The sequence below is a fragment of the Ochlerotatus camptorhynchus genome, unplaced genomic scaffold (genome assembly GCF_037179485.1).
Source record: "Ochlerotatus camptorhynchus isolate MF236.1 unplaced genomic scaffold, CSIRO-AGI_Acam_v1.1 ptg000036l, whole genome shotgun sequence".
NCBI lineage: Eukaryota > Metazoa > Arthropoda > Insecta > Diptera > Culicidae > Ochlerotatus > Ochlerotatus camptorhynchus.
In genome coordinates, this window is record NW_027040527.1 from 1,687,147 (window position 1) to 2,238,073 (window position 550,927).

The 550,927-nt window shown below is 40.0% G+C and overlaps 9 protein-coding genes and 1 pseudogene across 16 annotated transcripts; 6 read left to right on the forward strand and 4 right to left on the reverse strand.

The window, feature by feature from the left end:
• The first annotated feature begins 332 nt into the window (after positions 1-332).
• Eps-15 (Epidermal growth factor receptor pathway substrate clone 15) lies at positions 333-71,345 on the forward strand. Of its 2 annotated transcripts, XM_065232773.1 has the most exons (11): positions 333-973; positions 15,737-15,973; positions 16,040-16,912; positions 16,964-17,113; positions 17,179-17,268; positions 17,961-18,002; positions 30,403-31,032; positions 31,094-31,282; positions 31,349-31,456; positions 69,009-69,366; positions 69,517-71,345. In XM_065232773.1, the coding sequence occupies exons 1-11, from the start codon at positions 893-895 to the stop codon at positions 70,194-70,196; spliced, it is 3,438 nt and encodes a 1,145-aa protein (XP_065088845.1). In that variant the 5' UTR covers positions 333-892; the 3' UTR covers positions 70,197-71,345. The 2 variants fall into 2 exon arrangements, with proteins under 2 accessions (XP_065088845.1, XP_065088849.1); XM_065232777.1 differs by lacking the exon at positions 17,961-18,002.
• A 9,214-nt stretch (positions 71,346-80,559) lies between these two features.
• On the reverse strand, positions 80,560-82,996 carry Zip102B (Zinc/iron regulated transporter-related protein 102B). The gene is made up of 2 exons (XM_065232491.1): positions 82,310-82,996; positions 80,560-82,251 (listed from the first exon to the last, which is right to left on the reverse strand). The coding sequence occupies exons 1-2, from the start codon at positions 82,403-82,405 to the stop codon at positions 81,430-81,432; spliced, it is 918 nt and encodes a 305-aa protein (XP_065088563.1). The 5' UTR covers positions 82,406-82,996; the 3' UTR covers positions 80,560-81,429.
• Positions 82,997-101,968: 18,972 nt separating this feature from the next.
• LOC135710157 (ankyrin-3-like) lies at positions 101,969-368,145 on the forward strand. 6 transcript variants are annotated; one of them, XM_065232674.1, is made up of 17 exons: positions 101,969-103,383; positions 266,242-266,349; positions 275,278-275,574; positions 275,646-275,801; positions 275,937-276,790; positions 276,853-277,880; positions 284,383-284,496; positions 311,003-311,249; positions 311,483-311,497; positions 328,089-328,169; positions 334,694-334,918; positions 334,981-336,680; positions 336,743-337,018; positions 346,380-347,402; positions 355,209-355,721; positions 356,666-356,807; positions 365,423-368,145. In XM_065232674.1, the coding sequence occupies exons 1-17, from the start codon at positions 103,231-103,233 to the stop codon at positions 365,877-365,879; spliced, it is 7,389 nt and encodes a 2,462-aa protein (XP_065088746.1). In that variant the 5' UTR covers positions 101,969-103,230; the 3' UTR covers positions 365,880-368,145. The 6 variants fall into 6 exon arrangements, with proteins under 6 accessions (XP_065088746.1, XP_065088779.1, XP_065088760.1 ...); XM_065232707.1 differs by lacking the exon at positions 355,209-355,721; XM_065232688.1 differs by lacking the exon at positions 328,089-328,169.
• Positions 240,189-240,748, forward strand: LOC135710513 (acyl carrier protein, mitochondrial-like; annotated as a pseudogene).
• Positions 368,146-379,726: 11,581 nt separating the features above from the next.
• LOC135710089 (inhibitor of Bruton tyrosine kinase) lies at positions 379,727-384,144 on the reverse strand. Its single transcript, XM_065232569.1, has 8 exons — positions 383,865-384,144; positions 383,556-383,806; positions 383,148-383,490; positions 382,985-383,085; positions 382,193-382,928; positions 381,698-382,131; positions 381,370-381,544; positions 379,727-381,311 (listed from the first exon to the last, which is right to left on the reverse strand). Exons 1-8 carry the CDS (start codon positions 384,033-384,035, stop codon positions 379,785-379,787), a joined length of 3,738 nt encoding a protein of 1,245 aa, XP_065088641.1. The 5' UTR covers positions 384,036-384,144; the 3' UTR covers positions 379,727-379,784.
• Positions 384,145-388,769: 4,625 nt separating this feature from the next.
• Positions 388,770-390,333, forward strand: LOC135710111 (neuralized-like protein 2). The gene is made up of 2 exons (XM_065232600.1): positions 388,770-389,333; positions 389,396-390,333. Exons 1-2 carry the CDS (start codon positions 389,123-389,125, stop codon positions 389,941-389,943), a joined length of 759 nt encoding a protein of 252 aa, XP_065088672.1. The 5' UTR covers positions 388,770-389,122; the 3' UTR covers positions 389,944-390,333.
• An 88-nt stretch (positions 390,334-390,421) lies between these two features.
• Positions 390,422-413,472, reverse strand: Wdr59 (WD repeat domain 59). 2 transcript variants are annotated; one of them, XM_065232581.1, is made up of 6 exons: positions 411,558-413,472; positions 411,362-411,497; positions 411,129-411,294; positions 410,937-411,069; positions 391,305-391,334; positions 390,422-391,015 (listed from the first exon to the last, which is right to left on the reverse strand). In XM_065232581.1, exons 1-6 carry the CDS (start codon positions 413,433-413,435, stop codon positions 390,467-390,469), a joined length of 2,892 nt encoding a protein of 963 aa, XP_065088653.1. In that variant the 5' UTR covers positions 413,436-413,472; the 3' UTR covers positions 390,422-390,466. The 2 variants fall into 2 exon arrangements, with proteins under 2 accessions (XP_065088653.1, XP_065088662.1); XM_065232590.1 differs by lacking the exon at positions 391,305-391,334.
• A 3,423-nt stretch (positions 413,473-416,895) lies between these two features.
• Positions 416,896-418,554, forward strand: LOC135710045 (uncharacterized). The gene has a single exon (XM_065232498.1). The coding sequence runs from the start codon at positions 417,077-417,079 to the stop codon at positions 418,313-418,315; it is 1,239 nt and encodes a 412-aa protein (XP_065088570.1). The 5' UTR covers positions 416,896-417,076; the 3' UTR covers positions 418,316-418,554.
• A 92,974-nt stretch (positions 418,555-511,528) lies between these two features.
• Positions 511,529-512,593, reverse strand: LOC135709816 (chitinase domain-containing protein 1-like). The gene has a single exon (XM_065232227.1). The coding sequence runs from the start codon at positions 512,591-512,593 to the stop codon at positions 511,529-511,531; it is 1,065 nt and encodes a 354-aa protein (XP_065088299.1).
• Positions 512,594-530,353: 17,760 nt separating this feature from the next.
• On the forward strand, positions 530,354-531,556 carry LOC135709824 (uncharacterized). The gene has a single exon (XM_065232239.1). The coding sequence runs from the start codon at positions 530,354-530,356 to the stop codon at positions 531,554-531,556; it is 1,203 nt and encodes a 400-aa protein (XP_065088311.1).
• The last annotated feature ends 19,371 nt before the right edge of the window (positions 531,557-550,927 follow it).

The window sequence follows — 550,927 nt, forward strand, 5'->3', positions numbered from 1 at the left end:
GCCGACTGGTATTGAACCCAGGCCTGCTGGGGTGAGAGGTTATCTCGCTTACCACTACACCACCGGCGCCGTTGATAGCCAGTTTTAACTCACGATAAATTTAATTTTTCCCACTGTGCATCAACACCTTTCTTCGGCCGGTGAGGCCAGAGCAAAAATGTATTTCCCCTTCAAACGCCGCCAGCGCCAGTTTGCCCTTCACGCAACACGACGGTCAAAGCTTGCGTCACTCGAAGAGAACCGAAGAAGCCGAACCGAGCCGATGAGCCAGAGCAGAGCAAAATCCGATATTTTCTGAGTAGTCAAAAATGCCCGATATTTTGAAGGTAAAGTAAAATCGCTGTTTTGTCGTGAAATTGCGTGAAAATTGGGCCGAAAGTGCCATCAAAATGTGCAACGGGTGCCGCCGATCGTGAACGCGTTGAAAATTGCGAAAAACTTCGGTGATTGTGCGATTTCCGGACGATTTTCCGTTTCTTATCACCCGTGATAGACTCCGCAGAGGCAGGAAAAGAAAAAAATCCTCCGTTTGACGTTTCTTGTGCGTAGTCCCTCTCCTCCCCGTGGTCGCGGCCTTCGTCTCCGTCGTCGTCGTGTGTCTAATCGAAATCGGAGGCGCCCGTGGATTTTTTACGATAAATTCTTTCGACTTTTTCTCGCTTCACCGTTCTTTGGAGTGGAGCAGGAGGAGGAGGTTTTTGTGCTGTTGCGTGTGAATTGTCTGTGTTTTGGCGAAAGAAAAACAGTTCTGTGTTCTCCATTTTCAGTTTCTGTGATCGTGTTTCTGTGCGCTTTTGTATCAACTTGTTTTTAACAAAATCTGTGCTGACATACATTTGTACCATCATCGTCACCCCCCTAAAGAAGGCTCTAAACGAGTAGTGTGAAAAACATGACAGATTGTTTTGATCGGGCCAATTCTTTACAGATCGCTGGTGATCACATCCTGATATACGAAGCGTATTACAAACAGGTAGGTGTAGATTCCGAATTCCCAACGATTATGACAGGAAAAAAAAAATGCATAACGTAAGATACCTATCTATCCCAATATACACACACTTGACGAGCGAGAAAGGAGAGAGCGAACAGTGAGAGCGAAATCCAGTTCTATAACCACTGCGATTCTGTAGTAGGTTTTGTTTTGTACAAGCCGCCCTTCCGCCCACCACCCCTACTCCCTTGAATCTTGAATGTTGCTGCTGCTGCTGCTCAATGGCATTGGGATTTCTCTCAACCATCATCGCATCGGTAGTTTGTTTGCCTTTTGAGTCAATGCTACTCGCTTTCCTTTGGCTCAGAGTTGCCATCTTCTGGTTGGAATCCTTAGTCGAGTTGGAGTTCTGGTTCGTTGATACCCAGCGTGATTCAGAAGATATCCCATTTGGGTTTCTGCTACCTTAAAAAAACCTGGAAATCCAGGAATCTACAGAGCATTTTATTTTTCCAGGATATAGCTGGAATTTTCATTAAATTTCATTTTTGCATACGGTCGACCAGAACAACTCAGCGACTGAATTCAATTGACTCAGAGCATTTTCTTTCCATACGAAATTTACTCATATTTGGTTATTCCAAATATGAGTACAGAAGCTATCAAAGTTCCAGCTTGATACAAAAAAAAAACAATCTGGCTATTTTACATCTTGATCTTCAAATTTTCCAAGCCTGAGATGTCAAAGATGTCAACACTTTTTCAAAGGACAGACATTTTAAAAATAAACCCGGTAGCTTTCGTAATTTCCAAGTCCAGGTATGTTTCAGGTGCATTTAAATTGTTCAAGGACATTGTATATAATTATTATATAGAAAATTATTTCTGGATCCACAATTTCCCTCATTTTTTTTTGTCTTAGAGATCCCGCCGTCTAGGAGGGTTTTTTTTTATAGAAATACCAGTGACGTTCTGGGAAACAATTTCCGCAAATTTCACCAACAATCAGATAAGAAAGGTATGCTTAATATAAATGTTCGCTTAAAATAGACGACACCGATTAAAAATACATAGCCGGGAAATTAACATTGTATAGAACTAACAATAAATTATGAGAAATTTTCAATGGAAGCTGATGAAAACCTTTTGGAGAGCTTGAAAAGAACTTCCAAAGGGGATGGAAAACACTTCAAGAGAAAAGTTGCGATAAATTTGCGGAGGAATCTGACAGTAGGGTCTACGGATTCTAAACTCAGCCTAACGCATTGAAACGCCAATGAATTCACTTCGGCCTATCGGATGAAGATAAATATTGATTCAGTCGGAGCGCTTCTTTTGTTTTTTGGGAATATCCAGGAAAAGTGTGCAGAATTGGTTTGAGAGATATCAGAAAGCGCTTGCAGATATGTTTGTAATGTTTAAAGGAAGTTAACAGACAATTCCTGAGAAACCTATGCAGGACTTCGAAGAAAGAAATCGGAAGATGGTTTCAGGACGAATCTTAAAAATCTTCGGGATGGAATCGAGATCCCTTTATTTTCTGGCATGAAAAGTACGCAATCGACATCAACAGGAGATTGAAAGCATATCTTTCCAATCACTAAATGTCGCTATTGGACACTGTTTGATTGCTTTAAAGTCACTATTTTTGTTATTTTAGTCACTAAAGTCACTACTATTGTATCACATACCCACTACCCAGTCCTGTTAGTACAATATCGAAAACTTTAGGGATGTTCCATGAATTTTAGGGAATATCCGCAACATTCACAGAAGTTTTAAAAACTTCCGGAAAGCTCTGGAAAACTACAGCGCAGTTCCAAGAACTTCAGCACATTTTCGTGAAATTAGATTAAGATCAGAGAACTTCACAACTTCAGAAAAATTGCAGGAACTTTACAGATAATCCATGTAGGGTATGCGACCCTAACCTCGATCTAATACGACGCCTGCAATTACATTATGCCGCATCTTATGTAATATTTGAGCTGCAGTCGATAGTTCACTGTCAACATGTAAGCTTGAATATTCTTATTATTTGGATGTTGATTAGGCACGACTGAAAATTGTTTAATCTCACCATTCTAACCTGAAAACATTCCAGGTACGTGGATGTAATGTCGGTCTACTGTACTCAAATTGGTCTATAAATGGATGCAACGTCGTCCTATCGAAGATTAACCTTGATCTACAAAGGATCGGCATGTGAAATCGCGCTTCTTTTCACTCCTTATCATTCATACTTAGCACATTGTTGACGTCACTTTCACTTCTCGCATAAGAACTGATGAGGATAAAAGAGACAGAGTTTTCTTTCCGGTTGATCCAGATCAGTCTTGTAAGCGGTCACCGTAGTCAACACATTTTCTGCGTTAAAATAAGCTATCAAATTGCAGTGCAAAACTAAAATGTCATATGACAGGCTCTGTCATACGACACTGTCGCCGAAGACCGTCACGAATGTATGCATTTTAGTTTTTCTCATAATAAGAGCTGCTGATGCTGTGCTTGTGTGAATTCTGAAAATAGCAAGCAACGATGTCCTAGTAATAACATTTCTGTTCAAAAATGGTTTAATTTACACTAAAGTGAGGAATTAGAACGAAATCACACATGTCATATGATAGTTATTTGATAAATTTCTTTTTGATCGAATATTTTTCTTACGTTTGTGTTGTGTAAGAGAGACGACGGTAGAGCATGAGAGTACGAATACAAACAGACTGTGGCGTACGACAACGAAGCGAGTGTAGCAAAAAACGTCAACAGTTTCAACCCCTGATCCAGATAACATAAATCACGAAGCTATTAGAATAAAAATAAAAGCCAAATAGATCATCTCACGACCACACATATAACAATAGTAATATAGTAATCTTCCCTGTTGTTCGTTCTTCTGACACTTGTCGATCTGCTGTATTTCTTCGCTTAACTGCTGCTGTTGAACCATTCTGACGATTGCGCTAAGGGCCAATCTCATCTCCTTGACTGTAACGTATTTCGAATCATCACGTACCATCCTGAGTTTCCTCGCCTTATTGTAGAAACGGATAACGTAAGACATCACACGCTGCAGCTGTCTGAAGGCATATCGGTCATGGACAAACTTGCCAACATCGCAACCCGCATTTCTGGTAGATCCTTCACTTCTTCCGGAACCTCTTCTCCGTACTGATTTTGCCGTAGGTACTCTGGCCCGTGCCACCAAACTTGACTCTGAACTAGTACCTTCGCATCGAGACCTCGTAACACTAGGTCTGCTGGATTATCGCTCGACCTAACATAACCGAATTCGTAGGAAGACGTAAGTTCTTGTACTTCAGCCACTCTGTTGCCAACGTAGGTACTCAGCAGGTGTGGAGCCTTTCGTACCCAGCACAAGACTATTTGTGAATCTGACCACATCATCTTTCGTCGAAAATCCATCTTGAGTGCCGTTGCCACTTGCGTAACCAACCTTGCCATGAGCTGAAAGCCACACAGTTCCAGTCTAGGAATAGTACCCTTGGATGCTACCCGAGATTTGCTGACCAGTAAGTGGACTTCCACCGTATTGTCTTCATGAATGCTTCGAAGGTAAACACACGTTCCGAAGGCTTCCAAAGTTGCATCAGAGAAGGCGTGTATTTCGACTGCAATCCTCCTCGAGCTCCAAATCCGTCAATGCTTGCAGACCAGCACGAAATCGTTTCCATGCCTCCAACAGTTCCGTTGGTAGTTCTTCATCCCACGACATCTTTGCCCTCCACAGCTGCAACAACAACCACCAGTGCCAAGAGACCCATTGGATCGAAGATTTTGGCGATCTCAGAGAGAATGAAACGTTTCGTTACCGGTTTCGAATGGTCAGCTGGCTCTATGTGGAACCTCAATTGATCGCCAAGCGTTCGAATCACATTGTTGACTCCGTGTTGTTCGAATGACACCTGCTTTTCACGAAGATCCTCTGGGATTGATGCTAGTAATTCTGGAGAATTCGAGCACCACTTGTGTAGTTCAAAACCTCCCTTTCGTAGTAGCTCCACTAATTCTGTGCGTACCTCCGTAGCTTCTTCCAAACTATCGGCTCCTGACAACACATCGTCGATGTAAAAATCGTTCTCCAGTATTTTGGCTGCCCTTGGAAATGCGTGTCCTTCGTCCTGTACTAACTGCTTCAATGTTCGAGTGGCCAAGTATGGTGCTAGCGCCGTCCCGTACGTTACTGTAGTAAGCTCACAGTAATTTCACTAAACTTTTTCTTTGAAAAAGAGCAATAGGGTTTTTGATCTAATGTTTTGTCCTACTAAGCACAACCCGCACTTTATCTCTCTTTCTAGAACGGGTTTTTACATTAAATAAAATGTTTCTATCAAAGATGACTTCTAAATTTATTCCCCTTTCCATAAGTACCGTTGAATTTGATAAAGAGCCACACATTGTTGAGATATTGTTAAAAATATAACACGCCATTGGATTTTCTTCGTCTTACGGATAATGGTAGAAAAAGCGAGTTCGCTAGAAGCGCTTATTTTGTTTTGAGAACAATGAGTGTAAATATTCTCACAATATGCTCTAATAGGCTTTGTGTTGTAGCTTGTGAACTAATGCATTACTGATTTGTGCACGGTGAAATCATACTGATTATACTGATGTTTTCTACTCGATAGAACGGAAATGGACGATTACGACGAAGTAGCGCTCTACCCTACATGTTCTAAATTTGTGTGTGTGTGTGTGTGTGTGTGTGTGTGTGTGTGTGTGTGTGTGTGTGTGTGTGTGTGTGTGTGTGTGTGTGTGTGTGTGTGTGTGTGTGTGTGTGTGTGTGTGTGTGTGTGTGTGTGTGTGTGTGTGTGTGTGTGTGTGTGTGTGTGTGTGTGTGTGTGTGTGTGTGTGTGTGTGTGTGTGTGTGTGTGTGTGTGTGTGTGTGTGTGTGTGTGTGTGTGTGTGTGTGTGTGTGTGTGTGTGTGTGTGTGTGTGTGTGTGTGTGTGTGTGTGTACAATCTAACCCCCACTGTCCGGCAGTGTTATTATGGAAGAAAACTGCTTTTTATTACCCTTAAATTAAAGCAGGTTTAGTCCGGGAGTTAGAAGGTGTTAGCTCTATTGCAGCTCCAGTGACCCATTTCAGAATGCCTGGTAATTCACGACCACTCCGAGGTCACTTTTACTTACAATAAGCCCCGCATGTTCACTCTACCTTTATCAAATGGATAATGGTATCATAAACACACTTCCAGATTCAAAAAATATTATTTCCAAATCTGGCACGTACACTGATAGGCAAAATAAAGTGCCCACCCCATCATTTTTTGAATTTCTCTCATTTATTTGGTTCAAATTAAAGTAAATACACTGTAGTATTTTTTATATCTTATTCTTTATATTCTTTTTAAGTTTCACTTATAGAATACCAGATAAAAAGAAGAGACTGACTCGAAGAAAAAAAAATCAAAATGGGTGTAAAAAAGAACAGTGACAAAAAAAAGTGCCCACTGCATTTTAACTCCAGAAAACATAAAATAAAGTAAAAGAATACCAGCCTAATAGTTAATGTGTCCTCCTTTGGCCTTCAGGACCAGCTGCAGGCGCTTCGGCATGCTCTCCACTAGATTCTTCAGGTGCTGTGGATCTAGTTCTTCCCAGGCGCGCTCCAGGGCTTCAAAATAGTTATTTTTATTGGTAACACCAGTTTTGTCAACCCTGGCATCGAGAATCGCCCACAAATTCTCGATGGGGTTGAGGTCCGGGCTTTGTGGAGGCCATTCCAGTGGTTTAATTCGACATGACCGGAAGAAAGACTTAGTCTTCTTGGCAGTATGCTTCGGATCGTTGTCCTGCTGGAATACGAATTTCTCCTCAAGGCCCGTCTGGATCAGCGAAACTTCCAGATTTTCCCGCAGGATGTCGATGTAGGAATCTGCCGTCATTATCCCGTCGATTTTCACCAGGCTTCCCACTCCACCCCACGAAAAGCACCCCCAGACCATCACATTTCCTCCTCCATGCTTCACCGTGCCTTGTATGTGGCGCTCCTGAAGCTCCTCACCCGATCTACACCACACACGAACCCGTCGCTTCCGGTTGAACAGTTCGAATTTTGATTCGTCCGTCCAGAGAACCGTTTTCCAGAACTCTAGGGGCTTATCAGCATGCTCCTTAGCAAACTTAAGCCGTTTGACTTTGTTTGCCTTGCTGATAAATGGGCGCTTCCGAGCAACTTTGCTGTTCAACCCCTGTGCTACGAGACGGCGACGAACAGTTCGACTGGAAACTGTTAGCTGAAGAGCCTCCTGGATCTCGCGGACAGTTACCTTCGGGTTCTTCTTCACTTCACGCATGATCTTGGTGTCCGTTCTCGCATCCGTTTTGCGCATCCTGCCTCTGCCAGGGCGATCCACCACTGATCCGAACGATTTCATTTTCTGCAGAATTTTCCCGACCGCTGTTTTGCTGATATTGTACTTCCTAGCGACAGACCGGTGCGATTCACCGTTTTGCACATCACGAACAACCAATTTTCGGATACACACGGGAATTGCTTTCGAAATCACTACGTCCTCCATTTTTTTCAACTGATTCAAATGCGATCACGTGTACAAATGCACCAGTTCCACCCGTTTGCTTCAATACATGTCAAACTTTCAAAACAAAAACAATCGAGGGGTTTTCCGATGGAAACTTATCGAAAACATACCGATTTTTGAAGTGGGCACTTTTTTTTGTCACTGTTTTCTTTTTCAATCCAAATTGATTTTCTTTTACTTCAAGTAAAACTTTATATTTTCAGTATTCCATAGGTGTAACTTTAAAAGAATAATAAAGGTAAGACATCGAAACAGACTACGGTGTGTTTATTTGAATTTGAACCAAATAAATGAGAGAAATTTCAAAAATGATGGGGTGGGCACTTTATTTTGCCTATCAGTGTATATAGTTTTGAAATTTGTTCAACTGTATTAAATCGATTTGAATGGACATTTCTCATCAATTTTGTTTCGAATACCTCTTGATTCATCTGCTGGCAGCACTTACTGGCCCTTACCGGCAACCAACTCATCTGCCCGCAAATGCAACAACGCCTAAATCTCAAAGCTCTCCGAACGTCCCCTCGAAAATGCAATCGAGATATGTATAAGAACAATCTTCAACTGGAACGTACTCACCAAATCAATACATCCGGAAGAAAATTCCCGATGCTTATTTTTTCTCTCGCAAACCCGTCGTCGTCGAACGGCAAAAAAAGGAAACTCGGTGAGCAATTTTGTGACACGGAATTTTCACTGAACATAAACCGCGAATTCACGAATTTCACCACACCCAACTGCGAAACACGTTCAAAAGCACTGTTGGTACAATTTCGATCAATTTCTTTCGAAAACACAACAAAAAAAGTTACAAGCGAGCCAACATCAACACCGATTGTGCCGAGCTCTTTCACGCACCTTGCAGCGCGTAAATAAACTGAAATTAGAAATTATCACTCGCGATGCCACTAATTTCTGGTCCGGGAGAAAATCAAACAACGCAGATCGCGATATCTCTTCTGATGTTTGCAAACATGTTGAATCACGTTTTCTTTCTCTATTCTAAAACTTCCCGGACGCACACACAAAACAGAGAACAAACTTAAAACACAACCGTATCCAAAGGCGTTCGAAACAGCACCCGCACTTTAGGTGAATCATCCTGTCGCAAAAAAGCCATGCAGGAGATGGATTCTTCATCTGGTTTAGCGCATTGGTCACAGGCGGAAGTCATGCTGACTCAGTTTCCAAAAGTGTTTTAGAAACAGCGGTGGAGATGCTCTAATACGCAAAGAGGAATTGGATTCACAAGATCGCCCAATGCTATGTCGGATTGGATAACTTTTTCACTGTTTTCACAACACAAAATATGCTCTAATTAGACGATTATCGCAACGAACTGCACTTTCTACTAACAATCAGTACAATATTACAGGTATACCGAACGGAAAAAAACGAATAACGATAGCCCGTGTGATAAAAAATTTAGCAGCGCACAATCACGACGATGTGAATAACAACAACTGTCAAATGTTCCTCTTCCCTACATGTTCTAAATTTGTCCCAAAAATAGGCAATTCATTTACGGATTACTATTTCACAACAGATGTGGTATTAGTTTTTCATTACTATTGTGCACACTTAGATTTTTCTACCGAGATCGGCTGTGCAAATCTCGGCAAAAAAAGTTTTACTGAGATATCGGCAAACATTTCATTTGTTTGCTGAGATTCAGCTAAGCATTATCCGAGACTCAGCAATCAAATGTCACTTTTGCTGAGATCTCAGTGAAACTTATTTTGCCGAGATTTGCACAGCCGAGCTCGGTAGAAAAAACTAAGTGTGTGTATTATTGCTGAATGAATAAGTTATTTGGTTGATAGGCCAAAGTGAGGGGGTAGGCTGACATTACAACTTTATTCAGTTAGCTTATTTATTTTTTCATTTCCTTTATTTATATCACTCCCAAGGAATCAAAAATGTCTCCAAATGACAAAATAACAAGCGATCAACGAACCGAATAATAACGCTATGTCAGAAGTGGAAAACAATAATGATATAATCTTCACCGTTCTTTTTCATGACAAGCAGCTCGTGCGACCCAACTCATTCGGGGCGGTAGAAGTAAACGAGCAAATTGTTGGCAAGCTGCTTCACGAAGTAAAGCCGAAGATGATACACGTGTGTTAATGGGAATTTTTTTGTTATGTCTTTTTCCCGATTCATATCAAGCTATGTCCTCATCCGTGTATATTGCAACAAAGCAGGCAAGCAATATATCATTATCCTTCTACCACTCGGATCGAGCTTTGTTACAGAGCGAGTTTGTCATGGTAGTCGTAGCAACCGTTTTGTCTGTATCGTTGGTTGCTTTATGTGTTTGGATTCGCTGATCACTCCAGCTCTGCCTGGAATTTTTCCGAAAAACGGAATTGAATTGTATGTCAATCAGAGAACTTGAGTTGAGGTGGATCGGTCACAAACTATCGAAAATGAAATCTGCAAGAAATCAAATTGGAATCCAGCAGATATCACATAAGAGGCAGACCAAAAAACAAAGTATACAAAATACAAAATCAAATAAACACAGAACTGAAAATCTAGCTGAAACTTGTGAAAAATTATGTAAAATGAATGAAATAAATATTAAGGAAATTCAAGCTAATAAGGCAGTTACAAGCACTAAACAACTTCAGAACTTTTCAATTTATACTAAACCCAAAAATTCCTAAGCCTATCGAACCTAAGACTAAACCAATCAATTTTAATTCGAACTTATGAGTATTTACAATAAAAATAATAAAATTCAAAATCCAATTCAGTGCTTAAACTAAAGACATTAATGCTGTTGTACAATGGAGACTCATTCAAATTCTATTCCAAAATACTATGCTGTTTTTTCGGGCCCCACGTTGGGCGCCAAAATGTAACGTTCCGTTCTGTTCCTTAAAGCAAATGGCTTAAGCGCCACCTTCCCAAAAAAAAGGACCGTTAACTCCGTTCAAATACCCGGCATGAGACTACCCCTTCAGGGCAGGCCAAACAGTCAACTCAGAACTGATGTTTCACTTGAACCCATCCGATACGAGCAAACTAACCAAACTATTGTAAAAGCACTGTAATCTAAAGGCAAACGAACTCCAAAATTGAGTGGTAGAAAAGTGTCTCAGCTAAAAGAACAAACAACTCCGACAATGTTCAGCATTTGACGACCACGAACTAAACTCGAAATAATAAAAGAGATTCAAAACATTTATTCGCAACAAAAGAAATCAATCAAAAAGTTGAATTTAAGGAGTTGCACAAAGGCCTAATGTTCAGAATTTATTCAAAGTTCAATCACAGAGAACAGACATTGAGGCTCGAACAAAATTTCTCTAAAAACTTGTGTAAAGATTCTTATTTGACTTAAGCGCCACTAACGGCGACTTCCCCACTTAAAAACCCTCTTTGAAAACATGATGGCGCTGACGTTGCAAAACTTACACTAGACACGTTTCCACTTAACTTTACACAAGTTTCTGATCGAACTTGGACGTCTCTGTGGTTTAATTCCTAATTTTATTGATCAGGGCAAACCTAGCTTTTGAATTTAGTTAATTGAGTTAAAATTGGCGTCTTGCAGTGAAGAACTACTAGAAGAAGTGAGAACTACTAGAAGGAGGATAGTTTCCAAATTCTCCAAGTAAAACAGACGATTTTTGGGGCAAATCGGTACATAAAGAAAAGCTAATAATTTCCGGTGGAAACTTTTGCTTGAATCGTGTAAGAAAACGTGTTTGCAAACTAACTGTTATTATTTCGGTATGGATCGGAGATGTTTTCATGGAAAATTATGCATAAGAAGTTTGCACCCACAGGAAGAGGTAACCTCCTGCGCAGCTGCATTTTTCAGAAAATGGTGAATATGTGCGATTTCCACTAGGATGAAAGTGGAAACTAAGTGAATTTACCTAGGAAAGATTGTATCATGCTGGTGATTATGGAGAAATGGTTGTATAGGACGGCAATTTTCAATAAATGTTCATTTTGGCCTTTTTTAGGTAAACATATTGATATTCACAATTTTCGATGGAAAACGCAACGGAACTTGATTTACTCAACACGCACCATACTATAAAATGGTGCTAGATGGTCTTCAAAGTGATAACAAGATGACAAATCATCTTTATTTTGAGTAATTGAGCAATTTACTTCTGTTTACATCATATTGTACGATGCAGCATTTATGGAGCTGTGAAATGAAATGAATATATCTTATGAAATTTAATCTGGAAAAGTCAAAGATGCACATCAGTCTGATCGTGAAAACATTTTCTTCTTCAATTCGAATGTTATATTGGAAGGATTTTACGCAGGCTTGAAGAAAATTGTGATTTAATGCTAATTTTCACGAATTTTACATGCAGTCTGTCAACATTATCTTCATCATGCAGTGGCGACATCTGCGTCGAGCCTAAGGACTTTAAAAAAAACAAGGACCAATATATGAGCTTATTCTACCAGGTGTTGGTCCAACGGCGGGTGTTGTCGGGCGTCTTTCCAGCGTTGGAAGATGTTCCTCGACGAATAGGCAGGCTGCAGGCAGCGAAATCGACGCAAAAGACCAACTCGTGTGTGAGCGATAATCGTCGGGGTATATGCGGAATTTGGTGGAGTCAGAGCTTTCTGTTGCGTCGCTCGGCGCCACACGACTTGACGAAACGAGCTGTAACGGTGGTGTTGCAGATAAATTCTCCACTAGCTAACGATCGGATTTTGATCGTCGGAGAACCGATTGTGGACGGTGGGAAATTCCACCCCAGATGAGCTGACCACGTTGATTGGGCCTGATGTGCCTAAACAACGCAGCAAATCCTTATTTGGTTGACGAATTCTTACTGATATCACTGAGGCTTACCTGATTTACTGTTAGCCGTTATCAAATTCCAATTTGTTTCACCAATTTCAAATCTTTACGAGCTCTATAAATTCAACTTTTAAAAGACTTTTATAAACTCGTGAAAGCTTTCTTCGAATTTAGTTAATTTAAATCACTATTCCAATTTCGGAATTATCTTCCTAATCGTTTTCTTAAAATTTTCACGGTGAAAATACTCTTGTGAACTGTATCACGTACTCCACCAGAAAGAACAAGCTATCGCGAGGCAAAGTGGTTCGATCTTAAAAACTACGACGCAATAACTACCCAATGGTCTGCAGTGGGAATTTATCCTTTTAATCCATTGGTCAGTTCTGGAGAGCGAGATTTTGTAAAGGTTTTTCATGCCAGCAGTATACGAAACTGTCTATTTTTAAGTAATTATTTTTTGGAGGTCAGTGGAAAATTGCGCAGTAACTGCAGGAACAATTAGTCTGGTTGATTCGCCTTTAAGTGTGCTTCGCTATTTGCACATGTTTATCGCGAGCTTTATCAATATACACTTATACCGAAATATTTCAATGCGAAGAATATCCACAACTAGGAGGCAGCACATGTAAAAAAAGGCAAACAATATATGTAGCAGTATTGGTTTGTCGCTACACTTAGAATCCATGTGCCGTTCTATCACAGAAAAACAGACGTAACTCTTCATTCTGGATCATCGTTTGCACATTTAACGATTGGTTTAAATGTTGTCGTTTCCGCGAACTATTCGCCGCAGCGCTGGCATCGGATCACTTTGACGTTTCTATATATTCTGTTTTTCTTGCATGCAACATTGTTTGCGAATCAGCGAGCAAGCTTGTTTTCCACAGGAAGCCCGTGAGATGTCGTCACTGCAGTCCTATGGTTGGTGGTACTATGTTTTGAAGATAATTTTATTCAAAGAGTTACGTCTGTTACGCCTCAAGATGCCAAATAACTCACTGTCTACGTAGTTTAATGACAACTCTTTAGCGCATTTTCAGAAAATTTCTGCAGGAAGCTTTTCCAAAGGTATCAGATCAGGGGCCACATTATGCGCAAAACGACTTTTTCATACTAGCGTTCATACAAAAAACGCTTCGTTGAGTTTTAGGAAAGACTTGTTTATTGGCGATCCATATCAAATTCTTCTCAAGAGCAGTTGTTGTCGTCGCCGGGATCGAAAAAGTTGAACGAAAACTTGATCGTAATTGTTTTGTGGTATAAGGAGCTCGGTGGCCTAGAGGCGACCGATTTTGCTTATTGAGCAGAAGACCGTCGGTACAAACCCAAGCTCCTTCGCGCTATGGAATCGCTTGGACATCAGTTCAGCATATCATTATCGTTACGAATCCTGCTGCATTTCCAACCCTTTTATCCAATCAGAGATGAACTTGTCGTAGGCTAAAAATCTCCTTGAAGATTAAAAAAAAAATCTTCCAGTGGCAGTCCTATGGGGTTGTACCCAATGGTGACGTAGGACTACGTGGTCTTATATAATAAATCTTATTTGTTAATTGCAGCAGGAGCTTGTGTTTTATGTACGAATAGGAATTCGAGTGGGGTTATCTCTGTTTATACTCTTTAGTATGACGCGCTTGACATAGATGGCCCACAGCGACTCACGAAGAGCTACTGATACCGATCAATAGCAGTGCGGCTTCTTCCTCCTTCTATGGATGCTCATGTAGGCTGCAGCTCGCTGCTTGCAGGTAGCCTTTCGTTGTGTACTGGAGAACACCACCACTCACCACGCGGTGATTGAATAAACACCGTTTGGTGAGGCCGGATGGAATTCAACTTCAAATCTCTGCTAGGGAAATCGCTTTTGCCTGCGAAATCGCTGATAATTTTAATTATTAAAGCAACAGTTGCACATTCGTGCAATTTTCAGTAGTGACATTTTGAAAAATGATTAAGTCTTAAATTAAACAGATGCGTAGAAATATATCTGATCGATTGGTGATAAAATTATTGAAATTGGTCCAGGGGCAGCTGAGTTATTAACGTTCAAAATCTTTCTTAATTTGGTTGCATGTTCCATTTTTGGTTTTCACAAAGTGTACCCCCATATAGAAATCAAAGACGTAGTCCTTCGTCAAAACCTTTCATCCAACATCCCCGTAATTTCTCGTGGAAGTGCAGAGGTGTTCTCAGCTTTCATTAAAGCGAGTATTACGTCAACATATTCCAACCCATTCCTTTCTTGACCAACTTGCGGACGTGGCCGTGATATTGTCTAGTTTTAGATCACCAATATTTACACATTGAGGATGCATGCTAGTCCCAAGCAACGTTTATTGGTTCTCTGTGTAACTACAGCTGATCTGTCAATAACATAGTTGCATCCTCGGGCGGTCAATCATGCTCATGCTGCAAGCGTTCATACGAAAAACGATTCGTTTCGGCTTCCCCAAATGAGGCGCTAGAAGTTATTTAAGGTGTCCTACCCAAATTTTGGTTAACCTTATTTTGCATTTTGTACTATATAGCATGGGACAGTATAGGTAGTAGAACATCCAAATAAGCCTCAAATAGCCTAGTCAGTTAAGGCACGGTATTAATCGGAGGCGGTTGATTCGCTTCCCGGTCGGGTTGGAAATTTTCTCGACTCATAGTATAATTGTGCTTGCTTTGCCACACAGTATACAAATTAATGCATTGGAAAGCCGTCAAAACGCTCGTACAAGAAACACGATAAGCTAAGAAAAGAATGAGGACGATCCTGACGCGATTTTCGCACATGTGACGTCCAGTTAAGAAAGTTGATATTTAGAGTGGTTAATGTGTGAAACGACTAACTTTATACCAATCACGTCCAAAACACCAATCAACGTCAGCTCAGAGCGAATTATTCGCCAGTTTATGAATGCAGCAAACAGCTTCAATTAAAAGATAAGACTTATCATTTCTTATGTGCATAGATATCAAAATTTCGACTTGAAAGATCGTGAGTAATATGCAACTTTGCTGTAAGCCTCAATGGCCCGTTTTATCATTTTTATTTTTGGCAGCACTGACCTTATCCCACGCACATTCCCTATACAAACCTGCCACACTCGGTACGAACGGCAAGCCGAGCAACCAACCGCAGCCAGTATTTTAGGCAGCGAGAGCAGAAGAAAAACCCTCCCAAAGGAAGCAGGCGAGAATGGAAAATCGATATTATTGATATTCTAGATGCTCCGCGTCGTGTCTCGCTTCCATGCAGGCTGCTAACCTGCTTTCTGTTATCCCACTGCGACCGTTTTCATTGAGAACTACAAATCCACTCGCTCTCCCTTTCTCCTCTCCAAATTGGGTGATAAGTAGCTACTACGCGATCCGTTATGCATTCTGATTATCATTAATTATGTTGTACCTACTACTAACGTGTTCCCCATTCTAAACCGTTCCACTCTGTTGCAGCTCGATCCAAAGGCAACCAATGAGATCGGAGCACTCGATGCGGCCAAATTTCTCAAGAAATCCGGACTAAGCGATGTGGTCCTCAGCCGCGTGTGGGACCTATCGGATCCCAGCGGTCGCGGCTTTCTTACCAAAGAGGGCTTCTTCGTGGCACTGAAGCTGATCGGACTCGCACAGGAAGGCTCGGAAATCAACATCAAGAACATCTACAATGTGCTCTCAAAACCGCCCAAAGTGGTAAGTAGTTGTTGCGGAGCCTCCTAGTCAAGTGTGTTTGCTAATTGCATCTTGTATCCTACGTAGGGTGATCTTCCGAAGGTGCCAGCTCAGGTCAGACTAGTGCCCTCGGAGAATACCGACTGGTCGATGAAGCCGGAGAAAAAGCAACAGTACGAGCAGTTGTTCGAATCGCTCGGTCCGATGAATGGGCTGCTGCCGGGAGCTAAGGTGCGTAGCACTCTGATGAATTCGAAGCTTCCGGTTGACACGCTAGGCCGAATCTGGGACCTAGCCGATCAGGATCGCGATGGAAGCCTTGATAAGCACGAATTCTGCGTTGCCATGCATTTGGTCTATGAAGCACTAGATAAACGAGCCATTCCAGCTACCCTACCACCACAGCTTCAGCGTAACGCACAGAACACCGGCAGCAGCTTCACATCGGCGACCAATGGCAGTTTCGATGCATTCGGTAGTGGTGGCGATGGGGGTTTCGTAGCAAACTTCCCAACAGACATTGCACCACCACCAGCAGTTCCCCCTCTTCCAGCGATAAACAGAGCCATTCCGCCTCCGATCGTTCCACCGGCACCACTCGTTCCACTCATTCCAACCGGTGCAACCGATCCGATTGCTACCGGAAACGCCTGGGTCGTCACCACACTGGAACGTTGCCGCTACGAGGAAACTTTCAACAAAAGCGACATGGACCGAGACGGGCTTGTGTCTGGGCACGAAATCAAAGAGGTGTTCATCCAGTCCGGTCTAGCTCAGAACGTGCTCGCCCACATCTGGGCCCTGTGCGACACCAATCAAATCGGCAAACTGCGGCTCGAGGAGTTCTGCCTCGCGATGTGGCTCGTTGAACGAGCCAAAAAGGGAATTGATCCACCGCAGGCACTAGCTCCGAACATGGTTCCCCCCAGCTTGAGAAAGAATTCGCTCATTGCAGCACCGGTAAGCACATGTCGTAGCCCCAATTTCGTCAATTTAACGCTTCATTCCTAGGAACCGAAACCGACGTACAACAATCCGGAGCTGGAGATGATTTCCAAGGAGATTGAAGAGCTGGCCAAGGAACGACGCTTGTTGGAGCAGGAAGTTGCCCAGAAGGAAGCGGACGTTCGAATAAAGAATGGCGAAATGAGAAGCTTACAGGTGCTTTTGTTTGGTTAAAAACGCGAAGAAAATCCCATTTCTAAATTTCGCCTTCTCCACAACAGAGTGAACTGGACACCCTGACTGCCACATTGAAGCAATTGGAAAACCAAAAGGGAGAGGCCCAGAAACGACTCGACGATCTCAAAAACCAGGTAAGTGGTCACGATGGAAGTCTTATCCCCCTGTAACGCGAAAGCAGAAAGCGATCCGATTAGTGATAACGTTAAATCCATTCATACCTACTAACGTATCAGTTCGATTCCCTAGCTTAGCGGTTACACACTGTAGTTTAATAACGCTTGCTCGATTATGAGTTCCATCATAACCTCATCACCATCAAATACGATTGCTAACAATTTGATAACCTAGATGCGTGCGAGGCGATCGCTTTCGAATTAACATTTTCCGATCTGACTACCTATTATATGACTAACCAATTTAAACACATTAGGTAACTAACGTTTCTAACAGCATGAATCAGTTTTTGTAAAATAGCAAAAAAATACGAAAACCATTAAATTTTCAGCTAAACAGAGACTCAAACTACTAATGTGTAAATTCGCGGAAAAAGTTCGATTTTGTTTTTGTTAATTCAATTTTATTATTTACTATACTATTTACTTACCGGTGTTTGTGTTTCAACTACTGTCGTGTGGTGCTACCTAATCGAATTATCGAATTGAAATTATTATGCATAAATATATGGAACGGCTTGCAACCTGCTCTATATAACATCGGTGTGCGTGTGTGTGTGTTACCACTAAAACAATCAAACAAACAAACAAACAAAAACTGCATCTTGGAAAATTACCGCAACCAAAATTCCACTTCAAAACTACTGTAGAAAGTTGAGGTAGATACTGCCATTGCTAGTGCCAGAGTGCAGGTTAGTTTTGGTTTTATATTATTTCTTTCTGTTTTATTTATGTTGTACTTATGGTTTCCCTAGTTTCTTCCTAATTTTTTTTTTTGTTATTGTGATTCTCTAACCCCAATTGGCCAATTAAGTGTGGTAGTACAGTTGAGCTGTCTAATTTATTTTCACTAGGCTGACCGATCCTGGAAATTTGGCAAAGAAATTATGTCTATGTGATTTGAGCATTTTAAGTAAATTATACGATATATTAACTTAAGATCTCTGTTAAAGGAAAAATAGTATCCATGCGTGTAATTTTGCTCAGTGTACTTTTTGAATTCTTAACCCTACGATAACTCCCAGCCCTACATTTTTTCTTGAATTTTTTGTCATTCTGTGCCGGAAATACGGCAAACTAAAAAAGAAGAAAATTATTGTTTCGTGAAAAGCAAAACGATAAACACGCGTTTATAACCGTATAAATAAAAAAAAAAATTAAAAATACAGTCCATTTGCGAACCTTTTTCACCGAACTATCCGACGGACAATCTCTTTTTTTTAATAACTTTTTAGAGACTAGGAGGCGAATCAGCCGTAGGCATTGGCGTAACTAATGGGGGTGCCAAGAGGCCAGGCCCCCTCCAGAATTATCTAGGCCCTCTCCACAATGTTTGGTGTTTTTTTTTTTTGACTCACTGGTATTTTGTCAAGCTTGTTAAGTTCGATGGTACAATTTAACAGTGATCAATAAAATTGGAACATCAACAACGATTAAAATCATGTATGTTGATTACTTTTGCTATGTTCTGGACTAGAAGAAACAATTTTGAGAAATAAATTATATCAAATCGAATAAGACGTCTTCAGGCTCTACAAATTGGCCATGAGCCCAGGGATTTTTCTTTAACTTGTGGGAACTTCGTATAACTTCAAATAGAAGTTCAGGGAAGATCGTAGAAATTAAGTAAACTTGGTAGAAATTCTGGGAACTTCGTGGACCCTTAGTTTTCTAAGGGGTTCTTTGAAAAAAGGAACTTAGAAAAGTCCTGAAGTAGAGAATTCATTTAAATTTGAGGAGCTTCGTAGAAGTTAAAAGAACATTATTTTATTTTAGAGAAGCTCATTATTGATCGGCAACCTTTACATAATTTCCGGTTTTTTTTCCTCATTGACTTGGAATAGTTGTGGAAATTACGTAAAAATTCGAGAAATTCCATTCATGTTCGCAGAAAATCAACGAGAAACGTAGAAATGCAGCAAACTTTGTAAAAGTATTTCGAATTTCGTAGCATTTTTAGCGTAAAACTTAAAACTAGCGTAAACTAGCGAGCTGCGTAAAACTTCATATAAGTGTAGGTAAGGAATTTTTAAAAAGTTTAGGGAATTTTGTAAATGATCTTAAAATAGTTCAATAACTTTTAAGAACTTCAAGAATCTTCGCTTTAGTTTAAGGAATATCGTTGCAGTTTTCAGAGATTTTACTCCAAAAAAGCTCCATGAACTTCTTGGAGGTGTCTTTCAGGGATCTTCGTAGAAGTCCTCGAAGATATTAGTAAGGTATTAGTAAGGTTCACTGGATATTTGATAGGTTGTAGGTTGATCGGGAACTATTCAAAAGTTTTACAGCTTATGGAATCTTGAATGATGAATCTTGATTTCATGGTCACATTTGTACATTCTCTATTGGAAAGACCCGTGCCTTGGTGGTTTAGCTATATTGTCAAAAATTTGTACCTAATATGCATAATTTTCTTTCTTTTCGATGAATTGTTTGTCCGGAATTCAGCTGCAGGATAGTATGCATGGATTAGCACATTACAACATTCCGTGCTTTTTCTGTGTTTTTTTTTTTTTTTTTTTTTATTAACCCCGGCCATAAGATTCTGCACAACCTGTGAATCAACCGTTTTTTGCATGTCAACCCATACTTTCTTCAGTTCCTCGACTGTCTTCACTACCTTAGGTCGTTTAAGAAGGTGCTGCTTCATAATCGCCCAGTACTTCTCGATGGGGCGGAGCTCCGGAGTGTTGGGAGGGTTGAACATTTTCGGCACGAAATTGACCTTATTGTCCGCATACCACTTCAGCACGTCCTTGGAGTAGTGGCATGAGGCCAAATCCGGCCAGAAGATTGTTGGGACGTTGTGGGCCTTCAGGAGAGGAAGCAGCCGCTTCTGGAGGCACTCTTTTATGTACACCTGTCCGTTCATCGTGTCCTGGGTCACGAAAGGTGCACTCCGCTTCCCGCACGTGCAGATGGCTTGCCAAACCAGGAATTTCTTCGCAAATTTGGATATCTTCTGAGTGCGGACATGCTCCGGAACGCTGAACTTATCCTTGGCCGTGAAAAACAGGTTGCCGGGGATCTGTTTGAAGTCGGCCTTCACATATGTTTCGTCGTCCATGATGCAGCATTCAACTTTCGTCAGCATGTTGAGGTACAACTTCCTGGCACGGGTTTTGGCGGACTTGTTCTGCTTCTCGTCGCGATTAGGGGCCTTTTGTACCTTGAACGTTCGAAGCCCAGCCTTAGTTTTGGCCTTCTGGACAAAACTTCGGCTTAGGTGCAGCTTCTTAGCCACATCCCTAACGGAGGCGTTCGGATTTCGGTTGAAGGCCCCAACTACGCGGTTGTGATTTTTGGTGTTGTACGGAATACTTTTTCCTTCACTTCTGGGCTTCCGATCGGTGGTCAACCGTTCCTCGAACCGCTTAATCACTCGCGACACCGTGGAATTCGCGATTCCCAACGTTTTAGCGATGGAACGATGCGAGAGATCCTTGTTCTCGTGATGAATGCGCAAGATTTTATCACGCACGAGCTGTTCTTTCGACTCCATTTCCGCGAGTTTTGATCACAGGACTTTAAAACTTGCAGGATGTAAATAATGCACTATGAACTAAATCCACCCAAATTTTCATTAAATTCTACCCAACGGTTAAAAAGTTACAGCAATTTCATAGTGTGGCAATTTCATCGTGGACACCCTTTACCTGTATAAGTACGTGTAAATAATAAATTGATACCAAATGGGTTAAACCACAACTGACTAAATTTAAAATATTAAAAAATACCAACTTTTGTAAAAATAAGTTCTATCTAGTTATAAACAAGGACACAATCATTCAAGTTTCGAGTTCATTCCTTTCGATTAGAAATATAGTTAAATCTTGATTTTATATATAACTCCGAATGTTGGTTAGTGCGATGCATCGAATAAAAAATTGTTCTGGATAAATACGTTATTACTTTTCTTTTCTTTCAAATATCGGAATCATGACATTCAAAATCCGGTATCTTAAAAACCTGATGAAATTAAATTATATCCTGATTATTCACAATGTTTGCCACATGTCAAGATTTTTCGAAATTTTTAAATCTTAATTTTTTCTCACTTTCTTATCTTGAAGAAATTTGAGAAAATTCTCTCGAGAAATGCTGTGAGTCTCAGAATGTAGGTAAGTTTCCTAAGATCTTGAAATACGAATTTTGAAGACCAGGAGATTCAAAACTTGTCCAAGCCTATGATATCGAAAACTTTTTTAAATCCATTAAATTTATTTTGAACAAAATTTCGTCGACATTTTTTTTATCAGGCACATATGTTTTGTGGAGTTTTATTGGCACTTTGAATTAGGTCAAAAATATTATAATTATTAAAATTCTTATAGGGGAAATGTTGGCTTCGGCAATACCTTAACCTATTATCGTCATGGGGGTAAACAAAGTCCTAGAGCACTCAAATTTGGCCAATAGTTGCTCTGAAACACAATGTATTCACATGCGAAAATTGAGCTCTCAAGGACGTTGTTTACCCCCCTGACGATAATAGGTTAAGGTATTGCCGAAGCCAACTTTCCCCCTATGTTTTAAATATTTATGTACTAGAATTTTAATGAAATTACTTTCTAGGAAGGATCTTGCAGTTTTATCTTAGTCTTATAATTAGGACAATTGATTTAAATTCGTTGACTTATATTTACATTTGTATTCGAAGAATTGATGATTACAATTTGTATCAGAGATATCCTTTTTTATTAGTTACAAAATCTTGAAAACATTTGGGTTTGGGATCCCAAAACTATTTTTATTTTAACATTAACAATGTTAAGAATTGTGCATATGCATGTAAGTAATTAGTGGATTTGTTAGTTATTTCAACGCTTTTGGACAATGCTTAACATTTCCCATTTTTTCAATAGTTTCTTGTTGAAAATCATAATTGAAAATTGGTCCAGAGGCAGCTGAGTTATTAACGTTCAAATTCTTTCATAATTTCATTACATGTTCTATTTTCGGTTTTCACAAAGTGAACCCGCATATAGAAATCACAGACGTAGTCCTACGTCAAACAATTGTGCATGTTGAACCTTTTACCCCGTCCTAAATGTATTAAATTTATTTTGTGTGCACTTTACCTTGAAACAGCCGAAATTTTATAAAATTATAAAATTCAAACTCCCACAATTTAATTTTGGTTCCTATGCCTGAGATTTGACTGATGGTGAAATATTCAAATTCAATTATCTAACTCTGAGACTTTTCTTAGGTTTGAGATGCTTACATTTACAAGTTTCGGACTGTGATTTCATTACAAAAATCATGAACAAACGATCATTGCTTGTTCAAAATCATTAAGTGTTTAAGGCTCTCCCAATCGAGGTCTCAATCGTTGTTATGGAATAAATATAATCAAATATATTGTTGCACCATTAAAATTATACTAAGCCTCAATGTCATATTATTGGTCACAAAAAAAAAATTACCCAAAAATAAGTTGCCTTGACGTAATTTGAGTGAGTTTTTTTCAACCGTAGTTTTGCAAAATAAAAAAAGTGCAGCAGGCCCCACCCAAGTAACAATTCTGCATTCATTTGGCATTCACTCTGATTTATGATGGTTTTATAATGGCAATGAATAATCCATTTAGTTTAAATACAGCATTTTACAGTGTAAAACGTTCCTGCTTAGTAGTTCACCTTTTCGCTGTTTTAAAAACCTTTTACAGTCTGGCGAGAAATTTAAAATTAAATTTAAAGTAGTTCTCAATCCCACCATAAAACTGTTCTATAAATCAATCATAAACTTCATTAGCAATTTTTTATTCATGTCTTGATGAAATACTCTATAAACCTGTTCTATCATTATAAAGGCAATCATAAAACAATTAGGTTTTAAATGAGAGCAAAAGGCATATATTGTTGCCTTTTAGGCTTTTAAAAGTGTATCATAAAATCTCCTTTGTTTACAAATTGAATTTTAAGGATGGATCCTTACAGTTTACAGTGAATAAAAACCTAATTTATGACAAGGATATTTTGAAGGATAAACGAAGTTGGAGGAAAAAATCAAGCAATGCTACCGACCGAAGGGAGGCCGTTTGCAGTAAAATTTAGTTCTTTAGAAGAACCAGCACGTCCGGTGGAACGGGTACCATCAACGACTGAGCATCTGGTGGAGAAGAGTGAAGTGAGCGTGGTCCTCATGTTCATAAAACATTGTCAAAACAGTCTGAAAACAGACCAGCTTTCTCCAGAGCTTGCGAATAGATGAAGATCGGAATAACTTGCGTCAGTACCGACAGCAAACCACTGAAACTGTCAGTTAGCGGACACTAGTTGGTGTCCAATCCATAGCTGCGATTTCATTCGGCGAAAGGGTTATCACTTGGAAAAAAAAATCATTCAACCGCACATTCCTGCATCGTTTGATTCCACTTCCAGAACCATCCGGAAGAAGGGGATCTTTTCGGGAATGATCGAGATTACAGCTGTGCGAAATGCGAAACGCTGAATCGCACAGCGCAACTATCGAAAGATAAACAAACTTTGACGTTTAACATTTTGTAGGCAACATTGCCGCCATAAATGCTGCCATAAATCTGAACGGGTAAGGATCAAGCAAAATGGCTTTAGATAAATACAATACAGTCTTTAAGTTTTCTTCATAAAAGCCATTTCAAAACCTTATGAATTTATTAAGGATTTCTTGAAAGCAAAATAACTTTTTCACAAATGGCCCATGAAAATCAACTCTTATGCCTCCGCCATATTACAATTATTTTGTTTGTTTTTTACAATCTTCGATTTTCAATCTATATTTCCTTGGATATATCTTTATTTTAGTTAATTTGGCAATGAGAAAATATTTAGAATGCAAAAATCATGGGAAATAAAAATCTCGGCTAAGCTTAATGATCGATCTGAATAATATATTTTGTTTTCATAATGTAAAATAATTAGTAAAATCGATGTTTTCCGTGTGCGGACTCAAGTTTTTCGATGTTTTCACGTACATTTCACATCAAATTTCAATGGCACCTAAAACTAGACTACTTCATGAGAACTATTTTATTTTTTTGGAAATTCTGCAAGATTTTTATACGATCAGTTTTTATTTTAATTATTTTGATAAGATCGGATGGTATTTATGAATCCTTTTTTGTCTTGATTGTTGTTTTTCTAGTTAACTTAGCAAGTGGCTCGGATAATGCTTTTAATTGTTGCCAAATAGCTTTTATTGTAGCTTAAATACGGTTTTGAAATGGATTTCAATGCGTTTATCGTACAATCATTTTGCAGTAAATCAATCTTGAGGAGCTTCGAAAATACACCTTTCAGAACCTTCTCCAGGGTGGGCCAACTAGACAGATTCTAGCATCAATGAGGTTTTGGTAGATGCATCAATGACAAAGCAGTCTTGACCAGGGTTTTATGAATGTTGTTTTATAGTAGCTTTGTAGTATTTAATAAAACTTAAAATGTTACATGGGCACTTTGGCCCCCTCCAGATAAATTTTCTAGCTACGCCAATGGCCCAAGGGTTGAAAGCCTCTTGGATAAAGAAAACCTAACCTAACTTTAGAGACGGTTTTGACAAAATAATTGAAATGAATGTACAGGTTCATCTCATTTTTTTCTATCTAAATATGTTACAAAATGAATACTGTACTAGCTCAGTGCGCCCGGCCTTGCTCGAGATTCAATATTAGCTTGAGTGTATGCGCCAATTAAAAATAAAGCATGCTATATTGTACGTAGCCATCCCTCTTATCTAAGGGGCTACCCCTTATGACCTACACATGCCAAATTTGGTTCCATTTGCTTAATTAGTTCTCGAGTTACGCAGAAATTTATGTTTCATTTGTATGGGAGCCCCCCCCCCCTTACAGAGGGGGGCGGGGTCTCGTACCATCATAAGAACCTTTCCCTGCTCCAAAAACCCCTGCATACAAATTTTCACGCCGATCGGTTCAGTAGTTTCCGAGTCTATAAGGGTCAGACAGACAGACAGAGAAATTCATTTTTATTATCCTGTATTCGAGAGGATTGGATTGGATTTTTTGTTAAGGGGTTACATATAGGTATGTAAAATTGACCGAAAAATTGATTTTTCAAAAATGGTCGAATTCGATTCGTATTAGTAAACACGTGTTGAGGTGAAATGTTGCTGCTTATTTGTTTATTTGTATATTGAAAAAATCAACTGACAATTATTGTCTAAATGAATAAAACTTAAACAAGATAGTTACGGTCAACGGTACGGAAAAGGCCACGTCAGCTGAAACATTGAAGTCGAACATAAAAAAAAAAGTTGTTGAATTGGCTCGTGTTGTGTACAATTTCGGCGCCGTGATTCCAAAAACAGACAGTCGCGTTGACGAAGAGGCCTCTGAGGGGCATACAAATTTAGCTGAGACAGCAGTGTTGGACAGTCAATGTCACCCGTAAGCAGCTTTCCAGCGAACATAGCTTGAGCGACTCACCTCTAATGGTTCGATTCCCAGGAGACGACAACGCTCCTCGTACGGTGGCAAGATCGTTGGGTCACGCCAGTCGAGGAGAGCATATCTCACAAACTTGCGTTGAACGGATTCAATTCGATATGTTTTGGAGATGATGTCATTGTAGTGGACTTTGAAAGTGAGTCTGCAGTCCAAGGTAACGCCGGATCCTTTATTTGTTTATTTGTTATGTTTGCATCAACAGACTAGAAATAGTCCCAATGACGTGAAAGTTCGAAGAAGTGGAAGTCTTAGGATAAGACTGTTGCGTAGTGGTCGAAGTTGAACATTAATGTTCACTTGTTGCAGAATTGCTTCGCAGTCGATTATTGCTTGCAGAGTATCGGCGATGAATAAGGCTCTGAAAACATCTCTTCTGATACGTAAGGGCTCGACATTGATCAATTGACAGCAATTCTCGTAGCTTGGAAGACGAAGTGGGTATTCCAAGGCAGCTTACGGAACTCGAAGCGAAGAAAACGTCGTTGCACTTATTCAATTCGCTCGGCCCTATTATTTTAGTTCGGGCTCCAGATTGCAGAGCAGTATTTCAACGTAGATCGTACGAGAGGGCAATAGAGCGATTTCAAGCAGAAATGTCTGTGAAGTTCTTAGTAATCTTGAAAACAAAGCCAAGAGTTCTGGACGCTTTGTCGACGACATACGATATATGGTGTTAGTATGTCAGCTTTGAGTCCAGAAAAACGCCTAAGTCTTTCACGCAATGCACCCGTTCGATAGTCGTGCCTAGTAGTTTGTAGTTGAAAATAATCGCTTAACTGGGTTGACCACCAGTCGGCTTAGACTACAACAGTCAGCAAAGATATCAATCTGATTTTAAAGAGAACGACAGTCGGCGAGTGAGCGGATGCGCAGGAAAACTTTCAGATCGTCTGCAAACGATAATCATGGCCCTGTGATAACATGGTGAACGTCGTCGAAGGAGAAATACCAATGGCTATCCTGAGGTATACCGGACTTTGCGCAGAAACTTGCTGAGCGACACCAAAGTTACTGTCAGTTGGCGCTCGGTAAAGTATGAACGAAACCATCTCAAAAGATTTCCTCCGATCCCTAGCCTATCAAGCTTAGCGATCGCAATTTCGTGGTTCAGCTTATCGAAGGCTGCCGTAAGATCTGTGCAAGTTTAGATGCTGCTCTAGAAATTGTATCTGTAGTGGCGTCGACAACGCTGAGCGTTTGGTTGACCAAAGGAACATTACTGGCCGCGGAAGTAATGAGATTAGCGAAGAGTTGCTCATCTTCAAACATACTAGCAAATTTGGCTGAGAACAGGTTGCAAATGTCTTGTTGATTGCCAGCCGTTTCACCATTAAAAATCATGGAAAAAGGTAAGCCGACTTCCCTGCGATGCTCATTTACGAAGTTCCAGAATGATTTCGGGTGTGATTTTAGTCGCCGTTGAATCCTCCTTTGACAGCGTTGAAAACAGAGACGACTTAAACGCTTATACTCGTGGTTGAGTCTGAAATAGTAACATTTCAGCGGCAGTGTGAGGAATTTAGTAAATCTTCTGAGAGCAGCCGTCTTAGTTCCTTTCAACGAGCGAAGATCTTTCGTCATCCACGGGACGCGAGAGTCGATATGGATGATCTTTTTGGAAACGTGTCTGTCAATGACATATGCCAAGACGTGAGAAAATGTTTGTGCAACCATGTTGACATATACAGGATCTAGAATATGCTCCCAATTTAGGTTAGACAGCACATGGACAATACTGCGATGGTCAACTCTACGGAAGTCATATGACATAGCGTTTGGAGTGCTAATGGAATCATGAACAATATTATTTTCGATCACGATAACTAAAGCAGGGTGATGATGCACTTTCTTGACTAAAGGTTCGGGTGCCGTGGAGAGGAAAGGAGCTGTTTCAAGAGCACTCACAAAGCAGAGATCCACTTAATGTGCTCTACACGAGCAAGACAGCGTCCGTAGAGAACATAGTCAAACATGATTGGTTCGATTTTTCGGTGATAGGAAATAATGTTACATTTTTCGATGCTTAGACTCATCAAATTTCTTGAGCACCAGTCAGCAAAAATACCTAACATATTCTGGAGATCACAACAGTCCGAGAGACTTTTAATAATTTTGTAGATTTTCGTATCGTCTGTATAGAAAACGCGGCATCCTGATGGTATCAGCAAGGCGACGGCGTTTAAAAAGATCGAAAATGCAAATCTCAACATCTAGAAGTATAGAAGATCTGAAAACTAACTCGGTGCTTTGCTTCTTTGCGGCAAACGCTTAGATAGAGGAAATTGCTCTAATGTTGGCCTTTCGAACTGTGCGGCCATCGATAAACATTTCCTGTTCTTCAATTTTTCTTAGAACAATGCGTCATCTGGACAATACAAATAAATATTTTTGGTTGCTAGTGACAAATTGGCGAAAAATGTTTGCCTTCGAAGTGTATGTATGGACCCACATTAGAGACCCTTAACCCTACATTTTGAACTTCAAACATTAATGTGAACGTAACCTAATGAGTAAAAGGTGTCCCACTATAGTCGCTATATTTTTATTCTGGCGGATAGAATTTCGATCTATAAAAAAGTGGAACCAATTCAATATATTGTAGACCAACAATTGAAAAGGTACTATCAACTTTTATAAACAAAACGTTGATTGTTCTTTCCTCGCCAATCGAACGCAAATTATCAGTATTATCGGATAGGGGAAACTTTCCTCAACCCAACGATGGTGTTAGTTAGCGTAGATGAGCCTTGAGTCACGAGAAAGGGGTTTCCGAAGTTTTGTTCGCAATAACTGGTCGTGATTTGCTCGATTGGTTCCGCTATTTGACAGCTCAATCAACCACTTCATTCGAGCAGTCATTTTACGTTTACTGCCACTCGAACTTTGAAATAAAACATTATTTTGAGATTTTTTGAGAACCATAAAAAAATAGAAATTAGTTGGTCCAGTTTTGTGGAATTGCAGGTAGAAAGTCACGCCAAAACTGCTTGACAAGGTGGTCAATTGGTTCCCGAGATTCTATCCGCCAGACTATGAATTTAGCTACTATAGTCTATAGTTGTCATCCACCCTTTGAACTGCTAACACTGGTGATACGCCGTGGAAATACACACTCGGAATTTTCTAATTTGTTGTTTCACCTTGGTTTTTCCTTCGCAAATTTGGCGAGAGTGGAATTACACCCGGAGAATTTTTGGTCTTCTTTTTGTTCGTTGTTTACATGTGATCGGATGCATTTCAAATCAATCGGGTGTGACTAGATACTACATAATCAATACGTTTTGCATATTAAAACACTATAATTCTTAGTTTTGGTGCAAGGCGTAACAACCAGATGCATCATAGAGTTGAAAATTGGAAATAGGGGAAATGACGGCTTCGGCATGACAGACTATTTTCGGCAACACAAATTGAAACACTATTTTCACTGGATTTTCTTACGAAAACACTTCGTTGAATGCATGCAAACGATTCTTTATGCTTTCAGCTTCAATTTGACTATATTTTTACCACTGAGAAAAAGCAATCTAGCAGGGTTTTCTTGAAATGAAACACACGCACTACAAATTGTAGCTGATTTCTAGTTGCCGATAATAGAACAGCAGATTTACATGCAGTTCAAATGAAACGGTTGCCGAAGAAAAACTGGTTGCCGACAATACTCGCTCTCACTAGAGAAGATTGGAGCTTTGTAAAAGCGTTTCAAAACAGTTTTTGACAATTCTTTCGACTGAAATTGTTAGAGCAGCTGGCAGCAAAAGATTGTAAACAAACCAATACTGCATATGTGTGCGTTCCTTAGAGAAAAAGCCTATAGAAAGAAGGTTGCTGCTTAGGTTGCCGAGAATACGTAAATTCCCCTACGTCATGTAAAAGGAACCGTTTTTGATGATTTGAAATTATGTTTTCTTCTACTTTTTCATGTTTGAGTAGTTTCGGAACTGTTATCTCTATATTTGGCAAAATATGGTTTGTTAACATTTTGGCTCTTCCGCCCCTTTCAAATGTTAGTTTTCGAAATTAGGTTCAGTCAGACGCATAACGATAGTTAGAGAACCAGAATTTGGTATAAATCTGCTTTTGGGACAGCTTACAAGGTTCAAAAATTTAAATGTTCATTATTGAATGGGATATGAAAGCGCGTGTCAGAATTCACGAGTAGGTATGTATTAGCAGAAAAAGTTGGTTAGTCATTTCAAATTCATCAGCACCCAAATTATGATATATTTATTCTTACAAAATAAAACGGATTTCAATCTGCTATTGTGACCGTCGGTTACACGCCGCCAAGCCCGCGCATCTGGAAATCAAATGAGCCGCGCAATAGTTTCACTGCCATTCTTCACATCTTACGTTTTTGTTTTTATTACATCGTTATTTGTTTTTTCCTTCCACTCATGTGTTCTAGTAGTACGTGATTTCTTTGCCAATGATTCCGATTTCCTTCTTTCCCCCACTTGTTTCTACCCCTCAAAATCCTACTGTTTGCTTTTCGGTTTTGGGCTAATATGTTATCGATTTAGCTACTGCAACTCAGTTCGATTCTTGTACGTCGTGGGTCGTGGAATGGGGAAAAAAAATCATGTGTCGACGATTAAGTTTATGAACCCCTTCGTGCTAACCAAATTTCTGAACCATTTAAGGTAAACAAAATTCGCGAACAGTGTCAGAAGCAGGAGGACACCCTCAAAGAGCAGGAAGGTGAATTGGATTCTCGCCGTTCCGAGCTGCAAAAGCTGAAAGACGAAGAGCACGCGCTTGAAAAGGAATACCACTCCAGTACCAAAGACGTCGATCGGCTAACGTCCCAACTGCAGGACACGCAACTCGAGATTAGCCAAGTCAAAGCGATGGTTACTCAGATCCAAGAGTACCAGCGGCAGATGACCGACGCGTTGGCCATGTTCCGAAACGCCATCGAGATCAACGATCCGGTATTGGTGTCCGATTATTCGTTGAAGATTGAACCCGAATTTAGGGAGGCCATGCAGGCTCTCGAGGATAAGGAAGCCGAGAATGCCAGCAAGCGTGATCCATTTGGAGATAATAAAGCGAACGGTTTCGGTGCTAATGCCGACGGGGAAACAGGGTTTGGCGATGATTTCAAAACTAACGGATTCGCCACGCAGTTCGACACGAGCAACGGATTCCAAAGTGGCGGATTCGAGGACGGATTTGCCAATGCATTCGATAACAAACCAAGTGATCCGTTTGCTTCGTCGATCGGTGTGGCACCGGATCCGTTCGCCGAACAACAGGGAACCGTGCAAGATGTAAGTTTGAATGTACTTATTTTGACGTTTTGAGAACTTACTTTGAATGTCACAATTGCAGACTTCCAAGGACGAGTTCGGGTGTGATCCGTTCGCCGTATTGCACGCCCCTACCACCGCTAGTCAGATACTCACTCCTAGCCCTAGCAAGTCGGTAGCACCTCCTCGGCCGGAATCACCTAGTCCTGCGTTGCCTCCGAAGAAGGCGAAACAGCCTCCACCGAGGCCGGCCCCGCCAAGACCATTGCAGGTTTGCATCGCAAGCGTATTTCCTTTTCCTTGCTCTCAAACTTACTGACTAAATCGTAAATTTCAGGGTCCCACACCGACGAAGCCTGCACCACCAGCGTCGATGTCGTCGGATGCATTTGGCGACAGCAGCGGCGGCGGCAGTTTCGCCAACTTCGCCGACTTCGACAATAAGGTGATTGTCAATAATCGTATTATCTTTCATGTTGGCACAAAACCTAGATGGACCTAACCTCGCACGAACACACGCGCAAGCTGCAAATGGTGTAGTTTTGCACTTGTTTAGTTTTTCTTTTTTCTTTTTATTTGATAATAGGTTTCTTATAATATGCCTGCTAATAACCAACCAAAGAACATTGAATACATACCTATCGTTTGTTTAACCCTATGTATTCCGCTGCTGCATGCCAAAGCTACTAACATTTAATTCTTTGGTTGTTTTTTTTTTCTTTTGCTTTACTTTAACAATGTTCAGTGGCACAGCCGGAAAAATGTATAAGAGACGGTTTCCCTACCTTCCCCTTGGCTGCGCCACGATCACTGTCCCGCCCACTGCATGGTATTACTTAGTGCAATAGTAGTGTTAGATTTGTAATTTAATCAAAGTAAAATACTAATAAATATACTGACTACTTTTGTGTTTTATTGCTAAACATTGATACTAAACCTTTAAACTTTATACCTGCACTTGTTTCATCAACTTCATGTGATCATTCTCATGTTTCCATTTTTATTAGAAGTCGTATATATTCGGTACTTGTCATTTATAAAATTCTAAAGCGAATTTTAATATCTGATGCCTTTATCTCCAGCATTTTTAGTACAGTAAACCGCTATAATTCTACCAATATCTGTGGCATAACCTTGCTAAAAAAACTAAATTCTTCCATATGTCTTTGCGCCTAAGCCGTTCATAATCCTCGTAGACCGAAATTGGACTCTTTTCAACCCCCCTTCGTTTAGCGGTAGCGATCAACATTTATTTTCGTCGCAAAGTATAATCCGCATGCAGTGCATATGCGTCCTATAATTTAAAAAAAAAGAAAATTAGGTCAAATTATTGATTTTCAATTCCAGCTATCAGCTGAAAATGCACTGAGGGACAATATGTGTCATATGGAAGAGGATTGGGAAATCCCGTACCAATCGGTTTTTTAGTCCAGACTATTGAATTGGTTTAAAAATCTATAAGCCTGAGTTTAGACAAATTCAGGATAGTTCCATGATACAGAGACCTTCAGAAATATTAGAATTGAGAGCTTTAGGGAAGCTCCGAGAGCATCAAGACAGATCAGAGAATTAAAGGGCAATTCAAAAAGTGTAAAGGAAATTGCAGAAAGCTTAAAGAAGTTTCAGGAAACTTAGGGAATTTCCGGTAACTTCGGTTTGCTCAGAGAAAATTTCTGGAACGCAATAAAAATTATATGAACATCCGGATAATGTGAGGGTATTTCAAGTGTGTTATATCATGGAAATTTCAAGATCTAAAAAATTTCGAAAATTTAGGTAAGTTGATAAACATCAACATCAACGAAGCTCCATTAATTTAAAAAAAAATGTGAGAACTTTTAGCAAACACCGATATTTTCAAGAAATTCCAGAGTACCTCTAAGAAATTTAGTATTTTGAGATTGCTTCATTATATTCAGTAAAGTTTCGATAACTTCGAGAACGAACAGATAACATCAGAAAAATCCAATTAACTTAAGGAAATTTGCAGCGACTTACAAGGAGTTCCTTGGAATTATGGGATATTCCGAGAATTCTTTGATTGATCCGAAAACTTCAGAAGATTCAGGGAATAATAAATATATCTATCAGAAATTTTACCAGAACATTTGATCAATTTAGAAAAATTAGGTTAAGCATAGTAAACTTAAGGAATGTCCAGGCTTTACAGGGAAAATTCGTGATTTAAGACAAAGTTCCATGAGCGTTTATAAACTTTATAAAACTTAAGGAACATTGTAGGACTTGAAGGCAATTCAATCAATTCCAGTAACATGGTGGGTTTTTTTTAAATATACTAAGATATTCAGGGCAGTGTAGAGAATTTTAAGGAAATTTAGAAATATTTCGGGCAGTTTTAAAGACATCAGAAAACTCTAGACTATTTTTTTTTCTTGATTTGTATTTCCGTCGATCTTGTTTTCCGTGCTGAGCGCCAATGCTACCGACGCCAGGGAGGCAGCTCCCACACCTGGACCCTACCTATCGACCCATCAACTCATGAACCGGGGACCAACGGCTTTACTTCCCTTCCGAAGAAAGGCGTGATCAGAGATGTTAAGCCTCATAACATCCCGGCGGCGCCGACTAGGATTAAACCCAGTCCTGCTGGGGTGAGAAGTAATCACGCTTACCACTACACCACCGGCGCCGCTGACTCTAGACTATTGAAGAAGTTATGAATTAGTTTCGATAATTTGAACTTCGGACAAATCTTGAGAACTTCAGTGAAAATCATAGAACTATATTAATGATTTCGTTGCGGTAGCTTAAAGAAGTTCCTGAAATTTCAGAATAACTTCGAAAACTTAACAGAAGTACAGAGATCTTCAGAAACATTTTGAGAACTTCATAAACTATATGGAACTTAAGGGAAGATCCGAGACCTTCAGGAACTTTTATGGACATTTCGATAGCATTTCAAATAAGTTTAGTAAAGCTCATAAACCAAGGGGAATTTCGAGAGAGTTCAGTTTCACTAAATTAACGGGAAATGTCCAGAAGTTCCCAGATTTTCAGAGGAACTTTAGAAATGTTAAGAAAATTATTGAGGTTTTTTAGGACAGTTCAATTAAATTCAGGGTAGTACGATAAGCTTCATGAGAACTGCAAACACTTTAGAGAAGTTTCTGGTACTTCATGAAAGATGTTGATCTCGCTAATAAAGCTCTGAGCATCCAGAGCAGGAAAATTACATAAATTTTAAAAAAGTTTCGAAAAATTCAGTGAATTGTTAAATCTTTAGAGAAGATTCATGATCGTTAGGAAAACTTTGGAAACTTTAGAAAGTCCGAAAAAGTTAAGGGAAGTTAAAACAAATTGATGCATCAGGTTAGTTGCTCTACAAAATAGCTTCAAGGTAGTTTCATTAACTTTAGGAATATTTTAAGAACTTTTAAGTAGTTCTGAAGCCCTCAGAATAGTACATTCCATATTCAACGGAAATTTCTCATCAAAATTCGCTCGGAGTTCTCCGCATCATGCACTCGTATTCTCCCGAAAATCTCATGGAAATATTTCAGAATTTCACTTAGAACGCACACAAGAATATAGTTATAATACTTCTTGCAATTCCATTGAAATATTCCTCAAACTGTCGTTGGAACTATCCTCCGAATTCAATTTTCTTTTAATTTTCCTAGGAATTGCCTTGAAATTCTCCTCAGTAAGAAATCTATGGAAAGATTCTCAGAATGTCCATTGAATTCATTTCAGTTTTCCTTTTAAATCTCACTCCTTCCCTTGGAATTCTACTCACATTGAAAGTCTCCTAAAAGTTCATTTTCATTTCTCCTCACAAATTCCTTAGTTTTCTCCCCTTAATTTGTTTGGTAATCTCTCCTGGAATTATTTTCCGAATGTCTTTGAAGATCTCCTTGAGTTATTCTCAGTTTTAATTGTAATCCTCCTTTTAGCATCCCCATCACCCCCTAAGCATTCACCAACAAAATGCAAGGACTTATGCTCCGATTTCGTTTTTTTTTATATCTTTATTAAGGAGACTTTCAGCCCTGGGTTGGTTCGTCTCCACATTTCGTTGTCTGTCACTAACTTTATGAAATTATCCTCAGAATGCCCTTGGAATTATCCTGTGAAGTGGAGGAGAAAATCTTATGAGTTTTCATTAAAATTTATTTTAAATTTAATTCCGGGTTTTCTGGAAATTTTATTCATCTTAGGCATCTCATGAGCAGATTGTACTCTTTTTGTTTGTTTTTCTTATAGATTTTTTTCCTCGGAACTCCCGTGGAATGAGGTTTTTAGAAATTATAATAAAATTGCATGGGCCTTAAAACTGTGCAAGGAATTTGACTCCAGATTCTTGAAAATTTCTTGAAGTATTATAACTTTTCAGTTTAGAATTATTGAAATCTGTAGGAAATATGTATATTGATGATGATAGTGGTTTCCCGAGCAAAGCTGAAGATCAAATTGAAATCAAAATTTGCTGTTATGATGTAACTTATTTTGATTGAGTATTCTCATTTTGGTTGACTTAACGGTTAACACAGCAAAAATGAGAGCAAAATTTTACACTGTTGAAGCAAACGGAAAACTAATCCTGCTTTCAATGAAATCAATTTGATTACTCATTTTGCATTCATAATGTTTAACTGAATACGGGCCTGGCATAAATGGTTAGCATCCATGCTTCTCACGCTGAAAGACTGAAAAGTTGAATAAGTCAAATCTCACCCCGGGCAAGTAAGCCTATACGCATCTACGGAAAAATAAAGAATCTCCTTCCAGCAACTTGATCAGCCAATTGATCAAAAAGACGAGCCTCCAAACAGGAAGATGCCCAAATGAGTGGGGAGAAGAGCCCGCTTTTTATCCACGAAATGTTATCAACAGGGAGTTGGCATTCCCACTCTCCCCGTCCAAATCGCTTCAAACGGGTGCCCTGTTGGACCGTCCCTTACCTTTGATATATGTATTTCAATGTATATACAAGTGGATTGTTATGATTATTGTCAATAATACTTACATTTCGAAGAAGATCGTGCTACTTATTTTACCTTTTTTGTGATACTCATCATCACAGAATTCATCCTTGAATCGTAGACCAGCTCCATCAACAATACACTCGTTCCGAGAAGGGGCTCATGGTCATCGTCTTCTTCTTCAGGTTCGCTCACCACCCGGAATGAAGGCTCGGTGCGGTTAGTAATACATGCAATCGAAAAAGAGATACAACCAGGATTAGTTTTTAAAATAATAGTTTCATCTGAATACCCAACTAATCATATTTCAGTGACACTGGCGCACTCTGATCCTACATTTAAAGTTATTTTGTGGTTATATAGTTACTTTGATAATCACATGAAATGTTGTGCAAGTACCACAAGTTCAACAACTCCCAACTATGGACAGCTCAATGTTAATACCATTTACTCTTTGAATCAGCGTACACCAACATGATAATCTTCTAAGAAACAGCTAAGAATGTATAGAGATAAAGCTCAAAATACAGTTTTAGCTGATGAACTTTATAAACATCAAACTGCCCAATATTGGACCCTGCCAACACACGGCGCCTGCACGGTAATGTGGGCCGTCAGAATGGGTCATCGGTTGCGAATTGAAGTGCTTCTCAAACTGAAGCGATACATTTCACAATTTTTCAACGTTATCCTAACGAAAAGATATCTAATAAACAAGATATCCCACTAATCAATTCGTCATACAAGGCATATAGTTACCACCCTTATGTGATCGCAGTGCTATCTGTTGAGGGCACATTGAAACTGTTGGGAGTTCCCCGCCAACTTTACCAACAGGGCTCAATAACTGGCAGATGTCAGCATGATATATGTCAACGCGGACGTTGATGATCAGCCGAGGGAAGAGGACGATATTATCCTCGATGCCATCATCATTATATTGCGATAGCAAGATTCTTACTTGTTTGTGATTGCTTCGATTTTCAATCATAACCGCGCAACAGAAACACTTGAGAAAACAATCACACATCCAATGTGCTTAATATGTTTTGCGAAAGAGTTTCGAGTATACCACCGGTATCGGTAAGATGCAAATCTCTAATAGTAATTGATGATTTACGGAGTTGTGTTCAACATAATCTTAATAAGCATAGAAGTAAACACCCCAGCCACTGGAAATGCAACGTATCGAAATCATTGCGAAACGTAATAAAATATGCCGTCTTCTTTGACCAACGAAGCACGCATACTTACATACTCGGTTTGCGGCTGCCACTCTCCATCCTCGGTCATGCCCAATGCTAGCTAGATCGCGCTCTACCTGGTCCGCCCATCGTGCTCTCTGCGCTCCACGCCTTCTTGTGCCAACCGGATCAGTAGCGAACACCAACTTTGCAGTGTTGTTGTCCGGCATTTTTGCAACATGCCCTGCCCACCGCATCCTTCCGGGTTTGGCCACCCTCTGGATGCTGGGTTCGCCGTAGAGTGCAGCGAGCTCGTGGTTCATTCTTCGCCACCACTCACCGTTCTCCTGCACACCGCCGAAGATCGTCCTTAGCACACGTAGCTCGAAAACTCCGAGTGCTTGCAGGTCCTCCTCGAGCATAGTCCATGTCTCGTGTCCATAGAGGACCACCTACATGTACATGGTACATTTGGTGCGGGGGTGAATCTTTTTTGACCGTAGTTTCTTCTGGAGCCCGTAGTAGGCACGACTTCCACTGATGATGCGCCTTCGTATTTCACGACTCACATTGTTGTCAGCCGTCATTAAGGATCCAAGGTAAACGAATTCCTCCACTACCTCGAAAGTATCCCCGTCTATCGTGACATTACTTCCTAGACGAATCCTGTCATGTTCGGTTCCGCCTACTAGCATGTACTTTGTTTTTGACGCACTCACCACCAGTCCGACCTTTGCTGCTTCGTGTTTCAGGCGGGTGTATAGTTCTGCCACCTTTCCAAATGTTCTTGCGATAATGTCCATGTCGTCCGCAAAGCATACAAATTGACCGGATTTCGTGAAAATCGTACCCCGGCTGTTGAGCCCGGCTCGTCGCATTACACCTTCTAGAGCAATGTTGAAGAGTAGGCATGAGAGTCCGTCACCTTGTCGCAGTCCCCGGCGAGATTCGAATGAACTGCAGGGCTGTTACAACAGGCGCGGATTTCGCGAATTTCGCGATTTTCGCGGATTTGTCGCGGATTTGAACTTTCAGTCGCGAAAATCGCGGAAACATAAAATGATGTCGCGAAAATCGCGAAGGGACTGATGTGCTGTCACAAAAATTGTGGAATTCATTGTAACCTTTCCGTCCCGGATTATTTTGCTGTCATCAACTTTGTTGTTTATTTGGCTCTCAATTTTTTACCGGTTCAAACTAAACACTTGTAAATAATCGAGAAATGATTCAATTCCATAAGTCACACCAAATTTACACGGAAATTCCCTGAGGTCTGTCCAATGTGAGACATTTCCCTTTTTTTAATATGAACATAGCATTTTCCATTGTCAAATCATAAACGAATCGTAAATATGCGAGTATATGTATACCGGATATTCTAGGTTCTCCAAATCGTCCTGGAGTTTAGTTGATTTGTTCTACTATTTCAACCAAGTCTGCAATAATGTCTGTAGTATCGAAATATGTCCAAACAGATTCAAAGTGTCTATGTGGATTGTACCTGACCTATACGACCTACGTATACAAGATGTTATAGGTTCTGAAATCATTCAGTATATCAGATTATTTTTCTACCAGATCACCCAAGACTAATTCAATATCTGTAGTATCGAAATATGGCCAAACCAATTTGCAGTGTCTATGTGGATCATGCCAAATGTTCTCGGATTTCCAAATCGATATTTCGATACTACAGATATTATCGTAGTCTTTGTTGATCTAGTAAAAAAAATCATCTGAACTGCAGGACGATTTGGAGAACCTAGATCATCTAGTATACGTGGAAATAATTAAACATTATCCATATAGACACTATGAATCTGATTGGACATATTTCGATACTACAGACATTACTGCAGTCTTGGTTGATCTAGTACAACAAATCAACTGATGTCCTGGACGATTTGGAAAACCTATAATTTCCGGTATACACAGTAATGAGTCGTACATGATCCACAAAGTCTTATATATACGATTCGATTATGATTTGACAACAAAAAGTGCTAGGTTCATATTAGAAATAAAAAAAAATATCATGAAAATGTCTCACCATTGGGCAGAACCCTAGGAATATCCGTGTAAATACACAACCGCAACGTGACCAACAAGCGTGACTTATGAAACTTTGGTAATTTCTCGATTATGTGCAGGGTGTTTGGTTTGAATCGGTAAAAAATTGAGAAAACTAGAATCAAATTAACTACAACATTTAGGACAGCAAAATCATCTCTGATAAATTTTCAACAAAATTGGCATTTCAAATAAAAATGTATTAATTTTTTTTTAATAATGTTTCATCAAATCTAGTCCGGTATTATTCAATAGAATCTCATAATGTGAGGGTGTTATTTTGTGTTCACTAATTACTCAGAATTTATACTATACATAAATAACTAAAGATGATACAATGTTATTCTTATTTTTTTAATTCAAAGGTTTCAAACGATACTCATTTAGCTCAGTCGGTAAAGGCGCAGCTACAAAGTAAGTCCATGCTGGAGGTGACTGAGTTCTATTCCCGTCCGGTTTATTAATTTTTCGGGTTGGAAAATTTCTCTACTTCCTTGGGCATAGGATGGTACAGCCATAGAAAGCTCTCAATTAAAATGTGAAAGTACTTCAAAGAACACTAAGGCATAAATCTAATATGCTATAAGCAATAAGCTTGAAATGCCATGTAGTAGTATGAAAACAGTTTTTTTTTTGTCGCGGATTAGTATTTGAAGTCGCGGATTTCTTTTGAGAAATCGCGGATTTCGCGGATCAAATTTAGACAATCTTGTAACAGCCCTGGAACTGGATAGTTCACCCGAAACCCTTACGCAGTTTTGCACACCGTCCATCGTTGCTTTGATCAGTCTGATCAGCTTCCCAGGAAAGCCGTTCTCGTCCATGATTTTCCATAGCTCTGTGCGGTCGATACTATCGTATGCCGCCTTAAAGTCGATGAACAAATGATTCGTTGGGACCTGGTATTCACGACATTTCTGGAGGATTTGCCGTACGGTGAAGATCTGGTCCGTTGTCGATCGGCCGTCAATGAAGCCGGCTTGATAACTTCCCACGAACTCGGTCATTTTAGGTGATAGACGACGGAAGATGATCTGGTATAGCACTTTGTAGGCGGCATTCAAAATGGTGATCGCTCTGAAGTTCTCACATTGCAAATGGTCGCCTTTCTTGTGAATGGGGCAGATTACCCCCTCCTTCCACTCCTCCGGTAGCTGTTCTGTTTCCCAGATCCTGACTATCATCCGGTGCAGGCAGGTGGTCAACTTTTCTGGGCCCATCTTGATGAGTTCGGCTGCGATACCATCCTTACCAGCTGCTTTGTTGTTTTTGAGCTGCTGAATGGAGTCCTTAACTTCCCTCAGCGTGGGAGTTGGGTCAGTTCTGTCCTCTGCTGCACTGACGTAGTCGTTTCCTCCATTGCGCTGGTCTCCCGTGCCTACGTTCTCCTCGCCATTCAGGTGCGCATCGAAGTGCTGCTTCCACCTTTCAATCACCTCACGTCCGTCCGTCAAGAGGCTCCCGTCCTTATCGCTGCACATTTCGGCTCGCGGCACGAAGCCGTTGTGGGATGCGTTGAGCTTCTGGTAGAACTTCTGTGTTTCTTGGGAACGGCACAGCAGTTCCATTTCCTCGCACTCCGCTTCTTCCAGGCGGCGTTTTTTCTCCCGAAAGATGCGGGTCTGCTGTTTCCGCTTCAGTTTATACCGTTCCACGTTCTGTCGGGTTCCATGCTGCAGCATTACCGCCGGCGCTGCGTTCTTCTCCTCCAAAATCGCTCTGCACTCCTCGTCGAACCATTAATTCCGTCGACTTCTTTCCACGTACCCGATGGTGCTCTCGGCTGCGTCGGTGATGGCTGCTTTTACTGTACTCCAGCAGTCCTCTAGAGGGGGCACATCGAGCTCGCCCTCCTCTGGCAACGCTGCCTCGAGATTCTGCGCGTATGCTAAGGCGACATCCGGTTGCTTCAGTCGCTCTAGGTTGTACCGTGGCGGGCGTCGGCACCGTACATTGTTGATGTACGGAAAGTTTTGGGCGCAGTTTGACCATCAACAGGTAGTGGTCAGAGTCGATGTTAGCTCAACGATAGGTCCTGACGTCGATAATGTCGGAGAAGTGCCGTCCATCAATCAGAACGTGGTCGATTTGCGATTCCGTCTACTGTGGTGATCTCCAGGTGTAACGATAGAGGAGGTGGTGTTGGGAGAAGGTGCTACGTATGGCCATGTTCTTGGAGGCGGCGAAATCGATGAGTCGTAGGCCGTTCCCGTTCGTCAGCTGGTGGGCGCTAAACTTTCCAATCGTCGGTCTGAATTCCTCCTCCTGGCCTACCTGAGCGTTTAGGTCTCCTATGATGATCTTGACGTCGTGGCTTGGGCAGCGATCGTACTCGCGGTCGAGCTGCGCGTAAAGTGCGTCCTTGTCATCATCAGTGCTTCCGGAGTGAGGGCTGTGCACGTTGATTATGCTAAAGTTAAAGAATCGGCCCTTGATCCTCAACCTGCACATTCTTTCGTCGATCGGCCACCAACCGATCACGCGCTTCTGCATTTCGCCCATCACGATGAAAGCTGTGCCCAGCTCGCGTGTGTTGCCGCAACTCTGGTAGATGGTATGATTACCTCTGAACGTTCGCACCATGGATACTGTCAAACACACCTCCTGCAGCGCTACGATGCCGAATCCGCGGTCCTTCAGTAGATTGGCGAGTATTCGGGTGCTCCCGATGAAATTGAGAGATCGACAGTTCCACGTGCCGAGTTTACAATCGCAAGTCCTATTTCGTCGCTGAGGTCGTTGCCGTTGGTCTCGGTTCGTATTCCTCTGTTGCTGATTTTCCGTTGCAATGCTTTTTTACGGCTGGCTCGCAGGGCCTGACACCAACCCCCTAACTTTCCGGAGGACCAGGGTGCACAGTTGTGCTTAGAGTCCTTCACTGGCACTTGGACGTAGATCAGCCGCCCCTAACATGGGGGAACAGACGCTGTTGTGAGCCGCTCCTCCTGGAGAACAGACGCTCAGGCTTGCCGAAGCAAACCCCCCCCCCCCTTCCCTGTCAGCCTATGACCAAAGTTCCCACCGGGGTTGGTTACCTGATCTTCCCTAAGGTTGCTCACAGTTCCGGCCGGTACCACGGGGAGGTAGGGATAGGAGTTGCTGGGAAGAGGCTAGTGATCTGAATGGGATCTGTATTGCGCATTACCCAGCATTAACCGACCACGCATTCCATTCAAAAATTACGTTGAAATAAACATTACTTTCCTATTTTATAACGTAGGAAGTATTTCACAACGCCGGTGAAAACAAACGCAAACGGGAGTAGCCGAATGACACCGCTTCGTGTTTTGATTTGCGCTGTATCATCGGCTCGTGTGGGTTCGTACATGTTCAACGTTGCAACGCAGCAGTTCAACGTTGCCTCGTCACAAACCGTTTGGCGCTGTTATCTGTCTTTATAAATTCCAAAGAGTGAAGGGAGCAGTGCTGAGATTTGTCATTGTCATTGACAGACTTTTGTGCGATATTGACTAAATTGTTTTTCACAAAGTCAATGATAGACTTGATCCTCAAAAAAATCTTTGTCAAAATCTCATTCATTTTTTCGTCAATGACAAAGATTCACCTGGTAACAGAAAGTGTAATTTCTTGCGTTCTGAAACACATTATTGTTATCCAAGTGGTTCAGGATGTAGATGCTCATTCACTTTAATGGCTCCATGTAATTGTTTTGCTCAAGCCATTAAATTTCATTTCAAATTTAGCTAATAAACAAATCAGCACATGTTCGTCACTGACAAAAATGGTACTGACAATTGACATGGTTTGCCTTGACGATGACTGTTAGCTCAAACGAGTGACCAAGGCAGAATTTTGAGTATCACCGTGTATTGTCGAATTTTTGCAGCACTGGAAGGGAGTCTGCCTAACGTAAACTTAATATTATCACCCATATGCCCGTCCACGCCCGAAACTGTTTCTGTATGACAAACACGTCCAGACATAAACGAGAATAAGGATGTATATTTTCACTGTAACAACTACGGGTAATTAACGGCGCCGGTGGTGTAGTGGTAAGCGTGATTACCTCTCACCCCAGCAGGCCTGGGTTCAATCCCAGTCGGCGCCGCCGGGATGTTCTGAGGCATAACATCTCTGATCACGCCTTCCTTCGGATGGGAAGTAAAGCCGTTGGTCCCCGGTTCATGAGTTGATGGATCGATAGGTAGGGTCCAGGTGTGGGAGCTGCCTTCCTGGCACGTCGGTAGCATTGGTACTCAGCAAGGAAAACAAGATCGACGGAAAAAACAAACCAAAGGAAAAAAAAAAACTACGGGTAATCATCGAAAGTACTTGCATTTTATTCAGGCACTTTTGAAAAAACTACAAAAAATCATTCGAATCCTCTAATTTTTTTTTAATGTCTTTGTTACTTTGTTGGATCTATAAAGTTCAAGGTGTGAGTGAAAATAACTACTTAGTAAGAAAGTAGGTTTAATCATAAACTTTCTATTAAATCTTTCGCTTTAAAGGTTCCTATCGTACATATTTAAGTGTTTGAGATTATTATTGAATAAGTCTAAAACATCAAACATTTCTTTGGTAGGGTATACGTCCCTAACCTCGGTCTAATATGCAGCCATAGATTACGTTTTTAATCATAACTCATCAATTAATTTACCTGCAAACGATATTCTACTGCTAAATGGTATGCTTAGATATGCTTATCATGTCGTTTGCTATCAGGAACCGCAAAAAGTTGAAAAACTTACTTTTTTTAAGACAAAAACTCACCAGGGAAATGTATGTAATATCGGTCTATTGTCCCCAAATTGGGTCTATTTATGGATGCAACTTCGTCCTATCCTGTTTGATTCTCAAAAAAAACGCTCTTGGTAACGTTTTCTTATGTATTTTTTTTTATCACTATCACTGTTAACTTAATACTCTTCATTCCTCAAAACATTTCTTAGAGAAAATTTTACGAAAACTACATTAAATCACTCAAGTTAAAAATTAAAAATTAAAAATTTCGCTTATCGTCTTTCGACCGCAGAATATCTAAATCAAAACATTGTGATGTTCATTATACAGATTTGGCAGAAAAAATCTCCCTTCCTGTTCGTTCCTTATCATCCAAATGCAAACCACATTGTTGACGTTACTCTTATTGCTATATGCTGTCAAATGAATTTCATGGGCCAAAGTTAGGAACATAGAAAAGAAATGTGTCCCTAAAGTTGGGTCCATGATTTACTTGTGAAAACGTTGTTAAACAATTAAAATAAACATAAAATATTCAAACAGTAACTGTGAGTTTTACGTCTAGTGTGTATTATCAGGTAATTCCATTCAATAAATGCCATAATCAGGCCATTTGATGATCGTCAGTGCAACCTTCCCATCTTAACCTTAGAAGTCATGGCGGCTAAAAACTCCGAACAGAGTGATATTCTCAACCAGTTTTATTACTTACGAGAGCTGAAAATGTATTGAAATGTTGTGATATAAATTGATTTGTGTGTGGTACACATTTATCAACCATCAGTGATCAATATTTTCCTTATTTTTTGTGTAATATTCCTTAATTAATTATTTATTTGCGTGATAGGCCGAATGAAAGGACTAGACCCACATTACATACCGTAACCCTATGCCATCGGAACGACTAATTTTCTTCCCTTAGGTCATTTTTTTACAACTATAAGTCACTTATTCAACATGGTCACTATTTTTGACAGCATTGATCGCCACCAGCCCTGCAGTACTCGCAAAACGAAAATGATTAGTCAAATAACAAATGGCCAAACGAATAGTTTTTATGGAACAATGGAACTCAAGTGATAATTTTATTTAATATAAGAATAATGTATCCAATGATTTGACATAAGCATGTCCTTTCTGTGCGTACATCTCTCGGTATTGTGATATTGATCGTTGTAATTTTTATTAATTCTCTTATATTAGCGTTTATAATTTCCAACTTTGCTCCGATACTTCTTTAGTTGCATCTGATCTGATCCGTAGCTTTAGCAGTTATCTCTGTTGTCGTGTTGTCGTGCTCCGCTATAGAACATAAAAAAAAATCCTACATCCCCTAACGTGCCGCATCTCCTCTACTCTCCATGAGCGCAATTCGTGTAATCTCATCGTAAATTCTCTTTTCTCTCTTCTTTTCGTGTTTTCTCTTACTTTTCGACTTTTACTCCACAGTGAATATCATCTAAGAATAATAACTAATTTACTAACTATTAACAAATCAACAACAAAAATAGTCGTGTTAAAAAAAAATCATTTAGAATCCCCCTCTAAAAAAGGGAAAAAAATTAATCACTATTGTGCAGTGAAAAATTTCTGAACTATCCAATACCCTACACCAACGCAAAAAAAAACCCGAAATGCATCAGAACAAAAACTCACTCAAACACACAGGTACACACGAAAATTTCTCTCGACACAACCAATCCAAGCATACACGCGTTAAAACAGAAATGCCGCAACTCCCGCGTAAATGGAAATCAGAAGTGAAACGTATCGTAAAATACTAGTTGTTGACCTTCGCAAGAGTCTCTATTGGTCCTCTTCCGTCATTCATTCATTTAGCTAGTCCTCGACCACCTCCAACAGGCAGGCACCCACAGGCGGTAGAATATACTCCGGCAGGTACTTTAGGTATTACACCCACACAAGCTTCAGGTGAACGTGACCAATCTAATAAAATTGCGCGACTGACCCACTGTTAATCATGGGCGTGTGAAACCGAACAAACGTCAGCGACGGCCGATGGAACACGTGGTTTGACAGAGGACGAATGTACTTATATACAAGTTAAACAAAAAAAAACACAAAACATAGAGATTCACCATTGGAAAGGAAACAACAAAAATCAGATATTATTAGCTATACATATATATTTACTCTATCGATTTAGTTATTGTTATGGAACTTTGAAAAAGTGCATACAAAAGTATATTTATCAACTTGGTAGGAGGATTGCCGAAGGGGCCGGGGAAGGGGGGTAAGGGATGCGCATTACTACAGCAGCAGGTAAATTCTAATCGTTCTCGACTAGGAGCGATATCGTATCAGTATATTGCAAAAGTTGTTCACCATGAAGTCAGACACACAGAAAAGGGAGGAAAGAAGCATAGCAATTAGTTGGTTAGTTATTAATTGAATAATATTAGGGCGAAGAAAGAGATGTTTATTGACACTACTGGATGACAAAAAAAATGAAGCAGTATTCCCCACGCTAGTAGAACAAAAAGGTTATAAATGATTTGCCGGCTGATTTCTTTAGAAAACCAATGTTTCACGCACGAGTTTTTCTGTTGTGATGAAAATCTACGCTTCAGGGTAGTCTAGTTGAACAAATTTCACGTATTTATTTCTCTCAGTGTAACATGTCAGGAAGTTTTTTTTTTCAATCTTATAAATGACATTTATTGCAGTGTAAAATATGTCGCTTTCCATTCCAAATACTTCCAAAGAAGTGAGTAGAACAAGAAGTGCAGTAATGCAATGAAGGCTGTCAAAGTCAGAAGTGCAGGTACTATCCAAATAAGGTCTTGAAACATTTTTAAGCAAACTTCAAGGAGCCCCATCCAATAGGTTGGCAAACTACAAGAAGCAGGTTTCAACATTTCTCGACCAATATTTTCAGATTATTCTTTACTTACACGCAAAACGAATTTCTCTTACATCCAATGTAAGGTTGAATTTATTACATCCTCTGCAAACGTTTCATACAACAAATGTAATGGCAGTTCTTGCAATGGACTGCAGTGTACAAACATATTTTTTTTCCAGAATGCATATTTTCGTATAAAACATTCACGAGACGATTTTCTAGGCGTAATGCATTTGGGAAAACAAACTTGGTTCGAAAATTAAGCCAACATAAAAATTATTTAAAAAACCTTCCGGCGACCACATTACAGAATCTATCTGTTCATGCGGCCAAATATTGCAAATCTGTAATAGAATATTAAATTTCCCGGTTGGGTGTTGTGAGAAGCGCAACCTTTTTTTTGATAGGAAAATCTAAAGTAAAGCAACGTAAATGCAAAAGAAACTCTAGAGGAAGTAGCGAGTCTACTCGGAACTTTTATAATTTCTGAACCCACGCCTACTAAATTAAAAAAAAAAACTCAGTAATACATTTGAGCTGGAAGACTTTTGAAGAAAATTCTCAAACGAAACCAGGAGGTCATCTAAACTGAATAATGTTGACGTGATTTTTTTTTTCCATTGAAAAGTAACATATTTTTCTCAGTAACGAAATTAATTATATTATCTGTATTTAAATAATGTTCATGAAATTTGTGTGAAATTTCACATGGAAACTAGCTGACAACTTTTTTGAGTGTAGTTATAGTTCAACCTTTTTTCCAAAGAGATATTTAAAAGAGCTTATTGCGAAACTCAATAAATCCAATACGAATTCAGCAAAAAAAAAGTCAAAGAAACCACATCTTAAAAGATTCGATAAAATCCCAGAATGAGTTTTACAGGATTACCATATGGGTCATTCCAGCTCAAGTGGGTACAGAATTTGAAAAAGTTGTGGTCGATGTCACCGATTTTACCCGAACTTGACCAAAACGCTTATTTTGGCATTATTAACAAATGCCTTTTTTGATTTTACTCTAAAGTACCTAGATCCTTGTGGGCTACAACCCTGGATTTACGAGATCTTTAAAAAAAATCAACTTTCAGAAGAGATTACTCCACAACCAAATAAGCTATTCGCTATCTTAGAACGTCAATTTGAAGTTTTTTAAAAGAAGATTCTTATAGGTGTACCCAAATTTTGTTTTTGTTATAGTAACTACAGTAAACAGGCTGATTACCGGCAGCTATCCAAATTGTCAACAAATGGTCTATTTTCACCATGGGCGGGATTTTTGATTTCTTAATATTTTGGGCTAAAAATTTCACCACACTTTTTAAAACTCTTCTACTTGATATGATTAACAACAATTAAACTATGGACAGAAGTAAATAAATGAGCTAGTTATGATTTCATATAATGAGAATCCTGCTCAGAACATGTGAAAAATAACATAAAAATATTATTGTGCCATCGGCGTGAAGGAATTCAAGCATTGATTTTCCACCAGAAAAGCTCAAAACTACCACTCACTCATCTGGTCATATCTCAAAAACTATTTGTCCAAATATTTTGCCCTTGGAATCACATCAAGTAGTAGAGTTTTCCAAAATGTGGTGAAAATTTGAGCCCAAAATATTAAGAAATGAAAAATGCCGCCCATGCTGAAAATAGGCCATTTTTTACAATTTGAACTGTAACTGTATGTTACTATAACAAAAATAAAATGTGAGTACACCTATAAGAATCTACATTAAAAAAAAAAACCTTCAAATTGACGATCTAAGATCACGAATAGCTTATTTGGTTGTGGAGTAATGTCTTCTGAAAGATGAAATTTTAAAAAATCTCGAAAATTCAGGGTTGCCGAGAGGGATCCAGGTACTTCAGAGCAAAATCAAAAAAGGCGTTTTTTCAGAATGCCGAAATAAGCGGTTTGGCGAAGACTACAAATCAAGAAGACTGGCAAATCTGCCAAAAAATAGGAGACAGCAACGGTAACGCCTCTTCTGAGCAAAAGTGGAACATGTGAATGGTGGTGTGTGTTAATTCACGAGTACATTCACACACATAGGTAGAAATAAATAGCTGTCAATTCGAGATAGAGCTGGAATTAGGGCCTAACAGCTTTTGTAAACAATGACTTCTATTGATGATTTCTAGAACTTCAAGGCTCGCCCACGCAAACCAACATCCTCAACGGGTAGGGAAAGACTTCCACTATCCGATGGTTATGTTGGCCTGCGTGAGCGTGCCTTGAGTTCCCAGAAATCATCGATAGAAGTCATTGTTTACAAAAGCTGTTTCGCCCTAATTCCAGCTCTATCAAGAATTATTGGTTTTGTTATGATTGTCATAAGAAGTGAAACGTTTCTTTCTTTGTTTTATGCTGACAACGAGTAAAATCCCAGCTGAAATTGAACAGATGCGTAAGTAAATTTGTTTTGAAAATTAAAACTATGTCAATGATGCCATTCACAATGATGGTGGGACCTTCCTCGATCATTAATTTGCTATCTCAGAATTATCTTCCACTTTTCCTAAGCCCTTTAGTGATGTATTTATGGGCATTCGTATGGTGCATTAGTAAAATGTACACACTAATCGAGTCAGTACGGTTTTACCGAGTTTTTGAATTGCGGAACTGTTCGGTAAAAGTTTAAAAATCTGTGGAAAATTTATTAATGAGAAAATTTGTTCTGAACTTGTACATACTTAGTTCTGTTAACCCCATTTAATGATAGAAAATTAAATTCGTCGATTTCATTGATTTCTTACGGATAACGGTCATTTGAATTTTTACCGACTTTTTCAGTAATTCAAAAACCCAGTAAAAAAATACTGACTCCTGTAAAAAAATCTTAGTGTGTATGCCCGTTCCGCACGGCTTTGGTACCTGGCCACAGCGGGGGGAGTTAAGTTGTGACGCTCGGCAGCTTGGCACAGTACTCGCTGACCATTTGAATGCCACTGGCCAATCCGCCACTGTTGTTATCATTCTCTGGAAGGGGTCGGTCGATTCCAAGAATTGTTAAAGCATACAGAGGATCACTATCCCCGGTGGTTTCATGTTCTGACAACATCTAAAATGGAAATATATCCTTTATCAATACATACCGTTTGGGATTGTAGTCCTTCAACCTTTCATTTTCATTTTCTCCAACATTAGATTCTGCTACGACTTCCGTTGGATCGTGATGTACGTACCGGATCTTTCTTCTTTTTGAATCCTTGAATTTTCAGCATCTTCCGAATGACGGTAGTTCACTCAACGGAGATGGAAGCCGCCAATTCCTTATAATTGATTGCTTCCAACAGGCAAAGTTTACAATATTTCGGTTCATCGTACACAAGTAAAAGTTACTTTCACTAGGTATCGACCCGAGTTTCAATCCTCTACTTGATCCACCATGACATGTTTTTCGGTTTGGAGTTGGAAAACCACCGGCTTGCTGTGATTAGGATACAAATTGCCGTGAAATTTTGTAGAGCAAATCAAAAACAACAACGAGTACCGTGTAATGATTATTCGTTTCGGTGACATTAGGTCACACACACACAATCACTGTTTATGAGCACTATGAGCAGTCTCACTAACACTTGTGCTGCAAAGTTCCACCTTTGATTGACAGAGGCGCTGTTATCAGTGACGTTTGACATTTGTATGGGAGAAGGGAACAGTTGCCAGTCTTCTTGATTTGTAGTCTTCGGTTTTGGCCAAGTTTGGATCAAATTGGTGACATTGACCACAGGTGGTGTACCCACTTGAGCTGGAATGACCCATATGCAGTCTCGAAAATATTTTCAATATATTCATTTTGTTATTGAACATCCACCAGACGATTTTTCGGAGTATTTTGCTGCATTCTTGTTAAAACAAAACCTAGAATATTGTCACGAAGATTGTCAAGACCAGTTCAAGCTATTTCCAGCATTTGTTGAAGTCTTATACACGGGTTCAGATCATACCTCTAAGAGACTTTGACACTACTAGCACACTCGCAAAACAGTTGGGGTAACTTTTATGCGACTTATTTTAGTCATAATCTGGTTACTGACCCTTTCTGCGGCGGAACTGCTGGTAGGTAGAATTACTCCTTGCAAAATTTAAAAGGCTTTTCGGCGAAAGTGCAGACGATATTCCAGGTGAGTTCTGTGCAACATTAGAAATGCTGAGCTGCTTTATTGTATGGAATCTTAAAAAAGTGAACGTCTTCAAGTCCAACCTTCTGATGAAAGAACGTCCTATAATGTGTGTTGTAGAAACTTTGGATCTAAATGAATGACAAAGAACTCATGCTATTGCGGTGAGCTCTGCAGAAGGCTGCAGAAGTGCACTGAAGAGATCATAAGAATAAGAAGAATTCAGATGTAGTTCGTTGGGGCCTCCCTTAGCTTCATCGGTAAAGACTCAGCTACAAAGTAAGACCATGCTGGAGGTGGCTGGGTTCGATTCCCGGTCCAGTCTAGGAATTTTTCGGGTTGGGAAATTTGTCGACTTCCCTGGGCATAAAGTATGATTGAATTTGTCACACAATTATACCAATGCAAAAATGGTACTGGCATCGAAAGCTCTCAATTAATAACTTTGGAAGTGCATCTAGAACACTAAGTTGAGAGCACGCAATAGGGTGATATGCAATAGCCAATAAGCTTGAAATGAGAAGAAGAAGAAAAAGGCGTAGTTCGTAGGTGATTCCTTTGCAACATCAGCAATCTCGTGACCCTAGCTGTGGCTATGTCAGTGAAACGAAAAAGTCTTGAATGTTTCTAATGTACTAGGTATATATAGAGTTTCGTAGTAACTCATAGAAAATTGCTGAAGTATCTAGGGATACAATTAAAATGGAAATGTCAAGATTGTTCATTGCCAACTAAAATCTGGAGCTAAGTCTGACTCCGGTGTGCTGTTTCAGGTCGCAAACTGCCATGTTAAAGTGAAAGTTAATGCTTTTCCGTTGATACTAAATCCACACTCGTTCGAACCACACCCACATTCAAAATGCACCAATGCCAACAAGCATTGCAAATAAGGAAAATGAAAAGTTTCGAAATTTTGACCGTATTCGTGAACACAATATGATTGTATAATTATAAAATAATTCAACTACTTAAATGACAACTTCAATTCAAAGATTCCAAGTTCAGGGAAGTCCTGCTAATGCTCAGGGAAGTCTTGCCGTAGTTCAGGGAAGGCCTGCCGAACTTCAGCAAAGTTCTGAGGAAGTTCAGGAAAGTCCTTCCTAAGTTCAGGGAAGTCTTGCCGAAGTTCAGGGAAGGCTTGCTGAAGTTCAGGGAAGTTCTGCGAAAATTTAGAGAAGTTTTGTCGAAGTTCAGGAAAGGTTTTGCCGAAGTTCAGGGAAGTCTTACCAATGTTCAGGAAAATCCTGCCCAAGTGATTTATTAGATTTTTCGACTGGTACGTATGGAGATTTCTTTTATATGGCTTTCTCAGTCTAGGGTAATCCAAACAGGGAAATGCAAAACTGACTGTTTGGATTGCCCTAGATTGAGAAAGTCATATAAAAGATATCTCGTGCCGAAGTTCAGAGAACTTCTGTTGAAGTTCAGGGAAGTTCTGCCGAAGTTCAGGGAAGGGCTGCTGAAGTTCAGGGAAGTCCTTTCATTTCAATTCTTGGAAATCAGGGAAGTCCTGATGAAGCTCAGGGAACTCATGCCGAAGTTCAGGGAAGGCCTGCCGAACCTCAGGAAAGTCCAGCCGTAGTTCAGGGAAGGCCTATCAAAATTCAGGGAACTCCTGCTGTAGTTCAGCGGAGTCCTGTAGTTCAGAGAAGTTCTGCCGAAGTTCATGAAATTAACTAATTATCTTTAAAAATACCAAGATGTATAAGAATACCTTCATCAAAAAGGCTGATTTTTTTACAAAATATACTCAAATACTTGTGAAACAACTTGTTAAATTTGAAGATCAAATAGGACAGGACATCATTACTTGCTATTTTCAGAATTGCTTTTATTACTTGCTATTTTCAGAATTCACACCAGCACAACATCAGCAGCTCTTATTATGAGAAAAATTAAAATACATACATTCGTGACGGTCTTCGGCGACAGTGTCGTATGACAGAGCCTGTCATATGACATTTCAGTTCGGTACTGTACTATGATAGCTTGATGTGTAAGTGCCGGAGGCAAAGGTAGTCGATTATCACAGAAAATGTGTCGACTACCATGACCGGTTACAAGACTGCTCAGAAGAGAATAGACAATTTCAAATAAGCTTGAGCTTGAGCTTGAGCTTGATTGACCATCCACGGTTGCTACTCTGTTACTGCCAGATCAGCTGTAATTACACAGAGAACCAATAGAGGATGCTTGGAACTAGCAATCATCCTCAATGTGTAAAAACTGGTGATGTTAAATTAGGCAATACCAGCGGCGGCCGCGCCCGAACACAGGTCAAGAAAGGAATGGGAAGGATTGTGTTGACCTGACACTCGCTTTGATGGAAGCCGAGAACACCTCTGCACTTCCACGAGGAATCACTGGGATGTTGGATAAGAGGGTTGGGTTTGCAGCAGGGTTCGTTTTGGTAAACGATAAGCTGAATTGATGTCCTAACGATCATATAACGCGAAGGAGCTTGGGACTAAACCCACGGTCTTCTGCTCAGTAAGCAAAAACGTTTGCCACTAGGCAGACGAGCACCTTTTTAATCACCGAGTTGCTGTTATTACCATGTAGTCATATTAACAAATAAAACGATTGACGAATCTTGAATGTGGATGGGCCTGAGATTAGACTCATGATGTTCTGCTCAGTAAGCAAAAACGGTTGCTCTAAGGCCACCGAGCCCCTCATATCACATAATACCGTTGCTCAAATTTGTGTATCCATTCAAACCCGGAACCAACGACAACAACGAGTTTCGCAAAATACACGATACACAAGCGATTTTACCATAAATCTCTTTGATATGTAAGGACCTGGGACCGCGTTTTTCTGCTCAGTAAGCAGGCCACTGTAACCAACGATCTTTAAAATCCGAAAACTAAAAACTACGAAAAAGTACTTAGGCCTTCATTAAGTTCCACTTTCACACGACGTTCAATGACAGGGTCCTATCCAGGATTACATCTGAAAAATCCAAATCTGGCCAACGCCCACCTAAACCTGTTCTAATCCACCTGAAATGACTAACGAATAGAAGACTTTGACTACCCAGCCATGCAATAGTCTCATTCCGTGCCTTATGGCAACTTGATGATTCTATTGCGCTCATCTTTTGGCACCACCCAGGGGAGACTTGGTCCTGTACCCAATGCTTAACTTATCTCCATTCCACTCAGCTACTCGCAATTTCTTGTGATATAGTGGGCGGAATATTATTATATGAGACAATTCAATGCAGACGTCTTTCCAAATTTGGCAGATCGACAGGTAATCGGTGAGTTACCACGATAGTTGCTATTCAACAACTCGACAACGTCCCATCGTCAACGCCTGCTATGAGAATTTCCCATTGCAGACGTCAACGAAATGACGTCATCGAGCTATCGATCAACTACCCTGGTTATCGCCTGGTACCTTATAGCACGATGCTAGGAGGCCAACCGGAAGAATCGATTAGCTACCTCTCAGAAGAGAATAGACAATTTCAAATAAATTCAAGAAGTGTTCCAAGCAGTTCAGAACACTTCAGAGTAGCTCAGTAGAGGTCTGAAGTGTTAAGAAGGGTTCTGAGGTGCTTCGAAGCGCTCTGAAATGAAAAGCGACACTGTAAGAAAGACGACAGATAGTGGGAGAAAGATGACAGAGTAGAATGAGAGAAAGACAACAGAGAGTGATAGGAGGAAAACAAAGAGTGGTACACACTTAATTATTTTTTCCGAGATTCCAACTGTAGCAGAGCACTCAGTCAGTAGCTCAGTCAGCACGTTTATTCTTCCGTGATGGTACCCAATGCTTGGTTTGAATGACTGAGCGTACATTTTCTATGGAAGAATGCCTCAATTACATGCCTAGCGGTGTGAGTCGCCTGTTCGTGAGTGACTGAATGTTTTTGATGGCTCTTTCATTGTCTCGTCCTTTATCGTTTGGAACATACGATCTGGATAGAGCAATGAATTGAATAGAGCACTGCTTTCACACTGAGCCTAAGCAGTCAATAATTTTACACTCTGAACTCTCAGCTTCAACTTTACACGTTGTGTATAGTCTCGCAATATCAAAGGAGCTTGTAAAATTCTCACAGCTTTCTGTCTAAATACAAATTACGTACCTATAGGAACCTCAAACTCTATACTATCAGTTTCTTGAAGAAAAACCATGTTTCGTCAAGTTACTGCAGAGTTAATAACAAATGAGAAATTTATGCGAAAAATTGAACATGTCACAACCCTGTTTACAATTACAAAATATGATCCTAATATTATATGATTCAATAATCCCATAAACATTTTGTTGCGTGAAATGAATGCTAAGTAACCCAGGATTAAAGGCCACCCCCATTCGAAACAGATTTATCATATACAAAAACAAATTGTATGGGAAATCCGTTTTGAGCGAAATACAGAATAGAGGTGTGTAATTTTATTTTTCGACTGAACACTTCGTTCCACCCGATCCTTTAACAAAAACGTGAGCTCTCGTGTCGTTTTCAATAGACCTTCTGAAATGTTGTTTTTTTTTTTAGTTGGACACCTAAAAGCGTGAAATTTGTTCACATTAGACAACATCGAAGCGCAGTAGTGTTATCATTTTATATTACCCAAAAATTTACCAAAACCTGTTTCTCCTTCTAAATACCTAATTAACCTGCCGCTCTCCATAATGAACTTCTTGACTTGTCCTGTAATAAGGAAGACTCTAAGCGTCAGTGTTTCTTTTACAAAAAGAAAATCTAATGAACTCTTATTTGATGTGTATAATTCTCAATTTTTGAAAATGGAAATGGATTACAAAAAATTAACGTTCAACGAAGTATTGATGTGAATGCGCATATTTATTCATCTTCTCACAGATAATCTCTTATATTGAACGATTATCCCTGGTGCTTTCCGAAGTGTGTGTGTGTAAATAATTTGCTATAAACTCTCGGTTGTTCCAAAGTCAGGAAGGAGAAAATCTGTAGCGTTCGATTTCAATGCTTACCATTTAGTATGTTTCTCAACACAACCATCAACAGTATTTGAAAAAAAAAAATGATATCAAGCAACTGAAAATACTATACCATTGAACTTAGGAGCAACTTTACGTTACTTTTTCGAACTTAGCTAAAGCAACCTATGCATTTAAAAACAAATAGGCGTTTAATCACGTATTTATCGACATACACTGAAGAAAGAAAGAAAAAACACTCACAAAAACACATGAAACTCACACACACACAAAGTACGGCACTCACACAAACGCAACGCGTCGCTCGCACTAATAATGAAAAGTGGAATACTCTTATCAAAATCGGTCGCATCAGCGCTGAAGGCGAAATGGGAGCTAACGAATATTACAACAGTAAACTTATGATTAGCCAGTAGAAAGCAAAAACCACTTTTTGCTACAGAAATATGAGTGTGCCATAAGACGCTACGCTAGTCGCCGGAAAGGGCAGGATAAAGTACCACTCTAATCCCGCATCCCCCGTAACCAATAGTCGGTGTCGAATAATCAACAGCCTCACGTTCATCGTCCCATATTATGCACTGAACTATCGCAAATCGCAAAAGATAGACACACAAGTTGCATGTTAACACAAATCATTGATCAAACACTCACACATATACACACAGACACACACAAACAAAACGTATGGCATTGTGCTAAACGTCATTATAGTGTTCTTAAAGCAACTTATTGATTACTAATCAAACAAAACCAAAAAGAAATTCAACCACAATAAAAAAAAAACCCAAGCGCAGAGAAATAAATCACGAAAGAACAAAAGAAAAGGATTATCGTTGGCGACGGCAGGTGTGTGTGTGTGAAACGCAAAAACATAAAAGGAAAAAAAAAACAAAATATGTTCTGTAATTACACAGTGAATTAACCTGAAATACTGAAATGAAAAATTGAGCAATGAAAAACAACTAACCTTCGCTAATGGTGTTTCTTATTGACTTGTGTTTGTTTGCGTCATCGTGATTTCTATTGTATTTTTTGTTAGCATCCATTTTCATCCCTAATCAAGAGAAAGCCATATTAACATTTTCTTACAGTAAACTCCCGTTAATCCGGCATCGTTCATCAAATGGGAGTTTACTGTAGTACATCCATAACTGGCACCAGTGTATAAAACAGCTTCACTAACATTAACCATAACGTTGCACTGTGAAATCAACTAATATGGACAGCAATGTATCGATTTAAGATTCAACAAACCATCATTGAATTTTCAATCATCAAAAGCAGTTTTTTCGTTCAAATTCAAAATTCCGCCAATGAAAATGCCATCACTGTGTTCCGGTAGGCCAGTAGAATGCAATGATGACATTTTCGTTGGTAGAATTTTGAATTTGAACGAAAAAACTGCTTTTAATTTTTTGATGATGATTGAAAAAAAAACAACGATGGTTTGTTGAACTTAAAGTAGAGAGCTTTTCAATGGCAGCTGAGCACCGAGTAATTTAAACTTTAACAATGTTACTGCACATTCGCATTTTATGGACGAACTCACTTAATTCCTACTTTTTCCTTGATACACAGTAGATTCGCAATAGGTCACAATAATTATTTACTTACTCCAATAGGTAAAGTATCCGAAAGCCTTGCGAAATGCACGTTCCAATCTCATGAAATGGTGTCACTAAAGTAATCTTTTTAGCCCAACCCGTTTTTAGCATTTTGATGACCGAAGCTTGTGATTTGTTCATTAAAAACTACAAGGGACAGCCCTATGGGGTTGTACGAAGTGTTGACGTAGGACTATCGCTACTAAATGTGAACTACAAGGTGGGGTAAAAAGAAACCTCCTCGGGAATATATTTTTTTTATTCAATATAGTCCCCTTTTAGCTCGATACACTTATTCCAGCGATTTTCCAACTTCATGATCCCGCCCGAAAAGTAATTTTCCGGAAGGTCTGCAAAATACTCCTCCGCGGCGTCGATGATTTACTCACGTGAGCTGAATTTGTTATTGATGAGCCATCTTTTGAGGTTTGGGAAGAGCCAATCGGGCGAATACGGTGGATGCGGAAGCAATTGGAGCCGTAAGTCATTGATTTTAGCCGTGGTTGCGATGCTCTTGTTCGCCGGCGCATTGTCTTGCAAAAACAAAAAAAAAATTCGCTCGTGTGAGGCCGTTTTGCAGCGATTTCGGCCTTCAATCGCTCCAATAATGCACAGAGTCACGATACTCGCTGTTGATGGTTTTTCCTTTTTCGAGGTAGTCGACGAAGAGTATGCCATGACAATCGCAGAAAACCGACGCCATAACCTTTCCGACCCATCGAGCCTGCCTCGGCCGCTTCGGCACTCATTCTGTTCTCTGGGGTGTAATAGTGGATCCAGGTTTCATCAAAAGTTACCAATCGACGCCAAAAGTCCACCCGATTCCGCATCAGCAAGTCCAAACACTCTTTCGAAGTGCTCTCGCGTTCATGTTTTTGGTCAGGAGTGAGCTTGCACGGCACCCAGCGGCAGAATAACTTTTTCATATGCAGAATCTCGCCCAAAATATGGCGTGTGCGCTAAGTACTAATCTTTGCGGTATCTGCTAGCTCGCGCACCTTCACTTTTCGGTCAGCCAACACCATTTCAAGAGCCACATGTGAAAAGGGCATACAAGCTTTTTGTAAACAAACCTTTGTAGGCCCTTTTCTCGCCAACCGAGGGTCGCCCACGCAAACCATCAACATCATCAGGAAGGGGAAGTTTCCCCTACCCGGTGATGTTGATGGTTTGCGTGGGCGACCCTCGGTTGGCGAGAAAAGGGCTTACAAAGGTTTGTTTACAAAAAGCTTGTATGCCCTTTTCACACGTGACTCTTGATTTCATGTCATTGACTTCTTGCCGCAAGATATCACTAATACAACCTTGCTAGTGTAGCCGTGTAAAATCGAATTGTTTATTATTTTCAACCACGAAATTCGCTGTCAAAGTGTTCGACTTGACAGCGGTTTGTTTTTTTTTTCAACCACTAAAACGCGTGTATTAGTAGCTGCTCACTAATACCATAGAGGTAACTCTAAGACCACTGGGTCCCGAAGAAAATCATTATTATTTTTGGCTCACTCAGTACCAGAACAACGGTCCCAAGCAGTCCCAAGCTATTTCACTCACCCCTGCATGTTCTGCATGAATCCACACACCCCTGATGTTATCTGTCAAACTTTCATAGCGAATCAAAACAAATATAGTGTAGTAATAGAATTTCAACTAGAATAGGGTACGTTAATCGTTTGCTTGGGACCAATAGGCTACTAAAGTGGTGAGCCAATTTAAAATCGTTAGTTTCGTATTGATTGTTGCTAATACCAACCATCAATATGAAACTATCGATTTTAAATTGGCTCACTACTTGACTAGCCTATTGGTCCCAAGCAAATCGATTAACGTACCCCATTCTAGTCGAAATTCTAGTACTACACAATGTTTGTTTTGATTTGCCATGAAAATTTGACAGATAAAATGAGGGGTTCATGGATTTTCCTATGTTTCGAGAGGTGCATCGCTTAGTTTGGGACCGAAGGTAGTACCAGAGCTGAGCCAAAAACTTGAGCACTTTTCTTCGGGACCTACTAGTCTTAGAGTTACCTCTATGCTAATACTAACGGTGGTAAAGAACTCTATTGTCCTCTGTAACCGCATCGGAGGGCCTGCCGCTGCGGACTTGATCGCTAGTGGAGTTGCGGCCACCACGAAAATCCCGAAACCAATATTTGACGGTGTAATCTGACGGAGCATTAGCCGCATAATATTTATCCAACTTTTATTTTGTTTCCTTCGCCGTTTTGCCTCTCAAAAATAATATGAGAGACATACCAACCGATGGAAACTAACGATTTAAAATTGGCTCACTACTTGACTAGTCTATTGGTCCCAAGCAAATAATTAACGTACCCCATTCCAGTCAAAATTCTAGTACTACACTATGTTTGTTTTGATTCGCTATGAATGTTTGACATATAAAATGAGGGGTTCGTGGATTTTCCTATGTTTCGAGGGGTGCATCGATTAGCTTGGGACCGAAGAGAGTATCAGAGCTGAGCCAAAAAGTTGAGCGCGTTTCTTCGGGACCTCCTGGTCTAAGATTTACCTTTATGGACATACTCAACATGATGCCAAACACGTCAACAACAATCAGCAGGCAAAACAAAATTAAAGATAGTATCGCACTGAAATTTAGCATGTCTGGTGGTCTTCCGTCCAGTTTCTTCTGATTTTTACGGGAATTTCTTCTTAAATTTCGCAGAAATTTCTTCCGACTTCTACTGGAAGATGATTCTGGCTTTCACAGGAAATGTATTTCAACTACTATTGAATGCAGTGTTGGCAAAATCATCAATCAAATTATATCTTTCCGTTCTCATACGCTCTCAATATCACGCGTAATATTGGAACAAAATATCATGCTTGATATTGATTTTACAAGCTCCTTTGATATTGTCACACTATTCACAACGTGCAAAAATCAAGCGGAGAGTTGACTAGACACAAAAATCATTCTGTTGCACATCTTTTTCTTAGAAAGAGAAAGTATAGTTTGCTATCTCTTTTTACTGTTCACCAATGGCAGACACGGAGTGACTGCTGCCAGCCGTTATGGAAGTTTCGGTTGCGTTCGGGTGTAAAGCAAAAATCATTGAACTCAATCTCACCAATTTGTTGAGATTTGCAGCTGGTGAGTTTCGTTAGCTTGATATTCCGAGCTGCGATATCACAGCTTGCAAAATCAACCGCAGCTGTATGCTTGTTGATTTTTGTCTACGAAAATCAAACGTGATCATGGGCATTGGTGACATTTGATTTTTTGATATTTTCCCATCACTGATTGAATGTTTCTTCTGTTCTTGACGTAGAACTACGTCTTTGTCGACTATACTGAGGTGCAAATCAAAAAAATATATATGGTGAAAAGTGTTAGGTTTTGAACGCTTTTGAAATTAAAATCCAAATACGCCAATCGATAGGATATTACTTAACAAGATAAATACTTTTTCAATTTTCCATGAAAAACTTTTGAAAAGTGTACAAATGATAATTTTATCACTGTTTTCATGAAATAAACGTTTTCCCCAAACCCAGTCGGATGTTAATCTAATTGCATATATAGAGGTACCAGATATGTTTTACAGTCAGTTTGATGCGAAGGATCGTCAGGCAGACAGTTCTCCAAAACGACCCAAGACCGCTGCAGAGAGAGTTCGGTGATCAAGCCAAAATGAAAACAGTCAAGGCAGTGGCGTTTCCTTAACCTAATCTACCTGTGCACCAACGCTCAAAACATAAAGAATTATCAAAATATTACTTGCAATGGATAGATATCGAGTAAACTAGAAGATTAAGTGTATTTTTCAACCGATTCGAGTATGAATATGGCATTAAATCTGGTTTTGAAAGTTGGCGCACAGGTAAAAAGTGAGGTTACGGGACGCCACTGGTCAAAGGTAATGCGTCACCATCTACTGGTTGGGTGGCTGGAAAAGGTGAAGGCAACTCGTAGTAGGAAATTCAAATTAATTTGTAACAACCTTTGGAGTTGGGCCTATCTTTGGATGAATCATGTTGGACCTATTTTACCGGCGCTAATTTAGTTCATTTTGAGGTGTCACATGATAAGCTTTATTCGTATGAGGTCGCAATTTGCCTCATGCCTCATACGAGCTTTTGCTCTGACTTTGAAATTCAATAATTGAATCCCCCTAATTTCCAATTAATGTTGTACTGGAAACCAAACTTTTGATTTGAGAAAAGTTACAGTATTCTATTTTGCATCATTCTACGAACACGCTGTAAACTACATAATGAGGATAAGAGACATAATAATTGATAATGATAGTGTTCGGAAAAACTCAAAAACTCAAATCTCATGCATGAGTTTATGCGCGCATGAGTTTTGCCTTGTAAAATTCAAAGTCGCAAAAATCACCGATGAGTTTTCAGGTTCAAAAATGCATTGCTTTATAATTTGGCGTTATTCATTGGTATTACTATTGTTTATGCATCAGGGGTTGGAGACCTAACACAACATGCATAGGCAGGATATCAATTGACGTTTGAGTGGTTTTTATGAGTTTGAAGCAGGAATGATTTTTCGGCGTTGTGAGTGTGAGTGCGTAAATATGCATGAGAATATCAAGCGTGAAATTTGTTTGCCACATTTGCAATCGAGTTTATTCTCGCAGGGAGGCTCAATTAATGAGATTTGAGAATGATTTTCCCAACACTGAGATAATTTTAGGTTATGGTTGTCATCCAAATTGGAGAACAAAGAGGTGCTTAAACCCCGTATGGCCGTTATACCCCTTCCTTCCCTACTTCGCTGACATATGAACCAACAGTTTGTTCAATATTGAAAGTAACGTCTTTTGATAAGAAAAACAACTACCTGTTACGTTATCATAAAATGCAACTTTCACTCTCTTCTCTGCCGCAGAGACCTAATTTAAAAGTAATGCTGGAGCTACTAAAAAAATAATTTACTTATTTTTTGGGAATTGTTTAATCCCACAACATGCATGGCGTCTTTGTGTACTTTACTGGGGTGCTACTACAAAATATATAACGGCTTGTTTAGGACTCCACATTTGAATTTTCATAATTTATTACATTCCAGGAAAAATACTTGAACCAACATTGAACCATAACCGGAACAATGAAATACTTGAAAAATTTAAGATAAAGTATAATTGTCATAAATGTATGACTGTGGTCGTTTCTAGGACAAAACCCATTAAATTTTTTTTCTCGGAAGAATCTTTCAATTTTTTTTTCGGAAGTATCTCTTAACTTTCCGCGAAAGCTAGTTCTAGTTTTTTAAGTTTGTTCTAACTTCTCCCGGAAGTTTCTTCCGACACCTTCTAGAAATATTTCCTGACTTTCTTCGGAAGTTTCTTCTGAATTGCACTGGAAGATTCTTCTAAATTCTCCCGACTTCCACCAGAAGATTTTCAGGTGTCCGCAAAAAATTTCCTCTGGAAGTTTTTATAACTTTAATGACCTAGTCCTATTTTATAGAATAAATATCCGTGGAATGGTTTCCCACCCGATGTGACCTATTTTAAGTGAAAATGTATGCTTTAGCACACCATCACGAACAATTGTAAATCTACTGGTGGAGGTGTCATTGTAGCTGTCCGTGGCGGGTTGAAGGCAAAGGCCACCGAGAACGATTCATGGAACAATGTGGAGCAGGTTTGGACAGCCATCAATCTGGGTGATCGCACACTATTTCTATGCGCTATGTACATTGGTTGGTTGGTTGGTTGTCTTTATTGATATATATATATATATATATACATTATATTATACATTGATTGAGTCCGGGACAATGAACTCATCGATACTCACTGTCGGTTAGTTATCACAGCTATCGAAAGTGCCACTCCAGTTGATGAGATATTCATTTTGGGTGACTTCAATCTGCCAGACGTTTCGTGGAGTCCATTTCATAGCGGATTCCTGTATCCAGATCCTGATAGCTAAAAACATTTCACGCAGGAGCTACTAGCCTTCCCAACAACTACAGCGCAGCAATGATTTCTCAAATTAACCAAGCAGTTAAAGAAGCACTCAGAGCAGCGCTCCATTAATTTCCTCGCCGCCTTGTGCACTAACTAAGCTAGTTCCACATCACCCTTCTGTAATTGTCACTGTTGAGGATAAACTCGTGCGTGATTTCGACGATTATCCTGCTGCGGCTTCTTATGACTTCCGTAAAGCTGACCACCGTAGCATCATAGATGTATCATAGAGATAACTCTAAGACTAGAAGGCAGTGCGCAAAACAGTCAGGTTCATTGAGTCATTTTGATATGAATATAAACTGCCATCTGCCTCATCATTCACTGCCTCGTGAGAGTCTGAATGATTCAGAGGTAAACGAGTCACTGACAGCCGAGCACTCAGTCAGTAGCTCAGTCAACACGTTTATTCTGCCGTGATGGTACCCAATATTTGTTTTGAATGACTGAGCGTACATTTTCTATGGAAAAATGACTCAATTAAAGGGCGAACACGAAATTATTGCGACACCGAAAATGTCATGCCAATTTTATTATAATGTTTAGAATCAAACCAAAATTTTAGGGTAGTTTTATACATATATTTACTTCAAAAATCAAAAGAAAAGTTAATCGATGGAGCCTTGAGTGTAAAATTGAACGCATTTTCGCTTGATGCCCTCCATCAAAGTCTTTACAGTGTCATCCGGTACCAGTTTCTCAGTTTTTTTCCATTCATTTTTTTAACATGTCCTTCTCGTCTTTGACTGTCTTCTTGCTCTTCCGAAGTTCCCGCTTCATTATTGCCCAGTACTGCTCCACCGGGCGCAGCTCCGGACAGTTTGGCGGATTCATGTCCTTTGGAACAAAATGGACAGAATTGGCCTCATACCACTCCAGGACACTTTTAGAATAGTGGCATGATGCCAAATCTGGCCAAAATAGCGGAGCTTCGTCGTGCTGCTGCAAGAACGGCAAAAGGCGCTTCTCGAGGCACTCAGATTTGTAGATCTCGCCATTTACTGTGCCCTTTGTCACGAAAGGCTCACTCCTCAGTCCGCAAGAGCAGATGGCCTGCCAAATGAGATATTTGGAGGCGAACTTCGACATTTTCTTCTTCTTAAATTTGTCGTCCACATCGAACTTGCTCTTGCCGGTGAAAAACTCCAACCCCGGAATTTGCTTAAAATCGGCTTTTATATACGTTTCGTCGTCCATCACACAGCAGCCATATTCTCGTAGAGCTTCCGTGCCCGAGTTTTAGCCGTCGATTGTTGCCGTTCATCGCGGTTTGGGAAGTTCTGTACCTTGTATGTATGTAGTCCAGCTTTCTTCTTTGCATTCTGGACGTAGCTCTGCGACATGCCGATCTTTTTAGCCAAATCACGGCTTGTTGAGACGTTGGGATTTGCTTTAATCATCCGCTTCACCTTTCCCTCCGTCTTTTTGTTCTCCGGTCCCGGTTTTCTTCCAGCTCCTTTGCCGTGGTCCAACGTCAACCGCTCCTGGAACCGCTTCAACACTCTGGAGACGGTTGAATGGTGAATGTTCAACATTTTTCCCAACTGCCGGTGCGACAGGTCAGGAAATTCCAGGTGTTTGGAAAGAATTTGTTCTCTCAACTCGTGTTGGTTCACCTCCATTTTCGTTGAATCGAAAAACACGACTTCGAGTTTGACAGCATGTACACAATACACATCAATGAGAAAGTGTGCAAAATTTGGTTGATTTTTACCCAATGGTAAAAAAGTTATGCCCTGTTGAATGTGTCGCAATAATTTCGTGTTCGTCCTTTACATGCTGTGTGAGCGAAGACATGCGGTGTGCGTCGCCTGCTCGTGAGTGACTGATTGTTTTTGTTGGCTATTTCATTGCCTCGTCCTTTACCGTTTGGTACAAACGGTCTGCACAGAGCAATGGATTGAATAGTGCAGTGCTTTCACACTCAGCCTAGGCAGTCAATAATTTCAAGCTCTGCTAGAAGGTCCCGAAGAAACGTGCTCAACTTTTTGGCTCAGCTCTGGTACTCTCTTCGGTCCCAAGCTAATCGATTCACCCCTCGAAACATAGGAAAATCCACAAACCCCTAATTTAATCTGTCAAACTTTCATAGCGAATCAAAACAAACATAGTGTAGTACTAGAATTTCGACAAGAATGGGGTACGCTTATAGATGTACTTGGGACCAATAGGCTAGTCAAGCTGTGAGCCAATTTAAAATCGTTAGTTGCCACCGGTTGGATATATTGTCTAGCATGGTATGGGAGAACATCCTTGATCCAGATGACGTTGAGGCTGCAGCGCAAACTTTTTCACATGTCTTGGCATATATCATTGACAGACACGTCCCGAAAAGAAATTTTCATCTGGATGGAAATATGTCACTTGAGAGAGACATGCGGAACAGACGATGAGGCGGAATTAACAAGCTACCATTATGTCTCTTCAAAAATACAGATGGAACTCCATACGGTCCAGGATTGAAGGATGACTTGAGCAGAGTCGCGACCTTGGAAATCATCTCAGCATTAACATTAATTGCACCTAGCGTTTGATGATTTACTGGAACGTTCCTGGCAGCCAGGGTAATATCAGAGGTAACTCTAAGATCAGAAGGTACCGAAGAAACGTGCTCAAATTTTTGGCTCAGCTCTGGTACTTTCTTCGTTCTTAAGCTAATCGATGTGTACCCCTCGAAACATAGGAACACGAATCCCTCATTTTATCTGTCAAACTTTCATAGCGAATCTAAACAACCATAGTGTAGTACTAGAAACTTAGAGTTACCTCTATGCTAATCTGGTGTGTCTCAAATCGTATATTACCGAAAGCATGTCAGATCGGGTTCAAAAGTATGTTATATATTCAGATCTATCCGCAGCATTCGACAAGTTGAACCATGCAATAGCGATTGCTAAATTCGGCAGGCTCGGTGTATGCGGTAATCTTCTGAGTTGATTTCGATCGCATCTTACCGGTCGCCAACTAAAGGTTGCCATAGGAGATTGCAGATCAGCTAGCTTCTTCGCCACATCAGGAATACCTGGGTCACCTGGGACCGTTGATTTTTGTATTGTACTTCAACGACGTGCATCTGGTCATCGAAGCTCCTCGGTTATCATCTGCAGATGACCTCAAAATCTTCCTACGAATCTGCTCCGTTGCTGACTGTCACTTTCTTCAACGTCAGCTGAATGTATTCGCTAGTTGGTGCAGTTTAAACAGAATGGTAGTGAACCCAGCCAAATGCTCCGCTATTATGTTCTCACGAAAACAACAACCGATAATATTTAGCTTGGCTCGACAATCGAACGCGTGAATCAGGTGAAAGACTTGGGTGTGATCTTCGACTCGTAGCTATCATTCAAGCAACACATTTCATATGTGGTCGATAAGGCGTCAAGAATTTTAGGGTTCATTTTTAGTAGAAATACTCAGAGGGATGTTTCGTTCTGCTTAGTGTTGTTTCGTGTGCTTCTCAAATTCATCTAGTTTTTGGAATATAAAACAATATTCGAAATCTATTGATTAATTGATCATAGTTGGTTAATTAATGGCACCAAGAAATGTGCAAAATATTGTGATGAACTCAATTATTATTTTGCACGTAGGGTAGAGAACTACTTCGGCCTAATCGCCCATTTTGGGCCTATCGAGCAGAAAACTTCAAATAAATCCATGATTTCAGAGTTAACAAGTCAATTATACGTTTGGTACGATACTTAAGTTAATAAGCTACCGAACGAAGTCAATGAGAACGCGTGATATGAAGGTTTGCACCCATTATTTAAAAAAAAACAAAAGAAGCGCTCCGACCAGGGCTGGCAAATGTCATTTTCAATCAAAGATCTCACGCGATATTTACAGAGATACTTCTGTCACTATCATCGGATGAGAAAATGATGATGGAGATTTTCTTCAAAATCTCATCGATTTTTTTGTCATGACAGAACGTGACAGTGTTGTGTTCATCGTAATTACTAGCTCATTTATTGCTATTAATGTTGCTAGTTCCGAGGAAATCTTAATAAAATATTCACTCAATCGATTACATACGGTTGCTTGCTTTAATTAATCTAAATCAGTTAGAAATGTTGATGTCACAACCGTTTAAGAATTATTCTCATGAGTGCTTGATCATTGGAAAATGACAAGAAAGCCAATGATAGGTAGTCTCGTCTCGTGATAGTGAAAGGGCCTGTTTTCTCATTGTCACATGACGGCTGTGATATTTACCAGCTCTGGCTCCAACCGAATCAATTTTTATCTTCATCCGATAGGCCGAAGTGAATTCATTGGCGTTTCAATGCGCTAGGCCGAGTTTAGAATCCGTAGGCCAAGTTTGGCGTTAAGAAGCAGTGTTAGACTTTTGACAATATCTCAACGATTGGTTTCTCTTTATCAAATCTTACGGTACATACGGAAAGGTAAATAAATTTGGAAGCCATCAGTAATAATAACTTTCCGTTTGGTGCCAAACTGCGCTAGATAAAGAAGGACTAAGTGCGGGTTGTGCTTAATAGGCCGAAAATGGGGTAGTTAACCCTACCTAAATCTAATCAAAAGTAAAACTCATGTGAAATGCTAGCTTCTAGGAAGGGTTGCAAGATAATTTAGGTACAAATCCCTGCTGCCGAATTGTATTTCGTTTTCTCCGTCTATCTCTCCTTATGAGTATTTCAAATTTTTAGGATGGCTAAAAACTTCATTGACACCTACTGTCTAAAATCTCTCTATTGTACGCTTGTTCGATCGACGCTTGAGTATTGTTCAGCGGTCTAAAATGTTATGAAGGACATGGAGAAAATGATAAACTTATTAAAAACTTTGCAGTGGTTAAACAAGTATCCCAGTAATGAAAATTTATATTTAGGGGATTCATCTTTGTTCGTGTCAAGTCTACAAAGATCATTTCATATTATGAAAATAAGTTCTTCTAGATTAAAAGATAACAAACTGATTGATATCGTAATGCTTGTAGATGTTTACAGCTTAAACCGAATACCTGACCCTTGCCATGTTTGAAATGGGAGATTTTGAAAAGTTGGACGGTTTTTTAAATTGGATTTGTTTTTTTCTGAAAATGTCTGGGAAATCAGGGAATATTAGCGAATTTATTTTTCTTTCCTGAGTCGACACCCTGATAACAATCTGCTTTCTGGAGGGAAGTAAAGCAGTTCGTCCCTGGCCATGGATGTTGATGGGTACGATATCCTACGCAGGTGTGGAAGCTGCCTTCCTGCACATTCGATTGTCGTCAATGGATGACAATCGATGTCCTTTAGTGATTGGCACTAGATTGCGGAACAGAAACCAACCTTAAATAAATGAATTGAGAAGAAGAAGAAGAACTAAGGAAACCTAATGTTATATGAATCAACAAGAGTAAGTCACACAATTCACATTCCTGACACACGCTTTTGTTTTATTCTTATTTGAATTGGAAAATATTCGGTTTTATTTCGTTTTAAATGTTTCTAATACCTTCCACACCGTTTTGTGCCAACACTTACATTCCATTGTACGTTTAATTTACCTCTTATGTTTTATTTTAATTGAAATTTTTATTCTACTTCCATCCCCCAACATATACAAACAACACTCACTCAAAACTCACAAACACACAGAACCTAAAACCTGCCGCTCCGTCACCTTCGGTACTGCAATCCTTTTCCTCCTCCACTTCCGTGTTCGGGTCATCGTCAGTCCCTTCGCCATCGCCGGTTGGTGGCCATGGAACTACAGCTTCACCTCTACCGGTACTGCTGGGTGCTCCTCCCAGTACCAGAGTATTGCCGTCCTCGCCAGCACCGCCAATACCAACCTCATCAGTAGTAGCGCCTAGCCCGATAAACGCCCCTTCGTCGAAGACTCCCGTTCCAACGGCGGTCGATTTTACCGATGATCCTTTCAAAGACTACCGCTACGAGGATCCCTTCAACATCGTCGATCCGTTTGGCGACGATGACGGTGCCAGTTCCGAAGGTAGGTCAGATCAGACTAGTCTTTTTTTTCGAATGAGTTTAGGAACTGATGCTGGGTATGGCTTTCTAGCACGGATTGTTCTGGTAGTGGTAGCTTATTAGTAGTATTCAAATTGCTTTCAAGCCAAATAATGAATCCTATTTCTTGCAGACCCATTCTCCTCTGATTCAAATACACTGAACAACAACAGCAGCGGCGGCGGCGGGAAACAAGCCCCGACTAGTCCCAAGAAGTCCAGCACTGACCAGCTGGACGATCTCTTTGGGGACGCACAGAATAACAACTTTGCTTTTGGCACACTCACCAGCACCACCGGCAGTAGTTTTGGAAGCGGCAACACCACCAAGAAACCATCGACCGCCGATCCGTTTGATGCTTTCAACGATAATTTTAGCAAAAATACCAACGCGGACAAATTTGCCAGTACCAATCAGCAGGAACTTTTGTTCCGGGCGTTCGGCGCTACCACCGAAGACAGCAGTGCCGCGGATGATGCGATTTTCGGAGCAACGGCGAAGGGTAGCCCGTTTGAAGATGAGTTCTCCCGTATGGACGAAGGATTTGCGAAGCTGGACATTTCGAACAACAACATCAAGCCCGGTGCTGCACCAGCATCCAATGATTTTGCTAATTTCGACGTGTTTAGCAATATTAGCAATAATTTCAAGAGCAGTGCGGAAAGTTTGAAGCGAGGTACGAAGGGGGGGTTCGAAGATGACTTCCCGTCGAAGGGCAACACGCTTTCCAAGTTCGGCGAGGACTACTCGCGAGACGATGACTTCGGTGCCGATTTGGAAGCCGTTTTGGAGAGATCGAAGCTTGAGAAGTGAAGGGAAGTTTTGTTTTTGTTGATTTATGCTTTTTTTTTGTTTAACATTGTTCTAATGCTGCATACAATCGAATATCGCCTATGCAGAAAAGCGAGAGAGATAGAAAAAGTTCGGTGTTTCATAATTTTAAAATTTGACTTTTGATGGAAACAAGTGTCATTCCTTTTTTTCTGGTATAGACAGTTCAAGTTCGTCACCATGTTTTCGTATATTGGTTAATCTCTAAATCCCTAACGAGATTTCGCTTTATGAATAAATATTCGATTTTGTTTCACTGAATAAATCGCCTCCTGTTTGCTCGAAGAAGAACATTCTACGTTTGACTTATTCCATCACCATAAAAGCTTTAAAATATGCATTATTTACATATCAACACAAAGGGAATTTAAGTAGGCATTTCGCCTGAACGCAGGGACCGTTCAAGGGATTAGTGTAAATATTTTCTTTTAAGTTTGTGTACAGTTTTCATTTGCGAGAGATTTCAGAGCAGAGTGGAATAGAAGAAATTATTGCCCCACCCCCGCCTTCATCATCCGGTTGGTGCTTTGCGCTGATGTCTACTGGTAGTACTGTTTTAGTGAGAGATTTACTTCCTTCCCCTAAACTGTTTATTTTTAAAACTAGCTCAACTTGATTCCAAAATTTGCACTTCAACAAATAAATTAAATTTAGAACACAAATTTCACCTACATATCGTTATTGTTAGCATCAATCACGCAGTGTATGTTGCCGTACGTAGTAGCGAAAGAACTGCAAGTAGAAGGCTTATATACCATAAAAGTATTCTTAAATGAAACTATATACATAACTGCTGAAAGAAACTTACCATTGGAGTACGCTTAGAAAATTATTACAATAACTAAATTATTCAGTGAGAGAGAAAAAAAAAGTATCAAACAAGGAAGAGCGAAAGATGTATATGTTCGTTAATCCTTAAAAAATAAACTCTGATTGTTGAAATTAAATTGAAAGATGAAGCAAAAAAATATATACTACGCAATGCTACAACACTAAAATGAAAAAAAGATATTGTATTGAATCATCAGCGCAGAAAGTTACGATGTTATCGCATATTATATGAAACAGAGATAAATCGAAACAGCAACCCAGAGAATATTTAAAGGTCAATAAACAGAATTAAAATTCAATGATCAATTGTGTTTGTTTATTAGTTTCATTGTGTCATTAGTTGGTGCTTTTTGACATCCAATTCTTTTAATGGAAATTATCAATTCTTTCTAGCAGATGACAAGTCGAAAAACAAAATTTTCCGGTTTTATCACAAAAAAGAGCAGAAGAAGGGAGGCGCGAATCGATCCTGAACGATCTTATCCAATTTAGCTGAAATTTTGCACAGTTGTTTCTTTTTAGAAACAAAATTTGTTTCATTTTTCATGACATTTAATGTCATTTTAGGTTATCATTTCTTCATATTGGGTCACGACTACTTTTCCAACAGGGCCTGTGTAAAAACAGTACTAATGTGTTAAATTATAAATATTGTCGAAACGTTTTGTTCGATTGATATGGTGTCTTCAGCAAAGTGTAGGTATTAATTTTCTAAATTCTGTAAAGAATTGTACACTGTGATAATTTTTGTATATTTCGATGAAAAAAAAATAGATTAGTTATAAAAAAGTGTAACTTCTCAAAAACGTCATTTTTGAAAAATTTCATTTTGTGTAGCAGTGAAGTTCATAATGGTTGCTTCTAACTGGCAATATTTGGTAATGCTGCTAAAATCATAAACATAGAGTGTCATTTAAGACACTTTTTTTTTAACAGTACATTTTTGTCAAGAATCGCAAAAATCTTCACGTCCGATTGACGTGAAAACATAGGTGGTTTTCGTCCACCCTATTTTTCACGTAACTTTTACCGGAATTGCACGTAGCCGATCAAAATTCAGCTTCAATTATCTACGTGATTAGTCAGGTAAATAATACCTGATTTCCACGTACTGCTTACGTGAAATCGGGGTGAAAACTACCGGACATCTGGTAACTTTTACGTAATTATGGAAAGTATATATAGAAGCAGTCAATTTTATGCAACACCTGTTTGCAGACTCAAAATGCTGATGTCACCGTCTAAAATTATAAAACATGAAAAGGCTACATATAATAATAAATAAATTAATGTAAAAGAATCTAATTACCGTCCAACATTTGCAGCAAGCGCTGAAGAATTTTGAATCTTTGAGGAGTTCTCCCACCATAAACGTTTGGGTCTTCCACCACGCTACACACCATATTGATTTTTTTTTTGCGTTCCTGAAAATCACGTGAATCTCGTTTCACGGAAATATCGTTTCACGGAAATATCGAATTTCCAAACACACAAACACAAATACACTAAATCTGTTTACGTGAATATACGGTAAATTTCACCAACATTTTTAGTGGACATGACGTGTAGTGCAGGTAAAAATTACAAACTTCACGTAACATTTGAGATTTTCTAAATACAAATCAGCTACGTGATATTTCACGTAAATCGGACGTGAAGATTTTTTAGAATGCAGCATAATTATGCACAATATTGCTGAAGACATCACAGCCAGCGTTGCCAGATATACCGATTTATCGGTATTTATACCGATTTCCGAACTAGATACCGATATACAGATAAGGTTCCTCAGAATACCGATTTTTGAGGTTTTATACCGATTTATACCGATTTTATTAAATAATCAAAATGATTATTGCCTGCCCGTGCTTGAATTTCGAAGAAAATTATTGTGAGAGATTTGTATCTTTTTGAATATCTAAAATTTTTTGAACCTTTAAAATTCAAATTAAAACCATTTTTAAAAATGTCTTACGGATATTCATTCGAATAATGTTTCAATTTCCTCACCGTTTTTGGCTACCCATGAATCGATAAACAGTCGATGGCTCTTTCTGGTTATTCCGGGGTAATTGGGAAATACTTTTTAAAAATTATTTAACTTCCTGAATTTTCTTCCACCTTACATCGTAAATTATTTAACGATTCCTCTCGGAGACTTATTTCGACTTCCCTAGGAAGTTTCTTCAACCTTCGCTCAAATGATTCTTCCATCTTATTCCGCCAGTTTTTTCAACTTTCCCGGAACTTCAAGGATGCTTCCAGATTTTGATTGTGGATCCACACTAGCTACAGGAACTTTTAAGAAGTTCTGAAACTTCAGAAAAGTCCAGACTTTTGAGTGTGTTTCGATAAATAAAAGAATGTTTCAACAACTTCTGTTAAAATTCTGAAACCCGATCCAGCGAACTCCAGTGAACTTAAGGAAATATCATGAACATTTTGGATACTTCACAAGTATCGATTGACATGAACTTCTGGAAAATTTATTGGTTTTCAGGACAGTTCCATTAGTTTCAGGAGAATTGAGAGAACCTTAGGAAGCTCCGAGAACATCAGGACAGATGAATAAATTTCAACGTAATCGCTGTAATTTTAAAAGGAGTTCCGAGAAACTCAGACAATTTCCGAAAACTTCAGCAATGTTCCGAAGGGGCTCATGCAAATTTAAGAAACGTAAGGGAGGTTACATGAACATTAGCACATTGAGAGAATATTTTATGGGAAGTTCCGTGCTTATTGATGGCAGTGTTGATAACTTTTAAAAATTATAAAAATCGGGAAGATCAGAGAACTTCAATGCTGATGTTACAATAAATTCAAGAAAATTGTGAGAGCGCTTAAGAAATTTCGTCATCTTCAAAAAAAGTATAGAGACCTTCAAAATTGATTAGAGATATAATCAGGGAAGTTCCAAGTATTTCAAAGATGATCGGAGTACTCCAAAACAGCCCAAGGAAATATGGAATATTCCTAAGTACATTTCAGGAAAGTTTTATTGCTGGGTCTTCAGGGATGTTTTATGACAATTTGTAAAATTTTCTGGATCATTAGAACATCTCCGAAGAGCTCTTTCTTCCGGAATTATGTCCTTGTTTCTATCGACTGTTTCGTTAGCGCTGTGGCTTCCGTCTTCTTCCAGAATTTTTTTCCCCAATCTACCTTAGGAAGTTTCTTCTGTCTTCTCCAGGAATTTAAATTAAACTTTTCCCAGAAATTTCTTTCGTATAGTTCTGGAATTTGTTTCCAGTTGGTTTTTTGACTTCTATTGGAAGGTTTTCGGAGCTCCTTCTGGCTTCGCATGTAAATGGCTACTTTTGGAATTTATTTCCGATTTCCGAAACTTTTCTGCCTTCCTTTGAATGTGAAATCTTATTTTTTTTCTGAATATTTCTTTAAATTTTCGCCAGAAGTTTCTCAATTTATGTTTTGGAAGTTTCGCGGATGATTTTCCGACTTCTCTCAGATCTTTCCTCAAATTTCCTCCAGGAAAGCTTCTTTCTTCTTTCTGTGGGTGTTGTTTTTAGCTTCCTCCAGAAGCTAATTCAAACATTCCCCGGAGTTTTCCGATCATAGTCCAAATGATAAAAAAAATTCTCTTTCAAAAAGGACAAAAATTTAAAATAAAATAAAATAGAAAATACCGATAAAAACCGATTTTTTAAAATCTTTGATACCGATAAGCTTTAAAACATTGTGGCAACGCTGATCACAGCGCCAACAGCGCCAATCATCCAGCGTTGGATGCTCTCATCAATCGAGCAGCTCCTGTTCTCTATGAAGACATCGTTGATGTACAAAGCCTGGACTTTCGTAGAACTGACATTGCACTGACACTGTCCCAGGTAGATTAGCAGCCGCTTGACTTGTGTTCGTCCATTGATGAAGCCGTTAACTACTTCGACGAAGTTGTGAGCCGAATAATAATGGATATTGCGCCTTTGATGCGATTTCTTCCAAACCCTGCATGGACTAATGCTCGATTCCAACACTTGAAGCGTGTGAGAGCGGAGGCTCTTCGCAAATACAGCCCCGTAATCAATTCACTAAGCGATTATTTTCGTTAGCAAGTACCGTGCCAGCACCATATTTGACGCGTCCCTAATGATGACGCACTCGTCTTATTTTTATCGCATCTCGATATTTTTTAAAACTTTGTTACACCATCATCCCTAGAGCACAGGAACTAATATTTGCAGAAGTAACATTTCAAACATAATGATTGAAAATAGTCGAACATTATTGAGTGCGTCGATTTAGGAACCGCTTCGAATTTGGTGCCTTCACGGTAATCGCTATCGAATGTACAACCGTTTTCTAAACAAGAAGTACTCAAGACGTATCCAGACCAATCTCCGGCGTAATCCTAAGCTATTCTGGACGTTTGTGAAGACAAGAAGGAAAGAGCATGGGCTACCGGTTGAGATTAATTAAAGCGATAAAAGAGCCAACACTTCTTTAGAAAAATGTAGCATCCTGGCAGAGCATTTAAAGCGACTAAATGGCATCGTTAAGCCAAGTTTCTGAAGGAATCAGAGATACTCCCAGTCATGCTTGGCATGCACAGTCGTACACACCAACTGCTCATTTGTTAATAACTTTTCACTCAGTTGTTGAAATTTAGTTTTCTTTAAAGTAATTGATAGATTAGGAATTAGGATCATAGTCTACTGTAGACATGCAAAGAGCAGGTAAATCTTATCATTTGAACAACACCAATGAATTTTTACACTTAAAATCCGAGATGTGCAGCGACCATTTATCACTTCATTTTTGTAACGCAAAATCAAATACAGTTTATTACTAGAATTAAAATCTATTTTAAAGGTATCTGTCTCATTTTTTGTACGTATCTATAACAAGGTTAGGTTAAACTCTATTCTATCGGATGCTTCAAACAGAACTATGTTTCGTCAACTCTGTGCAAAGTTATTAGCAAATGAGCTGTTCGTGAGCGAAACTGTGTATGCCAAGCATCCCGAGCAAAGCTGGAGATCAAATTGGAATCAAAATTTGCTGTTATGATGTAACTTATTTTAAATACTCCAATTGATCTCATTTTGGTTGACTTAACGGTTAACACAGCAAAAATTAGAGCAATATTTTACATTGCTGAATCAAACGGAAAACTGATCCTACTTTAAATGAAAACAATTAGATTACTGATTTTGCATTCATAATATTTAAGTGAATACGGGTCTGGTTTAAATTGGCTTCTCACGCTAAAAAAAACTTGAGTTCAAATCTCACCCGGACAAGTCACGAATGACCTAAAAAGTGTTAAACAAAACGAATTGACAATAATTGTTACTTCAACGACAGATGAACTTATATCAAACTTTCAACAAGACGTTAACAGCAGAGCTTGAAGTTAAGTTGCTTTCATTAAAAAAGTCTTGGCTACATAATGAAAGCACAATATGATATCAGACTTCTGTCGTGACCAGGCATAGAAAATCATTTGCATCCATTCACATTCATTTGCCCCTACATTTTTTTGATCAACAGAATTCCGCAAAATGATGTATGAAACTTTTGTAGGTTTTGTTATAAGCTACAACTTTTGTTAACAACTCAGATCCGTATCTCTTATGTATGACGAACCAGAGCGAACAGAAGCCACTATGGTTTTTCAGTGAATGTGTTTTACATTCACTGAAAAACAGTAACAAGTTCTGCCCGTGATGCATAAGAGATACAGATTTGAGTTATGGGCAAAAGTTGTAGCTAATAACAAAACCTGCTAAAGCTCTATACATCATTTTGCGGATTGCTGTTGATGAAAAAAGTTAGAGGCAAATGAATGTAAATGATTGCATGAACTGAATGTAAATGATTTTCCATGCCTGGTCGTGACAGTTGAAATCAAAATTAGTTTTCATTATGAGAGAAACTGCAAACTTTTTGCTTGCATTTTGCTAACCGACTTTGCTCGGGATGTTTCCAGTGACGCGTTCAGCTTTGATATTTTCACGGTCACATTGGACCTCGAAGCTGAAATTCTCGAACGCTATTGGACCTGACGGCATTCCATCGTCCATCCTCAAAAGATGCTCAGCAGAGCTTTCCTCTCCGCTTTCAAAGCTGTTCAATATTTCATTACAACTAGGTGTATTTCCTTCTCGTTGGAAATCTTTGTTCATGTTCCCGATTTTCAAGAAAGGAGACAAGCGAAATGTGGAGAATAACCGAGGAATTACTTCACTGTGTGTCTGCTCGAAAGTATTCGAGATAATCATCAACGACGCTTTATTTGCTAGCTGTAGAAACTACATTTCTCCTGAACAACATGGTTTCCACCCCAAACGTTCGGGTGTTGAGAAACAAACCTCGCTTCTTTCGTTTTCCTATGCCTATACGGAATATTGAGGCAGGAAAACAGGTGGACGTCGTATACACCGATCTCAAGGCAGCTTTCGACCGGGTTGATCATGCCATTCTACTTGCCAAACTCGAGAAGCTCGGTATCTCTCAAGGACTCACTCGTTGGTTTGAATCGTATCTTACCAATCGAGAGCTTTGTGTGAAAATCGGCTCTGATCAATCGGAATATTTTTCAAACAACCCAGGCGCTCCTCAAGGCATTAACGAAATCGGCTTGAAAATTCCAACTGGCTGCCGGTCATTCTATGCAGACGATGTCAAGGTGCACGTGGTTGTGCGATGCTTCCGAGGGGTGCGACACATCTAAATCTCGATTTTAAATGGTCGAAAAATCTCACACTAGCGAATCAATCTACGAAAAATCTTTTTTCATCTCTCGCATCTAAACCCATCTACTCGCATCGCTCTCCACCTTTTTGCAGGAAATCTTCAAAATCACAATCAATCGTGTTTCTATCTATTAAGGGCGAGTGCAGCTCACTACAGCAAAGCAATAAATTTCCTGCATCTTAGATAGAGTCATCCCCCTAGGATGCTTCACTGATTGCTTGCAACATGAGTTTTCTCTGCTCAATCCAAATATTTCGAACATTGACATCAAAGTCCTGGATTCGGTGAAAAGAACAGCAACGGTGCTAATTTCCGTCAACGGGTATGTCATCATGCTTCAAAAAAACGATCCACCACAATATCCGAACAATGGTTTCGGTCCGGAATTCACCTACTGTCACTACCCTACCTACTAAAACTAATAGAAAAGGCTAAAGTGGTCGAAACTTTTCATATTTTTTATTCAGAATACCAGAATATACCAGAATCAATACTAAACGGCTATTGATAGATATTTTTAAAGTAGCTATCTCGTATATATTCATTGACCAATCGAGACATAAAGTAGTGCTTCCGGAAGATCGTTACACGGCTTTCATCGCAACGGTCAATTTGAAGTGAAAACTTGAATATTACGAAGTTCAAAAGTTCCGTGCGAAGAGCATGGAAATCGGAAGTGGTTTCCACGAGAGGAGGGACTTTTTCCTTCTTGGCATTAAGCCGGGAAAGTTTATTAGAATTTTGCTTGGATGATGGATCATTCTCATCATCCGTGAGCATATCACATTGATTGCCTAAATTAATTTTATCATAATGGGAATCAAGAGATTGCCCTTTTCTTTATGCGTTTAGGCGATATGGCTGCCGAAAAACGTTTTCTCCAAATCGACTTCCAAGCATATTACATTACTATAAGAATCCGAAGGATCGAAGAGGCATTTTTCAAGTATATGTCCAAGCAGGATTACCTCGGGTAGGGTCCGAACAAGGATCGAAGAGGAATAAGAGTCCATAACGGTAAAAAATTTGCAGGTAATGTTTGGCACTAAGAAGTGCTATTTAGTTTTTTGTAGCTTTAGGCACAGACAATATGTATGTTAAATAAATGTATAAACACTCACAATCACATTCTTCGCAAATAAGCTTTTCGTTCGGAATATGCTCGCATTTGTCATGGTGACGCCACTGAAGCGTTAAGTAAGCCACTACATTTCGAACTTATCAGTGATGCCAGTTCTTTTTCAGGTCAATTTAGGCTTTGAACCATTTGCCGAGTTAAATTTAACTCGGGGTTGAAAGCGACATTTCGAAAGTTATTCTCTATGTTCGAAAATCCCTGTGCTGTCGATCGACCGGTTTTCGAGGAGAACTCAACCACGATTGTCAAAATTTAACTTCTTGTCTGTCAGAAATAACCACGCTCGGATAGCAGGGTTAATCGATAACTTTCCATCTGTCAAATTTTAACCAAAAGTTAAAAAAAATCCACCAAATGATTCAGAGCCTTAGTAGATGTTAGCTTTTGAGAATATTAAGGGAACCAAGGCATCCCGCTGGAGACATATACAGTAATGACCCGATTTTGTCAGCCCCCTTTTGAATATATTTTCTAATGTTCTTCCATAGAGGTAACTCTAAGATTAGTAAGTCCCGAAGAAACGTGCTCAACTTTTTGGCTCAGCTCTGGTACTCTCTTCGGTCCCAAGCTAATCGATTCACCCCTCATTTTATCTGTCAAACTTTAATAGCGAATCAAAACAAACATAGTGGTAGAACCAACCGGTGAAAACTAACGATTTTAAATTGGCTCACTACTTGACAAGCCTATTGTGCATGATAGAGGGTGGTAGTGTACATGCAAAATACGCTTGACTATTTTTATTGAAAAATTTTCTTCTAGGAGCTATGTCTGTTTGTCTGTGCTTTAGGTATCAGTAAGTTCCTTCAGTAAAAAGCTAATAGATCCGCACGCCAAGAGAGCACGATGCGGACTGGTCACAACTCTGTCATTTTCATCAGTGAAAGATAAGAAGTGTTCAAGCATGACATTTTTTTCATTACCTTGACACTGGTTTTTCTGCTTTTTGCTGGCGATTTTCCTCAAGCTAAACAATGCATTAGGTCCTAAGTAACATTGACAGATTCTGTTCGTCAACTTTCTCTTTCCATCCTCACGTTCATCTTAAGACATTTCCAGCTATTTTCAGCACACATAGGGTTAAATACCCCATTTCCGGCCTATGTAGCGGAATATTTGATAAAGAGAATCCCATCGTTGAGATATTGTCAAAAATCTAACACTGCTTCTTGACGCCAAACTCGGCCTACGGATTCAAAACTCGGCCTAACGCATTGAAACGACATTGAAACACCAATGAATTTACTTCGGCCTATCGGATGAAGATAAAAATTGATTCGGTCGGAACACTTCTTTTGTTTTTGGGAATAATGGGTGCAAGCCTTCATATCACGCATTCTCATTGACTTCGTTCCGTAGCTTATTAACTAAAGTATCGTACCAAACGCATAATTGACTTGGTAACTCTGAAATCATGGATTTATTTGAAGTTTTCTGCTCGATAGGCCCAAAATGGGCGATTAGGCCGAAGTAGTTCTCTACCCTATCGATCTTTATCTAGCATCTAGCTTCTAATACGACAAACACGAGAGGAAGTCGATGAAGAGAATCGATCAATCCGTTCGGGGTAGATTCGACGGATTGTAGTTTCGCAAATAAACGGAAGCTTTTTGAAGGGTATCATTTTGTTGTCATCATCAACGAAATATTGAAACCCGTACCTCACTTACGACCAATATTGTATTTTTCTACATCGAACTATTTCGCTCAGTAGTCTACGCACATGTATACACGATTTACAACAAAGTGATAGCAATGGTTTGTTCCACGAATAAGAAAACAGCCACGGCGTATCCTTCTACAACACCTGTGTAGTAGGTCTATTCTCTCATTGCGCACAGTTGCCTAATCCTAGAGTTAAACAATACCTACAATCTACGTCTAAATCGGCCATAAATTAGCCTTAGCTTGCAGCCTTCGACGTACGTTCTCGTTCTATTTACATCTCACGTCACGCCGGCTTGTCGTTATCTAATATGAATTTGTATGCCTCTGCGCGTTGTTAGTTGATTATGAAAGAGTGTTAAAGGAAAGTTTATGACGCTTTCCTAAGCCATTTTAGAGCCAGAAACGCGCTGCAAGTTTATCTGATAAGTTGATAAAAAATTTACCTTGTTGATTACTTTCACGCGCTTTCACTATCGTCGTGGTTCTAAACTATGTCTCATGTTTCCGTTATCTGGTTTATTGTAAACGTCTAGAATTGGAGAATAAGTCTACAGTTGACGACTGCATTTTATGCACTTATGAAATTAATTCGTTTAAGCAAAACTAACGGTACCGTTAAGGATGAGTAATGGTTAATGGAATTTACCATGAGCGTTTTAAAAGCAAAGATATTGCATCACACACCGGAGACCGAATAGATATCTCCCGTTTAAACATGTATACGACCTCGGCCTGATTCTTCCTCCTTCGTACTCGTTCCCTTAATTCCATTATATACGTCAGCTATTTTAGTGCATCCACCTAATTAAAAACAAATTTGGCAATGTTTTCGATTTTTATGTCTCCCATCGTGGATCATCCCACTCAATGATGGTGCCCGACGGTAAGAAACAGCGGCATCAATGCTCCCAGAATAAGCAGAGCCAATTCGGTGTTCTTGAGTCCACTGCCAGCGCCGTGAACAGCGACCTTGCCACTGGCGACCGACTGCTGCTCCAGTAGATTGTAATCGTAGTGAGGACCACTGCGATGGCCTCCATGGCCGGTGTTGTGAGTCAATTCCGGAAGCACGTGAACCGTCGCTACGTACAGGAACGTTCCGGCCGAGAACAACATAGCAATGCCGGTGGCATTCAACGATTCTAGGGTTTCTTTCTGTTCGCTACCGATTCCAAAGTACGTCAAAAGCGTAAGAAGTGGTGCTGACAGGGAGAAAATCAGCAGATGTTTCCGTATCCGCTGCCGTTCGATACCTTCGTGCAGTAGAAAGCTAACCAGTCCGAAAGCTGCCGGAGCTTTGTGCAACATGATGGCTAGGAAAACGATAATTTCGACATCGGAATGGCTGGTGGTGGCCGCTGCACCCAATGCCACTCCATCAGCGGCGGCATGGACGACCAAACCGATCGTGGCGGTCAAATTACGCTCGGTCGAACCTTCCTTACGGCGGGAAGATACCTGATCCACCAACATCATGAAAACGAATCCCAGCACCAGCGACAGACCGATCGTAGAGGAATGTTCATCGGCACTGTGCTTATGATCCGGTGCACCGGAGGTTGCCAGGGTTTTTGCTTCCAGATTGCTTTCATCGTATAGAGATCGGATTCCCTCCGGAATGATTACCGTGAGGGCTGTCCCTACCAGCAAGCCGGCTCCAAAGATTGAAACATTTTTCAGTTTTTCCTAAAAATGAATAACATTCGAGTGACCTCAAACATCCTGCAGCTATGGTACAACTCACCTCGGACATGGTCACAATCAGCGGAATGTTTCCAGCAAGGTAGGACCCAACCAACATAACAATCACCAGCAAGATCAACATCATCGTCTCGTCCATTTTGAGTGCTGCTTTTGCTTTCGCTTTTCAACTCAAAACTGCTAAATTTGCAGAAGTTTGTTCACCTTAAATCGAAGGAGTTCGTTCCCTTCAAGTTTCCTATCCTCTAATTCGGTGGTCCATTCGTTTCAACGGAGCCCGGTTGCAACTCTGATGGCAAGCACAGCAGAAGAAGATTCTCCTCTGTCGACTATCCACTTGGCACGGCGAAAACAGATTGAATCCAGCTGAAATCAGCTTTTATTGCGACCGCGACGTGTCCAATGTTTTTATACAACACTAGCTTCACCAATGGTGCTGGTTGGTACTCTTTCACTTCACTCTATCCGTCCGCTATGCTACCGCCCCGCCGCTCAAGTTCAAGTAGTACCTGCTAGTAGCGGTTCATTCGACGGCTCGCGCTCGAGTTGATTCGGATTTTGGATAGCCGCAGCCGCAGATTTGCCACCTTCCAGCTGGTGAATGAGCCGAAGATGTGACAGATGTCAGTGTGTGGGTTGAGATGTTCCATTCATTAGTTATCGCCACTGGGAAATCGTGAGAATTTAGTGCAACACTTTTGTCTATTTTCTTACATTCACATTGATGAATAATTCAGGGAAAATAGTTACGGGTACTTTTATAGAACGATTTAGATGTAACTAACAAGACTTAGTAGTCAAACGCAATAAACCAAAATCCGTTTGCTGGTTTTGTTTACATCTTACGGGTAGTATTTTCCTTTCATCCGCCGAATCATGAATGAAATGAACTCTGGTAGTAAAATGAGTGAACCACAATGCACAGTGGGGGGCGACCCAATGCAAAAAAAAATGGTCGTAAATGATTTTTTTTTTGTTTACAATCGTTTTATGTAAATTAGCCGGCACGGTGGTGTAGTGGTAAGCGTGACTGCTTTATGGGTCTGGGTTCAATCCCAGACGAGGTCGGTGGGATTTTTCTGAGGCATAAAAATCTCTGGTCATGTCTTCCTTCGGAAGGGAAGTAAAGCCATAGAGGTAACTCTAAGACCAGCAGGTCTTGAAGAAACGTTCTCAACACGGAGAACAAATTCGTTAAGTTAAAATAACAATCCTAATAGTTACTTTCACATGGAAATATATTGTTGTTTGAAAGAAACCTATAGTTATTCCAATATTAATTTGACCGTCAACTCAATCATATCTACCTAATAGATTCAACTGTTCATCTTATACTCAATTCAACTATAACTTTGATCAATTATAACAACCGTCAAATGTAATTTATTTATATAATTTGGTTTCAAGTGATCATCATAAATCCACATACTTTTAACTAGTGATGCGTAGAGCAAGCGATAAGATAGCTGGCTCTCACGCAGATGAACACGGTTCAAATCTAAGTTGCATGTTCTTGTTCACTTTTTTATGAGTTTGCAGTTGTGTTTTTGAGATCGATAAAGAAGCAAAACAAACTTCCTTAATATGTCGATAATGAAGAGCAGTTCGTTTAATAAACATTGTAAAATTTTGCTTTTCTAACAAAAGTTTTCTTGAATCAACTAAAGCATAGTTGTATTTTGAAGTTTGACGTTTGTTCATCTACTGAACAATATAGTTGAGCCAACCGAGGAGCCAACTATGGACTATAGTTGTTGCTCTCTATATATAGTCAAATCAACTATAGTTTCGGGTTATCTCTAAAACAATTGAACAATTTAGGTATTTTGACCGGAAAAATAATTGCATCTGCTATAATTTGTTCTCCGTGAAGTGACACCATTCATTTTACAAAATGAATTCAGGCAAAATAAGAACCGAACAAGATTTGAGAAATTTGGTGCGTAGATCAATTTTGAGAACGTCAGTGATGTTCCAAGAACTTTAGGAAAATTCGAGACATTCAGAGATCTTTCTTTAACTTCAGGGAAGTTTCGAGAACTACAGGAATGTTCAGAACTTTGATAAAGTTTATATATCCTTAAGGGTAAATTCTGAGAACATTAATTCAGATCCAAGATTTTCAAGAAAATTTCGTGAACTTAGATGAAGATAACTTGACGACAGTTTCATTCACATCAAAAAAATTTCAGGAGCTTCACAAGAACTGCAAGAAACTTCAAAATACTACACGTAAGTTCACAGATCTTTAGAAAAGTTCAGAGAGCGTCGAGCAAATTCTGAAAACTCTTCCCAACAAGCATGGTGCCTTTTTTCCTCTGTTCAGGACATAAATCCACTGCGACCAGTTATTTGATCTATTGTGGTTTTAACAAATTGCGAAACCACCGGAAGCGAAGACAACAAATCAAGAAGACTGGCAACTTTTTGATGTCTTCGATGGAAGGCACGATGCCACTGTTGATTTAATGAAATAATGAAACCCCTTCGTCAAGCAGGTGGAAAAGAAATTCATGTCATTTTTTCCACTCGACCCAATAAGTTGTACTCGTCGCTGGTGCTGGTCAAGGGTTCGGAGAAGAAAGAGCTAATGGAAAAGTAAGCCACCCACCGGCTGATGGAGCTTCTGCGCGAGAATATTGCTAGTCAAATTCCCTTCCAACTTGACTTTAAGTGATCTTTATTTCTTGTGTTTGTGTGATTTACATGTATGAATTTTTCAAGTGAAACTGATGCGTCTTTTTAACTTTAATACATTTGAGATTTTAATTATTATTTACAGTTCCTAGTCCTATCAGGCCTATTTTAAAGTATGACCACCTTGGTGGGATTGGTTTGATTTGCATTGGAAAAAGGAGACTACTCATAACTACTATTTACAACTACAACTACTATGTACACCTAATCTACTATATACAAATTGCTTGTCAAAGCATGTTCTGATAAATTACATTTTTGTGCAAATTTAGTCTTAATTTCGTTAATTTTGGAATCTATTTTGGCAATGCCTGCCTCTTCGTGTAAATTTGTTATTCTAAAGGGTGTCCACGATGAAATTGCCACACACAAAATTGATTCGCAAAATTCGAGTTTTAATCCGATTGCCATCAAATTTTCAGGGATTGAGAAATAACTATTAAACTTCATTTTACCATTTTACTCGTAGGGTAAATTATGGCTTCGGCACCCATTGACTGTTTTCGGCAACCGAAATTGAAACGTTAATTTCACTGTATTTTCCCATCAAAACTCTTCGCTGAATGTATTAAGCCGATTCCTTACCTTTTCAGCTTCAATCTGATTACATTTTTACGACTGTGCAATCCTGTTATGCCATATATTTCTTTAAATGAAATATACACACTACAAAATACGGCTGATTTCGAGTTGCCGATAATAGAACAGCTGGTTAACATGCAGTTCAAATGGAAAGGGTGCCGAAGAAAAAGAGACTGCCGACAATAGTCACACTCACCTGAGAAGTTTGGAGCGTTGTAAAAACATGTTCAACCCGTTTTGATCAATTCTGTCGATTGGAATTGGTAGAACAGCAAGCAGCAGATAAATGTCAACAAACAAACCTGTCATGTATGAGTGTGACGCTGAGAAATCGCTAATAGAAGTTCGGACGCTGCTTAGATTGACGAGAATACGTAAATTCCCCTATTTTATTTACAGTCCATACGCAAATGCCCGCACCTTGGCCTTAACCCCGGCCATAAGATTCTGCACAACCTGTGAATCAACCGTTTTTTGCATGTAAACCCATACTTTCTTCAGTTCCTCGACTGTCTTCACTACCTTAGGTCGTTTAAGAAGGTGCTGCTTCATAATCGCCCAGTACTTCTCGATGGGGCGGAGCTCCGGAGTGTTGGGAGGGTTGAACATTTTCGGCACGAAATTGACCTTATTGTCCGCATACCACTTCAGCACGTCCTTGGAGTAGTGGCATGAGGCCAAATCCGGCCAGAAGATTGTTGGGACGTTGTGGGCCTTCAGGAGAGGAAGCAGCCGCTTCTGGAGGCACTCTTTTATGTACACCTGTCCGTTCATCGTGTCCTGGGTCACGAAAGGTGCACTCCGCTTCCCGCACGTGCAGATGGCTTGCCAAACCAGGAATTTCTTCGCAAATTTGGACATCTTCTGAGTGCGGACATGCTCCGGAACGCTGAACTTATCCTTTGCCGTGAAAAACAGGTTGCCGGGGATCTGTTTGAAGTCGGCCTTCACATATGTTTCGTCGTCCATGATGCAGCATTCAACTTTCGTCAGCATGTTGAGGTACAACTTCCTGGCACGGGTTTTGGCGGACTTGTTCTGCTTCTCGTCGCGATTAGGGGCCTTTTGTACCTTGAACGTTCGAAGTCCAGCCTTAGTTTTGGCCTTCTGGACAAAACTTCGGCTTAGGTGCAGCTTCTTAGCCACATCCCTAACGGAGGCGTTCGGATTTCGGTTGAAGGCCCCAACTACGCGGTTGTGATTTTTGGTGTTGTACGGAATACTTTTTCCTTCACTTCTGGGCTTCCGATCGGTGATCAACCGTTCCTCAAACCGCTTAATCACTCGCGACACCGTGGAATTCGCGATTCCCAACGTTTTAGCGATGGAACGATGCGAGAGATCCTTGTTCTCGTGATGAATGCGCAAGATTTTATCACGCACGAGCTGTTCTTTCGACTTCATTTCCGCGAGTTTTGATCACAGGACTTTAAAACTCGCAGGATGTAAATAATGCACTATGAACTAAATCCACCCAAATTTTCATTAAATTCTACCCAACGGTTAAAAAGTTAGAGCAATTTCATAGTGTGGCAGTTTCATCGTGGACACCCTTTAGTGTCGAAAGGACGATCAAGAACCATCCTCAGCACTCTATTCTGAGCGACCTGAATTTTGTTCCTGTGAGTCTGTGCACATGATTCCCACACCGGAGCTGCGTAGAGGATCGCAGGTGCTATGATTTGTTACAAATTCCCTTCCAAATACAGCTGGGAATAGTTATTAACCGAAACCTAGTGATCCATCGGCACCACCGCAAAACCACAGACAAACAGACATAACACTCACAAGTTGTTCATCGAACAAGCATTTAACGGTCAATTTAAAAGTATCTCAGTTGGTAGTACTGCCACCTGTGACGCGCATAGTCAATTCCCTTGCGTTTGACGTTTACACACTACCGCCATCTGTTCAGCGTACTACCATAGAGGTAACTCTAAGACTACTGGGTCCCGAAGAAAATCATTATTATTTTTGGCTCACTCAGTACCAGAACAACGGTCCCAAGCAGTCCCAAGCTATTTCACTCACCCCTGCATGTTCTGCATGAATCCACACACCCCTGATGTTATCTGTCAAACTTTCATAGCGAATCAAAACAAACATAGTGTAGTAATAGAATTTCAACTAGAATAGGGTACGTTAATCGTTTGCTTGGGACCAATAGGCTACTAAAGTGGTGAGCCAATTTAAAATCGTTAGTTTCGTATTGATTGTTGGTACTACCCACCACAGTGTACTCAACAGATGGCGGTAATGTTTTAGCGACGATGTTTTACAATGCGAAATATTCAATGTGTTATGTCTGTTTGTCTGTGGCAAAACCTTATTGTACATACAGTGGGTGCAAAAAGTATTCGTCTAGCTGCATGCTTTTAACAAAATGGCTTTTAAAATCATGTTAGGGCCTGTTCATAAACTACGTAGACAGTTTTTTTGGGATTCTTCACCCCCCCCTCCCCCCTGCGTAGACAATTGTCCATACAAAAAAATTAAAATTTGTATGGGCCGTGGATAATTGTCAACCCCCCCCCCTAAAACTGTCTACGTAGTTTATGGACAGCCCCTTAGGGGCAAAACAAATAAAACTGGTGATCAAATCTGATAGAAAATTATTTCAAACATCTGTTTTATTTAAAATCAACAGAAACACATCGCTTTTCGATAACACATGAAATATATAATTATATTTAACTGGCAGTCTAGCGCATAAAGTATTCGTCTACATACTTTTTACTCAATACTGTCTTGAGAATAAAAGCAAAAAGTGAATATTAATACTTGGTTGGGTTTCCCTTTGAATCTATAACTGCTTGCTACCTTCGCGGCATGGATCTGACCAAATTGGTTGTGACGGAGGAAGGAATTTTATCCCATTCTTCTTTCAATGCTTGTTTCAATTCATTTTTATTTGAAACTAGCTGAGTGTGCCCGGTCTTGCTCGGGATTCAATATTAGCTTGAGTTTATGCGCCGATTTAAAAAAAGCATGCTATATTGTACGTAGCCCCCCTCCCCCTATTATCTAAGGGGCTACCCCCTATGATTATCTCCTTATACCCCCACACTCACCCCCACATGCCTAATTTGGTTCCATTTGCTTGATTAGTTCTCGAGTTATGCAGAAATTTCTGTTTCATTTGTATGGGAGCCCCCCCTTACAGAAGGGGGAGGGGTCTCGAACCATCTTAAGAACCTTCCACGGCCCCAAAAACCCCTGTATATAAATTTTCACGCCAATCGGTTCAGTAGTTTCCGAGTCTATAAGGGTCAGACAGACAGACAGACAGAAATTCAATTTTATATATATATGCCTTTTCCTGATTTCATCATCCAGTATCTTCCAAAGATGTTCAATTGGGTTGATGTCTGGGCTCTGTGGGGCGTTTTAAGTTGTGTTGGAGTATTATATAGCAGCCACAGCTTAGTATTATGAGCTGTGTGCTTTGGATCATTGTCCTGTTGAAAGGTGTAGGTTCTTTGTAAGCCCAATTGTTCAGCACTGGCATTCAAATATTCTTTCAAAATGCTGATATACATCTTATGATCCATAATACCTTCAATAAAATGTAATTTTCCCACACCATAACAGAACCATGTTTCACAGTTGGAACAAGACTCTGCGGCTGCATCTCAGCATTTTTTCCATCATACCGTGCGTTGGCCATCTGAACCAAATATGTTATATTTGCTTTCATCCGAAAATATGACACGATTCCAAAAAACTTCATCCTTCAAACGGTGTTCCTGGGCAAAATCAAGTCGTTTCTTACGGTTTGCTTCATTCACCCAAAATTTCTTGCGAGCTTTTTTGCAAGGTTTTTTTTTTGTACCCACTTTTTTGCAGGTATTTCTAACTGTACTGGTACATACCTTGATTCCTCTTCGTTCTAACTCACTAGCAAGCTTGGGTGCACTGGTTTTAGGATTTTTCTTGATTTCCCTTACAATAAATCGCTCGTCCTTGTCGGTCAACGCCAGAGGACGACCGCTCCGTGGTTTATTTTGGAAGGTTTTTGTTGTGCAGAAGCGATCAATAATCGATTTAACCGTCGAACGGGGTCTACCTATAGGCCTGGATATCACGTACGCTGACTTGCACTCGTTATGAAGACGCAGAATAAGCAACAATCAATACGAAACTAACGATTTTAAATTGGCTCACTACTTGACTAGCCTATTGTTCCCAAGCAAACGATTAACGTACCCCATTCTAGTCGAAATTCTAGAACTACGCAATGTTTGTTTTGATTCGCTATGAAAGTTTGACAGATAAAATGAGGGGTTATTGGTTTTTCCTATGTTTCGAGGGGTGAATCGATTTGCTTGGGACCGAAGAGAGTACCAGAGCTGAGCCAAAAAGTTGAGCACGTTATTTCGGGACCTTCTAGTCTTAGAGTTACCTCTATGGAATAAATCTCCGTTCGCTCTGGGTCGTCTCCTTTCCTTTCCGGCCCATGTTGCTAGCTTTTCTACTACAGTGACTATACCTTCCTCAGATAGCTTTCAAAATAACAATACGCAGTATCCTGTCATTTAGCACTCTACGCCGAAGTACTACAAAACGCGTTAAAAGAGGTATTGACCGTTTTACATTTCAATGCAACGAATACTCTTAATGTGGACGAATACTTTTTGAGCATACAAAACAGTAAGAGTTATTCAGTAATCGTATTCTTGTCACCAAGAATAGACTTCCGTTATAAATTTTTAATAATTAAGATTTATTTGTTCATTTTCTACTATATGTCAACACTAATGTTTTTCCTTGTCCCCTAAACACTGAAAACGAACCCATTTCTTAGAAATATGCAGGCTAGACGAATACTTTTTGCACCCACTGTAAATATGTATTATTCAGGTTTGGTACTCACGAAAGATGGTATGCCTCGCGTCTCACTTCACATCAGCTCATCGCGAGTTTACAGGTAAACGCTCATTCTTGTTTACCCGCTGACTCTTTTGCTGATTGACAATCGCTGATATTTCCGCTGACAAAAAGAAACGTTAAATGAATGGATAAACAGGTCTGTGCCAACCGATAAAATCAAACGTCATCAAATAACGTAAACACAGTGTTCTGTTTGGCTGATGGTCGTCAGCAAATTAATCAAGTTTCTGATATTTAAAAAAATTACGCTGACGGTATTAGCTGATTTCAGAAGAAACGATGTCGTCCCTAAGGAACAATTCGTCGGCCTCGCGGCGTAGCAGGTGCCGTGAGGGACAAATGTTTCAACTCGTCAAAATCTACCACAGCCATAGATGCCTGTGGGACCGTAGCCACCCGGACTATAAAAATAAAGTAAAGCGCTATCAATCGTTCAAAGCCATCGGGATTGCACTCCATTTAACATCCATGGAGGATGTCAAGAAGAAAATTAAGTCAATGCGTGATACATATACGGCAGAGAAAAATCGGATGAAGAAGTCTTTAAAAGCCGAGGCAGGTTCGGACGACGTGTATCGTACCAAACTTTCGTGGTACAGGTTCGCAGATACGTTCTTCAACGGTTCAGAGAAAACATCATCGGATATCAGTTTGGTAACATATATCAGTTATTTCTATTCTATTCATTCCTATTCTATTTTTGATCGATGCCAACTGTCAACAGCTGATTTGATTGTAACAACGTTTAATAGGTTCAGAAAATGTATTAGCATGTGAAAACAAATAGCAAAATTTATATGCATTTTAAGAATTTAGAACGAGGTTCTGACTAAGTAGTCATTTTTTCAACTTCATAAAACATGATAAAAAATAGACCAATCAATAGGATGATGATTTTCTATAATAATTACTGTAAGAATGTTCTCATGACTTGTTCGCACTACGGACTTATAGCATGTTACACAGGTGTTATAATAATTATCAGCAAGAAAAACGGCATCAAAATAGTGTTGTAACATGTAACTCCGTAGTGCGAACATAGCATAATGCCTTGTTCTCGGCCTTGTTCGCACTACAGTCCTTGTAACATGTTATAATGATTATCTAGAAGAAGAAAATGTATGTATATTAAAATGATATGTATTGACGTAATGAATAAGGATCCGAGGTGAACTAAAGACGATTAGAAGTTGACTTCAAATTGATAGCATTATCGTTCGATTATTAACTTAATGTTTATAATTCTTATGAATAACATTTAATTTATTTATTTCGAAAAGCTTAGCACAAAAAATCTTTGTCCATCCGACTTACTATCCAGAAGAGAAGTACAGTTTGGTTGACGATCATGTTAGTTGAGGGGAACAATAAACTAAATCAGCGTGCAATCAAAATTTGATGAGAGAATGATAAGGAACTGCCTAAAAATTCTTTTCAGTTTAATCTTATTCCTATATATATATATATTTTTTTTCATTTGATAGAATGTTCCGGAGACGATATATGATCCTCTTGGTCGTGAAGATGAGGATTGTACAATAATTCCGCAGTACGACAACCAGTACACAGAGCTGGTGGAGATGGAATGTACCTTTGACGACCAGTCAAATCTGTCAACTCCAGATAGCAGCGAACCAGTTCATCGGTATAATAAGAAAAGATCAAAACAGAACGCCAACAATCAGCACGAAATTCCGACAATTATCGAAACCGGACCAGATATTTCGGAGGGGCTATATACTTCTTCTGCACACGATGAGTTCTACTATTTTGGAATGAATGTCGCTAGTCAACTCAGAACGCTTCCTAAGATCAATGCACTAGTGCTGCAAGATAAAATCCACAAGCTAATATTTGAGGAACGCCTGCAGTACGAAAGTCACACTACTTTCCATCAAAGCCAAACGGAAACTACTATTAATGATTAATGTGTTGCCTTGATTTGACATTTTTTTTCCAATACAAATATAAAATGCATTTCATGATTTATATTCAATAGATAGTTCATAAGTGATCAGCTTCCATAACTTTATTACAATATTTTCTTTAATTCGCAAGTGTATTAAATCAAAATTTGTTGTTTTGATAAATCTCAGGTGAATTAAGTAAACATGTTGCGCTGTATTTTAAACATGTGGTGAATAAAATAATCATAAAGCGCTGAAAGATAGAGAACAATGAATTTCACTTTTAAAAGTACGAACGCCGGTTAACCTTTCAGTACTCGCGCCAACTTTTGTAACACGAGCGCTTGGGCGTTGTACAAAATACAACAGTATGATATTTCCACCTTGAGGGCGTCATGAATCCTGATATTCTCCAAAATATTCTTCTATTAGACATGCACACTAAGATTTTTTTACAGGAGTCAGTATTTTTTTACTGGGTTTTTGAATTGCTGAAAAAGTCGGTAAAAATTCAAATGACCGTTATCCGTAAGGAATCAATGAAATCGACCAATTTTATTTTCTATCATTAAATGGGGTTAACAGAACTATGTATGTACAAGTTCAGAACAAATTTTATCATTAATAAATTTTCCACAGATTTTTAAACTTTTACCGAACAGTTCCGCAATTCAAAAACTCGGTAAAACCGTACTGACTCGATTAGTGTGTGGGTATCAAATTGCATGTAACATGTTGAGTTTCACGTTGAGCAAGGTCCAAAGTAAATTATTTGTATTAGTGCAACGAAACCTTTGAATTTACCCAAAGTTCTGCACTAATACTAGTGCAATTCACAAACGTCAGAGAATTCTATAGACAGTAGGATTAGAAATTGCATTCGTTTTCGATCTCAATCAACCATGGACGTGAAAATGGATGATGTTATATGTAAATTGGTATAAATTATCTTTTCGATGCTGAAATCTCTTCAAGTGAATGAAACATTTATTTTTCGCAACATTATAGAGGTACAAAGGAACCATAACTAATTTGAAAATCTGTTTAATATCAGGGCTTAAACGCATCGCCAGGACTCCAGAAGCGCTGGAAGTAAAACGTGCGTTCCAGCTGTGATTCATTTTCTTGGCAAATGTGGGTGGTAATTAAGGTAAAGGTAAAGATGTTTGAATTTAAGTATGCTAAGTTGATGGTTATTTATGTAGTATACTTGAAATATACTGATATCTAAAATGCATGCAAGCGTTCAATCGTTATAACAATTTTTTAAGTGGCAATTACTCCGAATCACCCTGTACAACGGCGCGAGTACTGGAAGGTTGAAAATGTTACTCGTTTCTTTCGTTTCTTTGTTATGGTCTCGGCTAGAGTCGGTGTATAATGAGTCACGCCAAGAGTTAAGCCAAGTCTACCTATCGAACTGTCAAGCCAGCTACCTATCGTGCAAAGTAAACAAACATTACGATGCTATGAAAGGTCCACGAAAGGTATTGCAATAAAATATAAAATATAATCGAAGAAATGATAATAAACACGCAGAGAGCATTCAATTGTCATGGGATACGTTTGGTAATGATCGGTTATGAGAATTTCGGCAATTTTTTGTTAAGATAATTTGACAAAATCACTGATATAATGATTTACTACAGCCGTTATTATTTTTTCTCGCTAGAAGTCATTTGAAGTTAATGTAGAAGTCCTCTGTTGCCAAGTTAAAAGAAAGGGAATCTTTCGAAAACCGTGATGCGAGTTCAACTGTTTTTCTCTTGGCGTGACTCATTATACACCGACTCTAGTCTCGGCAAGATTTTCACTGAGATTCAGCAAAATAAACTGCCATGTTGCTTGGTGGTGCCCATCTCGGCAAAAAAAAGTGTGTAAATATTGCCGTCAACTCCATCACAACCGGGAACGTTAGTTACTCCTCTACCCTTTCGTCAGAGAATTTTTGTTTTACTTACTTACTACCTATACCACTTTCTACACAAATTTAGAAGCTGTACAAAAGCCTTTCTTTGACAAAATTATCTCCAACACTACCGTCAAATTCAACATTATCATGCACTTACAATGTTAACTTTACTATTAACGTCAACTTAAATATTGATATCGATAAATTGATTGATGATCTAAATTCTAAAATCTAATAAAGTATGGTTCTATTAAGGATCCCGAGCATCTGTGTTAAATGTGGAGGCGATTGGTTGTAACCCGGCGTTCCGCATTGCGTTTGAAATTTGTATGGAAATTGTTGGGATGGCAACCACTGCTCGGTTTGCCCCATCAAACTACGACACTGTGTACCTACAAATGTCACTTTCTATTTTTTATTATAACCGGACTCTTCAAGCGAACACAACACGTTTTCTTTAACCTTAAAAAGTAGTTCGTGTTTCTTTTCCTGGCCCATCCGAAATCTCATTAGGTTATGGGCCCAGGGCGTTTCGGTGCAGCGGAAATAGTAAAATCAACGGGTGGAAACTAACGATTTTAAATTGATACTTCTATCAACAATCAATACGAAACTAACGATTTTAAATTGGCTCACCACTTTAGTAGCCTATTGGTCCCAAGCAAACGATTAACGTACCCTATTCTAGTTGAAATTCTATTACTACACTATGTTTGTTTTGATTAGCTATGAAAGTTTGACAGATAACATCAGGGGTGTGTGGATTCATGCAGAACATGCAGGGGTGAGTGAAATAGCTTGGGACTGCTTGGGACCGTTGTTCTGGTACTGAGTGAGCCAAAAATAATAATGATTTTCTTGGGGACCCAGTGGTCTTAGAGTTACCTCTATGCTTCTATGGCGTATCCCATTCTTGTTGAAATTCTATTACTACACTATGTTTGTTTTGATTCGCTATGAAAGATTGACAGATAACATCAGGGGTGTGTGGATTCATGCAGAACATGCAGGGGTGAGTGAAATAGCTTGGGACTGCTTGGGACCGTTGTTCTGGTACTGAGTGAGCCAAAAATAATAATGATTTTCTTCGGGACCCAGTGGTCTTAGAGTTACCTCTATGGTAAAATCGTCACGATGGAGGAAGTGAAAAGTGAATGTTTTCTTGTTGCCTTGTTCGACGGAACAAATTACGCCGCGTGCAAGTGCTGTTCACTGAACCAAAACATCCGCAATACTTCGAATGATTATTGCATTGCTCGAGCCCTTTAAAGGCCGGCGCACAATAGATACGTTTTCAGGTTTTTTGACAGTTAGCCCATGCATTATCTGTCAAAAAACCCGAAAACGTATCTATTGTGCGCCGGCCTTAACAATATGCATTCGAATTTCGGATGATTTTCTTATGGTTGAATTCGTCGTCAGATGATGAACATCCATATGACTGTCATCCAAATACAGGATGATTTTCGTTTGAAAATTAGCTATAAAACATACGGCACTCAGAGGACAAACATTTAAGAATAGTGTGATATGCAAGTGCTTTTAATTAGATTTATAATTTGATTATCTACAATTCCATACTGAAAAGCCATAATAAGCCATTCCATTATGGATACAAAAAAATTTCGTGGTGAAGAAAACCTCCTCCACCATGAATTAGCCAAACATTGGTTTTCATCCTTTACCTTTGTTCGTAACAGCTCTGATAGCGATGCATATGCTTCCACCTCGTTTGTCAGCTCAGATCAGCAAATGACGTTCGATAGAAATATTTACATCATCGTTTTGAATGATTTGCGTTATGGGGCTGAACCAATACCATATGCATTTCCATTAAGTATGACAGTCATCCTGCCCATCCTGCAGAGAGCATTACGCATTTCAACTGAAGGCCCTATCCCTTCTCATAACAAGTTTCATCCTGAATTCGAGAGGAAAATCATCTGATTTCAAAACAACCGTCATCCGATTGCAGCCTATCATTCGAAAAAGCGATTTTGGTGTTTTGTTTTGAATGGTCTGAGGTTTCATTCGATCAGAGGATGATGTTTGTGTACAGTGTTGGAGGGGCACGAGCTGTGGGACTGTACCAACAATCAATACGAAACTGACGATTTTAAATTGGCTCACCACTTTAGTAGCCTATTGGTCCCAAGCAAACGATTAACGTACCCTATTCTAGTCGAAATTCTAGTACTACGCAATGTTTGTTTTGATTCGCTATGAAAGTTTGACAGATAAAATGAGGGGTTATTGGTTTTCCCTATGTTTCGAGGGGTGATTCGACAAGCTTGGGACCGAAGATAGTACCAGAGGTGAGCCAAAAAGTTGAGCACGTTTCTTCGGGACCTTCTAGTCTTAGAGTTACCTCTATGGTACTACCAACTACAATACTTTTAACACAGACAAACAGACATAACACTCGCAGGTTGTTCATCGAGCAAGCATTTAACGGTCAATTTAAAAGTATCGTAGTTGGTAGTACCGGCACCTGTGGCGCGCATAGTCATTTCCCTTGAGTTTGACGTTTACACACTACCGCCATCTGTTCAGCGTACTACCCACCATAGTGTACTCAACAGATGGCGGTAATGTTTTAGCGACGATGTTTTACAGGGAGAAATATTCAATGTGTTATGTCTGTTTGTCTGTGCTTTTAAATTGACCGTTAACTGCTTGTTCGATGAACAACTTGCGAGTGTTATGTCTGTTTGTCTGTGGTGAAAGTGTTGTCGATCGCCGATGGTAGAAACTAGACTCGGTGTATAATGAGTCACGCCAAGAGAAAAATAGTTGAACTCGCATCACGGTTTTCGAAAGATTCCCTTTCTTTTCACATGGCAACAGAGGACTTCTGCATCAACTTCAAATGACTTCTAGCGAGGACAAAAAGTAACCATTAAATTAGTGATTTTGTCAATTTATCTTAACGAAAAATAGTAGAAATTCTCATTACTGATCATTACAAAACGTATCGCATGACAAATGTAATGCTCACTGCGTGTTTATGATCATTTCTTCGATTATATTTTATATTTAATTGCAATACCTTTCGTGGACCTTTCATAGCATCGTATTGCTGGTTTACTTTGCAGGGACAAACAGCCCAGCAAACAATTGCCTATTGAAGAAACGACGTCTTGTCGATTTTATTCAACTGCATGCTTAATAATACTTGCACTATTTTGAATAATAACTTCTGTTCAGGCTTTGTTCACACAAATCTGGAGAATTCTCGATAAACATTTCAAATGGTCCTATCTTCTTTGATCGATTCTCCTCATTGACTTTCTCTTTTCATAACCACTGCTATGCAAACAGATTTCGCGCTAATTCTACCACATAGTTTGATAAAGGAGGTTCTTATCTAGCGTCCAAAACGTCAAATACAACAGGGAAAGGTTTTGCAGCTGAGTTATTGACGAAGGAGAAAGTCGATGAAGAGAATCGATCAAAGCAGATAGGACCATTTGAAATGTTCATCGAGAATTTATTTAACCGCAACATCGAAATATTTGGTGTTGAATAAGGTATGTCGAAGAGCTTTTGTTCGACTTACAAGAGTTGAAAAAGAGCTTATTCGATAATTTTTTTTTGATTATTCAACGTTTATTAGACGTCTCCTTAAACAGCGATAAAGGTGTATATAGACGCTTGATTCTCATGTGAAATAATGTTTAATTAGACACTATTATACGTTTATTAATCGATTATTCAACTACGGGATAATTTTTATCCGATAATAAGAACGGGACAGAGCAGGGTTGTCCTCGTTAGTGATTGTTGTTGTCATTATTTCTGTCGAAGCACGCACCCACACCACACAGATACTAGAAAATTTATTACATACACAACAACAACACATGCCGTTAGTTAGATGGGATTCGAACCATGACCTTCCAATCACCAACCGCTTGCCTTGCCATCTGAGCTATCCTAGAATCTGGGCAGCTAAATAAGCAACCGTTCGTGAAACTTCTTCAAAGTTCTTTATACAGAAATAAAGATTAATGTCGGCAATTCTTTACTTTAAATTTTCTATGATTTCGATGTACAGTACACATTTAAAAATCTTCATTGAACGATACTTACATTTAAGATTATTTCTTCATCGGTCATATGATAGTAATCTATAAAGGTGCCATACTAAATTTCTTTTAATTTCGATATGTCACATGAACTTTAGTATTCTTTACAAATATTCATCAATAAATATTTAAATACTGATATCATCGTAACTTTGAACTTTGACAAAGAACAACAAAGATTGCCATCGATGCACATTTATAATCTCCTTGTTATCGATTTGCATCGCTGGTTAAAGAGAGTTCGAGACACACCAGGTGACAGATGGCAATGTTTATATTATTTATCGACATATTTGGCATTTCATCGGAAGAAGCAATCTGCCGGTAAATGAACAAGAAGATCGATGGCCGCGACGCAGCAAATGTTTACCATTGTAGTTCTTCAAGTTTACGTCTATATTAACCCGTGATAGCATGCGTGGTGGGATTCTCGGCATTTGGAAACCCAATGAGGAAAATTGATACCTTTTTGACCTCTATTACACCTACATGGCTGACTGGTTGATGGCTATGACAAATAAATTTATATAAATATTGAATTCATGTATGAAAAGATTTACAGAAATTTCAATACAACACATACTAGAGTGTGTTTGCCTGTCGTTGATAAGCACATCAACAGCAGCCGTAGACCCGAGGACTAGCAACCAACAACGAAATCAGTACACCCCTGATGGCATGGATCGAAACTACACGAAAAGAAAAATCCATATCGAATGTATTAAGCAAACCACATAGATTTTTGCCATTGCAATCTTCACATGAAGCTTAAGCGCAATTCATATGACATGTATAAACCTTGTCAAATCAATTTCATAACATAGACTTATACATTTCAAGTGCAATCGAACATACTCTTTATCAGGCGTCAAATAGATGTCATTGAATTGAGACATGAATATTATATTGAAGAGAATAACAATTTTATAATTCTCATACATAGCATTCATGTTTTTATTTACGGTTTTATTGCGTTATATCAAAATATGTTCTATTATACTACCATCTTGGTGGTACCAAGGCAATGCTCGTTTTCGATGAAAATGTATGTTTAGAATAAAATGCACATCGATTAAAAACGAGAAGAGGGGTTCTATCGGGTCATAGCACATCAATAATCAAAGTTTTATTCGTGCGCAATTTATTTTTAGATATTGATTTGAGCCAACTTACCTATTTACCAATATTTGCAGGACTTCCTCTGGCAATTACAGCTCATTCTACACGAAATACTTTCGAGCGCCATATTGGATACAATATCAATGCCTAATCACATCAAAAGTATAAGGCAAACCTTATAACTTTTAGCCATAAGGCTTGCCTTATACTTTTGATTAGGAAAACAGATACAAGATATGTGGAAGGTGTATGCATGATATGTTCAAGGTTTATAAAAAAGATGAGTTTTCTTATAAAAAGTATTTGTTATCTAGACATAAACAGTATTAGTTTAGCTTAATGAATTAAATAATTACAATTCTTTGAGTGTAGAAATTAGGCAGATAAAAAAATCAGCAGTTGAGTATCGATATTTTGATTTTACAACAGAAATCGATTTTTTTTTATCTGGCAACACAATCGATATTTTAATATTGGTAACGATTGGTAGCAATATTTTGAGAAAGATCGTTATAAACGATTCACGATTAGACTTTTAGCATCTTTACAATTATTCATGAAATGGTGACGATCGCTATCGATTTTTCTTATGAATGGCTTTGAAGATCGATGTATAGAAAATTAACGAAATGGTTGGTCGGGCTCCCTGCCGTTACTCTAGCTAATTCAAGGAGATGTGAGAATGATAAATTCATTCATAGTTGTTTTGCATGAGACCAATATTACATCTCCGTCTCTCTAATTTCGATGGAAAGGATGCTGGGCTATTCTTTGCGATTGATTGATGAATTGGTTGTTGTGAGTGATAAGATCTATGATTACTATTTAAATTAATTAGGCGTAGAAAATAAATAAAAAAATGGGTTGAGGCTGGGATTGAACTCGCGACCTTCTACTTGGCAAGTGGAAACGGTAACCACTATGCTAAAAATTTCGTTTTGATGTTAGCCTGAAACAGTGTTGTTGGCGTATTCACGTTTGTAAAATATTTACAAAGCATGCAATTAAAACATGTGCGCATAGTGGTATAAGAACTATTAAACTGACTGTATTCACCTTTATTCAGCAATATTGTTAAGCAATGCAATGGAATCTAATAATGGAGCTAGAAAACAATAATTAGACTATAATAAAGCATGTTATTAAATCAACAGTCGAATTAAAGCGTCAATGTATGTGAAAATTACACTTATTCAGTATGTTATTCCCAACAAACATTGAATGTTGAATAAGAGCTTATTCAGGCGAAAATAAGCTTCTTCGGCTAAAAAATTGCCTTTTCAGCTGTTAATCAGCTTAAATTGTTTTTTGGGTTAGATCAAACTTCTGGTGTTGAATTGGGAAGACAGTCATCGTTTGTATAGCTTTTAATAAATATATTAATCAAATCAGAGCAAACAGCGGAATAAAGGCGCATCTATCGATCTCAATGAGTTTTTTTCGGCACATAATTTGACAACCCGTTTTATTCATCATTGTACACTGTTTTAAAGCATTTATTCAATATATATGCTTATTTGTGACTCTGAGTTGTTTATTGGGAGGCACAGATAAATTCTATTCCAACTCTTAACTTTAATAAGCTTGTTGACCCTGAAAAGGGCCGTTTGATTGCCAAAGTTGGTGATGATGTAACCTCCGAAACCCTACAGAGTGCGTCTTTCGCTTCAAAGCGTAGACGACATCCATGGCCGCTTACGCTTGGCGTGTTCAGAGTAGGTGACAACATCACGGATCATATTTTCCAGGAACACCTTCAGCACACCTCGTGTTTTCACGTAGATCAGACCGTAGATATGTTTGGCACCGCCACGGCGAGCCATACGACGGATGGCGGTTATCACGAAGAACCTTGCGATGACGCTTGGCGCCTCTTTTATCAAGACCTTTTCCTCCTTTGCCACGACCACGACCAGTTAAAGCAGATTGATGTGCAACCAAGTGGTACTTGATTATGATGACTGGGTTTGGGAAGAACGTTTATTTCATGAAAACAGTAATAAAAAATTATCTATTTTTATTTGTACATTGGACAATGCTTGACAATACCACTTTTTCAATATATTGATGCGAAGAAACATTTTTGATCGATTGGTGATAAAATTATTGAAATTGGTCTAGGGGCAGCTGAGTTATTAATGTTGAACATCTTTCATAATATTGTTACATGTTCCATTTTCATTTTTCACAAAATACGTCAAAAATAGAGGCAATACACAACATACCTTGGCTGCTTTTAACAGTTACTTCTGCATCTCAACGAAGAAGGTATGCCCACAACGGCAGTTTGTGTACGCGCACGCTTCTCGCAATCCCGAAGTTCGAACCGACAGCAAACCCCTCGAACTCATCAATGAACACGACTCCGTACAAGCATAGCGAGTTTTCATTTTCATTGAATACTTTTTGCGAGAAGCGTATAAACAAACAGCACGATTCATTCCTTCCGGGCTTCGCTTCGTTCGATTGTGCAGTCATCCGGTCGGTCGGTCAGTCTTCGGAAAGATCTTGCTTGCGTCGGTCGCTTCTCTCGGCAACGGGAAACGTCAAATTTTGTGAACTGGATGTGGAGAAAAAAAAAATATCTAAAAAAGGTGTAAAGAAAACCCAAAGCATCAAGGAAAAGTGAAGCATAAAAGTTTTGTGGAGGAATATAATTTCGGGTGGTTTCTTCGAATCGGTTTGTCGGTGACCCGTGACGGTGCAGTTCAGTGATGCGTTACGGGCAGTATACTACTGGTGAAAAGTAACTTTTTCTTTCTTCGGGCAGCAACATTAGCCAGCGGCCTTTTTCTCGGGTGGAGAAAAGCGTAGATGGCCGTTTCGGATTGAATTCTATCCACTGCAAAATCGGTCCTATTTTTGTGAGAATTAAAACAGTTTTTTCGGAGGCCCGTGAAGAAGCGTGAAGTCAACGTTGAACGAGTTAAAGTTTTCTACGATTGTGAGCAGATTTTGGTTGTTACTGTTGTTTTATTCTTTTTCGCCCCCATTCGTCGCCGTCTGGGGCTGTGTAATTTAAATTCTTTCTAATACTAAAATTTTGGATGCGAGAAAAGGCATTTTTTTCCTAACTGAAGTTGAGTGAAAAATTAGGCGTATAAGCATAGAAGTGAAAAATCTGTGGAGGGCGCCGAAGAAGATTGAGGTGCGAGGGCAAAGTGCGTTTTTTCGGAGTGAGTCAGGAAACGGAAGGGGAGCGGAAGCGCCAGGTGGGAAGCGCGGTGTGTGGAGTAAACAAAAAGAAAGAAGCATCCAAAACATACCAGTCGACGAGGCGTATCAAGCAGCAACCATCAAGCCCCTGTACCTGTGGTGTATGTGAGAAGCGTGGGAGGAGGCCAGAAGAGTGGGGCACCGAAAAATATAGGCGTGTGGTGCTAGCTGCTGGTGCTGAAAAAAGAACGGGAGCCACAAAGTCCAAAAGTTCGATTTTTCGATTCTTCATAGCGGCATTTCCTGTTATTTTTCCTCCGAATTGAATTGCAGTTCGGCCTATAGGCACATGGATGAGTGAGTGAGTGAGTGAGTTAGGAATTCCAACTAGCGTTTAGCTCTTAGAATCGAAATCGGGGTTCCCATTGAGGTTATTATTCGAGAAAAATCAATATTCGCTTCCCACACCTCGACGACGACGAAGAAGAAAGGGAAGGTCGAATTTTATGTGAAAGTGACACGTTCTCGTACGCACATAGTGAAATTTTGCATGGTTCGGTGTTATTTTCTTTGCTGAATATCAACGCAGAGCTCTAAGCTGGAAGCGACAACGATGGCCTTGGAGGAGACGCAGAACGGTACGGTGGTGCAGCAGAAGGAAGGTGCTCAGAAGCCGCAGCAGCAGATACAGCCTTCCACGTCCAGCGAGAAGCTGAATGCACTGGCCAATGGGACCAACGAGAAATCACGCAACAATAACAAACAGGTAACATTCCTTTCTCGGTTTCTACACCTATTATCACCTCAACTGGGCTCACACGGTATTCTTTGCTCGGATGGAGCTAGAACCTCCAGCAGCTTTGATGAGAAATCTTCGAGCATGAGTTGTGAAAAATCAACTTTGGTTTTGATTGTGGCACGCTGCCGACTGTTTCTCACCTACGGGCACAGAGGCGTGCGGAGGGTGTTGGGTCTACCGCAGTCCTTTCGTTAAGGTGCTTATTTAATTAACTGTCATAATACTAAACCTGCAAAATGCGTGTCGATGCAGTGACACAGCACGACTGTCTCGTTAATGAGAAACGAGCGTGTTCACAGCAGCGACACATATTTAGCTGGTTCGGTATTAGGACTGTTAATTTGCAAAACCAGTTAACGCAGAATGTTGCTATGACAAATAAGTATCACATGAAAACATAATACGTTCGTAGATCTTTTGCTGTAAATAATACCCAGCATTTCTGTTAAAAATTAAAGTATTTTAAATTCAGTAATACATTAATAATTTCTACAATATGAGTTTCAGATAAAGGGTGATACGGTCAAAATTTGGTCAATATCAACTTGACGTATTTCTTTCAATTTTGCATTTAAAAAACCTGAACACCCCTCATTTTGAAGGTGTGTGTGTGTAGAATGTTGCTCCTATTTTGATTTTGGAATTCACTCTTCAGTTGTCAAAATGCCGTCCAAGCAAGAAGAGCAGCGTATCAAAATTTTGCTCGCGCATCGCGAAAATCCGAGCTACTCGCACGCAAAGTTGGCAAAATCGCTAAAAGTTGCCAAATCAACCGTAATTAAAGTGTTTGGGGAACGTTTGTCGACAGCCAGGAAGTCTGGATCGGGGGGAAATTGAAAACCGGAAGCCGCTGAGACGACAAAGAGAGTTGCCGGTAGTTTCAAGCGAAACCCTAACCTCTCTCTCCGAGATGCCGCAAATAAGCTGGGTGTATCGTCTACAACCGTGCATCGAGCCAAAAAACGAGCCGGATTATCGACTTACAAGAAGGTAGTGACTCCAAATCGCGATGATAAACAAAATACGACGGCCAAAGCGCGATCCCGGAGGCTGTACACGACGATGCTGACGAAGTTTGACTGCGTGGTAATGGACGACGAAACCTACGTCAAAGCCGACTACAAGCAGCTTCCGGGACAGGAGTTTTATACGGCAAAAGGAAGGGGGAAGGTAGCAGATGTTTTCAAGCACATGAAACTGTCAAAGTTCGCAAAGAAATATCTGGTTTGGCAAGCCATCTGTACCTGTGGCTTGAAAAGCAGCATTTTCATAGCTTCCGGGACTGTCAACCAAGAAATTTACGTGGAAGAGTGTTTGAATAAACGTCTGCTGCCTTTCCTGAAGAAACACGGTTGTTCCGTACTGTTTTGGCCGGATTTGGCATCTTGCCATTACGGTAAAAAGGCCATGGAGTGGTACGCCGCCAACAACGTGCAGGTGGTTCCCAAGGACAAGAACCCTCCCAACACGCCAGAGCTCCGCCCAATTGAGAAATACTGGGCTATTGTCAAGCGGAACCTAAAGAAGACCAAAAAACTGCTAAGGGCGAGCAGCAGTTCAAGGCAAACTGGCTTTCTGCGGCGAAGAAGGTGGACAAGGTGGCTGTACAAAATCTGATGGCAGGGGTACAGCGTAAGGCCCGGCAATTCGGATTTGGAAAAGCGGAAGCCTAACGGAATATTTTTCCTGAATTTTATACTAATTGAACTTGAAAAAGAAATTTAATTTGATTTTTTAAATAAACGATTTCACCGATTAACACGCGTTTTCCCTTGACCAAATTTTGACCGTATCACCCTTTAATACAACTAAAAGAGTACGTTTTTCCTCAACAATCTGACGTAATGCTACGTAGTTTGTTGACAACCCCGCAATATTCAAATACAAAAAATCGAATTGATTCACATTCCTCGAACTTGGCTGCTATTTATTGAAACGGAAACTGCTTTTCTTCTGATCAAAAAGTCTTTGATAGAGCAAACATTCAGAGCTAAATGCGGCATGGTTGACGTCCAAGTTCATTTTACGTTCTTTATTCATTTTCAAACAATTAATACATTTCTAGGCAACGTAAAACTACATGTTTTTGTTGAAGACAGTATTTAGCTATGTAGCATTCCTTGCAAAGTTATGGCACGTTTTAACTTTAACTTTCATATATGGGAGAAGGTTGTACACCGGGACTTCAGCAAAAACAGTGTTGCTTTGTTCATATTTGACTAGAACATTATTTGCTTGGAAAATGATTGCCTAAAAAGTTAATAATTAATAACTAAATTTAAAGGGATAACCATCGAAAACGGTCCATATATCCAAAACTATTAGACATAGATAATTTGTATTTTAATCTAAGTTTCATGTTTTGAGTAGTTCTACAACTTTGCACAATAAAGTATCCTATGTCTTTAGGAGAAAAAGTAAAGGGTTTTCATTTTTTTTTTCAAAGTTGGCCATGATATTTTTTTGAAATTGTATGGTTATGGGCAAGGTTGTTTCCGCTCACTTGCTATAAAATAGTGTTGCCAGAATGTTTTAAAGCTTATCGGTATCAAAGGTTTTAACAAAACGCTATTTATCGGTATTTACTATTTTAATTAATTTTATATTTTGCCGTTTTTGAAAGCGAAAATTTTAACTTTTGGGCTTTGATCGGAAAATTCTGGAAGAAAACTCCGGGGAATGTTTGAATTAGCTTCTGGAGGAAGCTAAAAACAACATCCAGAGAAAGAAGAAAAAAGCTCTCCTGGAGGAAATTTGAGGAAAGTTCTGAGGGAAGTCGGAAAAACATCCGCGGAACTTCCAAGACATAAATTAAGAAACTTTCTGATAAAAAAAAAAATCGGATTTCACATTGAAAAGAAGGCAGCAAAGTTTCGGAAATTCGGAAGTAAATTCCAGAAGCAGCCATTTGCAGGGAAGCCAGAAGAAGCTCGGAAAAACCTTCCAATAGAAGTCAAAAAAAAAAAAAAAAAACAACTGGACAAAATTCCAGAACTAGACGAAAGAAATTTATTGGAGTAGTTTAATTGAACTTCCTGGAGAAAACGCAAGAAACTTCCTGGAGACGCTGGCAGAAACTTCCTAAGGTAGATTAGAAAAAAAATCTGGAGAAAGTCGGAAGCCAGAGCGCTTACGGAACAGTCGAAAGAAACAAGGACATCATTCCGGAAGAAAGAGCTCTTGGGGGATGTTCTAAAGATCCAGAAAATTTTCCGAATGGTCATAAAACATCCCTGAAGACCCCGCAATGCCCCTGAAATTGTCGGAACATTCCTGAAATGTACTTAGGAATATTCTTTATTTCCTCGGAATTCCTTTAAAGTTCTTGTAATTTTCCTTAAGTTAATAGGGCTGATTAAGTTAATAGGAAGATTGCAAAATTTCTTAAGCGTACAATTTTCTTGAATTTATTGTTACACACTTAATTCAGATCACCGAAGTCGGTAGGAATTTACCGGGTTTTTGAACAGCAGAACAACTCGGTAAAATTTTCAAATGACCGTTACACGTGAGAAATCAAGAAAATTCATAAATTTTAAATTTTCAATAAATGGGGTAAACTGAACAACTTCTGTACAAATTCGGGATTTTTCACTGATTTTTAAACTTTTATCGAAAAGTTCTGTAGTTCAAAATTTACCGAATGACGGAGGCCTGGATTAGTGTGTACATCAGCATTGAAGTTCCAGATTTTTATAATTTCTTAAAATTATCGACATGTCACGGAACTTCCCTTAAAATGTTCTCACAATGCGCTAATGTTCATGTAACTTCCCTTACGTTTCTTAAATTTGCATGAACCCCTCGGAACCTTGCTGAAATTTTCGGAAATTGCCTGACTTTCTCGGACCTCGTTTGAAATTTCAGCGATTTCCTTGAAATTTATTGATCTATCCTGATGTTCTCGGAGCTTTCTAAAGTTCTCTCAATACTCCTGAAACTAATGGAACTGTCCTGAAAACCATTAAATTTTCCAGAAGTTCTTTGGACTTGTGAATTATCCAAAATATTTATGATGTTTCCTTAAGTACTGGAGTTCGCTGGACTTTCCTAAAATTTCCGGGTTTTAGAATTTTAACAGAAGTAATTGAAACATTCTTTAATTTATCGAAACTTACTCAAAAGTCTGGACTTTTCTGAAGTTTCAGACCTTTTTAAAAGTTCCTGCAGCTAGTGTGGATCCGCAATCAAAATCTGGAAGCATCCCTGAAGTTCCGGGAAAGTTGAAAAAAAAAAAAGAAATTGGCGGGAGAAGATGAAAGAAACATTCGAGCGAAGGCTGAAGAAGCTTCCAAGGGAAGTCGAAATATGTTTCCGAGAGGAATCGAAAAATTATTAACGATGTAAGGTGGAAGAAAATTCAGGAAGTTTAATAATGTTTAAAAAGTATTTCCAGATTCCCCCGGAATTACCAGAAAGAGCCATCGACTGTTTATCGATTCATGGGTATCCTAAAATGGTGAGGACATTGAAACATTAATCGAAAGAGTATCCATAAGACATTTTTAAAGATGATTTTTTTTTAGAATTTTGAAGGCTCAAACAAAGTGGGATATTCAAAAAGATACAAGTCTCACACAATAATTGTCTCCGAAATTCGAGTGTAGGTAGGCAATAATCATTTGGATTATTTAAAAAAAAATCGGTATAAATCGATATAAAACCTCAAAAATCGGTATTCTGAGGAACCTTATCTGTATATTGGTATCTAGTTCGGAAATCGGTATAAATACAGATAAATCGGTATATCTGGCAACGCTGATGGTCGATACTTATTTGAACAATTCCTCTGAAGACACTTTTTTTATTACCCTCCATAAACAATAACCATAAGAAGCGCCTAACCACAAATTCGGGATGTCATCCCAACTTTATGTGGCATGGTTGCACCATCTAAGATATCGTCAGTGTATGGTACTCGTTTATTAGGGTAAGTCAATAGTTTATACAAAATGCAATTAAGTTCAAGCTTTTGCCATCTCCGACCACTGTGCATTCATTGGCGTAGCTAATGGGGGTGCCAAGGGGGCCAGACCCCCTCCAGAATTATCTAGCCCCCCCCTCTCCCAGAATTTTTGGTGATCTTTTTCTGACTCAGCTATTAATAAAACTGTACCACAAACAAAGATTTTATTAAAGTCCTTTATGTTGACTACTATTCTTATGTTATGGACTAGAAGAAACAATTTTGAGAAATTATATTATATCGATATTTAATCGATGATATAATAAGACGTCTTCAGGCTCTACAAATTGACCACGAGCCCAGAAATTTTTCTTACATCATAAAAATTAAGGAAACTTAGTAGAAATTCTGGGCACTTTATAGATCTTCAGAAAAAATCGTAGAAACAAATTAGCAAATTTATTAAAGTTTGAGGAGCTTTGTAGAATCTAAGGGAACATTTTTTAATTTCAGGGAAGCTCATTAACGTATGGATTACCGTAGCTGCTGGCAAGATTGATTTGTAGACTGTATCTATTTTTGTTGGCATACTCTAACAGACAGTACATTGGATTGAGCACCTCATGCGAACCATTCTCGAGAAACGCCACCGTAATCCAGACCTCATTCCCTTCGCCGTTGTTCGTAAGCTGGTAGGTGCCTGAGTTGGTGGTAGGAGTCTTCAAAGTTTTTCGGGTCACGCGGAGTGCTGGAATTGACTGAGCTTCCATCCGAAGAACCGTTCGTAGGCTCGTGGAACTCCGTAGACAGCTTTTCTACCCTTTAGTGCACCAGGCCGTGGGTCTTCAAATGTAGTGTTTTGGTTGTTATGATCTACAAAGAACCGCTCCCCAGCGCCGTTGAACCCGTTTTCTCCAAAGATTTGTTCCGTATAATTGGCGATGATGGCACCGTCAAAACATCGTCTCTTCTTGCAAAGATTGACAGTTTCTTATGGGAATTTTCGTTGCAGTGAAAGGATAGTTCACAGTCCATCATGTATCTCGCACAGTCTGACGTTTGCCTATTGGATTATACCATAGGAGTTGAGAGCTACAGAGTCCCCGTCAACGCCAATAAACAACTACGATCGCAAAGGGATCTGTTATTTTCAGCGTTGTGGAAATCATGGTTGCCAGTAAACATTGTAAAACACCCAAAAACACACAAGAAACACTATCATTACAGTCACAAGGTGGCAGAGTGACTTACCCGCTGACCAAAACTAAATTCGCTTAAAATAAAAAAAAAAAAAATCACGATGTTTTGTAAAAAACAAATTCAATTAAAATTTAGTTACAAACAGGGATATACTCCGAATGTTAGTGATTTTTCATTGTTTTGTCCAGATTTTTCTAAATTTTTAAATTTTAAATTTTTCTCACTTTCTTTTCTTGAAGAATTTTCCTCGCGAAAAATGCTGTAATTCTCAGAATCTAAGTAAGTTTCCCAAGATCTTGAATTACGAATGTTGTAGTCCAGGAGATTCAAAGCTAATCTAAGCCTGTGACATCAAAAAGGATTTTTTTTGAACAAAATTTCGTCGAACTTTTTGCCAGAAATATTTATTTTGTTGATTTTTTATGAAACTTTTGATTAGATCAAACATATTATAATTATCAAAAATCATATTTCATTTGATTTAATATTCATGTCCTAGAGTTTTTATAAAATGAATTAAAAATTACTGTCTAGAAATGATCTTGCGAATTTTATCTCAATCTGAGAATTATGACAATTGATCTAATTTTGACTTTTGTTTAAATTTGTATTCGAAGAATTTATACTTACAATCTGTGTTAGAGATATCTAGTTTTTTAGTTATAAAATATTGAAAACATCTGGGTTTGGGATCTCAAAACTATTTTTATTTTAACATTCTCTCCCCTTGGCTAGTTTTTGCACCTTGCTGTTGGTGGGCGGGCTTAATTTCATGCTTTATAGTGGAGTGTTGGAGACGGTAGGTTTATGGCCGGCGTTGCTGGCTCATGCCGCGATAGAATGGCGTCATGGGCAGGCAATGGGGATTACTAAGCTTCCCCTCTCTGATGAACCACTGCATGAAAAAACCAAAGATCTAGTCTAGCAGTGATAGTATTACACTTGTTACTCCTTTGTTTGAGAGCCGCGTTGTAGTACGCTTACGTATAGGCACTGATGTTGGGTACGATACTGGCGGGTTTTGCCGCAAAAACGCTATGACATCAACGAACGCGGCTGCGATCGAACTCAACGACACGTACCAACAAATAATTGAGGAGATCAAGAGTGAGATAAAAGATAGCCTAATTGCCGAAATTAGGCAGGAGATCCAGGGTGGATTCAACAAGCTCTCTCGAGCAGTGCTATCTCCTCTTCCTCCTCGAATGTTCACGTTTGGTAATCCAAAAACGCCAAAGAGACCCCGTGACGACGAATCATCGGCATCCGATCAGCCAAACAAAGTTTTACGTGGCACAGGCCAATCAACTCTCAACGTGACATCAGCCCCAATGAGTAGATCCGACGAAAAGTTCTGGCTGTATCTAACAAAAATATCACCAGATGTATCGGAGGCAGACATCGAGAACCTTGCCAAAGATTGTTTGAATACGGATGAAGTTGTTGCCAAATCCCTGAAACCCAGAGGACGGCCTTTGTCAGCACTGTCCTTCGTTTCATTCAAGGTTGGAGTCAATATCGAAATGAAGACAAAAGCGATGAATCCTTCGTCTTGGCCACAAGGTATCGAATTTCGGGAGTTCGTTGAAGATGAAAGGAGAACGCAGAATTGTTGGAAACCGGTACTGCACATAGATTCTGGTCCAATGAGCAACGCCTAGAGTCAGCTGAACCAAGCACCTCGCCTAACCTAGCGTCTTGTGACCCTGCCAACATTCGCACAGATTGGACCGTATATTATCAAAACGTCCGAGGCTTGAGGACAAAAACTAACGCTCTACTCCATTCGCTGTTTTCTTGTGATTTCGACATGGTGGTATTCACTGAAACCTGGCTTCATACCGACATTACGAATGCTGAACTCGCAAGCAACTACACAATCTACCGCTGTGACCGGAATTCTCGCACCAGCGCACTGCGACGTGGCGGTGGCGTCTTAATTGCCGTGAAATCGGAGCTGAAGTGTAAGTAACAAATTGCTGTTCAAGTCGATTTACAACATCAATCGATCTTCCTGTGCTGCATCTATATTGGACCAAACAGTCTGCCCGACATTTATACCAAACACACTGAGTCCGTACAACAGCTCTTTGGTATGGTGAACCCTCACGATACAACCATAGTTGTGGGCGATTACAATCTGCCAAATCTAGCTTGGGACTTCGATGAGGACGTCAGAGGATTTCTGCCTCTCAATGCTTCATCAGAACAGGAACTCGCTGTAGTGGAGTCCATACTGTCTGCTGGATTGAAGCAAATCAACGATCTGGTGAACACGAATGGTAAGCTTCTTGACCTGGTTCTTGTCAGTGACTCCGATTGCATCGAGCTGTTTGAACCATCCTCTGCAATTATGAAAGTTGATTGTCACCACAAGCCGTTGGTTCTAAAAGTTGACTCCCGTTCGAGAGATCATCCGCTCCCGTACCCAGCAGCCCGCAGTGAGTAATTTTGCATAATGTAATTTCGATGTTGTTAACACGAGGATTGCAGCTTTGGATTGGGTACAAATATTTGACCAACCCACCATTGATGCCGCCGTCTCCGTATTCTACGACAATATCTATAAAGTAATCCAAAATACTGTTCCGGTGAAGACACGAAAATCTTGTTTGCAATTCCAACAACCTTGGTGGAATCCGCAATTGCGTAATCTGTTTAAAGCTTTTTTTTTTTCCTTTGGTTTGTTTTTTTCCGTCGATCTTGTTTTCCGTGCTGAGCACCAATGCTACCGACGTGCCAGGAAGGCAGCTCCCACACCTGGACCCTACCTATCGACCCATCAACTCATGAACCGGGGACCAACGGCTTTACTTCCCATCCGAAGGAAGGCGTGATCAGAGCAAGGTTGCAAAGACTCATTTCAGCTAAAATAATGTTTTTCGGAATAATAAAACCAAAAGATGGTATGATGGCATGTTTTACTTGTAACTTACAAGAAGAGGTTACAAAGTATGCGTTGGAAACATAAAACCTGTAAATTTTGCTTTCTATGAGTCACAATCAGCGATTTGCTGATCGCTGAGTGAGTGAGTGAGTGAGTGAGTGAGTTTGTGAAAAATCGCTGATTGTGACTCTCATGAAGTGAAATAAACAGGTTTAATATGTCAAACACATTCTTTGCAACCTCTTCTTGTATCCTACCAATTCAAAATTTGTTCATGGCATCTAATTATTTCATAATTTAGAAAAACATTGTTTTAGCTGAAATGAGTCTTTGCAACCTTGGATCAGAGATGTTATGCCTCAGAACATCCCGGCGGCGCCGACTGGGATTGAACCCAGGCCTGCTGGGGTGAGAGGTAATCACGCTTACCACTACACCACCGGCGCCGTTATCTGCTTAAAGCTCGAAAACGTTACTTTCGTTCCCGGACCGCCGCAAACAAGTATACGGTGCAGCTAGTAGAAGCAGAGTATAATAGTTAGCAGGAAGCTCGCTTTCGTGAGTACGTCGACAACCTCCAGAGGGGTTTCAAGGAAAATCCATCGTCGTTCTGGTCTTTTATCAACTCTCGGAAAAGATCAGCTGGTATTCCCGTGGACGTCACCTGCGGTAGTAGAAGCTCCACCACCGACACCGCTTCTGCTGACCTTTTCGCTGACTTTTTCCGAAGTGTTTTCGAACCCGATCAAACTCCTCCACCGCAGCAATACATTGATCAGCTACCAAGATACGACATTCACCTGCAGCAGCTCATCTTCAGTTAGGACGCTTTTCTCAAAGCCCTTTGCACAGTCGATCCATCGAAAGGTTCAGGCCCGGACCGTATTCCACCGTTTTTCGTCAAGAACTGTGCAGCATCCTTGGCCACTCCCGTTATGTCTATTTTCAATCGATTGCTTAAAGATGGCGTTTTTCCGGATGCCTTGAAGCTCGACTCAATTACATCAATCTTCAAGTCCGGTAACATGCACAAAGTGGAAAATTACCGACCTATCTCAATCCTGAACTGCTTGGCCAAAGTTCTCGAAAGTCTTCTGCATGAGAAGTTGTATCCAGCTGTTCAACCCATAATCTCAGAGTTTCAGCATGGATTCATGAAAAAGCGCTCGACAGTCTCTAACTTGATGACTTACACGAACACTCTTATTGGTAGCATCGAGAAGCGTCAGCAAGTGGACTCCGTTTACATCGACTTCTCTAAGGCTTTTGACAAAGTCCCTCACGACCTAGCCATTATGAAGCTAAACCGCCTTGGTCTTCCACCGTGGATCGTTTGTTGGTTGAAATCATACTTATCATCCAGGAAGGCTTTCGTTAAGGTACGTGATTCCAGATCCGAGGTATTCCATATACCATCGGGGGTTCCACAAAGGAGTCACCTACTTACCTTACCAATCAGGCTAAGGCCTTGTTGTCCTCTGCTGTCCGAAGAAGTCGTCTCCACTCTACTCGATCCATGACCACAGTTCGCCAGCCTCGTAGTCTGCGAAGGGTCCGCAGGTCACCTTCTACTTGGTCGATCCACCTTGCCCGCTGCGCGCCTCTTCTTCTTGTTCCTGTTGGGTCGCTTTCTAGAACCATTTTCACTGGGTCGTCGTGCGGCATTCTTACGACGTGCCCAGCCCACCGTAGTCGCCCAATTTTTGCAATGTGGACGATGGATGGTTCTCCCAGCAGCTGGTGCAATTCGTGGTTCATTCGCCTCCGCCACGTTCCGTCATCCATCTGCACTCCACCGTAGATGGTACGCAACACCTTCCGTTCGAAAACACCAAGGGCGCGTTGGTCCTTCACGAGCATAGTCCAGGTCTCGTGGCCGTAGAGTACCACCGGTCTAATCAGCGTCTTGTAGACAGTCAACTTCGTGCGGCGGCGAATTTTATTCGACCGGAGCGTCCTCTGAAGTCCAAAGTAGGCACGATTCCCTACCATAATGCGTCTTTGAATTTCTCTGCTGGTATCATTTTCGGCGGTCACCAGTGAGTCCAAATTCACGAACTTTATCGACCACCCCGATTTCGTCACCGTCAATCTGAACTCGGGGTGGGAGGCTAACATTGTCTTCCCTGGAACCTCTTCCTTTCATGTATTTTGTCTTTGATGCGTTGATGGCAAGTCCAATCCGCCTAGTTTCAGCCTTCAGTCTGATGTACGTTTCCGCCATCATCTCAAAGTTCCGTGCCATAATGTCAACCTTCTAACGCGATGTTGAACAGCAGACACGAAAGTCCATCACCTTGCCGTAACCCCCTTCGAGATTCAAAGGGACTCGAGAGTGTCCCCGATACTCGAACAACGCACATCACATCATAGAGTTTTTCCGGAAATCCGTACTCGTGCATAATCTGCCATAGCTGATCTCGATCGATTGTGTCGTATGCGGATTTGAAATCGATGAACAAATGATGTGTGGGCACGTTGTATTCGCGGCATTTCTGCAGAACCTGCCGAATCGCGAAAATTTGGTCCGTGGTAGTGCGGGCACCCATGAATCCCGCCTGGTATTGCCCCACGAACTCTCTTGCAAATGGTGACAGACGGCGGCATAGAATTTGGGAGAGTACCTTGTAGGCGGCGCTCAGCAGTGTGATCGCGCGGTAGTTGCAGTAATCCAACTTGTCGCCCTTTTTGTAGATTGGGCATACGACACCTTCCATCCACTCCTCCGGTAATATCTCCTCCTCCCAAATCTTGGTAATTACCCAGTACAGCGCTCTAGCCAGTGCTTCACCACCGTATTTTAATAGCTCACTTGGTAGTTGATCTACACTAGTTGCTTTGTTGTTCTTCAGCCGACCGATCTCCTCCTCAACTTCTTGAAGATCAGGGGCCGGTAGCCGGTAGTCGTCTTCTGCGCGTGCTCCAAGGTCTGTTACCGTGCCACCTTCGTTTTCTGCTTCACCGTTGAGGTGCTCGTCATAGTACTGCTTCCGCCTCTCAATCACCTCACACTCGTTCGTGAGAAGGTTACCGTCCAAGTCCTTGCACATATTGGCTTGCGGCACGTAGCCTTTGCGTGAACTATTTAGCTTCTCGTAGAACTTCCGTGTGTCGTTTACGCGGTACAGATTTTCCATCGCCTCGCGATCTCGGTCTTCCTGCTGACGCTTCTTCCTTCGGAAAACCGAGTTTTGTCTGTTCCGCGCTTGTCTGTATCGCTCCACATTCAATCTCGTGCGGTGTTGCAGCATTCTCGCCCGTGCTGCATTCTTCTCCTCTACTAACAGTTTGCATTCGCCGTCAAACCAGTCATTTCTTCGGTCCGGGATTGCAGTACCTAGTGCCGCTGCAGCAGTACTACCTATGGCTGAACGGATGGCCCTCCAGCCATCTTCAAGAGAAACTGCGCCAAGCTGCTCTTCCGTGGGTAGTGCAACTTCCAGCTGCTGCGCGTAGTCCTGGGCAACTCCGGCGTCCCGTAGTTGCTCAATGTTGGGTCGCCGCGTTCGACTTCGACGGGTGTTATGAACCGTCGAGAGTTTTGAGCGCATGCATACTGCAACTAGGTAGTGGTCCGAATCTATGTTCGCACTGCGGTACGTGCGGACGTTGATAATGTCGGAGAAGAATTTCCCGTCGATTAGAACGTGATCGATTTGGTTTTCTGTGTGTTGGTCAGGTGATCTCCAGGTGGCTTTGAAGATATCCTTGCGAAGGAAAAAGGTACTTCGAACTACCATACCCCGAGAGGCTGCAAAGTTCACGCATCGTTGGCCGTTGTCGTTCGATACGGCATTCAGGCTGTTTGGCCCGATTGCCGGTCTATACATTGCCTCCCGTCCTACCTGAGCGTTCATGTCGCCGATGACGATTTTGATGTCCCGTTGCGAACAGCCGTCGTACACCTGCTCCAGCTGCGCATAGAACGCTTCTTTCTCGTCGTCGGGTCTCCCTTCGTGTGGGCAGTGCACGTTGATGATGCTGTAGTTGAAGAAACGGCCCTTAATCCTCAACTTGCACATCCTCGCGTTGATCGGCTGCCAACCAATCACGCGTTGGCGCATCTTACCCATCACTACAAAGCCGATTCCCAGCTCGTTGGTGGTGCCACAGCTCTGGTAGAAAGTAGCCGCTCGAAGCCCGCTTTTCCATACCTTTTGTCCCGTCCAGCAAAGTTCCTGCAGTGCTACGACTTCGAAGTTGCGTGGTTGAAGTTCGTCATAGATTAACCTATCGCAACACAGGAAGCCGAGCGATTTGCAGTTCCATGTTCCGAGTTTCCAATCGTAGTCCTTATTTCGTCGCGTAGGTCTGTGCCGATTGTTCTGATTCGTATATCTTTCTTCAGTATTTGCAACTTTTTTTTTCCAAGACGGCTTATTGGGCCTGCCCCAACCCCCTGTCTCGCCGGAAGACCATCGTGCACAGCTCTGTTTAGAGTCCCACGCTGGCACTAGGACGGTGATCAGCCGCTCCTAACATGGAGAACAGACGCCGTTTTGAGCCGCACCTCCATGATGAACAGACGCTCAGGTTTGGTGAAGCATTTCCTCTATCACCGTACTATGGTTACCGCGCCAGTGTTCGCGTCGCACCTCTTCACTTTGCTATTGCCGGACTGGCAACATTGCCCAGGCTACGCCACCCAGCTGTGTCCATGTTTCAGCTGGTAGTCTTTTGTTATCATATGACTCGAGGAGGCGTGAAGTAGGAACTTGTGAGGGCCAGGGCTAGGTATTCCGCTCCTTCCAGGTTGCCAACTCACCATTTTGTAGCCCACAGGGGTCACCTAGTCCTAGTCACCTAGGACCTCTCATTTTCGTTCTGTTTATTAACGACGTGTGTGATATGATAAGTTCCTGTAAGTAGCTATATGCGGATGATCTTAAGCTGTACCGTGTGATCAAATCGATCGTGGATTGTTGCGCACTACAAGCTGATATAGAGCGATTGTCATGCTGGTGTCAGATGAATGGAATGCAAGCCAATGCTGCCAAATGCAAAGTGATTACCCTTATCCGCTCTCACTCGCCGATAATTTTGGATTACTCTATGAATCAATCGCCGCTGGAAAGGGTTAATGCCATTAAGGATCTTGGGCTCATCTTGGACAGCAAACTACGGTTTAACGAGCACATATCCATGACAGTTGCAAAGGCCAACTCCATGCTAGATTCGACGACGTGTACGCCCTGAAAGCGCTGTACTGCTCTATGGTCCGCAGTGTTCTTGAATATGGAGTACAAATTTGGGCTCCATATCATGCTGTTCATGTACTGCGCATCGAGAGAATCCAGAAACAGTTTATAAAGTTTGCATTACGAGGTCTGCCATGGTCAAATCCAGATAGCTTACCTCCGTACGAGCATAGATGTGCGCTTATTGGACTGCAAACACTAACAAATCGCCGAGTCTTTCTCCAGAGGATGTTCATATTTGACATGATTAGTAATCATATTGACTGCAGTTGTTTGCTCGGGAACATCAATTTCCACACTCCTGCTTGCCGTCTCCGCAACTATTATTTTCTGTGGACTCCCGGACATCGTACTGCTTACGGTTATAACAATCCTCTCGATAGATGCTGCAGACTGTTTAATGATGTGTGTGATGTTTTTGATTTTAATATAAGTAGACCAGTTTTTAAGAAAAGGATTAAGTCACTTTAATCAGTCTGTATGACTAAAATGTCAAAGATGGTGGTTGAATAAATAAAAAAAAAAATCACTTTTTTTTTACGTGTTTGCAAGGGAATTATAGTATTGAAATATTTAAGAAAGTGCCCAACAGTGCTTCTTCTATTTGCGTGACAAGCTTTCATTGTTGTTTTCATTGAAGCACTACTCAGGGAACAATGTTAAACACCATTTTTGTACATGGTATTGTAATCAATCTTAAATGTGCTTCATTTTGATTTGGGATAAGTATTTGAACTATGGCTCGGGATTTCCACTGTGACCTGCTTCTATTGTGACATACCCATACGTATTTTTGTGGTGCTACATAGTGAAAGCGTGTGAGCATAGTTGGAGCATATACCCTATATAATTTAAAAATCAGCTAGGAATCTAACTTCAAAGGGAAGCATTTTAGTCACTTGAAGGTGTCACTTGGGTCGAACTAAGCTATAATAAATAGGTATAGGTCAAAATCAAAAGTACTTCAAACACATTTAATTTTAGATTACAAGCACAAGTGCAGGTACTTAATAAAGCATGGGTTATGATTGATGAGGTGAATTAGAGATTTTAATTATTTATTAAATTAGACTAATGAGATATCATAATCATCAAACGAACTTAATTAAGAAAATTCAGAAAGTCTTATAACATTAGGTAGATTAACAAAAGATTTAGTACGCGGAGGGGGGGGGATCCGCTTAGTTAGGCAATCAACCGTTTAAGTTGTAGAATAAATCTTCCTATTTAGTCTTGAACTTCAATAAGAAAAAGCAAGCAAACCAATAGCATTTAGCAAATTAACAAGGAGAGGAATAGTTTAGGAAATAAGTAAAAGTAGAGGTACGTGATAATTGATAACTTTTAATCTTTTGTAGGTATTGTTTTCCCCTGAGTTTATTGCACTCGGTAACTACTGGGGTGAGAGGTAATCACGTTTACCACTGATTTTCTAAAAACAAATTTCAACTTTTTCATATCTCTTGTGGTAGGATGAAAAATACGATCGCGCATTTGAAATTAAAACTTCGCAAACAGACAATATGCCCCCCCCCCCCCCTAAGGATAGCAGCCCCGGCCCCCCTAGATCCTAAATCCGGCACTGCAAACCGAGTGTATCATGTGCTACAGAGTGAGCTGTCTGCGACTTGTGTATGAAAGATATATATTGTTATTCTGGGAAGGAATTTTTGTTTATGAATAAATGTTGTGAATGTGTGTGCGTATTCCATTTGGAAGGTAATTAAAAAAATGGTTTTCAACCCGAGTGGAGTATTAGTTGCGCCGGGAACAACTTACTATTTTTGGAAAAAACTACTTTTGATTGATTCTCGGGTTTGTGTTTTGTTATTCAACGACGTAGACTCGAACTCGAAGGCCGTGCAGTCTTCGGGCTTTTTGTGCGTTTTGACTTTGACATAACCCCGCCGGTCAAAGAAGCAATATTTCACTCACCCAAAACCAGGGTACGGAAATGACTCCGAGTCAGATTGCATCCATTGTGCAATAATTCACAGCTGCTTTCCTGCCATCATGGCTGGTGTGTTATGTCGTGCTAGGTTAGGCTGTAAATGCAACCGACGGCGAAGGTAGGGATAGGAGAAAGCGACCAAACGCTGCTGCAGCTCGCAGGAACACAATTGTGGTCTGAAATCAGAGCACATAAATTATGAATGGAGCGAAAAAATCAATTTCGCTTCGAATGAGGTCAGCACCATCGGGGGATTGGCGACAAATGAAGGGAAATTGGTGTTCGATTTGTTCGGCAATACGGTGCTCGCCGTCCTTGAAATTCGATTCTTGATTTTTTTTTCAGTTGATAGGAGCAGATTCGTTATCGAATACGGGAAGTCAGTAGCGTAGAGCCAACTCTAACGAATCATGATGATTGAATTACCTCAAAGGAACGATAAGAATTCAAAAAAAGAATTCAATCACATCGCTGTGCTTTGCTGGAGCTGCCACGGAGATTTAAATCGGAAATACGTTGTCACGGATAATATCTCAGTAGAGGTATGGCATCTATTATTTACGAAGGAGCTTTCCACCTAAATCTTCGCCAATTCGTCAATCCATCATCCAGCGCCTTGAAAATTTACTTTCTGTTCGCCTTAATTCAAGGTTATCATCTGTGACTCGATTAAGCTTCGAGCATTTGACTAAGTTGTAGCTCAGCTCTTCCACCCATACTAAACACCGGTGGATATCACCTAGCCTATTGATGGTGATGACGACGACGATGACATAAAGTTTTGCCGGCAAAAAATGATGTCATCCTCGTCACTCGCTCGCTGTTTGCCAACACAGGCGCTATGGTTGTTTTACGGGATGATGATGAGGGGTAAATATGACGGGCGGCTTCGCGAGCGGAAATTCCCATTTGCCAAGGTGCTCTTTGCAAATTTGTTTTATTGCAGTCGCCTAATTTTTTTTGTAGCCCATGAGCGATGTTGACTCGGACGTTGTTTTCGAAGTGTCTCTAAGTTAACGGGAAAAGTTTTATCCTCGTTGCGGTAGATGCGGATTTCTCATTTGAATAAAAAATACACCTTTATCCAATCGTAAATCGCAAAGCTTACAAACCATCGCTGACCATGATATTTAAAGGATTTCTTCCTACTCCTTTATCCATCGAAAGTTTTAATTTTTTTTAGGATTATTCCACACAGTTTCGACACAACCCGAAAAGCTCACGGATCTGATCCACCAACTGTAAGAAGACGTACTTTCACACAAAATTCCCTATAAGGTAAAGTCACGGGGGAACCGGTTCTGCAGCAGTCAGTCTTTAACAACAGTGCACCACACGTTCACTCCGAAAATCCGCACTGACGTAGCGGTTTGATGGCTGTCGGCTTTTTATTGCGCGTCCAATTCTCTTTGGCAAAACCCATGGTAGGTTTTGGCCCGAGGGGCTAGCAAGAACCTCCCGCGCAACCGAGGGGAGAGCCTGCTGCTGCTGCTGCTGGATGGGTTCATCTCCGTCCTAACGATCCGATAGGAGGCAACCAACGGAGAACCGTAAATAAAATCCAAACCTGACCTGAAGTAGATGGCCTGTGTGGGTGTTGTGCTTGGTTGGTTTTGCCTGCAAGAGCTTCTCCAACGAGGTGGTTTTTGGAAAGCGAAACAGGTTCCTACCTATTGGGTGGATTTATTTGGAATCTTCCTTTTTTTTCGGTTCCTGAGCTCAGAAATGGAAAGGAAGAGTAATTGAACGAACAACATTCGCTGACTCTGGCCGAGCACGGACAATCCAAATGTAATGCAGTCAGTTGAGCTTGGGCTTGAATATTTTTTCTTTAAATCCCACCGGTTGCCGTAGATTTTTTCGCAAATTTTTTTCCCATACGGAAGCGTCAATCTCCCTGAAACTGTTTGAGTAGAATTCACAAAATCATAATCGAATCGGTAGGATAAAGAAAATGATAGTGTTTATTCCCTCCTAGACTCCGGTTGTCATACCACTTCAATCGTCCAGTTCCAGGTCAAATAAAGGCTTCTTATGCCTTCGTTATCTTCTCTTGTGAATTGGAGTAACATTTTAGGTGGTTCTTAAGCAGGGCGTGTGTGTCATTCTCTATCGCTCACCCAGCCGGGGGCGTTAGACAAGTAGAACTGCGAATAATTTGATCAATTAATCATTTTGTTCGACCATTTTCCACAGAGATGGCGTTGTTCCGCTAGCAGGAAGTGATAAAAATCCCCATATAGAAATTGAGAGAAGTGGGAATAATTCGCTTTCGGTGCATATTCAGGTCAAAAAAAGTAAACGACAACCTAAAGAAATTAGTCAGGGGCTTTGTCGTTCAGTTTTTCCCGGAAATTAATACGAAACAAGCTACAATTAAATAAAAATAATTTTTCCCCATACAATTTTACCTGCTTTACTACCAGTACCAGAGAGCCAAAAAAATTCAAATTTGAGAGAGAAATTCTCTCTCACGAGCTCAATCTCTCAACATGCCATGTATTTTGTTGACACTCGATTTGTGATTTCCCTTTCACAGATTACAAAATAGAGTACCTGACACTACAAAACATGTCTGGTACCTCTATATATGCATTTGCTTTAACATTTGAAGTCCCTCCTTTTTTTACATATTCTGCGCAAAAGATACTTTATGCCCCGCCCCATACATAAAATTCGGCGGGAAGTTCTGTGAGGGGTGAGCTATTTTGTGTGCAGAATGTGTAAAAAATGAGGGACTTCGAACAATAATCTAAATGCATAAATAGAGATACCAGACATGTTTGCACTGCAGTGTCCTCTGTGAACAATTATAGGAAAACAGATTGTGTGTAGTTTCCGATAGATGTCACCGCAAACAACAGCTGTGACATCTGATGGAACATGAATGCAGAAGCTTGACAAAATGATCAATTCTCATGCTCCGTTAGGTGCCCTTTATGTTGTGAACACTAGTACTTCAAAAAGGGTAACTTTTGAGGCAGGACAGGGTGTCCTGAACCAGTTAAGAGAACAGGATGCACTAGATATCCACAACAGGTACATCACATAGACGCCCTTATTCACACTTACTACTCAAAGGGAAAGAAGGATTGATTGATTGATTTGATTTCTTTATTATAGAAGGTCAAGAAGAGCCACCGTCACCAACTAAAGCTTGAACCGGGTACCTGGGACTCCCACGATATACCCGCGGCAATAGTCAGCAGACGATGCCCTGTGCGTATTTAGTATGTAATATGTTTTATTTGGCTATACAAAATGTTTGAAGCCATGCGTCATCAAAACCATAATTTGCATCACCACAAATACACTTATCAACAATCTTCAATTGGAACGTAGTCACCAAATCATTACACCCGGGAGCACATTCCCGATGCTTCCACGCATATTTTTCTCTAGTCACCCTTAAACAATTCCTCCTCCAGCGATTTCAACCACACAATCTAGACCAACAATTGAAATAGGTGAAACAACCAAACGTAAACAATGGCTTTAAACGGAAATTTCTCGAGCCACACAGAAATTACACCCACGCAAATTAACAAAGCCATTCGATAAAGGAAGTGTCCTCTTTCAGATGCTGGTGTTAGATTGCGTGGATGTATTTAGATTTTCGTGAAATTTGCGTTTAAAGCCATTGTTTACGTTTGGTTGTTCCACCTATTTCAATTGTTGGTCTAGCAATAACTAAATATCACTTTAACTAAAGTCACTCTGTGCACAAAAGCAATGCACATCGCAAAAACCTAACAATAGATCAGCGCAGCGAGTCACACCGGCAACAAAGGGAAGCGAGATCACACCAGGCACCTTAGCAACAGGGGGAAAACATCAGCACAAACCATACCAAATAAAGCTATCGCGCACGGGACACAAAACAATTCAAAACTGAAATTAAAAACTATCACTAGCGATGCCTCAAATTTCTGTTTCAGGAGCACAAGCGAAGAAAGAAAAAAACAAACAACGCAGATAACGACATCTCTTCTGATGCTTGCAAACATGATGAATCACGTTCTTTTTCTCGATTCTAAAATTTCCCAGAAAGCGAGAAAACCACCAATCACACACGTATAACCGTACGGAAGGCAGAGTGCCAGCGCTGATCAGGCAAAAAGAAGCCGAAAACTACGAAAACGAACGCACGTACAAAACAGAGAGCAAACATAAAACACAACCGTATCCGAAGGGGGTTCGAAACTGAACTCCAGCTGTTTCTTATGCAGGGTGTTTACTCATTTTGCTAAATAAAATGTCTTGAGTATGTCAGGTTTTTCCAGAATAATAATTTGCATGTTAATAGAAAGCTGTCTTCTAATTGCGTTAGAAATATGTTATATTTGGTAAAACGACAACTTTATTTACACAAACAATTTCAATGACAATCAGTTTTAAAAGATTTGTTTTACAATCAAAACCATTTAAAGTTGAAGTTTAACATTTACTTAAGTCTAATATCTCATAAAATATCAAAGCCTCAAAGTTTCAAACTTTAAGTCCAAGATTAAGAAGCTTTGTGCCAAAATCCCAAAATTAAAAGAATAAAGTCTCAGATATTTGATTAATTTCAAGTTCGCAACCTTATATTTCAAAGTTTCTCGCGTTCCCTAATCTTCTCCCTAATATCCCCTTTCATGTGCGGAATATTTAATTTTAAATAAATTACCCTAAACCTTGAAGAGTTTTGTAAATGCAGGATCGTATAATTTTCTAATCCTGGAATCTTAACATTTGCTCATTTCAAGCCTCAGCATTTTCATTTTTTCCCAAACCTTCTTGAATCTTGATCCTTTTGCTGTGCCCAGTTCCTCCAATTTGTTTAAGGAAAAAAAATGAAGTCTCTTATAATTTCCTCCATAATACTCTTGGATTCACTCTGCAACGCTCTTCATATTATTAATAATTTTAGCTATTCTCCGGAAAATACTCCTGAAAAAAATCACTTGGATTTCTCCTCAGCATACACTCAGTATTCTCCTGAAATTCCCGTGGAATTACCATATGAATTCTTTTATAGTTCTACTCAAAATTCTCATTAATGCTTTAAAATGCTCCTAACAATTTCCTTTGAACTCTGTTCTGAATTTTCTAAAAATTATCACCTTGGAATACTCATCAGAATTCCTTTTCTCAAAATTTGGTTGGAACTATCCTCGGAATTGAGAATTCAATTCTTTTGGAATTTTTCTTAGAATTACTTTAAAATGTTCTTTAAAACTCTTTTAAAATACTCCTATCTTTGTTCTTAAAAATGAAAATCCCAAATTAAATTTATTGCATTGTTATTCGTTCTATGCTCTCTATTATTTTTATTGGGATTTGGATGTTATTCATTTTCAAGTTAATTTGCATTTTAAATTAAATGCATAAATGTTTTAAAAGAATGTTTCAGAAAAGCTAGGCCGCTGTTATTTAATAGAATCTCATAATGTATGGGTGTTTTATTATGATAACTAAATACTGAAAATGTATACATACTGGCAAGAACATAAATAACTGAAGATGATAAATGGTTTTTTTTTTCAAATGGTATAAACGATACTCCCTTAGCTCAGTCGGTAAAGGCGCAGCTACGAAGCAAGTCCATACTGTCCATACGGTTCTATTTCAGTCCGGTCTATTAATTTTTCGGGTTGGAAAATTTCTCGACTTCCTTGGGTACAGGATGGTACAGTGATAGAAAGCTTTTAATTCAAATGGGGAAGTGCTTCAAAGAACCCTTAGTTCAGAGCAGGCAAAAAGCTAATATCTATATAGAGCTGGAATTGGGGCGTAACAGCCTTTGTAAACAATGACTCCTCTCGTTGATTTCTAGGAATTCAAGGCACGCCTACACAAACTCGATGGTGATGTCGATTTGCCAGGGAGAGCCATTTCGAGAAATCCTCTAGAGAAGTCATTGTTTACAAAAGCTGTTACGCTCTAATTCCAACTCTATCATGATATGCTATAAGCAATAAGCTTGAAATGCCATTACTGCTAAAAAATTGTATTTTTAAGCAATGAAAACAGATTTTTATTTGTCGTGGATTAGCAGGGGAAATCGCTCTAATGTTGGCCTATGGATTTAAGATTGGGCCCATCGCTAAAAATTAGCTATTTATCAATTTTATATAGATGAACACGTCATTGGGACGGTACTAATGGATATTTTTGGTAGCTATTGAAAATTTAGTCGACTGCTGAATTTATATATGGGCCCAAATTAGGGGCATTTAGGCCGACATTACATCCATTTCCCCTATATGAAATCTTGGATTTCGCGGATCAAATTTTGAAAATCTTGTAACAGCCCAGGAATTTAGCAGGAAGGATGTATTTAGAGCCTGAAATTGAAATACAGGTTGGACTCGGTTATCCGGAGGCTTGATAAAAAATCACTCTGGATAATCGAATCACCCGGATAGTCGCACCTTTTTTTTTCGTTGTCGCTTATCAAGGGCAGTTTAATAGAAGATTAAGATTAATTGTACTAGGTTTATTTGTCCAAATTGAACGGTTTAAAATTATTTTATTCCTTTTTCCTGATGATGGTCATCTTAACAACTTCCTGCTCCTGGGAAATAGAACATAACTATTCAAATACCTGCCGAACATTAAAAAATAGCGCAATTTTGACCAAACCTCGGATATAGATTGAGTATACAACTTTGCCGCAAAACTATAAATCGATTCGACTTCTAGAAAAACATTTATTATTATTTACTTTAGACCAAGTGCTCCTCACAAACCATACCTTAGGCAAAGTTGTTATGTATAGTATTAACAAAATGAGTCCAAGGAAAGGTTAAGTTTGAGCTATTTTTGAATTTTTGACAAGCAAATGAATAGGTTTAAAATTCTCACACTAATCCTGATCATAACCAAATTCGTTCAAATCTGACAGTTTTTGGGGATCTCAATACACATCTAAAGAGCAGATGGAAGCAGGGGGTTGTGATCCACTATACATACATGACCCACCCTAGTGTTAATGGATTCATAAGAGATGGCAAGCCAACCGATAGAGCGAGGGGGTACACTCCTTAGGCATAAATACGTTAGGCATACGGACGTTAGGAATAATGGACGTTAGGCATAAAGTTATTAGGCATAATAGACGTTAGGCATCATATACGTAGTTTAGTTTATTTAATAAGAACATTTTGGAATCCATTATTTATCATATCATAAGTGACGTAGCTACATATTTACTTAGATCTTAAGTAATCTGTCAAGTGCGTTAAGTCTGTCAATGAAAACTCAGCATAATATAACGTCCATTATGCCTAACGTCCGTATGCCTAACGACCGTATGCCTAACGTCGTGTACCCGATAGAGCCACGTTTCTTATTCTAGGCGGTATCGGTGAGTTCAGTTATGGGCGTTGTAGATTTTGAGCAAGATAGTATTTATCAAAAGAAGATGCTGAACTTGTTGCTATCAAAGGGAAAATAGCTGGCACCATTGAACTGCTAACTACAGATGATCCTGAAATCTTGTAAAAACATCCAGAGGATTTTACAGAGATTTAAGCTTCTTCTTCTTCTTCTTCTTATTCTGCTTCTTTGCATTTCAAGCTCATTGCTTATAGCATATTAGCTTATTGCGTGCCGTCAACTTAGTTTTCTAGATACACCTCCACAGTTATCAATTGAGAGCATTCGATGCCTGTGCCATTTTTGCATTAGAGTAATTGTGTGGCAAGTACAATCATACTCTATGCACAGGGCAGCTGAGAAACCCGAAAAACTCAGCCATCTCCAGTATGGTCTTGCTTTTTTAGCTGCGCCTTTGCCGACTGAGCTAAGGGAGGCCCCAACAGAGATGTGAGAACCTGAATATTTTTGAAATAATTGCTGAGCCACATGATATTATTAGAGAATATATGACAGATGAGATTAGGATTCCTGGGTAGATGAAGATCTTCACAGTAGTACTTGATGGACCTGAAGTCTCGAACAAACAACCAGAGGACTTCAAGGAGATCTTTGATCAACTGATAATTTTTCAAAATTTACTGGTCAACGTGGCATTATTAGTAAATATCTAAGAAATTTTATTTGAAATAATGATCTATTGAGGATCGTTATAAAAATACCTTATTAAGCTGCAATAATTTCTTATCGCTAGGTATTATGAAAAAAAAAAACCAGACATGTTATTTGGATTCATAATCCGATCTTCATAAAAATACCTGTTGAACCAGAAGTCTTGAACAAACATCTAGAGGGTTTAATGCAAATCTTATTCAAATGATTATACAGTCACTTCTTCCTAATTCGATATTGAAGGGACCATGGCGTTAGGAAGGTAAAGTTGGGAAATTTGTATCGTGAGAGTGGTCCAAGTAGCCTGGATTTCCATCGTGTTAGCGAGAAATCGAGTAAAGGAGATTTTTATTTTGACTTCACTGATTTGGACAATTTAAGATCTTCTGAATAAAACCAGATGGACAATAAACCTCAAATATAAAATAAGAAGTCCAGAGGACATTACGCAGAATTTTGATCACCTGTAAAAGTTTATGAGAAGTTGGAGATCTGCAAGGCTTAGCAATATCCAGTCGATGTTACGGAGAACTTTATGCATTATGAGAGAATATCTGAGAGAAGTGATTTACATTCATGTACAGTTAAAAATCTTCAGAAAAAAACCTGACCAACCTGAAGTCTTGAACGAATATCTAGACCTCCCAGAAGTCGTCGGGTTATTTGTTCAAGATTTCAGCTTGATCAGGTATTATTCTGAAGATCTTCAACTGCCTAAGAATTTTAATCTCATTTCTCAGTTATTCTCTCAAACATCAAGTTGCTCAGATATTATTCCAAACATATCCAGGTGATCATCGATCTCCAAAAAGTCATCAAAATATTTGTTCAAAACTTCAGCTTAATCAGGTTGATTATTCTGAAGATTTGCAACTGATCATCAAATCAAATCACATCTCCCAGATATTCTCTCAAATACCAGGTTGCTCAGAAATTATTTCAAAGATTAGAATTATTTAAGTGACTAGAGATTTCCAAAAAGTTCTCAGGATAGTTGTTCAACACTTCAGCTTGATCATGTATGATTTTGAAGATCTGCATCTGCCCAACATTCAAAATCACATCTCTCAGATATTATCTCTAAAAGCAGGTTGCTCAGAAATTATTGCAAAGACCTGAAGGTGATCAGACATCTCCAAAAGTCCTCAAATATTTGTTTAAAACTTCAGTTTGATCAGGTATCATTTTGAAAATCTTCAACTGCACAATAATTGAAATCATATCTCATAGATATCCTCTCAAGATAGCAGGTTTGTCAGAAATTATTCAAAAGACCTCCGGGTGACCATAGAACTTCAAAATATCCTCAAGATATTTGTTCAAGAATTCAACTTGATCAGGCATCATTCTGAATATCTTCAACTACCCAACAATTCAAATCACACCTCCAAGATTGCTCATAAATTCTTTAAAATTACACCTAGTGATAAGAGCACACATTGAAAACCTCAGGTTTTGTCAAGCTTTCAGATTGATTGGGAATCATTCTAAAGACATCCAAGAATTCCATAATCCATATCGCATTGCTCAGATTTTCTCTCATATACAATAGCCTGATTAGACATTATTCCAAAGTCCTTCATGTGTTTTAAGATCTCCATTAAGTCGTCTAGATATCTTTTTCAATACTTCAGCTTGATCAAGTAGTATTGTACTGAAGATTTCAATCTGTTCATCAATTCAAATCACATCTCTTGAATATTCTCTCATTATGCAAGTTGGCTCCGAAAATATTCCAATATAATAGGGTAGAGAACTACTTCGGCCTAAGAGCCCATTTTGGGCCTATCAAGCAGAAAACATCAAATAAATCCATGATTTCGGTTTGAACAGGTAAATTATGCGTTTGGTACGATACTTTAGTTCAAATGATACCGAACGAAGTCAATAAGAACGCGTGATATGAATTTTGCATTCAATATTCTCAAAAACAAATGATGCGCTCCAAACGAATCAATTTTTAACTTCATCCGATAGGCCGAAGTGAATTCATTGGCGTTTCAATGCGTTAGGCCGAGTTTAGAATCCGTAGACCGAGTTTGGCGTCAAGAAGCAGTGACAGATTTTTAACAATATCTCAACAATTTGTTTCTCTTTATCAAATCTTACGGTACGTACGGAAAGGTAAACAAATTTTGAAGCCATTAGTAATAACAACATTCCGTTTGTGCTAAACTACGCTAGATTAAGAAATACTAAGTGTGGGTTGTGCTAAATAGGCCGGAAATGGGGTAGTTAACCCAATATAGAAATCTTTGTTTTCTAAGCTTCTGGTTGATCAAGTTTCGTTTTGAAAATCGTCAACTATGCAACAATAACAATAACTTTAACAACATTGCTCTGGACAACACTTCAGGTGGATCAGTTATTATTCTCAAGATCTCTAGCTGTCCAGCAAAATTATTAACGTCTCTAAGATATTCTCTCATGATACCAGCTTCCTCAGAAATTATTCCAAAGACCTTATGATGACCAAAGATATTTAAAGGTCCTCTGGAAGTTTTGTCGAGCCTTCAGAATAATCAGGTATTAATACTGAAGATCTAAAACTGACATTCCATTTGCAATAAAACTCAAGTGAAATTAATGTTTGGCCGTAACTTGAAGGATAAATGGCCAGACCTTTGCGTTAGTAATGAAAGAGAAGCTTACGTTGAGATAAGAGAAATCGATCGCACAAAGCAAGAGAAGGATAGAATATATCGACAGTGAGCATGCATAAGGGCGATGATCGATTCTCTTCATCGATTCTCTTTGCATTGCTACAGCTAAGCGAAACAATTTTCTAGAATTTGTTCAATGCAGAGTTGTAACAAAAGCAACAACAAACGCACCGAGAAACGTTAATTCTATCGAGTTATTAACAAAAGAGAAAATCGACGAAGAGAATCGATCATCGCGTTTACGCCCTTATGCATGCTCACTGTCGATATGACGACAATAGAATTCAGTGATTCAAGTTAGAGACCACGTAGTAGCCAAGAACTTCTTGATCCACTAATTACAAAAGTGAATTCACGACATCCCTTTCCAACATCCGGTTCCGTCCTCACACCCGCACAGAGACTACTAATCCGATGTACCTAAATTGATACATACCGCTCAATTTGTCGTGATTACGCAAATAGCACTCGAATTCGATTAGTTCGAGTATGCGTTTCGAAGTATACCTAGTTATGTTATGAAGTGAACATCGCCAGTTTAAAAACCACCGTCGGCTGCGATTGCTTCCAGGGAAATGTAATTAGATAAAAACCAGCCCACCAGTCCCCAGTACCTAGTATCTGTGGTAACAATCATTATTGTCTTACTCGACTCGGCTGTAGTTGAGAGAGTATGTGGTTCGCCGTGTAGACCCCTCGCTCTATCCGGGTTTTTTTTTGCAATGGAGATCTATAAATATGCACACCGGTATGTAAAACAAGCTGCGCGCTCTAATTATCTGGATGGAGCACTGTGAAAAAGTAAGCTAAAAATAAACGTCATTATCAGATAGGTCCGGAAAAATTTCAACAGTGCATTCTTGAATGTAAATCCCAAGTTGTTGAGCAATAGCTCAACAACTCGAGCAAATGAGATTAGCTCTACGGCAACGGTAGTCAGTGGCTGTGTGCTTGTCGTACTAAATCTTATTTGCACTGCTATAAGTACCGAGATCTCGTTTAATCATACCGTGTGTCTCCGGTGCATGCATGGGAATTTGTTCCGGCGCGCGTCATCGTCATCGTCGTCGCCGTATGACTTTGGCACGTTCGCGTCAGCCGCGCCAATGTGATTTCCCGGAGCTGGAGGTCTCCGGCTCGTTACTATTTAATTGTCGCGTGTTGATAGCGATTGCAAAAGCGGTCCGAGATATCTTCAGAGGTGTTATCATCGAATCAAAAGTCGGTCGCAGTGCAGAAGCAGTCCCAGAAGGGAAGTCTTTTAATTGAGTTAGATTTGTATCGTTATCGCAAATCACTATCATTGCTGCCGACCGGTATGAAGTCAAGTGCATCGAAACTGTATGTAGCAATGTAGCATGTGCTCACCGTGGAAAATGAGTGATAACATCTGGGAGCTTGATTGCAATTTCCTCCAGCATGTGCAATTTTCGCTGCGAGCTGTAGAGAGTTCTTGATGAAAGGATGTTATCAGTTTGAGCAATTTTGTTTTCTGCAAACGTGATAATCATCGGAAGGTGTCATCACTGTAACCATTTGTGCCCCATGAGCCTCTAGGTCTGTCTCTGCTGTGATACAACGTTTGCTTGATACCACTACTTACATTTTAGGATTTCGGATGAAATCGACGATGGAGCTCACAATTCGAAATCCAGTTATGAGACGAGTAGCTTTTGAGTATTCTCATACATCATATACCCAACCAAGTTTCGCTGGCGGTTGGCGTATAATTGCACTGACTTCACTTTGGAATCGGAAATTCAGTTTTTAGTGTCGTGGTTAATCTGGTTTAATATATGTTGTTAACTCACATACAGTTAAATCGTTCTTGGTCCCGCTATGTGGCTGACAACAATGTTGATAACTTTCTGCTCTCTGCTATGCTTACCCAGCTACCGTAAATTATGGTGAAATATAATATTCAAAGTTTTTCAAATTTGAGACAGTTCTAGATAGAGCTGGAATTAGGGCCTAACAGCTTTTGTAAACAATGACTTCTATCCATGATTTCTAGAAATTCTAGGCTCGCTAACGCAAACCAACATTCTCATCGAGTAGGGAAAGACTTCCACTATACGATGGTTATTTTAGTCTGAGTGGGCGTGCCTTGAGTTGCTAGAAATCATCGATAGAAGTCATTGTTTACAAAAGCTGTTACGCCCTAATTCCAGCTCTATCTAGAGTTGTCAAAAGTTTGCTTACGTGTGAGAATTTCACATAGCGTCGGAACTGACATTTTGCATTTGTTTTTTTTATTCTGCTGTGATGGTTACGTTGACTCTCGGTGGTCTAGCTAGCAAAGCTACGAAATGTCTTTGGGCTGCGTGGAATGGAATGGAGAAATGTGAAATATACGGGACGATATTTGAAAATCCTGGATCAACCTATCCAAGCCTGAATTATTTCGCTTTAGTTCATGTGATTGCTTTTGGAGTAGGTTTTCATAATCAGGATGGCCAGCAAACCGGGAAAACATGGAAAACCAGAAAATCAGCGGGAATTATAAAAGGTACCGGGAAAATTCGGGAATTTGATGGGATTACTGGGAAAAATCTATTAATCTTACAATACTGTCACTTAAATAATAGGTTGTATTTTTGGTTTTTATGGATGTTCATGTTTATTAAGGGGGTAGTCCACTCTGGATATTTCAAAAAATCTTTTTTTTTTGCTTAAAAAATACTTTGGAATGTCTACTTTGACATAGACTTGACCGCAAGTCCGCAAGTGACATCATTCCAAAGTTATAGGCCGATTAGTGGACTCGTGTCCAGACGCTCCAAGCGCGCTCAGGTGAGCGTTCGGAGTACCCGCCCGTTACCGGCGAAACGGCGTGTCTTAGTAGTTCCAACTGCTGCCGCGATTATCTCTAAACGATGTTTTCAAAATTAACGGGCGCTGTATTCTAGAAACGACTCATTCGATTTAAACGGCGATTGAATTTTCGAGTTAAGTACCTTTTTTTCTAGTCTTGTACGTAGCCGATTTTCAAAAGAATCAAAAATTGATTTTTGGTGCAAGCTTTTATCTCCAATTTTAGGGTACAAAAACGGACTGTTTTTTTCAAAACGTCGCCAAATTTTTATTTTTCTACCAAATCAAAAACGGCTACGTACAAAACTGGGTCATCTATCAGAGAATAACCACAAAAAAATCGTTGTTCCAGCTCCAGTGGTATGATCGCCAGACGTCCCGCCCCGCGACGACTCAGACGGGAGGTCTCCTGGGGAAGCTGGTGCAGCGGCTACAGGAGACATCCAATCGCGCCAAAAAAAAAATCTCAATTAAAGAGGACATTTCAATTGACAAAACCATGCATTCCTTTTTTTTGAATTGATCGTTATTTACCCTCAAAAAACATTCGTGAAAATGACCTATTTTCCATGCCGCCAGAGTGGACTACCCCCTTAAGGCTCAAATGTCAATCATTTAAGCGTTTAAATGTTTTTGTTTTCCACTTTGATGGTATTGGTGTTATCGAGAATATCATAAATCTTGAAAAACTAATACAGCTACATCATACATATTTTTCAAATTTTGATGGGTGGATTGTATATAATTTAAATTATTTAAATAAGAGTGATTATTTCAATATTTAAATCCTACTTCCTAAGCAAGATTATCAATTCTTCAATCAATGAAGCCGTATGAATGAAACAAGTTTACACAACACACTGACAGCTCAAGTATCAAATCTAGAGCTGCTTGGCTATATTCAAAATTTATAAAGGTTTTATTGCAGCTGCAACAATTACCTACAGCTTTATGCCGGTTATATACAATGCTAGTCATGGAACATTCTTATAGCTATCTACAAAACCCGTATAATACTTTAAAAAAAAAACCAACTAATGCTATGGATGATATGGATTCTCGAAAATTTCAATTTAGATTCATTTCCTCAATTCCTCGTGGAATTCATCGGAATTGATCGTTATGTTCTTCAACTCCTGTTAGCATTCTATGAAATTTCGATCGTGAGTATTTAGAATCATCCTTGAAGTTATTTGGATTTCCTGTCTTTTTGAGAATGACATTTGGAATACTCTAGGAACCCATTTGATTTTCTACAAAATCGCGCTTGAGGTTCTTGGTTGCCCCTCTTGAAATTGTCGAGAATTCGTCTTTGGTTCTCCGGACTAACTCTGATGATTCATCGAACGTCTTCTGGGATTGATTGGTTGGTTGTGGATAGTGATATTCGGCTATTCCTTTTTGAATCCCCCAGAACAACAATGGAGATCCTTTTCTAGAATTATTCTTGTAATATTTTTTTTTATATAATACGTTTATTTTTCCAGGCTTATTTGCCGTAGCTTTGCGGAGCCGATATTCATCGTTTGGGTTACTAAATTACTTAAAACTAACGTCAGTAAAGCGGGGCCGATTACTCGCGGCTATCTCGAGGTTAGGGGTGACAAATTGTAACAAACGTATGGCTGGGTAGGGATTGAGAACACAGGGTTTTTTTGAACAATATGCTCTTGATCTAGAACTATACTGGAGAAAAAGAAGAACATGGGGGTACACCGATGAGGACCTAGCAACTTGAGCGAACACAAGGGGCACTAACTACTAATTCCTCGGATCGATCCGTTTTAAAAACACAAAAATTAAATTAAAATAATCGAGATCTCGGCTCGCTAAAATGTCAAAGGTTGTTTTCCCCTGGCCCTGAGGGATGCGGATAACTCGGATCTAGCAACACAATGTAGGGTGCATGACCAAAGCACGTGTTCGATCTCGTGATAACCACTACCACAAGCGCACAAATTGCTGTCTGCGAGCCCGATTCGAAGGAAATGCGAGTCTAACGAGCAGTGATTGGACATGAGCCTCGACATGACGCGTATAAAGTCACTTTCTTGTAATAATGGACATGGTGATTTTTTGTTGTCTTTCCATAGAAGTTGAAAGACCTGTTACTGTTAAGCAATTAATCATTTTGTTCGACCATTTTCCACAGAGATGGCGCTGTTCCGCTGGTAGGAAGTGATAAAAATCCCCATATAGAAATTGAGAGAAGTGGGAATAATTCGCTTTCGGTGCATATTCAGAAACAAAAAAAGTGAACGACAACCTAAAGAAACTAGTCAGGGACATTGTCGTTCAGCTTTCCCGGAAATTATTGTTTAACAAGCTACAATTAAATAAAAATTATTTTTCCCCGTACAATTTTACCTGCTTTACTACCAGTCTCCAGAGAGCCAAAAAATTCAAATTTGAGAGAGAAATTCTCTCTCACGAGCTCAATCTCTCAACTTGCCATGTATTTGGTTGACACACGATTTGTGATTTCCCTTTCAAAGATTACAAAATAGAGTACCTGACACTACAAAACATGTCTGGTACCTCTATACATGCATTTGCTGTAACATTTGAAGTCCTTCCTTTTTTACATTTTCTGCGCAAAAGATACTTTATGCCCCAACCCATACATAAAATTCGGCGGGAAATTCTGTGAGGGGTGAGCTATTTTGTGTGCAGAATGTGTAAAAAAGGAGGGACTTCGAATAATAATCTAAATGCATATATAGACGTATCAGACATATTTTGCACTGCAGTGTCCTCTGTGAACAATTATAGGAAAGCATATCGTGTCTAGTTTCCGATAGATGTCACCGCAAACAACAGCTGTGACATCTGATGGAACATGCAGAAGCTTGACAAAATGATTAATAAGTATAATTTGTGACTTGATTGGCATGTTCTGCGTGAAGTTAGAATTATTTTAGTAAATTATTTCTTATTAGACTACCTTTTTTCAATCTGTTATTTCTTGAAGTACAATGAACCAAGATAGCTTAAAAAAAAAGTATCATTCATGAATAACTCTAAAATATCGTTCACAAATATAGAAGTTATAACTTTTATTTTATTTTGAAACATCCTTAAAATATATGGTAATATTATTACGTTGTTCTATATTCTATGCTAATGACTTCTGATTTTAAAATGGGTGTAAAATATTAACCAATGTGGTTATTATTAGAGGAGCATGTTCAAACTATTGACTAAAAAATTAAAAACCAAAACCGCTAAATTTGAATATTAGCCACTATGCATAGACTCAAATTTACTGAAGATTGGACTCTTCTATCTGGTCTCGATCCCAAGCTAACACTATATAAACAATTTTTATACGAAACTAAACTGACCACTACTAAACGAATCTCGGTTATTTGAATAACTTTTAAAGACAGAAAGCGTCTATCGGGTCAAGATTCTGAGTTATCACTAAAATAATTAGTCTGGCGTCACCTAACAAGTCAATTCGCAACTAAACTGTTGAAATCAATCTGAAAAAAAAAACGATCTTGATTTATCACCAATAGAAGAATTCTACACATCTCTATCCATATCTCTCTATCCAGTCAATTCATTCTCGTTCATTCGTCATTGTTATTTGTACTCTGGCGCCACCTAGTGAGTAAATTTCCAACCAAAATGTTCACTACTGAACGGTTCTCATCGATGCAAACAACTTTGCTGAAGACAAAAAGCTTCTATCTGGTCTTGATCCTGAGCTATCACTAGAAGAACTTTTTTTGCACTCTCGCGCCACCTTGGTTATCAATTACCAACTAAACTGCTCACTACCCGAATAAAAATTTACCATACACAAACAGTAGAATCTATTGTTACAATGCAATAAAACCTATTGTAGCAACCATCAATTGTATTTATTGTAAACCTATGGTGGTTTCAATTTGATCACTTGACAAATACTATAAAATTACAAAAGATTTAATGGTCAACAATACATTGTATAGTATTTAATTGTTAATTTATTGTAAATTTGCGGTTATTTTTATCCGGGGACTAAACGGGTCTTCTCAATTTGAACAACTTTGCTTAAGACAAGGAACATCTAACTGGTCTCGATCCTGATTTATCAACTGAAGAACTTTATGTGTACTCTGGCGCCACCTAGTGAGTTCCCAACTAAAATGTTCACTATTGAATGGGTCTCGTCCATTTCAACATCTTTGCTGAAGACAGGAATCCATCAGCAAACCGATATGAAACTTAAATTTAACTTCTGAAGGGAAGTTAAACCATTGGTCACTGGTCCGTGAGGATGGGCTTAATATTAAATAATCAATTTTTAATAAATAAAATTGTTTGATGGAAACTAAAATTTATTTCTGGTGAATAATCTCATATTCAAGTTAGGAAGTTATAACGTGTTATAAACTATTTCCAAGGTTAAGATCAATTTTGCTACCTTGTTCTTGTATCACGAAATACACTTATAGCACTTAACAGCTCCTTAGACTTATCATAATTGTAAACCAATATTTATAATAATTTTGAAAGTTTATATTGGTGCCCTGTTCTTCAACATGTGTAAACCATGACGTCAACCGCCGATTTTTCGCAAATTTAAGGTCATTTCTGCCAATTAACGATGCCAGGTGGTAGAGGAAACATTCCTCTACCTGATGGCGTCGTTAGTCTGCATGTGTGAACTTTTAAGAATTATCATGCAATTCTCCTTAACCTTTCCAGAAAATTCCATTTCCTACACGTAATTACATTGGAAATTTCCTTGGAATTTCCTTAATACTCTTCTAAGCGTTCCTTGGAATCCTTCTTAAAATTGTTTTGCAATTTTTATGAGATTTAATTATCTTTGAAATTCTTTTCAAAATGTTCGTTTGAACTTAAGATGCTCATCAGAAATACTTCTGAATATTCTTTAAACTTTAATTCTCCTTTTAATTTAAACTAAATTCACCTCAATTGTTTTAAATTATCCTAAGAATACGATTCATTTGATTTATTTTCAAAATTATTTTGAATTTATTTTCTGAACCTTGCTTCGTGTTCCTTTCAAATTATCATCAGAACCTCTTTTTAATTGTGCTTATAATACTTTTTGAATCCTCATCTGAATTCGCTTGAAATTCCTATCAAAATTTTCCTGCTATTCTCCCTTACAATTCCAATTATATTTTTCTCAAAATCTCCGAGGAATTCAAAATTCAAAACTTTCTTTCTTCTCTACAGAAGCCCTTTGGAATTCATCTCAGAATTCTTTTTAAACCTTGTCTTCCGGACAGTTTTCGATAAAAAAATCTGAAAAGTTTTAGAACTCTATAAATCCTTCTAAATCTCAAAGCCTTGATTTTTTTCCAGGGCAAAGTCTGAAATCTTGGAAATTTTTAAAAACTTCACATTTTGAGTATTTTAGTACCAAATTGATGAAAAGTTTTCAATTTCTTTCTTTTTTTTTCCTCAAAACTAGGATCCCCAACATTTCAATGAGTCACAAATCTCGAAAAATTGTCATAGTATAAGACTCTAAAATCAAAACCTTACAATCTTGGAATTTTTCCTAAATTCCAAAATGTTCAAGATTTCTATTTGTACAGACTACGGATTGTTGACATTTTTTTTGCTTTGAAGTCTCCAAGAATTCTCCCTTGATCTCATTTGTAATGAAATTCAAGATTTTTTTAATCCAATTTTTCACAATAAAAAAAATATTATTTTATTTAAATCTCTCCGAACCTTCAGAGAAGTTCTTCAAATTTCAAAGAAGTCTTACGAACTTCAGGGAAGTCCTTTAATCTTTGGGGAATAACGAATTTTACAGAATTTTCTACAGATTAAATGTAACTTCTACGACATTCAGGCATCGCTTAAAACTTAAGGATAATCCTATTGACACTTATGGATTTTTCCGAGCTTCAGAGAAGTCTTCAATACTCTTGGGAAGTCCTCTGAACTTAACATAGCTCTCCAAGCTCAAAAAAGTTCCTAGATCTTCCGAGAAGTCGATTGAACTACAGGTAGTCCTACGGAATTCATGGGAGCTCTCCAAAGTTCAGGGAATTTCCATGAAATTAAGTAAAGACCCACAAACTTTTGGAAAACCCTTCGATATTTAAAGCCTTATGAACTTCTAAATTTAGGGTCCTCATATATTCAGTTAAGTCCTTCAAACTTCAGGGAAGTCCTCAGATCTTCGAGAAAGTTCTTCGAACTTGAAGGAAGTCTTACGAACTTCTGAGAATTTCTACGAACTTCGTGGTACTTCTACGATATTTAAGAAATTCCTATGAATTTCAAAAAACTCCGTACTTTAGGAAATTCAGGCAATACAAACTTCAATGAACCCTTCAGAAAAGATCTTAACGTTTCAGGGAAGTTCTACGAACTTTAGGGAGTTTCTATGAACTTCAGCAGTCAGTCTTTTTAAAAATAAGAGTTATTAAACCAGCGTTGTTTATGAAATCTATATATTTAAATATGATTTTGAAATCATGTTGTAATCAAAATTCCGCTAAATAAGATCCTTAATCGTTGAACATTTGCGGGAAATTTAAACAAACTGGAAATCCGCAAAATTGTTAGAAGCAAAGGTTTGTTTAAAGTTTGAGTTCTCATTCATATCACACTTCGCAATTTCACCTTGAGATAAACTAGCCCGTTGGCTAAAAATCTCAATAAAAAAAATTATTGAAAAAAAAAAATCGCAGTTTCTAAAACAGAAATCTCAATATTTAGGGGCTTATAGATCTCTAAATTTCAGACATTAGATAGGGCTCCGCGCTAGTCCGTCGTATCTCAGCTTTTCTTCGTCATACACCCCTAAAATCGCTCATTTTACGGGTTCTCGCAAATGTTTCAGTGCAATTAATCTTGTAAGCAAAGATGTTTTTGCAAAAACATGAGTGAAAACGCTTTGCTATTATAGTTTAAGCACATAGAACGGAAATAGGCGCCATGATACGACGAAGTAGCGCGGCTCCCTTCTACCTTCTATACAGCACACAATCAGATAAAGATTTCACGGGCATTCACAAGAACCTTATTTTGGTTTGTGAAATTCCGCATTGCGCGAAGAATGATGGTACAAGGATTCACTTTATTTTTTTAATTAAAAATTGCTTTTTAAAACCAGGAAATTTTTAAATTATTGACCAGGAAAACCAGGAAAAACCAGGAATTTCAAAATGGAAATTCACTTGCCACCCTGTCTTATATAATAAATCCCATTTGTTAACTGCAGCTGGAGCTTGCGGCATAGATGGCCCACAGCGAATCATAAAGAGCTACTGATTCCGATCAAGCGGTGCGGCTTCTTCCTCCTTCTATGGATGCTCATGTGGGCTGCAGCTCGCTGATTGCAGGCAGCCTTTCGTTGTGTACTGGAGAACACCATCACTCACCACGCGGTGATTGAATAAACACTATTTGGTGAGACCGGATGGAATACAACTTTGAAATCTGTGTTAGGGCAATCGCTTTTCGCAGGCAATCGGTGATTATTTTAAATATCATAGCAACAGTTGCACATTTGTGCAATTTTCAATAGTGACATTTAAAAATGATAAAGTCTTAAATTAAACAGATGCATAGAAATATTTTTAATGGATTGGTGAAATTGGTTATTGAAATTGGTCCAGGGGCAGCTGAGTTATTAACGTTCAAAATCTTTCATAATTTTGTTACATGTTCCATTTTCGGTTTTCACAAAGTGTACCCCCATATAGAAATTACAGACGTAGTCCTACGTCAAAAAGTGATACAAACTAATTTTTCTAAGTATTTCGAAAATAACACGAATGGATCGCATCTAGTTGGCTAACAACTTATACTCATAATTATTATTAGCTAAACCTTAATTGTAAGATGACTATACAACATTATCGTTAAGATTAATAGTAATTTCACAGACAAACAGACATAACACTGGCAATTTGTTCATCGAACACGCATTTAACGGTCAATTTAAATGTTTTTAGTTGGTAATAACGCCACCTGTGGCGCGCATAGTCAATAACCCTTGCGTTTGACGTTTACACACTACCGCCATCTGTTCAGCGTACTACCCATCACAGTATACTCAACAGATGGCGGTAGTGTTTTAGCAACGATGTTTTAAATTGAAAAGTATTCAATGTGTTATGTCTGTTTGTCTGTGGTAATTTTATAATTAACCTTTATTAGCGAGATTTGTAGCTCGTTGGCTAGATCGCCTCGTAATCTATTTATAGTTTATTTTGGAATATATCAAGTGACCCATTTGGTTGAATATGCTTTCAACTTATTAAAAAATAACTTCATGCAGTTGTACTTTAAATAGCTTGAAAAATTTGCACGTAGTCACGAAAAAAATATGGCAAATGATCCCTTTCGTTTATAACTGAATATTTAAAACCGGGAAATTTTTGAGATTTGCACCGGAGAACCGTTGAAAAACCGGGAAGTTAAAGTCACCGAAAAAATGCCGCGAATTTCGATGACAAATCGGGGAAAATATATATCGAAAAACAAATAAGACTTGGGACCTTGACAAAAATCCAAAACTTTTGGACTGGACTAGATTTTAGCTTAGAAGAACTATTAAATTGTGAGAGTTTGAGGCTACAATGCCAAAAGAACTTTGCGAAAAGTTTTAAAGGAATTACGAGAGCATCTCGAAAAAAGTTTTTAGATAATTTTTAGGAGAATTCTATGTGAATTTTTGGAAGAGCTACCTTTAATTCCCTTTATTTTTCTTTAGAAATACTGCTCAAAATTTCCTAGTCAAATTTCTAATTTCTAGTCAAATCATATTGAAATTCTCCACAGAATTTGTTTAAAATAATCTTAAAGATTCCTCCACGAAACTCGCCAAGTTATTTGGCATTCTGATAATAATTCTAATAATTCAATGCAATGTCTGCCTAAAATTTTGTTCAAACCGTAAAACTCATCGGTGATTTTTGCGCTGCTGAACTTCACAATACAAAACTCATAGGCGAATAATTTCACGCATGAGATTTGAGTTTTTGAGTTTTGCCAAACACAGGATTATGCAATATGTTATTCCCGGTGAATACCACCCTAAATGATTTATATCTGATTCGCCATGCCCCACGTTCTATTAAACCCCTTTTGTTTTTTTTTGTTCGGCTACCAACAGTTGCCGTTTTTCACAGACTTGTGAATTCAATAATCATGTTTCCGTAGATGGGCGTAGGGGTTATGCATTATTTAATGCCAATCAATGACGAAATTCAGAAGTATTTTGTAAGTATCCTTTATAAATAACTATCGATTGAAGCAAATGCTTACGGCATGACATAACACAATAGATCTTTTGTGTCAAACATTTAGCACTCCAGCAACAGTAACACAAAAAAGTTAATTTTATTATAATCTAATCTTCTCCATGGGTAGCTACCTACCTAATGAATCTTTGATTCCCAAACGGGAACATTTCCAGTCAGTTTACGACGATGCCTCTGCAATGCAGTAACTCGATGCACACAAACAAACGGTGCTGTATCACCTCGGAACGTACAAACTCCACTTCACCGGTGATGCTTCTCATTTTCCAAAGTCTGACTTGCTCTTCAGCGTTTAATGTCCCCCAGGTGACGGCAGACAGGCATGGAAAACGATGATTTCCCTCCTCGCTTCGCTTTGCATGCCAAGCCATCCGTCTGCGTCTGCCGGTCTCCAGTAGTGAACGATTCAATTTCTTGCCCGTTGTGAAGAAATCCAATACCATCATAATCGTTTATCGATACCTTTCAACTGTGATGTACTTACAACAGCAGCAACAATAACAACGACAACAACGGTCGTCGGTGGTGGCGTGTTGGTTTTGCTCGATTGAACCCCATTTGAATGTCTTCATTTCGACAGCAGCTGCAGTATGTTAGGTACAGTATCTTCTGGTTGAGAATGCCCAATTGGAACGAATCTTCATGCTCCGATTATTCGCTGGCGTGACATCGCCGACGTTGTTTGCAAAATAATACCAACTTCCGAAAACGGTGATCACAACAAAATAATAACAATCAGCCAGATCATTAGCGTTTGTGAGTTACTTTTTTATGCAACCCACATATGTCGCGTTCTCGATGACTTTGTGCCATTGCGGGGCGACGGTAGATGATGACTAATGACAGTCATTATCATGTCAGTTTCGTAATTGGACGACTCACTGCTTTATTGTGCCTTCTAGTAGTAAGATACGACGATGGCGGTTTAAGTCACTATCGGAAACAATTACCCGGGTGACCGAAAAGGGTATTTGATACGCGGGCAGTTGAGCTTGCATGTGAGCAATAGATCAAAAGTGGGTTTCATAGCAGAATTAATTGCCATATGATTATGAACCAGCTATCAATTTGACATGTAGATGATGACACACTTTCAGAAATTCTTCATCATGACATTGTTCGTCACTTTCATCTCTAGAACCCTACGCATCCACACAAACAAACGTTGGACAAAATTTAACCATTTGTTCTAAATTATAAATACTGCCTAGCCGAATATCACTAAAATCTTCACTACAGTCAAATTTCGATTCATACATACAAACAAAAAACAACAAATCCAGCGACGTCGCCACAGAAGCAAAAATAGCACATTCTCACATTCCAATGAATAATGCTTATTTGCTCCATCTCCACCACCGGAGGAGTCCCCCCGACCGTTTGTCGTCGTTCCTTGCGTGCGTATTTTTAATTTACGATCCAACTCAATCCGATACGAAACGCGTTCTCGTGTAAATTTAGATCTCCCTTTTCCGTCTTCACCCGTTCCGAGGAGGGACCACCACCGCCAAGTGAGCATTCTTCCGACTGGCTTGACCTGATGATGGGACTGTGAAATTAATGCCATCCCTCTACGAACTGTCATCGTCTTGGGATACCGATGGAAAGAGAGAAAGAGAGAGAGAGCCAGTGACTAAGGCTGATGGCCATGGACAGATTCTACCACGTGGTGGTTTCTGGTTATGTGCGGTTCCAAGACGAAGCAACCGGAGTCGAATGGTGTGACTTTGATAAATTTGACGAAGTTTCCCGAAAACAGAGAGCTATGGAACGGGATTGTAGTTGAGTTTCACTGTTGTTTCTTGGCATTGTCATATGATTGCGGCGGTTTAAGATTCCTTTGAACATTTTTTTGAAGTAGGACTATGTCTGTGATTTCTATATGGAGATACACTTTGTGAAAACCGAAAATGGAACATGTAACAAAATTATGAAAGATTTTGAATATTAATAACTCAGCTGCCCCTGGACCAGTTTCAATAATTTTAACAACAATCGATCAGAAATATATCTACGCATCAATAGTAATGTTTCCGACTAATGATTTTAATCAAGAAACTATTGAAAAAGTGGTAATGTCCAGAATTGTCCTATGTATAAATAAAAAATGATAATTGTATCACTGTTTTCATGAAACAACGTGTTGTGTTTGTTTGAATTTTGAAAATATCAAGGAATGATGTCTTAGTAATAATATTTCTGATCATAAATGGATTAATTTACACCAAATTGAGGAATTAGAACGAAATCACACATGTCATATGATAGTTATTTGAAGATTTTCTTTTTGCTCGAATGTTATTCTACCGTTTGTGATGTGTGAGGGAGACGACGTTAGAGCATGAGTGTACGAATACAAACGGTGTCACGCACGACAACGTAGCTAGTGTTGTAAAAAACGTCAACCGTTTCAACCCCTGGTCTTGACACATGGCTGGCGATTATCGGAAGCGCGTGAGAGACCAGGAGTCAGGGAAACCTGCGAAACAAACGCGGACCTTTGCTGAACGCGTTCGAGTGTGTCAAGCCAACAAGAAAGTGGCCAAAGGTAATTCTAATTTTAGGATTTATTCAATGATCGCCCATTTTCAAAAATTAAAATAATTAATTGTTCATTTTGAAGTTAAGTTTCTAAACCATTTATTTTGTTATTAATAAATTAGTGAAAGGAGCATCAAAAACAATCTCGTAGTTCTACGTCAACAATGCGGTCGTGCTTTGGACACAACCCTTAACTTTTTTTTTTATTTGAGCTCAAAACTCTCATCAGAAATCATTTGAAATTATGTATGTATGTATGTATGTATGTATGTATGATTAATGATAAATAATGTAAAATGATTTTTCCCCATACAGTTTTACCTGCTTTACTACCAGTCCCCAGAAAGCCAAAAAAATCAAATTTGAGAGAGAAAATTTGCTCTCACGACCTCAATATCTCAACATGTCATGTATTTTGATGACACTCGATTTCTGATTTCGCTTTCACAGATTACAAAATGGAGTACCTGACACTACAAAACATGTCTGGTACCTCTATATATGCATTTGTTTTAACATTTGAAGTCCCTCCTTTTTTACATATTCTTCGCAAAAGATATTTTCTGCCCCGGCCGATTCAGAAAAAATCGGCCGGAAATTCTGTGAGGGGTGAGCTATTTTGTGTGCAGAACGTGTAAAAAAGTAGGGACTTCGAATAATAATCTAAATGCATATATAGAGGTACCAGACATATTTTGCACTGCAGTGTCCTCTGTGAACAATTAAAGGAAAGTATATTGTACGTAGTTTCCGATAGATGTCACCGCAAACAACAGCAGTGACATCTGATGGAACATGATTGCAGAAGCTTGACAACATGATTAATTATGGCTTGCAAAAAGTGCCAAAAACTTGTTTTGGACTCTGAACGCATCGTTTTTTCTTTGATTTTGTGGTGACACATTCCACGTGATCTGTGCCAAAGTTGATGTCGAACTTCTCGATCAACTTGGGTTGAACGCAAATAACGTTTTCTGGATGGGCGATCAAGGTGCGGCGCTTTCTTCAAACGGCCACTTTCGCAATATCATGAGCCGTGACGTCAATCAAACTTCTGTGACGCCGAATGCGGTGGATTCGATGAAGGAGGATATTGAAAAATTGAATTCAGCTATTAATGCCCTAGCAGCCAAAGTTGATTCAAAGATTCCGACAAGCTCTCGCCACGTTGGCCCAGAAATGATCACTTTGATCCTGTTCGTGGCACCCCAAAACGTCGCCGTACTTTGTCTAGCTCTGACAACAAACCCATACTATGTGGGAAAAAAGCTCCAATCGACTCTATCAGAACCGTTGACTTGAATGATGATCTGGTGTGGGTGTACTTATCTGCATTTCATCCCAGTACTACGAATGACGGAATTTCATCACTCGTCTCTCAGTGTCTGCGTCTGGAGACACACGAGAAACCACGGGTTACAAAATTGGATCCCAGAGGAATAGATCCATCCACGTTGAACTACGTTTCCTTCAAATTCGGCGTTAATCAAAATAAACGGGAAGTTGCCCTTTCCTGCGATTCGTGGCCAGAGGGTATTCAATTCCGTGAGTTCGATGATTCCTGGTCGAAGAAAGTCACCAAAATCGCTCGAATTGGTCCGGAACATTGACGGCAGTATCAGGATACTTCCCTTTTGAGGACTGACGCACTGATGAGAGGACATGGGAAGCAACAACACAGCGCTTTGGAAGCCTCTGACTCACCCGAAGCAGTCGAGCCGTTAGAAGATCCAAACAACCGAAGTCATCCTGGCCCTGCTTTCGGTACTGGCGACGAGGTCTTCCAGCCTGTACCCACAGACAAGTATCGTAACATACCTAAACCTCCATCTTCTGAGCCACTTTACGCTTCCAGCAACGATAACGTAAACAACATTCATATACTCTGGGACGCAATGATGTCAGCATCTTCGAAGCCACCGATACTCTCACGACAGTCGTGCCTCTGCAGCCGTCGTTCATCAATCGTCCCGGCCCTGTGTGTGAGCTTGGGGACGTGGTCTTCCAAACGTACACAGCAGGCAAGTCCGATCTTCTTATGACCAGATTAATTCCTGGCTCGTAAACCGGTTTCAGCGCTACAACGATCAACCATGATTCTTCACCTACCAGCATAACTCTGGGACGCAACGATGTTAACTCCATGGAAGCCCCCTAATCCCCCCACCACAGTCGAGCTTTTCCCGCCTTCGTTCCCCAGTCGTCCTGGCCCTGTGTGTGTGGGATTGGAGATGGGCTCTTCAAACCCGCTATTCACGATGTTTCCTCGATCTCCAAGAATAATGCTGCTACCTCTACTGCTTCTGGACCACCACCATCACCACCGAGACGCATCGTGGAATAGCACTGTGGAAGCCCCCGATTTCTCTGCCTCAGTCGCGCTTATTCCAGCCAGCGCTCAGCATAGTCGTCTCGCGGGTAGATGTAGGTCGGGGGTCGGGGGTCTTCCAACCAGCTTTTACTGGCAAGTATATTGACGATTCAGCCTCTCCTTTGCCGGATACCGCTTCAACTTCTAGCTGTGTTTGATCCGTTCTGCCAACTGCCAGCAGGTTTATGCCACCACCTGCTCTTCCTCGGGTCCGGGATACCCTACAACAGGCACTGAGAAATTTTCCGAACCTCCCGACCCAGTCGCGCTTGCTGCAGACGTCCGCCATCTTCATCGTCCCGGTCCTGTGGTCGGTGATGGTATCGGGGGCTTCCGGCCTGCAATCTCAGGCGAGTATGTTTGCGATTCCGAGCTCTCGGTACGTGATGTCCTTTCGATTTCCATCTCCCTTGATTGTTACTTGTGTAGTCAGCTACGTAAGTGCGTCACCCATTTCCAGTCAACTGGAACAGCTGTGGATTATCGTAGAACTTCCACAAAGCAAGCTTAGTGTAGGCGCAATCTATCTGCCCTCCGACCGCAAAAACGACTGCACGATCAACCGTGAGCATATGGAATCAAGCTGGTTTGCAGTGGTGCTTTACAGACAGTGCACACTGACTTTTTGATAGTGAAATTTCAAAAGAGTATACTTATTGTAATTCATCCCAAATGACTTCGATGAATAAGCACGCCAATGTTTGTAATACTATGTCGATTAGCTTTCTTCATTACGCCAACCACGGATCATGGTTCAGTGAATCTACATCTGCTCCAGCTGATGTATTTACGTAACACTTCACATCCCGGTTGGTGTTTGCGCCATCACCGTCATCTACATCATCATCATCAGCAGCATCATCAATTATCGTTGCCATCCGTTTGAATGTGATGCTCCGGAAAAGACACGATACAGATATCCCCATCCGGGCACCACTTGTTCGACACATGTGCGGCGTTATCTGCCACTTCACGCAAGCTCCGGATCGGATCGATGTGTGTCGCACATTCGAGACCCGTAGTGGGTTTGAACCGGAGGTTTTCGGGACGGGACATGTTTGTTGATTAATGCACCATTCCCACGACCGAAGAATTTTTCATTTCTCCAGTACTGGTGGGATTCCGTTGGTGCTGCTGAAAGTGAAGAAACAGCCCCTGGTAGCAGCACCCCAGACGCTGTGGTATTTGCATTAGATTTAATGAAGCGGAACGATCGAGCGATGGTTGACCTTTTCCGAGAGAATTTCTCGACGACCTTTTGTGTTGATTTAAAATTCGATTCCATCAGGTTGAGTGCGTAGGTTTGGCAGATGGGTTTTTGATAGTCTTTAATTTGTAATGATTTGATGCTTCTGAGAACGTTTACTTTCGCTTTCGTTCATTTATTTAATGTGTCATCAATTTTCGGAGAGATGCTACGGCTACCTATAATGAATTCAAAAACGCTTTCTCGCCAGGTGTCTGATGTGTGTTTCATTTTTATGCTCCTCTGCCATGTGTTCTACCCATTAGCGTGTGTACACCGTCTCACATAACACCCGTGCGAACGGACCGCAATGGGTAATTAATTTTGGAAATTTAATACCCTCTACTACTTTCCTCTCTTTTGACATCAATGAGAGTCTGTGAATTGTAACTGATAGAGTGCACACACATACACATGGTCCCTAGCCAAATCTAGCCGATCTTATCCGAGCCTTTTATTGCGTGGACATTAGAGCTCTCATCCAGTCGCGTTGACTCGAGTAATAAACTCACTATCAGAATTTTTCCATTGTGTAATTTTAAAGCGAAAAATAAGAAATCTAACTTTCGTTTCTCTACTTTTATCTATTTTCAGGTATGCTGACGTGATTCAACCTTTAGTTTCGATCGAATTGGAGTTGAAATTGGAGGGGGAAGTGTTCCCCTAGATTGCACCAAAGGTAGAAATGACGCAACGGGTAGCTCTTGGAAGTTCTACTCCGAATCGGTGAGATCATTTCTTGGACAGCAGTAAAATATCGATCAGATTGCCGGCAAGATGCAGAAATAGCGATTTCTACTTCGGCAACATTGTCATTATAAACTCTGCCGTCCGGTTTACTCACAGTTCAGTCGGTTGAGTAGTGTTGTGTCAATAATTCTCGAGAACAATTCTATTTGAGACCGACAGAGAGAGAGGGGCGCGCCGCACAGTCTATGGAATGACTAATATTTATTTTCACAGCTTGTCGCGACACAGAAACGCGTATCGTTTGCGGTTTTGTACCGTGTGCTAAAGTTTATTCTATGAAACACGATATGCAGTGTGAGAGAGTTGAGAGGTTTGAGTTTAAAGTTAATAAGAAAATAAACCGAACAGAGATTTAGATAAGGTAAGCTCATTTCGATTTTGATAGGATAAAGATTTAGATATCAAAGTGCTCAAAAGAACATTATGTTGAGAGCAGGCATAAGTAAAAGTGGGAACTTTTAAAGCCAGGATAATTAAACGTGCCGGTTATTGTAGTAATTTACAGGGTGTCCATCCAACCGGGAATTCGGATTCGCCGGGAAAAAACCGGGAAAAATCTGGGAAAACCCAAATCGCACCGGGAAAATCATATATAACTATTCATCCTAAGTACCATTTTTTAATATCATAGTCATAGGCCATAATATAGTTTTGAAGAATCATTTACATAATACTTACAAGACTTGCAATGTTACATGGAATCAATCAATTTTATTTCATGTACATAATTATATTATTTTGGTTACACATCTGTTTACAACTTTCATATTATGTGTTTAATTGTGATAAAGTATCAACAATCTTCAAAATTACAAAAACTCTATTCCTTTCTTTCACAATCTGTTAGCGCACGGGGTAAACGGTGATTTTGCCGTTGTTTTTGGTTTCATTGGAAGAAAAATGCTTGAATTCTTTTGCTACAGTTTTCTGAGTGAAGTAGTTCTATAGCCTGAGCCATATATATTATAACTTGTTACGAAGATACTTGAAGATAGAAAAGCAGATTCAAGCCATTAAAAGAATGACCGATCTAAAACTCCTTACATACCCGATCATGCTTGGCATGCAAATGTTCGACACCGGACACAATCAACGAAATTATAAACTCATGAAATGATTGGTCCAGAGATAAATTAAAAATAATGTCTGCATTTGTGTTAACCACGTACACAAGATTAGTCAGGACATCGTAGAATACCTTGGTTAGCCTGTAAAATGTAAAGATCTGAATCTCCTGACTTTTTTTTCTCTTTATTTAAGAGGTTTTTAGCCTAAAGGCTGGTTCGCCTCTGCAAATTCAAGTGACTTTAATAATAATAATAAAAGATCTGAACCCCAGGCATTTTGGAAACCTAATAAAAAAACAAATGATATTATGGGGCTTCACGAAGGTTTACCCATTCTATCATTAAGTCGAATAATCGTATTGTTGAGTCTGCAGAACTTCAAGAGCAGATATCCGGGATGATTTTGATAATCCAATAATGTTTTTTTAAACTAAATTGATAATTTTAAATGATGTTATGAACTTAAAATGCTCAAAAGTGCTCAAAAATGGTTAACCGGTAAAATATCTCCTAGACAATTTGGAGAAATATAACTTTTTTGGTAACACATCTTTGTATCCCAGAAAATGTTATTTGACATAAAGAACTTCAAGATATAAACTCCAGGAAAATTTTAAGAACTTTTAATACTGCGATTCTCTTGTTCAGGTAACTTGTTTTGATATATCTCGATTACTTTTTCGAACAGTCGTATCAGTTTTTGTAAACAATGCATTTGATCGTTGATTTGGCGTAGCTGGTAGCTCACACACGCTTAATAACACCACTTGCAGGTGGCGGAAAATTTCCCATATCTGATGGTAGTGCATAGGCGAGCTACCAGTTACGCCAAATCGACGATCAAATGTATTGTTTAGAAAAAGTGATACGTCCCTTCGAAAAAGTAATCGAGATTTAGTTTTTCCGACATCCAACTACAACATTTAGGCTGATTTTTTGCAGGAGACTCTTTGATTGTATACGAATTCATGATTCCATGAGATGTTGGAGATCTAGGTCATAAACATATCAATACAAATCTCATCTCATTTGTTTTTTTACAAAATAGACTATTGTAGAGCAATTCTGCTGAAAAAATATAGGATTATCTATAAACGGTTATTTCTGGTCGCCTTTTTAGTTTAAGGCAACGGTATTTTTTGGGTTGGGTTTGTTTTTTAATAACCGGGAAAAAACCGGGAATTGAAAAATTGGATTTGAATGGACACCCTGAGTAATATTTCCATGGAAAACGAACATTATATTATAGAGCGGTTTCATAGTTATTCGCTAATCCACTTATTCTTGGATTATTTTTATTTGGCTGAAAATTTACAAAAACGTTCTTTTTGTCCAAAGGTGCCATTTTCCATCTTCAAATCGCAATTTTGAATCAAGCCTAATTTAAAAAAGGCCTTTAGAAAATATTAAACTCATCTTCAGAAAACTGTTACTCGAAAATGGTTTGTCCGATCGGTTAGGTGCCTTGGGTAATATTATAGGTAATGGCTGGGACTTTTTGAAAAAAATGTGTACACTCTTAAAAAAGTTGCACCTTATAAACATAAAAGCTTAAAAATAATTTTTGTCCCATATAAATTTAGGTCTAGGTTCTCCTCCCGCTGCAAGGAAAGTGATATTTAGCAGCAACATAAGTGTGTCGAGCGCGGTTGCAGGAGCGACGGCGGTTTGTTTTTGGATTGTGACGTTGTGAACTAACGAGAAGAACAAGTTGAGCCACGGTGGATAGAGCGTGTGTTTTCGTTCGGAGACAATCTACCATAGTTAAGTGTCCCGAATTAGCTCATCTCCAATTGGGAAGAGTTCCCAATGGCGTCGTGAGTGTCAGTCCGCAGGATTTTGTTGTGGACCGCGAGTGACTGTGAAAGTTGTATGTGCAACAGAGTGTCGGATCGCCATTGTGGGGAAGCTAACCACAAAGGATTGAATTGCTTTCTCCGGCTAACTCAGCCAATAGAGCTAGTCTTGCCACCGCAGTTAATCGTCAAGCAGGACGATTACCACTACCTATCGCATGGCAGTTACTGGCAGAAAATTGACAAGGTTTTCAACTACCTACGTCTATATTCAAGTCATGTCTGCCATAGACTCAACAATAGAAAAAAAAATTGCTGTGATGTGACGTGCTTTAGTTCAGTGACTCAGAAGAAAAAGTAGTGTCGACTGCAACCCACTGTTGCTTTTTTCAGATGTCTAGACAGAACAGCTTTTAAATTCTGTTTATAATTCTCTTAGAATTCTCGTCAAAATTTTAACCTAAACTGTATAAAATTTTCGCGATAAATTTAGTAAAAATTGATCTTTAGAGTACTTCCTTAATAAGATTGATTTTTAGAAAATTTATTTGCATTAGATGATGTTTTATCACGAATAATAAACAGACTAAACAATGAACGAAACAAATCATGCGGGGTAAGGTTGGCCACCCCTAGAGATAAGACGGTCACATGGAATATCACATCCTGTCCATATAAAAGGTTACTGTCTTCGGCAAAATTACACAGTAGGTCAAGGTGGATTGGTTAGAAAACAGTAGTACAGAATTTTATCACTATGCGGTGCTAATGTGTAAGTAAATTTTCTGTATCAAATATATCTTGTGATCTTTACTATTTAGAAAGTTTCCGTCTTCGGGAAAGTTGTCCAGGTGACCAATGTTTCTGTGGGCTGATTAGTTTAGAATTGTCTCACTACGCGACACTAGTCTGCGTGTGGACTTCACGTAGATCTCCTGACTTCGTAGGAAGTGCACATGTACACTAGCGTCGCGTAAAGAGATAATTCAAAATTTACATGTGCATACATTTACATCACCATTTGGAATGCCTTGATCATCTTACTCATAATACAAAAGCTTCTTAGAAACCCAGAGTTGACTGCTTTCATTGATGTTCCGAATTTTCCTGTGGATCCCCCGGGGCCTCCATATCACGAATTCATACTGATGATAGATCTAGAAATGTTTTCGAAAAAAGCCTCATATATTTCAGAAACGAAACATTCTTATTTACTGCATTCATTTTCAACCTTGAGGCATAACACATTCCAAACAAAAGTGGCAATTTTACCCCAATAGAAGTCAAAATGTAACAGCTTCTGTAATACCTTATTTAAACTGAAAATTCTATTTTTATCTATAAGTACATCAAACAGACTTTCCTTATAGTATCGTTACTTTTACATGATACATTATATAGGGTACATGTCCCTAACCTCGGCCAGCTATGAAGCCTTCAATTACATTTTATGTCATATTTAATAATTGAGCTGCAAACCGTGCTAAACGATATTTTACTGGCAACATGCAAGTTAAGATATTCTTATTATTTGGATATTAATTAAGCACGATCGAAATCTTTAAAACTCACTATTTTAACATGAAAACCCGCCCGCTATGTGGATATAATGTCGGTCTATTGTACTCAAATTGGGTATATAAATCGATGCAACTTCGGCCTATCGAAGATGACCCTCGATCTACAAAGGTCCGGCATGTGAAATCGCGCTTCTTTTCCACTCCTTATCAGCGAATCCAAACAGATAAAGCAACCGACGATACATACAAAACGCTTGCTATGCTATGACTACCACGACCAACTCAGAGATTGTTTGTCATGAAGAAAAAGGAAGATTATATCATTATTGCAATTCCATTTCTGACACAGCTTTATCGTTCGTCTCGTTGGTCGCTTGCTATTTTATCATTTGGAGATATTTTTGTTTCCTTGCTCCTTATCATTCATGTGTAACTACATTTTTAACGTCACTTACATTTCTCGTTCGTTTTCTTTCTGGTTGATCCAGATAACATAAACCACGATGCTTTTACACGGTAACCCCAAACAACCCAATACTGACAACAAAGTAAGCATTTTTGAGTGAAACTAGGACTACCCACTAAATGAGTAAATTTTTACCTATTTATGAGTAATTACAACTACAAAAATGAGTAGTAACCAGTGATTTATGAGTATCAAATACTCATAAATGAGTAAATCTTTTATTCATTTAAGGTGTTTCGCTGTGAAATCCTTATTCTCGCTACCACTTCGAAACTTTATGTGCACCAATGTCAGCTTCCACGACCCGTAACACAATGAAACTGTTACTCCACGTTTGCTGCGCTGCAGCATACATGCAGCAGCAGTTTCAGGTGAAATGGGGTACTAATTTCCGAGATTTGTTTAATTGAAAATTCGAGGTGGAAGTGCCATTTGTGGACTCTACAAGGAATCACCTTAATGGGTAGTCCCAGTTTCCCTCGAAAATGCTTACTTCGTAGTCAATATAGTCTTTTATAGTCATTATTGGGTATTTTGGGGCAACCGTGTATAATCAAAATAAAAGCCAAATAAATCATCTCATGACTACACATATAACGAACTGTCCAATCAAGTCTAGAGAAACATGTGAAAAAGGCATAGGCACGTAAACAATGGCTTTAAACGTCGATTTCTCGCGGTTTAAGACTCATTCAGACAAACTGTTAGAGGAAGTTTGCTCTATCAAATTGTGTAATTAGTTTGCGTGGACGTGTTGTGATTCATGAGCAATCGACGTTTAAAGTCATTATTTACACAGTAGTGGATTACCCGGTATTTAAATAATTTCTTTATAATTTGCTGTCAGAAAAACAAATGACCTTCAATCTAGGTCAACTGAGAACTTCTAGAATTAGCTACATGGGCTTACCCCAAAGTTCATGTTTAAGTCCTTTACTTTATAATCTATGTCAAAGATATTGATAACTGCTTAGATAATCGATACACGCGTAGACAGCTTGTAGATGATTCTGTGGTTCCCCTGAGAGGTCCGCGTGCGGAATTCTTGCAAAGACCATTGCAAAATTCCCTAGATAATCTGTCCTTCTGGTCCAGAAATTTGGGGATCGAGTTTTCACCGCAAAAAAAACTGAATTGGTATTGTTTATCAGGAAGCGGTTTCAAGCCCAACTGCGTCTAAAAATTTTTGGGCATTACCCAATCTTTGACCTTCAAATACCTTGGAGTCTGGTTTGATTCAAAATGCACTTGGGGTACCCACACTAAGTATTTGAAACAACAGTGTCATCAAAGGATCAACTTTCTACGATGAATTTCCGGGACATGGTGGGGTGCTCACCCGGAAGACCTCATTAAACTATATAAAACTATTCTTTCAGTTCTTGAGAATGGCTCTTTTTGCTTTTTCTCAGCAAGAAAAAGCCACCTAATCAAATCTCGTTTTTTACGTATTGTCCTTGGATGTATGCATTCAACACACAATATGAGCCTAGAGGTTCTAGCGGGAGTAAAAGCTCTGCAGAACCGTTTCTGGGAGGTGATCGAATATTAGCCTTCCGTGCTATAACCCCCCTCGTGTACGCTTTACTAACTACAGTTCCAACATTGACTATGATCTCTCCATGAAACAGGCTATTCAAGGAGGATCCTTCGACCTATCTCAATTCCCAGTATTTTTTTTTCTGAAAAATACCAACAAGTCAACTGCAATAGAAAATTATTTACTGATGGATTACGCATTAATGGATCCACTGGCTTCGGCGTCTTCAATGAAAACTCTACCGCCTTCCGGAAACTTCAGGAACCTTGTTCCGTTTATGTTGCTGAGCTAGTGCAATCAACTTCGCATTGGGGATGATTTCCAACATGCCCGCAGACCATTACTTCATCTTCTCGGATAGTCTCAGTTCGATGTAGGCTATTCGGTCGATAAAACAAGGTAGGCACTCATCTTATTTGATGAGATGAGTTTGCTGGTCGAAAGATTACTTATCATGTTAAAAAGGGTGGCTAGAAAAATACTAATTACATAACTAAAAGATTATCTTTATTGTATTTTCGTTTTATACAATATACAATTTAACCAAAAATCCCTTATTTATAATGTCAAAAAATGAATTCATAAGTAGTGTTCAAAAATTGGAAATCTCTTTTGATATATTCGGCCAAACGGATGCCACTCTGTTATTGACAGATCAGCTGTAATTACACAGAGAACCAATAGACGATGCTTGGGACAAACATTCATCCTCAATGCATAAAAACTGGTGATCTCAAACTAGGCAATTGTCAGCGCCGGCCGCGCCCGAACGCAGGTGTTGTGTTGACGTGATACCCGCTTTGTTGGAAGCCGAGAAATCCGCTGCACTTCCACGAGAAATCACTGGGATGTTGGATAAAAGGGTTGGGTTTGCAGGAGGATTCGTTTTATTAAACTATGCTGAAATTATATCCTCACGATCTTATAACGCGAAGGAGCTTGGAATTGAACCCACGGTCTTCTGCTCAGTAAGCAAAAACGTTTTCCACTAGGCAAACGGGCTCCTTATTTTACGACGCATCACTTGCGATCTAATTGTTGTTATTACCATGTACTCATATTAACAAATAAAGCGATTAACGAATCTTGAATGTAAAGAGGCCTGAAACTAAACCCATGATATTCTGTTCAGTAAGCAAGAACGATTGCTCTAAGGCCATCGAGTTCCTCATCATACAATCTACGATCGCGTTGTTGTTGCAATCACTCAAAGCCGGCACCGATGACGATGACGAAAAGTCTTGCAAAGCGGTGCGACCAACGATCTTCAAACCCGCAACAATTTACAAACATTTTGCAAACACAAAGATATTAGTTTCATGTGTGATACGATAAAACAAAACAATTATTAAAACTTAAACCGGACAATAGATCACGCACGATCGAGGCCCCCCCGCTGGGCAATCCATGAAAGATTTATGTGCTTTAAGTAGCCTAGCAACGTCAGCAGGATAAAACAAAAAAATCCACAAACACAAATTAACATTCCGAACACGATACCTCCGGTAAAATGTGTAATGGCAAGCATACAATGTTTGAAAAATCACAGCACAGCCATTTAGTGACAAATTTCAAATCTTTGAAACTACAGACTTTGAAGATTTTTCGGTATCAATAGGTTTAAAATCTATCGATACATTGCTGAGTAACATTGCCAATTTTCCGCTACACATTTTACCGGAGGCAAAATTCGGAGTGTTAACAAATGCAGGCCGCTGCCATACACAATGTTTTTTTTTTTTTGTTAATTCGTTTATTTGTACTCGTTTATTAGGCTCAGTCGAATAAACTTTAAAGAGACAAACCAGAAAGTCTTTATAATTAAGCAAAAAAACTTTACGGAGCCGGTATAATCTTTTTCTTCTACAATAAGAATCTTAAAACTAGAGTTAAGGGGGTTTAACCGATTACTCGCGGTCGTCTCGAGGTTAGGGAGTCTTACAATTTAAGGATGGGGAAAGGTTGAGAGGAATCCTAATTTCATTTGTTTTAATATGGTAACTATTTCTAAAACACTTACTTAAATCTAAAGAACTGATGATTTCAACATGAGATGAACATGAATACTACAGAAGGAATGTATACACACACACACACTCTTTCTCGCAAACACATTCATCCTGACAAACATACCCAATTAATTAAGAAAACAAACTATCTACAACCTAAGGTTAAAGAATTTCAAAAATTCATATATGAGCTTCATATATTCCAACCGGACCGGAACATTGGGTTGTTGAACTCGAGCCCGAAGGGAATCATCTGACTTCACGATACTCCGCACAAGACCAAAGGATGTGATCAGCGTCCTGGTAACCTTGTCCACATTCACAGAGATTGCTGTTTCCCAACCCCACACGGAACAAGTGAGCGTTTAGACAATAGTGATTGAACATGAGACGAGACATCACGCGTATGAAGTAGTATGAGTAGTAGGCGCTAAGAAATTCATTAAATACACCAAAACCAGCGGATTCCTCTATTAGAGATCCATCTGTGAAAAACGTTCTTGCAGAATCAACATGGCCAAACTTTGCAGAGTATAATGAAGGAGCAATCATAGGACGATGATGCTCTGGAATTCCGCGGATTTCCTGCGTCATAGATAAATCAAAATTCACTGAATTGCCGAAATCGGAGAAGACTACACGATTGGGAATATTTTTTGAAGGGCTGACATCCTGTGTTAATCATAGGTAGTACAAAGTCATAAAACATGTTTGAGGATTTAGCTCCAGAAGCTTCTCAAAGTTTTCGATCACCAGTGGGTTCATTACTTCGCAACGGGTGAGGAGCCTCAGAGATAGCTCTGAAAAATGGACGGATAGGGGCAACATGCCCGCCAGCACTTCGAGACTCATAGTATGTCATAGTCGAGTGCATGCATCCTAACGCGATACGAAGACAACGATACTGGATCCGTTCCAGCTTGATGATGTGCGTTTTAGCTGCCGACTGGAAACAAAAACTACCATATTCTAGAACTGATACAACGGTACAACGTCAGAAGATCTTGTGGATGGGCTCCCCACCACGTTCCGGTAATTGATCGAAGGATTTTGATCCTTAGTTGGCATTTTCGTCTCAGATACTCAATGTGCGATCTCCAGGTGCATTTGAAATCGAACCAGACCCCGAGATATTTGAAAGACATGGTATGAGTGATCGGCTTACCCAAAAGTTGAAGCTTTGGTTGTGCTGGGCTATGCTTCCTAGAAAAAACGACCAACTCAGTTTTCTCCTAGGAGAATTCGATACCTACCTGAATAGCCCAAGTAGACAAATTTTTCCAAGGTATCCTCTAAGAGTCCTTGCAGGTTAACCTCTTTTGGCCCTGTGATAGACACTACGCCATCATCTGCAAGTTGTCTTAACGTGCAATTGTCACTAAGACAGTCATCAATTTCTCTAACGTACACAGAAAATAATTCTGAATATTAACTATCGCGTAAAATCTCCCCTCGTTTAATTTTGAGCCACAGTAGGCATAAACAACTAAATCGTGTTCAAGCTTGCATACAATATTGCAAATTTCAGCGATATTGCGCTTAAATTTACACGAAATTTGCCAAACCTAGCGTTAATTTTATGTGCGCTATATCTCGCATAAATTTACATTAATTTTTCAAACGGTGTAACAAAGAACTCTGCATCATTATTTCTCTTGTTTTTACTTGCAATAAATTGAAATCCACCACCTCGACCAACCGCTGCCCTAATGCATAATAATTTGTGAAAAGTTACCTTAAGATATGAAAAATGAAAGGGGACAGCATTAATTTTTGGAAATTCAAAGCAGTTTTTTATCGTTTGAAACCAAATTTCTTTCAAAGAAAACGTGTTCACTGTGTTCCGGTAGGCAAGTAAAATACAATGAACACATTTTCATTCATGTAATTTTGGTTTTGAACGAAAAAACTGCTTTTGAATGTTTGTGACGTTAATGACGTCCCCTCCTTTCACCTTAATCTGAACTTTTCGAATGGTTTATATCGGGAATTGAATCCACCGTCACTGTCTCTAGAATGCTGCGCTTAATGACCGGTACCTTTGTTTTGCATTAACGGTTAATACCGTGCAATTTTGTTTTCAACTTATAGCATAGTTATTCACAATGCACTCCGAACAGAAGATGGAATTACATATTTGAGGACGAAAGTAAACGGTTCATTCCGTCTCGTTAAGCACCTGAGATGCAAACGCTTAAATATATGTGCCCATTGTGTACGTTCCGAGTTCGCTTGCTTTCGACTTCGCGTCTATCCTTTGGGTGCAGTCTGCTGCCTGTTGTTGAAGTTCATCCGCTGACTGCAATGGCCCGGGTATAATTTTAAACTACCGACATGACAAAGGCACGGTTGTGCATAATGTTTCTGATTCGACCTATTTGGGTACTACTGACTGACTCAAAAAATAGAGATCTTCCTTCTTCGATGCCCATCATGTCAGCAGGATTGCCCCAATATCGTTGCATCCGGTTGCTTCTAATCGATCCGACAGCAGCCGGAACGATAATAAACCTGTCATACAATGAGTGCATCATCGCCGTTATTATGCTTATTAAATTTCTTCCGGCTCTTTTTTCGCACCTCTATTCCCCATTTGCTTCAGTTCAAAATCAGGGCACCGAAAGAACAATTCTCCTCAACGGATATGCACTGCACCCGGACTAACTGACTGAGACCGGAATGACACTCAACGATGTGCTCTAAAAATAATCCACCATCGTCTATTCTCCTCCCATACTACAGTCGAACCTGAATGATCCCGGTTGGTCGCTGTTGACTCGGCTATGATGCTGATGGTTGGCGTTAGGCAACTGTGTCGAAAGAAACAGGTCGCCGAGGAAACGGTGGCGTACAAATGCCAAATGAGGATGCCCCGACAGCGTAATACAATTTTCCTTCCGCTTTCACTCTGAATGCCATTTTCGAAGAAAGGCTTCAAATTTATTCAATCTAGCGAGGGATTCTTTCCTGTGGACGACGACGATGGCGACGAGATATCGATCCTCCCGTCCTCGTGGAGGCAGGATTATCCCGTTCCAGGGTAAATGATAAAATTGGAAGAATGGCGAGGCATGGTAAAGTTTATTATTGAAATTTTCTGTCGTTGCCGTATTCTATATGTGTGGTAGTCCGACCTTGAAATTTCCTGGGAGTTTGCACCACCAAGGCAATAAACATACAGACATTTGTTTTCCTCCTCCAAGATTGTTTATTCAGGCGGAAAACCTTTTTAGATGTTGTTGATGTTTGATGTATGGCGTTTCTGGGTGTGAGTTGTTTACTTTATTAGTTGATATAAAAACATCACTTCACTGGTTTGTTCATCGAAATTGTTTTACAATGTTTTCTATTTCAATCTGAAAATCTCTAGGAGCAACTTAGTTGTGTTTTCTTGAGCCTCTGTTGAACTCACGACGAGCATTCATAACTCCACAGCTAGTCACTTTCTCTCCACGTGCAGCCATGCACCATTCGTCGTCCGTTCGTGATTTTCTTTAATTTGATTCAACTCAATCGACCTCCGCAAGATCAGCGCACTGCTGGCACGCCATCGGGAAATCCAATACTGTCCAGTACCCCTCCAAGTGCCCACCTACCCACCGGATCAACGTCACTTTCAACTCCGAACCCGTCAAACGGCATTTAAAACGTCCGTTGCTCAAATTGCTTTTGCCCTCCGTGTGTGGTTTGGTGCAGCAGCAGCAGCAGCAGCATCAGTCAAGCGAAAGCACTCGAGAGTCGAGAGGAAGCTTATGCTTTTCGTGGGCATCTGGCAATAACTCTCGCTCACTGCTAAATGCCACACAGCAGAAGTGAACTGATATCTTTCGCGCAAAAAGGAAACATTAGCCCAAGCGAAGCAATTGCCACTAATTAAGCACGGATCGCGACGTCGCGTCGTCGTTGACGTTCACCGCTGCCTGCAATGACTGGTAGCTCTTAACGTAAAGAGTCACATGCACAATAGATATCGAGGTTGTGGAAGAGAAAGAGAGCTACCCAACTAAATGGAATGACAGATCTGTGCGATGTCGGATCAATTCGCCTGGAAGATTTTTTTTTGCTTTCCTCTAGAGGCTGAAGGAACGACGGCACAGTTTGTACGTTCGGATGACTATACAGTATAGAATTCATTAATTGAAAAAGTTGGTTGTAAATTGGAACTGGCATTGCTATGCGCTGGTGTCATCATGTGCATGCGACTGCCGATGCCAGTTGGTTATTCAGGTGTGTGACACAATTTTACAAAAGATCTTCATTGAGTTTTAGATTGAGTTACAACGAAGTTTTTTCTTTTCTCGTCCAAAGAAATGTTACTTTTCCGGATGTTTTTTGACGTAGAACTACGTCTTTGTCGACTATAATGGGGTGCAAATCAAAAAATATGTATGGTGAAGGAAAGTTAGGTTTTGAACGCTTGTAACTTTGTAACTAGATAAAATTTAAATCCAAATACGCCAATCGATAGGATATTACATTACAAACCTGCTGAATTAAATATTTTTCCATTTTTTTTTTCTGTAATTAAACTTTTGAGAATGTATAAATGATAATTTTATCACTGTTTTCATGAAATAAACCTTTTTCACAAACCCAGTCATCATAAACAAATACCACTTGGTTGCACATCATTCTGCATGAACCTGAAAAGATATAAATCACCGCTGTTCTCCTGCCTCTGCTCATTACCGCTTCGGACGGCGTGGCACTAGGTTCTGCAGCAAGCAGGACCAAGTCAGCTGCCAAAGGTGGATCACGGCGTGTCCACCACAATGAGAAATGAGACTTGAAAAAACGTGCATGTAAAACTCCCTCCCCCTTAACAACCTCCAAATTTAAAATAAAATCTAAGCACCTCAGAAAAGCTAGATCTAGAGATCTTTGGGGAATTTCAGATCTTAAGAGCAGTTACCATGACTTTAGTTCACACTTTTTTTAGCAGTTTAAATATATATAATCGTAAATTTAGGGTTCTATTAAGATGTTCCGAGAATTTCAGGGAAGTACAGAGACCATCAGATAATTTATGAAAACTTCATAAATATTTCAGGAACTTCACAGAAGTTCAAAGAATTTCAGGGAAATTTATCTTCAATAGAATTGAGAGCTTTAGGGAAGCTTCGAGAACATCAAGACAGATCAGAGAATCAAAGGGCAGTTCAAATAATTAAAAAAAATATGTAGAAACCTTAAAGAAGTTCCGGAAACTTCAACAAAGCTCCGATAGAACTTCTGGAACGCGATAAAAAGAGAGTATTTTAAGGGTGTTATACCATGGAAATATCAAGAACTTTAAAAATACGAAAGTTTAGCTATGTTGATTAGGGAATATCAACGAAGTTCCATTCATTTACAAAAAATGCGAGAACTATTTTAGCAAGCAGCGATAAATATCTTCAAGAAATTCCAGAGAACTTAGAATTTAGATAGTTTCATTATATTCAGCAAAGTTCCGAGTACTTCGAGGACGATCAAATAGCTTCAGAATAATCCCATTAACTTAAGCAAATTTGCAGCGACTTACAAGGAATTCCGTGGAATTATGGGGTATTCCAAGAATTTTATGATTGATCTAAAAACGTCAGGGAATTTTAAATATATAATATATTAGAAAATTTGCCGGACAAACAAATTTAGAGAACTTCAGGTAAGCATAGTTCAGGGAAAATAAGTGAGCGTTTTTAATGGTTAGAATACTTAAGGAAAATTGTCCAAACTTCAAGGCAAATCAATTAATGTCAGTAAAGTTGTGAGTTGTTAAAAAATATTGATAAATTCAGGGCAACCTAGAGAACTTTAAAGAATTTCGTTTAGGCAGTTTTAATAACACCCGGAAAGTCTAAACTATTAAAGAAGTTTTAAATTAGTGTATATAATTTAATAGAAGTTTCATGAACTTCAGAAAAATCATGAAAACTTGAGTGAAAATCATAAAACTATACTAATTATTTCATTCTAATTCCATGAAAATTGCGGGAGCACAAAAGTTCCAGAAATTTAGAAAAAACTTCTAAAACTTCAAAGAAGGACAGTGGTATTTAGAAACATTTCGAGAACTTCATAGGAAAAATTTGGAAGTTCTCAGAATAGTCCATTTTATATTCAACGGAAATTTCGATGAAGCTATCCTTCGAATTTACTTTTCTTTTGGTTTTTAGCGGAATTATCTTGAAATTGTCCACAATAAGACACCCTTTGGAAAGATTATCAGAATATTCATTGAATTCATTTCAGATTTCCTTTTGAATCTCACTCCTTCCCTTGGAATTCTACTCACATTGAAGATCTCTAAACAATTCATTGGCATTTCTACTCACAATTTCCTTAGATTTATTCTCATAATTTGTTTGGAAAACTCTCCTGAATTTATTTTCCGAATTCCTTTGAAGATGTCCTGGAATTATTCTCAGATTTAATTGTAATCCTTCTTTTAGTATTTTCAAAAAAAAAATCCAAGGGCTTATGCTCCGAATTTGTTTTCTTCCACACACTTTATGAAATTATTCTCAGAATGCCCTTGGAATTTTCTTTGAAGTTCAGAAGTTGTGCTCCTCAGAAATTTCTAAGAGTTTTCAATAAAATTTATTTTTAATTTAATTCAGGGTCACTTTTTAGTCACTATTTTTACAACTATCAGTCACTATTAAATCACTTTTTTCTTCAACATGGTCACTAAAATCACTATTTTTGACAGCAGTGATGGCTACCAGCCCTGTTTCTGGTAACTTTATACATGAAATTATATTAACATCCAAAGTTCATCCTTTTTTCCATGTTCTGCACAAAAGAAACGTTCTGCCCCGCCCCCATTCATAATAAAATGGCGGGAAATCCTATCAGTTTCGGGGCTTAGAAAGTATGTTTTGTGCAGAATATGTAAAAAAGGAGGGACTTCGGATGTATTTTGTCTGCAAAATATGTAAAAAAGGAGGGACGTCGGATGTTAACCTAAATGCATATATCATGCATCATAAATACAGATAGATAGATAGGTTCTACGTCATACTTCGGTCGTGTCTAGGACACAACCCTTTAATTATTTTTTTTTGTAATTTGGTTTATGGTTGATCAAATATTTCAGAAGTACATCGAGAGCAGTCATTGTTTACAAAAGCTATTACGCCCTAATTCCAGCTGTATCTAGAAATTAGGAATTTGGCAAACATTGGAGGTAGTTGGTGAGCTCTTTCCATTACACTATAGGGTGTCCCGCAATGTCTGAGCAAGATTGAAAAAAACGAAAACATAACTTTGTTTACAGCAATTTCGATTTTTATTTCGTATTCATGTTCTCTATAGTATTCTCTTACAGTTTAACGTAGAAAATCCGAGATCCGATCAGTCGTAAGCCAAGGAGCGGATTTTTGATCTCACGCTACTCATTAGCTTCAGCACAGAAGCCAATGTTGGATACTTTTTCCCAGTCTTTCGCAAACTTTGTAACGGGATCCGCGCCTTTACATGTTTCCACAAATATGGGTCAGGGCCCAAAAAGTTTCGATTGGCCTGGCCTGGGGACAGTTTGGCGGATTCATCTCTTTGGGTACGAATTGGACCTTGTTGGCTTTCTACCGGGCTACCGTGTCCTTGGAGTAATGAACCGACGCCAAATCTGGCCAAAACAGTACTGAGGCTGCTCCGATGCTTACACCTTCCAATTTCGCTAATTGACTCAGAGAAATGTTGGGGGTAGTACGCCATTTGTGCACGATCTGTTTGCGCTTTTCTGGAGATATGCTTCGCATTGTCACGAAAATGTAAAGAACTGACACTTGCGATACACGAAACTGTTGGTCGAAATGAAAACAATGAATCAGCCTGATAATCAGCTGTTTAAACGTCATCTGAAACAAGCAGGGGTGTCCAAAGTTGTGGTTAGACTTTCTGGGACACCCTATAAATATTATATAAATCATTCATTACATCACATACTATTGTTACATTCACTCTTACATAACTCGGACCATTTGGTACGGTACGTCCACGCATCCTTTCACCCCTGTAGAGTCACAAAATCAATCGCTGTTTAAATAGATTAATTCAAACTCGAATCATTTCACAGGATCATCTTTGCGGCAAATGCACCGCAGTAGGCCTAGCCGTTCTGATGTTTGTGTCATATCAAAGATATGCTGCAAACATCATTGTTGACAAGAAAAAATATTACTGTGTTATCTAACAGGGTGTCGACTACCTGAAAAAAACTGGAAAATCAGGAAATTAATTTTTGGACCTTGAAAATCAGGTAATCTCAGGGAATTTTATTCAAATTCAGGGAAATATTTCTTATTCGCAGAAACTTATTGAAAAGTGTCAATCAGTTCGCTAGTTTCAAACCACTGAATTACTCGGTGTAGTTTGAGGATGGTTGTTCATTTCAAATTTTAAATAGAGTTGCAAACTTGTTGTTGTTCAATGCTTGATGCAAGTTGTGCAAAAATTACTCAAATAATAGGATATTTCGATGATTTTGGCCCTAATGTAATTTCAGCTCCCACTGGGTGCTGGCACATTCATGAGTTGAACTGAAATCCTGAGGTTTGATAAAAAATCCATTTCCGTAGAGCTAGACCTTATTGACTGCAAGATGTAATTACCAAATGGGTATGTGCGTCTCTTAATAGATGCTACACCTAATTGTGTCTGAAAAAAATCAACCTTCAAGTAGATTGGTTCGTCTGCTCGATCTAGCTGTTTTCAACAAAAATCAATCCTTTGAGCGCATTGGAGCACCTTTGAATAAATGCAAGAATAGCAAAGTTTGAGTATTCTAAGTCTACATTGTAAGCCAGTCAGCTCGGAAAATTAGCCTCTCAGTGAAGATTTAGTATTGCGATGTTTCTGCTATTGCAATTGAGATGGAATTAACTTACAGAACTTTGGAGGTGAAAGCGCTGTTTTTACTATTTCCCACTGAAGAAATCCGTCCACGAATTAGCGTTTGATTAATCGTATTATCCGGAATAATTTTTTTGCGGAGCGCACATTTTGGAAGTAAAATATAATGGGAATAAAGACAAGTGTTACCCAAGTAACAATTCAGCAGCTACTTGGCATCCACTCTGATTTATGATGGTTTTATAAAGGAAATGAATAATCCATTTAGTTTAAATACAGCATTCCAAAGTGTAAAACATTCCTGGTTTATAATTCAGCTTATTGCTGTTTTAAAAACCTTTCATAGTCTGTCGAGAAAATCAAAATCTTTCTTGTTTTAAAAATAAATTTAAATCAGCTCTCAATCCCTCCATAAAACTGTTCTGCAAATCCATAATAAACTTCATTAGCAATTGTTTATTAATGCCTCGATAAAGCTGAAAGCTGATCTATCATTGTAAAAGCAACCATAAAACCATTTGATTTTAAATGAGAGCAAAAAGCATATATTGTTGATGTTTATACTTGTTAAAGTGTATCATAAAATCCCCAATTACTCTGTTTCCAAATTCAACTTAAAAGTTGGATTCTCATAGTGAATAAAAGCAAAATTTATTACAAGGAAATCTCGAAGAGTAGACGAAGTAGGATGAAAAATTCAAGCGATATTAACTACCCAAGGGAAGTCAATTTCTGACCGGTGTTGATTCTTTATGAAATAGTCTAAAAACAGATCAGCATTCTCCACATCGGACGAACAGAATAATTTGAATTTGTACTTACAGTAAACCACTGAAACTGTCAGTAAGTAGAGATTGGCTGGTTTCCGATTCATAGCAGTAATTTTATTCAGCGAAAGGTTCGAAATTTCATTCAAGCGTATTTAATTTAAACTGCATCGTTTGATGGTGCAATTCAGGAACCATCCGGAAGAAGGGGATCTTTTACGGGAACGGTTGAGCCTCCAGCTGTTCCATTATATATGCGAAATATTGCGAAATGCTGCAAAACAGTTCAGCACACTTCCTTACTAACTGCTTCCGGGAACGGGAAGCGGGAGAAAATCGCCTGGAAGAACGCTGGAGTAAACCTGTTGTGATCGAACAACGCAACTATCGAAAGATAAACAAACTTTGACGTTTAACTTTTTGTAGGTAACTTTGCCTCCATAAATGCTGCCATAAATCTGAAAGGGTTAAGATCAAGCAAAATGGCTTTATATAAATACAATTCAGTCAGGAAGTTTTCTTCATAAAATCCATTTCAAAACCTTATGAACTTGTGAGGGATTTCATTAAAGCAAAATAACTTTTTCACAAATGGCCCATGAAAACCAAATTTTAGCCACCGCCATATCACAATTAATTTGTTTGATTTTTACAATCTTCGTTTTCAATGTGTATTTCCTTGGATATAACTTAATTTTGGTCAAATTAGCAATGAGCAGATATTTGAAAAATAATAAGCAAAATCGACGTTTTCCGAGGGCGGACTTATTTTTTTTCGATGTTTTCAAGTACATTTCACATAAGATTTAATATGGCACCTACAACTACGCCACTTTAAGAAAACAATTTTAATAATTTTGAAAATTGAATAGAATTTTTATATGATCAGATTATATTTCCATTATTTTGTTAAGATCTGATGGTATTTATGAATCCTTTTCTATCTTGATTGATTATTTTTCTAGTAGATTCAGCAAGTGGCTAGTGAAAATGGCTATAAAAGGGTTTTTATTGTTGCCAAATAGCTTTTATTGTAGCTTAAATACGGGATTCAAATGGTTCTCAATACGTTCGTCATACAACCTTTTTGCAGTAAATCAATCTTGAAGAGCTTCGAAAATATACACTTCGGAACCTTCTCCAGGATGGGCCAACTAGACAGATTCTAGTCTTAATGAGGTTTTCGTGGATGCATCAATGGCAAAGTAGCCTTGACCAGGGTTTTATGAATGTTGTTTTATAGAAGTTTTGTTACTTCATAAAATTTGAAATGTTACTTGAGTAGATAACTAGGTGAATCTCTGCTCCTAGCATTGCGTTCGGAAACAGTCAGAAAAGAACTTCTAAGGGTGAGCAAAATTGCCATGCCAAGGAATTCTTCTCGTATCACGGAGTGAATCAAGATAAGAAACAGATCGTGATTATACTGAAAACATTAAGCGGTTAAGCAAGCCTTTTTGTAGATTTATATCGAGATGGTTGCTGCTTCCTTCCATATTGCAATCAATCATATTAACATCCCGGTTACTGCTTGAACTGCTTTGATTACCTGGAGCTGATTACGTTTAAAATTTGTTAATTTAGAAAAAAACACCGGCCTTCTCGTTTTTGGAATCACACAATCTCTGGTTTTTTTTTGCAATCTATAAACTGTATCGAATTAAATTTGAGATTGTACTGGACCACTCTTCATGAGTTAGAGGTCCATGGGATATTTCACGAAAAAATGTACGGATACCCCTCACCATGCCTCTCCATGGTGTTTGGTAAAGAGAGATGATCAACCCGATTCGTACCTTCATCAAAGTTGTCCTTGCTCGGTTTCTACTCTCTATATACAATTTTCACACTGCCGTACTCTAACGGAACTATCAACTCTATACTTTCTTCTCCTCATATATCGTATAAAAATTACCACTTTAGTCTGTTAGTTGAAATTAGCATTTTCAACTATGGAAATCGTTAACTTCACGCAGAAGTAATACAAACATAAATAGTTAAAGAAAATAAATGCTTTTTTTTTAATATTTTTATGCTAAAACTGTTAATTTTTGAACCTTCATAAAGCCTCAAAAGATCAGCATATTCTTACCGGTTGTTTACAAGGGCGCTCATACTACCCCGATAGGGTGCTCATTTTACCGAAACGGATTTATTTCGGTTACAAAACGAACATTTTCTAAATCTTATTTCATAAGATACAAAAATTTACTTTTCATATTCAATTTGTATTCATGGTGTAAATAGGGCTTAACACTATCAATTTGGTTAAAAATCATTCGAATTTCCCACAGAATTTTGTCCCTCCCCTTGGCTAATTTTTAATCTTATGCTTCATAGTGGAGCGTTGGAGACGGTTGGTTTAGGTCCGGCATCGTTGGCTCATGCCGTGACAGAATAGCGTCATGAGCATGCGATGAGGATTACTGAGCTTCCCCTCTCCGATGAATCATTGCATAAGAGAACCAAAGTTCTAGCCTAAAGTGATAGTATCACACTTGTTACTCCTTTATTTGAAAGCCGCGTTGTAGTACGCTTACGTATAGGCACTGACGTTGGGTGCGATACTGGCGGGTTTTGCCGCAAATCACTCTTATTTTATTTATTTTTAAGCATATAGATTTATTTGGGTTTGCAGGGGAATTATACTATTGAAATATTTCATAAAGTGCCCAACAGTGCTCCTTCTATTTGCGTGACAAGCTTTCATTGTTGTTTTCATTGAAGCATTACTCAGGGAACAATGTTAAACACCATTTTTGTACATGGTATTGTAACTAATCTTATATGTGTTTGTGTTTGAACTATGGCTCGGGATGTCCACTGTGGCGTGCTTCTATTGTGACATATGCATACGTAATTTTGTGGGACGACATAGAGGAAACGTGTGAGCGTAGTTGGAGCATATACCCTATATAATTTAAAAATCAGCTAGGAAACTAATTTCAAAGTGAAGCATTTTAGTCACTTGAAGGTGTCACCTGGGTCGTTCTAAGATATAATAAATATAGATCAAAGTCAAAATTACTTGAAACACGTTAAATTTTAGATTACCTAGCAGTTTAGGTACTTAATAAAGCATGAGTTAGCATGAGGTAAATTAGAGATTTCAATTATTTATTAAATTAGACTTATGAAATATCATAATCATCAAACGAATTTAAATAAGAAAATTTAGACAGCTTAATAACATTAAGTAGATTAACACAAGAGTTAGGATTCGGGGGGTCCGCTTAGGGAGGCAACTAGCCTTTAAAGCAACTGGCAACTAGCCTTTTCATATATTGTCTGTTTATTTTGATGGTTGCTTTAAAATATCAATTGGTATATATGTGAAAGGATGAATCAGTGGGAGATGGATTTTCGGTTTCTTTACATTTTGTAACACAAATCTAGTACTATGTGTCATTTCCTCAAAATCACCCAATAACCGACCTCTTCAATCCCTTCCTTTTCCCATGGCGTTCAAGTGGTCCGCATAGACTATTCAGCCATTACCCTTTCTTTATCCTCGGCTTTGGATTGACTTGCGCTCCCATTGCCCCACCAAACGCTGCAAAATGAAAATGAAAATGAATTTCCCACAGAATGTTCTATCATTAGTGATGATTTTCTTAAAGTGGCCAAACTGCCCCACTTTCCCCTACATGGACACCTCCAGAGTTACAAAATCAAAATTTTCCTAATGTCACCGACCGAAAGCTACCGGAAAGTGAGATTTTGATCTCTTAAAGGGTTTAGGATTTTAGTTACTTTCTAACATGCTGTGGCTTAGAACTTCCAATATTTTGTAGGGAATTTTTATTGTGCTGTCACACTGCCACAATGCACAGTGGTCCAGAATGCAGATTTAGGTGGAAGGATAAGTTTTGAGCCTGAAATTGAAACTTTAGACTACAAGTCTCTTCTACAATGTTGTTCCTTACAGTTAGGCCCTCATTTTTATGACAATGAATTCTAGGGTGGTTCTTTGTTTGCTCCAACCAGAGATATTAACATTCGAAAAGGGCATATTTTTAGTAGAAAAACGTCTATAACTCTTGATCGACGAAATATATCGACAAGCAGCTTTGTGCAGTAAAAATTTGCGCCTTAAAAAGTTTTAAAAGTTATTTGAAGACATCTTTGATGAGAAATTTGATATAAGAGAACTAGAGCAAAACAACTGTTTTTTGTTTAGATAGACCCTAACTGAATTCAAGAAAATAGCTCTAAATCGGTCAATTTACGAGATACGTAAAAGTTTTGTTTTACAAAGTTGCTTGAAATTAGCACAGCTATAACTTTTCCCAAAAATGTATGCCTTAATTTCTTCAAACAAAAAAGTAAGATTTTTTATTTGAATGATGATAAAAACCACCTTAGAATTCATTGTCATAAAATGAGGGCCTAACTATAAGGAACAACTTTGTAGAAGAGACTTGTAGTCTAAAGTTTCAATTTCAGGCTCAAAACTTATCCTGCCACCTAAATTTGAATTCTGGACCACTGTGCAACGGGAATAATGGTCTTCTGAAGGAAATTTATAAGGAATTAGCATGACTTTCTACGAATAAATTAGATGAATACTGAGAAAAACCTAAGCGAATTGAATTCTGAAGATAGTTCTCCAAGAATTCTAACTGGGTGTCCATACAACCGGGAAAAAAGCGGGAATTCGGATTTTCCAGAAAAACGGGAAAATTTGAGGAAAAATCCAAATCGCACCAGGAAAGATCATAAATACTCATCCGAAGTACCAATTTTGGTTTTATCATAGTCTTGTAAGCTATAATTTGGTCTTGAAGAATCCTTTAAACCTTTATAAAACATGTAATGTTACTTGAAATCAATCAATTTTATATCGCATACACACTACGATTTTGTTGTCGTGTTCGGTAAATTTTACCGAAATCAGAACAGCTGAACTTTCGGTAAAACTTTGACCTTTATTTTAAAGGCTATTGAATTTGAAAATAATTTCAAAACATGTTCAACCTTGTTTAAATGATCAAATCTTATCATTTTAGTGGAATTTTTGTTTCAAAGTAGTTGTAAAGCAATTGCGTTGAATTGCATAAATTTTACCGAACAGTTCAGCTGTTCAGATTTCGGTGAAAATTACCGAAGTCGGCGATAATTTTTAAGTGTGTACACCATTATATTCTCTTGTTTACACATCTGTTTACAACATTCATATTATGTCTTTCAATGTTGTTCAGTACCAACATATCTTCAAAATGATTACACATTTGACTCTCTCTCGCAATCAGAATTTGCTCGCGCACGAGGCCAAGGCTGATATTGCCGTTTTCCTTCCACGATAACTTACAGAGTATTTTTTTTTAAATTACTTTTGGTGTGACTATAATCAAAAAAATACAGATCTGAACTCCATGCATTTTGGAAAACCTAATAAACCAAACCAATGATATTATGGGGCTTCATGAAGGTTTAACCATTCTATCGAATCTTCGTATACCTTGTTGAATCTGCAGAACTTCAAGATCAGATATCCGAGATAATTTGGATAATCACATAACATATGTGGAACTCGATAATCAAAAATCGACCCCATTTCAGTGATTTCAAGTGGTATAGAAAGACATCGATCTGTCAAATTGATTATACCAGCTGTAAATTGAGAAAGGGGATCAAGGGGGTAGTCAATTCTATTAAAATAATTATAGCGTGGTTTATAATTATCTGTCTTCTTAGAACTTTTGAACTTATGACTATGTTTTTCGCTTAAGGCCGTTAATAGCCTTTATTTATAACTATATAGCTAGCTCCTCAAATCGCGTCACACAGCAAACAAATATATTAACGTTTGAAATCAAAAAGTATGAATTTTTCGTCGATTTTGTAAGCAATGACCACCCAACGAGTAATCCTGAAATGTCATTGTAAACCATACGTATTGTTTTTCTGTAGTTATGGGAAAACTCCACGCCAATACTTTTTCTAATCTTAAATATTTTTGTTTGCTTAGAAGAAAAATGTATGTACCATTTTTTTTTCGTTAAACTTTTTTTAAATGTTTGGAGCCAATTGCATCAACTTTGATTTCATTTTGGATTCGTAGGAGGAAAAATACGACCCCACAAATTAGGAGTTGACTGCATAAATTCTGAAGTTCAAAGAGAAGCAGCATCATTTTGCAACAAGTGTCCCGGTTTATGCGGAAATTATGCAGTGTTTTGAGCTGACCATCGTCCCATTCGCAAGAATTTCACAAGCATAACGATAAATCAAACCGAGTGCTTATCGGTACCTGTAATACCCAAGGATTCAATGCTCCATATGCTTGTCAGCTGCGGCCAATTCAAAATGTTTTGAGCAAAAGATCTATTCCAATTATTTTGCACTAAAAACGTGGAAAGATGGATCGAAAAGGCACAGGAAGGGAACGGCTATATTTTCTAGCAACAATAAGCACTATTTACAAACGAAAGTAATCATTTGAATCTATTTGACATAGGATAAGTGTATCAGTATTGGCACTAGTGGTCTAGTTTTTGGCCCCAGGGCCATATTTGAAATAAATTTTAATGGCTTCATTTGCGTAGATTTCTGCCAATACATATGTTCTTACCTTGTATCAAAACAAATTTAGAAAGAATTTTAAAATGTGAAATTTAAGATAAGGTCAATATAAGGATACCCTAGTTATGTTTCTAGATTTCTTAGAAAAATTTCAACTTTTTATAAATGTCAACAGAATATTTTATGACACTCATTAGTTGATTTACTAATAGCACAGTGAACATATTATTCATATAAAATGTTTACTTACACCTTTTCAACGCAAACATAAAATCTCTGACTTGTTTGCATTACATTCAACTATCGCAATTTACTCAATGAATCGAATGGAATTCAATCAGGTCAAAGAGACTAAGAAATATTGCATCTGTAAATATGCAATATTACTGCGTTATTCTTGATTGGCTTCTAACCGGCTTGAAAATGCTAGTTTAAAAAAATCTTTGATAAGCCCCCTGTAGAGCTGGTCGAAAAAAGAAAGGTCGCATTATCCGATGTCAATAATACAAGGTCTGTAGCACCAGGCAGCTTGCTGGTATTAGAAGCAGAAATGTTGTAAACATTGCTGCGCAAGCGAATGACGACGTTACGCCAGCACAACATTCCATACTGTGAACAGCAGACGTGACATCACAGGCAACAGCTGTTTCGTGTAAAAAGATAAACTTTTAGGTGAAATACGAACACCACCTTCCACATTCAACTGTGTAATACCAATAAGTCAGTTGGGCCAGACCTTGTATGATTGACATCGCGCAATTTACAATTCGCCTTCTCTCTATATCTCTTTACTCTTATGGTAAAATCCTATGCGCAATCGTCAGTCTGTGCGTGAGACCTGGTGGACATTTCCTTACCTTTTCACTCCTATGAAAATTGCATAAGATACTATCAAGCTTTGTGTGAAAAGATGGTGGCTCGCTGGTTCTATGGTGGAGTGAAGAGATAAGACAAAGTCCGCTAGATTTCATGCACATATTTTCAGATGCATATAAAATTTTACCAAGGAGTAAAGAGTTGCAGGGTCGTCGTCAATGTCAATGCTTACTGAGCATGCAACCATATATCTGCTTTTCTTTCATAAGAGCTAATGTCGCAAACGTAAACTTTTTCTGCGAATTTCCCGAGAATGAAACACCACTTGAGTCAACTACACACGCAGGCAAAAGAACGTACGAATTCCATAAGAAACACTTATGAATTTTAACCACAAGAGTACAGTATGAATTTCACTGATTTACCTTATGAAAAATAATGTTTACAAAAAAATAATAAATCGTAGCAGACTGAAACCGAACCATGGACGTTGAGCTTACGGGGCCCGTGTATTGACCACTCGTCTTTCAACGCTAGGGAAAATAAAATGATTAAAGGCGTATAAGAGCTACCTCATGTTACCCGAAAATCATTCATAAGTCACGCTTTTGAAATTCATATGTGTTGTTCATAAGTCGAGTCTTATGAAATTCTTAATTCTGTTTACCTCAGTACACGTAAACTGTATAGAGGGAGAGTCCCCCTATCCGATGGAATTGATGGCTTACATGGAATGACTAGCAGCTACAAGAAAAATAAAGAAAGACGCCATTGTTTACGTTTTCGAAATTGGTCCTTATGAACGCACAGTGTCGATATCCCGACAATTTTGTTTTGACAGATCGATGCCCAACTATACCAGTTATACCACTGAGGCAACACAAAAAAGGGGTCAACTTTTAGAAAGTTATTTTGCATGCAGTTCCTCATATGTTATGTGGGATAATCCAGCCATCTGGTTTTATGCAATAACTTTTGGATTTATTCATTTTAAACTTTCAATATTTAAGAACCTCGAAATTAGAATGGGCCGGTTTCAACGAGAATTGCTCAGTGACAAAAGTAATCATGTCATTTATAGTTCAAACAATTTCTCTTTTCCGTCGGCTAATGTTTTATTTATTTTCTTTTTCCAATCAAACAAATCCCCACCACATCAGGTTCAAGTTCACACTTTCATTGATGATAATAAAATGCAATGTTTCCCCCCCCCGCCCCGTTATTGGTGGCGCGAGGCAATCGAAAAGAAAACACAACATCAAAAGCAGCCAACCGGAAATGGGTGTTTTAATGCGTGCATTTCTCGATGTAATGTTACGGGCAGACAAACACACTGTCAGATGGACCAGATGGTACCGTGCAATACCCTCGTCGTTCGCTATCACTTTATATTTACTCGAATAGGTTACATTTATTCGAAATTGTTGGCTTTCGTCATCGACATCGCATTCGAGGGTAGAAAGCGGGTGCAAAAAAAGCCGGTCCGAACTTTTGGGAAGAAGCGGCCAGAAAAACCAAAGTCTGAGAGCACGGCAATTGTGAAAAATCGAAACATTCTCACGATGATTTTAGATGATTGCAAGAAGAGGAGGAGGACGCGAAAGAAAAAGAAAACATTAGACACATCATCATCCTCATCCTCATCAGGCAAGCCGTCGAGTCATGATATCATTTTTTCGACGACGTGAGCACGGCGACGTCGGTTCTCACCAAGTGGACAGGGCAAAGTCGATCGACGATTGTTGGTTTCCCTTTCGAGCGCAGGCTCACTTCCACAGTCAGTAATAATCAATTAATCCGCTCTGTTCCACCCTCCCCGGACGAATCAGGCAGCGCACGGTCTTTGCTATTGCTCTAACTATTGCTGCGGCAGCGGGCGAGTTCTTTTTGGATGATGATCACTTTCCAATCCGATGGATTGGGTGCGTTTGCTCGGCTGAAACAGACAGGGGAAACGGGATTAGGGTGGGATGAAAATAATCTCCGAAGTCTGTCAGTAATGTGCTCGCCGGATGATGCAAGCCAACGTGTCTACCGGTGGATTGCTGAAGATTTGGCGGAGCATGATGGTGCGTCTGGCGATTTGATTTGGATTAAAGGAAAAAGAATAAAAAGTTAAGTTAAGTTTTCTTTATTAAGGAAGATTTCAGCCTGGGGCTGGTTCGCCTCCATAAAAGAATAAGAAACGTAGCGTTGTTCCGCAAAGAATTTAACCATTTTGGAGTGAAGATGTTCTGAATTATGTTGTTAACGATTCTTTCTGGAATGCCCGTGCCCGTGGATTTCTCTGCAGAACACCCTACAGATTCTCTTCAGAAAACTCGTGGAAATCCTTTTAGAATTTTTTTCAATTTTTTATAAAAATGCTTGAACAAACTTGCTCAAATTTATTTCTTGCTCTCTTCGGCATCCGCTTGGAGTTCTTCTCAGATTACGTTCGCGAATATACTTTAAATATCATCGTTGCATTTTACCGGGGATGGTTTCAGAATGCTCTAAAAAGAATCCTGCGTTTTTCTCAGATCTACTCTTTGAATTTTCTTCATTGCTGCATTGCTTTGAAGAACATTCTTGAAATTTTATTCAGAAAAAAATATCAGTCACTCTAAAATTCTCTTGGAATTTGTTATTTTTTACTGTTACGTAGATGTTCCTGGTAAATAATTTATTCATCTCTTCATCGCCATCACCATTACCAATTATTCGGATATGAAGAGTTGTTCAGTATATTCATAAAAGTTATACAAAAATTTATCAGAGGATGCTAACTATCTATTAGCAAAGACATAATCAGTTTTCTACACAAAGGAAAGCATTTTATTTATCCTAATCATTATCTTCTAACTCTTTGTATTAATCCTACAGTTCTCATCAAATTCTCAATAATTCTCATAAGAAGTCGCATAAATTTCTCATCATAATTTGCTCTACAATACTGTATGGAAACCTCCAAGGCCCTTTGAATTGACATGAAATTCACTTCAAAATGGTCCAGCAATCTTACTCGGAATTGTCTTAAAATTCTCCAGGAATCTCCGCAAAAAATCTGCCTAAATCAAAAAATCCATGAAATTCTGGATTTCCTTGATACACTCTGCCAAGTTCTCTTGGAATTATTCTCGAAGTTCCCGTGAAATTCTCATTAAAATAATATTGGAATCTATCCTTAGAATCAGGCTTGTTATTTCTTCACACATTGAGCGCCAAGAGCAAACTTTCGAGATTATCGCATTGAGGAGAACGATTTCATATTCACATTGAGGCAAACAAAAAACCGAAACGGAGAAAAAGTGGTGCGCTGAGAGAAAGATACTTTCCTCAATGTGCTCTTTAAATGAGAAGCTTTTGAATTTGCTCCCGGTGGCGAATGGCGTAGAAAAGTAGTAAAAGACAATACAAAACAAGTTACAACCGGGATTCGAACCAAGGACTCCGGGATCCAAAGGCGTGTACCTAACCTGTTAGTCCAGTGATGCATGCTGGAACTCTGCGATAAAAATCCAAATAAGAAGCATGCAATCCTTGACTCATCGCATCAACGGATTCAATCATGCCGCAAAGTTTCTCAAAGAGGAACAAAATGTGGTTTCCTCAGTGTTTTGCACTTTGAAGAGGCCGAATAGCCGACCTCAGTTTTAAAGCGAAATTTCGAAGCAAAGCGGAGAAGAGCGCATGGAATTGAAAACTTAATTAAGTTGGAATTTTACTTTTATCTTTTTCTACTCTGAGGTGGATCCATCCCTGCTTAGAATCCCATTGGAGCACTCATCAGAATGGTCTCCTGAAATCCCTTGAAACTTGAAATTTCCCGGTTATTTAATAATTAACCCAACTCAAACATCACCCCTGCCTTAAACAAAAAAGGAGTTCAAAAATAACCGTTTAGAGATAATCATATAACTTTTTGAGCAGAATTGCGAAGCAAAGAACAACATGTCTTCTTTGTAAAAGAAAAAAAAAATGATGTGAGATTTGCATTAACATGCTAATGATCTAGAGCTCCAAAACTTCAAGAAATCATGGATTCGTATAAAATAAAAGAATTTCACTGCAAAAAATGAGCCTAAATCTTCTTTTGATATGTCGGAAAAAGCACACATCAATACAAGTGACCTGAGCAGGAGAACCGCAGTATTTAAAGTTCTTAAAATCTTCCTGCAGTTTAGATCTATAAGCCAAATAACATTTTGTGGAATACAAATATGTGTTATCAAAATATTTGTCATTCTCCAAATTGTCATGGCGATGTTTTACAGGTTTTACGTTCCACTTGAAGATTGTTATTATACATTTCTCGATTGCATTTTTGATTGCATAGTAACATCGCTTGATTATCGTGTGTTTTGTACAACTTAACATCGTCATCAACGTCAGCTCCGGGGCTGGTTTTGAATGGTTGGTAGCTTGTATGATGTGATATGAGGGGCTTGGTGGCCTTAGACCGACCATTTTTGCTTACTGAGTAGAACATCAAGAGATTAATCTCAAGCCCTTCCACATTCAAGATTCGTTATTCGCTTTATTTGTTAATGTGAAAACATTGAAATAACAACAAATCGATCATCGGCGTTGTTGTAATAAAAGGAGCTCGTTTGCCTAGTGGCAAAAGTTTTTGCTTACTGAGCAAAATACCGTGGGTTCAACTTCAAGCTCCTTCGCGTTATAGGATCATTAGGATATCAATTCAGCTTATTGTTTACCAAAACGAACCCTGCCACAAACCCAACCCTGTTACCCAATATCCCAGTGATTCCTCGTGGAAGTGTAGAGGTGTTCTCGGCTTCCATTAAATCGAGTGTCACGTCAACACATTCCTACCCATTCCTTTCTTGACCTGTGTTCGGGCGCGGCCGATGCTGGTATTTCCTAGTTTGAGATCACCAGTTTTAACACATTGAGGATGATTGCTAGTCCCAAGCATCGTCTATTGGTTCTCTGTGTAATACCAGCTGATCTGGCAATAACAGAGTAGCAACCGTGGGCGGTCAATCATGCCCATGCTCTTGAAAATGTTTCGAGTCCAGAGTCTGAAAAAATGTTCTACCCTTGTGAGATCATTTGATCGTCGGTTTGGCGTAACTGGTAGCTCGCCCACGCAAGCTAACACTACCATCAGATAGGGGAAATCCCCGTAATCAAAGATTTAATGCCTCATGAAATCGCGGTGGCGCCTACTGGGATTGAACCCAGGCCCTTTGGATGAGAGGCAATCACGCTTACCACTACACCACCGACGCGCATTTACCAACAGTTAAACGCTATCAATAAATCGTATGTTGGTTATTACTGAAAATACTCGACATGAAAGTGTATCGTTTGCGATGAACATACTCCACAGGTCAACAACCATGAACCATCACCCATTCTGGGAGTGCATTCCACGAATATCTCTGATATCTATGAAACCCTTTCTTCCACCCAATTACTGTCGTCAGATACTTAGCCATCTAACAAGGGGTCAACCGTCATTCTATAAGTCATTGACTCGTTGCCCTTAGTTCTTTATTTTCCATTCGGCTTTGGCTCACAGATCTTGGCACCCCAATTCCGTCCGAGCGTAGTTGCCAGTTAACTCCCGTCAGTCGCACACATCTCGGCAATCTCATTCAATTCCCTCAGTTGGAGGAGGAAAAGCGTGGGTGTGCATGTGTTGTTAATTTAATTTTATTACCACCAGGCAATGTTGTAGGCAACAGAGCCGGCAAGGCACCAAAGTAACTGAGAGAGCTCTAGTTTTCTCCGGCAACTTTGCAGTAACACATTCCTTGCAACGTTGAAACGTGAATCATTTTCTGTTTTATTATCGTTAAACTGGGATGGTCAGATTTTCCAGTACAGGAAGATGCTCGAAATTCGCATACGAATGTACTCTTTGCCATTGAATGAAGTTTCGTGCTCCGCGAACAATATGTCCATTAAAAGCTCACTAAAAATGTTTAATTATCCAAAACGTGACTCTGAAAACTGTGGCGACGGCGGCGGCGGCGGCGGCGGCGGCAAAGACGACCGCCTCTTTTGAACGAATCGAGTTAGAGTTAGGCGCCACGCCGCCACCCAAACCGGTCGGGGGTCGTCGATTTGCGCCGACCAAAATTGAATTCCAATGACTCGCGGAAAGAGAAATTTGACAATCGACAAGCGGTTGGCCGTCTGATCGATCTACATTTCTCTTGTGCTCTCGTCGCGGGTTCATGCTCATTACGGCAGCAGGGGGGTCGCACGGACGGGTACGGGTGGGCATGTAATTTTCTGCCAGCTCCCTAATCATGCGGTTAATAGGTCTGTTATTTTTTGTACTTCTTCGGGGTTAATTGACCACCTTTTAACTTTCCCACATGGGAGCAGAGTTCGGTGCCTTTTTTTGGTGTAAGCCATTTAGCTTCAGTTTGGAACTGGCAACAGTTACTGGTAGTTTTCATTGGGACAACAAGTGATCTGAAGCTGATGTAGGTTTGCTAATTTATTTCTACAACCACTGAGTTTTGTGAGAGAGAGACAGAGGGGGGAAACGGTTGAATTCAAATCGAACATTGAACTATTGTTGAACTCAAACCCATCAAACACTCACAATCAAAACGTCGAAGAGTGAAAATGGAATTAAATAATACACAAAGCTGATACGGATGAAACCGAAAGCACAACCCCAAGAGCGAGCATCGTGTGAGATTATAAATTTCAAATTAATTAGCATTTCGATGGAGCCTAAATTACCCGTAACCGAGCGATAGTGTTTCCGATAACGGTGTTTGAAGATGACGACGACGACGACGGGTGGTTTCGAGAGAGAGTCCATAAATTACACTGGCAGCTAAGTAGCATAGAGGGTTCAATATGGGCGCCGAATCAGCTCCAAGCCGGGAGATATTTAAAATTGACGCTATTAATAGAATTAATTGCTTTATTTACATTACTGCTTCTGCCGGGTGGCAGCCGAGTGTTTCAAATGCTTATGCAAGATGAAGGTGATAATGCAGTTCTTTAGGCTAATACATTTTTTTTCACTCTTTCCGTTGCAGGTAAACACACACACTTTCTTGGATCAGATGCGATGCGATGATTGATTGGCTGCATGTCTTACAGTTGGTAGGATTTTGTAATTGAGAGAGTTTACAATTTAAGGTTTGAAATGCACTTAATTTCAAAATACCAAATAGATACTAATTTCTAACCATTATAGCTAAAATAATACGAGCTAAAGATCTAGCAAGAACACATTAAGATCTTCAAATCGACAAAGCGTTTGAGCTTCTCTTCATTATTCAGAGAAAATTAAGCCTCTACTGTCCAGGCCAGCCTCTATATTTTTATTTGTTTATTAATTATATGTTCAAGTCCCGGTGTCTTTTTTTTTCCTCTGTTCGGGACCTAACACCACTGCGACCAATAATTTGTTCAATTATAGTATATCCCGTGTCCTTAGTTTAGTGCATGTCGTGTTACTCCATCGCTATTGAGAAATGATGAATTATTCGATTTTTTTTAAAGTTGTCATTTTTGCATTTATCGCAAGGATCCGACTCTAATTGAAAGGTCCCGCTATTTATACCCTTCGGAGTGTTGAAACACCCTCCAAAGGCGCGCCCCTTTGTCAGTCAAAATTAGTTTCCTTAGCATCAAAATTAAGGAATAACACTGATAATGATCATGCATCAGAACCCTAGTCTTAACCACTTCAAACTAGGGAACAGCGAAACATAAGGAATCACATAGATGGAAACTAACTAACTCATTTTTTCCTTGTTTCAAGATCATCCTCGGTCCAGGCAACCCGAGGACTTATCACTATCAACGAGGCATAAACAGTAACAAGGACTATGATGTGTTCCTTTGATTACTGAAAAATCCTGTTCTTCTAGTTTGAAGTAGTCAGGACTAGGAATCGGTGGTAGATCTTTCATCCCGTAACGTACCACGAAAAGGTTATCTACCCACGTTACGGGGTCCTGGTGTCTTAAAAGTCCATGATTGTGTATATTACTTTAAATCAAATTGTGAAAAAGTCCTAAAATAAAAAATAAAATGTCTGGGATCTCGAAGTTTGAGGTCCAGAATTGTGTAACTATTCGAAGCCTATTCATGTGTATGTGTTTATATACATAATTCAAATTCTGAAATCCATGCAACTCTAGATAGAGCTGGAATTAGGGCGTAACAGCTTTTGTAAACAATGACTTCTCTCGATGTTTTCTAGGAATTCAAGGCACGCCCACGCGTTGGTTTGCGTCAAGTAAGGGAAAGACTTCTTCTACCCGATGAGGATGTTGGTTTGCGTGGGCGAGCCTTGAGTTTTTAGAAATCATCGATAGAAGTCATTGTTTATAAAAGCTGTTAGGCCCTAATTCCAGCTCTATCTAGAACTATGTTTTTGCCTCTGTCTTACTGGAAGTTTTGGGAAATTTGGTTTGCTCAGATGTTTAGGAAAATTCGTAGAAAATTCTCAAGGTCTTTCCTGAAGTGTGAAGAAGGTCATCGATGTTCTGAGATCTTGGTCAAATTTAGAGAACATTAAATTAAAAAAGTAGTAAAACATGGAAGAAGTTTACGGAACTTCGTAGAAGTTGAGATAATTTTCAAGATAAGATGCAGATGCTCAAGGAACATTGTATCCATTTCTTCGCCGCTCAGGAATGTTTTGGTGGAAAATGCCTTCGCCACCTGCTAAGTACGGTGCAGGGTCTAAAATTTTAAGAATGGTTCAAATATAACATCTTGAATATAATTTACAATTTCTTGAATCTTGAAAATGTTTCGAAGGCCAGAGTCTGGAATAATTTTCCACCCTTGAGATTGTAGCCAGCCCGGACGATCCGACTTAAAACGCGTGGTTTAAGCGCCACTCCACAAAGGAGACCACACGCCCAATGTAGTATTGCCCAGTTGAGACTCTCCTAAGGGCGAGTTCATTAAATTTCCTAGAAAGGATTTACGGATCAGGCAAGCCGGCTTTCAACTAAAACTATTACCCTATTATCTCCGTAAAATCACAAACACGATAATCACTCAGAGAGTCGATGAGAGCTCACCCATACCAAAAAGACCTCTACGAAAGAGAATTTATCCTCATCGGCAGTCTCGTCACTTGCCACTAGACGCGCCCCGAACTGGAAGTGGACTACTCTCCCCAATATTCAAACTCTCAACAAGAGGACGGGACCCGAAAACTACAACGAAGAACGCGAAGTGATGTCGAATGCAATTCAATGCACGAACAGATCGAGGCCGTGAATCCTCAGATTAAAAAAGGGAAGCTCGGACGAACCGGAAGTTCATCATTTCCCGAAACCCTTCGTGTCCTATCGTGAATCTTAAGACACGAAAAATAACTTGACTCGTTTAATCGTGCGGCTGTCCCTTTCCTACCTTATCCACAAATTAAATGGACTCCTCTTAGGAAAGATTTTAGCAAAAATGCTTGTCTTCCTACTGTCTACACCAAGGAATTTATTCAAAGATTTTAAACCTTTTAAGTTTTATACAAATTTATACAAAATTCCTGATCGTTACAAGATTCAGTTGTCACGATATCTTGATTTCTTATATGATCAGGATTTTTTTTTAATTGCTCTTGTTATGATATAAATTTTGTTTCTAATCAAGAAATCCCAGAACCTTCAGAAATTTGTATGGTAATTTTAATCCGAGAAAACTATCATTGACAACAGGGAAACCATGAATTCCAATTTGAAGTATGTCTCCAAGTCCACAGGCAAAAATGTGCGTCCCTCTTGTTGCTCATAAACTGACTGCGGCTGTGGAATAGTTCTAGCGACGTTTTCATCACTACCTAAAGCCCCACGTTTGCGAGAGCATTTCCAGTCGATGGTGTGTTATAATGCAGTTCTTCTTTACCCAACTATTGTGTTGCTCCTCTCGTCATGACCAACGTGATCATCTCAGAGAGAAAGCAGTAGGGTGGTTGTTGCGTGCTGTACCATCATCAGCATTGTTGACGGCTACTCCCGCCTTGAGTTGTTACATTCAAAGTGTTTTTTATGTTACTTCATACGCGAAGTTAACGCATAGACGCACATTTTTGCCTGTGGACTTGGAGACATACTTCAAGTCCCCGCGTACATCGTACGGGCTAGGCAAAAATGTGCGTCTATCTTGTAAACTGTCGCTTTAATGGCCCTTCGCTCATTTTCAACTTCTATTCAATTTTCATACTGCCGTACTCTAACGGAACTATCCACCTACCCTCTTCTAAAGATCATTCTCTAGCTAATAAATCATCACACTAAAGCTTCATGTTAGCATTTCCAACCAACTCTATAAAACGTTGATTTTCTCTAAACACTTTTCCTTCGATTTTTTTGTAAAAAAAAATCTGAATTAATGCCCTAAAATTGTGTGAAGTGTGTATGCTGGTTACTTGATTACAAAACTGTCATTTTTAAGCGTTTTGGACTGAACCAAAATTGTTGCTTGAGTAGTAACCCACGTATTGTGAAAAACAACATCAATATCATCAGTTTTGCCATTTTTCTGAACTGTTTTCAAAAACATCTTACCCCTCAATAATAACATGAAGGTTGACACTTCTGATGGGGAAGTCGCAGAACCAGTGTTGGGAAAATATCAAAAAATCAAATCTCAACAATTTACAAGATCACGCTTGATATTCGTAGACAAAAATCAACGAGCAAGCAACTTCGGTTGATATTACAAGCTGTAATATCGTAGCTACGAATATCAAGCTTGCAAAACTCACCAGCTACAATTCTAACCAAACCGTGGTGAGTTTGGGCTTCATCATTTGTGCTTCACACCCGAACGCGACCCGAAACTACGGTCACTGCTGGCAGCTGCAGCTTCGTATCAGCCATCGGCGAAGAGTAAAACAAGAGATACAAACTATACTTTCTCTTTCTAAGAAAATTATGTGCAACGGAATCATTTCTCGTGCAACACGAGAAAAGGGCCTATCATGTTGATCGATTCTATTCATCGAATTTCTCTTTCACGAATAACCCGACTGAAAATGAATTTCCCATTCAGTGTGTTGTTTCAGGCGCAAGCTAACATCATCTTCTGTCGAACTGTGCTGCGAGCTTAACGAGAAATTCGTTTATGTTGGCATGGTAAACCAAGGAGAAAGTCGATAGAGAGAATTGATCAACGAGGATAGGCCCTTTTCAAATGTAACGCGAGATTTTTGTGTCGAGTCAACTCTCAGCTTCATTTTTAAGGTGTATTCAGATCTAAGCGTACATTAGGGGAGCGGAGCAAAATTTGCATTGGAATGAGAAAGACAACTAGTACTTTCCTCCCTCTCGTACCTTCGCAAAATCTCTCTCCGCGCGTGAAATATCGCTCAGATCTGAATACAGCTTTACATGTTGTGAATAGTCTCGCAATATCAAAGGAGCTTGTAAATCAATATCTAGAAAGATATTTTGGTCCAATATCACACGTGATATTGCCAGGGTGTCAAATACCTGGAAATTCAGGGATAATCAGGGAATATTAGGGAATTCATTTTTGGACATGGAAAATCAGGGAATATCAAGGAATTTCATTCAAATTCAGTGATTTTTTCTTCAACATAAAATATTAATTTAAAGTATGACTGACCTTGCTAGTTTAATACAATTTCTTAAGGGTAAAGTGGAGCAAGAGTACGCACTTAGTTTTAAAATTCATGTATTTTGTTCACCATAACATCAGTAAAGTAAAGCCGTTGGTCCATGAGTTGAAGAGTCGATAGGTGGGGTCCAGGTGTGGGAGCTACCTCCCTGGCGTCGGTAGCAATGGTGCTCAGTACGGAAAACAAAATCGACGAAAAACAAATCAAGGAAAATCAAATTTAATTTTATGACTATGAGTCGATTCCTAGCATATTTTGCCACCATCATCCCCACTTTACTCTACCCGGTGTAGATTGAGAATGGTTATGCATTTCAAATGTTAAATTTTAAATAGAGTTGCGAACTTGTGGTTGCTAAGTTGAGCAGAAATTTATTTTATGATCAGCAAAAATCAACTTCCACTGGGGTTTGATACATCCCGGAGTTAACTGTGATCGGAGGGTTGGTAGAAAGCAATTTCAATCTTTTAGTAGACACTAGACGTTGTTGATTGTGACAAAATTTATCCTCCTTCTCATCTAGTAGGTTAGTGTGTCTCTGAGTAGATGCTATAGCTAATTAATTCTGACATAATTTAACGTCCAAGTAGATTGGTGCGTCTCTTGATGGACGCTGAATTTAGTTGTGTCCAACAAACATCAAACCTTTTTAGTATAAACTTTGCAATATGAATTTTGGATAATGGGCATGACATTTGCACGGTTATGAGTGTATAATGATTCAAAGATACGTAGACAAACAAGGCAGTCAAGGTGAAAATCAACTTCTTAGAAGTTTTGCATTGTGATGTTTTTTTGGATTTCATTGTGTTTCTATAATGGACGAGTTTGAACTTCTTAGAGCTGCTCAGATACAATCGAAATTCATTCGTCAGAGGGCTTCTGTTGAACAATCGGTACAAATTGTGGGTAGCAGGGCTGGTAGTAGGTCACTTTTTAGTGACTTGGTCACTATTTTGAAGCCAGTCACTACAAAGTCACATTTTACTCCAAAAAGTCACTAAAGTTGTATTTCCCTAGAAATAGTCACTAAAGTCACTTTTTCACTACTAAAATAGAGTGAAATTTAAAAATATCAACGAAATGTTTAAATTGAGTACTTGGCACTAAGAACGTCTACAGTAGTGTTAACAAAGTATACATATCTGTTAAAAAATTGAAAATTTTAGCCTGGGTGACTATTGGGAAATGCCTACAATTTCTATTAAAAATCGAGAAAAATATACATAGGAAACTTTCCAAAGGTATTTGTCTGTGATAGAATTTCAAAAGTCTTTCAAGGATGATTGAGAACTTGAAAAAAATCAAAAGTAAATTTAAGAGAATTTTAAAGGATTCTAGGGATAACACCAAGATATATATCAGAGAAGAATACCAAAGTACAGACTACGAAAGTCTCATGTAAAATTAAGTGCTCTGAGGACCAATTTCTTCATCTCCGCTTAAATCTTAAGCCAGGTTTACCTACATTGTTAAACTTGGCTTAACACATACGAGCGTTGCTTTTGATTATTGCTAAATTAGTTTAGTAGAGACGCAAAAACCAGCTCAGAAACAATTTTGAAAATAATTGCAATATAATTGTGAGTGAATTCAACATTAGTTATGGAATTTTGCTTAAGGGAGCTTTGATGAAAATTCCATGAAAATCCCGTGAACTCCAAAGATGGTCTCTGCGGATAGTTCTAAAAGAAATCTGGGGTGATTTCTTAAGATACTTCCAAGAGAATTCTTAAGAGTTCGAAATAAATTCCGAGAAGAATTCCAATGGAATCGAATTTTGAGGGTTCAATCTCAAAGGAGTTTTGAAAAGATTTTCAAAGTTATTCTGTGATGGATTTTTGTTATGAGAATTCTGAGGAAATACTATGGGAATTCTAAGGAGAATACGAATTGAATTTCCAATTGAATGCAGGGGAGCAGTCGCAGATTATTCTAAGCAGAAATTTATGAAATTTCTGAGGTCAATTGCATGGGAATTCTAAAGAGAATTCAAATAAATTTAAAATTGATTTATGGAAGGAGCCTTCAGGGATGCTTAACGTCAAATATCAGACTTAAAGTGGAGATTTTATACGATAGATGAGGAGATTAAATTATAGAGTTGATAGTTCCGTTATTGTACGTCAGTGTGAAAATTGTATATACAAAGGAGAAAGCGCACCAAGGACAATTTTGAGGAAGGTACGAAACTAAAATCGATTGTCGAGCCTTGCAAAAATAAATAATGATTCGACACGGCAGCACATGAACAAATGCCTATAACAAAAAAATGTTTTCCAAACTTCGTATTTTCAAATTTTTCCGAGCTCATCAACAAACACGGATAATACTGAAATCAGCAAATTAATTTACTGAGATGTCAGCAAATCAGCTGTAACTTGTTTAATCCGTCATATTCTTGTTTAGAATTGAACATAAAATAAAATCAAATCAAGGGAATCGAGTGACATCGAAGTCATGATTGTTTTACAAATAAAGAACTGTATCGGATATAACTTGAAGAGTGATAAAGAATGAACAGAAAATCAGTCCTCTACATGGGGTAATGTAAAATGTAAAAAATGTAAAATTTGGAGTGTTCCATTTCTTACTTTAAAATAACTTTCGTTATGATTTCAGTTTACAGATAGGGTTTTTGATCTAATTTCCGTCCTACTGAGCACAACCCGCGTTTTAACTCTCTTTTTTGAACGGGATTGAACAAAAACTGAAATATTTCTATCGAAGATGACTTCTAAATTTATTCACCTCTCCATACTTACTGTTTTTTTTTTCTTTTTTTTTAGGAGATTTTCAGCCGTAGGCTGGTTCATCTCCGATACGTACTGTTGGATTTTATAAAGAGGCACAATTTTCTGAGATATTGTTTAAAATCTAATACTGCTTCTTGATTCTAAATTCGTCCTACGAATTTCAATTCCGTACAAACGCATTGAAACGTCATTAGATTTTCTTCGTCCTACGGATAAACGTAGAAAAAGGGGATTCGCTATCGAGCGCTTCTTTTGTTTTGAGAACAATGAGCGTAAATATTCATAAAATGCGCTCTAATAGGATTTATGTTGTAGCTAATGAACTAACGCATCGGAACAAACCTCACGGTCAAATCATTGATAATATTGATCTATTCTGATCGATAGAACGGAAATGGGTGATTACGACGAAGTAGCGCTCTACCCTAGTACGAGTTCCGGGAGCGTGAATTATTGCTTGTCCGGAACAAGTTGATGATTTTGGTAGAAATAGACGATCTTCTAGCTTTTATTCTCCTCTAAATGGTGTTCATCACTTAACTCACCGTTTCTACAATTGCGTGCTTGCCTTCCAACAAGTTGTTTTACGGGGTTTTCGTAGCTGCAATTTCAATCACCTTTGAATGCTATATGTTTGTCAAGAAAAGCAAATCAATTATTTTGTGGCAAAAATTAACAACTGTCAACTTAAGGATTACCGAATTCCGATCTTTTGCCGAGCACTTGGCAAACTTTTAATGTGTACGATTTCCAATCAGCGGAATCCGGACGCGAACTAGCGTACTATCCCGAAGGAGTTTCTTGCTAAGCTGGATTTCGACATGTGCTCAAGGAATATATGTTATAACGGGATTAAAGACAAGTGTTTCAAATGCTAGATGAAGGGGAACCAGATGTATTTCTGCCTTTGGAGTAAAGTCCGGAAACAGTCAGACAAGTAACTTCTAGGGATGAGAAAATTGCCATGCCAAGGGCCTGTCCTCGTAGCATGGAATAAATCGAGGTAAGAAACGGATCATGAACATGATGAAAACATAACGGTGAAAAGCAAGTAGGTTTTGCTTATTGATATCAAGATGGTTATGGTTACAGTTTTTTCACACATCGCAAGGAATTATAGTAACATTGGTCAGTAGTTACTACTTGAACTGATTTTCTGGCACTTGTCACATTCAAAACTTGTGAATTAAGACAAATCATGATAGTTTTCAATACCTGGATTTTTTAAGAATAACGCGACACTCTGATTGAGGGCGTATGAGAGCGGAAAAATATCATTTGATTGATGATTTTGCCAACACTGCGCAGAACTCGAAGCTTCCAAAAGGGTCCGGACATACTGGTTCCACTCCTTAGCGAATTATAGACGTTCTGTGAGTGTAGACTTGGATGTGTTCAAAGAACAGCCGAAAAGTTCCAGTGCGACCCCAATAATCAAGAGAAAGGAGAGTCCTCTGTATTGACATTTATTGAAATTAAGTTCATTTGAAGTATGACTGCCGTAGCTATATCGATAACGGACGGATAACGCTTTACCAAGTAAGGAACTTTGCGAAAGAATCTTGATTTGGTAGAGTATTATTTCAGGGGAGAAGTTTAATAGATAACGTTGTATTTGAAGATATAAAAGTATGTATATTCTTATAAATTCTCAAAATCAAAGATAAAAGAAGACGCAACAATGGCCATTCAAAAATGCTAGCAAATAATCATGGTATTGAATAAATTTGACAATCACGAAATGAGGGGAAAAAATGGAAATCCCGTTGCCCAAATCCATTCGCATCAATACAAAATTGCCACACGCACACATACCAATGGAGTTTCTAACAGCTGTTCGAGATAACTTGGCGAAAACATTCAATTGTATATTGCCGGTCGCAAAAAATAACTTTTCCTCCAGCTACTGTCTTAACCGGACTTATTATTGGCAATCGCTCGATAAGATTGAGGCAAGCCGGTTCGAAACACGCGAAGTCCAACACTGACAATGGAATCGTTCCACTGCACGAACGGACATTTTTCTTGTTGCCATAAATGTCGGGGCAAAGTGATTAGTTGCGAGTTATTAAAATCAAAATAAAAAAAAAACCTATCGTGCGTAGCGGACTACATTCGATGGCATACCAAAGGATATCGAAAGATTTTCAAAGTCAGTTGTTCAAACCGATAATGTGTAGAATCATGCATCGCTATCCAACCGATAAGAAATAACAACGCTACAATAATCAACACAATCTGCTAATTGAGACCGCGAGAGACTACGACGGCACGGTTTGATCGCCGGCGTTGCCAAAATGAGCTGTGTAAATGTTTACGTAATCATACCGTCATCGCTGTGCAAAAAAACATAAGATATAAAGAACCGGTTTCCGTCTGTCGTCGGTCGCTGGGTCGGTCGACTCTGCGCCTCGTTCCTCCCATACCATGTACGAATGTGCGTGCAGATCTCTCGTGTCTGGATGTTGTAGGTATTTTGCAAAAAATCGTCCTCCTCGCAGAAGCCACTGTTTGTTTGACTCACTGTCACTGGCACCACGAGCCTTCGGATCGATAACTGGCGGTCGACAGAAGAAGGAAGCCTCTAACCACGCCCTGAGAGCAGTCAGTAGCTACATCGCACAAATAAAACTCCAGGAGCGACTAAATAAAATAAACTTCTCTAGGGGTCGGGTCGGTGATTGGAGCCTAACTACTAAAGCAGGGGAGTGCAAAAAAACACAAAAGTAGTATCGATCGAATTACCCCTTTTTTTTGCCGGATTGGGGGTTAGCGCGCTCGGGAAATACAATAAAATAAAATTGCATAACTTTTGCTCGGAAGCCATCATCGGGTCGGGTATAAATACAAATGGATGGATTGACGAGGCTGCTCACTTTCACCGAATCAATGACTTGAGCACTGCTGCTGCTGCTGATGATGATGATCAATCTCCGATGGATGGAAAGGCGTTTTTGCGTGATGACTGGGAGGAGAGTGCAAAGTTTTCCAGTTGTGATGGATATGGATTGATGGATGCAAGTCTTGAGTAATCGATTGAGATAACAAGGTCGTTATCTCCGGGGTTTGTTTCAGCAATGTGTGAATTATATAGGAAAGTTTGCGTGGTAATTGAAGGATGGAAATCTTTCCAGATCGGTTTTGTTAGCGAATTGGTCACTATTTTCAAGTCAGTGTTGACGGAATGACTAATATTTTGATTGTCTTGTTTAACTTCGTGATTCAGACATTAAAAAAAAACTGGTCCCGATACCCTGGCTTTTGTAATTCGTAATCTTGCAAATTTTCTAAGCCCAAGATGTCGAAAAATGGTCTTGGAAAATTTTCAAGCTCTAGACTTTAGTATTTGTCCAAACAAGTTTAGGATGTTTGATCTAATTTCCGTCCTACTAAGCACAACCCGCGCTTTACTTCTCTTTTCTGAACGAGTTTTTAAAAAAATGGAATATTTCTGTCAAAGATTTTTTTATTTATTCACCTTTCCATACGTACCTTTGGATATGATAAAGAGTCACACATTGTTGAGATATTGTTTCAAATCTAATACTGCTTCTTGATTCTAAATTCGTTCTACGAGTTTCAACTCCGTCCTAACGCATTGAAACGCCATTAGATTTTTTTCGTCCTACGGATTCGCTAGGAGCGCTTCTTTTGTTTTGAGAACAATGAGCGTAAATATTCATACAATGCGCTCTAAAAGGGTTTATGTTGTAGCTAATGAACTAACGCATCGGAACAAACCTATTATTGATTTGTGCACGCTGAAATCATTGATATTATTGATCTTTTCTGATCAATAGAACGAAAATGGGCGATTAAAGGGTGTCCACGATGAAATTGCCACACTATGAAATTGCTCTAACTTTTTAACCGTTGGGTAGAATTTAATGAAATTTACGATGAAGTAGCGCTCTACCCTATTGCATTGTATTGTATTTCTTCCGGACTTCTGGAACCAAAAAATTGTCATGTCCTTATTTTAGAAATACAAAACATCATGATCGACCATACAATGGTTGTTATGTTTCAAAAGCATTCATATGTTTCTAGGACTGTGAACTTACGTTAGAGTAAAGCGGGGCAAGAGTACGCAGGTGGCAAAAGTACGCATATGTTGGAAAGCCAGTTGAATAGAATGATGGATCACTGATTATGAGTAGAATTTACAATGTTTTGAAAGTGATATTATGATATCATGGATGAATATTATAACCTTAGTATTCCAGTAATATGATGCATCTATATGATAGGTATTTTATACTTTAAATATTTGTTTTATATTACTTTTCTGTAAAGTCAACGATGTACATAGTTGAAGATGCTAATTTCTAATGACAGAAGTATAGAGTTGATAGTTCCGTTAGAGTACGGCAGTGTGAAATTGTATTTATAGAGAATAGAAAGCAAGCAATGACAACTATTATGAAGGTACAAATCGGTTTGATCATCTCTCTTTACTCTTAGTTTAGTAAAGAGAGATTTGTACCTTCATAAAAGTTGTCCTTGCTCGCTTTCTACTCTCTAATTATACAATTTCACACTGCCGTCATCTAACGGAACTATCAACTCTATACTTTCATCACAGCATCTATCGTATAAAAATTACCACTCTAGTCTGTTATTTGAAATTAGCATCTTTAAGGGGGTAGTACACTTTGAACGTCCAAAAAGTAAGGCATTTTCGTTAATTTTTTTTCAACCAATAAAACACTCAGGGAGGGCAAATATGTTATAACCCATTTATTAGTCATCCTTCGAACTACAATTTGTATTTTTTTTTAACTCGATTGGCGTCTCCCCGTGGCCGGTGCACCAGGTCGCGCGGGCGTCCTCGCGCGGAAGTCGGAAAACGGCGTGGGAAAATACTCCTTTCCATGTGATCCTGGAACATAAATCGAACAAAAATCCTGATTAGTAATGAAATTTGGGTTAGAAATACGTATTCCGTTTTTTTTTAAATTAATTTTTTTCAAAAGTTGTGGCCTTAGGAAAAAAAGGTCAATTTTTTCACCCTAAAAATGCTTACAAAATCGTGGATTAAAAATCCATTTTCGACAAAATCGAAAATGTGGATACGAATTTCTAAGCAGAATTTAATTCTGAACAAGAAAACCTAGGCGATATCCAAATTTGATGATAACTGGTTAGAGTTATTTCCCACGCCAGTTTGGAAAACCCCGTTTCGAGATAAACGCGTTTAAAGATAAAAATGCTCTCTCAGCGCGCCGGTACATGTTTTAGGAAATCGTTTCGCAAAGCGGTAAGGAATACTTTGGCGGACTTGGAGTCTTTTCTAAATTAAAGTATACATCCCAGGGAACATTCTAAGCCAAAAAAAAATGCATTTTTTTGAAAAATCAAAGTGTACTCCCCCTTTAACTAGGTATTTTATGGTATCTATCAGCAGACGAATAAGGAAATACGGGGAGACCCTTTTCATTGTTGACTTCGAATGGTTTAGAGTGGTGGACATATCGTTTCGATTTTGAAAAATTAAAATAGGACCTGTTTTAAGTCTTTAATTAGTAGGATTTAGTGCAATAATATTACCGAATATATTAATTACATCAGATTTGTATGATTTTATGTTAATTTCCACCACTAAAATAACACTATCTTTAAACACTTGAACAAAGAAAACCGATGAGGTCATACACCTAATATGCGCGTAAATATGACGAACTAAGTTCCAATTTTGATTAATAATTGCTTTAGAAAGCATTCATTCGATTAAAATAGACTTTTGAGAAACATTTAATAAAATGCGCACTCTGTGCCCTATCAATGAGGCAAAAGTAGGCCGTCGGAACCCTTTTACTCAATCAAAAATTTAAGAAAAATGCCATGATTTTTCAAATAGCTATCTATAAGGGATGGAGGCCAAATAGTCAGTGTATCGACTCACTAAAATTTGATGTTACGGTAAAAAAAGATACATGAATTTTAAAACTAAGTGCGTACTAAACTTGCTTGTCTGAGAGATCTCGAATTTTTAAGTCATTTAAAGCATTTAAACAAATAGTTCAAAATCTCTAAAATTATTCCCGGAATCTTACAATTTTTATCATGGCCGAGGTTATAAGTTCCAGACGCATGTAAAATTTACTATTTCTGTGAGCTTCCTTCTTCAAAAATGTTCCTCGTTCCAGAATAATTAGATTTTTTTCTGAGACTGTGACCTTGAAAAGTTGTCAGTGTCGAAGTCTGTTAATTTTTTCTTTGTTCCTCATTGTTTCATTCTAATCACCGAATTGGCTAGCTGAATCTAAAATCAACTTATTTATGGAGCCAACATGTGTCGAACGATACTATTTACTTCATCATTCTTAAAATCTCGATCATTGGTGGTCAAAACGAAATGGCTTTTCTCGGGGCATCCCGGGCATTGGAAAATACTATTTATCTTGTTATCAGATATCGGAATGCTTTTTAACTTTTTGTTAAATGATACCTAGATGAAGACCTCCCTCTTCTCCTGGAAGCCTCTTCCGGTTTTCAGGATGTTTTTTTGACGTAGGACTACGTCTGTGATTTCTATATGGGGGTACACTTTGTGAAAACCGAAAATGGAACATGTAACCAAATTATGAAAGATTTTGAACGTTAATAACTCAGCTGCCCCTTGGACCAATTTCAATAATTTTATCACCAATCGATCAGATATATTTCTACGCATCTGTTAAAATTAAGACTTAATAATTTTTTAAAATGTCACTATTGAAAATTGCACGAATGTGCAACTGTTGCTTTGATAATTAAAATTATCTCTGATTGCCTGCAAAAAGCGATTTCCCGAACACAGATTTCAAAGTTAAATTCCATCCGGTCTCACCAAACGGTGTTTATTCAATCACCTTGTGGTGAGTGGTGGTGTTCTCCAGTACACAACTAAAGGCTCCCCGCAAGCAGCTAGCTGTCAAGACTGGCCTCAACCGCTGATCGGATTCGGTTCCAATCACCGTGTGTGGTGGTGTCCGATCGTCGGTATCAGCAGAAGCAGCAGTGCTTTCGGCGCGTGGCGTTGAACATTGTTCTCCAGTACACAACGAAAGGCTGCCTGCAATCAGTGAGCTGCAGCTCCATAGAAGGAGGAAGAAGCCGCACCGCTATTGATTGGAATCGTGAGTCGCTGTGGGTCATCTATGCCAAGCGCGTCACTCTCATTCCAAACAACATACAGCTCACCAGCCTGATCTGCGTTGAACACCCTTATAGCTCAGCATTACTCAACCAACACGACAAAACAGTCGTTTTCAGGAGCACCATAAATTTGTAAAAGAGTATTTTTTGGACAATTGTCAAGGTCATCAATCGGATGTCAGTTCTCATATCAAGATAGAGCTGGAATTAGGGCGTAACAGCTTTTGTAAACAATGACTTCTTTCGCCCACACAAATCAACATCACCATCAGACGTCCGCTACCCGTGGTTTGCGTGGGCGTGCCTTGAATTTTTTAAAAAAAATCATCGAGAGAATTGTTCATAAGAGCTGTTACGCCAAATTCCACCTCTATCTAGATATGTTCAAATCTTACATACCATGTGCTTTAAGGCAACTTTGGGGGTGTGATTTCAAAAACCAAAGTCGGTCGCGGCATGATAGTGGTCTGATTTTGATCCAGAGATGATGGATTTTAATTTTTAATACGCCAATCGATAGGATTTTTTTCTACGAATCTGTTGAAATCAATACTTTATCATTTTTTCAAAATGTCACTATTGAAAATTGCACGGATGTGCAACTGTTGTTATGATAGTTAAAATTATCACCGATTGCCTGCGAAAATCGATTTCTCTAACACAGATTTCAAAGTTGAATTCCATCCGGTCTCACCAAACGGTGTTTATTCAATCACCGCGTGGTGAGTGGTGGTGTTCTCCAGTACACAACAATAGGCTGCCTCCAAGCAGCGAGCAGCAGCATACATGAGCACCTATAGAAGGAGGAACAAGCCGCACCGCTATTGATCGGAATCAGTAGCTCTTCCTATTCTTACACAAAACACAAGATCTTGCAGCAGTTAATAAATAAGATTTATTATATAAGGCCACGTAGTCCTACGTCACCATTGCGTACAACCCCATAGGGCTGTCCCTTGTAGTTTTTTATTTCTCCTTGGAAGTTTACTTTGACATTGCTTGGAAATTTCTCCTATTTTACCCAATAATTTCTTTCAGCTACCATTGAAGATTTTTTTTCAATTGCTTTCAAAAATTTCCTTTTAAAATGCTCTCATATTTTTTTCTGGAAAAAATTGATCGTATACATTCGAATATTTTTTTACATCACCCGACAAAATCTTTCGTTTTCTACTGGTATTTCCTTTTAACTACCCCCAAGTTTTCTACCATTTTTTTGTGGAAGATTTCTCCCAAAGCTTATTTCAACAATTATCAAAACTCTTAAAGGCAATGTCTGTCTTCTGACATCCTTCCAGAAGATTTTGTTGGGTCCTCCTAACTGCCACAAAACCTTTCTGGCTTATGCTGGAAGATTCTTTCGAATTACTACTTTAGTAACCTTCAAACTATGTCAGGAGGTGTCTGTTAGCTTCCGTTTTCTCCAGGATTTTTTTTTTTTGAGTTCGCCAAGAAAGTATCTCCAGACTTGCCCGAAGGTTTGTCCCAACTTATACTGGAAGCTTCATCCATGGCTTTTCTAGCTTTCCCTGTAACTGTCTTTCAACTTCCCGAGAAGTTGCAACCGACTTTTCTCGAAAGACTCTTTCCACTTCCCTAGAAAGATTCTTACGACTTCTTCTGGGACAGCCCTCCAAATCCCCCGAAAAGTCTTTCCGACTGTTTCTGGAAGTTCCTCCAGACTTTCATTGGATTTTTTTAATACTCTCCCCGAAAGTTTCTTCCGACTTCCTTCAAAAGTAAACATTTACTTTCTGCTAGAATTACCTTCTGTCTTCCTTAGAAAGTTTTTTTCCTTAAGTGCTGCACAGTAAGCTTGGCCGTTTTGATATATTTTGGGCATCTATAATGTGCAACATATACCAAATAGACAAGTCAAGTGATGGAAGTATATCTATCATTTTCTAGGATGCTTTCATATACTGGCTGTGTTGGCGTTAGATTAGATTAGATTAAGTTGTGTTGAAATTGATGATCAGAATCATATGCATCTGAATACTCATAAATATTGTCCCCATGTGATTCAATTATGCTTCTGAGGTATGGTCAAAGCAGCAAACTATTGCCAAAGCTAGTACGTCTACCCTACATTAAATTGGATCGATAATGATGTACATATGTATATACAGTCAACTCTCCATATTGAAGGAAATTGAAGGGAACATCGAGTTGAAGAATCATCGACTTATAAAATAAACAAAATATTTTTTTTATCGTCTATAATATACCTACTGGAATATCTAGCCCTGTTTACTCATATGAATTCGAAAAATGGTTCAAGGATCCGTTTATGGCAGTTCTGAGTAGTTAATTTATAATATTAAGCCAATATCCACAAAAATCACAAAGGTATAAATTCAACCTTTACTTTCGCATATTCGGAATTTTTTTCCCGGATAAACCTGGAAAAACCTGGAAAACATGGGGCAAATTTACTCATCGCTGAGTTCCTGCAATTTTTGCGACTTATGAGTAAACTAATGGTCTACAGATGATTTTTAAAGGTATTATGGAACAAATTATAAGAGAATTAAACATTCCCATTCAATTTAGAGATCCTGGATACAGAAAAAAATCGAGATGATTTGGGAAAAATTCTAAAGCTTCGATTTTTGTTTCAAGATGTTGTACTAAGAAAATTGGATGATCCTGGATTTAGGAAAAGATCTTCAAGATGCAGGGATTTTTATTTAAAATGAAAATGTCTGGACATGGAGAAATTTTCAAGATTAGGGAACATGCAAAATTTTCAAGTCCCAAAAATAGCAAAAATATTTAAAATGCCGAATTTATTTATTTTTTATAAGATTGCAAACTTAAAATTAAAATTCTTTTAATTCTGGGATTCTGGAATATTGAACACGGAATTTTAAGATTTTCAATTTTTTTGAGATCTTAGACTTAATTTATACTACTAAGCCAATATTCACAAAACTCACAATAGGGCTGCTAGCTCTTGTAATTTAATTTAGCAATATATCCAAGGTTCTGGTCATTTCTGGGTGGGGAACTATCATCCTGAGGATGTCCAGCCGATCAGGCCGAATGGCGATTAACCCAGACTTAAATAAATTTTGATGAGCTTTCTTACACAGTAATAATGTTTTTAAGATTTTAAACACTTCGATATTTGTTCTGACGATTTGGACGTTTAAGAATCTTGAAAATTTTCCCTTGTTCGGAGAGTTAAAAAAAGAGAGTCTTGAAGATTTTTTTTTTAATCTAGGATCATAAAATTTTATAAACTTGAAATCTCAAAAGTGTTTAATTTATTATTTTTTCTATCCAAATCCTGGATCTTGATTCTTTTTTTTTTGTCCAGTATCTCAAATCAAAAAAATATGTTGGAATCTTCCGGATACCCTTGGAAATCTTTACAGGATATCTTCAGTATTTTCTAGAGCTTTTGCTTGAATCATCTCAGAATACCCTCAGAGTTCGGCCTCTGTATAGTATTTTATTATAATTTGCTCCATAATACTCTTGAAAATCATCTGCAGAATACACTTTGAATTCAATCTGCAATGCTCTACAAATTATTAACAATTTATGCAGTATTACCTAAGAATTCCCAGGATATTTTCTCCGAAAAACTCACGTTGAGGTCTCCTTAGCATTCATTTTGTATTATCCAGAAATTCCTATGGGCCTTTTCACGAATTCCTTTTAAGTTTCCCTTAGAACTTTCATAAATTGTTTGAAATGCTCCTAACAAATCTCTTGAAACTCTCCTATTAATTCTTTAAAAATTTATCACCGGAACATGATTACAATTCCCTTGAAATGATCCATGCTCGGAATTAAATTCCCACGGAATGTTTCTTGGAATTACCTTAAAATGCTTCTCAGTGAGAAATACTTTGGAATAATTTTCATAATTGTCAACGAATTCATTTCAGAGTACCCTTTGACTTTAATTTTTTTTAATTTTACTTTGGAATTCTACTCACTTTGAAAGTTTGCTAAGAATTCACTTGTAGTGAAAGAACAAATTCCACAGATTTCTCATTTAAATTTATTTGGCATTCAAATCGGAACTCACCTGGAATTATTTTCCGAGTTCCGTTGAAGTTTTCCAGGAATTATTTTCAAATTTAATTGTAATCCTCCTTTAAGTATACTCCAGAACCATTCTCCGAAAATTTCCGTGGAATAATGATAATTATCCCGAGAATTCCTTTAGAATTCTTCTTTGAATGTCCTCAGAATATCGTAGGAATTAACGAAAGATTTTGGATGAAGTTACATTAAAATTTCATTCGAATCCTATTCTAATCTAATCTAATCTAAAGCCAACATTGCCAGTTCATGAAAGCATCCTGGAAAATGATAGATATACCTTCATCCTCTTTCTTGTCTATTTGGTATATTTTATACATCAGAGATGCGCAAATTATATCAAAACGGCCAGGCCTACTGTGCAGCATTTAAGGGGCAAGATAATTCAAAAACATCGGTCCTGTTTAAATCAAAAATTTAAACACGATGCTTCAGAATCCAATAATTGGATGAAACGGGAACATCTCGTACCGTACGTTCCGTTGTATTGTTATCTATAAATGATTGGTCGTTGGGAGCATCTAATCTAAAAAAAACAAGTTAAATGATGCTCCATTTTCCTCGAGCACTAACTCTTGTCTTAGCCCTATATGGCTTATGGTTATAGCGCCATTACTCGCTTTCAAAAAAGAGAAAAATGGAATAGAAGACCGTAGGAGAAAGCAAAAGGAGAAAGGAACCCTAGTTCTGTCTTCCCTTGTGTAAAAACTGAAAAACGGGTCTCTAATCGCTTAAACTCACAATGACTCGCGAACTTTTCCTTTTATGTGCTTCATAAAACTTCGCAAAATTTTCCAACGCTGAACACGAACAGGCGAGAGCTAGATTTCAGTAGAGAGCAATAGAACGTAAATATATTATAAATTTAAGAACATATAAAGGAAAATAAAGGGAAGATCTCAGCTAGTTTCATTAATGTTGTACTCTTACTGTCCTGCTGCACTACTGGCACTTCCAAGACCTTTCCGGGTTATTGCCATATTAGTTCGAAAAATTCTTCAGGCAAATCATGATCACAAAAAGGGAACATTCAAGTACAAAACATCAAACGTTTAAAACCAGAAAAAAAGCACTAGAACGACTCTCTTGCCGAATGAACCAATTGACAAATCTATGTTGGAACTTGGCCATACCCACTCGTTCCCAACCTTTGACAATAGCGCACTCGACATTTGATTTCTCATCAAAATACAGCACGAAAGCGGCTCTTCGAAATGATATCTAGAGCAAAGTTGTAGAAACCGAAACAGGTGAATATATAAAGGGTTATACGGTCAAAATTTGGTCAATATCAACTTGACGTATTTCTTTCAATTTTGCATTTAAAAAACCTGAACACCCCTCATTTTGAAGGTGTGTGTGTGTAGAATGTTGCTCCTATTTTGATTTTGGAATTCACTCTTCAGTTGTCAAAATGCCGTCCAAGCAAGAAGAGCAGCGTATCAAAATTTTGCTCGCGCATCGCGAAAATCCGAGCTACTCGCACGCAAAGTTGGCAAAATCGCTAAAAGTTGCCAAATCAACCGTTACAAATGTAATTAAAGTGTTTGGGGAACGTTTGTCGACAGCCAGGAAGTCTGGATCGGGGGAAAATCGAAAACCGGAAGCCGCTGAGACGACAAAGAGAGTTGCCGGTAGTTTCAAGCGAAACCCTAACCTCTCTCTCCGAGATGCCGCAAATAAGCTGGGTGTATCGTCTACAACCGTGCATCGAGCCAAAAAACGAGCCGGACTATCGACTTACAAGAAGGTAGTGACTCCAAATCGCGATGATAAACAAAATACGACGGCCAAAGCGCGATCCCGGAGGCTGTACACGACGATGCTGACGAAGTTTGACTGCGTGGTAATGGACGACGAAACCTACGTCAAAGCCGACTACAAGCAGCTTCCGGGACAGGAGTTTTATACGGCAAAAGGAAGGGGAAAGGTAGCAGATGTTTTCAAGCACATGAAACTGTCAAAGTTCGCAAAGAAATATCTGGTTTGGCAAGCCATCTGTACCTGTGGCTTGAAAAGCAGCATTTTCATAGCTTCCGGGACTGTCAACCAAGAAATTTACGTGAAAGAGTGTTTGAATAAACGTCTGCTGCCTTTCCTGAAGAAACACGGTTGTTCCGTACTGTTTTGGCCGGATTTGGCATCTTGCCATTACGGTAAAAAGGCCATGGAGTGGTACGCCGCCAACAACGTGCAGGTGGTTCCCAAGGACAAGAACCCTCCCAACACGCCAGAGCTCCGCCCAATTGAGAAATACTGGGCTATTGTCAAGCGGAACCTAAAGAAGACCAAAAAAACTGCTAAGGGCGAGCAGCAGTTCAAGGCAAACTGGCTTTCTGCGGCGAAGAAGGTGGACAAGGTGGCTGTACAAAATCTGATGGCAGGGGTCAAGCGTAAGGCCCGGCAATTCGGATTTGGAAAAGCGGAAGCCTAACTGAATATTTTTCCTGAATTTTATACTAATTGAACTTGAAAAAGAAATTTAATTTGATTTTTTAAATAAACGATTTCACCGATTTACACGCGTTTTCCCTTGACCAAATTTTGACCGTATCACCCTTTATACAGGAACGAACTCACCAAATGAACGATGGTTTGCCCGTGAAGCAACAACTTGGAAGCCTGTTGCATCTCCTAGTTCTAGCTCAACACTTCAAACCATTCCATCGGATCTTCAAAACTCTTGCACAATCCGCCTCCAATCCAATCAGAATCATCGGGCCAACTTGCCAATCGCCTAATAACAGTTCTAACGGAAAGGATGCATTTTACCCGATCACTTGTACGTACTTTGCACTAAAGCTTTTTTTTCTAGAACTATGTTATTGAGTGGCACATTGTTTCGGGCTAAAGCGCGATGAAAAAATCAATGACAGAAAAGAATAGACACTCGGAAATTTTTCACGTCCTTACAGAAGCAGAGCACACTTTGATCTCCTCTTAAAATTTCTTACGAATCCTATTCAGGGTTTACTTGGAATTCTACTCAGAACTACCTTGGTATTCAAGTTTCACATTGAATCTGGAGTTCCTCGGGACTACCTTAAATGAAGATTGTACTTGATGTTTTCCTCACAGTTCTCTCCACAACATCCTTGGAATAACTTTGAGTGTCTTGGTTTATTTCCTTTAAATTCCGTTATAATTGCTTATCTTTTGACAGATACGCGTATTTCGTCTACTACTTGCAGACTTCATCAGTGACAAGTACTGAGTACTTAGCACTGATGAAGTCTGCAAGTAGTAGATGAAATACGCGTATCTGTCAAAAGATAAGCAATTATAACGGAATTTAAAGGAAATAAACCAACACACTAAAATCTCTTCATAGAGGGATTCCGTTAAGAGGTACGACACATTTATAGGATTGACCTTGGAATAAGTTCTTGGAAATTATCATCCAACTTCGTGAGCCTTGAAAATTATGCAAGGTCCTTAATCTTAATGTTGTTCAAATCTGTGATCTTGGAAAATACTTAGGCTATAGGTTCTTGAAAATTTATAAAATTATAATTATTTTTAAGTCCATAATTTCTAAAAAAAATGTTCAAACTTAAAATTGGTGAAAATCTTCATAAAGGGTATAACAATCATATAATAAATAAATAATGAAATATAACCCATAAGTAAGCTTTTCGCATATTTATTTCACTCAACTTCAATACCATAACCGTACGCTCGCACCTTACGCTTAACTCCACTCATTAGGTTCTGTACAACATCTGGCTGCCCTAATAAACAAATACCATAAACGAACTGTATCCCGGATGGGTAAACTATCCCACAAATGGTTTGGATAATACCCCGAACACGTCGTTTAGCTCTCTTTTAAGGTTATTTTTAATAGGGTGCAGCTTTTTCTGTACGGAAGCCCCCTTTTTCTTTAAGTCTTCCTCAGATTTGACCTCCTTGGGATGCTTCCGTAGTGCCTGCTTCATAATAGCCCAGTATTTTTCGATGGGCCTTAGATCCGGTGCGTGGGGGGGAGGTTCATGTTCTTGGGTACGAAAGTGACCCCGTTGGTTTCATACCACTCCAGGACAACATTTGAATAGTCGCACGAAGCTAGATCCGGCCAGAAGATCGTAGGGCCCTCGTGTTGCTTCAACAGAGGAAGCTGACGCTTCTGTCGACACTCCTTGAGGTACATCTCCCCGTTTACAGTCCCGGTAGTCACGAACGGCGCACTCCGTTTGCCACATGAGCAGATCGCTTGCCAAATCATGTATTTATTTAAAAGTTTCTGCTTCCTTACCTCCTCCGGAACATCAAACTTGTGCTGAGCGGTGAAGAACTTGTGCTGAGCGGTGAAGACTTCGTCAGCATCTGAGTGTACAGTTTCCGGGCCCGTGACTTTCCCTCCGTATTTTGCCGTTCGTCACGATTTGGAGCCTTCTACACTTTGTACGTATGCAGTCCCTCCCGGTCCTTGGCTCTCTGAACAAAAGACGTGAACAGATTCAACTTTTTGGGATTCCGCTTAAATGCTTTCACGACACGCTTGTGATCCTGATCACTAATAGAACATCCATTCTGACCGCATTTCTTCTTCCGTTCGATGCTCAGAAATTCGTAGTAACGTTTAATCACACGACTCACCGTTGACTGCACGATTCCGAGTTGTTTTCCGATGTCCCGATGAGAGAGTTGAGGATTTTCCAGGTGCTTGCGTAAAATCAATTCGCGACGTTGCTTTTCGGGTGACGCCATTTTTTTTCCAAATGGAGACGAACCAGCCCAGGGCTGAAAGTCTTCTTAATAAAGATATTAAAAAAAATCCAAATTTCGACAGCGAATAAAAATACAGTGCAAACAATACACTCTAAACTACTTCTACCCAAATGTTCAAGAGAAAATACCCAATGGGTAATTTTCTACAACGTTTTTTTCCGTGGTGCAATTTGATGTGGGACACCCTTTATTCCAAATCTTAAAAAAAAAATGAATTCAAGTCTCTGAATTTTTAAAATGTATTTAGCTACTGAAGATACATCCGCCAATTTATGCATAACATTAAAACTGAGACACGTCATTAACTACTGTGCTACATAATCACGGATATCGCGTTCACTCACAGAATATGCTGAAAAACTAAGCCAAGATGAATCATAGGACAGCAGGTTTCAAACAAATCAAAACAAACTTTAAAAACAAGATTACCATAAACCTAGGAATCGATTGAATGAATGAACAATATACTACGCCAACCCATAGCTCATTGATACGATTTTCTTTTACGACCTTTTTTTCCGCATCCCCAATCAAATGTTCCCTAACAACAAACTATAACCCATCTTTCAGCGCGCGCGTGTGTGTGTGTGTGTGTGTGTGTGTATGGTACTGTTACAGCTGATGAGCGCGCACATCATTTCTCCCCAAGTCTGAATGAATTACACGTATGAAGTGCTTTTTACACTCACTAAACTGAACTGGCCGCCCACCGTACGATCTATGAACGACGATGCTAGTGCGATTGCGATCCGATGCGGGTAATACCTAATACAAATGTGCATGCATAAATAACCCCAACCGCACCGCCCGCCACCGACCCACCCACCGTAGTTGCTACATGCTCGCGCGCATACACAGGAAGTACAGAACCCAAAGTGCCTTTTTACAAAAACCATTACGAAATCCCGGCCAGCATTGACCGCTAAACGGCATCAGCATCAACCAGCAGAATCAGCAGCAGCAACAGCAGCTCGCAGCGACTGACTATTTATTATGCCATTCAAGCCGAGGCGAGGATTGGTACCGTTAGTTCCATCCATAAAATCAAAATCCAGTCAGACGTGTGTTTTGTTCCGTTCCGTTCCGTGTGCTGTGCTGCTTCCTCAATAAGTTTTCGTCGACTTCCTGAATGGGTAAGATCCACCGATGGGCGACCGAGTGAAAAGCACGCGTCGTCGTCGTCGTCGTCGTCGGTCACTAATCGATTAGTTGTCACTGCGCTTTTTCGAATTGACCTACATCACATATTCTCCGGTCGCCCCATCGCCTATCGATTGAACTAGTTTTCGAGCAGCAACTTGTGTCACCACGAGTAGAACGCCAATTCGCTTACTCATATTCGTAACAGTATAGGGTGGAGAACTACTTCGGCATAGGCGCCTATTTTCTTCATATCGAATAGAAACATCATAGAGGGTTAATGAACCAAATATATTAATTTGTATTGTACAGATGAAGCAATTTTCTTAGAAAAATGGAAGAACAGGAGATTTTCAACGATAGGCCCAATCTTTAGATCTTATTCCCCTATATCAATGATTTCGACGTGAATGAATCAATCATACGTTTGGTACGATAATTTAGATCAAAGTATATAAGAACGAATAGACTTCTCTGACGTTTGTCTGAATGCTTAAATGTCAGTGCAATAATTGAGAACTGTATAGTACGAATATTTACATCCATTCTTCTCAAAAGCAAAAGAAGCAATGGGATCAATTTTGTCTGCCTTCATCCATATGCCGAAGTGGAAACTCTTATGACGGAATTGGAATCAAGAAGCAGAGTTATATGCTCAACAATACTTCAACAATTTGTTACTCTTTATCAAATCTAACGGTACGTATGGAAAGGTAAATAAATGTAGAAACCATCATTGATAAAAACTTTCTAATTTTGGTTCAAATCCTTTCGAAAAACAGAGGTAAAGTACGGGTTGTGCATAGTATTAGATCTTAACCCTACGAATAGTTTTACATTTTTGAGCATACCATAAACGAGTTCTTGGCGAGGTGACAAACGAAGTGACAGGCGGCGACTTTACCACATATGGACATGGACACATAGGCACCGCTCCTCCGCTCAAAGGTCAACGACTCGGACCGCGATCATAATTGTCAATGTGTCAAGCCGTAGTAAGCCGGCTGCATGGTGATGGTGTGTCCCACTTTGCGGTTGTCGATTACTGGTCGCGCGCTCTGTCTCTCATAAGTAGTGGGACCTCGACGTGACGGTATATGAGTGCCATTTTCACGCGCTTCAACTCGTGTTTCGGTGGTTTAATTAATGTCATTTTAATTATTGTGTGTGTCTTCAACGGTTTGGAAACTTTCCCCTTGTGCGAAAATTGGTCATCCGATATGGGCTGGCGATGGATGCCTTGGCTGCTTGCTTGAGTGATCAGCTGAAGGCAGGGCTGGCAAATGTCATTTGAACTCCACTTCAATTTTACGGAAATATTTCTCTCTCACTGTCAGATAGTGACAGTAGGGACGTCAACATATCAAAATCGAGTATATTTATCGGTAATATAGGGTACGTGTACCACTGTTATGGAAAATGCACCAGCTTTCAGGTACTATCCTATATACGCAATGGTACCAGTTATGGAAATGCTGAATGTAAACTCCATATGCCACAACTGGTACAAACTTCTACAATTGTTTTTATTATCATGGTTACTAAAACTTTTTACAGCATTGGAGACTTTTCCGAGGAAGCAGTGCCGTATTAACGGTAGGGCGATAGTGGACTAAAGCCAGGGCCCGGCTCAGAGACAGCAATTATGATTGTGAAAATATTGGAAATTCTACTGAATATATCAGAAAATTCTAGACTTTCGGGGACGTTTAAATATCTTAAATAATGATTTAGGGTTTGATCAACCAGGTGGAAGGAAACCTATCGAGTGAATGAAAATAAGATATTGGTAATCGGTTGCCTACAGCTTTTGATACACCCACGGTGGTGATGATGAAGATGATGGTCCCACCTCTTACCTCTACAAAGGTTTGAGCTGGACGATTTATCTTTAAGATAATTCAATATGACAATTTAACCAGGCTTGCAAACAAAATCGAACTGGTTACAGTTACAGATATAAATTCCATCTAGAGTTTACAGTGGCTTCACAGCGATATAAATGTGGAAAAGCTCAGGTGTCCACCTCTTAGTTCACCTTTTTGTCCACCTAAAATATTCATAAGTATTACAAGCAATCAAGAGTTAATGAACAATCAACAAAGCATCCTATTACACTAGCAACCCCGCTATCTGATGCTATCATAATTTTCAGCAATGTCAGGAATGCTCACGAACCCCCAACATTTGCCAGAAAACTTACTACTAACTCGAGGTATCTTCCAAATAAGCTTTTGAAGCATTCTTTTTTTTCAAATCAAGACCAACAATTGAAATGGCCTTAACTCCATTTTGTAAACAAACCTTATAAGGCCATTTTCTCGCGAACTGAAGTCCGCAAAGGCAAACCAACATAATGAAAAGGCAGGGGGAATTCTCCTCTACCTGATTGTGCTTTAGGTTTGCGAATGTAGGTTTCGTTTCGCGAGAAAATGGCCTTACAAGGATTGTTTACTAAATGGAGTTAAGGCCATTTTAATTGTTGATCTTGAATTGTTAAATTCAGTCCTCTATATCCGTATTACGCGCGCGTGGCTCAAACATCTTCTAACTACTTTTTTTTTAATTAATCTACTACTATTAAATCAAATATTAAAAATCCATCGTTTTAATTAAATAAAATTAAAAATCGTGGCGAACAAAAATAGTTTTTGCAGTCTTACAACAATTATTAAAAAGTCATAATGACAGCTATCCATACAAAATAATCCGTTGGAGATAACTTCGTTAAGATACATAATTTGTCAATTCACAAAAAAAAAATCGCTGGATAACTGTTCAAAAGACAGATTTAACGGGTGAAATGCAGTGTCTTTTAAATTCTGTAAGTGTTGCTGAACGTTTGATATGTCTAGGCAACGAATTGAAAACATTTATTCCCTTAAAATGTAATGAATTTTGTGAAGCACAAGTCAAGAAATGTGGTGTTTTTATTTAAACCTCGTTTCTAGTATTATATCTATGATAGTCACTTCCTCTTTCAATTCTATCACACACATATCGAGGCAGCAAACCGTTAACTACTTTAAAAATAAACACCATAGTCAAATATATAATTCGTTGCTTCACCGACAACCATTGTAAGGCGTCTAGCATCAAAGTTGAGGAAGTGAATCTATTACATCTCAAAATCAAATGCATTATTTTATCCTGCAAGCGCTGTAATCTCGATATTTGTATTTAATTGGCCAGAAATAAAATGGAAGGGCAAAAGCCTAGATGAGGAGAGATAATTGATTTGTATAGCTGTATTTTACTGGCAATAGTTAAATCGTTTTTCAGTCGACATAGAATTCCATACTTCTTGGCAATTTTCTTGATGACATTGTCAATGTGAGAGTTGAACTTAAGCTTGTCATCAATAATCACGCCAAGATATTTAATCTCCCGAACGCGATCAATAGTTTCATCATCAACAGAGACGTTCTCATTTAATCGATTGCGCGAAATTACCATAAATTTAGTTTTACTTGTATTCAATTTCAACTGCATATACTTCAACCATCTACTTAGAGAACGCAAATCTTCATTCAAGCGTAAAACGGCATCATCCAAATCCTTAGCTGCAGTGAATAACACAGTATCATCTGCAGAAAGATTAATGTAGCAAAATCGTAAAACACTTCACAAGTCATTAATATACATAATAAATAACGGGGGCCCTAATACACTTCCCTGGGGCACTCCAATGTTATTCCCCTTCTTCTTCTTCCTCGCTTTTCAAGCTTATTGCGTATAGCATATTAGCTTTTTGCGTGCTCTCAACTTAGTGTTCTAGATGCACTTCCACAGTTATTAATTGAGAGCTTTCGATGCCTGTACCATTTTTGCATTACTATAATTGTGTGGCAAGTACAATCATACTCTATGCCCAGGGAAGTCGAGAAATTTTCCAACCCGAAAAATTCCTAGACCGGACCGGGAATCGAACCCAGCCACCTTCAGCATGGATTTGCTTTGTAGCTGTGCCTTTACCGACTGAGCTAAGGAAGGTCCTAATGTTATTCCCCACGGCACTGAAAACAGAGTCATTAAAAATGGCCCGTTGAGTTCTGTCCAAAGCGCTTGATTGATATCAACAATAAGGGCATAGAAATTGTTTCAAAAGCGCGTTTAAGATCCATGAAGTTTACGTGTGGTTAAGTTTCGTACTAAGTTTTGCCAATGCACTACTACTGTAAAATCATCTCGTGCTGTTAGTTAGCCAGAATTGTAAACCAGAAGTAGATGAGTTGTAATGCTGATTTTGCTGATGCTGATTTCGATTTTGACTTAAATTGGGCGTAATTTAAAAAAAATTGCTTTCCTCGACATTTTAAAAACAGTCTCAAAAGATGCACTTATGATAAACTGTCATAATCTTGCTCAAATTAATCATGTAGGTCGTGAACAACTTTCGTGAACGTCAACAGCTTAAACATTTTGCTGGAAAGCATGACGAAGTCAGTTTCAAAATTAAACTTAGTGTAAAATTATTTGAGGGATACTATGCAACAGAGTTAAGTTATTATGTATAACGAAATATTGATGAAAATTGGTTTCAACATGTTTATTAACAAATTCGCAAGCATGAGAAGTCGGTTACAAATTTAGTTTAGTAAGATTTAATGAATATTAGAATAAACTCAGGTTGGTAGAAAAATTTATACGAAAATGGTTTATCACATGTTTTCAATTTCATGGAAGGTAGAATTTGAAGATTGAAAACAAATAGGGGGCCCCACCATATAAAATAACACAGGGCCCCCAACGGAAGTAAAGACGACTCTGCGAACTCGTGACGTTTAACGTGAGAGACGTGTATCCAGGCCCATCCCAGTTTCATAACAATTAATAATGTTACCATGCTTCTGCGATAATTTTTCTTCAGATGTCATAACTCTTCTTAATGGTGACATCTATCAGAAATTACGCATACGCTTAGTTCCGTTAATTTTTAACAGATGGCAGTGCGGTCAAAGCTTGTATGGTACTCTATAGATGCAGTTAGAGTAACATCTGAAGTCCCTCCTTTTTACATACTCTGCACAAAAAATACTTTCTAAGCCCCGCCTCTGATTTTTTAGAATGAGGTGGGGCAGAAAGTATATTTTGTGCAGAATATGTAAAAAAGGATGGACTTCGAATGTTAATCTAAATGCATGTATAGCAGTACCAGGCATGTTTTCCTGTGTCAGGTACTCTATGTTGTAGTCTGTGAGAGAGAAATCACAAATAGAATGTCATCAAAATACATGGCATGTTGAGGAATTGAACTAGCGAGAGCCAATTTTCTCTCTCAAATTTGAATTTTTTGGTTCTCTGGGGACTGGTAGTAAAGCAGGTAAAACTGTATGATGATGATGATGGTCCCACCTCTTAATTTGTCAAATCTAAACCCGAGCTAAAGGTTGTTGCAAACTTAGCAAATATCCTCGACTTCGATTATTTACCGACCATTTAGCAGTGGAATTGTTTTGATTGAAACTTCAAATTCACAACCATAAAAACTTCAAACAATATCGTATGGGATGCATACGTCACGGTGTCTCTGAAAGAAAACATTATTTATAAAAACAATCAGTATTGCTGAAACACCCACCAAACTAAAGCTTTCGTTTATCCTCTTTAACCCATTAACGCCCAGTAATCTATTCATAGATCAGTTACATTTTTTGTGTTTTAAGGACCAATATCTAGCAAATGGTAAACCATTTAGTTCGAAATTGACTCACTAGGTGGTGTTAGTGTCTGTTGAAAACTTCGTTTTATCAAATTTTATAGAATAAAGTTCTCATGATATGTGTTAGATAGAATGATGCGGTTTTCTGCAATGTTATTTATAAAAAAAAAAAATCAGATTGACCGCCCACGATTGCTGCTCTGTTATTACCAGATCAGCTGCAATTACACAGAGAACCAACAGATGATGTTTGGGACTAACATTCATCCTCAATGTGTAAGAACTGGAGATCTAATATTTAGCAATACCAGCGCCGGCCGTGTCCGAATGCAGGTCAACTAGGGAATGGGAAGGAATGTGTTGACGTGGTACTCGCTGTGAAGGAAACCGAGAAATCCTCTGCGCTTCCACGAGAAATCACTGGGATGTTGGATGTGGGGAAAGGTTGCACGCACACGCAGGGATCTTTTTTTGGTAGAGCGATTATAATACACAAACACACACACACACACACACACACACACACACACACACACACACACACACACACACACACACACACACACACACACACACACACACACACACACACACACACACACACACACACACACACACACACACACACACACGCGCGCGCACTCATCCAATTTCTATTTTTAGATCAGGACTCACACTGTGGTAAGTGATGCGATCGGTGTTAAAGAAGAATTTGTTTCATTAAAATCTAGTGGGTATAGAATAAGGCAAAGTGAAAAATTGCAAGGAAGGGGACGGGCCTGGGATTGAACTCCCGACCTTCTGCTCAGTAAGCAGAAACGGTAACCACTGAGCTACCGAGCCTCGTCCGATGCGGTTTTCTGCAATGTTATTTAGATTACAAAGTCCAACACTACAGTGTATTTTTTAGTTAAGAATTTTCTCACTAAGTGGCTCTAGTGGTCATGTAAAATTTATGTATATGTGTAAATCTAATGATCCAGGCTATAGATAAAATTGTTGTTTTGTGCAATGTTGTTCAGGAGGCCTCCCTTAGCTCAGTCGGTAATGGTGCAGCTACCATTCTCTATTGATAACTGTTGAAGTGCATCTAGAACACTAAGTTGAGAACACGTTATAAGCTAATATACGATAAGCAATGAAGTGCGACGAAAAAGAAAATGTTCAGGAGGCAAAGACTCTTTGCATTGTTGACAGTTTAGTTCGGCATTCCCTCGCTAGGTGGATTTAGTATTCTTATAAACTTCATGTACATGTAGGATCGACATCTCGAGACCCTTGCTAGATACAAAGTTGCTGTTTTCTGCAATGTTGTTCATGAGACTACGAGTTTTTGAATTGTTGACGGATTATTCCGAAAATGTCTCGCTAGGTGGCACTAGTGTTCTTATGATTTTCGTGCAAATGCTGGGTCGACGTCTTCCGATTTTTGCTATATGAAAAGTTGCCTTTTTTCGCAATGTTGTTCAGTTTAGTTTGGAATCCTCTCGCTAGGTGACACTAGTGTTCTCATAGATTTTGAGTAAATGCTGGGTTTATATCTCGAGATCCTTGCTATATACAATGTTGCTGTTTTCTGCAATGTTGTTCGCTAGGTGACACTAGTTTTCTTATGAATTTCCTGTAAATGCTGGGTCGATATCTTGAGTTTGTTTCTAGATACAAAGATGCTGTTCTCTTAAATTTTGTTTAAGAGGCCAAGATCTTTTGAATTTTGGACAGTTTAGTTCGGAAATGTCTCGCTGGGTGGCACTAGTGTTGCGATAAATTTGAAATCCATCAAGCGTATGGAAAGGTAAATAAGTTTAGAAGTCCCCTATCCTAGAATTATTGCATTTATTATGAATCCGTACAAAACAGAGAGGTAAAGCGCGGATTGTGCTTAGTAGGATGGAAATTAGATCATAAATTCCACTGATTTTTTTTAAACAAAAGTTGAAAATAAGTTCAAATGCCGTGGTAAGAAATTGGGAAGCTTTACCATTGTTTGGAACGTTGTTTTGACTTATCGGAATATAAAGAGCAGATGAATTTGTTTTTTTTTTCAAAATCCCTGAATAAGAAGAATGCCATTTGAATAATTTAAAGTTCGCAACATTTAAATATTTTTGCTAGTTTTGGGCCTTTAAAACTTCGCATGTTTCCCAATCTTCTCCGTAATTCCCCCCATATCGGGAATATTTAATTTTAAATAAAACACCCCGAACCTTGAGGATATCTCTAAATCCAGGATAGTATAGTTTTCATACTTAGAAACAATTACTGACTTTGGTAACTTATTTACCGAATTCTCAACAGCTGAATGGTCGGTAATGGTTTCGGTAATCGAGAACTGGATCAGCAAAATTTGCTGTCAAATTTACCGAACGACCGGCAAAGTTTACCGAAAAAATGCAGCATGATTTGTAGTCGACTTTACCGGAGAACTGTAATTTTGTAGTCGATATGGAAATCGGAAATAACCGAGATATCTGTAATTTTTTACAAAGGTTACCGACAATACTCAGATGTATTATTATTATACATCTGAGTATTGTCGGTAACCTTTGTAAAAAAGTTATACTCTAATTTGTTTGAGCTCATCCAATTGTATTTCAGATGCACAGAAATAGATAGAACTTGCTTGCTACTGAAGATGATACATTTTTTATTCAAAGGGTACAAACGATACTCATTCGGTTAAGGCGCAACTACGAAGCAAGTCCATGTTGGAGGCGGCTGGGTTCGATTCCCGTGCGGTCTATTTATTTTCCTCGACTTCTTTGAGCATAGGATGGTCAGGCATAGTTAAGCTCTTAATTAAAATGTGGAAGGGCCTCAAAGAACATTAAGTTGAGAGCTGGCAGAATGCTAATATGCTATTAGCAATATGCTTGAAGTACCCTGTAGAAGTAATACAAATTGTATTTTTAAGCAAATAATACAGTTTTTAATTTGTCGCGAATTAGTATTTGAAGACGCGGATTTCTTTTGAGAAATAGCGGATTTCGTGGATCAAAATTGGAAAGGTATTTTTGGGGAGTTTTTTTTTTTTAATAACTGGAAAAACCTGAAAATTGAAGAATTGGATTGGACTGAACACCCTGAATATTCTGTTTGTTTGTGGATGATGGTTGAGTCATGTCCTGAAGGATTTTTCAGGATTTACGACCTAGATTAATAACGACGTTTTGAAATCTTGAATGTGATGCGGGGGAATATTTTATGAGAAATTAAAAGGGGAATTCCATGAGAATTCTCAAAAAAATTCAAGGGAACGCTGAGAAAAATTCAATGCGAATCAAATTCTGTTTTCAAGGCAATTTCCAGGATAATTTCAATATCGTTAAGGAGACTACTAAGGAAATTCTAAAAAGGTCTATACTAAGAGACTTAAATTCAACCGAAGTGGTGTGTTGCTTCATACGTGAAGTTTACGATTTTCAGAATTGGGAGGAAATGTTACATTAATTTCAAATTGAAGCTTTAGTGCGATAATATATTAGCTAGAAAAAGTTATAAAGATGATTGATTCCCTTAGAGAACGGCAGTGTGAAATTTGAACAGAAGTTCAAATTAAGCGAAGGTCCACTATCCCGACAATTTTAATCAAATGCGCACTCCTTTGCCTAGCTCACTTGATGGGTAACGGGTTTTGAGGAATTTCCGCAATTTCAACTTCTGTTCAATTTTCACACTGCACACTACCGTATTCTAGCGGAGCTATAAATTTTCCTTCTTCAGAACTTTCTCTAGCTAATAAATTATCGCATTGAAGCTTCATGTTGATATTACACTGAAAATGTATTTTCGTTATTTCTCTGAAAACCGTTTCTTAAAAATGAATATCGTACATACAACACATCTTTCATAAATGGTACGAAACATTCGTTTTCCCTGTCATCTGGCGCAATGTCAATATTACGCCTTATTCGTATAATATACAAATTCATCTTCGTACAGTCAAACCAAAAACTGCGCTTATTGTCTCCTAAAGTTCTGATTGTGTGTTGGAGATGGGATATTTTTTTTTAATATTGTCGGTTTGACCAATACATGCAAGCTATTATTATAAATCAAAATACTGGTCACGGTGGTTTTATGTCAGAGGAAAACTAAATACATGCAAGCAGCAGAAAAAGCAAACGAAATGGAATTACCGCTCCATGAGTACTTGTTATTTGCCTTTAGCCTTTCCATTTCTCGTAGCACAGATAGAGTAATGAATAAGTCACAGATCCGGCTATCGCAAGGTTCATGATTCGAGTCCGGTCTGAAGCCAATTTTAATATTTTTGTCATGTTTATCCCTTACAACAATGAAGTTATTTTTACGCATCCTCCCTAACACACTCCACATTTTTCGGTCTCCACAACCAACACTTGTGGCCCGCTGGTTGGGTGTAGCGATAGCGAATGTGGCAGTTCTAACGAAACTAGCTTCATACAATGTACAAATCCATTTCGTTGCAGAAAACAACGAATAAATTCGTAAAACAAACGTGCGATTTCGTTGTATAAACGAAATTTTATTTTCAGTGTAGTATAGCATTTCTTCCCATCCCCACAAGAGACTTAAAATTATTTTTAAGGATGATAATTGATAAAACTTGTGAGAATTATTGAAAGCATATTTAATTTGAAGAAATTTCACAATAGAAACCAAACTTCTACAAGGAGAATTTTTTTCGATAAGGGTTTAATACAACCCACAGATGTACGGATGACTTCTCGCAATAATGCAATAAGTTAAGTTAAATTTTCTTTAATAGGGAGGCTTTCAGCCTGAGGCAGGTTCGCCTCCGCAAAAAGGCAATAAAGCTCATTCGTTCTATAATACCTTACTGGGATAATTCATATAGTCAGCTAGTGGAAATCACTCAAACAGATAGTGATACGACACCCTGATGGGACATACATTAAATCGGGGCCTGCCATAATATATCAAATAACTGGTTGCAGTGGAAAATGTACCCAACAAGGAAAAAAAAACTTCTTCAAAAATGCTAGAAATATCTTAGTATATTTAAACTGCAGCATTTTTTAAGCGTTTGAAACTTTCTAGAAGCAAAAACCATCGTACCGCCACGACCATGCTTCCAACTCTTCCGCGTCACGTCACACCATACAGACCACAAATGCTACAATATTTACCCTTTCGCAAAAACCGATATAGACAAACGCACTCAAATCTAAAAGATAAGTAAGTCTAACAGATCGGGCACTGAGTCTTTCCTGAATATACCGCCAAGAAAGCCTTCTGGAACTTATAAAGAGAGAGAGGATTAGTAATTTCCATTTAATTCCACTACCTTATTTGCTTATCCTTGACAGATACGCGTATTTCGTCTACAATGTTCAGACTTCTTCAGTGTCTTGTACTAATACTCGACTGTACAAGACACTGAAGAAGTCTGCACATTGTAGACGAAATACGCGTTTCTGTCAAGGAGAAGCAAATAAGGTAGTGGAATTAAATGGAAATTACTAATCCTTCTCTCTCTCTTTATACAGGTATTCCACTAAGACGCCCACATTCATCAGGATTCTTCAGGAACATTCCACAAAGTTTACCGTGTTGTTAGAGTACTAACCGGTAAATTGAGTATCGCCTGTGCTGTGGTCCATTAAACCTTTATCGTTTGTTATGCGTCTTTGAAATCTGGTTGTCTATTTAGCGTTATTCTGTGCAATCTTTTATCCGTTCCGCTCCACACTCTAATATTGCGCCTAAAAACTGCACACATGTAGGCAAGATGTTTCCCAAAATACATGTTGATACAGTCAGTCAAGAGCAATGTCATTTCTCTAAATCACAAAAGCAAAAAAAAAAAGCCATCACATCTCCCTGCTGTTGGCTGTGTATCCCTCGTGATCCGGTTCGTTCTTTTGCGATACATTCTGTTATATTTCTGTGTTGCATTAAAATTAGAACAATCCAATGTAAACACTGTGCGCCGCTAAAAAGGTTATAAATTTAGATGGTAAATGACCGCATCAACAGTAGACGATAAAAGCGCGTGGATTCGATTCAGGAATATAAGCAGTGCTCGACGACTGTTGGTAGTGCGCTGTCGAGGTTCATCAGTTTAAGACTTTCGACTGCGTTCCTCTTCCGATGAGCTCGAACAAGAAATCGCACAAGCTCGTCATCATTCTTTTTCCATCCTACACGCGATCACGTTAGTCGACAAGCAGCCAAACGGTAAGCCGAAGCTGTCATGACTACTTTATGCAAGCGAATCGCGCATGTCAGTCTATGAAGAAATGCAATAGACTGTTAGGAACTACATACTTGATACCATCTTTCATCCGTTGAAGGACACCAAGCGTGGGCTCCATTCGCGTGTGGGCAAACTATTGCCTAAAGAGACTTGAAGAGGGTGATGGTAAAATGACGATTATTTGAATGTCTAAACGTTGCTAGATCCGAAACCAACGACAACAACTCAATGTAAGTATAGATAGCACTGGGAGAGAGTTTTATGTTCACGTTGACCTCGCAGTCTGCAGCCGTCTCAGCAGAGCGAGTGGTGATCATTTATCACCCGGCTTTCATCTTTCACCAACTTGAGGACGTTGAATTTTGCCGGCTAACTTAATGGTACCGATCTATGTTTATTTACATCTTTATTTCACATCGAAAAAAAAAAGAACTACTGGAAACGAGCTGTGCCGTGTACTTGAGTCCAAAATAAATTTCTCCAAGTAGTTTACAATGTAACATAGATCCGTGGTCGTCGATAAAGAACAGACAAACGGAAACGCAAAAACGATGACGATAAACATCCGTCTTAACCAAAAAAGTATGTAGGATGGTTTTATGGACGTCGCACAAGAAGGTTTCTTCCTCCAACTAAATCTTTTTCCACTTGAGACGAATGCGGGATTTGCGTTTCTATAAATCGCTCAGCTACTACTGTTGCTGTTAGTTTCCTGTGGCAAAGATCATTTGATGAATTACCATGGTGCTACGGGTTCTTCAGAATGAAGGCTTGGATATTACGTTCCAACTGGAGCACTGCACCTGCCCCCGAAGTGATTGTTTTTTTTTAGCACGCTCAAAGGCTTAAAACAAATATTTCTGCAAACAAAGTTTCAAATTCTACGGTTACATTCCAAAAAATTCTTTAAATTATGCCCTCAATTTCTGTTTAATCTTTAATGGTGTAGATCTTTTAACGATGAACAAATTTGACTCAGTTAGACCCATATTGGTTCTGGCTGCAACTTTGCTGAAGAAACAGTCCAGTCGCGATGTAAAACGTTTGACCGGGAAGCTGCTTAAAATCGAGTTTGACGTATGTTTTGTCATCGATCAAAGTGCAGCCCTTGTGTTTCGGCAAAACACGGTCGTACAAGAGCCTTGCACGCTTTTTGGCCACGGAATTCTGCTTCATGTGCCGGTTCGGATGTTTACTGGCTTTGTACGACTTGTATCCTTCCCTGGCAAGGATTTTCCGCACCGTTTGAAAGTTGGCGTTGTACCTTCTGGCCACATCTTGGATCGAAAGACCGGGGTTGGCTTTAACGAACCTCAACACCTTGCTGCGAAGCTGACGATCCCTGGTTCCAGTTTTTTATTCGTAGGTCCGCTGATACCTTTCCACACTCGACAAAAGGTTGTTTTCGGCATCTTCAGCACTTTAGCCAGCTTGGAACCGGACCACTCTGAATTTCCCAGCTGTTTGTGCACAATATTTTTTCTTCTTTCGAGTTCTATTTGACGTTATTTCTGACCTCGATCGACTACCTTGATCAAACTTGCACCAGTTGTTCTCTATAGAAGTGTAAACAAACCACCGTCAAAGATTTTCGATTCCCAACACTAGATGCATGCTAGCAGCGCGCGAGGGGCGTACCAATTTATTTTTAGTCAGCCTTTATGTTGATAATATCGCTTTCCCGCAAGCGGCCTAATGACCCATTCAGCCTTAAGATGATCGGCCCAATAGAATGAACAGCAACTCCTGTTGTAGAAGAAGTATGCACTATCTCGACGCAAAATGACACCAATGAAAATAGCAGCATTTTTGTTAAAAATTAAAGCATTTTAATTCAGAAATACATAAATTACTGTTAATTAAAATTACGATCATCCCAACTATATATGGTGTATCTTTCATAAATGAAGCTTTGGTTGTTTGGTTGTTGGTTGTTTGTGGGTCTAGAATCTGTAATGAATAGAACTATCCTTACACCAATGATATATTTTCCTAATTCTACTAAGAATATACTAAAAAGTACATGTCTTTAAATTTTAAAACAATTTTAAAGTCATTTTGATTATAAGGCTGTTCCATTTAACTGTTACGTTAACACGTTTGTTGCATGTGATTTATTGATTTACCCGAAGTTCAAAATTTTGAAACGCAGTAGGGTAAAGAAGTATTGCATTATAACACACCATCGCAATTTATATGACCAAGTCAAACGCGCACTCTTTGACCTGTGGATTTGAGAACATACTTCAAATCACCTAACCCATCAATGTATGAGCTAGGTAAAGGAGTGCGCGTTTGATTAATATTGTCGCATTAATGGTCCTTCGCTCAATTTCAATTTCTGTTCAATTTTCACACTGCCGTACTCTAGAGGAACTATAAATCGATCCTCTTCAGCACTTTCTCTAGCTAATTAATTATCGCACTAAACCTTCATGTTGAATTAGTATAGCATTTCCTTCCAACAAAACCCTGTAAATTTGAATTTAAAGTTCTACAAAAACCTGGAAAACTCAAGGATTTTTATCTAGCAAAATGAGTAACTCGCAATCAGCAGTAGCCAGGAATAGATCATCAATTTTTGTCCGAATACCTGGTGATCAAAACCGAAGTCAGCATGGGTAACCAATTGGCTACAAAGTTGACATGAATCAGTTAAGACCAAATCAATAGTGGAGGGATTTCTTGCAGAAGAAAAGCATGTTGGGCTGTTTGGATATTGAATAGTGTAATAACCTGCAGAACAATCATCAAACAGAATATTACCATTGGAATTGCTTTGAGCATTGTTCCATGAGCGGTGTTTTGCATTAAAATCACCAATAATGAAGAATTTAGACCTATGACGGGTAAGTTTCTGGAGGTCACCCTTGAGAAAATTCTTTTGCTGGCCTACGCATTGGAATGGGAAATAGGCAGCTATAAACGTAAGTTGTCCAAATTTTGTTTCAACAGAAACTCCCAAAGTTTCAAAAACTTTGGTTTCAAATGAAGAAAGAATTTTATGTTTGATTCGTCTATGAATAATGATAGCAACGCCACCACAGGGTCCATCAAGACGATCATTTCTATAAATCAAATAATTTGCGTCCTTCTTAACCTTATGGTCAGGTTTAAGAAACGTTTCAGTTATAACGGCAATATGCACGTTATGAACTCTCAAAAAGTTAAATAGCTCGTCTTCATTATCTTTAAGAGATCGAGCATTCCAATTTTAAATATTTAATGCTTTAAAATCCATTACTGAATTTTAAAGTCATGACAATATTATTTGCAAATTTTACTCCAGTTTGAATAGCATCAAACATGGAGTTAGATTTAAGCATATCAGAAATCATGTCAATTAATGATTTCTGTAAAAATTCCATTTTAGGGGTAGTAATGCTTTCTAAGTCAAAATTGTCAAAATTTCCGTTAGAATTACGTTGGTTAGTATTTTGATTTCTACCCGCTGCAATAGCAGCATAGGTAGCTCCATTAACTCGCTGAACATTGTTAGCAGCGAGGGGAGTAGGTACAGATGAAAAATTTGAAGCAGGGGTGATATTTGTACCTACGGGTACGAATGTAGAATTTGTTCCTCGTTGACCGTTGTTAACAGCAGAGGAATTTGTACCTTATCGGAAACGTGGAGCGTTTCCTACCTGTCGCTTAGAACGAGATTGTAGGATCGCTTGCGAGTCTTACATTCCCAAAAATTGGATTTGTGGTTTTCACTACAATTTGAACATTTAAATTTCTTAGGATCTTCCTTCACAGGACAGTCGTCCTTTGCGTGAGAGGAATCACCACAATTCATGCATTTAGCTGGCATGTAGCAATTTTTAGTTCCGTGACCCCATCCCTGGCACTTACGGCACTGAGTGAGGTTTTGGAAATTTCCTATAGTCTTTCTGAAGTGTTCCCACTTCACTCGGACATGGAGCATAAGGCTAGCTTTTTCTAAGGCCTTAAGGTTGTTTAGTTCACTGGACTTGAAGTGAACTAAATAAAAATCATTAGAAATCCCGTTGCGCGAATCGCCAGGACGGGATTTCATTTTCATTTTGATTACTTGGAGTGGCACAACTCCAAGTAATTTTGCCAGTTCATCTTTGATCTGATCCAGGGATTCACCACTGGGCAGTCCTTTCATGACAACCTTGAACACACGTTCAGTTTTGGTGTCGTAAGTAAAAAATTTATGCTGCTTCTCAGTTAGATACTTGAGAAGACATTTAAATCCGTCCAAGGTTTCAGCCAATACACGGCATTCACCCCGTCGTCCAATTTGTAGTGAAAACTTAACTTTCACGAAGTTCAAAAGTTCCATGCGAAGAGCATGGAAATCGGAAGTGGTTATCACAATAGGGGGAATCTTTTCCTTCTTTGCATTAAGCCGGGAAAGTTTACTAGAATTTTTCTTGGATGATGGATCATTCTCATCATCCGTGAGCAAATCAAATTGATTACTCAAATTAATTTCATCAGAAGGGGGGTCAAGAGTTTGCCCCTTTCTTTTGCGTTTAGGCGCCATGGCGGCAGTAAATTTTTATCCAAATCGACTTCCAAGCAGATTACTATGAGAATCTGAAGGATCGAAAAGGAATTTTCCAAATCGATATCTAAATAAGGATCGAAGAGGAATAAGAGTTGAACAAGGTAGAAATTTTTTTTACAGGTTGGGCACTGAAAAGTGCTGTTTAAATTTGTTGTAGCTTTAGGTAGTACTAACACTTCCTTCAGCAAAATGCAAATAGATCCGCACGGCAAGAGAACACGATGCGGCCTGGGGGGAAATTATTATTCGTTATTTAATCGACACCCTGTTATGAGTTACCACATGCTCAAATGCCTTAGTATACAACTTAAATATTACCCTTGAGACGTGAAAAAAAACCTCTGATTCCATCATTCAATTTCATATCCAAGTTTGTGGTGTTCTCTCCTTCTATTTCCCAGGTTCCCCCATTTCACACCTCGTATGTTATATCTTTCCTACATGGTGGCTAGAACGTTGTCGTAATCCAACCGGTTCAGATCCCCTCAGCTCCAAAATAGGTAAACCATCAATGACAACCACACCAACAATGATACGACGAAGTTCTTGGTTTAATGACTCTTTATATTCGCTCTGCTGAGTGTGACGCCCTACCTTAGTTCTCTGCTGCCACCATTAAACCTACTCCCTCCCTCACACAATCGCTGAAAATCTCGCCGGAACATTCTAATATCACAATCATGTACTTCTTCTTCGCATGCCAAACGATTAGGTACCTATATGAGTTGTGCGACCAACGACGTCTTTAGGTATATCTGGAAAGAACATCAGCTGCCCATCCACGCGTATCCTCCCGGCCGGCATAAGACGCTTCCAGAATGGCTCGAACTAGAAACTTTCATTGCTCGACTTGGAGATTGTCAAATTTGTCTACGTTTCGTTCGGTTGGAAGGAGACAGTTAGAGGCAGCATAATTGACATTAATGGTGGTGTGCCAAAATTCTTTCGTTTTCGTTTTCGCGCCCGCAATAAAAGGCGATGGATGGTTGTTATAAAACTGGCAATAAAGTGCAATTGAGACAAGCTTTGTTGGCGGTCGGCAGCTCGGTGGTTCGGTTGCTGCACTTGTCACCGGGTCGTAAAATTTTGATTATGTATTTTGTCGTTGTCCTATTATGACTTGGGCGGGGCATTTTAAATGGCTCTGATGCGGAGAGGTCAATTTGATTAGAAGTGAAACGGTGCGGCGAGTGTCTTTTGAGGCAGGTGCCGCTGTAGACGATTCGATCGGGCGATTCACCAGCACCAAATCACAAGATTAAAGGTGCAATTTCATCGCAACCATATGCTACACGTTAGTGGTCGAGTTGATTTCCATAGTCCTGAGTAGCATATTAGGGGACGTAAATTGATTGAAGCAGCACTTATAACTTCCGCCATTCACGGTTTTGAAGCTAGAAATGGATGTCGTCGTCGTGGGGGCGCATGATGATAAGCATTAAAATAACGTTAAATTCATGGAAAGAGTGATACAAAAGTGATTATTTAGCAGATTTGATGACATACTACTTTCTGCCGCCAGACAACCTGCTCAGCAAACGGCGGGAATGGGTTTGACCTTGTTTACTAAGCAACAGTTCTGCCTATGTCATTCGCGCTTTAGCTCTGCTATTCCCCCTCTAGAGACCAACGGAGATTGATTGCGTCACGTCGGTCATGTGATCGGATCGGGCGGATCTCATCAAGAGATCCAAATGCAAATTGATATATCATCACTCTCTATCGAGCTGTAAACAATAACAATAACGGGAACGCTAAAGTTGATTGAATTATACAGAACACGAGAGCGATGCTGGTTGGCCGTCGATTGATAAACAAGGAATTTCCAGTTAAACCCAACCTGATCGATGTACAGATATGGGTCATTTATGGGTGTTTGTGTGTATGCGAGTTTAATAATTGGAAAACTGGTCGACACTTGTCGGTTTGATTTTTTGCCGTACCGTCGTCGTTCGATCGGAGCAAAGAAAGTTATGAAAATATGCTGGGAGTCCAAGAACACCAAGGACGTGCCATATCTTGAATCGGTTGACATCATCGTGCTATTGTGCTGTATCGATGTATGTATGAAATTCTTGTGGATGATGGGTTTATACAGGGCACATTGCACCGGGACATTCAAAGACGCGAAGCAAAGGCCGCGGGTGTGCTGCGGTGGTGCTGCAGAGAACCAATTGGAATGGGCGTTACGTGATGCTATTCGATGCAGGTCGGGAAATAAGTGATTTCTCCCTGGATGTTCATAACCAGTACCGGGTGGAGTCATGGGCGTAGCCAGAGGGAGGCAGGGAGGGGCGAGGACATTCTCATTCAGCAACTAGGGTAGAGAACTACTTCGGCATAAGCGCCTATATAGTTTAGTTCGAAACCTGAGCAAATACACGCCAACTGAGGAATCGATTTTATTATACCCTTTCCGCATTCCATGAAACATATAGAGGCAATTAACCAAGTTTGTACTGGAATTCGGCTATTTTGGCTCTCAGATAGTTTTTCAAAAAGGCGTGTTCAATATTTTTCAAGAAATCATATAACGAAAATTGAGAAAAATATACACAAATAAAAAATCACAAATTTTACTCAAAAAAAAAATTAAACTGCTGAAAACTTCAATAACAAAACAAATACATTTCCATGATTTTTAAACTTATGTTTACTTAAAAGCTTACTCAACATGCTATCTTTTATGATATTAGACATAATGGAGTAAAATTGATCAAAATCATTGAACATCAACTTTAAGTAAAACATTTGAACTTTAGGCTATCAAATAAACACAAGCATAAAAATCTTTTGCTATTGAAGTTTTTAACAGTTTCAGTATTTATGGAAAAATCCGGAGAACTTCGAGATTGGGCCTTATGGGTTTTGTAAACAACCACTTCATTTGACGATTTCTCGCGAATTAAAGCTCAATCTCAAAAACTAACTACACAAACAGGTAGATGAATGGTTCCTCTATCATTTGGTATAGTTTGTTCACGAGATTGTTCTTTTATTCGCGAGAAAACAGTGATTGACAAATGTTTGTTTACAAAAGCAATTACGCCCAAATCTTAAAGTGCTCCGGAAATATCAAACAGGCTATATTGAAAAATTAAGGTCAAATTGAATCTACTCAAAAATTAGCAGATGTTTAAATAAATTTTCAGCATTTTGCTGTGGTTCTTGGATTTGAAAGACATTTACAGAACTTCAGGTGGGTTCGCTGATCTTTAGAGATGTTTGCACAGCTTGAGAAATTTAGAAAAACATCAGAATACTTCCTGGAACCTCCGGAAAGCTCACACATTTCTAGATAATCTTTTAATTCTTTAGAAGGTTGTATAGATGTTCAGAGATATTTGCAGATATTCATTGAATCATGAAAATCTGCAGAGAAAATTACAGAACTTTCGAGAAGTTTGTAGATTATTAGAGGTTTTGTGAACATCAGAGATAATTGTTGATCTTCAAGGATCTTGAGTCTTCAGAGATTCAGGAGCTTTGTAGATTTTTAGGAGGAATTGCAGAGCTTCTGAAGAACACACAGAACTTCAAAGAAATCTGTAGAACTACCGAGACATTCGCAGATTGTCAGGAAGGATTGTTGATCTTTGAAGAAGGTTTACCGGAGAACAGAAACAAAACTTATTTAAAATAATAAAAGCAAATACGTCTGCCGAAACTAGAGCAATTTTCCGGTAATTCATGATGGAAGTATTTACTTTTGATTCCTGATACAGTTTTGTTTTGAAATCTAAATTGACAGTTCTTTCGACATGTGCAACACCAGCAAACAGGGGGGGTTCGACAAAGTGTGTCGAAAATAAATTCGAGCAGATTTTTCATTATGGCGGCGGTCAAAATCAGACCAAGAAATCAGATAGTCTAAACGGACCTTAAGAGATTTTAGACATGTGAAACCATGATTTATTCTGTCTTGATCTTCCAAACAGAGTTGGACTCAAGCATATTATCAAAATGATATTTTGTTTTTGAAAGCGTATTGTTATCAAATTTTGATACATTGTTTTATCGAAATAGTATAGATGGGGTTTACAAAACACAGATTTCTTATTTATATTTATATTCTTGAATTAAAAAAATACTACACAGGTACCAAGGGGGAATGTAATGTTGATTGACGTAATGCATGAATAACTAATGTGATTGCAGAGGCCAAATACAGTATTACACCAATGGATATAATTTCTTTTCGCAAATAGTGTGTAGAATAAATGCACCAATAGTGGAGGTCAGGGCTGTCATCTGATCACTCAATGTGCGCAATGTACTGGTTATCTGAAATAAACAAAGTGAGAATCAAGCAAACACAAAGTAGGGTTTTTGATCTAATTTCCGTCCTACTAAGCACATCTCGCACTTTAACTCTCTTTTTTGAAAGGGTTTGAACAAAACATGGAATGTTTTCATCAAAGATAACTTTTAAATTTATTCACCTTTCCATACGTACCGTTGGATTTGATAAAGAGTCAAACAATGTTGAGATATTATTAAAAATCTAACACTGCTTCTTGATTCTAAATTCGTCCTACGAGTTTCAATTCCGTCTTAACGCATTGAAACGCCATTAGATTTTCTTCGTCGTACGGATGATGGTAGAAAAAGTGAATTCGCTAGGAGCGCTTCTTTTGTTTCGAGAACAATGAGTGTAAATATTCATACAATGCGCTGTAATAGGCGTCATGTTGTGGCTTATGAACTAACGGATCGGAACAAACGGATTATTTATTTGTGCACGGTGAAATCATCGATATTATTGATGATTTCTGCTCGATAGAACGGAAATGGGCGATTACGATGAAGTAGCGCTCTTCCCTATGCTTGTCTTTCACCCTGCGCAAGTGTCGGCAAGTGTAAAGCAGCGGAGAAGAGAAGACAGACACACACCCAGAAATAACGAAAGCATCACTTTCAGAAATACTTCACTTCGCAACCGATGAACCATTCTGACGGTCATATGAGTACCCAAGTAACCATATAGTCGCAATATAGCTTGTATATTCTTACTTTGCTTGAGTATGGTTAATTGGGGAATCTGATGAAACTGTCACTTCTTGAAACTGATCCCTTTCGTATTTCTTTCATTCTCCTTTCGCAAACGGAGCGCTCGATGGACCAGTGACTTTGGACGTGAGCCTCGTCCCAGATCACCATGGCAATTCAATAACATATGGTGGACATCAAACCGACCAAAAAATGCGGAATCATATTAGAACCAACCAACCAAGGACGGTCTACGGAAGGAAATTGCCGGTGAAGCACGGAATGAAATACGAAGCGTTAGAGAAAAAGTCCAAGGGATTCCAAAAGAAGCAAATAATGACGGCGGAAGAGCAGAATATGGTGAGAGCTTTCCATTTATTAATAAAAAAAAAAAAAAAAAAAATATCAAAATTACACTAAATACATGCCAGGGTTGAAAAGAATATTTTCGAACCTGGAAGTGTGTATGTATCACCAATATCCATTTGATAACGGTGATGCATACATGCGGGGCTTATTGTGAGTGAAAGTAACCTCGGAATGGGCGTGACTCTCCAGACATTCTGAAATGGGTTGCTGGATCTGCAATAGAGCTATCACCTTCTAACTCCCGGACTAAAGCTGTCTACAATGACCATAAATGCGACATTGTAGAGAGAGTTCTTCCATAATAACACTGCCGGCCAGTGGGGGTTAGAGGGAATACACACACACACACACAAGAATGCTACCCTGAGGAACTCCTGCTCTAACAGGTAGTCGATTAGATTTGTAATTTTGATAATTTACCTGCAGAGTTCTGTCAGTTAAATAATTTTGAACTAATTTCATAATATAAAGTGGGAAATTAAACTTTTTCAATTTAGCAATCAAACCTTCATGCCAAACACTGTCGAATGCTTTTTCTATGTCTAGAAGAGCAACTCCAGTTGAGTGGTCTTCAGATTTGTTTGAATAACCTTCGCCTATCATTTTTACCAATTAAGACCAATCTTTCTTGGTTTAAAATGTTTCCTAAGTGTTGCCCTCCCCATGGACATGGAGGTTGACGGTACTGAAGCAAAGGGTTATGTTTAATTTCTTTATATTTGCAACGATGATGATTTCCTATAGTGACACATATCACCTTCTTAATGCTTCAGTATACCTCAAACGATTAATTCTTGGTTGTTAATAGAACTTCCTTGATGCAATCGGCTGCTTCATGCAGACTGAGCAATTCTGATTATAGTATCAGATTTGTTCTGTATACAGAGGAACTGGGAGGGCTTATTAAAAACTTCTCACCAATAAAGTAATGATCTTCTTGTAAATTTTACATATAATTTTATAAATATTTTATTTTACTTAAGCATATTATTTTTGTTACAGTCAATTAACATTAGCATACGATACAAGAGATTCAATATTACTTGCTCGTTTTTGCGTAAAATAATCAATATTTATTTTACTTGTAATGACCTTTGAAAGTTTTTTTTTCAAGTTTTTTTTTCTGTTTTTTATTTGTGATCTGAAAATTTTCCCAGTTTGGTTAGAAGTTTCGAAGCTAACGCATGTCCACAGGCCTAATAGAAAGATAGGTAGAAAAAGTGTATCATGAAGAATGGTTGCATGCAGGGTTGCTTCCACTCACTTGCTATAGATGAGTGATTTTCGGAGTTTTGAATTCGTTAGATGTTGTAATGGAGATTTGTGCTGTTGGATGCGGGAGGAGATTGGAGGGCGGGTGTTTGACGCATAGAGACTGTCAATTTCGCTTTCAGAGTGTCGCAGTCAGCGGTTTTATGATTCGTGAGCGCTCGCGATTCGTAGAATCGTTGATTGTGACTGCAAGTGGATTTTACGGGTTTTGTGTGTCGGACGCTTGCTTTTTGGCCTCTTCTTGTGTCTAACATGTGCAGAGTATCATTATAACGTCTAATGGTTTTGAGATTCCTGGTTACGTGAAATATATTTGTGAGAATATCTTTTTGAGATTTTAGCAGTCACGTTTTGTTTGTAGTTTATATTTTATTTATTTCATGTAATTATCGTAAATAATAGTTATTCAAAGCGCTGTGGATTATAAGATGCTCGATGACCCTCGAGGGATCGATTTTGCTTACTGAACAGAAAATCATGGATTTAACCCCAAGCTCTTCCACAGCACAATAAATCGCCACCATCATTTGTATATTTGATATTGAACATTAACCTCGGAAACTATTTGCATATCAAGCGAAAACGTAGTCCTGTATTGTCGCGAAGCGTTATGGTTCTGAGATGCTCGATGACCCTGGAGGGATCGTTTTTGTTTACTGAGCAGAAAATCATGGGTTTAATCCCAAGCTCTCCATCATGACTCTTAAAATTCATTATCACTAAACAAAATTAATATGTTCTTTCGATAGCCGGCTATCGAGAGATTAAATAAACAACAAATAAACAATACATACTTTTGGTTGCATCGCCAACTTGAGGTGAATCCTAACCGAATACCCTACCCAACCCTCCAACTCCGTAGCACTTATGAGGGTGTCGCTAAGTCGGTGGCCTCTCGTTAAGTAAGTACTACATCAACATTTCCTTCCCTATCCCTAGTTATGGTAAAGATGGGCGTGGCCGGGAATAGCGACAGTCATGCTTCTGTTACTCTTGTTTAGATTGGAACCAATGTTTACTCCTCAGCATTATTCCTGAAAGTAGTCTAACTGAGAATTTCAGAAGAGACGTGAGTGTCGCTAGTATCCAATCTACGAAGTATATCATAACAACGCTAACGCTAACGCTAAAATGTTTCCTAAGTGTTGCCTTTGTCAAAGCCCAGCAAGTTTCGATAGGGTGAGCCTCAGGGTAATTTGGCGGATTCATCGCTTTTGGTACATATGTGACTTTATGATTCTTGTACCACTCTAGCAAATCCTTTGCATAGTGGCAGGAAGCAAGATCAGGCCAAAAGATTACAGGATTGTCAAGCTGCCTGATAAAGGGTGGTAATCTGTTTTGCAGACATTCCTTCACGTAAACTTTGCCATTCATTGTGTCTGTCGTTATAAATGATCTAGAAATTTTGCCACACTGGCATATCACCTGCCAAACCATGACATTCTTGCCGAATTTTTCGGTGTTAATGGCTTTGACCGATTCAGAAACATCCTTTCCTTTGGCCAGAACTGCGGTCCTGACAGAGTCTAATAATCGAGTTTCACGTATGTCTCATCATCCATGATTATACAACCCGATTTTTCCGCAGCATTGAGTCGTACAGCTTCCGAGCTCTCGCCTTCACAAATGCAGCCTGCTTTTTGCAACGTTTTGGTTGCGTCTGCTTCCGATGGGGTTTCAATCCCAATACACTGGAGTCGCTTTTTACGCGGGTGATACGTCCCGCGTAAATTCCGGAATCCGCGTAAAAAAAAAACTGCGTAAATTCCGAAATCCGCGTAAAAAAAACCGCGTAAAAAAAACCGCGTAAAAAAAGACCGTGTAAAAAAAACCGCGTAAAAAGCGACTCTAGTGTATAACGATATACCGCGTTAATTCTGAAATCCGCGTAAACAAAACCAAAATCCGCGTAAAAAAAACCGCGTAAATTCCGAAATCCACGTAAAAAAAACCGCGTAAAAAGCGACTCCAGTGTATTGTCTTGGCCTGCATGACATTTGTTGCTGCAGAAGTATCGATCTTCTTCGCCACATCTCGCACTGATGCTAATGGATGCTGCTTAAAACGATCTCTTATTTTCTGGTCGATTGCAGGGTCAACAAGCCCAGGTTTTGTTCCACGCCTCGGAGAATCTTCGAAAGTGCATGATTCTTCATACTTCCGTAATGCGGTTTGTACTGCTCCAACGCTCACCCCCTCCTCCTTAGCCAGTTTTATTAATAAAAGTGCACTCACGGTACACTGTTTGTGCGCAATCCGTTATCTTTGTTCAGGAGTAAGACCACGCATTTTCACATTTCCTCGCAAAATATATAAAAAAAAAAATGACAACACGTGTTAAAGCAGAATGTAAACATCAGGGTGCAGCCAGAGTTTTGCAAAATATTTCACGCAGTATGAAATGACGGTTTATCATTAGTGTATTTATAATTATCGGAACGGTCTTTAATGATAATCTCAGAGGTGGTAGCAGGTCACTTCAAGTCAGAGTAACTTTTTCTCCCAAAAGTGACTAAATCACTATTTTTAAAAAAATACGTGAAACCATAGCTTGATTTGGAAGCAAATTTTTGCTAGAAAGAATATTTAAAAATCAGCGTTTATAGTCTGACAAGAAGACTTGCGAACAGATCATCACTGTCCAATTGGTGTTGACGGAATCACTCATTTTAAATAAGCATGTTAGATTTGGTTTTTCAGCTCCGTGATTTGTACATTCAAGTCCGTTATCTTCAAAATATGTCCAAATTATAAAATTTAAATGTTTTTCCTGTGTGTGATCTTTGAATAATCATCGATTTACCACAAATTTTCTGGGGTTTACAATGAACTTCTGGTTTCAATAATCTGAATGTTTTACTAGGTGATCTTGAACGTTTTTCAAGCCAAAAATGTCAAAAACTGATCGAGGAAAATTTTCAAGCTCTAGAATTTTTTTCAAATACCAGATAGCTTTAGTATTCAGCCATTCCATAGCAAAACGATGTAGTGCTTCTTAGAATTTCGTAAAAATTTGTAGTTTTGTTCCATTTTGCAAAATATAATACTTCTTTTTATATTGTTATTAGGGTGACCATTTCCATGTTCCATGGGTGTAAAAAAATCAATATTTTCAAAAATGACTTTTTCCAAAAAATTATATTATAAATCGGCTGAAATGTTCAGTAAAAATGCACAAATGCACACAATGATTTACTGAACATTTCAGCTGATTTCATGGCACTTATTAACCTTTCTACAGCAGCTTTTCCGATGATATATGGTAAAATTACACTTCAAAATGGTGCAAAGCGGTGCATACTAAGGAGCATTTTCAAATGCTTAATGTACAGTATTCTCTATTTTAGGGAGCGTACTTTAAATATATACTGAGCATTTTAAGATTTTTAACGTATTTTGATCAATCATTTAAGGAGAAACCCGATCTATTTTAAGGAGATTTTTTTTTACTTATTAAGGAACATCGTCATTGCTTAATAATTCATTTACCTTTTCGCCGTTTGTAGACAGAGGGCGCAATATGTTTTAATATTTTTCCTTGAAAACTTAGGTTTGGGTTTTCGCTCAATACTCCTATGCGACTAGACTACCATGCGTCTCCATTGATTTATAGTCTAGTTGCATTGGAGTACTGAGCGAAAACCCAAAACTTGATAACTTAAAAAAATATATATAACTCAAAAACGAAAAAAAAAACAACATAGCTGATTTTTTGATATGTTGCGTAAAAAAGCCTAAATTTTCAAAGAGAAATATAAAAACATATTGCGCTCTCTGTCTACAAACCATGAAAACTATAAAAAAAAAGACAAATACAAACAATGTTTTCCGAAACAAAATTCAGTTTTTTTTAATATCATTGTATTTTTTTAAAGTCATTTTTAATTACCTTTCGTGTCCAGTGGTTCAAAAGTTATGAATTTTCAATTTCGAAAAAATACGCTGAGGAGGGTTTAATGAAATTCGAAGCAATTGTCGATAGGAATTTTTAGAGCATACTTGGGGAATGCTGAGGAGCATTGTCAGGAGAATTTTAGAGTAATTCTGATAAGAAACCAAAGGCAATTTTGAAATTAATTCTTTATTCTTTGATTTTTCATTTAATCAGTTCCACAGTAAGGCAGTTAGTAACACCCAGGAGTTCGCCAAGGATTTACAATCTGGATCAGGGTGATTCTATAGAAGTTTTGAGCAGAATTTCATGGAAAAATAAAGGAAATTCTAAGAAAGAGTTTGGGAAAATACTTAGTGGAAAGTGAAGATGAATTCGAAGAGGATTTTCAGAACAATTCTGAGTAGAATTCAAAGAGAATTTCATACTAAATTTCATACTCATTTCATACTAAAAATATAAAATAATACCAAAGAGAGTCTCATAATGAACTTTGATAAATTTCTCAAATGATTCAACAATTTTTTTTCTCGGATAATTATAAAAAAAAAACTGTGAAGCGATATAAAGGCAATTGGGTGTTTCATACAGGTTCTGACAGCATTCACCACCAGTGGGCGAGCCGCTTTCAATAGTATGGGCGAATGGAAAATCGACTTGAGAATGCATGGTGAAAATAACATTTAGGGGAAATGACGGCTTCGGCATGCCAGACTATTTTCGGCAACCCAAATTGAAACACTATTTTCGGCAACCCAAATTGAAACACTATTTTCACTGGATTTTCTTACGAAAACACTTCGCTGAATGCATGCAAACGATTCTTTATGCTTTCAGCTTCAATTTGACTATATTTTTCTACTGAGAAAAAGCAATCTAGCAAGATTTTCTTGAAATGAAACACACGCACTACAAATTGTAGCTGATTTCGAGTTGCCGATAATAGAACAGCAGATTTACATGCAGTTCAAATGGAACGGTTGCCGAAGAAAAACTGGTTGCCGACAATACTCGCTCTCACTAGAGAAGATTGGAGCTTTGTAAAAGCGTTTCAAAACAGTTTTTGACAATTCTTTCGACTGAAATTGTTAGAGCAGCTGGCAGCAATAGATTGTAAACAAACTGCATATGTGTGCGTTCCTTAGAGAAAAAGGCTGCTTAGGTTGCCGAGAATACGTAAATTCCCCTAATTAAAATGATCGTAGCGGTGTTTAAATTATTTATCCACCACTGCAGTGCACTAAGCTCTCAACATCTTTTGGGTTTGATGGTCATTTCAAGACCACAAGCTTTTAAAAAATCAAAATGCTCCTGAATATTCTAGAAGTTTGCATGATTCAAAACTAACAGATTCATTCGAGATATCGAACCATGAATAAAAATAAGGTGTCTACATAAAATAAAGCAAAGGTGATTTATCCTCCTTTGGAATATGATTGGTTCATTCGAGATTTTGCACCCCTCTATTTCTAAACCTGGCTGATGATGAGAGGAGGAGAGTGATGAAGTGTATACGTGACTTTTGCCTGCTGGAGCCAATTCCAGCTATAGGTATGTTTACCGGCGAAATGTGCTGTGTGTTGTACACACAGTAGTGATGGGCCATACTGCAATGTAGTTATTGAAACTTCAATTGAATGAGAACAACACTGTGCTCGAGCTTGACTTTTATAAGTATGTTACACTCAAACGGCTAATGTTCAACTGTTTTGAACAAGTTTTAGCTTAATATTTTAAAACATTCACTCTTAAGTGATTGAGGTATATTGGCTTTTGCGAAAAGTCAACACTGCTCTGGTGGCGATATATGTCTCCTAATAGCATTTGTTCAAAAGTATGTGGTCTGTATGGTGTGGCTCGGGAGCCTCGATTCGAGTTGTGTTGACAGTTATGAGTGGTGAGGGGGCCTCCCTTAGCTCAGTCGGTAAAAGCGCAGCTACAAAGCAATACCATGCTGGAGGTGACTGGGTTCGATTCCCGGTCCGGTCTAAGAATTTTTCGGGTTGGAAAATTCCTCGACTTCCCTGGGCATAGAGTATGTTTGTACTTGCCACACAATTATACTAATGCAAAAATGGTACAGGCATCGAAAGCTCTCAATTAGTTACTGTGAAAGTGCATCTAGAACACTAAGTTGAGAGCACGCAATAAGCTAAAAATGCGATAAGCTTGAAATGCGAAGAAGAAGAAAAAGAAGAATGACAGTGGTGAGGCGTAAGAGTGAAGCATGGTTGCAGAAATCATAGTTGAATCCTTCCGAGTAGGTAACGCCATATGAAATTGCTTGTGTAGCTGTCATTTAATTATCATATTGCGCAGCAGTCGTCGTCGCAATCGGATTTAAACTATCTACGTTTTCATAACGGTCGTAGTGGTTTGTAGTGTTATGCGAGACTCGGTGGCTTAGTAGTGACCGTTTTTGCTTACTGAGCAGAAGAACGTAAGTTATATCCGGTCTTTTTTTGTACGGGTCATAATCACTGCGGCCTGCACATTGATCTTTTGTGACTTATCCCTGTCCTTTGTTAAGTGCACGTTGTAGTACGTCATTACTATGGAAAAGTCATAAGGTATCAGTTTTCGATTTCAGTTATGATAAATGCTCTTTATGAGAGGATTCTTCCATACATTATTTTGGAATTTCTTATGGACCGTAGACACTCGCATAATACGGAACATCACATTTGCATGAGGGTTGTTGTTAGAAGAGCAAGTATTTATGATGACTGTATCTAAAACGAACATCACATTATTTTCCATAGTAATGAGGTACTTCGACATGCAGTAACCAAAAGACACTTGTATATTACAAAAGATCAAAAAAAAAAGAGGGGGGGGGGGGGATAAGGTCTAGTGTGTATTTATATCACAAAAAATTAAATCATAAGCATCTCCGCCATATTTTCCCCTTACTTCATCCAGCAGCATCCAATGTTTTAATATTATATTGTTTTGATCCGTACATTATTTATAAAAACAAATTGAATAGAACAAAATTCTCTTCTCTTTTTCTTTGCAGGTAATTTATAGACGTCCAAGTAATATAACCATCCTAAGAGGAAAAGTTAAGCATAATCTGAGATGACACAGGCGTAATCATCACAAATCCTGAACAGCATCTTCTGTATCAATAACGTTTCAAGGTGTAAGTTTTCATAACACGTCTCGTCCGATTAATTTTATTTGTCGGTGTTGTAAGATTTGATCATAGATTTTCTGTGTGAAAAGCTTATGGATTAAATCTAATCTAATCTAGCGCCAACACAGCCAGTTCATGAAAGCATCCTGGAAAATGATAGATATACTTCCATGATTTTTCTTGTCTATTTGCTATATGTCGTACATCAGCGGTGTGCAAAATATATCAAAACGGCCGGGCCTACTGTGCAGCATTTAAGGGGCGAGATGATTCAGAAACATTGGGCCTGTTTTAATCGAAGATTTAAACACGAAGCATTCAATGAATTGATGAAACGTGGACATCTCGTACCATACGTATCGTTGCATTGTTGTTTATAAATGATTGGTCGTTGGGAGCTTCTAGTCTTAAAGGTTAAGTGATGCTCTATTGTCTTCTAGTGGTCTGGACATGAGCACTAACTCTTATTTTATTTTATTTGTCGTCAATCAGTGTAGACTGTTTTACAATAGTTGCCTTAAGTGCTATTTTTTGCAATGTCTTGAAAACAAATTAAAAAGCAACTTCTACTAGCTCACGTTACGCGAGGAATTACAATATTGCTTTAATTTGGTTTTTGTCATTGTAAAGTCAATATTATCGCAGTGCTTGTGTCCATCATTTGGTTCAAGGATCCAAATTTGGCATACCTCGTACGATAGCGGTTTGTAGCCAATATATTTCGTTCTGAGGAAAGTTCCAAGAAGATTGTGAGGAAGATTCCAGGAAAATTCCAATGGTTATTCCAAATTTGTTCTGAGATGAATTTCAGTAGAGTTCTGATGAACGATTCTTTGGAATTTCCAAGAAGAGCTTTGAGAGTCTTTGCGGATAGATTCTAACTAATTCAAAGGCTGTGGCAGAGAATGTGTGTGGATAGTACCAAGTGTAATCTAAAGTGAATTTAGAGATGAATATCAAGGCAATCGAATTTGTAGTCTACTATTCCTATTGAATTCTGAGAATAGTTTCAGGGTATTTCGAGGATAATACAAAGTGGCATGCAAAGAAAAAATTCTTGAGAATTATGTGGAAAATTCCAAGCCAATTTTTATAAGAATTCAGAGAAAATTCAATGGGGAATCCAGGCCCGTTTTATATGGAATTTTAAAGGAAACTCCAGCAGTGTTCTGATGAAAATTTTGTAACAGGGATTTATTTTAGACGAATTCTGAAAAAAAAACTCTGTAAAGAGGAACGATTCTAAGAAAATATTGTTGATGTGAAATTTCGCATTTCATGTATAACTCTTCACTGGTTTTCTCTTTAACTTTTATGATGAGTAGCAATAGAATTATCATAGAATTTTGTCATACTTCGATTATGAATTCGACAATATTATCATTCCTTCAAACTGTTCCCAGTTGTTATCTTATTTTTCTGCTGATATGCTTTATAGAATTTCCTTGGTTCAACCTCTAGAATCACTTGTATTTTTCAGAGATGTCTTAGAAATCACCTCAAAACTGTTTTCCAGTGTAAGCTAGAATTATCCATTGATCCGTTGATTATGGATGGTGAGGGCTGTTTCCCCCGTCACTACTGGCAAAAGGGATGATCGCCGATTTGCCCATGAACCTCCGATGTGCGGAAACAATTCTATCGATTGTTTCCCACTCAAGTCGTCTATACTTTCAACTAATCATCTATCGTATAAAATTACCTCTTTGAGTCTAATATTTGCATGCTTAACGGAAAATATTAGACTTAAAGAGGTTAACTATGCATGAGCATGATTTACCGCCCACGGTTGCTGCTCTGTGTAATTGCAGCTGATCTGCCAATAACAGAGCCTCTGTTATTGCCAGATCAGCTGCGATTGCACAGAGAACCAATAGATGATGTTTGGGACTAACATTCATCCTCAATGTGTAAAAACTGGAGATCTAATATTTAGCAATACGAGCGAATGCAGGTCAAATAGGAAATGGCGTGATACTCGCTGTTAAGGAAACCAAGAAGTCATCTGCGCTTCCACGAGAAATCACTGGATCGTTTTGGTAAACTAGTGCTGATAATGATGTACCTTAAACACTAATGGATATGAAGGATAAATAGATTAAAAAAATAAAGCAATTGGACCTGCAACAAGCTGCCTCGTAGTGTGTTCAAATTATCATTCTTCTTAACGTAATAGTGCCGGCCGTAGACGGTCCACGGGGATCAACATGAACTGGTACATACTCTTTTAGAATTTATTTCAAATACCCCTACTACGTTTCTGATAAAGTTTCAACGTTCGTTGATGGGCCATTTTTGAAATTCGCGATTTTTAGTGGCGATTCAGAAGCGATAAATTTGTTCTTGAGCACTGCAGTGTATTGGCTGTGTGTAACTTGCGTGCTCTCCTTTGAAAACTTGTCCATCTGCCACGGTAGCCAATCTGAAGTATCTAATTCCGCTCGCCCAGCAAACGGGAATTCGTCGTGGAACCTGAAAGCAGTTCCCTTGTTCTTGACCTCCGCAATTCCAACTCCAAACATCGTACACCATTTTGCTCTCAGGTTCAACACACTATTAAAAGTACTTTCATGGAAAACGTTAAGTTAGAGGCATTGTTTGTTTTGAGAGTTTGAGAGATTGTAAGCAACTGGTCTATTGAAAATTGATCGTTTACTGCTTCAGTAAAAGTTAAAAAGCACGCGGAAAATACACAAAATCTACTGTTAGTAAAAGCAAAACAAATCGTTTCATATGAAGTAATAAAAACATGATTAGTTAAAGTTCAATTTCAATTTCATGTACTTAGAGAACGCAATTCTTCATTCAAGTATGAAACGGCAACTTCTAAATCCTTAGCTGCAATATCTGCAAAAAAAATAAAGTTGTAAAATTGTAAAACATTAATATACATAATAAATAAAAGGAGCCCTAATACACTTTCCTACGGCACTCCAAGGTTAATCAAAACGGGACTGGAAACAGAATCATCGAAAACAGTCCGTTGAGTTTTATCACACATGTAGCTTTCAAACCATTTATATGCAGCACTCGTAATTCCAAAGCGAGTAACAATAGAGGTCTAGAAATTGTCGTGCGTTTCAGATCCAATTTGTAAGATTTCTGCTTTCAGGATTCCTTAGAGCCATCTTATGATTACTTCTGGTATTTCCTTGAAATTTTCGTCCATAATATCATTAGAAGTTCTCTACATATCCTTTTAGGAATCCCCTCTAGGAAATTCATAGAATTTACTCTTAGTACCTATTCTAAATAATTCTCGCAATTCTGCTTTAAAATGCTCTCCATAGTTTTCTGAAAAAGCTACCCTTTGGAATTTCCTTAGGAATACATCTCAGAATTTTCTTGGAAATCTAAACAGAACTGGGTATTTAAGACTTATCTGATATTTTTTCAGGAAATTTCCTTAAATTAAGCTTAGCATTCTCGAAGCATCCTCTCGGGATTCCTTTTATATTCTCCTCATAATTTATTTGAATTTCTTCTAAAATTCACGTTGCGATTCTTCTCAAAATTTGTCAAAAAATCTACTAACAATTTTAGTTTTATTATACTGTTGTAGATCATGATGTGGACCTTGTCATTAAAACTTCGATTTTACTTAATTTTATTTTGTGTCTCGCACCATAATTAGCTGTTTCCATTAAACCGGGAAAGCTATGTTAGACAATGAGGAAATAAATTCCTCAGCGCAGTGGAAACCCTGAATTGTCAATAATTTTGGTTTTGCAGGATCTAGAATATTTCAATGGTATTGTAGTAGTATTGAAACTCAAAGTTTTTTTTTAAGATTCTCAAGTATGGATTTTTTTTGAGAATGTTGTCTTTAAAAATTGAGCTGAATTATGCGATTAGGTGAATTAGCTGCCATATCCGCCATATACTACAGCAAAATTAAATATTATGAGGACATGCGCTCTTGCTTGCCTCACTCTAGCTTCGTTCATATATTTCAAATCAATAATACATACAATTCGAATAGATTTTAGCTAAATTAAATGAAAGCAAAATATCAAAAGTTACGGTCTTTTCTGACATTATGAAACTCTGTGGAAACCTTATTTCTGATTGATGTGTTGATCAATTCAAAACTTCAAAAGGGCAAATATCAGCTCCTACAAACGTCCGCGATTGTGTAACCCGTAAATCCGGAGTGCAATTCCGTGATGCATACGTCCGTGAATCCCGTCGGTCAACGATAGTCCAAGAATGGCATCTCTAGACAATAGCGTCCGCAGCTTGGCGTGCAGAATTACTCCACTGCTTCGATCACTCGCCATCCGCACCAACTCGTCGTCTTCGTCGGCAGCGGCTTTGTAGCAGAGAAGTTGTAATCAGAGGATTCTGGTTTAGCCCCAGCAACTTCTGTGAAACTTTGAGCAAATCGGTCGTTGGCAACTGGAGTGCACTAGAAGCTATAGTGGTAAGGAACTCCTAACTCTGAAGTAACGAGTACTTCTAGTACTCGAGCTGTACGACAAAGTCAACCCGGAGAAGCTGACCCTGGAAGCGCATTTAATCAACGATCTCGGCCTGGATTCACTGGATCATGTGGAAGTGACAATGGTTATGGAGGATGAGTTCGATTTCGAGATCCCCGATGGTGAGAGGTTATTCAAACCGGCCGACATTGTACAGTACATCGCCGATAATGAGGACATCTACGAGTAAATCTGGTGGAAACCGTTGCTGCCTGGATGCTGCATATGTTGTTAAAAGAAAAGAAAACTGTGTAGAGTATGGTTTAAAACAAAAAGGAATAAAATTAGGGTAGCCATTTCATGAATGATTTCCCAATATTGTCTGAGATTTATTATGGGTATAGAAAGTAAGCAGTAGTACTGCAAGACGGCCATCAAATCTTAAATCATTTATGTTTCAGTTTACGCATTTTGACGTAGCACTACGTCTGTTATTTCTATATGGGGGTTCACTTTGTGAAAACCAAAAGTGGAACATGTAACGAATTTATGAAAGATTTTGAACGTAAATAACTCTGCTGTCTCTAGACAAATTTCAATAATTTTATCACCAACCGATCGGAAATATTTCTACGTGTCTGTTAAAGTTAAGACTTTATCATTATTCAAATGTCACTATTGAAAATTACACGAATGTTTAACTGTTGCTATGATACTTAAAATTATCACTGATTGCCTGCGAAAAGCGATTTCCCTTACACAGATTTCAAAGTTGAATTCCATCCGATCTCACCAAACGGTGTTTATTCAATCACCGCGTGATGAGTGGTGGTGTTCTCCAGTACACAATGAAAGGCTCCCCGCAAGCGGCTAGCTATCAAGGCTGCTCCCAACCGCTGATCGGATTCAGTTCCAATCACCGTGTGTGGTGGTGTCCGGTCGTCGGCATCAGCAGCAGCAGTGCTTTCGGCGCGTGGCGTTGAACATTGTTCTCCAGTACACAACGGAAGGTTGCCTGCAAGCAGCGAGCTGCAGCCCACATGAGCATCCATAGAAGGAGGACGAAGCCACACCGCTATTGATCGGAATCAGTAACTCTTCGTGAGTCGCTGTGGGCAATCTAAGAGTATAAACAGAGAGAACCCCGCTCAAATTCCTATTCCTACATACAACACAAGCTCCTGCTGCAGTTAATGAATAACATCTATTATATAAGACCACGTAGTCCTACGTCACCATTGCGTTGATTCCATAGGACTATTCCTTGTAGTTTTTTTCTTTGATGAGATGGTGAATTAATGGTAGTGATATTTTGAAAACGAGATGTTTGAAACATCTGAGAATATCTGAGAATATCTGAGACAAAATCTGGATATTATAATACTCTGTGTATCTGGTAAGATGACAAAATATCTGGCAAAATCCAGATAAAGCTGTAATCCTGGCAACACTTCTCCGAAGGCAGCCCAAACATGTTCGAATTTGGCCGATGTGGCCTGTCAATGATACGGGTGTCGAAAGCTCATCTGATTTAATTTTTCGCACGTCAGAAGTAGTTTGTCTTCTATCAGATATTGGTTTCCAGGGAATAGGCCAATATCTGATAGAAGACAAACTACTTCTGACGTGCGACAAATTAAATCAGATGAGCTTGGCAATACCTACAAAATGCTGAATCAGTATCAGTATCAGCTTAACCAGTTAGAATATCAATATCATTTGCCTCAATGTCAGTACACAAATGTCATTGACATTGTAAAGTGACCATTCAAAGATCTATCGCAAATGTTTCTTATATTCAACTTTTTCTTAGTGATATTCTAGTAATATCAAAGCCGCAACGCCTGATATCATACTTCCTACGAATATCAGTGTCGGAAGTGAAATTCAGTACTAGACCAGACTCTTACGTCAATTGACATTGTTGACAGCACGCAGCACTGCCTGGAAGCACTTTTTTTTACAATATCTCCCGAACCAAACGTCCGATCTGGATGGAATTCAATAACGCCCAAGACGGTACCTGCAAACACACTACGTAAGATTATGAACTGATCACTTGTGTCAAAAAAGTTCAGTGACTCAGTGATTTTCGATCTTCAATCAATCCAAGGATGAATTTTCAAAAGGACGTAGGGTAAACGGCGACTTTGGCAATACCGTTACCTACTATCGTCAGGAGGTAAATGAAGCCCTAAACCGCTCAATTTTGGCTAGACGATTCTGTGAAAAATGCTTTTGTTTCAAATGAGCACAAAATGGCTCAATTTACCCCCTGACGGTAATAGGTAACGGTATTGCCAAAGCCGTAATTTGTTTTTGTTAACAAAAGATCCATACGTCAATTTGACGAAATACTTAGCTTGACCAGGCAAACTAACACCACCACTCTGGGGAAACTTCTTCCTACATGATGGTGGTGTTAGTTTGCGTGGACGAGCTAAGCAATTTATAAAGGCAGATACGCCCTTTTCGAAATTCTTTCCTGAATCAATTTCCCTTCGTTGGCGGTCTATGAGGAAAAATGGGAGTGGTGGTGGTGCATAGACTCAGTGTACGGATTCTATAGTGTTCCAGATCTACATATATTATACCCAACTAAATGCTATAGTAAGTCCTCATTTCGAAACATACTATTACCGACTATCCATCTCCATCCCACAAGGTTGACATCGTATTATCAGGGTGCTGCTTCCCCTGCGTCCCGTACAGACTAAGCTTCTAAGTAGCTCAAGGTGTATTGCATTGCAACATCGTCCCGTATGTCGTGTAAACAAACGGACACAGACTAACCGGTACTCGTAGAACGGTCGGATAGAGGAAAGCTAACAGCCAACTATAATATACCAAAGTGCTGATCCGTATGCCAAGAAATAAATCATCAATTCATTTGCCAATTGAATGTGTGTCATTCGTTCCGTTAGTCCATTCGTTTGGGTTAGTAGGTAATGTTTTGTTTACCTACCGTCCTTTCGCTTTTGATCCCGACTATCGATTTCAAGGTAGGACTCGTCGCACGCACATTTTTCTCCTACTACACCATGTATTTTGCCCGTACACTAAACGACCATGTATCAACCGATAAACATTGTGATAGATACCGCAGCCGGTTATCTATTAACGCAAACCTACGGCGACCTACTGTCGTTGGAACAGGGGAAACGAAGTTGTTGGCATTCATTGGGTGATGTTCAATGTTTTGTCAATCGATGATGCTGCTGGCAGCGCAAAATGATGTCATCGTCCGTCGCTCGGTCGTCGGTTGTGGTCATTTGAATGTGCGAATAATAATGATGACGATACCGAAAAGACCACATCGTATCTGTAGCTACACACACACACGCATCAAGATGTCACCGCGGAAACAAATGCGTACTCGCACGTGTTCAAATTCAGATGACATTTCATTGTATGGCATTGGGCGCTATTCAATCTAATCAAATTTGAATTTATCATTTCGAGCGTGGAAGGTGTTGTTGCTAGTACAATGTATCGGCTCTGGCAAATGACGGTCGTTTACTTATAGAGTGTGTGTAATATTATTAGCAACTCACGTAGGTGTACGAGATGAGCTAGTTCAATTGTAGCAGCTGGAGCTCTGGGTAGTTTGTGGGTGATGTCATTAGGGACGTTATAGCGGTAAATTGGAGTTGAATTGGGTTGAATGAATAACTAAATGGAATTGAGCCGCAGTAAAAGTTGAAGATCGTGTTGGGGATCGTAAATCATTTCACTGAAATCGAGTAACAACAACTTCTAACAAGCGCATCAAAAGAGGATAGATTTTTGTTTTAACACCCGGTCCTTTCTTCCGTGTGAAAGTTCGCGTTCTCACAAAACTCCCGAATCTGCTCAGACAAAACATTCATTAATCATCCAATCAATCAGACGCCGGATTGCCACTCTGACGTGGATCCTAAAGTCTCGCATAACTCGGTGTCACATCATATGTCTGTAGGTACTACCAGACGGCCGACGACGATGAGATGGTCTCAGAAAACTTTTGAAGGCCATGGAGGCTTGTATTAGTATAATAAAAAAAAGACCATTCGAAGGAAGGGCCTGCAATTGTCACCATTAAATTGGTTGTCAACGACGAGACACAGTTGCCATCACCTTGAACACTTACTTTCCACTGGTTGACTGGTTGGTGGTTGGGAGGGAATTCCGATGGCCATTATTTACAATTGCACTGTCCTTGGAAGGCGATGCATAGGACCGTACATATTTGGCCCTCTGGCATTGCTGCTCAGTTGCACTTTAATGATGATATATCGCTGTCTTTTATGATGGTAATTTTGCATGTCCCCCACTTGAGCGGTGATAAGTGTTGCCTTTCGAACGAAATGAGGTTAATGAAATGTAATTAAATTTCCATGAGGTTCGATAAATTGATTTTGTATTTTAACACGAGTTTGGAAATTGTGACCAGATTCATAGGTATCTAATACTTACTTACATTACATTATAGAAGTTTTGTTTATCTCTTATTTGTTGCAAATTTAAACTAAATTAGATTTCATTTTAATCCAGCTGTTCCAGCTACTAAAGTAACTTACTAGCCTTAATTGTATTGATATATATCTATTGGAAATTAAGTATGTTAAACAGGTTTTCTAAATCTGCATGTCAGTATAAAAATTGACACCTTATAACTAAAATCTAAAACTAAATCTTATTCAAGTATAAAGGGAATTAATCGTTACAATTGAGGATTGCATTTGGCTTTAAGGGGGGAAGTACAATTAGAATTTTTTTTTTTCGAAAAAAAATTTGTTGGCTTAATTTACTCTATATGTATCTGGGAATGAGCCTTTAAAAGCATAAAGCCGTCCGGAACTTATTTAAAAAGTTATACGCAATTCAGTGAGTGCATGTCAAATGGCTGAACATGTCAAAGTTGAACTTTAAATGCTTCTACTGAAAAGTAGTGTTTTCAAAATCGCCGTGCAATGTACAGGTCAGAGTTTTCATTCAAATGGATTCCGGTTTTCTGTTTTATGTTCATAATTAAATTCTCCACAACATGAATAGAAAGATGTTTTAGATTTGTTTGTTATAACATGTTTTTTTTATAAACAAAGTCGAAAAAAATAGGGTTTTTTTAATTTTTTTTTTCAACTTCAAATTTTTTTGTGAAAAAAAAACATTATTTTTACATACGAATTAATTCATGTTGTGCGCTGTACCTTCAAATTTAATGTCCTGTTTTTTTTTGTTTCAGACGTGATCATGGACGTAGGGACTGCACGGCGCGAAGTGCTGCTTTAAAAAATTGACTTCACATTATTTATAATAATTGGGCTAAATTGCAAAATTTAAAAAAAAATGTCACTGATAATTAATCTTCATTAAATCCTTAATAACATACATGACATACATGACGACATTACATCCATTTCCCCTATATCAGAATATTTCCCGGAACATTTAACAAATTTAGATAACTTCAGATAAGTATGGAAAATTTCAGGGATTTCCAGATAAGTTCATAAAGTTTATAAAACTTAAGGGAAATTGTGCAACTTTGAGGCAATTCAATTAATTTCAGTAAAATTGCGGGTTATTATGAAAAAATACTGAGAAGGGCAGTTTAGTGAATCTTAAGGAAATTCATAAATCTTTCGGGCAGTTTTAATAACATCAGGAAGGTCTAGGCTATTGAAGAAGTTATAAATTGAGGGCCGATAATTTAAGGGTAGTTCCATGAACTTCACAAAAATCTTCAGATCTTCAGTGAAAATCATAGAACTACCTATATTAATTATGTTTTATTGATTCCAAGAAAATTGTGGGAGCTTATAGAAGTTTCAGAAAAACTTCGAAAACTTCACAGATGTGTAAAGATCTTAAGAAACATTTTGAGAACTTCAAAGAAGTCTATGGGACTTAAGGGAAGATCCGAGAACTTCAGGACCTTTCATGAATATTTTTAAAAATACGGGAACTTTTAAAAGAAGTTTAGTAAGCTCCAAAAATAGGGGGAGTTCAGTTCTCAGAGTTTCAGAAAATCAGCGAGAACGTTTAAAAAGTTCCCAGATTTTCAGAGAACTTCAGAGATGTTAAGAAAATTATTGAGCTCTTCACAAAAGGTCAGAACTTCACAGAAGCTTAAACATTCTTCGGGCAGTTCATTTCCAGCCATTTGCGTTCGAGTTGTCAACCTAAGTATCCATCATCGGGAAAAGTTAAAGTGAGAAATATTGCTCCGTAAATGCCGCTAATTAATTAGCGCTTGAGGGAACAAATATAACTGGTTGAACACATGAACTCTTCAATAGAAAGACAAAAAAAAATAACAACGCTCCAACGGCAACCGTCTTAGCACACTTCACACATCGACGACGAGAAAAACGACCGGGTGATGATTGATTTCCATGTAATGAAATCACATAATTGCCAGGTAGGCAGTTGATAATGAAGATATTTATAGCGATTAATTGCATAGCATCTCGAGTGCGGAGCAGGGCAATCGAAAGAAATTATAGTCCCTTAAGGTCTGTACCGAACCGACATTCAATCAATTACCTACATATACGTTTGCCGAGAAGTATGAGGAGCAACTTGCCCGCAAAGATGCACGAGATACGGCGAACTGGGGCGAAAGGAAATATGATCGGCCTTATACATATTCATTGCCCCATAGATATAAGCACGGGTAAGGATTTGCAGTTGCGTTGCAATTTCACTCCAAGTATGTTTTCTTTTCTTTTCTTGGTGGCATAAGCCAGAACCTCTCGCCGCTGCTGTTTTCCTAGTAAACAGTTACACAATACGAGGTTGGATTCCACTCGAGGGTATTCAGGACACCAAAATAGGTCACTTTGGTTTGGCTGATGGATCAAAACATAAACAAACACGCACCGAGGAACTGCGTAATACATTCAACTTCTAGTAGGTGTCTTCGGTGGAAGAGTGATGTACCTATGTTTGAGGAATATTTTAGGAAATTACGATTTGTTCCATTCAGCTCAGTAGTGGAGAAGAGGTAGTATTAGCATATGAATGAAGGAATGAAGGAAGCGTTCGTTTACCTTTTTTCGTACTGGTCGTTAGGCAAATCAACCGCATAATGAATTCAGCGAGTTTGCTTTACTTTGCGAATCAAAATGAGTGCGGGTTCTGAATTGAATGAATAGGAAATTCTGGAAATCCGGTTTTCCACGAATGATGGCTTCGAGTGAGGTTGTGATGGATAGGTTTAAAGGTAATTATGATGTGATGATTGATTGAGCAACCTGCTTAGAAGAGAAGTATAAGTTCTGTATAAAAGATAAACATTTTATCTGTAATTTAACTAATCATGTTTGTATTACTTCATGCGGGAAGTTAACGATTTACATATGTAGTTGGAAATGCTTAACGACAAATATCAGACTTAAAGTGGTCATTTTATAGATAGATGAGGAGATGAAAGTATATAGTTGATAGTTCCGTTAGAGTACGGCAGAGTGAAAGTTGTATACAGAGAGTAGAAAGTGAGCAAAGGTCAATTTTGAGGAAGTTACGAATCGGGTTGATCATCTCCTTTACCAAACTCCCCCGTTGGGGAGAGATGTTGAGGGCTATCTCCCCACGCCACCACTGGCAAAAGAGATGCTCGCCGATTTGCTCACGTATCTTCAATGTGTGGAAACAGTTCTATTTATTGTTTCACACTCAAGTCGTCGTCTGACGCAAGCAGAATCTGTAGTTAATCATCGCTTCCACAGATTCTGTAATGTAGTCTTCGTCCGACAAAATAATTATTGTCTTTAAAAATCGTTGCAATCTTCATAAGATATAGTTTATTTTTTTAGTTTTGTGTGGAAAATTGTTATACTGACACACAAACCTGTTTAAAATTTTAAAATACGACTGCTAAGACAACAAAAATGTGAACACACTTAGATATAAAATGCCAAATAAGTTTGGTAAGTTACAGAAGTAGGTGGATCACCTAGGTTAAAACATGCATGTACATGTTTATTTGATAAAAGAGTTGAAAAAAGGCGTCGGAAGACATATTAATTAAAGTTATAAAATTATTTTTGGCAAATAGAATGCATTAAGTTGATTTCAACAAACAAAAAATCTGAAGAAAGCTACTAGTTCCCTACAGACAGTAAGAATCACTATTAAATTTTTAGTAAGAAACTTCTACACAGGATGTAAGAAACCCTTGCTTACATTTCAGGCGAAACATGTCAGAAGGGTATAACTCGAAACGTAAACAATGACTTTGAACGTCGATTTCTCTTGAATGACCACCAGTGCTGAGATTTGTCATTGTCATTGACAGACTTTTGCGCGATATTGACAAAATTGTTTTTCACATAGTCAATGATAGACTTGATCCTCAAAAAAATCTTTGTCAAAATCTCATTCATTTTTTCGTCAATGACAAAGATTCACCTGGTAACAGAAAGTGTAATTTCTTGCATTCTGAGACACATTATTGTTATCCAACCGGTTCAGGACGTAGATGCTTATTCACTTTAATGGCTCCATGTAATTGTTTTGCTCAAGCCATTTAATTACATTTCAAATTTAGCTAATAAACAAATCAGCACATGTTCGTCACTGACAAAAATGCTACTGACAATTGACATGGTTTGCCTTAACGATGACTGTTAGCTCAAACGAGTGACCAAAGCAGAATTTTGAGTATCACCGTGTATTGTCGAAATTTTGCAGCACTGATGACCACACACCCACGGAATCTGACTACACCAGCTCATAGAACGAACATTTCTCTGTCAGATGATTTAGTTGGTTTGAGTGGGTGTGTTGTCATTCGTAAGAAACCGACGATCCAAGTTATTGTTTACGTTTCGAGTTAGACCCTTCTGACATGTTTCCCCTGATTCGATGTATACATCGTTAAATTGACTTGAGTATGCGTTCTTGACGTCCTAGTTCCACATACAAAATAGCTTGACTTCTACCGCCAGGTTCGCTAGTGGTTGACGAGAGAAATGAAACTGCTTTTGGACTCTGTATGGCATTCTCACACAAATAATAAAAATCAAAAATAATATGTGCCATTCACATAATCAAGTCAATCCCTTCGGCAAGTTGGACATCGTCGTCACCATATACAAAAGGAGCCCGTGGCACGCAACTGCTAATCCTGTTAAAAGGGCAATCCATCACGCCATAAACTTTCGAATTCAACACATTCCCGCACGCGACATCTGCTGTGAAACTGTATGAGGTCTCCTGCTGTCATGTTTGCCTAATACCGTAATTAATTCCAAGGATCGTAACTCGTAACATACACAAAATTTACCCAAGGCGTGGTCAGGTCAAGCTCACGCAACATCAGGATTGAAAGAACAACAAGCTCCGGTATACTTTCGCTGCTTACATAGGGTTAGGCTATGAATTTAACCTTCCTTCTCATCCTTAAATTGTTCGGTTTCTCTTGGCCGATGCATAGTTATGGTTGCGCCAGCAAACCGAAAACCCACACGTTTTTATTGTTGTTGAGGAAGGAAACGTAATCAAGTCGACGATGTCCATCTGTATGTCTATCTGCTGCTGCTACCGGTCAATTGATCCCCGACTTGGATTGGCTATAAACAGGTAGTGAAGTTTTATTTGCTTCCCTCCTTGTTATGGCTTCACCACCGCTTTTATCATTTGTATGATGGTGTACAAACGCACTATATCGCATCGACGGTGGTGCGGCCTTCCTCCTATCGCTGCTGTTGTTGTTTTGCTACCCCAGCCATTACATATTGCATAACTTCAGCAACAGCAAATGGGTTGTGTCTTGTGTGTGATGTTTACATCTTTTCAGACGCGTGTTTCAAAAGGCAGTCTAGGTGGTCCCTGCTTCTGCCTATGTCCGACTCTTACCGGCAACTTCTTGGGGTAGTGCTTTTTGCCTTACGAGTGCACGTGACGTTTGAGTTTATCGGAATGTAAAATTGCTCCAGAAATGAAACTCTTCGATGTTTGTGTTTCCTACAGTGCGTAACATTTTTCATATGCAGTATACATTACATTTGCTTTAGCTCCTACATCTAAACATAGCTTCCATGTAGCAAAAAGTGTGCCTGCTCCTGTTTTCAAAGAACAAATGTAGATTTTTATAAAACAATACAGCCATTCCATGGGAAAACGATGCAGTGGTTCCCAGAATTTCGTGGTAGTTTTGATCCTTATCGTAAAATATTAAAACCGTATTTATTATTTTGTCGAAAATTAATTCGAATAGCTTGTTCTCGAAGACGATCCCCTTCTTCCGGATGGTTCCCGAAGTGTACCATCAAACGAAGCAGGAATGTACACTTGAATGAAATTTTTGATGAGTTGACCCTTTCGCCGAATAAAATCGCTGCCATGAATCGGAAATCAGCTAATCTCTGCTTACTGGCAGTTTGATAGTTTGCTGTCGGTACTGATCCAAGTAATTCCGGTCGTCACCTATTGGTACCGGTTCAGCCGGACGTGCTCGTTCTTCTAAAGAAGTAAATTTAGCTGAAATCGACTTCCCTTCGATCGTTGGAATCGCTTGAATTTTTCATCCTACTTCGTCTATCCTTCGAGATTTCCTTTCCCTAAATTTTGGTTTTATTCACTATGAGGATCCATATATTTTAAGTTGAATGTGTTAACAGAGTAATTGTGGATTTTATGATACACTTTAAAAATACTAAAAAGAATTAAAATGTGCCTTTTGCTCTCATTTGAAACCTAATGATTTTAACACTTCTATAGAGTATTTGATCAAGACATTAATAAACAATTACTGATGAAGTTTATGATTGAATTACAGAACAGTTTCATGAAGGGATTGAGAACTGCTTTAAATTTATTTTTAAAACAAAGCAATCGTCGACTATCTCGCCAGACTATAAAAGGTTTTTGAAACAGCAAAAAGCTAAATTACTAAAGAGCAATGTTTTACACTTTGAAATGCTGTATTTAAACTAAATGGATTGTTCATTGCCATTATAAAACCATCATAAATTAGAGTGGATGCAAAATGCTTGCTGAATTGTTACTTGGGATATATGTACCTATTTTCTGCTTCTACTGTCATAGGCTTGAAAAACCCAAAACAGTTAATCCACTCAATTGCCCTCAATTCCGCCCAATTGAGAAATATCGTGCAATTGTCAAACATAAGTTGAAGAAGAGTGGAAAGGTGACTTGGGATGCGACAGAGATGAAGAGATGGAGGAAAAAACGGCCGCTCATCAAAACCCAATCGGAATATTTTTTTCGCTATTTTCAGTAATTTTGTTCCGAGATACATTCTTTTTTTTTTGCCTCCAGATATAAAATGACTCAAGCTTTATAAAATAAATGAAATTCAAAATAAAATAAGCGGCTGAACATATGATATAATAATTGGAACAGAAGCTAGTTGGCCTGAAAGTATAAATAGCGTAGAGGTCTTTGGTAGCAAATTCAGTGACCGCGACTTGTCATTATCAGGTAAAAAATCAGGTGGTGGTGTGCTTACTGTTTTTTTTCCTTTGGTTTGTTTTTTCCGTCAATCTTGTTTTCCGTGCTGAGCACCAATGCTACCGACGTGCCAGGAAGGCAGCTCCCACACCTGGACCCTACCTATCGACCCATCAACTCATGAATAGGGGACCAACGGCTTTACTTCCCATCCGAAGGAAGGCGTGATCAGAGATGTTATGCCTCAGAACATCCCGGCGGTGCCGACTGGGATTGAACCCAGGCCTGCTGGGGTGAGAGGTAATCACGCTTACCACTACACCACCGGCGCCGTTGTGTGCTTACTGTTGTGAATGCTACATTTCAAGCTGAATAAATTGCTAGTGAAAGACAAAAGTATTTGAAGATGTATGGGTTGAAATTTTAATAAACGGTGAAGAACATCTCTTCGCTACCATCGACTTTCCTCCACACTTTGCCAAAAAACCAGCCTATGAAAAGTTTTTCACCATTGCAGAACAGAAATTTCGAAGAGAAGATCCTAGTACCAAAATTCATATTTATAGAGATTTTAACCAGAAAACAGTTAATTTTATACAGAGTAGTGATAATGATTCTCTACTGTTACCAATTTTAGCGATTCTTTGCAATTCATCTTTGATTGAACCACCCAAGTAACAATTTAGCAGCCTTTTGGCTTTCACACTGATTTATTGCGGCTTTATAACGATGAGCAATCTTTTTAGTTTAAATACAGCATTTAATAGTGGAACACATTCTTGGTTAGTAGTTCAGCATTTTGCTGTTTTAAAAACCTTTTAAAGTCTGATGATAAAGTCAAAACGGGTCTGATTTTAACAATTAATTTACTGTAGCACTCTATCCCTGTATTAAACTGTTCAGTTAGTTAATCATAAACCTGCTTGGTAATTTGTTAATTGATGTCACGACAAAATACTCCGTAAAAGTGTTTGATCATTATAAAAGCAATTATAAAACCATTCGGTTTCTAACTGGAACAAAAAGCATATATTGGTGCTTTTTGGTGACAATAAAGTGTATCACAAAACTCCCTACTGTTTACAAATTAAACTAAACATATGGATCCACCTAGTGACAGTGATAAAATAAATCGATTGGAGATTTTAAACGCAGAATCACAAGGAAATGCCAAAGGACAGTCGAGTAATAATACTAGCGATATTATGAGGAATAATTATAGCGATGTTATCGACGGAAGGGAAAAGTAATACAATTCCACAACTTCCTGGGAGGCCGAACAACGCCGACTGAACCGGTCAACAACGACAGAATAACCGACTGAGAAAAGATAAGTGAATGCGGTTTACGAAGTACTGGAAGCCGTCGAATTAGACGCTTAATTGATGGGAATGCCCAAAATATTGTCAATGGCGTTTGTATCACGTTCTGAATAAAAACAGACCAGACTCCTCAAGAAATTGCGTTTCGATGATGATCCGAATAACATGCATCAGTGCCAAACTGGGACTGCGGAAAGCTGCTGACTGGAAACTTCAGAAGCTGTCAGTCAGTTGAAAATTGACTGCCTTCGCAGCGGTTTCATTCAGCGAAAGGGTCAACTGTTCCAAAAAATCCAAGCAAGCGCACCTTTCTCGCATCATCCGGGAGAAAAGAAACTTCCAGGTTATGTACACACACTTCCTGATTGACTGCTTTCAATGGTCGATAATCGCCCTTATCGAGGATGCCAAGCAACTTGTTGATCCAACGCTGGAGTAGAAACTCGGTGCAATGATCGCACAACAAAACTATCGAAAGATAAACCAATTTTGACGTTTAACCTTTTCCATGCAACTTTGCCACCATCAGGGGTTGAAACTGTTGACGTTTTTTACTACACTTGCTTCGTTGTCGTACGCGACAGTCTGTTTGTATTCGTACACTCATGCTCTACCGTCATCTCTCTTACACAACACAAACGGCAGAACAACATTCGAGCAAACAGAAAATTATCAAATAGCTATCATATGACGTGTGTGATTTCGTTCTAATTCCTTAATTTGTTGTAAATTAAACCATTTCTGATCAAAAATGTTATAACTAGGATATCGTTGCCTGCTTTTATCAGAATTCACACAAGCACAACATCAGCAGCTCTTATTACGAGAAAAACTAAAATACTTACATTCGTGACGGTCTTCGGCGACAGTGTCGTATAACAGAGCCTGTCATATGACATTTTAGTTTGCTGCTGTAATTTGATAGCTTGTTTTGCAAGTGTCGGAAGCAAAGGTGGTCGATTATCACAGAAAATGTGTCGACTACGGTGATCGCTTACAAGACTGGCCACCATTAATGACGTCATAAAACTAAACAGAATAGGATCAAGTAAATGGCCTCAGATAAAAAAAACAATTCAGTCTGCAAATTATCTTCATTAAAGCCGAATTAAAACATTTTGCGTTTGTTAGCGATTTCATGAAAGCAAAATAGCATTTTCACTATTGGCCGATGGAAAATCAATTTTTATGCCACCATCTTCGTGTTTTAAGATGTGTTTTCTTGAAAATAACTTTAATCTCATCAATTCATCAATGAGCAGTAATAAAGATTACAAAAAATCATCAAGTTATCTCGACTGGACGCAATGATTAATACAAAACATAACTATACTTTGTTTCCTAAATTAAACATAATTTAAGTAAAATCAACGATTTCCGAAGGCGGACTTATTTTCTTCGATCTTCCGGAGCACATTTCACATTAGATTTAATCTGTCACCTAAAAATGGACCACATAATGAGAACTGTTTTGATAATTTTGGTACTTCTTTCACTTTAATGATGAGGAAATTTATGAGGATTTTTGAGCGATTCATTTTTGAACAATGAATTTGGTAAGATCGGATGATATTTATGTATTGCTTTTTGTCTTGATTGATGCTGTATTTTTAGTGTGCAGAAAATGTTACTTGGGCAAGCACTTAGCACTTCATCAAATTAACCATGTTCGTAACCAGCTCAATTCCTATTTGGATTCTATGTTTACTAATTGAACAGAAGATTTTTGTATTGCTGAAGCAGCAGATTCATTCCATAATAAAATTTTCATACGGCTCTTGAATACTCAGTGTGACTCACATAGGCTACGCCCAAGGGGTACACGACGTTAGGCATACGGATGTTAGGCATAATCTACCCGATGAATTCCAGAAGGATGATAATGGGGACCGTCTATTGATTGCTGACTTCGGTTACAATAATGAAAGAACCTTAATTTTTGGAACTCTTGAAAACTTGTGACGTCTTGGACAGGCAAAGTATTGGGTTACAGATGGTACGTTTGCCACAGTTCCTTGTTTGTTTCGACAACACGTTCATGGAAGTATAGCTCCCTCACATCAGCAGACGGTTCCGCTAGTTTTCATTCTGATGACAACAAAAACAGAATCGTTGTATCGAAAAGTATGGCAGGAAATCCTGGAAGCAGCAGGTATGTTTTTTTGTTATTGAATGAAAAACCACAGAATTCACCATTCTTCATTTCATGAGCATTTCTTTGGCATCATATTTTATTCAACCTTAGCTGTTTTTTGTTGTTATTGAATGAAAGATCACAGAATTCACCATTCTTTATTTCATGAGCTGTTCATTGAGGAAAACCTTTTATTCTTTGACAATTGCAATATGTGTGTAAGAATATATTACAACAAATGTGTGGTTTTTTTATTTCTAGATGCGATTGATTTCAAGATATAGTTCAAAGCTATGCTGAGTTTTCATTGCCAGATTTCTTAACCGCTATCGCTACTAATCTTGGATCTAAGTAAATATGTAGCTATCATAATGATAAATAATGGATTCCAAACTGTGCTTATTAAATAAACTATGTTTGTTTAACTTGTATCATTTTTTATTCAACGCTTAGCCTAATTTAAGCATTGTTTACCATGCTCGAAACAGGTTTTTAGAGTTGCACAGCAGTGAGGTATTTTATGCCTAACGTCCATTATGCCTGACGTATATTATAACTAATGACTTTATGCCTAACGTCCGTATGCCTAACGTATTTATGCCTAATTGGGTACACTCACGTCCAAGCGTTGTTGATTTCGAATTTGTTTGATTTACTGCAAAAGGTTGTATAACGAACGCATTGAGAACCATTTGAAAGCTACAATAAAAGCTATTTAGCAACAAAAAAAAGCCCTTACCGAGCCATTTCCACCAAGCCGCATGCTGAATCCACTAAAGGGTGTCCACGATGAAATTGCCACACACAAAATTGATTCGCAAAATTCGAGTTTTCATCCGATTGCCATCAAATTTTCAGGGATTGAGAAATAACTATTAAACTTCATTTTACCATTTTACTCGTATTTTATTTACAGTCCATACGCAAATGCCCGCACCTTGGCCTTAACCCCGGCCATAAGATTCTGCACAACCTGTGAATCAACCGTTTTTTGCATGTAAACCCATACTTTCTTCAGTTCCTCGACTGTCTTCACTACCTTAGGTCGTTTAAGAAGGTGCTGCTTCATAATCGCCCAGTACTTCTCGATGGGGCGGAGCTCCGGAGTGTTGGGAGGGTTGAACATTTTCGGCACGAAATTGACCTTATTGTCCGCATACCACTTCAGCACGTCCTTGGAGTAGTGGCATGAGGCCAAATCCGGCCAGAAGATTGTTGGGACGTTGTGGGCCTTCAGGAGAGGAAGCAGCCGCTTCTGGAGGCACTCTTTTATGTACACCTGTCCGTTCATCGTGTCCTGGGTCACGAAAGGTGCACTCCGCTTCCCGCACGTGCAGATGGCTTGCCAAACCAGGAATTTCTTCGCAAATTTGGACATCTTCTGAGTGCGGACATGCTCCGGAACGCTGAACTTATCCTTGGCCGTGAAAAACAGGTTGCCGGGGATCTGTTTGAAGTCGGCCTTCACATATGTTTCGTCGTCCATGATGCAGCATTCAACTTTCGTCAGCATGTTGAGGTACAACTTCCTGGCACGGGTTTTGGCGGACTTGTTCTGCTTCTCGTCGCGATTAGGGGCCTTTTGTACCTTGAACGTTCGAAGCCCAGCCTTAGTTTTGGCCTTCTGGACAAAACTTCGGCTTAGGTGCAGCTTCTTAGCCACATCCCTAACGGAGGCGTTCGGATTTCGGTTGAAGGCCCCAACTACGCGGTTGTGATTTTTGGTGTTGTACGGAATACTTTTTCCTTCACTTCTGGGCTTCCGATCGGTGGTCAACCGTTCCTCGAACCGCTTAATCACTCGCGACACCGTGGAATTCGCGATTCCCAACGTTTTAGCGATGGAACGATGCGAGAGATCCTTGTTCTCGTGATGAATGCGCAAGATTTTATCACGCACGAGCTGTTCTTTCGACTCCATTTCCGCGAGTTTTGATCACAGGACTTTAAAACTTGCAGGATGTAAATAATGCTCTATGAACTAAATCCACCCAAATTTTCATTAAATTCTACCCAACGGTTAAAAAGTTAGAGCAATTTCATAGTGTGGCAATTTCATCGTGGACACCCTTTATCTAAAGCCATTTTGCTTGATCCTAACCCGTTCAGATTTATAGCAGCATTTATGGAGGCAAAGTTACCTGCAAAAAGTTAAACGTCAAAGTTTGTTTATTTTTCGATAGTTGCGCTGTGGGACCCAGGGTTCTTCCAGGTGGTTTTCTCCCGATAGATTGGGAGATTGGTTACTCAGACAGTTTGCGATACTGTTTTACAACATTTCGCATTTCGAACAGCTGAAAGTGCAATCGTTCCCGAAAAAGATCCCCTTCTTCCGGATGGTTACAGAAGTGCACCATCCAACGATGCAGGGATGTACGCTTGAATGAAATTTTTGAAGAGTTGATTCTTTCGCCGAATAAAATCGCTGGTATGGATCGGAAACCAGCTAATCTCCGCTAACTAACAGTTTCAGTAGTTTGCTGTCGGTTGTTATTTCGATTGTCATCTATTCGCAAGATCTGGAGAAGGCTGGTATGTTTTTAAACGTTCGACAATGTTTTATGAATTCGAGGGCCACGCTCACTTTATTCTTCTCCGACAGATGGTCAGTCGTTGATGGTGTGCTGGTTCTTCTAAAGAAGTAAATTTTGCTGAAATCGACTTGAATTTTTCAAATTTGGCTTTTGTTAACTATGAGGTACCATCATTTAAGATCAATTCGTAAACAGAGTAATGGGGAAGTTTATGATGCACTTTAAAAAGCCTAAAAAGCAACAATAAATGCTTTTTGCTCTAATGCAAAACCTAATGGTTTTATGGTTGCTTTTATAATGATAGAACACGTTTATAAAGTATGTTATCAAGACATTAATAAACAATTGCTAATGACGTTTATGCTTGAATTACAGAACAGTTTTAAGTTTTGCAAACTGTTTTAAATTTATTTTTTAAATAAGACAGTTTTTGACTTTCTTGCCAGACTATAGAAGGTTTTTAAAACAGCAAAAAGCTGAATTACTAAGCAGGAATGTTATACATTTTAAAATGCTGCACACCAAAAAATTCTGAATTTTAATGGCGATGTAAACATCCATGCATGCAAACATTCATACATGTAAACTTCCTTTTCACGTAAACTAGCAGCTTGCAAGAAATGTTGCAAACAAAAGTGGACAGTTGCATACAATATATGGAATATTGCATGACATGTCTCATAAATTTACACGATCTATAATCTAAACTTGTATGATATATGACGCTCCATTTATGTGCATCATAGTAACGGAAATTTACATTACTTTTTTTTAGCTGTGTGTATTTAAACTCAATGGATTGTTCATTTCCGTTATAAAACCATCATAAATCAGAGTGGATGTCAAATCGTTACTGAATTGTTACTTGGGTAGTGTCATTCCCACTACAGACTTATCAAAAACCTAACCTCCTAACAGTAGAACCAGAAAGTAGCTATAGATTATGTGACTATGTTAGATATGTATCATGGTAGTCTAGTCACATAGGAGTATTGAGCGAAAACTCAAAACTTAAGTACTCATCCCCTAGATAAAAATTTCAAGTTCACAGGTATAAAAATGAAACTACAACGTTTAGAATCGGATCCTATCTAACTAATAATAAGATTTAATTAAGGCAAAGGATAATAAGGAACAATTCTCAAAGGCTTGGTTGCCATCATAATGAAGTAATTAAACTGAGTTGTTAGCGGATGATGGCTACCAAGCCTATGGGAATTTTTAATTTTTAGAGATTTGAATAGATTTTTCTCCTATACCTTACTTAAATCTTATTATTAGTTAGGTAGGTTCCGATTCTACACGATGTAGTTTCATTTTTGTACCTGTGATCTTGACATTTTTACCTAGAGGATGAGTACTTAAGTTTTGGGTTTTCGCTCAATACTCCTATGTAACTAGACTACCATGATACATATCTAACATAGTCACATAATCTATACCTACTTTCTGGTTCTACTGTTATAGGCAAAACAGTCAATCCACCCAACTGCTCTCAATTCCGCCCAATTGAGAAATATTGGGCAGTTGTCAAACAGAAGTTGAAGAAGAGTGGAAAAGTGACTCGGGATGCGACAGAGATGAAGAGACGGTGGAACAAAACGGCCGCTCAGGTTAGCCAAGAGTTTCCAAAATATGATGAGTATTATTCGAAGAAAAGTTCGAGATTTCATCAAACCCAATCGGAATAATTTTTTCTGGCCAAATCGGGTCAAAAGATTACTTTGCCACTATGCTTGCGGATGAACGGCAATACACGCTTTTTCAGGCATTCTTCGATGTAAACTTGGGATGTCATCGTCGAGGATGTGACGAATGGTTCAATTTTCAGGCCACAACTGCAAATCGCTTGCCAAATCATGGCCTTCTTCGCGAACTGTTCGGTAAACACGAACTTGAATCTTCCCGGCACATCCCCACGTCCAGTCGCGATGTAAAACTTTTGACCGGAAAGCTGCTTAAAATCGAGTTTGGCGTATGTTTTGTCATTGATCAAAGTGCAGCCCTTGTGTTTCGTAAAAACACGGTCGTACAAGAGCCTTGCACGCTTTTTGGCCACGGAATTCTGCTTCTTGTGCCGGTTTGGATGTTTACTAGCATTGGACGATTTATATCCTTACCAGGCAGGGATTTTCCGCACCATTTGAAAGTTGGCGTTGTACCTTCTGGCCACATCTCGGATCGAAAGACCGGGGTTGGCTTTAACGAACCTCAACACCTTGCTGCGCAGCTGATTCCTTTCTAAACTCAGGGTTTCCTTGTAGGTTTTGAGCACTCGACAAACTGTTGTTTTCGGCATCTTCAGCACTTTAGGACGACTCCGGATTTTCCAGGTGTTTGTGTACAATATTTTTCTTCTTTCGAGTTGCATTTGACGTTATTTCTGAATGCGATCGACTAGTTTGATCAAACTTGCACCAGTTGTTCTCTATAGAAGTGCAAACAAATCACTGTCAAAGATTTTAGATTCCCAACACTAGTGGCGTGCTAGCGGCGGGCAAGGGGCGTAAATTGTAAATGCCACATAGAGTTCTTTACCACCGTTAGTATTAGTGAGCAGTTTCACTAATACATGCATTTTACTGCTTGAAAATATAAAAAAACAAAACGCTGTCAAGTCGAACACTTTGACAGCTGATTTCGTGGTTGAAAATAATAAACAAATCGGATTTACACGGCTACACTAGCTAGGTTGTATTAGTGAGATCTTGCGTCGAGAATTCAATTACACAAGGATATTCTTCTGAAATGATCTGCCTCGGTTGCTCCTGCTTTCTTTGGTATAGGCACAGACAAACAGACATCACTCATTGAATATGTAAAACATCGTCGCTAAAACATTACCGTCATCTGTTGAGTATACTGTGGTGGGCACTACACTGAACAGATGGTGGTAGTGTGTAAACGTCAAACGCAAGGGAATTGACTATGCGCGCCACAGGTGGCGGTACTACCAACTACGATACTTTTAAATTGTCCGTTAAATGCTTGTTCGATGAACAACTTGAGAGTGTTATGTCTATTTGTCTGTGGTAAAGGTATTTTGGCTGACTTGAAGAATGGTATTGAACGATTTCATTTTCTATGTATGCCCTCTGCATTAACTTCACAAGTGTTTCTAATGTATCATCGGCAGCGCCTTTGATATATTCTATAAAAACTCTATCTGATTCTGCTGATTACTGCATTACATGAAAACTGAATTATAGGGGAAATGACTCTAATGTTGGCCTATGGATCTTTGCTTGGGCCCATCGCTAAAAATCTGCTATTTATCAATTTTATCTAGATGAACGCGTCATTGGGACGGTACTGATAGAAATTTTGGTCGCTATTGAAAATTTAGTCGATTGCTGAATTTATGTATGGGCCCAAATTAGGGTCATTTAGGCCGACATTACATCCATTTCCCCTACTTCTTATTTCATCACTGGTCTGTGGATTTGGAAGTGGTACTTGATCATGTTCTGTGAACCTTCACTTTCCATCAATATATTTTCTCAAGTCTTTGCAGTTATCTTTGCAACCTTTCTCCTGTTATGCTTTACAAATCCTTTCAAATAATTATTTGTTTTTCTTAACCTTTGTCTTACATCAAAGTCATTTAAATTTTTAAAGAAGATCATTATTTCCTTTTCATTATGCTTCTTGACAGCTTGACTGTATTCCTGCCTAAGGTTGTCTAACCTGTATTTATAATTCATCATATCTGGATGCTTATTAGAATTTTTAATTGCTACCCTTAGACTATATAATGCTTTTTTTTCATTTGGAGTGCTAGGTTCCTTGGAGATTCTTAGAGTTCTTGAAGCTGCCTTCTTCATTCTATGAGCTAAGTCATGATAACACTCATCTACTATGTTCCTAGTAGTATCCGTTTTCGGTATTATAATTGATATCTTTCTATGGATAATTCGTCGTGTGAGGATCTAGATATGATCACTTTATTACAATGGAACTGTCGTAGTTTAATACCTAAATTAGACTCGTTCAAGTATTTGATTCACAATTATGATTGTGATATATTTGCACTCTGTGAAACTTGGCTTTCTTCTGAAGATGAACTAAACTTCCACGATTTTAACATTATCCGCCTGGACCGAGATGATTCATATGGTGGCGTACTTTTGGGGATCAAAAAGTGTTGCTCCTTCTATAAAATCTCAATCCCAATAATTTCAGGCATTGAAATTGTCGCTTGCCAAATAAATGTGAAGAACAAAGATCTTTGCATAGCTTCCGTATATGTCCCTCCAAGGACTTCCATTAACCACCGTCAGCTTTGGAGTTCAGTTACTATTTTCCCATCTCCAGTACGATGACAATAGAGCGATGATTTGTGCGACGATTTCAACTTGACTATCTTGAACATTGGTGAAGCAACACGTATGGAAAAACCTCCTGCTCGAGAGAGCCGTCTTGACATATCTTTGTGCTCTAACTCACTATCATTAGATTGTCTGTGGAAGCTTATCAATGATCCCCATGATAGTGATCAATTACCAATTATTATTTCAATCAAAAGTGGTCGTCTAAAAACAGATCAGTCAATTCAAGTTCCTTTTGACCTCACGATGAACATTGATTGGCAAAAAATTTTATCGGCTGTAACTGTTGGTATTGATTCTACCGATCCTCAACCACCATTGGACGAGTATCGTTTGTTTACCGAACTAATCTACAAAAGCGTATTTGAAGCTCAGAAACGACGTGTTCCAAGTGCATCCTTCAAAAGAAGACCCGCCACCCCTGGATGGGATGACGAATGCACAAAGTTGTATCTTGAGAAATCCGATGCCTCTAAAGATTATCGCAGACATGAAAGATCTGAGCTTTTTGAAAAGTATCTAAAGCTTGAAAAAAAAGCTTAAAAACTTACTAAAAGCAAAGAAACGAAATTACTGGCGTACTTTTATCGAGGGACTTTCTCGAGAAACCTCGATGACAACGCTATGGAAAAAGGCTCGCTATATGCGAAACCGCTCATCCTCCAATGAGATTGAAGAATACTCCTCTAAATGGATATTCAACTTCGCTAAAAAGGTCTGTCCAGACTCTGCTACAGCCCAAACTAACGGTTCTCTGGATGAACCATTCACAATGCTGGAATTTTCAATGGCACTGCTCCGAAAAGCGATATGATCAAATTCGACCTTCTAAAAAACCTCCCCGATATCGCTAAAAGACGATTACTTAACCTGTATAATTCATTTATGGAATTCAATATAGTTCCACCAGCATGGAGACAGGTTAATGTAATGGCTATTCGAAAGCCTGGAAAACCAGCGTCTGATCACAATTCTTACCGTCCGATCTCTATTTTATCATGCCTGAGGAAATTATTAGAAAGAAAATGATCCTATCTAGACTTGACCATTGGGTTGAATCAAACATTCTACTTTCAAATACACAATTTGGTTTCAATAAGAGTAAAGAAACAAACGATTGTTAGTGATGTTTTCATTTTATATTCAACTGGCCTTTGCGCACAAGAAGCAATTGGCTTCAGTCTTTTTGGATATTAAGGGCGCATTTGATTCTGTTTCCTTAGAAATACTGTCAGACAATTTGCACAGTAGTGGATTACCTGAATTGTATAAATTTGCTGTCAGAAAAACAAATGACCTTCAATCTAAGTCAACTGACAACCTATAGAATTAGCTACATAGGCTTACCCCAAGGTTTATGTTTAAGTCCCTTACTTTATAATTTCTATGTCAAAGATATTGATAGCTGCTTAGATCATCGATGCACGCGACGCAACTTTAATGTGAGTCCAACTACCTTGAATAAACCCAATATTGAATTGTGTAACTTGTGTGCATAAAACGTGATCTAGGGGAAATGGCTCTAATGTTGGCCTTTGGATCTAAGATTGTGCCCATCGCTTAAAATCTGCTATTTATCAATTTTATCTAGATAAACGCGTCATTGGGACGGTACTAATGGATATTTTTTGTCGTTATTGAAAATTTAATCGATTGCTGAATTTATGTTTGGGCCCAAATTAGGAGCATTTAAACCGACATTCCATCCATTTCCTCTATTTGGCTACTTAGTTGAATAAAATATTAGTGATAAAAACTTGCACAAAGTTCCATAAAATACCTGAAACTGGCTAATATAAAAAAGTAATCCCAAAAACACCAACATTATTCAAAGTACGAAATCTTAAAAATTCTGAAATTTACCAATTTCACGATCTCATATTTTTATCTTTAAAATAAATAGGCATTTAAAAAAATCAGTATCTGGGGACAAAGAGAAACGTTGCTATTGATCCAGACGGAACAAGTGATGAATATTTTTCGATTTCAACAACGCATTTTCCCGGAAAAATCCAGACCACAGAACAGTTTATAATTAAACATCCGATCGTCTGGCAATTTTATAATAAATTTATGCCAATAGCCTCCCCCGCATTCTAGCGTTCGAAAATGTTGATGTTTATACACACTCCCTGACGCCAGTTGTAGCAAGATGATCGCATGGAAATTTCCCCTGACGGCATAGTGTCCACTTGAGAAAAAAAAAATCATCGGGAAAATCTAACCCGATTTTTTTCGGCCATGCTTTGACCCCGCGGCATAATCTTCCCATGTTTTGGAGCAAAGAATTTTAATCGTTTCAAGAGTCCAATCCAATTGAAGTCCCATATTGCACTTGATTTGCGTTCCTTTTGTTTGCTGTAGGAAAATGTGCTTACATTGCATTTATGTTCTTCTTAAGCACTGCAGCTCAAGTTGAAATGCAAGACAATGCCCAATAGCCAACGGGCTGAGAAAGTTGCACAATAATCATATTTTGACGACGGCGAGGGCTTTGACGACTTTGATGGGTTCTTCAACAGCTACAACAAACATCATGGACGCTCTTGAAGTTCTTGGTCGTAAATAAATCGGCTCAAGTGTTATAATTGTGTGCGCATCACGTTTAACCGAGCATCACGATTTAAAAGATTTTCCCACAACGTCATGAAATTGTCTGAACGAAACCGAGTGCTTTCGCGGTTAGTTTTGTGCAAGTGTGAATCACTGAAATCACACATTGGCTGCACCTGTTCATGTCGATCTGTGCCACCGGCGGTAGCTGCCAGTAGCCGGTGACAGGTGTGATGAAAAATGCGCGAATGCGAAGCAGAAAAAAACGGAAGCGTTTGCGAAGTTGAAATTATGTTGCAATGGGCAATATGAAGGGTGGTATGCACCTGAGTAAAGTAAACCGTATTTAGGGTAAGACGTTGTCAATTCCAACCGAATGACGTCAACTGTTTCCCTGCACTTTTATCGCATACGGTAATTACGTAATGCAAACAGTACCTGCAATTAATGTTTAACCAACAGGTCTAGGTGCGCTACATCCATATAAAGTATACACATTTCGTATTTGCCTTATGAAGTCATATCGGCATAACAAAACAAACATACACGAATCGACGAGATAGCGACCTTCCCCCATCGATAAGCTTCGCCGCCAGAACCAAGTCAAAGAAAGTGAGCCGATCGAGATAAAACTGGTATTTTATTAAACATTTATATCTCGGTCTCGGCGCTCGGTGGATGGTGCGTTCCTCGGGGCCATGGTCTTACATTTTTATATGAGGATAGTCGCACCGGCACCGCGGTTTAATCTTTATTTTTAACGAGTTTGACCCCTCGGCCTCGATGCTCTGGTTCTGTTTTACTCGCCAGGCGAGTTAAGTGAAATAAGTAATCGTTATTCCTTTTTTTCGGGGGGGATCATACGAAAGCCATCCCAAGCTGGACTCTGTCTGTCTGTCTGCCTGATCTGATGGGTGCATTGCGTCATCGACCGCGTGAGCCCTTTTAAAAAAAGCAGAGAGAGAGAGAGAGAGAGAGACAGAGAGGTCATCTGATTGTTCTCCCTCTTCTTGTACATGCATGTTTCTGGTTGTGGACAGGAAAAATACTGCATTCCCGAATCATGCAAAGACGCTTGAGGCTGTTAAAAGGAAATTTATGACACTAAATGGTGATTTATGGGATCGAATTTAATAAGCGAGCTGCAGTGCTCTAGAAATGCAGCAATTTGCAGATAAATAAGATTTCAAACAAATGGTCATATGAGAAAATTCCAGAAATGGCATTAAGAAGGGTAATATCGTTAATTAATAAGCTTCGGATTAATCCAAGGTTATTCCGCTGAGAAAAGCAGGTTTATTATGTTTATCGACGAGAAATAAACATCATACCACGAGCATTCTCCCCACTTGCCCCATTGACTTTAACATGTTGAAATTTTTAATTGGACATGCTCTCGAATGATCTCGCTGGATGCTCTTTAATTCAGTTTTGTTTTTTTTTGCCGTTCGCTATTATACCATCCCTTCTCGTTTCCTTTCTCTTTCTTCCAGAATGACACAAACACAGCTTTCCTCAGAGCAGCCAGGGCCGGCGATCTACAGAAACTGATAGAGTACCTCGAGACCGGGCAGGTCACAGATATAAATACATGCAATGCGGTAAGTCTACTTCAATGTGTACTAGTGTTAAGTTGTTTGGTCCTTGGATGGGAACTGAGCCCTTTTTTAGCGTAAAATTCAGGGATTTTTATGACTGCGCGGTAATACATCTCCAATGTTTTTAATTTGCTTACATTGGAAACATAAAAATCTTAAACCCTACAGTGCACTGCAACCCACACGACCGTAGTTTCGTCAATATTTCCATCAATACTTTCATGTCAACATTTTCAACAACATTTTTGGTGGTTATTGAGCAATTCCAGGGCTGTTACAACAACGGATTTGTCGTGGATTTAAACTTTCAGTCGCGAAAATCGCGGAAACATTAAATGATGTCGCGAAAATCGTGAAGGGACTGATGTCACAAAAAATCCGTCCCGGATTATTTTGCTGTCATCAATGTTGTTGTTCATTTGGCTCTCGATTTTTTACCGGTTCAAACCAAACATCCTGCAAATAATCGAGAAATGATCTCAATTCCATAAGTCACACCGGATTTACACGGAAATTCCCTGAGGTCTATCCTATGTGAGACATTTTCCTTATTTCGAATATGAACATAGCATTTTTCGTTGTCAAATCATAAACGAATCGTATATATGCGAGTAAAATTTCCATGTAAACCGGATATTCTAGGTTCTCCAAATCGTCCTGAAGTTCAGTTGATTTGTTCTACTATCTCAACCAAGACTGCAATAATGGCTGTAGTATCGAAATATGTCCAAACAGATTCGTGGATCGTGTCCGACCTATTGCTACGTATACAAGATGTTATAGGTTCTGAAATCATTCTGGAGATCACATTATTTTTCTACTAGATCACCCAAGGCTAATTCAATATCTGTAGTATCGAAATATGCCCAAACAAATGTACAGTGTCTATGTGGATCATGCCAACCTATTACCGTGTATGCCAAATGTTCCAGGATTTCCAAATCGATATTTCGATACTACAGATATTATCTTAGTCATCTGGTATACGTGGAAATAATTAATCATTAGCCATATAGACACTATGAATCTGTTTGAACATATTTCGATACTACAGACTTTATCCCAGCCATGGTTGATCTAGTAGAATAAATCATCTGAACTCCAGAACGATTTCTTCTTCTTCTTATTCACATTTAAAGCTTATTGCTTAGTACATATTAGCTTATTGCGTGCTCTCAACTAAGTGTTCTAAATGCACTTCTACAGGTATTAATTGAGAGCTTTCGATGCCAATGCCAATGCATGAATTCGTATATTATGTGGCAAGCACAATGCTACTCCATGCCCAGGAAAGTCGAGAAAATTTCCAGCCCGAAAGATTCCTTCGACCGGACCGGGAATTAAACCCACCGCCTCCGCCTTGGCAATATAGTGCCTTTACTGACTAGACTAAGAGGCCCAGAACGATTTGGAGAACTTAAAACATCTGGTATACATGACAATAGTTCATGCATGATCCACATAGACAGTGTGCATCTGTCTGGAATGAAATATTTCGATACTAAAGACATTGTCCCAATCTCGGATGATCTAATAGATCAAATTATCTGAACTCCAGGACGATTTGAAGAACCTTGAACATCTGGATTACTCGGAAATAGATCATGCATGATCCACATATACTCTTTGAATCTGATTGGACATTTTTCGATACTACAGGCATTGTTGTAGTCTTGGTTGATCTAGTAGAACAAATTAACTGATGTCCTGGACGATTTGGAAAACCTATAATTTCCGGTATACATAGTAATAAGTCGTGCATGATCCAAAAAGTCATATATATATATATATTATTCGGTTATGATTTGACAACGAAAAGTGCTAGGTTCATATTAGAAATAAAAAAAAATATCATTAAAATGTCTCACCATTTGCACAGTGGTTGAAAAGTCCATTTTGACGCTCTTAATTAATAGCACCGTGGAGAGCGGATTTGGAGTAAGGACGTCTTGAGCAAAGTTGATGAGTATGACATTTTTCATATTTTTAAGGCATGGGTTTTGTGATTAATCCCCCTAAAAGTGGAATGAAAAATTTATTTTTTCACAATGTCGAGATAAATGATTGACGTCTTCAGCAAAGTTGTAGCAAAAATGGTTACAAACAACTTTACTGAAGACATATAAGTCCTAAATTTCACTCAAATCGAGATAGGGAGCGTTGTTTGAGGATGGACCCCCAAAGACACGTTTTTCATCAAAACACATATTTTCTTTGATTGGTATACTAAAATACACATCTTTTTAAAACATACTATACCTGCATAATTTTAATAGGATGAGTTATTGATAAATTTTCTTCTATTTTCCTCATATTTTGGACTTGCGCTTCTTTCTTAGGTGCAAGTAGTTGCAGATGAAGTCAAAAGCATCCAAAATTACATTAAAAGAGCTTTCAAATGGTGGTAAACTTGTCCGTCTACGACCGTCTGCTGGAGAGTTATGATCAAAACAAACACTCTTTGATAGGCTTTATAGAAGTCATGTCAACAACAAGGGGATGCTGTGTTTTATACCGCGTAATAAATTCGTTTCCATAATAACCCCCTCAATAAACAAATTTCCCACTTCTCAGAGCTTATCAAATTCAAGAACGGCACATTTTCTTTTCAAAAGTTGCCCAGAAGGCAAAACTGAAGCATCAAGAACGAAATAAAAAACTGTCAAATTCAGTTAAACTTGTAGTCGATAAGTGTTTTTCCATAGTGCTCATCACTGTTTTTCATCAAACGTGCAGCAATTCTAGATAAACATTTCAAAAGGTTCTAACTGCATTGATCGATTCTCTTCATCGACTTTCTCTTCCGTTAATAACTCAGCTGCAAAACCTTTCGCTATTGTATTTGACGTTTTGGATGCTAGATAAGAATCTCCTTTATCAAACTATGTTGTAAAATTAGCGCGAAATCTGTTTGCATAGCAGTGGTTATCAAAAGAGAAAGTCGATGAAGAGAATCGATCAAAGCAGATAGGACCATTTGAAATGTTCATCGAGAATTGTGAAAGTATATGAAAGCATGTAAGATAGAAGAACTGCGGAAGCCAAGCGAAGGAGAGAGAGACTAATTCTGCCAAAGAAACCGGACAGCAGAGGAAGCTACGAGAGCAGGGCTTTGAAGTAAAATGGCCTTATCTGGTAGGGCTAAGTTTATTTTAAATTTTTCAATTCATCGTTAGATCACAACAAGGGCCAATGATCTTTTTTTTTTCTTGATTCAATTTAAGTCGAAATTGATAAGCGTGATCTCTTGTCACTCTGGTCAAAAACGAGTGGAGGCTGATCATCAATATTCAACTGTGTTTATAAGAAGGTACTCCGGTGTTATGCCATAAATGTGAATATTATGCCGGATGTGGCTGCACATGTCGGAAAACCCATGAAAACGATGTGCGGCCTTTTTGAAAAGCTCTGGACCAAACATGCTCGTGCATGGTTGTCAAGTGTCACACCGAGTATTTCAGTAAGCCGTTCACGCTTCCTGAAAACATTTTAAACTTGCTTCCGTCTACTTCTGAAAATGCAAAAAGTGTGGCAGGACGATCAACACCAACCTATCGAACCTGGTATTACTTGCCAGATAGTATTCATAAAATATTGATACATGGATCAGCCGTGAATGGACATTTCCTTGATCTTATCGATCAGCTAAGAACAGGATTGGAAGAGGTACATGTATTTAACCAAAATAACAACGAATAAATTAATAAAACTTTTATTTAACAGATACCAAGAGTTCAATACCCGCAAGCAATCAAGATCGCTTACAAATCGTGATCTATTGAACTGGCTCCTATTATTATCAGATCCATTGGTTACTAGCATTCGTGAATGGCCTAAAAAGCACGAGAAGCCATTGTCGAGCGATGCTAAACAGCTGCTAGCAGAAGAAGCTGAAGGAAACGATAATGATTATATTAATGGTTATGGTTCTGATAATAATGATAATAATTGAATACAATACAAAATATTGACATCAAAAATGCAAAACCAATCGAACAAAAAGAATTTAATCAAGAAAAATATGTGGATATATAGAAATTGTTTATCGCTTTTATACTGGTTATATCATAAAACAGAGTAGAGTCAGTATAGATACTTGTTTTGATCCCAACTCCCCAGCAGACGGTCGTGGACGGACAAATTTACCACCATTTGAAAGCTCTGTTGATGTAGTTTTAGATGCATTTGACTTCATCTGCACCTTCTTGCACCTAAGAAAGATACGCAAGGCCAAAATATGAGGAAAATAGAAGAACATTTATCAATAACTCATCCTATTAAAATGATGCAGGTATAGTATGTTCTAGAACGATGTGTATTTTAGTATACCAATCAACTTTGTTGAACATAATGAAGACCTAAAATTAAAGAAAATATGTGTTTTGATGAAAAACGTGTTTTTGGGGGTCCATCCTCAAACAACGCTCTCTATCTCTATTTGAGTGAAATTTAGGACTTTTATGTCTTCAGCAAAGTTGTTTGTAATCATTTTTGCTACAACTTTGCTCAAGACGTCAACCATTTATCTCGACATTGTGAAAAAATAAATTTTTCATTCCGCTTTTAGGGGGATTAATCACAAAACCCATGCCTTCAAAATATGAAGCATGTCATACTCATCAACTCATCAAGACGTCCTTACTCTAAATCCGCTCTCCATGGTGCTATTAATTAAGAGCGTCGAAATGGACTTTTCAACCACTGTGATTGGACAGACTCCAAGGAATATCCGTTTAAATACACAACCGCGACGTGACCAACAAGTGTAACTTATGAAACTCTGGTAATTTCCCGATTATGTGCAGGGTGTTTGGGTGTGAATCGGTAAAATATTGAGAAAACTAGACCCAAATTAACTAGACTAGACAACAATTAGGACAACAAAATACGTCAGAGACAAAGGTTAATTTTCAGGAAAATTTGCATTTCAAATGAAAATGCATTAATTTTTTTGAATAATGTTCCATCAAATCTAAACCGGTATTATTCAATAGAATCTTATAATATACGGGTGTTTTGTTATGTTCACTAATTACTCAGAATTTATGCTATACATAAATAACTGAAGATGATACAATGTTATTTAAAAAAAAAATCAAAGTTTACAAACGATAATCCTTTAGCTCAGTCGGTAAAGACGCAGCTACATAGCAAGTCCATGCTGGAGGCTACTGAGTTCAATTCCCTTCCGATCTATTTATTTTTCGGGTTGGAAAATTTCTCTACTTCCTTGAGCATAGGATGATAGGATGGTACAGGCATAGACAGCTCTCAATTAAAATGTGAAAGTACTTTAAAGAACACTAAGTTGAGGGCAGGCAAAAATCTAATATGCTATAAGCAATAAGCTTGAAATGTCATGTAGTAGTAAACAAATGCTATTTTTAGGCAATGAAAACAGTTTTTGTTTTGTGGCGGATTAGTATTTGAAGTCGTGGATTTCTTTTGAGAAATCGCGGATTTCACAGATCAAATTAAGAATATCTTTGTAACAGTCCTGTATTTTTTATCTTTTTTAGTACGCTGTTTTATGCAGTTTTTACACAGAAAACAACGTTTGAAATTTTACAGAAAATTTCAAAAATATTGCGCAGAATAAAAGCTCAAAATTTTTACCAAAAGTTGTTTTTCTACGTTTGTTTTTTATATTTAATTTTCAATGATCAACCGTTTTAAGGTACTTTTTATTTGGTGTCTATTGAGTCCGTGCATATCTCCGGAACCATTTGACTGATTTCAAAGATATACAAACGATGGAACCATGAAACCTTTCATTAGGGGGGTAGTTGCGTCCAATTCGGTTCAGTGGCTGTCGAGAACCATGACTTAGTTCCCCAAACCCGTGTTTTTTTTTCGGATCGGACGGAACCGTATCTCCGGAACCAGTTGACTGAATCTTAAATTATTCAAAAGCATTGTATGTGACCTTTTTTTCTTAAAACAAATGAAATTCTGGACCTTGGAAATATCCTAGGAATTTTGACTGCATTGGATTTTAAAGATTCCGTCACTTTGTTTAAGATTCAGTCTCTATTATTAAGGGAAAGCTCACCGGCCCAAAAATAAAAAAATATTTTCGGTACGTTTTTATTTTTCTAAAAATATTGGGAAAAATTATCAAAAATCCAAGAAAATCAGTTTCTTCCTTAGATTTTTGTCAAAAATTACATGCAAAAAATTTTTTTCTATCCCATCATGAAAAAAAATTGGACTCTCAGAAAAACCGAAAAGTTGATGTTTTGTGGTTTTTTGAGTCCAACTTTATGCCATAATGACTTATAAAACATGTTTTTGCACGTGAATTTTCTTTAAAAAATTAGAAAAAATTTGATTTTTTTAGATTTTTGATACTTTTTTTCAATATTTTTAGAAAAATCAAAACGTAATTATTTTTTTCGAAGCGGTGAACTTCCCCTTAAGAATATTTTTATGAAGATTTAAAGGGAACTAATTTCTGGGAACGATTCTAAGGTAGATCTAGGAAGGACTCTAAAAAAGTCTTGACAAGATGTTCAAGCCAATTGAGAGGCCATGAAACCTTTCATTGGTAGTTGTTGGGACCTGGGCTACTTCCACTCACTCCGCTATGAAACATGTTTTTCGAATGTATGGAATCCATTGGATGCTATAATGATATTTTGTACTTGACAGATACATGTATTTGACACATAAAACCTGCCAATTTCGCTTTGAGTGCGCCACAATCAGTTAATTTATGACTCGTGAGCGCTCACTCTGAGTGAACGTAAAATCGTAAAATCGCTGATTGTGACGCACTGAAAGAAATAATGACAGGTTTTATGTATCAAACACCTTGTTTACAATCTTTTCTTGAAACTTACTAGTTATCATTTTCGTTTCTAATGATTTCATAATTCCGAAAAACAATGTTTTATAGCAAGTGAGTGGAAGCAACCCTGGTTGGAACCAAATTTAGTTCAGTGACTGCCGAGAAACACGACTTAGTTCCCAAAAACCATGCTTTTTCGGATCTTGTTGTGTCCATACCTTCGACCAATTCTGAAAATATTCAAAAGCACTGTATTGGACCTTCTTTCTGAGAACAAATTAGATTCTGGACCTTGGAAATGACCTAGGAATTTGGACTGCATTGTAAGATTAAGTCACTTTGTTTGAGATTCAGTCAGTATTTTAAAAATATTTTTTCTTATGAAAGTTTCATAGGAATTTTATGAAAAATTTAAAAGGGAACTAATTTTTGGGAACAAATCTAAGGTAGTTCTAGGAAGAACTCTAAAAGAGTCTTGACGAGAATTTTAAGCCAATTGTGAGACCTTGAAACCTTTCATTTGGTGGTTGTTGCGACCAATTCAGTTCAGTGGCTGTCGAGAAACATGGCTTAGTTCCCTAAATCCATGTTTTTTTTTCGTATCTTGTTCCGTCCACATCTCCGGAGCCAGTTGACTGAGTCTGAAAATATTCAAAAGCGTTGTATGGGACCTTATTTCTGAGAACAAATAAGATTCTGGACCTTGGAAATATCCTAAGAATTTGGGCTAAATTGGGTTTTAAAGATTCAGCAAGTTTATTTAAGATTATTCAGTCACTATTTTTAAGAATAGTTTTATAAAAATTTCATAGGAATTTCATGAAAAATTTGAAAGGAATCATTGGAAAATTGAAAGGGAATTAATGTATTTCAGGGAACAATTCTAAGATAGCTCTCTAAAAGAGTCTTAAAGAGATTTTCAAGCCAATTGTAGAAAAAAATTTAAGGAACATTTAACTCCAGGTGGATTTCTATGAGTATTCTGAGTGGTTCTTTAGGTGGTTCTGAGGAGAATTATATGATGACTGTGAGGAAGATTTAAGGTCCAATTTGAATAAATATTCCTAATATGTTCTAGGAAGAATTTCAAAGGGGTTCTGATGTATAATTCAAAGGAAATTACAAGAAGAACTTTAAAGGGTAAAGCATTCTAAGGATAGTTCAAAATAATTCTGAGTCAAATTCCAAATAAAATCTGAGAAAATCTTAGTGTTTTCTTAGGGTTGGTTCAAAGGTAATTCCGAAAAGAATACTATGAAATTGAATTTTCCGGGTATAAATACGAAGGAATTCTGAGAAAAAAAGCTCAAGTGAATTCCAATGATAGTTTCGAGCAGCATTTAAAATTATTCGCAGTAGAGCTCTGAAATAAATTTAAGCAGAATTTCAATATTTTTCTGAGGTGAATTGCACTGTAATTCTAAGGTAAATTAATTTGAATTTTAAATAGAATTATGGCAGAAAACTTTTTTAAACAGAAAGGTGGATTTTCTTGACTGATGAATGATTATTAATTCATTAGTTCATTTCTAACGATTATGATTATTTGGGAACTATTGAATAATGTGAGGCATATGATTAACTTAATGATTAATGATTAATCTCTAAAAAAGATCATGATTATTCATTATCATTCATCATTTCATTTATCATTAATCATGGTAATTTTATGATTAATGACTAACGCTCTGGATTTCGTTCGCATTATACATAGTTATACCATAGAGGTAACTCTAAGACTAGAAGGTCCCGAAATACCGTTCTCAACTTTTTGGCTCAGCTCTGGTACTATCTTCGGTCCCAAGCTAATCGATTCACCCCTCGAAACATAGGAAAATCCACAAACCCCTCGTTTTGTCTGTCAAACTTTCATAACGAATCAAAACAAACATTGTGTAGTAGTAGAATTTCGACTAGAATGGGGTACGTTAATTGTTTGCTTGGGACAAATAGGCTAGTCAAGTAGTGAGCCAATTTAAAATCGTTAGTTTCGTATTGATTGTTGGTTATACCCAACTGTCCAGAATCCATGTTGGATCCAAGTACCGTAACTTGAAAAACAACTTCTAAGACTAACAAATGAATCTCGTAATCGCAACCAAACGACAAATCTAACAAACGATTCCCATTCCCCTTTTCAGAACGGTCTAAACGCCCTGCACCTCGCCGCCAAGGACGGGCACTTCGAAATCGTTCAGGAACTGCTCAAACGGGGCGCCAACGTAGACAATGCAACGAAAAAGGGCAACACAGCGCTACACATAGCGTCGCTGGCGGGTCAAAAGGAAATCATCCAGCTCCTCCTGCAGTACAATGCCTCGGTCAATGTGCAATCCCAAAATGGCTTCACGCCCCTCTACATGGCCGCCCAGGAGAATCACGACGAATGTGTCAACCTGCTGCTGGCAAAGGGAGCGAATCCGGCCCTGGCTACGGAGGTAGGTTCCCCCATTCCCATTCCTTTAGAGATGTAGGTAGAATGCATAATCCATCTTTTTCTTTTTTGCAGGACGGATTCACACCTCTGGCCGTAGCAATGCAGCAAGGTCACGACAAAGTCGTTGCGGTTTTGCTTGAAAGTGATACCAGGGGCAAGGTGCGGTTACCGGCTCTGCACATAGCGGCCAAGAAGGACGACGTCAAAGCGGCGTCGCTGTTGCTCGAGGTAAGAACACACCCCTGATTGGGAATTCCTTCTCCTTATCTTGCTGCCTCGAGAGGTGCAAGTTTTATTAATTCAATTTATACCAGCGTGGTGAATGGTTGACGATAATTGCAATTTATCTCCTTTCTCACACAGAACGAACACAATCCCGACGTGTCGTCCAAGAGTGGCTTCACGCCACTGCACATAGCCGCCCACTATGGGAATGTCAATGTCGCCCAGCTGCTGATCGAGAAGGGTGCCGATGTTAATTTTACCGCCAAGCACAATATTACCCCACTGCACGTGGCCTGCAAGTGGGGCAAGCTGAATATGGTATCGATGTTGATCAAGAACTCGGCACGAATCGACAGCGTAACACGGGATGGGCTGACACCGTTGCACTGTGCGGCCCGATCCGGTCACGATCAGGTCATTGAGCTGCTACTGGAGCATAATGCCGACATCATTGCCAAAACCAAGAATGGCCTCGCTCCGCTACATATGGCAGCACAAGGTGAGCACGTGAGTGCCGCTAAAATTCTCCTGGTCAACAAATCACCGGTAGATGACATCACTATAGACTACCTAACGGCTCTTCATGTGGCGGCACACTGTGGTCACGTGAAAGTGGCCAAACTGCTGCTGGATCGCACCGCCGATCCAAACGCGAGGGCACTCAACGGATTCACTCCACTGCACATTGCTTGCAAAAAGAACCGCATCAAGGTCGTAGAACTGCTGTTAAAACATGGTGCTACCATCAGTGCTACCACGGAAAGCGGCCTTACTCCGCTGCATGTAGCCAGTTTCATGGGTTGCATGAACATTGTGATCTATCTGTTGCAACACGATGCTAGTCCCGATATTCCCACGGTGCGAGGAGAAACCCCACTGCATCTGGCTGCCCGAGCCAAGCAAGCCGACATCATCCGGATTCTCCTACGGAACGGTGCTTACGTTAATGCACAGGCACGGGAGGATCAAACACCGCTACATGTTGCCTCCAGGTGAGTTTTCGCATTCCTTTGTAAGCCAAAACATTCTGATAATCATCCCATGTTTTTTTTAGAATCGGCAACGTCGACATCGTGATGCTCCTGTTGCAGCATGGTGCCAAGATCGATGCCGCCACCAAGGACAACTACACCCCGCTGCACATCGCTGCCAAAGAAGGTCAAGACGACGTCGCTGCCGTCCTGTTGGACAACAAAGCCAACATGGAAGCAATTACGAAGAAAGGGTTCACTCCTCTCCACCTGGCGGCCAAGTACGGCAATCTCAAATGCGCACAACTGCTACTGGAACGCGGTGCCCAAGTGGACGTCCAGGGCAAGAACGGTGTCACTCCGCTACACGTCGCTAGTCACTACGATCACCAAAAGGTGGCCCTGCTGCTGCTGGAGAAAGGTGCTTCCCCCTATTCCCCGGCCAAAAATGGCCACACACCGCTGCACATCGCTTCGAAGAAGAACCAACTGGACATTGCCAACACGCTGCTCGAGTACAAGGCGGACGCAAATGCCGAAAGCAAGACCGGTTTCGCACCGTTGCATCTCAGTGCCCAGGAAGGTCACCGTGACATGTCCCAGCTGCTGCTGGAAAACGGCGCCGACCCGAACCTTGCCGCCAAGAATGGTCTAACTCCGCTCCATCTGTGCGCCCAGGAAGACCATACCGATATCGCAAAGGTCCTTCTCGATCACGGTGCAAAGATCGAACCGACAACGAAAACCGGCTTCACCCCACTGCACGTGGGTGCCCACTTTGGCCAAATCAACATCGTCAAGTTCCTGCTGGAGAACGATGCCAACATCGAAATGAAGACCAACATCGGTCACACGCCGCTGCACCAAGCCGCCCAACAGGGTCACACTTTGATCATCAACTTGCTGCTGAAGAACAAAGCCAATCCGGAAGCGGTGACCAACAACGGTCAGACGGCACTGTCAATTGCCGACAAGCTGGGCTACATCACCGTTGTGGAGACGCTGAAGGTCGTCACGGAAACCAGCGTCACTCAAACGGTGGACGAGAAGTTCAAGATCGTTGCGCCGGAAACCATCCACGAGACGTTCATGTCGGACTCGGAAGATGAAGGTGAGTGTTTGTTTTGGTTGGCCTTTGTAGTTTTCCCGAGAATGTACTGTTCTGTGAAAGTAAAGTTTGGTTGAATTGGGAGGGGGGTTAAGGTGAACGAATATGTTGCGCTTCCGTAATGTGTGAGATATGTCTATTATGTAGGTAGCTGCTCGTCCCGTCGATGTTGTGTAGCGTCTTCTCTGTTGTATGTAGGAGATCTGTCGCGTGAATGGCTTAAATCTTTTTCGATTGTAGTTCGTTCGGTGCGGTGGTTTGCGCTGTGGAGTGGTGCTATTCGTGTGGAAAGTACCAGTATAATAATCGTTTTGTTCTTTTATGTTTGTGTACATTATGTGTAATAGGAGTTCCCTAAGCGATGTGAAAGAATTTTGAAGAAAAATAATCTGATTTTAATTCCAAACATACAATATTTTCATTCAGTAATAGACATATAATCCTTTTCTAGACATAATTGTTTTTACATAGGCTTGAAAAGTTTCACAAGTTGCTGCCTTGATGACCTTGAATTCCTGAGAAACTCAGCACTGTGACCAGTAATTTGATCTATTGTAGTATATCCCGTGTCCTTAGTTTAAATAGTGCATTAGTACGTATTACTCCATCACTATAGAGAAATGATGAAGTGTTCGATTTTTTTACAGTTGTCATTCTTGCATTTATCGCAAGGATCCGACTCTAATTGAAAGGTCCGGTTAAACACCCTCTAAAGGCGCACCCCTTTGTCAGTCAAAATTGAATTCCTTAGCAACAAACACCGATAATGGCCATGCATCAGAACCCTAGTCTTAACCACTTCAAACTAGGGAACAACGAATAGAAGATTAGGAATCACATATGTAGATGAAGCCTAACTAACTCATTTTTTCTTTGTTTCAAGATCATCCTCAACTAACGGTGAACGCTAGTGAGGGAATGTTCGAGATTCGAGCTTCAAGGAAGTATCTTTGGACGACAAAAGTTTCTTTAGTTGCTGATCATTTTGTTGGTCCTTGGCGATCACATCAAAGTCAATTCCGGCGGTTACAGCATCAACTCTTGAAAGAGCATCTGCAACAATGTTATCCTTTCCACTTATGTGGTGAATATTATAGTCGCTATATGCATAGTCTGGCGGATAGAATCTCGGGAACCAATTGAGCTGTCAAATAGCGGAACCAATCGAGCAAATCACGACCAACAACAGAAAAGAGCATATCAGCTATTCCGAACAAAACTTCGGAAACCCTTTTCTCGTGACTCAAGGCTCGCCTACGCAAACTAACACCATCTTTGCGTTGAGGAAAGTTTTCCCTGTCCAATGATGCCGGTAATTTGCGTTTGATTGGCGAGGAAATAATAATCAACGTTTTGTTTATAAAAGTCGATAGTACCTTTTCAATTGTTGGTCTAAAATATATTGAATTGGTTCCGCTTTTTGATAGATCGAAATTCTATCCGCCAGACTATGAATATAGCGACTATAGTGAATATCACTCGTAAACTCCGCTATAAATGCCACACGGCCAATCATACCAACTCAGCGACTGAGAATAATTGACTCAAAGAATTTTCTTTCCATACAAAATTTACTCAGATTTGGAAGAAACTGCAGTTACTCATAGCTTATGAGTAACTGTAGTTTCTTCCAAATCTGAGTAAATTTTGTATGGAAAGAAATTCTCTAATCAATTATTCTCAGTCGCTGAGTTGGTATGATTGGCCGTGCAGATACCGTTCTTCGTGGTTAAAGCATAAGTGAGTGGAAAGTGATCGGTGGTTACCTTGGAATCGGTTGACAAGATCGTGAACGTGAGGTACTGGGTACCTGTCAGGAACAGTAGCTTTATTCAGGCACCGGTAGTCGCCCACGAACCTCCACTCACCGTTTTTCTTGGGAACGTAGTGAAAAGGGGTTGCCCAACTACTGCTCGAAAGCCGACAAATGCCCATTTCGCACATCGTTTGGAATTCGTCTCTTGCTGCTTGGAGTTTCTCCGGATGCATACGACGTGGCTTCGAAGCCACCGGTGGTCCCCGAGTAACAATATGATGTGTAACATCGCGCTTTACTTCCTGTTGAACAGATGGTATAACTAATATCTCTCGGTACGACGCAAGCATGTCGCGAAATGGGTATTGCAGATCTATTGCAGTTATTCGATGGAGCGGTACTGCCGATAAACAGCCAATAGTTCGTAATTTTGTTGTTTCGTCAATCAAGTGCCGACTTTTCAGATTCACCAGTAATCCAAAATGTGCCAGCAAATCCGCACCAATTATGGCAACGCTCACATCCGCCACAAGGAAGCGCCACTTGAAGCATCGTCGTAGGCCGAGATCCACAGAGATAAATTTACTCCCGTAAGTACGTATTCTTGTTCCATTCGCTGCGTGCAAGGAAAATGGGACTGTTCCTCCTGCTTTATCACGTCTTGTGGCTGGAATGATAGACACGTCCGAGCCGGTGTCAATGACGACGCGATGCTGGCTTGATTTGTCAAAAATTACGAGTCGGCGGCTTTCAAAACCAGTACCCACCTGCGCCGATTTAGGTGGGGAACCGACTGCAACGATCTGCTCGACTTCCGATGGTACCAGCAAATGTCGTCGCCACGGGATCACGATGAAGATGAAGATCTGCTGCGATTTCGTGTTGGTTCGTTCAGTCTTGAGGCGTAGAATTTCAGCTGTCAGAGCTTCTATTTCCTCCTTCAAATTGGCGTAATCAGCATTTTGACCAGTTGATGAACAGCTGCGGTGGTGACCGGAGAGGAACCCATCATTTTGTCAGCCAATTTCTGCAAACTTCCATCACTTATGCTCAGAAGTTCTCGGATTTTTTGTGGCATCCTTTGAAGGCACAGGATCTTCATTAATGCATCGTTGACGTTCAATCCCGTGCAGCTCTCCTGCATCTTGGGTAGTAGATGCGTGGGTCGAAGGTCGCCTAAGTTGCAGGGACCAAGTAATTTTTCGAGTTGCGCCTGTGGCGAAAGAGCACAACGGTCGATCAATCGTTCTTTTACTGATCCATACTTATTCTCGGCCGGAGGGTTGGAAGCTAAGTACGATATGTGACATTCAATTTTGGCGATGATATTCATTACGGTGGTCATGATCGCTACCGAATAGTTCTGTAGTTCAAACATTGCCGACTAGGCGTAGGTCTAGATTAGTGTGCATGAAGACTGTGGAAAGGATTCCTGGTCCTTTTCTAAACAATATTCCGAATAAATAGTTTTAGAGAAAATTCCAAGGTAACTCAAAAAAAATGCACCAGACAAAAGTGTTCGTCAAAACTTTATATTAAGTCGGATTTTCTTGAAACTTTCAGGGAATGAACTAATACATATGGATTATGTTTCGGCATAATTACTTTATTCAATTTCCATTCCATCACTGAAAGCCCGCACCTTTCCCTTAAGACCCTTCATTAAATTTTGTGCAATGGTGGAGCCGACCTTTTTGGTCACTTTCATCCATTCTTTCTTCAACTCCAGCTCGTTCTTAAGCACCTTGGACGATTTTTGAACTTTGGCCTTCATTATGGCCCAAAATCTTTCCACCGGACGAATATCTGGTGAATTTGGGGGGTTGGCGGTTTTTGGTACAAAAACAACGTTATTGTCTCTGTACCAATCCAACGTCGATCGCGCGTAATGGCATAATGCCAGGTCCGGCCAAAATAAAGTCTCGCCTCCGTGGGACCGCAAGAAGGGCAACAGACGCTTCTGGAGGCACTCGGTGCGGTAAATTTCGCAATTGGTGGTACCCATTGTGATGTACGGTTTACTCAGTTTACCGCATTAGCATATGGCCTGCCAGAGCAAGTATTTTTTGGGGAATTTGTCCATTTTCTTCTTCCTCATGCCCTCCGGAACTTCAAACCGTGATTTGGCAACGTAGTACTCCAGCCCCGGTATCTGCTTTGCGTTTGCCTTGATGTAGGTTTCGTCATCCATAACCACACACATCGGTTTCGTTAACCACTCTCGATACAGCTTCCTTGCGCGGGATTTGGCCGCCGTGTTTTGTTGATCACGCCGGTTCGGTGCCTTCCTACACGAAGCCCAGCTCGTGTCATGGTTTGCTGAACGAACCAGGCGGAACACTTTGCCTTCAGAGCCACGTCGCGAATCGAAAAGTTCGGATTACGCTTGAAATAATCCAACACCTTCCGGGCCTTCACAGGGTCAGCTGTCTTCAATTTTCTTCCACTTCCGGCCCGCCGCTCGGTCGTCTGGGACTCCTAAAACGATTTTACTACCCGAGACACAGTTGTATGGGTGATTCCTAGTTGTCTTCCGATCCATCTCATGGTCGCAGTCGGATTTTCCATGACGGCGCGCAAAATTCTCCGGCGATTTTCTTCTTGTTTCGATTATATCTAAATAACCACTGAACCGATTGTTATGAAATTTTGCACATGTAAACAATTCACTCCAAACTAGTTATACCCAGATTTTCGTAAATTTTTACCCACGGATAAAAAAGTTAAACACGGATAAAAATTGTGCATTTTTTTCGAGTACAAGCCTTAAATGGATTCGCTAAGAGCACTTCGATAATAAAACAAATCCCCATATATGTCATGTCCAATGATTATGCTTTTAACTATAAATTGAAACCGTAAAAATCATAAACACTTTTATCCTAATGATTTACCAATGTCTACGGATACTTTACCGGTTGTAAAGTTCTGCCTGATGGTTTGTTGCAGCAGGGTGAATCAGCTTCATTGAATACCTTTGGACAAAACGACCAGATGGCCATGTGTAATCACGTGACAAGGGACTGGCAAATCCATGAACCCTCGTCCAGTCAACAAATCCTTTGATTCCCTTAGGCTACCCACCCCCCCAACCCAGTATATAATTTAATGTTTTAACTGATTTACAGTAATGTCCCACCTCATGCTCAAAAATGTGCAGACAATCCATTTGGCTTTCAATGATGATTTCAAAGACACACAAAATGGGATGAGTGGAGAAAACTCCATTAAGAATTTGACAAATTTAAGAGAATCATTTAAATTTAGTCCAAATGAATCCACAGGAAGCATCCGTGCTATTTTTGCATTGTAGTTCCAATCAAAGACGGTTCGCTTGATGGGGATCAACATAAACTAGTCCCGTCCTATGTAGAACCAGTTTGAAGTGTCCAAATGTAGTGATCCTCCGGCTTGGGATAAAAGATAATCGGCTGTAGTTGATTGCTGGATCCGAGTGAAGGTAGCCAAGTATCAGGTGTAGCAACTTGCAATTTCTTGGTTCCAATCCAATAAAGGTTCCTCTTCGTTTTCGAAACCGTATGTCAGCGGCAAATCACAATCAGTACAGCCAGTATCCCGTGGGGATGGGATGCAGTTCTCACAGGGCTTTTCTGCATAGATGGTTTGATTCCTTTTGAAACGGATAATCGTGTTCTTGGCCATCTTCGAAAATGTTAATCGGATTAATAACCAAATAAGCATAAACAACTCCGAGAAAAAAAAAATCGAACGTCATATTCTTTCGCACGTGCAGTCTACTGTGATCTTAATGATATTCAGTGTTTTGTAAAATCTTTCAAATCTTCTGATTACGACTAAAAACACATGATAATTCTCATGATATTTTACAACACTGTTGTGAAAGTAGTAAATGTGATTTTCTGAAAATGTCACGGCTAGGCTAGGCACATACAATTTTCCCATCACGTTCAAGTGAACACCGGAACCACCATCTATTGAATTCAATTAATGTCAAACCATGTTCGTGTTTTGAATTTTTCATCACTTCCCTAACATAATCGTAAATCTGTCACCCACCGGGCGTGGGCGTGAAAAAGTGCATTAACGACATCACCACGCCGACCTGACTGCCCAAAACGAAACCACACGAATAGTGCCAGGCCGACAGCAGCACCGTACCGAACTATAATAGCAACAAACAATAACAACCACCGCAACACTAATAGAGTGTGTGTAGTAAATCATACCTACCAGCAGGGAATGTATGACTTAATTGAATCAACGTCTCCACCGAAAAACCCTACACCGCAATTAACACGTTCTCTTTCTTTCTTTCTCCCACGTGTACTTTGACTCTTTCCGCTTTCCTCTGTGATGTGATGTGTTTCTTTTCGGTTATCTTGTGCTTATGTTTACCACGCTGGGTGTGTGTGTCGTTGATCATCATTCACGGTTGTAAATATCCGTAAAAATTGTAAATGATCAATTGTTTCGGGAAAACCTTCTGCAAAACGAAACGCCATTAAATCGGATTTAACGAACGACCGCGCTCGCGCGTCCCCTGGACGGACTGTAATGTGATCCGGACTGCAACCCGAACTCGGAAAACCGCACACACCGGCTTGGAACCTCCGACTGTAACGCCACCTAATCCCAACTATGCCATAATAACAACAACCACCGTTGAATACACACACCAACACACGTGGCGGGGTGGATCGTATTCTCCCACACCGTACCACCCGCCATCCACCACCGCCTATCCTTCTCCTCAACGCCCGGTGGCAGGCGGAACAGACGATACCAATCTGCCGACTGACACCAACCTTCTGAGCCAAACCCAGCAGTCGTGCAGCAGTAGTGGTGTTGTCAAGTACTATCAGTCGCAGATGCGTTACACACGTAAGTGATCGTTTCGGATGATCGTGTTCTTCCTACCCTCACTCCAGCACACACATTTTTAAATTTACTTATCTTTTTGGATCTTTGATTTTCGGTTCGATTCTATTTTACAAAACATCCGGTTAGCGAAAAGATGAAATTTTCTGCAGATTGGCTACCATTGCACACACCGAAACGAAATTTAGTGTTTGAATTCTAAATCTTTACATTTCACACAGTTCGAGGATCAATTAGTTTTATTGTTCGTTGTATATAGCAAAATTTTCCAGTGTTTGTCATTGTTCTATTCTCATCCCGTGTATATAAGGTGCAATTTGCTTGAATTTCACACATTTCTGCTTTTACTATATGTGGTGCTAGCTCCGTGTTTAGTCATTGATAATTACGGTACTAAGTGTTACCGGTATGTGCAGATGAGATGAATCATGAATGCTGTTCTTCTGTTTCAATAGTTTTTTTGTGTTTTGTGTTTTCGTCCTATTAAAGTGTTGTTTTTGCATCATATATAAATTTGTTTGACATATATCAGTATTTTCTCCAGTGCCGTTAGCCGATCTCTGGGAGGAGATTGGGGTGTCTAATTAGTGCTGGATGCTGTCTTAATTCCATGATCTTCGAAAACTGTCAAAACTTTCAGAACTCTCCAGTTCAGAAAGTTCAACCCATATTCGAAACCAAGGTTGCAAATACTCATTTCAGCTAAAACCATGTTTTTTTTTAAATTATGAAATAATTAGATGCCATGATCATATTTTGAATTTGTAGGATACAAGAAGAGGTTGCAAAGAATGTTTTTGACACATTAAACCTGTTTATTTTACTTCATGAGAGTCATAATCAGCGATTTTTCACAAACTCACTCACTCACTCACTCACTCACTCAGCGATCAGCAAATCGCTGATTGTGACTCATAGAAAGCAAAATTTACAGGTTTTATGTTTCAAACGCATACTTTGTAACCTCTTCTTGTAAGTTACAAGTAAAACATGCCATCATACCATCTTTTGGTTTTATTATTCCGAAAAACATTATTTTAGCTGAAATGAGTATTTGCAACCTTGTCCGAAACTCTTGGAATTTCCGGGACTCCAGGAACTCTATGTTTTCCGGAAATTCCGATTTTCATATATTCTCGGAATCTATGCAGTTCTATGACCTTATCACAATATGCGTGACATAAGTTGTATAAGCAAAATACGTAAGATTCTCCAAACCACGTGGAGATCAGATTTTGAATTCTACCAGGCTCATTAACTCATCCATGATGTTTAGATGTACTTTAGTAATCCATAGAGCTTCACATTGATTTAGAACATTTGTACAAACAACATATCATACGTTGTGAAAAAAATTCAGGAGTTCAAATATTGAAGTTCTTTAGGTTCAACAATTTCTTCTACGATGTTACGTTGATCATACGAATCTGTAGAGCTACATATCACATCATTGTAAGACATATTTTGGTGTTGTATGTCACGACAGACTAAACGTATTCGGAGGGCTACGCAAAGCTCCAAAATACTCTTGTATTGACTGAATATCAGGTTATAATTTATTTATTTATTGTAATTCATCATAGTTGTCTTCTCTAAGCTAATCTAATCTAACACCAACATAGCTAGTTCATGAAAGCATCCTGGAAAATGATATATATACCTAAATAATTTTTCTTGTCTATTTGATATATGTTTCACATCGAAGATGCGTCACACATATCAAAACGGCCAGGCCAACTGTGCAGCATTTAAGGGGCAAGATGATTCAGAAAACATCGATGCTTCAGAATCCAATAAATGGATGAAACGTGGACATCTCGTACCGCACGTTCCGATTTTGGTAATTATATGATTGGTTGGTCCTTGGAAGCATCAAAGCTAGAAAGGTTAAATGATGCTCCATTTTCTTCTGACGGTTGGGGCATAAGCACTAGCTCTTGTCCTAGCCTTTTATGACTTATGGATATAGCGCTATTACTCGCTTTCTGAAAAGAGAAGAGGGAAAGGAAAAGGAGAAGGACAAAGGGAAAAGGATTATGTGAAATCTATGAACATAAACAATATTTTTCATTTGAAATATACAATATAGAAATGCAGAACGGCGCGGTGGTCACTATTCGAGTCTTGTCACTATTATCAAGTCATAAAAAGTAACAAGGACTAAAATGTGATCCTTTGATTACTGGAAAATCCTGCTGGTTGGGACTAGCAATCATCATCAATTTGTAAAAACTGGTGATCTCAAACTGGGCAATACCAGCACCGGCCGCGTACTAACGCAGGTCAAGAAAGGAATGAGTAGAAATGTGTTGACGTGACACTCGCTTTGATGGAAGCCGAGAAATCCTCTGCACTTCCACGAGGAATCACTAAAAGGAATGGGTAAGAGCGTTGGGTTTTCGCGTACAAGATTATAAAACGTTTATTAACAAACTTTTAATCTACCTATTCCTTTGCAGTTAAATTGTACCCGTTCAATTTTGGCAGCAAGCCCGAAAATTTTGTGTTGCCAAAATCGAACGATCTTATTTTGAAATTCAATTTATGATTTAGTTGACTTCGGACCACTGCATCGCCATGATAAAGACATTACTAATAATAATTTTTTATTAAAATTGTAATCACAAGGAGCAAAAACACACTATTTTCAAGTTTCGTTCAATCTTGGCATTTGGTCAAAATTAAACCCCGTGCCAAAAACGACATGATTTTGTTGCTAAAATCGAACCGTACCTAAATCAAACGACTACTGTACAAATATTTATAAATAATGGTAAATAAATGGTAAGCTCTCACCAGATTCTGCAGTTGTTTGTGGCCATTCAACACTGTTGAACATCATAATCACAAGTGTTAATAAGTAGGAACGAACTCACCAAATGAATCCATGAGCAATGTCAACAGAATGAAATTGCATGGCGCTACTGGTACTTTCATGGTCCACCTTTCTTGCTTGAATCAGGATGATATCCACCTGATATTATTCAACAGAATTAACATGTTGCCTCTCCTTGAATACATCTTGATCCTGGTGATTCCTTTTCTTCAGGGAGAATTTCCTGTAGTCCTGTATCTGTTATCTTTTTGTAATTTTCACATTTTGATCATCCAGATCAGGTTCAGCTAATATGAAATATCACTAATGTCGTTTTCGTTTTTGCGGTGTAGCTACACCGGTGCTACACCGCCGAACACCGAAAAATTTTAGGGTGTAGCTATCGGTTGCACCTTTGTTAACAAACAAATGATGATGAACTGTCAGTGACTCGTGCTTATTGCTGCTTACACTACACCGGTGTAGTGTAGTAAAAACGAAAACGACATAAAAGAGTCCCCAGGATCAGCCCTTGTGGTTCGCTTCTCCGTGACGTCGTCGCAAACGAAATAACGTCGGGGGTTCACTGGAGGAGTTTGTTTTCGGAGCTGCTGCCCTCTGAAGCTCTGAAAAAACTTCTGACACGGGTATTGTTGAGAGTCACGGAAAGACAACCCCAAACTTGAATAACTTTAGAAATCACAATCAGATTGGTTTTTTATACTATTTTAAAAATATGCCGAAAACGTTCCTCCGAAAAAATCACAGCAAAGAAAATGCACGTCAAACTGGTTCAAAGGCAGAGCCTACTACGCCTTTCGAAATTTCGACCGGCTTCATGCAAAATCTGACCGGCTTCATGCAAAATCTGACAGTAGTTGTCTTAATGAACAAAACTTAGATAATAGGGGGAAATGTATGTAATGTCGGCCTAAGTGTCCCTAATTTGGACCCATACATAAATTCAGCAATCGACTAAATTTTCAATAGCAACCAAAAATATCCATTAGTACCGTCCCAATGACGCGTTCATCTGGATACAATTGATAAATAGCAGATTTTTAGCGATGGGCCCAATCTTAGATCCATAGGCCAACATTAGAGCCATGTCCCCTACACAAAAAAACAACAGATAAACAGATTACAAAATAATCACAATCTTCTCAATCGGTTTCGAAATTGGTTGATGTTTATCCGAATTCAAATGCTTCTTCCACAGCGGAGAATGCCCGAATTATCGCATACATTGGTCATAGTATCCATATGCAGTCCGATGGAATCTTGATTGTAGTAAGGATGATTGCCGCAACATCCTTTGAGGAACACGGAAGTCTAATTGTGAAAGCAGTTGAGGGCAGTCCACATCGCCATTTAAAAGTTTCGCTACAAATAAGGCTTGTTGCATTTTTCTTCTGTGTTCCAATGTGCCCAGGTCCAATAGCATGCTTCGGTCTGCATAAGGTGGTAAATTCATTGAATCGCGCCACGGCAAGCTAAGCAAAGCCAACCTAAAAAAAATAATTTCTGAACACGTTCTATTCGGAGATTCCATACCAGATCACAGATGCATTCTCAAGTATGGGCCGAACTAAAGAGCAATATAGTGCCTTCAAGCAGTGAGGGTCTTTGAAATCTCGTGCAATCTTTGAAATAAATCCCAGTTGACGATTCGCCTTAGATTGAAGGTCAACTTTGGGTCCAAAAGAACACCAAGATCAGTCATACGTTCTACTCTGCGAAGCGTTACATTGTCAATGCAGTAGTCGTAAAGGATTGAACTCTTAGAGCGGTGAAATGTCATCACTGCACACTTTGGAACGCTGATGATGAGTTTATTGCGACGGCACCAATCCACAAACAAATCTAGCAGAGCTTGAAGACGATGACAATCCTCAATCGAGTGAACTATGACGTATAGCTTAAGATCATCTGCATAAACGAGCTTGCATTTAAGAATATCGTAAACAAAAGTGAACCCAGGTTACTTCCCTGAGGTACTCCAGAGGTGCTGGTAAACGTAGAAGAGACACACGGTCCTAGTTGTACTCGAAGAGTTCGTCCAGTCAAGTAGGAATGTAACCACGACCTAAGTTGCTCAGACGCTCCTAGTCGGGAAAGCTTGCATTACAAAACCTTCTGGTCGATTTTGCCGAATGCGGCTTTCAGATCAGTATATATGACATTTTTTTTTTATAATTACTTTATTTGTACAGGCTCAATCAAATAAACTTTACAGAGCCGAGTTATCTTTTGCGTTATACATTATTACTGTCTTAAATTTAAAGTTAAAGGAACTGGACCTAGTACTCGCGGTTGTCTCGAGGTTAGTGGAGATTTACAATTTTGTGGATGGGAAAAGGGAAGAAGGAGGTTTGAAATGTGGTTTACGATACAACTATTTAATTTATCCTAAAGCATGAAATTATTTCTATTCATCTTGAAAACAAACATTGAAAAAAAACCCCCACACGTACAAAATACAAACTAAATACAAGGTTAATCAAACTTACAATCTAAGGTTAATATCCTTAAAGTAAACATATATGAGTTTCATAAACTCCAGATCGCGTCTAGCCAAAATATCCCTAACTGGAACATTAGGTTGTCTACCTCGAGCCCGAAGGGAATCATAAAAATGTGATCTGACTCCACGATACTCCGCACAAGACCAAAGGATGTGATCAGCGTCCTGGTAACCTTGTCCACATTCACAGAGATTGCTGTATCCCAACCCCACACGGAACAAGTGAGCGTTTAGAGAATAGTGATTGGACATGAGACGAGACATCACGCGTATGAAGTCTCGACCCAAGTCCAACCCTTTGAACCATGCAAACTTCGACACCTTAGGGATAATTGAATGTAGCCATCGTCCCAAGCTCCCTTCACTCCATTGATGTTGCCAGCTAACGAGTGACTGCTGTCGGTAAATAGAGAAAAATTCACTATAGGCGATTTGTCGATCATAAATGTCGCCTTCCATAGCGCCCACCTTCGCAAGTGAATCCGCCTTCTCATTGCCCAAAATTGAGCAATGCGAAGGGACCCACGCGAAGGTGATGATGAAAGAGCGCACGGATAAAGCACTAAGCAGTTCTCGTATTTTCAAGAGAAAATACGAGAAGTGCTTTACCGGCCTAATGGAACGGATAGCCTCGACAGAACTGAGACTATCCGTAAAAATAAAGTAGTGGTGTGGAAGAAGTGAAGCAATAGTTTCCAAGGTGTAGTGAATTGCTGCCAGTTCAGCCACATACACAGAACAAGGAGCTTCAAGTTTTCGAGAGGCGCTATGAAATTCATTAAATACACCAAAACCAGCGGACTCCTCTATTAGAGATCCATCTGTGAAAAACGTTCTTGCAGAATCAACATGGCCAAACTTTGCAGCGTATAATGACGGAGCAATCATAGGACGATGATGCTCTGGAATTCCGCGGATTTCCTGCGTCATTGATAAATCAAAATTCACTGAATTGCCGAAATCGGAGAAGACTACACGATTGGGAATATTTCTTGAAGGGCTGACATCCTGTGTTAAATATAGGTAGTACAAAGTCATAAAACATGTTTGAGGATTTAGCTCCAGAAGCTTCTCAAAGTTTTCGATCACCAGTGGGTTCATTACTTCGCAACGGGTGAGGAGCCTCAGAGATAACTCTGAAAAACGGACGGATAGTGGCAACATGCCCGCCAGCACTTCGAGACTCATAGTATGAGTCGAGTGCATGCATCCTAACGCGATACGAAGACAACGATACTGGATCCGTTCCAGCTTGATGATGTGCGTTTTAGCTGCCGACTGAAAGCAAAAACTACCGTACTCTAAAACCGATAAAATCGTTGTGCGGTACAACGTCAGAAGATCTTGTGGATGGGCTCCCCACCACGTTCCGGTAATTGATCGAAGGAAATTGATCCTTAGTTGGCATTTTCGTCTCAGATACTCAATGTGGGATCTCCAGGTGCATTTGGAATCGAACCAGACCCCGAGATATTTAAAAGACATGGAATGAGTGATCGGTTTACCCAAAAGTTGAAGCTTCGGTTGTGCTGGGCTATGCTTCCTAGAAAAAACGACCAACTCAGTTTTCTCCTTGGAGAATTCGATACCTAGCTGAATAGCCCAAGTAGACAAATTGTCCAAGGTATCCTGTAAGGGTCCTTGCAGGTCAACCTCTTTTGGCCCTGTGATAGACACTACGCCGTCATCTGCAAGTTGTCTCAACGTGCAATTGTCACTAAGACAGACATCAATTTCTCTAACGTAGAATTTGTACAAAAGGGGGCTTAAACATGAGCCTTGGGGGAGACCCATGTAGCTAAATCGAAAAGCTGTAGAGTTTCCATGAAAAAGCTCATATGTTTTTCTGACAGCAAATTGTACAAAAAATTATTCATTAATGGAGACAATCCACAAGCGTGGAGTTTCTCTGAAAGAACTTCAACGGATACTGCATCAAAAGCCCCCTTGATATCCAAGAACACAGAAGCCATTTGCTCTTTCTTAGCAAAAGCCAACTGAATTTCCGAGGAAAGCAACGCGAGACAGTCGTTCGTTCCCTTGCCCCTACGGAAACCAAATTGAGTATCTGAAAGAAGGTGGTTCGTCTCAACCCATTTGTCGAGGCGAAAAAGGATCATTTTCTCCATCAATTTCCGAATACACGACAGCATCGCGATGGGCCGATACGAATTGTGATCCGACGCGGGTTTATCAGGCTTTTTAATGGCTATCACCCTCACTTGCCTCCAATCGTCGGGAACAATATTGAGCTCCATGAATACATGACATTGACTTGTGCCTTATCCTCCATCGCGGTGATGCATGTACTGGTGAAATATAAGATCATAAAAGTGTTAAGATCAAATGGAGTTCAAATCACATCAGGATCATCGATCAATCAATTAAATAATATCGTTCGGATATTATTATTGTGAAGAATCAACTGATAAAATAGAAATCCTGCAGATAGCATACTATCGTATTTTTCTCAAGACCTTTAATTAGCATAGCATAGCATAGCATATGCGATTGTACAAATCGTGGGTGGCTATATAATGGTCAACTAATACGTTTTGCAGAAAATATCGAGTGTTGACGCAGAAAATATCACTTGGGATTAGTGATTTTCCCCACACGAAAATAAAATCTACAATACAAGCATCGCATTATACACCTGGCCACATCCTTACAATCGCAGGGGAAGGGAGGGAAAGTTAATCCAACATCTACTTAAGAAGTATTTTTCTCAAGACCTTTAATTCATCAGATATTCTCCTTCATATAATATTTGTAAGATATTATTCTAAAGACCCTCTGATTTGGGGACGACCCCGCACACCATGTCCGAAGTGACGGATTAATCAACATTCGTGTACCTACTTCTGGTTTTTCTTCGCCAAAAGTTAGGTTGATTCCTCACATTCCTAAATCGGTTCATTTTAAATTATTCTGTCGAGTGGAATTTGAATTATTCAGTGTAATCATAATGTTCAATACAAATACACTCAGGTCTTTTTTTACACGGGGGATACGGTCCGTGTAAAAAAAAAACGTGTAAAAAAAAACCTACGAGATTTTGATTTTTCGCATGCTTAAATGTTTTTAAAAAATCGGATTTTGATGCCATTTGTAATTAAAGCATGATATGGTCCATATAGACATATTTTAAAAATTTCTGTATTTACACCAAAAATTGTGATTTTTTTTTTTAAGTATGCCATTCGATTACAAATAGCTTGAAACGGATAATGTGATTGGAATCAAGTCGATAGGTTGTATCGTTGTCGAGAAATCGTTAAAAACGTACCGTGTAAATCGTGGAAAACCGTGTAAAAAAAACCGTGTAAAAAAGACTTCAGTGTAATAGATTGCCAACAAACGAATGAGAGACAGCTCAATAGAAAGTTTAAAGAAAACGGGATTTAATGAATATTTAGTCGGGACATCGTAGTATACCTTTGAGTCTGTAAAACATTTTAACCCAAACTCCAGGATAATTTGGAGAACTCGAAATGCTTTGTCATTTTAACTGTATATCTCTAACATTTGTTCGATTCACAGTTGAATACCTTGTAGAGTCTATAGAAGTTGAAGAGCAGATCTCCAAGGAAGCTTGGATAATCAAAGGTTCATAAAAGGGTCGAAGGGTTCATAAAATCAGTCTTGACATCGAACAAGATTTCCATGAGTCTGCCAAACATCAAGATCTAATCTCCCGGACAATTTGAAGAATAATTCTTCAAATTGTCCGGGAGATTAGATCTTGATGTTTGGCAGACTCATAGAAATTATTATAGATTTTTTGTTAACACAACTATTTGCTTCACATGAGAGCAGTTGTACCATAGGGGAACATGCATAAATGACGTAGCATTTGAGGGGGGAGGTGGGGGTTTCAGAATTTGTGACCGGCCATGTATTGGATATAGCCAAATACGCTACGAGGGGGGGAGGAGGGGTCTAAAATTGATCAAAAATATGCTACGTCATTTATGGATGCTCCCTAGGTAGTTCTGCTGCACCGGCACGAGGTACTGCGATTCCGGATCGAAGAAATGACTGGTTTGACGGCGAATGCAAACTGTTTGTAGATGAGAAGAAAGCAGTTCAGGCGATAATGCTGCAACACCGCACGAGATTGAATGTAGAGCGATACAGACGAAACTCGGTTTTCCGAAGGAAGAAGCGTCAGCAGGAATACCGAGATCGTGAGGCGATGGAAAATCTGTACCGCGTAATCGACACTAAATAGTTCGCGCAAAGGCTACGTGCACTAAAAAGTATCTTTTTTCAAGGCCAAGTCAGTAAAGTCACATTTTCTTGTAATCAGTAACTATTTTCAACATTTTTAGCGTGTACGTATTTCAAGATTGATCATTCTTTGCTTTGTGACGTTTAATCGTCTTTCTCTATCTACTCATCTTTCTAAATAAAATTACCTGAGTTTTCCAGAACTTTAACGGATAAACTCCAGGCTATTTTTTAAATGCGTTAAGAATATGCTTTTTTTTTTGTAGATCAAAAACAACAGCAATGTACTCAAACATATTTAAGACATGGTAATCAGTTTTAAAAGAAACAGCTTCACAATTAAGTCCATTGAATGTTGAAGTTTAACATTTACTTAATTTCTCACTTTATAGAGATAAAATAAAAACTTACTTAATTTGAGTAAGTCCAAGATTTAAAATTATTCAATATTTTAAAGTTTCGCATCCCATGTACAAGTACCAGAATCAAGGAAAAAAGGAATGATTTATTTCAAGTTAGTAATTAACTTTATGAAAGATAAGCGATCTTCATGGCAGTCCCATTAACTTCACAACAATTTTAGGCACTTAGGAGAAGTTCTGAGTAATAAAAGAAATGCTGAAAATTTCAGTGAAGCTCCATGAACAAACTGCGGGATCATAAGGGAAGTTAATGCGCTGAAAGTATGGGGAACTTACTGGAAACTTTAAGAACCTCAAAATGGTTCTTTTTGGCATCCGGAAATTTTCAGGAACTTTAATGAAGTTCCTAGAACTTCAGAGAACTTCACAGTCGTCAAGCAAACTTGAGAAATATAGAAAACATGAGGGGTATTGTGAATATGTTTAAGAAGTTCTAAGCACCTCAAAAAAGCTAGATCTAGAGATATTTGGGGAATTTCAGATCTTAAGAGCAGTTTCCGTAGCTTTAGTCCTGACTTTTGGAGCAGTTAAAAGATCTATAATAGTAAATTTAGAAAAATTCAGGATAGTTCCATGACGTGCTGAAAAAAAAATCTAAAACCCTTGAGATGTTCCGATTCAGGGATGTACAGAGACCTTCAGAGAAATTATGAAAACTTCAGGGAAATTTAAAGGTGTTTACGGGAATTCCATTTATTTTCCAGCAGAGCTGAGATCCTCAATATAAATTAGAGCTCTAGGGAAGTTTCGAGAACATCAAGACAGATCATAGGATCAAAAGGGCAGTTCAAATAATGTCAAGGAAATTGTAGAAACCTAAAAGTAGTTTCGAGAAACTCAGGGAATTTCCTGAAACTTCAGCAAAGCTCCGAGAGAATTTCTGGAACGTGATAAAAATTATAGGAAAACGTGAGAGTATTCTAAAGGTGTTATATCATGGAGATTTCAAGAACTTATAAAAAATGCGAAAATTTAGCTTAGTTGATTGGATAACATCAACAAAGTTCCATTAATTAAGAAAAAATGCGAGTCTTTTTAGCAAGCTTCAAGAAGATCTAGAGAACTTTTAATACATTTAGATATTTTTTGATGGTTTCATGATATTCAGTAAAGTTCCGAGTACCTCGAGGACGATCAGATAGCTTCAGAATAATTTCATTAACTTAATTATGAATATATATATATCCGAAAATTTGCCGGATAGCTAAATAAATTTAGAGAACTTCAGGTTAGCATAGATAAGATCAGGGAAAATTAGTGAGCGTTTATAATGATTATAATACTTAAGGAAAATTGTCGAAACTTCAAGGCAAATCATTTAATTTCAGTAAAGTTGTGTGCTATTAAAAATACTTTAAGGAAATTCAATAATCGCTTAGCCAGTTTAAATACCACCAGGAAAGTCTAGACTACTGAAAAAGTTTCAAATTAATGTCAATTATTTAAGGAAAGTTTCATGAACTTTAGAAAAATCTTGAGAATTTCTAATTCCATGAAAATTGCGGGAGCACAAAAAATTTCGAAATCTTCACAGAAGGATAGTGATCTTCAGTAACATTTCGAGAAATTCATAGAAATCTATGGAGCTTAAGAGGAGATCCGCGAATTTTGTATGAACATCAGCAAAATGCGGGAGAATTTTAAAGAAGTTTATTAAGGGGGTAGTACACTTTGAGCGTCCAAAAAGTAAGGCCTTTTCGTTAATTTTTTAAGCAATAAAACACTCAGGGAGGTCAAATATGTTATAACCCATTTATTAGTCATCCTTCGAACTACAATTTGTATTTTTTTTTTAACTCGATTGGCATCTCCCCGTGGCCGTTGCCCAAAAGTCGGAAGTCGGAAAACGGCGTGGGAAAATACTCCTTTCCATGTGATCCTGGAATATAAATCGAACAAAAATCCTGATTAGTAATGAAATTTGGGTTAGAAATACGTATTCCGATTTTTTTTTAATTAAATTTTTCAAAAGTTGTGGCCTTAGGAAAAAAAAAGTCAATTTTTTCACCCTAAAAATGCTTACAAAATCGTGGATTAAAAATCAATTTTTGACAAAATCGAAAATGTGGGTACGTATTTCTAAGCAGAATTTAATTCTGAACAAGAAAACCTAGGCGATATTCAAATTTGATGATAACTGGTTAGAGTTATTCTACACGCCAGTTTGAAAAACCCCGTTTCGAGATAAACGCGTTTCAAGATAAAATTGCTCTCTCAGAGCGCGCCGGTACATGTTTTAGGAAATCGCTTCGTAAAGCGGTAAGGAATATTCTGGCGGACTTGGAGTCTTTTCTAAATTGAAGCCAAAAAAAATGCATTTTTTTTTTTAATCAAGGTGTACTCCCCCCTTAAGCTTCGAATTTCAGGGGGAGGTCAGTTCCATTAGTTTCAGAAAATTGGTGAAAATTTAAGGCAGTTCCTAGATTTTCAGATAACTACAGATACGTTAAAAATTTAATTGAGGTCTTCCCATGAGTTTAGAAGTTCAGTGAAGCTTAAACATTTTTAGGGCGGTTCAATTAAATTCAGGGCAGTACAACAAGCTTCATGAAAACGGCAAAACCTTAGAGAAGTTTTGAGAATTTCAGAAAGGAACAGAGAACTTCAGAGCAGTTCCGTTAACATTGGAGAAGTCATATAAATTTTAAAGAAGTTTAGAGAACTTCAGCGAATTGTTAAACCTTTAGCAGAGATCTATGATCGTTAGAAAAATTGAGGAAACTTTAGGAAGTCCCATAAAGTTCAGGGAAGTTTAAGAATCTAATGAGAAGTATTGTGAGCATCAGGCTAGTGTTTCAAACAAAAAAGAACTGCAACTGCTGTTTCTTTAACTTCATGAAAAAAATTGGGAACTTTCAAGTAGTTCTGAAGACCTCAGAATAGTACATTCTGATTTCCATTGAAACATACCTCAACATTTTGATGTAGCTTCGAATTCAATTTTCTTCTAGTTTACCTCGGAATTATCTTGAAACTCACCACAATAAGAAACCATTTGGAAAGATTCTCCGAATATTCATTGAATTCATTTCAGATTTCTTTTTGAATCTCACTCTTTCCCTTGGAATTCTACTCACATTGAAAGTTTCCTAAGAATTCATTGGCGTTTCTCCTCACAAATTCCTTAGATTTCTTCTCCTAATTTGTTTGGAAAACTCTTCTGAATTTATTTTCCGAATTCCTTTGAATGTGTTCTGGAGTTATTCTCAGATTTAATTGTAATCCTCCTTTTAGTATTTTCAAAATGATTCCAAGGACTTATGTTCGGGATTCGTTTTCTCCCACAAACTCACAAATTATCCTCAGAAGGCCCTTGGAAGGAGTTGTGTTCCTCAGAAATTACTAAGAGTTCTCATTAAAATTTGCTTTTAATTCAATTCAGGGTTTCTTCAAATTTTTCATCAGTCAATTTAAATCTAAAATTCATCAGAACTACCTCGAAAGCAGATTGCACTTGATGTTTTTCTCCAAGATTTTTTTCCCAGAACTCCCTTGAAATGTGGTCCTAAGTAATTATTATAAAATTCCACGAGCTTTTAAAACTGTGCATGGAATTTAACCCTTGAAATTTCTTGAAGTAGTATAGTTTTTAAGTCCAGAACTAGTTCAAATTTGAAATTTCCAGGAAATTTGCATGTTTGTTACTGAAGATTAATGCACTGTGGATCTATAATGTTCAAAGTGTGAATGAAAATAACGAGAAAAATTATATGCTTGCATTTTAAAATTAATTATTTTCTTTAAAATATCCTTAGTAATAAAATTATTAAATTCTCTGAGCCTTCCAGGTATTTTGAGGAAAAATAAAATTTCCTGAGGATTCACACCCCGTGGGTTTGGCCATAAACTTTCTATTGAATCTTTCGCTTTTAAGGTTTATATCGTACATAAGTCTAAAACATCAAACATTTATTTGGTGTGCCATCGTTACTTTTCTTCTCTAAGGTCACTTTTTAGTAACTATTTTTACAACTATATGTCACTAGTTGGTCACTTATTTCTGCAACATGGTCACTAGAATCACTATTTTTGACAGCAGCGATCGCTACCAGCCCTGCATTAGCAAATGTCAAATCAATTTCAAATCTAAAAATCTAAATTCAATTCGCCGTAAAACTTCAAAGTGATCTTAAAATACATTATTTAAAATCGCTAATCCGATCTTAAAGCTTCAAGGTACTATAAGCTTCCGAAAACGCCAAACCCTATGAGTCATCAAAACGTAAGTTCTAAAAACCATATCTTTATTTATGCTCAACATTGAAGTTTCCAAATTGCAACAATTGTTGATATTTCAGATGAGATTTGTTTTATTATTTCATATCCATTCTAATATTTTCTATGACAATTTCTCCAAAATGTTAAGCTATACCCAACCTGTGTAACAAGTATCGGTCATATAAAGCTTTCCATTTAGTAATGTCTATTCAATTCCAACGTTCCAATCGGTTAATCCCTTCGAATCTTTATCAGTTGTTTGTGCCTTTTTGTGACCGTCAAGGTTCCATAAACAAATGACAGGCATTCGCTAATTAGCGGCAATTTGTCGTGCGCGACGTCATACCTGAATGGAGCAACTTGTACTATCACGAGATGACAAACTAATTGCACATGGGCAAAAATAGCACACAATATTATGATCTGGATCATACTGACCGTTTTTATTCGTAACATTCTTAAAGTCGAGTGATGCACTTGCTCCACCACCACCACCACACCAATAATCGCACTACTGACAAGTCACGCGCGTTTGTGCATCAAAAGTGCATTTCGAGTGGCGTCGTCGTTGAATCTGCACACATGCATTCTGCTAAACAGTGTTCGCCTGATGGTCGAAAGGAGCAAATCAAGTGGCATATTTCGGACTCAGTTGCATCCAATTAGCAACAGTGTACTGTACCTACAGACCTAGAGATGTGGTATTTAGAGATGCGCACGCAGCTTCCGAAGCTAGAAGTAGGAAATGCACCCATGTTTTACATTCTACATTTCAAGTACCCGAATAGGATGATAGGTGCGTCGTCATACGCGACTAGACAGACAGTCCGACATGTCATCTAATTGAATTGTTAATGAGTTTTGTCATTGTAAAAGAAATGATTCACGTGTACTTTTTGGTTCAGAACGTGTGTCCATATCGTACGGTGCTACAACTGTGTGCATGTCTGCGCTTCATCACTGCCACCGCCGCCGCCCTGGTGCAGTTCGATGATGTTACAGGAATTTGAGAGATAATTTGAAAAATGCATTTCCACTGCGAGTGAGCTATAAATAAAATGCCATTTTGGTTGCCGACCGTCGTCGTCGGCGTCGCCGTGTAGCGATGCATTTCTGCATCTTGCCGAATGCAGTTGGATTCGGTAGTCTGTAGAACGCGGGATGACCGGCCCGAAATTTATCTGTGCACGGGGCCATAACTGTGGGACTGTTGAATGGGATTTTTGACGTTGCTTGGTGGCGCGGATGCAGACGGGACATTGATGTATAGGCGATGCAGTGTTTAGTTTGCCAATTTGTCTATCTGGATTTTGCAATTCCAATCCAATTGGCAATCCTATATTAACATGGTATTCATCACATTCATTAATGTTATATCGTTCACAATGTAATTTTCTCGTTAATCCTTGTTCGATGAAGTACTATATATTTTTTCAGGGCATATTGAATAAATTGATTAATAAATTGTGCAAATATAAATTTGTATTTCATGATGGCTTTGACAACCAACATTTAAACGTTAACTTCGCTGTATTTTTCATCAAACACTTCACTTAATGTATTTAAACAATTCCTTCGTCTTTCACCATCAATCTAATTACATTTTTACCACTGAACAAACTTGTCATATCAGGTTTTTTTTGCAAATGAAATATACATAGGGTTAGCTACTCCATTTCCGACCTGCTTAATAGTCTTTCTTAATCTAGCGTAGTTTAGCACCAAACGGAATGTTATTATTACTGATGGTTTCCAAATTTATTTACCTTTCCATACGTACCGTAAGATTTGATAAAGAGAAACCAATCATTGAGATATTGTCAAAAGTCTAACACTGCTTCTTGACGCCAAATTCGGCCTACAGATTCTAAACTCGGCTTAACGCATTGAAACGCCAATGAATTCGCTTCGGCCTATCGGATGAAGATAAAAATTGATTCGGTCGGAGCGCTTCTTTCGTTTTTGGGGATAATGGGTGCAAATCTTCATATCACGTGTTCTCATTGACTTCGTTCCGTAGTTTATTAACTAAAGTAACATACCAAACGCATAATTGACTTGTTAACTCTGAAATCATGGATTTATTTGAAGTTTTCTGCTCGATAGGCTCAAAATGGGCGATTAGGCCGAAGTAGTTCTCTACCCTACTACAAAATACGGTTGATATTGAATTTCCGATAATAGGACAGCTGGTTAACGCGCAGTTCAAATGGAAAGGTTGCCGAAGAAAAAGAGGCTACCGATAATAGTTACACTCACCTGAGAAGTTTAAAGCTATGTAAAAACGATTTCAAACCGTTTTTGACAGTACGCAGACAGCAAGCAGCAGATAAATATAAACAAACAAACACGTCATATATTTGCGTAAATTCCCCTATTTGATTTCACATCATACTTGATTAAATCTTTAATAACTAATTCTGCTTGGTGACATTATCCGATTTAAATTTAACTCAAAACGGTTGCTCATACACAAATTGAATATTTGCATTCTATACGATTTAAATTACAATTCGTTTAATAAACAAAAACATTAGTTTTCAAATGTGTTGTCGTTCGGCAGCCATTTCTGAGGTCTAACTAGTCTGAAACATTTTCCGTTTCGAAAAACCATCACTTTTTTTCACAAATCGTAAAAGAAAACCTACCAAAAAAATAAATAAACATAGAACCTGACTCTTGTCGCATCGCATTTCAACATTTTCTTGACACAGTTGCCCAGCATGCAATCACATGTTTCAAATTCTGCTAGTTCCGGCCGCGGATGATCCACGGCTTCACGCCGCTACTCTTACCTAGCTTACTAACCCTACGCGATCACGGTTGTCTTCTTCTTCGTTCAAGCGAGCGAAAAACATCTGACGATCAGCCAGCAACCTGCGGATGCGGGTGAGATGAGAAATGCACTCAGGCGGAGCTAACTGTCCGACGACTGACTTACAGCAGTGATATTTCTTTATGGTCACCAGAGCAAATAATTCTACCGATCACGTCCACTTTCACAACGGCACGTGAGGCTGAGGGATTGATCAAAACTGATTCCCAACGTCTGAAATCATCTTAGTAATTGAAAAACACGTCGTTCTCGGAAGATCCCTGCCGGCTCAGATTCAATACACACTGGGATGTGCTTTCTTTTTGAACTCCTATTTCCCTTGCCCCCACATCGTCAACATCAAAAGTCGACTCACGATCACGAAAGCTAGTGTTTGTTTTATTTTTCGAAAACGCCATCGGCGATGACCAACCGTACAGTACGACGGCACCGGCTCGCTACGACGCAAAGATCAGTTGGCTGAAGGTAACCCAATGAATGCTCTGTGAAAAATTCCAAAAATTCGTGCTGAAGGTCACGGATTCTAAGCTCCATCCTCAGACAAGACAGCTCATTGGAAAACCAATTGTCGATCTAAGGCCCCCGAGGGTTATGTTTCATTCACCAATCGACTCAGCTCGATGCGCTGGGAAATTTAGAATAAGGCGGGATAAGATGGATAAAGGCTGACTAAAAGTAAATTGGTACACACAAAAATACCTGTAATTCGTGATGTAATAAGTTTAAAAAGTCCATTACTGGTTTAATGAGAGAGGTACAGGTATTCCACTAAGACGCCCACATTCATCAGGATCCATTACTGGTTGCTTTACAGTACTTTTATTAAAACTTCAAAGTTACAGCATTAGATGGTTACATTTCTCCAGTTCGAACGAAATCTCGAATCTTCTTCTTGATGGAGCCCATCAGCGCCCGCACAGTGGAAACGGACACGGAATCAGCGCATTTCTTCCATTTTGCCCGCATTTGTTGGATGTCCTTGGCGTTGCTTCGTCGAGTTCGCTGCTTTGAAATTGCCCAGTATTTTTCGATTGGTCGAAATTCCGGGCAATTCGGAGGATTCATTAGCTTGTGGACAAAATCGATCTTGTTGGCAGCATACCACTCCAGAACCACCTTGGAGTAGTGGCAGCTGGCTAAATCGGGCCAAAAGATGACTTTGCCCCTATGCTTGCGGATGAACGGCAATACACGCTTTTTCAGGCATTCTTCGATGTGAACTTGGGATGTCATCGTCGAGGATGTGATGAATGGTTCCGTTTTCAGGCCACAACTGCAAATCGCTTGCCAAATTATGACCTTCTTCGCGAACTTGTCGGTAAACACGAACTTAGACTTCCCGGCACATCCCCACGTCCAGGCGCGATTTAAAACTTTTGACCGGGAAGCTGCTTTAAATCGAGTTTAACGTATGTTTTGTCATCGATCAAAGTGCAGCCCTTGTGTTTCGTCAAAACACGGTCGTACAAGAGCCTTGCACGCTTTTTGACCACGGAATTCTGCTTCATGTGCCGGTTCGGATGTTTACTGGCTTTGTACGACTTGTATTCTTCCCTGGCAAGGATGTTCCGCACCGTTTGAAAGTTGGCGTTGTACCTTCTGGCCACATCTCAGATCGAAAGACCGGGGTTGGCTTTAACGCACCTCAACATCTTGTTGCGCAGCTGCCGATCCCAAACTGTTTAGTCAGCTTCTTTCGAGTTCCATTTGACGTTATTTCTGAACGCGATCGACTACTTTGATCAAACTTGCACCAGTTGTTCTCTATAGAAGTGTAAACAAACCACTGTCAAAGATTTTCGATTCCCAACACTAGAGGCATGCTAGCGGCGCGCGAGGGGCGTACCAATTTACTTTTAGTCAGCGTTTAGTACATATATTTATTTATTTGTGCATCATAATACAGGTTCAATGCAATCATAATCATGGTTTGCTTTTTCAAACCAGCTTTAGGGGTACGTTGACAATACAAAAAAAACTACAAGGGACAGCCCAATGGGGTTGTACGAACAGTTGACGTAGGACTACGGTCACATACACTTTCGATCATAAGTTTAAGGACACCCCCAAAAAACATGACAAATTTGTTATGTTCATATCTCTGTCATGTTACGTTCAATTTTCGTTCTCTTTAGATCATTTGAAAGGTATTGAATGGAACTCGTAGGCAAATTGTTCAAGATATTTTTCAAATTTTGTGTGCTAAAAGTTCACCCAAAGTTACAATATTTTTCAAAATTTACTCTTAAGAATCGTGACTGATTTTCTCAGAATTGGGTTGGCCAAATTTTGAAATAAAAGAAGTAGTAGAACACTTAGGGATCGTCCATTAATTTTGTCACACTTTTAGGGGGAGGGGGGTTTTGGAAACTGTGACGAGCCTTACAAAAAACAATTAAGGTCCATATAAAAAATGTGACAAACGGGGGAGGGGAGGGGGTTGAAAATGGGCCAAATTTGCGTGACATAATTAATGGACCTTCCCTATGCTATACCATTCATACCATTCAAATAACCTTTGGAGATCGAAAATTGAACAAAACATATTTGCATGGTTTTTTGGGGGTGTCCTTAAACTTATGATCGGTAGTGTATATGTTAACTATTTTAATCAAACGTTATTCAAAATTTCCGATATTATTATGACATCCGTTGATTTCTTCGGAAGTGTAATAATTGATCACTGTCCATTTAGCGTTTATTACTAACCAGATTCTTTTTCAGTTCATGTGCAATTATTCTTGTGTTTGAAAATATTCCAAACCAACTCTTTCTTTGAAAATTGGGGTGGCCCTGAAAAGAGCCGTTCTGATGATTTATGGCCCTCAAAAGGACCGTTTTAGAGATGTGGTTTTAAAATGAAAGGTATGTAAGGCGACGTTGTCGTAAAAGGATACTTTTATGTTTGTCTTCTTTGCATCACAGCCGGCGTTTCTTATCAACTCACCGATTCCAGCAGCAAAGTAGACTTGGGCACCGATACCCAGGATTGCCAAGTCATTTTCAGAAAAATCTGGACTAGTTAAAATATAAAATCTGGAAAAATCTGGAATGCTCCAAAAAATTCTGTTTTTAACATAATGCTATTGAAATCAAAGTAATGTGCCAATCTCCCGTTAAAATCGGTCGGAATGATCATCTGGAATTTATTTGAAGTACTAGAATGGTTATGAATAAATATTTAAATTAAATAAACTATATAAAGCAAATAACTTGTTAGTATTGCTAAAATCATTCAAAAGTTGAAAAATATTGACACAGTGCGCCCAAAAAGTTCAAACATCCATTGGGCAGCATTTCAAAAATTTATTAAAATGTGGGTAAAATACTGCAGAATTTTTTTTTAGAATTGTTTTTTTAAACTTTAGCTTTTTTAAAAAGAATGAGAAGCAAAGAGTCAAGCAAATTTGATTAGATGGATTTTTTTAAACTAATAGTCGATGTAGTCATTACTATTTTATGCAGTACCAGAATTTAAAAAAAGGAATACGATTTATTTTGAAGCAAAATTCTCCTGGTTGAAATGGGAATCAAAGCCTAACATCGTGGTACTCACACACAGTTTACCTAAACTACAGGTAACACCACCATTCCCATAACTATTACGAATAATTTTATGCCAAAGAATGATTTTATTATATTACTAAAATGAATGTCTGATAGCGTCATTTTTGAAGCATCAGTATCTTGAAATGATTCTAAATTCCGGAATTTATATTTTTCCTGGGTCCCAGATCATGAAATTTTTTGCTAGTCTGAATTTACTTGGAACTCTTCACAGGATATCTTCGCCCTTTTTTGAGTTCCATTTGAATGATCCTAGAATTACATCATACTTCTTTTCTGGAATCCTCTAAAATAATCTTGATAATATCCAAACTTTTCCATCAACATTCTTAGAGTTCTTAACATTACCTCTTGTAATCTGTTATAAATCACTCTCCAATTCCACAATTCCCTCAAACTGGCAATAATTCCCAAGAATTGACATAAATTGTATTCATATTTCTCTATGAAGTTCTTAAAATATCCTCTTCAGTATTCCCTAAGTACTCAAGTACTTTGCCAAAAGGCCTTGACTGCCAGATGTTCTTTTCGCATAATTCCATTTAAATGTCTTCAAATTTTATTAAAAAGAATCTCCATAGCTTGGGCAGAATTCAATTGAAATTATATTCTCAAGATTCGTATCAGCATATTAAGGAGTAAGGAGTTTCATCATAAGAGTTTTCTATGATTTCTCTTCCGGGTTGTATTTCCTTTATTCACAAAATCTGGAAATATACGTACACTGGCAAAACGACTAAAAATCTTTCAAATTCAGAAAAAAATCTGGAATACTGGCAACACTGCCGGTACCCAGACTCGATGGATGTGACCGACGGTGAACTGCAATTTAAATCTTATTTAGCTACAATCTTCAGCATTTTTCTTGCATTAATCAGACGCAACTATTTATCTCTGATTTGCGTGGAGCTTTGCAAATGTTTGTTATGGTCAATCATTAAAATTTAAGCTAAAATTCAGCCATTTTGGATCTCACAAAAAAACTCAAAATGACGTATTTGATATGTTTCAACAAATCATAATTTGAAAACATCACTGCCAATCGAAATGACGTCTGAGACAATTCCTTTTCTCAAAATATACTTTAGAAAATGTCAAGTAATTTTGGTTAAAAAATTAAAAAAGTGTTAAGAACTTAAATGACAAAAAATGACCCTCTTCAATATGTTTTGAATATATTTCATAAATAGCTTGTAAAAATTTCTATTTTCTGTGAAATTTTCAAGTTGTACACCTAAAAATTAACAGAAAATCATAAACAACAACTCTTTGACATATTTTTGTTTTAACAAGTTTTGGTAAAATTTCGCACAGAAAACCATATTTAAACTTATGAAATTGTTTTCTGTGCAAACAAAAAGTTTATAAACTTTACCAAAAGTGGTTGTTGTTTAACTGTTGTTAAGTGTAAAGTGTCCAACTTGAAAAATGCACAGAAGATTTTATAAGCTTTTTTAAGAAACATATTCAAAAAATATTGAAGTTGGTATTTTTTGTTATTTACGTTCTAAACACTTTTTCGGATTGTTTACCGAAAATTACTTGAAAAATTTTACCGTGCATATTTTTCCTGAAAAGAAATTAAGTTTTTCTATTATCTTGCCTCGGACGTCATTTCGATTTGAAGTGACGTTTTCGAGTTCTGATTTTCCGAACTGGGTGTGAATTATTGACCATAACAAGCAATTATGCAAAAAATCATGCAAATCGAAGATGATCGAGTCTGAAATTCATTTTTTTTTTTGCTATTTAGTCTCGAAATATGTTACACCGAATCCTATTTGAATCAAGTCTGGAATCTTTGGTTTTTCCAGTATTTTTTAAATATTACTATGTGTATAAGGAAAATTTGAGTCATAATTTTTTTCCGAAAATTAGTCCGAAATCTCTTAATAATCCAACGAATTGATGTTCTCTTGCCGTGCGGATCTATTTGGTTTTTGCTGAAGGAAGTGTTACTGCTACCTAAAGCTACAACACATTTAAACAGCAGTTCTCAGTGCTCAATATTACCTGCAAATTTGCAACCTTGCTCGACTCTTATTCCTCTTCGACACTTGTTTAGACCCTACCCGAGGTAATCCTGCTTGGACATCGACTTGGAAAATTCCTCTTCGATCCTTCGGATTCTTATAGTAATCTGCTCGGAAGTCTGTTTGGAGAAACGTTTTACTGTCAATATGGCGCCTAAGCGCACAAGAAAAGGGTAATCTCTTGATTCCCATTCTGATGAAATATATTTGAGCAACCAATTTGATATGCTCACGATGATGAGAATGATCCATTATCCAGGAAAAAAATCTAGTAAACTTTCCCGGCCTAATGCCAAGAAGGAAAAGGTCCCCTGATATGCTGAAAACTAACTCCATGTTTGATGCTATTCAAACTGGAGTTAAATTTGCGAACAATATCGTCATGACTTTGAAATTCAGTAATGGATTTTAAATTATTTAATATTTTGAATTGCAATACTCGATCTTTTAAAGATAATGAAGACGAGCTATTTAATTTTTTGAGAGTTCATAACGTGCATAACGCCGCCATTATAACTGTAACGTTCGTTAAACCAGACCAAGGGTGACCATCAAAAACTTGCCCGTCATAGGTCTAAATTCTTCATTATTTGTGTATATTATTTGGAATAATGCTCAAAGCAATTGCAATGGTAATATTCTGTTTGATTATTGTTCTGCAGGTTATTACAATATTCAATATCCAAACAGCCCAACATGCTTTTCTTCAACTATTGATTTGGTCTTAACTGATTAATGTCAACTTTGTAGCCGATGCTGACTTCGGTTCTGATCACCTTCCAGTAACTTTTGAAATATCCCAAGAAATAATTTCTAATCCCAACAGCTCTACATTCAATTACCATAGAGCTTGGGAGCAATATCGAACATTTATGGAATATAACTTCGATCCAAACATTCCTTTGCAAACCAAAGATAAAATTAATTATGCTCTTGAATCTCTGTACTTCTATAGTTGAAGCAAGAGCTGCCTCAGTACCAAAATGCAATGTTAAATTCGATTCAATTATAATAGTCGATGATCTTCAGCTCTTGATCCGTCTAAAAAATGACCGAAGGAGGCAATATCGAAGAACACGCGATTCTGCAATGAAAGTGATCTGGCGGAATTTGCAAAACCAAATTTAAAAGCGATTCTCTGCCCTGAGGAACAAAACTTTTTAAAATAATGTTTTGAAATTAAAACCGAGCTATTAACCCTTTTGGAAGCTCACACAAATTTTGAAAAAATCTGAAAAGCCTATTCCAGCACTTGAAGCAGGTGGTAAAATTTTGATCACAAATTCGGAAAAAGCTCAAAAACTTGCTAAGCAATTCGAGAGTTCTCATAGTTTCAGGTGATGATGGAATTTTCTATATTTTAATCAAAAAACTCTCAGAGAGTAACTATTTAACAAATGTTTCCATTTCGCATACTTTCCTGATAAATTGAAAAATGCAAAAGTTGTTTCAATTTTAAAGCCGGATAAAAATCCAGCTGAAGCTTCTAGCTACCGTCCAATAAGTTTGCTTTCATCAATAAATAAACAGTGTTCACTCGGCTGTCGACAGAAGCAGACCACTCTCAATGTGTGTCACGCGATCGTCTGTTTACTCGGCAGCAATTATTGTGTGGTCCTCCTCATTGTTCTTCATCAGCAGTTCTTTCAGTCGATGCGTCGTCGACTTTGGAAAGCAACCGTTTCGTGATGAGTGTGTAAGTGCTGACCACGTTTTGCGTCCATTGCTGCAATGGAAGCACTCTGATCCCCGTTGGCGAATCTGCCATACAATGAAACCACTGGAAGCGGCTCCCGTTCTGGTGGAAGAGGCTTATTGGAAGATAAAATGTCTATTGTGTTGTATCTTTGGACTATACTTTTAAGATGTATTGTATAGTGAACAAGAATCCTCGGCTCTAAACAAAATCAATAAATAATCGTTTTGAAAAGATAATTTTGAATAGAATGATGCTTCACATCAATACCAACTAATTTTTTGCAGATGAGCAGTTTGGATTTCGAAATGGACATTCAACTTCTCATCAACTCTTAAGAGTTACCAATTTAATTCGTTCAAAGAAATATGAAGACTGTTTAGCTGGAGTTGCTCTTCTAGACATATAAAAGCATTTGACAGTGTTTGACATGAAGGCATGAAATTAGTTCAAAATTATTTTGCTGATAGAACTCTGCAGGTAAATTATCAAAATTCCAAATCTGAACGACTACCTGTTAGTGCAGGAGTTCCTCAGGGTAGCATTCTTAGGCCTATATTGTATAACATTTTCACTTCGGACCAAAATTTTTTTTCCACAAATCTTTGTTCGCTGATGACACAGGCATTTCCGCTAAAAGAAGAAGTCTTCGTGTTATTTGCAGCAAACTGCAGAAGAGTTTAGATATTTTCTCTTCCTATTTACAAAAATGTAAGATTTCTCCCAACACATTCAAAACTCTACTTATAATATTTCCACATAAGCCTAGAGCTTCCTTTTTGAAACTTAGTAGTAGCCACATAGTCACTATGAACGGAGTTCCAATTTCTTGGTCAAGTCAAGTGAAATATATTGGATTAGTACTTGACCAAAAATTAACTTTTAAAGATCACATTTCGGGCATTCAAGCCAAATGTAACAAATACATAACATGTGTGCATTCTCTTATAAATAGAAAATTCAAACTTTGCCTGAAGTATAAACTTCTAATATTTAAACAAGTTTAACAAGTTAATAATGAACAACATCGATCGCTCAATGACTTACGGTAATAGATAATAATATTGCCCCAGCTTTACTTGTGAAAGATTCCAAAATCTCGGAATGGCAACTTTGTTCAAGGAAAAAATGCTCGAAATTCTGTTCTAAGCTTTTTGTTCGTGATCACGTCCATGAAAAAACCTTAACGATCTCAGACTTAATTATCATCAGATCTGGGACTTGGAAAAACAACTACTAAGTATTTACACGTTTTAATCATATTGTTTGTTGGATGTGATCTCACCAGATATCCTAGCATCATTCATCATAGTTATTCAAGCACCATTTACACTTTCCCCGTCCGGACATCAGCTTGTCCGGGGCCAGCTAGGCAGCATCGCCCTCTGGCCCTCTAGTCAGCAGCGGATGTTTCCCTCCTGGCTGTATTGGTAAACACCAGTAGTAGGTAGTAGGCATACATACTCGCAATCGACAACGACTAGTAGTGTAGGTATAGTACTCCACACAGCAGAGCGTTTAGTAGTCAGTTACGTGTTTTCACACCGAGCAGTGAGCGTGAACCATGTGCGGCGGCGGCGGCAGCTCATCTCCGAAGTGACATCCTCCGCACGTACGCTCTTCTCACTTGTGTCTTGGACCTGAATCTCCAAAAACACAGCATAGTAGTACAAGATCACATCACAGTAGTAGTCCGACGGAGACGACTCTCGCATTCACTCGCGCGAGTGCATTTTCTTCTTTTGGACTTTCAAACCTATTAATCTTCCTTCATTTAGTCACTGCGCTAACGAGTAGAGTGCGTATTCTGTGTATAGATACAGCTTCATTCAGCAGAGTTGTTGACTGCAGTGACTAACTTTCAAGCGATCGCGGTGTGTCCGAAAGGGGCACGCATTAGTTCGTCCATTCATTCAGAAAAGAATAACAACCTAGATCAACGGAACGTAAGTCTCTAGCCTTAAGTAGTTGCTCGTTAAGTAATTGATTTCTTGCTCTGTGTACTCGCATATATGTTCCATGTATTTGTTCGCATTTTTTGCTCTCGCTCATCAAACGTCGCCGAAAGGAAATGTTCACTTACTCACAGTCTCTTCTCTCGGTATTTTCTCATTTCATTTCTCGGTTTTCCTCCCACAATTTGGACCGGCTCGGGGACCTATCAGGCGAAGATCCGATCATGTCTGATCAGCAGCAGTACAACTACATGACGAGCGACGAGAATAAACAGTTCGACGACACCAACATCACCAATATGAGCATCGATCCGATGAAGGACGAGAAGTACCTGGAGAAGATTATCTCCAATGCCGAAAAGTACCCATCGATGACACCCCGCGAGAGCACACCCAACCCGCTGGACATCACCGTGACCGACAATGTCAACATCACACGGAAGCCGATCCACGTTGGGTAAGTGGTTTTAAGTTCCTTATTTTTTTTATTGTGCCGTAGCACACCAATCTGCACTCTGCAACATTCATAAAGAAAATCCGACTCACTCATTTTCACCGGACGCTTTTCATCCAGACACCCCCCTCGTCCCTCTCAAATGCCCCAGTGTACAGTCGTCATATTTTCCATCTCTCTGCTCTTTTCTTTTTCTCCATCTATGTTCTCTCACCACACAATGTTCTATACAGCAGGACACTGTTGATCCGGTAACCCCATTTTTTCATTAATCATTAACTAGGGTATACGTCCCTAACCTCGGTCTAATATGCAGCCATAGATTACGTTTTTAATCATAACTCATCAATTAATTTACCTGCAAACGATATTCTACTGCTAAATGGTATGCTTAGATATGCTTATCATGTCGTTTGCTATCAGGAACCGCAAAAAGTTGAAAAACTTACTTTTTTTAAGACAAAAACTCACCAGGGAAATGTATGTAATATCGGTCTATTGTCCCCAAATTGGGTCTATTTATGGATGCAACTTCGTCCTATCCTGTTTGATTCTCAAAAAAAACGCTCTTGGTAACGTTTTCTTATGTATTTTTTTTTATCACTATCACTGTTAACTTAATACTCTTCATTCCTCAAAACATTTCTTAGAGAAAATTTTACGAAAACTACATTAAATCACTCAAGTTAAAAATTAAAAATTAAAAATTTCGCTTATCGTCTTTCGACCGCAGAATATCTAAATCAAAACATTGTGATGTTCATTATACAGATTTGGCAGAAAAAATCTCCCTTCCTGTTCGTTCCTTATCATCCAAATGCAAACCACATTGTTGACGTTACTCTTATTGCTATATGCTGTCAAATGAATTTCATGGGCCAAAGTTAGGAACATAGAAAAGAAATGTGTCCCTAAAGTTGGGTCCATGATTTACTTGTGAAAACGTTGTTAAACAATTAAAATAAACATAAAATATTCAAACAGTAACTGTGAGTTTTACGTCTAGTGTGTATTATCAGGTAATTCCATTCAATAAATGCCATAATCAGGCCATTTGATGATCGTCAGTGCAACCTTCCCATCTTAACCTTAGAAGTCATGGCGGCTAAAAACTCCGAACAGAGTGATATTCTCAACCAGTTTTATTACTTACGAGAGCTGAAAATGTATTGAAATGTTGTGATATAAATTGATTTGTGTGTGGTACACATTTATCAATCATCAGTGATCAATATTTTCCTTATTTTTTGTGTAATATTCCTTAATTAATTATTTATTTGCGTGATAGGCCGAATGAAAGGACTAGACCCACATTACATACCGTAACCCTACATCTCTCTGATACCTATCTTCACCCAAGTCTGCTTGCTGTCGTGTACTCTTTCGGTGTCCTTTGATTTCTTTGCTGCCAAATTTTCCCTAATTTGTATTTTCCCTTCATATGGCGGTGTGGTCATTAATTGTATTACAATTTGTAGCATTTGGGTCTCGGCGAGTATGGTTTTGCACGATTGCCAACTTTGATAAGCAGATGGTGTAATTTATACGTCTGCTAGGATCGATTATCCATCAACGGTTTGATGGGTGGGGTGCAATGTAGATCATTTTGAATTTCTCTTTTTGAGATACGGGATCGTGCATCTCTGCCTGGACAAATCCACGCCAACTGATGAATCGATCAATCATTACCCTCTCCGAATTCCATGAATCTTGGAATGATTGTTCGCTAGGGACAATTCGACCATTTTAACTCGCGCCTAATTTTTCAAAATAGCGTGTTCGGTATTTTTCAAAATCATGGCACGAAAACGGCTCATCTAATCGAACGGGCGTCTGAGACAAATATGTAGTAAACTGGTTTGCCTTTCCAAATAAAAATACACACTGAAAAAAAAATCTATAATTTTGATAAAACAATTTCAACATCAAAAACATGTACATTTTTATTACAGTGCTTTGCCGATTTTGTCAGTCCCTTCTCAAATTTTAGGCTGACAAAAATGGGAAATTGACTAAATCGAGAAAATTTTTCCCATTATTTTATCGATCAAAATTATTACAAAATATGTAAATTGTTATAGGGTAAGGTGGGGTAATACGCGCAATGAGATAATATGACCAACAGTGATTTACGTGTTTTTCAAAACAAATTTAATGGGTTTTCACCCAGAATCACTCGATGGGCTGCTGAACTATTATCTGGGAAACTTTTTATATCAATTAGGGGCTGTTCATTAACTACGTAGATAGTTTTTTTTTGATTATTGCTCCCTCCTCATGCGTATACAATTTTCCACACAATTGTTAAAATTTGTATGGGCCGTGGATAATTGGGACCGGAAACCCATGTCTGATGCCAGTTTTCAATCCAAGATGGCGGTTTCAGGTTAGAGAAGAACTGAAAAATACTTTCAAATTCCCCACAATATGGGTAGTTTTGGAATCGGAATGACGTGTAGGAACCGGAAATTGATGTCTGACACCATTTGGAAATCCAAGATGGTGGCATCCGGTTGCAGAAAAGCTGGGAAGTACTGTAAAATTTCTCTTCAAACATTGCTTTTTGTGGTGAAAAAAGAGTCTATGCTTAGGGGCACAAAAAGATGCTTGACATAGGACAACAATTTGTATGTACAATTGTTTTTGCGCTTCATTCTTTCAGTTGTTCACAAAATCTATAGTGTTATTACTTTAAATATTTAAAATGTTGGTTGATTGTGTGAAATGTGCCAATAGTAGTTTTATTTTGGAGCACACAAAAGGATCGAAGCGTTATATCGAGACCGGAACGAGTCAACAGTTCACAGTTTATCAGAAAATTGTTATACAGTGACATATATCATATCACAAGTTTAAGGGGGTGACCAGTAGACTGATGCAAATTTTGACATTTTCGCTCCACAGTGCTCAAACGGTTCCAAATCGGGTCCTGATTAGTCTCCCAAAATTTGAACTCATTCGATAAGAAACTGACTTGGCACAAACCATTTGAAGTTTATATGGAAATTACTATAGGAAAACCAAATATTTTGTTCATATCCATCTAACAATTTACCATATTGCTCTGCTTTAAAAAATGATAACTGAGCTCGTAGAAAATTTTCTCAGCTACAACTTTGTGCTTAACCACTTTTCAATATAATGTAAGCATCAAAAGTTATCAATAATTCAAGCCACTAATGTCTTACGATTATGCTCAATCAATTGTTCAGCAGGCAACATTGGTGTTTCTGGCGCTTGGAATAGAGCACAAAAATCATGGCTACTATGCCACACTGCAAGATACAGTGTTGCTCACAAAACAGCTGCTTGATCATGCCAGAAGATTATCAATCTCTTAAACAATTAATAACTATTTTATTTGACGTTTGGCTCAACAACTATATTCTGCTAAGTTGCAGCAGAGAAAATTTTCCATAAGTATAGCTTTTGAATTTTTGAACAGTGCAATATGGAAAAAAGTTAAAAAGACAATGAACAAAAAGTTTTGATTTCCCATAGTAATTTCCATATAAACTTCAAATGGTTTGTGCGAAATCAGTTTCTTTGCAAATGAGTTCAAATTTTGGGAGACTAATCAGGACCCGATTTGGAACCGTATGATCACTGTGGAGCGAAAATGTCAAAATTTGCATCAGTCTAGTGACCAGGCGTAGTGTTTAGCAACCATACCTCTCACGCCAAAGTCACAAGTTCAAATCTCACCCTCGAACAAGTCACGAATGACCCAGAAAATTGGGTAAAAGTGCCCCAACTCACTTTCGAGTAGTCATACTTCCCGCTGAAATGAGCATGTTCGACTCAATTTTGTGTTACTGCAAATTATCGTGTAGTACAACTCAGATGTAAACGAACAAACTTTTAGATGAGTTTTTCAAATCTGATACACTGGGCTAATTAAGTAACATATAAACAATTGAGCTTTTTTCGTTGACATTTAGAGGTGGCGCAAGGGGTCTAAATCCAAAATGTCGAACGATGAGCTGTCTATTCTTGAGTTATATGGCGTAGCGATGTTCCTGCATGTGGACTTACGCTTACATATTGATATATCGAACTCAGTATCGTTGTGGTGATAGATGCAGCGTGAGTAAATGTGAGAATGAGAGAAAATAAGAAAGAATGAGATAGAAAGAACGAGAGAGAGCAAATAATGGTAAAACTAATTCAGTAAACTCGTTCTAAAGGGTGATACGGTCAAAATTTGGTCGGTGAAATCGGTTTTTTTTTAAATCAAATTAAATTTCTTTTTCAAGTTCAATTAGTATAAAATTCAGGAAAAATATTCAGTTAGGCTTCCGCTTTTCCAAATCCGAATTGCCGGGCCTTACGCTTGACCCCTGCCATCAGATTTTGTACAGCCACCTTGTCCACCTTCTTCGCCGCAGAAAGCCAGTTTGCCTTGAACTGCTGCTCGCCCTTAGCAGTTTTTTTGGTCTTCTTTAGGTTCCGCTTGACAATAGCCCAGTATTTCTCAATTGGGCGGAGCTCTGGCGTGTTGGGAGGGTTCTTGTCCTTGGGAACCACCTGCACGTTGTTGGCGGCGTACCACTCCATGGCCTTTTTACCGTAATGGCAAGATGCCAAATCCGGCCAAAACAGTACGGAACAACCGTGTTTCTTCAGGAAAGGCAGCAGACGTTTATTCAAACACTCTTTCACGTAAATTTCTTGGTTGACAGTCCCGGAAGCTATGAAAATGCTGCTTTTCAAGCCACAGGTACAGATGGCTTGCCAAACCAGATATTTCTTTGCGAACTTTGACAGTTTCATGTGCTTGAAAACAACTGCTACCTTTCCCCTTCCTTTTGCCGTATAAAACTCCTGTCCCGGAAGCTGCTTGTAGTCGGCTTTGACGTAGGTTTCGTCGTCCATTACCACGCAGTCAAACTTCGTCAGCATCGTCGTGTACAGCCTCCGGGATCGCGCTTTGGCCGTCGTATTTTGTTTATCATCGCGATTTGGAGTCACTACCTTCTTGTAAGTCGATAGTCCGGCTCGTTTTTTGGCTCGATGCACGGTTGTAGACGATACACCCAGCTTATTTGCGGCATCTCGGAGAGAGAGGTTAGGGTTTCGCTTGAAACTACCGGCAACTCTCTTTGTCGTCTCAGCGGCTTCCGGTTTTCGATTTCCCCCCCGATCCAGACTTCCTGGCTGTCGACAAACGTTCCCCAAACACTTTAATTACATTTGTAACGGTTGATTTGGCAACTTTTAGCGATTTTGCCAACTTTGCGTGCGAGTAGCTCGGATTTTCGCGAAGCGCGAGCAAAATTTTGATACGCTGCTCTTCTTGCTTGGACGGCATTTTGACAACTGAAGAGTGAATTCCAAAATCAAAATAGGAGCAACATTCTACACACACACACACCTTCAAAATGAGGGGTGTTCAGGTTTTTTAAATGCAAAATTGAAAGAAATACGTCAAGTTGATATTGACCAAATTTTGACCGTATCACCCTTTAAATAGATATTTGCGATCATAACTCGTTGGATTTTAGAAAGATTTTAGAGTTATTTTGGTATTTTTTTTATTTTGAAAGGGGAAACATCCAAAACCTAGTACTACATGTGAATCTTCATAAACAATACCTTCCTAACAATAATAAAAGAATAATTCGACAGTGAGCATGCATAAGGGCGTATACGCGCTGATCGATTTTCGTCGTCGATTTTCTCTTTGCATGGCTACAGCTAAGCGAAACAATTTTCTAGAATTTGTACAATGCAGAGTTTTAACATATTGTATTGGCTATCAAAAGCAACAGCGAACGCACCGAGAAACGTTAATTCTAGTGAGTTATTAACAAAAGAGAAAATGAACGAAGAGAATCGATCATCGCGTTTACACCATTACACTGAAAATATTTTTTCGTTTATTTTCTCAAGCTCCTTTCGTAAAAATGGGTTTCGTATATAAAACATATTTTTCGCTAATTGTGCGAATTATTCGTATTGCATTGCGTCAGGTACAATGCTATCATAACGCATTATTCGTATAATACATGAACTGAATTTCGTATGGAAGTCAACACAAGGATCATCCGTGAATTCGTGAACAATACGAAATCATTCGTTTACCTACGAAAACCATTCGTGCACATAGCTAGTATGCACACATGTCATTCGTGACAATTACGTTATCATTCGTTTTTGTACTAATTGTATTCGTTTGTGGTGTGAATGTTTACGTACAATGACAGCCAGAATAAAACATAATATTTGTGAGTGAAGAGTGAGATAAGTTACTCGATTCGTTTGGCATTAGCATGTGGAACTGTGGCGGTGTGGTGTTGGATATTATTGGACCGATTCCCAGTGTCCAAGTGCCCATAATACTCTGCAACTGCTACCAAATAAACAGATTGCCAATCAACAAGGGAATACGTAACATGGAGGAGCAGACATTCATCAACCTGAGAATCTTGTCGTATACGAGCTGACGATATCGGCCGCGACGCTGACTACGGATTGTTTTACTTGCTGGAGATCAACATAACGGATGCGTTCTACTACTACTATGTTGCCATCCAAGAGTTCAAGAACTATAGCAGGAACGAGTAGTTTACGGTCCTAGGAGTTGGTAAGTAATTAATTTTCGTTTTGAAATTCGTTATGGAACTATTTAATTTTATCCACAGCATGGCGATTGCTTCCCAAATGAAAAGGTGGCCGATTTGGTGCGTGTTTTATGAAGTGATTACCCGGACTCCAACCTGGACGGAATTTTGAGCGGGGGCTCTTTCGACAGAATTAATCGCCTAGGTCAACCTACATCGGCGTCATCGGTTTGGGATACTTTCCAAGGACGTGTCTGCAGCTGAGGAACTTCCGGTCGACTTTCTTCTAGAGGTTCAAGGTATCTCGACCAAAGTGGGTCTTGTTCATCGGTGGGCTCGATATGGGTTTTGATCTACGCTGCTGTTTTCAGATATCATATGAAAATGTAGTTTACAATTATAAATACATTTTGAATTCCAAAAAAAGATTATTTTATTTATGAACGAAATTTTAGTACAATCTACACACGTTGTTTTATGAGTATACGAATGTTTCCTATTATTTTCAATCGATCGATGTTTTCTCACGAATAATTTGTATTTATTTTATGAAACATTCGTAGCGCGTGTAGCAGTGCTTCGTAAAATATAAGAATATTACGCAGTAAATGATTTTGGGAATTTGAACGAAACCTGCTTCATAGATATTACGAATCTATTTCGTTGCAGATAACAACGAATGAATTCGTCAAACAAACGAATGCATTCGTTTAATAAATGAAATTTTATTTTCAGTGTATGCATGCTCACTATCACATTCCTATGCACATTTACTACCGTAGCTCAGGATTTCGAATTCTAACTCGTTGTTCGATTGAATATCTATTTCGATAGTGTTTACCTTTAACCTCCCTTTTCTCGTTTTCTCTCTCTCTCTCTATCTCTCTCTCTCTCTCGTTCTCATATTTACTCACGCTGTATATACCGTATGCGTGATAATGTTTGCACCATCGTACAAACAAGGTTCCCGTTTCACCTGTGCATACAATGCCTTGGTTTTCTTTGCATGTACGTAACCTATAGCTCATGCCGTAGTAGGCTGTGTATAAAAGAAAATGATTTACTTAGTTTGACAGTTGCACCATGACGAAGTGGCAGCGATTCGTGATTTGTCCCACGCGCAAATGTCGCAAAAAGACATTTCAATCGCTGTGGGAGTGTCCCGGTGGACCGTCAAAAGGGTTTTACACCGAGAAAAGAAAGGACAACTATCCGCGAAGGTGGCCACAGGTCGTCCGAGGTCAGCTCGGGTTCCGAGGGTTATCGCTGCTATCAAAAGGAAGATTCGGGTGAATCCAGTGCGTTCAATAAGGAAAATGGCAAAGGAACACGGGATCAGTGACTTTACGGCACGGAAGATCGCACTTTACGGCACGGAAAAAAACTCACATGATCACCAACCGCATCCGGGAGCTACGAGTCGAACGATGCAAGAAAATCTTGAGCTTCCTTAAGCGAAAAAATCCGGTAATCCTGTTCACCAACGAGAGCATGTTTACCGTCGATCCCGTATCAAATTCTAAAACCGACCGGTATATTAGTTCTCTTCCGGTAAAAGACGTGGCCGACAAGCACAAGAACGTGTATCTGACCAAGCATCCTGCTAGCGTTATGGTGTTTGGTATGGTGGCTTCCGATGGCAAACAAATTGACCCGGTGTTCATTCCAGAAGGCGACAACGTCAACACGGAGGTCTACATCGAGATTTTATGTAAGTATGTTCTTCCGTGGATCAAACAACAGTACGGTCCTAAGCCAAATGTTGTATTGCAACAAGATGGGGCTCCGTGCCACACCTCGAACCGCACTCAGAAGTGGTTGCAGGAACATCTTCCGTTCTGGGCGAAGGATATGTGGCCGCCATCCAGCCCCGATCTTAATCCGCTGGATTACTCAATATGGCGCGTCGTGAAGGCCAAGGCCTGTTCTAAACGCCACCCGAGTACAGCAAGCCTCAGGCAAACATTGACCCGTATCTGGAGAGAAATTGATCCAGACTGCATTATTAGAACCTGCCGTGCATTCCGGAAGCGTGTGGAGGCCATAATTGCAGCAAGTGGAAACTCGATCAATGATTAACATAGTTTAAGACTCTGAGAAACATCTCCCCTTTGAATAAATAAAAAAAACTCGAAAACGAAGTTTTTGAGATTTTTTTTTAAATTTTGACATTGTTCAATGGTGCAAACATTATAACACATACGGTATAGGTTGTCCCAGAATGTCTAAGCACGATTAAAAAAAACGATAACGTAACTATGCTAACAGCAAATTCGATTTTTATTTCGTATTCATATTCTCTATAGTATTCTCTTACAAACTTATAGTTTTACGTAGAAAATCCGAGATCCGATCAGTCGTAAGCCAATGAGCGGATTTTTGATCTCACGTTACTCACAGTTGACTTTCCAACAATTTTGGATACTTTTCCCCAGTCTTTCGCAAACTTTGCAACGCTGCCTTTACATGTTTCCGCAAACATGCTTTGATCAGGGTCCAAAAAGTTTCGATTGGCCTGGCCTGGGGATAGTTTGGCGGATTTATCTCCTTGGGTACGAATTGAACCTAAATATACCAGGCTACCGTGTCCTTGGAGTAATGAACCGACGCCAAATCCAACCAAAACCCTACTGAGGCATCTTGTTTGCGGATCATGGGTAACAGACGCTTGTTTGAACACTTACGCATGTAAACATCGGTTGCCATTCTATCCGTTGTCACAAACGGTTTTGAAAGACTCACAAATGGCTTGCCAAACCATAGTCGTATAACTTCCGGTTTGACGGATGCGGCTTGTTCTTCACTCCACTTTGGCATCTGCTGCTTCTTATACGTCTTTAGACCCATTTTTGCCTTGCCCGCTGGACGTTACTCTTCGAGGATCCCACTTTTTTAGCCACGTCTCGAACCGAATCACTTTTCTTGCGAGTGAAAGCTTGCACGATTTTCCGGTCCTGATTTTGGTCAACAGGTTTTGTCCAGATTTCTGCGTGTCCTGGAAAGTTGCTTCATCACAATACATCCGAATCGCGTTTCGAACGGCTCCGATACAATTTCGCTAATTGACTCAGAGAAATGTTGGGAATAGTACACCATTTGTGCACAATCTGTTTGCGCTTTTCCGAAAATATGTTTCGCATTGTCACGGAAATGTGAAGAACCGACACTTGCGATACACGAAACTGTTGGTCGAAATGTAAACAATGATTTAGTGTGATAATCAGCTGTTTAAACGTCATCTGAAACAAGCATGGGTGTCGTGCTAATACATTCTTTGACACCCTATAGCACTGCTGATTTCAATGTATCAATATGTAAGCGTAAGTCCATGTACGGTATCCATGCAGCTCAAGAACGAGTTACATATCGTAAAATTGACAAAATTTACGCCTTAAAAGGGTCACAAAATCACGTGTTTACTTATAGAAGTATATGCATGAAGCTCATCGTTCGACATTTTGAATTAAGACCCCTTGTGCCACCTCTAAATGTCAACGAAAAAAGCTTAATTTTTATATAATATTCCACATGAGAAAACATGTCCCCGAACGATTTTTTAAAAATAAGCCCCACCTTATGATAAAATAAGTATCACCTTATGGTCATTTAGGCAGTTTCGGGATTTACGCAGTTTACATTTACGTGGCACGCAGGGTTGGCATGCTCATTTTTAAAAAATGTACTGTAACGATGCGTTAAAAAACACGAAAATGCACTGTCCGAAACCTCATAAGAGGAACCAAATCTAACATGAGACCAGTCATTTAAATAATATTTTTTTGGTTTTTTATCTTTGTTAAATTTTAAAGAAGGACACACAATCGAATATCATTTTTTTATCAAAACATATTTTTTACGGATTTGGAAGATCATTTTGTTTTCAACTTTACAACCACAATTGGCCGGAACAAATCAAGTTTTTCTTTTGTCACTCGATGTTCGCACCAGTCGAGGGGAGAGGGGATAAAAAATAAACCAAAAAAAATAAAACATTTAAAATTCGTTTTACATTATATCTAAACCATATATTTCAAACGCTAACATTTTTTCTTAGCCTTCGCTTTAGCCTTATACTTCTTTGAAGCCGTGATTTTTGACACTAAAGGGTGATACGGTCAAAATTTGGTCAAGGGAAAACGCGTGTAAATCGGTGAAATCGTTTATTTAAAAAATCAAATTAAATTTCCTTTTCAAGTTCAATTAGTATAAAATTCAGGAAAAATATTCAGTTAGGCTTCCGCTTTTCCAAATCCGAATTGCCGGGCCTTACGCTTGACCCCTGCCATCAGATTTTGTACAGCCACCTTGTCCACCTTCTTCGCCGCAGAAAGCCAGTTTGCCTTGAACTGCTGCTCGCCCTTAGCAGTTTTTTTGGTCTTCTTTAGGTTCCGCTTGACAATAGCCCAGTATTTCTCAATTGGGCGGAGCTCTGGCGTGTTGGGAGGGTTCTTGTCCTTGGGAACCACCTGCACGTTGTTGGCGGCGTACCACTCCATGGCCTTTTTACCGTAATGGCAAGATGCCAAATCCGGCCAAAACAGTACGGAACAACCGTGTTTCTTCAGGAAAGGCAGCAGACGTTTATTCAAACACTCTTTCACGTAAATTTCTTGGTTGACAGTCCGGAAGCTATGAAAATGCTGCTTTTCAAGCCACAGGTACAGATGGCTTGCCAAACCAGATATTTCTTTGCGAACTGTGACAGTTTCATGTGCTTGAAAACATCTGCTACCTTTCCCCTTCCTTTTGCCGTATAAAACTCCTGTCCCGGAAGCTGCTTGTAGTCGGCTTTGACGTAGGTTTCGTCGTCCATTACCACGCAGTCAAACTTCGTCAGCATCGTCGTGTACAGCCTCCGGGATCGCGCTTTGGCCGTCGTATTTTGTTTATCATCGCGATTTGGAGTCACTACCTTCTTGTAAGTCGATAGTCCGGCTCGTTTTTTGGCTCGATGCACGGTTGTAGACGATACACCCAGCTTATTTGCGGCATCTCGGAGAGAGAGGTTAGGGTTTCGCTTGAAACTACCGGCAACTCTCTTTGTCGTCTCAGCGGCTTCCGGTTTTCGATTTCCCCCCGATCCAGACTTCCTGGCTGTCGACAAACGTTCCCCAAACACTTTAATTACATTTGTAACGGTTGATTTGGCAACTTTTAGCGATTTTGCCAACTTTGCGTGCGAGTAGCTCGGATTTTCGCGATGCGCGAGCAAAATTTTGATACGCTGCTCTTCTTGCTTGGACGGCATTTTGACAACTGAAGAGTGAATTCCAAAATCAAAATAGGAGCAACATTCTACACACACACACCTTCAAAATGAGGGGTGTTCAGGTTTTTTAAATGCAAAATTGAAAGAAATACGTCAAGTTGATATTGACCAAATTTTGACCGTATCACCCTTTAATTCCACAAATGTCGACTTTATTATGTGTAACACTCGAGTTATCAACAAAACATTTCTCGCATAAGTTTTTTTTACCCTTTCAAGGAAGAACATTGGTAATGATGTAGATGAATAGGATCAAAGCAATTGATTTTTGGGTATTGATAAATTCCGGATAAACCACAAACGTAACAGTTCTTATGAAAAAAAAAACGTTCTGTTTTCGATACTGCCTCCCTATCAAATTTTACCCCGTTTTCTCAACAATTGTTCGTGCTTCAAAAAATCTAACTAGACGTATGGATTCAGGAAGGTCTATTCAACAAAATCCAAGCGTAATATTCAAAGAAAGGAGCCAAAATCCATCTTGGCTGAACATAAAAACCAAATTTTAACAAAAATCCGTAGTTTTGTCAATTTAAACCTGGATTTGTGTTTGCTTAAAACAATAATCATCACATATGAATTCAGCAAGGTCAATTCTATAAAATCTAAGCATAACTTTCTAAGGACAGTATCAAAATCCAACTTAGCAGAAAAGGAAAACAAAAAAAAACCTTTTCGAATTACAAACCCGGTTCAACCTTCACGTATGGATTCAGCAAGGTCCATTCTATAAAATACAAGCCTATTTTTCAAAAATATGAGCCAAAATGCAATTTGGCAGAACCGAAAAATCAAATTTCTATGAAAATACGGATGGATTCAGCAATTCGGTAAAATCCACTCCTATTTTTCAAAGGAAGGAGGCGAAACTCAACTTGGCTGAACAAGAAACCCAAATTTCTATAAAAATACGTACTTTTGAGAATTCAAACCCAGTTTTCTAAAAAATTGTGCATGCTTCAAAAAATTTACCATAACGTATGGATTCAGCAAAGTTTATTCTATAAAATTCAAGTCTATTTATAAAGATCGGAGCCAAAATTCAACTTGGCAGAACATAAAATCAAAGTTTTTATGAAAATACGTACTTTTGTTTTAAATTCACGGTACACTGGAGTCGCTTTTTACGCGGTTTTTTTACACGGTTGTTTTTACGCGGTTTTTTTTACGCGAATTTCAGAATTTACGCGGTTTATCGTTATACACTAGAGTCGCTTTTTACGCGGTTTTTTTTTAAAAAGCGACTCCAGTGTATTCTCAAAAATTGAAGAAATTCAACCCTTACGTATGGATTCAAATTTCAAAAGATTGAACCGAAATCCAACCTGGCAAATCTACCATCATGTATGAACTCACAAAGGTCTATTCCATAACATCCAAGCCTGTTTTTCAAAGGACGGAGCCAAAATCCAACTTGGCTGATCAAGAAACCCAAATTTCTATAAAAATAAGTACTTTGGTGGAGGTAAACCCAGTTTTCTCAACAATTGTGCTTGCTTTAAAAAAATCTACCATCAGGTATGAACACACAAAGGTCCATTCTTTAAAATCTCAGCCTAATTTTCAAAGGATGTGAATCTCACAAGAACGAGGAAGGGATCTAAGGCAGCGGAATCTACGTTAAAAGTTAGGTAAATCACTTCAGGAAAGCTCAGACTAACATCGAAGACTACAAATCAAGAAGACTGGCGACTGTTCCCTTCTCCCATACAAATGTCAAACGTCACTGATAACAGCGGCAAACATAACAGCAATCAAAGGTGGAACTTTGAAGCACAAGTGTTAGTGAGACAGCTCATAAACAGTAACTGTGTGTGACCTAATGTCATCGAAACGACTAATCATAACACGGTACTCGTTGTTGTTTTTGTTTTGCTCTACAAAATTTCAAGGCAATTTGTATCCTAATCCCAGCAAGCCGAAGGTTTTCCAACTTCAACCCGAAAAACTTGCCATGGTGGATCAAGTAGAGGATTGAAACTTGGATCGATACCTAGTGAAAATAACTTTTACTTGTGAACGAGGAATCGAAATACTGTTTATTTTGCCTGTTGGAAGCAATCAATTACAACGAATTGGCAGTTTCCATCACCATTGAGTGAACTACCATCATTGGGAAGCTGCTGAAAATTCAACCTACCTCATATTGTAAATGACATCATTGCCGTAGTTTCAATTTTCAAATCAAATCTACCAACGCATTTGTTCAATTTCAGCTGGAATTTTACTCGTTGTCAGCATAAAGCAAAAAAAGAAACGTTTCACTTTTTACGATATTCATAACAAAACCAATAATAGACAGCTAATTATTTCTACCTATGTGTGTGAATGCACTCGTGAATTAACACACACCATCATACACAGGTTCCACTTTTGCTCAGAAGAGGCGTTGCCGTTACTGTCTCCTGATTTTTGGCAGAGTTGCCAGTCTTATTGATTTGTAGTCTTCGCTAACATTCAATATAATTCAATCACTCAACAGAAAAGTTTGGACTCCCTAAGGAAGGTTTCAAACCACTTCAGAAAAGGTTGGACACCATTTGGAAAATTTATGCTCAATAAATTGTCGGTTCACTTCGTAAAACTTTCTACACTATCACTAAGCAAGATTGTGTCCTTGCCAAATGCCAAAGCAGTTAACAAAAATCTGGAGCTCACTTAGGAAAATATAAAACCCGTTCTGACTAGTTTGGTTCAGTTCGGAAAAAGTTGAATCAATGCAGAAAACCTTGGATTCATTTAGGAAAAGGATTAATCAGTTAATGTTGCCTCACTTCAGAAAATGCGAAACCAATTCTTTAAAGATTGGATTTGGAATATGTTGAATCACTTCAGGAAAGTTATGAATATTATTGAATAACATAACAGAAAAGTTTAGACTCAGTTAGAAAAATATTGATGACTTATTCGAAAGTTTGAACTCTCTTCAAAAAAGTTCAGACTCAGTTTTGAATCTGCTTTGAAAAGTGTCACCTCAGTTAGGAATTTCCTGAATCGTTTCTGATTTTGAAAAGATTGGATTTAGCTCGGAAATTGTTGAATCACTGTAGAAAAGAAGTGAATCATTAAGTATCATTGCAGAAGGTTTGTAAGTTAAGAAATGTAGATCGAATGCAAAAATCGGACGACTACGGTGGGCTGGGCACATCGTAATAATGTCGGATAACGAACCACTGAAAATGGTTCTTTGTAGTGATCCGACTGGGACAAGACGAAGATGTGCGCAACGAACAAGAGGGATCGATCAGATTGAAGGTGGCTTACCTAGTGAGTTGCCAAACAAGATTAGGAATGATGTTCGATAAAATCCGTTTTCAACAACTGAATCCGGCTGATCCGATTTCAAGGACCTGTCATGCCGTACTGGTCAAGTACCAATTTATGTGAAAATTCTTTAAAAGAACAAGGTGATACAACAACAACAACAACATAATAAAATCTAGCAAAGCAAGCATCCATACCCAAATGAATTTGCGAAAAATAAATATACACTGAAAGTTTTATTTTATTTCTCCCTTGGTGATATTCCAAAATTTTGTTGATATTTGTTCCGGCCTTAGTTATTTCATTAAAAGTCTGAAATGAGCAGTGATTATTTATCTTTTCGTTTTTGTGACGCTACAACTAAATACATCTAAATACAAGTCTACTTTGTTTAATGTACCTATCGGAACTTAAAACCCTCATCTATCAGTTACTCCAAGAAATTCTATGTTTCGTCAAGTGAGTGTAGAGTTATTGACAAATGAGCAATTTGTGCGAAAAATTGGGCGTAAAAACAACCCAAGTTTATTTTGAAAAAAACAAAAACATCGATTAAAACTAGAAGCATTTAGTTGACCACAGTTTGTCTACTGTAACAATTATTTACAAGCTTATTAAATATTAACCCTTGTAATCTCACCTGATACATTTACCGATTCCGTAAAATTTCATCACGTGCCCATAATCAATAAAAATAGAATGAAAAAGACGTTTTCTTACAGCTTTAAGTTCTACGGAGAATATTAGTATCCCAATAATTTCAAAGGCTAGAGCGGTGAATTTGAGAAAGTTTTTTTTTTTTCATTACTAACTACGGGAATTAAACCATAATAACCTTTATTATGAGTTATCAACATGATCAACATAAGGACAATCTAACTTCAAATCAAGATGAACAACTCTTTCAAAATCACCACAATGTGGCCCCGATGGGGGGAATACTGTATATTGAACAAACTCTGCTCTAAAGATAGACGTCACCACCCATAGCGCAATGCAATGCAAACGCAATATAATGTTTGAAAGGCTAAACTAATCACTAATGATAGTGTGTATTTTGAACGAATAAGATTAATTATTGTTTTTTTTCACCTCTTTATTTTTCTCTCTTTTCTTTCTTTACGATCCAAATACACCAAATCCGATTCCTACGCCAAAAATATGCTACTGAAAAAAAAACTACAACTACAACTTATGCTCCCCGTTTGCATTCCTTTGCACCAACCTTACAACCTCTCAACCACACATACACACACAAACCACGCAAAAACTTGTGAATGAAATACTGAATGAAATATGGCGTGCGCTTTAAATATATCTTCAACCGTATTTTCCCCCCACTGTTTTTGGTTTGCTGTTTTGGCTGCCCCTATATTACCCAACAACCACAAAAACAACAACCGCGTGCGACTAATACCACCTTGATTTGGAACAACCATAACAACTCACTGCCAATACTTCCCGGAATATTTTCCACTAATCAATGTTATGAACGATCGATTACTCCACACGCGTATAAATGTGACACCCCCCACCCCCTGTGAATGACAATATCCCTTTAACTTTCACGGACGCATACGAAAAATTACGTTTCAAAATCAAAACACAAATTGGCACCCGAAAAATAAAAACGAAACACATCTGCAATCCGTCTGCCGAACACGCCGCCGTGCTGTCAACAACAACGACCACCACCACCACCACGGCCGTGGACACCCACCGACCTTCGCCATCGCCATCAAGCAGCAGTAATAGCCTATCGTTGTCGCTCGGTGGTCTAGCGGTCTATTGCAAAAAGAAAAACTTTTTTCCACTGTGTAGGGAAAGGTATATTGTCAAGAATTCGTTCCCGGGGGGGAAATCCTCCTGGAACGGGTTGAGTTAATTTTGCTTCTATCTTAACTACTTCGTAGTGACCTGCCCCTCCTTCCCACGTGTGAGCTTCTGCCAGCTTGTCGAGACTAACCGCCGCCGAGTGAATGTGAACTTGTTTAAAGTTACTAAACCGCATTGTTTTCGCTAAGTTTGATTTTTTCTTTTGCATGGTTTAGATTTTCGTTTTTTTGTATGACTACTTAACACGTTGTTACGTTTTGCGTTCAGAACTTATCGTTAGTTATACTAAATTGAATTCGTGTGTAATGCTCCATAGTAGCTCGATTATTTCTTGTCGTCTTGTTTATGATCCTGAGAACAATTCAGCTGGATCAAGAATTCAAGTACAGCTAACCATCGAAGAATGCATTACCCACTGTAGTGTCAATGGAGAACTAGTTCTAGTTAACGCAGAAAAGCAGAGTCTCCGAGGATTATTATAATAAAATGGATTAATAAATAAATTAATTAATGGGACGACCTTCTACCAGAGCATTCTCTACAAGCAAGCAATATATTACAAATTGTTCAAGCTTAGCATGAATAAGACCATTTTTTCTCGACGTTCTGGAACAGGCCTGCCAAAAAATCAAAACATTTCGTTCCCTACCTTACAACATTCGCATTTTAGCAAGCAACACAATTTTCAGGGTGGCAAGTAAACCACGAAAACCAGGAAAATGTCGGAATTTTTTTTTACCAGGAAAAACCGGGAATGTTTAAGCAAATCCAGGAAAACAATAATTTACAGATGCATGTCGGTTTGAAATGATGACGTTACAATTTATGTGTGATGCGTGCAAAATAATATACCATTATATTCAATACACTTTGATAATTAATTTTCTACAGAGTAGGAAGTGATAACAAATCCCCATATAGAATTTGAGAGAAGTGGGAATACTTCGCTTTCGGTGCATATTTAGGTCAAAAAAGTAAACGACTACCTAAATAAATTAGTCTGGGACTTTGTCGTTCAGTTTTTCCCGGAAATTTATTGTTAAACAAGCTACAATTAAATTAAAATGATTTTTCCCCATACAATTTTACCTGCTTTACTACCAGTCCCCAGAGAGCCAAAAAATTCAAATTTGAGAGAGAAAATTTACTCTCACGACCTCAATCTCGCAACCAGGCTTGCCTAAACTCCTCGAACTCAGATTATGCCGTATAGATGATCATTCATCGTGAGCTAGTTCATCCCTCACATATAAAGAGCAATGATGTCGAATCCAAAGAGCGCAAAAGAGCTCGAGCTCAGATTGATGCTCAAGCTGGACTTCCTCAAACACGCATCACGATGAGTGATGCTTACTTACCTTACCAATCAGGCTAAGGCCTTGTTGTCCTCTGCTGTCCGAAGAAGTCGTCTCCACTCTACTCGATCCATGGCCACAGTTCGCCAGCCTCGTAGTCTGCGAAGGGTCCGCAGGTCACCTTCTACTTGGTCGATCCACCTTGCCCGCTGCGCGCCTCTTCTTCTTGTTCCTGTTGGGTCGCTTTCTAGAACCATTTTCACTGGGTCGTCGTGCGGCATTCCTACGACGTGCCCAGCCCACCGAAGTCGCCCAATTTTTGCGATGTGGACCATGGATGGTTCTCCCAGCAGCTGGTGCAATTCGTGGTTCATTCGCCTCCTCCACATTCCGTCATCCATCTGCACTCCACCGTATATGGTACGCAACACCTTCCGTTCGAAAACACCAAGGGCGCGTTGGTCCTCCACGAGCATAGTCCAGGTCTCGTGGCCGTAGAGGACCACCGGTCTAATCAGCGTCTTGTAGACAGTCAACTTCGTGCGGCGGCGAATTTTATTCGACCGGAGCGTCCTCTGGAGTCCAAAGTAGGCACGATTCCCTGCCAAAATGCGTCTTTGAATTTCTCTGCTGGTATCATTTTCGGCGGTCACCAGTGAGCCCAAATACACGAACTCATCGACCACCTCGATTTCGTCACCGTCAATCTGAACTCGGGCTGGGAGGCTAACATTGTCTTCCCTAGAACCTCTTCCTTTCATGTATTTTGTCTTCGATGCGTTGATGGCAAGTCCAATCCGCCTAGTTTCAGCCTTCAGTCTGATGCACGTTTCCGCCATCATCTCAAAGTTCCGTGCCATAATGTCAATGTCATCGGCGAAGCCAAGGAGCTGGATGGACTTCCTGAATATCGTGCCACTCGTGTCTATCCCAGCTCTTCTGATCACACCTTCTAACGCGATGTTGAACAGCAGACACGAAAGTCCATCACCCTGCCGTAACCCCCTTCGAGATTCAAAGGGACTCGAGAGTGTCCCCGATACTCGAACAACGCACATCACTCGATCCATCGTCGCCTTGACCAATCGCGTCAGTTTGTCCGGAAATCCGTACTCGTGCATAATCTGCCATAGCTGATCTCGATCGATTGTGTCGTATGCGGATTTGAAATCGATGAACAAATGATGTGTTTTATTCGCGGCATTTCTGCAGAACCTGCCGAATCGCGAAAATTTGGTCCGTGGTAGCGCGGGCACCCATGAATCCCGCCTGGTATTGCCCCACGAACTCTCTTGCAAATGGTGACAGACGGCGGCATAGAATAGCTCAGCAGTGTAATCGCGCGGTAGTTGCAGCAATCCAACTTGTCTGTTGCCGTGCCACCTTCGTTTTCTGCTGCTTCACCGTTGAGGTGCTCGTCATAGTACTGCTTCCACCTCTCAATCACCTCACACTCGTTCATGAGAAGGTTACCGTCCAAGTCCTTGCACATATCGGCTTGCGGCACGTAATCTTTGCGTGAACTATTTAGCTTCTCGTAGAACTTCCGTGTGTCGTTTACGCGGTACAGATTTTCCATCGCCTCGCGATCTCGGTCTTCCTGCTGACGCTTCTTCCTTCGGAAAACCGAGTTTTGTCTGTTCCGCGCTTGTCTGTATCGCTCCACATTCAATCTCGTGCGGTGTTGCAGCATTCTCGCCCGTGCTGCATTCTTCTCCTCTATTAACAGTTTGCATTCGCCGTCAAACCAGTCAGATCTTCGGTCCGGGAATGCAGTACCTAGTGCCGCTGCAGCAGTACTACCTATGGCTGAACGGATGTCTCTCCAGCCATCTTCAAGAGAAGCTGCGCCAAGCTGCTCTTCCGTGGGTAGTGCAACTTCCAGCTGCTGCGCGTAGTCCTGGGCAACTCCGGCGTCCCGTAGTTGCTCAATGTAGGTTCGCGGCGTTCGACTTCGACGGGTGTTATGCACCGTTGAGAGTTTTGAGCGCATGCATACTGCAACTAGGTAGTGGTCCGAATCTATGTTAGCACTGCGGTACGTGCAGACGTTGACAATGTCGGAGAAGAATTTCCCGTCGATTAGAACGTGATCGATTTGGTTTTCTGTGTGTTGGTCAGGTGATCTCCAGGTGGCTTTGTGGATATCCTTGCGGGGGGAAAAGGTACTTCGAACTACCATACCCCGAGAGGCTGCAAAGTTCACGCATCGTTGGCCGTTGTCGTTCGATGCAGGCTGTTTGGCCCGATTGCCGGTCTATACATTGCCTCCCGTCCTACCTGAGCGTTCATGTCGCCAATGACGATTTTGACGTCCCGTTGCGAACAGCCGTCGTACACCTGCTCCAGCTGCGCATAGAACGCTTCTTTCTCGTCGTCGGGTCTCCCTTCGTGTGGGCAGTGCACGTTAATGATGCTGTAGTTGAAGAAACGGCCCTTAATTCTCAACTTGCACATCCTCGCGTTGATCGGCTGCCAACCAATCACGCGTTGGCGCATCTTACCCAGCACTACAAAGCCGGTTCCCAGCTCGTTGGTGGTGCCACAGCTCTGGTAGAAAGTAGCCGCTCGATGCCCGCTTTTCCATACCTTTTGTCCCGTCCAGCAAAGTTCCTGCAGTGCTACGACTTCGAAGTTGCGTGGTTGAAGTTCGTCATAGATTAACCTATCGCAGCCCGGGAAGCCGAGCGATTTGCAATTCCATGTTCCGAGTTTCGAATCGTAGTCCTTATTTCGTCGCGTAGGTCTGTGCCGATTGTTCCTATCCGTATTTCTTTCTTCAGTATTTGCAACTTTATGTTTTTTCCAGGGCGGCTTGTTGGGCCTACCCCAACCTCCTGTCTCGCCGGGGGACCATCGTGCACAGCTCTGTTTAGAGTCCCACGCTGGAACTAGGACGGTTCGGTCGCTCCTAACATGGAGAACAGACGCCGTTTTGAGCCGCACCTCCATGGTGAACAGACGCTCGGGTTTGGTGAAGCATTTCCTCTTCGCGTCGCACCTCTTCACTTTGCTATTGCCGGACTGGCAACATTGCCCAGGCTACGCCACCCAGCTGTGTCCACGTTTCAGCTGGTAGTCTTTTGTTATCATATGACTCGGTGAGGCGTGAAGTAGGAACTTGTGAGGACCAGAGCTAGGTATTCCGCTCCTTCCAGGTTGTCAACTCACCATTTTGTAGCCCAGGCTCGTCAATACCATATTTAGGTTGCCAGTTATGTAATTTTCTTCTAAGTAAATTACACGAATTAGATGAAAAGATATTTTTCTGTATGTATCCAATATTGAATGTTATTGGCCCTGAATATTCTGGGGTACGATTTTGTGCGTAGCTCAAAATCTCTAAAATATTATAAGGTATGCAGTCAAGAAAACAAGCATTGCATTCACTATAATGCATTTTACCGATCCGCTGGTTCTACAGCGAGCAATACACGTAACAGTTGCTAAAATTATGTCTCTATTTCACATGATTCCTGAATGTTATTTTCTAGCGAAAACCTGTCAAAACGTTAACTTTTACTAGGGTGCTCATATTGCCCCGTATGGTTGTTGATCGGAGCAAAAACTGAAATATTTTTCAAACATAATAATTTAATCAGTATATCATATTTTATCCATATTTTGGACACTGTATAGGGGTAAGCGGCGCATAGTGAACAGATGGGGCATAGTGAGCATCCCGCACTCCAGTTCCAATCTTCTAATTGTTCAAATGAAATTAATTGGTAGTAGGTTCAATATCACCATTTCAATGATTATTGACCAATTAATTTGCTTCAAACCATATGAAATCCAAGAACATCACAGGAAGCTCACTATGTCCCACCTGTTCACTTTGCTCCTCCTTTCCATATTATCAAAAATATTCCGAAGCGTGAGCATGATCACAGCTATCATACATTTATGAATGTTTTTCATGTGTTATGATGTGTTTTTCTTAGGGAGACCATATTGTCCCTATCTACCCTATGTCAAATTTAATAGTCTTTGTTCAATATATTTGAAACGATGCGTCAAAACAGTGTTATTTTTTTTCGGTAAAAGTTTAAAGTATAGTTGAAATATGTCAGTAAAAAATATAAAAAACTACTACTTTTGAGGAAAAATAAACATAGTTAAGTATAAAAAAAATAATATCTTGAAAACTAAGGGAGTTCAATGTTGACGGCCTCGAAAGAGTTTGATATTTTTGACTAATAAACAACATTGTCGTAAAAACATTAAACCTCCGGAATGAATAATTAAAAATATTCGTTTTGAATAGCAGTTTAGTACAAGTTTCGTATAATTATTTTTCGACCAAAAGATGGAGCTTTTTATATAAAAAAACACAGTCACTAAAATTACCCGTTTTGAAGTTATTAATTTTGTTGAAGTTATTAATTCGTTATATAGCATTTCTGAACCACTGTGGGATAAAATATTAGGTTTTGCAGCGTGACGTCACAAATGAACTTTTTCACAGTTCAGTGATACACTTAGAATTTTTTTTCAAATACAATAATTTAAAAAAATCAGGATTTAACTTGATAAATGTCGAGGATATACGCGGGGAAAGGATGTTGCTCGCGGAAATTGCAGAAATATGCTCTATATCTCACTCCAATCTTAAAATTTATCGAGAATATCTAAGTCCACGACTAAGTCCACGTAAACAGTACCACTGAACTGTCATCCGATTGAGGTTAACCCCGACGGTGCAATACCTTATACTTAAATTGTTGACTCGTAAACAAAGTCGATGGTGCTTATACGCTTCAAAAATACAGCATGATTGTCGCGAAACAACGTGCCAAATGTTTGAAGTTACTTTTCGATACAGTCCTTACTCGTCAAGATGCTCATATGGCGCGGTATCACATGCATATTCGATGCCCGATGGCCGCCATCTTGACCATTTTTGTCCACAATCCGAGAAGAGCCTAACAGAGTTGCAAAGCCTGGATAATACAATTTGATTCTCATTTATTAAACCATCCTGTAGTTAGTAACCTGTGTATGTGGTTATGGTTCTGTAAGTTATCTTTCTTCGTCTGTAAATCATCATTTCCTATTCGTCGCTTATTAGTTTAATCATTCGTACATTTCCAGTAGTGCGCTCATCCATTTCGTATCGTATTTAACAAAACGTAATTGATTTTTGCTGCCCAACACCAGCAGAGTAGAAACTACCCATTACTAATCGAATTCCGTTCATTCGCGGGCAAAATTTTGCAGATTTCTGGTTTCGTTCCTGGTCGATGCCCGGGGTGGTGCCATGCGTGGATGTCGCCACAGCGGTGTTCGCGTTATTGTCCCTCCACGTTCGGCTGCCCAACCGACGCGGATCACCTGTCGGTACGTGAAGCCACAACGAATCACCAACGCTCCACCGCTGATGGAAGGTGAAGCACTGGTCAGCCGCATTCTGGAACTGGCCCCGGTCGGTGCCAAGTTTTTGGGGTAAGTCGAACGAATCACCTGTGTGTTTAGAAGAGTTCCTTAATTGCTTCCAAACATTTCAGTCCGGTAATTATTGAAGTTCCACACTTTGCCTCGCTGCGCGAGAAGGAACGTGAGATTATTATTCTACGATCGGATAACGGTGAAACCTGGAGGGAGCATACACTGTACGACAGTGAGGAAGCCATCCACGATGTGCTGAATGACACATTCAAGGGCGATACCTTGAATTTCTTGGAGGATTTGCATACGAACCGGATTACCCGGGTTTTGACGAATGATTTCCCGCATTACTTTGCGGTCGTGTCCCGTATTCGGCAGGAAGTGCACGCCATTGGACCGGAGGGTGGAACCGTTTCCGCTACAGCTGTCCCGCTGGTTCAGGCCATCTTCCCGCAGAATGCCCTGACCAAGAAGATTCGCGTTGGTCTCCAGGCTCAACCGATCGATATGAATACGACAGCGAATCTACTCGGCCGAAGCGTTGCCGTATCACCGGTGGTAACGGTTGAACCCAGACGGCGCAAGTTCCACAAAGCGATCACACTGAGTATGCCGGCGCCGAAGGCATACAATTCCGGTATGATCAATCAGTACTCGGGCAACGCTCCGACGTTGAGATTGCTTTGCTCGATTACTGGCGGTCAGAACAAAGCCGTTTGGGAAGATGTTACCGGGTCGACTCCGTTGACCTTTGTCAACGAATGTGTTTCGTTTACCACGACGGTGTCGGCTCGCTTTTGGTTAATGGACTGTCGCAACATCAACGAAGCTACCAAAATGGCCACGGATCTTTACTCGCAAATGTCTCACGTTCCGTTCATGGTGAAGTTCGTGGTGTATGCCAAGCGAGTTGATCAAACTGAAGCGAGGTTGAGCGTTTTCTGCATGACCGACGATAAGGAAGACAAAACTTTGGAACATCAGGAGCACTTTACGGAGATTGCCAAGTCCCGCGACGTGGAAGTGTGCGAAGGTCGTGTAGTTTATTTGGAATTCGCTGGAAATATTGTTCCCGTGCAGAAGAGTGGCGAACAGCTATCGATTCAGTTTAGCGCCTTCAAGGAGAACCGACTTACCTTCACCGTCAAGATCAAAAACAATCTCGACGATCTGCTGGGTCGTATTTCGTTCATGAGCGAACCCAAAGTGGCCAAGGGCGAGCCGGTTCCCACACCGCTATGCACCCTGAACTTTACACTGCCTCCGGAAAAATACGGCCTTGGTGGAGATGAAATGGAGACAGGCTCCGAGTTCGATCAGAGTTCAACGGAAATTCTGAACTTTGACCAACAGGCAATCGTCAATGCTGCCAACCGAAGCAAAACATTGAACTTTACCTTCCAAAATGGAGATGCTGGAAGCGACATACACAAGGCAGACATCAAAATCACCGACATTTGCAATCTGCTAGGGTCGGATTGGCCTCTGCTGGCAGAGGAACTGCAGATTTCCCCAACCGATGTAGATCTCATCAAGGCAGAATACGAAAACGACGAAGCCCAACAGGCAGTGGTGATGTTGCGCTTGTGGCTGCGTCAAGCCGGCAAGGATGCCACCGGGAACGTGCTGGAGCAAGCACTGATCAAAATCAACCGGGCGGATATTGTGAGCAAATCGATTACCAACCTGGAGCTGGTAACCGACGAGCGGGAGAGGAAGCTAGCGAAGCAACAGCTAGGTTCGACCAACGGAATCGACGAAGTCGATCCGGTCAAGATCAACGGGGTAGAGTGCAATACGGTGGAAGGTTCGATGGAAGGTAAGAAGATTTTCGAAATTAACATTGCTTAATTTTATAACATTAAACCCCCCCTGCTATAGAATCCTCCCACGAGCCGGCGGAGGAAAAGCAAGAACACGAAACCGACGAAAAAACTAGCAAGGAACCGTCGACTTCGTCGTCGTCGTCAGCCTCGTCACCGGACAACACCGAAGCAATCCAGCAAATCCGAAGGGAAAGTGTAATCTTGGGCATTGATTCCGACAAGAAGGACGGTGACATGGCCACTCCGCCACCCAGTCCGGCTGAGTACAATACCCAGCAGCAGCATCAGCAGCAGCCGGAAGTGAGCAGAACCGAGGAGGAGCAGCAGCAGGGTGAGTAAACCACCACTACTGACTCGAGAGTAGTTTGTCCAGTTGTTTTGTCCCTCCCTTTGAATTTCATCTACTTATACCTTTTTTTTTATCTACTCTACCCTACGATTCTTTCGAATTGGAGAAAACATTTCCATCTCCAAGTGTTTGTTTTTCTTTTCGTTAGTTTTTCTTCTTCCCCCATGATTAACTCGCGCTGCAAAGTTTACGGGTCATTTAGTTCCGTGTTTCGGTCCCTTTAGTTTCTGTTTTGTATTGTTTTGTGTTTAGTTTTGTTATTCACTCTGCTAAATTTTGTTTTACCTTATTTTTTGTTTAGTTTTGCAACACAGATTTTCGTTTGTCGTTTCTGTTTTAGTTTGTCTCGGGGGTTTTTTTTTCTTCTTCTTCTTCTGTTTGTGTGTACGCGTTTACTAGGAATGATTTAGGACGTTTGACGCGTGTGGGTGTTTGTGAAGTGGTGTGATTATTCTTCTCCTTCTCTGGGAACATAGTTTAGATTGATGGTTTTTGAATTTTACTCATTTTTGTGATAATTATTCAACCGTTTAGTTACGCACTATTTGTCTTCTGATTTTTTTTTTTTTGAGGAACGAATGAGTTTTCTAATTTTCTAAATAAATTAAACAATACAGTACCTTTACAGTTGAAAGAACGATGTTTAGAGTGAGTTTGTATTAGTTTTAGATAGGTCTACATAGTTTGTGAATATAATCCTTATCCACAGATATTTAACCATACGTATAGGTGACTTAACCCCCCTGTTTTCTTCAGTATTAGAAGTATTTAGGGCGTTTACGCACAATTGTATAAAACATGTTTGGAAACAATCCCTGCAAAAAACATCTTTTGTAAATGAATCTATCTCAAAGCTCTGCGGCAGAAATGAGCTTAACGTCTTACCAGTGTGGTTTTTGACTGGGTTAGGGTTTCATAAACAAAAAATACTCCGTCTCAAAATAGGTTGCACAGTTGTTGGAAATTTATCATAAACCCTTCGCATTTTTTTTTGTATTCTATTTTGTTCGAGTTTTTGTTGACCATTTTGTTTCTGTTCATCACATGATTACCTTCCTACATCGCCCTGTGACGAGCATTTCCAGTCATATTGTGTTCTTGTCCGAAATCGAGTGGTGGTAACGTGTTCCAAGGAGACGAGTTTTAACGGGAGATTCTTCGAACATTTTCAGAGGGAAGTTTCAGTTGAAATCAAATAAAATGACCATTTACTATTAATCGACGAAACCATATTAAGAAAACTGCAAACGCAAAAGCTAAATTAAATGTCGCTATCTACAGTTCAAAGGTAGAAGTTCTGAATGAGTTTCATAGCAATGATGTCAACCTAAATAGAAAGATTTGCGTGCTTGATGAATATGTTTCTATGGACGAGTGCACTGATGAATTTGAGTTCATGCACCGACGAAAATTTGACAGGAGAGCGGGGCAATGTTTACTTAAAATGAACACTGAATGTTCATTATTAATAAACATTACCCCGCTCTGCTGTAAAATGTCCATCAGTGCATGAACTAAAAGCCATCGGTGCAGTTGTCCATACGGTGATTCCTATTATGAGCTATTATGGGCAGTTCCAATAACTTCAGGATAGTTCCGAGAATTTCAAAGTAATCCAGAGATGTCCAGAATGCTTCATTGAAAATTTGAGAAATTCAAAGAAGCCCACTGCCGTTCATCGCAAGTCGGTCCCATGGACGAGTGCACCGATGGATTTGAGTTCACTCACTCGAGAAAAAGTGACACAAGCTGCGGGCAATGTTTACTAATCATGAATACTAAATGTTCATGAATAATGAACAATGAACATTTAGTATTCATTATTAGTAAATATTGCCGCAGCTTGTGTATCTTTTTCTCGAGTGAATGAACTCAAATTCATCGGTGCACTCGTCCATTTGTGTTTTATTCAAAACTGAGTTTTTCAATGGAAGAGTCAGCTAATCACCCATAGATTCATTATTGACCAATGCACGGAATGAACTGTATGAACAAATTTGACGTTTGAGCGGTGCTCTGAATACTAAAAATGAACGCATGAATAATACTCGCGTAACATTTAAAAATGGCCTATCAACTTATGTAAACAAAACTTGTTAGGCATTTTTCACGCGAACCGAAGTACGCCCATGCAAACCAACAACACCATCGGGTACACTGAAGCAAAGACCATAGTTAGGAATACTATTTTGCAGAAAACACTTATTTTCAGTATAACTATGCTTAATGCCGTTAAATCTACCATGATTTCAGTTTATTTGACTAAAAATATAATCAAATTTACTACCATTCTGTCAAAACTACTATGCTTACTCAAAAGGCATAGTAGTTTTGATAGAAAAAATAGTAAAATTAAATGAATTTCGTTTCTGCACAAATCTATTGGTGGGAGTATTTAATTTAAACCATCAATATAGTATTTTTGCCAATGGATTTTGTTTCTGTGTAGGGTTAATAAATCTCCCCTTTCCGATAGTGGTTTGGTTTTCGTGGGTGTTCTTCGGCTCGTGAGAAAAGGGCCTAACAAGTTTTTTATAATTACGCGAGCATTACATCATGTGTTCATTTTTAGTAAACACGGCACTGCTCAAAAGTCAAATTTTTTCGTGAGTTCATTCGGTGCATTGGTCAATAGACGAGTGCACGGATGGATTTGAGTTCACTCACTCGACAAAAAGTGACACAACAGCGGAGCCCTGTTAACCAAAAATGAACACATGAATAATGCATGGAAAATCATTTGCATTCATTTCATACATTCATTTACATTCATTTGCCTCTAACTTGTTTCATCAACAGCATTCCGCAAAATAATGTATAGAGCTTTTGTAGGTTTTGTTATTAGCTACAAGTTTTTCTCATAACTCAAATCTGTATCTCTTGTGCATTACGAACTAAAGCGCGCAGAACTTGTTACTGTTTATTAGTGAATGTAAAATACATTCACTGAAAAACAGTAGTGGCTTCTGTTCGCTCTGATTTGTCATGCATAAGAGATACGGATTTGATTTTTTAACAAAAGTTGCAGCTATTAATAAAACCTTCAAAAGCTCTTTACATCATTTTGCGGAATGCTGTTGAAGAAAAAAGTTAGAAGCAAATGAATGTAAATGAATGCACGAAATGAATGCAAATGATTTTCCATGCCTGGCTATGAGACCAACTTGCCATGAGCGGCAGCCCAGAGATCATCAGGAAATGATTTTTAGGACAATTAAATTTATTTCACGGCAGTACCATGAACTTCAGGAGAATTCAAAGAACTTTAGGAATGCCCCGAGATCATTAAGACAAATAAATGAACTTATAAGGGCAGTTCAATAAATTTCAAGGAAATTGCAGGAACTTTATTGAAATTCCGGGAAAATATGGGTTTTGTTATAATTTTGGAATGAAACATGAAAATGAGGAAATTGTGAGCAGATGTTGAGGGAATTCCGTGATTTTGATGGTAACTGCAAGAACTTCAGAAAATAGCAGGATCCTCAGCGAACATCAGTGAACTTCTGAAAAGTTTGGAGATTTTTAGGAAGTTTCATTATATTCAGGGAAGTTCCCAGTACTTCAAGTACGATCAGATAACTTCTGAGCAGTTCCATTAATTTAAGGAAAATTGCAGGAAGTTTCATGGAGTTCCAAGGAATTATGAGATGTTCCGAGAATTTAGGAAACTTTATGGACTTCCAGAAAAGTTTAGGATTGTTTTTTTTAAATTTTATGATAAGGTCTGTGAGCTTTTCCGAAGTTTTCAAAACTTATGGAAAATTACGGGAACTTGAAGGAATATCAAGGCAATTGAATTAACTTCAGTCAAACAACGGGGACTTTCAAAATATATTGATAAATTCAGAGAAGTCTACTGGATTTAAAGTGAAGTTCGGAGATCTTTTTGGTAGTCCCAATAACATAAGACCAGTTCCAGGATAATCTTAGGCATACATTTATTATTGTGTATTAATTTAAAGAAGCTACAAACATTTCAGGAAATTCAAAGTTAAGAAATGTTAGGAAAACTGCGGGAACTTTATAAAATTCCAAAGAACGTCAAGAAACTTCTGAAAAACTCTGAGAACATAAATTGCAAAAAAAAACATGTTAAAAGATGTTCCGTAAGTTTCAGGGTTGTTTCGAGAATTGAGGGAACGAAGTTCCTAAATTTTCAAGACGTTTACAGAACTTCAGTGTTGTTCAAAAAATTCAGAATTTTGTTGGAAACTTTGGAGAAGTTCAGATAATTTTCGAGAAGTTCATAGAATTTTGGAGAATTTCAGATAATTTTTGAGAAGTGCAACAGACTTCATGGACGATCAGAAAACTTTGGAGAAGTTCAAAGAACTTCAGGGAAGATCAGAAAACCTTCCAGACAGTTCCATTATTTTCAGAGAAATTACATAAATGTTAAAGAAGTTTAGCGAAAATCATGGAAATTGTTAAGACTTCAGGACGTTCCTAGAATTCCATAAAAATTGCAGAACCTTCAAAGGTGATACATGATCGTTAGGGAAATTGCGGGAACTTTAGGAAAGTCCAGATAAGTTCTGGTAATTTTAAAGATTTCAAGGGAAGTACCATGAAAATCGGAGTTTTTTTTCGAAAGTACGTCAAGGCAGTTCCATTTATTTCAGAAAAATTGTGTACCTTTAAAGAAGTTCTAAAGACTTCCAGTGAACTTGTAGGAAGTTCAGAGAATGTAAAGGAATCCTTAGCACTTCGAGGAAGTCTAGAAAATTTCACAAATGTTTACTGATTTTTAGGGCAGTTACATTAACTTCAGTACAGTTTCTCGTCTCGGATAGTTTTATGGAGAACTGAATGCAGAAAAAATTACTCTTATGTCAGTGTCAGTGGAGATGTACCTAAATTCACCTAAATTCCTATAATTGAATTAAGGGCGCTCTGAGGCGTGCGCATCTAAGAAATCAGTTAGGAACCAGTTCTATATTTGCCATGACAGTACTGTTCTTCCTTCTTCTTCATCTTCTTCTTCGCATTTCAAGCTTATTGCATATCGCATATTAGCTTATTGTGTGCTCTCAACTTAGTGTTCTAGATGCACTTCCACAGTTATTAATTGATGCTGTACGATGCCTGTACCATTTTTGCATTATTATAATTGTGTGGCAAGTCCAATCATACTTTCATGCCCAGGGAAGTCGAGAAATTTTCCAATCCGAAAAATTCCTAGACCAGTACTGTTCTTCCATGTTACATTATTATTTATTTTCCAACCTCTCCAAAATTGACCAAGATCTTGACCATAAAACGGCCATGAACTGGCCATAAAAAGCATAACTGTCCCATTTTTTTTTGATTTCCAATTTATTTGAAACAGTTACTCTCTTATGGGCAGTGAACTTCTCCAAACCTCCGAGAAGAGCCTGATTTAACGGCGCCGGTGGTGTAGTGGTAAACGTGATTACCTCTCACCCCAGCAGGCCTGGGTTCAATCCCAGTCGGCGCCGCCGGGATGTTCAGAGGCATAACATCTCTGATCACGCCTTCCTTCGGATGGGAAGTAAAGCCGTTGGTCCCCGGTTCATGAGTTGATGGGTCGATAGGTAGGGTCCAGGTGTGGGAGCTGCCTTCCTGACACGTCGGTAGCATTGGTGCTCAGCACGGAAAACAAGATCGACGGAAAAAACACACCAAAGGAAAAAAAAAGAGCCTGATTTTTGTTTGCGAATTTTCCTGAACATCTTGGAGAAACTAAGTTCCCAAAACTTCTTCTGATAAACTGCTACGAAGCTCCCTATACTGATTCAAAGATCGCTGCTGTTCTTAGAAGACTGCTGAGTTTCTACGGAATTCCCTGAGGGTTACGAAATTTCCTGAACCTAAACCAAGCTTCTACAAAGTTTGTCGAGTTTCTACGAAGTTTCCTGAACTTTTACAAAGTTCCTTAAACGTCTTATGAAGTTTTACGAAGTTTTTCTTATGTAATTCGCTAAATTTATACAAAATTCGCTGAACTATGAACTATGAGATCGCTGCACTTCTACAATGTTAAGGTGATACGATCCAGATGCCCGGGGTCTGATGCCACTTCGCATTTTCTAGGAGACATTATATGCTGCTGGAAAACATACAATAATTGGGACGCAGCAAATATGGTGATGCCAATTTAGTCCTTATAATCCCAACAGTGTCCGAAATTTGTGGAAGTTGGATCGTATCACCTTAAAGAATTTCGTTGATTTCCTGCGAAGTTTCCTGAAGTTCTACAAAGTACGGAATTCCATTAAACTTTAACGAAGTTCCTTGAAGTTGAAAGAAGGTCCTGGTAATTTTATGAAGTTTCCTGAAACTGAGCAAAGTTCCCTTAACTTCAACAAAATTCCTCAAATTTGTACAAAGCTTCCACTTCTACGAAGTTTTCCCGAATTTTCACAAAGTTTCTTGAACTTCTACGAAGTTATCTGTAACTCTACGAAGTTCCCCGAATTTATATAACATTTCCTGAATTTCAACTATCTCCCCCGGAACATCTTCAAAATACCGGAAGTTTTAAGAAGTTCCTCGAATTTCTACAAAATTTGTTAAACGTCTATACAATTCACTAAATTTCTTCAAAGCTTGATGAAGTTCTACAAAGTTCTCTGAAATTCTAGAAAATTCTATTAAGTTCGACAAAATTATCAACACGTCCATGAAGTATCCTGAAGTTCGCTGAGCTTTTACAAAGCTAGCTGAGCTCCTGTAAAATTCATCGTACTTTTAGAAAGTTTCCAGAGCGTCTACGCAGTTCGTTGACCTTAAATATTCGAAGTTCTGTATAGTTCTAATTCTAGAAAGTTTCCAAATCCAGGTCTATGAAGTTCTACAACGTTCCCTGAAGTGTTACGAAGTTCCTCGAACTTCTACTAAGTTATCTGAAATAAAATGATTGTTATCTTCTTCTTCTTCCTCGCATTTCAAGCTTATTGCTTATCGCACATTAGCTTATTGCGTGCTCTCCACTTAGTGTTCTAGATGCACTTCCCCAGTTATTAATTGAGAGCTTTCGATGCCTGTACCATTTTTGAAATTAGTATAATTGTGTGGCAAGTACAATCATACTCTATGCCCAGGGAAGTCGAGAATTTTTCCAACCCGAAAAATTCCTAGACCGGTGATGTTATCGTAACTTCCACGAATTGCCCTTTGACTTCAATGAAGATCCCTGAACTTCTGTAAAGGCTCAGTTTTATAAATCTAAAAAATCGCAAATTTCAAAAGTAGCGATGAAGACATCCCGTTGGTCTCGTTGAAGACACGTGGTATCTCTGATAAAGAGATATGAGTGAAAACTAGAGATCCTATATGTAGGTTCAGCCTCAGAGACCAAATGGGCGAAGTCCAGAGGCCCTATAAGTCGAATGCAGATGTCTGTTGCATCAACTTCAAAGATCTTATTCATCAACTCTGGAGACCGTATGAAGCTTGAGCTCTAAAGCAAGAGGCCATCTGACGACGCCTTCATTGTCTTTTGGAATAATTCAAGGGGCCTCTGGACCGTTTCCACATGCCTCTTGTACCGACTCCAGGAATCTTATGGGTTATGTTTAGAAACCAACTGCAAATAACTCCTTAAGCCGTTGGGGTTAATTTTGAAAAACATTCAACAAATCAATTCCGTTGGACGTATGAGTTGAAATTATTAGCTTGACGAGCCAATTTTACAAACCTTAAGTCAAGAAAAATAAATCTTGGGTTAACTCCAGAGGCCTTATGATAATATTAGAAGTAGAATACATCGACTCCAAAGATAACTTTTCAGAGCGCAGCCCATGTAACAATTTTCGTTTGATTAGGGTTCTGTAAACCATGATTTAAAGCTGTAGAATGCTTTAAAACCTCGATAAAACTTGCAATGTTTTTTGGGAGAAGCTCTTGGCAGACAGTTAAATCAATTCCTGTGACGTTCTATAACAGTCTACGATGCAGTGTTCAGTAGTCAAAGATACACTTTTTGAAGGATTTTAAAGTGGTGTCAGAGTAAGAAGAAGATTAGGTGTTGCTTTCAGTAGCACCGAAAGAGCAATGCCTTGTTGAGTTCAGTAGCTTATTAGACTTAACAGTTAAGGACAGGAAGCTGAACTGTCTCCGGACTTCAAAAGACTTATGAGATAATGACAGAGGGGTTATGAGTTAACTGGATTTCCGTTTCAGTGGCTTTAGACGCCCCTTAGGTCAAGTCAATAGGCTTTATGGGATAAATTAATTCACGCTAATCACTGTAATTTATCGAAAAGATGTCTAGAATGAACTCATAGTGCATCCTGAGTTGACACAAAAGATCTCTATAGGGTCGTTATTTTGAACCCATTGGACTTCAAGGGCATCCGAATTAGATCGCTGGACGTGTACCATAAGTCTTCTGCAGTTGACCGACACTTCAACGCATATTCATTTAACTTAAACTTAAGAGCTTAATGATTTCAATATATACTCTTTGTTGATGTCTTATGGGTCCTCTGAAAATGACATATGGGTCTACTAGAAAATAATGCGTATAACTGACTAAAAAAACTTATAACTGTCAGATGACTTGTATGGTCTGTAGACTTAGAACGTAAGGCCTTTGAACTCAATTCATAAGGCTTCTGGACTTGACGAATAAGATATTTGAAGTTAACTCATAAGGCTTCGCTGCCTTCAATACAAGAGACATCTGGAGTTGACTTTTCTAGATTTAGCCCATTAGGTGTCTGAAGGTAAGTTATTAGATCTTAAGAGTCATGGGAGTATCCAGAAGAGAACAAGCATCTGCATTGATTCATTAGTCATTGATTTTCAGAATATTAAAACCTTTTGTAGGTAAGTCGAAGAGTTCCTAATATTTTATAAAGTCCACGATCTGTAAACTGTGTACTGTTTTGAAAACAACATGTCGGATAGTATCTTGCCCAGTTTGGCTACTTGGCCAAACAACCCAATACATCCGGATGCACTTCGTAAAACTTGGTTCGCGTTACCACCACCACAATCACCACCACCTACCCCTTTATCATGTGCCTCCAATTCATCTTGTTTTACTAATACGAATCAAACCTTCCGAAACCCCATTTTCAACCGTCCCATCTTCGTGATCTCTCAACTCTACAACGCAACGTCGGTCGTCTCTGCACACCAATCGCGTGCGCACAAAATCCCTCCCAAATACCCCCACGAACTGCACGAATGAACTCCTCTCGTGCACCATCGATCATCCCCGGTCACAAATGCTTGAAATTACTACCTAAATTGAAACATAACCCACAAAACAATAAACTCACCGTTGCTTTCATGCTGTGTCATGTGCACCTCCACGTGATGATAATGCGGCTTGGTGTGTTCGTGTTTGTGCCCATTTCCGCCCAACCAGTCATCGTCGAGGATGTACAGGAGATTATTCAGGCTGCGATCGCGGAACATGACACTACCGGCGACGATGACGAGGACTTTGAAGATGCCATCGAGCAGGAACCGGTGATGCAGAAGCAGAAGCCACTGGTCGAGACGGGTGACGAGGAAGATGATGACGAGGAAGGGAACGAGTCGGATGACTTTGAACAGCTGGATCTGGAAACGGACAAGAGTGGCAAGGTTAGGACAATCAAGAAGCACTCGAAGGTCAATATCAAAATCAACAAACAGTTGGCCCACAGGCCGAACGTGGAAGACATTGAGTGGGAGGTTACGCCCTCTGCTGCGGAAGAACCAACGGAAGTGGTTACCAAGGAGATCTCATCGGTCAATTTGGAAGATGTTTCCAACGATCGGCGGTATAGTCTGGATAGAATGGACCCATCGCCGGGTACACTGCGGGTGGATGCTGGACGAATGTTTGAAAAGTCCTTCTCGACACCGGGTGACGACGAGCAGAAAACCGAGCAGATTGTGATCATATCCTCGGACAACAACATCTCGGAGGCGGCGGCTGATTACTCCGGTGATATAGATGAATTTATTTTCGTGCAAACGTCGCCAGAGAACTACGCCAAAATGGATAAGGAACAGAATGCTACCGACGAAGATGACAACAGCAACCTGGTGATAATCACCGAGGAGCACTACGACTACGAAATGGAAGACGATCGGCGATCGAGTGTTATCGATCAGTCGCCAGACCAGGATGACGATGATGATTCCCCGCAGAAATTTATCGTCGGAGGTAGCAGTAGTTCGGAAAGCGACGAGGATCGACTCGGTGGTGGAAGGAGGGATTTGACACCCAACCAAGCGGAAGGATCCAACTGTCCTACGCCGTCCATTACGGTTACGCAGCCCGGTGCTACCAGCGCTACCGGAGGTGCGAGTTATTCCAGTCGAACCGGTGGCTCTTCTAGTGGGTCGGACGTGGCCCTGCACGAAACTGGCGGCGAACTGAGTGATGACGACGAAACAGGTAATTTCATCAAAATTTACTATTCACTCACTCTCTATCTCTCTCTCTCTGTATTTCCTCTTGATTTAATACCACCCCTCACCCATTATATCTCGATCGTAATGGTATTTCCGGTATAATAGGATTTTGAGAAAGCATCCCCGTATTCGGTTGTATAATTTCCTTGGCCATGTTCATATTAGTCTAATATATGAGAACTGTACGAGGACTCCTCTTTAGGTGGGAGAAGATGATGTAATGAAATGCCCCCTAATGGTTTTCTATTTTCTGTTCTGTACAAATATTCTCGCTTTTTATGCCCTGTTCTGAATAAGTTTGGTTCCTCCGTTTTGGAATTTGGTTTCATTTTGGTTTTGGTTATTTTGTTTTAAGATTTTCGTTTCTTTTTCCTATAATTCATAATCGGTTTTGGGTAGTTTCGTTTAGGAGCCTTACTAATACACATTGCACTCATACACGTAGAAGTCTTGCTCAGCAACTTTGGTACTCCAAAGTGGCAGGGGTTTCTTTATGTCGACATAATGCTTTCAACAGGAAATATGACAGAAGTTTCTTATAAAATATGTTAAGCGGTGTACATGAATATTCGAATTGAGGCTTTGTTAAAATATTGATTCCAGATTGACAGATGACAGCGGAATTAAACACAAGAATCTTGACAACAACTGAATTCTAAAATTGTGATCGTCACGAAAAGGTGTAAGGTTTTGAACGCTGATAGCTTTATCATTTATAGATGAAATTTAAATCCAAATACACCAATCGATAGGAAATAACTCTATGAATCTGCTGAAATAAATACTTTTCCAATTTTCCATAAACAAAAACTTTTAAAAATGTTCAAATAAAAAGTTATATTTTTGCCACTTTCTTCTTCTTCTTCGCATTTCAAAGCTTATTGCATATCGCATATTAGCTTATTGCAACGGCGCCGGTGGTGTAGTAGTAAGCGTGATTATCTCTCACCCCAGCAGGCCTGGGTTCAAACCCAGTCGGCGCCGCCGGGATGTTCTGAGGCATAACATCTCTGATCACGCCTTCCTTCGGATGGGAAGTAAAGCCGTTGGTCCCCGGTTCATGAGTTGATGGGTCGATAGGTAGGGTCCAGGTGTGGGAGCTGCCTTCCTGGCACGTCGGTAGCATTGGTGCTCAGCACGGAAAACAAGATCGACGGAAAAAACAAACCAAAGGAAAAAAAAAAAATTAGCTTATTGCGTGCTCTCAACTTAGTGTTCTAGATGCACTTCCACAGTTATTAGTTGAGAGCTTTCGATGCCTGTACCATTTTTGCATTGATATGATTGTGTGGCAAGTCCAATCATACTTCTATGCCCAGGGAAGTCGAGAAATTTTCCAACCCGAAAAATTCCTAGACCGGACCGGGAATCGAATCCAGCCGCCTCCAGCATGGTCTTGCTTTGTAGCTGCGCCTTTACCGACTGAGCTAAGGGAAGCCTGCCACTGTGTTCATCAAATACACATTTTTCCTAACCCAGACGTCATAATCGAGTGCCACTTGGTTCGCCTCGTTCTGCTTGAACCAATAATGTTTGTTTTGATTCGCTATGAAAGTTTGACAGATAAAATGAGGGGTTCGTGGGTTTTCCTATGTTTCGAGGGGCCCATCGATTAGCTTGGGACCGAAGAGAGTACCAGAGCTGAACCAAAAAGTTGAGCACGTTTCTTCGGGACCATAGAGGTAACTCTAAGGCCAGAAGGTCTCGAAGAAACCTGCTCAACTTTTTGGCTCAGCTCTGGTACTACTTTCGGTCCCAAACTAATCGATGCACCCCTCGAAACATAGGAAAATCGACGAACCTCTCATTTTATCTATCTGTCAAACTTTCATAGCGAATCAAAACAAACATAGTGTAGTACTAGAATTACGGCCACGGCGTTCTGCCGGATTTCCCATTTACAATCACACAATGCGTGCGCTCTTTGAGTGGGTGCGAAAGTTTCACTTTCTCACTCACTCACGTGCACCTCCAGTGGTGCATAGTGGTGGAAGTGGCAGAGACAGCTGGTGGTGTAGCTTCCGAAGATAGGCATTTCATGTACAGCCACTGGATGCCAGTCAGAGGTAAAGTGGGCTTAGGTACTTATAGCAGTACCAGCTCACGTTATTTCTTGGTGCTTGTCTTTCTCCTCTTCTCCGCTGCTTTACCCTTAAGCTGGGTTTAGACTAGGCAAGTCAAATGATCAACTCAGTTGAATTCAATTGGCTTGAAAAGTTAAGCGTGGTTCAATTTTTTTTCTATTAAAGTGAGTTGATCAAGTCAGTTGAATGGCATGGTTTACACGTTCAATTCGCGTTCAAGTTAAACTGACTTGATCATTTGACTTGCCCTGTCTAAACTCAGCTTTACGAAGGGAGGAAGACTAAACAAAACTTGTGTGTGACTGGTTTTAACCAGGCTTGATGGAGCCTCACTCGCGAGTTTGAAATGAGCCGAGCGTAGCAATTTTCTGCGCAGTAGAATGCCTACTGCCAAATCATTCCACTGAGCTTCAGAGCTTGTGAGCGAAAGGGGATTAAATGAGAGTGAGGTTTGCTGCCATTCATGTTCATGTTTTTTATCACACGCTCTTAAGGTGGGTTTAGACTAGGCAAGTCAAATGATGAACTCAGTTGAATTCAACTTTTTTCAATTCAATTGAGTGCAAGTAAATCGAAGACAGTGCAAGTCAATCGATCAAGTCAGTTGAATTCAACTGACTTGAACGCGAATTGAACGTGTAAACCATGCCATTCAACTGACTTGATCAACTCACTTGAATTTAAAAAAAAAGTTGAACCAGGCTCAACTTTTCAAGCCAATTGAATTCAACTGAGTTGATCATTTGACTTGCTTAGTCTAAACCCAGCTTAAGGGTTTTTGTTTACTTCTTCCATATTCCTGCCGCCACTCACTTGAGGTGAGGGCTGGCTAAACTCGCAGGACAAGAGTGTTTTAAAACCTCCAGTGAGTTTGAGGAGTTTCAGCAAGCCTGGTTTTAACTTTGTGGATTTTAGAAAATCAGCGCACTGCACACATTGAGTGAAAAGATGACAGTCCTACAGGAAATTCTACAGTTCTTGTAGTTCTGGAAGTTTGGAAAAATCTGAGGGTAACAGAATTTTTGGAACTTCTCAGAAGTTTTCAGAATTGCAGAAGATCCAGAAGATTTTTGAAGTTTCGGATTTGCTGAAATTCGTGAAAGTTTTCTGAGTACCAGGATTTCCTGAAGTTTTCAGGGTTCACAGAGTTGCTGGAAGTTCAAATTCTACTAGATCTCTGAGAGCTACTGTAGTTCTTGATGTTCCGGGAGTTCGGTGGAATGTTTTCAACGACGAGTGAACCGAATTTTCACAAGTTCCAAAAGTTTTGAAATTTCTGGTAGGTCTTAGTATATCTCGAAGATCGCAGGAGTTCTAAGGATTGTCTGAATTTCAGAAGTTGTCGATCTTCTGACACTTACTGGATATTTTGAAGATTTTTGGAGTCTTGGATTTGCTGAAATTCGTGGAAGTTTTCCGAGTACCAGGATTTCCTGAAGTTTTCAGAGTTCTCAGAGTTGCTGGAAGTTCAAATTCTACTAAACCTCTGAGAGCTACTGTGGTTCTTGATGTTCCGGGAGTTCGGTGGAATGTTTTCAACGACGAGTGAACCGAATTTCCACAAGTTTCAAACGTTTTAAAATTTCTGGTAGGTCTTAGTATATCTCGAATATCGCAGGAGTTCTAAAGATTGTCGGGATTTCAGAAGTTGTTGATCTTCTGACACTTGCTGGATATTTTGAAGATTTTTGGAGTCTTGGATTTGCTGAAATTCGTGGAAGTTTTCCGAGTACCAGGATTTCCTGAAGTTTTCAGAGTTCTCAGAGTTGCTGCAAGTTCAAATTCTACTAGATCTCTGAGAGCTACTGTAGTTCTTGATGTTCCGGGAGTTCGGTGGAATGTTTTCAACGACGAGTGAACCGAATTTCCACAAGTTCCAAAAGTTTTAAAATTTCTGGTAGGTCTTAGTATATCTCGAAGATCCCAGGAGTTCTAAGGATTGTCGGAATTTCAGAAGTGTCGATCTTCTGACACTTACTGGATATTTTGAAGATTTTTGGAATCTCGGATTTGCTGAAATTCGTGGAAGTTTTCTGAGTATCAGGATTTCCTGAAGTTTTTCAGAGTTCTCAGAGTTGCTGGAAGTCCAAATTCTACTAGACCTCTGAGAGCTACTGTGGTTCTTGATGCTCCGGGAGTTCGGTGGAATGTTTTCAACGACGAATCAACTGAATTTCCACAAGTTCCAAAAGTTTTGAAATTTCTGGTAGGTCTTAGTATATCTCGAAGATCACAGGAGTTCTAAGGATTGTCGGGATTTCAGAAGTTGTTGATCTTCTGACACTTACTCGATATTTTGAAGATTTTTGGAGTCTCGGATTTGCTGAAATTCGTGGAAGTTTTCTGAATATCAGGATTTCCTGAAGTTTTCAGAGTTCTCAGAGTTGCTGGAAGTCCAAATTCTACTAGACCTCTGAGAGCTACTGTGGTTCTTGATGTTCCGGGAGTTCGGTGGAATGTTTTCAACGACGAGTGAACTGAATTTCCACAAGTTCCAAAAGTTTTGAAATTTCTGGTAGGTCTTAGTATATCTCGAAGATCGCAGAAGTTCTAAGGATTGTCGGAATTTCAGAAGTTGTCGATCTTCTGACATTTACTGAATATTTTGAAGACTGTCAGAGTACCGGAATTTCTTGTAGTTCTTAGAAGTTCTAAGAGTTCCTGCTGTTTTTTTTATGATCCTGGATTTCTATCGCTCTGTTTGTTCTTTTGTATTTAAATTTTCAAGAGTGGTATGGGGTGGAGATCCAGAAGTTCTGCAAATTCCCGTCGATTCGGAAGTTGCCCGGGAGCTCAAAAAGCTCCTAGAGTTCCGATGGTTTCCGGAGCTACAGATATTTCAAGGGTTTCGGCAGTTTTTCGGCAGAGCTTTTTTAGCGCTAGAAATCCTGGAGGCACACACTCAACCTAGCTCGATAAAACTCGCACTAACCGGCTGTGCTCGGCATTTTTTTTAACCACGATTATTTTCTTCCGTGAGTGTAAAATACTGAATATAAAAAAAATGGTCTTGATCATCTCACAATTCTGAGAGTGTGGATTTGCTCTGCTGAAATGTCAAAAGATGTTGATGTCCGAAAAATATTTGTATACGATATTTTTCAATAAATCAGAGCACAAAAACGGATTATCTAATCGAAATGACATTTGATACAAAATTGTAGGAAACTTTACTGTCTTTTCAGAAATCAATTACACACTGAAAAAAAAATCGTCAAAATTGATAAAAAAAACTTCAATAACTTTATGTAGTTTAACAGGAAAGTTTTTCTGAACTATAAAACATATTTTCTGCATTAAAAATAAAAAAAAAAATTTTTGCAAAAAAAAAATTAAAATAGTTTATTATTAATTTATTTGTTAAGGCTCAATCGAATTAACTTTACAGAGCCGAGGATTCTTGTTTACTATACAATACATCTTAAAATTATAGTCAAAAGGTACAACACAATAAACACTTTAGCTTCCGCTATCCAATAAGCCTCTTCCATCAGAACGGGAGCCGCTTCCAGTGGTTTTATTGTATGGCAGTATCGCCAACGGGGGGCAGGGCTCTTCCATTGCAAAAATGGACGCAAAAGTGGTCAGCACTCACACATAATTCAACTTAGGGCCGCTGTTATTCGCGTTGTTCTTCAATGATGTGTCCCACGTTCTTCTGAATTGCTGCCTAATGTTCTACGCAGACGATTTGAAAATCTACCTGGTTATTAGGAGCACCAGTGATTGCCGTCAATTGCAACAACAGCTAGATTTGTTTGTCAGTTGGTGTGCGCTGAATCATCTAGCAGTCAGTGTGTCCAAATGCTGTATAATATCCTTTTGAAGAACGAGAAGTCCTATCCTACATGACTATACTATCAATGGTACTGTACTGAATCGGGTTGATCATGTTAAAGACTTGGGTGTGATACTGGATTATCAACTCACATTCAAAATGCACTATTCGGAAATAGTTGATAAAGCAAATCGTCAACTTGAATTTATTCTCAAGATAGCGAACGGATTTGATGACCCTCTGTGTTTGCGATCTCTGTATTGCTCGCTAGTTAGATCAATTCTTGAATTTGCTTCTGCCGTCTGGTCTCCGTACGATGCTGTGTGGATTTCACGAATCGAATCAGTGCAGCGGAAATTTGTGAGATGTGCTCTACGAGGCTTGCCATGGACCGACTCATTACGACTACCACCCTACGAGCACCGCTGTGCGCTGCTTGGTATTGAACCGCTAGTGGATAGACGCAAGTTCAGCCAAGCTATCTTAGGAGCCAAAATTTTACGCTCCGAAATAGACTGCCCTGCATTGCTGAGTCAGCTCAACATCTACGCCCCTCAACGAGTGCTGCGATCTAGACAGCTATTGCGCCAGCCAACGAGACGAACACAGTACGGATCCAACAATCCCATCGATTCGATAAGTCGAAGACTCCAAGACAATTACAGCTTGTTTGACTTCAATATCTCTACCAACGTCTTTCGAAACCGCCTACGGAATCGACCAGAATGATTTTGTTTTTTCTGTACAACGTGCTAAAGTTTTTTTTTTAGTTAAGTTATATTCATTAAGACCACGATGTCAGATGGATTTATACAATAAATATAAATACAAATACAAAACGGTTGCTTTCCAAAGTCGACGACGCATCGACTGAAAGAACTGCTGATGAAGAACAATGAGGAGGACCACACAATGGTTGCTGCCGAGTAAATAGACGATCACGTGACACACATCGAGAGTGGCCTGCTGCTGTCGACAGACGAGTGAACACTGAAAAAGTTTAAAATAAGTACTAATAGTTGATGTTCTACGATTTTGGTCAATTTTGCAGTGTCCATTGATGAATTTAAGTTACGGTTGACCAGCAGATGGCAATGATGTGAAAATGATAATGACGTTTTGCTACCATCAAATCATCAGTTTTGTAATTGCGCATGTCGCATGGTCTGTTTTACCTTTGCTTAAATTCATCAATTGAGTCCATTTCAGAAAAGTTAGCATTTTTACATTCAATCAAAGTGTTTTGTTGACTCAGCATTTTTGATAAGCCTTCAAATAAACGTAAGTCTACAAATCTACAAAATGTTCTTATTTTGTTATTGAAGTTTTGAATAGTATTTTTTCTTCAAAATTTGACGAAAATGTTTTTTTTTTCAGTGTGTATTTTTCCTGTTAAGGCAATCAAGTTTTCTACTACTTTGTACGTTATTTCGATTAGATGAGCCGCTTTCGTGCTAAGATTTATTGAAAAATATCGAATTCGCAAATTAGGCGTGAGTCAAATTGGCAGATTTCTGTCACAAACTTGGATTATTGCGCCTAGTGAACAAACATGCAAAGTTTCATCGAATTCGGAGTGGAAAAAAAAAATCGATTCGTCAGTTGGTTTGTAACTGCTCTATAGATTCAGTCAAAATTGTGTATCAAAATGAGATTCATCGCTTGTTGTTTAATTTTAATCTAATGTAATGGCATAGTGTCAAACGGCATTATGCCAAACGGGGTAGAGCCATAAGAAGTATGTTCTACCAAGCACATATTGTAAACTGACTTAGACACTTTTACAAAGCTTCGAATTTGAAATATTCTGTACGCTGTCACCTTCTCACCCCATTCCCTCCCCCCTCAAACCACTCAGCCATTCGAGCGCGAGCACAATCGTTTTAACTCACCATTATGTATATTGGCAATTGCAATCCACCTCAAGGTAAAGTCATCTCTGCCCAGCAAAAATCCGACACAGCCGCTATAGCAGTCCACACCGCCGCTACTCCAGAAAGCACAGTTTCTGCAGAAACTGCGCCATCGCCGCGCCCACCAGTGGTAGTCATTCAAACTGCTGAACAGCCACAATTCGAAGCCAGTCAGGAAAGCCAGAAACTGAACCCTGAAGCCGATACCGTTGTCGACGACGGTGGCAATCCGCAATCGGAGCCGAAATCCATCGTATCTTCTTCCGGCGATGTGGATGACTCGCAAGATCTAATTGACATTGAAGCTATCAATTGCGAAACGCTCCTGGACGATGATGACCAACCTTCCGGTGCCAATCTGATCTTGGGCAACGAGGATGATATTCTATTGCCAATCAATGCGGATAACACTCATGTTTCACCACCTGTCGTCGAGCTGGGTACTGACGGTGATGGGATTACTTCCGAACAAGTCGTGGTGACGGTCATTCAGAATAACTCTTCACACGAGGGCCACACTGATGATAGTATGTAGAACTGTACTCACTAATCTCAACCTTCTATTCCTTCTGTATTCGGGTCTTGCTGTCTCGTTTGCTCAAATCCTAAAGTTGCTCCATGGATTCTTCAAAGTAATTGCTCCGCTATTGTGGCACTGTTTCTCTCGCACAATTAAATACTAATCTTTACACGTGTGTGTGTGTGTATCTAAAAAAAATTCCAAATGTATCGTGTTTCCCTCCGTCGAGTACTAACTTTCATACTCGTTTTACTTTATTTTGTATAACATTGAGTTGTGTGTTTGTCTTGTTTGCATTTGTTTTAATTTTTATTTTATTTAAGGCTTTACAATCTGCTTTCCGTAGTTTTAAGTCGCTTTGGCCAACGTGCTGAAAAAAAAATCAAGTCGTTTTTGCTTTGCTTTGCTTTCAACAAGCCATTTTCATTTGTATTGTGATAAAAAAAATTGAACTTTGTTTTCTGTTACTCTATTTTGCATGGTAGTTTCCATTCTATTTGCAGTGGTGCATTCATTATCATCTGTAGAACGTTAACCAAAAGCAAATAAATAATAAACAATGGTAATGTGCTAAGGCCAAGCAAATAACTGAGCTAGGAAAACTAACTGCTAGTACTAACATTCCAAGATTCCAACCTCAGCAAACGAAAAACGAGTTCCATAAATAAGATCTTTGCTTGAATGTACCCCCAGCCTCATATTCATGCCATCCAATAGAGCCTTTAAGCGGAATGATTGCCTTAAAACGTTCAAGTAGAATACACTAACGTTCATCATTAGCGAGTCCCTTAACAATCTGAATGTCTCGATAAAAAAAATAAAAAAAAAAAATCCATCAAACCAGTAAGACATACATGTACTGTGAGATTGCCGGATGGCATTAAACACTGCAGACATCAGTGACCAATCGGACAGTGAAAACTAATTTGCCCCCTTTGAACGTGCTTGCAGAGAACTATCTAGTGCAGAATACCGACCAGGTGACATGTGTGGAACCTAGCGAACCACCAGCGGAAAGCCTCTCGCCCACCCACGAAGACGCCACCAGCCGCCGGATGGAAACCAACACGTTCGTCGACGAATCGGAAGACGGGTAAGTTTATCTGCTAGCCTGCGGTTCTGATTTTATAAAATTCACTTGAACATTTCGCAAGTATTTATTTTAGTCATTCCTGGTTTCCAAAAATGACCTTAGATTTTTCCTCAAAATTCCCTAGGAATAAGTTCAGAGGTTTGTTTTGGTAATACGTTTGAAACTACCCTCAGTTCAACTTAGAATTCCTTAGAACTCACTAGCGTGCACAGGAAACTTGTTAAGGAGGGGCAATTTTTTTTCTATGGTGCATTTAATCTGTGGATGGGGAGTACTCCAAAGTGCATGGTGGATGGTGCTGTCCACCCACTCCTGTTTCCCTACTGTTCAATTTAGCTAATTTTATTTATTGTTTTGCTCCGGTGGTGGATCATCTTCTTCAATGCAAACTTCTTTCAGACAGCCAATGGAAATTGGCAATTTAATCCCATCGTCGATGTCGATGATGATCGGTTCGTCAAATGGTCGAAATTATACATTTGCTGCAATGTTGTTGCCTTGGTGGTTGGATTCAGCTGAAGTCACGTCAGATGGTGATGATAGCACCGTCAAACCGACATGAAAGGCCAATAAGAATCGCATTCTTCTTTCGCATGCACACTGCGTCGACAAGTACAAGGTTCAAACAGTGCGCATAGCAGTGAATAAACAGTATATTGCTCTTGATCAGTGATGTCAAAAAATCGCTTCTAGCGATCAATGAATACGCACACACCTGCTATAAGATTTATTGGCATCATCATAAGCTAGCGATGTAATCTGACTCTTAACACTAATACGCAGAGAGCATTTCGAACAGTGACCTACCAAGATTAGGATTGGGCGATCTTCAGAGAAAGATCGATTTTGACAAACCGATCTTGACCACCGAATACGCTTCCTGTCTCTAAAACGAGTGACTTAAGCGCCATCTCCGAAGAGGACCACTCGTCAAGGTTTGATTTGCCCGGCAAAAAACCTAACCTCAGGGCGGGTTTATGAATGGAAGAGACCAACATGTAGTTTTAGAGCAATTCAGCAGACTGAAATCCCATGAGGGATTGAGATCCTCACAAACAGAGGCCGCTTCAAACGGTCCTAAGCGAAGTTGATGCTAACCGTCGTTCTACCAAAACACAACAACCCCACTCACATGTATCATCACTGGAGGAACTTTCCCTTTCAGATTTCTTCCACCGATCCTTACACGTGAGTGCGGAAACTGTTTTCCCAGGCAGTCCAACCTGGAGTAAATTCAACTAAAACAAAAAATAGGGTAGAGAACTACTTCGGCCTAATCGCCGAGTTTGGGCCTATCGAGCAGAAAACATCAAATAAATCCATGATTTCAGAGTTAACAAGTCAATTGTGCGTTTGGTACGATACTTTAGTTAATAAGCTACGAAGTCATAAGAACATGATATGAAGGTTGGCACCCATTATTCCCAAAAACAAAAGAAGCGCTTACATCCGACCGAATCAATTTTTATTTTCATCCGATAGGCCGAAGTGAATTCATTGGCGTTTCAATGCGTTAGGCCGAGTTTAGAATCCGTAGGCCGAGTTTGGCGTCAAGAAGCAGTGTTAGACTTTTGACAATATCTCAACGATTGGTTTCTCTTTATCAAATCTTACGGTACATACGGAAAGGTAAATAAATTTGGAAGCCATCAGTTATAATAACATACCGTACTGCGGTACATACTGCGCTTGATTAAGAAATACTAAGTGCGGATTGTGCTTAATAGTACTATCCACTCGCACTTCCGCCTCTTCCACGGTTCAATTCAAAGTGAACGAGTAGAAGTTCCAGAACCCTCAGATAGGTGTGAATTCAACGGTCATCGTGACCGGAAGTACGTCAAATTACCGAAGTAATTCAATGACCTTTCAAACAACAATTTTCATCATCTTTCTCTGTAACCATTCTATGCAGCATCCCTTTGTACATTGTAAAAAAAAACGAAAGTTCATGCAATATACTTAAATGTGGAAAATTGTATGATTAGGAATTCTGTGCAAAAATATAAATAAATCAATGGAAAAGCGTACTTCCCAACAAACATTGGAAGCGGAATAAGAGCAAAAATATGCTTGTTCAGCTAAAAAAATAGCTTATTCAGCCCTTAATCAGCACAAATTGTTTGTTGGGTTGTTACATATTTGGCTCTAGAATCGGAAATCGGTACCAAAGAATCGATCTTTGGTAATTAGATCGATCTTTTAATTTTGATATTAATACGCTTGTTTACGTTGGTACCCCAAGAAATACTTTCTTTTACAATATTCAATTAAATGTTGCCGTATTCATAAATATCGGAAACGCAAATAGTGACGTCATTGTAGGGAGCGATGCTGATGTTGACGTTATGTTAGTTAAATTTACAACGCATTCTGTGGTGTCTGTGGAATTTTTTTTTTTAATCGAAATGATCGAAAGAATAGATCGATTTTTTCGATCTTTCAAGAACTAAGAATCGATCCAAAAAATCGGAAATCTGGGTGAAAAAGATCGATCTTCCAAAGATCGATCCAGGATCGCCCAATCCTAACCAAGATCTCAAGAGAGCGAAACGATAACAACATCATTACTGTGTGCACTCACGGCACATTACTTATACTACACAAGGCTTGTTGTGAGTGCACGCTACAAACTATAGATCTCAATGCCTATAGCTGAGTACAAGAAGTCGTTCGGATTATGTACAACTGATGAACAACCGTGATTAGATCATGATCATTTCCATAATGATCATAATTTTTTTTTTTTAACTTTTTTCAATCTGTGAATTAGGAAAGACGCATGTATTCGCGTTGACGGCATTGGTCCTTTCGGTGGAGTGAAAAACGCACTCCTGAAGCATAATGGCCCTGCGCTGTTTTTCATAGCTTTCCGATTGTCAATTCGTGAATTTAATAATCAGCACTGCTTATCCAATTCCAACCTGGATTGGGTATCAAGTTAGGGTCTGCATGTTTTCTAGCAAACGTCAGTTTGATCGTTTGTTTTTATAACCTGGCACGGGTCAACTTTCGCACGGACCAAAAGTTCGGGTTTGCACTGGGTTGAAACTGTTTCCAGCTTGGGAATAAACCGATTCGCTATTGCTCTGTAACCTCAAACTGCCAAAATAATGCGACTCACAGAGAGACTCGTCTCGTGAAATAAGCACATGTTGCGATATAATGAGCGAAAACAGTAACCCACTTCTCTGAGCTTGACTCAGTCTAACAATGTATTTGTTATATGTGAGTTGCCTATGCAATAACGTATTTTCAAGGTGGAGGACTAATCGTTGGTCGTAGTTTGTACAGATCACGATCTGGACAGAAATCGGATCATGATCGCTTAATCTCTATCACTGCTCTTGATCAATCCAATCTTGATCAGTGGTGTTGAGTTTTCTTTGCCGTTAATGTTTACTTACGGAAAGTTCACTATTTTTCCATACATAAAATAAAAACAAATAAATTTATGGGCGGATTAGAACTGTTTTTGACCTGTTTAATACGACCGGAAGGTGTATGCTGGTCACAAATGCCGTGCCAAACTGATTTCCTACGCAATTAATCATTCTTTGATGTGAATTTCGCTAATAAACATGAGGAGCATTTTTTATGGCAAAAATTGCCATAACAAAATGGGCATAGTTCATTTTAGTAAACAAACTAACACTTTTTCCTACTGTGTCACCTTTATATTACACGCCTAGATACGCGTATCTGTCAAAAGATAAGCAATTACAACGGAATTAAAAGAAAATATACCAACACACTCAAAGCTCTTCATAAAAGTGTATTGTTGGTTTTGTCCTTGCACTTGGCTTGTACTCCAGGAGTGCTGCCAGCCATCACGTGCCCCCAAGAAATATGCATCGCTGTCAGAACCTCAGCAATAGTATTGAAGATGATCGTCGCGTCTGTTTTCAACACCTGTCTCACACCCACGAATGTTTCCTATGACAATCGCCAACTGCTGGTGGTGGCCACAATCACTCGTCTCATCTGCAATGATTGCCACTGGTTTTCTTCGCAAGGTTTAACGTTCTAGTTGTCTTCTCGTCCTCGAAGAATGCCGTGTTGGAATTTGGCACAGACTGCAGAAGCGCCGGATGGTTAGAGGCCCATTTATGCAACACGAATCCACCAGCGGTCATCATTCCGATGAATTCTGTTTGCATTGCTAATGCTTCTTCGACAGTATCAGCTCCACTTCAAAGATCGTCCATATAAAAATCTTCGGTTCTCGCCTTCGACGCTAAGGGGAAATGCTCATTCTCGTCTTTGCACAATTGCTCCAATACTCGCGTCGCCAGAAAGGGTGCACAAGCAGTGCCATAGGTTACCGTTGCCAACTGGTACACCTCTAAGAAAGCGTCTGGATGTGAACGCCAGAAAATTAGCTGGTACATGGATCAAGTAACCTGATGAGAATCTGCCTGAACGTCTGCGTAATGTCAGCAGTTGCGATCTTCGGTATTCGGAACCTCAGCACAGTGTCAGCTAGCTTTCTTTGGACCACGGGACCGACGTAGAGGTGATCGTTCAAGGAGGTTCCTGTTGTTGTGATGGCCGACGCATCGAACACAACTCGTGTTTTGGTTGTTGTGCTCGCCGGATTGAACACCGCGTGGTGAGGCATGAAGTAAGCGCTATCAACTGCCTGATTGATCTTGATCATGTGGCCTTGCCCATAGTAGTCTTCCATGAATGCTCGATACTGCTCGTAAACGTTCGGGTTGTGAATCTTCTCACTGTTGCCTAGCTCTCGGATGCTCTCCTTTACCGGAAGTCCAACTTCGTACCGTCCGTCTGGAAGTCTCCGGCAAGTGTCCTTGAAGCTTTGTTCGGCAGCTAGCTCTTCTTCGGTCATCTTACGTGGTTCGGGAATTGCCTCAGTTTCCCAGAACTTGCTGATCTGCTCACTCAACGCTTCGTTTGTCACAACTCCACAATGGTTCACGGAAGACTGCTCTGCTTCCTGCTCGGTTACTGCACCACCAACTACCCATCCAAAAATGGTCTCCTTACACCAGAACGTGTGATCATCTGTCAATGAAAATGTTTGACCAGTGAATAGCTCGTTGAACACTTGGATTCCCAACAGCATATCGATTCGTCGCGATCGATTGAACGAAGGATCAGCCAGCACTACATCTGCTGGGATTCGCTCAGGATCTACCTGAAATGATCGTATCGATAAATCGGTTGTAACCATTTTCATGACCAGGAACTCTAGGTTGAATTAGGCATCGGACATGAAGGTAGAGCGGATCGTTGCTCTGACCTTGCTCTTGATTATTTGTGGTGTCCCAGAAACACCTACAATGCTGACGTTTGCATTTGATCTCGGTAGCTTCAACCCATTCACAATATTTGTGGTGATCAGATTGTGCATTGACCCACAATCGAGTAAAATTCTGCAGTTGATCGAGTTTCCATGGGCGTCCTCGACTAACCCTACTGCAGTGTAGAGAACGTATTGACTTGCTCGGGGGTTCGACAAAGCGACAGTCCCAACTAACGAATTGATCGACGAAGTAGACGGAAAAGATGTTGATCGACTTCCCGAGCTTGGTCCATAATGTTGACGATTCTCATTTGTGGTGGACGACGAAGAATCAGATTCGTGAAGCAGTGTGTGGTGCCGACGGCCACATTTTCGACATGAACTACCCTTGCATTCATGCACGTGGTATTTATTACTGAAACAATTCAAGCAGAGTCCCAAACCCTTGATTTTTGCAAAACGATCGTTTGGTGCGAGATTCAAAAACTGCTCGCATCTACTTAGAAAGTGTGAGCCCTTGCAAACAAAGCAGGTCACATTTCCATAGTTGGATTTTGGAGGGTTTGATTTATCGGAATAGATTTTCACGACGTGTGATCCAGATCGTTCTGGCCTGGACCCTGGTTCTTTTCCATCCTGTTCAATGCTCTCCAGACATCGGCATCGAGACTGAAGAAAATCCAGCAATTTCTCCCAAGACGGTAGCGCATTGTCGATCAATTGAAGCTCAAAGTCCTTACGAGTGCGAGCATCTAGGCGAGTACAGGTCAAGTGGATTAAAAATTGTTCCGATAATGGTTCAAGCTTCAATTCGAAATTGGCTAACGCTCGAATATGCCGAGTGACATCATTTAGCAAGCATCGCAACGCAGAACCAGACTCGCGAACAATGGGCTTCAAGTGGAACAATTGGGTAATGTGCTTGTCGACAAGGATCCTTTTATTCTCGAACTCCGAACAAAGGGCTTTCCAAAGGGACGAAAAGGAATCTTCGGTCGGTTGAACATGGCGAGTGGCACCATCTTGGATGGCAGCCTTGAGGTAGAACAGCTTCTCGCTTTCCGAAAGACCTTCACGACGCTTAACAAGGGCACAAAACTGATTTTTGAAGCTAATCCAATCTTCTAGTTGACCGTTGAATCGAGGAAGAGGAATGTCTGGCAGTTTGGGATGCGATGGTTGAGAAGTAGAAGCCACAACTGGTGCTGAAACGGGCTTCGGAGGATCAATTTCTCGAAGCTTGTCCCGAATGAGACGACGCGTTTCATCAAACATGTCCTCCAACTTTTCACTCGTCATTTGCCACGATTCAACCTCATCTTCCTTGATTATCCCATAAAGCTTGACCTCTGTCTCATGAAGGTGGGAACGCATTTCTTCAACTGACTGAAGCTTGTCTTCGAGAAGAGATTTTTCTTGCTTCTCGGGATCAAAAGAACGCACAAAATTAGCAACTTCTCAGCACGGGACTCAATACTATCCACCATGCGAGAGTAAGAAGTAACGAGAATCCTTCTCTCGGCCGCCATTGTTGGCTAATAGTTACTCCCGGAAACAACGCACCCACTTGCACGATCTTACCTGATTTCTAACTGTAGTGATACAGAAATCGTAGTTGAACTCTAAAATATATTGTAGATAAAACCAGGTACATATTTATTATACAGAATTGAATATTTAAATAAAAAATAACAACACGGTTAAATGTAAGCACAACCCAAACGCTCACTGTATCATATTTGGCAACCAGGCATGTAATTAACGCAAAGCCTATGCGTTTTGGCAGCATTTCCGGAATGTTCGGTCACATAACTGAGATGCGAATTGGATTCATTCTGTGTGCTTATTTCATGAAAGCAGGACGTGCGTTTCAACGTGGGATACGACCTCGGATACGACACTAACCTTACCGATTCCACCTAGGACCGACCTGAAAAGCATGAAGGGCATCAGCGATCAAACCACGAGGCGATCCAGCTGGAACTCATCAATGGCACACAACACCGCAGGCCTTAGACCTTCACAGCACGATATCCCACTCTCTGTATGATGAGTGAACAATTAATTTGCCCGTAGGCCACTTTTCGATCTTGCGTTTTCGATTTTGTTCGATTCGTATCAAATCGTTCTTTTGTTCATGCAAATCAATCGTACAGAATAGTACAATCACACAATAGGCGCACAATGTCCAGCGTTCATTTCACAATCACACAATGCACACGTCCGAACCCCACGTTTTCAGTGGTCACCGTCAGGGAAATTGTCCAATTGTCCAGTCCAGAACATCACCGGAAGGTAACATCCGGCTCGAAGGACCACTTTTATATATTCGCTCTTCGATAAGCTGCACACGCGGCGTGGAATATGGCCACAGAAAACGGGGGAATTCGGATCACTCGGACGAACTATAAATTAAACGCGTGGACTACACAGAAACGACCGTATCGTGCGGTGGTCAAAAGCCTAGTTGGCAGTTTGTTCACCCTCCTTACCTAGCTTGCCCTAGAGAGTCTGTGGTCGGGTCAGACTGTAAAAATGCTCTCTTCTCTACACTAACACACATGATTACAAGTGATAAGGACATATAACAAAAGACATCAAGAGAAACTCTACACAAAACATCGAACCTTCTACCTAGCTATTCTAGTCGTTTTGTACTGAACAGCTGCAATGTTGTTGCCTTGGTGGTTGGATTCAGCTGAAGTCACGTCAGATGGTGAAGATAGCACCGACATCAAGATTTACAGCAGAATAATAACTTCACTGTTTGACACTAAACTAACAAACTGACAGCTCGCTACCATACAAAGTGACACCGAGGGGCGCTAATAAGGTGATTTTTGCAAATGTTATCGTTCTTATTTAAAATAGTTCCAGTGTACCAAAATTGATGAAATTTTGGGTTTGGGTTCCAGTTTTAATGCAGATTACGAATATGCATTTACCTCAATATCCTTAAAGAACCCAATTGCAGTTACCGGCGACAGCGAGCAGCTTTCAAATTTATGGGTAGGTGGAAAACCGTCATGAGAATGTATGACGAAATTCGCTTTTAATTAAATCGATCAATAGTTGTGTACTTTGTTCGATGCATTATGACGCATCATATTTTGTCAGTCAGTATTTCAATTGGGGTTTCGTCAGTGAGAATCGAGAAATGTAGCACGTCAGTTGTCACGTAATATTGATGAAATAATGCAGCACTGAGTCCCAAACTGCGATGGGCTACGGCAAACTTTGGACAGATTCAAGATTTCCAAGAAGCCTCCATAAAATCTACAGTCCGGTTTTAAAAGACCCGTACCATTCAAACTATTACAATGCATCGTGTTCTTCTTTTCCACAGTACCGTACGCACAACTGTGATCACAACGACCACCACCATCAACGCAACCACGGATCAGCTCCCGGAGGACCTGCAGCGGCAATTGCTGGAGCAAATGCAGTTGGCAGCAACCGCCGCCGGAGCGAGTGAGCAATGCAACACCGTGGTAACCACAATGGTAACCTCAGCCAGCGACGACGAAGACGACGACGCCGACCAAGAGTCGGGTTCACCGAATCACTCTACGAAAACGACGACAACGACCAAGACCACAACCAATACCATCACGCTGACGTCGACCGATGCCGACTTCCCTGAGGATGAGCTATTGCAGATGCTGCAGCAATCCGGCGTACCGGAAGTAGTCAAAGAAACCCGAACCGTCACGGTGACCGAGGTAGTCGATGGGAAACCGGATGCCAAACCCTCGATCAATGCGATCGTCGATGAGTTCATGAACGAAGAACGTCGGAACTAAAGCGCTAAGTGTGCTTCGTGCTTTTCGTGTGCATAGATATAGGCAAAGCAAGCCTACAGTCCGAGTTAGCTATCGATGTTTATGTGTAGGATTCGCAGGTAAGTGATAAGAATGTTGAAAATGTTTCAATTTTATGTGGCCAAAAAAGAAAATTGACCCCAATCGTGAGGAACAAAGTCTAGAAAACGATATTGCCACTGCGCATCCAGTTTAACAGAAACTTTGTTTTAACTTTGCAACTAAGTTATTACGCAAGGGTTTCGTAACTTTTAATTGTGTATTTATCGTGAGTAAAATTGTTTTCGTCGCATTCTTATCGTGTAACTTTTTGCATGGATAAAATCAGGTTGATAAGGTGCAAATTCAGATTACACACACATTTTATCGATTCGATATCGGCATTAAGTTACAAGCAGTTCTATCTACTAAGTTTTAGTAGATGTTTTAAGGACGTCTGTCTCAGTGATCATTATGTCGGCTCTTAGTTTTAATGGTGCCTATCTACCTGCAGAGAATACCGTATCAGCCTCTGTTTATGATCTAAAGTTGATACTGCCATCTTGATATCATGTGTGAATGCACGAGACATAGATGGCGGCACTTGCTTTTACCTTACAGGTGGTTGCTACTGTATTTTTTTTTAATATTTGCTTTGCTTCAATACAAGCGGAAACTGTACCGACGAAGTTTAGAAAGTTCAAGTTAGACCAACACGCAGCACGAACTCCTCGTCGCCGCTGCAAGTGGCCGAGTCGTTGGGAGTTGTAAAAAAAATACGGAATGTAGGATTGTGAAGAAAAGAGAAGATTATTTATTTTTGCTAACATTTATTAATGTCGTCCTTGTAAAGTTTAATATTAGAGAGGTGTCCTTCTCTTTCCAATGGGGGGACATTGGTCAATATTTTGATATTATTGATGTGTGAAAATAATTACTTCATATTTATATTCGAGAGGAAATACAAAAAAAACTATGAAAACCTTACCTGAAAATTCGATTCGTTCAAACCCAAAATTGGAAGCAAATTAGAAGCGGGAAAACATACAGAAAGGCAATTGGCAGTAATAGATGGCTAATAAAGCAAACTAATAATAAATGTGCATATTTATCCGCTAAGCTGTAAAGCGAAATCAATGGAAAAGTGCAAACTGCAACTAAAACACAAAAGAACTCACAGTGAAATGAAAGTACATTCAAGCAACAATATATCAAATCAACGCATTGGAAACAAAATATTATAGATTATTAAATAGTAATATAAACAGATTTAAAAGAAACAAACGTAGGTTTTAGCATTTTCTCTCATTTCTGATTACCAGTTGGGTAGTTCACAACAGTAACGTAGATGTCACTACTATAAAAACAGTATTTTAAGCAATGTTTTCTTTTGTTTTTAATGTTATACCTTCCGTTTTTGTGTGACTATTTATTAATTCAATTCACTACCGTAGCTATTATTAGTTAACATTTTCCTTGTTTGTCTTTAATCACAACTTGAGCAACTATTTTCAGTCATTGATAGATGGTTGTTTGTTATCGTTATAATTTGACAAACCACACCAACACACACACAAACACACACCAACATGCTTTCAACACTGACATCTCGGACTGGTCAAGTCCTACAAATACACCCGTCCTATCACAAAACGTAGGCATCTAGTTTTACAGATAGTCTTTTTTCCACATTTATCATTATCACTATAAATTGAGAAATTGCCCTTCCTTCCAAATGAAACTTGCAAATTAAACACAATGAAATTGCCTGCTGCATCTATTTATACATATGTATCGTCCTTGTTGAAGATGATAACAACTCACATAAATGATAAAACTATTAATCTAAAAAAAAATGAAAACGAATCAAAGTGAGGTATAAAATTAATCGATTGATTGAACTAAAAAGATCGTACCCAGAAAGAAGGAAAGTGGAAGTGCAAATTCACAAACTTGTGGATAAGAGGATTTATTTACAAATTGATAGCGAACCTTAGCTTAGGCATGAGATGAAAACAGAAAACCAACAAAAACAAAAAATCACACACGCATAGATTTACTAGTTTACGTTAAGTGAGAGATGAAAACCTACATTTACTATAAATTCAAAATGAAGAGATGAAAAAAAAAAACGCAAAACAATGAGCATTAAATTGCAATATACCAACAACAGTTTCATTCACTTGGTCGCTGATGAGTATATAGAGTAATATATATTGCATTAATAATGATAACTACCTAAAATTAGAAGAAGAAAAAAACACAAGAACTCTACTACAAGATGAAGGAAATGTAAAGTGCATATTTAAAATGATCAGATCAAAATGTGAAGATTCAAATAAATTTAATCCAGCTGAACTGGTTGACTTGTTTCAGTGTGGCTAAAACTACCGAAATATCCTGCGGTGCACAGTGGGGCAGCGAAGCCATTCGTGTTCCTGTTGGGTCGCTTTCTAGAACCATTTTCACTGGGTCGTCGTGCGGCATTCTTACGACGTGCCCAGCCCACCGTAGTCGCCCAATTTTTGCGATGTGGACGATGGATGGTTCTCCCAGCAGCTGGTGCAATTCGTAGTTCATTCGCCTCCTCCATCTACACTCCACCGTAGATGGTACGCAACACCTTCCGTTCGAAAACACCAAGGGCGCGTTGATCCTCCACGAGCATAGTCCAGGTCTCGTGGCCGTAAAGGACCACCGGTCTAATCAGCGTCTTGTAGACAGTCAACTTCGTGCGGCGGCGAATTTTATTCGACCGGAGCGTCCTCCGGAGTCCAAAGTAGGCACGATTCCCTGCCATAATGCGTCTTTGAATTTCTCTGCTGGTATCATTTTCGGCGGTCACCAGTGAGCCCAAATACACGAACTCATCGACCACCTCGATTTCGTCACCGTCAATCTGAACTCGGGGTGGGAGGCTAACATTGTCTTTCCTAGAACCTCTTGCTTTCATATATTTTGTCTTTGATGCGTTGATGGCAAGTCCAATCCGTCTAGCTTCAGCCTTCAGTCTGATGTACGTTTCCGCCATCATCTCAAAGTTCCGTGCCATAATGTCAATGTCATCGGCGAAACCAAGGAGCTGGATGGACTTCCTGAATATCGTGCCACTCGTGTCTATCCCAGCTCTTCTGATCACATCTTCTAACGCGATGTTGAACAGCAGACACGAAACTCCATCACCCTGCCGTAACCCCCTTCGAGATTCAAAGGGACTCGAGAGTGTTCCCGATACTCGAACAACGCACATCACTCGATCCATCGTCGCCTTGACCAATCGTGTCAATTTATCCGGAAATCCGTACTCGTGCATAATCTGCCATAGCTGATCTCGATCGATTGTGTCGTATGCGGATTTGAAATCGATGAACAAATGATGTGTGGGCACGTTGTATTCGCGGCATTTCTGTAGAATCTGCCAAATCGCGAAAATTTGGTCCGTGGTAGCGCGGGCACCCATAAATCCCGCCTGGTATTGCCCCACGAACTCTCTTGCATATGGTGACAGACGGCGGCATAGAATTTGGGAGAGTACCTTGTAGGCGGCGCTCAGCAGTGTGATCGCGCGGTAGTTGCAGAAATCCAACTTGTCGCCCTTTTTGTAGATTGGGCATACGACACCTTCCATCCACTCCTCCGGTAGTATCTCCTCCTCCCAAATCTTGGCAATTACCCAGTGCAGCGCTCTAGCCAGTGCTTCACCACCGTATTTTAATAGCTCACTTGGTAGTTGATCTACACGAGTTGCTTTGTTGTTCTTCAGCCGACCGAAATTCTTGAAGATCAGGGGCCGGTAGCCTGTCGTCTTCTGCACGTGCTCCAAGGTCTGTTGCCGTGCCACATTCGTTTTCTGCTGCTTCACCGTTGAGGTGCTCGTCATAGTACTGCTTCCACCTCTCAATCACCTTACACTCGTTCGTGAGAAGGTTACCGTCCAAGTCCTTGCACATATCGGCTTGCGGCACGTAGCCTTTGCGCGAACTATTTAGCTTCTCGTAGAACTTCCGTGTGTCGTTTACGCGGTACAGATTTTCCATCGCCTCGCGATCACGGTCTTTCTGCTGACGCTTCTTCCTTCGGAAAACCGAGTTTTGTCTGTTTCGCGCTTGTCTGTATCGCTCCACATTCAATCTCGTGCGGTGTTGCAGCATTCTCGCCCGTGCTGCATTCTTCTCCTCTACTAACAGTTTGCATTCGCCGTCAAACCAGTCATTTCTTCGGTCCGAGATCGCAGCACCTAGTGCCGCTGCAGCAGTACTACCTATGGCTGAACGGATGTCCCTCCAGTCATCTTCAAGAGAAGCTGCGCCAAGCTGCTCTTCCGTGGGTAGTGCAACTTCCAGCTGCTGCGCGTAGTCCTGGGCAACTCCGGCGTCCCGTAGTTGCTCAATGTTGGGTCGCGGCGTTCGACTTCGACGTGTGTTATGCACCGTCGAGAGTTTTGAGCGCATGCATACTGCAACTAGGTAGTGGTCCGAATCTATGTTCGCACTGCGGTACGTGCGGACGTTGATAATGTCGGAGAAGAATTTCCCGTCGATTAGAATGTGATTTGGTTTTCTGTGTGTTGGTCAGGTGATCTCCAGGTGGCTTTGTGGATATCCTTGCGGGGGAAAAAGGTACTTCGAACTACCATACCCCGAGAGGCTGCAAAGTTCACGCATCGTTGGCCGTTGTCGTTCGATACGGCATGCAGGCTGTTTGGCCCGATTGCCGGTCTATGTTATGATGATGATGGTCCCACCTCTTACCCCTACAAAGGTTTGAGCTGGACGATTTATCTTTAAGATAATTAAATATAAACATTTTAACCAGGTTAGCAAACAAAAACGAGCTGGTTACAGTTACAGATATAAATTCCCTCTAGACTTTACAGTTGCTTCACAGCAATATACATAAATGTGAAAAAGCTTAGGCGTCCACCTCTTAGTTCGCCTTTTTGTCCACCTAGAATATTCATAAGTATTACAAGCAATCAAGAGTTAATGAACAATCAACAAAGCATCCTATACACCACCTTTATACATTGCCTCCCGTCCTACCTGAGCGTTCATGTCGCCGATGACGATTTTAACGTCCCGTTGCGAACAGTCATCGTACACCTGCTCCAGCTGCGCATAGAACGCTTCTTTCTCGTCGTCGGGTCTCCCTTCGTGTGGGCAGTGTACGTTAATGATGCTGTAGTTGAAGAAACGGCCCTTAATCCTCAACTTGCACATCCTCGCGTTGATCGGCTGCCAACCAATCACGCGTTGGCGCATCTTACCCATCACTACAAAGCCGGTTCCCAGCTCGTTGGTGGTGCCACAGCTCTGGTAGAATGTAGCCGCTCGATGACCGCTTTTCCATACCTTTAGTCCCGTCCAGCAAAGTTCCTGCAGTGCTACGACTTCGAAGTTGCGTGGTTGAAGTTCGTCATAGATTAACCTATCGCAACCCGGGAAGCCGAGCGATTTGCAGTTCCATGTTCCGAGTTTCCAATCGTAGTCCTTATTTCGTCGCGTAGGTCTGTGCCGATTGTTCCGATCCATATTTCTTTCTTCAGTATTTGCAATTTTGTTTTTTTTTTCAGGGCGGCTTGTTGGGCCTGCCCCAACCCCCTGTCTCGCCGGAGGACCATCGTGCACAGCTCTGTTTAGAGTCCCACGCTGGAACTAGGACGGTGATCAGCCGCTCCTAACATGGAGAACAGACGCCGTTTTGAGCCGCACCTCCATGGTGAACAGACGCTCGGGTTTGGTGGAGCATTTCCTCTATCACCGTACTATGGTTACCGCGCCAGTGTTCGCGTCGCACCTCTTCACTTTGCTATTGCCGGACTGGCAACATTGCCACCCATCGAAACTCTATGACTCACATTAAGCGAGATATCGGGCAATTAGGAAAACTAACCTCTAAAATTGAGTTTTTCCCCTTTTTTCACCTATATACACACTTAATCTAGATCGGTAAAATCTCCAACAGCCGATTACTTCGGCAGTAACTTTTGCTGGTATCTCTGCAAAATATCAGTTTGTTAGCTGATATCTCAGTAAAATGTTATTTGTTAGCTGAGTCTCGGCAATTGTTTTACTGAATCTCAGCAAAATAAATTGCAGAACAACTCGGCTGTTGGAATCTCGGTGAAAAAATTTAAGTGTGTACGTCAAATGTACTCTGCTAATTATCAAAATGGTTTGACTCATCCAATAAATACCCATTATTTTATATATCTTACTTTACTATAAAGTTATTAACATAAATGTCTCAAAAAAGTGATGCATAAAAATGTCAATTACTCAAAATATAGCGAAAAGTAGCAGCCAATTTAGGGGCTGTTCATAAACTACGTAGACAGTTTAGGGGGGGGGGGGGTTGACAATTATCCAAGGCCCATACAAATTTAAAATTTTTGTATGGACAATTGTCCACGCAGGGGGACGGGGGGGTCAAGAATCCCAAAAAAAATGTCTACGTAGTTTATGAACAGCCCCTTATTACAGTGATTAGTGTAGACCTTGTTGGGTAATATAACGACCACAAATCAACAGGCAACTGCAGGCATTTCCATATAACATCGTATGAATGTTGCATATTGTTAATTCTTTCAAATTTGTTGACATTTTTCTATAGGTGATAGATTGTTTGATAAGCTCCGATTTATATTTGTTCGACTGTAAACTGCACTATTCATTTTTAAATCGATTATTAACGGTATTAAATTTTTTCTACGAGGCACACAAGTATCATTTTTGTCAATTTTCATCGCTTTCCTAATATTTTTAAAAACGTGATTGTCACGAACGTCCCACGGGCATGTTTTTTTTCTATTTAAGCAACTCAAAAATTTTCACACGCGTAAGCTGATACCAGCGCTGCCAGATTGTTTTCAAGCTTATCGGTATCAAATGATTAAAAAATCGGTATTTATCTGTATTCACTATTCTAATTAATTTTATATTTCTGCCTATTTGTAGGCGAAAATTCAAACTTTTTGACTAAGAACGAAGTAGTAAAGTCGGAAGAAATTTCCGGGAATATTTGAATTAGTCTCTTAATGATACCGAAAAAACTTCCAGCGAAAGAATAAAGAAGATCTTGTTGAGGAAGTTTGCAGGACATTCTAAAAAACGTCGGAAAAACATCCGATGAGGATCTTTCAAGACAAATATTGTGAAACTTCTGGCGAAAACTTTAGAAAATTTTGGAAAAATTCAAATAATATACCCAGAGGAAACCAGAAAAGTTTTGAAAATTGGAAGGCAATTCATAAGAAGCTCGGAAAAACCTTCTAATAGAAGTCGGAAAAAACCTACGGAGAATGACTTATGGAGAAACTTCCAGAGGATGAAATAAACTTCTGCGAGAACTTCCTGTAGAAGATGGAAGAAACTTTTTGGAGGCGTTGGGAGAAACTTCCTAAGGTAGATTGGAAGAAATTTTTGGAAAAAGCCGGAAGCCAGAGTGCTTACGGAACAGTCGCAAAATACTTCAAGGAGATGTTGGGGAAAAAATCTGGAAGGAATAGATTTCTGGGCGATGTTAACAATATTCCCGAAGTTCCTTAAATGCCGAGTTAAATGCTCAAATGATCCAGCAATATTCCTGATATTAATAAATCATCCCTGAAACCCCACGATTTGTCAGAAATTTTCAGAAAATTCCTGAAATGCACTTCGGAAAATCCCTTAATTCCTTGGAACTCTTTGATTTTTGCAATTTTCCTGAAGTTAATGGGGCTGTTTTGAAGTTTAAAAAGTTTTCATGAACAGTTCTGAACTTTGCTGAAGTTTTTGGAAATTCCCTGAGTTTCTCGGAGCTTCTTTAAAGGTTCATACATTTTCATGAATTAATGGGTCCTGATGTTCTCAGAGCTTTCCTAAAGTTATCTTAATTCTCCTGAAATAAATGGAAGTGTCCTGAAAACCATTAAATTTCCATGAAGTTCTTTGGACTTGTGATGTTTCCAAAATATCTCAGCCAAAACAAATTAGCCACAAAGCTATATCTAGTTAATCAAAGTCTATTTATTACGCTACGTTTCCGAGGAATCCCTTCAACCGAAGGGAAACTACATACAGTCCACCAGTTCCTGCTGAGCCAACCGAGGGAATATTCCGACAGCTCGTCGGGTTCCTGCAAGTGTCCGGACAAGAACTTACCCTTACATATCTTTAAACTTACCCCAAAGTGCGAACTACTCTGAAGTTTCAGAACTTCTGGAAAGTTCCTGCAGTTTTCCTGAAGCTAACGGAACCGCAATAAATCTCTGGAAGCATTCCAGAAGTTCCGGGAAGTTGAAAAAACTGACGCGAGAAGACGAAGACCCTTCGTAGACTACGAGGCTGACGACGTTTGGCTATGGGTCGAGAAGACGAAAGAACCTTTCAAGCGAAGCCAGAAGAAGTTTCCAAGGGAAGTCGAAATAGTTGAAAAATTAACATTTTGATTGATTTATTTGTTCAGTAAATAAAAGTATTTAAGGATTTCCAGGAATTACCGGGATGCGCCATCAGCTGTTTCTCGACCCGTTAGTAGCCAAAAAAGGCGAGGAAATGGAAGCATTAGTCGAAAGAGTATCAAGCATAAGACATTTTTAAAGATTTTTTTTTTAGTGCTGGCTCAAAAAGATAAAACCTGTCATAATAGTTTCAGCGCGGGTGAGCAGTAATCATTTTAAATATTAAAAAAAATCGGTGTAAATCGGTACTGAAACTCAAAAATCGGTATTCTGAGAAACCTTATCTGTACATCGGTAGCAAGTTTGAAAATCGGTATAAATACCGATAAATCGGTATATCTGACAACGCTGGCTGATACATTGTTGACGTTTGAAACTTCGTGTTTTTTTTTTGTTATGTTGGCAGTGCTAGTCACCGCGGTACAGTTGGCGACTGGCGAAGTTATAGAGATCTCCAAGCGCAATCTCACTAAAGCTGGGTTTAGATAGGGCAAGTCAATTGATCAAGTCAGTTGAATTCAACTGACTTGAACGCGAATTGAACGTGTAAACCATGCCATTCAACTGACTTGATCAACTCACTTGAATTGAAAAAAGTTGAACCAGGCTCAACTTTTCAAGCCAATTGAATTCAACTGAGTTGATCAAGTAACTTGCCTAGTCTAAACCCAGTTTAAAATCCAACATCCATTTATAAAAACGAAGAAGAAACAAAAACGCGGTCTCACCATAGAGGTAACTCTAAGACCACTGGGTCCCGAAGAAAATCATTATTATTTTTGGCTCACTCAGTACCAGAACAACGGTCCCAAGCAGTCCCAAGCTATTTCACTCACCCCTGCATGTTCTGCATGAATCCACACACCCCTGATGTTATCTGTCAAACTTTCATAGCGAATCAAAACAAACATAGTGTAGTAATAGAATTTCAACTAGAATAGGGTACGTTAATCGTTTGCTTGGGACCAATAGGCTACTAAAGTGAAGAGCCAATTTAAAATCGTTAGTTTCGTATTGATTGTTGGTCTCACGCACACTTTTGTGCATCTGGAGAACTCTATAGAGATCTCCAAGCGCAATCTCACGAACACTAAAATCCAACACCCATACGTAAAAACGAAAAAGAAGAAGAAACAAAAAGGTATCGCGATATCACAACTACTTAAAAAGGTAGCGCGCGGTCTCACGCACACTTTTGTGCATCTGGAGAACTCTATTTGATTCAATGCACGGAAAAAAATTAAGAACCTAAACTCATCAGGAATTCATCCATGCAAGAAGTCATGTTACAACTTAACAATTTGAAAGTAGACAAAATGCTCAGTGAGAACTCAGTGGATTAAAAATCATAATAAAAATTACAATTTGTGTTTCTGATTGTGTGTAATCTATTCAGATCAATAACACACACACACATAAACATACACATCACGCAGAAAAATAATTTTTAATTTCAAATGGATATATTTTTGACTCAGGGCCTAATATATTTTTGGTATTGATTCAAATGTAGTATTCGGTTGATTCAAAGACAAATATTTTTGAATCAACAATCCGGTTGTAGAGTCAATAATTTGTTTGTTGGTTCTAAAAACCATTTTGTTGATTCAAAAATATGTTTTGTTGAAATAAAGATACAATATGTTTGAATCAATAACAAAATACATTAGGCCTTGAAACAAAAATCAATTTTTCTGCGTGCACAAGGCAAAATTTCAACAAATTTGAAAGAATTTACAATATGCAATATTCAAATGATGTTATATAAAAATATTCTGAAAATCACTGCAAAAGTGTTCACTGAAATTCATTCTTTGCTATCTTGACGCAGGTCACTATGATTTGACGTTTCAGAGAATTTCTCTCTTTCGGTTTGTTTTGTTGTTATCTTTTTCATTCAACACGCGTAAACTCTTGTTGTTAATCCACGATTGTCGGTTTTAGTTCCCTCTTATTTATATTCTTTATGCAGAACATTCCTTTCATCTAGGATTCAGGGAAGATAAATAAAGAAAAAATCACATTAATTTGCGCACAGTGATTTTTTCCAGAGTTGATAATAGCAGAGTTACGCAGAGTGAAGCTTGCAACACTCCCATCACCATGTATACGTTATTTCTGGAGCAGAGGAGGAGGAGCCAAGAGTTTATTTGCCAGCATGTATATACAATTTCGTGAGCTGTTTCAGCAAAACAATTTGAAACTTCGGAAGATTTTCAAGATGTTTTCTAGCTCACTTGAAAAAAAAAAATCGGCTGAGTTCGCAGTACTCAGGTTTTACTCATTTGTTTTGGTAGAAGATTTAGTATTTAAAAAACAAGTCCGAACGTTCTGAATTTGGGAGCGATTGGTGAATGACGAGTTGGATTTACCAGCACCGGGCAAGTTGCCAAGCTAAAATGAAGTGATGCAGTATTTCATTGTTGGGGATGCAGCATTTCCTCTTAAGAATAACTTGCTCCGTTCATATCCAATGCAAGACAACTTCAATCAACGACTGTGCAGCTCACTGTGAGGACCATCGAAAACAGCTTTGGAATTCTAGTGGCAAGGTGGAGGATTTTGAAGAACACGTTATTTATGCTTCCAGGCTCGGCTGACAAAATTGTGAAAGCTTGTCCCTAATAATAAACAAATCAGTGCCAACATTTCAAAGGGGCGTAATTGTTTTTGTAAACAATGGCTTTAGACGTAGATTTCTCGCAAATGAAAACCCACCCCTTCAAATTACAAATGCTAGCTTATACAGCAAACATTCCTCTGCATGCTGGTGTCATTCTTTTTCATGAGTGTGCTTTCATTCGCGAGAAATCGACGACTAAAGCCATTGTTTACAAAAGCAATTACGACCCTTTGAAATGTTGGCACTGAAATATTATAAACGAACTGTATCCCGGATTGGTAAACTATCCCACAAATGGTTTGGACGATACCCCGAACACGTCGTTAAGCTCTCTTTTATGGTTATTTTTATTAGGGTTGTCATTTTGCACAACTTTGTAAAGAGGAATTCAACGAATGATTACTGCCCGCCATGCTTCCTAGATCGTATTGATGGTGATCTAAGAGAAGAGGTGACAATACGGGGGCGAAAAAAAACCACTTTTCTGTCAAACGCGAACCACTTCCTGATTGGTCGATTTCATGTGCGTAAGATAGAGATAGAGATAGATAAAGATAGAGATAGAGATAGAAATAAAAGAGGAAGAAGCCAATTGTCACCTCTTCCTCTTAGATGGTGATGGGAACGTCAGTGAACCTGATGAATAACGTACATTATAGAAGTTGATCCTCTGAGATGTATTAACTCTGCGGCCCTTCAGAGAGGCAACAATGCGACACGATCTGCATACGCTAGCCGAAATGTGTTGGCCAAACATGAAAAAACCCAGGTAATCATGACGTTTGATTATTGAAAATAATATGAATGAAGAAAAGAGATCAACTGCTGTCATGATTACCTGAGATTTGTCAAATAATGTAAATATTTACATCGATTGTATCGAAGAATTGTTAAAGGATATATAAAACATTGTAATAGTTTAAATTTTCTACAAAGCAATTTCTCTAGGTGTATTTTATTGAAAAATTTCACTGAAATTTGTTTGGGAATTGGGGTTGGCCCTTCTTACACACTTCTATTATACACAAAATACACTTCTGATTACGCTGATGTGAAGAACAAGCAACATGACGCTGCGTCAATTTTGAAAATTTTCAAAATTTAGCACAGCCTCAGCGTTTTAGTACTGGCGCGCAGCGAGCGCAACGCATCTTTGTGGGTTGCTAAACTGAATATCGTTGGCTCAAACCAAGCTGTCAGTTGACGCTGACGGTGACGGACTATTGTGGGTGGCCCTTATCATCTTCGGCGTTACTTCGGAAGCAGCTTGCCAACAATTTGGTCGTTTCCTTCTACCGACCCGAGTGAGCTATATTGGAAAGGCTGTTTGTCATGAAAAAAGGAAGAAGGATATATCATTATTGTATTACTTTCCATGCCTGACATAGCGTTATCGTTCAACTCGTTGATCTTGGTTGATTAATTGGTCTGATCTTTTATCCATGCCAAACGAGGTAGAGCCGTTAACTTCCCTTAAATTTCTTTGGACTCTGGTATTTTATATATTACTGTATTTATTAGGATCTCATTTTCGTATAAAATCTCCGGAAAAAATGTCGTCCCAAAACTGCACGCGAGGGCCTGTACACTGCAAATAAAATTCACGTAATATTCACCTGAAAAGGTACGTAAATATTTTCCATCGTACTTTTCAGGTGGATATTACGTGGTTTGGGAATGAAATGTTGTTTCAAGTGATTCATATGAAAATCAAGTGATTTTCACGTAAATTTTATCGGACGTTCCGATGATCGTCAAATTAGCTTCACTTAAAAGTTAGGTGAATTGTTTAGTAATCGTCACTGGATTTTGTAGTAATATTTATGTGAATTTTTGGTATGTTTCATGTGTTTTAATGCAGTGGTATTGCATTATACCATCCGGATTTTTTTTTAAATAAAATTTAACTTATTTGTTGAATTTTTACTTTATTATAATCAACATAAAATTGTTCTATTTAGTAACTATCGTGAGTATCAAACCTATTCTTAAATCTATACCCAGTGCAACAGGTTGTTGTTAAGTTGATCGTTCTGCATTTGTTTGCTCCTCAATGCTCAATAATAATTGCTGCTTCTGAATAAAGTTAAAGTTGGTTATTGGTTTATTTAAAACATTAAGTTTGATCCTTACATTTATTTTCCTCCATCAACTGATGACTTCGAAAAGGACATCATGTCTCCAATAGACGTCTTGTAAGCACTCCTGTAGTTCAGCGATTAAGCTTGTGAGGACTGCTCAATCCGATTTTACGCTCTTTAATTTATTTTGGGTATTGAAAATCAGGATTCATATATTGATATTAATCAAACTTACGCTCACAAACATTAAAAATCCCCAATCTCCTAGTAACAAAAATCACATATTTTCAACCGGCGCCATTTTGAACTAACAAATACGCAAAAACAGTTTTCACATCATGAGGTCACTTAAAATTTACGTGAACTTCACTTAATATTTATCTGTATAACACTTGAACTCCATCAGTGAATCTAGTGGAATTCATTACCATGCCATTGATATTTATGTGCAGCATGTAATTCTTATTGGATTTCTATTTTTGAAAGGTTACCTGATTTTTCAGGTGAAATTTACGTTTCTCGTTAGTTCAGTGTATGAATCCAAGATCGTCATACTTATTGAAAACCTCCACATATCACTTTCCTTCATTCTTTCTATATCTAAGTAAAAGATCCGAAACTGATTCAAGTAAAAGCTAAACTTTATTAACACAATAGTCATTTTTGTCTTACAGCCCAACAATAAGACATGGTTTGCTTAAAGCTCGACTTTAAAATTAAACACTAGAAACACATAAAACCGCGCAAAGGCCCAAGCGAAGCGTCTACTGATACTGCCAAACGGCAAAGTTGACCGCGCCGTCCGACTGCGGCCGGAACCGTTCGATCGTAATGTTCTCATCGAACACGCTGTCCACGTTGTAGAACCGCCGCAGTTCCTCGATGGCTCGCTCCTCGATCTGCGTGTGGACCAACGATTTGGACTTGATCTTTTCATAGTACTGCTTCTGCTTGCGCTCGTCCTCCAGGATTTTGCTGAATTCTTTTTGAGCTCTGTCCGGTTTGGCAATGGTGGTTGTGGGCGTTGCCGCACTGATGGAAGTCGGCTGCATTGATGGTTTGGGCGAGGAAGCAATAACGTGCGGTGATGGTGAGTGGTGATAGTTGGTTAGTGGCGAGGCAGGTTCGAAGCTTCCGTTGCTGGTGGAAATTTTCCGATTCCCGCAAGGTGACGTTACTGCGATCGGTTCGGACTTGAACATGTCGGCAGCGGAATTGTTGAGGTTTTTCCATGGGTTAGCAGGGGTAATTTCCGGCGATGCAACCGGTATCAGTTCTTTTGGTTTCTCAGAGGTAGAGGAGAGACGTTTCCGTTGCTTTTGCGATAGTTTTGGTTTTTGGACGGCAAAATCGCTGAGGTTGAACGTGGTGATCCGGGAGCTGCTGTAGCCGGAGTCATACTCTTCTTCTTTCTTTTCCGGAGTCGCAGTTGGGGAGGGTAGTTCTTTTGCAGGAGAAGACGCCTTTTCCAGAATTGATCTAAGATTGGAAAAGTTTTCCGTTCCCTTGGATTCGTTTTTGACGATTTCGTTAGCTTTCAAAGCTGCCGGTATGGATTTCTTTTTGGGGTCCTTTTTGTCAACGACTTTCTGCCAATTTTTGATTTCCTTTTCCGGCACGGCCTGATGTCCGTTCTCGCCATTTGAGATTTTCTTCTCTTCTGATTTCGGAATGGGAATCTCCTCGAAAGACAAATCTCTTATGTATCCCATTGCCTCTTTTTCGTAGTTCCTCTTCTCCAGCTGCATCTTTGTACTCTTTGGAGTAATTTTGCCTTTGGGGGTTTTGCTTTTCGTTGTTGACTCGTTAACTTTAACGTTCATATCCACGAGGAAATCTTCCACAAATAGTACCAGCTCTTCGTCCGAAATAGCATCCGCCGATGGCGTGATCGTCCTGTAGTCGGCAAGTTGGTAAAAGTCCTTGTAAAACTGATCAATCTGTGTCAATACCGGTGGTTCAAGGCATTCTAGCGTTCGCAGTTCCAGCACCTTGGCCAGATTGACGCTGATGAATTGCATGCAGAGGTTCTTTAGCATTTCGCAGTTGTACTGGAAGGCATACTGGAGCAGTTCACCCACGTTCTTCAGATTGATCCGATCGGCGATGGTCACCTCAAAGAGGGTTTTCAGTTCTTCTATGAAAAACTGATCGCAAATGACGACCATATTGAAGAGGAAGCTTTCCGAGTACTTTTGATCGCGAATCTTCTGGTAGTCGTTGTTGTACAGAAAGTCCACAATCGGTTCCATGTACTCCAGCGGGATGGTGGTCAGATTGACTGTTTGACTCTGGAAATTTGGGAGAATGTGAGGGTGGTTTTAGAAAATCATGTACAGGAAATTCTACCTCAGTCCAAGTGTGGCTGAACATCATATTGAAGTACTCGAGTCGAGCTATCAGTACGCATTTGTGGGCTTTGATCTCCTGATTGTCCTGCAATCGAATGGTCACGTCCATTAGGTCCGGATAGGAATCCCGAGGTAGCTTTGGATAGTCCTCTATCGTTGGGTGGTCCGATAAGCTGAAATTTTAGATGACGTTCAACATAAATTCAATTCAATTTTATGCATCGATTTAACCCACTATAGATAATGGAATGTTAGTTGTAAAAAATATTCATAACTCCGATACACTATCTAAAAATACGACCGCCATAAATATGAAAATGACAAACCTCTTCAACGACTCATTCAAAGCTCCGATTTCCAACTGCTTGAAGATCTTTCGCAGTCGCGTCACCATTTCATCTGTACTCTCCTTATCCACTGTCGCTCCGGGATGCAACAGCGTAACGAGCCTCTCAACATCCTCGCGTGACAGCACTACATTTGTGTAGATATACCGGAGCACCAGTTCGAAGATTGAAGCCGTTAAACCTTCGTACCCCTTAAGGTGGATTTCCTTTTCGTTGGCTTGTTTCTCAGCTAACTTCCTCAAATGTCGACAGCGTTGGTAAATGATGAACCTATGCACTGGAAAGGATTGGTAGTCTACGACCAACACCAGATCATGCACTCCGTCCATTTCGTGCGCTTCGATCAGAAGCTTGTCAAAGTCGTAGTTGGATTCTTCCAGCTCTGGCACGTTTAGGCAGCGACGGGAGTTTTCCTGTAGATAAGGAAACGAACGAAAGAATGAAATAGTCTAAAAAATAAACTTTTCGACATACCAGCAAAGCAGCGAAGTTTTCCCCATCGTCATCGCACACGAAATCGGCTACGTTGTTCAAATTCCTTATCCGCTTCAACTCGATCCTCGTCTTGGTGGTGGTGCTCATCTCCTTTTTCGCATACGTCTCCGTATATTCACTGATCTGAGTAACTGCGTGCGCATTCAGCTTGTGCGTTATGGTTCCATAGTATAAGTTCCCCATCAACAAGACCAGCGCATTGTTATTGCACCACAGGATCTTCTCGATTTCCAAATTTCTAGACTGAGCAAAAACGCATCGCACAAACTGCTGACAATCCTCGTACCAGATGTAGATGTTCCTCGAAACGGTAAACGCCAGAATCCTCAGCTGCTTGCTCTGCTTCGGGGCGTCCTCCTTTTTGCTTACAAACTCCCCTCCCGAAACGGAAATGCATGCGAACTTTTCCATCAGTGGGTTCTTGTACGTCCTACGCTTAAAATTATTAAATATATACAAGTAACTCGACTTGGTGTAAACTACAATTGCTGCATTGCTTGATTCGACTAGCTTGATTGTGGTGTCCACGTTGGCGACTGCCAGCTTGTCCTTGCCCTGTTCAATTTCCAACGGAAGTGGCCGTGGAGACATCACCGGATTCACTTCCTTCTTCATGCCAAATTGACCTCCATTCTGACCCCAAACATACACATCCGCTTCGCAGATCGCCATTGAGTGGAAGTCTTTGGCAATTATTCGACTTATTCGCTTATCTCTGGAAAGATAATGATAAGAGCAACAATTTGATCACCAACATCTGACAAAACTTACGCAAAATTGTGCAATCCTCCGATTTCCTTAAATGTCAATTGCTTCTCCGGAGGTGGCTTAATTCCTAGCTGGCAGTAGTTGTTCTCTCCACAGGAGTAAATCTACAAGTGTTCCATCAATATTTTACGTCTAAAAAAAAAACCCAAAATCCAACCATCCTTACACAATTATGATCAGACAATAGCAACGTGTGATGTCTTCCGGTACTAACGTCTATTATTCGTTCCTCAGCGCTTCTCGTGTGAACGGATACTTTGGTCGGGAATACAACCGTATTCTCGGCGCCATTCCCTAACCGACCTCCGCGACCATGTCCGGTGGCATACACGTCCCCACTCTTCGTCAGGAATACGCTGTGATACGAATTGATGGACATCTTCTCGATCGTTAGCCGGTGCTTCCGAAAATAGTCAACGAAATCGGGATTGTCCCTGCCTTCAACGTTCCCAATTCCGAGATTATAATTTTTGTTCTTACCCCAGACCACTATCTCGTGACCGATGCCGCTGCAATTGCAAAGAAAAATATCTCAACCAGTTACCACAGCACCCATAAACCTACATGCACCTACTTGTCCTTGTGCTTCGGGATGTTACTGCAAAGCTGCAAAGGATTCACGAAATCCTCGTCCGGAACGTCAATAACGGCTCCATGTTTCAGCAACAGAGAGGCCACACCAACGCAACCATAGTACATTGCCCGATGCAGTGCCGTGTGGCCGGATTCACCATCCTTCAACGCTATGTTGGCCCCGTTATTTAGCAACCATTCGGCAATGGCGTACCGTCCGACCGATGCCGCCAGGTGAAGGGCACTTCTTCCCTATAAAACAATCACAGAATTAGCCAAATTCCCTTCAAACAATCCACAACCCACCAACCTGATCGTCCAGTATTTCGGCAAAATTGCGGCAGATTTTCGCCACATAAGCCACCAGCAGCTCGTCCGAGACGGACTTTTTCGTCAGCGCCGCAGTGATCGCATTGCCGTGGTGGGGCAGGTGGCACTTTCGCGTACACTCGTAGTCGTAGTTGCTGATCGACGAGGTCATCTTTTGGCGGAAACTTCGCTGATGGAAGTGGTCCGGGGAGTAGATTTCCAGACTTTATCCGTGGAAAACAGATTTCGCAATCGGAGAAACCAAAACAAAAACTGCGGCACCACACTCGTACGATTTTCTGCGTACACACAAAACAGGTGACGTTTCTTTCGGAGGTGTTTCGCGATCACACGACGAATAAGAAGACTCGAATCAACTGTGGTAATTTTAATAAAAACAACAAAAACAAGCAGTACTGCCAAGCGTTGCCAGATTGTTTTAAAGCTTATTGGCAAATCAAAGTTGACACTCGTGGAGAATAGAAGAACTATGAAAATGATGATGGTTTCAAAATTTTCCACGGGAAGGTATACGAATGCAATCTTAAAATGCTTTTATTTTTCAAATGGAGCATTTTATTTAAATCTGGTTTCTGCTATAGTGGTAGAAAAGCTGAAATCCATGTATACACTTAAAAATCAGGAAAGAAATTATTTTTTCTATATTATATGTTTATTGAGTAGTCCTTATGTTTTCTACTAACGTAGCATTAACCAGATTTAAATAAAATGCTCCATTTGCAAAATAGAAGCATTTTAAGATTGTACTCGTATACCTCACCGTGTAAAATTTTGAAACCATCATCACTTTCATAGTTCTTCTATTCTCCACGAGTGTCAACTTTGATTTGCCAATTGGTGTCAAAGGTTTAAAAGTATCAGTATTTATCGGTACTTTTAGGCCTTTTTAACGGGAACTAAACTATCGATTCAACCTCTGGTGGTGAATAGGAGAACATTAAAAAGAGTGTTGTGAGCAGAAATTTTTGTCTTGAGACATAGGAAGCAGAACACTTTTTTACTTTTCCTGATAAATTGATTCATCTGAGATGCTGCAAAACTTAATCTACAGTTGAAAAATTTAATTCTGTAACGTTTTGGAAAAGATCCTGCTGGTGTTCAGGAATATTTTTGTTGAGAAAAATGAAAAATTAGAAAAGTACCTTAGTGGTTATGATCTTGCGGATTTCTTGTGTGTGAATAGTTAAGGTGCAAATCAGTTCAGATTTGTGGAAAATCGTACAATAAGACAATTACCGATGGAAATTGGCAAGATTTTGAATGAAAAATGCTGTTATTGCGTTGGGTAAAATACTTATTCCGATGTAAAAAAACGGTTTGGTTGACGCTTCTTCTCGAACTCGCGTGGCGCACTCTACGTTGGTGGTGCATTAAAAAGGCGTATTGACAAAGTGGTCACATTTGATCAATGTCCTATATACAAGGTCTGGCCAAAGGGCTTATTGGTGTTAGTGAAATGTGCAAATATTTAGTGGTGTTCGTATTTCATTGCAATGTTTATCTGTTTATACGAAACAGCTGTTGGCAGTGACGTAATACAATCTGTTTGCAGTATGTAATGTTGGCTAGAGTGACATGGTCATTTGAGTGCTCCGCAATGTTTACAATATTTTTGCTTCTAACACCATCAAGTTGCCTCCTGTTGCTCAGACCTTATATTGAGTTCTCCAAGCCAGATCTCACGAACACTACGCTATAATATCACAAATATTTTAATTTCAATAATTTCAAGTACTGTGAGATAACTCGCAAGCCGAACGCTTCTTGGACTACAAAATACTCAAAACCGCGAACCAGTCATTTACCAACCAAACTGCCTGACACGCCTGAATTTGACATTTGTTACAATTTACTGGAACACGCTGGAACATCCAGTCGCCCTAATAAAAATGTTATGGATAATTTGCTTAACGACGTGTTCGGGGTATCATCCAAACCATTTATGGTGTAGTTCAATCATTTGGGTTATCGTTCGTGTCTGGTTATTTTTTATTAGGGCGAGCATCCAGTAAACATATTTCAGATTTCTGATTTTCCAGCAAAACTTGAAAAAACTGAAAAAAAAATGATACGACAGCGGGGCCCTGTTTATTAAAAATCCGGGACGGGACTTGACAATCGAGCTTCTCACTCTTCTTAATGTTTTTAAAGAATGCCCTTCGGAAATTTGTGCGTGGTGTTTGTCGGAGTTGACTAATGATGCCAGGAATGTATTTTTTTTTTTCTATTTTAATTTGGATTTTATTCGGAGTTTCTACCGCAGTTCAGAAGCTTGTACATAATTTTTGCTCAAAAAAATATAAACAAACAACAATATCCATTGCTTAAAACACACAGTGCACTCAATTTTTCAAATTTCCTTTTGCAAATATAAACAATTAACAACGCCACCAGCGTCAACATTGATTCCGGCATCACTAGCAGCCAGATTGATGCGATCCCTCTGTCCTTTTCATTCCACGATTGCTACTGTCAAATCGACCAATCAGAAACTGGGATTTGACAGCATTATGGTCCATTAAGGGTGTTGAGGTAAATGCATATTCGTAATCTGCATTAAAAATGAAACCTAAATCCAAAATTTCATCAATTTTGGTACACTGGAACTATCTATATATATAAAAATGAATTTCTGTCTGTCTGTCTGTCTGTCTGACCCTTATAGACTCGAAAACTACTGAACCGATTGGCGTGAAAATTTGTATACATGGGTTTTTGGGGCCGTGGAAGGTTCTTATGATGGTTCGAGACCCCTCCCCTTCTGTAAGGGGGGGGGGGGCTCCCATACAAATGAAACAGAAATTTCTGCATAACTCGAGAACTAATCAAGCAAATGGAACCAAATAAGGCATGTGGGGGCGAGTGTGGGGGTATAAGGAGATAATCATAGGGGGTAGCCCCTTAGATAATAGGGGGGGGGGCAACGTAAAATATAGCATGCTTTTTTTTTAAATCGGCGCATAAACTCAAGCTAATATTGAATCCCGAGCAAGACCGGGCACACTCAGCTAGTTTTAAATAAGTACGATTACATTTGTAAAAATCACCTTATTAGCGCCCTCGGTGTCACTTTATATGGGAGTGAGCTGTCAGTTTGTTAGTTTAGTGTCAAACAGTGAAGTTGTTATTTTACTTTAAATCTTGATTTAAAAATCGAGATGAAAGCGTGTGGGTTCGAAAAAAATATCGCTGTGCTCAGAAAACGAAGCTCTTTTAGATGATGTATAAAAAACGATACATTTTTCAAAATTAAAGAACCCAATACGCCTTTTTAATAGAAACTAAACGATCGATTCAACCTCAGGTGATGAATAGCAAAACGTCAAAAAGAGTGTTGTGAGCAGAAATTTCTACCGTGAGACAGGAAACGGAACACTTTTTTACTTTTTCTGATAAATTGATTTATTAGAGGTGCTCCAAAATTTGATTAAAAGTTGAAAAATTTAATTCTGTAACGTTTTTGCAAAGATCCTGCTGGTGTTTAGGAATATTTTTGTTGAGAAAAATGGAAAATTATAAAAGTGCCTTAGTGGTTATGATCTTCCGGATTTCTTGTGTGTGAATAGTTAAGGTACAAATCAGTTCAGATCTGTGAAAAATCGTACAATAAGACAACCCAACAAACAATTTCAGTCGATCAACAGCTGAATAAGCTATTTTTTAGCTGAAGAAGCATGTTTTTGCCTGAATAAGCTCTTATTCAACGCCCAATGTTTGTTGGGAATTACCGAAGGCAATTGGCAAGATATTGAATTAAAAATGCTTTAATTTGCGTTGTGAAAAATAGTTATTCTGATGTAAACAAACGGTTTGGTTGACGCTTCTTTTCGAACTCGCGTGGCGCACTCTAGGTTGGTGCTGCATTAAAAAGGCCTATTGGCTCGAAAACGCTACCCGATTGGCAAATCAAAGTTGGCACTCGTGGATAATAGACGAACTATGAAAGTGATGATGGTTTCAAAATTTTTCACGGAGAGGTATACGAGTGCAATCTTAAAATGCTTTTATTTTGTAAATGGAGCATTTTATTTAAATCTGGTTACTGCTACAGTGGTAGAAATGCTGAAATCTATGTATACACCTAAAAATCTGAAAATAAATTATTTTTTTCTATATTGTATATCTATTGTGTAGTCCTTAAGTTTTCTACTAACGTAGCATCAACCAGAATTAAATAAAATGCTCCATTTGCAAATTATTAGCATTTTAAAATTGAACTCGTATACCTCACCGTGTAAAATTTTGAAACCATCATCACTTTCATAGTTCTTCTATTCTCCACAAGTACCAACTTTGATTTGCCAATTGTCAAGTCCTGTCCCAGGTCTGGAATGAAACAAGTAAAATTAATTGGCAAATCAAAGTTGGCACTCGTGGAGAATAGACGAACTATGAAAGTGATGATGGTTTCAAAATTTTCCACGGAGAGGTATACGAGTGCAATATTAAAATGCTTTTATTTCGAAAATGGAGCATTTTATTTAAATCTGGTTGGTGCTACGTTAGTAGAAAACTGGAGGACTACTCAATAGACATATAATATAAAAATAATAATTTCTTTTCAGATTTGTAGGTGTATACATAGATTTCAGCTTTTCTACAACTGTAGCAGCAACCAGATTTAAATAAAATGCTCCATTTGCTAAATAAAAGCATTTTAACATTGCACTCGTATACCTCCCAGTGGAAAATTTTGAAACCATCATCACTTTCATAGTTCTGCTATTCTCCACGAGTGCTAACTTTGATTTGCCAATACCCACAGTTGATAACCTTCCTTGCCCCTTTTTCGCTTCTACGCTTATGAGTCCGGTTTATGACACCTCGATCCTTGTCGGACATGTTTGTATTGTTTTTGTTGACGTTCTCCAAATTTTCACCCAAAGTCGTAAGAATTCCAAGTTTTCGGTGAAAATACGTTAAGAATTTCGTGTTTTGTAACCAAATACGAATTTCGTTCCGTTCGCTAGTGTTTTGTTCATTGGGTAGTACAAAGCTTCGGTTTTAAAATCCTAACAATCCGGAGTAAAACCGTTCGGGAAAATATTGACACAAAGAAAGTGCGTCGACTATTTTGCTCGGTTTGTTTTCGGGTCAGGGACACCGATTGCCAGAGAGTATTTTCTTCGCAAAACATCTGGAGCGGAACGACGATACGACGACGAAGTACCGAGCCTTGAACCGTTTGAGGGCGAGTTCCCCTAAACTGGTGCGCAGCTCGCTAGCCCGCCGTTAGTGATGACTGTAGTCTACCCGAGAAAAATGCTGTCGCGTTTCCATCCCTACCATGGCCAAAACATTATCCTGTTCGATGAGAACACGGTTGCCTATCGGAAGGCCAGCTTCGGCAATGCTCTGACGTTCAGCGAAAAACCACTGCAGCCGGGAGAGATTTTCCTGCTGGAAATAGAGAAAAACGAACGCGGCTGGAGCGGACACATGAGACTTGGTTTGAGTTGCTAGAGGGTTTCGTTTAGGAAATTGATTATTTAAAACGGTATCATTTTGCAGGTCTCACTCAGTTGGACATAAAACCGGCTTCCACTCTTCAGTATGCGCTTCCAGACTTGGCCAATCTCGGCTCTAGTTGGGTGTTCCCCATCACCCGAACGGTGGGAAATGCTGCTCCGAAAAGCAGTATTCTAGGGGACGGAATTAATGTTAAAACTTCCCGAGGGGCGTTCCCGCGTAGCTTGCTGCGGCCCATCTCGCAGGACGGGGCCAGCGCGGATATTCTTCCGACGGATACGCATTCACGGATTGGGATAATTTTTGTACCGACGCCGAACGAGGCGGATAAAGCTGAGATGCACTTCATTATCAACGGAGAGGATCAGGGCCCGTGCACGCAGGACATTCCGTACACTAAGGGAGCACTGCACGTAGTGATTGACGTCTATGGCACAACCAAACAGGTGAAAATCATTCAGCTGTATGGGATTTCCACACTTCAGAGCGCCTGTCGGGATGCGATCCTGTCGAGGGTATCGAAAACGTCTATCCGGCAGCTTCCGCTACCGGAAAGCTTGAAGGAATACCTGCTGCAGTATGGACCGTGAGCAGGTAAGGTAGGATCGGTTTACGTTTTGCTGCTTTCAATGATTGATTTGATGAGTCGAGACTGGGATATTATTTCCTCTTTAGTAATGTTACGGTATTGTGCGGGAGGGGTCCGATTTGAGCGGGACAAGGGTTCGAATCGAGCAACTTCCTTCGGCTGGCAGCGGGTATCGGTACCCATTTGGGCCAAATCTCTGTGTATAATCGGAAACATATTATTTTGATTTAACTTTGTGATATATCTTGAATCAGCAGAGGGATGGCTTTCATTTCCTTTGTTCCTAATTGACAAACAAGTTTAGTAGGATGGAGAACTTTTTCCCAAATGATATGTAAGGATACTCTACTGGTAGGAGTGTAAGAGATAATATATGTAAAATGAAATAGCAGTCAGCGGGGGTAGTTTTTGGCTGAAATCATATTCGAAATCCTTCAAGGAGCTGACCGATTGGATTTCTTTCAGTATAAAATAAAACATTAATCGTATAACTAATGTATTCAAAAAGATCTCACAAACATAACTCAATTCAGGTTGCACAACGCTGAACTTTTCTGCAAACAATGGCACCCGCACCCGGTGGCACATTCGTCGTATTTGTCGAACCATATTCGCATGTGCTCGGTGTGACCACCGTGGCCGCAGTGAAGGCACGCGTTGGCAGCCCCTCGCACCGGAAGCCTACAAAGTGTACAATATAGCACTGGCTTTTTGCAAGTGGAACAAGCTGGCGATCCGATCCGGCAGCACAGAGGACACTCCGTTACGAACTCCACGCACCGCGGTGGATCCACATAGCTAGACAGATACTTTAGGATTTTTGTGCGAGTGACCAGCAATCCCCAGCGGTACAACATTTCCGCGTAGGCACGCTTGAAGTTATCATAGATATAACGATTGCTATCGCCCAACAGACTACGGTTGATGTCCCCTAGGCCGGCTATGCGACAATCGTCCAACGAATCCGACCACGAATTGCTCCGCAAGTGTTTCAACTGCTGAGCCAAGTTCCAGACGTTGTTGGAATTAGCACTGTCCACCGGCAGAATTGTATGGTACGGCGATCCACTTGGCTATAGTTTGGACGAAATAAGAGTAATCAATGCAACTAATGCTCGACAACCTCCACACTCAAACAACCTTATTCTTAAACTAGTCTCTGAACTAAGCAAGTTATGTTCATGCATATCCGTTAGGTGCCCGGAAAACGTGCAAATGCTGCGATGTTCAAATGTTTTAGTTTTAGTTCGCGCTTATGATCGCAATAATCTGATAAACTAAGTTAACTCGTTAATTGTAATGATAGCCTGATATTCCATATGCAACTGGGGAATGATTAAACCACTAAAAACAACCAATTACCTTGATTTTGCGCAGACCACTAAGAAAGTGCTATAAAGATGGGTGAAAAAAATAAATAAATCCAATGTAAAAGGGAGGGAATTGAAAATTATACCAACACAACACAGAAGGTTTTAGTTCATCGAAGAAATGTTAGCGTGTTAACAAATATCTAAGACCACATGGACTACTGCAGGAGGATGAATATATTTTCTTAACAGCTATGGAGTGCGCAATTTGCGAGGAGGAATAGTTATGAACGTAACATTATTATTCACATATAAGAAAGCAAAAATGATAATTGCCCAATACTTTTCGATTGGGCAGAATTGCGGGCATTTGGGTGGATTGATATCAAGACGAAACTTTGACCCAGCGTTGCCAGATTGTTTTAAAGCTCATCGATATCGAAGGTATTCAAAAATCGGTATTTATCGGTATTTACTATTTAATTAATCTTATATGTTTGCCGTTTTTGAAAGCAAAATTTTTAACAATGGAATTGCTTTGTTTAACGGCTTTCTCAGTCTTAAAACACTCTTTAATTTTTTAATTTAATTTTTAAAATTATCGTTCTCCTCAAATGGTGATCGAAATTGTGACCAAGTAGTTTTTTCAATTAAATATCATTAAATGAAACCAAAATATGGAAAATCAGCCACAACAACGACTAAACTATTGACGGCAAACAATATTTTCCCTTGAAAAAAGCTACAACCCATGGCCGAAATGTCGGGCAGATTACATCGTAGTCGTTGCAGCCGAGAAAGCCGTTAATCAAAGCAAAATTTTAGCTTCTGAACTATGATCGAAAAATTCCGGAGAAAACTCCGGGGAATGTTTGAATTAGCTTCTGAGTGGAGCTGAAAAACCATCCAAAGAAAGACGAAAGAAGCTCTCTTGGATGAAGTTCGAGAAAAGCTGGAAAAACATCCAGGGAATTTCCAAGACACGAATTGAGAAACTTGTGGCAAAAACTTAAATAAACTATCGGAAAAAAATCGAATGTCACATCCAAAGGAAGCCAGAAGAGTTTCGGAAACCCGAGGTAGATTTCCAGAAGTAGCCATTTCTATAAAAAGCCAGAATAAGCTCGGAAAAACCTGTCAATATAAGTCGAACAAAAAAAATCATTGGTCAAACTTCCAGAAAAAGACGAAAGAAATTTCTGGGAGAATTAACTGAACTTCCTGGAGACGCTGGCAGAAACTTCCTAAGGTAGATTGGAAGAAACGTCTGAAGAAAGCCGAAAGCCAGAGCGCTTACGGAACAGTCGAAAGAAACAAGGACATAATTCCGGAAGAAAGAGATTCCTGGGGGATAAACTAATGATCCAGAAAAGTTTCCTGATATTCATAAAACATCCCTGAAGACTTTGCAATTTCCCTGAATTTTTCGAAACATTCCTGAAGTGCACTTAGGAATATTCCATAACTCCTCGAAATTCCTTAAAAGTTCTTGTAATTTTTCTGAAATTAGGGGCTGTTTTTTGGAGTTCTCTGGTCATCTTCGAAGCGCTGGGAATTTCCATGATTCTAATGAGAATACCGGAATATCTCTAATCATCTCTGGTCTCTGGACTTTCTTGAAGATTACGAAATCTCTTAAGTGCTCTCACATTTTTTTTTAAATTTATTGTAACATCATCATTGAAGTTCTTCCCGATTTATTTTTTTATTTTTTAAAGTGATCGACACTGCCATTAACTTTCCATAAAATGTTCTCACAATGTTCTAATGTTCATGTAACTTTCCTTACGTTTCCTAAATTTGCATGAGCCTCTCAGGACATTGCTAAAGTTTTCGGAAATTGCCTAGGTTTCTCGGAACTCCTTTATAATTTCAGCAATTTCATTGAATTTCATTGATCTGTCCTGATGTTCTCTGAGCTTCACTAAAGTTCCTGAAAACCCTGAAGTTCTTTGAACTTGTGAAGTTTCCAAAATATTTATGATGTTTCCTTAAGTTCACTGGAGTTCACTGAACTTTTCTGAAATTTCCGGGTTTTCTAATTTCAACAGAAGTTTATAAAACTGTCTTTAATTAATCGAAACTAACACAAAAGTCTGGACTTTTCTGAAGCTTCCGAACTTCTTAAATGTTCCTGCAGCTAGTGTGGATCCGCAATAAAAATCTGATAGCATCATTGAAGTTCCGGGAAAGTTAAAAAAAACTGGCGGGAGTAGATGAAAGAATCATTCGAGTGAAGGCTGAAGAAGCTTCCAAGGTAAGGTGGAAGAAAATTCCATGGAAAGTTGGATGAAGCTTCAGAAAGTTAAAAAATAAATAAAAACGTCCGGAAATTAAATAATGTTTAAAACAGCAAAAAAGGTTATCTTCCATTTAATTCCACTTAATTAATTTTGGTATCCATGACAGATACGTATTTCGACTACAATGTGCAGTCTTCATCAGTGTCATTCCCACTAAAGAACTTATCAAGCCTTTGGGGATTTTCCTAATAATTTATAATTTCCTATAATAGCGAACTAGGACAACTTTTAAGGAAGGTACAAATCGGTTTTTTCATCTCTCTTTACCAAACTCCCCCTTTGGAGAGGGATGGTGAGGGGTGTCCCCCCCTCCCGCCACCACTGGCAAACACCCCTCACCTTCCCTCTCCAAAGGGGGAGTTTGGTAAAGAGAGATGAAAAAACCGATTTGTACCTTCCTTAAAAGTTGTCCTAGTTCGCTATTCTAATATCTATATACAATCTTCACACTGCCGTACTCTAACGGAACTATCAACTCTATGCTTTCATCTACTCCATCTATCGTATAAAAATTACCACTACAGTCTGTTATTTGAAATTAGCATCTTCAACTACAAAAAAATGGATTTCTTCGGGACCCAGTAGTCTTAGAGGAGTTACCTCTATGGTAGGGCCTAGCTTTGGTTTGAAATTTTTCAGTCATCGGCTCTTCTACGTCACTAGGCCTATCAATGAAATGAAATAAATTAATAGTTGGCCATTTTAGCGTGCGGGCCTATTAATGAATTGAAAAATTTCGTTTATCGGCCGTTTCGAAAATCGAGTTATTTTTAATGATTTTTCTCGATTATGCGGAACTTTCCTACATGATTAGTTATCAAGCGGTGCTAAAGAATGGCATCAAAACCCGATTTGTTTACGTTATGGACATAGGTCCATTTCAAATGTTAATCGAGATATTAGTTGTACACGCTATTTCAAAACTACCCAAATTTGGGTTCAATCCACCCAGATCGGTCAAATCTGAACCTACCCAAAAATGGGTAAACTGTGTTGGGAGTGACAAGTTGACATATTAACAACATTGACATGAATCCGATCGCTGTTGTTCATTTGTCAACTTTTCACTCCCAACACAGTTAACCCATTTTTGGGTAGGTTCAGTTTTGACCAATCTAAGTGGATTGTACCCAAATTTGGGTAGTTTTGAAATAGCGTGTACCTCTGGTACCGGGTTGTTCTAAAGCCCTCTAGTTAAAGTATGGACGACTGTCATCACAAAACTGAAAAAAGCTTTTCCATTCGAGCAAAGCGGTGCATTTTGACGGTTCGATTGGAACAACTTTTGACAGACGTCCATACTTTTACTGTAGGGCTTTAGGTCGTTCTGGAGGGCGTCCCGGACGTTCCGGGATCCCGTAGAGTTCTCGTGGCCCGTGGAAGCAAGGGCAGTTTATTAGTATGTGTTCGATCGTCATTGTTGTTCTGCAGGTGTCGCATCTTTGGCTGAAGTTTGATGTTCTCGAAGCTTCCATAAAGCTCTTAGTTCTATTGAAGATCTCGATTCTGCTCGGAACAAAATGGAATTCCCGTAAACACTTTTAAATTTCCCTGAAATTCTCTGGACTTCTACGGAGTTTCTGATATATTTCTGAAGGTGTCTGTACTTCCCCGAAATTCTCGGAACATCTTAAGGGTTCTCGATTCTTTTTCAGCACATCATGACACTATTCTTCTCAGTTCCAGATTGTTAAAAAAATCCAATTCTGTTTTTTTCGTCTAAATCTAGGATCACGAAGATTTTAAAAGCCCAATGTCGAAAAAATGTCATGGGCTAAGACTCTCAAAAAATGTCAAAGCCTCCGAACCTTGTAAATTTTATCATTTTTTTTATTTATTTATTTAACCACCATCTTTGACATTTTAGCCATAAACGCTGTCCATACTGGAGAGTTATAACATGTTATAACGGTTGTCAAAAAATTGCAACACAGAAACCACCATCAAGATAGCGCTATAACATGTTATAACTCTGTAGTCTGAACGTACTAATACAGACTGTTTAAAGCGACTTAAAACACTGTCCAGACTGAGCAGTTATAACATGTTATAACGGTTGTCAAATAATTGCAACACAGAAACCACCATCAAGATAGCGCTATAACATGTTATAACTCTGTAGTCTGAACGTACTATAATCCTATTCTTAAAAACTGGTCTACTTATATTAAAATCAAAAACATCACACTCATCATTAAACAGTCGGCGATTTGTTAGTGTTTGCAGTCCAATAAGTGCACATCTATGCTCGTACGGAGGTAAGCTATCTGGATTTGTCCATGGCAGACGTCGTAATGCAAACTTTATAAACTGTTTCTAGATTCTCTCGATGCGCAGTACATGAGCAGCATGATATGGAGCCCAAATTTGTACTCCATATTCAAAAACACTGCGGGCCATAGAGCAGTACAACGCTTTCAGGGCGTACACGTCGTCGAATCTAGCATGGAGTTGGCCTTTGCAACTGTCACGGATATGTGCTCGTTAAACCGTAGTTTACTGTCTAAGATGAGCTCAAGATCCAATAGCATTAACCCTTTCCAGCGGCGATTGATTCATAGAGTAATCAAAAATTATCGGAGAGTGAGAGCGGGTAAGGGTAATCACTTTGCATTTGGCAGCATTGGCTTGCATTCCATTCATCTGACACCAGGATGACAATCGCTCTATATCAGCTTGTAGTGCGCAACAATCCACGATCGATTTGATCACACGGTACAGCTTAGGATCATCCGCATATAGCAACCTACAGGAACTTAGCATATCACACAAGTCGTTAATAAACAGAACGAAAATGAGAGGTCCTAGGTGACTCCCTTGTGGAACCCCTGATGGTATATGGAATACCTCGGATCTGGAATCACGTACCTTAACGAAAGCCTTCCTAGATGATAAGTATGATTTCAATCAACAAACGATCCACGGTGGAAGACCAACCCTAATAAAAAATAACCATAAACGAACGTTAACCCAAATCATTGAACTATTCCACAAATGGTTTGGATGATACTCAGAACACGTCGTTAAGCAAATTAACCATACAATTTTTATTAGGGAAGGCGGTTCAGCTTCATAATGGCTAGGTCGTGAGGGACTTTGTCAAAAGCCTTAGAGAAGTCGATGTAAACGGAGTCCACTTGCTGACGCTTCTCGATGCTACCTATAAGAGTGTTCGTGTAAGTCATCAAGTTAGAGACTGTCGAGCGCTTTTTCATGAATCCATGCTGAAACTCTGAGATTATGGGTTGAACAGCTGGATACAACTTCTCATGCAGAAGACTTTCGAGAACTTTGGCCAAGCAGTTCAGGATCGAGATAGGTCGGTAATTTTCCACTTTGTGCATGTTACCGGACTTGAAGATTGGTGTAATTGAGGCGAGCTTCCAGGCATCCGGAAAAACGCCATCCTTAAGCGATCGATTGAAAATAGACATAATAGGAGTGACCAACGATGCTGCACAGTTCTTGACGAAAGACGGTGGACTACGGTCCGGGCCTGGACCTTTCGATGGATCGACTGAGCAAAGGGCTTTGAGAATAGCGTCTTGACTGAAGATGAGCTGCTGCAGGTGAATGTCGTATCTTGGTAGCTGATCAATGTATTGCTACGGTGGAGGAGTTTGATCGGGTTCGAAAACACTTCGGGAAAAGTCAGCGAAAAGGTCAGCATAAGCGGTGTCGGTGGTGGAGCTTCTACTAGCGTAGGTGACGTCCACGGGAATACCAGCTGATCTTTTCCGAGAGTTGATAAAAGACCAGAACGACGATGGATTTTCCTTGAAACCCCTCTGGAGGTTGTCGACGTACTCACGAAAGCGAGCTTCTATCAAACTATTATACTCTGCTTCTACTAGCAGCACCGTATACTTGTTTGCTGCGGTCCGAGAACGAAAGTAACGTTTTCGAGCTTTACGCAGACGGTTACGCAGATTACGCAATTGCGGATTCCACCAAGGTTGTTGGAATTGCAACGAGAATTGCAAACAAGATTTTCGTGTCTTCACCGGAACAATATCTTGGATTACTTTATAGATGTTGTCGTAGAATACGGAGACGGCGGCATCAATGGTGGGTTGGTCAAGTATTTGTACCCAATCCAAGGTGGCAATCCTCGTTGTTCTGGCAACACGGACCGTTCCGCCTCGCGATCGGCCGATGAGGCGAGAAGCGGTTTGGCCGATGAGGCGTGACAAGGTGACAGGTGAAGTAGAAGTGACAGGTGAGAAAGAGATAGAAAAAATAGTTAGAAGTTGATCGGACAGAAGTCGTGCAGGGAGAAGTAAACAAATAGAAAAGAAAGGTTGAAGTTTAGTTGAAAAGTAGATTGAAATTTAGAGCGTGTTTGTTAGAAAAGGAGTGAAAATAATTAAACGACCGCAGTTTAATACACCAGGTTAGTTCAACATACAAAAATTGAAATACATTTAGAACAAAGAATCAAATTACAGTTTTTTACGACACAAAGAGGAGGTTAGTCGATGATAGACGAATCGACAAGATAGATTGGCAGACAGGTAAAACATGCAGAAAACGTTGGGAATAAATAATATTAATGCGCTTAATTGTGTCAGGCATAGTATCGGAAGCGAGGTTGGAAAGACAAGGAAAGTTTAGAGGAGGAAAACAAACTAAAATTGTGAGTAATACTAACACTAAAACTCATGAAAATACTGTACTAACTCGAATGAATTTCTCATAAAATTGCAGTTTGATCTACCTGCAAGAAAAGGTTGATTCAAGAACGGTTTGTTTATTCGATCCGAACAGAATCAAAAATTTTATAATCGGATTACCTTCGGAATGGCTTTTCCTCCTTCCAAGGACGAGCAATGTCTGTTTTGCTCCATGTCAGAGTCGACGTCGGAGGACGTAGATTGGGTCCAATGCGGAAAGTGTGAACATTGGGCTCATTTTTCTTGCGCGGGTGTTGACCAGGAGGTAGCGAAATCCAATTGGTATTGCCCACAGTGTGTCCCAACGAGTGTTCAGCAGTTGAAGATTCCAGACGCAGGAGGCAAGAAGCGAGGTAGCAAGAAGTCCGGCCAAAAGAGCGATGGAGGGTCTGATCAGGGAGCTGGTTCCGATGTTGATCCAGTTGAAAAGCAGTTGGAAGAGGAACAGCTCGCCAAGGAGAAGGCCTTTGCGAAGCAAATGGAAGTGCGGAAGAAGTTACTCGCTCGGCAGAAGGCGTGGAACGAAGAAAAGCTGAAGCAGGAACGGGAGATGCTTGAACTGGAATCCCAGGCCCGGCGAGAAATAGAGATGCAGCAGTTGGACTACGAGCAGAGAATGTTGCAGGCTCAACTGGCTGCGGAGCAGAAGTTTTTGAAGGAACGGGAGGCAATCCGGCTGCAGGTCAACAGCAGCATCAATAGAATTAAAGCGCTGAAGGATCAATATGGCGCTATTGGTGGATCTTCGAAGGACGGTCCGGAGCAGAAAAGGCAGCCGGAGCAGAAAGGGCAGCTGGAGTTGCAGAAACAGAAGAAGATAGCCGAAAAGCCAGTGGGTACGGATTCTCGAGGAGCGTACCCGAAAAGGGAGGACCGACATGGAATGGAGTCGGGTTCTAGAAAAACCGATAAGCAGAAGAAGATGAAGGAGGTGCCTGCTAAAGATCGGGAGGCCGAATCAAGTGATGAGGGTCAAATCCGCGACTCGTCGGAAGACCGTGCGAGCAGCGACTCGTCAGAAGATTGTGGAAGCAGCGACTCGTCGGAAGATCGTGCGAGCAGCAAGCGACCTGGCAGTGTGCGTGGTAACGGAGCTGGTGACGGGTCGGGGCGAACCGGCGGTCGAATCTCGAGGGATCAGCTGGCCGCTAGAAAAGCGATTTCGCATCACCTTCCAAAATTTCGTGGAGAACCGGAAGTTTGGCCGCTGTTTATTAGCAGCTTCGAATATACGACGGAAGCATGTGGGTTCTCAAACCTGGAGAACTTGAAGCGACTGCAGGACTGTTTGCAAGGTGACGCGCTCGAAGCAGTGAGGAGTCGGCTCGTTCTGCCGAATTCCGTTCCGAACGTGATTTGTGACCTACGGAATCTATTCGGAAGGCCGGAGAAGCTGCTGAAGTCGCTGCTGACGAAAGTGAGGAACGCTCCAGCGCCGAGAGCTGATCGACTGGAGATGTTCGTTAAATTTGGGATTACGGTGAAGCAGTTGTGCGACCATCTTGAGGCTGCGCGACTCAACGATCATCTTAATAACCCGATGCTGGTACAGGAGTTGGTTGACAAGCTACCACCGAGTTACAAACTGGATTGGGTGCGGTACAAGCGAGGAAAGGAAGATAGTCCGCTGAGGATGTTCACGGATTTCATGACTGAAATAGTATCCGACGTGTCCGAGGTGACGGAGTTTTCTACGCTGTCGGTGAACGAGCGAGCGTCGCATGGGCGAGAGAATCCTAGAAAGAAGGAGTTTGTGCATATGCACGACTCTGAGCAGAAGCAGAGCGAAGAACTACGCAGAGAGGTGGTCAGCCGTCCTTGTTGGATTTGTAGGCGGACGGATCACATGATCAAGAGCTGCGGTGAGTTCAAGCGGATGAATATCGCAGAACGGCTAAAAGAAGTGGAGAAGCAGAAACTCTGCGGAGTCTGCCTCAACAAACACGGTGGAAATCGATGCTTCTCAAAGATCCGATGTATGGTGCGGAATTGCCAAGGCAACCACCATTCTCTTTTGCATCGGGTTGAAGAATCGGTGCAATTGCAGAGAGCAAAATCAGATTGCATGGTGATTTTCCGGATGATGCCGGTGACACTTCATGTTGGTAAGCGGCAGTACGACACCGTCGCCTTCCTGGACGAAGGATCGTCTGCTACGTTGGTGGATGATGGGGTGGCCAAACGGCTGAAGGCAGAAGGGACTCTCGAGCCGCTGATAGTCACGTGGACCGGAAACATCAACCGGTATGAGAACGATTCCCGTAGTGTGGAAATGATGATGTCGGCGAAGGGATCTAAGGAAAAATTTCCGCTATTCAACACACGAACGGTGTCCGAGTTGCAGCTACCGCAACAGGATGTACGGTATCATGACGTGGTGAACCGGTATTCGCATCTTACTGGAGTGCCGGTGAAAGATTTTCCGTCCGGACTGCCGATGATTCTGGTCGGTTTGGACAACCTCCATCTTTTCGCGCCGTTGGAGTCACGGGTTGGGAAACCGAACGAACCCATCGCCGTGCGGTCGAAAATGGGATGGACAATCTATGGTTCCGAGAAGCTGAAGCCTAGCGTGAAGACTTACCTGAACCTCCATTCTGTCACACCGGTAAGCAATCAAGAGCTCCATGATTTGATGCGGGAGCAGTACGTGTTGGATGAGACGGCGATTACATCGTTTGCCGTACCAGAACCGGCGGAGGAGAAGCGGGCTCGAGAGATTCTCGAAACAACAACGAAACGAATTGGCGATCGTTTCGAGACGGGTCTGCTGTGGCGAGAAGACGTGCGGTGGTTTCCTGACAGCTATCCGATGGCCATGCGAAGAATGAAAGCACTTGAACGAAATCTAGAGAAGGATCCAGCGTTGAAACGAAATGTGTGCCAACAAATTAAGGACTATCAGCTCAAGGGATACGCACATAAGATCAGCGTAGCAGAACTTGAAACACCAAGCTCGGCGGTTTGGTATCTGCCAGTAAATGTGGTGCGAAACCCAAAGAAACCTGAAAAGGTTCGCCTGGTGTGGGACGCTGCAGCATCGGTTGGAGGAGTCTCGTTGAACTCGCAGTTGTTGAAGGGGCCGGATATGTTAGTTCCTCTTCCGAAAGTTGTCAGCTGCTTTCGGGAGGGTCCGGTTGCATTTGGAGGAGACATCCAAGAAATGTATCACCAAATGAAAATCCGAGCTGAGGACAAGCAAGCGCTCCGATTTTTGTTCGGAACAGACCCAACAGGGGCACCGCAAGTGTACGTGATGGACGTGGCCACTTTTGGCGCTACGTGCTCGCCTGCTTCAGCGCAATTTGTAAAGAATCTGAACGCGGAACAATTTGCGGAAGAATTCCCTGAGGCAGCAGCAGCGATTATAAAGAAGCACTATGTGGACGATTACTACGACAGTGTGGACACCATCGAGGAAGCGATCCAAAGAGCCAAGGAGGTGAAACACATTCACTCGAAAGGAGGATTCCACATACGTAACTGGATGTCGAACTCGGAGAAGTTTCTAGAGGAGCTTGGGGAGCGCACCGCAAACGCAGCAATTCACTTGACCCGGGATAAAGACACGGAATACGAGCGTGTACTGGGGATCGTGTGGAATATGATCGAAGACGTCTTCTGTTTCGCAAAAGATTCGAAATTAGAGCAGCTGAAAGTCCTCCGAGGAGAAGAACGTCCGACGAAGCGAATAGTACTCAGTATCGTGATGGCGCAGTTTGATCCGGTGGGTTTCCTCGCACCAGTCACCATTCTGGGAAAAATGTTAGTACAAGACCTGTGGCGGATTGGTTGCCAGTGGGATGACATCGTGGACGACGCATCGTTCAAGAAGTGGAAACGGTGGACGAACATCCTGATGGACACTCAAGCCTTCAAACTACCACGCAGCTACTTCGGCAGTGCGCGATCAGATGAGATCGATGACGTGCAGCTGCATATCTTTGCGGATGCGAGCGAGACGGCCTACGGATGCGTGGCGTTTTTCCGAGCCGTTGTACGAGGAGATGTGATGTGCGCCATGGTGATGAGTCGAGCGAAGGTAACACCATTGAAACAGCTGTCGATTCCGCGTTTGGAGCTTATGGCAGCGGTACTCGGTGTACGACTATCACAGACAGTGCGCGAAAACCATACCTTCTCCATTAGTCGAGTGGTCTTCTGGGTAGATGCGGAGGTGGTGCTATCGTGGATTCGATCCGATCAGCGCCGCTACAAGCAGTTTGTCGGTTTCCGTATCGGAGAGATCCTGATTTCCACGAGGATTGCAGACTGGCGGTGGGTACCGACGAGATTGAACGTGGCAGACCAGCTAACGAAGTGGGGCAAGGATCCGGAAATACATCCGAACAGCTCGTGGATAAAAGGACCGCAGTTTCTGTACAGCCGTGAGGAAGAGTGGCCGAAGAAGAATCTACCGCCGGCGAACACGACGGAGGAACTCCGGGTTCATCTCCTACTGCACGATGTGAAGGTGTCAGCGAATTTGGTAGATGCAGACCGCTTCTCGAAGTGGACGGTGTTGGTTCGGACGATGGCGTGTGTATTTCGTTTCGTGTCGAACTGCAGGCGAAAGTTCAAAGGGCTGCCTATCGAGACATTGCGGGCGACGAGCGAGCAGATGAAGGTGCAAAAGTCAACCACGATGGCGAGTATTCGCATACCGTTACAGCAGAACGAATACGAACAAGCAGAGCGGTGCCTCCTAAAATCGGCGCAGTCGGAGAGTTTCATCGATGAATTGAAGGTGCTGTCGAGAAACAAGGAGCGTTCGGTGAATCAGTGGCTGCCAATCGAGAAGTCAAGTCCTCTGTATAGGCTGACTCCCATGGTCGATGAAGATGGACTGATTCGAATGGAGGGTCGTGTGGAACGAGCAGAATTTTTACCGTTTGATCTGCGATTTCCAGTGATTCTGCCGAATGACCATCGGATTACGAGATTGATAGTCCAGCACTACCACGAGAAAAGTGGCCACGGGTACCGCCAGGCGGTGAAGAACGAACTGAGGCAGTTGTACTATATTCCACACATAGATGCAGTTGTCCGGAAGGTGTCAGCGTCCTGCGTGTGGTGTAAGGTGAATCGGTGTCGTCCTGAAGTTCCAAGGATGGCCCCGCTGCCAGTACAGCGAGTCACACCGAATCTTCGAGCCTTTAGCTACGTCGGTATCGATTACCTGGGACCATTTGATGTGACCATAGGACGCAGAACGGAGAAGAGGTGGATTGCGCTGTTTACGTGCATGGTAACACGTGCCGTGCATTTGGAGGTGGCACACGGGCTGACCACTCAGTCGTGTTTGATGGCGATATACCGGTTTATGGGTCGCCGGGGCTGGCCGATTGAATTCTTTTCGGACAACGGGACGAACTTGCGAGGAGCCAGTAAGGAAGTGGTGGAGGCTGTGCACGGCATTACAGACGACTGTGCAGACCAGTTAACAAACGCGAGAACGAAGTGGACGTTTAATCCTCCCGCTGCACCCCACATGGGAGGTGTTTGGGAGCGCCTGGTCCGCTCTGTGAAGGAAGCGCTGACAGCACTCGACGATGGAAGGCGACTAACGGACGAGATCTTGCAGACAGCAATCGTTGAAGCGGAGGACATCATCAATTCCCGTCCGCTCACCTACGTGTCGCAGCAGTCCAACGAAGTAGAAGCGCTCACCCCAAATCACTTCTTGAGGGGAGCGTCACCAAACCAACCAAGTGGCACTCTTCCACCTCCCCATCCTGCCGTGGCCCTTCGAGATGCGTTCCAGCGTTCGCAGCAATTGGCCAGCGTGATGTGGGAGCGGTGGATTAAGGAGTACGTGCCGTCGTTGAACCAGAGGACGAAGTGGTTCGGTGAGACACGACCATTGCGAGCAGGAGACCTGGTGTACGTCGTGGAGGGAGCAAATAGAAAGTGTTGGATCCGCGGAGTGGTGGAAGAGCCCATCGTATCCGGTGACGGTAGGATCCGTCAAGCGTGGGTGCGTACCAGCACCGGACGATACAAGCGAGCGACAGCGAAACTGGCCGTGATGGAGTTGGTTGAGGGTAACCCTGAGCCGGACGTGACCCCTCGGACAGAGTTACGGGCCGGGGAATGTTCTGGCAACACGGACCGTTCCGCCTCGCGATCGGCCGATGAGGCGAGAAGCGGTTTGGCCGATGAGGCGTGACAAGGTGACAGGTGAAGTAGAAGTGACAGGTGAGAAAGAGATAGAAAAAATAGTTAGAAGTTGATCGGACAGAAGTCGTGCAGGGAGAAGTAAACAAATAGAAAAGAAAGGTTGAAGTTTAGTTGAAAAGTAGATTGAAATTTAGAGCGTGTTTGTTAGAAAAGGAGTGAAAATAATTAAACGACCGCAGTTTAATACACCAGGTTAGTTCAACATACAAAAATTGAAATACATTTAGAACAAAGAATCAAATTACAGTTTTTTACGACACAAAGAGGAGGTTAGTCGATGATAGACGAATCGACAAGATAGATTGGCAGACAGGTAAAACATGCAGAAAACGTTGGGAATAAATAATATTAATGCGCTTAATTGTGTCAGGCATAGTATCGGAAGCGAGGTTGGAAAGACAAGGAAAGTTTAGAGGAGGAAAACAAACTAAAATTGTGAGTAATACTAACACTAAAACTCATGAAAATACTGTACTAACTCGAATGAATTTCTCATAAAATTGCAGTTTGATCTACCTGCAAGAAAAGGTTGATTCAAGAACGGTTTGTTTATTCGATCCGAACACTCGTGTTAACAACATCGAAATCACATTGTGCAAAATTATACTCACTGCGGGCTGCTGGGTACGGAAGCGGATGATCTCTCGAACGGGAGTCAACTTTTAGAACCAACGGCTTGTGGTGACAATCAACTTTCATAATTGCAGAGGGTGGTTCAAACAGCTCGATGCCATCGGAGTCACTGACAAGAACCAGGTCAAGAAGCTTACCATTCGTGTTCACCAGATCGTTGATTTGCTTCAATCCAGCAGACAGTATGGACTCCACTACAGCGAGTTCCTGTTCTGATGAAGCATTGGGAAGCAGAAATCAACAACCCAAGCTAGATTTGGCAGATTGTAATCGCCCACTACTATGGTTGTATCGTGAGGGTTCGCCATATCAAGGAGCTGTTGTACGGACTCAGCGTGTTTGGTGTAAATGTCGGGCTGACTGTTTGGCCGAGCTGAAGTGTAAGGCTGTGCATGTTGTGGGCGTTGCTCATTGGACCAGAATCTATGTGCAGTACCGGTTTCCATAAATTCTGGGTTCTCCTATCATCTTCAACGAACTCCCGAAATTCGATACCTTGTGGTCAAGACGTCGCTTTTGTCTTCATTTCGAGATTGACTCCAACCTTGAATGAAACGAAGGACAGTGCTGACAAAGGCCGTCCTAGTTTCAGGGCTTTGGCAACAACTTCATCCGTATTCAAACAATCTTTGGCAAGTTTCTCGATGTCTGCCTCCGATACATCTGGTGATATTTTTGTTAGATACAGCCAGAACTTGTCGTCGGATCTACTCATTGGGGCTGATGTCACGTTGAGAGTTGATTGACCTGTGCCACGTAAAACTTTGTTTGGCTGATCGGATGCCGATGATTCGTCGTCACGGGGTCTCTTTGGCGTTTTTGGATTACCAAACGTGAACATTCGAGGAGAAAGAGGAGATAGCACTGCTGGAGAGAGCTTGTTGAATCCACCCGGGATCTCCTGCCTAATTTCGGCAATTAGGCTATCTTTTATCTCATTCTTGATCTCCTCAATTATTTTTTGGTACGTGTCGTTGAGTTCGATCGCAGCCGCGTTCGTTGATGTCATAGCGTTTATTATTTTTTAAAGATTTCCTTTAGTAAATATCACGGTGTGTTAAAACATTTTCATGCTCCGAGATCTTCGTATGAAGTTCATGATTTATAAAACAATTTCTTAATTTAATTCCCATTCCGCCTGATAGCCCGATACCATATAATTCTGTTAATTTGTTAAATCTGGTGATTTGAAATCATAAGGGGCTGTTCATTTACTAGGTAGACAGGTTTTTGTGATGCTTGACCCCCCTCCCCCTGCGTAGACAATTGTCCATACAATTTTTTAAAATTTGTATTAGCCGTGGATAATTGTCAACCCCTCCTAAACTGTCTACGTAGTTTATGAGCAGCCCCTAAGCGGAATCGAGCTTAAAAAAAAATCAAAATGATTCGAAATAGGGGAAATGTCGGCTTCGGCAATACCTTACCCTATTATCGTCAGGGGGTAAACAAAGTCCTAGAGCGCTCAAATTTGGCCAGTACATGCTCTGAAACAATGTATCCACATGCCAAAATAGACCTATCAAGGACTTTGTTTACCCCCTGACGATAATAGAATAAGGTATTGCCGAAGCCGTCATTTACCCTATCTATGGTATCATTTCAACCCTTACTTTCGTTTTTTGCTGATTAGTAACAGCTGGGAAATTTCTGGGTGTGCGTGGGCCAGATTTGGATTTTCAGATATAATCCTAAATAGGATTTAATACTCTAGTAACCTCAAGTCCGTGCTCTGTCACAATGTTTCATTGTGATTAATCAACACTCAAAGGGGTAAAATATCAAATTTGGGGTGAATATGAAAGAAAGGGAACTTGGAGTGTAGAGCGCACTGCCCACTGGACGATTCTGAAGCCTGGCCAAGTGAGTGGGGTATGGGTTTATTTGATTGAACGTCATTTCCAATGTATATATTGATACATTCAAACTATTGGCATTTGAGATAAGACAGAGATAGAATGCGGAGGGCCCGCTTAGGGGAAGCGTAACCCATGTTATGGTTTCCATTTATTAAATAGTTCAGATAGGCTGGAAATGACAGGTTCATAGTGAGAAAATGTACCATATGGGACCCGTTCACTGATCAAAATCAGATTTACATCGTCAGACCCTGCCCAAAAATAAGGGGATTGACGATGTCTTGTCAAGTTTTATTTTGAATTTGCGTTTTGCATTTAATACTCTAGTAAATCTCGCGTCCGTGCTCATTCACAACAGTGTGATGTGTCAATACTCACTGGGTTATATGTCTTAGACCAGTTCCAGATTAGTTTGCTATTAATATCTTCTGCATCGCAGTTCGCGATAGATTACTAAATATGGGTTCTCTTTTCCGACCATAATAGGGAAGGGGGTGAGTTAAACGTTGCGATATGAGAGCGAATAGAGGCAAATAAATAGGGAAGACAACACCATGACCCAAATAAGTAACCAATGCATGCGGCTCACACTTAACTTGTTCTATTTCTTTCTTTCTTTCTATCATGTACTAATATTAACTGCCTGAGGACAAATGGGAACACGACCAGAAGTTCAATACGAGAAAAGTAGCGAGAAAATTCGAACAAGAAAAGAAGAATTAAACTTGCACCGGCAAGAGGAAGCAGACAGAAAGGATCATGCCGGTTGGAGACAGCCAATGTATACTGGACGAGGCTTGTATCTAGGAAAAGTCGTATGTGCAGGAAACCGTAAGTAGGATAAGAATCGTAAAAGGTGTGTGCTTGCTTGATAAGATCCTAACTTTACTTTAAATACACGGTAGGAATCGAATATCCATTTATGATTAAGGTTTTGCCCATTTTTCAGTGGGAGTGGCAATACTCATTGATGAGTGATTTATCGTACCCATTTATTAGTAACTGTTAGCAGCTAATGATTAATTGATTTACCTATTTTAGAATTACCTATACTTCACATCTGAACCTCATTTTCTTCAATTACTACTCCTTCCCAGCACACACCTTATATGGATCGCTAACCTTTATTTAGTTTCAGCATTTTCGACATTATAATCAAAAGGTGAGTTTTAAAAGTATAATTACCATGCATATAGATAAGTTAATGTACCAGAACCTGGACGGACACGAGCCTACCCAGGGGAGGACCCGGATACGACCACCCATGTGTGTCTAGAGTATCGCACGAGCTGACGAGTGCAACGGGAAGGACAGTAGGTGTATAGACTAGGGGGTTGGTCCCTAGATAAGCCTTCTTAGCGGAAGGCACAGCCTATGCACTGAACAATTACAAATACAATTAGTAACAGCTGGGAAATTTCTGAGATTTAAGCGAGAAATCCGGGAACTTATATGAAAAATGACTGGCCACCCTGCTACAGTAAATGGACAAAAATCTTCCAAACCTGCTCAACAACCACGTCTGGAACGCCGGGTAAAGCAGGTGCATAAGAACGCCTATCAATGGTTGTTGGGTTCTGCCCTGACTGGCGATTTGCGACCTCTGTGCACCTGAACTCCGATTCTTACTTCCACGCGGTGCCCGGTGGGATTGCTGGCGGTGATATTTGCCGTCAGTAATGCGAACAAGAACGGGGGATCATCGTTGTCACCAAAGCACTACTGTCAATACATCGGTAGTGCCCGTGATGACGATGACAGAGCAATAAGGTTATAGCCAACTCTCTAAGGCTGTGTTCCATTTGGTGAATTTTTACTTAAATTTGACAGATGGAAAATTTTCAAATAAACCTGCACGGTTAGAAAAAAGTACCCAAAATTAAGTTCTTTTCACTCATCTCGGCACTATAGTGCAGGAAGCCAAAAGTAGGTAAAGCGGGTCAAAGTAATTTTCATTTACTTGTCTGCAGTTCGTATGGAATTTTCCACTGGCTTTTTAACCAAAAGTAAGTTAGTTGTACCCAACAGTAGGTAAATATGATTATACCCAACGTTGGGTTCCCACACTTTACTACCCTTGTTGGGTAGTTTTGCTCCTCCGTTTTTGACAACATTAGAAGGAGAAAAGGAGACAAACTAGTCAAAAGTAGGTAAAAGTGAACTGGCCGTTGGGTACTTTTTTCTTACCGTGTGCTATTCCAGCAGACTTATTTCTGATAGACAAGGAATAAATTTTGACAGACGCTTTCTCGAAAATCGGCCGATCAACAACAGAGGGATTTTCGAACATCTTAATTTATTTTCGAAGTGTCAAATCTAAGTGAAAATTTTCCAAATGGAACACAGCCTAAGTAGCCTGTGATTATCGCTACCTGGGGATGCTAACCGGCTCGGTCTGGTTACGGCTTGGCCGTCCTGAATGAACTATTTCCACCTTCTCAAGGTGGTTTGTTTAAAAAGACGTTAATAAATGGAAGCACGTCTTGAACGATTGGATTCTTGAGAAAAACGTTTGCAAGATATCGGATTTGTAGCCAATTTTGCAGTAGCATGTTCCAACAGTTTTGTGAGTAGGTATTCTGGTGTCATTCACATTCGTACCGCTCCTTACCATCCACAAGCGGAATGGGTTGTGGACACACTCAAGCATTCAGTTCAGAAAATCACAGCCGGGGAAGGCGTACCACCAACTTAAGCTCTGTAGACATTTCTCCAATTGTATCGTTCAACACCAAGTACCATTTTGTAAAGATAATCTCCAGCAGAAGTGATGTTTGGTCATCCGATAAAGACCGCACTCTCGAGCTATCCCGACTAGCAAAAGCTACACCACCACAACCTGCAGTAACAACTTTTAAGGCCGGCATGCTTGTCTGCACGAAGGTTCACAGCAATTCAGGAAATTGGAAATGGCAACCTGGAACGATAATTGAAGCCATTGGTACGGTGCATTTCAATGTTCTTCTGGATCAAGCGTCGGGTCGAAGAAAGCTCATTCGTGCTCACGCAAATTATTTACGACCTGGGTACGATGACAAGAAGCGGCAGTCTGAAATCCAATTACCGTTGGAAACTCTAATAGCTGATTTTGGATTACCAACTCCGTATTTGTAATATAACATACCCTATTGTATCTTGACAAAATACCATTTCATGTAGATTATATTGAAGTATTGTAAGTGAACACAATTTATATAAACAGTTGGTAGTTCTCAGGAGAACAAGAATGAACATCCGGTCAAGTATGTATATAAACTCTAAGCACCCTATTGTAAGCTCTTTGATGTCCGAACCGTTGACTAATAAATACCAAAAGAAGAACCTCGTGTGTTTGTGAGTATTGATACATTTGAAAGACATAACAGTTTAAGACATAACAGTATTCAGAACCAAACTCCAATGTCAGTTCTAACGCTGTCGATGTATAAGAAGATAGTCAAAACGATACATTGCGTATGACTACACCTACTCTTCTTGCCTTAACACCAGTAGCAGTTCTTCAGCACTATGTTTCCGTTACACCTCTACCAGCTAGATGTTCCAGACCACCCAGGAGATTGGAGGAAAACATCCGGCACTGAACTAAAGGGGGCGATGCTTCCTTCAGCTGCGCAACCAAGTGCCATGCTCTCGATTGCGCTACAGTTGTCAGCGAAGAAAGAAAAATCAATCATTCAGTTACAAGCCTTTGTTCCAAGCAGACGTTTAAATAAACTCTTAACCGTTAAAGAACAAATAGTTTTACTTGTAGCACAGAATTCCATAGCTTTCGCTTCGTGATTATTATCCATTTTTGGGTGTCAACGAACTACTTATTGATGAGAATTGTTTGCACTCTCTGCACTAATTCAGCGAACCCCCATTTTAAACAGATTATTCTAAGTAAAACCACCAAAGTATACCATATGTACCATGAGATAAGAACATTACCAACGGGAACTTCTACTCAAAGCTAGCTACCAAAAGCCAATAAAACAACACGTACTACTGTAACATCACTACACCGATTGGCAACAAGCCCCAGACAAGTACTTACGCTCTGATTGACGGATTTACTGCTGGAACTGGAACTACGAGAAAGTTCGTACAGCGATGGACAGTGCCGTCCGAATGCGCAGCACAACATCGCTGCCGTTTGGATGTCGTAGATTTTGGCAAAGTGGTTTATTCTAGTGTGGATAAAAGCTATCAATGTGAGTAGTGTTCATCTATGGTTACGATTACTTACAGCGATTCGAGTAGACTCTTAGCGAAAGGATTCTGCGAGCACAGCATGTCGTCGTCCGCATCGAAATCGGTGTTGGGTTGAGCGATCATTTCGGCCAGAGACCAACACTGCACCAGATCCGGTCGGCCGTACTTTTCGGCAACTTCCTTGTTGTGGCGGCACATTTCTGCGTAGTGGATTGTGGGAAATTGTATCGCCAATGCGGCGTAAGAAAATTACCTCAACTCAATTACCTGCCACATTCGTTGTATTGACGATGTAATTCTCGGCCAGTTCTTTACTTACGTATAAAATTTTCGATACATCGTAAACGTTGACCGTGGCGACGCAAACTTTCGGCTGTGTCCCTCGATTGCGTGATGATTTTTGCTGTGTAGAATTTTAAATTAATAGGCATTTCCCATGACCTATCTCAATACCCAGACTTACCCTATCGTAAACATAGAACGACGACGCACTAGGATCCCGATGGGCGTACAAAATCGGCTGTGATCCCATCACGTTTCCCAAATAGCCACCACTGAGCGCAGACAGTGCCCTCGGCGTCGTATTCTGGTGCTTCAGGCTGATCCTCTTGGTATTCAATGGTCTCGAGAAGGTTACCAGTATTCCAACTTGACTGAACCGTGCACCGGAAGTCTTCGGAAAGGGAATGCAGGCATCGTGCAGGGCACTGCTCAGGGCGCCTTCCAACCGAGGTGATTGCAACCGCAGATGTTTGTCTCCATTGCTGGAGGATTTCTTCAGCTGAGTCACCAACGCCCGAAGGCATTGCTCGAGACAGGGTCGTCCCTTTTTCACACGCTGACTAGCAGTCGCACGGAGGACCCTCATAAGAGTCACCGAAAGACTATCGTCTATGGAAGTTCCCTGGCAGTAGGTGAATTCCGGACCGAAACCATTGTTCGGGTATTGCGGTGGAAAGTTTATTTGAAGCATGATGACATACCCGTTGACGGAAATTCGCACCGTTGCAGTTCTTTTCACTGGATCCAGGACTTCGATGTCAATGTGCGGAATATTTGGATTGAGCAGAGAAAACTCATGTTGCAATGAAACGGAAGGTTGCTTCTCTCGTGTGGGGCTTTTCAAATTATTTCCCGAATTGACTCGCGATAGACTTCCACCCTCCTCAATGATCAGCCCATCGTCCTCCTCCATTGGGTAGCGTTCGCAGAGTTTTCGAATTTCTTCATCTACTCTCCAAATGCGCATAGTTTGATCCCGTGACCACGTGATCAGTTCTGGATCCGTTCCATCCAAGCTCGTTCGTCTCCAAGCAAAATCCAGCACAACATCCGTATGACCGGTTAGCGAACAGATGGGAGCGTCCTGTCTAGAGTTGTTCCACATCAACAAACTGTGCTCACCTCTTCCCTGATGCGGAACGCTAATCGTCACCAATCCGTCCGCGAATGGCGTGTAGCGGGCTCTCCAAACCGGACAAGACGTCGTAATAATTTTCTCAGCCCTTCTCGGATTATTTATATCAAAATATTTTACGGTCCCATCCTGACTAGCCGTCGACAGACTAGTTTCGTGATCGTGACTCCAATTGATACCATGAATCCTAGACAAATGGGCCGTTATGTACTGAATCGGACACGACCCTTTTCGCTGGTCCCAAATCCTCAAATCACCATCATGCGCAGTCGCAACCAAATTTCCCGATACCCTATTGAATCCGACCTGACTTGCCCCGGACATGCAAACCGCATTCAACGACAGCACCGGCTTCCTCGGATCCCGCAAATCCCACAAATGCGTGAACGTATCAATCGAGCAACTCGCCAGCAGATGCGGTATCTTCGAGTGCCAATCAATGTCCGTTATCATCCGGGTATGTGCCCTCAGAGAATGCTTAATTGTTGGCTGTCCCGATTCCCATGTCAGCACCTCAATTGTCTGACTCGTTGCGATAGCGCAGTACTCCTGGCTTTCCTTGCAGATAGCCCATTCAGCTGCCGAAACTTCATATTTCCACGGCCGAGGAAATTTACTCAGTCCCCCGGGACTGCCTCCATTGCCATCGTCTCTACTCAACATCACCGGAGAATCGTGCATTTCGTAATCTTTTATCGATTGCAATGCCAGCTGACGCCGTCCAGCCAGCAAGATCCAGGACCCTGTCCAATCGACGGACATAACATTTGCCTGCAGATCACGATACTCACGGACCCAAGCGCTGCGTCGCGACGGACAGCACACGGAATCCATTCCAGCGGCATTTGATCCACCAACGCTCGAAGGGCCTATGCCGCCACCAGGAACCAGGAAGCGAGGAGCTTCGGTGAATAAAGATAACATTGCAGTGACTTCACTAGATTATTGAAACATTTTTACACCAAAATAACCGGAAATTCACAGGAATGCACGGCTTGAAAACAATTTAGTCTGATAGCAAAATAATCACAGCAGAGTTCGATAAAAATCATAAAAATACGACTGTAGTTATTTTTGTTTTTGTTTTTCTAATGATAATGACAGTTACTGATAAGCAGGTTAAGCAAGGGTTCAGTCGATTACACCGCTCGCGATGTTGCCGCAATTTTTGAGTCACGGGCGATTCAAATATATATACCAAATTTAAATCGCTGAAAGTCAGCAAAATTTCGCTGATTTTAGGCTTCATGAAACATCAGCAAACTTTCCTGCAACATAATGCTGCTGATACTTCCAGCAATTAGGGGTATTGGGGCTATTGCATATTCGTAATCTGCATTGAAAATGGAACCGAAATCCAAAATTTAATAATTATTTTATTCATTCATTCGATTTCACCACATTCAAAGAGACGTAACTCTTTTTCCTCAATGGATCATTGAAGATGCTGAGGTTTTGACAGCACCGTACTGTGGCTACCACAGTATTTTACATTGGATCGTCCGTATACAGTAGCGCCAAATGCAAGCTGTGGCGGGTTCAAAACTCAGCCATCTAAAATGATCCATCGTCGTTTACTGCCGCTCTTCGCATGTCGGTCACATGGCCGTTTTTGACAAAACTGAGTTTTCAATGCAAATGGTAGCCAATCATCGGGCGTCTCACTTTTAAAATGCTTATTCACGATGTATTTAATTTAAAAAAAAATGCATTTAATTTCCATCGTTTACATCAACCATTCAGTGGGATGTTAACGTCAAAACAAAGCAAAATATACAAACAAAACATGAAAAGAAAAATCGTCTATATCCACACGATTTCGGTGAACTAGAGAATTTATATGCTGCGCTGCCAACGGAGGTTCCCAGGGAGTTTCGACGGTGTTTCCACGAATTGTCGTCGGAGGAGCTTCGGCCAGTGAAGAGTTTGGATACTGCCAACGGGATTTTCTTTCGTTCTCGGTGGAGGAGGTTCTGCATGATTTCTTTTGGAGACGGTTCTAGATGCTGCAAACGCAGATTCTAGGAAAGTTTTTCTTGTTCGTCGTTTGACTAAATTACGTAATTTACGAATAACTTTTGACTAAATAAATAACAATTACAATTGATCATTTTAGATGGTCAAGTTTTGAACCCTCAACAACATGCTTTTGGTGCTACTGTATATGAACGATCAAATGTAAAATACTGTGATAGCCACAGCACAGTTCTGTCAAAACCTCTGCTTTTTCATTGATCCATTACATCAAGATTACAAATGCGAAAATACAAAATTTCGATGGCATTCTCTTGCGTTCATGGCGGACGAGGTTCCACACGGTTTCGGTGTCGATTTCTGATGCTTCCAGCGGAGATTCCAAATAATTTCGACGGAGTTTTCTCAGCGGAGGAGGATCTGCACGATTTCGGTGGAGGTTTCCGATTTTGTCAGTGAAGGTTCCAGGCAGTTTCGATGCAGTTTTCTGGTGTGCACGGTCGAGAAGTACGATTTCGGTGGATATTGTCGGTGCTAACAACGGATGTTCCAGGAACATTCTAAGTAATTTTTTCGTGTTTTCGGTGAAGGAGCATCCACAAGATTTTGGTGAAGATTTGCTATGCTGCCAACGAAGGTTCAACGGAATTTTGACGGGGTTTTCTCCCGTTCTCGGTGAAGCGGGCTTAGCACGATTTCGGAGGAGGTTTTCGATGTTGACACTGGAAGTTCCGGAGGCAGCTTCTGCACGATTTCGTTTGAGATTTTCGTTGCTACCGGAGGAGGTTGCAGGGAGTTTCTAGTAAGTTTATGCGTGCTCACGGTGGAAAGAATACCATAGCATGATTTCGGTGGATATTTTGTATGTTACGGATGTTCCGGGGAGATTCGACAGTGTTTTCAAATGTTCACGTCGGATAGAGTTCCGTGCGATTTTGATGGAGATTTTCGGTGCTGTCAACGGAGGTTCCAGTGGATTTCATCAGAGTTTATTGCGTCCGATGCTCCCATTGGTTACAGTGAATTTCGACGGCTTTTTCCGCATTCTCGGTCGAGGAGCTTCAGAATTTTATTTCTCGAGTCAGGAGTGTGGATTTGAGCGAACCGATGTGAACAACAACATGTTTTGGTAGGAACTGTCACTTAGAGCATCACGCTACAAAAAATGCACTGAGAAAATGCAATTAATTTTTTTGTTTCTGGTCAAAATGCATTTTTTTTTGTTATAATAAATGCACCACAAGTGATCTGCTCCTAGTAATCATCAATATTTTCATAATACTGGATGAAATTGTTATGGTCATTTTGCTTTAAATCTTGATTAAATAATCGAGATGTAAGTAAATGGGTTCGAAAAAATATCGTTCTGCTCAGAAATCGAAGCCCTTTCAGATGATGACGTATAGTAATCGAAATATTTTTCAAAATTAATGAACCCAATTTAAATATTCTTAGATTTGCGCAGTTAGACATCAGATTCAGCTATCAATTTGCCGCAACGTGTCAGTTCCGGATCTAATGTGGATGGCCCTTGACGTATTTAGGGTATCATCAAAACCATTTGTGGAAAAGTTCGACTATTTGGGTTATTGTTCGTCTATGGTATTTGTTTATTAGGATAAGCCCTCGGGTAAGCCTACTTGTCAGATTGAAAACTAGTTAGAGCCAAATCGATTTCGGTTAGGCATCTTGATGTCATTTGTGACAACTGTCAAACTCGCCGTTTTTGTTCCGCTTCCGCCCACATTGCATTTGGGCCTTGATCGAGGCCTTGATAGTGAACGACATTTCGACAGTGAGTATGCATAAGGGCCTATCCAGCTTTCCATGCTCGGTAATGGCAGTCTGTTTATATGAATAAATGTATCCTTCACTGTGCTTTTTGACACTAACTGGAGGGCGTGTGTTGTTCCATTTTCTTCTGTTCCTGGGATAGGGAAAGGGAGGGGTCAAAATCCGAACATCCAGATAGCGTCAAAACGCACAGTGAAGGATACATTTATTCAAACCAACAGGCCGCCATTACCGAGCATGGAAAGCTGGATACGCGATGATCGATTCTCTTCGTCGATTTTCTCTTTTGTTAATAACTTGCTGGATTTAACGTTTCTCGGTGCGTTTGCTTTTGTTTTTGATAGCCAATAAAACCTTTTACTACTCTGCATTGAACAAATTCTAGAAAATTGTTTCGCTTAGCTGTAGCCGAGGTTGTAGCAATGCAAAGAGAAAATCGATGAAGAGAATCGATCATCGCGTATTCGCCCTTATGCATGCTCACTGTCGATTTGTTTAATTTCATGATAAATAAGAGTATGTGAACCCACCATGTTCAAATTACACCGTACACTCAACCGACAGAAGTGTCAAAATCAGATAAACAAAACATAACGGCTTTCGCATAAAATTATATTTTTGTAACGAAGTTTTGCTGATTGCATGTAAAATTACCTATAGATATTCGAATCGAAAACCGATAATCCTTTAGCTGAATTTGAGTTTTGCAATGTGAAATCTACGAATCCGCGCGAGTGCGACGTTGCCTACCTGATAACGACGGAGACGGTGGTGGAAGAAAGCAACAAGAAACAAGTATGGCCCTTGCAGAAATCGCCGACTTCGTCGTAAATGTGTTCCAGTTGATCAACTATCTGCTCAAAATCAGTATCTTCATCGGGAAATTGCTGGTGGAAGTCATTAGCAATGCAGCTTTCATCTCGTGGAAGATACTGCAAGCGATTGGCCGTTTCATGGTGGTGTTCTACGAAGACTACTCGTACTTTGTGGAGGACTTCAAGAATGCGCTGAGCTCGATTGCTATTTTCTTCATTGAGTGTCTAACGGCCATCTGCGGAGGTGTGGTAAAAGCAGTGGTTTCGATCGGAAATGCCGCTGTGGCGGGGTACCACGGCGTAGGGGAGCTACTCTCCGGAAGGCTACTGACGGTTCCGATTTTTACGTTGGAGTTTGTCAAACAGCTACTGGTGATCGTCGGGAATGGAGTTTGGTTTTTGGTTACACTGCCAGGACATCTTGCTAAGAACTTTTGGGAATACTTGGACACTGGATTGGAGGTCGTTGGCCACTTTTCCAAGGATGTTGGAGCCAAGAGTATGGAGATTGTGTCCCGTCTGGGATACTACTTGGTAAAAGACGTTCCCCTGCAATCAGTTGCTGGAATTTTTATACTCATACTGGCTTATATAAATCCTAAATGCAGCAAGAGAATTGCAATTTTTTGCTTTAGAATCCTGCGCTACTTCTACCGAAAAATGCTGCCGTACGGACGGGGAATCCGCCGTAAATACCTCCAGTGTAAGCAACTGATCGCACAAATAATTGATAACATTCTTGTGACCGTGCTGGCTGGCTCCGTTTACTTGCGAACGCGCGCCATCACCATCTACGACACGGAAGTTCATCGCACTGCATTATTTTTCCGGAACTTTTTCACTTTCTCCGATCGGCGGCAACGTCAGCAGCAACAACAACACCTGAGTCGTATTGAAAACCGACGAGACCATTCGGATTCGGAGCAATCCTCCCGTTCATCGTCGGCTTCATCGGACCAATCGACCCAGAGTAGATCTCTACGACCAATTGCTCAAAATAGTAGTAATAGTAATAACGGTAGTCCCAGCAAGAAGCGTTCGGAAGGTTCTACCATTATCGGACTATGCATCATTTGTGAGGATAACGAAAAGGCCGTGGTGCTGGTACCGTGTGGACATATGTGCCTGTGCAAGCGATGCGCGGACCAGTTGGGCCATTACGATCGATACTGTCCCATCTGCAGGACGCTGATCCATCGCAAGGTGGATGTTTTTATTTAGAATAGGTTAACGATAGCAATAAGCAGATGGTGGATTGTAAAATGCTACCGGTGTAATGCAAAAGAATTTATTTGAATAAACTTTTGTGAGATTCTTAGGAGATATTCATTCGAACCAAACAGAATAATGCTAGATAGAAATAAGGTACCTATGAAATTTTATTCATTCAACGGAACAATTAGACTTAGTGAATCATTCGTCGAAGAGCAAATAAAGACACTGATTTTCATCTATGAATAGTATTTCTCGAGTATTTCTAGCGTTTAGAATCATAAGGGCATAATGGCCTAACCATAGAGGTAACTCTAAGACTAGAAGGTCCCGAAGAAACGTTCTCAACTTTTTGGCTCAGCTCTGGTACTATCTTCGGTCCCAAGCTAATCGATGCACCCCTCGAAACATAGGAAAATCCACGAACCTCTCATTTTATCTGTCAAACTTTCATAGCGAATCAAAACAAACATAGTTTTGTACTAGAATTTCGACAAGAATGAGGTACGTTAATCGATTTGCTTGGAACCAATAGGCTAGTCAAGTAGTGAGCCAATTTAAAATCTTTAGTTTCCACCGGTTGGCCAAACTGCGATGATCAATTATCTTCATCGATTTTCTCTTTGCTTTTCCACAGTCAAGTGAACCAATTTTCCAAAATTATTCTAATGCAGTCTAATACATAGAAGGTTGTAATAACTAGCAACAGCCACATCAAACTCACCGAGAAATTTTAATGCAGATGAGCTATTAACAAAAGAGATAATCGATTAAGAGAATCGATCATCGCAGTTAGGCCCTTATGATTCTGAACGCTAGATTTGTCCTAGTACTTCAATTTTAACACTTCGAAACATCGTTTATATTTTTGTTAAATTAGATAGTACTTTCTATACATGTTTCCACAGAAGAATCGTCTTTGAACTCGTTACCTGACATTCCCCTATGCTGCGAGTTACCTGACTCTCTGTTGCCGGTGAGGTGACAATTCAAGCTGAACATTGCATTAGGTCCATCGTAACACATTGACAGATTCTCTTCGTCGACTTTCTCTTTGTAACAACACGGGCATTTAAAGACATTCCCAGGTATTTTCAGCACACAGATCGATACCAGAAGCTTTTATCTAGCATCTAATATGACAAACACAACAACAAACGGTTATGTGCTCAAGTTATGAACGAAAGAGAAAGTCGACCAAGAGATTTGTTTAATCTTTATTAAAGAGATTTTTAGCCTTAGGCTAGTTCATCTCTAGTCAACCAAGAGAATCGATCAATGTTACTTCCCAGCACGGAAGGTTAGTCTAACATGAGTCTAACGTTAGTCTAACACGTTAGACCATTAGACTAACATTTGGTCTAACGTTAGTCTAATGTTCGTCTAATATTAGACTGATATGACACAGTCTGTTAGACGTTACAGCTCGTTTCGATCTAACATGTTAGTCTAACGTGAGACTAACGTTAGACATTTTTTTTGTATGGCTGGTTAGACGACGTTAGACCACCTCTGTGGTGGAATTTATGCTCGTTTATTTACACTCTGCCATCCGAGCACGAAGTTTGACACTTGACGCTCGGGTTCTAGCAGAGTAAGCGAACAAGCATAAAAATTGTATGCTTGTTCGCTTACACTCTGCTACAGCATCAAGTGTCAAACTTCGTGCTCCAATCGCAGAGTGTAAACAAACGAGCATTTCTAGACCAACAATTGAAATAGGCGGAACAACCAAACTTAAACAATGGCTTTAAACGCAAATTTCCCGAGAATCAAAACACATCCACATAATCTAATTCCAGCATCTGAAAGAGAAAACTTCCTTCATTGAATAGAATTGTTAGTTTGTGTGCGTGTGTTTTGATTCTCGAGAAATTTGTGTTTAAAGTCATTGTTTACGTTTGGTTGTTCCTCCTATTTAAATTGTTGGTCTAGATTTATTGAATAGTGAAAATTTCAAGCTTTCACTTTGCGACTTTTTTAGACTCTGGACCGATAATCAAGATCGAGCGCCCGGAGAACAGGTACGGCTGTATTTTTTTCCTATGAGGACTACCGTGAAAATCGCGGAGTGGACCGGAGGATTGTATGGCACAGTAACCGGAGTTAGAAAAGGTAAGTATTAAGAGGAAGAGGCTGTTTTCATCGAGTTGGCCTCCCAGTGCAGTAGCTATCCAGGGTGGAATGCGCTGACAGGTAGAACTAATAACCGATACTGGTGCATCTTGGTGGCGATACTGCTGGTTAGCGTATCTAATTTGTGGATCCTGGGAGTGGGAGTGGGAGTCGGTTATGCGGTATTAATATTATTGAGGATTTGGAACCGGCGTGTTTGTTTTGTTAGGTAACAGACGACGGTGAAGAAAATTTACAATATTATCGGTACACTCGATTTTACACTAGTTTTGTACTTTATACAAAGTGTCGGAAGTAGTGCACTGTAATCGCATAATGATGTGCCATAACTTCCGATACTATGTATAATGAATAAAACGAGAGTAAATTCGATTGTCGCTAGTGGGTTATTCCGGTTTTGAGCTGTACCGATAATAGTTAGTTAAGGACTCTTAGATTAGCACAGAGAGGTTGAAAACATTCCAAGCTAGCATAGTTCGCATTTCACACCAAACTGGAAACCACAGACAAACAGACATAACACATTGAATATTTCTGACTGTAAAACATCGTCACTAAAACATTACCGCCATCTGTTGAGTACACTGTGGTGGGCACTACGCAAAACAGATGGCGGTAGTGTGTAAACGTCAAACGCAAGGGAATCGACTATGAGCGCCACAGGTGGCGGTGCTACCAACTACTATACTTTTAAATTGTCCGTTAAATGCATGTTCGATGAACGAATTGTGAGTGTTATGTCTGTTTGTCTGTGTGGAAACTATTAAAAAGTGTGATAAAATTGCGAGTTTCCGTCTAATCGTCTTGGTGTGTTCGGTACAGTTATTCCTTATTATGCAAGCAATAAGTACGCCGAAAATACTAAAACGATTTGACGGACACGTGCACTTTTATCGCAATTTTTTTAATTTTTGGGGCAGTCCAGCTTCAGGTGCAATTAGCAATATTTAAATTATACACCATAACGATAAGGGTTCCAAAGGCGAGCTTCAAGGCTCACCCAAACTGGCTTGATTTATTAGGGGCAGCAGCGGTAGTGAATAAAGAGATTCGCGTAGGTACCTACACCGTATTTGGAATATGAACAGGAGTTAGTAGTTCTTGCTAATTCTTCAATTGATATTACCTTTTCTCACGTCTTGGCATATGTCATTGACAGACACGTTTCCAAAAAGATCATCCATATCGACTCTCGCGTCCCGTGGATGACGAAAGATCTTCGCTCGTTGAAAAGAACTAAGAAGGCTGCTCTCAGAAGATTTACTAAACTCCGCACACTGCCACTGAAATGCTACTATGTCAGACTCAACCACGAGTATAAGCGGTTAAGTCGTCTCTGTTTTCAACGCTATCAAAGGAGGATTCAACGGCGGCTAAAATCACACCCGAAATCCTTCTGGAACTTCGTAAATGAGCAACGCAGGGAAGTCGGCTTACCCTCTTCCATGATTTTTAATGGTGAAACTGCTGGAAATCAACAAGACATTTGCAACCTGTTCTCAGCCAAATTTGCTAGTGTGTTTGTAGCCGAGCAACTCTCCGCTAATATCATTACTTCCGCGGCCAGTAATGTTCCTTTGATCAACCAAACGCTCAGCATGGTCGAAGCCACTACAGATACGATTTCTAGAGCAGCATCTAAACTTAAGACTTCAACTAAGGCTGGACCCGATGGTGTTCCGTCGATTATTCTTAAAAAGAACATCACTTGTCTTTTAGATCCACTGCGCCGCATATTCCAGCTCTCTCTTTCCAGCGGCATCTTTCCGTCTTGCTGGAAGACTGCGGATATGTTTCCTGTTCATAAAAAGGGAAGCAAACGCGACGTAAACAACTACCGAGGAATCACATCGCTGAGTGCTGTATCAAAACTTTTTGAATTGGTTGTCATAGAGTCCCTAAATGCGCATTGCAGGCAATATCTAAGTACAGATCAACACGGATTCATAACTGGGCGTTCCACAACTACGAACCTGCTGTGCCTAACGTCTTACATCACAGACAGTTTGATTGCTCGGACCCAAACGGACGTTATCTACACAGATCTTACGGCAGCCTTCGATAAGCTGAACCACGAAATTGCGATCGCTAAGCTTGATAGACTAGGGATCGGTGGAAATCTTTTGAGATGGTTTCGTTCATACCTCACGGAGCGCCAATTGACAGTAACTTTGGGTACTTGTCGCTCAGCAAGCTTCTGCGCAAAGTCCGGTATACCTCAGGGCAGCCATCTGGGACCATTGGTATTTCTCCTCTACTTCGACGACGTTCACCATGTTATCACAGAGCCACGATTATCGTTTGCAGACGATCTGAAAGTTTTTCTGCGCATCAGCTCACTCGCCGACTGCCGTTCTCTCCAAAATCAGATTGACATCTTTGCTGACTGGTGAAGTCTAAACCGACTGGTGGTCAACCCAGCTAAGTGTACAGTTATTACTTTCTCACGCAAGAAACAACCGATTATTTTCAACTACAAACTACTAGGCACGACTATCGAACGGGTGCACTGCGTGAAAGACTTAGGCGTTTTTCTAGACTCAAAGCTGACATACTCACACCATATATCGTATGTCGTCGACAAAGCGTCCAGAACGCTTGGCTTTGTCTTCAAGATTACTAAGAACTTCACGGACATTTACTGCTTGAAATCGCTCTATTGCTCTCTCGTACGATCTACGTTGGAATACTGCTCTGCTGTCTGGAGCCCGAACTACAATAATGGGGCCGAGCGAATTGAATCTGTTCAACGATGTTTTCTTCGCTTCGCGCTCCGTAAGCTGCCTTGGAGATACCCACTTCGTCTTCCAAGCTACGAGAATCGCTGCCAATTGATCAATATCGAGCCCTTACGTATCCGAAGAGATGTTTTCAGAGCCTTAACCGTCGCCGATACTCTGCAAGGAAGAATTGACTGCGAAGCAATTCTGCAACAAGTGAACATTAATGTTCAACCTCGATCACTACGCAACAGTCTTATGCTGAGACTTCCACTTCTTCGAACTAATTATAGCATAGGGAGCGCTATTTACGGCTTGCAGCTAGTGTTCAACCGAGTAGCGTCGATGTTCGATTTCCACTTGACACGGAATATGCTTCGCCGAAGATTCTCTGCCTTTTTTGCTGACCGAAGGCGCTTGATACCCAACAGCTAAGTGTAAAATTTAAGACTTATAAATTTTTAGTAACTTGACAATGCTTTTCGTTTGTAACTGTAGTAACTGTAGTATATGTATGTCGTCTGTATAATCTGTATTTTTTACAACACATCATTGGGACTATTTCTAGTCTGTTGATGCAACCATAACAAATAAAAAAAAATATTGTATTGCATGATACATATTATGTTGTTGCAACTTTAGGATTTCATGATAGTTCATCTCCTTTAAAAAATAATTTAACATTTTTCATGATCATTGATTGAAACCAATGTTTTCAATTAGGAAATAGTGCAGAAGGTTAATTTAGTCATTATATTATACTATCAAAGTTACCCGCGCTATCAAAGATACCCCGTTTTACGGTAATTATCTATTAGAGATGTTGCCATTCCTGTATTGTTCGAAGAATTTTCATCATTTATCCTCTCGTTGATATTATTAAATTTGCGGCATACTATTTTAGGAGCCCATATGGGTGTTTACCATGTAGGGTAGCTCATCTCTCATCGTGATGGTGGGATATAACGGACAAATTAGAGAAAAAACAAGGAGGCATTAGTATTAGTTACATTTTAACAAAAGAAGAGAAGAAGGAAAGAAGAACAGAAAAATAAAAAGGGAATAAAGATAAAGTAGAAAACAAAGAAAAAGAAACGTAGACAGAATATTAGAAAAGTATACTATAGTATAGTAACTACTTTATAACATAAAGTGCAATGAATGAGCGTTAGTTTCGAGATCATTTTAGTGTTAGAGTTATGTTAGTTTTGATCCGTAATCAGACCTTCCAGTCCCTCCAACACTAGTTGCAGGCAGTGGTTGTTAGATCATGAGACACTGTAACTGATATAAATAACTTTGATGAAAACAAAAGCAAATGTAAAAATAAAACATGACAAATCATCTTTAATCCTCTCATTCTTATGCAGAGTCATTTTTATCATTATAATTATTATTATTTTATTATCATTATTTTATTATTATTATTTTATTATTATTATTTTATTATTACTATTTTTTATTGTTTTGTTTTCAAGACTTGAACCATTTGAATAAATGTTGCTCCTTCTTTGACAATACAGCAGAAGGACTAGCCTGCTCAAGTAACCATAGGCACGTTATTTCGCCTTTTTTGCTATATACGGGCCTCATCAGAACTTGCAAACACTGGTATAGTCGTTGTTCAGTTGTACATACACTGAAACAAAATCCATTGGAAAAAAAAATACTATATTGCTGGTTTAAATTGAATACCTTCACCAAAAGATTTTTGCAGAAAACGAATTATCAAAATTACTATGCATTTTTAGCAAGCAAAGTAGTTTTGCCAGAATAATAGTAATTTTGTTAATATTCATAGTCAACTATAATTAATTCCTACACTAATAAAGATCCACACATTTTTATTGACGAATTTCCATGTGAAATTCTACATTATTTTCATGTAGCCACACATAAACAGAATCCACCCAGAAGCACACATGAACTTTATGAGCCAAATGAATAGTATGTGTGGTTACCCATGGCTTTTATGTGTACATATATTAAGTATGTGTCCGACACATAGATATCTTTTTGTTGATCACATTGCAAAAAATCATGTGTGGGACATATAAAAACAATCTTTGAAATTTGTTCAGTGTAGTAGATTTAACGGTAATAAGCGTCGTTATATTGAAAGTAAGTGTTTTCTGCAAAATAGTATTCATAACTATGGTCCTTGTTTCAGTGTAATCAAAAAGGCGAAAATAACGTTCCTATGGTTACTAGCTTGAACACTGGATTCCGTGTGTATTGTTTCAAGATAGTTATAGAAAAAATGAAGTGACGTGTGCGCGTAGATACAACTGCGTCGTAATCCGATTGAATAAGTAAATCCGTGTCGATGCACCCCTCGAAGCATAGGAAAATCCACGAATATATAACTTAAAAAATATTTTTTTTATAATTATTATTGTTTTTATTAATACTTAAAGAGGTGTATATAATATCTGACCTACAAGATATTCATTTCATCCTTTTTTCGAGAGTTGACCACCCGTAAAAAAAATCCAATAAAAATACAATGATTTTCATTGTCATTGTAACCATGATATTTACTGTCAAAACATTGGACATTTTTGTCCATTACCATAAAATCACAACGAAATTCATGGTTCACAACAATGAAAATCATGGTATTTGAGAAATTTACAGTAAAAAAGGGGGCAGCATCTTAACAATATAAAAAAGTGATTTTTCCCGAACAAATTTGATCTCATCACACAAATTTTCGTTGTTTGAGCATTGTATCGTTAAAAATCGAAATCTATTTTTTCTCCCGTACAATAATTTAACAATAAATTTTGATGTACTCAAAACCCAACAGTAAAAATCATTGTAATTTCGTTGTTTTATTATAATTATTTTTTTTTCGGGCAACTGCAGTCTTAATAGTCTAGAATCTCGGTTGGGCTCTCCATGCGATACACAACAATAACAGACGACTCGAGCTATGGTACTCACTAGGTCACTGCATCTTTTAGGCTCGTATTGTAATTAAATGTGTGTATTAGATTACGACCATAAATATGTGATAAATCATGTAAATGTAATTGGAATACAGTAATGTCCCGTTTTTATCAGCCCCCTTTTTTGAAAATGTTTTCCAATGTTCTACAAAACCACCCATGCCCTTTTTCAGTCATCTTATTGCACCTATTGCACCAAAGTATACTTTAAATATCCTTCTTAACGATGAATTAGAAAAATTTAGAATTATGGTTATGTGAAATTATAGAAAGGAAAAAGACAAAATCGGGTCATTACTGTATTTAAAATAAATAAATTCATTCTTACCTTTTTATGGTTGTTTGATTATTAATTGCTATTATTACCTGCTTAGAGTTGGCTCCTTTAAAATACTGTGTTGTTTACCTTATTATTCCTCAGCTCCATCGATTTTCTTTCCTGCATGGTTTTTGTGATATACTTACTCACGGCATATTACCCTGTAGTACGACTTGGGTGTGCACCATGCAGATTTTTTTTAACTCCTTATTTGTTCCAAATTTAAAATAAATTACATTTCATTTTAACCTAGGTGCTCCAGTTACTACAGTAACTTACCAGCCTTAATTGTTATGATATATATCTAAGTGTTTTTACATTGTTCCTGTCCTGATAATTCAGTATTTTAAACAGGTTTTTTAAACCTGCATGTCAGTATAACAATTGATATCTTAAAACTTAAAACTAAAACTAAATCTTATCTAAGTATAAAGGGAATTAATCGTTGCAATTGATGATTGCAACGATTTTTGCCTGAAATTATTAATTATTTTGTCGGACATTTGTTCTAAAGTCTCAACATTCGAAATTCTATGTACTTCGGTAGTACCGTACCAGGAAGGCAACTTTAAAATCATTTTCAGAACTTTGTTCTGAATCCTTTGAAGTGATTTTTTCCTGGTAGTGCAACAACAAGACCATATTGGCACAGCGTAAAGCATGACCGGTCTAAAAACTTGTTTAAATATTAGAAGTTTATTCATCAGGCAAAGTTTGGATTTCCTGTTTATAAGAGGATACAAACATTTTATATATTTGTTACATTTGGCTTGAATGCCCTCAATGTGATCTTTAAAAGTTAATTTATGGTCAAGTATTAATCCAAGATATTTCACTTGGTTTGACCAGGGAATAGGAACTCCGTTCATAGTGGCTATGTGACTACTACTAGGTTTCAAAAAGGAAGATCTAGGCTTATGTGGAAATATTATAAGTTGAGTTTTGGAAGCGTTGGGAGAAATCTTTCATTTTTGTAAATAAGAAGAGAAAATATCTAAACTTTTCTGCACTCTGCTGCAAATAACACGAAGACTTCTTCCTTTAGCGGAAATGCCTGTGTCATCAGCGAACAAAGATTGGTGGCAACCCTGAGGCAAATCAGGGAGGTCCGAAGTGAAAATGTTATACAATATAGGCCCAAGAATGCTACCCTGACGAACTCCTGCTCTAACAGATAGTCGTTCAGATTTGAAATTTTGATTATTTACCTGCAGAGTTCTGTCAGTTAAATAATTTTGAACTAATTTCATTACATTCAAAGTGTTTTTTATGTTACTTCATACGCGAAGTTAACGATTTTCAGAGTTGGTTGGAAATGCTAACATGAAGCTTTAGTGTGATGATTTATTAGCTAGAGAATGATCTTTAGAAGAGGGTAGGTGGATAGTTCCGTTAGAGTACGGCAGTATGAAAATTGAATAGAAGTTGAAAATGAGCGAAGGACTGCCTGTGGACTTGGAGACATACTTCAAGTCCCCGCGTACATCGTACGGGCTAGGCAAAAATGTGCGTCTATCTTGTAAAACTGTCGCTTTAATGGCCCTTCGCTCATTTTCATCTTCTATTCAATTTTCATACTGCCGTACTCTAACGGAACTATCCACCTACCTTCTTCTAAAGATCATTCTCTAGCTAATAAATCATCACACTAAAGCTTCATGTTAGCATTTCCAACCAACTCTAATTTCATTATATAGAGTGAAAAATTTAAAATTTTTAATTTGGCAATTAAACCATCATGCCAAACACTGTCGAATGCTTTTTCTATGTCTAGAAGAGCAACTCCAGTTGAGAGGCCTTCAGATTTGTTTGAACGAATTAAATTGGTAACTCTTAAGAGTTGATGAATAGTTGAATGCCCATGGCGAAATCCAAACTGCTCATCTGCAAAAATTGAGTTCGTATTGATGTGAAGCATCATTCTATTCAAAATTATCTTTTCAAAAAGTTTACTTATTGAAGCAAACTTATTGGACGGTAGCTAGAAGCTTCAGCTGGATTTTTATCCGGCTTCAAAATTGGAACAACTTTTGTATTTTTCCATTTAGACAAGGTGACAAGGTGAGTACCTTGTACAGTAGATGTATAGAGAGTTCTGGGAGTTTTTTTATGAGGATATAGAAAATTCCATCATCACCTGGAGCTTTCATATTATGAAACTTTTTAGTTATAGACCTTCCTCTTCTTCTTCTTTGCATTTCAAGCTTATTGCATATCGCATATTAGCTTATTGCGTGCTCTTAACATGATGCACTTCCACAGTTATTAATTGAGAGCTTTCGATGCCTGTACCATTTTTGCATTGGTATAATTGTGTGGCAAGTCCAATCATACTTCTATGCCCAGGGAAGTCGAGAAATTTTCCAACCCGAAAAATTCCTAGACCGGACCGGGAATTGAACCCAGCCACCTCCAGCATGGTCTTGCTTTGTAGCTGCGCCTTTATAGATCTTACTTCGTCCAAATCAGTCCTCCAGGAATCATCAAAAATATTTTCCCGAGAGAAAATATTCAGAAAATCCCGAGCAACCTGATTCTCAATAGGACTAGTAAGACCCAAACTGAAATTATGGGAACTCTCGAATTGCTTAGCAAGTTTCTAAGCTTTTTCCAAATTTGTGATCAAAATTTTACCACCTTCTTTAAGCGCTGGAATTGGCTTTTGAGGTTTTTTCAAATTTTTTGTGAGTTTCCAAAAGGGTTTGGAACTCGGGTCTAATTTAGAAACATTATTTTCAAAAGTTTTGTTCCTCAGGGCACAGAATCGCTTTTTAATTTGTTTTAGCAAATCCCTCCAGATAACCTTCATGGCAGGATCACGTGTTCTTTGATATTGTCTCCTATGGCCATTTTTAAGACGGATCAAGAGCTGAAGATCGTCGTCTATTATAATTGAATCGAATTTAACCTCGCATTTTGGTACTGAGGCAGCTCTTGCTTCAACTATAGAAGTAGTCAGAGATTCAAGAGCATAATTAATTTCATCTTTGGTTTGCAAAGGAATGTTTGGATCGAAGTTCGATACTGCTCCCAATGGTAATTGAAAGTAGAGCTGTTGGGATTACAAATTATTTCTTGGGATATTTCAAAAGTTACTGGAAGGTGATCAGAACCGAAGTCAGCATGGGTAACCAATTGGCTACAAAGTTGACATGAATCAGTTAAGACCAAATCAATAGTTGAGGGATTTCTTGCAGAAGAAAAGCATGTTGGGCTGTTTGGATATTGAATAGTGTAATAACCTGCAGAACAATCATCAAACAGAATATTACCATTGGAATTGCTTTGAGCATTATTCCATGAGCGGTGTTTTGCATTAAAACCACCAATAATAAAGAATTTATACCTATGACGGGTAAGTTTCTGAAGGTCACCCTTGAGAAAATTCTTTTGCTAGCCTCCGCATTGGAATGGCAAATAGGCAGCTATAAACGTAAGTTGTCCAAATTTTGTTTCAACAGAATCACCCAAAGTTTCAACAACTTTAGTTTCAAATGAAGAAAGAATTTTATGTTTGATTCGTCTATGAAGAATGATGGCAACGCCACCACAGGGTCCATCAAGACGATCATTTCTATAAATTAAATAATTTGAGTCCTTATTAACCTTATGGTCAGGTTTAAGGAACGTTTCAGTTATAACGGCAATATGCACGTTATGAACTCTCAAAAAGTTAAATAGCTCGTCTTCATTATCTTTAAGAGATCGAGCATTCTAATTTAAAATATTTAATGCTTTAAAATCCATTACTGAATTTTAAAGTCATGACAATATTATTTGCAAATTTTACCCCAGTTTGAATAGCATCAAACATGGAGTTAGATTTAAGCATATCAGAAATCATGTCAATTAATGATTTCTGTAAAAATTCCATTTTAGGGGCAGTAATGCTTCCTAAGTCAAAATTATCAAAATTTCCGTTAGAATTACGTTGATTAGTATTATGATTTCTACCCGCAGCATAGGTAGCGCCATTAACTCGCTGAACATTGTTAGCAGCGAAGGGAGTAGGTACAGATGAAACATTTGAAGCAGGGGTGATATTTGTACCTACGGGTACGAATGTAGGATTTGATCCTCGCTGACCGTTGTTAACAGCAGAGGAATTTGTACCTGGTTGGAAACGTGGAGCGTTTCTTACCTGGTGCTTAGAACGAGATTGTAGGATCGCTTTGCGCGTCTTACATTCCCAAAAATTGGATTTTTTTTAATTTGAAGATTTAAATTTCTTAGGATCTTTCTTCACGGAACAGTCGTCCTTTGCGTGAGAGGAATAACCACAATTCATGCATTTAGCTGGCATGTAGCAATTTTTAGTTCCGTGACCCCATCCCTGGCACTTACGGCACTGAGTGAGGTTTTGGAAATTTCCTCCAGTCTTCCTAAAGTGTTCCCACTTCACTCGGACATGGAGCATAAGGCTAGCTTTTTCTAAGGCCTTAAGGTTGTTTAGTTCACTAGACTTGAAGTGCTGAACTGAATAAAAATCATTAGAAATCCTGTTCCGCGAATCGCCAGGACGGACATTTTCATTTTGAATACTTGGAACGTCACAACTCCAAGTAATTTTGCCAGTTCATCTTTGATCTGATCCAGGGATTCACCACTAGGCAGTCCTTTCATGACAACCTTGAACACACGTTCAGTTTTAGTGTCGTAAGTAAAAAAATTATGCTGTTTCTCAGTAAGATACTTGGGAAGACATTTAAATCCGTCCAAGATTTCAGCCAATACACGGCATTCACCCTGACGTCCAATTTGTAGTGAAAACTTAACTTTCACGAAATTCAAAAGTTCCATGCGAAGAGCATGGAAATCGGAAGTGGTTATCACAATAGGAGGAATCTTATTATGGCATTAAGCCGGGAAAGTTTACTAGAATTTTTCTTGGATGATGGATCATTCTCATCATCCGTGAGCAAATCAAATTGATTACTCAAATTAACTTCATCAGAAGGGGGATCAAGAGTTTGCCCCTTTCTTTTGCGTTTAGGTGCCATGGCGGCAGAAAATTTTTATCCAAATCGATTTCCAAGCAGATTACTATAAGAATCTGAAGAATCGAAGAGGAATTTTCCAAATCGATATCCAAGAAGGATTACCTCGGGTAGGGTCCAAACAAGGATCGAAGAGACACACGGTAGAAAATTTTTTACAGGTTGAGCACTGAAAAGTGCTGTTTAATTTTGTTGTAGCTTTAGGTTAACACTTCCTTCAGCAAAAAGCAAATAGATCCGCACGGCAAGAGAGCACGATGCGGACTGTGCACCATGCAAGTAACTCATCTCTCGTCAAGATGATGGGATATGGGGTGATGATGAAGGGATATAGAAACGAATAAAAAACAACAAACCAATCCCACCAAGGGGGTCATTCTCTAAACAGGCCTGATAGGACTAGGAACTGTAATTGATAATAATTTAAATTTCAAAAGAACTGAAGTTGAAAAGACGCATCTGTGTCACTTGATAAGTTATATATGTAAACCACACAAATTCAAGAAATATAGATCATTTAAAGTAAAAAAAAGAATAAAAGAACAGAGAGAAAGGTATTAGTATTGGTTACATTGACCCCCCCCCCCCCACACACACACACACATACACAGCAAAAAAGAAACAAAGATGCACAGATCAACAGAAATAACACATTTAATATTTATCTCCACAAAACATAGTCACTAAAACACTACCACCATCTGTTCAGTATCATGTGATGGATAGTACGCTGATCAGATTGCGCTAGTGTGCAGACGTCAAACGCAAGGGAACCGACCGTGCTCACCACAGGTGGTGACACCACCAACCAAAAACACTCAAATTGCATGTTCGGTGAACAACCTGCGAGTGTTATGTCTGTTTGTCTATGATAGATGGGTTATTAGGAAAGTATAACTACGTGTTAAAACTATTAGTGCAATGGATGAACGTTAGTTTCGGGATCATGTTGGTGTTATAGTTTTGTTAGTATTTACCCGTATTCAGCCCTGTCGACCCCTCCAAGACTGGTCGCAGGCAGTTGTTGTTAGGACATGCGACACTGTCACTGCTACTATGTTAGAGTTTCGTTAAGTTTCGAAGTGCAAAAAAACTGTTAGAACTTTCTTATAAATTAACTTTACACTCAAAGCAAACTATTTACCTTAGCATTACAAAAGCGAATTTAAAATTACTATTTTATTTTATGCTAATATTAAAATTATGATAAAATTACAATTTACGGCTCCGTGAAATCAACCCGCTTGAACCTTTCAAATCAATAAACTGGAGAAAAACTACAATTTTACCAAATTGCAAAAAAAAAAATATTACCAACACTTGACAAATCATCAACAAGCCGCTCATCCTTGGACAGGGAGATATTCATTTCATCCTTTATCAAAACTTTTGTAACAAAATATTCCTAAAATGAATAGTCATTTACTAAAACAAATTGTAGAAATTACAGGTACAAATCATATGCTCCCTTAAAAAAATAATTTATAAATTACTAATGACTTATTAAAATAAAAATAACTTTAAATTTCTCATTAAATAACCCATTACTCCCCCTAAAATACATACAAATAAAGTTAATATGTTTATATAAAAAAGCAAACAGATTATTTCAGGATTAAAATTTTCAATCATTAGTATTAATTGATCTAACGTCACTGATCTCATTAAAAAATGGAGTAAAGCGGAATGGAACATTGCAAAACGAAACGCAGAATCATATCAAAACTACAAAAATGCTCTATACCTACTGCCACTCATTGCAAACCTGTTCCATTTGCATTTTGTTAACTGACTTTTTCAATGGAAATGATAGCTAATTGTCCATATATCCATACTGGATGAACTCAAACGATGAACTTGAAAAGTTGGGAAAACAGCCAAACGGGATGTCCCCTTACATAAGAAGCAATGATACGAAGCAATCTTTGATTCCAATCACATTATCCGTTTCATGCTATAGGTAATCGAATGACATGCTTTTAAAAAAATCACAATTTTTGGTGTGAATACAGAAATTCCTAAAATATGTCTATATGGACCATAGCATGCTATAATAAACAAATCGTATCAAAATCCATTTTTTTAAACTTATAAGCATGTGAAAAATCAAAATCTCGGTAGGTTTTTTTACACGATACATATCCCCCGTGTAAAAAAAGACCTGAGTGTAAATCAAAAATTTGCACTCCATACACCCATCTACCCCTTCGTCATAGTTTTGTTACAAGTTTATTAGAACCCACCCACTCCTTTCTGTAACGTTTAACGTATTATAAAATACCATTGAATTATAGTGTTTTCGTCTATATCGTCTGCCTCGGGAACAGATCACTGGCCAAAGCAAAAAAAAAAATAACCAACCCCAAGAAAATGGTTCGGATTTAATAAAACAAAAACATCCGGAAGTTCGTAATGCGTTCGAATTTCTTCCGCTGTACCATCCTTCTCATACAGGATCATGCTTATCAGTTTTTTTCCTCTGTTTGGGACATACAATAGTTTGATCTATTGTAATTTATCCCGTGTCATTAGTTTAGTGTATGTTGTATTAAAAATAACGAAGTAGTTACTTGGTTTGGTTTTGATACAGTTGTAATTCTTGCCCTTATCTCAAAGGAATCAATTCAAATAATATGTCCTGCTATTTATATACGTACTTCGAAATATGGTAGTCCCCTCACAGGTCTACCTGTTGCTAACCTTAATTAACAAGTACCATAAATTGTCAATAACCCAAATGGTATAGCTTTTCAACAAATTGTTTGGATGATACCACGAACACGTCATTAACCACAATCAGGGTTCATTCATTTTGGCTAAAAAAATGTTTTATAAAATTATGCAATAATAAGATATTATAATAATATTTTGTTTGTGTAAGCAACAAGAAAAGATTGTGGAGTTTGTGTTTGACACATAATACCAGCCAATGTTGCTGCATGAGAGTCGCAATAAGCGATTTTGTCATTTATCTCACCCACCCACGCGAAGAGGCGATCGCTCATTGTGGCTCTGTCAAAGCTAAATTTGCAGGTTTTATGTGTCAAACACAAACTTTAAAAAATTGTCTTGTTCCTTACACATACAAAATACCATCATAATATCGTATTATTCCATAATTTCCTAAAACATTTTTTTAGTCAAAATGAATGGAAGGCACCCTGACCACAATAACCATAATAATTGTAATAGGGAAGCAAAATCGGAATCCTTGAGGACAAAATCAAGCAATGGCACCTATATTGGCCATGCATAGAACAACGAATAGAAGATTAGAAATTACATATAAGACCTACCCATATTTTCCTTTTTTTTTCAATGTCATCCTCGGTAGGCAACCAGAGTCTTGTGACTATCTACATTGTGTAAAACTGCCTACGGATTAAGACGTGTTTTTGTGAAAACTCCTGAGGGAAAACTCCTGTTCTACTAAGTGGTCTGACAGTTCATGGGTTCGGTTGCATCAGTTGTTTCCTCGGTTGCTTTTCCTTTACGGTAGCAGGAAAATTTGGATTAGGTTGGGATTGGCATGAAAGTGGATTAAACATGCAACCAGAACCAACCAGATGTAAATGTCATTACGTCTCCTAGATATACCAATCGTCTAAGGAACGTAATGAGATTTACATGTTTCATCCAGTTCACAATCATTACATTAGTAACATTGAAGCAAAAAACAAGACTTCGCTACTGCATCCACTTTCATACCAATCCCAGCCTAAACCAACATTTTATTGCTACGACAGTAAAATCAACCGAAGAAGCAACTGATGCACATTCCTCGAAACGCGGGTAGATTATTTCACCTACCTGACTACTTAGCAGAACAGCAGTTTACACTAATAAAAGTCATCCTAGTCCAGCAGCACAACCGAGGAAAAACGAATGCACTTACGGGAAACTACGACGAAAACTAAACAACAATCGAATTGGTGTTGACGGCACCATCGAAAAGTCCTCTTCTATCGTCAAAGATTCTTATGGGAATTTCCAGTTGAGTGAAAGGATAGTACAAAGTACACCATGTTTCACTCACAGACTGACGTTTGCTTATGGGATTTTACCATAGGAGTAAAGAGTAGAAATACTCGGATGGATTTCTAGGAGAGAGTTACAGTGTCACCGTCAAAGCCAATGACAGCTGCGAACAAACTCGAGTCGAGCTTAAGCCGACTCGAGTCATGCAGCCCGAGCATAATTTCGACCCGAGTCATGCAGATCGATCATCGTGGTAACGTCTAACGTTGGTCTAACGCTAACATTTTTCCTTCTGGGTTAAGATTTAATGCAATGTTCAGCTTGAATTGTCACCTCACCGGTGAGCAAATTTAGCACAAATTGCACATTCCTTGACGACATCCCGACCAACCGTTCGTGAAACTTCGTCAAAGTTCTTTATACAGAAATAAAGATTTATGTCGGCAATTCTTTACTTTAAATTTTCTATGATTTCGATATACACATTTAAAAATCTTTATTGATCGATACTTACATTTAAGATTATTTCTTCATACTAAATTTCTTTTAATTTCGATATGTCACATGGACTTTAGTATTCTTTAGAAATATTCATCAATAAATATTTAAATACTGATATCATCGTAACTTTGAACTTTGACAAATAACAACAAAGATTGCCATCGATGCACATTTATAATCTCCTTGTTATCGATTTGCATCGCTGGTTAGAGAGAGTTCGAGACACACCAGGTGACATATGGCAATGTTTATATTATTTATCGACATATTCGGCATTTCATCGGAAGAAGCAATCTGCCGGTAAATGAATGAGAAGACCGATGGCCGCGACGCAGCAAATGTTTACCATTGCTCTTCAAGTTTACGTCTATATATTTAATAACCCGTGATAGCATGCGTGGTGGGATTCTCGGCATTTGGAACCCACTGAGTAAAATTGATAGCTTTTTGACCTCTATTATACCTACATGGCTGACTGGTTGATGGTTATGACAAATAAATATTGAATTCATGTATTAAAAGATTTACAGAAATTTCAATACATCACCAACTAGAGTGTGTTTGCCTGTCGTTGATAAGCTCATCAACAGCAGCCGTGGACCCGAGGATTAGCAACCAACAACGAAATCAGTACACCCCAGATGGCATGGGATCGAAACTAGAAATTATGCAAATTAAAAATCACAAATAAAATCAGCAGTTGTGAATCGATATTTTGATTTTACAACAGAAATCGATATTTTAATCTGGCAACACAATCGATGTTTTAACATTGGTAACGTTGATAGCAATATTTTGAGAAAGATCTTTATAAACGATTCACGATTAGACTTTTAGCATCTTTACAATTATTTATGAAATGGTGACGATCGCTATCGATTTTTCTTATGAATGGCTTTGAAGATCGATGTATAGAAAATTAAAGAAAATTAACGAAATGGTTGGTCGGGATAAATAAAAGGTCTGCAGACAGGACATGTAAATTCCCGCTATTTGTTGGGGTGGTCTGTGGATGGTGGTGTTCTAGTCCGGGTTCCAAAAGGCCTGTCGGGGTGAGTGTCCGGGGGTTCCAATTCAGTGGAATCGGTGAAATTTTGTGGGATTGGTGTCGTTTTGTCGTTGGTCCTCTTTCTACGTTTGGTGTCGGGAGAAGGGAGAGGATGGATTCAGAATCCATTTCAGATTGTAGTTTTTCTTTTGATGTCGTGGAGAATGGTGATATGAGGATCGGCATCTGGAAGAATGGAGTGGCGTTGATTTTGGGCGGTTCCGCCGGTTTTATCGAGCTGGAATTTCATTTGGACACTTAACTAGATGGGTTTCCGGATCCGTTTTCAGATGACCTACTTACATGTATGAGTTTCGAGGAATAGCTTGAGCCAATTTCTGCCGAATGTATACAAGGCAGTGTCGTGACCGGACCGAGGTTTCCAGCCTCGGTCACGGCTACACGAATCTCGGCTGCTATACTTCCCCTGCTGCTGCCGCTGTTCCTGCTGCTGCTGTTCCTGCTGCTGCTGTTCCTGCTGCTGCTGTTCCTGCTGCTGCTGCTGCTGCTGCTCGTCCGTCGTTTTCAACGTTCGTCACAAGAATGCCTTCTGCGAGTAGTAGTAAAATTTACGTTTATTTTCTGGGTTTTATGTTTCAACATTTGATTTAACGGCACCGGTGGTGTAGTGGTAAGCGTGATTACCTCTCACCCCAGCAGGCCTGGGTTCAATCCCAGTCGGCGCCGCCGGGATGTTCTGAGGCATAACATCTCTGATCACGCCTTCCTTCGGATGGGAAGTAAAGCCGTTGGTCCCCGGTTCATGAGTTGATGGGTCGATAGGTAGGGTCCAGGTGTGGGAGCTGCCTTCCTGGCACGTCGGTAGCATTGGTGCTCAGCACGGAAAACAAGATCGACGGAAAAAACAAACCAAAGAAAAAAAAAAAAACATTTGATTTAACATTTCAATTGGTTAGCCTTTGGCTCTTCATCTTTGTTCTAGTTAATTGGTTATTCTAATGTGATGATTGCGTTTAGCGCTAATTTACAGGATACCCTTTGTGGGATTGTTTTGATTTGAATTTAAAAATTTGCTAACCTACCTACTTGAGCACCTAACTACTTAAACTAGGTTGCCAAATCACGAATGATCTGGTGGTTTGATCGCAGACAGGCGACTCTGAACCTTTCCAGCATGGAAGTCTTTCGCTCCTCGAGTGTTTGAAGACCGGCCAGGTGGTGAATCTCAGAATTACGAGTTCGCGGTGGACTGTTAAGGATCATTCTGAGGATCTTGTTTTGGATCCTCTGAAGCTTTAAGTGGTGGCACTTAGCACAACTCTTCCAGATTGGCATACCATACTCAATAGCCGGCAGAATGATTTGCTTGTGGACAGCAAGCTTGTTTTTGAGGGACAGGGTGGACTTCCTGTTTATCAGAGGGTAGAGCGACCTGATCAAGATGTTACACTTGGTGGATGTCTTGTCCACATGGGATCGGAATAGCAATTTGCTATCGAGGGTGAGACCAAGGTAGACTACTTCACTCGACCATTCAATGGGAGTGCTATCAAGATGGATCTTGACGTTAGCAGGCGGAACAAGCCGAGGTGAATACGAATGTGGAAACAGAATGGTTTGTGTTTTAGCTGCATTGCTACAAATCTTCCAGCTCTTAAAATAGTCGGACAAAACATCCAGGCCTGATTGTAGTTTACTCGCCAGAGCACGGATCACTCGACCCTTATAGATGATGGAGGTGTCATCTGCGAACATTGACAGGATACCACCATAGAGGTAACTCTAAGACCACTGGGTCCCGAAGAAAATCATTATTATTTTTGGCTCACTCAGTACCAGAACAACGGTCCCAAGCAGTCCCAAGCTATTTCACTCACCCCTGCATGTTCTGCATGAATCCACACACCCCTGATGTTATCTGTCAAACTTTCATAGCGAAACCTAAGAGAAGAGGTGACAATACGGGGGCGAAAATGAACCACTTTTCTGTCAAACGTGAACCAGCTCCTGATTGGCCGATTTCATGTGCGTAAGATAGAGATAGAGATAGATAAAGATAGAGATAGAGATAGAAATAAAAGAGGAAGAAGCCAATTGTCACCTCTTCCTCTTGGAGCGAAACAAAACAAACATAGTGTAGTAATAGAATTTCAACTAGAATAGGGTACGTTAATCGTTTGCTTGGGACCAATAGGCTACTAAAGTGGTGAGCCAATTTAAAATCGTTAGTTTCGTATTGATTGTTGATACCACCACCCGGCAGGGGAGGAACGTCTGACGTGAAAATGTTGAATAGGATAGGCCCAAGCAGGCTACCTTGAGGGACCCCTGCATCAACGTTGAACGTATCAGAGGAGACATTGTTCAAGTAGACCTGGAATGATCTGCCCGACAAGTAGTTTTTGATGATCTTTACGAGGTAGTTCGGAAAGTTGTATCGATGCAGCTTGTACACTAGACCCCAGGCGAGTAAGAGAGGTGCCACAGTCGGAAAAAATGTTAGTTTGTTTACTTAAATGAACCATGCCAATTTTGTTATGGCAAGTTTGCTATAAGAAATGCTCCTCGTGTTTATTAGCGAAATTTACATCAAAGATTGATTAATTGCGTAGGAAATCAGTTTGGCACGGCATTTGTGACCAGCATACACCTTCCGGTCGTACGAAACAGGTCAAAAACTGTTCAAATCCGCAGATAAAAATTTTTGTTTTGAATTTCTGTATGGCAAAATAGTGAACTTTTCGTGAACATTAACGGCAAAGAACTCACCAACACTGGGAGACCGTGAGTTCCTGTCCACCTGTCTTAAAAACATCTCGCACTAGACCATCATGCCAGACATTGTCGAACGCCTTCTCGACGTCCAACAATGTCATGGCAGATGTATTGGAAACGGACTTGTTCCGCTTGATGATGTTAGTAACCCTTGCGAGTTGGTGGATGGTAGAGTGGCCTTTCCTAAACCCGAATTGCTCTTTGAGAAAGATGTTATTATCATTTGAAAACACCAGCAGACGGCTGAGTATCAATTTTTCGAATAGCTTCGAGATGGAGGACAAGAGGCTGATGGGGCGATAGCTTTTGGCACTGGTAGGGTCTTTGCCAGGTTTGTGAATTGGAATAACTTTGGCTAACTTCCAGCATGCAGGGAAGTAGCCAAGCATTAAACACTTGTTGAAGACCACTGCAAGGTGCTTGAAGAAGTCAACACTCAAGTTTTTCAGCTCGAGGTTGACCACTCCATCGACACCAGCGGCCTTCATGTTCTTTGTTGATTTAATCGCTGCTATCACCTCATCAGCCGATATTCTACTTTCGTCAGGGACAACTACGGGGGTGGCAGCGACACTAGCCATTGCCTGTGATACTGCAGGCTCGTGGGGACTCACCATGGCGTGGCCAAGGTTATGTGAATTTACAAAGTGTTGTCCAAGAGCATTGGCCTTTTCAAATGGGGTTATTAGTAAAGATGGGTCCGAATTTTGGTTAGGAGAGGAAAGGGGAGGAATGGGCCTCGGCTTATTTTTCAAAATCTTTGCCATTTTCCAGAATGGCTTAGCACAATCTGGGAGAGAGCGAATCTTGTTTGCAAAATCGATATTTCTGAGATCCACCATCCTGGCTTGGATGATTTTGTTCAAACGGTTGCAATTGGTCTTCAGGTTAGGCAGCCCAGTACGCTGGTACTGCCTACGAATCGTGTTGCGGAGTCTAATGAGGTCTTTAGTAGGCCTGTCAAGGTTCAGAGTATTACTCACCTGTCTGGATACTGGCACATGTAGCTCCCTGGCCCGGGAAATTGCTTGATCGATGGAGCGCAGACACCGGTCAACATCTTCGACGATTCCGGTTGGACATCGTAGTCTACAGCGGTGTCGACGCAATGTTGGAACTGACCCTAGTCAACACGATGATAGTTGCGCCGGAAAGCTTCAAATCGATTTACGGAGGATCCCACCTCAGTCACCACCGGGTAGTGGTCCGAGCTGAGTTCCTGATAGGTGATAGGTTGAGCGATGTTGTTGCCCATGTTGCTGATGAAGATATCGATGGTAGCGTGAACACCGGACCGACTCAATCGGGTGGGAGTTTCCGGACTCAAGATGTTGTACTGCGCTTCCTGCAGGTCGTTGTTCAGGATGGTGCCGTTTTGATTGCGCCGATTGTTGCCCCAAGCTTGATGTTTGGCGTTCAGGTCGCCAGCGATGATAAAGTTTTCCCGTCGTCGTGTTAGCTTGATAATATCTCGTCGCAGAGCTGCTGCCGATCCGTCCCTGATGTTGACTTGTTTGGGGCAGTAAGCCGCGACGATGGTGATGGGGCCGATAGGAGTAGAAACTTCCACCCCTACGGCTTCGATGATCTTCAGCTGAAAGCAGCACACTAACTTTAGATTACTGGAGTCAGTAAAATATTACTGGGTTTTTGAATTGCGGATCGCCCAGTAATCATCACAGAAATAATTGCATTACCGAACTGTCCGTAAAGTCAATCTGTCAGAAATAACTGTTCATTCAGTAATTGGTTTGAGTTGCGTATACTGGAAAACCCAGTATTTTGTTTTGTTTATTTTGCTGCAATTTAACTGACAAGACAGTTATTTGGTTCATTATTGTACCGTGTTACCCAGTTATATTAAAAGTTGTGAATATGCAGTCATAAAAGCACGAATCCTGGTGCAATTTACCGTTTATAATATGCCAATTAATATGACGACTTAATCCCTTGACGTACCCCGGGACAGCGCATCGACAGTGAAAGCAAATAATGCAAACATCCATTTTATTAATCAAAATTTGTTGGAGATCAAGGAACTGCAAAAAGAGTAAATAATAATTGTTGGTACTAACGAAATAGCTCTTCAATTTCGCTGTTGAGCTTTCTCAGTTCCGTCATGATATAATTCAAATTTTAACAAAACTGCGCGATTAAAGACTTGCTCCCGGATTTGACTGAAGCTAAAATGGCGGCGGGAATAAAATTGACAGGTTAGAGTTTTACAATTCGTGGTCGGTAAAACAAGGTGGCTATTTTGCTGACCAGTCGGTAAAAAATAAAAAAACTACTTTGTGCACAGTAATTAGTTTTACTGACTTTTCGTGAAATCACGAAGATTTGGAAATTAACGACTTTCTCAGTAAATAAATATTCTGTTTACAGTATTTTGCATCAAACGATACCGAAGTTCAATTTGTGTTTTACAGAACGTCGGTTATTCACCTGATTTTAACTGAATTTTCAGTAAATCTTTCGTTTTACGGTGTAAGCCCAGTACAAAAAAATACCGAACAACTAAATGCTGGATTAGTGTGCAGATGTTTCTCCTTATTGCAATAGCTACTCCTCCTCCTCCAGAGTTGGTTCGATCTAGCCTCACGAGCCGGAAATCGGGAAGGTAGACGTTTGTTTCAGGCTTCAGGTGGGTTTCAGTTATGATGGCAATGTCGATGTTTTGTTCATTGAGAAACTCAACAAACTCGATGTTTTTGCCTTTCAAGGAGCAAGCGTTCCAGTTTACGATCTTGATGGCTTCACGGTCCATACTTAGTGACAAGGGACAGGGCAGCATGAAGCTGTTCAGATCGAGTCTTGCAGGTGCGCAAGATGATGATGACCTCGGCCACGAGCGTCACAAGTTCCTCCGAGGTGAACGGAGAATCGTCGACAGGCTCACCTGAGACAACACCAGCGTATGATAAACCAGGGGTGGTGGAGGGACCTGGCATTGGCTGGGCAGCAGCAGCAGCGAGGCGATGCTGGACTGTTCGATTGTTAGGAATACTCACATGCTTGACTTGTTGGTTGTTGAGCGGAAGTGGTTCTAAGTTCGGAACATGTCGACGGGGCTGGAGAGCTGGGTACTGGACTTCCGTGCGTGCAGAAGGTGAACGATGATTACGGAGGCGACCGGGCTGATTATTGATCGTAGCCTTCCGACGGATATTGATGAACTCCACTCGCTTGGGACATCCGCGATTGGAGGCTTGGTGGTTACCACCGCAGTTGACACACGTTGGCTCGATGTCATCATCTTGCTCACAGGACGCAGTCGAGTGAGTTCCAGCACACTTGCCGCAGATAGTCTTCATATGGCAGTTTTTGGTGCCATGGCCGTAGGAGAGGCAGTTCATACACTGCGTAACATCACGATGTTGGGATTTGTAATGCTCCCAACTGATGATGACCTGAAACAGGTCCCGGATTTTGAATCTCAGAGCCGCTGGACTGGTGGATCCCTTCGTGAAGTGCACCAGGAACAACTGGTCACGGAAGCTGGTGTTGTGGTTGGAACGCCGGTTTATTGGGAACACCGCCTCAGGTTTGAGCCCAAGCCGCTCCAGCTCGGATTTAACCACAGCCGCCTCGAACGACGGTAATCCACGCAATACCAGCTTCAGTGGCTTGCTCGATGGCAGATCGTGCGTGAAGAAGTCAACGTTGTTTTCCTTTAGGAAACATCCTGTTTGATTGTACTCCTCCAGGCTGGAGCATATGATTTTGGTGCCGATGCTGCAAAGCTTGAAGTGAGGCAGCAGCTTGTGTTTTGCCAGTTCGGCACGCAGCTTGGCAACATCCTTCTCCGGCGTGAAAAGCGGGGGAATCCGCTCTCTTGCAGCGATGGGAACGACGTCACCATCGCCATTTTCTTCGGGGAGCACCGCAAACTGGTTGGCTTGCAGTACCCGTTTTCCAGCGTCATCCTGCGACGCGCTGTGCTGGATTACCACCTTCTTTGAAGGGCCCGCTGCTGAATCATTGGTACGTTTACGCACCATTTGTTTCGTGTTGGCAAGTTGCAGTAAACTTGCCAGAACGCGCGAAGGTGGCGACGCTTCCACGGCGCAACGCGACAGCACAAACCGAATCGAAGCGAGAACTCGAGCGAAAAAGAAAACGAACTGAACAGCTCAACAGTCGAGCAAAAGCCAGGCGAGTAAGAGAGGTGCCACAGTCGGAAAAAGTGTTAGTTTGTTTACTTAAATGAACCATGCCAATTTTGTTATGGCAAGTTTGCTATAAGAAATGCTCCTCGTGTTTATTAGCGAAATTTACATCAAAGATTGATTAATTGCGTAGGAAATCAGTTTGGCACGGCATTTGTGACCAGCATACACCTTCCGGTCGTACAAAACAGGTCAAAAACTGTTCAAATCCGCAGATAAAAATTTTTGTTTTGAATTTCTGTATGGCAAAATAGTGAACTTTTCGTGAACATTAACGGCAAAGAACTCACCAACACTGGGAGACCGTGAGTTCCTGTCCACCTGTCTTAAAAACATCTCGGAGCAAAAGAGCCTTCTGCGAGCTTAGGTATCCCATATTTATACCCAAAGAATGTTCCCTCTTTACACAGCACTGCTAACTGTCTCGGGATTTGCCCTCACAAAGCAATGATAGTTAGATTTTATTATTTTTTTTTTTTTTTATATATCTTTATTAAGGAGACTTTCAGCCGTTGGCTGGCTCGTCTCCGAAAGTTAGATTTTATTCACATTCACGCTAATTTGGGTTTACTCAAATTAAGCGTTTCATTACATGACTTAATTTTCATTTTTTTAATCATTATTACTCCCCACCAACTCTATCTACCACAGGCAGGACACGCTTAAAATCGTTTATCCAAATCTTATATGTATTGTTGAAATAAAAATGCTTTTATTTTAATCCAAACATAAATATTTTTGTTTCAAACTGGTTTTAAATTTACTTTGAATTACTCATATGTTTATATAATGAACATTAGTATTTTTGATTTAAATGAAAAAAAAATTGGTTCCGTGTTATGGTCTTAGAGTTACCTCTATGGTTGAAGTGCTACTCTTTGCTTGCGATGGTTAATGATGAAAACAGACACTGGTTGACACGATTGCAAAGTAGGTGGCCAATTTTTTTCGCGGACACCTTCTACTTCATTTGCTTCAAGCAACCCAAAATCAATAAGAGCGCCCGACAGGTATGCAACTACCGAACACCAGCGTGGATCATCATTTTTGAGCACATCGCGCGCGCTGAAACGAAGTTTGGTGAAATGGCGCACCGCTGTGTCTGGCGGATCGGATTGTGATGTCAGTTCGCTTTAACAAATTATTTATAACACATAAATTAGAGCTTATTACACCGTTTTGCCACGATCACCGCGATAGATATAGAACACCATTTTTAGTTTGGTTGCCGCAGTTAGTGCGGTGCTAAATTGAGCAATTGTCCTGTACAGGCCACATGCACCGTGGTGCAACAAGTTCATGATTAATGCTCCCGCAAGCTATTCATTGCGCGCGGCGGACTAGGTATCTTTTCTCCCGCGAGGCGGTTTCACTAATTTCGTTTAATTTCCCCGCTAAATTGTAGCAAAACTCTGCTCCCAGCGCTCTAATTTGTGTGAGAACCAAAGCAATCCCTGATTCTCCGCCCGTTTCATCTATGTAATGCTGTGCTAAGGCGATTGTAATCCTGATGAATATACATTTATGTTGGTGATCCAATCCAACGATCCATCGCCCGTTTATCGAAGATTAATTTCCCCTATTCGGTCCTGTTTTCCCACTGTCTGTTGTAGATACCTATGTTCAGTTTGATCCAACTTTACTCTTACCGCAGCCATGTCCCTACTCGCGTCGGTTGCTGGCTTGTTTTTCCTTGTCCTTTGGCTTTGATACTCTTCATGTGCACCACCACACCACATGTTACCAGAGAGAGATGAGCGGCGCGCGGTTTGTACAATTGCACCTTCTCTTATTCATATGTCATTGGGTTTCGCTTGGCATTGATTAATTAATGAACATTGAACGTGTGATTTTTTCACAGACCAGAACAGCTGGTCTGGCTTCATGAAGACGAAGGCGGCAACTGGAGTTTGTCACACGGTGTTACAAGTGAGATCTCAGCGGATCTAGTTTTATAGGTAAGTGGAAGGATGTATTTGTGTGGATTATTAGATTTGGAATATCACCGGTGTAGGACGACGGGGCCTTGTAGCCTTTGCGATAGCCTTTTAGTAAAGGTTTGGCATACCATGCTCGATGCGGTTCGGTCAGATTTATTATTTGGTTTGCAATCGGAAGAGGTCTTCCAACCTCCTAACTCTGGCAAGTATGCGATTACTAGAATCGATCCATTACCTGACGTGCATGCATGTTCCAGCTCAACAACTTGCCATCCTGGTTTTACTACCGAATGAGTTAAACTACGGCAAACTTTACGCATCTACTAGGGGCGATCCATTTATCATGTCACGTTAAATCCCTTCCCTCTTTCGTCACGTTATTCCTATACCTACACTCAAAAAATTCCACACGTCATCATCATGTGTCTCACACTTAATTTTGCACTTACTGTGAAACACATCCATTTCATACATGCATCTTATGGTTTGAACCATGCCTCAACACTATTGGTTCGACTTGTGACTTACTTGGAGTCTATGTGCCTCACATGGTGATATCAAGAGCTTTGCACATCATAGTTCAATGTTCTACAATATTCTACTTTAGCGACTTCTACTTTACCGACTCCAAAATTGAATATAACAAATATATAAACAAGCCTACCAGAAGGGAGAGCATACACATGACTTTTTTAATGGGTCTGATTTGGGAATTGATTCTGGACTGTTGGGGTGTGCTGCTGCCGTTGTCTACTTTCAATCTCACTAGGCCACGGTTGTTCTCATATATGAGGCTGGTTGATAAGGATGAAGTCACAACTCATGTTTTCTACATTTACCATGCATAATAAGCAATTCACATCGCATTCGCATTCATCTGTTTTGAACAGTAGTGTGATTCAATGTGTAATACACTTGAATTGATAGAGAAAGATTATCAACATTTCAAAGTTTGAAACATTAGAAATCAACGTGTAGAACACATTGAACTATGATGAAATATATTCAAAATAAATGTGATTGTACATATGAAAAATCAAGTGTTTAAACACTTCTATCAGACGTGTGGATTTTTTTGAGTGCAGTCTATAAAGCGCTGAGCAGTTATAAGATGTTATAACGGTTGTCAAAAAAATGCAACACAGAAACCACCATCAAGATAGTACTACACAGAAAAAAATCTGAGTTTTAACTATCGCGTAAAATTTCCCTTCGTTTAATTTTGAGCTATACATGGCATAAACAGCGAAATAGTTTACAAGCTTGCATACAATATTGATAATTTATGCGATATTGCGGTTAAATTTACACGAAATATTGCGTAAATTTTGGCCAAAACTAGCGTTTATTTTATGTGCGCTATATCTCGCAGAAATTTGCATGAATTTTTCGAACGGTGTATAACACGTTATAACTCTGTAGTCTGAACGTACTATTATTCTGCGACAATTGAAATCAAGATGAGTTTTCATTATAATAGGAACAGCCATCTTTAATATCGATTTGCTTTCATTTTGTTAACTGACTTTGATTGGGTAGACCACCTCTTCGTGGTGCGTTACGGGTTCAGATCTACATACCACCGTACACAAATCCTGGCTATTTCAAACTAGGGGAACTGTTTTTTTTTCAGTTATCAAAGGAGCACATCCACCGAGGCCTCCCTTAGCTCAGTCGGTAAAGGCGCATATACAATGCAAGAACATGCTAAAGGTTCGATTCCTGGTCTGGTCTAGGGATTTTTCGGGTTGGAATGAAAACCTTTTCGATTTCACTGGGATGATGGTACTTGCACAAAATAATACTAATGCAAAAATGGTACAGGCATCGGAAATTCTCACTTAATAACTGTGGAAGTGCATCTTAGTAGAACACTAGGTTGAGCGCACGCAATAAGTTTATATGCGATGAGCAATAAGCTTGAAAAGAGAAAAAATATGGGTTAGTCTTTTATGTGATTCATAATATTTAATCGTTGCTCTCTAGTTTAAAGTTGTTAAGAGTAGGGTTTTTCTGCCTAGTCAATATCGGTGTGATTGCTTGATTTTCTCGCCAAAGAATGCGTTTCTGGTTGACAAAGGGGCAAGACTTTGGAGTGACTTACATTCAGAATCGAGCGATAAAAGCAAGAATGACAGCTGCATCAAAAAATATGTACTTCATCATTTCTCGATAGTGATGGAGTTAATACGACATGCTCTAAACTAAGGTCCCGAGATAGACTGTAATAGATCAAATTACTGTTTCCAGTGAATTTATGTCCCGAAAATAACCATTTCGACTATTAAAATCAACTCCATACATTCCTCCCCAAGTGACAAGTGGATGGCATTTTTGACGTTCCGCAAACCACTTTCGCCAGCATTCTCTTGACCTTTCGATTCAAACTGTGCCGCAGCAATCAACCCAACAAGACCGAATCTGGATCATCCATCGGTCGTTCGACTACCGCGGAGAGACGTCCAAAATGTGATTCCCGTCTCTGCGTAAGCGGCTGATGGTCCAGCATCATCAGTAGCCTAGCAACAAGTAGGAGGTATATGTAGGTATGCGGATAAGGGCCTATACCTGACTGCACACCACGTCTCTTTTGATGCCACACGATTACGCACGCTCATCTCGACAAACAATTTTTATGTAATTTCGGTTTTGCTTCGATGGGCCACTATCTGCGGTATCTCTGAACATGTTGGTTGGCTGCCTGCTGCTGGACCACATAAGGACGATGACGGTGCACACTGGGGTTGCGAAGCCGGTAGCGTGGCCAAAACCTGTAGGGGTTCAAAATATCGATAAACACGGCTCGTAGCGTGTTGAATGAATCTTCTTTTTGCAACAATAAATAACTATTTTGAAGAGGATGATTTGACTGCTGAAGAAGCGGTCAAAATATCCTCAATAATGAAATCTCTAGTAGCCGTAACAGAAGTTTTTCTTTATCTAGAAGGACCTTCACAACCGATTTCCGGCTAGTGATGCTGAATCGGATAAGCTGCGGGGGAGGAGGAGTGGCCATCGATCTAAGAAGAAACATCTACTGTCGGCTGCTGCCGAGCTTCCGACTGAGGATAATCGAAGCCAAAGGGGTGGAAGTTTCTACTCATGTCGGTCCCAGCACCATCGTACTGTCCCAACGCTGTTCCAACGATGCGATGACACCAGTATCAGCTATGACGTCCAGCCATAAACGACCAACGACATCGACCGGTGACTGCGCTCCGACGATGAAGCGATTTCCCGGGCCAGAGAACAACATGTGTCAGTATCCAGACAAGTGAGTAATACTCTGAACCTTGACAGGCCCACTAAAGACCTCATTAGACTTGATTGGGCTGCCTAACCTGAAGACCAATTGCAACCGTTTAAACAAAATCACCCAAGCCAGGATGGTGGATCTAAGAAATAACGATTTTGCATAGAAGGTTCGCTCTCCCAGATTGTGCTAAGCCGTTCTAGAAAATGGCATAGATTTAAATAAAATAAGCCAAGGCCCATCCCTCTCCTTTCCCCTCTTAATCAGAATTCAGATCCATCCTTACTCATAACCCCAGTTGAAAAGACCAATCCTCTTGGTCAACACTTTGTGAATTCACATAACTTTGGCCAAGCCATGGTGAGTCCCCACGAGCCTGCAGTATCGGAGGCACCCCCGTACAGGACTACCATATCAAAAACTTGAAAAGGAGGACATTTCATTTGAGGTTTGGAGATAAAGGAGGACAAAGCTTCCTTTTCTTAACATTAAAGTAGGACACTAAGTTTTTATCAAACGGTTTAATAATATGTGCGCTATCACTAAATTAATGAGTTTCAAAAGTTCAATTGAGATAGTTCATAACTTGTAGTCGTTATCAATTCAATCCATCTTCTCGTTATACTTCTGAAAAATGCATCAAACTAGCCTTCATAATAATTTTTTAATGCTAGAAAATGATGTAGTATAGCTGTTTTGCATGAAAACTACAGCTTTACAGCCTTAAAATCATCCCAACTTTTATCATGTGCTAAAATAATGATACTTGTCATCGCTGATAGAAAGCAACATGAAAAAGGAACATCTAAGCAACCTGTTAATTTTCCCATTGATTCAGCATAGGACTCTAAACCTATACCTAAAATCCCATAGAACCAGAACGTCAAAATCGAACACATGTTGAATTCAATGTAAGGCTGTGTTCCATTTGGTGAATTTTCACTAACATTTTAAAAATGGGAAATTTTCAAATAGCCCTGGTATTAGATCAGACTTCTTTCTGACCGACAAACAATCCATTTTGACAAACTTATTCTCGAAAATCGGCCAATCAAAATGAGAGGGATTTTCAAACATTTTAATATATCTTAGAGATTTCAACATTAGATGAAAATTCCCCAATTGAAACACAGTCTAAGGCTCTAACACCCCTATCAGGTAGAGGACATTTTCCCATATTTGATGGCAGTGTTAGCATGCGTGGGCGAGCTACCAGTTACGCCAAATCGACAATCAAATGCATTGTTTACAAAAACTGATACGTCCCTTCGAAAACGTAATCGAGATTTGTTGGATTTTCACTTAAATTTGGCACATCGAAAATAAATTATAATGTTAGAAATTGTCTCTGTTGTTGATCATCAGAATTTCGAGGAGTTGTTTGTCAAAATTGATCCCTGGTCGGCCAGAAACAAGTCTGGTAGAATAGCAGGTTTATTTTAAAATTTTCCATCTGTCAAATTTAAATGAAAATTCACCAAATGAACCAAAGCCTAAATGTAGGGGGGTTGACAGCTGTAGTATATTCCTGATACAAAGGGGTTGGTCATTCCGTACAGTGTGCCAAAAATACAGACGGACACACCTGGGCACTTTCATTGGCACCCATGGTGAGACATTTTCATGATATTTAAAGTTACTAGCAACACTGTACTATATCTGCACCTGCTCTGTGCATGTGTCAAAATGATAATCATTGTTGTTGACACAATCCGATTTTTGATTTCATAACTTCAACCGTGAAGTTGCCGATCACAGCGGACATATTGTCAAAACGTTAGGATGAGCGTGGTCATCAAAGCGATGACCTTTGCCAAGTACAACGGTAATCTGGGGGTCTTACTGGAATTCTTTCGGATGATGCTGGGGTCGCTAACGGAAGGTTTCGAGATCGGAGAACCTCCACTCAAGACGATCGAACTGTTCGAGGATCTGGTGCGGAAGGCTTTGGTGTTTCAGAACAGTTTGATCGAAGTTGGGAAGGGGATGGCATCGTTCCGGAAGCTGATTGAAAAAAAGACCATGAAGGCACTGCTACTGGTCATAATGCAGATTCAGAATGTGATTAGTGAGTTGGTTAGTAGGGAGAGCGAAACCTTGAAAGAGGAAGTGAAAGGAACGTTGAAGATGTTGGTAGATCGATTTGTGGCGGGGAGATTTGTGACGGAGCTGAAATCACAGCCGAAGAAGGTTAAGTGGAATTGTAAAATGTTGATTGGTCAGTTGTTGGGCTTGAAGGTGAACTCCTGAAAGTTGACATCGATGAGTTGGTTGAAGGATAGGTTTAGCTCTTAGACACGACCCTGGTGGCTTGAAATAGAATATTTAGGCTTGGTGGAAAAGAAGTCCCGGCGAAGTGTAAAGAGACTGGTGTTTTCCATGGTGCCAGCGATTAGAGCAGTTCGGTAAGCATTTCAACAACGTGTTGTTTGCAATCATCCTCATAGAACTGATCCGAACGCAGCTTTTCGAACTCTATGAGGTACGAATTGATTATGGAATCCGAGCCGCACAGAAGGTCATAAGGACAACAAAGCCCACCATCTGGTTGTAGTAGTTTTATCAGTGGTCGTTTAGCATGTTTGATTCCGTAAGGCTTCACCACTTCGTTGATCAGCCCGAGGATCAGCCAACCAACATTCAGTTCCATGATTCGTTCCTCATCGTAACTGACATATGTAGATGTATTCGCCTTCGATGATCACCGGTGTTTGCTTTTCTACCATCGACAGCACCCCGCTTTTACAGGCGTTCTCTGGCTGGCACTGTTTTTCGCCAGAGACATCATACTTTCCTCCATTTGTCCGATCGTTGGACTATCTAACCGTGTGGAAATATTAAACCCCACCTCCACCAGGGAAGTCTGATTTCGGTTGAAACTCCCACTAGAACGCTGGCGACTCATCTTTGATTGAGTCGATGGCTTGCGGGAGAAACTCCTCCCGGAAGCGTTCATCAGAATCTGAAGAGCATCTGGACCAGTTTCCTCTGATGATGCACGCTCGCTACGTGTACTTACCAGCATCACCTGTGGTTCATCCGATCATACTCCAGTCCAGTAGAAGTTATTGTCCTGTCGGAAATTGGAAGTGCCTCCCACGGAGAACATTATCGCTCCAAGCTTGGATTCGGTGGCTGAGGCCGTTGGTTATTAGGTTCAGTGTAGTCCTTTACGATAGAATTTGGGAGCAACGAATCGAGAGTGACTCGACGACAGTTAGAATTAACCGGGTTGCCAAACATACCACAAACAAAAAAATCTGTCTGATGACACTCTCGGCACTGCCGGCACAGCTGCGGCAGACGTGAGGCACACTGAGAAAAAAGTTGGTGCAAAATGCGTGTGTAGAGTGACCACCCCTTGTCTTGATCCCACTATCGAATAGCATTTGCTATATAAGATGAGGTTACGACATAATTAAACAAATATGCTCTGCAAACAACGCTCTTTGAAAACAATTTTATGAATATGTTAATGTAAAAAATGCAATAGGAGGACATTTTCGGGCAAAAGGAGGATGTAGAAAAATTGTTGAAAAAGAAGGACATGTCCTCCTTTAGGATACCATATGGTAACCCTACCCCCGTAGGTGTTCCTGACGAAAGTAGAATATTGGCTGATGAGTGGATAGCAGCCATTAAATCAACCAAGAACATGACGGCCGCTGATGTCGATGGAGTGGTCAACCTCTAGTTGAAAAACTTGAGTATTGACTTCTTCGAGCACCTTGCAGCGGTCTTCAACAAGTGTTTGGTGCTTGGATATTTCCCTGCATGCTGGAAGTTAGCCAAAATCATTCCAATCCACAAGCCTGGCAAATACCCTACCAGTGCCAAAAGATATCGCCCATTCAGCCTCTATTTATTCGAAAAGCTAATACTCAGCCGTTTGCTGTTGTTCTCTAACGAAAATAACATCTTCCTCAACGAGCAATTCGGTTTTAGGAAAGGCCACTCTACCATCCAGCAAATCTCACGGGTTACTAACATCATCAAGCGGAACAAGTCCGTTTCCAAGAAATCTGCCGTAGCATTGTTGCAGCTGCATCGATACAACATCCCGATCTTCCTTGTTAAGATCATCAAAAACTACTTGTCGGACAGATCATTCCAGATCTTCTTGAACAATTCATCTTCTGATACGTTCAACGTTGATGCTGGAGCTCCCCAGGGTAGCCTCCTTGCTCCTATCCTCTACAATATCTTTACGTCAGATGTTCCTCCCCTTCCGGGTGGTGACATTTTGTCAATGTTTGCGGATGACACTGCCATCATCTATAAGGGTCGAGTAATCCGTGCTCTGACGAGAAAACTCCAATCAGGCCTGGATGTTCTGTCCGACTATTTCAAAAGCTGGAAGGTTTGTATCAATGCAGCTAAAACACATACCATACTATTTCTGCACTCCAATTCACCTTGGCTTGTCCCGCCTGGTAACTTGAAAGTACACCTTGATAATACTCCCATTGAATGGTCGTGTGAAGGTCTCACCCTTGATATTCTTCCCATTCTTGATTCCCATGTGGACAAAACATCCACCAAATGCAACATCTTGGTTAGGTCGCTCTACCCACTTATCAACAGAAAGTCCACCCTTTCCCTTAAAAACTAGCTTGCCGTCTACAAGCAAATCATCCTCCCCGCGCCATTGAGTACGGAACGCAAATCTGGGGTAGCTGTGCTAAGTGCCATCACCTTAAACTTCAAAGGATCCAGAACAAGATCCTTAGGATGATCCTCAGAAGTCCCCCGTGGACTCGAAATTCTAAGATCCACCGCCTGGCTGGTCTTCATACACTAGAGGAGTGAAGTACGCTCATTCTCGAAAGGTTCAGAGACGACTGTTTGTGTTCAAATCACCAGGTTAAGGTAGGATATATTTTTTTTTTAATTTAAGCAAAAAGCAACCTAAAAAAACGTAACACGTAAATTAGAATAACAAATTAAACGAAGGCTAATCAATTGAAATGTACAAACAATGTAAAATCATAATCAATTGAAAATAAAACGTAATTTTACTATTACTATACGAGTTCAGAATATGTACAACAATCAACCGAAGCAAAGTGTTTTTCTTTAAGGGGGGAGTACACTTTGATTTATCAAAAAAACGCATTTTTTTTTTGCTTCAAATGTTTCTTGGGATGTATACTTTAATTTAGAAAAGACTCCAAGTACGCCAGAATATTCCTTACCGCTTTACGAAGCGATTTCCTAAAACATGTACCGGCGCGCTGAGAGAGCAATTTTATTTTTAAACGCGTTTATCTCGAAACGGGGTTTTTCAAACTGGCGAGGGAAATAACTCTAACCAGTTATCATCAAATTTGGATATCGCCTAGGTTTTCTTGTTCAGAATTAAATTCTGCTTAGAAATACGTATCCACACTTTCGATTTTGTCAAAAATGGATTTTTAATCCACGATTTTGTAAGCATTTTTAGGGTGAAAAAATTGACTCTTTCTTCCTAAGGCCACAACTTTTGAAAACATTAATTTAAAAAAAATCGGAATACGTATTTCTAACCCAAACTTCATTACTAATCAGGATTTTTGTTCGATTTATGTTCCAGGATCACATGGAAAGGAGTATTTTCCCACGCCATTTTCCGACTTCCGCGCGAGGACGCCCGCGCGACCTGGTGCACCGGCCACGGGGAGACGCCAATCGAGTTCAAAAAAAAAATACAAATTGTAGTTCGAAGGATGACTAATAAATGGGTTATAACATATTTGCCCTCCCTGAGTGTTTTATTGCTTAAAAAAATTAACGAAAATGCCTTACTTTTTGGACGCTCAAAGTGTACTACCCCCTTAAGCGCATCACATCGTTAACTCCCATTTTAGAAGTTATTTCAATTCTAAACTGCGCAACGTTGTCGATCACCGAACATCTGAAGGCAGTATATCCACGTTTTGGCCACGCTACCGGCTTCGCTGCCGCACTGTGCGACGGTGACGCGAGAAGGAGAGCAAAAAGATGATCATGGCTTAATACAAAAAAATTAATACACATTATTTGTGACGACTATACCTACGTATGGGTTGCCTCTGAATTCGCGGTCTTTTCGTGTCAGGGTGAAATTATGCTTTGGATTCAGTTGAGGTTCTTTTGCTTGCGCGAGGTCCAGAGCGAAAGTGTCTTGTGTAAACCGGGGAGCTTTGTTTTCGTTTTATAAAGACATTATTAATTTTTGGTTATTTTTTACGTGGACTGGACCCACGAAAGGTCAAACGCGACATTATGGAATCGGTTGTTCGGGTAATGAAATAAATGTGCCGGTAAATTGTAGGGGAGCTGTCATACTTTGTTGAATCAACAAACTATACAGATCATTATCAGTTGGGATAGAATCTATGTTAATGTCAGTAAGGCAGACAATTCTGTTGTGAAATCGTATTTTTTCTAAGCCTATACTGATGTCGCAGTTGATGTTGAGAAACATTTCAGGCTTAAATTTTTTTCATAAAGGCCCTTAGTTGGCATTAGCAGTGCTTGTGTTTTAACCTTATATCAACTTTTTTTAATGTAGTGCATGCTAAGCAGAGGCGTAGTGAGACGATGGCGACAGTGGCCCTCACCACGATTAACTTTCAGAAATTTTCAAAGCTGTACTTGTACTGCTCATAGTTAAAATCTTATCAGAGATTACTCAGCCACTATTGTGATTACTTTCATTGGAACTCTACACAGCAAAAAAATAATTTTGATATCACGTCAAAGTGGATGCACTACAATCATGTCGAAAATATGGTGTAATATTACTTGCTAAAAAGGACAAAATTATCATTAATACAATGCATGAACTGACATTACGCTGCTTTTACTGCATTTGTTTATTTATGTGGTCATAAAAATTACATGAAATTTTCGACATGATTGTAGTGCATCCACTTTGATGTGATATCAAAATTATTTTTTTGCTGTGTACCAGAGATGTTCAAATTTTAAAATAGTTCAACCACACGTTGGAGTGTTCTTAATTCATTCATTTTTGAGAGTATTTAACGGTAAAAGGACATTTCGATACAAGATGGCCGTAAAAACGACAAGTAGTTCCAGCTCTAAAAAGATAAAATTCTTCCTTCTTACCCATTTCACAGATCTAACAACTTAAAATAGTGCCAAGGTGTACGGGAATCAAGTTTTATTGAAACAAATTGATTTTAAATTTTCTTTGTCTGCTCGATCTATGGGAGGGAAACCTTAATAAAATTAACAAAGTGAACGAATCATTGCAATGAAGATCCATCACCATAGACATGACAATTATACGTATCAGAGGCTAGCAAACATCTTTGAGGAAATGAATAAGGATGGAGCTGATCGTGCTATCTAGTACGCAAATGAAAATCCATTGAGCGTTGGCGTAAACAACAACTCAAATACAGCGAAAAAATGAAATGATCGAGCTTCCATATAGGGGAAATGGATGTAATGTCGGCCTAAATGCCCCTGATCTGGGCCCATACATAAATTCAGCAATCGACTAAATTTTCAATAGCGTCCAAAAATATCCATTAGTGCTGTCCCAATGACGCGTCCATCTAGATAAAATTGATAAATAGCAGGTTTTTAGCAATGGGCCCAATCTTAGATCCATACATTAGAGCCATTTTCGCTAGTTGACAACATTTTATAACAGATGGAACAGCGTACACGGCGAATGACACCCAAATTTGTGTTTAGTTCACTCATAATCGCCAAAAGTGCAGGAACTCAGCGATGAGTAAATTTGTCTCATGGTTTCCTGTGGAAAACCTAAATAATCTGCCGGAAAATGAGGAAATTGACGAAAATTTTATTCAGTCTCGGAGCAGTACCAATATACTGAGTGAATCCAATCTTTACTTTTCTCAAATTCGGGAATTTTTCCCTAAAAAAAAAACCTGGAAAAACCTGGGAAAACATGAGACAAATTTTACTCATCGCTGAGTTCCTGCACTTTTGGCGATTATGAGTGAACTAAACTCAAATTTGGGTCGTTCTCATTCGCTGTGTAGAGAAGCAATCGTATATTTTTTGACAGGAAACGGACTGACAGTTATTCTCATGCACATTCAAGAAGGTCTTGATAGGGCTTAAGCAAGGGGTAAGACAACTGTACTCAAAGTTAATGTATTTGCAGTGAGTAAATTTGAGTTACGCATATTTACTCAAAAATTAACAAAGTAGTCTAATATTTGCTTCAAATTGTGTTCAAACAATAACCATCTGACAGAATGTTTTGATATCAAGATTTAGTTTTGATTCATTAAAAGATCCAAGTCCTCTTGTCCAGGCCAGGGTCTGCTTATGCCTCTTTTGCTTTCAATGTATTGATGGCTAACGTGTAATGTATTAAAGTTTTTGGTGATGTGGTGGTGTTAGTGTTTCTATTTCCCAGCCATTTCTGGCTACAATTTTCCCTAAAAAATTTTCCAACTTTCTCCTGAAATTTCTTACAATTTTCCTTAAGGTGGTGTATTTCTACTTCGCCAGATCTTTTACTTATTTCACTCCGAAAATTCTTCTGACATCCCCCAGAAGACACTTCCTACTTCACCTCAATGTTTCTTCATACCTCCCCAAAAGTCCTTTTGTCTTCCCCTGGAAGCGTCTTCCAATTTACACGGGAAGTATTTTCAGAGTTCCCCTGCAAATTACTTTCAACCTCATAACGCTTTCTAAAACAACTTATTGTCTCTGTTCTAGAGTACGGCTCTTTCTGCTTTCTCTCGGCAAGAAAATGTCACCTAATTAAATTGGAACGAATACAATATCATTGTCTGCGTATTGCTCTTGGCTGTATGCACTCAACGCATAATATGAGTCTCGAGGTTCTGGCAGGAGTAAAACCCCTCCAGAACCGTTTCTGGGAGCTCTCTCTCAGAATACTATACAAATGCGGAGTGTCGATCCAAACCAAATTGCTCGTGGAGAGATTGTTGCTTCACGGGTACATCGTTAGATTCGTCTGCAAATCGTTTTTTCTTCCGCTGTCTTGTTTCCGGAAAGTGGTCATCGATTCCCATTTCACTACAAAGAGGTTTAGCCATGGAGGTTACTACATCAATAAGACATCAACTTGTGTGCAGTATCGATTGTCATATTATGTTTCTGAAGCGCTTGGTTCACTTTATCAACTGCAGATACAATTGTATCTCCATAGATACAAAAGACAAATAAATTTGTAATTTAATTGCTTCACTAAGGTCGTAGCGCCATAGACTGTATCATTTTTGAACTGATCCCTATTCGACATACCTTTCAATAGAAACCATACCGGGACAATAGTTTTGCTGAGGGCGCTTATTGCGCGCTCCTTGGATGACCACCTTGTGTCGCTATGACCCTTCAGGGAAACTCCTAATTAATTGATGAGAAGCTGCCATTAGCTAGTTGATCCGCTAGAGAAATTGAAGATTTGTTGTACGTTTCCGAAAAAAGTAGTCATCATAGGTGAGAGGCTTACCGCGTGAGTTCCAACTAGATTCAGACTATGTGCAGCGCATGGCACAAACCTGGCTAGCTCGTTAATTTCTAACAAACGAGCTTGCACTCCACAGTGCTTTCCAGCCATATTGCTCCGATTATCGTCAGACTGGCCACGGCATTTCTGGAAATTCAAATCATCGGCTTGGAGTGTATTCAAATAGTCCTTCCCCTGTCTTTTCATTAGTATGAATGAAATCGATGAAATGCTCTTTGATTATACAATTTCCATCCGAGACATTCACAAATCGCAAAATCTGACTCATTTGCTCCTTACAACTTTTATCGGGAGTGCAATCGAACATAATAGAGAAATATTTGTCATCTTTAAGATCGTTCATGATCTCCCTTTTTATGTTAGTTCCTAGCAACTGTACGATTTCGTTTTGGATTTGAGGTGAAAAGTACCTCAGTGCATACTTATTTGCCTTCACATGAGCCATATGTGCTGCCAGCTGTGGGTGATAGTGGCTTATCAAATCCAAAGTGTTGAGAAATAAACCACCTTCAGAATTTTCCCCGTTATGGTTATCGCCACGAAGAGCACAAAAAATTACAACGTCCACAACAACCTTCAGAATGTTCCGAATGCTCCGAATTTTTCTACTTCACTCTGAATACTGGATTGCAGTTCAATGTCGATCGTCCTTCCTAGTTGCAGAGATTTCTCAAAACTTTTCCATTTCATATACATTTCCCGATGCTGATATGAATTTTCATGAACCTGAATGCACGGGTTGAGATGTTTCCAGTCGCTAAATCCGTTTTGCAAATCCGAGAATAGTGTTGCTTTAAAGCTCGTGTGGAAAATCAAGCAAGGGAAACAGAATAAGGCATTTTTCGACTCGCTGTACAGCATCCAGTGCCTTTTCAGATGGTCACCATTCTTCAGAATTTAAAAAAAAACATTTTTTATCAAGATGTCTTCCATCATCAGCGACAGGGAACACAAATGACTCAATGTCAACCGTTTTTGACCCCTGTTTAACCAGAAGAGTGCGCAAACTGTCGGTAATCGTAGGCCAATTAACCGGATCTTCATACGTTATGATTTCATATGAATTTTTGACATTAAACATTTCTTCCTGACTTTCTGATGTTGTCTGAATCGAGACTAAACTAGGTCTCAAATCGCAGTAGTCCACGTTGTCTGTTTTAAAACTGTGAATTAAAAATTATTTAAGAGTAAAAAGATGTGTTGATTCAATTACCTGTTTTGAGCACCTCATCGTCAGGAAAAATCGAAGATGAACTAGGCATGGGTGTGGTGGACAAACCATCGCACTCAGTTGTGTTCTTTGACGCTGCATAGAATAATTGTTCAGCATAGGGAATGGTTTGTTTTGATAGTTTATATTATCTTAAAATTTACCTTTATTCGCATCCACAGCTGCAACGTTTGGTTTACTGTGTTCAATAGCATTTTCAGCGAGATCTGAATCTATGAAATAGTTAAACAAAATTTAGAACAATTCAACATCACACAATTCATCACACAACACGATTTGAAATTATTACCTGTTTCAGAATTTCTTCCCGATTCCACTTCACTCTTATTACTATGAATCAACCATCCTCCAAGTTTACCAGAAAGTGAAGCTGCAACTTTATGCCGGTCTGATTTCAATTTTCTGTTCGCACTTGCTGACAATTTTTTTGAAGCCATTTTTCTCTGATTTGATCGAGCAGCTCTTCTGAATGAAATGAATAATACGCATCAACTTTGACATTCCATGCGAAGATGAATTCGAAACCATCTGACTTTCGAAACACTCAAACTGCTTTACCGACGTTTGTTTTTGAATAATTCTAAGTCATGCACTCTAAAAATATTGTTATAAATTTCGTTGGATATTACCAAAAATGAACTGACAAAACTTTGATGGTGATGATGAGTTTTCAATTACTTTCCCTTGCATAGGTTGCAGTTTCTCTTTCCCAGCCTAAGCGCCCCTTTGTAACGTTTCTCTTCTCTTATTTCATAAAGGGAAATTAATATTTCTGGCCATACATCATGATTTGTGATTCGTATGGCGCCCTTAAACAGTATTTCTCTACTCTTATTTCATGAAGTATATCAAGCTTTCGGCGCTACGGCTCTGCCAACACGTCAATTGCGTGAACAGATATTTTACGTCTCAGTGGATCCACTGGCTTCGGTGTCTTCAATGAAAACTCAACCGCCTTACGGATACTTCATGAACCTTGTTCCGTGTATGTTGCTGAGCTAGCAGCAATCAACTTCGCATTGGGGATGATCTCCGACGTGCCCATAGACCATTACTTCAGCTTCTCGGATAGTATCAGTTCGATTAAGGCTATTCGGTCGATGAAACAAGGTAGGCACTCATCTTATTTCCTATCATAGGTAAGGGTACAGATGAGTTTGCTGGTCGAAAGATCATATATGATTACCTTTGTATGGGTCCCCTCACATTACTCAATCCCAGGCAATGAGAAGGCGGTCTCTCTCGCAAAGGTGATGAGTAGACTTATGTCCAACCACTACTCGCTAGATGCTCATCTCAATAGAATAAACCTCGTGGACAGCAACATCTGTCGGTGTGGAAACGTATAGATGTTGATGACATCTATACGCAGTTTGGCAATGTGCGGATAATGACGCCGCCAGAGAGCGACTTTTGAATACCCTTGAGGCCCAAGGAAGACAACCCTATGTTCCTATCAGAGACGTGTTGGGAACTTCGCGATATCTTCTTCTTCTTCTTCAAATGTCTAGTATAAGACTTTAATTCCTTTGTCTTTTGTCTCTCTTTATTAATTTTTGTTTGTCTTGTCCCCCCGTCTCGATGAGTCTCATCGTCGCCCACTGGTCACCATCGCCGGTTGAACTCCAGACGAAACTAGAACCGCACTACCGTTCATACTGACGACAACGCTCTGATGAGACAACGAAACCTTACCCCCAAGCTCCTCCCCTGATCCTATCCTTCAACAATGTACCTCTCTAACCTCGAGTAAGCCGCGAGTATTCGGCCCTACTCCTACTAGACATAGAATTAAGTGAATTTGGTTACAAACAAAGAACAATGAACTATCGGCTCCGTAAGCTAACGCGATTGAGCCTTCCAAATAAACGAACTAGTTAAAAAAATTACTTTCAACTTTTCCCGGCAGTTTACTCCAACGTCTGCTAGAAGTGTCTACCGGTTCCTCTGGATAGACTTTTATATTTTCTCCAAAAAATCCTGGATTATGGTCATTTTTATTTAAAAAAAAATTGTTTTGTATGGTTTTTGTTCAAAAAAACTACTTCCCGGGAAGTCAAACTAGTTTCCCGTGTAACCGATGGTTTCAAAAATAGGGCTTGCGACTCCATCGCAAGACAGTTGTATAACAGTTTACTTGAGAAGTGCGACCAAAATCCTACTCCACTGCAACTGCTCACTTTCCCCTACCTTTCCAGTCACCCACGCCACCACTCATTCTCATCGAATTTGCTGTCATAGACTCTCAGCCGAAGAGGTTGTCTGTAGACGGGGCGAGGAGAGAGGCAATGCAGATAAATTAAAAAAGTAAATACGGCAAAATTCGGATTCGTTCGTAGGATATGGTTTTGTCGGTCTTACTTGGCTTGTTAGCAGGAGTAAAATCCATTGCATTCTTGACCGCACTCGGGAATAGTCTCAGTGCGCGCCGTGCTACCCTAATAAAAATAACCATAAACGAACGATAACCCAAATCATTGAACTATTCCAAAAATGGTTTGGATGATACCCAGAACACGTCGTTAAGCAAATTAACCATACAATTTTTATTAGGGTAGTCTCGTAAGTTCGCTGAAAGGGCGAAACGGTAGTGAAATTGTTAATCATTGTGTTTGGTTTTCCAGTTATAGGGTCGAGTGCGTGTAAAAACGTGTCAGTAAAGTTAGTACTGACCTAAAGTTAAAATTAGTTGATACGCTAAAGCTAAAAGTGGTTAGTATTGTTAGTCAGGGAAATACGGTGAAAATAACGGTGTTCCCTTTGTTCTCCAACTAGGGTAGTGTGATCTATTGTCACCTACGTTGAATGTTCATTGTCACGGAACCTTGTCGTCTGTAAGAAAAAGGTAATTTATTGTAAATTGTATTGTTAAATTGTGAAATTTTTATGTACGATGCTTGTAAACTTGCGGTTTATTGGGTGATTCTGGGCAGGGCAAAATTGGCATATGTAGTGCGCAACTAATCCAAGACGATTAGGTCCACAAAAGGGCCTTTTTCTTTTGTTTCGACAGCTTTGTTCGGATACAACGGCCATCATTTCCCCTGACGGTCAAAGGACGGACCGTAGGCGCGGCCATTTTGAGGAAGAACCACGTTGGATCTGGCATGCTTTCATCCCCCTCAGGCTGTATTATTATACGTTTGGATTGATCACCTGCATGACCCGGTGGAAATTGCATGCCCCGTGAGTGAATCTGCTGCAACAGTTCCGTGATTCTCACATACTCCCGGTTTGTGGTGCCGATACGCCCAAATTACCAGCGCACCGGTCGTACTACCGCTGCCACGCACCAGCATCACCATAGCTGACCCCGCACCGGTCGCACCATAGTTGCCAACACGCACCAGCATCACCATCGGTGTCCCCCCCTCACCGGTTACACCACCGCTACCAAGCACCAGCACCACCATCGGTACTCCCACGCACCGGTCGCTTCACCGGTTGCCCTACCGTTGCAACCGTACCAGCAAGATCGCCGCGCACTAGCCATAATCGCCCACACCACCAAAACAAACCGCAAGTAGTAGTATGTGACGTCACAAATCTAGATTTAAGCTATAAAATCTATCCATATTTCTGTATACACCAAAACTTTTGAATATAGCATAATGTAAGCGTATTTCTTGGTGACTTTTCATACTGTTTAATGTTTTCACTACCTTTTGTGTTTGCTTCGTTCTTCCGGACTCGAAAGGAGCCTCCATGCCTCCCTCCCTTTGCGGTTATTGAATGAATGTTTTTACACTGCGGCTTTTGAGCATAAAAATCATGATACAGTTATCTGCCATTGCTAATCCCGTTGCCCTGTTTATGGACAACACCCTAACGTTGTGAGTTCCTGCTGACAGCATAGATTGATGAGTGAGAGTGGTGTACTGTATTCCTTCCTTCCGACCCTGTTGATCAATATTTCCACTGAGTAGCAGAGGGGTTTACACTCGGGAATCGGGAAATGTTGATTCTGTTAAATTTTCCGGGTAGGAAACACTAGGTGGTGTGATTTCAAGATCAAGGAAGTTGGAAACTCATGAAAATTAATACTCAATGTCACAAAATCGATCAAAGAGGTTTCTCATCTTGTTGCAGTACATGCCTGAAATGAGGAAACTCATCATCAATAATAATTATCATAATTATAACGATGTACCGTGATTAGGAAAATTTAATTAAAAGCATTTATAGCGGAAGAGGGTTATACAGCTCTGAGAATATTTAGCTATAAAAAGTCATAGTTATAGCAACCGGCCAGCACTCGTGTTTATTTCAGTTACCGTGGGGACGTAATTTGTGTTTAGCCCCGCTCCTTTTTAATTTGTCTCATTTGGCCCTTATATTTGAAATGACGTTACACATTCATCTAGTGATGTCCGATTGTTAATTGAATAAAATTAACAAGATCATCCCTGTTCTACCCTACTTGAATGAAAAACGTCATTACCCGAGCAAAGTCCAGCATCAAAATGACAGCAAATTGAATTCAAGTTTTGATATCAACATCACACTGAAATCATAATTTAATGTCAGTTTACGTAATTGACCAATTTGATACCAAATTTGTTTTTCATTTTGCTGTTCAAAATATGTTGTTGCGGGTTTGTTTTCATTGCCGTAGCATAACATCAAATTGAATACTTGTTTTGCTATCAACAGGAAAAATTGATATCAAATTGAGTTTTCAGTTTGCTCTCAATTTTGTTATTTTAACCGTTAAAACTACCAAAACGACAGCAACCTGAGTAATCACTATCAGCGAAATCACAACATCAAATTTTGTAAAGTTTATTCGATTGAGCCTGTACAAATAAATTAATACAAAAAAAAAAACAACATCAAATTTAGATTCAAATTTGATCTCAGACTTTGCTCGGGTAGTTACCCAAGTAACCATCAAGTGTATCAGCCGTAAATTGCATAAAGGGCCCTTATAGGACTATTGACGGACTTGGTGGTTAATTAGGTAGAACACTCTAAATTATGAACATTGCTTATCACTCGAAACAAACGGTCTTTTCCTAGGTATCTCAACAAAGTAGCATTTTCAATCGAATAATCCTCGCTGAAAACCATCAACGGTTGTCATACGGCTTTCACTTGCGTTTCCATTTTTTGAACACAGGTCAGCTCCTGGAAAATATGTAACGCGTTCATCCATAATAATAAAATTTAAGGATTACAACCGTAATGAAATATTTTGACATGATTTAATCAAATTTATTTTTTCACCCAGGAAAAGAGAAGAAAAAGCATTTCACGCCTCAATACCATCAGAGACTGGGGCATGTCCTGATGGGAACGGTGTTCCTCGCCAGATCAGCCCAGCCAGTTGCTATCAGGTACAACACCCCAGAGTCAGAGCACGACAAGCGTATCGGACGGGAAAAATAAACCGAAACAAATTTTATTTTCCCTTAGGGGCGTGATAATTTTACAAAATTCCACTTTATAATGTTGTTTGGTTCCATATCGCAAGGCACAACATCGAACGGGACGACGACGATGATCAGGTGCGGGATGGTGTGGCCCATTACCGAACCTTCTTGTCGATATCGCTGGGGCGGCTCTTATCTCGACTGCGGCCGTACAAGTTCAATATGTGTAGCAGCATCCGCGAGAGACCATCGGTCCCATATGGGTGCAAGTGAAAAAATCGGTACCCACAGCATCCAACACAACCTGCCGAAGAATAATCGACCCGATAAACTATCATAAATTTATTGACATATCATTCAATATTTCTTCCCCGGCGTTTGGTTCACTTTTTCCTACATTAATCTTTATAAGGTACAAATTTGATCACATTTCCAAGATCTCGGTGTCTTTTTCTGCCTGGAAGCGATTGTTTTCGTTTTTCGCTCGGTATGGTTCCGATGGAACACGATAACGGGTTCGTGATATGCGTGCATCTCTCTCTCTGCGTGTGTGACTGCACTGGGGTGCACCGATCATGGGTGACTCCGCAACCGAAAGGAAGTCATGGATCGACGGCGGAACCAATCGCAATCAGCCCTGCCGTAATACCTCTATATAGGCAGACATAGTGCTGCCATGCCATGGTCCCCGTACGACCCAAATCAAAATCGTGGAAAGAGTGCGCTTTTGCCGCGCAAAAGAGAATTTCGAGCCGATGAAAAAAAAAAACCAGGCCGTTTAACTGCGCCGCCGCTGATGATTGAATGAGTTTCACCCCGGTGAAAATGTGAATGAAAATGATTGACTTTTCACATTATTACGTAATGATGAGAAGGTTTTTTGCTTCCCTCTTTTGTGTTGTGATGGGTTATTTTCAATTCAATTCGCTTTTTTGACCATTTATCCGGTGTTTTGGGGTCAGGTAATGGATAATTGGGTTTCGATGGCAGTTTTGCGGTCAATTTATTCTACTATTTACTCTTGCTCTGAGAGAACTGCTGGGATTGGAAATTTCAAGTTGGGAGCTTTTGGGAAATTCCAGCCAAGCTTGACGATAAGGGTTTTCAAATTTCCCGGGATTCGGGAATAATAAAAAATATTAAGGGTTGTGTCCCAAGCCCGACCGCATTATTTTATTAATAATTACAAAATTATTGATGTTTAATATTTTATTTTAAAATAAACAAACATTCAATTCAAAGTTTTGAAATGAGGGGACATTCAGTATACTTAATTAAATTCAATTTTCATATTTCAAAATTCGGTTCCAAACATGTACAACCAATTTTCAGGTACCTACTGAATAATGTTTAGCTTCTCCAATCTAATCTAATACAAACATAGCCAGAACGAGAAAGCAGAGAGAGAGAAGGATTAGTAATTTTCATTTAATTCCACTACCTTATTTGCTTATCCTTGACAGATACGCGTATTTCGTCTACAATGTGCAGACTTCTTCAGCGTCTTGTACTTTTACATTGTAGACGAAATACGCGTATCTGTCAAAGATAAGCAAATAAGGTAGTGGAATTAAATGAAAATTACTAATCCTTCTCTCTCTCTTTATACAGGTATTCCACTAAGCCGCCCACATTCACCAGGATTTGTTAACAATGATGTCTGTGATATGACACAAACATCAAAACGGCCAGGCCTACTGCGTTGCATTTGCTGCAAAGATCTTTTTGTTGAATGATTCGAGTTTAAATAAATCTAGGAAGGATGCGTGGACATACCGAGTTAGGTAAGAGTGAATGTATCAATAATATGTGATGTAAGATGTGCGGGTGCAATGCGTTGCTAAAGTTATTTTATCGGTGAACAGCGAGTAGCAGCGCGATAGCAACCGATTCAAGCGTTGCTATCTATGAAATGTTTGTTTTGTTTTTCATTTGAACATTGTGATATATAAATTTGGATTTGGGACACAAATGTGGACCCAAGGGACAACAAAGCATTGCTCTGGAAGACCCAGAACATCCGTAAATGTGGAACATTAGTAAAAAAGGATCTAGATTTTTTTAATCAACTTGTTGTTATGCTGCATGAACTAATTTAGAATTGAAACCAGTATGTGCACTCTGGTGGCCATGGAACGGATCTTCAGAAGATCCGGAACATCCGTAAAGGGGGCCAATTCGTAGAAAAGATCCTAGAGCTCCGTATTTTTTTAAATCACTTATTTTGATGCTACCTACATTAATGGATTTGGATCTGGGACCAGCATGCGAACTCTCCTGGCCACAATCCGGTCTTTCGGGAGGTCCAAACCATGCGTAAAAGTGATAAAAAAAAAATTCAAGAGCATCGATTCACTTATTCTGAAGCAACATGTATGAATTATAATCTAGGACTAGCATATGCAATCAGGAAGTGGTGTGATTCTCTGGAAGATTTTGAACATCCACAAAAGTAGTCAATTCGCGTAAAAATCCTAGTTTTATTTGGACTTCCCTGAGGTTTTGAATCTTTCCTGAAGTTTATTAAATGTTCTATTGCTCCGGAAGTTTTAATCATATTTATAAAATTTTCTAAAGATCTCGCATTGTTTCTGAAGCATCGCAAAATTCATGATTTTATTTAAATGTCCCATAATTCCTTTGAATTCCTTGAAATATCTTGCAAGTTTCCTTAAATAGATGAAACTGATATGAAGATCTCTGATCATCAACTAAGTTCCGGGAACTTCCCAAAATATAATGGAACTACCAAAAAATCTATATACTTCTCTGAAGGTCTCTAGACGTTCTTGAAGATTGCTGAACATTTTAAAAGATCTCGCGGCTGAAGTTCCTGCATTTTTTGCAATTCTTTAAACTGCATTGAATACCATGGAACTTCCTTAAAATGATCTCACATTTTCCTGATGCTCATGTAAGATCTGTTATGTTTCTGAAATTTAAACAAAGGGCTTGGTACTTTGATGAAGTTTCGGAAATTCCATGAGTTTCTTGGAACTTCTGAAACATCCTTCAATTTCCATAAAATAAGTTTAATTATTTATTTTTTTATTTATTTTTTCCATTCCTGAAGTACTCTCAATTCTATTGAAGTTCTTGGTACTACCCTGAACTAAATAGAATTGCCAAAAAAATCACGATGTTTTTCTGAATTTTATTGAATTGACCGGAATTTATCGGACCTTACGCATACAAATTTTCGAACTTCCTTGAATGTCTGGAATTTCTTACATTTCTCGAAGTTATGAAGTTATTGGAAGTGCCGTTAATATCTCTGAAATTCTCTAAAGCTCTCTAGTTTAACTTCATTTTTCCTCAAGTTATCTCAACATATCTGAAATTATTTTGACTTTCCTAAAGTTCTCTGAATATCCCTGAATTCCTAAAATTTTCTTAAAATTTCCTGCAGTTTCCTGAAGCTTTTGAAACCACTTTAAAAATCCTGAAGTTTGCCTGAAGTTCTCAAAAAATTCCAGAAATTTTGCGGAACTTTCCTTTTGTTCCCGCAGTTTGCATATAAAACTTTCCTGATTATGTTTCTGGAATTGTCAGAAATTAATGGAATTGCCCAGAAGATCTTTAAATTTCCCTTTAGATATGGATCTTCTGTTTTCTTAATGTTTTTTAGCAACCATCGGTGCAAAAGTCAAACACGTAAATTCACAATCGTGATAGCAAACAAGTTGCTAACTAAAATAGCAATGACTAAAGTTGCCAAACTAGCAGCCCGAATAGCAACGCATTGGTGCGGGTGCTCTAATGTATCGTTTATATAAGGGCCCATGCATTAATTATGTCACGCTTAATCGAGCAAAAAATTACCCCCTCCCCCCTATCGTGACGTTTTTCCTATACCTAATGCATTGCTTGTCACAAAATGTTAGACCCCCCCCCCTCCCCCCTTAGAGCGTGACATAATATATGCATCAACCCTAATATAGTTTAATGGAAAGATCTCACCAACTGCCTCCAATGTTGGCTAAATTCCTAATTTATAGATGGAATGGAATGGTCGCACCACAACTGGTCAACGTTTCCGAGCGCTGAAAAACTGCTATGAAATGCTACAAATGGAGACCTGCTTCGGTTGCTTCTTGATGTGGCTGCATTGGACGATTGGATGTTGGAGGTTTAATGGAAATTTCTTTTTTCGTAACTACCTTTTGATTATGTACATTGCGTGAACCCTGATGGGTATATCTAAAGATTAGCATAATTTTCAAATTTTTTTCAGAATTTAACTATAACACCAGCACTTTATTCTATTGATGAAAAAACAAGTGTGAAGCTAAAGCAAAAACACGACATTCCTCATAATAAATATAAGCATTAAATATAGATAAAATGATAAACTCCCAAAATGATATAAAATGAAACGATCTCACCCAGTGTTGGCTAAAATCAAGATCAGAAAATCAAAATCAGCAATATTTCAAGATCAATATCACCTCAAATCACAGGCACCAATATCACAAGCCATCATCACCATGAAGAAAATCAGCCGTGAATTTCGATTCCCAAAATCAACCAGCATCACAATCAAGATCAAAATCATCGAAAATCATAGGATTAGAAGATATGCTAAATTATAGAGTTTGAGGCATTCCGAAATTCAAGTCAACATTCCGGATGAAATTAAAATGGTGGATTTCAAGCCAAGATGGCTTCCACAAATCCAAGATGGCGGACCAAAATCCAATATGGCGGCCCCCGGATAGGGAATATTCATCTAAACCCATGCAATATGGGTTTCTACGGAATGAACTTGATGAGGGGAAGTGGAAAATTGACATCCGCCGATATTTTGGAATCCAAGATGGCGGACCAAAATCCAATATGGCGGCCCTCGGACAGGGAATATGCATTTATACCCATGTAATATGGGTATGTACGGAATGGGGTCGATGTGGGGAAGTGGAAAATTGACATCCGCCGCCATTTTGGAATTCAAAATGGTGGACCAAAATCCAATATGGCGGCCCCCGGACAGGGAATATGCATTTAAACCCATGCAATATGGGTATCTGTGGAATGGGCTCGATAAGTAGAATTGGAAAATTGACATCCGCCGCCATTTTGGAATCGCTCACTTCCTTGATGATAAGATTCTTCTTGCTTTTATTCAAGTCACCCTTCAACTTGGTAACGACCACATTTTCTTTTCTAGTCCAATCTTTCACAGTTATATAGGCTGTTCGGATACGAACCTGTTCGGATACGGTTGTGTATAAGTTTATTTCTGTTTTGTGCGTGATTTTGTCAGATTAGCGCTGGCACTCTGCCTCCCGGACGGTTATACGTGTGTGATTGGTGGTTTTCTCGCTTTCCGAGAAGTTTTGGAATCGAAAAAGAAAACGTGATGCATCATGTTTGCAGGCATCAGAAGAAATGTCGCTATCTGCGTTGTTTGCTTTTTCTTCGCTTGTGCACCCGGTACAGAAATTTGTGGCGTCGCGTGTGATAGTTTTTGATTTCAGTTTGTTTACGCGTTGTATGATTTTGTGAGCGGTCGCTTCGTGTTCACGTCATGGAGCAATCGACTACATTCGACCAGAGGATTGATCCCCGTAGGGCGGGTCTATGATCGGAGCTACTACACCAAGCGTGACATAGCTGCTTGCAAGGGATTCAGTTGGACTGATTTGGTGAGATTGTTCCATTTTTCTACTTTTGTCTATTTAAACTTAATTTCTATGAATGCGTATCGTTTGGCATCATTTGATTCGGATGAGACTCTTAACTTTTATTTGTTTACATTGTGTTTCAATTGGTATTCTTAAGAACTTCACAAAATAAGGTTTCAATATTTAAATTGAGCAGCTCGACTAGCCTGGTGGCTGCCGCTTTTGCTTACTGAGTAGAAGACCGTCGGGGATCCACATTGTAAAGATTCCCTATTTTCAGCTTTTTTACAGGCTGGAGTTGTTGTTTGAACCATTTAGTTTATCAATTTAATTTATCTGTATAACAATTATTCACAAGCATTCTTCCAGGTCAATTCAAGAATAGTTTGATGATGATAAATCTTCCTAATATTCACATTACAGTTATGACCCGATCCTGTCAATCTCTTCGCGCATCAGACTGTTATTTTTCAATAATTCCACATAATTGTAATTTCATACCTTCCTCCTTCAAGATGAATGTTTAAGATACACATACTTTGCTAGCTAACAAAATGAGGTCATTGCTGTATAATTATTCTCTTTTTGCAGGCTTCATTCAGACTGGATCTATTGATTTAAATTATTTGAGTTGTCTTCCAGCTCTTTGATGACGGAACATCATTAGATTTATACTGTAATGATTCACTCTTACAGCTTTCACCCTAGTTTTGTCTGTTGATTTGATTTGTTTGAATTGGTTTTCAGCTCTTTGGTGTTCGCAGTCGCGGGCGATCAATTTTGCTCATGCTCATGCTCTAAGTTTATTTTCAGCTTTTCGAAGATGGAACGTCTTCAGATTTATATTATAATGGGGCTTATTACGGGTGTCACATCACGGTGAAAAGTTGTCACTTGTCGTCACGGTGAAGTGATTCCCATTTGATTTGTACGGTAATCACGGCTCTTATTCTGAGTATCACTTGCTTATCACGGTGTATCGACACCCGAAATAAGGCCCAATGATACACCATTTGGTTTTGGCTTCGGGCAAATCCAAGTATAATGCATGATAACACTGATTCATTTAAAACCATGGTCGCAACACTTATCAAGGTGAATCCTGATCCAACGAACCCAACTTACTAACAAAATCTCCTTTTCTGTGTCTTTTGTTGGGGTGCAGAGGTAAACACGGCCCACAAACAACAAAGGTCACTCTAATATTCCTTCCCTACTCCCACCTGATTGCAAGGACGTGGCCGGCGCCGTTATTGATCTACAACATATAGAGTCACTGAAACTTGTACAATGAGAATAGACGGTCACTCCCAGCCCCATTCAGTTGATTCATTGTACAATTTCACTGATTCTGATCAATCACGGAGTGCAGTCAATCTAAGCTAAGCTAGCTATTGGTTATCCTATTTGTATAGTATTTATAGTACTACATATCTTTCATTATTGACTTTACATCATTTAATATTATTGTAAATTACATTTTATTATACTTAATTCTTAATGTTAGCTATTATGAGCGGCTCCAGGGAAGCATAGTGTCAGCTTGAAAAGAAATCTGAATCGTTCATTATCTGTTTTGTAAAAATCTTGTGTTTATTGTATCTTGTTACATGGCATTATAACGCATTTTCAATATTACAATACATTTAAATAAGTATTAACCCGGTTACACACATTTCAGGTCATCCAGGTCTTAAATAAGATGGGATCTGTTCCTTTTATCAACAGTTGTGATATTGCATCATATGCTGAAAATATATGAATTATCGCGTATTTCTGTTGTTCATTACATACCAGGTGAGGGCTTAATCATGTTTTGCCATCTAGTGTTTTGGTTTTGAGATGCTCGATAACCTTAGAGGGATCGGTTTTGCTTAATGAGCAGAACATCATGGGTTTAATCCCAAGCTCTCCCACAACATAACACAACACAAACATATCAAGTATCATTCTAGCTAAAAATATTTATTTGCATAATATAACCTGGAAATTTCAGGGTTACATCTTCCTTATTGGGAGCTGAGGAGACATAGAGCTGCATCATATTGTATGTAAAATAATTATTATTTTCATTGCGGAATACCAGTTTTTTTAATCCATATAAATGTATTTTCATTATTACGTATTTTAATGTTCTGATATATTTCATTTCTCCATTACATATGTTTACTATATATATAAATAAATACTGGGTTGGGAGGGAGCATCAGGGTATCATTTGACATGGAACTGGACGATTGGAGTGGTATGACAACCGGAGTCTAGGAGGGAATAAACACTATCATTTTCTTTATCCTACCGATTCGATTGTGATGGTGTGAATTCTACTCCAACAGTTTCATGGAGATTGACGCGCCCTTCTTAACAAACCATCCTGTAGGAAGCTTAATAAGTATTGCGAATTGCGTTATTCGATTTGTTGGATCGTATCGTTGGAAGGAGATTCTTAAATTCCCGTGGATTTCGCGTAAGTGCCTCTGCTTACGGGTCCACCCCACCGTTTTTGGCCCTTCATACAGCGATATTGTGAATTCAGATCGGTAGCTCAATTTGATCTTGCTATTAAGTGGAGCTGCATACAAGACAAGATCTTCGAAGGGATGGTGGCTACCTTACATACAATCTTTCACAGTTATATAGGTGAAATTATACCCGGCAGACAGTCTCAAGTTTTCTTAATTAAAACACACGCACATAAGATTCACTACAATACCAATCAATCGTCCACATACTTATCACCAGTGCTGAGATTTTTCATTGTCAATGACAAACTTTCTTTTTCATTTTTCGTCAATGACAAAGATTCACCTGATAACAAAAAGTGTAATTTCGTGCATTATGTGGCACATTATTGTTATCCAAGCAGTTCAGGACGTAGATGCTTGTTCACTTTAACGGCTCCATGTAATTGTTTTACTGAAGTCATTTAATTTCGTTACAAATTTAGCTAATAATAAAATCTGCACATGTTTGTCACTGACATCATTGTCAATGACAATTGACATGGTTTGCCTTGACGATGACTTCTAGCTCAAATGAGTGACCAAAGCAGAATTTTGTATATCACCGTGTATTGTCGAGATTTTGCAGCAATGCTTATCACACATTGTGAAATAAAAAATAATGTAATTTGAACTTGAAAAATCACTCCGCTTAAAAACAGATGAATTCGTGACCTACCTACTGAATAATGTTTATTTACAGTAACCGGATTAAAAATTCACGAACGAAATAATATGTGACGTAAAATCAATAAGAATTTCATTTTCTTTTGGATGCAAAAAAAAACATTATTGTTCCAACAATCCAGTATTTTTGTTCCTCAAAACCCATGGATTGTCAAATCAAAAAGAAAATCTTTTCGAATTTACAAGAGCTTGTATTGTTTTGACGTAAGCTGTCAAATTTGGCAGCTAGGTCAACATAAAAATATGTTTGGTTTAAAAAGATATTTCTTGTTGATCCGATCATATTTATTTTATCAAGCCTGACAATACATAGATTCAACAATAATTTGGCGATTGTTTTTATGCTATCGCTATACTTTTTCTTCTCAAACAAATTTCTTTAATTTCCCATAAGTTTAGGTAACAGAAGTGAACATTTCAGGCATAACATTTGATAACGGCACAAAAGCATTTGTAAACAAACTTTCTAAGGCCTTTTACACGCGAACCAAAGTACGCCTACGCAAACCAATACCACTTACGAAAAGGTGAGAGTTGCCCCTATCTGATGATAATTTTGGTTCGCGTGTTAAGGGCCTTAGAAAGTTTGTTTACAAATGCTTTTGGGCCGTTATCAAATGTTATGCCTGATTTATTAAATTTCTGTAAGAAGCTAGGGGTTGAAAAACAGAACCGCACCGTAAAAAGAAGCAGGTGCAGCAGCAGAACCAGCAAGCAGTAGTTACCAATAAATTTTGCTCTGGGACACATATTGTTGGCTGAAAAACTGTGTATATTTAGCAACTGCACCATACTTACTTACCTCAAGTCTCGATATTTTCGAAAATCTTGCACTTATTTCACGAAATTCACATCGATCAATATTTACGTGGAACGCGGAAAGATAGAGCCAAGCTATGCTTTCATCTCCTCATTTATCGTATAAAAATTACCACTTTAGTCTGTTATTTGACAGTGGTTTGATTACACTTCTATATAAAACAACTGGTGCAAGTTTGATCAAAGTAGTCGATCGCATCCAGAAAAACGTCAAGTGGAACTCGAAAGAAGAAAAAATATTGTACACACTTTGATCGATGACGAAACATACGTCAAACTCGAGTTTAAGCAGCTTCCCGGTCAAAAGTTTTACATCGCGACTGGGCGTGGGGAAGAAGGCCATTTTTTTTCTTTGATTTGTTTTCCGTCGATCTTGTTTTCCGTACTGAGCACCAATGCTACCGACGCCAAGAAGGCAGCTCCCACACCTGGACCCTACCTATCGACCCATCAACTCATGAAGCGAGGACCAACGGCTTTACTTCCCTTCCGAAGGAAGGCGTGATCAGAGATGTTATGCCGACGGCGGTGCCGGCTGGGATTGAACCCAGGCCTGCTGGAGTGAGATGTAATCACGCTTGCCATAAGAAGAAGGCCATGATTTGGCAAGCAATTTGCAGTTGTGGCCTGAACACATTCGTCACATCCTCGACGATGTCATCCTAAGTTTACATAGAAGAATGCCTGAAAAAGCGTGTATTGCCGTTCATCCGCAAGCATAGGGGCAAAGTCATCTATTGGCCCGATTTGGCCAGCTGCCACAACTCCAAGATGATTCTGGAGTGGTATTCTGCCAACAAGATCGATTTTGTACTTACCTTACCAATCAGGCTAAGGCCTTGTTGTCCTCTGCTGTCCGAAGAAGTCGTCTCCACTCTACTTGATCCATGGCTACAGTTCGCCAGCCTCGTAGTCTGCGAAGGGTCCGTAGGTCACCTTCTACTTGGTCGATCCACCTTGCTCGCTGCGCACCTCTTCTTCTTGTTCATGTTGGCTCGCTTTCTAGAACCATTTTCACTGGGTCGTCATGCGGCATTCTTACGACGTGCCCAGCCCACCGTAGTCGCTCAATTTTTGCAATGTGGACGATGGATGGTTCTCCCAGCAGCTGGTGCAATTCGTGGTTCATTCGCCTCGACCACGTTCCGTCATCCATCTGCACTCCACCGTAGATGGTACGCAACACCTTCCGTTCGAAAACACCAAGGGCGCGTTGGTCCTCCACAAGCATAGTCCAGGTCTCGTGGCCGTAGAGGACCACCAGTCTAATCAGCGTCTTGTAGACAGTCAACTTCGTGCGGCGGCGACGATTCCCTGCCATAATGCGTTTTTGAATTTCTCTGCTGGTATCATTTTCGGTGGTCACCAGTGAGCCCAAATACACGAACTCATCGACCACCTCGATTTCGTCACCGTCAATCTGAACTCGGGGTGGGAGGCTAACATTGTCTTCCCTAGAACCGCTTCCTTTCATGTATTTTGTCTTTGATGCGATGATGGAAAGTCTAATCCGTCTAGCTTCAGCCTTCAGTCTGATGTACGTTTCCGCCATCATCTCAAAGTTCCGTGCCATAATGTCAATGTCATCGGCGAAGCCAAGGAGCTGGATGGACTTCCTGAATATCGTACCACTCGTGTATATCCCAGCTCTTCTGATCACACCTTCTAACGCGATGTTGAACAGCAGACACGAAAGTCCATCACCTTGCCGTAACCCCCTTCGAGATTTAAAGGGACTCGAGAGTGTCCCCGATACTCGAACAACGCACATCACTCGATCCATCGTCACCTTGACCAATCGCGTCAGTTTGTCCGGAAATCCGTACTCGTGCATAATCTTCCATAGCTGATCTCGATCGATTGTGTCGTATTCGGATTTGAAATCGATGAACAAATGATGTGTGGGCATGTTGTATTCGCGGCATTTCTGCAGAACCTGCCGAATCGCGAAAATTTGGTGCGTGGTAGCGCGACGCACGACATCTTCCATCCACTCCTCCGGTAATATCTCCTCCTCCAAATCTTGGCAATTACCCAGTGCAGCGCTCTAGCCAGTGCTTCACCACCGTATTTTAATAGCTCACTTGGTAGTTGATCTACACAAGTTGCTTTGTTGTTCTTCAGTCGACCGACCTCCTCTTCAACTTCTTGAAGGTCAGGGGCCGGTAGCCTGTCGTCTTCTGCGCGTGCTCCAAGGTCTGTTGCCGTGCCACCTTCGTTTTCTGCTGCTTCACCGTTGAGGTGCTCGTCATAGTACTGCTTCCACCTCTCAATCACCTCATACTCGTTCGTGAGAAGATTACCGTCCAAGTCCTGGCACATATCGGCTTGCGACACGTAGCCTTTGCGCGAATTATTTAGCTTCTCATAGAACTTCCGTGTGTCGTTTACGCGGTACAGATTTTCCATCGTCTCGCGATCGATTTTGTCCACAAGCTAACGAATCCTCCGAAACGCCCGGAATTTCGACCAATCAAAAAATACTGGCAATTTCAAAGCAGCGATTTCGACGAAGCGGTGGGGCAGTCAAGGACATCCAGCAAATGCGGGCAAAACGGAAGAAATGCTCTGATTCCTTGTCCGCTTCCACTATGCGGGCGCTGATGGGCAGCGTTGCCAGTATTACAGATTTATCTGGATTTTCCAGATTTTCAGTCACACAGACACACACAGACGTTTATTTCAAGATTTTTGAAATATGTTACAGATTTTAATGGACCCTCTAATCAAAAAATAAAAAGCCAAACTTACTACTTCAATTTCTAAAGGCCATCAACGTTAGAAATTATTGCAACATCATACATAGATTTGTTACAACATGTTTGTAATGGGTTGCAGAATCATGAAAATTGGGACATTTTCTAAACATTGTTGGCTGTAAAAAATCATCAATTTTTTAAAAATATCGAGCCGGAATTTTTTGTTTTTCAATATGGTGAAATTTAGAGAAATCGAAAACTGTTCAGGATTGAAAACAATAAATTGAGCAGCTTTGGAAAATTAGCACGGCTTTTGAATCTAGACAATCACCAGGACTTTGAAGTATGTTCGTGATTTTGATGATAGTTAATTAAATTTCTTAATAGAGTTTTAAAGTACCTGTGAATATGGGGGCGACCCCGGCGTAGTGGTTAACATCCAAACCTCTCACGCCAAAGTCACGAGTTCAAATCTCACCCCCGGACAAGTCACGAATGACCCAAGAGTGTTAAAGTGACTATAATAAAAAAAAAAAAAAAAAAAAAAACCTGTGAATATTGAGTTACCTTAGCAGTGTAGAATAGTTTAAAATTCTGAATTGCCCTAGATTTCAGAATTTTAAGGTAATTCTGAAAATAGTTTACAGTGCAGTGTAAGTATGCAGTCTGTGCAACCTTTGATTGAAGTGAAGACGGTATAAATTGTCTTTTGCAAGCACTGATGACAATTGCATGGAGATTTTGTCAAGAAAGGAAATAGTTAGAATTCGGAAGAGAACGCTGATACGAATCGTGAGAATAATTTCAATGGAATTCTGTTCAATGTTTCTATGGAGATTAATTTTAATCAAATTTTAAGAAATCTGGCAATTTATGGGAGACTTTCAAGGCCTTTTTGGTAAAGTAATTGAGTATTTAGGAAATTCTGAAGAGGATTTGCAAACAATTCTGATCTTCCCTACAAAGCAGTTCAAATGATAAGTCTGAGAAGAATGTGACTGAAGAGCGTACCAAGGAAATTATTAAGAATATTCTAAGGGAATTTCATAGAGAAAAAATGGGACAAAATTACGCCAATTATTGGAAATTATTACCAGTTTGAGGGAATTGTGGAATCAGAGAGCGATTTATAAGAGATTACAATAGATAATGCTAAGCACTCTTGGAATGTTGCTGAAAAAGTTTGGATATTATCAAGATTAGTTTAGGGGAATCCAGAATAGAAGTGTGATGAAATTCTAGGATGATTCAAATTGAACTCTGTAAATGAAGTAAATTCAGACAAACAAAATAATTCATGATCTGGGACCCAGGAAAATCATAAATTCCAGAATTTAGAATCATTTCAAGATCCTTAAAAATCTTGCGTAAAATTGTTAGTGCAGTTCTCCAAATAACTATTTTAGTATTTCCTGCAATCAGGCATTAAGGTTCCACATATTGTAATAAATTCAATTGATTATGATGATTGTCTTACCGTGTGTGTGTAAATGTTGAATTTAAGGTGCTCGGCTAAAAATGGACCAAGAACCGGGTTCGCCGTGCAATATAAAACTGATATGCTGATATACAACTTGGAAGCCTTATAGTTAATCTTATATTGTAAAAAGTGTCCTTATCGGGCTTCGTATCCCAAGTAACAATTTTGGTTTTAAGAGGGTTCTGTAGACCACGATTCAGACTTGTAGAATGCTATAAAACCTTTATAAAGCTTGAAATGTTACTTGGGTAGTTTACTTGGGCCTATCAAGCGAATTTCCTGATCGATGACGATGCCGATGACTCCTCTTTCATTTGGTATAGTTAGTTTGTTATTCGCGAGCAATCGGCGATTGACGGGTTTGTTTACAAAAGCAATTACGCCAAAATCTCAAAGTTCTCCAAAAATATGAACGTAAATTTCTGGCCCTGGTGTCATCCTCCACAAGTCAAGTCCGTTCGATAACTGTTACACTTTCAAACCACCCCATTCCAACTCCCGTTTAATTGATTTGCACGTCAGCGCCGAAATGAAAGGACTTCGCTACGATCCCGCCAGTAATATGCAATAAAAATGCATCCTCATCACCGCATCATCATCGGGGGCAGCACAAAATAAAAGCAATCTCGTTCGATCGTGCACCCCTGCTCGCATAACAATAACAACAACAACATCGACGCCTGCCTGGGTAGGAGTTCAAAGCAAAAAGAGCGCCGGCACAAGCGAAAAAAAAAAATTGAACTGCATTCAAGTTCGTGAAAAGAGGCAAACGATTTACGAGTTCTGCTTTTGTTTTTGCACTGTTTTTGCGCGGGTCACCTCCTCCTCTGTATTTTATGCTAATGGTCCTACTCTTACCGCCACCGCCACCGCCAAAATCACACATATGCAGTTTGCTCGAAGGTTGCATTTCATACATATGTTGCTGCTGCTGCAGGTGCAACAGCAACCTCCCCAGTGGATGGTTTTGCATACATCAGCCTACGTTTTGAACCCTGAACCACATTCTCCGACTCCGGGCAGAGCGAATGCGAGGACGAAAATCGATTACGCGGTAATGAAAAAATTACAATGCTCGCCTGGGCGGTTGTAAATAATCAAATGAGCGTTCCGCACTATTAATAATGAGCTATCTGTATGGCCTGTATTTTGTCGATCCCGTCCTGACGGTTTTGATGGAATATGCGTGAGGTTGTAATTTAAATATTTTGGGTCGAATACCGAAGGAGAAATTCGTTCATCGGGTTGATAGGTTAGGCAACAAGTGCGTGCTGTACATTTACAAATGGAAAGGGGTTCCAATATCGATAATAGATAATATATCGATAATAGATAATATATCACATACATTCGGTTTCAATCAATTTGATAATAATCATTCTGAACCAGCTCCAGTATTCGTAGCGCCATCCCGGAGGGTTGCAGGTAATTGCAGCTTTCAAAAGCTATGAAGTTACCCAAGAAATCCAAAGCGACCGCAATCGGAGCAACGACCGTCCAGCTCAACATGAAAGGCGGAGACTATTTGTTTTCCGGACAACTGGGGGAGTTCACCATAGGTCTTTATTTTCCTACAAAGCTGGAAGCCACTCACTTACCAACGCGCAGCACGCTGTCGGACATCCCCTTCGTGGGGATAATCTTATCAGGAAATCTTGAAACCCCGTGTACCTACCACTGATTATAGTCATTTGGACGAAATCCATAAATAGAGTTATAAAAATCAATGAACCGGAAAATGAATTGTTTGCCTTTATCTCAGATTGGATGATTGGCACTCCTTATCTGCCTCTATTTATATATATACGGCCTATGGGGCTTCGGCCCACCCATCCAACCCGTCCAGTCCGACCGAGAGAGTCGTGTCCTTTATCGTCCATTTGGGAACACATTAACCTTTTTCCCCGATTCAGGGTAGAGCATCTTCGTGAACGCATGAAAAGTCAATTTCCATGTTAGAACAAATCCCTCGGAATGCAAATAGCTTCTCGAACGGCATAATGGATATGGGATTTCGCATCTCGTCTCGTGTGCGGTGTGGTGGACTTCCACCGTCGCAACACGATTATTAGCGCTGCAATTGCCAGCCTGAGCTACTTAGCGGATGGTGTCGCGTTGTCGTTGATCGTCGTTGATCGTCGTTGCATAATGCAGCATCTTCACTGCTACTGCATACAGGGCGATTAATGGTTAGGGGGAGCTAGTTCACCACGTACAAATACGATTAAATATTGCAAACGTTTAACCATAAACACTCATTTTCATTAATTTTTATGATCGTGCGAGTGTACGATGCGCCTATGGTCCCGATAGAGGTGGACAGTTGTAATTACTCTCTATAGTAGCTTAAATTTATCTGGGAGGCATTGAGTGGAAACTTGACATCCCAAGCCGAAGCTGAACTCTGAACCAGTCATTCAAACGGAGTGAAGTCAATATTATAAACTGTATTTGAACTAATGGAAGCTAACTGCCGAGAGGCAGGTTATTGAATCGCACCTGAAAAAATAATAATTTTAGAATCTCTCTGTTTCAATTCCATGATTTCAAAATTTGCTTGCATTGCCAACTACCAATAGCCAGTTTAAAAGTATACAGCTTAGTTATATTTTTTTGTCTTTAAAAATTGGTATTTCTTGAGGTACAATAGACCAAATAACTATACATTCAGGGTGGTTCAAAATATTGATTTTGCACCACCCCATTCAATCGATTCCAAATCAGGTCCTGATTATTTGCCCAAAATTTGAACTCATTTGGATGCTTTCTTTGAAGTTTATATGCGAATAAGTATGAGAAAAGTTAACTTTTTATACTCATTGTCCTAGCTCTTCACCATAATGATTTGGAATTTAGAGAATGTGTTTTTTTTTGCTTTATTAGAGAGATTTTCAGCCTTGGGCTGGTTCATCTCTTAGAGAGAGAATGTGTTGACACGGGGGAATTTATTCAAATTTTTATCATACAGGGTAAATTACGGCTTCGGCAATAGCTTATTCTATTATCGTCATGGGGTAAACAACGTCCTTGAGAGCTCAATTTGGGCATATGGATACATTGTGTTTCAGAGCATCTATTGGCCAAATTTAAGTGCTCTAGGACTTTATTTACCTCCTGACGATAATAGGTTAAAGTATTGCCAAGGCTGACATTTCCCCTATCTTAAATATCATTGCGAAAACATATCGATATAGCGGTGCCGGTGGTGTAGTGGTAAGCGTGATTACCTCTCACCCCAGCAGGCCTGGGTTCAATCCCAGTCGGCGCCGCTGGGATGTTCTGAGGCATAACATCTCTGATCACGCCTTCCATCGGAAGGGAAGTAAAGCCGTTGGTCCCCGGTTCATGAGTTGATGGGTCGAGATGTAGGGTCCAGGTGTGGGAGCTGCTTTCCTGGCGTCGGTAGCGTTGGTGCTGATGAAATGATTGAGAAAAATCATAAGACCACCTTGGAATCGGCTCCGGATTTTCCGGATTATGGTTCCATATGGTCAAATTTATTATTATTTAACCACTCACCGGAATGATGTAAAAACAATTTAATTTGATTTAAAAAAAAAATTGTCCCGGGCTTTTAGGGGTAAAGTTCTATTAGTTTCCAAAGAGGTCCCAAAACGTTTGGTTGTTCATTGGAATTTTCATAAAGACCATTAATTTCGAGGATTTAGCTAACTTTTCGGAAGTTCCTTGAAGTTGCAAAAAGTTCCTGTGAACTTGAAGGAAGTAGTTCCATGAACTTGTAGGAATGCAGTGAACTTTCCGGAAGTTCCATAAACTTAGCAGATACTCCGTGAACTTGTCGGAGCTTTCGTGAATTTTTCGGAAGGACCGCGAACTTGTCGGAATTCCACGAACTTGTCAGAAACTCAGTGAACTTCTTGAAGGTTCTTTTCGTGAACTACTCGGGCGATCCAGTAACTTGTCGATAGTTCCATTAACCTTTCAAAAGTTCTGTGAAAGTTCCGTGTCCTTGTTAGAAGTTCCGTAAAGTTTTTGGAAGTTCCGTGAACTTGTCTGACATTCCGTAACCTTCTCGGATGTTCTGTTAAATTTTCAGAAGTTCAGTGATCTATTTGGAAGTTCTATGAACTTGCCGGAAATTCAGTGAACGGACCTTTTGTGAACTTTTTAGAATTCCACACACGGAAGTTCATCGAGCTTATCAGAAGTTCCGGGAACTTCTCGGAACTCCCGTAAACTTGTTCATTGACTTCTCGCAAGTTTCGCGAACTAGTTAGATGTTTCGTAAAGTGGTTGAAAGATCCGTGAACATTGCAAAAGGTTGAGAACTTGTCGGAAATTCATGAAGTTCACTGAAAAAAATGTGTACTTGATAGAATTTCACACACTTGTCGCATGATCCATCAACTTTTAGGAAGATCAGTGAACTTGTCAGAAGTTCCGGGAACTTCTCGGAACTTCCGTAAACTTGTTCACTGACTTCCCGCAAGTTTTGTGAACTTGTTAGAAGTTTCGTAAAGTAGTTGGAAGATCCGTGAACATTGCGAAAGTTCCGAGAACTTGTTGGAAATTCAGTGAACTTCATAAAAAAAACGTGAACTCGTTAGAATTCCATATACTTGTTACAAGATTCGTGAACTTTTCGGAAGTTTCGTGAGATTATCAGAAGTTCACAGAACTTCCGTGAACTTCTCGGAACTTCCGTGAACTTTTCGGAGCTTCCGTGAACTATTCGGAAATTCCATAAACTTGTTGAAAATTCAGTAAACTTCTCGAATGTTCCATGAAATTGTTGTAAGTTCCGTAAAGTTATCGGAAGATCCGTGAACATTGTGGAAGATCCGTGAACTTTTGTGAGACTCATTAACCTTCTCGGAAATTCCGTGAACTTCTGTAAAGATTTCGGAAGTTCCGTGAGCTTTGTGATAGTAGTTCCACGAACATGTCAGAAATTCAGTGAACTTCTCGGAAGTTCCGTCATCTTGTCAGAAGTTCCGTGATTTTGTCGGAAATTCATGTTGAATGTTGGATGTTCCGTAAATTTGTCGGAAGTTCCACGAATTTTTCGGAGGATCCGTGAACTTCTCTAAGGTTACGTGTGCGTCAGAAATTCCATGAATCTGTAGAAGTAGGAAATTCAGTAAACTTCTTGGATGTTCCGTAAAGTTTTCAGAGGTTCCGTGTACTTTTTGGAAGTTTCGTGAGTTTTTTGGAGGTTCCTTGAACTTGTCAAAAACTCGGTGAACTTCTAGGGAGTTCCGTAAACTTGTGAGAAGTTCCACAAACTTGTAAAAAGTTCCACGAACTTGCCGGAACTTCCATAAACTTATCGGAGATTTTGTGAACTTTACGGAAGTTCCACTTACTTGTCGGAAGGTCCGTGATCTTTTAAAACGTTCCTTGCACTTTTCGGAAATTTAGTGAACATTTAGGAAATTTCGTGAGCTTATCCCAAAGTCCGGTGTAGTTGTCGTGTTGTTGTTCAGTCAAATTCACGTTAGTTTCCTGAACTTTTTGGAACTCCCGTGACCTTGTTGGAAATCCACTGAACTTATCGAATGTTCCGGGTACTTTATATAAGTTTCATGAACTTTTGGGCTGTTCCGCGAAATTCTAGGAAATTCAGTGAACACCTCGGAGATTTCGTGAACATTTTAGAAGCTCCGTAAACTTGTTGGAAGTTCTGTGAACTTGTCGGAAATTCAGTGAACTTGTCGGCCAGCGTCCTTACTCTGCTGTAGTTTGTTTAGCCGCAATATCTCTTCCTTGGGTTCGATAATTAACGTTTCCAGGGCACACCACGAGGAGGCGAACTACTTCATGCCCCTGCATTGGTTGGCATAGAATGCTCTCAATTACTTATTGTGGATGTGCTTCAAGAACACTAAGATGAGAGCTGGTGGATGCTCGTTTAAAAGCGTCATAACCTGGTAGAATAACTCGTGAAACTAGTCTCAAGTACTATTGCAACTTGCCTTAAGTTCACCGGAACATGCTTTAAGTTTCCTCAGAACTTGCCTTATGTTCGCTCGACACTTGCCTGAAGTTCCTTTGGAACTTGTCTTAAGTTCCTATGGTGCTTGTCTGAAGTTCCTTAGAGACTTGTCTGAAGTTCCCTCGGAAGTTGCCTTAAGTTCCCTCGGAACTTGTCATAAGTTCCCTCGGAACTTGTCATAAGTACCCTCGGAACTTCCTTTAAATTCCCTCGGAGCTTTCCTTAAGTTTCCTTGGAACTTGCCTTAAGTTCCCTCGGAACTTGCCTTATCCCAAGCAATACACATTTCTATAACAGTTTATACAACCTGTGTATGACTAGTTTTGGTTGTATAGCAGTTTACTCAACATAATTCCCTGAATTTGTGTTACTTGGGAAGTTCCCTCGAAACTTGTCTTAGGTTCCCTCGGAACTTGCCTTAAGTTCCCTCTGAACATACCTTAAATTCTCTCGGAACTTGTCTTAGGTTCCCTCGGAACTTGCCTTAAGTTCCCTCGGAACTTGCGTTAAGTTTCCTCGGAACTTGCCTGAAGTTCCCTCGGGACTTGGTTGAAGTTCCTTCGTAATTTGCCTCGGTTTTCTCAGAACTTATCTGACTTTTCTTTGGCATTTTCAAGAAGCTATGAAGTTCTCTTAGAACTTCCTGAAATCTCTCAACAAGCTGCACTTACTGAATTAATTTGATTGATTATAATGAACATATTATAACGACTCACTCTTTAAAAATACCTGAAATTTTCTCAGAACTTTCCTGCAGTTACTTCTTAAGAATCCTTGGAATATCCCTGGAATTGCCTAAAGGCATGCCTGAAGTTCCCTCGGAGATTTTTGAAACTACCATCGGAACTTTACTGAAGTACCCTCGGAATTAAGCTGAAGTTTTTCAGAACTAGTCTGAAGTTCACTCGGAACATCCTTGTTCGATGGATCAGCGGAGAGCAGTAGTTCTGTGCCAAATTTCTTCCTTTCAGGGCACCACAGAGCACAACGGGAATAGGCAAGTCTGTAGAATCAATTTATTTTATTTTTCACTTTCCTATAAATTTCTGATAGCCACGCCGATAAAGAGCACAAGTAATTAGATAAATTCTTCTTTAATTTAATCACTAAAGTAACTATTTCACTATTTTTATTCTTAAAATTCTAAAATTATAATTCTGAAAAACTACACTTCACTTTCGGTTTCACTTTGTTTGTTGTGATTCTACTGGTTCGCTGTCGATCGATGGGTGTCGAGTTGCAGCACGAAAAAAAAAGGACGAGTACGTTGATAAGTCGGCCTTTTATAGGGGATTCCTGCGGTGCGTTGAAGTTAAAATGCAATCAAAAGTACTTAAAGTAATTAATGCGTTTTGAAGTAGTACTGACGGTAATTAAAATTATCTATCTGTAATTAATGTAAAAAATGTAATTAATGTACTTTAATTACGAAATTTCAACTGTAATTAATGGAGTTAAAAAGAAGTTAATGTTCTACATTGTGTAATTAATGTAATTAAAGCAGTAGTTGATAAGATATGGAATTCCAGTCAGAAAATAAAACACGACGCATTCGAGAGTGAAAGTATAAAACGTGTATATTCACGGAGCACTTAGCTTCGAATAAAAATTAACCCACACATAGCAAGAATCTTTCTGATAGAAGGTCTGACAGTGCATCAAAGAAATGTCACATTAGCTAGTAGAGCTGCGCAAATACCCGTCACTGAAATTGTCTTTCAACACCCCTGCTCAATTTCTGGACCGCTTAACACCAATTTCTTCCAGAAGACGCTTGAAGGCCACAGATGGTAGCCCCTTAGTCATTACATCCGCTAGCTGCTGTTCCGATGGAATATACTCAAAGTTTATATCACCTTCTTGCACTAGTTCCCGGATGAAATTCAACTTTATATCAACGTGTTTCATTCGCCGACTGTACCTTGACTCTTCTGCCACTCTCATACACGACTGGTTGTCCTCATAATAAGTCACGGCTCCCTTGATGACGATTCCAAGATCCTCCAACAGTCTTCGCATCCAAACACCTTCGCAAGCAGCAGTGCAAAGTGCCACGAACTCCGCCTCTGTTGACGACAACGCCACGGTTTGTTGCTTGCGTGTAAGCCAAGCCACTGTGCCTCCAAAAACTCGTACAATGTAGCCACTCATGGATCTTTTATCGTTGACATCGTTTCCCCAATCCGCATCTGAGTACGCCACCAGAGCTGGTTCATCCTCACCTCCTTGGAATTCCAGGCCGACGTCGAGAGATCCCTTCACATAACGGTGAATCCGCTTCAGGTGACACCAATGTTCATTAGCTTTGTAACTGACTGAACACATTCACTGCAGCACACAAATCTGGCCGCGATGTAAGGGCAAAATACGCCAGACAACCCACAAGCTCTCTATAAGGGTTGTCCGTTCTTTCCGCTTCAGTTCCTTTCGTTAGCTTCAGATGGCATTCTATCGGTGTAGCAACTGGCTTACAGTCCTCCATTCCAAAACGTCGAAGAAGACTTTCCAAATATCCCTTCTGCGAAATCCTCATGAACCGCTTCTCGATATTCCTCTCTATGCTCATTCCGAGAAAACAGCTAATATCGCCAAGATCCTTCTTCAAACAGCTCTTCACTGCCACAATCGCCTTCGAATCATGACCAACGATGAGAATATCGTTCACGTACAGCACTAGAAACAATCGCTTTCCGCACTCCGTTCGCACATACAAACAATGATAGTTATCACTGCGCTTGAACTTGAGCTTCATCATGAACTGGTGGAACCTCTCATTCCACGACCGGGATGCCTGCTTGAGTCCATACAATGCACGATTGAGACGACACACTAGATTCGATTCTTGCTGCAGACCCTCAGGCTGAACCATGTAAATCTCTTCCTGAAGCATACCGTTGAGAAACGCCGTTTTCACGTCTAGCTGATGAATTTGTAGCCGCTCCTGATTCGCCACCGCCAGCATTGCTCTCACCGTATCGAGTCTTGCTACTGGAGCATACATCTCAACATAGTCGTAGCCGTACCGCTGTGTAAAGCCACGAGCTACCAGCCTAGCCTTATACCGATCAGGAGCATCATTATCACCCTTCTTGATTTTGAAAACCCATTTACACGTAATAGGCTTTCTTCCTTCTGGCAACTTGCACAAAGTCCACGTATTGTTCTGCTCATGTAACCTCATCTCTTCTCGAACAGCCTCTTCCCACATCTTCCAGTCACGCTTCTTCATCTCTGCTAGCGTATCAGGAAAATTGTCAACATAACTCACGGCACTCAAAGCCCATGCAGAAAAGTTCATCTCGTAGTCTTTCTGCCAAATAGGAGCAACTCGCTTCCGAACACTTTCTTCACCGCAGGCACCATCCGCTGATTGGCCCCTGTTGAACCCTCACTGTCGCTAGTACCATCAGTACAGTCTTCAAACTCTTCGTTGGTCACCTCCAAGTCAAGCTGTTCCAAACTTTCTTCTTGCTCCAAATCATCTTCATGATCTTCATTCTTCAAGTCACTGTTGCTACTGTTATAATCCGTAAAACGTTTAATATAAGTTGTTTCGTTTCCCTGTGACTTTCCCAACGTATTCGAGGCACCATTGGATTCGTCGACTATCACATCCCTAGCTGCAATCACTTTTCCTCGCGTTGGGTCCCACACCCTGTATCCGTTACAGTGATACCCAAGAAAAACTCCTTTCCACGATTTCGATACCTTTATGTTTGCAAAACTTGTCAAATTCACCATTACGGTACTCACCACCGTTGTCACATTTGAGACGCGATATGTGTTGGCCAAACTTCGCAGTTACCTCATATAGCCTGGAACACTCAAAAACTTCGTCCTTCGACCTTAGTGTATAAACGATCGTAAACCGGGTCCAATCATCTATGAAACTGACATAATATCGGCTGCCATCGTGTCCCATCGGTGTCACAGGACCACAAACGTCACTGTGTATCACTTCCAACACTCGTTTAGATTGTTTCTCCGGACGTTCACCGAAAGGTTTTCTAGTTTGCTTCGCATCAATGCAGGGTTCACAGTTCACTTCGTTCTTGTTGTAACTCACAAGCTTTTCAAGGCCATTCACCATGTCCTTGGCCACAATCTTCTCCAAATTATTCTCACTTAAATGTCCAAACCGTTTATGCCAAAGTTCGTGGCATTTCAGAATTTTTCCACACGAATACAATGCTGGGTAGTTTACACTTTTGGGGCAAAAATCCATCTCGTATTGAAAACCGCATCGTCTACCATTCGCAAGCACTTCAGAATCTTGGAGAATTTTCACACCACCGTTCTTGAACACGACCTCCATTCCCGCCATTTCAACTTTTCTTATAGAAAAAAGATTACAGTGAAGATCTGGGACGAGTTAATGTTAGTAGTTAATGTAATTAATTTAATTACAGCCGTTGCCTGCGTTGGAGTTAAAGGTTATTGCGTTCCCCTTAGGGGATTCCTCTACTTTGCAAAACACCGGATAGAGTGAGACCAACAATTCTCTTTTCCGCCGGGTGCCATGATCGACCAACGAGATTGGTTTATGCTGTCGGTCCATGAGGGTTGACTACTAGATGGCGCGCTGATACACTTTTCGTCGATGTACGAACATGCTGACCCCTTCAGAAATCTCATTTCTGACAGATACATCGATGTTCGGCTAATCCGTTTCGTCATTCGTTGATGTCCCCTGTGTTGTCGATGAAACCATGCTGACGTTCGTGGCAGATGTCAAATTACTCGTTGCGAAGCTTATCAGCAGATTCAGTAGGGAAAATAAACATTCAAAAAAGAGACCCGGTAGAGGGTTTCAAATTATTTATAGAATTTGGAATTTGCCCATAATCAAAAGGACCTTGTATCCGAGCTTGTATCTCTTCATTTTAGGTGATTCGAAGTGGAACCATTTTCAGACGGATGAGCTTGGTTGGAATCTTGAGTTTTTCCGTTGAATTAATCGTCATGGCTTTCGATGGTGTTGTTTTGTGTGGGTGGAATCGGCAGTAGACAAATCTTAGAAACTGGACAAGTGTAGCGACCGGTCGGTTTTTTTACAGTGACCACCCGGGTGACACCTTCAAGTCCGGGATGGAGATCGACCTTCAGCGAACCAGAAGATTCACAACAAACAAAGTGAAACCGAAAGTGAAGTGTAGTTCGACAGTGAGCATGCATAAGGGCGTATACGCGATGATCGATTCTCTTAATCGATTTTCTCTTTGCATTGCTACAGCTTAGCGAAACAATTTTCTAGAATTTGTTCAATACAGAGTTGTAACAGGTTTTTTTTTTTCCTTTGGTTTGTTTTTTTCGTCGATCTTGTTTTCCGTGCTGAGCACCAATGCTCGCCGTGCCAGGAAGGCAGCTCCCACACCTGGACCCTACCTACCTATCGACCCATCAACTCATGAACCGGGGACCAACGGCTTTACTTCCCATCCGAAGGAAGGCGTGATCAGAGATGTTATGCCTCAGAACATCCCGGCGGCGCCGACTGGTATTGAACCCAGGCCTGCTGGAGTGAGAGGTAATCACGCTTACCACTACACCACCGGCGCCGCTAGTTGTAACAGGTTGTATTGGCTATCAAAAGCAACAGCAAACGCACCGAGAAACGTTAGTTTTAGCGAGTTATTAACAAAAGAGAAAATCGACGAAGAGAATCGATCATCGTGTTTACGCTTTTATGCATGCTCACTGTCAAGTTTTTCAGAAATTTATTTTTAGAATTTTAAGAATAAAAATAGTGAACTAGTTACTTTAGTGATTAAATTAAAGAAGAATTTATCTAATTACTTGTGCTCTTCATCGGCCTGGCTATCAGAAATTATAGGAAAGTGAAAAATAAAAGAAATAGATTTTAAAGACTTGCTTGTTCCCGTTGTGCTCTGTGGTGCCCTGAAAGGAAGAAAATTTGGCACAGAACTACTGTTCTCCGCTGATCTATCGAACAATCCTTAAAGTTCTCTCGGAGCAATCCAAAAGTTCGATCAGAACTTTCCAGAAGTTCTTTCGATACATTTCTAAAGTTCACTCAGATCATCGCTAAAATTTTCTTGGAACATGTCAGAAGTTCCCTCGGAACTTTTCTGAACTTTCTTCGGGACTTTTCTGACGTTTGCTTGAAACATCACTGAAGTCACTCGAATCTTTCACGGAAGTACCCTTGGAACTTTTCTGAAGCTCCTTAAGAACTTATTCTTCGGACAAATTCACAGGAAAACACGGCTACACGGCATGGGAGAAGTTCATGGCACTCGGAAGATATTCACGGACTCTGGATGAAGATAACGGAAGTTCATGGACGGGGGCGACCCCGGCGTAGTGGTTAACATCCATACCTCTCACGCCAAAGTCACGAGTTCAAATCTCACCCCCAGACAACTCACGAATGACCTAAGAGTGTTAAAGTGACTATAATAATAAAAAAAAAGAAGTTCATGGAGCTTCAGAAAATGGTGCAGAGCATAGGAAAAGTTAACGGAATATAACAGGAGTTCGCGTAACTGGGGAACAGAACTTGTAAAAAGATTACGGAACTTTGAAACTTGGGAGGAGTTCCCTTGTAACTTACGACAAGATCCTTTGGAACTTCCGACAAGTTTCCTTGAAACTTCATGCCATGATGTAAAATCACTAGTAACATAATATTATCGACCACATTTTCGAAAAAAAATGCGTATTCATACCAAACTGGTCGTGTTGCGTGCGCCGCCGTGAGAGCTAGGCCTCTTGGAAAAGTAGAAGGCATAACCCAACTAACAATGTTTGCAATGTAAACGCTTTACTCATTTCAGTTATACAGCCTCAAGCTGTATTAAAATGTTATACAACAAAAAAAGCGTAAATCATATTTAACCCGGCTTCAACAGAAAGCTGTGTAGTGATTATTGGATAACCAGGAAAAGGTTGAATAAACGCCTTTCAAGTTCGCACACAACTAAACAGCAGGATAACTGCTGTTCTGAAGCGTAAATGGAAATGCAATAAGAGCTTGTTCCAACCGTCCCAACAGCCATAAGTAGCTGACTAAGTTTGCCAGATTTGCTTGTATACCCAAGTAACAATTTTAAGTTGAAGAAACGCTTTCGTTTTGATTTTGTTCAGCTGCATGTTGAATAATAATTGCACAATGTGTTCACCACAACTTTTATAAAACCCTTGTTTACACTGGTTTGGAGAACCTATACAACTGCAACACAAAGGTGTTGTCTAACGTATTCAGTAAAACGTTTACCCAAAATCAATTTCTTGTTGAAGAAACGCTTCCATTGTGATTTTATTCAACTGCTTGCTGAATAATAACTGTACAATTTGTTTATTACAACTTCTGTAAAACTCTTGTTTACACTGGTTTGGAGAACCTGTTCAACTACAGCATTATATGCATATGCGGTATAGGAGTAGAAGCAACTTTTATACAACGTTTATAGATACATATTTAAAGTCAAGCTTTATTATTTTGGTGAAAGCTCTTATACAACGTTTGTAGGCACTTCTTGACAGCTGCTTTGAAATTTAGTAAAGAGTAAACCTGAGAGGCGTTTGTTGCACTCTTTTATGACTCCTAAATAATCATTGTACAGCAAACGGTGAAAAGCGTTTATAGCACTTTTCAATGACTCCTTAACAACCGGATAGAAGCAACTTTTATACAACGTTTATAGATGCATATTTAAACTCAAGCTTTATTGTTTTGGTGAAAGCTCTAATACAACGTTTGTAGACACCTCCTAACAGCTGCTTCGAAATGTATTAGAGATTGAACCTGAGAGGCGTTTGTTACACTCTTTTATGACTCCTAAATATTAATTGAACAGCAAGCGGTGAAAAGCGTTTATAGCACTTTTTAATGACTCCTTAATAACCGTTGTGTAAGTACTCACAATATTCACAGATTAAAATTAGTTTAACAATTGTCGTGGTACGCCAAAATAATTGCTTGTACAGTTTTTATTAATTTAATTTATTTGTGCTCATTGAAAATATATGTAATTATTCCATAATTCACATTCTGTGATCATGGAGAAAGTAGTACCAAGCATCTGTTTAATCTTTGATTGATATTCTTTCAATTAATCTCGCTAATCATTAATTGAGAGAATTTATCTAGAAATGTTATCGTTGATTATATGATATATGTCTTAAATTAATGTTTGCATTTATTAATAACACCTATATATAATTTACCTCTACTCCACCGAGGGTTTCTCGAAGCAAGATTCGAACTCATGATCCCGGATTGCCAGCCGCTTCTGTTTCCATCTGCTCTATTCTTGAATACATATTTTGATCATATGAGAGAAGTATATGAAGCTCATCTTGAGTGACTTCTCTTGCAGTCGAATAATCATTGCCTTATGGTCATATAAACGTGCCTATCACTTGTGCTATTTTTAGCAACAAAATTGTGGTTGGTGGTTGGTCGAACGTAAACAATCATTTAAGAGTGCTCCAAGCAGCTTTTGAAGCTCTTAACCAAAAAGGCAATACAACTACATTCTTGTTCAACTCTGGAAGCTATTATTCAACGTTTGATCAATTTGTTTTAATGCTTTTATTCCACGTTCTGTATAGCTCTTGTGAATCAGTTTAACTAAGGTGCTATAAAAGTTATCGTAGTTCTTATAAAGCATATAGCTAAAACGAACGTAAACAATCATTTAAGAGTGCTCCAAGCAGCTTTTGAAGCTCTTAACCATAAAGGCAATACAACTACATCCTTGTACAACTCTGGAAGCTATTATTCAACGTTTGATCAACTCAGGTGTTTTATAAGAGCTCTCAATTGTTTGTTGGGTAGAGTCCTGATGAATGTGGGCGTCTTAGTGGAATACCTGTATAATGAGAGAGAGAGAAGGATTAGTATTTTCCATTTAATTCCACTACTTTATTTGCTTATCCTTGACAGATACGCGTATTTCGTCTACAATGTGCAGACTTCTTCAGTGTCTTGTACTAATACTCGACTGAAGAAAAACAGCGCATTTACCGAATATATATTAACACAGGTACATTTTCACTTAGAAACTAGGTAAACTTAAATTTAATTTTCTATAGGAACAGGTACTCCGCTGCTTACTCGTTGATGTGTCCTAGGTAGTAACTTGAAAAGCCATGTGTGTCCGTTTCCTTGATCCCTGTTGAGTAAAGTTATTACGTTGTTTGTTGATCTCGAGGCTTTCTGCAACATCCAATTTCCATGGTGTAGATACGGTTCGTAAAATCGTGATGTCCTCCGTCGATAGTTGGTGGTCTTCTGTGAAGATGTGTTCTGCAACCTTTGATTTGAAATCATATGTTAGGCTTTTTTCCCCTTGCTTTTTGGCCTTATTAACCTCCGCTATATGTTCTTTAAATCTAGTTGCTAAAGTTCTCTCCGGTTTCGAATACGAAACCAGCTGAGCTGAGCCAAAAAGTTGAGCACGTTTTTATGGGGACCTACTTGTCTAGAGTTACCTCTATGGGTTTACTGCCGTTCTACACATAAGAGTCCCACGGTGAAAAAGGACAGATGGGACAGTTATGCGTATAACGGCAGTTTAGTAAAGGTTGCCTCAACGTTTGAATACAGCTTGAGACTGTATAAATAAAAGGAGTAAAGCGTTTACATTGTGAAAATTGTTAGTTGGGTAGCCTTTCCGATAGGGACGATGGACTATCTGTCAGTTGTAGTGGAAGAAATTTTAAAAATGTTAAAACGCCATCTAAAAGCAAAAGTCATGGTGCGATGTTCAACCACTTCCCAATTACATTTAAAAGTGATTTTTTTCTTACTATCCTAAATTTATAAAGCCTAAAATTTATCTTGACTAATACTAAGGTATGTACTGAATTCAACATGCACTTACAGCTAGAACTTGAACTAGAAGCTAGAATACTATAAAGGGAAATCTATCAACTACGGTATAGGTTAGAATAGCGAAGAATCCCCCTATCCATTTCAAACTAAAGGTAATGGCTACGGCTAAAATGTTGCCAAAAATAACTAGAGAATATTAAACAGGTTACCTCAAGCTACTTTATTTATTTATTTGTCGTCAATGCTGTTGCCTTACATGCTATTTTAAAACATACGTTTTATTTGAAATTGTCAGTAAATGTAGACTGCATATACAAATATCTAAAAAATAAAAATTGTTTTAAACTTAACGAGATAAAATCCTAGCAGCTAGTGTTCTCCTTACTGTATCTTTGGACATCGTTAGATCTATACGCTCACAATAATTATTATACACTCTCATAATTCTATTAATTGGTCAATTTTTACCATAATTCGTTCAGTGAGGTGACAGTTGAAATACATTTCGAGTTCTTAACATGCGTGATGGTACGTAAAAATTTAATCTTGCTAATATTTTTTTTCTGAATTTACGCGTTGTGAGATAATATCATTAACAAAGGAAATCATGGAAATTTCTCTTCGTTTCTTAAGTGTTTTAATGTTTATCAACATGCAACGGGACTCATAAGAAGGAAGGGGAAAAGAGGTCCAGCCTAGTTTCCTAAGAGCAGATAACAAAAACTGTTTTTGAACTGATTCTATACGATTTATATAAGTTTCATGGTATGGAGCCCAAACCACACTGCAATATTCGAGAATTGATCCCTAATTTTATCGCACCTTACAACCAGCTGGTTTCCTAGAGTACATGTAAAATCTAGAGTAGTGTGTTTTCTGGAATAAGATATAATATTGCATTTTTTAACATTAATATCCAGCAGACTTATAAAGCACCAATTGTAGAAAACATCAATTTCATTTTTAAAATGTAGCAAATCAGAATTGTTAAAGATTTCAATGTACAGTTTCATATCGTCAGCATATATGAGCACATCTAAGCGATTCAACACAAACTTCACGTCATCCACAAATAAAATAAATAATAAAGGACCTAAATGAGATCCCTGTGGAACTCCCGAGGTAACATTAACTGGCGAGGACATTTTTCATTTAAAGTGGACCATCTGTATTCTTTCTGTCAAGTATGATCCAATCCATTTTAAAAGTGTACTTGTCATACCTAAACGTTATAATTTAAAAAGAAGTAAGGGAATGTCTACTCTGCCAAAGGCCTTACTAAAGTCAGTGTATAAAGTTTCAACGGTATTACCTCTATCCATTGCTTTAATAGAAAAGTTTACAAATTCCAACAGATTAGTAGACGTTGACCGACCTTTAAAAAAACCATGTTGATTATTTGAAATGCGATGCTTAACCTGGTTAAATATTTTCTAGTTAACAATTGCTTGAAACATTTTAGGAATGCATGACATAATTGCAATACTTCTATAGTTTTTAATGTCTGACCGTTTGCCAGATTTAAATATTGGGACTAAAAATGTTTTCTTCCAAATTTTTGGAAAATCACCTGTTTTGAGAGATAAATGTAAAGCCAAAACAATGGTTTAACAAAACTAATTGCTATTTTTTCAATAAAAATGGAGGTATTTCATCAGGACCAGGTCCTTTGCCAGCATCGAGACTTTCAAGAGTAATACAAATTTCTTTAACCGTGATATTATTAACTGATACGTCATTTTCCCCTTCATGTAGGTAAGAAAAATAGTTCAAATCGAGAGCATTACTGGATTTCTTATATGTGTTTTGGAAAAAACGAGCAAATAGGCTACAAATATCCTCACTATCAGTGCTATCACACTCTTCAAACTACATGCGTGATGGGAATGTACATGACTTCATTTTTTCGTTCGTGAAGTTAAAAAACGTTTTGGGATCAGATTTTATATTGTTCTCTACTCTTGAATTGTAATTCTCATATGCTGACGATATTTTTGTCTCAAATGCTCCGCAAATTTCAACGTATTTTTCTAAATTTTGTGACGTTTTAAACTTTTTTTTAAGACGCCACCCTGAGTCATCAACGTTTTGCTCAATGTTTATCTCTTCCAGCAAACTGGGGAGGGGGTCAGGTGATGGTGATATCACTTCGTATGGGGAGTCCGGCGTATTAAGTGTGACACAGTTAATTTGGGTTTCGATGTTGCCAATACCCGCCGATAACGATTTCAGCTCATCTAATACAATACCTAACCCTAGTATAGGGTTTTGTTGCATTACAACAGTAGAGCAAGTTATATTGCTGATATTTTTCAGCTCGTCCTTGAGAAAGTTTAGGTCTTCGGAAATTCCTGATGTCATTGTTGGCATTGAATTTGCAAAATTTTCTTTTCAAGCTTTCATCGCTATGTCAAAAAGCGAGGTAATGTGGTTTTTAATAGCACTAACGTTGTCAGTAGAACCACTGCTTCCAGTTGCCGTCAGCTGTTTTTTTATATCGACGAGTAAAGCATCGAGTCGGTCGATCGCTTCATGGACAATGTCAGCATTATTTGGGTGAACCGTGGAGCGATGAGTCACCTCAGTGTTTTTGTTGACTTGGTCGACCAGCCGCGCTTGTTGCTCCACAAGCGCGTTGAACTCAAAACTAGCCGTGATCATAGTTTGGCATGAGCTACAGCATGGTAATACATAAGACAAAAGATTGTCTTGTCTCTCTTGCGAATTGAGCTCCTCTGAACAGGCACAGGTACAGATAATCCTAGACAGGCTGCGTGGAATTGACGCGGGCATCCAGCACATTTCCACATGTCGGAGTCCGTGGAAGAATCCACAGCACAAATTTTACAGTTCATTTTAACGGCGTACAACAACAAAAATTAAAAAAAAAATACACACACGCAAAACGGCACCCGCACGCAAAACAATAAAATGAAAACGAAATTAAAGCGCACGCGGCTAAGAGCGACTGAAAAACGCGTCCACACTGATTGACGATTAACAATTGACGATTAACAATTGACTATTAACAATTGAGTAAGCTCTGGAAAGACAAAATCTAGACGAGCCTTTGGTAAGATATCATGCAGATCTTAATATATGCACTTATGACTTTGAACTTACTGACTAAAATAGTCTGGATACGGATCGACTAGCACTCAGCATTTTTGCCAGGATACTCGGTGGAAACGAATGAGAAAATTGGAAAGGAACACAAAATGTAAGATTGAAAATTGGAAATTTCGGTCAAATACAGTCGCATTAGGAAAGCAGCATTTCCTTTTCATCGTGCTGGTCGCGGGCTGACGTGACTGGTAGTTTACTCTGCAAACTTTACTTTCGAGTAGGTGCTACAAAAGCATGAGGTAACTACTTTTGATTGATACGATCTATTGGATCATTTTACGAGACTAGGCTCTTCTGGATTCGGTGATATATTTTCCAGATGTAGTTAGGTTTCCTTGTTCCCATATTTTAACAATATTCATAATTTGTCCGAATTTCCATGTTTTCGCAAGTTAGAAATATTTTCAGATTATACTGCATTGCCTCAGTAATACTATCGCAGTAAACTATTCAACCTCCTGGTTCAGTGCGATTTTCCATGTTTCCTAAAATAATAGTTATAATATTTCCAGACTGCTAAATTTGTTAAGGTCTTCCCGACCTTTCAAAATTTCAAGATAATTCAGCGTTTCTTCCTGTTCAGTGTCATATTTTATTTTAATTATTGTAAAGGAAATACAAAACTACTCTACTTTAAATAGAATACTAAATTCATCTATTCATGGACCATCAACACTTCCTGCGACCGCGTGTAGATCTGGGTCCCAAGAGAATCGCGTACCACTTATGCGAAACGTATTATAAACTTATGCGGTTACTGAGGCTGTTGCTGGCACGAAATGATAGCAATAAGAATGTGAAATCCGTGCCCGCCCCAACCGTTGCAGCAAGCAAGCAAGCCCTCAACGAATTGCACATAGAATGTAGAAGCACATGAAGCCCGAAAACACCCTGCGGCTTAGAAACTGGCAGCATCCTCCATCCCGCACCGACGACGACGACGACGACGACGATGACGACGGACGCTCGCGATACAGTTAATAACAATAAGGAAAATACGGACTGCTCTCCTCCAGCTAATAAAAGAGAAGAACCAAGAAATTAATGCTAAATTTGAAACCTTAAACACTATTAGCTTTATCGGAATTGCACGAATTTTTGCAACATTATTGCTAATGGATGCGGTAAACTACCAATTTCCCCTTCGTTGCTTTTGTTGTTGTTGTTGTTGTTGTTGCTGCTGAGAGAAGCGAGAGCAACTTTCAAAGTGCAGTTGTAGGGATTACAGGGAGGCTGTAATGTGGCTTTTCTTCTGTCTGTTTTTCTGGCACTTTTTGCATAATAATAGCGGGATCATGTGCGCTTGTTGAAATACATCATCGTTTGCCGGTGCTCAATTTGTTCCGCACGGTTCGTCACTTAAACTTTCGTTCAAGTTACTCCGTGGGTGTAGGTGGTGGATTAGCGAGCGAGAGACAGAATTTCTTTAAACACTGCGAACATGATGGTTGACTGTTTGGCCAAAATTATGCAACCAAATCAGGTTCAGCAAATTGGAACCATTTTGCGTGAATTGAGAAACTCTCTGAAACCGGGTGTACTGTACATGGCTTCCAGACATCCCAGCAATTATCCGATAACGTTATGACCCGTGCACTGATCATCGTCGTAATTTGTTCGCGTGAACACCGCCTTGTAAACGAAAATTGAATTTACGAAAAAAGTGTTTTACGAGAAAAACAATTTTCCCCGTTCTTGATTTACGATGCTTAACGATGGGGAGGATCTCGAATCTGCGTAGATCTTCGGAAGCAGTGCGTCCGATCGTCCGAATCGAATCGCCGGGATTAAGTGGCGCGGATCGAGTTCAACAACAACAACAACAACAGTGAGGGCCAAAATGTGGAGTACTTCCATAAATAAACCCAAAGATACGAGTGCCATAAAGTTGAATATTTTCACCCCGCATGTCCAAAAAACAAATCTCCGGCGAAATTGAAAGTTTCTGCGTCCTTCTTTTCGTAACCGGGGGTAATAAATTGTTCCATCGCCAGTGACCGCCGAATATTAACGGTTTTCAGCCGGAATTTCGTTCAACATCTTATTCCTTCTGGCCGCGAGCTAGGTCGTTTCAACCCTTTTGCACACTGGAGACGTCGTTAACTTCTGCCCCGTTGCCCCTTGTCTTGTCTCACGGTGGGACTTTGTTTATTCGTCAGCAATGTTTATTGTGATGGAAATTGTACGTTTTGGGTGTTCCGCTTTGCCAGTCGAGCTTGATGGAAAACAGAATATTTACGGGTGTTTTGGATTTGTAGAATTGTTTTAAATCATGATTGTTAGTTGATTAAATAAGTTCATTCATAATAATCTATTAATATGTTCAGCTTATTACGGTTAAAGGAATTTAAAGTAAAGTAGTATTTTTTTTTAAAATTAGAAGTAACTGAGAAGCAAAGCACACATGATCGACAAAACACGTGAGTGAGAAAAAAATACGGCAACCAGTGGGATTAAACCCACCAATCCCATACAGTACACGGGCACATTCCGGGTACCGCTGAAGTGAGCGTATTTAATTGTTCGATCAACTCCAGAGCAGGGCTGCCCGGAACAGGAATAAGATGAAGGGCGAAGCTCTTATCTTCAAGACGGAAGCGTCGAAATACGCGGAAGTCCTGAAGAAAATGAGAACGGACGAGCGTCTTGCGGAGATGGGCAGCAACGTGAGGAGCATCAGGCGCACTCGTACAGGCGAGATGCTCCTGGTGCTCAAGCGTGGTGCTAAAGACCAGGGACCAACCTACCAGAAACTGGCAAAGGAGGTCGTTGGTACTGGGGTGCAGGTGAAGTCGCTAGGCTCGACGATCACCATCCAGGTCAAGGACCTGGACGAAGTGACGGAGGCGACCGAGATAGTCACGGCGCTCCGGGAACAGTGTCAAATTGAGGTACCGCAAACAGCGATTACCTTGAGGAAGGGACTGTTTTCCACCCAAGTGGCTACCGTCAGGCTCTCTGCAGCTGAGGCCAGAAAGGCGTTAGCCGCAGGGAGGGCGCGAGTGGACTGGTCGGTTTGCCCCGTTAGTATTCCCCAACCGGTTACGGCTTGCTTTAGGTGCTTCGGTCAGGGCCATGTGGCCCGTGACTGTAAGAACACCGACAGGAGCAAGCTTTGCAGATGGTGCGGCTCGGAGGGCCATAAGGCGTGAGGTTGCCAAAAGCCGCCGAGGTGCACTATATGCGCGGAGAAGGGGAATACCCCTACCAACCACATGGCAGGTGGCCCGCGCTGCCCGGGGGCCAAGAGCAATGCTGCTAAGGCAAAGAGCAATGCTCAGTCATGTTCGAGGTAGCGCAGTTGAACCTGAACCACTGTTCGGCTGCCCAGCAACTGCTGTGGCAATCGGCAGCGGAATGGGGAGCGGATGTCGCAATCGTCTCCGATCCGTACCGCGTCCCAACCGGCAACGGGAATAGGGTCACGGACGCGTCGGGGATGGCGGCGATATGCACGATGGGGAGCTTCCCCATTCAGGAGGTAGTGGTGTCCAACTCGAGCGAGGGATTCGTGATCGTCAGGGTTAATGGAGTATATTTAAGTAGCTGCTATGCTCCGCCCAGGTGGTCTATTGAGCAATTCTCGCAGATGGTGGATAGACTCACTGCGGTACTTGTCGGCCTAAGACCGGTGGTCATTGCGGGCGACTTTAACGCATGGGCGGTGGAGTGGGGCAGCCACCACACCAACCAGAGAGGATGCATCCTACTGGAGACAATGGCCAAGCTGGACGTTGTACTATCCAACACCGGCTCGGTCAGTACCTACAGAAGGAATGGTGCAGAATCCGTCATCGACGTGACATACTGCAGCCCGAGTTTGGAGGGCAACTTACACTGGAGGGTCGATGAGGGTTACACTCACAGTGACCATCAGGCGATTCGGTACAATGTGGGGTCAGGTGAGAGGCGAGTGGCAGGAGGAAATTCTTCCTGCCCTCGAGGCTGGCGGACGTCGTTCTTCGAGGAAGAGGTCTTCGGCGAAGCACTGATGCGGGAGCGAATAACCCCGGATCTGACGGGGGAAGAACTGGTAGCAGCACTGACAAGGGCGTGCGATACAACCATGCCTAGGAGAGCCTATCCCAGGCATGGCCATAGACCGGTGTACTGGTGGAGCGAGTCGATTGCTATCATCAGGGCGTCTTGCCTCCAGGCGAGAAGGAGGATGCAACGAGCTCGCACGACTGAATCTCGTGTCGCTCTTCGAGCGGCTAAGGCAGCCCTCAATAAAGAGATCGCCAGACGCAAGCGCGCGTGCTTTGACAGCCTATGCCAAAGCGCCAACACGAACCCATGGGGGGATGCCTACAAAGTGGTCATGGCAATGACCCGCGGCGTGACGGCACCCCCAGAGAGATCACCAGCGGTACTGGCTCCGATCGTTGGGTTCCTGTTCCCACGTAGGGACGTAGACTCCTGGCCGCGGATTCCAGGCGCGGATCAGGGAGAAGTGTCTAGAGTGATGAACAGTGAACTTGGCGGTATTGCCAAGTCGCTGGTGGTGGGCAAGGCCCCGGGCCCAGATGGGATCCCGGTTGTGGCTCTGAGGGCGGCCGTTGCGAAAAATCCAGACATGTTCCGTTCTGTTTTTCAGACTTGTCTGGACGTAGGCATCTTCCCAGATTCGTGGAAGCGGCAGAAGCTGGTGCTGCTCCCGAAGCCAGGAAAACCCCCTGGGGACGCGTCAGCATACAGACCCATCTGTTTGCTGGACACCACTGGGAAACTGCTTGAGGGGGTCATCCTCAACAGGTTGTCGGCCTACACTGAAGGTGTAGACGGCCTGTCAAGCAGCCAGTACGGGTTCCGTAAGGGCAGATCCACGGTGGATGCCATGTGTTAACCTCCCAGACAACCAGAATGCACGTATATTCAAAGTTGTTTTCGTGATATACAAACATATATACAAACAAACAAGTCGTATAGAATGTAAAGAAATGGCTTATACGTACAAAAGTGGAGGCCATATACGTGCATATTTTCGTTTAATTTTAAACGAGTTGATTTAACATCATATGCGATTTGATCTGTAATAACAAATCCATTTTGAAAAGTCTTACGATGTAATCCGATTAAATTTGTGACACAGTACGACGGAAAAATGAGTCATCGCATATAAGTTGGAAATTTGCATTCTATACGATTTAACTTTAACATAATGCGAGGTATGCCATTCTAATATGCGATTTTTACTTAAACTGTAGCAATTTACGATACTGTCTGTACATTATTATACGACTTCTGGTTGTCTGGGCTTAGATGTGAAGAACGCGTTCAACAGCGCGTGCTGGGGTGCTATAGCCCGCTCGCTACACCAGCTCCACATTCCCGGAGGGCTGTATAAGATTCTGGAAAGCTACTTCCAGAATCGTGTGTTGACGTACGACACAGAAGATGGCGAAAAATGCGTTAGAGTCACCGCAGGAGTGCCACAAGGCTCCATCCTGGGCCCGGTGTTATGGAACGTCATGTACGATGGACTGTTGAGGATAAAATTCCCGGTAGGCGTGAAAATTGTAGGTTTTGCCGACGATGTCACGCTGGTAGTCTGCGGGGAATCCCTCGAGGGGGTAGAGCTGACAGCGGCTCACTGCGTCAGACTTGTGGAGGAATGGATGAGAACCAGGAAACTGGAGCTCGCCCATCACAAGACGGAAGTGGTCGTAGTCAACAATCGCATGTCAGTACAGCATGCGACGTTGACAGTCGGCGGAAGCACAATTAGGTCTGTGCGCTCTCTGAAACTCTTGGGGGTTAAGCTCGATGATAAGCTCAGCTTCGGCTGCCACGTCGAGTACGCCTGCAAGAGAGCGTCTATGGCTGTGGGGGCATTATTCCGTATGATGTCAAACAGCTCGGCAGTGAATGCCAGTAAGCGCAGGCTCCTCGCTTGGGTCGTAGTATCTATCCTCAGATACGGCGGCCCTGCGTGGGCTGCGGTACTGGATATTGACTGCCACAGGCAGAAATTAGAGAGTACACACAGGCTAATATGCTTGAGGGTGGCCAGTGCATACCGCACTATCTCGAGAGAGGCCGTCTGTGTCATAGCAGGGATGATGCCAATCAGCCTTATCATTAAGGAGGATGTGGTGTGCTATGACGCGAGGACCGTTCGAGGGGTGCGCAACAACGCGTGAGTTGTGTCGACCGCGAGATGGCAATCGGAGTGGGAAAACTCCACAAAGGGGAGGTGGACTTGCCGCTTGATACCTTCCGCATCAAGCTGGGTCAACAGGCGCCATGGGGAAGTAAACTTCCACCTGACACAGTTCCTGTCAGGCCATGGCTGCTTTAGGAGCTACCTGCATAGGTTCGGACATGTAAGTACTCCCACCTGCCCCACGTGTGCTGGTGTCGAAGAGACCGCCGAAGACGTTATGTTCGCCTGTCCACGTTTCGAGCCAGTATCAAGCGCTATGCTAGCGATATGCGGAGCGGATACCAGCCCGGATAACATCGTTCATAGGATGTGTGGTACCACCGAGAACTGGAGCGCGGTGGTGACTGCGGCAAACCAACTTAGTTTCGGTATTACAACGACAGTGGCGAGCCGAGCAGCAGTTACCTACTGCCCGACTAGATCGTTAGAGTATTGCTAGAGAGGCGCCATAGCGCTACAGTGGCCTCTCCCACGAAGTAATGCCTTCGGGCGGTTCCGGGGAGGTCAAGCGCCAAGCGCACAGGGTAAGGTTTAGTGGGTCGGGAGTGAAATTCTCCCATCCCCACACCCTGAGTTCCTTCTCAGGTGTCTGTGAGCAGATTCCCCCTGTATATAAAAAAGGCCCCCTCCAGAATTATCAAGGCCTCTCCCCCCCATGAGTTTTGGGTGTTCTGTTAGACACCAATATTTTGTCAAGCAGCTGCAATGCTACTTTTTACTAGGTGGGGTGATAAGTAACCTCCGTAGAATGAATTTTTTTAAATATTTTTTTTAAATTTTATTCAATATAGTCCCCTTTTAGATCGATACACTTATTCCAGCGATTTTCCAACTTCATGATCCCGTCCGGAAGGTGTGCGCGGCGTCGATGATTTCCTCAGGTGAGCAGAATTTATTTTAAAGATGAGCCATCTTTTGAGGTTTGGGAAGAGATAAAAGTCTGAGGGAGCAAAGTCGGGCGAATAAGGGGGAATGCGGAAGCAATTGGAGCTGTAAGTTTGATTTTAGCCGTGGATGCGATGCTCTTGTGTGCCGGCGCATTGTCTTGCGAAAACAACAATTTTTTTTTTCGCTTCATGTGAGGCCGTTTTGCCGGGATTTTGGCCTTCAATCGCTCCAATAATGCACAGTAATACTCGCTGTTGATGGTTTTTCCGATGTAGTTCACGAAGAGTATGTTAGACAATCCCAGAAAACCGACGCCATAACCTTTCCAACCCATCGAGCCTCCCTCGGCCGCTTCGGAGCACTCGTGCCGGCTTGAGTCCATTGCCGGGCACTCATTCTGTTCTCTGGGGCGTGATAGTGGATCCAAGTTTCATCAAAAGTTACCAATCGACGCCAAAATTCCACCCGATTCCGCATCAACAAGTCCAAACACTACTCTCGAAACCAATATTTGACGGTGTTATCTGACGGAGCATTAGCCCCATAATATTTATACAACTTTTCTTTTTTTCCTTCGCCGCTTTGCCTCTCAAAAAATAATGCTTTATGAGAGAACGCAAATCGTTTTTATCCATACTCAACATGTCTACAAGGCACCATAACTTTTTTTTGCAGTAGCTGTGCATTATGGCGGTCAAAGAGGTTACTTTTCACCCCACCTAGTAAACTCAGGGAGCATTGGAAAAGTTCAGAAAACTGCGTAGAAGTGGGAACTCTACCCTAGTAGTACCCTAGTTATAAATTGGCCTTGGAAACTTCTATACGACTTATTTCAGTTATAAACAAGTTGCTGCAACTTTTTGGGACAGAATTGTGCTACTTGTATTTACATTTTGGGATCTTCGTAAAAGTTAATCTTCATATAATTCATATAATTTCAGTACATTTTTTTGAAGCCTCATGAGCCTGGAAAAAAACGTAGAAGTGCAGAAAACGTTGTAGAAGTTTTGCGAATTTCACAGCATTTTGAGGAGCTGCATATAATTTCATCTAAATGAAGGGAATTTGGTAGAATATCTAAAATATACACTTAGAAAAATTGATGTAAATTTAGGTGCTCTAAGACTGGCATATACGAGCAACATAAAATTGAGTGATAATAGACGTAAAATTCAGCTCAATCAAACGTACTTTGGAACTTTTCAGTCTCGGAGCACTTAATTGTACATGACATGTTTGTTTACGTTACATTCTTTATGTCAAAGATGCATTCCATCACGTGTAAGATTAGGTATTTCTAAGTGTGTAGTTCAGCAAACTTTGAAGAACTTCAAAGATCCTTACTTCAGTTTAGTTTGCCAGAGATCTTTCTTTAAAAAAGCTCAATGAACTTCTTGGAAGTTTTGTGAACTTCGGTAAATTTCAAGGAACTTTGCAGATGTTCAAGAAGATTTGAGATGATGGAAGTCTTTCCAGAAGTTCAAATGTGTTCTGAGATCTTTGTAGAAATACGAGGGATGGAAAAAATATGGATTGTAGAATAAACTCAGAGAACTTCGTAGAAGTTGAGGACATTTTGTAAAACTTAAGGGAGTTTTGTACACAGCAAAAAAATAATTTTGATATCACGTCAAACTCACGCGCATAACTCAATCGAGTAGTGCACGAGGGAGACGTGATTTATAGATTTACAAGAATGATTGGGTGCTACTCTAATATCTGCGAGTAAAACTCGCACTGTTAAGCAAACCCCACACGTATCAATATATTGACGCGAAGGGAAATTATTGACAATAATATTGATGATGTGAATTCAGAAATATTGACAATCTCGATGTATTGACGTCAATATAGAATGTATTGACAATACGATTATTGTCAATCAAAGCAATCGTGTAGGGTCCACTTTAGGAGACAGCTCTTTCTTTTCCAAAGAGACGTGAAAGAGCATTTCAAATAGTGCAGCACGCATTAACTATCGGAACAGTTCTCTGATTTCTGAAGAACAACGTTGATGTGCCCTGGTAAGCATGGATAATAAAATTGAACAGATAAAGAAATCAAATTGTGAGCTATATTGTATACACAATACTATTCACAGGAAGACTTGAACTAAACTTGGCGAAGCATTCAGCTTGTTGCTCATGGCGGTTTAGCAAACGTATCCACGGAGGACCCCATGGAAGGACTAAGTTCAAACGACGACATTTTGGAAGTTTTCTTTCGTTCACATGAGGTTTCACATGATTCCAGCATCTCGACATGCTTGTTTGATGAACTGGAGCATAGGCGTAGCCAGAGGGGGGCAGGGGGGGGAGGCGGGAGCGACTGCCCCTCTAAACTCAGCAACACAAAAGCTTTCGGGGAAATGGCGTTCACCCGCTCGGAATTCCGAGAAATCAACAAAAGAAGTCATTGTTTACAAAGGCTGTTACACCCTAATTCTAGCTCTATCTAGATATGATACAGTCATCTAAACGGCAAGGTCTACTGCGTTGCATTTGCATGATTCTTTGAAATGATTTGTGTTTAAATAAAAACATTCAAACATCAAAGCATTTCTTGAACCCTCAGGGGTGGAAGGATGCGTGGACATACCGTACCAAACGCTCCGAGTTATATAAAAGTAAGTCAATATATAATGGGCCTTATTACGGGTGTCACTACACGGTGATAAGGGAGTGAAACTCAGAATAAGAGCCGTGCTTTCCGTACAAATCAAATGCGAATCACTTCACCGTGATGACAAATGATAAGTTTTCACCGTGAAGTGACATCCGTAATAAGCCCCAATATGTTATGTAATAAATGTTTCATAAAATCATAATAATGGAAAGGTCTCACCATATGAATTCAATGTATCCGGTAATCCTGTACAGTTGATTGTAAGCTACTGGTAAAAAAACAATACAAAACCGAACGATCGTAGCATCTAAGAACTTCTTTGAACAGTTGACGAATCATCACATGGATTTCACCATATCATACACAGAACATAACTCACATATTCCCATTATGGGCCATTCCGCTCCCAGGAAATAGTTAGTTAGTTAGTTAGTTATCTTTATTAAGGAAACTTTCAGTCGAACACTGGTTCGTCTCCGGCACCCAGGAAATACCTAACTTCGAATGGGATCAAAAAAACTTCCAATGGAATACCGGTCATAAATGCACTTTGAAAAAACCTTCTTTCATCCACAAAAACAAAAACTATTCTTCAAAAAACTTATCAATTCTCAAAACTGGCAAATCATCTTCAGATAAAATTTGGAAAACCGCGACGAAAACATAATCAGGATTTTGTAAACATTTTTTGAATTTCCCCTACCTATTCATTTTGTTGGATTGCGATGACGGACTTCGGCTCGCGACAAAATGGCCTTATAAGGCTTGTTTACAAAAAGGAGTTGAGGCCTTTTCAAATGTTGGTCTTGAATTCTCACCTGATTAAGGAATGTAAGCACCCAAACTTACTTTAAGTAAGGAAGCAGGTTAATTCACCACTTTGGACACTACATGCTGTGCTTAAATATTAAACCAGTTAACCGTCTATTTCGAAATGAATGTCCTGTCTATTTGTTTTACTCCAAGAAATCTGAGTAGCACCCGATCCCTGGTTTTTATTTATTTGTTCTTCGTCTCGAATTTTTAAAAACTCCACAGACTGATTCTGTGTCTGCAACGACTTGTATAGTCAGGAAGATTTACTGCATAATTCCACGGAAGTTGTCGAAGAGCATACCGTATAAAGCTACGTTGAAACCTTTCCATTCTGATGACTTGCTGTGCATGATATGGTGACCATACACTAACAGCATATTCCATGATGCTGCGAGCAATTGAACAGTATAGTGCCTTGAGAGCATATCGATGAAGCCACTTATATTGCGACGAGTAAATCCCAGGGCCGCAAAGGCCTTTGCGGTAGTTATGCTGACATGCTCGTTGAACCGGAGTTTACTGTCCACAGTGACCCCTAAGTCAAGTATTGCTTGAACAGGTTCTGTAGCCTCTGAGCTGATGGAGTAATCAAACTCTGTTCGGCATTCTCGCAGCACCATAGCAGAAGCTCGTCAACATCGGCCTGAAGAGCACAGCAGTCGAGATGCGATGATATCGCTTTGTATATTTTTAGATTGTCAGCGTAAAGCAGTAGGCTCGATTTCAGCAGAAAGCACAAATAATTCACGAACAATATAAAAATCAGTGGTCCCAGAATGCTTCTTCGTTGGACACCTGACGTGATGGAAAAATCGCGGAAGCGAGTACCGTTTAATTTGACGAATGCCCTCCGACCGGATAGATAAGAGCGCAGCCATTCGGTGATCCAATTAGGATAGCCCAGATGCTTGAATTTGTCAATTGCAAGGTCATAAGGAACCTTCGATTTCTGAAGACAGGAAGTTTACGTAGGACATCAGGTTCGTCGTCGTAGATCGCTTCTTAAAATATCCATGTTGAAAGTCCGATATCAGCGGTCGGGAGGTGACATACAGAGCTTCGTTGACTTCGGTAAATGGTCCGTTTTGCCCAATTTACCCCTAATTTTGGAAGAAAAATATAATTATTATCCAGAAACTGCTTGCACTTGGTGCACTTAGATTGAGCCAACGTGAACATTAGTGGTCAATTTTACCCGATTTCCCCTTGGCATATAAAAACAAGATTAAAAACTCGGAAAGCAGAATTTGACGGGTAAAATGTTGAACTTTATGCACTTAACTATTGTTCAATTATCCAAGAAATCGAATGCTCCGAAGTTCGCCATGTGGCGACCACTGCAAAACCCCATTTCTCCCTATATTCCCCTCAAACTTGAACAAACTCATATATCATGTGGTTTTATAGATTAGCGTCATTAATATTACACGCACTTGCACTGTATTTATGTAAAAATGTCCGGAGAATCGAATGGTGATGGTCAGACTTCAGGAAATGGTTGCAATGGTTCGAACAGTTTAGCTAAACAGCATACAATCGAAACACCTCTGTAATTTTCAAGAGCATGATTGTAACCAGCTTTGAAGATCGAGTGATCGAGGCCAACTTCCACGCTTCGGGAAAAGTATTTTCACTGAGTGACCTGTTGAAAATAATCGTCAACGGTGTCAGCAGTGATCCAGCACATTCTCTTAAAAAACAACGGCGGTATGTTGCCAGTATCAGGCCCTTACACTGTCAGGAGAGAATGTCGGCGATGTTGTACTGTGCACATTCTCGAAGAATTCGGCAAAAAGATTAGCTAGCTCGTGCGGTGAATTGTAAATAATTAGTTAGGGAACGTTTCATAGGTTATAGTATGTTCTTTCAGACATCCTTCCTAGACAGCAGGAAATATCCAAAAAATAACCAATAGACGAAGATATTAGTAAAGATCCTTGGATACATTTTCAAGACTTCAGGTTGATCAAGTTTTGAAGATCTCCAACTGTTAGAAAGAACAGATGACGTCACTCATATATTCCTCGAAGACTGAAGTGTGAAAAGTATTTAAAAGTATTCCAATTAATCGAATCTGATTAAATCTTGAAAGATGATTCTAGATTTTATGGATAGTTTGGATGATTTAGAACATTGAATATAATTTCCGTTCCTTTATATTTGTATTTTTTGATAAAATTAAAAAAAAACACCATGAAAGCTCTAATCCGTATAAAGTACGAGTAAATAATAAATTGGTTCCGCCTGGGTTCAATCAAAACTAATACCATTTCAAATATAAAAAAAAATATCCCAATAAACTTACGTAAATAGAATTTCAAATAGTAGAGGAAATGGCTCTAATGTTGGCCTATGGATCTAAGATTGGGCCCACCGTTAAAAATCTGCTATTTATCAATTTTATCTAGATGAACGCGTCATTGGGACAGTACTAATGAATATTTTTGGTCGCTATTGAAAATTTAGTCGATTGCTGAATTTATGTATGGGCCAATCCCAAATCTAGTTACAAACAGGGCACAATCACAAAAGTTTGGAGTTCATTCCTTTCGATTAGAATTCAACTTAAATTTGCAACTTTATTCTTGATTTTATATCTTATACCGTGATCTTGTTTGATGATGATATGGAGGTTTGCTGATGATGATGATATGGAACTGCCTGTCACTGTAGCAAGACAACTGTCGGTTGACTGTGTGTGGACTATCCTTGCTGTTCGACTTGATCAACTTTAATAACCTCTAATTTTACTCAACCTGCCATTGTATGAAGGGCCAAATACGGTTTGATTGAATCAGTGGGCTTCATCAGTCACGTGTATCCACAGGATATATGACAATCTCCTTCCAACAACAGGATCATACAACCGGTCAAAAAACACGCGATCTAACAGGAGGATGTTCTAATGAGTGGCGAGTAGAGCCTACTCTCTATTCCCGAAATGTTAAAGACAGGGAGTTGGCGTTTTTTGCTATTAATTAATATGTAAACTATTTATAGTAACAGTTCAAAAGAGTGGTTTTTGAAAAAAAAACTAAAGATTTTATGTCTAATACCGAAAAGCTAAAAAAATATTTACTGGCTTCCAAGAGTGCAAGACGTTTTGTAACTACTGTAAAACTTAAAGTTCTTTCAAATAAACGAAAAGTCTTGAAAATGCGTTTTACTTTAAGAATGGTGAAATCTGACTAGAAGAGATTGTGAAGTAGTCTATCCTTGTCCTAGTTCCCACAGGGAAATTCCCGTTCCCAGCTCCCTGGCCAGCTTCAGTCGCTCGTTGATGGAGAACAACATTGGGTAGAATACCATATGGCGACCGTTCGATGTTTTCACTTCGAAGAAGTTTTCCACATCATGCTCATCGAACGTGAGATGTCTCTTCAGATGCTTCAGCAATCCCATATACTCGTGACTCACAATCGGTTGTCCCCCGTTAGGGGTGTAATCGCTTCCATAGAGATTCAAACCCAGCAGAATCTGGGCTCGTTTCTCCTTCACATTCTCCGCACTATCCAGGCAGATGTGTTGCACTGCATTCTTAACCCAATAGAGAGGGGCACAAGCTCCCGGTCGCTGAACGCTAGAATAGTCGTAGGTCATTAGCGAGAATGACGTCACCACGGGAGCCAAAGTTTCAAAATGTTTCCGTGAAAACAGATCGTAGGTTTCCTTCCGCGCCGGCGGAATCACCAGTATGGAATCGTAGCTCGAAGCGGTTAAGGTTTCGCAGATTTCCTTCTCCAAACCGACCAGGTACTCATCGTCGACCCAAGCGGACAGTTGCGACCACACCTCCTGGACGATGCCATTGAATTTGTACTTTCGGACGGTGTGCAGGATCAGTTTGGTGGCTATCGCACGCTCTTCGCCGTACGTCAGCAGCTGGGAGAAGTCCTTGTCGGTGAATTTGTTGAACAAAACTCGGGGAACGACTTTATTATTGATCGCTTCCCCGGCCTTCTTAACGTCCCTCACCCAACCTGCATCGATATCATGAGCACCGCCCAGCTCATACTGCTTCGGGCCCTTTCTCAACACCTGAAGCCACACGGGCGAGACGTAGTTGAGTTTGCCTCCCCAAGTTTTGGCCACGTCATATCCGTGGTTGTTCCACGGTGTCACATAACCCAGCACATTTCCTTTGAAATTCTTCAGTGCCGTCTCCTCATAATACGCACCACTCTCCACCAGGATATCCTTGACGGATGTTTCCTCCTGGATCAAACCCCGATCGAAAACACTCGTCCCCTGGGGACCCAGTTTCCACTCTCCCATCCATTTCGCTTCAATTGTGTGCCCTGGTGGACCCTCCCGTACCCAGTATTTAATGTTTCATATAATAATGGAATGAAAGTTAAGAGAAAATAAACGAAAGATCTCATCCGATATGTTGCAAAGGAATCCATGACATGACAATGATTTCGAAGAGCTCCCATAGATATGCTACCGCTACTTGTTCAACAGGTGTTAAAACAGTTCTTGTGACGTTCCTTCGTCAGCACTCAAGCTGCTCCTCAGCATAGAAAAAAGGACTGCGACCACTTTCCATCACCAATCACTCGTGACACAACGGTTTCATTTCACCAGTACACAGTCTGGAATACGCAGCGCAAGCCCCTCACCGGTCGAATCAACTCGTGACCAATGCCGAAATCAGATCTACTGATAAGTTTTCATGATAGCAACTCAAATCAAATTGCATGAGCCAAATAAGTTGGACGTGAACCAAATTTTAGAAAGCTCTAGTTTAAAATTATAATTCAGCCGGTACTTTTTCTTCGAGTGACGTTTCTCGAGGCAGCTTGAGGCTCTTCGGTAATCCGTCGCTAAAGTGAGCTAAATAATAGTGTTCAAGTTGTCAGCTTGGAGCCTTAATAGCTATAGAACAAAAAGGCCTAGAAATTATAGCATAAATGGAAAGTATGCTAATAACACCTCGCATGGGTCTATTCTGCCATAAATGGTTGCTCCATCAAGACTCAGGCACTGACCGTAAGTGATGCAAATAATACACGGGAGCCCACGGAAAATGGAGGCACCGCCACTCGACGGCGATAATCACGTTTATCTCCTAAGGACATCATCGTCAGGTTAAAAATGTGATAAATTAATCAATTTGGTAATGTGCCCCATTGCGTAATGTTTCACAACTCGTAAGCGCTTCTCGAGGGCGTCCCTATTTTGCTGCCATCCCTCCGCCGCCTTCATCACGACCGACCGAATTATTTTCGGTCTCCCGTTCCCCCAAACTTCGTCGTCCAAAGGGTGAGAGCCCCATTTTGCCCCGATTTCGATCCCAATGAAGATAATACAGTAATAAATAAAATTGTTATGATCATAGACCATCATCATCGCGCCGGTTATTATATTTCGATTACAATGGGCTTATCATCATTATGCACGGAGCAGCAGCAGCGGTGTACTGTAGAGGGATCTTCTTGCTTGTCGGAATATGCCTTCATTACCGTCCTCGAAAACGAGTGACGATGGTCAGAAGCACACGGGCGAAAGGTCCGGCGATCGGAGAAGGACAGGACAGGACAGGAGCCACTGCTGGAGTAGATTTTGCTGTAGCTTTTCATTTCAGTTCCTTCACCGTCGTGCCTCGTTACCCAAGGCTACGTTTGTTGAAGATCTCCGGTATGGGTCTGGGAATAGCTTTATTTTCGCATACCGTTCCCCGGCCGGCCAGTTTGTCGGGCTCGTCCGATTCAAACTCCAAGCGGTGGGGAGAGGCACCAAATAGTTGCAGCTATTAAGATCTGGTTTGGCCAGATAAGAAAACAAACGTTATTGATTTTTATACTCAGTTAAAGGCTATTATCATAGACATAAATTTTAAGTAAGTTTTAAAGACAGTTAGTGCTTGGAGGGCACAACTCTTTTGCAGGTCCGTTACGCCCGGAATCCCGGGTGGGAACGGGTGTGTGTGTGGTCTGTGAGAAAGTTTTCGGGATCACAGGTTGAGAATTTAAATATTGTTCAACTCCTAGACAGCCAGATAGACAATTTCGTAAATCTGAAAAGAATCGCTGAGTGGCACTGCTGCGTGACTCTCAACGACATTTAGCAACACACAGCCAAATCTCAGCAAATGCAAAGATGCCCTATTGCGGAACGGTCAATTCAATTTGAGATTCTGCGAGATTTCCCAGTGAACCAGCCAACCGATATCTGCGCACACCGGATTGGAATAAATTAAACTTTAATTTACCAACCGCGTACAGCGAGCTACTTGAATTGGAAAATGGGGTATTATAACACAAAACATTAAACAAATCCAATTTCAGCTTGCTGGATCAGTTCTGCGATGTGCGATCTGTGTGTGCGGGTACTTTTAGAAAGGATCGCGATCGTTGCAATAAGTATATGCAGAGGCTCGGACGGTGTGTAAAACTGTGGGGTCCGTTTGAAATGAAATAAATAATTTCAGGAAATACTAGTCCGATACGAAATGATCAGGAACGAAGCATTTTTAGGAATACAGCAATTGAAGAGCCCATAGAACTAAAAGACATTTTTTGGCACTCAGTGCTGAAAAGTGGTACTTTTCGACACTCTTTTGAATAACATATCGGCTTACTGTTCGTAGCTAAAATATCAGTACCGTTAAGTTCTACTTATTCATTAGAGCTGGAAGGGTAGGTATATGCTTAGAGGATTGTTGCACAAACAATTTTATTAGTTTTAGAGTACTGAAAATTTATATCGCATGAAATTTGAAAAAAATACATGATTTTCTCTTTAAATTTTCCAAAAAATGGAAAATTTAAAGGAAGAAAAGAAACGTTAAATCATATGATTAAACGCCACATTTTTATTTAACCCTCAAGGACTGTCCTACTGAAAACATCTAATGGTGATAATCCCATCTTAAGTGAACCTCACATACCGTAGAAATATCATTCAATAACTTTATGTATCACACAGTGATGGAAAAGTTCATCAAAGTTCCCTATGACTCGCGAACTTTTCCCTTGGTGAACTTTGTGAAATATCGCGAACTTTTCCAACACTGGTATCACATAGAATGAATTATTTCATAAGTTGCACAATACGTGTTTCGTGTGTAAGTAAACAAACAACAATCAATCAACTTTCTAAATATCAGCTTCTTTCCAATTCAGTTCCATTTCAACTGATTCCGTGCAGAGTATGTTCCTTACCGCTTATCTTTTTTATCTATAACCCTCCAAACTATCATTCCTATGAAACAGTAAATAGAAAATACAAAGATATTGGATTTGATGTAAAATAATAAAAAATATTAACCCTGCTGATAAATTGATTCTGTTTACGATGCGTGTAATTTGAAATCATATATTCAAGGCTTACTCAAGGTTAAGACGTGACAGTTTATCTTTTTACAATGACAGGGTTAGGATGCAGGAAGATGATTTAAAACTCAATTTCTTTCCATATAAATTTTCTCTAATCATAAGTTCAAAGTACTTGTTTAGCGCTTTCTACACCAAACTTTTAATTAGTAACATCTCTAATACTTATTCTTCATCGTGGCTATCACTATATTTATCATATTCATCAGAATTGTCATCATTATTACAAAGTTCGCATTGAGGATTCATCAAATATTCTCTCATTTTTTTTACTAAATGTTTCGTCAGAAGATCTTCTTCGTTTGGAACTGTGCGTTATAACCAATTAAGGAGACTTTCAGCCCTGAGCTGGTTCGTCTCCGGCCACATAACCAATGTTCCGATCTTGGGGTCTGAATGCAGACTTCATCAAATCTGACAAATTGGCCTCTGGAGAAGTTTTGCGAGCAAGATGGGGACGAATATATTTATTATTTGTGTGGCAAGATTCACCTTGTTTTGTGGATAAACTCAAGGTAAAAGGCTTTAAAACAAACGAAAGTATTTTGTTTATAATGCATAGATTAGTAACCAATGATCTTACCAACTTATCCACGTATTCTGCTAAATGTTTGTATTTATGAATACATGGAGGTAGATTTCTTATAATCGGAAACTCTGTGTGAGTGTACCCCATTAGGCATAAATTTATATAAATTAATATACGGACGTTAGGCATAATGGACGTTAGGCATAAATTCATTACTCATAATGGACGTTAGGCATAAAATACCTTGCTGCTGTACAACTCTGGAAACCTGTTTCGAGCATGGGAAACAATGCCTAAATTAGGCTAAGCGTTGAATAAAATATGATACAAGTTAAACAAACATAGTTTGTTTAATAAGCACAGTTTGGAATCCGTTATTTATCATATCATAATCGACGTAGTTACATATTTACTTACATCCAATCTTGCAATGAAAACTCAGCATAGTTTTGAACTATATATTGAAATCAATCGCATCTAGAAATAAAAAAAATAACACATTTGTTGTAATATATTCTTAACACTTATTCCAATTGTCAAAGAAGAAAAGGTTTTCCTCAAAGAACAGCTCATGAAATGAAGAATGGTGAATTCTGTGGTTTTTCATTTAATAACAAAAAACATACCTGCTGCTTCCAGGATTTCCTGCCATACTTTTCGATACAACGATTCTGTTTTTGTTGTCATCAGAATGAAAACAAGCGAAACCGTCTGCTGATGTGAGGGAGCGATACTTCCATGAACAGTGACGAGTTGCCGAAACAAACAAGGAACTGTGGCAAACGTACCATCTGTTACCCAATACTTTGCCTGTCCAAGACGTCGCAAGTTTTTATGAGTTCCTAAAATTAAGGCTCTTTCATTATTGTCACCGAAGTCAGCAATCAGTAAACGGTCCCCATTATCATCCTTCTGGAATTCATCGGGTAGATAATGCCTAACGTCCATTATGCCTATCGAAGATTATGCCTAACGTCCGTATGCCTAACGTCCGTATGCCTAACGTCCGTATGCCTAACGTCCGTATGCTTAACGTCCGTATATCTAACGTCCGTATGCCTAACGTCCGTATGCCTAACGTCCGTATGCCTAACATCGTGTACCCCTCTGTGTATACCTGTTCTTCTGTAAAACTCCACTAACTTGTCCTTGTTCAAAAATTGGTTTGACAAGGCCAAACAGCTTATCAAACGCAGGTTTCTCATCATATCAGCATCCACATTAAGAACTTCTGCGAACTTTTCTGGCTCAGAGAGTAGATTTCTGGCCATGGCGCAAACGGATGCTTTTCCAGAAGAGATTTTAGAGGAAACTCGAGCCACTCCAGAGAATCGCCACCCTACCGCGTCCAAGTCGAGCTCCCTTTATGGATGAGCAAGGAATTCTTCGAATGCGTGGTCGTATTGGAGCCGCAACATATGTGCCTTTCGAAGCAAAGTATCCTGCTATTCTCCCAAAGTGTCATCCTGTGACATATATGTTTACGGATTGGCACCACCGTCGATTTCGTTATGCCAACCGCGAGGCACTGGTGAACGAAATGCGACAGCGCTTCGAGGTGGCCAAACATAGATTCCTCGTTGCAAAGAACGTCATGTTTTGCAAGATCTCCAAAACTATCCCAAAAGCACCAGTAATTGCACCTCTTCCCGAAGAAAGGTTGCAACCCTTTGTACGCCCATTCACGTACGTCGGGGTAGATTATTTTGGACCGGTGCTAGTCAAGGTGGGCTGCAGTCAGGTGAAACGCTGGATCACGCTATTTACGTGTGTCACCATTCGCGCTGTACACATGGAGGTAGTACATAGCTTGTCTGCGGAGTCATGTGTTATGGCCGTACGGAGGTTCATAAGTCGTTGTGGTTCACCGGCAGAGTTCTACTCCGATGATGGCACTTGCTTCCAAGGAGCCAACAGGCAGCTTAGGAGGACATTGCAGCCAGCCATGAGACCATAGCAACCACCTTCACAAATTCGGAAACTGCTTGGAAGTTCATTCCCCCCGCAGCTCCGCACATGGGTGGAGTGTCAAGACAGCAGTTGGTTCAGCTCTGGACACCTTTCGAAAACCCGATGATGAGACTCTGAAAACCATCATCTACGAAGCAGAAGCTTTCGTCAACTCCCGACCTCTGACGTATATCCCACTGGAGTCTGCGGATCAAGAATCGTTGACCCCCAACCACTTTCTGTTGGGCAGTTCAACGGGTAACAAAATCCAACCAGTAACCGACGTCAGTGGCCATGCAACACTCCGTAGTAGCTGGAAACTAGCCCAGTTCATCACCGGGGAGTTTTTGGAAGAGGTGGATAAGGAAGTATCTACCGGTGAAAGCCCGCCGATGCAAGTGGTTCGAGGAAATCAAGGAGCTAGAAGTGGGAGATCTAGTCCTTGTGGTGAATGGGTGGAGAAAGTCATCACAGGACGTGATGGAAGAGTTCGCCAAGCGTTAGTGCGAACAGCGAGTGGAGTTCTACGGCGACCTGTAGTTAGGCTAGCAGTGTTGGACGTCGGAGAATTGTGTAAACCTATGGAGCCTCCAGCAAATCTGGGACAACACTTAGGTTTATGGGCGGGGGTATGTGACGACAACACCCCTCGATGCAGCGACAGTCGTACGACAGCTCTTTCTTCATGGATTTTTTATGAATATTCTTTCTATAGAATTAAAGTGAATCATTGACCACATTAGCCTTTTCGGAGTCACTGGAATCTCCCGGGGGAACCTGTAGTAGGCTGCAATCACATTTTTGCACAAAACAATATCATTGGGGAGCTCATTCTGAACCAGGAGATGACCCAGGATAGCATGTAAAAGGAAAATCGAATTTTCAATTCACAATGCCGTTCAACAGCTTGAACTACCTGAAGTCTTGAAATAGACCATTGACTACTTGCAGTGGATGGGGAGGTTAGGTCTTTAAACTCTGGTTGTAGACCAATAAAAGTCTATCTCTTGTATTAATGTAAGGTGCAGCAAGAGCACAACAACAACTCTTTAATGAACAGAATGACTGTCGACGTCAGCTCTGGAGATGTTCGCCAGCACTTTTGTGTTCGCTGGCGATTGTAAAGCACGAAGGAGGCTCATTTAGGGTATGAAGTGCCATATTATGACACTCAGTTGGACCAATCAATTGCCATGAAAGGAAAGATCACTGCTTAAGATTATGACCAAATTTTGGGTGGAAGCCCTCCGGAAACCCAAAATATCTCTGGTATCCGGTGACCAGGATTATTTTCGTGGTTACACCGTAAAACAATATTAGTTTTCCAGTCAAATGCTCTTAGAAGATTTAAAATCGGAGAAAATCGGAATAGTATAATATAAAGCATAGATTTACTCGCTGTGCTTTTTCCAAATAAGAAACATTGGTTCCATATTGTAGCTTAGGGTATTTCCGTTGATATTGTATATAGTTTTTATACTATGTGTTACATATTTTACAAAAATATTAAAAAACCATTTTCGTGTTTTTCGCCTTTTTGAAAAAGCACTCAAACCATCACTTATGAAATGTATTTCCGATACAACCATCACAAATTCAATGTTGTATTATTATTGCTTATGAAGTTTTCTGATTATTTACTCGTTCAAAGTTTCATATTTAACCTTCCTAATGCATTAGGAAAAAGTTACACATTGTGCATTACGGTCAAAAAAGACCCAAATTGCAACTCACTCCCAAAAATCCATTTTTGAACCGATTCTTGATCTAGTGGCCTCAAAATAAAGCTGAAGGAAACAGCTAAAATGGCATCCTTTCCATGATTTTTTCCAATTTGGCCATTTAGGCTACCTGGCACCGGTTCCGATAGGGCTCAAAAAGGACATTTCCAAAAACTCATGTACTGGTACCGTCCGACGGCTCAATATTTATGATTTTTCATCCAAAAGTAAATAGAAATCATATCATGGACCAAAAGGTGAATATGGCCACATCCAGATACCCAGAACCGGTTCCGGTAGGGCTCAAAAAGGACATTTCCTAAATCACATGTACTGGTATCGTCCGACGGCTCAAAAATTATGATTTTTCATCCAGAAGTAAATAGACATCATGTCATGGGCCAAAAGGTGAATATGGCCACATCCGGATACCCAGAATCGGTTCCGGCAGGACCCCAAAAAGGACAATTCCAAAACCTCATGTACTGGTACCGTCCGACGGCTCAAAATTCATGATTTTTCATCCAGAAGTAAATAGACATCATTTCATGGACCAAAAGGTGAATATGGCCACATCCGGATACCCAGAACCGGTTCCGGTAGGGCTCAAAGAGGACTTTTCCTAAACCTCATTCACTGGTATCGTCCGACAGCCAAAATTTATGATGTTTCATCCAGAAGTAAATAGACGTCATGCCATGGACCGAAAGAGGGATCTGGCTACATATGGATACCCAGAACCGGTTCCGGTAGGGCTCAAAAAGGACCATTCAAAAACCTCATGTATTGGTACCGTCCGACGGCTCAAAATTTATGATTTTTCATCCAGAAGTTAATAGACATCATGTCATGGCCCAAAAGGTGAATATGGCCACACCCGGATACCCAGAACCGGTTCTGGTAGGGCTCAAAGAGGACTTTTCCTAATCCTCATTTACTGGTATCGTCCGACAGTTCAAAATTTATGATGTTTCATCCAGAAGTAAATAGACATCATGTCATGGACCAAAAGGTGAATATGGCCACATCCGGATACCCAAAACCGGTTCCGGTAGGGCTCAAAAAGGAGAATTCAAAAACCTCATGTACTGGTACCGTCCGACGGCTCAAAATTTATGATTTTTCATCCAGAAGTATATAGACATCATACCATAGACCAAAGGGTGAATCTGGCAACATTCGGATACCCAGAACCGGTTCCGGTAGGGCTCAAAGAGGACTTTTCCTAAACCTCATTTTATTTGAAAAATAACACCTCACGTATGACATCCGCTTGGCAATTGCCAAGTGGCATCGAAATCAAACATTAATTATTTGAAAAATTTATCGAAATTGATGAATCAATTTTTTTTATAAAAGCCAATTGGCTTATTGGGCAAGCAAACAACCCAATTAATCATTGGCACGGCTTACTACCATATCACCCAATGCATTTTATGGCTGCAGATAATCGGTAGTCACATATGAACTCAAATAACTTCTAATTTCATCAGAAAATGGGGAGAAACGGGTGAAATCGGCACTTTTGGTAGTCTCTGCAAGACAAAACTAGCAGTTTTCGTTTTCCCCAATTTTTGTACATTAGAACAGGATCTCACACCCTTTGAAACCAGCGATATGAAATAAGTGTGACTCTGGGTCAGTTTTTGCCCATTGTGCGCTGCCTCGTACTTTTGCTCCACTATAAGTAATTCTAGCATCCTACTGACTTATCATAAGTCTGATACTCCTAATACCATTTTCAATAAAAACGCAACCATGTTCTGTGTACGCCTTCACTACTGAAATTATCTTTTTGTTCACCTTCAAATTTGGTACAAATGTTATAATTTATCATCCCGAAACAAACTGTTGCCTTTTCTTCGTAGACATGACCAATTTTTGTGAATGAAAAAAAAAATAAATAAAAACAAGTGAGAAAAATAAAATGATTTTGATTTAACTTCACCTTGCAGGAACACTCTGGACATAATTTGTATAACTAAAACACATTTTATAACTTATTCTTATACGTTCCGATACGAGGCTTTTTTCTATATTATAGAGACTTTGAGCTATTTGTTGGTTCGTCTCTTAGGCCTCAAGCAGTAATGAGCAGGCTTTGTCTCAGTGGGTAATCTCAAGAAGAATCCTGGAAAACGAGAGTCAATCCGAAACACATTCTCTTTATTTCTACGAGACTTGTTTTTCTTTTATTTCAGGTAAATTTCATCATGAACGAAGATTTTGATTTTGGTTCATCAGATGACGAAATAGTTGATTCTGAACCTGAAAATGATTCAATTGAAAAATTTTCGGATTCTGATGACGAATTATCCATAAGTGATGAAGAAGATTACTCGTGGACGTCTAAAGACGGAACTCGATGGGAACAAAATATTGTGAAGCCGGATTCCAAAGTTGGACGGAAGCGGTCTTATGAGATTTTACGAACTCGCCCAGGAGTAACGAGCTATGCAACTGCTCATGTGAACAATGAAGTTCAAGCTTTTAAAGCTTCTTTCGATGATAGTCTCATCACTCTCGTCATCAGCCACGCTAACGAAAAGGGTTTTGAAAAATGTAGAGAAAATTGAAAAATCATAGATGCGGTGGAGTTCGATGCTTTTCTGGGTTTGCTTATATTGTCATCTATTTTCAAGTCAAACAAGGAGCCAGTTGAGACATTATGGCACGAGATGCTTGGACGACCGATCTTCCGGGCAACAATGTCAGCTCGCAGATTCAAAGACATTTTCGCTATGATCCGAACTGATGACAAAGCTGAACGATCTCGCGAGAAGAAAACCGCTATTAGAGAATTTTGGGATCTATGGAATGGTCAACAAGCGCTACTCTTCACACCGCATGAGAATATTACTATCGACGAGCAGCTTGTTTCATTGCCGTCGGACGGTACCAATACATGAGGTTTTGGAATGGTCCTTTTTGAGCCCTACCGGAACCGGTTCTGGGTATCCGGATGTAGCCATATTCACCTTTTGGTCCATGACATGATGTCTATTTACTTCTGGATGAAAAATCATAAATTTTGAGCCGTCGGACGATACCAGTACATGTGATTTAGGAATTGTCCTTTTTGGGGCCCTGCCGGAACCGGTTCTGGGTATCCAGATGTGGCCAGATCCACCTTTTAGTTCATGGCATGATGTCTATTTACTTCTGGATGAAACATCATAAATTTGAACTGTCGGACGATACCAGTACATGAGGTTTAGGAAAAGTCCTCTTTGAGCCCTACCAGAACCGATTCTGGGTATCCGGATGTGGCCATATTCACCTTTTGGTCCATGACATGATGTCTATTTACTTCTGGATGAAAAATCATAAATTTTGAGCCGTCGGACGGTACCAATACATGAGGTTTTGGAATTGTCCTTTTTGGGGTCCTGCCGGAACCGGTTCTGGGTATCCGAATGTTGCCAGAGTCACCTTTTGGTTAATGGTATGATGTATATTTACTTCTGAATGAAAAATCGTACATTTTGAGCCGTCGGACGGTACCAGTACATGAGGTTTTTGAATTGTCCTTTTTGAGCCCTACCGGAACTGGTTCTGGGTATCCGGATGTAGCCATATTCACTTTTTGGTCCATGACATGATGTTTATTTACTTCTGGATGAAAAATCATAAATTTTGAGCCGTCGGACGGTACCAGTACATGAGGTTTTGGAATTGTCCTTTTTGGGGCCCTGCCGGAACCGGTTCTAGGTATCCGAATGTTGCCAGATTCACCTTTTGGTTCATGGTATGATGTCTAGTTGCTTCTGGATGAAAAATCATAAATTTTGAGCCGTCGGACGGTACCAGTACATGAGGTTTTTGGAAATGTCCTTTTGTGGCCTATCGGAACCGGTGCCAAGTAGCCTAAATGGCCAAATTGGAGAAATCCTGGAAAGGATGCCATTCTATAACCCTTTATCTTTCATTCGAGGCCAATAAATCAAGAATCGGTTCAAAAATGGGTTTTTGGGAGTGAATTTCAGTCTGGGTCTTTTTTGACCCTAATGCACAATGTGTCACTTTTTTTGTAGCGTCACTCCCAGAGGTCGCTAAGAGCATCTTTTGACATCAAAATGTTTGTTTCCGAAAATTAGGGAAAGTCAGGAAATTTCAGGTCTCTATCATATTTCGTTACAAAATTACAGCTTTTTTTAAGTGACGCCGGGTCAAAAAAGACCCTAATGCACTAGGAAGGTTAAAGAACTAAATTGTTGAGTTCTCTCATTTTTTTTCTACATTCATCGAGCATTATCAAAGTAGCACCGCTGGGTGCTGAAAACATCTTCTTGCTCAACTCAAACTCAACTTATCAATACTCTTCTTCCATAAATCTTGCATTGCATGCACCGCTCGCATAAGGCCACAGCATTGTTCTATCCGCATCTTTCTTCCTAGTAATTGAAAATCCGTTCACCGCCAATTGCTACTGGGCATCCCGACTAGCAGCAGAGCGTATGCTAATGCAACCTAATATACCGAACACACAAATGATTGCAGTGGAAAGCAGAACGTGTGCATTATCCAATTCAGAAGCTGGAGATGATCTTCGTGCGCGGATCCATCCCAGCATTATCCTGTCCTGTATGTAGTATACTGATCTTCCCCCAACGACGGAGCAGTAGAAAATAATCAAACTAGTTGCTAACCTACCTACAATGTTGTTTAGCCTCCGCATCATCACCACCATCGATACCTGTTTAGGTCCCAATTTGCTGCTTTTTCGCAGTGCAGTAAATTTGCGTGACTGGTAATTCGTCAGAGATCGAACGAGTTGGGAATCGGAAAACTTGATTAAGCTCCAATTAGGCTTTGATTGATTCATTTCATCGTGTGCTGGCGGCCGACGGTGAGGAATAGACGAAAATTACACCCTCTCGGGTTGCTCTCCTGCAGCAACAATTGCACCGCGCCTGACGTCTGACGGTCCGATCGGGATTCTACAAAGAGGGAAAATTGAGGATTTGATCACATTCCACTTGAAATTGGACGCCGACGAGTTCGTGTGAAATTTCCGCTAGTGCCGATTGAAAATTCACTGGAAATGGTTGCAAATCGTGCCAGTCAGTGTGAGCTGTTCCTGGTGTTGTTACAGCATGCCGATTTCCAACCTACGTGCGGTCAATTCATCATCGTCGCTTGATTTAATCCATCAATCGTGATATCATCCGGTATGCTATTTAGAGATTTATCGCATCCAAATGATTTATGGATCGTAAGGTATTTGAAGCGTGTGGCAATCCGACGACCGGCACGCGGGGCGGGTTCGTTTAGTGAGATTTGAATATTTGATGAAGTTATCTTCGGGCTGTGTGGGTGCAGGGGAGGAAGGAAGGGTATTGACGAATGAATCGTTTGGCTGTGACAGATAATTCGATCGAAAGATCAGATCTCTGTTGCTGATGGATGAGATAATTTGATCAGATTTATGATCTGATTGGGAGTGGTGTGAGGCAATTGTGAAATTACTAATCTTGTAATTGAATTTGATTGGAAGCATCAATCATGTTAATACTGCAGCTTGAGTATGATATCATGAGGCGATAAAGATGGTAAATTCGCTCAGAAGCCACACCCAACCGGGAAATGTAAGATTCTATTGCATGTTAGCATAAACAGTTTTCAGAATTTGCATTTTTTGACCGGATGAACAGATTCTGTAATGTGGTCGCCGCAATGTTTTTAAAATAATGTTGTAATTGTTATGTAAGCTTAATTTTCATGTCGTGAAACATTGCAAATTTTGAATGCTTTTCATGAAATTATGTAGCAGAATCTTGATTGTTCATGCTTGATTGCTCAGGATTGGTCTTAGTTTCTTAGTGGATTATGCTTAATCAATTTTCCTGAGTATTCTAGGTTTTTCCAGAACTTCAACAGAAAATTTCCAGGTTATCAATGAAACCTTTATTTAAAATTCGTTTAAAAAATATGCTATTGAAATATTTCTGTTAGTTTTAAATTTTGAAAGCATCGAGAAAACTTCCTAGACAGAACCGGGAATCAATCCCAGCAACCTCCAGCATGGTCTTGCTTTGTAGCTGTGCCTTTACCGATTGAGCTAAGGAAGGCCTCTGGAATTTTCTCTTGTGATCTTGAAAAATATCTGTGTGTGAATCATCTTGATGCTCTTGCAGTTCTTCACAGAATTTCTTTAGTATTTTCCTAAGATTTTCCTTAGAATCATCTCAAAAATTTTTCAGGGCTCGTCTTAAAATTCTCTCTGGTATTCTCTTACAATTTACTCTAAAATACTGTAGAAATTATCGCTAGAAAGCTCATTGATTCACTCTATCTCATAAAATTATTATTTAGGTTCCCTGAATTACCGAGGAATTCTCAAAGAACTCTCCTGAAATAAACTCTCCTCAGTATTGATTAAGTATTTCCTAAAATCTCCATGGAATTATGGAGACAGGCTTGTTGGTTACTTGGGGTGTACACATATTAGGTTTGTATTGATAGTAGGAAATTAACTTTCATTTGTGATTTCAAGCAGCCATGGACTTGAAAATGGAACATAAATGTGTGTTATCTTTTAGAAACTGAAATCTCTTCGAAAGTATGAAACATTTATTTTTCGCATCCTTATAGAGGTACCGTGCCGATTCAAATTTCGGACACTTAAACTCGAATTTCGGACACTTTTAAAAGTTGATTATCTCGGTCGAATATGATCCACATGTCTTGTAAATTTTAAATTTTTTTGACTAGTGCCCTCCACGATCATCTAACATTATTACTTTGTTTCTAACTGGATGTAATATTTAATTAAAAATGAAAGTGTCCGAAATTTGAATCGTCTGAAATTTGAATCGGAACGGTACTAAGGAAGCATGCTTGGAAAATACGTTCAATATCCAAACTCCGAAAGTGCTGGAACTAAAGCATGCGTGCCATCTGTTGTTAATTTTCGTGACAAATGTGGCTGGTAATTAAGGTAAAGGGAGAGAGATTTGAATTAAAGTATTTTTTTTTTTACTTTAAATGATCTTTATTTCTTGTGTTTGTGTGGTTTACATGTATGAATTTTCAAGTGACACAGATGCGTCTTTTCAACTTTAGTACATTTGAGATTTTAATTATTATTTACAGTTCCTAGTCCTATCAGGCCTATTTTTAAAGTATGACCACCTTGGTGGGATTGGTTTGATTTGAATTGTAAAAAGGAGACTACTTATAACTACTATTTACAACTACAACTAACATACAACTACTATATACACCTGTTGACGAAAGCGTAACGAGCGTCACTACACCCGTTACTAATTTCCATAGGGAAGCTAGTAGACAAATTGCCTGCCAATATTCGTTTGGATTGGGCGCTGTACAAGAAACGCATCGGATTCGTCGATTTGGGTACCTTCAGCGAATATATGACCACCATAACTTCTGCAGCCAGTGACGTTACTCACTTCCACGAGCACGGTGGTCAACGATCGAGCCGGCCTGAGAAACAAAAATCGAACGACAGGGAGTATATGAATGCGCATTATTCGCAAGACTATCGTAAGCAAGAAAGTCCTGCAGGTAAGAGGGTAGATAGTCAAGCTAGACCATGTTACGTTTGTCAAAGTAACAAGCATAGAATCAGGGACTGTGTTGAATTTAAGTCATTTACGCTTGGGGACCGTTGGAAAGCAGTCCAAACACACCAACTCTGCAGACGATGCTTGGTAGCACACGGTAAGTGGCCATGCAAATCAACACGGGTTTGTGACGTAGGGGGTTGTTCTAAGGACCATAATACAATGTTACACCCGGGTCTCCCGGAATCCCATGAGTCCTCGCGTTCGGGGGCCAGATCTCCGGCAGTCGTTTCTGTTCATCGTCGCTAATGGATGCAGAAATCGCTGATCAATTGAGCATTGACGGAGAAGTTCAACCTTTGTGTTTAACCTGGACAGCGAATGTCACGCGGCGTGAGCCTACGTCTCGTCGCATAAGCTTACAGATTTCCAGCGCATCTGGTGGTACAAGATTTACACTGGAAAATGTCCGAAATGTCGCGGGCTTGGATTTACCGGTACAAACTCTTCGGTACGGGGATCTTGCAAAAGGTTATCCTTATCTGGAGGGACTGCCAGTTCAGAGCTACGAGCAAGCCGTTCCAAGAATCTTAATAGGGCTCGATAATGTGCGTCTTTCTATTCCGCTGAAATGTCGAGAAAGAGGAGCACAGGAGCCAGTCGCTACGAAAACCAGATTGGGCTGGACTGTGTTTGGCAGCATCGGTGATTCTGCTAAGATCAATGATGCACCGTCGTTGCACATTTGTAAATGCGAGGAGTTGAAAGGTCTACATGAGCTGGTGGATAGTTTCTTCGCGGAGGAAAGTCTTGGTATTTCGATACCACGTACGCTCGAGGGAGAAGAAGATCGACGGGCACGAGAGATCCTGGAGAGAACAACAATGCGACGGGAAGACGGTCGCTATGAGACAGGATTGCTATGGCGCAGCGACACGGTGCAGTTTCCTTCTAGCTACGCTATGGCGGAAAGGAGGTTAGCATGTCTTCAGCGACGTTTGAAATTGAACCCGGAGCTTCAAGCGAATTTGGAAGGGCAAATCGAAGATTATCAGAAGAAAGGCTACGCTCACAAGGCGTCGCAGAAAGAGATCCAAGACGCCGACCCTACTCGAATGTGGTTTCTGCCGTTGGGGGTGGTAGTCAATCCTCGAAAACCTGGGAAAGTTCGAATGATTTGGGATGCAGCTGCAAAGGTAAACGGTGTATCCTTCAACGGAATGCTATTGAAGGGTCCGGATCTGCTAACTCCACTTCCGAAAGTGCTGTCTCGATTTCGACAACGGCAAGTAGCTGCCGTAGGGGACGTGCGGGAGATGTATCACCAATTTTTCATTCGGCGAGTGGACCGCATGGCTCAGTGCTTTCTATGGAGTCCTGATCCATCAACAGCTCCGGAAATCTTCATTATGGATGCGGCTACCTTTGGGTCGACGTGTTCACCTTGTCAAGCTCAATACATTAAGAACCGAAATGCGAAAGATTTTGAGCTTGAGTTTCCGGAAGCGGCAGTGGCTATAGTAGAAAACCATTATGTGGATGACTACTTGGATAGCCGGGACACCGAAGAGGAAATGACGAAGCTGGCTGTAGACGTTCGTACCGTTCACGCAAAAGCCGGGTTCGAAATCAGAAATTGGCTGTCGAACTCATCGAAGGTGCTGCAAGGTATCGGAGAGCAGAACGTAGTTCATCGCAAAGATTTCGGCAACGATAAGGTTAATCAGGTTGAACGAGTTCTGGGAATGGCATGGCTACCAAATGAGGACGAATTCATCTTCAGTTTGTCGTTACCAGAGGATCTACAGCATCTCGTGTCGGGAGATTCACCGCCAACGAAGAGGAAGATTCTTCGATTCATTATGAGCTTGTACGATCCCCTCGGTCTGATCTCTCACATTCTCATCCATGGGAAAATATTGATCCAAGATCTTTGGAGATGTGGAGTCGGATGGGACGAAGTGATTCCGGAGAATGTTGAAGAAAGCTGGATCAGTTTTGCAAACAGTTTCAGCACCCTGGACCAAGTACGAGTACCTCGTTGCTATTTTCCGGGGTATGTAACGCAGAGTTACCAAACATTGGAGCTCCATATATTTGTGGACGCAAGTCTGTCCGCTTTGGCTTGCGTAGCTTACTTCCGCGTAATCGATCGCGGACAACCACGGTGTGCGCTGGTTGCGTCAAAGACGAAGGTAGTACTTCTGAAGCCGCTATCGGTTCCGCGCTTAGAGCTGCAAGCAGCGTTGTTGGGTAGTCGACTGATGAAGTCGATTGTCGAGAATCATACCATAGAAATCCAAAAAAGGTGCATCTGGACTGATTCTGATACAGTGTTGTCGTGGATAAGATCAGACGCAAGAAGGTATCGACAATGCGTTGCAGTAAGAGTCGGAGAAATCTTGGAGGACACAAACGTACAAGAATGGCGACACGTTCCGTCTAAATTCAACATAGCTGATGACGGAACGAAGTGGAAGGGCGTTCCCGATTTGCGTCCATCCAATCGGTGGTTTGTAGGTCCAGACTTTCTATACGAACCAGAAGATCAGTGGCCCCAGCAAAAGGTGAAGTTCATCGAGATTCATGAAGAATTGCGCGCAGTTCACATCCACACGGAAATCGTTGATACCGGCTTTATCGATTGCAGTCGGTTCTCGACATGGGAACGACTGTTGCGAGCTACTGCATATGATACCACTTTGTTAGAAAATGTCGTGGATTAGAATGTGCAGCAGAAGTTGTTGACTACTTTGAGGAAAAATCCGGACAGGAGTAGTGATACTTGAGCAAACGTCAAGAAGACCAGTCCCATAAGGAATCTACCTCCGTTTATCGACGATTGTGGTGTACTCCGGATGGGTGGTCGTATAGGTGCTTCACCATATGCTACGTACGACGCAAAATATCCAGTGATCTTGCCGAAAAGTCATCGCATCACCGAGTTACTCATCGATCGGTATCACAGAATGTATGGTCATCAAAACGGAGAGACCGTGGTCAATGAGATCCGGCAGAAGTTTCACATCTCTAATCTGGGCACGGAAGTTCAGAAAATAGCACGGCGATGCCTATGGTGCCGCGTGTACAAGGCCCAACCAAAAGTTCCTCGGATGGCTCCGCTTCCGGAAGAACGTGTGACATCTTTCGTTCGTCCGTTTTCCCTGGTCGGCATCGATTATTTCGGACCATGTTTGATCAAGATTGGTCGAAGTCAGGTGAAACGATGGGTCGTGCTCTATACATGCCTCACCATTAGAGCGGTACATCTCGAAGTCGCAGCATCTCTGTCGGCGGAATCGTGCAAGCTCGCTCTACGGCGGTTCATCGCACGACGAGGAGCCCCACTTCGTATTTTCACTGACAACGGGACAAACTTCGTTGGAGTAGAACGAGAGATGGCGAAACAGATGAGGGATATCAACCAGAAATTGTCAGAAAGTTTCACGAACGCTAACACCCAGTGGAGTTTCATCCCGCCTGCCTCCCCGCACATGGGCGGTGCTTGGGAGAGGATGGTTAGGGCGGTTAAAGCAGCAATGAACTCCATCAACCATCCAAGGACACCATCAGAGGAAGTGTTCCAAACCGTTCTGTGTGAGGCAGAGTCTATGGTCAACACGAGGCCGTTGACATATATGCCACTAGAGACGTCGGATCAGGAAGCACTTACGCCGAATCACTTCCTTCTACTTAGTTCGGATGGAGCGAAGCAAACAGAGAAGACACCAACGGACGAAGGAGAAGCACTTCGGAGCGGATGGAAGCTGTGCCAATACATGCTCGATCAATTTTGGCGCAGATGGATCCGAGAGTATCTACCGACGATTACTCGAAGAACGAAGTGGTTTGAAGATACGAAACCCATTGCAGTAGGAGATGTCGTATTCTCGGTGGACGAAGGCGTGAGGAACCGTTGGATACGGGGGATCGTGATAACGGTGTTTCCCGGAAAGGATGGACGGGTCAGGCAAGCGAACATCAGGACGGTGTCAGGAGTACTTCGGAGACCTGTGACGAAGCTTGCAGTCTTGGATATCATGGATCGGAGTAAAGCTGGAGGATCGGAGCAGCTTTACGGGTCGGGAAATGTTGGCGAAAGCGTAACGAGCGTCACTACACCCGTTACTAATTTCCATAGGGAATTGAGGCTTCCCGAATCCAGTAGATGAACGGAGATGTCAACTCGACGGGTCATGAATAGATTGATGAGGACTGTCAAGAGGAATGATTTAGCGAAATACAAAGGAAAACACGATTGGATTGTGCGGCTCAGTACGTTGTTTATATTAAAAACAAAAAACTGATTTGGTGTAGTAAAAATTTATTTCTATAGATTGCAAATGTATTTTTGAACACACTAGAATTTGTTGTGAGTAAATTAATAATTATAAATATGAATTATACACTAAAACTTACGAGCAATTTCAGGATATGACAAACACAGATAATTTGTTATCCTAATCGATTAGCAACAACACCTAATCTACTATATATAAATTGCTTATCAAAGCATGTTGTCATAAATTACATTTTTGTGCAACCTTAGTTTTTATTTCGTTAATTCTGGAATCTATTTTGGCAATGCCAGCCTCTTCGTGTAAATTTATTATTCTATTTAGTGTCGAAAGGCCGATCAAGTACCATCCTCAGCACTCTATTCTGAGCGACTTGAATTTTGTTCCTGTGAGTCTGTGCACATGTGAGCTGCGTAGAGGATCGCAGGTGCTATGATTTGTTTGTAGACAGCCAGTTTGTTCACTCTTGAGAGGCGGGATCTACGGCAAATCAGCGGATACAGACACCTAACCAAGGCGGAACACTTGATTACGGTTTTCTCCACATGCGAGCGGAATAGGAGCTTTTCGTCAAACAACATCCCGAGATAGGTTACTTCGGCGGACCACTCAACCCTTGTGCCATCCATGATTACAGTACAAGAGGGAGCCGGTTTTAGTTTGGGTGATTGCCGATGGAGGAACATGATTGTTTGTGTTTTGGAAGCATTGATTTTGATTTTCCACGTGGTGGCATAATCAGCGAAGGCGTCAAGACATCGTTGGAGCTTGTTTGTTATTTCGCGAGGCATCCTACCCTTGACGGTTATTGCGGTATCACCTGCGAATAGGAAGAACACGCAACCGTCTCCGAGGGGAGGAATGTCTGAAGTGTAGATGCTGTAATGCAAAGGGCTCAACAGACTTCCTTGCGGAACTCCTGCTGGGATGGAGAACGTGTTTGAAAGGCAGCCTTTCAACGATACCTTAAACGATCTTTGCTGAAGGTAGTTACGGATGATTTTAACAAGATGCAAAGGAAAGTTGAAGTTACAAAGCTTGTATACAAGCCCATTGTACCAGACATTGTCAAACGCTTTCTCAACGTCTAACAATGCCACGGCTGTGGACTTGGATACAGCCTTGTTACTTCGGATGTTATTCGTCACCCGTACTAGCTGATGATTTGTGGAGTGCCCCTTGCTGAACCCGAACTGTTCCGGTAGGAGAATGTTTTGCTCCTCGACAAACTTGAGCAAACGACTGAGAATAAGTTTCTCGAACAATTTGCTCAGCGCTGAAAGGAGACTGATTGGCCTGTAGCTTGAAGCTAGCGTTGGGTCCTTCCCGGGTTTGCGGATAGGTATGATTTTCGCTGTCTTCCAGATACTTGGAAACAAGGTTGCAAAGACTCATTTCAGCTAAAATAATGTTTTTCGGAATAATAAAACCAAAAGATGGTATGATGGCATGTTTTACTTGTAACTTACAAGAAGAGGTTACAAAGTATACGTTGGAAACATAAAACCTGTAAATTTTGCTTTCTATGAGTCACTATCAGCGATTTGCTGATCGCTGAGTGAGTGAGTGAGTGAGTGAGTGAGTTTGTGAAAAATCGCTGATTGTGACTCTCATGAAGTGAAATAAACAGGTTTAATATGTCAAACACATTCTTTGCAACCTCTTCTTGTAGCCTACCAATTCAAAATTTGATCATGGCATCTAATTATTTCATAATTTGGAAAAACATTGTTTTAGCTGAAATGAGTCTTTGCAACCTTGCTTGGAAAGTAGTGCAGTTCCAAGCATCTGTTGAAGACAGCAGCCAGCAGAGAGTGAACCTTCATGCAGAGATTTTTCAACACTAGGTTGAATATTCCGTCAAACCCGGGGCCTTCATGTTTTTGGTGCATTTCAGCACTGAGCAAATCTGTTCCACTGTGATTCTATCCTCCGGAGGGATGGCACAAAGAGAGGAATCAAGGTTGAGTACGCATAGCTCAACCTGAACTTCCAGCGGACTTTGGATGTTGGAGCCAAGCAAGTGCGATTTGGCAATATGCTCACCAATCGCATTTGCTTTCTCCTGAGGGGTGATTATGAGCCGATCGTCATCATTTTCATCTTTTAGTGGTGGAATGGGTTTAGGGTGCGTCTTTAAGACCTTGGCAACTTTCCAGAATGGTCTGGAGCGGTCGTCCAGATTCTGGACAAGCCACCCGAAACTTTCGTGAGACCATTCTGGAAGCAATCTCCTTGTTCAGATCGGCCATTTCACGTTTCCTCGCTTGATCTCGAGTCCTCTGAAACTGGCGTCTACGAACATTTCTCAGGCGAATCAAAAGTTGGGTGTGGGAATCAATGGCAATAAACTTACCCCTCACAGGAACTCGTCGGACGCACGCCTCGTCAGCCACGGTTATGGCTTGGTGGAGTCCCTCCAACGCTCGGTCGATGTCCTCCACGGTGTCAAGCGGCGGGTTGTCGATGATGTGCCTGTCTACCACGCGTCCAAACTGGGCCCAGTTAACGCGATGGTAGTCCTTGCGCAGGCTTGAAGCAGGAGCCACGTTGCAGCCCAGTTCAGCCACCACCGGTTGGTGGTCGGAGCTGAGTTCGTTTAAGGCTATCGGCTTGGACAAGCCGATATTTGTCAGGAACAGGTCTAGCGTCGATGGGTTGCCCGCCGGTGAGATGAATGTTGGTTCATCCGAAAACCAAACGGAATACAGCCCATGCTGTGAGTGGTCGAACAGGAGACGACCGTTCTGGTTCTGCTGGTAGTTCCGCCAGGCCTCATGGCGAGCATTCAGATCTCCTCCAACTACTAAGCGGGAACCGTTACGGGTGATGGTGGACAGGTCCTTCTTGAATTTAGCCGCTAGTCCACTGCTGGCGGCACACTGTCGAGGGCAGTAGACGGCGATGAACTGGACGTATCCAGTCGACGACTCCACCTCCACACCAAGGGCCTCGATGATAGAGGTGCGGATATGGGACAGAGTGTGGTATTTTATTCCTTTCTTGACGACGACCGCAACACCACCCCCCCTGGAGCTGGTGCGATCAAGCCGGATAATATTGTGGTCAGGCAACCAGAAGCTGTCGCCGGACTTTAGATGGGTCTCGGTTAGAAGGCCCACGTCGATGCTGTGCTTGCGGAGGAAGTCGGCAAGCTCAATCTTTTTTGCTCTTACAGAGCAAGCATTCCAGGTGACGATAGTTAGCGGTTTAGACGCCATACTGGATGATGAACTTACCGAGCACTTGGATCTGTTCGGGCTTATTGCGGCACTTACGAAGAGCACCGGACATGTTGACGAAAATTTCCATCAGTTCATCCGCTGAGAACAGATCGGGGTTGTTGTTTTGCGCTGTTGGTTGTCTCCAGAATCCAGGGGGGATGGAGAGCTTTGGCTAGCAGAATCACCGGAAGTTGCTTGAGCGAGATGCACCCGCGAATTCGCTTGCCTTTGCTGAGGAGCACGAAAAGGCGGGAAATCCTCCGTCTGAAATGCCGGGACTTTGTCCTTCTTGCGTCCTGATTGGTTGTTAGTTGCCACCTGTTTTCGGATGCGTTTGAAGTCCTCGCGTTTGGAGCACTGTCTGTCGGAACCTTGATGTGCACCACCACAGTTGGCGCATTTTAACGCCACGGCTCCATCCGCAGGGCAGTTGGTAGTGGCGTGTTCTTGAGCACAGTTGCTGCAGCGTGGCTTGATGTTGCAGTTGCGGGTACCGTGTCCAAAATTGAGACACCACTGGCACTGCGTTACGTCACGATGGCCGCCACGGTATGGCTCCCATCGTACGATGATGGAGTAGATCGATCGGATGGCTTGCAGCGCATTGAGAGTCACCGTCCCTTTCTGGAAGTGCACCAGAAAGAGGCAATCCGGGTACACCTTCACGTTTTCGTCTCTCCTTGTCATTCGGAATACAGCGATTGGGGCTAGCTTGTACCGGTTGATTTCAGCTTCGACCATCTTGGGGTCGAAGTTTGGTAGACCCCTGATGACTACCTTGAAGGGCTTCTCACCGGGGATGTCGTGCGTGAAGAATTTCGTCTTGGAATCCTTCAGATATTTCACGGCCACTTCGTACTCCGCTTTTTTTCGCAGCATCACCTTGGTGCCGATCCTGCCGAGCTTAAACTCAGCGGCAACGCCCAGCGATGAGAGATCGCCAATCAGCGTGTTGAGTGGTACTTGCTTCACCACCAGTGGAGGAAGCTTGATTTTCACCGCACTCGGGCCGGCAGAATTCTCGGTTTCGACGGCGTTCGTCGCGGTAACATCGTCGCGTCTGCTCGTACCATCGGACTGTCCTTGATTGTTCTTCCTCTTTTTCGTCCACTTCACCGGGACTGGGTTGGTATTCCCAACATCGGTGGGAAGAGTAGCGTACCTATTTGAGGTAGGTACCGAGCTACCCTCACCACTGTTTTTCTTCTCCGCTTGATCACGAAGTCTGCTCCGGGAGCGCTGTCTTCCCATCACGCGATGCGACCGACACTACTGACGACGCGACGTGCAGTATATCTGCGAACGTTTGTAACAAACTATAGGTTAATCGAACAACTCGACAGAGCGAGCAAACACCGAACTGTACTGCTTGACGTTCAAGCAGAGAATCTCTTGGAATTCAACTCACAACTACCTTGGAGTTCTCCTTACAACTCCCGATATTCGTTAAAAGATGAACCAGCCTCTGGATGAAAGTTTTGCTAATAAAGATAACCTAACCTTACAACCCAAACCCAGACAACCAGAATGCACGTGTATTCAAAATTGTTTTCGAGATATACAAACGTATATACAGACAAAAAATTCGTATAGAATGCAAGAAAATGGCTTATACGTACAAAAGTGGTGGCCACGTGCATATTTTAATTAAATTTTAAACGAGTTGATCTAACATCATATACGATTAAATCTGTAATAACATATTCATTTTGAAAAGTCTTACGATGTAATCCGATTAAATTTGAGATACAGTACGACGGAAAAATGATTCGTCGCATATAAGTCGGAAATTTGCATTCTATACGATTTAACTTAAACATAATGCGAGGTAAAGGGTGTCCACGATGAAATTGCCACACTATGAAATTGCTCTAACTTTTTAACCGTTGGGTAGAATTTAATGAAAATTTGGGTGGATTTAGTTCATAGTGCATTATTTACATCCTGCAAGTTTTAAAGTCCTGTGATCAAAACTCGCGGAAATGGAGTCGAAAGAACAGCTCGTGCGTGATAAAATCTTGCGCATTCATCACGAGAACAAGGATCTCTCGCATCGTTCCATCGCTAAAACGTTGGGAATCGCGAATTCCACGGTGTCGCGAGTGATTAAGCGGTTCGAGGAACGGTTGACCACCGATCGGAAGCCCAGAAGTGAACGAAAAAGTATACCGTACAACACCAAAAATCACAACCGCGTATTTGGGGCCTTCAACCGAAATCCGAACGCCTCCGTTAGGGATGTGGCTAAGAAGCTGCACCTAAGCCGAAGTTTTGTCCAGAAGGCCAAAACTAAGGCTGGGCTTCGAACGTTCAAGGTACAAAAGGCCCCTAATCGCGACGAGAAGCAGAACAAGTCCGCCAAAACCCGTGCCAGGAAGTTGTACCTCAACATGCTGACGAAAGTTGAATGCTGCATCATGGACGACGAAACATATGTGAAGGCCGACTTCAAACAGATCCCCGGCTACCTGTTTTTCACGGCCAAGGATAAGTTCAGCGTTCCGGAGCATGTCCGCACTCAGAAGATGTCCAAATTTGCGAAGAAATTCCTGGTTTGGCAAGCCATCTGCACGTGCGGGAAGCGGAGTGCACCTTTCGTGACCCAGGACACGATGAACGGACAGGTGTACATAAAAGAGTGCCTCCAGAAGCGGCTGCTTCTTCTCCTGAAGGCCCACAACGTCCCAACAATCTTCTGGCCGGATTTGGCCTCATGCCACTACTCCAAGGACGTGCTGAAGTGGTATGCGGACAATAAGGTCAATTTCGTGCCGAAAATGTTCAACCCTCCCAACACTCCGGAGCTCCGCCCCATCGAGAAGTACTGGGCGATTATGAAGCAGCACCTTCTTAAACGACCTAAGGTAGTGAAGACAGTCGAGGAACTGAAGAAAGTATGGGTTTACATGCAAAAAACGGTTGATTCACAGGTTGTGCAGAATCTTATGGCCGGGGTTAAGGCCAAGGTGCGGGCATTTGCGTATGGACTGTAAATAAAATATGAGTAAAATGGTAAAATGAAGTTTAATAGTTATTTCTCAATCCCTGAAAATTTGATGGCAATCGGATGAAAACTCGAATTTTGCGAATCAATTTTGTGTGTGGCAATTTCATCGTGGACACCCTTTATGCCATTCTTATATGCGATTTTGACTTAAACTGTAGCAATTAACGACACTGTCTGTACATTGTTATACGACTTCTGGTTGTCTGGGAACTCCCTTATCTCTTAGTCCGATCTCTCTTTGCAATTACCTCAGAATCTTCTCCCCTCAGAATTCTGTTGGAAATTTATATTGAATCCTACTCAGGATTCCCTTGGGATTATACTCAGAACTACCTTGGAATTCTCCTTCCGTTTCAGCTTATATTCCATCTGGAGGTCAACAGTACTAACTTGAAAGGAATTCTCAGGTTTCACTTAAAGTTTTCTTAACAATTCTTCCCTTGGAATGCTCCTGTGAATTATTTTGAAATTATCCCTAGAATTCCTTGGAAATTATTTCCAAATTTATTCATTTAAGTCCATAAGCTTGGAAATTTTTGCACGGTCCTTATTTTTTTAAATAAGGATAGTTGGAAAACATTAAATTTTCCACATCTTGATCTCGATTCAGATTCATTAAAATTTCTCCAAGCCTTATTTTATTAGCACCATGGACTTAAAATCTTGTTACACTTGATAAATCCAGTCCAGAATTATTACGTTTAACCCGTTAACGGCCAAGTCGCTTTTGACCTGAAAACATAGATTCCGTCTGACCAAGGCCCAATACCGTTCGATAGGGCGGAGTTCTGGGCTGTTGGGAGGGTTGTGGTCTTTGGGTACCACATCCACGTTGTTCGCATCGTACCACTCGATTGCCTTTTTCTCATAGTGGCAGCTCGCCAAGTCCGGCCAGAACAACATAGGTCTATTATGTTGCTTTAGGAATGGTAGCAGCCGCTTTTCCAGACACTCGTGGACGTAGATCTCTTGATTGATGTTTTTTTCCTTGATTTGTTTTCCGTCGATCTTGTTTTCCGTGCTGAGCACCAATGCTACCGACGCCAGGGAAGCAGCTTCTACACCTGGATCCTATCTATTGATCCATCAACTCATGAACCGGGTACCAACAGCTTTACTTCCCTTCCGAAGGAAGGTGTGATCAGAGATGTTATGCCTCAGAACATCCCGGCGGAGCCGACTGGGATTGAACCCAGGCCTGCTGGGATGAGAAGTACCACTTACCACTACACCACCGGCGCCGCTTGATTGTTTGTAATTTCGGTTCGTCACCTTCACCTTCTTAAAAGTCGAAAACCCGGCTTGTTTCTTCGCCCACTGTACAGTAGTATGGGAGACATTGAGCTTGCCTGTGACGTCCCGGATGGAGAGGTTAGGATTCCGCTTATATTTCACCGCCACCTTCTTCGTCGTCGCTGCCACGTCCGAATTACGATTGCCACCGCTTCCAGGCTTCCTGGCGGTCAACAGACACTCCTCGAACACTTTTAAAACGTTTGTCACGGTCGATTTGGCCACATCCAGCAATTTTGCCAACTTGGAGTGTGAGAACGTCGGATTCTCTTGCTGAGCGAGCAAAATTTTGACACGCTGCTCCTATTGCTTGGACGTCATTTTGAAAACTGGAGAGCAAACGGTGAAAACTCATCATAGCAACCATTGTACACTCAACATCCAGATGCAGCATTTCAGGTTTTTTTAATGTATTTTTAACAGAAAACACCAATGGTCAACTTCAAGACCGTTCCAGACTTAAGTTAAAATTTTAGACAAGATCCATGATCGTAAGGAAAACTGGAGAAACTTTAGGAAGTTCGTAAAGCTCAGGGACAATAGATGATGATCTTTTTTAGAGAATTTAGAGAAGCGTTCTACACAGAATTCCCTTAAAAACATCGCCAGAATATTCTCAGAATACTTCTCGTAAATTCAATTGAATTAATTTTGTTGGAACTATCCTTCGAATTTAATTTTATTTGTACTCTTCTCGGAATTATCTTGACATGCTCCTCAGTCCCTTTGGAAAGATTCTCAGATTTTTAATTGAATTTATTTTAATTTGTTTTTTTTTTCAGGTAGAAGAAAATAAATTCAGTTTGAAAATAAATTTCTATTGAATCTTTCGCTTTAAAGGTTCATATCGTACATAAGTGTTTATGAGATACTAACGGGTGTTCAATAAAAAATGAGAAAGATTTCAGTGCTGTCAAGCGCTCTTGTGAAAGCATCGCAACTTAGTTGAATCGTACGGCTGACCAGGGCCCCTTCTCCAATATTTATTGACATTTTTTTGAAGAATAAACATTATGTTTTTAATAAAAAAATACTGAATTCGTTGAAAAATTTTTTTTTTACTTGCTATATGACTGAAAACATTCTTATTTTTTATTGAACACCCGTTAATTAAATAAGTCTAAAACATCAAACATTCATTTGATGAGCCATCAGTACGATTACTTTTTTCTCTTAATTATGTCACTTTTTTACAACTATAAAGTCACTATTTAGTCACTTATTACACTATTTCACGTAAATCACTATTTTGGCAGCATTGGTCACTACCAGCTCTTCAATCATCATGCTACTTCCTACATCTTATGCATTAATTCCTAAGCCCACTTTTTTCCCTTTTCCTTGATTATTGAAAAGCAACATCACTTGTCCTCATCATTTATGTACTGCTTTTACAACTTTGACGTATCTACGGGTACTTTACAGAAAAATTCAGAGGAGAGGGTTGCCATTTGTGACAAAAAAAAAGCAAAATCTATCAGCATATCGCTTACTTGGTGTGTTTACTTGGGCTTTACTTCATGCAATTGTAGTCTTTGTGGGTGGCGTAATCTGGACAATGTTGTCAATCCAAAAATAGCTTAGTGAGGAAGTTAGATGGTAACACTGCTGAGGTAAACATAGCACGGTGATGGAGAACATGATTTGCCAACCCGATAATCTGTTCGTTTACAAACTACGCGTTAGGGGCGGCCCCGTCTATTCTCATTCTTTATGTTAAGAGCGACTGATTATGGGTATCTCGACAGACATTAGCTGCTTGAACGTCAAGCAGTACAGTTCGGTCTTTGCTCGCTCTGTCGAGTTGTTCGATTAACCTATAGTTTGTTACAAACGTTCGCAGATATACTGCACGTCGCGTCGTCAGTAGTGTCGGTCGCATAGCGTGATGGGAAGACAGCGCTCTCGGAGCAGACTTCGTGACCAAGCGGAGAAGAAGAACAGTGGTGAGGGTAGCTCGGTACCTACCTCAAATAGGTACGCTACCCTGCCCACCGATGTTGGAAATACCAACCCAGTCCCGGTGAAGCGGACGAAAAAGAGGAAGAAGAACCAAGGACAGTCCGATGGTACGAGCGGACGCGACGATGTTACCGCGACGAACGCCAGCGACATCGGTGATTTCGGCGACGCCGTCGAAACCGAGAATTCTGCCGGCCCGAGTGCGGTGAAAATCAAGCTTCCTCCACTGGTGGTGAAGCAAGTACCACTCAACACGCTGATTGGCGATCTCTCATCGCTGGGCGTTGCCGCTGAGTTTAAGCTCGGCAGGATCGGCACCAAGGTGATGCTGCGAACAAAAGCGGAGTACGAAGTGGCCGTGAAATATCTGAAGGATTCCAAGGCGAAATTCTTCACGCACGACATCCCCGGTGAGAAGCCCTTCAAGGTAGTCATCAGGGGTCTACCAAATTTCGACCCCAAGATGGTCGAAGCTGAAATCAACCGGTACAAGCTAGCCCCAATCGCTGTATTCCGAATGACAAGGAGAGACGAAAACGTGAAGACGTACCCGGATTGCCTCTTCCTGGTGCACTTCCAGAAAGGGACGGTGACTCTCAATGCGCTGCAAGCCATCCGATCGATCTACTCCATCATCGTACGATGGGAGCCATACCGTGGCGGCCATCGTGACGTAACGCAGTGCCAGCGGTGCCTCAATTTTGGTCACGGTACCCGCAACTGCAACATCAAGCCACGCTGCAGCAACTGCGCTCAAGAACACGCCACTTCCAACTGCCCTGCGGATGGAGCCGTGGCGTTAAAATGCGCCAACTGTGGTGGTGCACATCAAGGTTCCGACAGACAGTGCTCCAAACGCGAGGACTTCAAACGCATCCGAAAGCAGGCGTCAAGCAACAATCAACCAGGACGCAAGAAGGACAAAACCCCAGCATTCAGGACGGAGGATTTTCCGCCTCTTCGTGCTCCCCAGCAAAGGCAAGCGAATTCGCGGGTGCAACCCGCCCCTCCTCAAGAAGCTTCCGGTGATTCTGCTGGCCAAAGCTCTCCATCCCCCTGGATTCTGGAGACAACCAACAACGCAAAACAACAACCCCGATCTGTTCTCAGCGGATGAACTGATGGAAATTTTCGTCAACATGTCCGGTGCTCTTCGTAAGTGCCGCAATAAGCCCGAACAGATCCAAGTGCTCGGTAAGTTCATCATCCAGTATGGCGTCTAAACCGCTAACTATCGTCACCTGGAATGCTTGCTCCGTAAGAGCAAAAAGGATTGAGCTTGCCGACTTCCTCCGCAAGCACAGCATCGACGTGGGCCTTCTAACCGAGACCCATCTAAAGTCCGGCGACAGCTTCTGGTTGCCTGACCACAATATTATCCGGCTTGATCGCACCAGCTCCAGGGGGGGTGGTGTTGCGGTCGTCGTCAAGAAAGGAATAAAATACCACACTCTGTCCCATATCCGCACCTCTATCATCGAGGCCCTTGGTGTGGAGGTGGAGTCGTCGACTGGATACGTCCAGTTCATCGCCGTCTACTGCCCTCGACAGTGTGCCGCCAGCAGTGGACTAGCGGCTAAATTTAAGAAGGACCTGTCCACCATCACCCGTACCGGTTCCCGCTTCGTAGTTGGAGGAGATCTGAATGCTCGCCATGAGGCCTGGCGGAACTATCAGCAGAACCAGAACGGTCGTCTCCTGTTCGACCACTCACAGCATGGGCTGTACGCCGTTTGGTTTTCGGATGAACCAACATTCATCTCACCGGCGGGCAACCCATCGACGCTAGACCTGTTCCTGACAAATATCGGCTTGTCCAAGCCGGTATCCTTGAACGAACTCAGCTCCGACCACCAACCGGTGGTGTCTGAGCTGGGCTGCAACGTGGCTCCTGCTTCAAGCCTGCGCAAGGACTATCATCACGTAAACTGGGCCCAGTTTGGACGCGTGGTAGACAGGCACATCATCGACAACCCGTCGCTTGACACCGTGGAGGACATCGACCGAGCGCTGGAGGGACTCCACCAAGCCATAACCGTGGCTGACGAGACGTGCGTCCGACGAGTTCCTGTGAGGGGTAAGTTTATTGCTATTGATTCCCACACCCAACTCTTAATTCGCCTGAGAAATGTTCGTAGACGCCAGTTTCAGAGGACTGGAGATCAAGCGAAGAAACGTGAAATGGCCGATCTGAACAAGGAGATTGCTTCCAGAATGGTCTCACTCCGGAACGAAAGTTTCGGGCGGCTTGTCCAGAATCTGGACGACCGCTCCAGACCATTCTGGAAAGTTGCCAAGGTTTTAAAGACGCACCCTAAACCCATTCCGCCACTAAAAGATGAAAATGATGACGATCGGCTCATAATCACCCCTCAGGAGAAAGCAAATGCGATTGGTGAGCATATTGCCAAATCGCACTTGCTTGGCTCCAACATCCAAAGTCCGCTCGAAGTTCAGGTTGAGCAATGCGTACTCAACCTTGATTCCTCCCCTTGTGCCATCCCTCCGGAGGATAGAATCACAGTCGAACAGATTTGCTCAGCGCTGAAATGCACCAAAAACATGAAGGCCCCCGGGTTTGACGGAATATTCAACCTAGTGTTGAAAAATCTCAGCATGAAGGTTCACTCTCTGCTGGCTGCTGTCTTCAACAGATGCTTGGAACTGCACTACTTTCCAAGTATCTGGAAGACAGCGAAAATCATACCTATCCGCAAACCCGGGAAGGACCCAACGCTAGCTTCAAGCTACAGACCAATCAGCCTCCTTTCAGCGCTGAGCAAATTGTTCGAGAAACTCATTCTCAATCGTTTGCTCAAGTTTGTCGAGGAAAATAACATTCTCCTTCCGGAACAGTTTGGGTTCAGAAAGGGGCACTCCACCAATCACCAGCTAGTGCGGGTGATGAATAACATCCGAAGTAACAAAGCTGTATCCAAGTCCACAGCCATGGCATTGTTAGACGTTGAGAAAGCGTTTGATAATGTCTGGCACAATGGGCTTGTATACAAGCTTTGTAACTTCAACTTTCCATTACATCTGGTTAAAATCACCCGTAGCTACCTCCAGCAAAGGTCGTTTAAGGTATCGTTGAATGGTTGTCTTTCAGACACGTTTTCCATCCCAGCAGGAGTCCCGCAAGGCAGTCTGCTGGGCCCCTTGCTTTACAGCATTTACACTTCCGACATTCCTCCCCTTGGAGACGGTTGCGTGTTTTTCCTGTTCGCAGATGATACCGCAATAGCCGTCAAAGGAAGGATGCCTCGCGAAATAACGAACAAACTTCAACGATGCCTTAACGCCTTTGCTGATTATGCCACCACGTGGAAAATCAAAATCAATGCTTCCAAAACACAAACAATCATGTTCCTCCATCGGCAATCACCCAAACTAAAACCGGCTCCCTCTTGTACTGTAATCATGGATGGCACAAGGGTTGAGTGGTCCGCCGAAGTAACCTATCTCGGGATGTTGTTTGACGAAAAGCTCCTATTCCGCTCGCATGTGGAGAAAACCGTAGTCAAGTGTTCCGCCTTGGTTAGGTGTCTGTATCCGCTGATTTGCCGCAGATCCCGCCTCTCAAGGGTGAACAAACTGGCCGTCTACAAACAAATCATAGCACCTGAGATCCTCTACGCAGCTCCGGTGTGGGAATCATGTGCATGACTCACAGGAACAAAATCCAGGTCGCTCAGAATAGAGTGCTGAGGATGGTTCTTGATCGTCCTTTCGACACTAGAATAACAAATTTACATGAAGAGGCAGGCATTGCCAAAATAGATTCCAAAATTAACGAAATTAAGACTAAATTTGCACAAAAATGTAATTTATCAGAACATGCTTTGATAAGCAATTTGTATATAGTAGGTTAGGTGTACATAGTAGTTGTAGGTTAGTTGTAGTTGTAAATAGTAGTTATAAGTAGTCTCCTTTTTCCAATTCAAATCAAACCAATCCCACCAAGGTGGTCATACTTTAAAATAGGCCTGATAGGACTAGGAACTGTAAATAATAATTAAAATCTCAAATGTACTAAAGTTGAAAAGACGCATCTGTGTCACTTGAAAATTCATACATGTAAACCACACAATCACAAGAAATAAAGATCATTTAAATGGTATCTCGACAGAGTTGTGCACGATGGCCCTCCGTCAAATGTCTTTCAATTTCTTGGATATGTTGTACGTAGGACCAGGAAAAGTAAAAAAGTAAACAACGGAATTAAACAAGTTGTACCCTTTTGCAATGTAACTGAACTTATTGTATTATTTTACATGGATGCATATCCATTCAATTTTCCCATCTCATTCGACTCCTCCACCAAAAGTCCAACGGAAACGTTTCTCTCGGAATGCATCAAATTCTCACACTCTCTTCAGAAAAAAACTGATTTTCATTTCCAATGAATTCGATGAAACAAAATACGGGCAATAAAATTAAAATTTCACAACACGAAGAAGGTGGCACACAATGTCCAATAAATTCCCGCCCTTTCGGTGGATGCTGTCGTCGAAAACAATATCCACCTCCATCCACCCTTAGGGCTCCGGCCAGGACGCGAAAGAAATTGAGATTTAATCGTTTGATTTGCGTGTCAAATTTATTATAAGCCGAGTGCCGAAAAGCACGCGCTTCGGTCCCATGGATTCCGATGGGCGATTTTCGAACAATTCAAATTTACAACCACTGCGCAGGCATTTATAAGGTTCCACTCTTTTGTTAAACATCGCTACTGCAATTCGGTTTATTTCGTTCTGTTTTGAAATCGTTTCTTGCCTTTGAATCGGTGCGAGTGCGAGCAAATATTCGGCTCGCGAATTTCTGCTCATGCGCCTGTTGTGCCCCGTCCGTTTCGCGTCCAGTTTGCGTATGATTTCGGATTGCAGCGATTAATTCATGTCGTGGAAATTACGGTTATAAATAAATGAATAAACGGGTTATTGTTACTGGCGCGATGCTGGTTCTGATGGGGCATCCTTTGGTGAAATCTGCGGAAATTTGGCCTCCAGAAATTAAAGTACCTACAAGCAGCAACAAACGACGCATCCCTCGAGACGACGACGACGACAACGACGCACTTTATGGCTCTATATAGGAGCCGAACTGAAGGAAGGTCCTAAGTGAAGCTCACGCAGAGACGCGCAGTTTTTAAAAATTAATTCTACAAAACCGATAATTTGATTATGCTAACTGAACCATAACGGAAAGTAAATGATGGGCCGTAAAATTTTACTGCGCACGTTACCGTATACTGGAGGACTTGGATGTTCATGTGCATCTGTGAAATGCTGTGTATGGACGTAGGTAGGTACGTGCTTTTCTTCAGGGAGAAGCATGAAAAAACGACCAATTTATGCTTCTTTTCGGTTATTGTTTCGCCTTTTATTTACGGCGGTTGTGGCCTGTGCAGCAACTTCCTTGGCAAGGGCGAAGTTCGCCGGTGATTAATTGCTGTGCGTTAATCCCGAGTAAGATATTTTACCACCATTTCAGATTTCGCAAACATTTTTGCCGTTTCGTTTGTGCTTTATGACGTCTTTATCCTCGCGAATTCTCGTACACGACACATTCCGTGGGTTAAGTAATGCCTTCCATTACAAGTTGTGCAGCATTTAATGACAGAAGAGATAAGACCTCTCTCGGTATCTAGTAATTGCTGCACTGAATCTCCTGCAGCCTGGCCAAGATTAACTGAAGACAACCAAAGTGCCGAACAAGATTAATTCGAATTGATACAAGATACGGTCACTGAAAACTCCAAATTATAGCGATCTATGTCAGACGAATTAATAAGACTGATCTGTGAAAAATCGACTGGAATTACGCCGTGGTCAAGCACGCTGACACTTTCGCTTCGAACCGATTTTTGGCAGGCACCCAGGCCCAGAGTAAATCGATCCATTAGCCTTGCTGTAGATCTGATCTGATGATAATCTTCAAGGATCGCTCTTGCGTGCTGTGTATCTTCCAACAGGGCCTGACACCATGGGCGAAAAATCCGTCGTACATAAATCATCTTTATACTGGAAAGTAGTCATTATGCTTAAGTTCTTTTCTCACTGCTCCCTTGAGTGAAAGGTGAATGACTGTAATTGCACTCACTGAACGGTGAGATCGAAAGACTAACTTTTGACAAACAAAAACAATCAGTTCATCTTCTTATTTGGCTTGAAAGAGTACTAGACCTATCGATGTTTCTTTACCGTTTATCATATGGAACTCCTTTAACGATAAAATTAAAGTTAACACTTGTCACAACACAGCCCGTGCTTTAACACTCTTTTTAAAACAGGATTGGAACAAACAAATGGAATTTTTCTGCTAAAGATGACTTCTAAATGTATTTACCTTTTCATGCGTACCGTTGGGTTTGATAAAGAGTCTTAAATTGTAGAGATATTGTTAATAATCTAACATTGCTTCTTGATTCTAATTTCGTCATACGAGTTTCAATTCCGTCTAAATGCATTGATTGGATTTTCTTTGTCTTACGGAGGAAGGTAAGAATAATTTTCCTAGATATTTTTGAGCTTTAAATTTGCAAGTGTTTGCTGAAATTCCAGCAGTTTTTATCTGAGAAGATTTTGGACATTGCGCTGAAAACTCAGCATTGATTATACAGTTTTTTTCAGGATTTTTGTTTGTATTTGTTTAGTCAAATTATTAAAAAAATATCGGAAAACTTATAAATTAAAAAAAAGGCCCATATTCATCAGAGTACAAATTAACTCTATTTTTTACTTTTTAATGTCAAACCAATCCACAACATATCAAAACATGTAGCCAACTCCATGAGCCTTGCCTTGCCTTCAAATCTTCCAGGCACGTCTAGGCAAATATTTTAAACAACCTGTGAATAAAGGTGGTGTCATTAAGGATAATATTTCATCACCTAAGTATTTCTTTTTCTTACGGCCGTAATTGACTATTTTGTCAAGCTTTTGCACTCATTTTACATCAGGTGTCGCAACGGTTGCTACGGTTGCGACACCTGTTGGAAATTATAATATACTGGTTTGAGTTAGCCGCTACCAAAGGGCAGTGCAGTCATCATAAACACGCCTACAGTAACTGCACCATATTTTAGAGACTTGTATGTTTTGTAATATATATGACTATGACCAGTTTTTATTTGATTTTTTTGCAGAAAGTAAAAGAGTATCCATCCATGATCACTCCTTGTTGCAAAATTTTGATGATCGAGCTGTTAAAAAAAGCTTTGGGACACATTTCTTAAAATTTAAATTTGCTTCTGTCCGGTTAAAGGTACGATACTGCTTTGACCTTTTCATTCATCTTTATGTTTACATTTTTTTTTAAATAAAGTTTCTTGTGTCGTCAGCTACTGCTGGATTATCCATTTCCCCGCGAGTGCTTAAAGGGCGTCCACGATGAAATTGCCACACTATGAAATTGCTCTAACTTTTTAACCGTTGGGTAGAATTTAATGAAAATTTGGGTGGATTTAGTTCATAGTGCATTATTTACATCCTGCAAGTTTTAAAGTCCTGTGAACAAAACTCGCGGAAATGGAGTCGAAAGAACAGCTCGTGCGTGATAAAATCTTGCGCATTCATCACGAGAACAAGGATCTCTCGCATCGTTCCATCGCTAAAACGTTGGGAATCGTGAATTCCACGGTGTCGCGAGTGATAATGCGGTTCGAGGAACGGTTGACCACCGATCGGAAGCCCAGAAGTGAAGGAAAAAGTATTCCGTACAACACCAAAAATCACAACCGCGTAGTTGGGGCCTTCAACCGAAATCCGAACGCCTCCGTTAGGGATGTGGCTAAGAAGCTGCACCTAAGCCGAAGTTTTGTCCAGAAGGCTGGGCTTCGAACGTTCAAGGTACAAAAGGCCCCTAATCGCGACGAGAAGCAGAACAAGTCCGCCAAAACCCGTGCCAGGAAGTTGTACCTCAACATGCTGACGAAAGTTGAATGCTGCATCATGGACGACGAAACATATGTGAAGGCCGACTTCAAACAGATCCCCGGCAACCTATTTTTCACGGCCAAGGATAAGTTCAGCGTTCCGGAGCATGTCCGCACTCAGAAGATGTCCAAATTTGCGAAGAAATTCCTGGTTTGGCAAGCCATCTGCACGTGCGGGAAGCGGAGTGCACCTTTCGTGACCCAGGACACGATGAACGGACAGGTGTACATAAAAGAGTGCCTCCAGAAGCGGCTGCTTCCTCTCCTGAAGGCCCACAACGTCCCAACAATCTTCTGGCCGGATTTGGTCTCATGCCACTACTCCAAGGACGTGCTGAAGTGGTATGCGGACAATAAGGTCAATTTCGTGCCGAAAATGTTCAACCCTCCCAACACTCCGGAGCTCCGCCCCATCGAGAAGTACTGGGCGATTATGAAGCAGCACTTTCTTAAACGACCTAAGGTAGTGAAGACAGTCGAGGAACTGAAGAAAGTATGGGTTTACATGCAAAAAACGGTTGATTCACAGGTTGTGCAGAATCTTATGGCCGGGGTTAAGGCCAAGGTGCGGGCATTTGCGTATGGACTGTAAATAAAATACGAGTAAAATGGTAAAATGAAGTTTAATAGTTATTTCTCAATCCCTGAAAATTTGATGGCAATCGGATGAAAACTCGAATTTTGCGAATCAATTTTGTGTGTGGCAATTTCATCGTGGACACCCTTTATTTGGAACGCAAATAACATATTGTGAAAGTTTTTGTGATTATCAACTAGAATGCCAACTAACTGCTGTGTTTTCGGGTGTCATAGTACACATTCAAAAAACGCTTATGTTTCATTACACCGTTTAACCAAAGATAACTATCGACTCCGGAAATGGCTGTTACGCTTAAAGATCGGTGGGAAGTTCAAACACTCCGCGGCACGTGTTTGCTCTGATCATTTTTTCGGAAAACCAGCACAGAGGTAAGCTGCATTTGGTTCCTTGTGTAACACTATTAACATTATAATTGTATTTTCTATCTATTTCATTGAGAGTCGATGACGTTAAAATATAACGCGGTTCCAGATATCAATCTTCCAGGAAGAAAGCCCAAGAAATCGAATGAATATAATGAAATTGAGAGGAAGAAATAATCACTGATGGATTTAATAATTGATAATAATTTACCATTTCATGCATCCGTTTCTACAGTCATTTTATCGCATACATTGGACGGCGCTTCTACTGAGGTATACGATCCCCTTGGTGACTCGCATTTAGACGTCATCATAGATGAACCGAATGCCAATAGATTTCAATATATTACATATTCGAACCAGAAATCCGACAAACATGTATTCGATGATTCGAACGATGCATTAGGGGTGGTGGAAGTTTATACTGAAGCCCCGACTGAAGCTTCAAACGAAAAATCAAATAGAAATTTCAATACCAAATATGTATTCGATGATATTACCGTTGCTTCTATTGATGTAGCTGGGGAGATGGAAGTTGAGATAGAGGCTCCAGACGAAAATCTGAGGAGCTTGATAATACTTCATTTCCAAAAAGGTTCGTTTTTCACCATGTCCATTATATATCACTTTAAAGTATGCCTACTTATTCCAGTGGCATAACTGTGGAAACACCAATCGACAATTGTTTATTATCCCAAAACAGTGCACCTACACCTACGGTGGACTATCATTGACGCTGAACGAAGAAATTAGTAATGATGATATTAAATACCTAACGGACCACACGCAGAAGAAGCCTTCTCGACTGCTACAGTACAGCAACACTATCTCAAACAAACCACGTAGTCAACGAAAACAAC

What these genes read in the sequence shown, in the direction of transcription:
- LOC135709816 (XM_065232227.1), bottom strand. Translation starts at nt 512,593, where the DNA reads ATGGGAGAGTGGAAACTGGGTCCCCAGGGGACGAGTGTTTTCGATCGG.
- Zip102B (XM_065232491.1), bottom strand. Translation starts at nt 82,405, where the DNA reads ATGGACGAGACGATGATGTTGATCTTGCTGGTGATTGTTATGTTGGTT. An exon ending in TGATTGTGACCATGTCCGAG is followed by an intron (nt 82,252 to 82,309) that starts GTGAGTTGTACC and finishes ATTCATTTTTAG; the next exon opens with GAAAAACTGAAAAATGTTTC.
- LOC135710157 (XM_065232674.1), top strand. Translation starts at nt 103,231, where the DNA reads ATGGCCTTGGAGGAGACGCAGAACGGTACGGTGGTGCAGCAGAAGGAA. An exon ending in CACGCAACAATAACAAACAG is followed by an intron (nt 103,384 to 266,241) that starts GTAACATTCCTT and finishes TCTTTCTTCCAG; the next exon opens with AATGACACAAACACAGCTTT. An exon ending in TTTCCACTGTGTAGGGAAAG is followed by an intron (nt 328,170 to 334,693) that starts GTATATTGTCAA and finishes AAAATTTTGCAG; the next exon opens with ATTTCTGGTTTCGTTCCTGG.
- Eps-15 (XM_065232773.1), top strand. Translation starts at nt 893, where the DNA reads ATGACAGATTGTTTTGATCGGGCCAATTCTTTACAGATCGCTGGTGAT. An exon ending in CCCCGCCAAGACCATTGCAG is followed by an intron (nt 31,283 to 31,348) that starts GTTTGCATCGCA and finishes CGTAAATTTCAG; the next exon opens with GGTCCCACACCGACGAAGCC. An exon ending in TGACGGTGCCAGTTCCGAAG is followed by an intron (nt 69,367 to 69,516) that starts GTAGGTCAGATC and finishes TATTTCTTGCAG; the next exon opens with ACCCATTCTCCTCTGATTCA.
- LOC135710111 (XM_065232600.1), top strand. Translation starts at nt 389,123, where the DNA reads ATGACTGTAGTCTACCCGAGAAAAATGCTGTCGCGTTTCCATCCCTAC. An exon ending in GAGCGGACACATGAGACTTG is followed by an intron (nt 389,334 to 389,395) that starts GTTTGAGTTGCT and finishes ATCATTTTGCAG; the next exon opens with GTCTCACTCAGTTGGACATA.
- LOC135709824 (XM_065232239.1), top strand. Translation starts at nt 530,354, where the DNA reads ATGTATGGTCATCAAAACGGAGAGACCGTGGTCAATGAGATCCGGCAG.
- Wdr59 (XM_065232581.1), bottom strand. Translation starts at nt 413,435, where the DNA reads ATGTTATCTTTATTCACCGAAGCTCCTCGCTTCCTGGTTCCTGGTGGC. An exon ending in CGTTCTATGTTTACGATAGG is followed by an intron (nt 411,498 to 411,557) that starts GTAAGTCTGGGT and finishes AATTCTACACAG; the next exon opens with CAAAAATCATCACGCAATCG. An exon ending in AAGAGTCTACTCGAATCGCT is followed by an intron (nt 411,070 to 411,128) that starts GTAAGTAATCGT and finishes TATCCACACTAG; the next exon opens with AATAAACCACTTTGCCAAAA.
- LOC135710045 (XM_065232498.1), top strand. Translation starts at nt 417,077, where the DNA reads ATGGCCCTTGCAGAAATCGCCGACTTCGTCGTAAATGTGTTCCAGTTG.
- LOC135710089 (XM_065232569.1), bottom strand. Translation starts at nt 384,035, where the DNA reads ATGACCTCGTCGATCAGCAACTACGACTACGAGTGTACGCGAAAGTGC. An exon ending in ATCCCGAAGCACAAGGACAA is followed by an intron (nt 383,491 to 383,555) that starts GTAGGTGCATGT and finishes TTGCAATTGCAG; the next exon opens with CGGCATCGGTCACGAGATAG. An exon ending in GGAGGATTGCACAATTTTGC is followed by an intron (nt 382,929 to 382,984) that starts GTAAGTTTTGTC and finishes TTATCTTTCCAG; the next exon opens with AGATAAGCGAATAAGTCGAA.